The sequence below is a fragment of the Falco punctatus genome (assembly GCF_963210335.1).
Source record: "Falco punctatus genome assembly, chromosome: 5".
NCBI lineage: Eukaryota > Metazoa > Chordata > Aves > Falconiformes > Falconidae > Falco > Falco punctatus.
In genome coordinates, this window is record NC_137584.1 from 85,954,412 (window position 1) to 86,484,898 (window position 530,487).

Here is a 530,487-nt window from a genome sequence, read left to right on the forward strand (position 1 = left end):
GTACTCGAGGCTTGGGAAAAATCCTCGGGACAGAGCCTGAAACATCAGTGCTGCATCACTGGCATACTTTAAGTGGAATCCAGGCTGTTCCTGTGAGAACTGACTTTGAGGAGGAAAGCAACCTCATAAAAACTTACAGATAAATTCTGTAGAGAAATAACTGTAGCAGCTCCCAGGTCTTTGGCCATGTTAATTTGATGAGGGTGAAGAGATGCATGCTGTGAAAAAATATATATTTTAAATAGAAGAAGAGTTAACTCTTATGACACTGGAAGTATTTTTTACTCTCTTTGTGGTAAACAATTTGAATGCCCTTCTGATCTGGTGAATGTTATTTTGTCTGCAGTTCTGTGGGGTACAACTGGAAGTCAGTTCACTTAAGATAAGGGCATCTCTCCATCCTACACCCCAATCTTCTGTCAGTTGTCAACTGTATATAGGAAGAGCCTTAGTGGAGCAAGGTACTTCGGGGTGAAGGGGACCCCTAATTTGTATTTGTGAGAGTAACTTGATGGCTCAGAGCCGAAGCAAGGTAAACTACTGTGAGCAAGAGCCAAATCAGTACAGGTATCGCTTATTTCACGCTGGTGAGAGACCCTCAATCATCTGATCCCCAGTTGCACTGCCCTCATATTTAGCATGGCATTGCAACTGTTTTAATATCCCACAGACAGAAGGGGGATGACTAATTAAAGAACCTTCTTTTATTAACCACCTAGATATTTAATCAGCAGCTGTTTACTTCATCCACCTTCAGCTATTTAAAGATACTCTGCTTGCTTATCTTTGAAGTTACTTGTTTACCCCTCATTGAGTGTGTGATGGGTTTTGACGTACTGTGTTAATTTAATTTTGTTTTTCAAGTCTGTGGCAGAAGAATAAATCTTAAAGCTGGTTTTCATTGTATTTTTATATTTGCATAGCTGAGAGAGAATCAGCTAGACTCTTCCAGAAGCTCTGAAGGTTGTAGTACTGTCAGCAGAAAGAAGATGGAGCACTGCTGCGCCCCAGAGCATGCAGAGCCCGCACATGGGCTCCACCATGACAGTCTATAAATAGATGCTGCATGAAACAGCTTGATAATCCCTCCACCTCACTCTCCTGATGTGAATTGCCTTGTTAGGAGCTTGAAACAGAGCCATGATCTCACCAAAGAACACTGCATGTATACCAAGACATCTTAATAAACCTTATGTTAAGCTAGTCACTGGGGGCAAGGAGACCTTCAGCCTGATGGTTTAACGGCATTATTTGGCAAGGAGTAATTAATTACTGTTGCTATGGAGCATGAATATTTTATGGGTGGTGATATTTATTAATAAATGAGTGTTTGGAAGATTTGGAGTAGCAAGGGGAGAGTTAATGCCAGGCTCTGTAGCGCTGAAACACATATCAGGTATTTCTTGACATAAATAGATAGGATAACTCCAGCTTTCCCTGGTGGAATGAATCTTACTGACAGTACGATGCTTCTGCTGGTGTTCATTATGCTCTGGGACAAAAATGTAGCTGTTTTATTAAAAAAAAAACAAAAACAAAACCAAAAACAAAAACCCAAAAAACTGAAACCCAGGTATTTTGCTCATTATAACAAATTACCAGTTATGTAGATGAGTGACAGATTTTAATAGTGCTGACATCTGGATTATGTTAATTAGACATATAGCAGCAGTACCCTTATAACAGCAGCACAACATTTGTTTGTTTCTATCTTGTGTGGCAGTGGAATATGCTTGAACACAGAAATATTTTTCAATTTTAGAAGAATGCATTCAAGCATTAACCTTCAGGGTATCAGTCATTATCTGTGATTAATGACCAACTGGTAATAAACAGCTCAAAGCAATGATAAAATTAATGCTGTAGCCAAACATCAGCAGATAAAATTTGGCTGAGCAGCTGTGCTTCTAAATCAGCTGTCACCTAAAATGTCACATAATCCATGTCATATTATGAAGTAGGTGTTTTGCTCAAAAGAGGATTGACGGATAAACATGCTATATTGTTAAACTGGAACTGGGCTTCACCAGTGAGGACTTATTTCTTATCCTGCCAAGTAGCCAGCCTGCTGTTGAACCTTTGTTGGAGTGTTTTCTTTGTTCCGTGGATGATGGTTCAGACACTGTACATTCCTGAAAGACAGAAGGAAACCTAGGATGCAAAGCCCTCATTGCTTATATGACAGTTCAAATGAGATAAGCATGCTGATACAGAATACTGCCATGGGTTTTTTTTTCTAAGAAAACAAGGAGCAGGAAAGTAAATTTGACATGATTTCACTGTTACAATTTCCCCAAGAATCAGATTAAGCAGGAAGAATCTGACGCAACTGAAGAACATGCAAAATTTCCCAAATCCTGCATTTGACACTATTTCAACTCCTTCTCTAAACCTCAACTAATACATTTGAGCTCATTTTCATGGCGAAAAAAACACAGCAGATCATTTTCTTAGGTACAGAAGGAAAGCTGCCAGCACTTTGAGTGCTGTCACTGATACTAAGATTTTAGAAAATCGTCTTCAAAAGCTAAGAAATGTAAGTTTGTTTCCAGAACTCCTGATTTCTATGAATGCCACCGTCAGGGAATGCACATCATAAATCACACACACGCAGGCACACATGGTAGGAGAGCTACTAAGCTGGGCTACTGCCTAGAAACGAGCTCCAGCAGCACCTTGGTACAAGCTGCTGCCTAAGCCACACACTGCCTGTCTGTTATTCATACTGAAGGCCATGAGAGAAGGTGTTACAGGGAGTAAGTTTGGCATTCAGAATAAGCAGCCTTTTGCCCTCCAGTCTGAACCTTCTTGGAGATATTTGAATTAAAGGTTCAGAATTATTTCCACATAGCACAGAGATGGCAAACATTTTCCTCGTTATAAAATCGGTGTGGTCCATACTGGTAACATCATGCCACAGGCTGCAAATTAAATAAGGCATGTTGGCAACAAAGCCCGTGTTGTAGTACGACACATAGTGTGAAAGGTACTGCTGAGGCTGTGTTACCTAAAACAGGAGTGCCTATACCAGCCGGGTGCTTCCTCATGGGTAGTTAACCTCTGTGTGCTACTATTACGCAGAGTTAATTTGTATGGCTTGAACCACCAATCAATATTTTTTCCATTAACTTTGCAGTAATGAAAGGTACTGGAGTGAAACTGTTGATACATTCAATAGCTAATTCCCAAATAATAGTTTTGGAAAGGATTTGGGCTGACATTATTTATCATCTCTGAGAAAGGTTTAAGTGTCCAATACCTATAGAAGTTACAAAACAAAACAAGTCCCTTACCCTTTAGTGCACATTCAGTCACACTGGTTTCTGTGCTGGCCCCAAGTCTTCCCTTCGCCATGCTTCTCATCTGCCTGGGTGTTCCCTTCAACTTTTCTGATTTTTCTTTACTGGTGAAGGTGTAGCTTTTGAATTTGTGTGAGCCAGAGTAGAAATACCATTACTTATGAGTAATCACAGCAAAACCAGAAGCATGCCATTTCTCAGATTCCTGAAAAGGGATCAGATGAATGTCTCTTAGAAGAGATCTAAGACCTGATTCTGGATTCCTTGTCCAACTCTTCCACTGACTTCAGTGAGAGTTTGAGGGAGGCCTCTAAGAAAAAAAGTGGCTGAACAGCCCTAAAAAGACAAAGTATCTCCATGTTGGCAGGGTTCCTGGTGTTTTATTCACAAACGACTTGACTTCTCTTTCTGGCTACTAGTTTTGTTTTACCAAACAGAGCAAGAAGTCTCACTTATCCAAGACACACAAATTTTTCATCCCATGCAGAAGCAGCCTGTAAAACACAAACCAACAAGCCTTAACCCTTTCCCATGGTCAGGTACGGATGACAAGCAAGGCTCATCTTTGGTTTCTGTCCCACAACTCTCCACTGATCCAAAAAAGGGAAACGGACACATCCTTCCGTTTACCCCAAACTGCACATGAGGTCACATCTATCTTTTTTGACTTTTCTCCTGAGTATATCAACTGAAAGAATCACCCTCAGCAAGACACAGCCCATCTTAAAAAAGTCTCTGGTAAAACGACACTACAAATGGTGGCAGCTTTTCTCTGCTTCAAGGACTGGGAGAGTCCTTTAATTCCTACCTAAAGGTCACAGCAGAACTGTTAGCTCATTCCTGAAGGTTAAAAATTCAAGACTTTCCCAGACTTGGTAAAATCTAATTATGTTTCAGAATTGGGATTGAACCTCAAGAGAAGGATGAATCCGATTGCAAAGATGCACCACTAATTTTAAAATGGCTCCAATTGTACAGGTCTTTTACCAAAATCAATTTCCGTAATGCGAAAGAAAAAAACTCAGTTGTTGAGTTAATAGCCTTTTCCCTGGATTTGAGCAGAATCTGAATTTCTATTTAATATATCTGCTATTATAAATGGCCAGTCCCCCATTTCAGGACAAAAATACTTAATGCATAGCAATGCATAATACATAAAGGAAAAAAAAATAATGGGGGTGGGGGCTAGGGTGGAATGGGACACAGAAAGCCACTTAAAGCATCTAAGTTCAGGATCAGTTTTACTGCACAGTAGAATTCAAAATGAACCTGATTTACTGATTCTCCCATGGATTCCCTGCTTCATTACCGAACAGCCTTACCAAGACTGAAAATAATTACTATACATCAGTAAGATTGCAAATCTGCCTGGCATTTTCCAGTCAGTCAAGGAAAATTAGGGTAACTTGAACGCTTATGCAATTAAGAAAAGAAATGCAGCACCTTCTCCACAGATAGGCCTCAGCCCTGTATTTTTACTATTTATTACCCTTCTGTCTTCTTTTGAGAATCCAGAACTTAAAAGTTCTGATAATGAAAGCTCCTAGAAGTCTCAGATCCCATACTCAGGCATTTTCTGAGTATATGAATACCAGTCCCACAGGGTAAACCCCAGCAGAAAACAAGGAAAGAGAAAGATAATCATAAGCATCAGGCAAGGTAATCTCTGCGTGTATCTTCCTCAAGAAGGCACAAAAATGTTGGAAAATAAGGTGGCCGGGCTGGAAATTGTTGGAGAAGACAGTGCTTCCCACAAATGAGAAAACCAAACCCTGAACCGTGCTGCTAGTCACAGTGCATCGCAGCCAGCCACGTCCAGCTTGCCCGTGGCACCAGGCTGCGGTGGGCTACTCATGGCTGGCAACTGGTTTCTTCAGAAAGAACAAGGGGGAGCAGGGGAAAGGGCAGTAGTTAAGAATATAAGGCATTTAATTTTGGCTTAAAATAAAGACAACACACAATACAGTGTGCTGGACTCTGATTCCTTGCCCTTTTTCAAATTTCAGGAACAGACATCTAAAATGACATCTGAAAGCACCTTATTGAGATACGGGAGGGAGCCTGCACCTCTCCGTCTGCAAACTAATATAAAAATCCTTGTTATCTGTCCTCTACAGGCCACTTACTTTTACTTAACAAAGTAGAGTTCCTAAGGTCCTTTGCATGTTCTATTAAATATGAAGTCCCAGATAACAAAAGCTGCCCAAGGAGACACTGATGTGTACAGTCTGGCCTGACCTTCTCCTACCTCAAGGACGGAACAGACCGGTATGTACAGATGGTGGTCGGACAGACATCTTGATTTCTTTTCTCCCCATCCCTATCTTGGACGCCAGTACCTAAACATCAAGCGTCTGTGTCTAATGTAACAGTATTACATGCAGAGCAGCAGCCTCAGAAGGAGCATCCCCACAACTGTATTCCTATAGACCATGCTGGGGCTTGTACACACCGGCGTGTGTACACACAGGTGTGCATACACAGCGATTACGTATATAATTACTAGGTGTTTCCCATCTATAACTTGCTGTTTGTACATGCAGTTGCTGTCACTGGGAGCAGCACCACAGCGATGGTTCCGAAACTTTAGACCGATGTGCCATCTAGTGACAATGCAGATGATCCTAAAAACCAAACTCGGATTCTTTCTACCTTTTTATCTGAAATAGAAATCACTGGCTCTTGCCACATGAGCCCAGTTGAGTTTGAAAGAGATTTGTGTTTTCAGGTTTTTATTTTGTGCTGCAGGAGAAGCTTTGGGCTCTGTAATCAGGAGTTCCTGTTCAAAGCTGTGAGCTTGTTCTGAAACTGTGCTTTGCCTGCAATGGACAGCTTTGTAGCTGCTTTTTCCAGCATCTCAAGCTCTGTTTAATGCTCACAGTCTTAGAAAATCCTCTTTTATAGTGGTGCAAGATCCTACCAGGTATTCCAGATGATGGAATACATACTGGATGTTATAGTCCTTTCCTTTTTTTCTCTTTTTCCTGTCTGCAGTTAGAGCAGCTTGATTAGTTTATAATGGGGTTCATTTATATTTGAAAATGTCCAATTGCCAGGAAATTGGTGTAGGAAAAGCAGATGAGGGAAGAGAGATTAACATTTTATTCTGAAAGATGCCCTTAATTTAAATATTAGCAAGAGGTGATCACTCAGCAGATCATCTGCACTGCAAGCACCTGAAAGACAGTGAAAAGATATCAGGAAGCTGACAGAAAACCTGGAGTTTAATTGTGCATTTTTATGACCTGCATGGGACTTTGTTTTAAATAATAAAATTATTGACCTAGATGTAGATACATTAAATATATATACATCTCAACATATATCTATGTGTGTGTTTAAAAATAGGCACCTGTAAGATAATATCTAAATAAATATGAATTACTGCCAGGAATTACTGAGTGGAGGTTTCTAATGTGAATTAATAGAGTGAATGCAAGAGAGAGAGGCAGAAAACAGTAATACAAGGTACATACCTGTACAAACCAGATGACGTGGGTCAGAACTGGGATGATAAAACACTAACACAGTCTACCAACAGAGGACTTGACTAAAAGTCATTCACAAGACACACCTAAGTACAAATAAAGGTCAAAAAAAGGAATCGGCTGTTCTCAACCATTTTATAAAGAGAAGGTAACAATTGTTGAAACTTTTGGAACTGAATTTACTCACTCAGCTGCTACAAAAGTAGAATGAGATCAGAAGAGCTGATCCAAGCTGGAAAGTACTTAAGGATCTCAAAGGAGAAGCAGGCAGTTAATGAGAGAAACAGCTCACCGAAAAATGGACAGTTAGCTCTGGCAATACAAGGGGCCACTATCGCAGAAATGCAGTTGTCTTTCTAGATGCTGTTTTGCCTAAAGAATAAATTCATTCATCTCAGCTAATGTCAAAGTCACATTCTAGAGCCCAGACATGCACAGCAGTGACCATTATAACAGTTCCCACTGGCACAAAGGTTTTAAAGTGACTAGTGAGTTTGGTTCCCTCTAATGTTGGCATCCAAAGACTCCAGCTCACAGGATGCATGGTACAGCTGACACCTGAATGTACCTTAGCCTTGTCACTTCTGAAAATTTCACTATAGAATTATATAGCTGCCTTTTTCTTTTTTTTTATTGGGTTTGGTTTGTTTGTTAAACTAGACCCAGTAATTACTTCTGTTCCCACTAAGTCTTGGTAACTGATTTCAGAAATCAGAATTAGGCCAAGTGACCATCCTAAGCAGCCCACAGGTTAAGATTCAGGAGGGTAGTATACTGATCAGGTCCATAGGCCAGTTTTCTCCACAACCAAAATTTAGCTTTGAATACCCTAAACAACCCCGTCTTTCTAAATACATTATCCTTTTAGTCAGGGATCCAGTACAAACAGCAAGAGAATTTGAAGGTGCCAAGTTATTCTAAAAAAAATAACGTATGTAGCTTTTAAAAACGGACCCGATGAATTGATGTGTCTCTATGACAAACTTTGTGGGCCACATGAGCCTGTTTGTTGCCTTTTCTGCTGCCTTTTGCTATCAGTTCTCAGTTGGAACTATCAAACTTAAAAAAAGAAGAAGGTGCAGAGTGGTGTTTGAGACAACAAGTGATGCCACTTCCAAGCCTGCAATTAGACAAGCAATAGATCAGAAGCAAAACTGCTCTCTAACAAGCTTTCATGGGTACAATATTCATGAAAGAAGAAGAAATATTGCTTCATCTTCTGAGCCGAAGTCTCTACACAGAGGTTGTTTAGCAGTGAAGATAAAGATATCCATAGCCTGCAGAGGCACAGTGTTCCCTTCCCAAGGATGACTCGGGTACTGACAGGGCACTGTCTAAATATTTCAGTCTCTGGTCTGCACACTGCGGTCACAGGATACACAGCTTTACAGACAGACCCACAGAAATTCACCTCCAGAGCCATGAGCAAGAAAATAGGTGCGAATGGTCATGACAGCACTCTTTTACCAAGTATGTGGTGCACCAGGGCTTCCCGGAGGGCTGTGAAAGTCCAGGTTGGCATGCCATACTCCCTGCCCTGTCCCAGCCTAGAGCCAGCAGGCAGCCAGACTTCATGGTCTCCCAGGTCTTTTGGTGGGACTCGGGACCAGTGGTGGCCCACTCATCCGCCTCCGCTCACTGTCATCACTGAACCTTCTCTCGAGGACTGATAGGATGGGACTGAAGACAGCAAGTTACTAAACATGCAGTTTAAGTTAAGCAGCATGCGGCTGGTGTACTCATCATAGCTGGTATCTCCTGTAACGTATGTCGAGCTTGTGGTGGTGCATCTCGCCCCCTCCCCTGAGCTGCCCTACGATCACAGGGGTCCCCGCCAGGCCTCAGCCCCTGGGCAGTGACGGGCGGGTAAGCATCCCTCGGCCGTGCTAGCAAGCCTGGCACAGCTGGGATGGGAAACGGCACTGGCAGTATCAGAAACATCCCTTATCTGAACAACAACACCACCGGGCAGCCTTGAACATCCCTTAACAAGCCGGGGACACTCTTTATTATGACTCCGAGTGGTACGATACCACCGTCAATGGAATGTTAGAAAAACTCCATTAATTACCAACTCGGATTGCGGCCAGGATGGAAAATTACTGATGACTTTAGCTAATCATCTCTGAAGCTATAAAGAGCGGTCCGAAGTGAGGCCCTTGGAGCTCCCCTGGAGCACAGCGGGTACCACCAGCATCCCCCTCGGAGCAGGAAGCGTCCGGAGGGGGACGGCTGCTGAAAGCTGACCATCACCTGGGCTGATTCTCCTACTTCTCGAGGCTCAACCCTTCGCCTGCTGAGAAATATGAAGACATTCAATGTGAGTATTTCACTGAACTCGAGGAGAATTTTTAACAGGTACATACCTTTGTACATACATATCTCTGTACATCAGTTCCTTTATATCTTTGTGCAAATGTGTGTGCATTGGTTTATGTACCTCATAATAATTATAGTAAAAATATTAGAATCTGGGATCCATAATTAAGTTGGTGATGTGATTGTAGCAAATCCTGTTTGATTCATTTAGTAAAAGCTAAATTAGTTGATGATTAAGTGCTGCTAAAATCCTATGATCAGCTTTTGACTGTGAACAAAATCTTTTGCATCCTATAGATATAAACTGTTGTCCAAGTCTGAGCCTAAGTTTGGATCCAGCTGCACCAAAATTCTATTAAGGGTTTAGAGAGTAAGGGGGTCCTCTCTGAACCTTGTGCCTCCACAGGAGGGTCTCTCTTACCCTTTTATGCCTTTAATCACTGTATAAATCATTCCAGCTTCATTGTAATTTGATTTTTCTTTGTGATTTATCTATATATTAAGTAAAAGACTGAATCTTGCCATCAAAGTTTGTGAAGTCACACAAATTGCTATTAATACTATTTCACTCATACCTTTGATGGTGATTCTTTAAGTGACTTAACCAAACCACTCATTCGTGACAATAGCGGGATGGCAAGTGATATCACTGATTACTTAAAAAAACATAGAATAAATCCAAGTCCTAAATTCTCAGAAGAATGGGCTCATGATAACTGGCGTGACTGGCCGAGAAGCTGGGTATATGACCCACATGGCAAAGAGTTAAAATCACTGGGATAAACGGAGCAAGTAGGATTTGTCAAACAGCCAAAGTTAATTTATGGGGAGGAGTGCATGGCGTCTGCTCCATTTATGATTAAAGAGCACAAGGAAAACATCTGGGGTTTTAATGTTTTGTACAGGCATACCTGGCGCCTGCCAGACGGCAGCGTATGGTCCTTCGCTTTAAATATCGACCCTAACCCTGATAAATACCGGGAGGCTACGGTGCATGTGCTCTGCCCAGCACCTGCACTCCCTGATTCAAAAATTACTAATGTACTACAATACCCAATTTCTGCTGCAGCACAAAAGGGAATTTCTGAAGTCATAGCTGATTTAGAAAATCTACAAATCATCTCCAGAACTCACTCCCCATATATTGGCCAGTCAGAAAAATGGACGGGAGATGGTGTTTTACAATTGATTACTGGTGCTTGAATGCCAGTACAGCCCCACTAACAGCTGCAGTACCTAACACTGCATCCCTAACAGCCATTCCACAAGCAGCTGCACACCCATGGGTGGCAGCACTAGATACATTCTTTATGGTCTCCTTACAAGACGAGGATAAAAAGAGATTTGCTTTTGCTTGGGAAGGTATACAATATACTTTTAACAGACTCCCACGGGGTATAAATGCTCACCCACAATCGCTCATGCTATGCTTGCTGAACTTTTACAGTCTCACTTCCTCAGAATGTGAAACTGTACTAATATAGAGATGATTTTCTAATCAGAGGAGATTCCCCTGAAGAGGTCAGGGAAGCAGCGATGGCAATGTGGCAAGTGCTACGTGAAGCAAAAGTTGAGATCCCACCTGAAAAATGCCAGGGACCAAGCAGAGAAGTGAAGGTTTTGCGTACTTGGTGGATAGCGGGCAGTGCATCGATCCCTCCAGATACCTTCAGAAAAATAGAACAATTGCAGATGCCCCAATCTAGGAAAGAATGACAATTAGGATATGGGAGAAAATGTGTACCTGGGTTTTCTATTGTTGTATACCCACTACACTCACTTTTACAAAAAGAAATACCATGGAAATGGAGTCCAGATCATGAAAAATCAGTTAAAACTCTAATACAGGAATTAAAAACATATCAGTCATTGGGACCAGCAGAGCCCCATGACCCTATTATAGCGGAATGGGGTTTTGTTGAACATGGTACTCGCTGTAATCTATTCCAAATTTTACAATATTAAAATTTACCATATTAATAAATATTAATAAAATTAATAATATTAATAAAAATAAATAATCTTTATTATTCAGCCCGACTGCATTTAAAGAGGCAGAACAGAGATATTCCCAGTGGGAAAAGGACTTCTGTCTTTAGTCCAATAACATTACAACTAGGAGAACCTGTTACGGCAAAATTACCACAAATTGGAACTGTGACTCTAATGAAACCTCAAGGGCCACTTGCTTGGAAAGCTGCTGATAGCAGTGGAGCAAAACATAAAACCAGTACTAGATGGATTTATCCTGGATCATGAAAGGGGTAACCCATTCGGCCTTCCCCACCCAGACCTTTCTTTTCTCCTACAGGAGAAAATTAAAAGTTGCCAGCAACAATGGCAGTGTATTCCCAACCTAGTTTCATTTTTCCTCTCAATTGTGATAAATCTAATCCTTCCAATTCAAATACAACATTTTTGGGACCATGCACTACTAAATTTTACTGGAAGTGTTGGGATCTCGCCAAAAGATGGGGAAACTTGAATCTTGTTACTTTGGTTATACATGGAAATGAAGCATATCTAAAGGATGAATGGAGATGGGAGACCCTATATGAAAAGGGAATCGAGATATTTCACAATAGTAATAACATTAATCAAATATGATCACTTCAAGTCACACTACGGGAAGAAATAAAAATAGGATGCTGGGCAATCAATGGATCTACCCACAAAAACCCCACTGAAATTAAAACATGCTATACTGATTTTTCTATACCAAGAAACAAGATACCAGAACCAGATCGCTGGTACAATTTCATCTTTATAAAACCCACACTTGCATTTGCCTTTGCAGTAATCATGGTGTGTAGAACTATTGTTTGATTTTATGATTATCGAATATGAAACGTGGCGTTTGTGTACAACAGGGTGGCCATGGGTTGATGCATACATACATACATACTTCTTGATGTACACATAGCTGTAAATTTATCTGTAGTAGCACCATATAATAACGTAACCTTTCTCAGGCAGGAATGGATTATTAAAAATGAAAGTGGCAATCAAAAAATCCCATATTTAAAGGGAACCAAACAAGACACCATTTTGGTAGGATGTTGAACTGAAAATCACCTTAAATGTATGACAGCAACCTTACACACTGTTGTAAACTATATTAAAGAAACACACTACACATATACCTGTCCTTTCAAACATGAATGCTGCTATATCTTTACTATATCCCATCCAGCACACATAACGTGTCTTTGGATAGACCCCAACTCTCATTCCAGCTTAGGTTTTCAATTCCAGGTTGACAACAAAGACCCAGATCCACAAACTCAGCGTCTTGTTGAACTGTGCCCTTACATTTACACCACTGGTCCCCACCTCATTAAAAAATAGGGCGACAGTGAATGTCGCTTAGCCTGCCACGTTCTCTGAAACGAGTGGGACTATCAACGCAGGTTGATACATCTACAATTAAACCTACCTGCTCATAGGTCCTGAACACAGCTTATACGGGGTGGTTAGCATGGATGCATGGACAAACCCTCACCTCTCCGAAACAATCAAGGAGAAATGTGACAAGTATCCTGGGAGCAGGGCTAAGAGTGTTAAACAGCATAGATGCTGAAATTTTAACGACTTGGCAAGAAGCAATTTACATAAACTAAAACACCAATTACAATCTTTTTTAATGGCACTAGGAACCAGTCAATGGCTCTTATCTGATATATTACCTAAGTGGGAAAGGATTAATGAAAAACCATCAATTAATTACAGATGCATTTGGCGTCACCCAAAATAATGTTTCCCTAGCTCTCAGCTGCACGCGAGCTCGGTTATGGATACAATTTGCCGTGGCAGCAATTATAAGAGAAGGTGATGAGGGCACCTTGCCCACTGAAATCCGACAGGTAATTTGGGATAATGCAACTGAACTAGAAACAGAATTCCAGTCTTGGTGGCATCTAATGAATTTCACGGACAGTAAAGCCAAGAGCTTTTATCATAACAGTACGCAACGCTTTGGTATACACCATATAACCAGTCATTGCACTGGGATCAAACCGCAGGGGAGCTGTACTCTATCCATTAGAACACAGAAAATGGGAACAAATGGCAAACTGTTGATGTTTATACAGGAACAACAGGGGTTTATTTGTAAAAGTAATACCATGAAGGCCCAAGGCATTTGTCTTGACACCGAACAAAATGTTGGGAATTGATGTGTTTGTATCAGAACACTTTATGGTTTTATACTTGCAGACAACCGCACTGAGGAGATATAGTCACTCAAATGTCTGTATTAGTGATTTTACCAAGATTATGGGATGCAACTTTTAACTGTTCAGCTCCCATCACAACCTAGCAATTGCTACAACTGAACGACACAACCTACCAAGATGTGCTACCTGCCCCCACTGGAATGAGTTTTATTACTTTGGCAAAAAAACTGTTGCAACATGATGACCTGAAACAATTGCTAGAAAAAAAATCTGAAAAAATGGACAAAGAACTCTGATTACTGTCCATTATGATGCACAAAGATATCAGGCCCTAGAAGGAGTGAAGAAGGGTGGAGAACATCAGTGGTGGGTTACTTTATTTGGATGGTCACCAATAGCAACAGAGACTTTAAATCATATGCTACATCCCATCGTAATTTTATTGATATCTGTCACATTATGCTTGTTGTTGAACATCATTTTAATACATTAGAGAATGGAGGATAGCCAGACAGACGGCACTGTTACAAAAACCTGTCTGCACATATAATATTTCTTGATCACATTTAAAGGAAGGCAGATGAACCAAAGGTTTCCCACAAATGACATGTGGCATTTCTCTGTTCATAGGTGCAGAGGCAAGCAAGACCACATCGCCGCGCTGTGAGAGAGATGGGTTGACTTCCATGACAGGGTGGATTGTGGTGGTGCATCTCGCCCCCTCCCCTGAGCTGCCCTACGATCACAGGGGTCCCCGCCAGGCCTCAGCCCCTGGGCAGTGACGGGCGGGTAAGCGTCCCTCGGCCGTGCTAGCAAGCCTGGCACAGCTGGGATGGGAAACGGCACTGGCTGTATCAGAAACATCCCTTATCTGAACAACAACACCACCGGGCAGCCTTGAACATCCCTTAACAAGCCGGGGACACTCTTTATTATGACTCCGAGTGGTACGATACCACCGTCAATGGAATGTTAGAAAAACTCCATTAATTACCAACTCGGATTGCGGCCAGGATGGAAAATTACTGATAACTTTAGCTAATCATCTCTGAAGCTATAAAGAGCGGTCCGAAGTGAGGCCCTTGGAGCTCCCCTGGAGCACAGCGGGTACCACCAGCATCCCCCTCGGAGCAGGAAGCGTCCGGAGGGGGACGGCTGCTGAAAGCTGACCATCACCTGGGCTGATTCTCCTACTTCTCGAGGCTCAACCCTTCGCCTGCTGAGAAATATGAAGACATTCAATGTGAGTATTTCACTGAACTCGAGGAGGTACATACCTTTGGATAAATATTAGAATCTGGGATCCATAATTAAGTTGGTGATGTGATTGTAGCAAATCCTGTTTGATTCATTTAGTAAAAGCTAAATTCGTTGATGGTTATGCGCTGCTAAAATCCTATGATCAACTTTTCACTGTGAACAAAACCTTATACATGCTTTACAAGTAAACTGTTCTCCAAGTCTGAGCCTAAGTTTGGATCCAGATGCATCTAAATTCCATTAAGTGTTTAGAAAGCAAGGGGTCCACTCTGAACCTTGTGACTCGATGAGAAGTGAAGCTCCCGCCCCGCTCCCCCCCCCCCCCGCCCCGGCCCACCACCCTCATTTTTACTCTTTAGATATCAACCGTTGCCCAAGTCTGAGACTAGGTTTGGATCCAGCCGCACCTAAGCTCTACGAAGAGTTTAGAGAGCAAGGGGGTCCACTCTGAACCTCGTGACTCAACGGGAGGTCTCTTTCTTTATTCCTTTTACACTCCTTTGATACCAACCGTTGCCCAAGTCTGAGACTAAGTTTGGATCCAGCCGCACCTAGACTCTACAAAGGGTTTAGAGAGCAAGGGGGTCCACTCTGAACCTCGTGACTCAACAAAAGGTCTCTTTCTTTATTCCTTTTATATTCCTTTGATACCAACCGTTGCCCAAGTCTGAGACTAGGTTTGGATCCAGCCGCACCTAGACTCTACAAAGGGTTTAGACAGCAAGGGGGTCCACTCTGAACCTCGTGACTCAACGGGAGGATTTTTCCCTAATTCCATTTATATTCTCTAGACATGAACCGTTGCCCAAGTCTGAGACTAAGTTTGGATCCAGCCGCACCTAGACTCTACAAAGCGTTTAGAGAGCAAGGGGGTCCACTCTGAACCTCATGACCCAACGGGAGGTCTCTTCCTTTATTTCTTTTACACTCCTTTCATACCAACCGTTGCCCAAGTCTGAGACTAAGTTTGGATCCAGCCGCACCTAGACTCTACAAAGGGTTTAGAGAGCAAGGGGGTCCACTCTGAACCTCGTGACTCAACGGGAAGTGAAGCTTTCCTTCCCTCCCCCCCCCCCCCCCCTTTCTATTCTTTAGATATCAACCGTTGCCCAAGTCTGAGACTAGGTTTGGATCCAGCCGCACCTAAGCTCTACGAAGAGTTTAGAGAGCAAGGGGGTCCACTCTGAACCTCAAGACTCAACGGGAGGATTTTTCCCGAATTCTATTTATATTCTCTAGACATGAACCGTTGTCCAAGTCTGAGACTAAGTTTGGATCCAGCCGCACCTAGACTCTACAAAGAGTTTAGAGAGCAAGGGGGTCCACTCTGAACCTCGTGACTCAGCGGGAGGTTCTCCCTTACCCTTTAACAACTTTAATCTGTATGTAAATCGATCCAATCAATTTTCATTTGATTATTCTTGCCGTGTTTTATCTACGTATTAAGTAACACAGTGAACCTTGTCATCAAACCTTCTGAAGTCGCTGTCCCACCGCAGACAGGGCATCCTGGACCAGGCTGCAGGTGTTTGGTATGATCCTGCTCAGGATGCCCACCACGATTTCTCTTACCCCAGTCTATGAAGCTACCAATGCTGTACAGAGGAATAGCCGAGCTCCCTCTGAGTTCAGCTGGAATCTAGTGGAGTTTGGAGTCATTTCCATGCCTGACGGGTTTTGGAGAGCTTCCTGGTAGCACAGGGAGAGGTAGCACTGACACCTTCCAACCGAGCCAGGGCAAGTGCTTCAGTAAGGGTAAGGGAAAGGCACACGGCGGAGGGCCCCAGCTCCACTTAGTCGCAGGGGGTTGGAGTATCCCTGAAGGATATCTCACACTGTTACGCTGGGAGGCAGCAACCCGCGGGGCAGAGACTCCAGGCAGCAGGCAGACACGGGAAACTTGGAGGATTATCAACCTCCTGCTGCTGCTTCTGCCCACAGGGGTTGGTGAAAGGGGCTTAGCAGGGCAGGCAGGGAAGGGCTCGTACACCAGCTGGGGGGGAAGCAGCAGCTCCAGCCGCACACCATCCAGTTCACTCTGCTTTTACATCCCTTGTATTGCTCCATCTCCTCCTCCTCAATTTCCTACATTAAGTAGGGAGGGCAACGGAAGGGGCTTTCTGCATTGTATATGGCTCCTGCCAGAGCCTCAAGTGGCTGAGGGAAAGGACACGTGAGTTTTACTGGACATTGCTACACACACAGCAGCTTTAATGGCTTTTAAATCCAAGACCTGTTTTTAAGAATTGTGATGCCTATTTGAGTCAAGCAAAGCGATTTTATGGCTTCTAAATGCACAGAACAATCCAGCCACCACCTGCAAAACCAGGCTGAGTCACTCACTACATCAGGTTTGATATTTATAAAAAATTCTATGTCGATGTATATAGGACAAAGCACAGCTCGGCCATCTGCCACACAGCTGGATGGCTTGTGTCACACACTGATTTGAAGGTTAACAGGTGTAGCTTTCCTGCAAGAAAGAGAAAGAGAGACAGGGAGAAGGGGACACGTACCAGCACAGAGACATAAATTCTCCACAGTCTTTTCTAGCTGATGTTTGCTCCTCTATCTCCCCCCACTACGTGCTATTTCCGCACCTCCCAGGTGACCACTGAGTGACATAGCTGGTCTGTTTCATGTGTGTGAGACTTGTGTTACGGCTTCTTTGAGCTCTTTGGTGAGAAACAAGAGCCCATGCTGGTGAGATGCTGGTGAGGGGACAGAGCCCTGCCAGATACCACCACAGTCTGCTGACTCCCTCGTTTGAGTTACAAGGAATATTTGAGTTCTGGATATGTTTGTGTCGCAAAGAAAGTAAGTGCCAAAACACTTCCACCAATATACATGTATTAAAGAATCGGGTCCGACCTTTTTATTCTCTCCCAAGAACCTTAGTCTGCCATCTGGTGATGCGCAGAAGATGAGCAGAAGGGCTTCTTGTGGGAGTTGAGACAGAAAAGCCTCCAGAAGAAACAGGTGCTGAACAGCAGTCGTAGATGGCATAGAAAACAGAAAAACTGAGCATTTGCTTCTGCTTTTCTAAGGCTTCTCCTCTTGCTAGACTGGGAATGATCAAGAAGCAAGGCAGCCAGGTGTCTGTGCCAGGAACCACAGCAATCGCCTCAGAGCCCGTACGTGGTAAATAGCCACAATAACCTTACAAATGTTTGGAAAAAGCTGGGTGTGAATGTGGGCTGGCATGGGTAACATTTTGAGCTGATGGCATCTAGTGCAGGCACTCAGTCTAGAATAATCAACCTGATTTTCACCAGTTCTAATTACCTGTACGCCTTGTAATGGAGTGAGTGTCAGGGAAGGGTAAACAGCCGAAATGGGGCAGTGTGAACCCTTGGTTTAAGTACTAGACAGCAAATCAATATAATACAAATCTTTCTAATCACTTTGTTCTTCAGCTCTGTGTCTCAGCACAGTCTCCAGAGATGAGCAGGGCTTAAAGGGAAACAAAGAAGGCAAACCGATAAATTGCAAGTTCTTTGGATCTGAAAAATCTAAACCCATGATTTCATATCATATCTGTAAACACTTTAGACATTATTTCACAGGTTTCCTCTTAACGATATATGCCATATTCCAAATGTCTATAGAGTAAAAATCTAAAGCTTTAAATCACTAACTCAGAAGTCCGGCGAACTCATTTCATCTACAGATGCCAGTCATGTGTGAAATAAGTCTGGTATGTTCAATTTCTTTTCACAGCTAGCAGAAGCCTTGGTTTCTTCCTTATCACCAGAAATATGTATGTATATATAGTCTGCAATTCCAGCTCACATTACATAGGATCACTAAAGTTCACTGGCAAAGCTGCGGGCAGTTGCGTGCAAGTAGCTCACAAAATGTAATCTGCCTGGTTTAAGTGTTTCACTACAAATTCCTCTTATTAATGAAAAAAAGTCATCAAGATAAGGTAAATAGCTATATACATGATAAAAAAAAAAAACAACACGGGGTGAAAGTTGAGAGAGGTTTCCCATTCCTCAAGAGATTGACTCTTGTTTGCACAAACCTGGGGAAACTGGCAGAAATTCACTGTGGGAAGGAGGACCGAATACAAAGTAACTGAATGTTTTTGTCACTTTACCTTGCATGCCCAAAGGAATACCATTGCCAAAACCTGCAGCCACAGGTGCCAGTTATTTTTCATGCCAGCCATTTACATAGCCTCACCATTAATTATCTTTGTCTGACTTGCTGTATTTGGCTGTGCAGTTGAGACAGGAGAGCTGAAACGTAGCAGGAGCTATTGCATATTGAACTGCGAATCAGGAGGTGGGTTTAATGCCATTTGAGAAAAGCCATGTTGTAGTTTGAACTTTAATTGGATCGTATTAACTGTATTCCATGACTAATACAGAAATCCTAAGGGCTCTTTCTCATGGCCTCAACCTTAATTCCCTCATGATCAACTATCACGTTATCGTCTCTGTCTGCTGTGTCTCAAGTGTGCATGGGAAATATAAAGGTTACAAAGGCAGATTTAATCCTTCTGTTACAGGTTGGGAAATGTCTAAGGAGTTATAACCATAAAATCACACAGCTTTCTTACCAACCACTTTATGAGAGTCTTTTTCTCCAAGTTCAGTGAAGTGTCACGAGATAGATGAGACAAAGAATAACGTGCCCTGCTGATGATAAGAACACAACAGCCAAAACCAGACAGTGAACTTACTTGTGTCGCATTGTTCCGAAGCGTAAATACAAACAGCAGGAATCAAAGGCCACTGATATCAAGGTTATAACATTTAGCATCAAATAGGAGACAGATGTAACTGTCTTGGTTTCATTCCTCTGGCAGCACAGGAGTCCCTTGTAGGTGAAGAAAAGCCAGGCCAGGAGACTGCCCCAGTACTCTCATCTTCTCGTATAAAATGATCTCCCTCATTCGCAGACCGCTCAGACCAGACAGCCTTGCTGAACAAGCCACAGCATATCTAGCGCCATTCTAGTTATGCTGAAACGTGAAAGAAATGCCAGGGCTTAAGGTTCAACTGAGTTTAAAAAGCAAGCAGTGGAGGCAGAGCGAGAAAACCAGCAGTGAAAGCTGGTGCTTTTTGCAGTCTCAGGGTTGGAGGTGTTTTATGTTTTTTACCTTTTCATTTCATGGACAGCAAGTATCCTGCCTGCCTGCAGCAGGCACTTTTTCAAGACCTTCCAGTTCAAATCCTCCACTTCTCTAATGTGCAAAACAGCAGAGCAGCCTGCAGTGTTATGTGACCTGGCTGGTGATGGCCAGCCTTCCTCCCGGCCATGGCAAAGCTGCTCCTCCTGGGCGAGCCAGGCTTGCCTCAGTCCTTACCAGCTCTCCACAGCTCCACTGCAATCAAGAAGAGCTGTTGTTGTAGTTCAGCCCTTGTAAGCATGTGGCTGTAGCAACAATAATGCCACTATTTAAGTGCTTAATGCATAATGCCTTCATGCGGTCCACTGCTGCGATTACATAGCACAAATTGCTTATTTATAGCAGTTTATTAAAGCTATCTCGAGCTCATTTAAATTAATTCTGCTTGGTCATTCCTCAGCTAATAGCTATTGCTCGTCACTGCTCAGGTAACTCACACTCCTGGAAATAGTCGAAGATGGTAGCCTACCCTTTTTGTCGACTTAAGTTTTGAAAGCTCAGCTATAGGTCATTGATCCACCTTTTGATGTCAGCAATAATATATGTTGCTGAGAGCATGACAAATCTGGAAGCCCAGATAAGTCCCAAATGGCATTTTGCAGAAAAGGGTTAGCTCCTCAACACGAGCGTTTAATTACATTGCTCAGCACAGCTGACATGTATTAATTCTTATTGATGATCCCCTGGCAAACACAGGGAATTAGGGAATAAGTACAGGCACAAAAATACCAAGCTGAAATATTGCTTTTGCTTCTGGTGTGCTGTCAGTGGGACGGAGTCTCTGCCGGTGCCTGGGTCACGGACGCAGTGGCAGAGGGCATGCTTTGAGCCTGCAGGAGAAGCCGTGACCCTGAGGAGCCCCCTCGCAGGTTCTCTCCAAAGTGACCAACTACAGAAGCTGCCAGCAACCAGAAACGCAGTGAGAAATACGGATGGTAAATCGCAAGAAAACACAGAACCTGAGCTGCTGGCAAATGTGTCACACAGGCAAACCCTGCAAACAGATGATGTGTCAAATAACAGAGGCTTGCAGTTACCCACCTCTGTCTTCTTCTGTCCAAACATCCCATTTCCATTGCTGTTGTGGTCAACTCCATAAGCAGGTTTGCTTCACCCACCAGACGGCAAAGTCAGGAAAGCCCTGGATGCTTCCGACTGATCTCAGACTCATAACAAAATAGTAAAATTTCACATTTTTTTGGTCATGTTGAGCGACAGCAGATGCAGGAGAGGGTGTCCAATGGACCTTGCCCTCCCCTTGCTCGCACAGCCCTTTGTGACCTTCTTTAGGAGCGGGTGGCATATCCCAGAAGCCATCTGCCTCACTGGGACAGACTCCTTTTTGGCTTCTGTTCTGTGTGAACGAAACCAAGACCAGTGGGTTCTTCAGTTTCAGTTTCTTGATATGTCTCTGTCATTTATTTATTTAGCATAGGAGCAAAAAAATAATCCCTGACTCGTTAGATTTCATGTATGAGTGTAGTGGCCAGCCTGGCAAATGCGCTCTCAGCTGTCAATAGGTGACTCAGATTTGAGATGCACTGAGCTTACAGGATTCTTTTTACAGGATACAGGAATTCTTGGTTTGTTAAATAATTCTAAAAAGTTAAATGCTGTTGACAAGAGGAGCCACTTTTCTGACTCCACAGAAAGGCTTCAGGGCCCACCACGCAGCTGGCAGATGCACCCAGAATCTGAGGGCTGCAGAATTAAGTGACATCCATCTCTATCCTGGGGATAAGAATTGAGGTATCTTGGAGTTTGCTTTTAGAAAGAGATCTTTAAAAACCCAAATGGAAATATGTGGTCCTGTTTTGTTCTTCAGAAAGCTGCTTGATTAAATGACTAATCCATGTTATGCTAAGCTATGGTTTAAAACAACACAAAGAAAATCAGCCAAGGAGAGTTCTCTTGATTCTTAAGACAGGTTTTGCTTTTACTTGTAAGTTCCTCCCATTACAAAAGACAAGAATTGTATTATTTCAGAGCTAGGTAAAAATAGACGTTGAGGAAGATATAGATTCAGGTATCAGTGGAAATCTGGTCAAACTCCTTTCACTTCAGCGTAACGAAGATGGGAAGTTCTGCTGACGCACTTTCTGTCTCTGCAGCTACTGCGCTCCATCACAGGAGAGCGGCTGCTGGATCTTCCTTGCTCCCGAGTTATCGCATCTCCTCTACGGAGAGACCATTTGTGTCCACATCCTGCACAGCCGGCGGCGCTGCGCTGCACCCCCCCAGCGCATCACTGTCCTGCTTCACTGCCCTTACATGCAGCACCGTACAGTCGGCGTGTGCTGCTCGCTTCTTTGCAACAAGGCGATCCAAAATTGTTAGTGTTTGGGAAAAAAAGAGCGCAGAGCACGGGAGGACCATGAAGGTGCTGAAAGGCCCGTGAAGTGGTCTTCAAACAGCTCTCAAGGTGGTGAAATGCCCTTCCATGCAGGGATGGTCAGAAATGGAATGTCATGGTTAACTGGGCAGGAACAGTAATTTTTTGAATAATCTATGATGGATAAGGACCAGAGAAATCAGTCTAATCCAGATTTGTGTGGGCTATGGAAAACTTTTTATTTGCTCAGTTGTGATGTTAATATTAGGGGTTTGATAGCCAGATTATCAGCTTTATTTTGACTTGAATTCTCTGCAAAGCACTTTAGGATCTTTTTAGCAGCCCAGAAGAGAAACTGTAAAATACAAATATGTCTCTTTCTCCCGTGCTCATGAGAATTTGGCAGTAATAAATCCCTATAATCCAATTTTCTGGAGGAAATAAGTGGCTACTTATTTCCACCATGTTAAATCTTGCTGGCGAGGCCAGCAAGGATGCGAGGTGGTGATGAGCACCCGTCAATCATGCAAGCACTGGAAACACATCACTGTTGGGGTGGCCCCGTTGGCTTTCACAGGCTGCTTCAGGGGCAGTGGCTCTTCAAAACTCTTCCCATATGTTTTTTATCTTCTTAAACTCAGCTGGAGAATGAGTAGTATGCTCCACAGAGTGACCTTGGAAGCTTTAATCCCTCAGCGTACTGGGGCAGGTATGTAAAGGCACCAACTGATCAGGCAATCCCCCACCTGCACTTGTAACAGCTCACACAGGAGTCTTTCCAGGTAGTAAAAAATTGGAAACTGTTCATTCATACATTGTTGATTTTTCTTCTGACTATCTGTCAGCAGGCAAAAAAAAAAAAAAAAAAAATTACAAAAAGTAAGCAATGGCCAAAGTCATTCTCTTTATTATGCGTGTATAGGTCATGTGCTGACACAAAGGGGATAAAAATACACCAGTTGTCCAAGTTCCCAGTAAGTCAAAATCAGACATAGAAATGACAAGCTAGAAAATGTGTAAGTTTAGCCAGAATGATTTACATTATAATTTTGACATGAGAACTTCACTGCTAAAAAACCAAAATCGAGAACCTTTGTAATGCAGAAGGATTTTAAATTTGAGGAATACAATTGGGTTTGCCTGGACCACATAGAAAGAGAAATGTCCATGCAGGGAATACTCAAGATACCTTTTCATTAATTTTTCTCCAATTACTTGGCATAATTGATTTCTGACTGCTTGTTAGCACCCTACCAGCTCAGTTAATAATACTTCTTGCCCAGTGTTCAGGGTCCAGCTTTATGATTTTTAATAACCCGACTTCCCAGCCATTTTCCCTGTTTGATCCCGAGCAGTAACACCCTGGCTTTGGCTTTTGTCAGCATTATTTGGACAACTGGGCAAACCGCTCCTGTGTCTGAGCCGACCCCCTGCTTTTCTTGAGTCTGGGGGTCCTATCCACTTGTCAAACACCTTTTATTTTTTAGCACCCCAGATTTAGGAGCAATGTCTGACTCATTCTGGTATCTCAGTGTAGCCATGACCCTTTCCTCCCCTCTTTTATGGTTTTGTTGTTTTGTTTTTTTTTTTTTATCAGGTCAAGGCATTTCATAAAGCCCCTGAAGTTTTTTCTTTAGTTGCTTCAAGCAAGCCCATGTAAGAACGCCCGTCCCACAGCTCTGTCACATAACTGAACATCTGCCCTCACTCTTGCATTACTGAAAGTTTCGCCCGTTCGAGGAAACGGATGTAAATATTTACTTGTTTTCAAAAGTGTTCAAAATGTAATGAACGAATTCATCACCCTCTTTTGATCCGATAAATTAGACCTAGAGGATATCTTGCTTTCCAGAGCCCTTGCTGACACTTCCCTCTTCTTCTTCGGTGTGGGCTGGGAGGGCTGGGAGGGCTGGAAGGGCTGTCTTTATCCCACAGGCGACACAGCCCAGAGCTGCTCTGGCTGCCTCCACTGCTGCGGTGCCCAAGGTCTGCTGAACCACAGAGATCCCTCTGCCAGCTGCTGGCTCCTCTTTCTTTCCAGCACTGACCTGTTTCTCTTTCTGCTATTTTATTTTTGTTTGTTATTTTGTGTTGACTTTGACTGTCCCTGGCATGTTTTCCAGTCTAAAGTAAAACAAGAGTCTCGCTTAATATTCTGTATGTTCAAGATAGCAAACTGTTCTTCATTTAGAAAGATGAAATTCTTTATCACAAGTCCTTTTAAAAAGAGTAAAATTATCTTGTCAGATGTATATTCGATACTTTTAGGCTTAAGCACCCCTCAGTAGAAATTCATCTGGCCAGTTTCTCCATAACACTTTCGATGTCATACACTGACCTTTTGGGGTCTCCATTAAGAGTAGCTGTTGTGGTTGTCTAACAGTGGCTACCGTATTATTATCATCATCAAAAAAGTGCTGGAAAGAACTCGCTGTTCCCCAGTTAGAAAATTAATGTTAGCAAAGTGCAGCGTGCGAGTCCTCCAGGGTGAGGAGAGCCTCCCTGGGCTAGCCTGATTTTCCATCCAGGCAATCAACTCCCACAGAAATTGCCAACACTTTAAATTTCTTTGCAGCGTGACCTCTAAGTTGTCCAAATCCAGGTTGGGAAAGTTGTAGCTAGGTTTGCAGGTTTCCCTGAAAATTTGATAGGGGTTGGTCCAATCAAAACTTTGTTTTCCTCAATTCTTTCTGGGAAAATGAATAGCTTGAAAAAAATGATTTCTGGGAATTTTCTTCCCCCACACCCCTTTATTTATTTGAGGCATTTCTGGTCCTGATGGTAATGCAGTTTGCAAAGCTTTGATTCTGGTGAGACCATGTGTTATTTGTTGTAGCTCAGTTCTATTTGTTGTAGCCTGGTTCAAGCAGGAGTACCAGGCGGCAGTTCCCCTCCCCAGTAGCTCTGCTACTACGAGTAGCAGCGCTGCTTTGTCTGTTACTCCTCGTCGGGCTCCAGCGCGCTGGTTTCTATTGGAGAGAAAATCAGTCAGAGAAATCTAGTCTGTTCCTTGGTGACGCTGCCTTACGGGAAAGCCAGGGAGAGGCACAGAACCTCTGCTTTCTCCTCTGACAGCGACACCGAACCCACGCGTACGGCACGTGGGATTATCCCCTTCGCTCTCTCCGTCCAAACCCCTCGGTAAAATGAAAGCTGGATCCGCAGTCCCTTCTGGTCTGTCATTAACTTTATGTCATTCAGTGGCAGCTGTGACAAAGAAACTGGAAACTTGATCATTTTTCAAAGGAAGGCAGATTTAATGGGCCATGTGGCTTTTCTCAGATAATTTTAACACTTGAATTCCTGGTGAATTGGCAGCATAATTAGAAAATTTTGGAGGCTTCCGATTTATTTTTTTCCCTTCCAGATATGCTCAACAAGGTACATCACCATGTTTTTCTTTTCCCCTGAAAAGCTGACAGGCAGGTGAATGGCTTCACAATTTTGCTGAGCCACATATACTCTAAACATCACTATTATTTTTTTGGTATCATGATCCTGTGGACATTGAACAGACCTGAACACACGCGCCATTGGTACACCAGGCTCCAGACCCTCCAGACCCCTCTCAGAGACCCCTGGGGTCTGTGGCTGTGCCCCATCCCACAGGGAAAGTGCTGTGCCAAAGGTACGGAGGCGCAAAATACCAGCCTTCAGATATTGCTGATAATCTTTGCCCAATTGAACAAAACCCACTTGTGTAGATGCCTTTCACTTCAGGTTTCTGCACGCATTTAGAAATTGAATCCTTACATTCAAAACCTAAAATAAATGGCGACATCGGCACCTCTGCAGTGCTGCAAATCTAAAGCCCCAAGTATCAGTGGCTGAAAACCTCTACTGATACGATCTCTGTTCATCCATTAAATCTTCAGATCTAAAAAATAGGACGCTTTCAAATATATGCATATAAACCAAGATAATTTGCATGGAGAATTAGAGCCCTTCAAGCATCGGCAGACAATATTAATTTAAATAAAATCGATAACACATCACTGCATTCCATGTTGTCTAATAGACAGAAATACGGATAAACCTGAAAAAGAAAAATGTCAGGAGACCTGTGGAATGCCGAGATACGCACAGCACTGGGGGTGACCCGTGTGACATCGCTGTGTTTAGCAGAAGGGAGCAGCTGTCCCCGAAGGCTGTTAGCTTCCCGTTCCAGCCAGCTATTGCGGCTAACTGCGGTACATCCCTGCCGCTCAGCAGCTCCAAATACACCAGCAAGGAGCACCGCTAGAAACCCCCACTGGGAGAGGAGAGGGAGAAGTGAGCAAAACTGATCTGGCTGGAAAGACACGGGTTGGGTTGTGAGCTCTGTCACAGCCACCTCGGAGCCAGGAGTAACTTTGGTGTTAACAACTGGGCACTGTCAGATCAATGGTTCATTACTGGTACCAGCAGGCTGTACGCTGGCATGGACCGAGGTTTCAGCCTTGCCCCAGCACTTTCTAGAAAGCAAATGCAATAAGATTTTGCTTAGTCTATTTGCCCATCAGTAAGGATGCAGCTATTTCCTCACAGAAATCTCATAATGGAATGAATGTTTGTCAAGTGCTCGATAGATTTACGATGGAAAGCACCACTGGGGGATCAAATCTTGTAACTGGTTCTTTGGCTTCAGCACCGCTGTGCAAGCCTACAAGCAATATCGACATGTATAAAATGATCCAAGCCAGCCTCAGCGCTGCTGCCTGGGAGGCTCCAGAAAGTGGCAAGACCAGTTCATTGATCTGCAGTGACTCTCCAAAACTCATTTAGTTTCAAGCTTTTCATTGTGTCTCCCTGGAGAAAACCCTTAATTAGAAATTCCCTTCAGCTATGCTTTTAATCATATCTATTGCTTTATAGATTATTTTTTCCCTGCTCTCCTATGCTTTCCAGTTTTTGGCTCACGGCATTTTAAGCAGCAGGACAAATTCCAACATGTTTCCTCATCTGGAGGAATTTAAATATCAAGTAAAAGAAACCATTGATGTCAGTCAGGATGAATTTCTTCCAACTAATTTTAAAATCATTGCTTTTGCAACCAACGTCAGGTTAAAGCTTATAATCAGCTCATTTCAAAATGCTTTCAAAAATGCTTGTGCTGAGGGGCAGCTTTTCTGAATTTTACAAAACTGAAGCTCACGATGCCAGGATGTAATTTTGCACTCAGTTAAGCAAGTACGTAACTGCAGTGACATGAACCTTCCCACTGACCTCTCAGAGAGGAGCTCTGCTTAACTTGTAGTTCAGTGCTGGAGCATCAGGGGACAAAGGCAAGATTTTATTGGACACATTTCTTCCAATTACATAAAATCCACATATTTTCCAATTAAAATCACTTCATCGTTAAAAAGGAAACAATGGCTTTCTATGTTAACGTCACCTTGAACTTTGAAACTTACTTAAATTGGCCAAAGATAGAAACTTAGGTACTCGAAAAGCTTGGAAGCCTTAAAACACAGTCTCAAAAACTCCCAGCAACCAACGCTGGTTACACCAAGGAGCAAACTCTGCTGGTGTAGAATGAGAGGTTACCCCTCTCCCAAGCTCAGCATCCCTGGTGCCAGCGTCAGCACCCCAATAAGCCACTGAGCTGTCCTTTCAAATTTGTATTTGAACTTCTACTGCCCACGGAATAATAACTTCAGTAAAGCCACACATGTGATTTCCAGTAAAATACAGCATTTTTTTTAACGTGCAAAGGTGTTGGAGAGGAGCTGTCTTTGAGGAGGTTGTCCATTTAGAAAATCAGCTCAAGAAATCACTAAAGCAACATTTTTAACCTCAGATTTACAATGGGAAGAAAGCAACTTGCGTTCAGAACATCGCATTAAATCACATTTAAAAAAGCTGCTTTTTGTAAATGACCATTTTACCAGCCATCCATCATACTGACAGCAGCGACACCAGGAACTTGGTTTGCATAAATCCTTGCCCATTTGGAAACAAAGAATGAACAGGGTTGTGCGGCAGAGTTTTGCTAACACTTGAATTCCCAAATGTGCAGGTAATAAGATTACAATGCTATACACCTGCATCTTTAGCCAAATAAATTTCATCTGCGACTTGCAAAAATTCTTTTAGGAAACCAGCAGCAAACAACCTGCACTGGAGAATATGTATTTGGTGGGGTTTATTCCACTGTACGGAAAGAGCCTTCTATTGCTTCAGTCAGTTTGTTTGAGAAGCTCCAGCTGTCCTACAGAGTGGAAAATGGTGCCACTACTAACACACAGCGTAACTCCGGAGTATTTCCAGCTGCTATCCTCTGCCACGGCGCTGGGAGGCTGCAGCCTCCCTCGCACATCCCCGAGCAGGAGCCGTGTATCCCGGCACTGCTGGCCGGCTCTGAGAGCACCGCTCTCCTGGCCAGGTTTATGCGCCACCCGCATCCCTCACTCTCCTGTGCACGAAAGTTGCCTCCGATGAACTGCAGCGCTCAGCAACGCGTGGTACCCGGCCCGGGCTCGGCGTCCCTCCCCACGGCCACCCGCTGCTGCTTAACTGTCATTTCATTTCTTCCTTGAGTTTTTACAAAAGTCTGCTTAGCCTTTCGTACTTTATTGAGTCTCCTAATCCAATAACGCCTGCTGAGAACACGGTATTTCGCCTGCTCATTTATTAATCAGTTTTCATACTGGGAAATATCATTTCTGTCATTTTCTCCAATATCTTTTATTAAGGTATTTCACTTCTTAATACTTTTAAGCCCTCCTGAATTACCTGCAGTCATCTCTCAACAGAATCAGCCACGGATAACCTGAACCACAAATCACATCCATGTCCGTATCACTTGTTCAATGGATTTTTCTTTACTTAGAAATAACATTGCCTCAGAGGTGATGCCGTGACTGAAACATGAAGTCACCCGTTAACTTTTTAGAAGTTTATATATAATCCTCGGGTTTTGTGCCTATCTTCATGTAGGTCCGTGTGTGCATGGGCAGACATACAGAGCTTAGAAACCTCATGTTGCACATTTTTTAAGAAATCCTTAATATAATTCAGCTTTTTCTGATTTTTTTTAAAGAAATTTTTAAAGAACCTTTTTTAAAGAAGAAACAGTTTGCTTGAAAGGGAAGCCATGCTGCTGCTAAACTGTTATTTTGTAATGTAACATAAAGACCTCTAGACTCCTGATAGTGCTTTTAGCTACTCCATAGGAGAAGAAAGCCTTATAAACATGTGTATTAATTTTTAAAACAAAGTCTAAAAATGCCAGACCTAAGGAATTGATGGACTGGAACAACAGAATTTAATGAGGACAGGTGTTAATTGGAAAGTGAAAATGTAGGATTTATCTCTGAAATGAGCAAATCTCTGTCCCCTCACTCCACTCTAGTGTTTGAATAATTTTGCAAGCACTGCTTGAAACCCCGTAAGGGTACTCAGTAAGTACAAACTCCTGTTTTAATACAGCCTCCCCGGCGAGGCCATTCTGTAATATTCTGCCGTTTTGGGGGTCCTCCTCAGATGCAAGGTCAGGACGTGAACCTGCCTCCTGCACCGGTGACCGTGCCTGAGGCTGTCAGCACGACACCAGCACGACCTTTAGCTCCTCACTACTAACTCTGTGAATATTGTGTTAGTTGGAATAGTATTGTTAGTATAAAACAGCGTAAAATAGTATTGTTGGAACAGATCAAGATCTTTGACAGCAGGCCTCCAGTGACCTTACCCTGCTTTAGGCTGTTTCCAGGGCTGTATAATCCCGCTTGTTTGCTAACTACTTTTCCTCCAGAAACACATGAATTGTGACAGAAGAAGGTGAGAAGGGAACACCTTGCTCCCCAGGAAGGCCGTCACTTGCAGGAGCAGCATTGGGTAGGGCTTACCAAGTTAAAAGTAAGTTTTTACAAGATTACGGAGCTGGTGCAGCTGGAAATGCTGTTCTCCAGCACTAGGCCGCAGTCCCCGGGCCCTGCTGCCAGGCCCGACACGGTGGGATGCGCCTGGTTACAGATGTGCTCTACTTGAATGTCAAAGGTGACATTCCTGTGCTTTTAAAAACCTGATTATCCATCAAGATGAAGCTAAGCAACTTGTGTGGCGAGCGGCCAAGTTTCTTCCTTGTATTTCTCGTCAATACAGAAGATGTTGGTATGAAAGCTCCCTGGCATGCAGCCAGCGGCCTCCTTTCCTGCACACCCCATTTCACAGAACGCTCCCCGCATTCCCTCTCTTTTCAGGGCTGCGTGTCAAAGCAGTAATTGTAGACCCTTTCAGTGCTTGAAACCTTTCCAGTTAAAATTACAAAGGCTTTCCAAAGGGCTTTAACTGAAACTCACTTTTCGGTGAAGCAGCATTCTCTTCCGATGATGCTTCGGGTGTAACGTACGTGCTGTAGTACCAGCTACTTTTGGTACAACGTACGTGCCACAGCGAAACACCACCTTGGTGTTCACCAGGTCAGGCACCCAAATAATACTCTCAGCTTTATTTCTGTACGCTACAACTAGATGCGAGCATCATTAAAAGTACACCGTGTGTCAGCCCGCTTGCTGATGTCAAAAGGCAGCAGAGGACTGATGGGATCTGGCTGGATTTCCTAGGGGCTTCTGAAAAACATCCCTGCATAACCTCGGCTCAGAGCGGCTGGGTGAAAATATGAACGTGGGAAGAAATCGCAAAGTGCTACCCTATCGCTTCCCCAAACGGGGCTCTCTGCACCAGGGTCTTCATGCAGCAGCACAGACCGAGGGGTACTGGCAACAAGCGAGGAAACAACCACAGCCAGTGAAGCTGGGGAATATGAAAAAGTCCTGAGCACCAGGAAAGACCTTCCAACTTTGTCTTGTTTTTGACTACACCAAACTGGCACCTCTGAACTTCAGTAAAAACTCCTGCCCTGCTAGACCCGAGCACTACCATGTCCCATCAGTGCAGCCTTAACGCCGTCGGGTTGGGGACGCGGAGGACATTGGTGCATGGAAGCAGGATGAGAGCAGGCTGCCACCAAGCCGCAGCAAAGCTTGGCAAAACTAAAATGCACACACTGGGAAGGAGATCTTGGAGCTTCACGCTAAACTCAAAGTTTTGTTCTCACGTGATGTTAGCTAAGAGGAGGAAATTTAGAGTTTTGCAGGAAAAGGGCATACAGAGTTGAAGCTGGGACAGATGAAGAAAAGGCACCGGCCCGGAGCAAACCCAGAAGGTTCAATAAAGCTTTCCAATATATCAGGCAGCAGGGAAGCAGTCAGAAAACCATCTACTGGTGCACCTGGCAGGTGCATTAAAACTCATTTACTTCCATTCTACAACAGGAAACATGGTCACTATTTGGTGACTGGCATACTGGATTATTGTTGCCTCTAGCTTTGCACACAAAAATCAATTCCAGTGTGGAAACGAACCCCAGTACGGCAAAGAGAGCCAGTGCTGAATGATGCAGCAGCAGCAATAATACAACTTTTTTTTTCTGGAGAAAAGATGCTTATGAAAAAATGTCATTTCCTATTTCAGTACCGGTAGGTTAGACTGCAGGGAGACTGAATTTCCCAGCGCTCAATTACAAACTAACACGCTTATAAAGTTCCAGAAACACTTTATTTAAAAATGGAGTTGTAAATGCATATAACAAAATAACATACATAATAAATGTAACAAAAATAAATAAGGAGAACATGTTCATACAAAATAAGAACATAGTAATGCAAAATGCTTATTACAGAATGTAAAGGTATAAACGCCTGAAAGAACACAAACAGAACCTCGCATGAAGAGCCTGCACTTTTCATCAATCCTTCCAGCCACTTCCCGCGTTCCACTTGAGTCTGCAGAAAAATTATGTTCCCAAGCATTAAACAAAAGAAGAATTATGGCGATGGTTTGGTACACTCGCTTTTCAACACCTAGCTCTAGTTTCAATTTATTTTTGCCCTTCCGCGCCTTCTAAAACTTTTCTTGTAGCCTCTGTAAACTAGTGTAGTTCAGGCTCCCACAGTTAGCTGGAGCAGAGCATATCGAGTCACACATGAAGGCTGCTTGCTTTTAATTTTTTTAAAGAAAATACGAAATCCATTATACAACAGATTAGTGGTTTTGTTTTTACATCTCTACAAAAAAAGTTTTTGCATTTTTATTAACTGGTCCAACTTCTACCGACTTCTGAAAGCCTGTACAATTTAAAAGTGTACAGAAAGTAGTTTTTTTTTAAAACAAAGGTCATATAGGATTATTGCTGAAATATTACAAGACCATTTCATAAAAGCTGCAAAACTGTATCTTTAACCTTAATATATAGAGACTGATGCAAACATAGGAAAATTCCAGTCTATTAGTTACATTTAACAGAAATAACATTCCTCCAAATTACAGTGTTCTGGAAATACAAAGTAATTTACTTTTACTTTTTATTATTATTTCCAAATGTTAAGTTACTGGGACAACTTATAAGGAAAATAGGCTTATATAGGAAACTTTAAATAGACTTGCTTTTCAGTGGTATAAGCAAAATGTCTACGTTAGCAGTTGTCTTCCAGAATCCTTTTAAATATGTAAGACAGAGACAGCTTTACTAGCAAGACTACAGGAAAATATACAGAAGCAAATCAAATCATTTGCTTGGGAGTGCATCTATTGATCAAGCAAATTATGACAACTCTATTTCCAAGTCGCCTAAAGAAAATTTTACATCTCGTGATGATTCCAAGGAACAGTAATTTCTTCCGTAAGCTTATGCTGCATTTGAATTGGTGAGAGCCCATTTGCCTCAATATGCTTTAAAATGTCCCACACTGCTGTATGTTTCAATTTGTTCCCTCGTTTCAACAAACATTTGGACAGAAATGATATGAAATACTTCTACTTTCATTAACATCAAAAAGACATTTGAAGAAGATCAAAAAGTGCCAAATAGTCCTTTCAGAAAGTGGATTAAAACACTGCAGTGATAATACAAGCACAGTATTATCAGTTTTCTATGTACACCAAAACACTGCTTGCTGTTTATGGATATCGATATGTTCATCCATCACTCCCAGCAAATCTTAGTGCAAACATAATATGTGAACTTTGTAAACCCCAAGACAATTTACGCAGCAACAAGTTTATATAAATCACAGAACTGTTGTGGAGATTTTCCGCACACAAGAACAAATGCTTTCTGAAATCTGTCTTACCTTTTGCAGTAATTTGTCATTGCAGTCACGGATAATGTTTCCTATATAAATCATCTAATTCAGAATCAAGTGTTCCAACAGTTCTGTACAAACTTTAGTGGAGGAAGTCCATTCATTAGAGCAGCTTGGCAAAGAGATTTGGGGTTTCAGTAACATTAAATTTTAGACTGCTTGCATGGCTTTTTAAAAGAAATAAATCTATTAAGGGAAAACTGCTGATATAAATCTTTTGCAAAGCACACAACCACAAAGGGCAAACCTGCCACAATCTGCTTTCCTACACTGGTATCTATGCATAACTTTATGATTTTAAAAGGATTTGTGTGACAATCAAAGCATCACAGTTAAAGAAAACTGGTTTAATAAAACAACTGCTGTTTGACCAAGCCTTTTTTTTTTTTTTTTTTTTTTTACATTATAAAACCAGTATTATAATTTTTCCTTTTTTTTCCTAAACATTCCACATGAACGGTTTTTGTATTAACCACGCGATGTCACTCATGCAGGGTGGCATCTTCCTCTTCCCCATCCGGGTTAAATCTGTTGAAATGTATGCTGAAATCCGACTCTGATTCAGCATTTTCAAATTCACCTGCGACAGGGGCGGCGGGGCGGAGAGCCTGAGCTTCGGGCGGGCAGTTTGGCTGCACTTGAGGGCGGCTACTTTGGGTAACGGGACTCGACTTCGGCTTCGGCTGAGCTGGCAAGATGGGGCTGGCGAATCCCAAGTTGCTCAAAGCATCCAGGGTACCATCAGGGTCGATCATAGCATTAATTGCTAAGCAATTAAGAAAAGATGAAAGGCATAGGGAAGAAACCATAAAAAATACAATTTTTTTTTCTTACTATAAAATACACAAAAATCCCATTCTCAAACTTATTTTTATGATGACAGTCATGAGCTTTTACATGTGTTGCCATTGCAAATGAGTGGTGTATCCAACATGTATGTAGCTGATACATATATTTTAAAGCATTTACATATACTGAAACTTTAGATGAAATGAAACTGCACAAAATAAACCTTGCCTTATGTTAGGACAGAAAACAGTGATGACAAGCAGTCTACAATGAGCTTATAAGGACTGAAAGCTAGGATTTTTAGTCATGTGTGAAAGGGGCTTTCTCTCTAATGTTACTGTTATATTATGCTTCATTCCTCTCCCCCACCCCCCAAATATCCATAGCTGCTAATTCCATGATTGAATGAAATCTGTATACAACAGCAGTCATTTATCCTTTTAAATGCATAACACTTACTGTCCTCCCTCTATACAGTGAGGGCAAACTGAAGCACCTGGTACATTTTCATTTTACTACACCATTAACACATTTGTCACATTTAACAGAGCCTCTCTCTTTTTTATTTCCCAAAATGTACTAACACCTATTTGAGCACCACTGTGTACACAAGGAAATGATTCAGCCTCTTTCTCTGGGCCTTATTTCTTTGTTATGTTCTCTAAACACAATATAATTTGTAATAAATTAACATTTTTAAATTATAGCTGAGCATGAAACTAATACTAGTTTGTCTCTAAAGGTGGCTAATGATTCCTTCTGAAACATTCTATTGTAAGGTGTTTTGCTGTATGATTAAAACTGAATACTAAAAATAACAAATGAGGAAATTTACAACAAATACAATAATGATTATATATAAGCATGGACCAGTAATCCATTCAACCACACCAAATTAAAAAATGAACTAATGCTAAACAATACAGAAATAAGACTGCAACTTCTTTTAAAAATATACTCAGTTTTTAAGTTGATTCTGATAGATGGCATATATGTCTAAATAGCAGTCTTTGTGAGCACAACATAATTCTTTCCATTTTATACACAGATAAATTTTTAGATGACACAAAGTAACTTGTCCATTTTGTAGTCTGTGGGCTGCACCATATCAAACAGTGGATTTACTCGTGTGAAAGGACAGTGTCAAGGGCTAATTCTAGATTTTCATGTTACTGTATCAGATATAGTTTGGGGTGGGTTTTTTGAGATTTCCTATAGATTATGGTCCCAGTGAATTCCTTATACTGAATTGTGCTACACATGAGGGTTTTACTGATGTGCAAAGACTGTTTTATAAATCTCAGGATTCACTGTGACCTACTCATCAATATTTACCCACAAAAACAGTTATATTAAGAATGTTTCACAAATAATTCCTTTGGGATTCTCTGGGCTATTTTAGTTTTAGTTGAGCCTTTTCTCACTTTTATAAAAAATATCATCGTGCTTTGGTTTTAAAATAATTCAGTGTTGTTTCTTTACCAAATGTGTCAGGAATGTTATGATATTATATATATTACTGATTCCGTGAATATATTTTATTAAAATGTGAAAACTTTGTTTCATGATATAGATATATACAGAGAGATATATGTTAAAAAAAAATTAAAGCAAGAAAACGCAGAAGAGAAAAGTGAAAAAAGATTTGTACCTTGCAGCTGTTTCTCAACACGTTTCAGTTCCTGTAAGATTGATGATATCTCCTAGGAAAGAAACAAACATGTTTCATTAAGGAAAAAGAGACTCGAACTACACATCAGTAGTAAATGATCCCTGTCCCCAGCCTTTGCCATCAGCTATTTGCATTGTCCTCCCAGCGTCACGGTGGTGGCCCAGCCACGTCCACCACAGGTCCCGGGTGGTAGCGCTGAGGCTGGACGGCCCTGGCGCCCTCAGCTCGCCCCTCCGGCCGATGGCTGGGGTTAACACACCTCGCTCTGCCCCAGCTCACCTGCCTGCCCTGCTTCTTCTCAAGCACAGACCTACAGACACCACGGTTCTGTAGAAATGGGGCACAGTAACAGCAAAGCTTTAAAGACAAGTTATGGTACAAACCCAGGAGCGATGGATTAGGGTGCTTCACAACTGCGTTCAGATGTGAGAACAGTAAGGTGACTGCACTGGGGTTTTGTCTGCAGCCCTTGGTGCCTTGTGCCCACGGGACCTTGCACAGCACACCAGCGCTGGGTCCTCAGCACTCCTTTGCCTGACAGATTATTCTTCTCTGTGCTGCACTACTTCCTAACACTGATGAACCCACGGCAACGCACCCAGAAACACAGCAAACATTAAATGCACCACATCTTAAATGGTAAACGTGTAAATCCTACAACTGAAGGATCCTACGCTGAAGAATACTGTTAATCCAGCTGTGGAGGAGAGCTATCAGTGGTCTTCAAAAAATGGAGAATTTTCAAAGGCACTGATTTCAGAAACCCGTTTAACCCTTTTCACAACCCCCTTCTGTACCAAGCAATGTGATTTTTGTGGGTGGCAAAGAGATCGATTACCCTGGATTTTACAAAATCATTCTCTTCAAGCAGATTTCACATCTGAACTGGACACAAATGTCCCAAGGACAAAACAAACATCAGTTACAACTGTCCTCTGTTAACTTTAGTAACATCCTGTGGTAAAAACAAGCACTGCATCTGAACAGTATGTTGCTCTGAAAACTGAGCAGAAAACTTGAAAATCCATGCATAGACAAAAAATAGCCCGCAGATTTTCAAACAATGCAAGATGCTTTAATGCACTGAAAAAAATATTTCTAAAATGCTAGACTTAAGAAGAAATGTACAACTAATCGTTTTCTTTTTAAATGAATGCTTTAAACACCCATATTCGTGGCATTTAGAATATGAAACACTAAATTCTGATCTTATTCTGGAAATGGACAAAGTCCTTATATTATACTTCTAAAATCAGAAACTTCTATGAGTAACTTGCTTAATTTAACTTAAAAAAAAAAACCCAACAACTGTCAGTGTATCTATTAAATTGTAACACTCAGTTAAAAACGGTTGCTCTTAAAAAAATATCCCATTTTGCAGAAATGATGGGCCAAGTTTTTAATACTTCCAGGAAAAATCAGTCTGGATGAGTTTAATAACTCATGATGAGGTAACAGAGAAATGTTAGTCGGTTCAATGCCAGAGGAAACACGTTCACATTTTGTTTCTGAGCAGCCCTGTACAAAGTATGTGAGATTTCTTTCCCTCAGCAAAGAAAACTGCCTCTGCAAGTTGACATTCTTAACAGCACAATACCCCAGACGGGATAATGAAGCTAGAATCTCTGTCTGCTCCCACAGGCAGAGATGTTTTTCAAACTATGCTCTGTGTTTAGAAGCAGAGAAGCAAACTAGGAACCAACATGTGTGCTCTGCTCCTTCACACCATCACACAGCCTGGCCATGAAACGGCCCTAATTAGGCAGGGGTAGAAGGCTACATGGATCAGCTGTAGTGGTCGCTGGTATCTTACAGTTATAACTTCCACACAAAATCAACATTATTATTTTTCACTGAAGAGTGCTTTTATTGCAATGTCTCTACAGATCATTTTCATTCACATATAGCAAAATACAACTATTTCTCTAAATAATCAGCACTAATAGTAAAGTATAAATAATCAGTAGGTAAAGCAGTCTTTAGATTGTAAAACAAGCTCATTTAAAAGTAATTCCACATTCAACGGTTGTTATCTTTTGGTTAACAAAATTACTGATGGTCTATATATAGTGTGAACCCCTTTTAATGCCGAAAAAAACCCTTTTAAAGAATTTTGCCTTTACATCATTGACAATAACACATTCCTCTGCTGTTTATTTAGAAATTAGGTAAGAGGAACAATCAATCCCAGAAAAGATAACTATTCATACCATGCTTGATGTTTTCACAATAGGAACTTCACTTTCAGCTCGCAACTTATTTTCAATTTCTTCCCAATTTCTGTCTTTGTCCTTAAATAATATTCTAGAAGAAAGAAATTCAAAACCACTATGTTTAAAATAGACAGAAATGAACAAACTAAAACTGAAAGATTGGGTAACACAATACATGAAAGCAGCATAGGGAGAACTGAAAAAAAAGTAAAATCTGAAATATTGAAAATTGACAGAAGCCAACCACACAGTTTAAATTTTCAGAGAACCAAACAGGGTTTCAGCAGTATCATCATTATTGACATTAAAATGGCAAATCTGTAGCTAAATATTTGCTTATGGTGTTGAAAAGACACAGCTGATTCTTTCCTCCAGTAATGAGAGGGGTTTTTTTGTTTTGTTTTTAAACATCCAGCTACTTTACAGTAGTCAGAGAATTTCCTATTAAACACTGCATTTTACTAAAATCGCAAAGTGTAAGAGAAAAATTAAGCGGTAAATAAATGCAACTCTTTTATATTTGTGTTTTATATTAAATTAATGAAAAATAAAACCCTTCAGGAAACAAAAGAAAAATGCATTTCACAGAAGAAGCTCTCATTGAAAAGTCTCAACATGTAAATTGTATATACATGGATTAATTATATTAGTAAAGAAGTCACTTCTATTATTTGTACAACCCCAAAGCATACAATGAGATTCTCCTTTTTTTATGTTTTGGTTCCCCGCTGTGATAAAGCTTTTGTTTTCATTGTCTTATCATAAACATAATTTAAACTGCCTACATTTGCACAACTGGGAAAAAAAAAAAAAGGCATGTGCAGATATTTAAGGTCTGGGTATTAATTTTTTAAAAAATTGACAGCATGATGATATAGAGAAGTCCAAATTTATTTGTTCTCTAATTGGTATTTCAGAGTTAGAAGTACCAAAATAGCAGCAGTAAAACTGCTAATCAAACAAACAAACCAATTTAAAATCATGAGTGAAAAGTAGTACATTTAAACACGTTTTTAGTGCAGGTAGGTCTCTTGAGAAAATAATTTTTAAGGTGGGAATTCATGATACCTCGCTTATAAAAACTGAGAATTTGAAAGCAAGCTGGGAGACTTAGACTGCATTTCTGTTCATCTTTGCTCAGTTATTTATACCCTATGGAAAATTCCACTCTCTACTATTACCCTGTCAAGAAAGCCTAGTTTTTCAAGACATGTACCCTGTCTTATCAGTACATAGATGTTCACAGACAGCCCGTCCAGAAGCTGCTTTAACTCTTCTGTCGTTGAAGTCCTCACTTGCTGCTGCTTCAGAACATGTTTTTGTTGTGTATTTCTCTAAGAGGGGGAGCGCTGCTCTCATGACACAATGTCACGGGATTGAGGCAAATGACCATTTCTGCAAGTGACTTTAGTGTAGTCATGTACAAAGCATGCAAAGACTGAACATTAATACATACATACTCTTCTTGGAAAAGGAAAAAAAAATAAATCAAAAGTAATTAAACCAGTGAACAAAACACAAAACACTTCGTGGCTCCAAGTCCTGTCATCATCTTGTAACAAACCGGATCGTCAGAGGTCTGATGTTCTGGAAGGGAGTGCAAAAGCTTGCAAAGCCATACAACTGCACATTTGGATACCAGAAAGTCCAATTACCATGGAAAAATTAAGATTTGCCTAACACTGCTGATTTAATTTTATTTATTAAATAAATAAAAAGCAGAGCCAATTAAAGCCTCCACAGGATCACACACTAAACACCAGGCAACTCCTGGAAATATTTGGATTCAGTATACAGGGAATCATATGCAGCCATACTTTCTGTATTTTAATAAAACTTATCACACTGGAAATCAGCAGGAACTAGAAAACAAGGCTTTATTTAGCAGTAAATAAATATCATTAGTAGGGAAAATATAAAAGTTGTCACATTATGTGGTTTTTTTCATTTACCTTCTTGCTCACATTATACTAAAATACTTCTGTCTATGCATGTGATTAATGCCTTCGCTTGTGTATGTGTTTTCAGTCTTAAAGTCTCTTTTAGAGATAATTTTTTACTTCTCTTTTACAATTTGAAATCTTTCCATTTCATAGGTCATTTTATTAAAAGAAAAAAAAAGGAGGAAAAAAATTAAAGCAGTAATTTAAACAATGTTATTATTTCCACTATAAAGTGGACAGGCCAATTTGGTTTTGCTATGTTTTTAGGAAGCCTATTTCCTTTTTACATATTTTTTTTTCAATTCTTAATTTAGTACATTTTTACCTCCTGGGGGGTATTCATCTCTGCCTCCTTTGCTCTTCTCCCTTGTAACCGTACTCTTTATATTAAAAGAACATATTTTTAAATGCCTGCCACCTTGTGCTCTTGCCTTTCCCTGCTTTCTGGGGCAACCCTGCCTGAACTTTCTTATTTGGTTGTGCTCAGTCCCCATTTTTTTTTCATTGCACATTGCAGGATACACAGCGAAACACACAGACTGACAAGTAGTGCCTGCACTGACCTAAATGCTTTGCCTACATTTTGCCTGACTGCAGAGGTACTTGCCTGCTACAAAGCAAGGCCATAACAGTGCATTCACATCACAGAGTACTGATAAAACCATGTAGGTCTTCTCACTGCAAAACCTACTTACCTCTTCCCCCCATAATCTCTGAAAATCCCTGCAAACTCATTATAACATATGAAAGACAGAAAAGCAAACAAAACTGCGTATCTGCTTCCTACAAAGCCACTACAGTAATTTGTTAGCAAAGAACAGGTTATAGGATACACGGCAAGGATGCTGCAGGATTTTTTAATATAACGTAGTTTCTGTGTACCAGCAGGTAGGAACCTGACTGATTATTCAAAATCACAAATAAAAATAAATCATAATAAAGTAACTTAGCAATACTTAAGCTATGACCTTATCCTGAAGCAAACTGCACATAGGATTTGGTGAAAGGAAAGAACCAGGCATTTGAATCTGGTTCAAATTTGAACACTGTGCTAGGACTTGGGGGAAAGAAAACCAGTTTGGCCAGCACTGGGGAGAATCTAGCCAAGGAATACAGCATCAAAGGTTCTCTCAATCCTATTTCTTAAAAACGATGACAGAATTCAGTGGAATTAGGAACATTATCTATAAATTAGAAAACAGAGATGGCAGCGGGGAGGTGGGGAAGAAACTGGTCAAGCATAGAAGTTATATATTTCCTTTTGTCCTCATACTAATTCATTTTCATGGCTGATTTCAGCATATTTTAATTGCTGATCTGCTTGTCAAGAATGACTGAGAATATTTATGTGCTTAATATTTTAGCCAAAGCAAAACCAGTCTTTTTGCAAAGCTAGTTACTGCAACTGAAGTATTACAGACAGAAGAGTGCTCACAGTCACAGCAAGCACATCCTTCTCTATGTGGACCCAGACAGCAAGGATACCATTTGTAGCATGTATGATGTAATTTGTAAGGACCATCATTGCCCTATACTGTCTGTGCTCTTGGGGGAGAGGTTTACATTGCTCAACAAGACAGTCAGGCTTACTTTTATTGCTGCCTCTAAAAATTTCTCCTCTCCTTTCATGTTCAAGTACTGTGGGGAAAAATACGCAACTGCTAGCTGGAAAAACCCCGACTGAGTCTCACTGCATCTGCTCTGGGCACAAATTTTAACTGGCTTAACTCCAGTAAAAGGAATAGAAGTACACCAGTTGGCTGAACTCATGTACATCAAAACAAAGCTGAAAAAAAGTCTGTAACAGGTCCTAGCTGCCTTATATGCTCTCTAAAATGCAGTTCTAAAACGATTGTTGTGTTTCTGATTGAAAATACTAATGACATTATGAATAACATCCTATTATTCAAATCCATTCTGAGCAGCAGGAAAAGGGAGTTTTGATCACAGCTCTGGGGAATATGTAAGTAATTACTTATTAATGAAAGTTTCTCCGCTGTATTTTTGTAGAAATAAGCAATGACACTTTCTTTAAATGTATATAAAATGTTTATAGGTATGCTTATGTTTATAATACCACACATGATCACATCATCATTACATTCATTACAATGTGGCTGACTTACCTTTTAAGCTCAGAAAATCAAGCAGAAGAGCGTAAGACTTGATTTTATAGTTACCTGCTTTTCTCAGAATGAATTCGCATACATACATTTGTTTTAACTCACTGTACTGAACTCAGTTTTTTTATGTTAAGTAAACTACAGCTGCACTAGCAACACATTTACAGATTGGAAACTACAGATCCAAGAAAAATCAGCATGATGAAAAAAGTAGAATATCTATTATCTACTGCTTCTGAGGCATTTTAAGACACATATTATCCTAGATGCCTACCACAAATAAGTCAGTCAATAAGCAAGATTCTTGCTCCAATGATGCAGCTTTAAAAGGAAAAAAAATATTGGTAAGCAGAGTTCCTTACACATGTCACTGTATTTTCCTGAAGAATTATGCTCAAAACAAAACTTAAAGTAATATTACGTTTTTATTTCCAAATTTCAAATGCCTTTTAGAATGACTTTCAAAGACTGGTCATGCTTAACTACCTCTTTGCATCTATTTATTTTCTCATTTTTTGAGATCAGCTATTAAAGTAAATGACAGCATTCATGCAGAGGTTGATTAAACTAGAACAAACTTTTGCATAATTTGTAATAAATTTTGCATAATGAAGCTGATCTCTGTTAATTTGGCACAGCTTTTGAGAGCAACCATATTGTACACCTGCATTTCACAAACTCATTTGTAACTGAAATTTACATAGCGAAAGACATTTATGTCTTTTGTTTAATGACATTTAAATAAATAGTATGATACATAAAAGAATGTATCTGGGGAAACCAAAGAGGGAGGGGCAGCAAACAGCATATTTCCAATGTTATAATCCTGCAGCCCCAAAACGGTGAGCTGGAAAACTAGAAGTCCGATGAATGTCAGTGCAGGACGATGTCCCAGTGTACCAGAAATAAGGTACTGAAAAATGTTACCTGTACCCCACCGGTAAAAACAACACACAAAAAGCTTAGAACAGAAATAATAAGACTGGGCTTAAGGCTTTTAAAGACTTGATCCTTCACATGAAACTCTTCCTACTAGCAATAGCAGGGCTAGGAAATGAAGACAACTTACAGTTTTTACCGATTGATATAATTTTTTCTTCTTGATTTCTATGGTCAAGTCTTTTTTGGTACTCCTATGAGAACACAATCTTCAGAAATGTTAGTATTTTGGTTACACTAGTTGCATCACCCTATGCTGAAATAAATTTGTGATTTGGTGATTAATGTGTCACTCATCTAGGATTTCAGTATCTGACACTTCCTAGACAAGCTGATCAATTACAGACCTAATATTTTCTAACATTCAGAAAATTATACATGAAGTGCAGCCAGATTATTTTTAATGGACTCAATTTTCAAGTTTAACTGCACAAAGTCATTAAAAAGGACATGTGAATTATTACAGCCTTGAACTTTGTATTTAGAATTTTCATTTATTCCTGTCAACCAAAGCGGTCACCAAATGGTTGTATACTCGCTCATTCAAGTTAAATGGAACTGCTGGTAGAGCAATATGTTAGAATTTTTGACATGCTTGCACTTCCTGTTAGCTACTATGACATTTTATGCAGGAACATCTCTATCTAATCTAACTAAACTACTTAGTTTTCCATAAAAAAACCCAGATGGTTACATCTGTTATTTTAGATTTAAAACTCAATAGTGACCACGTCGTCTCTAGAGCGAGTTCTTTTTCAGAAACTGCTCTCCTCTGTCCCATTTGTTTTTCTTCCTAAAATGGGGGATGCCCACAACAACTTGGCAAACATACAGGACTCGGTTTTACAGTTCAGCAACATTTCAAATATATATTTTAAGGAAGGGAGTTTTACAAGACTTGCATAGAGATCATGTAGATTTTGCACAGCATTTGCATGTGTTGGAACAGCTCCTCTGCTGGAAGTATGACGGACGTTTTCCTGTCCATGTAAACTTTGTCGATATAATCATGGAATCGTTTAGGTTGGAAAAGAACTAGAGATCATCAAGTCCAACCGTTAACCCAGCACTGCCAAGTCCACCACAAAACCATGTCCCTAAGCACCGCATCTACGAGTTTTTTAAAAACCTCCAGGGATGGCGATTCCACCACCCCCCGGGCAGCCTATTTCAATGCTTCACCACCCTTTCTGTGAAGTTATTTTTCCTAATATCCAATCTACTTATCTTCTTATAATGTGAAATACACACAAGCAAGAATGGAAAAATTATTCATCCCAAACCTTTCTGAATGCTAAAAAAGCCATAGGTAACATTGCTTTTTTAAAACGCAGGTTTCTACTAAATACACAAGCTCTATCTGTATTGTACAGATCTCTTCTACGAGTAGGAATGCTGATGAGAGCAGACATTTTCAGCAATAACAATGATTTTTAAAAGCCCACCTGATTTTGCCAGCTGTTTTGTCTATGGATTGTCTTATCTTGCGAGAAAATTGGAAGACTGAAGACAACAGCAAACTGTCCCCCATAACCTGCAGTATTTTTTTAATACAAAAGCGTATTATTAGTTTAATGGAAATTAAATACAAACAATTCCATATATTTTGAAATCATGCTTGTGTTCTAATTAGCATCACATATAAACAATCATATTTGAAATTTTTGCAAATTTAATAGCATACAAATAATCTTTTCCAGTATTAATGTCACCTCCTACAGGTAAGAAAGGTAGTGTCTAGAATATAAAGTGGGGAGACAACTGTAAAAGCTTAATATATACACGTTACTATAGAGAATCCTATTGTGTACTCACTTCATCTCTGCTCCAAGTCCTTCTCCGGGTAATTGTAGGGGGATCGAGGGCATCTGTTAGCTGAGGTCTAGCATCATTAGGGCGACCATTCCCCTCTGGTGGTTTGGCATGCACTAATGGAGGAATTTTTCTAAAATTGAGACTTTCATCAAATACTCTGTCAACCAACTGGGGGTGTAAAAGAAAAATGCAATTTATGAAACCTACTGGATACATGCAAAAATGAGATTAACATTTTTTCCTTCTGAAACAGTTTACAAGAAGTCTATCAAACAGAAATTGTTCTGTTGCCTTGTATAGTATAAAATGATGCATCTCTTATGTAAGATTACCTTGTAAAAAGGAATATATTTTTTTCCAAATACCAGACATACGTAGCAAAATTAGAACACCCCATGGAAATTTTGCTTATAGGCAGCTAACATAATAGTTACCTATAAACTGGTACTGAGTAATTTATTCCTTTGATTAATGGAATATATCTGTGGAATTAAGTACAGTACTATCAAATTTAGGTTTTTTTCCAGATTAATCATAGTGTTACAGAAACACCTATATGTAAAGGAGATACTGCCACCTGCAGTATGTACATGCTGTGCAATATTTCTTTTTAAAGAAGAAAATAATTATTTAGAAATATAAAGAGTGACCTAACTGGATCTGAGAAAATGAGCACTTCCTTAAAGTTCAGCCCTAAGTCCATGAGAATTAAACCCAAAATCTATGTCAGAGCAGTTATAATTTTTTCTGAGTACCCAACTCACAGATTTCTTAGCACTGTATATATCTTTTTTTCCACAGAAAAAGACAGTATTATACTAAACACAGTAAGATAATGTATTAACCAAACTTTATGCACACAAAAATGAATAAACACATTTTGAAAGAAATACTATGAAGAAAAAAATGCAGTAAACATTTACAACGTATTAGGGTGAATTTTAATATGGTAGAAAGTGATGATTTAAATTCAGATTAATGTGTTTACCAGCATTAGACCTGTGATGGTTACTAGAACAAGTTAGTCAATATATTCATAGAACAGCACACCAGAGAGAGTCAAAGAAAATAAGAATTATTAGAAGCAAAAGGCAAACTTATTTCAAGGCAGTTTTTGACAACGTGGTTAAGAAAATCTGAAGTTATTGTTAACTGACGGTACCTAAGTATTTCAGTGTTCAGAAGATGAAACTTTTATGTCACCTGTGAAAAGAGGGACTTTTTTGTTTTTAATAGCTATGCAAAGTGTTAAATGTATACATTTATATATACTGTGCATACACACTAGTACCTTTAAGTGCACTTAGATACTATCCAACTGTATCTAAGGCTACAGGCAAGCAAGAAACAAATAACTATCTTGTCCTATGTTTCGTGGAAAAAAAGAGACAGACAGATAGTATGCATTCTCTTGACAAGCTGTGTTCATAGAATAATTTGTGTTGTGTGTTGAAATGTAAAGGAACTTTAAATCAAAAAACAATGTAGAGATCATGCACACGGGTTGAGTGAAAATAACTAAAAAAGGCTATGCAAAATGCTAAAAGCAAAAGAAATAAAGAAAAGGAAGAACCTTATGCATTTCTCCATGAAGATCTCCTACCTCTTCTCTAGTGTCTATGGCAGAGCCAGGGGTGGTGGCAGCAGTGCTTACTGTGGTACTGGGGGCAGTGCCTGATGAAGTCACTGAATCTATCTCTCCTGCTACATCGTTGATCTCCCGTGCGATGAGAGCCAGATCTTGACTGATCCTAGTAATAAAGAGAGAGTTACGTTCTCCCCTACAAAAACTGCTGGAGCAGTAGAGCCCAACCTGAAGCCTTTGAGCTTTTAAGTTCTAGTTCCTGGTAACTGTGCTATGAAAATATGTATACACTTCCAAATGGAAAGTTTATTTGTAGAACCATAAAAGCAGATTTTTAACTGGAGTTTTTAATAACATGCCTTTCTTTTTAGAGGAAGAAGGTGGGCAATCTCAAAAGACAGAGCATCCTGTTTTCTTTCTATCCCAGGCAGAGATGGGTGCAACATGCAGTAAATCCAACACATGGGATGCACTGGAAAGATGCTGAAAACACTGCACAGAGTGTACATGCAGTAGATCTGAAATGTCCAGAACCCATTTATTTTATACCTCAGTTTATTGACTTGCAAAGAACTTTTTCAGGACTTCGTATTACCTAGCAGCCCTGCAGCTTGCTCAGATCAAGCTGCTTTTGTGCCTGAAATTCTAGACCAGTATGTTAAATCCTCAAATCTAATCAAGACAAGCTTTCTAATTGGAAAAATAGAATGTGCCTGTAAACCTGGATATGACAGCACTACACAAATGCAGCTGAACTGTCAGCTGAAGCTTCTTTTTTCTTTCTGCCGATCTGCCACATCAAAAAATATCTCTGCTCTGTACTCTGCTCAGCATAGGGAGAAACCTTGCCTAGCTCTGCTTGTGCTACTTCTCCCCAGGACACCCGAAAAGGAGGAGGGGGAAAAAAACACAAAACCAAACCAAAAGCAAAAGCTGTAAGCCCCTACGACTAACTATGGCACCCTGAATCTCCAGCTTGGATCAAGCAGTTCAGCAGACCTAGAGTTCAGAGCAACCCACCAAGTGGTCCCTTTTCATACTTCTGTCTGAGAGGACTGAAGGCAGAGAAGTCAACAGCACTAATTCTGCACCACCAAGGACTCTGTCAGCAGCACCACCTGCCACTTCAGTGGAAAGCAGCTGCACAGCCATCTGACAGTGATGTGGTGGCCAGCGCTTGTTAAAGGTGAGCTTCTTTCTGCTCTTCATTCACTTTGCCATTAAGTCAGAAAAAAGGGACGCTGTTCACCTAGACATCATTTCAGACCAAGTGAGCAGAATTTAAACTAGAAAGGCAAATGGAGACATTTCCAGTCAAATTCCAACACTAGACTTTGTGGCTAACCATCAGCAACCTGCAACAATGTGCAAGCTTGTGCAGCTTGGACACGTGTAATTGGGATACAGCTGTAGAATAATCATGCAGCAACTAGCTGTGACTACTCAAGACAGTACTCCTGAATTCAAGCTATCAAAGACTGGAATACTAAAGCAGAAACCAAGTCAACTGCTCATTTTAATTAAAATATGGCAAGTACCTATTACTACATTAATTAACCTGATTACTACATCTTTGGGGTCAATTTTAGTTTATATTTTGTGTTCTTTTATATACAGATACACCATTAAAACTCCAAGGTTTGAGCTAATATTCTAAGCAGTAGAGGCACCAGAGCACCTACTTCCTTTATCTCACACAACCATATCGCATTTTTTCTTGAACAGAGAAGCTGCTAATGATCCCGTTTGAATTTCTGGGACAAATTTTGGTATTTTATGAATATTTGTGAAGAAAAAGAAACCCAAGAAATTTCAATTATCAGTAAACCCTCCAGAAGACAAATGTCATCAAACACCATAATCAAAAGTTGCATCAATCAATTGAGACTTAACTCTTTATAAAAATCAGCAGCGCTTCAACATGCCACAGCCACTTCAAATGAGTTCTTACGAAGCAATCAAACTTACATAAAATGTCAAATGTCTACAGAAAAACGAATTCAAATGAATCCTGAAAATATCATAATAAACAGCTCTAACATGGATGGCAAGCAATTTGTCAGACGATCACCACAGTCAAATGCTAGTCAAGTGAACAAAATCTGGAATTAGTTTCAATGTAGCAATGACAGTAAGCTATAGTCAGTACTAACAGGAGTTTCTGTATAGAAACAACATAGAGCACTAAACAAAAAGCACTATGAAAAAGAAAATTAGAAACCAGCTGGGAGTTGGGCCTGACTTTTCATAAATAAAACTTTAAGCTCATTCTGTATTAATTTTTAGAAACACAAAGTATTGCTTAAGTATAAGGAGTATGTTTTGTATAACCAAGGACAAGAGACATAGGCTTTAGGTACACACAAGTTACTCTATTGCAGCTGTAGGTTGCCTTGCTGATTTCTACCTCTTCCTGCATCAAAACTAGCAGTCACACAAGGCAAACAAATTCAGGGAGGCAAAACTAAAATAAACCTCAAATTCCTTAACCCCCTCAACCTGTTGCAGGAAATGTCACTACTACATTGACTCAGTGAGCAGAATCCTGCAGCTACACAGTCACGTAAGGGACAGGCAGCGTCCAATGCAAGGGAAGAGGTGAGAACACTGGGCTTGGGATGGGGAGAGCATGACCATCTCTTTCAACAGCCTGGAACTCTAGTTCTTATTTACCTGTAGTGAAAGGATACCCATAGCATTAGGAAAAAAACCACAGCAAAATAAGAAATACTTCTAAGATATCTGTAATAGCTCTGAACCGCTGGATTACCAAACAGATTTTTATGCTTATTCTACTATGTTGCACTTCCTGCAATGAGTGAGTTTATTTTGTAATACTTTCAAATCCTTCAATAAAATGTATGTGAAGCTCTTGTTATTCTGAGGGTGTACATTCCCTCCAGGGAAAGTGGTTTTAAATTAAATTTAGTTATTTCATAAAGTTTTTTTTAAACCTCTCTTTCCAATTTTCAAGTTTATTAACATCTGTAAATTGTAGAGTCTGTGAAAAGAGCAAACTGGGTCAGTCTTGGAAGACCCGTTGAAAGACAGTATGATGGTAACATGGATGCAATGAAAAGTTTGCCATATGGTCTCTACGCTACTTGCAGCTGCACAAATATTTTACGAAAAACTTGCCTTTACCGCTGCCTAATCTAAGCAGTTATTTAAAAAAAAAAAAAGTCAAACCATTTTAATGAGAACATATAACTATCCTTGTTGTAACAGCTCTAATCACAGTTGAAGGGACTCTTGATCATAGAGGCTGGACTAAGGGCTGGGAAAAAACCCAACAGGGTAGACAATGATAGAGGGGTGACTATGGCTGGTAAGGTAAAGGGAGCAGAGACACAAATTATTAAGGACAGATGTTACACTTGAAGCCAGGGGAGCAATACTGTGCATCAGTACAACGAGATATGGAAGCACAGGGAAGATCAACTAGTGACTGGAGCAGGGGGATTCAGTCCGAGAAGCAGTGACAACAGATGACAGCACTCTGGCATTTCGCAGCTGCTGAGTGCTAGCCTTATTAGTCTTAAAGACGCTCATCTAATGCAGCTTGTGTGAAATTTTACATACAGATTTGGCAATACCCACTTAGGCCTCTCACCACTGGAAATAAAGAAGCTGAAAAAGGCAGGGTAAGTAGCTAGCCTTCAAAACAAATATAAAACCAGTGTCTAAATGAAGAAAATGGTAAGAAGCCCAAAGGAAGAAAAAATTCTGCAAACCTAACTACATCAAATAAGTTTAGAGTGAATTGTTAATTACTTCCAGTGTTGGTTTCTCCTACATGAGCAAAATGTACCAAGAAATTTCACTTAAGTAGAGGCTCAAGCTGCACTTCTTACGAGGAGGAAGTAATATAGTATGGCTATTAATTTTTTTTTTTTCACACACACGTTCCTCCCTATACCCATCTCTAACTTTACATTTATTATTCTTGAAATAATTATGTCATGATTTATCAAGATGCTATGAGATTTCTTAAAGCATTATCCCTTTGCACAGACCACACATAGAAAAACGAATGTGGAATAATATTATCAAAAAGAGGAAAACAAAAAAATAATTATGCACACTAAGCAAAACACAATGCTTTGCATCTCTGAGACCACAGTGTTAAGATTGACTTCACAAGGAAAACACTCTTCTTGTTTAGGCTTCCAACTTTAAGTTCTGTGAAAATGTTCAGAACCTGAACACTGGCATCTACGTTTTAAATAACATTTATAAACTTATATAGTTTCACTTATTTAGTGCAAGCTATTTGAAGTTTTCACTGCTTGGGTATTGAATGATACGGGAGTAACTGGTTACCAGAATGCAGAACTGACTACCTTTTCCTTGGTTCATTTGAAGCAGGGTGCTATTGGCAATAATGGAGGAATTGCTGTATTAATCTCAGGGGCTCACGACAAAATAAATTATTTTTTTGATAGATACACATGATTTAAATCAGAAAACACCTAACATGAAAAAATGTCTAGGTAAACCAAAAATTAACAAGAGAACATGGTCTCTCACATTGCCAAAATCCTTTTTGCTCTCTCTGTCACCTGTGCATTGATCTGAAACTTTACCTCAGTATGAACGTACAGGTAGTACAAAACCAGACCTACTTCAGCCTCAGCAAACAAAGCAACTAAAAGTGCTACACAGAGAGTATCTCTGCAAGTCTCGCTAATGGAACCAAAAGTTCATATTCTGGGATCTGGCTTTCAAAAGCCAGAAACGACTATCATTTTCCATCAGAAAGAGATGTGCTGGTAACCTGAGTGTTCTGTCGGCCAGTCTCATAAGAAGAATCTTCAATTACCCATTCAGTCAGAGAATGAAAACACTCGGTAGAGTGCTACTGAAAGTCCATTAGCTCTCTTTCTTCTATATATGTAACCGTGCAACTGGTTGGGTACAAATTTTTGTTATTTTAGAGGTTGTCTTTAACACCAACCTTGCTATTTCTTCTCGGTGAGCAGTCCAGTCACGAATGTAATCCTCCTGTTCCTTTATTCTGTGCTTGAATGTATTGCTACTTTGAACTGCTGTCCCAGTGCTCTGCAGTCGCGTGGTTTTCAGGGCTGGAGAGGTACGTAGACGGGTATGTTTAGGGGAATTACGGTTTGATCCGAATTCATCTTCTGAGGTGGAAGCATAATCTGTAGGAAAGCGCCTCCATCTTGCACTTACTAAATTAGTTTAATTATTAAAAAAGAAATATTATTGCATCTTTAATAAGAACAAGCATTTCAGTAACATCACAAAAATACACAGCTATTCATTATCAATCCCCAGATACCTCACAAAAGGTTTATTTACTACATCTTAAAAAGAAAGCTACAAAATTTGTGTTAAATAAAAATATTAATAAAAACATAAACCGGATGCTCTTTGTATAATGATGAGTGAAATAAGACATAAAAGCCAGTAATTGTATGAGAGCTCAAGCAAACTGTATTACAAAACAAGGGCCCAATTCATTAACATTTAAGTATATAGTCAGACGGCACTTTTTCTGCAGATTTTTTTCCCAAGTTTCATTCAAGTTTTACGTGACACAAAAAAAAAAAAAAAAAGAAGAGATGTGAAGGAAGGATGGAGCTGGCACCAAGCCTGGAATGCATGCTTACATAAGGAAAGCATAAAAATCCTAGATGATGCATTATGTATTTAGTTCGGGAAAAAATACGTTAAAATTAATACTGTGTTACAAAAATCAGCAGCACATCTACAAAAACAGCAGCCTCAGAGCAAAAAGCACATATTCATATATTCTCACATGTAGCACGTAAAGCATATACAGCCATGTTGCTGAAGACAGCCTGAGGTATAGGAGAAGTGAAACTAAGTAGGAGGCTCTCATCCCCCTATGAACAACCAAACTCTAGAAAATACATTACAGATACGCTCTCCTGAAACATTCCCAGCAGGAAGAGATAATCACTAAGTGTGAAGGAATGCTCATCATGAAAACCTGCTAAATTTGTGCAGGGGATTTAGTCCCCTAAACTCATGGACATTCATGAGGCTCTGTAATTACTGCAGAAATTTTAAGAAGTGTGTGATCACCACTTGGTAATTTAAAATAATACATTCAAGTATTTATTTTTTTTAGTAGAAAAAAAATGCAAGAACTAATTAATGATTTCTCCTGAAACACTGAAAAAAAATTACAAATGAAGTATCAATATGAATGTAAAAAATAATGAAAGTAATTTTTAGTTGAGAAAAGATTTGTGTAATGCTCTCAAAGATTACAGTATGTAGAATATGACATTGGTGTATAAGCTTACATCCCTTCCCTCACAATAATGCATTTTTAACCACTGAAAACAAAAATGTGCTTGTGTAATTTTTTCCAGGTTTAAATGTGGGCTTCAAATATTTTTTTTTAAGGTTCTAACTTTATTGAAGCAAATCAAAACGTCTCTCCAGTCACTTACTGTTCTCTTTTTAGAGGTTTCAAACTTGTTTTGATCTTAGGGAAGTAGAACATAAGCAGAAAAAGCACATTTCCCCACCAACAGCATGCAAGCAATGTGTGACTGACGTCCAAATAGCTTTATGAGTTGGGCCCACATTTTATCATCAATTTTTGTTTAAATTCTTTGTCCCAGTTCAAATTATATGCATCAAAATAAATATAAAATTTATCTTAAAATCTCTCAAATGAGTTAGTCCAGCAACTCAGCACTGTACAATGAGCATATGTAATCATATATTTAAAAACTAAAAACTGAATGAGAAGTGAAATATCAGAAACAGATTTGATTTCTAGTACTCTACCACTGTAAGTTTCAACATCAGGATCTGGGTCTGGGAGAAGCTTGGATTTCTCTGTGTACAAAATAGTGTTTTATCATGTTAATTCATATTAAAACATTCAGATTAGAAGCATTTGTTGAAATAAAATAGACTGATGAGATTAGTCTTAGGTCCTCTTTTCCACTCACACTTTTTAGGAAAAGATTCTTACATTATACATTCAATCAAAAATACTGGATTTTGTAAAAGCTTAAACATTTCAGAGATACTAACTGAAATGACATTAATAATAACTGTCTACACAGTACCATAAAACCCCTCTATATTTTTAAAGACCATTAAATATTAAGGGCTTAATATGTTGTTTATATTATCAGTGGGTTTCTCATTAATATGAGGAAAAAGTTATTGTAGGATTAGCAGTAAGAATCTCTGTTGTATGATTCATGACAAGTAATATTTCGTATTAAGCATGTTTCGTATTAAGCTAGCTGTACATTTGCACGTTTTCAATACTGTTTATAAATTATGCAAATTGTCATTGTAGTTTATGTAGATTTCAGAAAGCTTTGTGCAATTAATTATCTCTGCCACCAAAGACTGTGAATATCAGTACCGGTAACTAGAAAATCCTCCAAAACACTGGCTGAAATAATCAGCAGATAAACCTAAATCGGTGACTACTCTGCAAGTGTAATGGGTTGACAACACCTTAAACTGGTAAGTGTCATCATTTGGACACCATAATCTCACTTTATGTCACATAATCTCAGATCACTTAAGATCTGAGGACAGACTTCATTAATTATATGCCTTATAAATTAAATCTACTCTCATTGATACATTTCCTTCTCAAGGTTCACCCATTTCAGAGATCCTGAAATTTGGTGCTCAGTAGTGTGACAATACTAAAGTGCAGTTAATAAGGGTTGCTGGGTTATGGTGGTTTTTTCCAGAGATACCTCAACAGCTTTGATCACCCTGTCTTGCTAGTTATTTGCAATGACAGCTAGGTCAGCAAGCCACCAGAGCTGCTGAATACAACGGATCGTTCAAGGTCTCTCTGTTCTGACTCAATGCTTAATTTTACAGTTGCAGTTTAGCACTTTTGCAGTAGGTCTGGTCCTGTTCATTTTCCAAATACTTATCTCCTTCTGTAACATCATCTTCAATTTTCCTCCACAATTGTGAAAAAAGGTCTCCAGTCTCCTCTGTTTTTATTGATGACAGTTTACTCTTTGATGATTCAATGCCTTGATTAAATCTTTCATTGCTTGTACTACAAAATTACTAATTCTGCTTCACAGTGTTGCCAGTTATCAAGCCTCCCACCACAGAAACACTCTAGTAATTACTTTAATGTTGGTAATTTTCATCCAAGATGTTCCATTTATCTCCTTGCCCTTTCATTTAAAGGTAAGCAAAATTTAACAGTATCTTGAAATTATGGACTTGCTAATCATTCTGAAAATTTTAGTGCTATTATGTTGCAATTCATCCCCATGAAGTACAAGACAATAAAAAAAAGACAGTCACTACATCTTTTTTTGCCCCCTTTTTACAGGCATGTATATGTGAACATCCAAAACGATCGGGGAAATGTGGTGATAATTTTCTCTTTGGTAGACTGGATTTAAGAAGCAAGATTTTGCTGCCAATGTTTAGTGATCTGCAGTGCGGTAAGGTTAACTAAACCTTGATGAGAAGACCCATGGAACATTTTCAACACTTCAATAGCAGCCAGTCTTCTGGTAAAAGAAAAAAAAAAACCCAAACCAAACTCTGTATTGGTAATGGTCATTAATTTTCCAGTCATTCTAGTTCAGGGACAGAAGAAAATATATCGCTGTTAAGCCTTCATTAAATGTGCCTGAAGTAAAACACATTCAAAGAGTTGAGGCACTTTTGTCAGGCACTTCATTAGTAATTTCACAAGCGCTACAAGTGAATTGTTGACTTTTCTAGAAACAAAATTAAATTCAGAAATTATATGCTTTGGATCTGAAAGCTTCTGCTACATTCCATTTTTATACACTGCATTGGAGTAACATTTCTATTCAAAGATGTTTTAAATACCTTTAAGGATAAAATAATAAATAATATCATTAATAACTTGATATGTTGGGTAGTTATTAGCATGATTTCATAAAATGCTAATGGAAAAATGGCAATGTACTGAGTAGTGGCCTATATATAATAGGAGATATAGACAGATTTATATATGCACACACTTTTATATATACACTAGAAGATTATACAATTTTTAAAGCAATTTAGATTTACCTGAAGTATACTCTACGTATTCCAGTAAAAAAAAAATAATGCAGTAAGCTTACTGATACAGACAAAATCTGGAATTCCAAATCCTAAACAGTAGCAATAATTTTCTTTACTTACATAGTAACAAGACTTGGTTGATAATATTATTAAGCTATGATTTTGTTTTGAAAATACCTGACTCTTTTATTAATTGCTTTCAGATTTTTGCCTTTACATCGATACAGGCTTCTCCCTGGTTTTGATACATACACTGATAAAAGCTTTTTTTTATGACAGAAGCAATTTCTAATGTAGATTTTTCTAACAATGGTCTTTTTTAAAATCCCTAGCTTATTATGTTGGATTAGCTCATGAGAGGATGGCATTTTTTCTTTCTTGAAAACAGGGTATTTTATACAAGCTACAGTAAACTCTGACTGTATAATGCAGGTAAATGAAATGACCATTAAACAGAGATGACCGTGACAGACTAGTTGACTTGAGAAGAGAAAGATAGCCAGCACCCCTGCACAGAAGCAACAAACCACTTCAGTGTAGGAACGTGGGGCAAGTTTAGGAAGCATGCAATAGTTCACATGGACACAAAGCTCAAAATGCATATATAGTTTTGTGCAAAACACAAAAAGTAGTGAAGTGACAAATAACCTGGGGTTTACCTTTTCAGAAACCAGCAATATCATGATGTGAACTAATGTTAATTATTAAAGTAAAAATATAGAAGCAGTCTTAATTGATACTCTTCCTTGACCCAATGCTGCCACCTCTCAGGCTGCACACATCAGTTTAAAACTTTGATTAAAATTGAAGACATGCTACTTTTCCAATGATATTTTACAAGGCAAGACTGATTTTTTTATTTGAAGTTTTACCTTTTATTTGTATCTTTGTAGACACCTGTCATACTATCAAACATACTCAAGTTTATAGTTCAGTGAACACCTCATTTGTATCCCTCAGAAATTTCTATTCAGCTAAATATATGACACAGCCAAAAGATACCTGTCTGGGGAAGAATCTAAGAATGCTAAGAATCCTAAGAAGGTATACTTATGATATAGAAGCAACAGAAGAGCAGTAGGACTGTGGACTGAGAGATTTAAGTATCACAGATGTCTATATCAACTCTGAATGGGAGACAGTACAGGAGAATATATAATCTTAGTACAACATACAGTACTGGATGCTATTCTATTAATTTTTTAAAATTTTTTTTTTTAGATTGTGGATTGGCTTCAAATAAGGTCAAGCTGGTAACACGACAGTTCAAAAAGCAACACAGACATCAATTTTAAATATTCAGTCTACACGAAAGTTCACTTATTTAGAATTACCACATTGTAATTCTGGTTGATTTACTATTGCTGCTGGAAAAAACTATCAGCCTTTTTCACTGCTTGCATTTAAAAGTGTTGTGTTATGTTACACTTCTAACAGATTAGGTTAAAATTAATCAATTGTATGGACTTTTCCCTCCATACATAGGAAAATAGTATATGAAGGAACTACCACACAAAAGATGATCAACATGATTTGGAAATCATGAAGAAATCAAATTGTCATGATTTGGCACAGAGAATAGAAACCATTCCATTGCAAGGCAAACATTTTAACACAAATTACTTAACTTTATGATATTTAATTAGGTAGTTTGTGTTTAATTTTTCCATTTTTTACTTCATTGTTATTATTTTTACCAAATCTCATTTTTGTAGTTCTGGAAGCTAATCTTAAATTATAATTACCCTACAGAGGGCTCAGGGTATACCTTGGGGCACACCTGCTGTTCAGCATATTTAAGCCTACCTTACAAATCAATATCGTATCTTCTATGTAGTAAAAAGTGCTGCTGACCTTCTGGACTTCCACTATGACTTGAGCAAAGAGATCTCTGCTCTGTTTCTGTACTAATGCAAATCAGTGCTGTCACATCTGAATGCTTCAATGCAATTCTCTGTTATTGGTTTTAAATTAAAAAAAATATCCAGTGTTAATGCATTACAATTTCTTGTCTATATGATTTCAAGTGAGAAACATCCACAAGCCCTGCGCCAAGGAAGCCTCTTACTCCTAAAAGAAAGACTGCATCAACTAAAACTCAAGAAATGCTTCATAAGAACAGGTACTTAAAAAAAAAAAAAAAAAGAAAAAAATTCCTCATATTAAAACATCTAGTACTGTATAAAATTAGTTCAAATAACATCACATACCTGAGGGAGAATTGTGAGCTGAAGCCAAAGATTTGGATTTTGAATCTGAAAGTCGAGAAATGCTATTGGCTCGAGTTCTAGCAGAAACTTTACTATCTCCTGCTGATGTTAATCTTGCACCACTTCTGATAATAGCTTCTGGGGTACGAGATGGGGCAGTGCTTCTAGTTATTGTTGCTTCAGAATCACTACGTGCTGATAAGGAGCCAAGTCGAGTTCTGCGAGGTTGAGCAAGTAAGTCTATTCTGGAAATACTTCTCCTCCCTGATGGAGGTTTTGACGTAGAACTTGTAGTGGACACTTCCGAAGCCACTGAAGCCTTATCGGCATCAGCAAGCTCACTATCTGAGGCTTCACCAAGCCGTGCTCTGCGCAAGAGAGAAGTTCTTGTAGGCCGAGGTCTTGGAAGAGTGGTAGATTTACTAGATTGCCCAAGTGCAACAGGAGAGGTTTTTGATTTAGCTGACTTGCCTTCCATCTTGGAATGTAAAAGTTCATCTGCTGAGGCAAAAGGAACTCTTCCATGTGATTTACCAGAGTAGGTTTCCTGGTCAGATGATAAGATATCAGAAATGGCAGAATGAGGTACACTGGATGTTTGGTCATCATCCGTCAAATCTACTGATGGTTGTCTCATTCTTCCACTGGACTGCACAGTTTTGCGAGCATCAGCTCTAGACCCACCATCTGAAGATCGACTTTTAGTCTTCTTTTCCATTTTTTCTCTGGCACTTGTTGCAGAAGATTTTAGAACATCCTTTGAAGGGGAACCAGAGGAACATCTATCTTTATATAAGGTTGTAAAGCTTTTCCGCTTCTGCGTGGATTTTCTTTCACTGTCACCAGTAACGAGACTGATTGTGCTGGCTGTATCTACATCTGATTCTGGTGATATGGAATTATCTCTGTTATAGCTAGGAGTCTCAGGACCTTCATCAGTTTTATTTTCTTCACGCAATTTAGCTTCAAGGAAAGCCATTACAGCTTCTGTGTCTTTTAAAATGAGTGTTGTATCTAGACTGGAATCAGTGTCCATTGAGTCACTTCTGTCACGTATCCTGTTCGCAGACACCAAAGGGGCAGCAGATCCACTTTGTTTATTAATGTGAGGAATAAGTTCTATAGGTATATTTGTGCTAGGCTTATCTATAGTAAAGCTACCTTGCCTCACCAATGGTTTTGAAGATTCCTTTTTTTCTCCCCCAGATACTTTAGGACTTTGTCCTTTAATAGTTTCCTCATTTTTTCTTCTTTTTCCCTCACTGTGCGCCAACTTCATTTCTGCTTTATCTGTAACATGTCCAGGAGCTTTGTCTTGATTATCCAACATTTTGGGTGACACAGCAATGTCCTCCCTCCCTTTCTCAGCCTGGTTTGCAGCAGATTTTGTAGAGGAGAATTTGGAGGGTGTCCAGTGCCCTTGCTCCTTTCTTTCTTGTTGTTGTATTTTTGCTAAAGCTTGTTTCACCACTGAAGTTTCTCTGCCAGTTTCAACCCTCTCTTTACTGGAAGAGCTGGGGAAAGAGAAAACTTTGTCTACAGTAGCTTTGGGCGAAAGACCATTCACTGTTCTGCTTGACTTAGCTGTACTTCTGCTGTCAGTGTCCGAAGCACGAGGTGGCGTTTCTTTCTCCTGAAGTTCCGTGTCTTGCTTTTCACCAATTTCTGATCTCTGATGAGATGCAGTTTTTGCTTTTGAGCTTTCATTCACTTTCTCCTCTTTGGGAAGCTGTGGAAGTGTCCTCCTCTTTCGCTCACCTTGGCTGGTCATAGAAGCAGCCGAACCAGTGCTTCTAATGGAAATAGCAGACTCACTGATGTCCACGTCTAAAAATGAAAAGGAGAAAAACGGATCTGAGAAGTCATTCAATAGCAAGGTAAATAGAATCATTAAGTTCTTAAGACTGCATAAGACTAATATAACAACATAAAACAGAACTGAAAAAAAAGTAATTAGTCCATCCCTCTGTTCTATGGCAGGATCAATTATACTTAGACAAATGTATGTCTAAAAACATGTAACGAGTTCCTAAAAATCTCGATTGATGGAGATTTGACTATCCTATAAGCTGTTTGGGTAGACAACTCTTAAAATAATTTTCTTATTCTTTAACATGAGCTGGACTTTCTCCAGTTTAGCCCATTACTTCTTGCCTATTCTCATTAGGCATCATTTCCTCTTTACAGGAAAGAGTGGAAACAGTCCACTTATTACAGACTGGAAACAGTTAGTGAATTACATTAACTACCTCCAAACTATAATAAGTTGTACATAACTAGCTGTACTATTTCATTGCACACTGTTGCAATACATTTTGTAATAAAACCCCAACAAACCCAAATGCTAACATAATTTAGAATGGGTATTGCCTGATTAAACAGATCACATATATCAAAAAAGTACTTCTGTGTTACCAGAAGTAGAATGTTGAGTGTCATACAAAAGAATAGTTCACTCTATGCAATCACAAGTGCTGATGAGCAAGTGTCTATGAAAGCAGTCTCAAATGTTGCAATGGAATTACTGCAATGAGCCATTTCTGGTTTATCACAGAGACATGACCATGACAGAAAGTCACCTTCCAAATCAGCGTACTGCAGGGAAAGGGAAGGAGTCATTTCAGAAGGCAGGTAAGAGTGCAAAGACAGAACAATCAACATCCTTTCCTCCTGCTCTGCTACAGACAGGCAGAATTTCTTCCCAACATGGATAATTTTGGTTGTGACTGAACAATCACCTGTTTGTGTGGCATCTTGGGCTACCACCTTGCTGACACTCTGTGACTGTATACTGGGGAAGGGAACACTTCATGAACATTTGTGTTGTTCTTCAGAGGGTCTACGGTATTTTTTCCTGCTTCATTGTAATTTCAGTATATATATTTCATAACATGGGCTAGGATTGCTCTCATATAAAAAGAAAAGTTTTCATAGATAGCAGAATTTGAGCTACAAAGATATGCTCTCCCTGAAATCAAACTCTTTTAGCCAGCTGTGTATACTGGGACCGTATATGCGAACGTAAAGTTTTTACGTTCTCAGAGTACGTTAAAATAGCTACATAGCAAATCACTGTGATATCAGTATACTATTACAGCAAGGAGTGGAAAGCTGGAAAGCAAGTCTTACATTCCCAAATACATTCAGCACCAGATCTCAAAGCTACTGGACGGAGTACCATCTCCCTCCTTCCTCCCTACCTGCCTGTCCCACAGCTCAAGCTCTTGTCTCACCAAGGGGGTACAGCCACCCCCTGCGAGCCTCCCCCCAAAGAAGCGGTTGCAGTGTTGGGAGATACGTTCAGCAGTATCGAAAAGCCCTACTCATGAAGAAAGAACATACTATGGCTCAGAGAGCATAAAGAATGTTTTTAACCCAAACAAGGCACTGTAGTATAGAGATACGTAGAAAACATATAAAAAGCATCGAAAGAATGCAGTAATACTGCTAGAGCACTGTCATTGAATTCTTAGTGGATACAGAATGTTCTTTGAGCAGCAAAATACAGCGGTGCCATGAACTGTTGCCAGGAATAATTGATGCTGAATACCCCCATTTTAGAAATCAAACTTTATTTTTCCAGTGATGACTGTTCCCTCCTTGCCCGTTTAACAAACGTAGCAGTTCTGCTGTCAGAAACAAACCTTTATTACTCAGAGATAATACACATTGCTCTCCTGAGTTGTTCTAACTTTGTATATTTGGACAGAAAAATAATTCTTTTTGCAAGTTCATTTCCCAGTTGTTGCAATACAATGTGACACACTAACATGCACATCTCTCAATTCACTTTTCACCACAGGAGGTCTATAAACAACTGCTCTGCATACCCTGTTGGGATCTTACTATCAAGGCTTTCCACCAGCATCAGCTGTTCCAGGAATATAAACTGGAGTACCGCCTCCCTCTCTGTAAGAATTCTCTAAGCACTTAAATGAACATCTACAACCACGCTGTATGTACACAATTGTACATTTGTACAACTGTACATACCTGTTGCTTTCTGAGCTCCTCACAGTCTTTCTTTTCCCTTTGCACAGTGTCACACCTTTGATAAAGAATGCAAAATGACTCACACCTTTTTTTTGTATAATCTGTGTTAAGACACTCATTGAGAAGCAGGAGGTATCTCTGAAACCTGAGCAAATTTTTCTAATTCGTGGACTATTTTGCTTGGAAATTATAAAAAAAATGGGAGGTTCAATGAAAATCAATATGATTGCTATCTGTGAAGATTTGACTTCTCTCAAACACACCTACCAGATCAAATTTTTTATACACATTTAGGCATGTAACTTGCTTCTTGGTAAATTTCAAGCAGTCTTTAGTAGAAAAAAAGGTGTGGAGTTGTTCAGCACTGTCTTTGGCTATACATGTTATGTAAAGTTTAACTACTAAGAATTCTAAAGAAAATGCAGGCATCTAACCCAACAAGACAGATTTTGTGAATTGGTCTTTGGACATATGTATCAAACTGTATTTTACATTACAGCTTTGCTGCTTGAATGCTTTCTGGGTTTCTCCTTAAGTATTTTAGAATTCTTGCAGTATTGGCATGTGCTACACAGTAGTTGCTTCACTTAAATTGTAAAGTTCTTATAATGGTTAAAGAAGTGTTAACCTCTCCAAAGATCCTAGTTAGTGTCCCATCTGAAAGTGACAATTTAAAACAATACCAAAACCAAAGACCATCCCTCATTAACCACCCAAAGGATCAGTCTCAAGAGCTATGTTTTTATGTGTCCTACATGTACACCTGATCCTTCCAAGTCATGCATAATTTGCTCTTGATTTCCGTTATTCTATGTACAAGGTATACCAGATAATTTACTTTTTCCCCTTTCCATCCTCTTTGAATTTTAGTATCCAGTGCAAAATTCAACTGCTATGAGGTGTGGAAAAGCTACTGTAGAAGCAGCAGTTAACTGGTAAGAATTCTTCCATTCATTAATACAGAAGTTTGCATTATGTAACATCAAAATAAAAATTTCTTTGTAAACTTTCCCAAAAAAGAAAATAGGACTATGAAGGTGGAATGTATTTTATTGCTTGCTTCAATAAAGGGACTCACCTTCTATGATTTTAAGATCATGAAAACTTATTTCAGAAAGCAAAATGTCAGAAAAATAACTCTACCTGATGAAACAATTAAACATGCTTACATATACTTTCATCTGCTGAATATAAACCTGAATAGAAATTCAGTTACTATTCCATACATCACAGCAGCTTCATTTTGGAAGAAATTCCCAATATTTCAGTTTGACCTTTTTTATTTTTTAAAGTAGTCAAATTATTTATTCAACTTCAGAATTAAAAGTCATGTTCTTTCTCTTCCTTTCACTGTGCCAGAATAATACACAGAATTAAAAGCTAACTCTTTTGTGAGGAAGCTAACTCGTTTTTTTTTCAGTAAAGAATAAATTGTACAGGTAAGACCTCTATAAAGAACATAGAAAGTATCTGAATTAATTTATTAGTTTTATCTGAAATCTGAGGGTAGTAAAGTAAATCTATTGCAAATCCACTTAGGAAATGCATATATTATTTACAACTACGTTAAGGTGGTGTAGGAGAAAGAGAGGGTATATGAAAGAAAAAAAATGTATTTATCATCTATGGGAGTCAAGATTGAGCAGTTCAGACAATGGTTCAGTTCATCTAACTTAGGCCAGGAACAAAGAGAGTTATCTAAACTTAGCAAGCACCTTAAAATTTGGGCAGAAAAATACGGACAACATAATTACTGTGGGTTTTGCCCTCTTTTTTTGTTTTTCTTTTATATGTCATGTGCAATAGATGAACACTTTAGAGAAAACTCTGTCACTGGTCTGAAGACCGAAGAAGGTGGTGAGGGAAAAAAAAGAACTTGGTAATAGCCATTTTTTTTTCTGCAGTAGGCTTGAAAGCTGAACAGAGGGCTGGGACCAGGTTTGCAGTCTAAGCAGGGTACAAACCACATGGTTCTGCTCTGAAAGCAGGAAAGACCTGGTTTTAATCAGCTGAAAATGAAGTCTTCTCAGAAACTAACTTATAGGTCAAAGATGTAGCTTGCTCTGAAATTGTAACAGACACGGATTCTTGAAAATCTGAAGAAAGCCAGCAGCTATAACAAAAAAGTAGAGAACACACATTACACTTGTGAATGTAACTACGGGGAAAAAAAAGAAGTAAAAACCCCAAACAACAAACCCCCCTATAAAAAACACTCAAAACTACAGAAAGAAATATTATTCTACTCACCACCATCTAACAAGAGGTTACTGGACATGTTCTGTAGATGGCAGTACATCTTCAGAAGTACTGTGCACAGAAAAGCATTTCTACCTCTAAACCACATTTTTTCCCCTAACCTTTTAATCTTTTTTTTGATGCTGAAACATTCAAAGTCAGCTGCAATAAGAGGAAATGCTGGAATTGCAGGACAAAAACATATCTGAAGTAGTAGAGTGACAAAGAGTTACTTCTTAATGACTAAACAGCACATCACCTTCAGAACAGGAAGCATTCATTAACATGACATCCCTTCATAGCTACCAGTCAATTTTGAAATTGAGAGCTACATTCACTCCACCTCAATACACATGTATCAGCATAAAAATTACTCTAGAGTTCTGTGTTAAATCATCATCTCTAAGGTGAAACAGAGGAAGAAAACAGCAGAGAAGTAAAGTACGGTAAGCAACTTCTTTACAGTCAAGAGTGTAGATCTTGAAGAACAAACCATTTCAAAGAAGAAATGTGAATAGTTTAACTGAGGACAGGCATAGCCTGAACATCAGGCACTCAAAAGAAAGGGAGGTAAAGTTGTTCATTACTCAGGAGAAGATTTCTATGGCTTTCAAGAAACATGGCCAGTCTTATGTTTACAAGATAAGGAAGTATGCTATGCTTCAGCTGAATAACAACTGCATAATGAAGTCTCAGGTTGGACTATTTAACAACCAACCCATTACAGTCCAATTTGGGGCCAGCACTGAGAAAGATGTAAGGAAAGAAACCTACTATGCAGGCCAACCCAAACTGCATTCAAGTGAAACTTTCTTTAATTTTAAACAGTTTTTGTATTTTTTCTTTTAGTAACATTCACTTTAATATTGGCATTCTTCTGCCACGCCAAACACTACTGTTGAGCTTATTTTTATGCTGTTTCTTCTCAATGAGACAAAAAAATTTCAGATGAAGATGAGGTACTAACAGTAAGAAAGCTACTTATGTAGGTACATAATCACTCTTTTCATAGGTTTCTTCAGCAGAAATTATGACAAGACCAGCTTTTAATACCGTTTTCTAATGGAGCAGGCACGGATGACTCCAATCTGATGTCATCTTGGTCATGACGTGTGTGATTAGCAGCCAAACTGGCCCACTGTGATACCCAACGTTTACTTCCAGGGGCAGTAGAACCTTCCTAAGGAAGAAAGGAAGAAGAAGAAAAATTACAATTGTTTGATAAATAGCATATCCTCTTTGTAGTTTTTTCCTGAATATGTATGTCAGACAGTATTTTCCTGGAGGAAGTTGAGAAAGTTCACCTCAATAAAGTTACCAGCTCTGGAATAGCAAACAAACAAGCGAACAAAAAAAACCTATATAGCCGCAGAGTTGGTACAGAATAAAGAACGTTTTCTAGTGCGGTGAACTTTTAAGCATCAGAACCTATATAAAACATATTAGAACATATGCTAGTTTTGAAACTGGGTTATTTCAGTCCTCAGCTCCGAAGAGCAGGAAAAAAACACATGGTGTAGAGGGAGTGTGTGTTCAAAAATTAAAAACATGCTTCAGGAAGACACGAAAGTGGAATTTTACCAGTTTAAAAGACCCTCTTGTCAGATGAAAGATTTTATTTCCTTCATTACAGAAAGACTATCTTAAGGACTGAAAGAGTAAAATAAGCTATGATGGAAAGGAAAGGAAGATCAGAGTATTTGTCTGGCCTAAAATAAAAGGAGCAAAGATTAGTTTTAAACCATCCTACTGACTAACAGTGAAGTCAATATAATCAGTGTCTGACCTTTTTTTTGCAGGTGACCTAGAAAGGAAATTTACTTTCTTGACGATAAGCCTTTTGAAAGCTTGAAAATTTTTAACATGTAAAAAACCCCAAATATAAAATTAGAACATCTTATGCTCTGCTGTTATAGTATCTAAAAGATCTTTTTTTTTTCCAAAAACTGATTCCTAAATATAACGTAATATTACTTTTTTTCGCAATATATTAAAGTCTTTCTTGCTCACATCTCCAAAAAAAAGGCATCAGGCAAATGTTGATACATATATATGTGCACATGCACGCACACACACGGGCTGTACACTATCAAAGGCTTTACAAAGTTTACGTAGTCTAATTTATTGGACTCAAAAGACAAAGGACTGCAAATGACAGATGTCATTATTCACAGGTCTAAAGGAATTACAAAACCATAGGCCAGTCAAACGAGAAAAGACAATTCAAGAGCAACAAAAGAGATGGGAAGGACACGGAGATACCAGGAACTTGCTTAATAAGGAAATCTGTAGGACCTGTTTCAAACTGAAGCTGAAGCTCTGCCGCCTGTTCAAATATTGGCACTTCTAATCAAAACACTGCTTTCTGCCTAATGCCCTGGCCACGCTGGGATTCTAGGCTTTGACCAGGAACCAGCTCTGTAACTTTTACAAAAATTTTTGGCAGAAACGGTATGGTGAACAATGTCATCTGATGTATGACTTCTTTCCAACATTTGAGAAGACTTGGATTTATGATATTTAATTTCTCCTGATTAAATGAATAACCCTAATTAATGCAAGCAAGTCCAACATCAGAAATCTTTCAGAATATTAATGCAGTAAGCCAGAGACACACCAACTAATTTGTTTGAGCTGTTACACAGATTTCCACATTGTGAATTCATTTCTTAGAATCAAAATGTTATAAAATTAAAGTCTAGTAACAGCAAAGGAAGGGAATTCATTGTTTCTGTTATTTATGGGCATTTCTGAACACAATGCAAGGAAAAGGGTGCCAGAAAGAATATTACAAAAAACCCATGCAAAAATGTGCAGCATTTATGCATTGAGAACTACTGCTGAAGCCTCATTTTTCTTTCATATCTCCATACTTCCTTTTCTCTACTTTCTGTCCATACTTGTGAACGTCCATCTTTAACAAAATAATTAATTACAGCCAACCCCAAATCTGCTGGATGTCCCAATTATCTCTGCTACAGAAAACTCCAACTAGTTCCTTGTGTACCACTTAAACAACTTCAGAGCTACAGGCATGACATGAATCAGAAATCTGAATTCCATTTTACAATAAATACATTAAGACTTTGCAGATTAACTGTACTACAGCAATGTGCATTTTGACAACTCTCTATACGTACAAGCACAAACAACAAAGCTATGAAAAGCAGTTTAATAGTAGTTTCATCACATCCAAAAGGTGAAAGGTTTATAAAACACACATTAAAAAGTCACATCCAGTTATCTTAATGTTCTTCCTACAAAACCACATCAATTTGCATCTTACAGGCCCTCAAGTAAGCAATCCTCCAAATCTCTTGAATACCAAAAGGAATTTCAGAGCCTTTCAGAAAACCTGGGTTTACATAGGAGATTCCAGCCTTTTAACGTCATGTTAAATCTGCTTTTCCTTATGCTTATTGCATATACAAACTCAACTGGAGCAACAGATCTTCAGAAAATGTACCAATGGATATATGTAGAATTATTATTCAGACTGAGAGCTTCAAGCTCTACCTCTGAAAAAAACCCACAGCACATGCACACAACAGCTGGAAGCATCTCCAATACTTGACATTTCAGAGCAGAATAATAGTTTTTTAAAAAAGAAATTTCAACAAGCTGGATTGAAAAAAAAAAAAGTCTTTTCAGACACATACTACAGTCATCTCATGTTGTAAGAATCACATTATGCTATCCTTTCATAAATTGAAGTACCTCTTGAAGGCAGATCTTTCAGTCCTTCCCCACTCTACCTGCTTCAGAACCATATTCCTCCAGGGGTGATGATATTTTTTCAATGTCCATACTCACTTTATTTGCAGTCAATGCCTTCACATTCGGTCCTGGAACAACACTGACATCTATCCCAGATAGTTCTTGTTCCTTCCGTTGCATTACCCTACTTGTACAGCAAAACCCAGCAATTCCACCCATCTCAGCTACTACTTTGTTAGGCTAAATGGATTCTATCAATCTGTTCTTGTAAAGCAAATCTCCATCCCCTCAGTAATCTGAGCAGACCTCCTTGTACCTTCTCTAGTCTCATATTCTCCCTTCTTAACCAAGAATGGAAATGATCCTAATGCCAGTATCTCAAAGGAAGTTTCACCAACACTATCATGGCGACAACACTGCCCTTTTCTGCCAATGCATTTTCCACTGTATCTAAGGGTCATATTTGCTTTTTCACAGCCATATGACATTGGTGACACAATCACCCTACTTTTCAGCATAACATGTAAGTACAAACAAAAAGTAACTAACAAGCTTCAGACAGAATGGTTTGCTCTCTAGGACAGGAAATTAGTGTAATTAGAGAAGACAAACAAAAGGAAATACAGCCTCTAAATACACACAGCAGTTCTCCACTTCTAAAGAAGCAATATAGCAAATATTAAATGATTGAAGTTATTCAGTATTCACAACGTCAGCAGCATTATTTGTTTTATCTTCATTGGGAAAGACATGAAATGGGCATTCAAAACAGGAAAAGGAACATTGTAGGGAATGGTACTGATAACCCTCCCTGTAGGGGCAGAACCAGGTTTCTAACTGTGCTGCAGTCTTAACAAAGAATTAAAAAAAAAACCACAAACCGAACAAAAACCAGTATGTCCTTAAGATGCACATCAAAGACAATGTTGATAAACCATGTACATTATTTAAGAACTGTGATTAGCACAGACAACTGGCCACTGCACATTACTTAAGAACTGTGGTTAGCATAGATAACTGGCCACTGAAAATTAAATGGAAGCTGGATGGATAAATCATAGCCCAAATATCTGCACTAATTTTATTAATCAAGTTCACACAGTAAGAATAAATAACAATGACAACAACAACAATAATATTCTCTTTGTTCTCGATCTTATTTAAATTTCGTTCTTAAATCACACTTACCTTGGTTGGCAAGTGGCAGCTTATAATATAGAAAATAAAAACATTTAAATATTTTTAATAGATGGATTTAGTATTTTTACTGCCTATCTCTACTTATTGAAAAGGCAAGAACCAGTGCATGCAGGCTCAATCCAACTGTGTCAGACATTCACTCTGCATTTTATTTAGTCCCATGACATACACTATTCCAAAGTTCCCAAGCTTGTTACATCAAAGGAAAAGCCGAGAATTACTTTACAAGAAAAGCAGGGGTTTAAGTCCTTTCCAAGCATGTTATTCATGATATTTCACAAGCTATGTCAAGTTAAGGTATTTAAGCTCAGAATAATCTTTCAACCCCCAAATAATTTTTATAAAATCTTCCTAATTTCCCAAGCCATCTTTTCCATCTTACTGAATTGACATATCTTAATTTTTTATTCTCTGCTTTTTCTATGTCAGCCATGTTTTCAATTAATCTCATTCTGCTAAATCATCTATAGGTACAACTATGATGGGCAGCTGGAACAAGGTCCACCCACAATCTGAGTGGATGCAAGCCTGGAACACAGGTAACTGAGGTCACCTATTCAGCCAAGATCTTCAATAGGGTTTATTAACTTACAATTTTCAGCTCAGTAACACAGCAAGTCTTCCAAAACCCATGAGCAGAAAAGTTTCTATATAATGAGAACTTGACATCCACATACTTTATAAATCAAACAAATTTACCTCTCCCTTTCCTAACGATAAAACAAACTCAGTGTAAGTTTTGATAATAAGACTTTAACTATTACAGTCTTCTCTCAATGGTTACCCTCATGATTGTTTTCCCGTTACGATACTACATAACACACCTCTATTTTTCTGAATTAGCTTCTTTTTCACTTCTACATATGTATCAACCAACTTCTATTTTTAAGTTCCCCTGGTAAGCTTTTTTCCATCTTCATCTGTCTTCAACTCTTCTTAAACTAATTCTTGCTTTATCCACATCGCTTATGTCAGTTTTGCTCCGTTAACTACTGAACATTTTTCATTTTTCCCCTATCATACCTTGTAATAATCTTGTAAATTAAGACTATGCCAAATAATCCATTCCCTCCCCAATATATGAAGGCCTTTTTATTCAGCAAAGTATCCACAGTAATAAAACGGCTTCACTGTTGTTTTTTCAACCTAAATCAAAGTGAGTTTTAGTATGCCATTGCCAGAATGATTCTTAAACCTGCCCTATAACTGCAGATGTCATCTCAGTCTTCTAAAATCAAACCCTATTATTTGCAAAATATGATACCTGGAAAGCTCAATTACATTCATAAAATAAACCATCTATTCTCCTACTGCTTATGAAATTATAGGAATGGAAAAATATAGATACTTCTAATAATCTTGAAAACTGACATGGCCCAAAAGAGCTGAATGCTGCAAAAGGAATGAAAAAGAAGAGAAAGATTGTTGTTATAGATTCATGCAGAACAGCAAGGTTTGTCAAATTCTCCCACAGGATATGCCCATGGCACTAATTTACTCAAAGCAGTAACCTTCGAGAAACTATTCAAAGATACTAGTCTAGTCACAGTATCATAAGTGTATCAAGACTGCACAGCAGCTAAAATACAACCAGGACAAAGCACACCTTCTCTAGCAGAAAAGAGTCCTAGATACCAAAACCTATGTATTTGCATGGCAGGCACACAAAACCATACTGTAAGCTCCTGATATATTACAGAAAATTTCCTTAGTTACAAAGTTTCCTAATTTACAGGACCATACTTCCAAAAACATTTTGCCATGGCAAGTAGAAGTAAGCATGGTGTGCTTCGTTACAGTTACCAAATTAATTCTGCTCCAGTGTGAGCCCGTTCTGTTCCCAACACTTTTCAAGTTACAGTTTATCCATCACAACGGTATCATAAAGTCTCCCAAGATTTCAATATGAAATATGATTAACATCTAGCTTGTGTGCATATTCCAAATCTTATATAAAGAACAGGCATTTTCCTTTGCACAATCTTTCACCAACTGATTAAATCATACTGCTGCTGAGGCAACTAATGTTAAATGATTTCTCATGAGCAGCTTCTCACTTGAGAGCTCAAACCGTGCATGTAAAAACTTGCAAGTCCTCTGGCTTCAGAAAAAAACCTCAAATGTACTATCCACCCTTTTTTTCCTAGCTGACTTTGTATCATACATTAAATGCATACATATTATTTCTCAGTTTTAATATAGTTACTTGCTTTGGGCTAAAAAGCATAATCTGCTTTTCCTCAGTTCTGCTGCATAACTTACAAGAAGTGTACACTGTGCAAATGTATGTTGCAAACATAATGTTGCAAGGAAGCTCCTGCTGCGTTTCCAGTACACTGGTGGTTAGTGCACACAGAAAGGTAGCAAAGTTTTAAAACCTTCACCATGTAACGTGTGGGTCCCTGACAGAGATGTCTTGATAATGCATCAAAAGCCTAAGAAAAAGAAAATACTTAAAGATCTGAGCTAATGTTTTCCAGGCAAGGTTTTGTTTGCTGTTTAACACTTACTGGTCCGTTATTAGTGCTCTCTCTTATTGGAAGAAAAAAGAAGACCATTCAAAAATTAAATTCTACCTCTGTGTCAAGAAATCCAGTTGTACTCAGTGGTCTTTTTTCTTCCAGCACTACTGTAGCAGAATTTATAGCCCAATCTTTTACTAAATCTTTCTGGTTCTCGTTGATAACAGGCCTATTATAATCCTGGCTGTCATCCACTCCAAATACCTGAAAATGAAACAAACCATTATATACATTAACCCAATACCATCCTGATACAATGTTCAATGTTAATGGATGGATGGTGGCATGCTGGAAAGTGAGTTTAACTAGGCTTTGTTGTATTATGCTTATCTGTCATCTTGGTGAAATCTACCAATTAAATGGAAGAAATATCTACGGCAATTAAAAAAAGAGCAGAAGTTTATGTCAACACTGGAAATCCAAGGAATTGCTGGTTGGAATGGTCACATATGAAAAAAAATGACATTTTGATGAAAGAAACAAAAGGTAAAGGCAAAATCATTACAAAAAACATTTTACAGTCTACTTCCCAATTAAGGAAAAAAGCGATAACTGGAATCACCAAATCTTCAGATTTTTGCCATTATCTAGTGAAAACAAGAAATATAAATGCTTACATCTGCTACTAATATGTTTATTGAATTACTCCTCTAACACAAACAAAATTCCAGTATTTCATTGGTTAGGGACTTAGCAGATGTCAGAAGTCCACCAGGTCTCACAAACTGCGTAGACTCATCTCATTCCAGATGTGATTTGCCATAATTTTTCTACTACACTGTTTCTTACTGATGCTTATACTAATTGCTTTCACTTAGGATAGAATAATTTTCCCATGACATTTAAAAGCCATTGCTCAGAGAAAAATACTAGAGAAATCTTATTATCAAGACAATTTAATAAGGACTTAAGCAGGAGAGCCAGCATGCTGCCTGTCAAATTCCTAATATCCTAATAGATACTAAGGAATAAGAATGGCTCTTCGAATTGTGTAAAATATCTTCAAAGATATTTTAGAGAGTATTTTGTAGCTTGGAAACATATAATCTATAAAATTTGTAAATTTCTGCCTAAGAAATAAATTCACTACTTTACTAGTAAGGACTTGGACATAAAGAAAAATTACAGACTAAAAATGGAAAACCCCCAAACATTAAAACTGACTGCTAAAAAGAAATGGTTAACATCAAAATTTGTTTTGTCTTAGAGAAAGACAAAGGATAGAAGAAAATGACCTTCACAGATGTTATCCTCCAGTAAAAAAACCACTACTGAGTGCAAAACAGAGAAAGATATACAGAATTATTTTTTTTTCCCCAAAAGTGTTTTATGATTCAGTTTTGCACAGCAAATCTAGAGAACTGGTTTATTAAAATTCTGAACAAGGTTAGTGTATTTAAAATGGGTTCACCACTAGATGGCCACCAACCATAATGTTTTTTTAGTGTCTGAACAGCAGAAGGAGGAAAAAAAACCCAGGCACCCTGTCATTCAGCTCCTCCTTATGCTCTTCTAAATGTCCAGAAAGATGGTGCTATAACATTTATAACTGAGGAAGAAGCTTTTTCACATGCATTTGATTTGTATTTTGCTCTTGTGCGAAAGCCTGCTTTCTGCAATTCTAAATTCAGGCAATGCTCCCCGATTTTTCATTTATACAGAAATCATGTTATGACTTATGCACCAGCTGCTTAAGAATATTTCATAAATATTTCTTTTCTTTAAAAAGTGTGATTTAAATAAAAATTTCTCTTTAATGATATACTTTTGATTTGTACAGTTGTAGCAATTTTTGCAGAATCAAACCAGTTCTTGTCCACCATCTCCTTTCTTTGAACAGATCACTATTCTGCAGCCACTTCTTCCCTTGTTTAAGATCATTCCATTGATTACAGAGCTTCACATGTTCTTTTAAATTAAAGGAAATTCTGATTTTATCACATAAGCATCTAAAGGAAAATATTAATTCAACACTTCCAATTCTAATCAGGACTACAGGAGTAAATTGCTGCCTGTAAATTGTTTCATATTATCTGGTGGCATATTCATTTCCTACATCAAATTTCTTTACTTGTATCACAAGCAACAGCACCTAAGTCTTCTCTTTCAGTCTTACCTTTTCTAGAATCAAAGTCCTATTTAAGCAAATTTTGTTAACTCTTTATTCTATTACTGACATAACTGCAAAACCAAATTTGAATATTGCCTGTTTTTTCTGTGAAGAGTAGTATGGGTAGCAATAAGACCCAAGTAGTAAATTTACCTCCTAATACTACTCCTAATGCTTCCTCTGTATATATAGAGGGGATATCACAGGCCAGAAAAGATAAGCAAAATATTTGGGGACATTATTATTAGAAAGAAAGCAAAAGCACCTTCTTCAATAAATGTGTATTTTTGCTCTACACATTCGTTGTACATCTAGAAGCCCTGGTACGTGCATGCACCTGCCTTAAGTTCCACGGCTAAACAACTGCAAAGCTCCTCTTCTCAGCACGAAAGAAGAGATTCACACAAGCGTGATCTAGCCCACTTCAGAAGCACGATACATAACCCCCCTTTGAAAACAATGCCATTAATACGTAATTTTGACTTTAAACATGAAACTATGCAAAAGATAAAACAACTCATGCTTAGTATTTGACAAAATTTAGAACATCACTGACACACCGATCACACATCTACCAAAAATGAATACTACCAGAATTTCAAGATCCACTTACACTGTTCACCAAATAATGAGAATATACCCTCAACATAAAAAGCCCTGGAATAACCTGAAGATTGCTACTGGAAATAATTTTTCTACCTTTTAGAAAAATGCAGTTTGTACTATATGGGTTGTTATGATACGGTATCTGTGCAAAGAGTGGGCTGTTGTGATTGAAGCCTGAACAGATGAAGACCTGTATCTTCCTACAAAGACTGAATGACATTCTTCAAGGCTTCTAATTCTTCAGACATTTCTGTTCTTTAAATACCTTCACGATTTCAAAGTCAGTTAAGGGAAGCCTAGGAGATAACTTAACCAAACCAACCAACCAAACAAAAAAAAATCCCGAGGAAATGCTGATGACATCCATTGCTGCACCTCTTACCTATTTATGCAAAAAGACTGAATTTTCTTTCTGTAAAGCTTGTATTTCTCAGCAGCAGCAGCTACAGCTTTAAACAGAAGCAACTACCATATGTATTTTGATTAACTGTGTTTTGGGGAAGAAAAAGATGAAGCCAGATTCCATACTACAGGTTTGGACATGACAAGCTGTTTGAAAAATGAGAAGAATTTTGGTTTATTGTTGATAAAGGAGGTAAAGGGATTCTATGCATTCATTTATGAGTTCCAGAACTTTTCTAACCATCTCAAATCACACCTATCCAGCACACAGCTGTCAATGAAAAAAGAAGTTTACTACATCTTTTACACTTTTTTGTATCACTGTAAAGAATAAGGACTTTCACAAAATCATGATCCTGCATTTTTTGAGAGTCTGGGGGATGGGGAGTAATAAGTTTATTTTTTTAACTTAGGTAGCTGTGTGTATCATGAAGAAGATAATTCCTAGAAATCTTTTTTTAAAAAAAAACCAAACCAGATATTAATGCTGTTGTTTAAACAGATGTTATTTAAAAATGAAACCATGACAGCTTCCTATAACTAATCATTCTATAAAGTTAAAGAGTTTTCTGCCCCCCTCTGCCTTATTAGTTTATTTTTACAAAATATTTTAGCAGAAAGACTACATTATTTCATCCTGAGTTTCCAGTTTCATAAAGTTACAAAACAAAAATCACGGTAATAATTTTCTCAGAATCCCTGAAAATTGATTGAGGGTGAAAAACACAGGCACTGTACCACTCGGCACCACTACATGGGGTTCCTGCAGGGTCTCTGCCACACAACTGTAATGGTAGAACCATCAGAAACAGTGTATAAACTGTGGAGGTTAAAAACAACTGCTTTATTGTTCTGAAGCATGAAACAATTTCCATTGCAAATCAGAATATTTTGAATGGCAAGGGAACGATGACAACATTGCTGTAAAAAGTCAAGCCCCATTTATGAAACACAGTCAACGTAACTTGGTTTAACCTGCTAATCCAGTTGACCTCGTAAGCAAATGGGTTAACAGGGGACAGACTGCATCCAGTTTTGGTCCCCCTGAGACATGAGAGACACTGTCTAACGGGAGGGAGCTCAGCAGGGGCCACCAAGATGGTCAAGGCTGGAGCACTTTCCCTGTGGGGAGAGTCTAGGGAAGCTGGGTTTGATCAGTTTGGAGATGGGACGGCTCTGGGGGTGCCTAGCAGCCCCCCAGTACCTCTGGGAAGCGTATCGAGGTGACAGCCAGGCTCTTCACAGTGGTGCACAGCAGGAGGACAAGGGAGAACTCACGGAAGTTGAAAACAGATTGATTCAGACAAGACAGAAAGAAAAGCTTTTTCACGCTGAGGACAACCAAGCAAGGTTGCCTGGTCTCTGTCCTCATAGGGTGTGAAGACCCAAATAGATGAAGTCCTGGGCAACCTGTCGGACCTCAGGGCTGACCCTGCTTTGAGCACAGGGCTGGCCTAGAGACCTCCTAGGGTCCTTTCTAGCTTATGTCATCCTGTGATCCCTATACAACAGTGATCCTAGATAATAACTCTAGCATCTCAGATCAGCCTTCTAGCTCAAAGGGTCAGTCTTGAGCAAGCCTAAAAGAAAATCCAGTAATTTCTCAGCTGGGGAACTGCTAACACTATGGTTGACATATAATGAAGTCTCCTAAATCAGCAGGAAAAAAGGGAGTTCCTGACACATACTTTTCAATTTCAAAGCAATGAATGAATGGTAAGCTCTCCAAAGATCTCCCCGTGACACTCCGTTTACATTCTGTGGTTTGACCAGTAAAACAAAGGGACAAAACAGCAGGCTAATAAAAAATACAACAAGTTCCAAAGCATCATGCTGCTACTTGCTGTAATGCAAACTCAGCCTGCAGAATACAAAATAACTGATGGCAAAACAACTGCACCTTGATGTAGACATGAATAAAGTACATCACTTTATCTCAGTCACAGTTTTTCCAATACTAACTGAGAATATTACTTTATCTACCTAAAACTCAATTTTAAAAATTCTTTATCCAATAGGAAACAAGAATTAACAAAATCTCTGTAGCACAACAGAAGCGAGATGCAATCACTGCAAGTACTGGTGTATTTTGGAGACTGCATGAGTTGCAGGACCAAGTCTAAGCACGTGCCTTGTCCTCTTCTGCAAGGGCTAATCTCCTAGAAAGCAGAGCAATCTGTTCTGGCAGGCCACACGCATTTCCATGTGAAAATGGCTCATGACTCAGTGCACACCTGCTTGTCACCATAGCTGAAACACAGCTTTAACACAAGCTAGCTTCAGGGATAGGGAATCGGTCTTCTTCACTCTCCTCTCCCCTCTTCCCCTGCTCCCCAGCAGATGAATTAGTATCTTTTCTACCACACTAGAGGTCAGTATAACGACTTTAGGAATAATCATCAGAAGTGATGATTCTTTAAAACAACAGAAACCATTTTTCTTTATTGATATATGTGACACAGTCTAAAAATTGTAATAAAAACTGGTCAGAAAAATTAACGGCAACAGGAACCATTTTTCTGAATCAAAAGGAAAAAAAATGCATTATCTGAAAAAACCCGCAAACCTCACTTGATATTTTCCTTATATGCTTTTTATGAAGTTCTTGAGTAAAAAAACCCTTTTCCAGTTGTATCTCATTTACATGCCTTTCAGAGTTCCTAAATTGGGACTTTATATTTATTTTATGGTTTATGAAGATCACATAAACTATTTTATAGTTTATGAAGATCACACTGCAGTTCCAAAATATTAAATTGCTTAGTACTTAACATTCACAGAGCTAGTTCCTCACCCAAATCATTACTGAAGATACTGACATCAGTGGAAAAAAGATCTGATTTGAGACTCCTAGTAGATAAGTTCACTCAATTTTATAGCAGATTAATTATGTATATTAGAGCAGGAACTCTACTGTTCTGCACACATACTACACAAAGCATTAGAAAGCATTTCTAAGAGCACTAATACAAAATAGGAGCATAAATTTTATTCAAAATACAAAACTAGAAAATTCTATCTAGTTCTAAAATTTTGCATTTCTAAAGTTTCCCCAGCTGTTGTACTGCTAGAGTCTTAACATAAAGCATATGCAGTAGTTACTATTACTATTAATGAGATTAACAGAAAAATCAACAAACAAATAGTAAGAATTCTCATTGCAATTCAGAGAGCTATAACTAGGAACCTATTCATCAATGATGGTATTTGTAAACTAAAAGTATCCGAGTAATCCTTCTATTCTTTCAGATCTTAGCAACAGTTACAGCCACAATCTGGAGATGTGCTTGAAAAGGATGATGATTTAAATGCTGTTAATTTCAGTGCAGGCAATCTGTATATAAGGAGCAGAATAAAATCCAAAAGACAGAAAGTGTGTAAAAGGGAATTCAAAGATGAACATTTAAAAAGGCAAACTAAAGCAAAGCAGAGCACAGGTAAGGGACAAGGGGCTGTACTGTACGGTGTATCAAAGACAGGACCATGGCAAAATAAAACAAGGAGCAAGTGATTAAATTTGAAATAAGGTATTTGCCATTGTAAAGTGACGGGAATGTAAGTTATAATAGCAATTATGTTTCATAACGTTTCAGGGGAAAAAAAGATGATGAGTATATTTGATTGTCAGGGAAGTCAAATAAAAGTAGATTTTAGAAACTGAGCTGTGAACTGATACAGTCAGAGCAGCAAGAAAGAAAAAGAAAAAAAAAAAAAAAGAGGGAAAAGACACAAATTTGGAAACACAAGGAGGATTTGGAACAGTTTGCATGTACTAAGCAAGAAGAAGAAAGTGTAAACAAGCCACACTCAGAGGATGCTTGACTGATGGGAAGAGAGGATTCCAGAGAGCAGGGAAATAGAAGAAGCTTCAGATCCGTATCACAGATCATCTTGGCAATGCTGCGCTTAGCATTCAGACTGAGCTCTTCATAATTCTTCCAAAGAAGGTAGTCCAGACATTCGTAATATACAGTAAATGGGCTCTTAAGTCACAGAGTTGCTGATCAGACAGACAAGACAAAAGGCAAACATTTTCCTCCCACCTTTGAGAAAGTGTGATGAGCCAGAGTACAAAGCCTAAGCCCACTTGGAGTTTAGCTACTACATGAACTCTGTTTAACCAAGCCGCTGCTGTGAAGCTGGATTTTAATAGTTTTTGCTTGTTCTTGGCAGTTATCCTAGCCATCCCAGGCGAACAGACTGCGTTCTGCGCAGGGCACATCTCATGAATAGCCATGGATTTTCACAGAAGCTGTTTATGTCATTTTAACTATATATTGAAGATATAGAATCAGATGCAAGACACTCTGGTATAAAAAAAGCTACGTAAGCAAATGAAAAGGATCAACGTGCCAAGTCTAATAACTTCCTCTTACCAGACACCAGTTACATATTTACATGCATACATATTTTGTACCTGTTTGTGACACTGAAGAATTTTCTTTAGAATTCCAAATTCAAAACAGTAAGCTTCGAGACTGTAAGATTAATCCCCCAAGGAAAAAAAAATAAATGACAAACATCCTCTGACCTCTTGACAAAATTTATAGGCTTGATGATTTGACAGTCTTTTTCTGTTCTACTGCTTTTTCAGGACTGTACTCATAGATTACGGTCATTCTGCAACCAAGACACCCTGTGGAGCCAAGAGGCATTCTTTCTAGAAGAAATTGCTGAAGCAATGGTTAAAGCAATTAAACCAAGAGGGCGTGAAAAGACGAAGACCTGAAAGTCATTCTCTGAAAAAAGATATATCTGTCTCGATTCCTTAAATAGTCACTGAAACATGCTTTCCATTCCCCAACTTAATCTCTGCCCGCTCATTCTTTTCAGGTAGTTTGTCATTTATAATACTGCACAAATTTGCCAAAAGGAGCCTCATAACATGTTTGTTAACTCTATAATAAGAGGAATTATAATAACATGCATGTTAAGTATTGTAATGAAAAGATTTCCCCTCTCTTCTCCACTTGCACTGTAAATAAAAGTTTTTGGATGAACACAGTTTTAGTAAAAGAGTTCAGAATATACATTTTCCAATCAACCTCGCAGATCTTAAAAAAATGTTTTGATTTGGTATGTGGCTCCATGTTTTAAGATCAATCCCTGGTGTGCATTGCACACTATTTACAAATGATGGAAAACAACTGAACTAGTCTATACTTCTCACAGAACCAGACTGATATATAAAAATTTAACAATGGCATAAAACACCTACTTATGATTTTGTCACTATTACTTTCAAAATATTTAGCATAACATTAATCTTAAACTTGTCAGTCTACAAGTCTTCATTTAGCAGTTTTTTCATATTTGATACAATGTTTCATGCTATCTGCAAGATTACCGATAAAACTTTAACACAGAGAAGACGAGCTTTATGAACACTTAAAGCGGTAGTAACAAAAAATAACAAAAGTACACAGTCCTTGAAGAACAGATTAGCCAGTAAACATAATATGGTATGCACAGACATACCCAGGGAGCAAAAAGAGTAAAGAGATTCCATTTTATTACAAACACCTTTCAGAATAGATTCCCATTCATACACATACTCAAAAAAATAAGAAAGGTCAAAACAAATGGAAATGTAACTACTGTTGTGAGCAGAAAGACAAAATTAAAATGGAAAACCTGCTGTCTATAGGAACACCAACACAGCTTTCCTTCCAAAATTACCAGTTATTCCAAATTTTTAAGGAGGAAAAAAAAAATCTCTCTCGCTATTGTGTCAATAGAACAGTATTACATGTATACTCTGCAAAGTATACAATCAAGATGACAGCTTGACACTAAAAACATGGTCATTACTTTTATGGCCTTTCTATATAAACAAAGACTTTAAAAGAGCATCCTTTTCCAATTCAAAATAAATTCCAACATGATCTAAAATATGAACTTTGCATTGAAAACAAAATCATTAAATGGTCACAATATTTCTTTTTGAAGATGGCAGAAGGATGGATTGAGGTTTGATTTTGGTACTTTTTTTCAAGTTTTACTTCTGGTTAGGAATCAGTATGTTGAACTGGATATCTAAAATTACTTTGCTGATGAAAAAAAAAGTAAATTATTTATCAGGAAATTTAAATGAACATAATGGAATAAAACAATTTTGGGACCAAACAAAACTTTATCCAAGGCCAGTGTTACCATATGCGTATGAGCTGCATTCTAGATTCCCTGGTTAGCTAGGCTGATGAGAACTGAAACATACATGTATCTTCACTATGTTCCTTCCCTTCCCACACACACATAGGAGAGTTTAACTCTGCTATGGTAACTTCTACGAAGTCTTTCCATTCAGAGATACCCTGAAATGAAATTGGCTGAAGAAGAAAAACAACAACAAACCCTGCACAAAACAAACAAAAAGACACCCTTACAAAAAAAACACCCTCAAGAGCTTGCAAAAAACTCACGGAGTTGCTTTTTATTTATTGCAATAACTGCAAAGTATTTCATATTCCAAACACATCCCACATTATTTGCATATTCATTTATTAAAATTTATAACTGATAGTATTCTGCTTTATTGAAAAAAGGAAACTCATTAGACTGATAATTTGCAGTCTTCCTATATCAACAAAAAGGAAGATGAACTGCAGAAACATCATTTTAAATTCTTCCATCCATTGACAGACTTACCTTCTCTGTGGCCTAGGAAGATTTTTTTAACCCAATACAACTGCTGAGAACAACTTCCTTCTATTAGAACAAATTTGATTTATTTAAAAAATATGAAACAGAAAATTTAAACTCAGTGCAGAATACAGAGCAATTGCTAAGCGTTAAGAAAGTGCTGAAGATATCTAAAGGGCAGACTGGCTGGATGTAAAACAAATCCTATGACTATGCCCCATTTACTCGTGTATTTTATGTGTTAGAAAACATGTTCTAAATCAAATCAAGATCCTGAATTTGGTTTATTTTGTAGTTAGCCGTAACAACAGGAGTAGTATTCTGCTATAAAGACTTGTGGCTTTCTGAAGCTATTGGAACAGAGAATATTATATGGCTGGTACGTTCAAGGTGGTCTTTGTAGTATCTAAGAGCAGCTTTCCTTATTTACAGATTGATGAAATTGCGCTCAACGGTAATTTTAAGAAAAGCTCTAAAAGTACAAAGAGCCAGCATCTTATTACTCAATCATAACTTTCTTTCATGTTATTCATGTATTTATTTACTAAAGCTGTTTTTGCCTACTGAACAGTTCATACTTCTCTATGAATTTTAAGTGACGTTTGAACACCTGGATGCAGAAATATCATTGGGCTAATGAAAGTACTTTTAAGAAGCAAGGTTTAATGCTATTTTTCATGTGTTCTCTATTTGTAGAGAACATTAAGACACAATCACGCATCTATAATATAAAGAACAAGTGAAAAAAAATGTGAGTTTGCTAAGAGCAGCACCAATCTTGCTTTGAATTTGTATTTTATGAATTAAAGGTGAAAGAGGACCATATGGAAACCCATGATAGAATAAAAATTCAAATAAACTGGGACCAGAAGAGGGAAATGTACAACTCATTTCCGTATCAGTAATACCGGCAGTATTCACTCAGTCTCTATGTAAAAAACCTAACAGGATTATGAAAGAAATAGTAATAATATCAAGTTACCCACAAATAAAATGAGTCAGAAGTCCTAGAATAGGTGTGTCAGAGGAAATGTCAATAAAACCAGATGGAGCCTGTGTGCATGAGTTTGTGTTACTTGTGAAAAGCACAGCTGGATCCTACGTGAACAGAGGATCACCGCGGAGACAGCATCCTCACCATGGACCGATGAAGGAGAGAATGGCAGTTACAGTGGGTACATCTGGGGACGGCAACTGTTGCCAAATTATAACCACGATCTCTACAATGGGAACTCTGACGAATCTTTCCGTCAGAAATACCACAAAATTAAATTCTCTTAAGCAAAAACAAACAGACCCCCCACCTAAACCATACCCATTTTCCTTCCATGATAGTTTCATGTTTCGGTATTTGTCCTGGACACATATATACGTCTATAAGTATTACATTTTAAAATAGAAACAACTATGAAATCTTATGATGACTGCTTCACTGTCTCTGCCTAATAACATAGCTTAAGATTTCTCCTAACTTCTAGAAAATTTTATTTTATTTTATTGTATTAACTTATTATTTAACTTTTAAACTTTTTTTTTTTTAGTTATTCTCCAATGTTTGTTTTGTTCTAAGAGACATGACACACCAACTCTAAACATAACTAATCTGTTCAAAGCTGGCCACAAGGCTGTGATATTTACTTCCTCTGAGAATATCTTTTAAGATTTACAAATAAAATTCAAGTAACAGCACAAAAGAAATAATTATTAGTATTCCTGAAAAACTAAGTAATTACATCAGTTCCTATCATGGCTGATCTCAGCACAGAAGATTTTAGAATGCAATCAGTCCAAATGATTAGCTGACATATAATGTGAAACCAGAAGAATCTTTGGAGGACTCCAAGCGTGTACAGGTCTTGGATCTTTGTTTTTATGTTTACAAAACATAACTATATGCTTACTGTTTTTACGATGTACTTTATTTTTTCACTCTAAAATAAAACCTTTTTTTTTCCATCTTGCAAATTTGAAACCAATTTAACAAATGCCTCTTTTCCTACTCAGTTCAGTCTCTGTGGGCATTTATATAAATTGCTTTTACTCCAATGACCTTGCCTGTCAGCTCTTGATATTTTGTCTGATTTTTAATTTCATTGGCTCAGCAAATTATCAAGTTGGAAGTTGTGTAAGACACAAGCTTCAATGTTTTTTCATTTCACATAAGCATCTATTTTCCTTGAGTAAAAGTCTATATTAAGCAAAAAGGCTACTTGTGAAGGAAACAAAATAAATCAACATTAGGGTCTTCCCTCCCCCCCCCCCTTTTTTTTTTTAATATATAATTTCCATCCCCATTTTTCTGAGAATTATAACTTTGATTTCCTGCATGCCTCTCTTGGATACTTAACTTAATGAAGCGTTATTAATTATGCCCTGATATCCAACAAGTTAATGCCACTCTTGCATTTGTGGTTTGCTCTTCTGTTCCTTTCCAGAGAAAATGGTAGACTCCGCCTACTGGAGTAAGGCTAAGGCTAAAGTTTGCTACCTGACTGTGTCATGCTTAAAGTAATCTTTGGGTATTTTTGTTTTTCTCACCCTTTCCTCCAGTAAAAGGGAAAATATACCCAAACAGAAGGATTTTATACCATAGGAAATTCTATGGTATAAAACGGATCCTAGCACCATTCTTACCTGAATTGTTACTGACAAGACTGCATTATTAGGGCAAACATTTCAGGAAGTTATCCTTGCTATTTGTAGTACATTTTCATCCTAAACCTAGCAAATGCAGCCCTAGAATTTCAGCTAATCTTTTGACCTAACAGACACTCTTAAATGAGACTTGAGCAGGCATCATAACTGCTCAGAAAAGACGACTGACTTGCCAACAAATAAAGAGAGGTTATACCGGAATTATTGATAAAATGCATACCAATAATTCCCTTAAACCCTCAGTAAAGCAGCACAGCAGCGAACAGGCTAACAAAAGTCCTTGTCTTAATCCTCACTTACCCACCTTTAGCAAAGTAACTGACTCCACAGCATTAGCAAAGCTGCGCTCAGCTGGAGGAAATTTTGGCTTCCACTTGGTTTTGATTTTCTTCACTGGCTGTTTTTCTGCACTTCATAAAAATAGTATCATACTTCTATCATATTACCAAATCAAGTAAGAACTGTGCAGCAGGACTCTTTGAACTGGGTGTGAAATATACTGTTCATACTTCAGTACAGATACTAAAGGGAAAAGATACAGGAAAATCTCAAAGAAAAAAATATCTGCTTTACTTCCTAGTAAATCTTTAATTTCTAGTGGTGATACCTTTTTAGGTTAGCAGTAAGGGGTATTCATGGTATCCAAAAGTTTTTAATACAACATTAAGAATATTAACCAATACTTTAGTAATTTCCCTAATACCTACATTAACCTTCTGTTCCTGAACCTCAGAGATTTGTTTAAAATAAAACACTGACTGTGCATATCCTGAATGGATATTAAAGACCACAAATAATTTTAAATCTTATTAAACATTAGGTAGTATTACCATTCTTATAAAGTACATCAACAGTCTAGTTCCAAATATTTTTTTTTCTGGGTTCAAAAAAAATCCTGTTGCACAACTATACCAAGCAAACAGGACTTACACACTTTCTGATGCAGTTTATTTGAAGATCAATAAGAATTAAATGTAAATATTTGTAGCCACTAAGTCAAAGCAGTAACATTCTTTAACGTTCACTTGCTTCATTTGGAATGCTTTTAGTTCCCAGAAGTTCTTTGAATAATTGCTCAAAGTCATCAAAACTCTTCTTTACAGAATCCATAAGGGGCGAATCCATTATCTTTATGATTTATTGAAGTCAACTCTCTTCATTTTAATCTCCCCACACCACTGTTCCATAAACACCTTTTATAAAATAAAAATATCTGTAATAAAATTTCCTATTCCCCCACTATGTCAGCATTTTTCAACAAAATCAAACCAGTGAAGCTAGCTTGTCTTACAAAAAATATTTTCCCATGTTTAGCCAAAATTAATTCTAAATGTATTAATGTATTTCTTTAGGTAGGTCTGAAAAAGTTTTATACGTATAAAATCAATCCTTAGACAATTCTATAAGAAGTGAGAGAATCTTCTTTGAAATTGGACAAAAAATTACCTAGAATTGGATGCCAGCACTCTACCACAATGGACTTTTAAAACACAACAATTACAGGGGAAAAAAATCCCCTTCAAGAGTCAGTTAAGCCAAATGATTAAACGGAGCTTCTCCTACCCGTATCTTCCTGTCGAACCCAAAGAAAAGAGTTATTTGCAGTTATGTAACTGCAAATATGGTTTGTATTGTTATTCATATTTTATTGGTATTGTTACCAAAAAGCTAATGTTACTTGGCCATTATAAGATTCCTAAATCTAATGAAGCCTATGCCTATATTCAAACTAGGAGAATGACATTGCTATCACATAAACAGTTTTGGAAAATGAATGCATTTTTATACTTACTCTTTATAATGGACATTGAAACTTAAGTTACTGTTATAGAATACAGCTTATTTCTAAGTATAGAAAACATTTACAATACTCTTCTGTATGATAATTTGGATGGAACCAATTTACATAATGAAAACTAGACAAGCCACAGGATTTTAAGAACAGGTTAGTATATCCACAGGGACATAAAAATTCAAATCTAACGACTCTCATAAAAATACCAGTCAACTGAATTCTCTTGCCTAGTATCCTTACAGTACTTTAATCTTTTGAAAACATTAGAACCACCAAACTAAAAGAACGGCAGTATCAAGCAGGAATAATTTTTAGCCAGATGCCTGCTGCTGCTTTTATGACATTCCACATTCCATCATTACAGACTAGCACAAAATCTTGTATGATTGCAGCAGCTTTAATAAGTAGAGCTGAAGTGCTGAAGGCAACACTGCTGCCTGCACATCATACACCATTTCAGCACCAGTACGCATTTTAGGTTTCTCACCTTGTCAATCATTTTACGGGCTTCCATTTCTTCAGAATTGGGATTTTCCAACTCGATAGTGTAAGTACCTTTGTCACTCTGGTCATCTTCATTGTCCTTTTCAGTAGCAGCAGAAATATGTTGGCTTTTCAACTTTTTGTCCATCTCCTGGTTCTGACTAGGTCTATGGCCGAGGCTTCCCGAACTCTTTAACAATGCAGCTTGTAAAACGGGTAATGCAGCAGAAGGTTCTTCTGATTTTTGTTTTAGAAGTTTTGCATGAACACCATGTACTGCTCTGTGATGAGATGAGCTAGTTTGCACAGATGAAGGGACTGCTTTCTCTCCTGACATAGGTTTCATCCTTTCAGCTCGTGCATGAGGTGTTGGAGATGGAGACTCTGGGCACAGGGCTCCTGCATTTTGAGAAAAAGAGTAAGAACGTCTCTTTCGAGGATGGTCTTCATCAAAGAACTCAATCATAAAGGCAGTCTGACTCAAGCTGGCTTGCTCTTGCTGCTTTTCTGTGGAATGGACTTTCTGGTGTGACTTTTTCAGCTCTGCGTGATGATGCCTTAAGTGTTCTTCAAGTGCTGCCCTCTTAATGTAATGCCGGTGTGCACCAGCATTTTCTGAATCACTTTGTGTACCATCATCATGCTTATTCCCTACAAGCAAAGCAAAAGAATATATAGCACAATGAAACAAACAAAAAAAACCCCACCCCAACCCAAAGACTGGCAAACCAAGAAAGAATTTCAAATTTGTTTTCTCATTGGACTCCAACAGCTTTCAGTACCTGGCTCTGCACGTTCTGTACAGCTCCTTGTAATGCATTCAACTCGCTACAAAATACCTTACAAGCTGATAGGTAGCAGCAGTGCAATTAAATCACCCTTTTTCACTGATATTCTCATCTGTGAATACTTATCAGTGACTTACAAAAGCTGGTATTTTATCAGCTGTACTACAGTACATTTCCAAATTACCTTAATTTTGTTACACAGCCAGTTGGTTATAAATGACTACTGAAACACTCCAGGCAGGGTTAAGCGGAAAAAAACCACCTTAAAATAGTCCTTCCGGTAGCTGAAAAGACCCACTGAGAGCCACCGTTCATATTGTTGGATTCCTCACACATTTACAACAGTTCATCATGAGAAACGTCTACTGAAAATTGGAATCAATTCTTTATTACTCTTTCCAATAAGTACAATGAGTTTTTCCATCATTCACTCCCCTCAGCATCTGATGTATGCATGTAAAATGGTTGCTATTACTTATTCATTCCAGAAACTACTTTGAGATCTATGAATAAGGATTATGTATTTAATGAATCACATGCACACATATATATGTATATACATATGTATATGTATACATACATAATGAACCGTATATACACCTATAAATATACTTTGTAATGATACCTGAAGATGCATGGAAGGCTGGATATTCATCCACAGTAAGTCACATTTAACACAGAGCAACTTTATGTACAATGAAAGTGTCTAGACTTCTAAGTTTGAGCTCAGTCTGGGAAGGCACAGTTTAACCTTCTTTGAACTCTTTTGGATAAAGTCTTACTCATGTATACATAGCGTGTACATTTTTTTTTTTTTATAATTCTCAAGAGAATAGCTTTTTTAACATTTTCTTACTTACACAGGATATGCAGCAACTATTCAGTTAAATAGTAATCACATATTGGGAAATCTTATTTATCAGACTCATAGCACAGAATATACAGCTGAAATCCTTATTTACATTCCTGTTTTCTATTCATTTGGACAGTGCCTAAGAAAATGATGTGATGGTTCATATAATCCAAATAATAAATATCAACACCACAGTGAAAGTCATGTAACATATTTTTAGCAGTGTGACTTCAGTACAGAATATTGTAAGAAAAAGCTGAGGAAAAAAACCAAAGAGGTCTTGTTTTGGTTTTTTTAAAATCAATCTTCTAAAGCGGCTAGGTATCTTCCCTACTATGATTTGAAAAAGTACAATGAGTGAGAATATACAAAATTCAGGTATTCATTATGCCCATATGCACCCCATAGTTTACACCTCTTTCAGGTGAAAATTTACCAAACTTTGATGTCTTTCTGCCAGGAAAAGGCTAAGGCCTTGTAAACAAAGTCCTTCCTATTTATCAAAGTGACACAGCTAATATTTTAAAGAATGTTCATAAATGTAATACAGCATCATGAAGACCAAAGAATCCTCAGTGATTCACTCTAGAAGAAATATTATACTATTATCTTAATGGCACCACATTGATGTAATTATTTTTCCAGAATTTTACTTTTTAGCTGAATTTGGAAGAGTCAGCCTTAAAAAGCAGACTTTTGATCAGTAACACAAAGCTCGTTGTACCCAGTCCCTGCTGGTTTAAGAGCTATACATGATAATGTTGCAGAATCAAGAAAAATGAGAATTGCAGGGTTAACATGCTGAAATTAGAAACAGAAAATAAGACAGACTTGAAAAAGTTCTTCAGCAGTTTTCATTCTGAAAGTCTGAATGTCACTGGAATCTTCATCTGAACATCAAAACTATTTTCTTCTCTATTCTGCTAAGAGGCATCCAAAAGAAAGTACTTACCATGATCAATGCTTGATTTAATTTTATTATAAGTATCACTGTCTGCAGTAAATCAACATCTATAATCACCTACAACTCCACTCAACAGCAGCATTCTTACAAATACAATATTCTGTAAGCTTAGTATAAAAATTGAAGCTCTTGGTCTATTTCAGATTTGTGACTCAAAAGTGATCCATCAAACACGATCCATTTAAGCAGAGTAACTATATGATGTATTCTTTGCCGTAAATGTTTTTCTTAGAGCACATGAATATTCACAGAACATATGCTATTGGAAGAGCTGCTAAAAGCATAAATTGAGCTTCAGAGCTTTGATTCTAAAAAGCAATTCAGCTTTTTAAAGTAATGCATGGGAAAAAGTTAAATATATAAAATTTAACTAAGGTTTGGGTTTTTTCCTGTTCCCTTTAAGTATCAATGTTTCAAATACCTGATGTTTTCAGCTGTACTAGAGTATCTCCAATTAGTATACACATTGTAAGATGATTTAGGATTCGGTTTCCTGTCCTCTTTTTAAGACTTAACACTGCAATAAAATTTCCCAGTGTGGATCCTTGTGCACATGTGGAGTACCTGCCATTTCAACTGAACTCTGCAAGGGCTCAGGGATCCCCTCACTGGATGCTGGTGAGGAATGGTTGCTTTCAGAAATAAGCATAGCTGGAATTATTCACTTTACCTTTCAGTCTCTTCAAGTACACTGGAACGTCACTCTTAATACTTTTGGAATCCTCCTCTGTTGGTTCCCATATCATTCTAGGAGGATTGTTCTGTGCTAGCCAATCTGCTACTTTGCTCTCTGCAGCCATCATCACCGTTTGAAGCCCAGGCAGGTCCTGGCCACTGGAGGAAGAAGGCTTTTTTGACTTGTGACGCTGTTCCGACGTGAATTTTGTCACGTGATCTTTGATCGTTACTTTTCCTGGAGTGTTGTCATCAAATTCAATGGTAAAGGAAGCATGACCTGCACCTGTTGCATGGGAGCTTTGAGTGTCTTTTGTTGGAATTTCATGAATAGTACTTTCGGCTACCTGTGAAGGCTGCTGGAATTCTTTGGTAGGGATTTCAAAATAACTTGGCTCCCTACAGAAAGGATAAAGTTCTTCACTTGCAGCTGCAGATTGCTCCTCAGCTTGCTTGGCATCTGTGCTGCATCCTATTAAGAAAAATAAAACACAGATTTCACAATACTTGGGAACTTCAGGTTCTTCAAGAAGTTTCTGCACTCCTGTAAAGGCCACTTGAGTAATTTCTGGAATAAACAGTAAGACTGTGGAGAAGATTGAGCAGCGTAGTTTTGGAAAGGTAATCCCAGAATTACATGTAAAAAGTATTACTGAAAAGACAGCATGAGCTTTGGCTGTAAGGAACGTAAAGTGGAAAAAAAAACTCACTTTGAATTTGTCAAAGGAAATTTGCATTCCAAATATTTTTAGATGATATAAAGGTCAGATGCGTTATTAGCATATGGAGAAAAGGTAAACCACATTAGAGAACTAGTTGAGATGATCATTATTGCAATTCCAATTCACTGCAATAACATCAAATCAAGGTGCCCCCAAAACAAGTGCTAGTGATCTGGCTTTCATCTCCTGCAGTCGATAGCTAGTATAATTTTGTTTGGTAGAACCCTCTGGAAAAACAATTCACACATTAATGCAAGATAAACATTAATTCTGGCTTGAAAAAGTTTCATACTGATAAGCATTGGAAAGTGTTTTGGAATTCAAACACTTTGTTTCCACAAAAGATAAAACCAAAGCATCAAGTAAATCCTACTGTCATCTGCTCTTATCTTACTTGCTTCCATACTTTGTAGATGAACAGGAAAAGTAACAGTAGCTGCAAGCACGCAGCTCTAACCATGCTCTAACTGGGTAAAAAAAGCAGCATGTGGAAGAAGCACGAGGTAGTAATTGAAAGTCCCAGTGTATAGTCTGAACGAAGGTTAAAAGCTTCTTGTGGTTGCAAGCAAATCTACCAACGTGCCTTTAAGAAAACAAACCTTCTGGTTGCATTTCATGAACTAGTAAGCTAGCCAAAATATCTGGTGTAGAGATCTGCTATAATCAACAGATGCTTGAGGTGTTAGCAGCAATGGCAAGTTACAGTCCAGCAAAAGAATTCTGAAGAGTTCCTACATGATTTATCATGAACCCCATTAAGATGTTGAAGAAATCATTTCAGGTTGCCAGGTAAAGGAATAAGAATACAATTAATAGAGTTCTGGTGCTAAAAATAGCCACGCTGTATTAGCTGAGACAATATTTCTATATGAAACTACTATGCAACAAGGTGGAAACAGAAACATTTATAATGGAGTCAGGAATTTAAGGGGTGAAGGATGCAGGACAGCTTAACACGCCGATGCTGTTCTTCACAAACACATGCTTTTTGTGAAGATTTAGGAAAAAGTTAAAAACCAAAAAATAAAAAGGATGGTAATTTGATACAGAGACATAGAACTAATTAACAGACAGCATAATAGTTGGAAAAGTTAAAACCAAGAATGCTGTTAAGGAGTGATAACAAAAATAGTACACATTTTTTATTATTGCCATGCTTGGATACCAACAGGATAAAATAACTGATGCAGGTAACACAGCTATTTAATTTATTTTATTTAAAAGTAGCTGTTGCAAACACAAAAGACGTTCATATACTTTTTCTACAGTGCTGTTGCATTCCAAGAATACCCTAGCTAACGCTTTTCACTGTAGTGTCAGCTAACTCACCTCTGTGGGGTAGTTTTCAGGCACTACAACAGCAACTCACCACTCCCCTCCCTGGGAAGCAGAATGCCTTTTTACTCCCCTTCCTGAAAACATTTATGCCGGCAGACAAACAAAATGGGATGAATTCATTTTACCGATTCAAAGATCATTAAAAAGGCTTTTATGTTTATAGAGAAAATGCACAGAAATAAGCAAAAGTCACACTTTGCAGCTAATAAATTTCAAGTAAAATACCATCACTCTCCATTTGTTTCGGTCAGCTAACAAGCTGGAAGAGATCAAGCTCTAGCAGGATCCATTCTAGAGCCAGGACCCTTACAGTACGTAACACTGTCACTGGACAGGAGAGTAATCCACCAGGGAGCCAATTCATATGTATCTTATTTTTTTTCCTACAATCCTGTTCAGAGCTTCAAGACTAAAATTCCATGCAATTACTGTAACCAAAAATTAAGCAAGATACAGTGCTCAATGCTCCTTCAAAAGACAACTGGCTAATAAAGTGTGTTTTGAGAGATACTTCTACTTCTGGGCCAGGGGCAAGAGCAATCTGCTGGCCAAAAAAAAATTATATTTTTTCAGCAGATATGAAATAACTGGTTCATCACCATCTTTTGGAAACTGTAAGACTGTAGCCAAACTGCATCAGATGTATGGTAGGCTTAAAATGAGGGGATCTATTAATACTGGCTTGTCAACCTTGATGGACAACTTCATAAAACAAATGTTCCCTGTGAAACTTGCCTGCACCAAATTTAACATGTGAAATCAACAGTTTATACTATAATGATATGTGCAGTATTTGATTCTAGTATTTTTGATTAAACAGATGCTAATATGGTTTGAATCTAAATTATGACAGAGTGAGTTTAATCAAAAGAAGTAAGAAACTGAACTACAATTAAATTTTAATTTTTTCTAAACTAGGAAAATTCTTAGAAATTATAAAATAAAAATATCTGCAGTACAAGTTAATTTTAATTACTTAAAAATCCTATTCTCAGTCTGAAGTACTTGCATTTTTAGAATACTTAAATACATCACAACTGATTACACAAGGAATTGAAAACAATGAAAAAACAAAAAATTAATATAGAACCTGATCTGAACCACCCTTCAGAATTTTTCACCCGAATTCTAAACGCAAGTCCTTACAGTTTTCTAAATATTGCAAAAAGTGATCTATAAAATAGCCTTACCTTTGAAATCCTATTATAAAAGTCATCTGCCAAGATGAAGGAAATTATGTATCAGACTAAATACAGACAGCTTTAAGAGAAAATCCTCAAGCAAATACTGAAGATAACGGTCACCATGGCTCTATAATTTTTAAACAAAAGCAGCATAGTATCTGTACAGCAAAAGAGGCAGTTGTGTGGAACTGAAAGTGTGTTTTGGGAAAATGGGGGGATGGATGGGTTGTGAACTGCAATCTCTTCAGGGACTAAAGCGATTTCTGAACAGGCAAGAGTGAAAGGAAAGGAGCAGAAAAAGAACCGGGTATCTGCAAAGAATGAGCTCTCATTCTACAAAGGTCTAGAGCTACAAAAGACAACTGTGGAACAGTTTCTACAAGGCGAGTAAGGAAGCAGTGACTGTAGGTGCTACACAGGTGTAGTGAGACTATTAGCAAAATAAATGAGGCTAGGAGAGACTAAGAAACTAATATTTGGGAAATCATAGGCTTAATCAAATGGAGATTCAGGGAGATCCTTTACTAGAACAGTCTCAGAGATGACCATCAGAAAAGCAACATTCACTTTTTGACATTAGCAGAATTGATTACACCTTCCAGGGCTTTTGTTTTTTTAAACTTTATTTCTTAAGTTACAGACCAAATACTCAGAATCTTAATATCTTACTTGCTCACCTGGACAAGAAATGTCATAGGTGTTCTGTGCTATTCAACACAATACACAATCACAAGAAATTGCCTGTGTATATGAATATATTATCATCTGCAATGACTGAATGAAACCTCAGAAAATATTTTGCAGTCTTCAGATTTTTAGAAATGTTCTTTTTTTTCTGCCTTAAAAATACAATTTTAAGAATAAAACTTGTGAAAGAAAATGATCTGGAATTTCCAAGCCCTTCTTGAAAAAATGTCTGTCAACCTGGAGCAAAATATTTAGTTCGCAGAAGGTATTAGAAGTAGCCAAAATAGCGTATTTACGCAATACCCCAAAATACTTTTTGTATGTTATTATTGCACAGTACCAAATATAAAGCCATGTTTAATGAAAAAAAAGCTGAAGTTAGCGGTTTTGAACGTGCAATTGATTTTTTTTTCCTTTCTCTTTCTCTCCATATTACTAATTGTTCTTTCCCACTTACCATTTAGGTTCTTTTTTTGCTTTACAGCTGAAGCATATTTTTCATTTGTTATTTAAAGACGAGATTGTAAAAAAATACATGTAGTGATTCACCTAGTATTAAATAAGATCATCTTTGTCTTCTAATGTTATTACAACCTGTCCTATGAAATAATACCAAAATTTTCTCTCAAAATAAATGTATAAAAATCCCTACCTCTCATAATAAAATGTTTAACTGCATGCTTTAAAGGTGTTAAAGTGGAAAAAGTGCAAAACTAATCTTACTTTAACGTACTGCTGTCACGGCTCTAAAAAGTTTTGTAATCTCCCTGTGACATACTGTGCACATTCGCTGCCACAACTTTGCAAAGCAAGCCTTACACACGCAGCACTTGCATGTATGTATTCCAGGCAGCTGACTTCTGCCTTTTCTCAGATCTCTGGTAAAGGCATTAATGATGTAAACTTTTATAAGTACTACCATACCATGAGCAGAGAACGCAATTTTTGCTCTTCCAGGAAATGGGAGTGTAACACATACCAATAACAGTAATTACACACCTGGTAAACTTGCCAATATCATGTAAGTTTAACAGCTGGGGCACAGATAGTCACACTGTAGTTGTATATGCAAATGTTCATTTTAATACGGACTAGTAGATTGATGGAACATTAGAGCAACATGCACGTTCGAAAAAAAGCAGAAAGATTTTTTTTCTTTTTAAGGTTTTTGAGGCTATTCTGCTGTTTGCAAATAATTTCCATTAGTTAGATTCTGATGTGATAGAAAGACAGTAACATCAAAATAATCTTATTAACTTGAGACTGTAAAGACTAATTGTCTATAGTTGGCTTAGCAGAAACAAATTACCCATTTCAATCTCCTCATTAAACCTTGCCCCATCTGTTATAATTCATGCCTTCTTTTCTATTCAGTGAATAATCAGCACCAAACCATTAAAGCATGAAGCAGATTCTTCATAGGATTAATTTGTTAAAATGTTATCAAGCTTTCTTGATTTGAGATACTGAACAAAAAGTTCAAGATCTTACATAGGTGAATTCACCTTTAATGTACTTACTTTTAGGCAGTTTATGTTAGGAAGCATGTTCCAAATCAGTGTTTTAGATAGTTAATACAACTTACCCCATGAAAGAACAAATAACTGCATCAGTCTTGAACCCTTTTTTTCAGTTTGCTTTTATTAAAAAGTGTCTAAACATGACAGTTTGTAATGTTTCAAATTTCCTTTCATTAAAGTGTTTCTTTATATTGATTTCCAATCATTGTATTAATCTCTATTATAAAACCTATGTGCCTGAATAAAACATTACTTGTTGAAAATTAACTTAATGTTTTCATGGAATGTAATTTTGGGCCAAAGAAGCCCCAAAAGCTTGTCTTTATTTTATTATTGTGTGAAAACATTCAGGATATTTTTTTTTTTGTACACACTTCTACATGGACGTAGTTAGTGTTCTGAGATTGAAGAAATGTGTAAGAAATGTGTCCAGAGAGGGAAATATCAACTCTCATCTGGTCTGTCTTCTCAGGCTCCCTGCCAACACTACTAAAACCCACCTACGACAGTCAAAAAACAGAGTAGTAAAACATAGGACTAATGTCTACTCAGAGATTAAGTGATCAAGATAAATAAATCACTTGTCTATAGAAGGGATTTTAGTTCCATATCCTCCCAAATTAAATTGTTTTGCAATAATGTCAGGTTTTGTTTTTTTCCCAACAGTCTCTTCCTGTAACATTTAACATAAGTTTTTGTTTAGTGTGTGCTTATTCAAAATAAATTCCATTCTTGCAGATTTATTAGTATTTCAGTTTGAAGGAAACAGAAGCTATTCGTATTTTCTACTTAGACTAATTCTATTTGTAGGTGATAAATTAATGATTAAACAGCAGCAACATAAACAAAAGAGATTTCTAATATATGGTGGACATTTTTAAAAAACAGAAATGTATTTGCCAAGAATGCTCTGGACAGAAATTTTATTTTATTTAGTGTATATATATGGAAAACATACAAAATCAGCTAAACACTGTGGAAAATATTAGTCCATTTTCTCTACTCATAATTTATTTACTTTATGATGAATTCACTAAGGCAAACCATGTCAAAAATATCCCCGTTACTGAAGGCCTGCCTCGAATAAACTTACTTTTGTCTATTACTGAAACAGATTGCACCTCCCTGGTTAGTTTGAGAGGAAGCTGGAATCTTACTTTTCTTTGAGCTCAGGAACTAAGACAGAGACACTGACCACTTGCTGAAAAATTGCTTGATAAAATAAATACCAGAGCATGTAAACCATTCCAATATTGCTTCTGAAAAACCGATTCAAAATGACGAAAAAATAAGTACAGGCATACTATTAAACAGAAGCCTTGTTAATGGCATGGCATCAGAACGACAGATTTTGGGATATTACTTTTTAATAATCCTATATTTAATAAGGGAAAATAACATGCATGTTTTAAAAATTAATGTAGATAGATACACATGAGTATTGAATGCTTCATGAATTCTTTTTTTTTTTTTTTTTTTTTTTGCTACAGACACTGGCATCTAAGCAATGAAAACACAGATACTAGAGACAGTCCCACCCCTGTTTTGGCATATACAGCCAGACACAGAGTCACAGGTTTCCGAGCCAACAATTAATATTTCCTGTAACCTGGAAAGCAAGGAGAATCATGTGGCTAGCAAGTCTGTCAATGGCATGACTCAAAGTCAAGGACTTAATTCTTCTTCATTGTAAATGATGACATACGTGCTTTCCCTTTTTGTTGAGAAAAATGGATGTGGAACAATATCTTAACAGTCATTGTCTCTCATTATTATTGCCACTGGGAAAAAAACTTATATTCTTTAGGAATGCTTAAAAATGTTTGAAGAACACATTTCTAGACAAGATTTGAACTGTAGAGTTATAGATTGCTAATGTAGGATATTAAACCTCTAGTTAGTTAAAAAGCCTCCATAGAGGCACACGAGAGCGTACTCCTCCTGTGCTCTGTACAGTAGTTTTTTCACCATAAACCCAACCAAATAAGAAAGTGTTCTGTAACTGGTACTGAATTATTTTATATGCCACAAAGTTCTTTAAGTTGCACAAAAAGACACTGACTTCATTGCATCAAAGTGTTAGTTTAGTTTGATTTTACATGCTTTTTCTCCAATTCCAGAAAAATACCTGTGCGATAACCAAAGCAACTACTATTACAGGAAGAGAGAATTCCCCACCTCAGTTGAAGTACTCTAAAAAAACTATAAATTAAAAACTGTTGAGCCTCAAATACATGTCTAAACAACTAAACAAACATGGCTGAATATTGTCCTAATTTAAGTTTTACAGCTATTCTCTTTATTAGAGTAGCAGTCACTTTATTTATATGCCTCGTGATAGCTCTAGAAGCCTAATTATAGACACTGAGCTTTAAGTTTTGGCAATACATACTGTGTGTAGACAAGCTAACTGATCCCCTCCCTGTATTATGGGGAAATAAACTTTACCAGTTTAGACTATGCAAATCTTTACTGCAAGAACTGTGAAATGCAATTCCCACAAAGCAGCTTTATTGAATTACAGGAGAGAACGCTAGCATAGATCACCTTATATAGCTAAAAATCTAGTACAGATATAATATAGCACCGTTTACTTTCAGAAATTATTTTGATGAAATAGCCCTATACAATCTCTAATTTTAAGCATACAAAATGGTAGATATGGGAGGAATTGATAAATAAGACACACTGGTTCAGGTAACATTATTTTCTATGTTTACTGATAACAAATTGTATTAAATACCAGGAAAGTGATACATTACATGTGAAACTGGTCTCTGGAAATGCATGGTTTCTGACAGAATACATTTTTTAAACTAACTTAATTTTAATAGGCTTTCACCTATGCAAATTGTCTAGGAAACTTCCAAACATTAATATCTGTATAGTTCCCTAGTTAAGAATATATGGACTTTACTAAAGAGGAAAAACCCACAAAAATAAGACAACAGACTTACCTGAAGCCCCCTTCTCATGCATTTTTTCGTCATGCTTGCTATCTGGCTTGCAACCATTCTTTTCATCAGCTTCATCATCACCCCACCAGGCTGGCTGTCCGTACAAAGGTGTCCCACGAGGCATGGCAGAAAGATCTATAAAACCAGCCCAAAGCGGAGGAAATTACTTTTCTGTTTAGTTGTGATATTTAGGTTAAAATAACATGAAGAGAAAGTCATTTGCTTGGGTCATTTCTCCTGGAAGCTGAAGGGAATCAGCTGCATGTATTTGCCTAAATACAAAACAAACTTGGAGGCTGGATAACTGATCTGGCTTCTAAATATAAAAGCTTACTAACAACCTGATCAAAACTTCTGACACAAATGTTTATGCAAAGGCAGCTGACATCTCTTATTGTTACCCTGATGTATCCGTAAACATTACTTTCTGCTTTCAGTTTGAGGTCATCCGCACAGCAGTACATTTGTAAAAGCTGTCCACTGCTATTTCTGTGAGAAGATTCTCGTTTTTACCCACACTGACCTTTCAATGAAATCTGAACTCCCTGTGTGAAGAACTGATCAAATTTTGCAATGTAGCCACGGTTCCAAATCGCTGACAGCTACTACAGAGTGCTTAAAGTTACCTTGCGTAAAACGTTACTAAGCACAGCCTTTTTTTTTTTTTTAATGTAATAGTTAAATTACAGTACAATTAAAAATGCTATTTCTTATATAGGATGTACACATGATTAAACACATTCAAACATAAAAATTAACTAAGAAACTCCCCCACTGATACAATTAAGATTTGTACCTTGATGATAAATTGACTGGATTAGTTGTCAACTGATCTCTTGGAACAATACTTCACCCTACTGAGATTTAGCTCAGTAAAAAAGGCAGAAATTCAATTCCAAAATTTATTAATTACACTTTAAGTATGTTTAAAATGTCACATTATGTGGAGTTTTTACTATCTACAGAAGTTCAGAAGCATGCTAAAAAAGCAAATGAATATCCTTTTCCAAGTTTTTGTGCTTCTGCAGCAAAAAAGAACCTTACCCATTGATTTCTCTTCAGATTTCAGTGCTTCTGTAGTTTTGTGGTGCGCTTCAGCTGTGGAGTCTGTTACCTTGGACTCTGAGCTTTTCGAGTTGGTTTGCTTCACACCTTCTGCCTCTGAAGATTTTTGGGATAATTGGAGTTGGCTTGTGAATTTTTCATGCTACATATCATTGAATAGGGGAAAAAAAAAAGCTCAATGAGTGGAAACCCCCCCTACGTCACCAATAATTACACAATGACAGAAGAACATCTAGGAACTGCATGTTGTTACCTTAAGGGCTTCTTCCGGGACTCTCATCTCTCCCCTGACAACAGTAAAAAGATTAGTATGTAGGAAATGCTAAGGAAAATACTGGAAAGATTTCTCAAGTCATAAGAGGATTTTACAGAAATCAAAAGTTCTGCAGCCTATTCTGCCACTGGAATGGTAACACTTCTACAGATATGTCACTGTCAGGATGAGCATGTACAATCATATTCATCAAAACAATTGCACAATACAATTATTTACTATTTATTAACAGAACATGAGTAGACACTTTAAGGTTGTAACAATACAAGTTCTTTTTTCATTCAGTAGTTTGCTGAGTAATTATTTGTAATCTTCTCTACTTGTAAACAATCTCATATGATGCAAATAGTTGTGTATTTGCCTCAAAGTAATGTTTCTTAGCAACACAGGAGTTACACATTAGGTTTTAAGTTGTAATTGGAAATTGAGGGTTCCTCAGTGAGAAGAAATGGAATGTACTTTATTGATAGTTCTGATCAAGGTACAGTATTCTAAAATGTGTCATTTTCTCTAATACAGGAATTTTTGTAATAATGAGAAAGAAGTATTTCAAAGTTGCTTCTCAAATAGTATGAGCCCCCTTAATTTAACATAACCATACTTAACAACAAAAGAATGTCCCAACACTTTGCATTTTTATGACAAGGATATCATATCCAAATCTCAGTTTATCTTCTAACTTCAGAGTGATGTATGTCTGTTCTGGAATCCTCACATCATTCACAAATGTCTACAGAAATAAATGAGGACAGAAAGAGATACTGTTATATTCCCAAATAATAAAATGACAAATCACTTCAGTAACTTTATAAGAAAGTTTTCAGCACTGCAAGTTTTCTACTGGTGATCCACTGGAGAATTAAACTATAAGCTCAAATTGCCACCTGTTTTACAAAATATTTCAAAAGAAAGGTTAAACACCAGTCACTAACCAGGCTGCTGACACCACGCTGGCCTTGAAAAGTTTCTTACAAGTTTACTCTTGCTAGCAGCATTTACTGAATTGTTGATTACCAGTCCCTCAAATTAGCACCTCCATTCATTATTTTTCTTGTCGTTTGCTTTTTCAATCCTAATTAGGTGTCAGAATTGATTTATCATCACATTTGTACATCATTTAACACTGGATATGAGAGTTCTGAGGTAGCTTATAATTTCCAAGCATTATCAAAGGACTAAAAGGAAAAATGTATCAAGCTACTGCATCTGAGTAACTCCAAATAGCAGTGATAAAAAATTCAATATATTGCGACTCTTTCAAGAGTAGGTATAACGACATTTGTAAGCAGAAAGAGCATTATTATACCAGCTAGCAGCAAGACAGAGGAAATTCCGTAGGTTTCACAATATCTTTTGAAAATTCAGTTACTAGTACAATAAGTAATCCTCTTGTCTTTGAAATCACTGGTGGAAATACAGTTGGAGAAATCAGACAAGCTTTCAGTGATTTGGAAAACAACTTGTGTACCTGAAAGTTTTCTCAGTATCAGTTGGCCAGTACAGATTAAAAACCACTTTTATTTCAAGGTCTTGATTAAACCAAACAGCAAAAAATCACATGGAATTTGCAAAACCATGCTGGTATAAATTTCAAAAGAACACCTAAGATACATACAATAACTAATTACAGAAGCAGCAAGGAGGAAGAATAGCACATGTTCAAGTCAAAATGGATCTGAGATGTAATTTGGAAAAGCTGGAAAATATTTTCTTTCATCTCTGTGGGAAAATAATTAAATGAATATAAATAGGTCTTGAAGTCAGATTATTCAAGCCCTAAGAAAATTTTAAACCAGACGCAAGCCCTTGTAAGAATGGGGGGTGTGGGGGGTGGGATGGGGAGAGCAGGGAAGAGTTTATTCCGTCATTGGAACTGATCTGTATCTTTAAAGACTGGTGGACAGTCTTAGCAAGGTAGACTGTCAGCGTCAAGCAAACTGCTCTGGTTACTAATGTCAGCAAGACTTGAAGTTGCATGTGGTGACTTCAGGCAGCAGAAATCAAGGACAATTGCACACTAAGGGAGGAGTGGATGTTAAAGAGCTGAGACTGTTCTTCTCACAACTTGCCCTTCTGCGGTGGAAGAATATGCTTAAACCTTCAGGTAGAGACTTCTCCCAGAACCTGCCATCTCCCAAAGACAGTTCTCAGACTGACCCTTCTGGTCATCCTGAGTCATATCACCACCCTTAGAACTCTCTAAATTACACTGAACCTCTTAACTGCGAAAGTGAAGTGTTTCTTAAACTGAATTTTCTACCTTCAGAGAAAACTCTATATTGTCAGTATCTTCTGAATTCACTCACTGATAGAGAAACACAGAAGGGTGAAGGCATGTTTATGTTTTGCCTAGCAGAATAGAATATGAAGCTCTCAGTTACAAGAACTACAGATCAGGCTACAGAGAAAAAACAGTTCATGTAACTCTGTATACTATTTAAAACACTTTCAGAATTACAGAACCTTGAAGAGTTTGAGCTGACAGAAAACTCCACAGCATCTTGCCTTAAACTGTTCCTGAAAGCTCAATTCAAATCTGCATTAAGAAGAAACAATTTACACTCTAAGTTCCTCTCCCCTATACTCTCCCCTAGCATGAAATCTTCCCTCTCCTTAATAGCTGAAAAGAACACAACATCTGGACTTACAAGATGGTAGCATCTTCCTTGTAAGAAGTATGAATAATCAGCTATAGGTGAAACGTATCTTGTTCCTTGGCATTGCTTACTTCATTTTCTTTTAAAATACAAAATGAAGCCTTAATTTAGGGCAAATTCAAGGCAAATAAAATATTTATGGACTAGCTAGTCTAAGACTGTTGCATTACTTTATGAATTATTTATCAGTTGTATATTTTCCCATTAAAATATACAACTTAAAAAATTTACAGCTGCTTGATCATTTTTACTTTTAATAACAAATGCATGGTAATACTACAGATAGGAGATTAAACATCCAGGGTGCCTTTCTGAAACAGATTTATTACTGGTGTGTGCTGGTTTTGGGAACTCAGAAAACTGCAACCCCACAGGATCATCCCACTTAAAAGAATTAACAGTTACTTAAAAAACACTAACTTAAAAGAATTCTACAACAACATGCACATGTTTCTAAGGAATGCAGCAACTGAAATATGCCATTTTTTAAGCACTTTGAAGTCAGGGGCAGACACACACAAAAAATACACTTAATTATTCAATTAAGCCAAAATGTTGAGTCTTTTAACATCGTGTTGCTTATCTAAATCTAGTAGTAGATGATGTCTGGAAAGACAGAAACAATGTACTTTCCCCAAATAGTAAAGGGATCTTCTGGTTGTTTTTTTGTTTTTTTTTTTTCTTTTCCTAAATGAAAACAATGTTTATTTCATTATCTAAGGAAATTGCTTATCTACTTCATAGAAAATATCTTCCATGAGAAGTAAGAATTAAAGGTACAAGTATTTACTGGTTTGTAAGCATGAAACTTCGAGTGGTGTTTAATGCATATTTATTCCACTTTAACGCTGTGTGAGACCATGTGAAGAATATCCTCAAGGTAGCCTAAATGTTAGTGAATCAACAAAATTCAAGCCACCTTGCTGACATACATTTAGGTATATGTGTGTGTGTGTGTGTGTGTGTATATATATATATATCCCAGGTCATCAGAGCTCTGAAATTCATGTGCATGCAGGATACTCAACCCAGAGAACTCTGAAGGCAGTATGTGCAGTCTACATATATCCTCACAACTGAACTGATGGCATACAACCACCAAGCCTCAGTTGCTTTGCCACTGGAGAGTTAAAATGCCACCACAGGTTTGGGATGCAAGACAAAGCTAGCTTGAAAAAACTAGTTACTATGTAAATAAGGAATCCTTCCACCCCTTTAAATGACTCTATGCACATTTTTATATATTCATGATTTCCAAAGCTTTATTCTTCAAATAGTGAGAGAAAACTCTCTTTGAGCCTTCACAAAGTTTACTGAGCATTTCACAATCCAGGCCTAAAACATCAGTGTCAACGGACTTTCACTATCTTGTAAATATTCCTGAGAAGAATGCTATTCAGCAAGGCCATGAATGTTTGATAATTTTTCTGCTGTGTTTTTGAGGTCAGAAGTCAAAGGAGAAAATACAACTGAATTCTGTTGATATTGGTGAAATAATAGATTATATCTTCGCACCCATACACATTTTCTTCAGATTTTGAGAAATGTCTTAAACCTATTTTGTATGAAATAAAAGACAAGCAGGAATGACCAGGAGGAGTCACGATGGATTATTACATATAAAACTTTAACTGTGTAAATTGCCTTTTGCTTTACTTTCAGATGTAGATGTATAATATCCAGGATGAAGACCGCTGTAACCCTTTCAATGAACTGAGTGGGAATCAACCACACAGGTAAGAATAGTCAGGTACTGGGGAATCAGGTGCGATTAAAGTTCATCTCATGAAATTATTTAAGACTCACAAAACTCAAAATAAAAGCCCTACATACTCATAGTAGCCATCTCCCCTTAAACACTGAATTATCTTTTGTGGTTAAAGTGTGTTACAGCAAGAATGGAGTGGTCCTGCATACTAAGAAAAGTATGCATCTGTTCTCCAAAGAAATGGGTCTAGCTGGGGAGGCTCAAAATGAACATTTGCTCTTGATGAAGCAAGCAAAACAAGAACTTGTAGAAGCTGATGAAGCACTAAGAGGAACTTGTCCGTTAGGATGGTGGTGTTCTCAGTGGAAGCAGTAGCGAGACTAAAAGAATTACTTGCCCAGTTAGTAGTTCACCACATAGCACAGAGGCACTGCATATAGTGTTTTGCCACAGAATTTAAGTACGGTGTTATAAAATTATGTTTCCTATTTTGACCTGAAACCAGGTAAGCAGAGGGATGTAAGAAAAGCAAAGTTGGAAAGAGACAGTAAGGGAAGCACAAAGAGCAAAGACTGAACATCTGAGATTTAATATTCTCTGTCCCAAAACTGTGGAAAGAAAGAGCTCCTTTGATGTCTCTGGGTAAACAGCTATAGAGCAACTGACACCTCAAACTTGAGAATGAATCAGATCAAGCGAAGCAAGTAACTGAAAGCTCAGAGGCAAAGAAAGGAATAGAATGAAGGCCTTTTAACATATATCTTCATTAAATGAAGTTTTGTGACAAGGCAATGAAAATCTGAAAGTATGCCTATTGACTACAGGAGTAACATAGAATTAGGGAATAAAAATAAATGGCTCAGCAAAAAATTACTATGCGCTGAGTTAATTTTTGATCACTGACTTGAAAACAGTGCATTGACTTTCAATATACAGAGGTATATTAAATATTTAAGGAGTAAAGTTCTTACATGTCTACAACTGTTCAAAGGATATAACCCTTCAGGTTACAATGGCTTCATACAGACTTGAGACTCTGACTCTTTAGAAGGCGAAGTTAGTTACCTTAAAATACAGAAAACCTAATACAGACGGACTAACAGACATTTTCTTTTGAAATGCACTTGAAGATCAAACACAAAAACCTAACTCAATGCTAACAGGCAGTAACTTGAGATTTCTTCATCTTCTTTTTTTCTCTAAACATTTGAAAAGCTGTTCACTACCAGTAGCTTTCTAAATACTGATTCAAATAAGCAATCACAGATGGACTTATGATTTTATTCTGTATGCACCCATGACACAGTCAAATATTCAAAGTTATATAAAACAAGAACTGTAACTAGTGTGTATGAACAGATCATAAAGAAATATCTAAAAGGCTATAAAAATATGACAAAGTTACTGTTTTTAATAATCTTTTATGTTATTAAGAACACTTAATGAAAGGTGAGGCTTACTGGTAATACCGTCTACACAATTCCTAGAAAAGCCTTAAAACTTAAAATGTCATATGAAACTCTTATTTTGCTCATAACTTTGCATTTTTCCTATAATAGTTTGTAATAACTTGACACGTATTATTGCTAATGCAAATATTGAATTAAACAGGTTTACATATAACACCGTTATTGCATACTTTATCATATATGGAATAGTTTAACATTCTTTTCTGTATGAAAAAGGGAGAAAGAATAGAATATGAAACAAAAATCTATTTCTTAACCAGATATTTTAGAGATTGAAATACCTTTTTTTTAATAATATACTCTAGATTTTTTCCTACATTTCTGAAATACAGAAGAGTAGCATATTTCTTTTTATTCATTTGAGTTTTTTCCTACTGCTAAGGCCCTCTTATTATTGGCATTTACTGCAGCCCTTTAAATAACATGCAGTAGAAAACTCCCAGAAAAAATACATTCTCCTTTTGAATTTCCAATTTCCGATCTTGCATTAAAGAGGTATTAATGTACACTTGTTAAGTCATACCCTCTTTGCTCAAACAAAACCCCAAAGCCAACATAAAAAGACTATGGGTAGCTATCCACTTCTGATGTTAACTTACCCCATTCAAGCTGCCCAAATCCTTCACCAAGTGTTCATCTGTAGAGGCATCATAGTTAAGGACAGCATGTTGCTTGTCCACACTTCGTGACTAAAATAGATATACAAAAATTATATAAAATAAGGTAGATTAAGATAGCATTAATGGCTATTTCTTAAAGGAGTGTTATTATTTTCTTTCTACATGACATATTTATTGAAATTATATTAAAATGTTAGTCTCACATATGAGAAAACTCAGTCCCTAACCTTACCCAACTCTGGTCCCAGGTGCCCATAGCAGAATCTTAAAAGAAGAATTATTTTCTTAATGTTTTCCCAAATGTGATTGTACGTCAGATCAAGCCATAACTTATGCAAAGATTTTTTTTTTTCCAGTTCACCACAGTATCACTGATGTTTAATTTAATATCACCAACTTCACCTTTCCCTCTCTCTCCCCTTAACCACATGCATTCAAGACTGTGGTGTCCCGGCCAGCAGTCAAGCACCACACAGCTGCTCGCTCACTCCCCCTTGCCCCAGTGGGATGGCAGATAGAAGAGGAAGAGCAAAAGCAAGAAAACTCATGGGTCAAGTTAAAGATAGTCTAAACAGCGAAGGAAAGAGGAATAAGAAATAAAACAAATCAAGTGATGCAAAGGCAATCGCCACCTCCCACAAGGAGACCAATGCCCACCAGTTTATGAGCAGTGGTTACCTTCACCAAAGCCCCCTCCCTCAGTTTTTATTGCTGAGCATGACATTATATGGCACGGAATATCCCTTTGGTCAGTTTTAGTCAGCTGCCCCAGTTGTGTTGCCTCTCAACTTATTGTGCATCCCCACAGTCATGTGTGTGTAGGAGGAGCAGACTGAGAGAGTGCCTTAAAACTGTGCACACACTGTTCAGCTACAGCTAAAATACTGGAGTGTTATCAACAGTGTTTTGATCACAAATCCAAAGCATAGTACCATAGGGCTTCTATAAAGAAAATTAACTCCAACTCAGCCAGACCCAGTACAAAGATTTATATATGACTGCATAAATAATAAAAATCACAAAATAACTATGCTAACAGCTGTACAAATATAAGAGGAAAACTCCACCCTCAGTTAAAATAAATTTGTTACTGGCATTATTTTAGACAAAGACGCTTAATTTCAATCCAGACTAAGAAAATGTTCAGAATACAGAAAATGAGAATAGTCTTATTTAAAAATAAATCTGGTATTATGAATAATGTATTTTTTTTTTCCTTGGAGATGATTTCCTTATCAAGATTCAAGAAGTTTTCTTAACATAATGGTGAAAGAAGGGAAAATGTGGTATTTATCCAGAAGCAGGGTGATGCATTGGAGCAGCCAGCTAAATACAAAGCCTGCACTCTATGTTTGAGCATATTTACAAAATAATACATTTAAAGCAAATCTGTATTCCCAGACATGAACAAAACCTCTTAGAAGAACAGTGTTAGGTACAGATCTGAGGTCAAATTCCATCAAACATGCAACACAGTTGAAATGCTTTTTAATGAGGCCTTTATAACATGTTTTCTGTCGAGAGATTATGAATAAAGCATTAAATTCTGCCTTCTTTATCATGCATTGTCCACATGCTTTGCAGTAAAAGAACCACCAAGTTGTCAAGAGTGGAAAGGGAGGTCCTACACAAAGAGCTACACATACAGAACAAGAACACATTATTTGCTTCTCTTTTGGTGGGTTCCTTCTCCTGAAGCTGTATGTGCTGGTACAATCATGCTGGCATGTAGACCAAACATAACAGCAGGCTAAAGAGAATATTCTTGAAAATCACCTCTTGATTCTTTTTACTAACTCTGAAGTCAATACATAACAAATAACATTTGTACGTAAGTGGAATTTATTCACAATATTAATCAGAGGCAGCTGCTTTCAAAGGCAATGATGACTGAAGTTTTGTAAGCCAAACTAATAAATGCTTGGGTATTCAGCTTCACTCTAAGGACTGATCAACCATGGACAGGAGAAAGCATAAGGGAGAGAGAAGGAAGAAAAGGCTCCCTCTTTTGAGAAACAATAAGCCATTACAACAAGCTAGTAGTAAAATAAAAGCATTTTTTTATTATAATCTTCTGGCCTGGAACCAACAGGGTGGGGTTTTGTAGTTTCCCTTTTTGTTTGGTTTTTTTTGTTTGGTTTTTGGTGTTGGGGTCTTTCTATGTGTGTTTGGGGTTTTTTTTTGTTTGTTTTTTAATACTTCCACAAATCATCAAGATATCATACTGCCTGTCTTTAAAAGAGTATTTTCAATTACTTTCTAACAGGACTAAGTATTTCCATCAGCAATAAAACCTTTGGGTGCCTTCTGAGTTCGTGAGCTAAACACAGTTTTCTAGAGGTATTACATTCTCAGTAAAACACATAAAGATAAGTTTCTAGGCACTTCCTTTGCAAGTGAGATTCTAATTTCGCCATTATTGGCTGCACACACAATTCCTGGGAACAAAAAATCCAAAAGCAAATATTTTATTGATGGTAGAAAGGGTTGAGAATATTAGTTTTGAAGTTCAATCTTCTTAAGAGCTCTACACTAAACAAAGATTTCAAGAACAAATGCCTAAAATACTACCATTATGCATTCAAAAATTTTATGTACTAGAAAGAAGCAGCTCAGAAGACTACAGCTTTGATATTACAAAGTGCATGCGGTATGGCTACATAGCAATACAGTTACACACCTTTAAGAGTTCCACATTGGGATCCTCAAAGTTGAGGAAGCTACCAAAGTATCAAACTATTTTGACTAAGACTTGTATTTTCAGTTCCACTGAAACCGTTACTGAGACTGAGTCATCCAACTTCCTTAGAAATAGAGAAATACTCTTCTCCACTAACTTCATTTGCCTTTGTACAGTACGATCAGGATATGGGGATAGAGTTACATCAAATCACGTGGCTAAATTGGATTACAAATTGCAGAAAAAAAGCAAGCTCTTTTCAAAAGCATCCAGTGCACTTAGCATTATGACATTTTACGGAGCACAGAATCTACTGATCATACTGCAAAATCTATGTCACCTTCTATTTTTGCATTCTGTTTGTACTTTATATGACGGAAATGTGATCCTTTGCACTTCGATGGCAACTGTATGACTGATGGCAATACATTTAAACTAACTTTTTTCTATGAACACGAAAGATTAATCAAAACAATCGTTCCTCCAACATCTGGGGAATTTAATTTTCAAAAGGAATCTGAAACTGGTGCAATTAAATTCATGATTTGAGCAGTTGCACATGGAAGGCTGATGCAATTAATTACCTGTAACATCAGCTCACAGTCATCTCTTCCAACAAAAATCATTTCTCGTGGCAGCCTATGGCGGGTGCCTCCACTGCTCACCAAAAACCAGGATGTTAAGCTCATTTTCTGCTTAGCTGATAAATCCTTGGCAAAGCTACGTCATCCTGCAGCGAGGAAGAAAGAGAGACAGAGAAATTCATTTTAGTTATTTTTAGCTACAGTTCCTGCTCAGCAAACACCGTGAGAAGACTACAAAAAGGCTCTGAAAATACGGCATTCTCAACAGTATTTACTGAATCCAGCAATCACAGGAAGTGACAGGCTCCAGATTTACATAGTCTGAGGCTCTGCTTCGTGCAACTAGGCAAACCTAATGGGAGGTAAGGTTCTTCAAAATGAACAAGCAGCTAGTTAATGCCAAAGCCGTATGTCAAGTTGTCAGAAAGCTTCTAACATTTGACCGCTTATTATCAAGATAATTGCTACATTAATGCATTTTCACTATCACAACCAATAAACAACGTGGCAAACATACACAGAATACAGCAAGTGATTTGCATGTCTGTCGTTACATTTTACTGCAAAAAAAAGAACTACCTCATTTGGTTTTAAGTTCGGGTCCTCTGTACAGCACCAAGTGAAAGTTTTAATTTAAGGAAGCTTTGCTTCTTATTTAACCTTAGATTATCTCAATAAAACTTGTATCTTGGAAATTCAACAGTGTACATTTAGAATTGTAAACAAAAAATGCAAAATGAACAATTTAGAAGTTATTGATAAGTAATAAACCTGAAAGTAGTATTTCTACAAAACTTAACCTTAACTTTCCAATAAACAATCACATACTACATACTTGCACAGGAAAAAACCAAAACCAATAGCTATTTAAAATGTCACAAAATACAGAACAAAACAAAAATTGAAAACTAGGTAAAATCTTCTGTGGAAAACTTCTTCACATAATATGGCCTACTTGAAACTGGACAAAAATATGATTAAAAGCACTGTCCACAGCAAAGCAATGGTTGATACTTAGAAAAGCCTTTAAAAAGTATTCCAAATCTCTCTTTTAAGAAAAAGGAAGCCAAAGCAATAATTTCATTAATTTATTACCACTCTATATTCACTAAAAGAGAAGGTAAAGAAAATAAAAATCAACCAGTCTGCATTCATCTCAGTACCAAACAGCTGGCATTTCTCTCCTCTTTATACATCATTTAGTGAAATTATGCAAGGAGAGCAAATGTACTGTAAGCAGACTGCAGTGGACTTGAGCATAATCTGCAACGTTAACAAGAATGCAGCGAGGTTGTGAAAGCCAAGAGTAACACGTAAACACTAAGACCACAATGCCCCATTAGGCAAACTACACTTGAGAAAAGGCACCACAACTGATGAAAACTTAACAAAGAGGACTGAGGTAAGTCAAAACTGCATCTGAAAATGACAAAACAGATATCTACAAAGCTAAGTCAAAAGCATACCATCGCAGATGCTAAAATGAATGAGCCAAGCTGTCAACCCAGTTTAAAGTAATTAATGTAACTCAAATAGAAGAAATTAGAAAGATTTAATGTGCTACAGATTTACTTAATAAAAAAGTAAACACTTATTTCAACGAAGTGTTCTCTTATATAGTGATACCTACAATAAGATTATCTTACCACAGCTGTAAGTAATCACAACACATTCTTCACATAAAACTTACATCTACTTACTGTTCTCCAAGTCAATGGAAGAAGTGATACAGCATCTCTATTAAACTTTATTCATTGAAAATATGAAGATTACAAATTACATCTAGAATGATAACTTGCTGAAAATGTAAAGACATCTATTTACCAAATAAGTGTTTTAATAATTAAAAGTTTATTCTGCACCTTTGAAGGAAATTAACATTTGTATTTTTAATTTAACCCAGTTTAAAACTAAAAGATAAACTAGGTCAATCAAATGACATTTTCCCATTCCTTTTAAGAAAGGAAAGGGAGTATCAAAAATCACCAGCCTAGGTTCCAGCTTTTAACAAGTAAATTAAATTAATGTTTGACAGCAAGCATGCTATTCACTATCAAATCTCCTCATTCTTTTTATATTATACTGCCTTTTAAATCTCCCATCTGCTTATCATAACATTTACACCACTTAGCCCTCCTGCTCTAATTGGAAATTCCTTATGAAAACCTTCAAGAGGGTATAAACTATTAGAAAAAGTTCTTAGTCAAAGACTATGTTTCAGTTTACATAGGTAGACTGTCAATAAAGGAGAAAAACTGTTTTTATTTATAAAACAGACAAGTAGGTTAACAACCAGAGCTAGAAAAAAAAACCCAAACCTCCCACAAATGATAAAGCCTGACAACAAACAGATTCAATTAAGCTATCTGAAATAATTTTTTTAAAAATGTATTATACAGAGCAATCATTGCCACATGGCTTGGAAGCACATTTGTAGTTAAAAGCTCATCACCATTTCTGTTGAACTTAATAACGTAGTTCTTTTCAAACAGTCCTGTCTCAACTGTGACGAATCATCAACCCAGATACATATTTTATTTTAAAGTAGTCTTTAGACTAAACCAATGCCTTTGATCAAAGCTATGCTGAAATTCTGCATAGCAAAACTGGTTGAGAACAGGATACAGTAGCAATGATTACCAAAAAAAGTGCACTAAATTTGATAGGAAACTGCACACTTATTAGTTATATAGACAGTATATGGACAATTCCATCAGACACTGGAAACTTCATGAAAGCTAACGATATTTTGAATACACTGCTGTGTTAGGTACTCTAGTTGTAGTACTCTGAACAATACAAGGATGAAAGACTGTCACTGCCTAACAGATACAAAATTAAATTATTCTACGACGGGTGCAAAATCATCAGAAGTGGCTCTTTACACAGTGTAAATTTAAGTCATGATAATTCTTGTCATTAAATGTTATGGATACTAAAAGGTTACACACGGTTCAAAAAACAATAAGCATTCACAAAAAAAAATATGTCTGTTAAACACAATGACCTCACTTACAGCTCAGGAACTGCACATGCTGTACATTTTGGGAGGCTGGGAGTGTGCTCTAGCGAGGCTTCACTTGCTATCGTCCTACTTAATAACCTCTCTTCCTTACTTACCCTTTGTTTATGCATAACAGGATACTCGCCCAGATGGACCTGTTTTTCTCCAGTACAGACTACACTTTATAATTGAAGTATTCACAAAAAACCATTATGATTTCTACTCTAGAAAAATGAATTTTAAATGCTTTACTGAAGCGTTTTGTTTTACTTGTCTTCCTAATAGGGCAGTATTGCGTTGTAACCTTCGAACAAACTAGCAAACATTTCAGCATTAAGACCTGATTGTTCAAAGCAATACTTCATTCTCGATACCTGGAAGTCGGTTGCTGAGACATCTACTGCAACTGCAAAATATTTCCTTGTCTGCAGAAGAAACAGCATTTCATGGTGAAGGACCATGAATATCAAAAGGCAGCAATCAGTGTGTAAGAATGAACACATAGGTAACAAGTCATTTGAAACAGATGACAGAGCAATAGGGATATTGGCTGCATCAGCCCAGTAAATATAATTCAGTCCTAAGAACTAAAGCCCTGCATTACATAGCCAAAAGATGGGTGTAACCAATTTCAAATATGTTTAGACAAACACTGCCAAGATTATAGTTCTTACAATGTTACTGTAAGCAAAAATCCTTAGTAATCTCACACTTGTGCAATCTAGTCTACATTTTTATCTTTGCCTGTAACTGTTCTCCAACTAAACCATTAGTGAGTACTGAGACACTGATCCTACAGAGAAACAAAAAGCTACATTTAAAATTTAAACTAAACCGAATATATGCCTGAAATTCCAACTTTAAAGCATCACAGTCCTTCATAGTAAGAATAAAAATAGCATAATTTTAATGGTACACAATTATTCTATTACTGTAAATAAGATCAGATTTAAGAATATTTTAAAATAACATTACAAAAACCCTGCACCAAGCTGAAACACAGTACTGACAAAGCTGCAAGCCCTGTTTCCCATTACTTGGCCTTGTAAGTTCCTGTTTCCAGCTGCTGATTTTTTTGCTGAAATTAAGTTTACCTTCTCATGAATATCCTCAAATATACTAGTCCCTAGTATATTTGGGGAATCTTCAGAAGAAATGACCTAAACTTCTGAAACAAGGTTAGAAGAAAATACTCTTTGTTACAATCTTTCAACAAAAAAACAGTAGCACCTTATACATACAAATAGGTAACTGAAATGTGACAGGACACCTCAGTATCAGTTTCTACCTTTTAATATCACTCTTGCACGAATCTATCCAAATGCAGACAAGCAATAAGCTTCTGATAAATTTCCATGTGTATATTACTTCAACAAGTACACAGATACATTCTGTCAACACATCTGTCTACACAGATCATGCTTTACAATTTGCTTAACTAGCCATTTTTGATGCGCCAGTTAGCACGAAAAGTACGGCATCTTTGCCTGGCACTCTCAATTATAACGGCAGACGACCCAGAAGGAGAGACCACCACCATACCTGGACAGGACACTTGAGCTGGAGCTAGGCAGACTGCAATGAAGAATCAAGAAAGGTAAACATAAGGTGTAAGCCGTGACAATGGGGGAAATCAGAATTAAGAGAGCACAAATGGAGCCAGTAATGACTGGAGAAGACCTGAAGTTTAAGCTGATTCCCAAGTCACAAATAAATGCTGTCAGCAAGCAATACCCACTGGAAAAGTGTCTACCATGACTGCTTTATTGACTACCCAATGTAATTAAGGATACTAGTGCCAGCAGTTCTATTTTTGACTGAAATGGAGAAATCTATGTTGCAGAAAGAAAAGAGCAAAGTGAAGGTAATTCTAACCACGAGGGGATCGCTGTATCAATATAACCGATACTAAAAAGTAATCTATAAAGATAACTGATTTAAGTCTAGGAAGTTATAAATGGAAAACACCAGAATAATATTGTCTCCTCTCTAAAGCACTCTGTAGTTGGGCAGTATCACAATCAGTGTTCCATGTGCAATCATAATTAACCTACTTACATACATGCATTATAAAATAACCTTTAACAACATCCACACTTAACATTTTAACCAGGACTCTACCTTACTCAGGCGAAAACGACAAACTTAGCAGTCAGTTAATCAGTATTATTTTTCCTCCTCTCTTCATAAATTGATTAGCCTGTGCCTTATTTATTGCACATCACTAAAAAACTTCTGTGAATTATTAACTTCCTACTGACTTCAACTGCCATGCTCATCACCACAGCATAAGAAATTCATTAATACTTACAGTAAAATCTTCAAAGTTATCTCTATAGAGGGTTTATCATAAATAGGGAACTGTAGAGAGCAATTTCTAACACTAAAGTTATCTTAATCTTGAGTATTTAAGTTCCAAAGCCATTAGCATTTCATCTTAAAGTACCTAGTTTTACACAACACTACAGGTGTTCAAATGGTCTCACTTCTTTCTCTTGTAACACTGAATGCCTAATTCTTTTGCAAGTAAAGCCACACGTAGGGTAGCTAGAAAATTAAGACCACTTTTTCCAAGGTATGGGTAGGTGGCTAATCTGCCATCATAGGGCCTATAAATACAAGAAAATAATTCATACCCTATGGTAGCTTCTAAACGTTTTAGTCATGAAACTATCCTTGGTGCTTTCATAATCCCCTGCTTCTTTCACTACTCACATTACTGTCACCCCTAAAGGGGATCCAAACAGGCTCTTGGCTGAAACTGTTCTCACCAATTCCTAGGGCTAGTCCATCAAGTGAATTTATTAATGAAGCAAGTACCTCGTACAGGGAATGAAAAACGAAAAAAGATGTACACCTGAAGAACTTTTCATTGGGAACTGGAATTCAATTTATGTAAGCCATCCTTCATGTCACAGTAGTGTGCAACGCTGCTCCTTACAAGCCTTAAACAAACAAATACCCATCTATATAAAAGCTGTTTAGGCTAATGATCAATAAAAATATTTCTGGACAAATTTATGGACCTTCTGAATTCGGTGTACTTCATAAGGGGAAGCAAGAAAGTGTCAGTGCTGGCCACTGCTTGCCAAGCAACATGGGATACAGGTATAAAGGTTTAGCACAGTGAAAAGACACTACCCAAGTAATGTTTTTTGGTCAAGTCAAACCGGATCAAGTTGTCAAGCGACAATACTTTTCACTTTGAGACTTGTATTAGTGTCATAACAATATCCATAAAGGTTAATCAAAATATACCCTTAAAAGGCTGTAAAAAATAATAAAACAATAAAATCAATGAAAGCACAAATAATGTAAATTATGCTTAAAAACACTGAAAGTCTTCATCAACATCCCCCAGACAAGATGCATTCACATACTTGGGAAAGCTAACCAAAACAATCCTAGATTTTCAGCAGTTTGGACAACAAGCTAGAATTGCTATTACTGACTATTTCACTGACTGGAAAATTCATTCTGAACACATCCCTCTAGAACCATTCAAATGCAATGTACAGCCCTGAACAAGAAGCTGTTCCCATTCACACTGATATAAAAAAATACTGCTATTAGTTACAAAGTTCATGAAAATTTTACACAATTACTCGTGAGTTAACATTGACATCAGTCACACTGATGAAGCTGGAGGGTACAGTCTGGAACCCTAGGGTCAGACCTGGCTTCAGGATCAGATTATCACAGCAGACTCAGTGGTCTTTGTGGGAAGAAGCATTTATTCCTCGTATTTTAATTACAAAAAGGTATAAAAGCCACCTAGCTGGGAATGCCTCTAAGGACAGAAAAATGTTTTTCTCCTCCATTCAAAGAGTCTGAGATCTCTGCAGAAGCAACCCAGATACTCTTCTTGCCCTGCAGGTCATCCCGTGTGTCTGATGTAGTAAGGACAAGAAAGCAGCTCAGGAGACTGTTGCCCTCTGTCAATCAGCAAATCTGTCCTCTAACGTGGCTACAGCTCTGGGACTGCACAAGCACCCCCTCCAGTCCAGGTCAGAATTAGATCTACGTCTATTTTATTGCTCTGACACACAGGAATAGCTGTCAGAACAGCAACTGAAATAAACCTCTTTTCCTGCCAACAGTGCAGCTGCACTGAAAGTTGCCTAGGGTTTTGATTTTGAGGGACAATGACTTAAAGGACCATATCCTACTCTGTTTTTTGATGTAACAAGGACTAAAACCAAAACAACCCTGAGATCATAATTTCCTCTGCTGTTATATCAACAAATACTGCAAACAAACGTACAAGAATAAGGCTCACCCGACAGCTATCTTTGAGTGTCACAGTATGCAAAAATACATGATTTGCATGAACAGAGTCAGGATGTCTGTAACAAATTTGAAGTCCAACATTAAAAACTTCTACCAAAGCCAGTGCTATTTCCTTTCAGGAAAGGACTGATCCGTAAAGTAAGAGCATCTTTGCACAGGAGACCCGCATCCTTGCTACAGTCTATGCTTCCGTATCTCTAGTAACAAGCGCAACTACAGAAACAATGAAAATAATACCAAAATGTACATAACTGGGTTTAAGTTCTTTCTCCATATAACTTTATTATAACTGAAAAAAAAAATCTACCTATCATTACACTCTCTGATAGGCACGTTAATAGGCATATTAGTGTTGGAGATTTCTCCAAACTCTTGAGCAAAAACCATTGTCTGAAATGGTTTATTTGGGACTTACTGTTTTTGCCCATTCAGTGTATTTTAGGGAACTTTTGTTTATTTGTTCACAAAGTCAGATGACACAAATATATGACGTCTAATGGAATTTTAGTTTTCTTAACTTTTAACAGAAAGGTCTCTGGAATGGAAAACTCCTAACAGGGAGGAGTGCTTTTCTTCATCCAACTAAAATCAAATTATATAGCAATATTAACATGGTTTTCCCTTGACTTTGTTCTCCCTGAGATTGCTAACCTTGTCCTTAATTGAAGGAGCTACTGGGTTCTGTCATCCTTTTTTCAGATTTTTTTTGAAAAAAAGAGAGTGGTACAACTCTTCAGTCTCCATGGCTGGTGAGGACAATGTTTTCTTAACTTTTATAGAAGAGCATTCAGATAGCTAGTGTTTGGTGGTTTTGGGGTGTTTTTTTTTGAAAATACAGAAAAACTATCGAAAATCTCACTGGAGTCTATTATTAGGGTTTTGAACTGAAGTTGCTGGGAAAGGGGAACCTCAATTTGTCCCACTTCTATCAGTTTGATGCCAGTGCCAGCAAGAGATGCCCAGAGCCTGGACAGAGATTGCACGTTAACAGGAGAGCACCTGAAGAGCCGCACAAAGGAATTCCAGCCACTCCAGGCAGTAAATCAGCTTCATCCGGGGCCCAACTTAAATGCCTCTACTGAAACACAAGTAGCACAGGGAATAAACAGGAGGAGTTATGGAAGCGCACACACCTGTGGGGCCAGGATCTTATTGGCACCAGGGAGAGATGGTGGGATGGCTCCTATGACTGGAGTGTTGGGATGGAAGGATACAAGCTCTTTAGGAAGGACAGGCAGGGGAGATGTCGCTCTCTAGGTCAGTGACCAGCTGGAGTGCATGGAGCTCTGCCTGGCCATGGATGAGGAGCTGATGGAGTACTGAAGGTACATGAGTCCACGGGACCTGATGAGATGCATCCGCGGGCCCTGAGGGAACTGGCAGATGAAGTGGCTAAGCCACTATCCACCACATGTGAGAAGCTGTGGCAGCCCAGTAAAACTCCCACTGACTGGAAAAGGAGAAATGTAATTCCCATTTTTAAAACTGGAATTAAGGAAGACCCTGGAAACTACAGGCCAGTCAGTCTCACCTCTGTGCCCAGCAAGATCATGGAGCAGATCCTCCTGGAAACTATGCTGAGGCACATGGAAAATAAGAAGGTGACTTGGTGACAGCCAGCATGGCTTCACTAAGGACAAATTGTGCCTGACAAATGTGGTAGCCTTCTACAACCGTGTTACAGCACTGGTGGATGAGGGAAGAGTAACTGACATCATTTACCTGGACTTGTGCAAAGCATCTGACACTGTCCCACATGACATCCTTGTCTTTAAACTGGAGAGACATGGATTTGATGGGTGCGACACTCCATGGATAAGGAATCAACTGGATCACTCAAAGAGCTGCAGTCAATGGCTTGATGTCTAAGTGAAGGCCAGTGACAAGTGGTGTTCCTCAGGGTTCCATACTGGGACTGGAAGTGTTTTACATCTTTGTCAGCCATATGGACACTGGGCTTGAGTGCAACCTCAGCAAGTTTGCTGACGACGCCAAGCTGTGTGGTGGTGTTGACACGCTGGAGGGAAGGGATGCCATTCAGAGGGGCCTTAACAGGCTTGAGATTTGGGCCCGTGCAAACCTCATGAAGTTCAACAAGGCCAACTGCAAGGTTCTACACATGGGCCAGAGCAATCCCAAGCATAAATAAAGGATGGGCAGAGAACGGCTTGAGAGCAGGCTTAAGGAGAAAGCCTTGGGGTGCTGTTGTATGAGAAGCTCAACATGAGCCAACAATGTGTGCCTGCAGCCCAGAAAGCCAACTGTATCCTGGGCTGCATCAAAAGAAGCATGACCAGCAGGTTAAGAGAGGAGATTCTCCCCCTCTACTCCACTCTTGTGAGACACCACCTGGAGTACTGTGTTCAGCTCTGGGGTCCCCAGCATAAGAAGGACACGGACCTGTTGGTGTGAGTCCAGAGGAGGGTCACAAAGATGACCAGAGGGCTGGAGCATCTCTCCTGTGAAGTCAGGTTGAGTGAGTTGAGAGCGTTCAAGCCTGGAGAAAAGAAGGGTCCGGGGGCACCTTATAGCAGCCTTCCAGTACCTACAGAGACTGACAAAGCTGGAGAGTCACTTTTCACAAGGGCAGGTAGTGACAGGACAAGGGGGGAAACTACTGAAAGAGAGTAGATTCAGATTAGGTATGAAGAAATTTTTTACTGTGAGGGTGGTGAGGCGCTGGCACAGGCTGCCCAGAGCAGCTGTGGATGCCCCATCCCTGGCAGTGTCCAAGGCCAGGCTGGATGGGGCTTGGAGCAACCTGGTCTAGTGGCAGGTGTCCCTGTCCAATGGCAGGGGGTGGGAGCTGGGTGAATTTTATGGTACCTTGCAACCCAATCCATTCTATGATTCTACAACACCAAATTTAAGCAAACTCACAGATTTGAAACTAAATAATATCCCATTAAGACATCTATAGAAGAGAAATTAAACTTTACTTGAACTATGAAGACAATCATGTATTTCCCTACCACAGAAGTCCCTATTTATTTTTTTTTAAATCATAAAGCTACCAAGGAAAAAAAAAAAACAACAAACAACCAAACATCACAATTTCTAGTAGAAGCTAAGAGATCAAATTGTATTAAGAAAAGCATATTGAAACAAAGACTTCAGCAACTTGACAAAAAATAAAATACTAGGTTATCGTTACAGAGAATACTGGTAAAAATGCAAACTCTTAAAAGACTGATCCTAAAACTTTGAACGACGCTGGTACTGTACATGGACATAGTCTTACACAACAGTTGTAAGCCTTTTCATTCACATGTTTTTTTATAATAATCAGGTGTACCTGACATTTAAAATTTTTTTTTGGTTTTAAAGTATTCTCAGTCTAAACATTAGATTTGAAACTGTTAAAAGCATACTCAGTTATTAGCCGCTAGGATAAAGTTATTAAAACTTCAAAAAAGCAATTCTATTTTACCCTTTGGTAACAGACAAAAAGAATATTTTGCATTTATTAAAGAAAATGGACAGCTCATTTTGCATTCCTAATCTTTACATTCAGAAGCACAAAATCATTTCTCATGAATGTTGTAGCCTTCCTACACTGAAGAGCAACACTTTTCAAAAGCTGCTTTGAATGAATAGTTAAAGGGTAATGTCTGCTTGTAAGAGTAGGTTAACTTACGATCAAAGCAGCAAGTGTTCATTTTTTGTCCATCATTCTCACTCAGATTAAGAAACCGCATAAAAAGAATTATTTTGAAGTTTTCCTATTTCACCATGATCAAACAAGGTCATCTATACAGAGATTAGCACACCCAGTATGCTAGTAAAATAGCACATCTGATAAGTAGCCTTTAGAAATAACTGCAGCAAGGAGGACAAAGAAACCGTAACCAAATTGTCTTTGGCAAAAAGCTTCCTTTAATGAAAGCTACAGAAATACTTACTTCACACACACCCCCCCACTTAATATCAGACTATATTATCAGACTATACTGTTGCCAAGATAAGCAAACAGGAAAATAAATAAATAAATACAAATCAGGCATTGTTGCATTCAGGCAGAATGAAATCTTAAAAGCAGCAGGCAAGTCCTCCTCCTCCTCCACTTCCTATTCTTACTGCCTCCATCGTGGTGTATTCCAAGTTATTTTGTAGGCTGTGTTTGATGAGGAGGTTTTATTTGCATTGGCCAAGTACTGACCGCAGCCCTGAGCACTACTGAAAAGACAAATACCACTTTGCAAATAAAATTGGACCTCTTAACCTCCCAAGGGTGGTGATTTCACTTTCCCCAAAATTGTGAAATATATGGGGTTTATTCCATGTCCCAAGATACTTAGCAAGATTAAATTACATTCAAGGCAATGCAAATTTTTTCTTCTTTAACACAGAGAATTATTTACTTTGGGAATATGCAGATTAAGTATACTCGCCAAAGAAAAACATGTAATTCAGTACTTTTAACATCTATTTTTCAGTTTTCAGTTCCATTTTACTTCTTGACACGATGCATAAGTACACAGAACATGAAAGCGGAACTGGTAGAGGACAATCATTGAAATCAGCGTTACTGATCTCCACATGCATTCATAGTTTTATAGATATACAACATGATAAATGTATTCAATTATTATTTTTTGCTACATCTCCACTGTAATACAAAAAACATATTTATCATTCCTAGGTAGGTTCCATACAAAATACTTGATATATTCTACCCTCTCCCTTATGGAATGCTTTGGAGCTTTTTACAATTATTCTCAACAGCCAAGTCCACAGATGTATTTTTCTTGGAAATACACTAAGTTGTTTGTTCCAAGACCAGCAACATAGGCCCTACATGAAACAAAAAAAAAAAAAAAAAAAAAAAAAAGTTGGATGTACTTATTTTACAAAACAACCAACAGCTCAAAATTTTGCCTTCAAGTTGTAAGCAATGTTTGCTCTAGGCAATATTCACTGTCTCAAGACAGGGAGAGTGTGTGTGCATGGACAAGCATAATAAAAGCTCCTTGATTCTGTGTCATAATTATGTTGTGCTACATGGGCATTCTGCAGAGTATTAACATCAGGACAAGCTTAAAACCAAACCCCAAAATTCCTTAAAAATGAGCATGGTAGCTGTGATGTAAAGAGAGAGGTTTTCTTCATGTTCAGCATTTTCCAATCTCAAAATCAAGTCCCGTGTTTTTATCTGAGATCTTTCCCTGATGGGAAGTCCTCTTCTTGGAGAGTCATATAAAAAGACAGTAGAATAGGGTTTGGAACACCTTATATTTTCATTATTTGTTCAGTTCTTTATTCACACCTCAAATCATTCCATAGAAACCTAGTCTTGCAGTTTGGAGTATAGCATTTCTTTAGTTTGCTATGTCATATGTTTAATGTCTTCCCACCTCTCTCCTTACCATGAAATGAAACTGAAAGGTAACAAGTACAACACATGCATTTTCTCAATGTACAATCACATGAAAACAACTGCCAAAAAGACAGTATTAACAATTTAGCAAGACACAAAATAGGGTAAGATGTTTTCACAGGCAAGAATAGCGATGGTTTTAATGATTAATATTACTTATGGCAAAGATTTGAAACCAGTCTGTAATTAGTACCTAGCAAACGGCTTCCCTGGAGAGAAGCTATTCCACATTCGCTTGCAGTCCCTACTCTCTCCTTTCTTGTATGCAGCCAAACGGGAATACAGCTATCAGCATATTCAGTCTTAATTCTATTTCTCATTCTAGCTCTTATCTACTAAATGTGATCAAACAGATACATGTGAAATTGTCACTATAACACTCAGAATTAACACATACAGTTAGTATTCAGCTTGATGTTTTTACGCAAGGACTTGTTTGACCAGGTACGTTACAACCCCTCAACTAAATCACAATAAGAAGCTCCCATTGCTATGTCAGCAGAATATTTTCAGGTGGACCTTTATAAGCTGGTTGAAGAATGACTGGTGATTTAAACTTGATCTGGTACAATACTAGCATATGTTTTGCAGAATACTACAATGAAAATCTAGTTAACTTCAGAACACTTAGAGACCATTGGAAAATGCTTTTATTAGTAACACACTATAAATATTTTCAAAGACTATTAAATGACTGCAAGTGTGTCTTTCAGTAGACAGAAATCTGGAATTGAAGTAGCTCTACAGGAGGAAACCTATATAGATTTTCCTTTCTAAGTGCAATAATTTTGCTGAAAAAAAAAAAAAAAAAAAAAAAAAGTGAAGGCTAAACGGGAAGAGCTCTGAACTCCACGCACACTTCTCCAGGCATCAAACCAAACAAGAGGAAGTGGTTACAATAAACTCATCCACAAAAAGGGATTGAGTCATCCCTTCCATTGGCACTTTAGTGAACAAGTTTGGGGGTCTGGTTTTTGTTCTTTTAAGGACTACCCACAGTTACTGAAGAAGTTACTCATTTTGTGTCTCCAACAAAAAGATTTGACTGGAAACTTAGGTTATGTTCAGCTACATAAAAAGTAAAAGGTATATTAAGCAACACTAAGCATGCTGCTGCAACAGAGAAAGTCTTCTGGTTTACCAAAAATATTTTAAATCATTTTAACATGGAACTAAATATGTACAAAACCATAAGAAGTTGATTAAGACAAATCATCACCAGTTGCCTTTTTAAAGGCTGAAACAATTCACATCCTCTGTTCTTTAAACTATGTTTCCATGGTATGAAAGTTAGTATCAATATTGGTACCCACTGAGCAACACTTCTTACACTTTAATAAGTAACAGCTAACTGCAAATTTTTGCTGCATTTCTGTGTTTGTTTATTTTGCCTTGGCTCTTCCTGGACTTTATTTCTTGTGTATTTTCCTACTGAAAAGCTGGCAGTTATTTATTTGGTATATCTGTTACACACAAGACTAACACTATCTTGTGCTTAATCTAAAATAGCTCAGTTATAACTTTCATTTTATTTCCTCAGACATATTTTTAAAAGGCGTATTTCTTACTTCAAGCAAAAGTGTGTATTTTTTAAACAAATCATTTACATCTTTTAACTGTGTTCTCCTACCACACAGTTAGTAATTAAAACTCTTACTGAAACCATTTTAGTTACCCGAGGAAGCTGAACTTTTAGTAGTCACTTTTTTCCACCAATCGCTCCTCCCACCAGTAAGCTTTAGGAGAGCTGGAGATTTCACAGATACAAACCTTCGAAACATTTTGGGAGAATAGAGGGCTGAGCAGAACAAGTTCAATAGAAAAAGTCCATCACCCCACTGGCAGAAACACTGTGCTACAAGTTTGACAGTTCCCAGCTCCTCCCAGCCTGCTGGCAGACCTGTGCTCACATGGCTCCTCTGTGCTCTGCTTCTGCAGGTTATTTCCCCAACAGAATATCGATGGTTCCCAACCAAGCGGGCAAGAGAGAGCACATGTGCATGTTGAGGTTCAGCACAGTTTGGGACACAGAACAAATCCCTGAGAAACCAGGCTACTTGGTCTCCTGCATTTGTTTTTCTCTCCATTTTATCTTAACAGGATTGCTTAACTTTGAATTAAAAGCACAGTGCTTTCCTAATGTTGCCAGAAATTTGGAAGTGATTTTTTCCCTTTAGCCTTGGAGGTACATGTGCTATTGCACATTAGAGGGAGGGGGACAGAACACAGAAACATATTTCCTGTACTTGGTCCACAAGATGAACAGGCTGATGGTCATCCCATCCAGGCACACAAGCATTTTCAACAGAATGAGCGTGTTCTCACGGTATTGCGAGTATAAACACACATACATCATAACAGCTTAAACAGAAGATGTTTCAATAATAAAGGTCCATCCACATCAACCAATGCATCCATAAAAGTCAAGCTCTAGAGTTAGGAACAACTGCTCTAGAATATACCAGTGACTACAGATCTGCAACCTTCTGCAGATAGAAAGACAGTTGACATTTAGAAGAATACTGAATAAACATGACAGAACAATTCTCCTTCATTATTTGTGTTTTAACTCTGAGTAACACATAATGTAGCTCTAAAGACGTTATTCCCAGTTTCTCCTAAAGTTCAATGTGATTTTCAGATGTTTTTGCAAATTTGGTTCAGAGAGAAAGAAAACATATTTTATGTTCAAATCCTCCACAATTTTTTATATCTGAAAAGGTGATAAAATTCCAGTGTATACATAATATTCAGAATTTATAATGAGACAGGAGCACCCTCTGCCCAAGTTTTACTGGCTGAAATGGAGAAGTTAGCAGCTTAATTAAATGTAAAAAGCTAAATATAGGAACAGTTTACTGGGCAGCCGTATGTGATGTGAATTTATACTGTGGCACCGCTTCCTTATTAGCAGCTCCTGTATACACACGTCCACTGCAGCAAATCTCAAGTATGCTACTTGGTGTGAACTGCCTTGTGTTCCTGGCACATGCCACACAGTAGGAGTTACTATGGAAATTTAACACATACAAAGCTAATATATAGACTACCCTGTCATAAATTGCTTGCATGTCCAGAACTTGACTGTATTGACTATTTTTCAACCTTAGCGTTGAAGACTCAACTGACAGGCAAATGAGCAGTTTTAACCCTTATCATATAAATGCTGAACTGAAGAAGTTGTGGTTCCACATTGGCCAAACTGAGTCTCGCTGCTGTCAGGATCCCAGCCCTCTAGGCCCTGTCCCAGCTGCCAAGTGTCACAGCTTCTCCCCTTGCCTTGGCCGCAGGACTCGCATGGCTCTGCAGCTGAGCTCAGCTATTGCAGCACGTTCCACTAGTGACAGACTAACCCTTGCACTCTTCTTCCCTCCCACAAACAAATGAATGGTTCCCCGACGGTACGCACAGCAATCTAGCACCAAAGCAAAAGGAGCGGGGCTGTGTGGCTAGGGGTGGGAGAACAGGGAAGGGCAGGGCAGGACCAGGACAGCCAGCAGTCAGTTCTGCTTAGGCTCCTACGAGAGCATGGGTCACTTACACCAAATCCACCTAAGTCTTGCAGGACTACTTCTATTTAGACAGGTCTACAGTAACCATAAGAAGCATTAATAATTAATCAAATTTAGGTTAGTTTTTTATATTTCTCCATTAAAAATTAAAACTATACACTTTTTAAAAAGTTTTGGTGCATGTTTTTTCCCTCACTTGCCTCAACCTTTTCTTTAATGCACCACAATCCAATGATCAAATCTTTAGCCTCCCACCTCATGATACACTAATGCAGTCATTCTTCTAAATCTGCCTTAGATCAGTGACCCCAAGTGTGAATAAGTACCTTGAAAAGAAAGAAAGGAAGCATTCCTATGCAAGTAGCTATACAAATAAAACAATACACAGACATCTTTGCATAGAAATTTTTGAAGGCAATGGCATTGCCCGCCAAAAAGCACAATATATAAAAATAGAAAGGCATAATGCTTTTCTTGGTTTTGGAATGAAAGCGCACCAAGGGAAAGACCCACAAAGTCTGAGAACTCAAGGATCTTAATCTGGTAAACGTAGTCTTCTCCCAAAGCACTCCTTGAAGTAATTTTATGAATTGCACTAAAAATAACAGTATGTTTGTGTATTTTTTTTTTACTAAATCAAAGGTTTCAATTTGCTTCAACTGGGCAAGGAATGACTCGTGACTTCCTAGTTCACTGTCGTGTCCTGGTATTGATGCTTCAACTTTTCTTTTTTTATTTTGCTGCTACTTTACCAAAGTCTATACTAGGTGCTACAGGCTGCCCAGACAATACAAAAATGAAAATTAATTCACCTTATCAGACATTTAAGTAAATAACTGAAATGGTTACTGTGTAAGGCACATAAAATATGTAAACAGAACGACAGACCATGAAGGCAACATTAGAAGCTCTAGCAGAAAAAATCTTCTTGCTTCTTAACAAACTAGAGCTCAGAGCATGATGAATAAAAACTTCAAAACATTTCTACTATGTGCAGGTACTGACATGTGATTCAGACATCAGGAACTGAGGCTGTTGAATATAGTTCTTAGTTCTGTCACAAACACTGACCTCAAAGCAAGTAACCAGGCAGCACTTTGAAACGATCGATCCACCTGCAGGGATAATCCTGCAAGAGAACCATTATCAGTTTGCCCTAAAGGAGGAAGTTGACTGTTGCTATTTGCACTTTCAGCAGTGTTGCACCTGAACACGTTTATCTTCAGCTGCTGCAGTTAGTGATACAGTACACTCAAAGACAATGCAATGAGGCCACAAAAATGGAAAAGAGCAAGGGTGTGTGTTCATTTAAGAAAAGCCAGATAAATATATCTGTATGCAAGAAAATTATATGTGATTTGTAAGTTGCAAATACTGGAGAAATGTTTGTTCCAGGAAAAAAGAGAAAGACACTACTACTGGAAAATGCCAAGCAATAAAGTTCCCATAGCAAGTTAAAGAATATAATGCAATAGCATTATATTGGGCCCTGCACGATTGTGTAAAAAGAGACCCTGCCATACACAGCAGTCATCGGCAGTACTTGAGGATTCACCGACTTCACCAAGACCTGGGGCAGACAGACAACTTATCCATTCTCAAGGAAGTCAAAAACAATTTTTTGAATGAGAAAAAGAGCCAATGAAACAGAAAATAAATTCGGTCATGGCAAACAACGATTAATGGAAGCAACAATACATTTTTTGTGATGGCAATCTTGTTTCAAATATTGTCATTGATAAACTGTAAAAAACCAGAACACCAAACTCAACGAAAACAAGTTTGTGACATCTCTGGACTTTCAAGTGACTGGCTCAAGCTATGCTCAAACTTAAGTTCACCCTGACATTTTTTTGCATAAACATATTTTTTGATTGCTCATTCTTGGGTGGGTTTTTTTTGAAATATTTATTCTACTGACTATATCCAGCTACTAATTTTCACTAATTCCAGTTCTGTGCCAGCAACATTATCTTTCTCGCTGTTGTCCAACTAGGCAGAAAACTAAAGAGAACAAAGCCATGCAGTATCATACACATAAAAGGAAGAAAAAAAAAAAAAGTAGAAAAAAAATCAGCATGTTTATCAGAAGTTTCTCTGCAGCTCCTCATAAGAGGGTGGACACAATTCCCTAAATCAGGAATCTGTTTTCAGCAGATGAAAAGCAGCCTAATGCTTCCATTCTTCAGACTGGCATTTCAGGCCTTTATAGATTTACACGTCTTTTTGATATGCTGCATAAGATAAGATTTGTAGGATTGATATTGGACATGCAATTGCACCTCTCAGAAGAGCACTCAGCAAGAAAATTACATACAGGTTTCTTTGCAATATATTAGGACCACAACTGGTCTAAAAAATAGATCACAAGGTATATTTAGAAGCTGATGGATTAAGATTTGATTAATTAAAAATATGCTACAGAATTTGTGATCCAAGTGGTAATAGTTAAAACTGAAACTTTGTATAAAAAAAAAACAACAAACAAACAGGCATGATTTATGACAGACTTGGAACTAATTAATTTCCCTAAGGTTGCTAAAGATTCAAGTTAGTATAGATTTTGTCAAAATAAAGGCACTACCCCATTAACTCCTGTATGGCCCAATAAAATAATTAGCGTGATGCTTAAAGGACTACTAGAGTATGATGACTGAACTGAGCAGCAATTAGAAGAAAAACAGCTTTTGAACAGTATCTTTTATTATGTTTATCAGCAAGAACTGTAAAACAAACACAAAGTGAGCAGAGGGCAATATCACCTCTAACATGAAGATACTGTAGCAGCTCCATAACTCTCAGATCAACCAGTTGCAATCATTCTTCAAAACTCTCTGCTAATTCGAAAGCTAAAAAAAAAAAAAAATGTTCTGGATTCTCAGTGGCTCCTCAACGGCTCTCTGAATAATATCTGCTTACAATTAAAAAAAGATTTATAACGGTCAGTTTTACAGTCAACTTAAAGCTAAAATTTAAGCTGTGCTTTTGACTTGTGAATTATCTCAACAAGCAGAATTACCAGAAGGGTCTCACCCTCATATTAAACACCTATCCCCTTTAGAAACCAAGTACAATAAAAAGAAAACAATGATCCCTTAAAGAAATGGTAAATGGATGAGCAGAAGTGAAACCTTCACTGACCTCTTTTTAGTAATAACAAATTTGTAGTATCAAAAATATGTAGGAGATCAAGATTTCAATTATTAAATTAAGCTGGCTGGTATACAGCTGAAAATGTGTAAGAAACAAAGGCTGAAAAATATAGAAGGCCATTTTTACTGAACTGCCTGTTCAAGACATAGCAGAAGAAATACAGATCCAAGTGGAAGGAATAATTTTTAATGGAAACTACACCTGGTCTCAAAAGTTCCGAGCAGAAAATAGATGGAGACCAGCAATGCCTTAGCAGAAAATACCATATATGCTTGCACCTTTCTTATCTCTCCCTTGGCACAAGGTTATAGCTATTCTTGGAGAAAAGATACTGGGTTTGAGTCAGACCAAAGGCCCATCTATGTGGCCATTCTTACATTTTTAGGAAAATTTCATTATAAAATTAGGTAGAATGATTCCTGTCATCAAGGTTCCTGCAATGATACAGTTCTACAGGACTAAACAATCAGTTAAGTAATGGGGGGCAGAGGGGGAGAAGGCAAGATTAATGAAAGCAAGAAAAATATACATTCATGAGAAAACAGAAAAGATACCATGATATTCCAACTTCCTGCATTCTTCTTCCTAATCTTGAAATGTAATCCACAATGAGAAGTAAGAGATAACTGAAAAGACTTTGGTTTTAAACACCGAGCAGAATGCATATTTAGACAGGCAAATATTTGCAATTCAACAGAAAGATCATCAACAAAATTATAAGCATGTAATTTCGAGGGAAAAGTCATAAGTACATCTGATTTAATGTATTCAGTGTATTGCTACTTTCAGACCATAATGGATTGATCAAAAATTCTTTACACTACCACAGCTGAAGCCTAACAAAATACCCCATGCACAAAGAAACAACTTGGAAACACCAGGGAGGGGCACAACTTCTGTTGTTATTGCTCTGAAAAGCTCAATAATTGCAATCTTTGTGGGAAGAAATGAGAAGGAACAGAATCAGAATCTCATTTTGAATGAGGTACAAAATGGGATGCGATCTGACAGAGATCATACAGACTTTAGACAATTCAGCTACTTGTCAAGGAAGATACTCTCTTAATTTTGTGGGAAAGATCAGAATATAAAACATTTTAGTTACAAGAATGGGAACAAGTAAACAGAGGCCTCTACTACAAAAATGCCAATCCTTGCAATAAACACAGCAGAACAAACCAAAGAAGCCAGACTTCACCAGGGCTGCAGTTGTTGAACCTAAATCAGATCACCAGGCCCATCAGTGGGATGATAGAGCTCTAAAAAGCACCTAGCTAAGGAGAAGTCTATTTTTCAGTAACAATTTCTAAGTGAGAGAAGGAGAAGCAAAGTTGACACATATGTTGGGCTCACATGGAAAAAATTATCATGTTTTATTCAGTGTTCTATTCAGGGGATGAAAAAAAGAGAAGACGCTTCATTATCTCTGTTTTGAATGGATAAAAACAATTTCTCTAAATGTATGCCAAATAGCACTTTTCTACAATTCACAAAAATCACACACTTCAAAACTAGTAAGTAGGCAAGAAAACCCTATGAAAATATTTGAAAACTTCCAGCCCTGAATTCTGTGAAAGAGAAGATAATAATATTAGCTTGGCACAAAAGTCCTGCTTTCCCTGTACAAAGGCCACACCACTTCACAACTGCTTCTCCTCCCTCTTTTCCTATCTACTTTGCAGAGAGACATTTTTTTCATCCAGAGAGATGCTCTGAACATTTAGTCTGTGGCTGTGGACACATTACATATCCAGGACAGTAAGAACAAACCCAGTATCTTAATTATTTTGTTTTCTTTGATTTATACATAACCCACAACTTTTATGACTGTGACATTCTACACTGGCACAGGAGACAGCCAGATAGGACAGCAGAAAAGACCAAATGTGTCTTTGCTACCGGAAAAGGGAATATTCCCTTCTTCCAGGCTTGAGACTGCTGTCCTCATTCTGTGTACTTGCTCTGGCACTCATCTGACCACACAATAAGTTAATTCAATTTGCTAAGCCAAAGGAGGAGGGGGTGGTGGTAGAAATCAAGCTAAACAAAAAGAAAAGAAATAGTTTTCTGCTAGGTTAGTCGAGTGAATTAAACTTCGCATGTACTTAGGAAAGTACCAGAGCCGCTGTGACAGAGCAGTACAGCCATGCTGTACCAAAAATGGAGGATAGTGAGGATCTGGAACTACTCCACGCAGACACATTAATAAAGAGACTGAGTAGCAATTCTCATGTAACATTCACCTACTCCCAGACTTACTTCCGATCCATAAGAGCCTGTACGACACACTTTAGTGATGCAGCATTGAGTACTTCCCCAAACACAGTTCTCCCTCTCTGAAATCTAATTATGTCAGCATTCTACTAAAACATCTCTGTGGGTTTTCTTTTGAACTTTTAGGGCAAGGTGCTTTTGACATAATATGTGGAAAAAATGCATATATTAATTTAAAATATATGTTGTATTTTTGAATGTCAAACAAAATTTTAATTAAAAAAGTCATTCTAACTGTAAATGCACCTGTAAAATAAAAATGGCCTCCCAGCTTTTTGTGGTAGAGTTGGAGAAACTAAACTACAACAGCAAACCAAGTATATACAGTTTATTTAAATATTTTTAAGCATGTGTAACTGTACAACAGACAGATACACAAAGCTGTTTAAACAAGTAGTTTGTACTCTCTTCCCACCCTAATTTGCATGCGTTATGTTATAGCTTGAGTCATGTGACCACATACTATTTTTCCGCAGGACATCTGCTTCATTCAGCACACTGGATGGACTCTAATCCAGGGAAACGTTTGCATTGTGCACTGAAGGAAGCTGCTCTCTGTAGACCAGCCCATTTAGAAAATGCATAGATACACAATGATCAATATTAGAACTGAAGCAATGCAGGCACTGGGTAGGAGCATTCTAAACCTAATAGACAATAAAAGACCCCCCACAGGCGCACTTAGCACAGTAAAGTTGTGTACCTCAGAAAAGATGTATGTATCGAACCCTAGCTCCCAGCTGGCAAATCTGAAGCTCCATCCCCCAGTAACAAAGAACTTCCTCTTCTCAGATTTCAAGCAGGCTTTTGGTCACAACCATATCAATTTTTACTACATTATGTAGTGTGTCCTTTAAAGATGAGAAGTGCATGCTATCTACAACCTCACAAGTGCTAGAAGCAGATAGGAGAATTTCTGCAAGTAAATTCTGCTGTCTGCATGGATTCAATGCCTGACATTCCTGTTCAAAATCTTCTAAATGAAAACAAGAATTTCACAGATATTCTTGGCTTTCTAGCTAAAACAAAAAAAACCCACATCTGTTTTACCTCAGTTCTATTCTGCCTGCAAAGCTAAGAAATGCAGCACTAATTGTCTTTCTGACCACAATGGCAATTGTCTTTCTAGGAGACTCAAGGAGATACTGTGGTATCAATATGCATTAAATACCCTTTTTTTTTTTTTTTTTTTCCTGTTTGCAAGAACTGGAAATGGTACTCCAAAATCAATTTCTACAGGTGCTCGCGGCTCCGGTTCCATTCCAGTCATTCAAGGAAGCTTCCTAGCTCCCACCTACAAGTGAACACAAGACTCTTCCAGTTTATTTTCATAACCTGGTTCTTTTTCTGGCTTGTGTGTTATCACCAGAATTGTTAAAAAAATCTGCCTGCCAAGTCTGTTACAGCTGATGAAACACAATATAGCAAGAACCCATTATTCTTTGCAAAAATCACAACGGATCTGGGAAGCAGTCACCTGTCAAAAAAAATATGTGGTCCCACGATAAAAGTAAGTTTGGTAACAACTTTTATGCCAGAATGTTTCTGTATAAAAGAATTAAAGGAAACATTTTGATCTGATCTATTACAAATAGCTTTCATATTCTTGAGATTTTGACAAAATTCCATGTATTCTCAGCTACACTATTCTACCTGTTCAGCCAGCCTTTCTGACCACCTTCAGAGAAAAAAAAAAAAAGTTAAAAAAAAAACAAACAAGGACAAAATATTTACGTGAAAGTGACAAGAACTGACAAAGTGTTTAAATAAAATAATAAGCAAAGAGTGAGGGGAGATTCTAGTATTTATGTTTAACTTTTTTCCCCATTTAACAAAATGTAATGTTGAGGACCTTCCATAATAAGAGGGTTCGGCTCCAGTAAGACGGACTCCTCAGCATCTGGACATAGAAGTGATTCCCAGAGGAGATTAATCATAGGAAATCACAGCATATTTAATCATGTCTTAGTTGAGTTTACAAAAACTGTCCCGTCCCACATATGGTTTTACACTGGCAATCCCAGAGCCAAGAACATTCTCACAATGTCTTGAATGGCATTCCAAAGGAGGAAAGATAATAAAGCCTGTTCTAGCACTGCAATGATCCTTCCAAAGCAGTTGAATATTTTATGAGTACCTTTGCTTTCACAAGGAAGAAAATAATTTCCTCAAAGTGCAGATCAGTGGATGCTATTTGCATGCTCTTGTCATAAAACCACAATTCTCGATTATCTTCAACTCGTCAGCACAGCATCTACAGTTTTCTTTTTTTTTTCTTTTTTTCCTCCCATGAAGCCGTCAGAACAGATGGGCTAATTGTCAGCTCATTTTAAAAATGCCGAAAATAACGCCCCAAACGCTGACAACCGGGGCGCATCATCCGCACCGCTCCTGTCACCGGCGGGCTGCCCCGGGCCGGTGCCCACACGAGACGGCACCCAACGGGCCAGCGCGCGCTTCGCCCACCGCCCGCGCGACGGGGGCACGCGCAAGCCCCGTCCGAGGGCGCCCCGGGCTGCGGCGGGAAGGCGGCCTAAAGCGCGCGCCGCCCCGCCCCGCCCCTCCCGCCTGCCGCTGAGGAGAGCCCTCCGCCGCCCGCCTCGACGCCAGCTTCCTCTGCTGCAACACGCTTTCTGCTCGAAAAATCGCCATCGGATTTTTTTTTTTTTTTCTCCTCTTGGTTGTTGTTAGCTCGGTAACCCGTTCGTTTCCAACGCCAGAAAGACAAAGTGGGCCCCGACACTGCTTCTCGCTACCAAGGAACAAAAAGCATTATTTGATGTTTTCCCTGGGAAAAGCTTCAAGAAAGAAAAGCTCACGCCTTCAGGAGAATATTTTTGAATGCTGAAGATCCACCTCGCTGGGTGAAAATACGCAATACAAGGAAATGCAAACCCAACAGATTTCCTCCATCATCCTCCCCAGAAGACATTACTTTAAGGGGACAAGGGAAACACCTCGTCTCAAACGAACGCTATCACTGGTTTTTAAATCTGGAGCAACACACCGCCCTCAGCCCCGGGGCAATTTGTGAAACGGGGGCAACCGAAAATTGATAATAATAATAAAAAAAATTAAACCTCTGGAAATGCACGCTCGAGTCACGCAAACGCGCGGGAGGGGAGGGCAGGCTGCGAAGCCCCGCTGCCCGCGGCCGGGTGGGTGTGCCGGCGGCGGCGTCCCCGGCTGGGCGCCCATCGGGCGGCAAGGGGCAGGGAGAGGCGGGCAGCGGGGTCCCGCAGCGCCGGCCACCACCACCACCACCGGCCGCAGCGCCCCGCGGCTGGCCTGGCCGCGCTTACAAGGGGAAAGGAAGGCGGGGGCGCGGAGCTGCCTCCGGACCCAGCGGGAACGGGGGAGGGGGATGTGCCCAGACCGCGCTACCGCCCCCTCCGCCGGCTGCAGCCCCTGTCGCGCGGCGCCAGGTCCCGGTGGGCGAGGGCCTGACACAATAGGCACTGGGCGGATGGCGGGGCGGACAACCGGCGCGACCCCGGCCCCTCTCCCCGTCACGGCTCCCGCCCGACCCGCGCCCGGGGCGGCAGCATCCTCTCACTCACCCACCCCTTCCAGGAGGTTCGCGCGCCGAGCAGGGGCCGTCCCTAGCAGCGCCGCCGGTGCTCACTGCGCCGGCATCCCGGCGGGGCGGGGGCGGGGCGCTCCAGTCGGTGTCCCTCTGGCAACGGCTCCAACGTTATTCCCTGCACATAGCGGCTAACGGGCAGAGCGGGGCACGGCGCTGCGCAGGCGCCGCCCGAGCTCACACAATGCGGGGGGGGCGTGCGCAGGCCGAGCGGCGGAGGGGCCGAGTGCGCCTGCGCCAGCTGCAGACAATAGCCGCCTCCGCTCCCACCGCCGCGCATGCGCCGGAGGCCGCGGCGGCAACACCGCTTCTAGCTCCTACCCCCCCCTTCCTCCGCCATGACCGCTTCTAGCTCCTACCCCCCCCCCTCCTCCGCCATGACCGGACCTGCGCTACACCCAGCCACTGCAGCCCGGAGGACGTAGGCGGAAGAGCTGTACCCTGCGCAGGCGCGCCTGCAGCAGCAACCCACAACAAAGGGGAAAGCAGAGGCTGCCAGCTTCCCCCTCCCGCCGGCGGCTTGCGGGGAGGCGGCCGGCCGGTGGGGACTCCACCTCCCAGGGTGCGCAGCGCGGCGCGCTGCATGCTGGGACTTGTGGTTTGGCGGGCGGCAGCCCCGCACGGCGCGCGGCCGGGAGGCGGGTCCCGAGCGCCGCCGCGCGCAGCTGTGGCGGGTAGCGACGGGCAGCGCTGAGGGGAGCTCCACCGGGGCGGCGGAACGGGGGGAACTACGGCTACCCGGCAGCGCTCGCCGCTGTCCCGGGAACCGGCGGCGCCCTCATGCGGGCGCCCCGGGGGGAGCCCGCCCTGGAAGAGCCCCTGGAGCGGTACCAGAGGCGGCTCCGAGGTGAGCGGGCAGAGCGGCGCGGAGTGAGGGCGGGCAGCGTCCCCCGCCGACCGGTTCTGCTGCCGGGCTCCGCTGTGCCCGGCTGTCCCCAAGCCGGCTGAGCGGCGGCGGGCAGCGTGCGCGCCCGTTGGCGCTGCTGGGGCCGGGGAAACCCGGGGGGCTGTCCCGTCCCGCCGCGCTGCAGGGCGGCCGGGCTGAGGTCACGCTGGCTCTCGTCCTCCCCGCAGCCGGTGCCGTTAATGCGACCGCACGAAGCTGTCTGATCAAAACTTGGCTCTGATGAGGCCGCTGCCTCTTTCGGTGGGGTTTTCTTCGGTTCTGTAAGGGTTTTAGCTGCTGTTTGCCACATCCCATTCTAGGCATGGTAAAGAAGAGGGTGCAAATTGATTCTAACGAGACTGGTTACTTCCCATGTCAGAAACTGTTTACATACCTGCCACCTACCTACTCAAGAAGCATTAGGTATAGCCTGACAGAGAGCACCTAAATCTTTCAGCTGCAACACCTGGGCTTTACCAACCTTTACAGTGTCTCTGACTAGCCAAAGTGTCTACACCCTAAAGAAAACTGGTAGATAATTTGTGGGTACGTCACCTGGCTTGGTGCAAAAAGCTGGGTTCCGAACGCAGTGCCCACACATCATGTGTTGTGACACAAGTAAATTAAATGTGTAGTTGCTATATAGGAGATGTCATTGCAAAAAGTTTAAACAATGGAAATATTTTTAAATAGCTGCTTGATACTTGATTCTCAGCAAGTATTTTATATTTCTTTTTCAAAGAGCATCAGTTCTTTGCACAGAGGATGGTTTTTATTTGTTCCAGAAGGTAGAATTTTGAAGAATCACCTCTGTTTATTTCTCCTGTAGATTAAGTGGGCTTGTTTGGCACTTGCAGGTAGAACAGTTAAAATGACAGCAGCGCATCTCTTGATGTGTTTAAAGTTCCTTTTGTGATGTATAAAAACAATGAATAAACCCCTATGATTGCCACACATAGACATGGGTAATCTTAATACTATGTCATGTTTCCTTTTGCTGTGGATGAGTATGGAAAACCACTAGTTTCCCTGTACTGTATTTGGACTTCCATGGAGGCAAAGGGTTTCTGCTGTGACTGTTATTGCAAAGGAGGAGTGATAAATGAGGATTTTAAAACCGTAGTTGAACACATATGATTTTGCTGCTTAGTAAATCTTATAATGGCAATACATTTCTGCTTCAAGACAGTATTGTAACTTACAGAGACATAGCTTTGTTTAGAAAGGCCACACTTTAATGAGTTTTGTCCATTTCTGCTGCAGTATTGTAGGCATAAGTACAACCTCAGCCTATATGTTGAAAATCTGGTGTATTTCACAAGACATTCATTTTAAAAGTGCTTATGATTATCTTTTACCTAGAATACCTTTTGAATCTTGTTTGCTTGCTTTTATGCAGATCTGGGAAGGGGTTATGTTGTTAGTGAAACATTTTATAAATTCATGATCCTTTTCTGTGATAGCTCAGTGGTTGACCTGCCTTTTCATTTTAGGCAATGAAGGCCAGTCAGTGCTGGCGTTTTGGATTACTGGCAAGTCCAAAAGGTGGCATGCGGGCAGTGGAGAAGGCAGATTTCTTCTGTTCATCCTCATCTAAGGAGATATGGAGATGTATCTGTGTCTAAATTCTGGAGTGCACAGGCAGCATGTTGTGCTTGACATCCATCTTGCTGGGGCATCCAGCCACTGTTGGATACAGTGGTTATGTTGAGCTGCCTCGACTCCCCGCAGAATGCAATGTCCTCAGCTTCCTCAGGCAGCAACAGCAGGGAAAGCCAAAGACCTTTGGTCTCCGTTTACAATGTAGTCCATAATTTCAGGATGCTTAACGCTTTTTATATAAATGTTCCTCTGTGTGTGTAGTTTGGTAAGCTTGGTAGAGGACTTTATAGTTGATTTAGACCAGATTTGTCATGAAAATATGCTTTGTAGCATTTTCTTTCTGATACTTGTCTGTCCTGGTTTTGGCTGGGATAGAGTTAATTTGCTTCTCAGTAGCTGGTGCAGTGCTGTGTTTTGGATTTGGTGTGAGAACAATGTTGATAACACACCCATGTTTTTAGTTGTTGCTAGGTAATGTTTATACCAAGTCAAGGGCTTTTCAATTTCTCAGGCCCTGCCAGCTAGAAGGCTGGAGGGGCACAGGAAACTGGGAAGGGGCACAGCCAGGACAGCTGACCCAAACTAGCCAAAGGGATATTCATACCATAGAACATCATGCTTGGTATGTAAACTGGGGGGAGTTGGCTGGGGCTGCTGATCACTGCTCAGGGACTGACTGGGCATCAGTCAGTGGGTAGTGAGCAATTGTATTGCACAACACTTGTGGTTTTTTTCCCCCTTCTCTTTGGATTGTATTCCCTTCCCCTTCTCTCTTCTTTTCATTACAGTTGTTGTTGTTATTATTATTGTTATTAAGATTATTGAATTATTCTTGTATCAGTCCTCAAGGTTTACCTTTTTCCTGATTTTCTTCCCCATCCTGCTGGAGGTGGGGAGCGAGCAAGTGGCTGCGTAGTACTCAGTTGTTGGCAGAGGTTAAACCACTACATTGGCCTGGGCTCTTTGTGCATTTGAAATGTTCCAGTGTGATTTCTCATTCAACTACAAATTCTGTTGGAGTGCTTGGGGACAGTCATGTATGTCATATCTTCAGAGTTGTGATGAGCTTTTAGGCTTTTGATATGTGAACTTCTGAAGCGTGCCTTTGTACAAAGTTACCTGGACATTGCAAGTGACCTCTTAAACTCTCTCATATGTTCAAAGGGCCTTTCTCAATAATTTTGCGTCTTGGGCTGTTTAACTGTGTATAAGTCTACTATTAGATCTCACTGTATTTATGAATGTATGTATGTATGAACAGAATACATGCATCCAATTTATTTTCATTTTGTCTGTTTCTGACTGAATTGCCTTACACTGGATCCATTATTATTATTTTTTTTAAAAGATTTCAGAATGTGACCTTCTGGTAGCTGTTTCTCTTTCCATTCTGGGAAACATGGGGTTTTTTCCTTACAGTGCCAAGATAGCTTTGATTTCATACCGCCAGGGGTGCCTCTCAGCGAGCAGATAGGGTATTATCTCACAAACATAGCCCCAGTGCAGGGTGATATGGCATAAGTTCCACTGTGTTTCTCATTTAACTTCTTTATTTCTCAGTGATGTACAGTTTTGAAGTCCTTTGACCTGTACAGCATTCTCAGATCATTACCGCTGCAATTAGGAATTCACTGTAGGACAAACAGATCACTGTTACTCCTGAAGTTGGCAAAACTAAATCTTTACCTGTTTTTCTTATATATTTATACAGCTTGAGATTCTTCTCGAAATCCAGATCATTCCTGTCATGTGGATTCTGAATTTCAGGTGGCATGCTTCGGGTGTTATTTGACACTTTTGCAATACAGCATTCCTAAACTGCTTGTAGTGCTATCTGGACCGAGGCTAACATGTGGCAACAGATTGTCACTACCCATGCTGGAGATCAGAAGAATCATTTTACAGCCTTATTCTGTTTGATGGAAGGGTGTATAACTTCTCAGAATAATTGATTATTCCAGTGCAGTGTCCTTTGTTGTAAAGGTAAATCCCTCAGAAGACTAGTACACCGGGAGCCCAGGTGTTCAATAAACTGAGTCTGGTGGCCAAAGGACAGAAAGCTGGACCTGAAAACCTGACTAAGACATAAATGGTCTTAGAGCCCAACATAGAGATTCTGGTGAAATCACAAAGGTCCTTGTAACAGGGCTTTTCCTGAATTGTGTAGACTTTGTATAATGAAGGTCTTTAATGATGTGTCTAATACAGGTTTACGAGGGTGGTGTTTGTTTAGTTTGGATAATTAGGTTACTGTGTAATTGAGACCATTTCAAATGAACCCCAAAGTCTTTAGGAGATAATAACATTTCCAATTAAAAGTTATTCTCAAGGGAATAGAGGTATTTTGTAAAGGAGACTAAGTGCTGTGCTATTGTATTCGTGTTAATAACTAAAAATTGCTAGGCATAGTGTGACTGTCTAATGGGCCTTCTACTACACCAGTGCTAACAGCAGTATGTGATGGCTTCCTGCTACTTTACCCTTTTCTTCCAACAGCAGTAAATGTATGGAAAAGACTATTTAGAGCCCACTTCTTTGTTTGTAGCATTGACCTGGTTCCTTGAACAGAGAACTGTTAAATTATGTTTTTATATTGAGCTTTCAGCCTGTTTACTAAACTGCACTGGCTTACTTGTGGGCCAGAGGCAGTGTAAGAGGAGGAGTGATGGAGGGGGAGACCATCCTTTTTTGGGTACAGTGCCTGATACAGGCATCTTGTAAGCCTACCCTAAGAAAATGTGGAAGTTATGTTCTGTATTCCACTGCATTACTGAGTCCTACGTTGTTTCAGAGAATGACAATGCAAGCTGCAAGAGGAACAGATGAAAATATAAGACTGCTGCAACTTCAGTTTCACTTTGTGGCTACTTCATGTGACTCCAAAAATAAAGTAGCAGACGTGAAGTCAAAGCTGTCCTTGGAAAAATGAGTATGTGGTCCAATTACCAGCTAAGTTAGCTGTGACACTGAAGCAGCTAAGAATTAAATTTTAGATGGTAATCTATAATTGTAAATTTTTGTGCCTTAGGCTTTTTATTTCTCTTTGACAATTATTTCTAAGTATTGTCCCAAACAGCACATAACGTTCATTTAAGGGTGAAGAATCAGTCAGAAGGAACCAGGAAATGCTTGTAGTTGCTCCTCACACGTGAGGGTCTCTAGAACCTTAGCCATGTGCTTTATGCTCTGCAGAAAGGGCTTGTTTAGGAATTCCTGGTGATGAACGCTGCAGCTCCAGAGAACAGTGTCCTCTTAAAGACGGTGATTTGGTAAAAGTTGTGTTGAACCCCCCCTATTTCTCATACAATAGGAAGCAACTATGAAGATGAGGAAACCAAATCAAGTGGATTCTGAGTGTTAAACACAGCTTAGGACTTTTTCAGGCCTGGCTAATGAACAGCCTGGTATCACTTGTTATTATTGAATGTTTACATGTAAAATCCTATCAGCATAAGTAGTAATTAAAAGGATACTTTCAGTCTCAAAACAGCCATGTAGTATGGTAGCATACCTGTGTTTGTCAGCTGGTAAAGAAGAATAGCTGCATATCAGAACGGTAAGTAAAGTCAAGTCCAAGACTATGCAAACCAAAATAAAAACTTAAAAGAATGCTACCTCAGAAGAGGTACGTGACTTACTGTTTTAGATTTCTAAGTGTCAAAAGAAACAAAAGTCAAAGCTGGTAATACTTTTTGGACAGCAAAGTTTTCTTTAAATAGGCATCATTTTTTCTGTTTTCACTAACTGGTCTAATTTTATGTTTTATCAGTTATTATTCTGCATAAATTCTATAGTGTTAGTTGTTTTTAAGAGCTGAAGAATCAGTGCAATTCCTTCTTTAACTTTCTAGGGCAGTTTTCTGGTTGGGAACCATGGGATGTCAGAAAGTGACTTGTTTGTTGACTTTCTAGCCACTTCTGGTCATCTTTCTATAAACATTATTAGAACTGGACCATTACCTTTAGATGACAGACTTATGGGAAGCTTTTCATATAGCTGTGGTTTGTTTTCTTCAATTTATGTTGCTTGACACTTACACCAGCTGGAGTTATTTTCAGTGTCTTTCAGGCAAGTCTGTTGTTTTGGTTGGTTGGTTCCTTTGCTAAGCTCTCCATTAGCTCCCAGAGTACTTTCTATGGCATTTCTGAGTTCATGAATGAGGTAGCTTTGGTGCTTTCATTTAAAGGAGTGCTCTTTATAGACAGTCTTGGGCAGTGTCTGAAAAAAACATCTTTTGTTTAGGCAGTGCAAACACGGTTCAATGCCTTCTCTGTTTTTTCAGTTTTTTTCACTTCAGTGGCAAATTGTTCTTAAATATTTTTTATTTTTTTTTATTTACACCACCCTACCACCACCCCCAAGCTGATTACTACTTTGGAAATAAAGCTATCTCTTTCATGTTGTGTTCAGAGTGTCCTGATGCTAGACTTTGTCTTTTTTTTTTTTTTTTTTTTTTTTGACAAGTTCAACGGATCTCTAATGTGTCTTCAACATAAAAAAATATGTTGTTGCTCAGCAGTAGTACTGACATTCCCATATAACCCCCCCCACACACCAGTTATATGAAGGTAATTCTCTGGAAAAAGCATACCTCGCCACATTTTCAAGGAGTAATACTTATATTTTGTAGTTGCAATGAGTACAGAAAATAACCACAGCTACCAATGCTTCTTTCAGGAACAGTATATTAATTCAGCACGTAGAATGTATGACGTGCTTTTTGAACATTAATTAATGTTTTGGGCAGGTTTTTGTCTTAAAGCATTATGCTTAACTGAACTTAATCTAGTCCAAAGTTGCAGTTATGTGTAGATGAGTTGAGGAGTAGGAATATCTCTGTACCAAGAATGGTATGGTTTTGATCCTGGGTTAGGATCACTGGGTGCTTCAGTCTCTGAAATAATAAGCAGTAGTGTATTTCTTTCTTTTAGGTGTTTGGTCAGCTATGTCATTGCTAAGGCATTAGATAAGTTATATGCCTGTCTCTTGCAAGGACTGCCTGTGATTATCTATGATAGTTGACAGCTTGTCAGCATTTTTCTGGAGCAGTTGGTTGTATTTTGGGGTTTTTTATGTATCAGTTTTGATCCATCAGGTTTTGTTGCTATCTTGCCATTTTTCATAATCATCCCGGATCCTTTAAACACTGAAAACCAATGAGCTTTATAGTAAATAAAAATTATTTTTTTGAAGTTTTAATCCAGATAAGTCCAATTTAATTTATATCCTCAGCTGTTCCTATAGGAAGTAACACATCAATGATGTCTTACCATACAACAGAAATGTATGTTGGGCTTTTTATTCATAGAGTCTTGTTAAGATTTAGAACAGAAAAATGCTGATTGGATTTTAGATAGGCAAATAGTGCTGCACGCAAGCAGTTTTCTGCAGTATTTTTTTTACTGAGGCTAAGTTAGGTTGTATGTGTGTGCACTTAAAAATTAATGACTTCTAAATTAAGTACAGAATTAATACATTGTCTTTAAACAAAGATTCTTTGATGTCCAATAGTTTGCATCCACAGAGGTACTTTCAACTTCTTTCATATTTAAAAAGCATACTTCTACACTGGCAGGAACAGCAAATGTAATCTTTCCACTTGGTAGTGTGTTGTCTTTTATAGTAATGCCCACTATTATGCCCCTTATTTAGGAAAAAAAAAATACAACTTTCTTATTCCCTGTTACACATCCAGTTCAACTTTCACTGAAGTAAATGTTAGCTCTTTGGTGTCTAATGAGTATAAAGATGGACCATTGGAAACTCCTAACTCCCAGTTTCCCAGTGGTGAGTGTTTTGCTTGTGGCAGCAACTTTTGTAATTTGAAATGGGCATGCTTTTAAGAAGCTTTGGCAAATATGTGATAAAGCTTTCAAAAATGTAGTGATATTATTCCAGAGGCAGGGAAGTGTAATCAAGATAAGTAGACATCAGTGTGCCATTGATAATGATTTCAATGTGTTTCACTATTACTGCCTGGTATGTTTATGGAAGAAGATGACATAGCGTAAGATCTCTGTTACCTTTGAGGCTAAAGTAGTAGCTTGGAGTTCAGAAGCTGTAATATTATGAAGAGAGAGAAGTTCTGGGAAAAATTGTATATGGGTCTGTTTGGTTTGGGTTTATTTTAGTTTGTTGTTCTTCACTGGCTATGAAGCAAATACTGATACTCTGGGGTTCTCTGACAGAGGTCTGCAGTGAATAGGGAAATGAAGGAATTTTATTGCTATCAGATGACACACCACATAATAACTGATATTGAGCACTTCTTGGCAACAAATAGTTGCAACATAGTTTGCTAAATATTTAAGCCATTGCATCAGTGAGATGCTTCTACCGCTTCTCAATTAGTTCTCCCACCCTCATAGCATCCTGGAATGCTCAAGAGTAGATGAATAGCTTGAGTATGCCAATAGAGAAATATGTGACCTAAACCTTTTTTTTTTTTTTTTTTTTTTTTGAGTCATTGCCTTGTGAGTTTTATTTGGCATTATTATAATAAATTATGAGTAATTAAAATGTGCTTTTTATGTCTTCTTTTATGTTAACTTCTTCAAGGGATAGAGTACCTGAAAACTAAAAGAGGTAATGGGAGCCATAAGATAACTGGGCTTTAAAAATAAGTGCTGAGAGAAGGTTAATAGGTCAGAAACAGGTTAGGTTTTTATTAAAAACTAGCATTGTAAAGAAGGGAGCGATGGCTGGCATTACTGGACTGAGAACCATGTTCATAAATATAGTGCTTTTTTGGGGGTTATTTATACTTTATAAGCTATTGGTAGGTTACAACCAAGCGAAGAAAAAGACTGAAAAGGGCTGTGAAAACCATTACAGTGGGGAAAAAAAATCTATTTCCCAATATCAGTCAAGATGATGTGATCTTGAAAAAGATAAAGTTAAGGCAGAAATACATATTTAGCTTTTGTTCTCTGACTTGAACTGCCTTTCACCCTTCCATTTGGAAGAAAGGAGCTATTAACATTTGTAACCATTGGTATATATTATACTCTGAGGCATGTCTTCTGAATTCTACCTAGTAGATGCTTAACTGTGATTATATCTGAAGCTTTTTTTGTCTATGAGAAAAAAAATATTTTCAGTTATTTATGCATAATATCAATTTACAGATTGCAAACTTGTAAAAATGAATGGAGGACATGTATGCTGGAAAGCTTGCCATTTTTCTAGTTGTAGCAGTTGGTCCAATAAAAGATGCCTCCTTACAAGTTTTGTCTCACAAGAGTGAAATTCCTATTCTGTTTCATATGCAGTCGTCCTAGGGGAGAATAACCCTACAAAGAATTCAGGGCTAAATAAAGAAAACTGCTAACGTTTCACGTTTCTGACAGTCAAGTAAGGTTTTGAGAGTGTGGGGTTTTGTTCTGTTTTAAATCATTAATAACTGTTAACTATTAATGAAACTTTTCTAATTCAGAGTAGTTTTGACTGGTAAGTAGAAATGACTGTGGCATTACTTTAGAAAATTGTAAAAGAAACATGTTGTCTTATATTCCTGATAAAATGGCTGTGAATCAAGATGGAGAGCTGTCTCATTTTCTTGGTTCACTTAGTATTGCAGTAGATTCTGCTTTGAAGATTCCATAAAGCCATACTACTTAGGTTACTACTCTGTCTTTTCTAGCTAATATATACATTGCTTAAAGGGAAGAGAGATTAAATACTCATCTCCCCTTGTACATTGGCAATTGAAGGAATGAATCAGAATCACAGAATAGTTCAGGTTGGAAGGGACCTGCAAGGATCATCAAGTCCAACTCCCTGCTCCCCGCAGGACTACCTAAATCTAGATTGTATGACTAGGAGCATCATCCAGACACTCCATGGCCTCGGTCATGGCCTCAAGCCCATCAGCTTCCCTGGGGAGCCTGTTCCAGTGACTGACCATCTCCTCAGTGGAGAACCTTTTCCTAGTACTACGTGTCTTTGCTCCAAAGCTTACAGGTTTTTTTCAGGAAAGCTGAAACATTCCTATCCTTATTTTATTCTGTTAACTTTGGTATTGTGATGGCTGTAATTTGTTAATAACTTTGTCCTAGAAAGATGTGCTCTGAACCAGTAAAGATGGTAAAAGACTGGGGATATTCGCTCACTGGAAGAAATATTTGTTGATCTAACCCAAGAACTGCACTACCAGCTACCATACTACCACTGTGGGTACAGCATGCCCTGTCGTTGGGTGATCTTCTAAAACACCCTGAGGAGGAACCATTCACACCTGTTCAGGGACATGAGCCAGGGTAACATTTATACTATGCCCACAGAAGCTCATTTCTTCAGGCCTCTGCACCAAACTGATCCTCCCTGCGTTCCACTATGTCTTTCAGAGTTCTTAATCACAATTTAACTGCCTGTCCTGTCATCACACATCAAGTAAAAGTACTGATGTGACTAAATACTTTCAGCAGCATCTAATAAAATCTTTGCTTTTTAAAGCATGGGAATTATGAAGTCCATAATTAGGGACATGCATAGGCCAAGGGGACAGGATCATAGAATCCTAGAATAATTTGGGTTGGAAGGGACCTTTAAAGGTAGTCTACTACAACTGCCCCTGCAGTAAGCAGTTATCTTCTACTAGATCAGATTGCTCAAAGCCCCATCCAACCTGACCTTAAATCTTTCCAGGGATGGGACATCTACCACCTCTCTGGGCAACTTGTTGCAGTGTTTTATCACCCTCACCATAAAAAATTTCTTCCTTTTATCAGTCTGAATTGACCCTCTTGTAGTTTAAAACCGTTCCCCCTTGTCCTGTTGCTTGTTCCCTGTCCCCATCTTTCTTATAAGCCCCTTTTAAGTATTGAAAGCCTGCAATAAGGTCTCTGCAGACCCTTCTCTTCTCCAGGTTGAACAACCTCAACTCTCAGCCTGTCCTCATGAGAGGTGTTTCATCCCTCTGATCATTTTTGTAGCCCTCCCCTGGACCTGCTTCAATAGGTCTATGCCTTTCTTGTACTCCAGAGGTGCATGCAGTACTCAAGGTGGAGTCTTACCAGTGTGTAGATCTTGACCTGCTGGCCACACTTCTTTTGATGCTGCCCAGGACACGGTTGTCTTTCTGGGCTGTGAGTGCACATTGATGGCTCATGTCCAGCTTTCCGTCCACCAGTACACCCAGGTTCTTCTCCTCAGGGCTGCTGTCAATCCCTTTGTGCCTCAGCCTGTATTGATACTGGGGTTGCCCTGACCCAGGTGCATCCTGTGCCTTGCATTTGGCCTTATTGAACCTCATGAGGTTCACGTGGGCCCAGTTCTTGAGCTTGTCTAGTCCTTCTGGATGGCATATCAACCGTACCACTCAGCCTGGTGTCATCTGCAAATGTGCTGAGGGTGCACTCAATCCCACTGTCTATGTCATTGCTGAAGATACTAAACAGTACATGTCCCAGCACAGACCCTTGAAAGATGCTGGACATCGCTGATCTCCATCCGGACTGGAGCCATTGACTACTACTGTCTGGATGTGACCATCTAGCCAATTCCTTATCCACTGAGCAGTCTACCCATCAATCTGTATCTCTGCGATTTAGAGAGAAGGATGTTGTGAGGAACCGCGTCAAAGGCCTTAAGGAAGTCCAGATAGCTCATCCCTTGTTCACTGAAGTAGTCACTCCATCATAGAAGGCCAATAGGTTGGTCAGGCAAGACTTGCCCTTGGTAAAGCCATTCTGGCCTTCTTGACTCATCTCCCCGTCCTCTGTGTGCCTCAGCATAGCTTCTTTGGAAGAAGTGAGTTGCCTGGCGTCCTGTGGTATGAACCAGAAGTATCGTTATCTAAAAACCAGGCCCGTATTTTTTGTTTCCCAATCCATTCGGCATCTCTCAGATGCAAATCTCTCAAGTTTCTTTTCTGGCATAATGCAAATATTCAGCTGTATCTTAGTGATACTGCATTTATGATTGGAACGTTTTTGATTTTTATGAAGTGAGCTAAATGAAAAAAATTTAAAAAAGGGAACATAAGAAAAAAATATATTGAAAATGAGAGAAGACCATTACTGTATCACCTTCCAGTAAGTCATTGAACTCTTGAAAGGGTTCATAAAAATATCTGTATTTTTCTTTCCAGTTTTTCTTTCCAGAACGATGCGTGTTATTATTTAGTTTTCATGCTTGTTAAAAAATGATTGTTCTTTATTTAACCACTATCTTATGTTGGTTCAGTTTGCTGAGTTTTTACTTCATTTACTCAGATATTTTTTTAGTTGTGCTGTGCATTGCTTTGTCACATGTTGTGACATAATTTGAATTAAAAAAATATTTTTATTGGTGCTCAGTCCTGCACTTTATATGAAATACAGCATGAGCTTTAGGATCATTGAAAAATATCACAGCTGCGTATGCTAGGAAATATTTTAGGGTCAAGTATACTATTACTCGTCCTGACGTATTGATAGGCAAAGATACTACTTACAGCTGCTTCTTTGAAAATGTAGTAAATAGTTCTGCAAATTGTGACATAAAGTAGTTGTTTTGGCTGTTTGCATTAGGTAATTCCTTCCAGTGGCTGAGTTTAGATAAGTAGTCAAGCTAGACAGATGCTGAATGCTTTTAGTTCTCTCTTTTTTTTTTTTTTTTTTTTTTTTTTTTTCAAATTTAAAATATCAGTCAGTAAATGTTTTCTTGTATGTTGTTTATTGTGGCTAATGATGTGATCTTTTTCAGAGCGTGCTAGTGATAGCATTCATCAACTGAAATATACCTTGGAGGAAAGACAGTTTGCAAAGGGTGAGGGTGAAGTTGGATTTGACCTGTCCTCGGTGGACGAGGGCAGTGATGATGAAGACAGGGGCGATGATAACAGTGGGAATGCAGCCTGGCAGGAACGGCAGCACCATCACACAGGTAAGATTACTTGAAAGCAAACAGCTTAAAAATTGTTTAAAATTATTTCAATGCAATATTTCAATGAAAAAAATAAATATTTTTTTTTTATTTTTTTTTAATCTCTTCATAGTTAATCAACTTAAAACTTCGTTGCAACATCAAGAAAGAGTGGAAAGTGAAGGCTCTCCATCAGGGAGGAAGATGTCCTTCTCTGTATGTTGCTTCTTGTTTCTTTTGTGTTTGAATGAATGGTATGCATGATGAGATCAATTTTCTCTTATCCAGGAAGAAAAAGAAACATCAAATAATTTTTGTGTTCTGAAATATAGGAAACTCCTGAGGCTATGGCCAGAATTTGGTATGCTTATGACCATAGCAGAAGTAAAAGAAATCTGTAATACGGGATTTAGACTTTTGTCCTGTTTTGTTGACCATGCAGTATGGTTAACAACCCGTATTGCTTTCAGGTTTCTCTTTTTTTTCTTTACACCAAAAGTTCATCCTTTTTGTTTTGGAAACAGTCGGGGTCAAGTACGTGGACAAAATTCTCTAAAAGCAGCCTCTGCTTCCCTTTGACTGTACTTTAGGGATTCTCAAAGGCCTTCTCATGCTGTAACTATGTTTTTTCTTTAGAGGATTAGAGATGTTCATGGAACAGCAGATTTTTGTTGCTCTCTGCCAAAATACAGTGCTGCCTGTCAGAGTTAGTTTACACCCTTACACAGGCTTCTCAGATTTAGCCTTCTGGCAGAAGAAGTGCACCAAAGTACGTCCAGTGGACAGTTCAGTTACAGAGCAACTGCTGGATACTAGTGTCACTATAGGAAAATAATTCAAAGGCGTTTTCTAGTTTTATCTTTTGATGGCCTGCACTGACTACTTTTGGTTTACACTAAGCAAGACAAGCAGCATTTTGCTGTTAGGGTTGAGGTAGCAGCAGAATAATCTAAAGCCCATATTCCTGCTGTGTTGCTTTGAGGTGTGTAATGAACCTAGCTCTACTGTTCTGACATTGAGAAATTTCACTTAAAGTTAACTTTCCCAAGTGTTCTAAAATCCATGAGTTCAGTCTGATAGTTCTGCTGGGTACTTTTGCCTCATAATGGTGCAGGATACACTTTTGTATACATTACACCAATGTTTCTCAAGTTTCTCAGGTTAAACATTAAACACTGTTTTTCAGTGAAAAATAATTTGAATAGAAAGGGAGTTTTTCGTGTTTTCAGGTACTGCTGTGGTGTAATTTTTTCAGGGATGCAGCTGGAGGTCTCAGCTGCAAGGTGTTTATTAAACTTTCAGAAAAGAGGGAGGGATTAACAGGAGCCAGAGGAACAGAATGATGAGTTACAAATATTATTGGTGCTATATTATATATATTTAAACAAGTGTGATTAATTTTTTAAAACTTTGTGAAGTAGTTGAGTTTAACAGACCTTAAGCAAGGTGAATTCTGAGTCAGTGGAACACGGAACTTAGGTGCACTGAGCCAGGTGGAATACATTGCAAATTTGGAGTCCTTTCTCTAAATGTTTTTCTAGATCATTCTGGAAAACCCTCCCTTTGTCTCTGCAATTGTAGTTCCGTTCCAGATTTATCAAGAGTGCCATCTTTAATATGGCCAATATTTATATTGGGTATAATTTAACAGGAAGGCATTCGTTGCTATAAATCTACCCTTCATCCTGGTTAGTGGATTTCATCTTTGCCTTTAAAGGTTGGACAGTGAACCTTAATACTTCATTGGCAGAAAGTGTACATAAAATTAACTAGTAGATGTAATAGCTAGCTATTAGTAGCTTGGTTTGGGTTTTTAGTTCTTTGTTGAATGGTGAATGTTTCAAAAATAATATTTTAAAAGAAAGATTACGTTTCTGAATCTTTTAGGAGATTTAGGAGTCAAACTGTTCAGTTCCTGAAAATGAGTTCTATAATCTTTAAGACTTTATGTATATTTGAGAAGCATATCACAAAATATTTTTGCTTTTTGACGCAAAAGTGTGTTTCTGACCCGAGATCACAAATGTCTGAATTGTATCAGTTTCAAAACTAGCTAGGGATCAGTAAAGATGCTTTTTTTCATCCAGAATAGTGAACTAATGCTAGAAATGCACCTGTTCCTCTGAGAGGACCCCATTAACAAGTCTGTGTGCATTTTGTATCAGAAAAGAATACAAACAAGGGAGATTTAATGTTTTGCAAATGTAAAACTGTTAAGAAAATTGGTGAAAATCAGAGACATCTTTTGTATAAGATGATATATGTTCTACTCCGAGACCTGTCCCAGCTTGATTGTCTTAATTTGAATTATTTAAAAAAAACACCTAACAAACAAAATCCCAAACCAAAACATTGTAGCTTGCTTTGATACACTTTCTTTTAGGTTCAGGAATTAAGATAGTTCATATATGTCAACTAGTGTTCTTTCAATATACTTTCAACAATACTTAGTTCTTTCAGAGAATGCAATTTGCAATAGTGGAATATCAAACTAAGGGAGGAAACCAATATTCAAATACATAAAGATGACGACTGAGGATCTGATAGTGGCTTATTTCAATTTGAAAGTAGAGACGATTAAATTTTTTTGTGAATATTCAAAGGCAGTTTCATTGCAGACTAACATATTTATGCTTAATACTGTTACTCCATTAAAATTACTTCAAAGTATATTATAATTCATTAGAACTGAATAAATTATTATACTATAAGAAAATGTGTCTTACATCCACTCTAAATAAGTCCTTTTTATTAGACTGATGAGGACTGTTGCTAGTAGAATCAAAGAGAGGCTGTAGTTTTCAGGAAGCTAATTAATTTATGTTTTTAAGAGCATTTTAGTAATTTTTACTTACATTCTTTATCTGTACTGCATTCTTAGAGTAAATGCTGTAAAGTTATAGTGATTGCATTTTTCACATTTTACAAAAAGTTTAATCCCTGTTTAAATCTTGCTGAGCAAGGCAGAGATACAATTGCTTCTGTTGAATCCGCAAGGATTCCTTTCATTACCTTTTTCAACTAGCTATTTGTGAAGCTATCAAAAATATTACCTACTTATAGGTCTTCAGAAATTTTTTTTAGAATTTTATTTTAAAATATTGATAACCAAGTTCTTTGATAAATGTAATATCTATTACACATTTTCCTGTGTTTCTGTGGAGGTACTGACATTGCAGACATAGTTGTGTTTCTGTAGTAGTTGTTAATGAACATTTAGAAGAGTTGCTTTTGCACATCCACAACTCATTAACATTCAAGGTATTTTTATATTCATTTCACAGGAGAAAATACCTCCTTACATTTGTCTAAAATGGATGGTACACCTAAATAGCAGCATGAATTTCATTTACAGATTGGTTGGTGGTTATGATTTAATCCTGCTTTATAGATGTGCTTAATCAAGTAACTGAACTTTTTGACAGAAATGTTATAGTTACTTTTTGTATTGAAGAATTTAAGTTCTTATTGATTCTTCCTTCCTCATGATGTAGTACTTGGTGACTTTTTATTATGTGTATTCTGTGTGCAAACAACATCTTATTGCAATAGCTGGAAAACTGGAAAATAACGCCTGCTATTCTTTACTTCCTTCAGAAACCCCCAGAAGCTGAAGCTGCAACCGGAGACTTACCAGCCCTTTCTGATCTCGTTCCTATAATTAATGATCAGTCACAGTACATTAATCATTTAGAAGCAGAAGTGAAGTTTTGCAAGGTATTAGACAACATATTTCACCTACTAAAACCCTGGTCCCCTGAATATGAAGAATTGCTTTAAAAACAGCTTATTCCTAGTCTTGAGATTGATTGTTGCCATAAACAAACTGAGCCAAACGCACTTCAGTAGATACTGAGCCTTACCATGCATCTTGGGCTGTGTTTAAGGATCTTCAAAGACGTTTTTATGTCCTATCACAAATATAAGTAAGCAATTTTTTTAAGAAGTTATATGGAAATTCAAGCTAGAAAAATACAAAATCTGTCTTTTGAGTATTCTTATTTTCTGGAAAAGATTTAAAATAGTTGAGAATGTTAATCTAGGCTTTTGGTCTCAAAATGTATTTCGATGTTGGTAGCTGTCTTAAGGAACCTTTTACATGCAGTTCCTGTATCCTGTAGGAGGAATTGTCTGGAATGAAAGATCGAGTACAAGTAGTTGTACTTGAAAATGAGGAGCTCCATCAGAAACTGAAATTCTTAACTGCAGAACATATGTGGAGAGAACAAACTCTTCTAGATGCCTCGGTGAGTTTTTACTTTTCTGTTGTTTTAATGTGTTCAGGGACCCGAATCTCTTTCAGGTAGGCTATATAAATGGTTATTCGCAAGCTGAATTTTAGTCAAAATATAATGAGAGTTTGTAAACATGGATTTTGGTGGATAACATCATTATCGTAGCTTGCCAACCTAATTGACTTTTTTATTGGTCCTGTAGTCTGCTGTAATGAAAATTGTAAGGTTCAATACTTGTATAATTAACATTTCTTAAAAAAAAAAAAAGCCTACATAATTACAACTGAAACATGACTATTTTTATTTTAGGCAAATACTCAGAACTCCTGGCTTGCAGGTGGTAATGACTTTAGCATGTGTCAGCCTGTCACCTCATCACCAGCACGTAACAAAGATCAGGCTTTTGTTACAGCAGCTTCTGGAGACATCGAAAAATGGCCAGTAGAACTGGTTGGTATTCACTTTCTTTGCAGTCATACCTTCACAAAACCTTTCGGTGCTTTGTTGTTGCTGTACTTCTGATGCTTAATTTTGTTACAGACATATAGGAGGAGTTTTAGTTGACTGAACCTTAATCTGAGGTCCAATTTTATTCTCTTAAACCTCATCTTCTTGTTATACCCTAATTAATATTATTATCCAGTTAGACACAGATGGCAGGTTGTATCTGCAGATGTTGATTTCCCAGAGACAAGTCTTGTTTTAAGAATGTCCTTTCAGTGATGGCTCCACTGTACTTTGGAGATTCTTAGCTTTAACACAACACACAAGCAGGTGGGAACTAGCGGGTGTAGTTCAGATAGCTCTCCAGGCAAGCTCTTTTGCCATGAGCCTTTCTGCTCCTAGAGCAGCGCAGGACTTAAGGTACAACAGTAGCTTTGTGCAGTCTGTTTTCCCTAAGCTGAATTACACATTTTGTGCTTTTAGAGATACAGAGCAGCCCTAGTGATTCAGAGATGATGTTGCCTCTGTCCCGTATTTTTTAGTTTGGGAAGATATTCTTATTTTTTTTGCTCTAAATTAAATGGGGTAGGCATTGCTGTCTTTTGAGAAAAGCAAGGTTAACTGGAAGTTTTGTTGGTTTTAATCCATGTGCATATGTGTAATGTGGAATTTAAAGGTTACTTTGATTCTTAAAGATAATTATATGTATTCATTGTTTCCCACTGAAGTATTTTTGTTGATTTTGTTCAGCATCTAGAGCTGAAACCCCTCTTCATTGATCCCTAACACCTGCAGTTGTTTGAAAGCTAGTTTTTACAGTAATTGCACTTTAACTTCATCTGCCATATTTAAAGAATCATACTGATTGTGATTTATTTCTAAAGCATCATAGTGAGCTAAATTTCTGGTGCTTTATCTGGTTTGTTACCACTGTTAGTTTGTTACACCGTAGTGGTGTGGTTGATTTATGTACCTAGTTCTTCACCACCTAATGAGAATAACTCACTGTATTATAAATAAATAGCCTGTCTACTTGAAGTTCTTCAGAATTCCTCTTTTGTTTCTGCTAACTTGTGGGAGAGTAAGAGCAAACTTGAGACAAGATCATCAACTTGTGTAAATCGTTGTAGAGGGCTGCAGTTGGAGCTGAAGCCATTTACCATGTGAGGATCTGGCAAGATGTATAGAAATGAGAAAATGGGAGGGTTGTTCATTTTGTGGACTTTCCCAAGGGCGAAATATTTAGGTTTTTCTGACACTAGTGTTTCAACAAGTTTATATCTTCAGGGGAAAAGAATGAGTGTGGCTAATGTCTAGGTGTATTTGTGAAGATGATTATGAAGAAAACAAATGACACTACTTTTCTCCCATCTGTTCTAAAGGAGAAACTAAAACTTCTTTATCAAGAAAAAGTCAATATCCTTGAAGCTCAAATACAGTCTCTAAGGTAAAGTTAAATGTTTTTTTTTCTTAAAATTATTGTTAATAAATATCACTTCATAACAACACAAAACATTCTTAATTTGAATTTAAGTAAGAGAATGCCTGAGTGTCTAAATGTTGTGTTTTCTGATAGTGTCCCTGAATGCTGGTTCTACATGATTTTTTTGCAAATATAAATGTAGTAAAATTGAATGTACTGCTACTATATAGCAACATCAGCAATATATACATTTTATAAATTCAATTGAATTGTGTTTATAGAAATCACAACTTGATATAAAATGTCTTTATCCTTTTTATCCTTTCTTCTTATAGAAACACCGTGTCAATTAAAGAAAAAAAGAGAAGTTAAAATTTTAACTTATGTGAGCCCATCCATATCTAGCTTTCTTGTACTAATATTTTATGTTGCAAATTTTAGAAATCTTAAGCATTGAACTAGTTTAGGCCACATAATGACTTTGAAGCAGGAAAACCTAGTTTTGAAGCATTCAGGCAGTGTTTCCAGTCATGTAACCTGCATATCTTTTAAGCACAAAAATATTTGAAAATAAGTCCACATATAATCCTTCAAAATATTGAAGTTTTGAATAGGTAGCAAACTATGGAAAAACAGAGGTAGAGGCAACCACTTTAGGATTTGGTTTTCAGGACTGAACTTGCCCCTGTATGCCTGCATTTGTGATACTGCTGCTGAACCTATTTAATTATGGTTTTCCCTAAATGAATTGCGGTTTCATATATCTGAAAATTCTAGACTCTTGTGTGTGTGTTAAAAGAGTTACTGTTAGGTAGACAAATTTAAATATGCCCTCTGCAGTGGTGAAATCTTAAATGTGCAAAACCAGTTGTGCTAATGAAAATAAAGGAGGATCTTACATTTCAGCTATGTAATCTCAATTGATTATTTTTCCCCCCACTTGGCTTGAAGTGTTAGATATACTCAGAAATAAATACTGAAGGCTAAAATAGCCTGAAAATTTCCACAAGTACATTATTCACCCTCTTGATTTCTCCTAAGGGGCACGATCTTTCAAGCTATAAGTTCTGCAAAGCACTTGAGCATTTACTAAATTTTAATTAAAGTGAGAAATTATATCCCTTTCAGTGGGACTATCCTTATTTTTAACTTCAAGCAGGAATTTCCTTAGGACTCACTGATTTCTGTCCAAGTTTTCCCAACAATAGGTCTGTTGTACCATGACTGTGTAAGGGTACACGCAGACCAAATTCTGTTCAGTTTATGGTGGATTATATTTAATAGACCAACTACTAAAATTGGAAAAAGTGCACAGAAGATTTCCCAGATGGAAAAAAGCATGCATGCAGTGTATATATTATGTGCACAGTAAATCCAATGCAACCAGAATGTGTCAGACTTACTATGTGTGTGCTGCCCAGATGGCCTGCATAACAAACCAAAAGCTTTGGATTCATTGCGCAATTTGTCAAATTGATCTATATGTGCACAGTGTGCATTTGTCTGGAACTTCCTGATGTCAGCATTCCTACTGCTTGCACTCTCCCTGGCCTGACAGATGCTTGGAAATTCTGGAGAAAATTCTTCAGAGCACCTGGTAAAAATTTCAGAGACGTGTATAAAAACTTACCCTGCTTTTCTGGAGATGTAGTTGACCTGGAGTCTGTGTGTATCGCTGGATCGGAGGGAATGTGCTGAATACATCTGGATTTTTGTCAGGGAGCATGGGAAACTTACTTTATATTGCAACTTTACAGTTAATTTAAGAGTAGAGGAGAAATGTGACGTTAGTGATATTAAGAAAACTAGAAAACATGTTAGACTGGGTATTGAAATATACAGCTGGTAGTGTTTCTTGTAAATGAATCTTTTGCTCTGTTCAGAAGATATGTAAGCCTTTGTACCTAACAATATTTAAGTTTTGTATCCAATAATCTTCTGTGTAAGTTCACCATTTTCTGATACTACAGAAGGAAGGAACAAATTAATTTTATTTTGTCTATTGATAATTTTGATTGAGCAGTTCAACTATTATTTCTCTGTTAAAGTCTTCCTTAGCCTACTGAAATGTGTCAAATAATGTTCATTACAGGGATACACACAGTTCTTTTCAGGTTACATCTGTAATTATATATTGCCCATAAATATAACTGGTAGAAATGTTTGATTGCACAAGTAATATTTTTTATTTCTTCTTTCTAGGAAAGACCTTTCAGAATCTCAGAAGACGTGCAAAGATTTGGAAGGAAGGCTAAAACACCAGAAGGCACTTGTTTCAGCTGCGAATTCTAGCCGGGTTGGTGGTCTGTGTCTGAAATGTGCACAATATGAGGCAGTTCTTGCACAGACTCATTCTAATGTTCACATGCAGACCATCGAGAGGGTAACAAAGTAGGTCTAAGGGGGATATTTACTTGCTCACTAAAAGCATGGTTAATTACATTAAACTGTGTAAGTCTCCATGTGCTGGGTTGCATAGAGAGATTGCTTGTGGGACAATGGACTCCCAGGTTGAAGTTACAATGCTAAAATCAATGGCAGAATATGAGTGTAGGTCCCAACCACCTTGAAATCCATGGTAGTTTTGCTACTGATTTCAACTGGGAAAGAATGTTAGTTGTTATCTTGTAATTATGATACCTTGGGCTGGCCAGATAACCAGACTGTTGATAGTCTGTTTCCCACACTTTTTGTTCAAAGAAACCCTTGACTCTGTCAGAACAAATATTGTGGAAGTCTGTGTATTTTGATTGATTATTTCCTGCAAAAGTTTCTTATCTTTCTGTCGTTGGAAGTTTTAATGGCTTCACTTTATTCTCCTTACATTTGGATACTTCTAGGATACATCAGCAGTGTAATCCTTCTTTTGCCACTTGAATTTGCTTAGGAGGTCAGGTGTTTGGGACAGGATGCATTGTTCCTCCCTAACTACAGTAAGTCAGGGAAAAAAGTTCCTTTGGATAAAAATAAATGAAATTATTTGCTTCAGCCTTTTTTTAATTGTAGCTTTTATTTAAATGATTTTCAAAAAACAATTTTTTTTGTGAGTGTAATATATGTGATTCAGAAATCCCAACGGCATTAAAATGTGTTTTTCTTAAGAAATTCTGCTAGTCAATCATTTTCAAAAATTTCTCCCTTTCTACGTGCTAGTAATAATGACAGGGTACTGCAGCTTTCTTAAAGTTTGTTAAACAGGCATCTATTAATTGTCAGATATCGGAAGCTTCTTAGGTCTTCTGAAATTTTAGATTGAGCTAGCTGGAGATGAGGTAGTGGGTCAATTGGAAGCAAGAACACTAAAGGAACATAATATATATAGCCTATCAAATGGATATTATCTCTACACATTAGAGGACTGTTTTTGTATGAGTTTATTTTTCTATTGTGAAGTCCAAGAATTTTCTGGGAAAGCTCTCTGTTGCTGAAAACTCGTGTTTCAAAATCTACTTTCATAAGAGAATTAATTATTTGTCACAGACGCTGGAAAATATGAACAACCTAACTATAAATCAGTACATTCTTGTCATCTAGCATTACAGTGCAGTTTGAAATAAAAGATTTGAGCTGACCTATTTATCTTTCATAAACCATTATTTGAATTTGAGATTTAACGAAATCTGAAAGCTACATCTTCTTGTGATGCAACTTATTAAAACCAAAGCTATTTCAGTAAGGATTTTCAAAAGGACATAATCCAAATCTTGTTTAAATGAAATGTCAGAATATGACTGTTAGTTCTCTGGCAAGTAAAACTGTGTTATTTTTCCACACAACACGAAAGAAAAAAAACAACAGAAAAACAAACAAACAAAAAATTAAAAAAACAGTTTTCAGTCAGAATCTCTAGTTGCACTTAAAACATAAACAGCTTTCAACTTATCAAAGTAATGAAAAGGTTAAGTATTATAGTTTTACTGACTGTGCATCACCATTTGGTATAAAGCTCAGTTTCTTAGTTAGCAGAAGTTCAGAGGGGATGTAGAATCCAGAAGTCATATTGTTTTGTTTCAGTTTGCAGCAAAGGGCTATTGATTATCATTTGATATACTTAGTGATCGTGATCAGAATTACTTGTTGAATCTTATCCTTCCTTTTGGGTTTTTTCCTTCCTATTTTACATTTAATGGCAATGTAATTTCATATTGCTTTGATTTTATGGGTTTTTTTTTAAAGAAACATGCATTTTTGGGGGTTGGTTTTGTTTGGTTTTGTTTTTTTAGCACAGTTCCCCATTTTGTAATGCCAACAGAATGTTGGTCATCTTCAGTATATTTCTGACTTGACCTCTGCTGTCATTACTGGCAGTTTTGCTAGTGGTCCATCTTTCTGAAGTGAAGGACTGGTCATCAAGCAAATTATATTTTTAATATCTGCCAATCTAGCAGTGTGCTGTATTTCACTCTTAACCCATGCGAATTTTAATCTTGCTTCTCTTACAACCCTTACGTCTTTTATCTATTAACATTTTATATTTGATATACATGTTGTTGTTTTTTTCTCTTGGGAAAAGCTATAGAAGAAATACCTGTGTTTTCTTTATATACAGAGAAAGAGATGACTTGATGGATGCACTTGTTTCACTGAGACGAAACATGAAAGAGATGCAACAAAGAGAATCTAATGCTTGTGAGCAAGTTAAACAAGCTGTGCAAATGGCAGAAGAGGCCAATTTAGAAAAAACAAAGGTAAATTAATCAAGAAATCAGAGCTTTCAGTATTCAGATTCACTGTAGATGTTAATTAGGTTTAATGCTAATGAGAGAATACCTGCATAAGACCTTTATCCCATGTTGATATGACGTAGTAGATTTATGACTGTTTCTGAGCAGTAACGTGAACTCTCTGAGTTCTTAAATTCTCATCAGGGCTGTAGGGTATATTGCATTCGTTGGCCATCATTTAAATTCTGAGGTAGTTTCACAGCTGGGTGACAGAAGTTGAATGGTATTGAATGGTAGAATTTTCAAAAGCATTTGTGATGTAGGAAGATAATTCTCATATCACATTTCTGAGCTGTTCTTGAAAGAAGACTTAAAGTGCTTACAAACAGCTTTTTTGCATCAGATGAACATGGTGCAAGAACTGGTTACCTAACAGAACTCTTTGAAGATGAAAGTCCTGTCTGATGCTACTTACAGGAAGCATTTGGTGCTATGTAAATAATAATGATAAAACCAGTTTTCATGTAATGCTTGTGTCAACCCTTGTTACTGTATAGAATCAACCAATATTGACCAAAATTATTTCCTTGATATTTAGTGACATCTACTGTATTAGTAGTGAATTACTATGGAATCGAGAGAGGGTGGTGGTGGTGGTGGTGGTTGTTGTTTAACAAAATACTGTTGTTTTTAATAGTGAACAGGATTGATATAATTGTTTTATTGCTCAAATCAGTATTATTCATCCAATACTGTAAGAGTGTGTGTGTGTAGGGTCTTTAAATATAAACAGTGGGGAAAAAGATAATGAGAGTGGGATTCCTATGTACTTGTTAAATTTAACTTCGGAGTGGTACAGCTCCTTGTATTTTAATGAACAAAGAGAGAACGAATCCTTCTGAGCCCACTGTTTACCTGTCGCATTCTGTCCCTGGGGGGTTAAATTTTTTAATTGCTTACTTGTTCACTGTTTTTGGGATGGGTTCTACAGTTGTCTCATAGAAATGTTACTCACTTATCTTCTACATAAAACTGCACAAAACACTTTTCCATGCAATAAAGTGAAACTACCTGATCTTCCTATTTTTTCACTTGATGTTGGAAATGTTTATTTTAATATTTAAACAGAAAATCCCTATAAACTCTTACTCCGTTTAGCTCGTGTTAGAAATGTGGCCCGAGAATAAAACTAGTAAGACAAATTTGTAGAGCCTTTAATAAAATAGGTCTTTGTACATATACCATTTCTGCCACATGAAGAAGGGAGCTCTGTAGGGTCTCTGCTGGCCTCCCTCTTCACTGCAGCAAGGAAATGTTAAGTGCTATCTGCTCGTATGAATAGTAGTCTTGTTTTTTGCATGCTCAAAACCTGTTCTAATAGGAAGGAATAAGAAGAAATCTTTTATTTATGCTGCATTAATTCAGCATTTTTACATGTACTGGTATTTCTCTTGGTAAGTACAAGCCATCCTTTATTTCCCTAGTCCAATTCTCTGGAGGTGAAGCGCTGTTTTTCTTTGTAATTATCATGGAATTCAATAGAACAGTCCACATAAGAAAAGTGAGGAATGAACACATTGGGCTTCCAAATGCTATAATTGCAGTTTCATCATCCTGTTGACAGAAAGTCTAACCCCAAGTGCTTATCATTTAAAACCACCATTTTTTTCTTGTCTTTTGCTTGTCTCTGTAGTTTGTGGCCTCTTGCCTATTACACAGAGCAAGGAGGAGATCTGGTAAGGTTAAACTTGCATAGTTGAAGCAAATCCAGGAATGTATTTTCCGCATAAATGTCACAGAAGAACAATTGTTTGAACCGCTCATTATGTAGTCAAAACAGTGGAGTTAACAAAATACACATTTCTTCTTGCAACTTACTTTTTCTGGAGTTGCATTTGTTTTACATGTGTACCAAACTACAGCAGCCTTACGCAGACAGTTTGCTGATGCTCCATTCCTACAGAAAAGGTTTCAAGGCAACAACAGAGGGATTCTCTCACCAGGGTAGACTTGTGATAGGAAAGAGGCCCTAAGGAGGGTCCCACAGAATTGACATAAACTTAATGGAGATTGTTAGAGTGTTCTCTAAAAATTACGGTGTAATTTGCTTCCTCCATGAACAGCTCAACACCAAGGAAATTGTATATACGGGATTGGCTTTGAGTAAAAGAAAAATGGGCAGTTTAAAAAAGTGATTTAAAAATAAAGGGTAATAAGGTAAAATTCCTAAAAGGAGGTTTCTTTAGCTTCCTTGATGTAGGATATGCTGAATATCAGTGATAGGATGAAATGAAACCTAGTTTACTCATGGGCTAGCAAGCTGCTTTTAGTGTACTTTGAATACTTTGATCTACTTTTAATGGGGTAGTGTATTTCTGATTTAAACTGACATAACGTTCAACTTCTATCCCTTTAGCAGGGATACACCAGAATAAATTGATAATATTTTTTTTTCCTAGCTCTTTTAGAATGTCTACTGTGCTTCTTGTATATAAACTTATGTTTCTTCTATTTTGGTAGAAAACACATCTATAACTGGTGTTATAGCACTTCAAATTAAGCAGGACATTTATGAGTTTTCAGAAAAATGAATCTTATTTGACAAACATGAAACTAAAAAAAACCCAAACATTGTTTCTTTGTATCTTTCCATACTTCTTCCAGGTTTCTCATTAGCCTGCACTCAGTAATTCACTTCAGGGGGAGAACAAGTGGAAGTGCATACATTATTTGTTTATTTATTTTACCTTCAGCTATGCAGTTAGGCAGTAATCACAGTGTTTGGAAGGAGTCAAATACTGGAGACTGGTTCTGGTGATGTACATTCAGGAATTTTAAATGCAATGCAAGTAATCATCTTGGTTTTAGAAGAGCAGCTACTTCTTTGGAAAATGTACTTGGAGAGACGCATCCATCTTTGCCGTGACTCCTAAAAGCAATTTGATTTCTAAATTATAGTAGGGCATGTATATACTTACAAACATACGTATGTGTTCAATTTCTTAGTTCTGTTCCAGTTGTTAACACAGTAGGGTATGTATAAACATAACTATGTAAAAGAACAAAAGATACCGTTTCTAATAGCAATTCGGTTTCTCTGATGGCATTAGATAAATGGCATGTTTGTTTAGAATTTTAAGCTTCTTCCACTTAAAAAGCCATTTTTCCCCTAGGCTCTAGTTCAGTGTGAGCAGCTGAAAAGTGAGATAGAACGGCAGAAGAATCGTCTTGAAAGGGAGTTAGCTGCCCAGCTAAATAAGCGGACTGATGAAAAAGAAGCACTGCGTGAAGAAATGAAGAAGGAAAGGGAGGACTTGGCAGCAATGGTATGAGTTGTTGGGTATTTTTTTCTTCTATTTGTGTATTACAATGAGCATATTGTCCTCTTTAAACTTTCTGTTAGCTTGCCTTCCACTTTGTTTCAGTTTCGGATTTGAGAGCTCAGTACATCACTTCACCATTGCTTTAAAGTGCTTCAAAGCAATGGTAGATAAGTGATCCTTTAAGCCTGAATAATTGGGGTTTCTCCTGTGTTATTAGATAAATACTAAGTTGCTGATGTTATGCATTTTATTTTAGTTTGTATATTTTCTAATGCACTTTGTCAAAGTACGAAAGAGTTAATACAATGCAATGTTTGTACCTAGCTTCTTATAAAGATTATTATTTAGGTTGCCAACTCAAGCATTCAGAAGTTGGCGCATGTGGAATTTGATATGCTTTGCTACTTTGAGCTGGGATGTACAAATATATTAATGTTACAATATTGTGAATGCATTCTAATATGCATTTTCAGGGTGATCTTATCATATACTTAATTTGCCCACCTGCAGAAATGTGTTGGAATCTCTTTTCTCAGTTTTACTGATGTTTGTAAACTGTCGCAGAAAGAATCTGTCTCATCGTTTATACTGTGACCATTGCAACAGAGCCTTGATAACCTTGTTTCAGACTTCTAGATGCTAGTGTAATTTAAGTGTAAAACGTAAGAGGTTTCTGCCCAATAGAATGTGCAAAGGAAACCTCGGCCTAGCAGCAGTAAGTCTGCGACACATGACAGAGGCGGCACTTCTGAGGCGACTGGAGAAAGAAATGGGAAGAAGAGTAGAGAGAAATGCTTTATAAATTAGTGGTTTTCATGCTTTTTTGATGTGCACGCCCTTCAACCATTTTTTGGTGGAGGTTTGGAAACAATATAGTGAATTTCTCTTCTGATTGTAGGCTTTTTCCATATTTTTGATCTCTTTTTACAAATAAGCCATTCAGTTTATAAAACCTGGAGAGCAAAACCTGAACCATTTAAGTGTTTAAAAAAGAAGAGGTTCTTTTAGTGGTGTTGTTGCTTATGAAATGTCTGGAAAGCTACTAATATGAACAGGCAACCAAGGTGATATGGTTGTATTTCTGGTATTATGATATGGTGGGATAGTGTTCTGAAGCTGCTACAAGAAGGCAAAGCCTTTGACTCCAGTTCCAGATGTTAAAACAGGAATTAAGTGCAGTGATAAGGGCTAAGTGATATTTAAGAAAGTGAACTGTTGTAAGTGATCATAAGAAGTCTATTGCCAGGGAAACTGAAATAAAAAAACCCACACCTTACACTGGAGGCAGCGAGACATTATTAAACAATTCCTTATTTGAGTCCCTGCTATCTATTGGAAGTTATCCCTCACGCATTTAGTTGTTTAGTTACAGATTTGCTTTAAAGCAGAGTATGCACTGCAAAATACAGCCTATTAGATGAGCATTTCATACTTTTTTTTTCATAGAATAATTCACTCCTTCATGTCATCACATTACTTTGTATTTCATCACCCACTGGGATGTGTTTTACTGGAACCTATTCTGACTTCAAGTAGTTGTACTGTTTGTAAATCCTACATACATGCTGAACATAGTACAGTGACACCATAACAATTTCACACTTGGTAATTAAAGATACGGGTTGACTTTGTAGAAAACTGATCTTATATGCATGATTTATGCCTACCTGTGATTAACTGCTTCTATGTTTCAGGATTATGAGATGGTAGAAATATTATACTGTGCATCAAGTCAACCTCCATATGAATATTTTATGGCTTACTTTATGAACTGATTTGTTTGAAGGCGAGAATTGGCATGATACATAAATCAGGTGGATGTGTAATGAGTGAAAAATAGTTATGAATATATAATCCTCTAGGTTTGGTGTTAAATTCCTGTAAGTTAACCTAGAACTGTCAGACACCATTATTTCCACTTATATTAGTAAGCTTCAGGGCTAAATAGCTGAAGGGTCACTGTCTCTGTTTTATTGTTACATTTTTAACCATTCAGCAAAAATTGATCTGAATTACATTAGAATTTTAACGTACTATTTCTATATGATTTTTGTACAACATCATGCTTTGATCTCTAGTGCTGAAATGTTTTCTGAACTTGAAAGTTAATTTAAGATCTGTGGTTACAATGACATTTTTCTTTAGCTGGAGGAATGTGATTTAGTTTAAATCAATCTACATAATGATGGATAAGTTGGTGATAAATAGAACTCTTACAGCTGCAAGACTGATGCAACCAGCTTCTTCTGACACTGTCCATACTTACAAGTCCTGGAGACTACTCCAGTTGATGAAAAGTTTCAAATAAACTACTGTATGATAAATTAATTTAAAATAATGAACTTATTGTTAAAATAATTTAGACATGTTATATTGTAATTCATATTTTCATTATATATTTCATCGTATATATTTATTGTTATCTTTTTAATGCTATGTATTTTTGCTACATACAGTTGTTTCAAGGAGGAAGTCTCACAAGATTTAGATCTGTAGTTGGACAAATCACGTCATTACAGTGTTCTTGGGCTTTTTGCAGGTGATGGGCATGTCTGAGAAAGTGGCCGTGTTGGAGGCTCAGGTAGAGAGAATTACAAGGGAAAAAAACTCCCTAGTTAACCAGTTAGAAGAATCACAGCATCAGCTTTCATCTCGGGAAATGGAGATGAATAAGGTAGGTGCGTTTATAAATGAGTATCTTTATAACTGTGACCTGAAAGATGAGATGTTTTTTTTCTTTCTGTTTCCCTCTGTATTGGCAGAGAATGTGTGATAAATGCAAACTTCGTCTCGATATCCCAGAGGCACAGTTTTATGTGTTAGAAAGATAACTTTTTAAGACTGTCAAGTCACCTTGTGATGCAAAAGCTAACCTTTCTACCTTGCAGACTGTGCAGATCACTATTTAAAACTGCAATCTAGTGTTTCATTAAAAATTGCATTTTATCTGAATGAGAGAACGTAGTATTCAACCCTGTCCTATAATTGCTACCTCTGGGAGATGCAGTGCTGAAATAAAGGCAGCTGTATCAAATCACTGTTTTTCAATTACTTGCCTGTGGAATTTTTATATGGTGTACTGCTTTATTCGTTAATATTGATGGTATGCCTTTTACAAAGAGATCTTTCTTCCGGTTAAGAATTATAGCTTAACATCTATCTGTGTATCACTTCTGAGTGCTTTATTTTGCATGTTTCTCAATCTATTGGATCCTTAGTGTGAGTCATAACATGAGAAAAAAAACAACCAATTGTAATCCAAAATTTATGCTGTGAGATTTCACATTGTTAAAATTATTTGGTTTATTACCTTAGTTTCATCATTCACTTGTTACAGAACATGAAGATAAGGGGGTGCTAAATTTCTGTAGAATAGAAAATCTGAGAATTCAATTTTATTCAATTTACAGTATTTCAAAATACAAAGTTACAGCCTCTTGAAATGTCTGTATACCTTACTAATATTCCTAAGGCAAATTCTACCTCCTCAGTTGTTAATTGCAAGGGTTTTTTTTGAGCAATTAATTCCTTAGGCCTCTAGAGACTCCTGGAGAGGTTTTCAACAGTTCCTGTCTTCCTCTGCTGCCCCGACTGGTAGAAATAAGTGAAAGTATTGCAGAAAATTTACACCAAAAAATCATCCAAACTTATTAGAAAATGTATTTCAATTTCAGCTGAAAGACAAATGAAAGAGCATTTTAAGAATGTCATGAGGGTTTGGTTTACCCTTTCTGAGACACCCTTTTGGTTTTTCAGACTGGGTTCACAGATGACTAGCACCACTTATGGGGCGGGGGTGGGGGCAAGGAGGTAGCAGGTGTAAATATACATTGGTCCGGAAAGAACAATTTTATATCCTACCGATCTGAAGCACTCTCTCCGAAGAGCGACACTGTGGATCCAGTCCCTGCTTTGGTTAATGTTAATCAATACAAAGTTGAATAGGTAACCACCTTACCATAGTTTGTGCTGTGGTTTTATTGCACTGTCTTGAGAGACTGGAGAACTGCATTTGTGTCCCTGTACTGAACTGAGAAGTCTCAAATACCTGGAGGAATGTCCTGACCATTGAGCGTTCGGGATCATGTGCAGGATCCTGACCTTTTTTGTTGGCTATGAAGTGACGTCTATGTCTACTCGTGAGTCTGACTACTTGTTTCCCAGTTTGTCATTATTAAAAATGGAAAACAGCAATATTTTTCCTTCTGAGTTTTATCTGAATTTTTTTTTTCTGCATGCACCAGAAGTCAGGGAAAAAAGTTTGGAGTGAGAATCTCCTGCCTTCATTCTGAACTGAAAAATCCATTATTAGGACAGCACCATCTGCTGATTCTTCTGTGTTATTCACTTTGTAGATGTATGGGGGAGCTGAAGGCGAGGATGGCTGGATTATTTTTTTTTTATTTTGCTTGGAGGAAGTGACATATTGGACTTTGTTACATCCTTTCTCTCTCCTCCTTCCCCTATATGAAGAATAGGCAATCTATGCAGTTTCATCATAGGTTTTTTTAGTTGCATATGATATTTCAGTATTAAAAGAAAAAAATGCTTCAGAACTTTGCCATTCTTCAGAGTATTTGTTACCGTGCATTATTTGCAGTAGGGCTCAATTCACAAGCTGTCCTTTTAATTTATAAGTGACACTGTTTTTTAAAGTTTTGCAGTTGGTTTGTTTGGTTTTTTTTTCCAAAGGTGATTTGATTTACTTTTACCCTACCTTCTTTTAAGAAGAAGGTGAAAAAAAAAAAAAGCCGTGAAAATGAGAAGAGGTATGAAGCTGAAAAATAGAATTCATTTGACATGTAGAATGTATGTGAGGAGATCATTGAGAGGCACAGAGGGCTGTAGCAGCAAGTTAAAAGTTTGCACATTTAGGAAGCAAGTCGTGAAGATGTAAGTGGGGCAGGGAAGCAGCGTGAGTGAGTAGGAAAGAAAGTTCTCTAAGAGTAGCTGCGAGTAAACACATTTATGTTCTCATTAGGGAATGTGCATATAATTAAGGTGAAATGAACAGTCACAAATTGGAGGTGATTGCACAGGATAAGGACAAAAAGGGGGCAGCTTGTCCACCATCCTTCCCCGTTCCCAACAGATAAGTTCAGATAGAATCATTTCGAAGTCTTAGATTGGGAATTGGGAGAAAAACATCCCTGCACAGCAGTATGAAAGTTATCTGAGAGGGATTGGTTTGGTTTTGGTGGGTTTTTTTCTTTCTCTTCATTTCTTCTAACCCCTCCACAGACCCTCGGAAGTTGAGTTGCCTTCAGGTGGAAAGGAATGAGGAGGTATCATAACAAACATCCCAAAAGCAGAGAATAATCGTGCCTTTGTGGAAGTGATACTAGATTTCTTTAAATGTTGCTTTGATCCCTTTCTTCTGGGCCATGCATATATCTGAATTAGGCATTGTTTTTAAAGAATTTATCTTCGGTTTATAGTAAGTCTATAATGCTAAAAATCACTGTATTAATATCTAAATGTTTTCTTTCTTAACAGTGTGAAATTGGCAAGATAAGAAACTACGCCCTTATGCAGGAGTGTGATAGATCCTTTACTTCTAGGTTTTGGAATTGTTGACATAGACTTTCTTGGGAATTTAGAGAGAATGGGAGAAGAATATAAAACCAGCAACTGTAGTTTAACTGTATTTAGTAGCACATATATTTACAACATAAATATTTATACTTAGCAAAATCTTGATCCAGATAGGATTGAATCTAGAAGGCACTGCATATTTCAAAGTTAATGACTATATAGAGAATTCAGATCCACCTTTTTATATAAAAAAACATTTGCCATATGTAGTCTTAAAATATCTGTAAATTAAAATATGTTGCATTTAAATGTCCTGTAGAGGGCACCAAAAGATCTAATTGCAAACCCTGGGCTATGGATTCTTCAAGCTGCAGATCATGTTGTCTGTATAATCTAACAGGTGTGTGAAGAAATGCGCTATCAGTTGAATCAAACCAAAATGAAGAAGGATGAGGCAGAAAAGGAGCTCAGAGAGTACAGAACAAAAACTATAAGGGAGCTTGAAGTTAAGGACCAGGTAAGAGATAATACTGCTATAACTTTGCAGTTATTAGAAGCCTAAGTAGGGTTATTTCAGAAGCTGGAATGATTCATTTTTCTAATAGTGGTCATTTATTACTGTTAAATGGTATCTAAATTAATGGCAACAAGCCAGCTATTACTGTTAAATAAATACCTCTTGGTTATCTTATTCTTGTTTTCAGCCCTAGTATGTTCAGTTTTACATAATAGTCATCCCATGCTTTCATATAGAATTACTCTATCGTATGTATTCATACAATGTACTTAAATTGTATGTACTGTATACATATGTTTATACACTTTTTCTCACAAATAAATCCACACAAAATTACTTATACATGCAGCCTGACAAAACATTAAAGACTATAAGTGTAACCTAATGATACCAAAAATTAAAGTAATTTATCTTCCAGTTTCTTTAAAGATTCAAGGTTAATGAATGCGCAGATTCATAGAAAAGTTGTTTAAAAAAACCCCAAACCAAACCAAAAATAACCTTCTAGAAAAAAAAAAAATTCCAGTCGGCATGAATTGCTGATTATCTAAATCTGTGTTTTGGAATAATACAAAAAACAGTATATAGGTAGTCTGTGAGAAAACAACTCATGCAGTAGGAAAGATTATTAGAGTAACCTGCAACATACTTGGCAAACAGTTTGAACAGGTGTAGTCTGTGTCTTTGGAAGTGCCCTTTTTGTTGAGGTTCTATCTGTTTTTCTCTAGGTATTCAAACTTCCAGCTATTCCTTCCTAAGTTGTGATCTATACATGAGAGTGAATGTCTTCTGAGTATACAGATGTATAAGATGCACATGAGGATATTTTTTTTATTATGCATTTTTTTATTAGCGCAGCGTATCAGATATATTTTAAATCATTCTTTTTCTTGTAAATAAGTGAACAAATCGGGCCCTGTGTTAAGAGTATTTGTAGGCAAAAATGCAGTATTTCTAAAATTGTATTTTTATTTACCAGTTCCCCAAAATTTTCATGTAGGACAGGAAGTTTATTAACTTACATGAGCTTAGGCTGGAAGCAATATTAATTCAAATTATAATCAACATATGTAAAATCCAAAAGAGAACTTGCTAGATAAAATAACTATTCAATACGTATAAAAAAAATCATACAGAAAAGGAAAACAGGGGCCTTAAAGCATTTTGGTTTTGGGGTTGGCTTTTTTTTTTTTAACTCCTGCATCCTTTAGGCCTAAGGACACTTAGAAAAACAAAAAACAGGCTTGTCGTCTGTGTCTTGACAGATATCACAGATAAGAGAGTTGGCATAATCTTGGCATACAAATAAAACAGGATGTGTTTAATAAGATATTTGAAGAAGTATCTTGGATTTTAAATCCTGTTCTTCAACTTGCTTCAGGATTGCCTTTTGAACAAATTGCAAAATTTAACAAAATACTTTAACCTCATGTATCGACATACTGGTATTTTATTCAGTGTGGGAATGAATACTCCAAAATGTGATGATTTATAATTTGATATAATTAAAGTGAAGTAATGGGAGGGGGAGTTCCTATCAGCAAAGGTTATTAGAGCAATTCGGTAATTATGTAAAGTAATTATATTGTTCAAATATGATTGTAGGTTCCTCAAAAAAAAAAAAAAAAAAGGAAAACAAACCATTTTGAAATTCTAACACTCAGCATCTAGCAGCTGTTTTATAGCTGTGGCTTTGGTAACTTAGAAAGTTCCATGTAGGTCCCAATATTATTTAACATGCTAAAAGGCAACCAAAAAGAGTGTGTGTATGTTTTGGGGTTTTGTTTTTTGGTGCAATTTTTTGTTGGTTTTAAATCAAATTTTAACAAATGTTAATAAGTCATTGCAGATTATTTCATTTAAATGAAAACAGCTCAATTGCATCTAGTTTTGTTTTTAAAGAAAAACCTGAAATGTTTCATCTTACATGGCAATGAATAGCAAACAGTAATTGTTCTTTGGTCTCTCAGCCATGACCTGACCTTCTGGCTAAGAGACAGAGTTGATACTTTCCTTGGCCACCATCTGTTCATAATAAATACATATTTATTTTTTAAAAGTAGAAAGACAATAATGTATGAGTATTTTTGTGCTATTCCATATTAAATAGTGCATTTTTCTGTTTTAAAAGCAAATAATTGTGTTTCAGATGGCCTTTGGTATTTTGAAAGTGAGTTTATTGCTTCTTGAGGTATAATTGTATTTTTAATTTTGCTGTGGATAAATTCTAGTTTTGAAGATGTATTTTAGTTTATATATAGTTACTTTTAAAAAGGGATTTAAGTTATTCAGTTGTGTCAGAATAGGCAGGAATCCTGGTATGTACAATTTAGGATCATCAGATACATAAACATATGTCTGTATTTACTGACATATAAGTATATCATACACTTATAGATACAAATTTCTTCAAAACTGAATTTGTGTCATTTAGGAAAATGAAAGGGAGTACATATCTTTGGTCTTATTCTCTTTTATTTTAACATATCTTTTCCTATCCTTATTGCTCTATTAGGACAAATAACAAATATTGGCACCTTGGCGGATTACCTGTTCTTAATATTTGACATGAATATGTCTTACAAATGAAGAAGCAATGAGCAATGTTAAGACTGAAATTGAATACGTGTTTTGTGATATCATCCATCATGATCCTGATTAACATTAGGATTATGGAGGGAGGGGGCGAAAGACATACACCACACAGTTTCTCTACACAAAAACTGCATCTGTTCATCTGGCCCAGTATGTTGTGAAGCAGCGTAACCTACTGCCCTCTCTTCTTCTCTCTCAGCCCTCCCATTGTGGATGTAGCTGTGCCGAATTAACAGTGCCTTACTTAATACTTTTCCTTCTTAGGAACAAGCTTCGTAAGTTATACGAGTATAATGCTTTCATGGCAGTAAACTCTGTCCACACTAGGGGTTGTACTAGCACAGCTATATCTCAGAAAAGTCACACCCTAACCTAAATAGCTGTTATCAGAACAAAAATTGTGTGGCGTATTTGACACAGCAGGACTGCACTTTTATAATACTTTTTTCTGTGAATTTGGAAGCACTGCATGGCATAATTTGTGCATTTCTAGTAGAAATCATACTTCTGACACACTATGGAATCGTTTCCTCAGATTAGCATCACTTGCTAATTTCTGCTCTGCATTATAAAAATAAAAATGAAGTACACTTAATCATTTGCTTTCTGTTTGTCTGTAAATAGTTTTTATTTGGTTTATAAAATCTTGTAAGCTTCAGCATGTAGAAGTGAAAATAGTTTTGTACTATTGGTTTATGCAGTCCCAGCCAATTTGAGCATCATCCTTATTAGACAGTTCTTACCGGTAGCATTGCACCACTGGGAGTTGTGGTGGTCTTGTAATAAAGCAATAGGACTGTTAAATCCAACTTCAGAAACTTACTGAAGCTTTTAAATTTTATTTTACCATGTTTTGAGGAATCAAATAAATACTTCGTATAGAAATAAATCTGAGCTGGTAATCTTGGCCTGTAAAAAGCCATTCTTTTAATACTGTCTTTTAAATTGGGCAAACATAGCTTGAAGCAGGGAATTACAGAATTCGGTTGCCTACCTTGTAGGTGACAGAATTAAAAGCTCCAGAAATACTTTATGAAAACCCTCAGATTTTTACGAGTTGCCTGTATGGAAGTTCATGAGCCCAAATAAAAAGAAGTTTGAGAGTCACTGATATGCACAACCTCTATACAAATGGAAAGAGCTACACATCAAAGCATTTTTGTGTAGTGTGACAGAACCTAAATGATGTCTCTGTACACTATAGACTGACAATTTTGCAGACAAATAAAAATCTGGCAAAATTGCAGTCCAAAAGCATTTTGCCAAAAGGTATTTTGGGAATGTTTATCTCATTTGTCATAAATCCGTGATATATAGTAACCTAATTTAGACATTATAAGTGGAGAAATTATTGACTCTGTCTTCATCAGAAGTAATGCAGGCCAAAGATTTAGGTGTATATCCTGGGAATGCTGCAGAGTGCCCGATGCAAGACCAATACAACCTTCCAAAGACACTGATTCACTGAAGTGTCTTTCTATGAACAGGTACCAGGCTTCTGTGAGTCAGGCTATAAAATACTAAATTTTTCACAAGCTGGAACATTCAGGATGCCACCAGACTTTGTAAAACTTGCAAGTTTTAATAATGTTGATGAAGATAGGTTAGGATTATGTGTTATGTGCATGCTTGTAACAGGCCTATCTCTAAGATTTTGTGACCTCATTAGTTAAAAAGATGCTCTGGGAGTTTTACTTTGGAAAGAAATTCTGTTAACTCAGTTAAGCATACTTAAATACTATTTGGCAGGGAGGAAAAGCCCAAAACCTAGCAGACAGCTTAAAACTCTTAGCATCAAATTTTCTTACTTGGTCTGACCTTGAGTATAGTGGCTTTCAAAGTAGGAACACCAAATTGCTTTTGGACAAGAAAGCATTAAGAAAACGTGATAGCCTTTGCTGTAACTGAACTCTTTTTTAATGTATCATTTTCCATTTGGGGCATTTAATGCATTAATTTGATAATGAGTAAATAAGGAGGGAGTAAAATGATGGTACTTTATGCCGTGCTTTGATAAAAATTTTCTGACCTGTTCAGGAGGAACATTATTGTTTTTTATAACTGAACTTACTCGCTCATCTCAAGAATTCTGAGGAAAAACATTGCTCTACAACCCTGCAATATGTAACAAAATAGATGTTTAATTCCAATTATGTTATGGCTGCTGCTGCTCTGTTATGACATTACTTTCCTCTGTCAACCATCATTCCATAAAGATCACTGGTATGAGCACCCTTCATTACATTTTTTGTCATGTTTCTGTAGGAAGAATCCTTGGGATTCCCAGTAGTAAAATTTTCTGTACTGACTGGTCTAGGTTTTCTGTACTGATGTACTTCTCCTAAGCAGCTGGCCTGCTAAGAGGAATGACCCAGCTGGTAGTGAGATTTTTATTGTTCGTAGGTGTAGTTGGCCCATGTAACCTTGGTCCGTGTTCTGTGATTCAGTGTGATGTCACCCCAATAGTATATGGAAAGAGAAAATCATTTATGTGCATTAAACATTATTCGAAGTAGGAAAAGAATTGCATAGCTTTTGGTATAGTGTGTATATGCATTATATTGTATATGCATTATATTTAAAGAAATGCTCTTTTCTTCTTAGACTAGAAAAATGGTTGCTTTATCAATAGTTATTGTGCCAACAATCAGAAGAAAGAGTGTAAAAGTCCCTGACTATGACTTGTCGGTTGTTACCGCATAGGTTTTCTTTCCAGCTATTCCTTAATACTGTCCAGGAAAAAAGAGCCAATCCCACATCAGTAATCTCAAATATGTGTTTGAAAGGATAAAAGGAGTAAGTTTTGTTCTCTCCTGTTTTTCAATAATGAGGTAGGAGTAATCTTCCCCTTCCTTTTTTCTATATTCATCCCTCCTTCTCTGAAATTCCTTTATCAGCAAGCAAACCATCTATTTTGCACCACCCCACCCTCCCCCCTCTCCCCGTCCCCCCCACAGTGCAATCCATTAAAAAAAGAAAAAATTAAATCTTGTTCCACTGTGGAACAAAATCACTTTCTTATCTCTGCTGGTGGCTGCTGAGCTAATCTCTGGTACAGCACTGTTGTCTGTTGAAATGTGACTGCAGTCATCTCTATGGGTTTGGAAGTTTTGTTCCTGAAATAGTATTGCAGTTCAAATATTTTGGCAAGTTGAAAGCAAATATTTTCAGGGAAATAATGAGGTAAAATCCTTGTATAACATGTTTCAGCCATTCACTCTTGTCTCTTTCCCAGGGTATTTATCCACAGTATCCAGGGGCCATGTTGCTCTTTGAGAGTTTGTGCAAGGACAGACACCTCAGATTATTGCTTAATTAAAAAACTTTCTGGTGTATTTGTGAATATATACTTAGCAGTATTAATTTTTTCTTGCCTCAGCTAACAATTGCAGGTAAAAAGTTTGTTTCAACGGGATTTAAAGATGTGTGCATTTAAGAGCATCTCCCTTCCATGCTATTCCCAGGCACCCCTGCTCTTCCTAGCAAACTGCAGGGTTCTGTTTCTGTTAATTCTCAGGTTTTTTGGAAGCAGAGGGTTTGCGGTGGCTGACCTTTGCTTAGGTAATGGTTCTCATCTAGAGGCTCTGCATTTTTAGTGGAGCACATGGGGTGCCACAGCACTGCCAGGTGCTGTTACATTTCTGTGCAGTCCAAGTGAGAAGGTGGTCACAAAGCTGCTTCTCTTTGAGGAATTCAAGAGTCCCACCAGATCAGGCTAGAATTATAGCCGTCCAACAAATTACAGCCTGCATTGCTTACCTAGGTTATGTCTTCGCTTGTCCCTCTGGTCCTTCGACATCAACTGATTAGTGACCCAGCCATAGGGAGAACCTTTTAAAAAGGAAGGAGCCAGATGTGTTTGTTTATTGGGGTTACTTCTCTTCTTGTGTTTCTACTCGCATTAGTTGCCTGTCATGTCATGAGGGGTTTTCAGATTTCTATTTTGGGCTAAGTGATTTATAGAATATGCAGTTGGTTTATGGTTTTTGGAATTGGCCTCTTCGAAAGAGGTGGTCTTTGTGGATTCTTTTAGGCCTTGTGTGCATTGTATTTCTTGCTATTGATTTGTGTATTCTCACAGCTTTAGAATAAATTACTTCCAGAAAGGAGGTTTCTCCTTTAAAACTAAATTTAGTTTTCATAACTGCTTTGTATCCTCATTCAGATTTGAATGGGAAGTAGCAATAATCCATATAGAGTGCAAAAGGAAGAAAAAAAAATTGTTGGGACATGGCAGGAGTTAACTTCGTGATGGCCTTAACTCTCTTTACAAAGTTGGATAGTTCTTCAGGTACAATATGCTATGTCAGATGGCCATGCCTGGGAGGTCTGAGGTTTAGAGACCACTCAGAACCTAGAGCTGCTTGATTGATACCAGGATTAGGACAGAAATGACTGCAAGCGACCCCTGCTGCATACGGACAGATAGTCATCCTTCCTCCAAGTGAAACACCTCAAAATCTTGCTACAAACCCAGTCTTGTTTAGTTGGGCTTTTTAAAAAATAATAAAAAACAATTAGTGTTATCGTAGGGTATGATGGTTCTGTCCCTGATTAATTTGTATATTAATAAATAAAGAAGGCAACATGGGTTGACATCAGTGTTAAACAGTGCAAAAACGTCCTGTCACTGTTACATATGATATCTAAGTGAATGTGAATGGCCATAGTGGTGGCACCTCTTAGAAAGGCTTTAACTGTAGCCTCAGTCCTCTGCACTATCACTGAGCTCGTTGCTTTGAAGTGCTATTTAGTAAACGAAACTAAGCACATGAGCATCAGGGCCTGTGAAATTTTACTGTGTATTAATATGAAGTGTATGTGGTTTTGGAGATGCTGACTGCCTTTTGGGGACGTACCTACAAATACCAACCACCACAGTTATTATATTTCACTTTTTATTATTTTATATATTTTTGGTTCTATTTTATTCCCCTTTAATCTTCTAATAATGGTGGAGAAAGAAGTACGAAGCGAAAAGAAAGTACTGTAAATTCACTGAAATATTTTCCCCTCCAGAATTACTTTACTGCAGAGTTTGTGCAATGGTATAGTCAGTGCAGAATTTATTTTTCAGGTTATTGTGTATTTTCTTACCTGATGTGTGAGCATACTGATACAACACTGAATGTCATAAATCACTTAGGAATACATTTAGGTGTAGTATATTTTTTGTTTAAAGTCTTCTAAAGTTGTTTTTGCATTTACTTCAGAGTGTGAGTTCTTCTATCACTGCTTAATCATTCTCATTTGTTTTTTTAAAAAATTGTCTTTTCTGTCAGTTTACTGCTATTTAAAATGCTATGAAAAACATCTGCTAGCTTGGAATTTAAAGTTGCATTTTTCTGCATACAATAGAATCAGCATCAGTATGACAAAAAGCAATTATTTTAATCTTTAATTTGGCTTGTTTTGAATGAAAATATTATTTCATTTTATAAGATTTTGTAGAGATAAAGAGGCATCTAGTTAATTAAACAGCATATTTTTTAAAAAAACAGAAGTATTGTTAGGTGAAGATAATTTACAAAGAGGATATTTAAAGATTCATCTAGTGTTTGAGAAATCATCTTTTAGGTTTTCCCGTAAGTTGCATTTACGTCACTGAAGAGCATCTCCAGTGTGTTCACCTAAAAATGCATTGTGAAAATCAGAAGATAATTTGTAAACACATCACAAAGTAATGAATGAGAAGCGAAACACTTAAAATTTAATTGTTTCAAGAAAAATACATGGAAAGGTTCCATGCGCTTCAAAGTGGAAAACTTAAAATAAAAATGGTGGTTTGGTTAGTGGTAATACTGAAAAAAAGTGTAATTGATATAGAATAAAATTTTACTGCAGTGATAATTCACCAATGCTTTAATTTTTATGTAGTACAACTTCTTTCTTGTAACTGAATTGGATATGCATGCGGAATGGTGTTAATGTGTTTCGACTTACTAATAATGCTGTTTCTTTACTGAGGTTTAGCCTGCCATCTTTCAGTGGCAAAGCGCCTGTTGATTTTCCTGGGAGTATAGGCCACTGCAGTGCAAGACAGATTAAACAGTACTTTTAAAATTATGTGCAGAAGTAATAAGAATATTAAAGTTGTAGAGTTAAGCACCAGAAGTTGCCTGTTCCAGCCTTAATGTAGTCTTGTTGTACGTATACATTATGATAATTCTGTTCCTTGTTATACTGAAAATCTGTTTCAGATTTTCTTAAATGTAAGATTGTCATCTGTCTTTTTGCAGTTCTGTGCTCCATCTCTTGTCTCTCACATACATTGAAAAGTTAAGTACTGAAGTACTTAAGTTACTTGAAGTAACAAAAGTTAAGTATTGAAGAAATACTCTGACCATGTTGAAAAAGCTGTATTACAGGTGATAGGCACTGAGGGATCAAATTAATGCTGTATGCGAAGCATGCAGTCAGCAAAATACTTGAGTTGGTGGCTTGTTTCTGTCCCTGCAACTACACTGGAGCCCAGATAGTAGCTACAGAACTGCTTGCAACTTCCCAGTAGAAGAAATGGGAACTAAAAGTAACATGAAAACTTCTGTTTGAGTCTGAGTAGTTTTGGAAAGATGCTGCCTGATAAGGTCCCTGCAGGAACAGTGAAGAAGAACATGTGTTCTGTATTTTCTCTGTATTTTAAATTCTGATTTTATTGTCATCACCTAGTGATGGACTGGACTTGACGTATTTCAGGATAGAGTGTGTTTGTGAGAATATTGTTTGCAGGAGAGATGAGGGTTTGGGGTTTTTTTTGTATGAACAAGTCTTGTACGTTTCAACCTATTACCTGAATTTTAAATCAAAGTAACGTGTAGCATTCAGAATAGGGGCTGTCTGTTTTCAGTGTGATGACTCCTACTAATTTTTTTTCAATGAACGTTTTCTGGTGTTGCAAAAATAATTTAGTTTATATCTTTAAATATACCTGGATTAGATGCTTCTGGTTTCTGAGTTGCTGTTAGCATGTTCTCTTAGGTGGCATTTTCCTGCTGTCCCTTTCTCTGAGGTTTTTCTGCTGTTTCTGCCATGGTCATTGCCAGAATTCTTGTGTAGAATTCCTACTCTTCATATGGCTCATGCTGTGAGTACCTCTAAATACTGGTATTTAAAATACATTTATATATATATCTATATACACCCACACACATGCACAAACAGACATGTACATGTACATATATGTAAAGAAGCTGATTCTGAATTTTGGAATTACTGATGAAAGTAGCAGAATTAAAATTGTTCTTCAAAACCTATGTTTGCTTTCTTGATACTTTTTGTAGAAATCATAAGACTCCTGTGGATCTCTAAAGATCTTGTCATGGAGTCATTGTCTGGGAATTTCCCTCTGCACTTTCATGACAACTGAAATCCATGGATGTGTTCTTGGGTTCAGCCCTGCAGGTTCAACATCTGCCTGATGGAAGCAGAACATTTTCACCAGAGGTTCCTGCACTTGGAATCTGCTTCCTTCTGTGGGTCTGTGTCAAAACCTGACTGAGCCTGTTTAACTTGAGGCAACGGTATAAAGCCCATCTGTTCCTTGAAACTTTTCCCTGAAGGAGTGATCTAGAGTGTGTTTATGTTCTCAGCTGTGGTTGTGCTTTTTCAAATACTTAGTTGATGCTTTTCAACTGACTTGTGCTTTGGGTTTTTTAAAAAAAGATATGCTGAATGGATGTATTCTTAAAGCAAATTAAGACTGTTGCAGAATTTCTCAAACTTGTAAAGACAGTGAAGAACTCGTGTCCCTGTTTGGTATGAATAGAGAAATAACATTAATGTACTGCTGTTGTTAAGAAGAATAGAGCATAGAGAACCCACTGAGACTTCTGTTGTTCTATTTAAAACATGCAAAAGTCTCTGGAAATAAGTGAAAATGTAAAGCATATGTAACTGAATACCTTTGCACACCTGGTTTTAAAATATTCTGACAGTATAATAGGTTGTTACATTCTTTAGAGGGGAAGAGTACTAACGATTTTGCAGATAGTTTTGCTATCTTTGTGTTTGAACTTGGGCTCACTGATTTAATTTGGTAGGTGGTCTATGTGATAAAGCAAGGTGACATTGAAAGTCTAATGAAAATTTCCTTCATGAACCTTTGCTAAGTGCTCTTGGGAGAAAAAAGTGTAAAGTTAAGTAATTAGGAAAATTAAAAATTAAAAGAAAGAGCATTACAAAACCTTCTTCTGGATGAAGAGATTGTGTTTGCGACATCATGTACTGTAAGTGGTTTAGGTTAACATTTTCATAGCAGAAAAAGACAGTATTATTGTGAAGGTGCTTCAAGTGCAAATATTAGGACTGAATTACATTCATTCGTTTGTGTAGGATGTTTGAATGAATAATTTCATTAACTAAAGAAGATATTGAGTCTTATCTACATGAAGAAGCTATCACAAAATAAGTTATGGTATGAATTTAAAGTATAATAGCTATTCACCACTAACTCGTTCTATGAACAATTTTTTTCTGTACTACAAATGACCTTTCACAGTTTAGTTGATTGAAAAACATGCAACTTCCCTCCAGCCCCAACGATGAATAAATATTTATGTAGGGAGTTAGTGCAGAATTTTTAGCATTTTTACTACATGTTAAAATTACATTGTTAGCTTACTCTATACTTCACTGGCCTCCTTAAAAGCATACTTAGGACAAAGTATAGTATTGGTTACAGATGTGTTCCTGCAGGTACTTGTATGTTGTATATGGAGCAAACTGTATTCCTTCTGAGAATATTTGTGAGAAGTGTTTAAAGTGTTGACAGTGTGGTTCAATTACAGATCATAAGCCTAGTGTGCTTCACTGGAATCAAAGGTGCTGGTCATGCATATTTACCTATTGTTATTTGTAAAATGAACTAATAGACTCGTCGACTAAGATTTACTTGCTAGGTTTAGTTGATATATAAGGACTGTAAAGAAAATGCAGCTGGTATGTTTAGGATTTAGTTGTAAGTCATAAATAACTTATTTTCAATGATGGTAAAATCACAACATGACCTTTATTTTCTTGCATAATATTAGGTGAATATGACAAAGCCAAATTCCCATGTGTCATTGCTTATGTAATAGATAAGGAAAATAAATGACCTCAAGAACTATCCTGTATCCAGCAGTTTCTGAAGATGGCCACTGCTCTGCTGCCTTCTGGCTTTTTAACGCAGTGAATTCAGGACACAAATACGGAAGCCTTCACATGAGAAAAACAGAAAATGATTGAATGTGTGTATCTCTTAAGCCATCTGAAGACAATAACATTGATTGTTTGTTATTGTCTTTTAAATATTATATGCGTTTTGGCTTTCCGTAAGAATGTAATTTCAAATACTTTGCAGTTTTCATCAAGTCATTACTTTTGTTCTAAATAAAAGTGTGCATTGTTTTTCAGGAGCTTTAATCACATTACAATTTATTGTTTTAACATTTATTTTTATGCATTTCTTAAATATACTTTCTTTGGTTCTACAATTTTCTTAAGAAAATAGAAAAACTGGGATTAGAGCTGAATGGAAACAAACAGCGTTTGGAACAAGCCCAGCAGGATGTGGCAGGAGCCAGAGAGGAGTGCCTAAAACTGACAGAACTGCTGAGTAAATCTGAGCACCAACTGCACCTCACCAGGTACCCCTTATCCTATTACATGCTGTAGTACCGATTTCATTCTGCTAATTTTTTGCCACAGGCTTCCCCACAGTTGTTATAGATACTTGCAGTCATTGACTGCATGGGCAGCCCTCAGTCATGTTAGAAGTGGAGGTTTAAATGACTAAATTATGAACTACAAAGAGAGTTATGAACTATAATTTGTGAAAGTGGCTAGTGTGAAGAAAAGGCGATGTTCAACTCTGGTGATGAGACGGCATGTTTTTCGGTGGGAAAAAGAACAGGGGAGAGTGCAGACGCATTCTTTTTGTTGTTGCTTTTTTTGGTGCGTCAAAAATACTTCAAATATTTTTTGAGACTGTAGTGTACAGCAGTACCTTTAAGCATAGGAGTTCTCAGATTAATAATCTGAAGTTTCTGTAGCAGAATGACCAGCAATGTGTAAATGAACATCATCGTGTTAAGCTTCATTGAAGATTAAACAATTAAAAGGTAAATTACTGTCTATGTGTAGGAGGTAAGGTTGAGTATGCGAAAAGAGTGTTTAAGTCACTTGTTCAGTGATGTGGTACAGTGCAAACACTGTGTGATGAGAGACTTTACCTGAGTTATTCTAGCCTGGTGCATAGCTCCCACCGTTTTACCGGACTATTCATTACACATTTCTAGAAAACACCAGAAGGTTAATAGGCCAGTTTTTCATTGCAGCTTGAGTTTTGGTAACTGCAAGAATTTTTCCTTTCGCCACAGAAAATGCTGTTGTTTGACTGCAAGGTTTTGACTCTGTGTGTGGTTTTTGTTTTGTTCTGTTGCCCCGCTCCCCGCAAGAGTGAACATCCAGAAGCAAATCTGGTGGCGTTTATTCAGTCCTTAAGGAAAAAAGTTAAGTTCGTTTAAGTTTTACATGGGGGGGAAAAAACCCCTCAGACTTTTAACACTTAGCAGAAGTCTGCATGTTTATCCAAGTCTTGTACTCTTTGAGCTTTGTGAGAATTCTGCCATTGAGTAAATGGAAATAAAATAGAGCCTCGTCTAAACTATTAAGTTCAATGAATCATTTTTTTATTCAGCTACATTTCTGTGTAATTCAGAGCACGGTTGTTTAACAGATGGAAGAAAGTACCACTCTAACAGCCTGTATTTAGAGAAAAAATATGCTAGAGGTTAATGAACTTGAAAAAAGTTTTGGGTGAGTTGTTAAGATATCTAAAGTTTGGATTTAGCAGAACTTTATTAATAATGATTTGTTGTGATAGTTAACCAAATGGCTTACCACGCTCCTTTTAGCAAAAGGCTGATTATATGCAATAAAGCTCTGGATATCTTGGTGGAAATCTGACTAGCCAATGTTGGGGTATTTTTTGTGAAAATACTAAACTTGTAAAAAATGAAGACTATTGCCTACTTTTACATAGCAAGGTACCTGAAGCTGCATACCTAACATACAGATGATTCAGGTAGATTTTCAGTCTGTGGTCACTGACTTCAGGAAGTTTCTGAGATGCAGATCACTGGAGGCTGGGGAACAGTATTTTGGGCAAGTAATGCTCTGTGCTGGCCCTGTTCTCATGTAGTTTCACAGACGTCTGCTTTTTGAGACAGATGCTGAACTGCCACAGTTTCTTTGTCTGACCTAGTGCAGATATCCTAATCTTTATTTTATTTTTTCTATGTTTTATATGTTACGGCCTCTGCTTGTAAGTATGCTTCTAAGTATTGAAATGTTTTCTATGCTGACATTTAATTCTTGGGGAAATGTATACGTTGAAGCACAGGAAATAGATTCAGATCTTTCTCCTTGATATTCTCCAAATTCTATAATACTTTATAGGTTTCTGTGTCCTTCTTATCTTTGGAGTCTGCTTTCCATGAAAACATTAGGTGATGTTGCTGTCATTGATGAAGAAGGTGAGGGGCGAAGAGATGAGAGATTCGTTGCTCCTGAACTTTTAGCCACAGTCCCTGTGTACTTTGGGTAGGGCATGCGTGCAGATGTTCTTGCCTCTTTTCCCTGAGTCGCAGAGGAAAAGATCCCCTACTGAAACGAAGCTTTTCCTTACCCTGTACTCCTTTTCTTCCTCTCAGATCACTCCCTGCCAGTGCAGGTTTTCTATTTTAGCGAAGGTATAAAAGTTACATGTCTCTTGGGGTACTAGTTTTGCATTTTGAACTCAGTAATGTTTTTAATGGATTGGTGCTTTCATAGTTGTTGCCCGTGAACTTCATTCGCTTGCGGTCTGCCTTCTTTCATTCTTTATTCCCTTCGCCTCAAATGGCAGCTGTGCCAGTGAAAATACTCACTGGAAGGGTAGTGGTAGTAGCAATCCTATGGGGGTTAGAAACTCATTCACTGTGGCACTTGCCAAGGAAAACAGATTTTAAGCTCAAGAGTCCTGCCTGTGGGAGGTTGCTGCAGAAAGTGCACTGATTTAGCGCATCTCTTGGGTATTCTGGCCTTGGCCCCATCTTGCTGATTCCCCTCTTTCCAGGAGAGGACCAGCTGGTCCACTCCAAGTCTTCTCACAACACTGGACTTGTGGGAGGCCTGAACTGCTGTTACACGGCTGTAGATAGTCTTTCTGTTGCCTTGCATGACCTGTCTATGTTGTTCTGGCAAAAATCGGAGGTAGCTGAGGAGATACAGAAAGAATTCTTTGTTTTATATGAATTAGTATATTACTGAGGAGAAAAGTTTTTCACTAATCCACTGATTCTGTGTTTGGATATTGTAAATAAATAGAATACTAAAACAAATATGAGAACTTCAGATTTTAATATATGAAAATGAGTTCGTAAATATATGAGCAAATTAAATGAGAAAGAGCTTGCAGCCTGTGTCTTAATGAGAAAAAAAAAAGTGCTCTGCAGAACCGCACTCTTCAGGAGACCCACTTCTTTGCTGCATCCTAGTTTTCAGACACCAATGATTGATTACCAGCTAAACAGCTTCTAAGTTAACAAAATGTACTTGTTAAAAATCAAGAAAAAAGGTTACAATTAGCTATTCCAAACCATTGCCACAGAGTTTAAAATTGCCTTTTCCTGTCACCTTTCTTCCTGGAGCAATATGTTGCTTAGAAATCCTTGCTATTAACATGCATTTCCGGCTATTGAATCTAGTTAGTAATTCTAATTTGTATGTCTTCAAATGACTGGGAAAATACAGAACTTTTGCTGTGTGGTTTTGCTTGTCAGTCGTGTAACTTTGCAGATGTCACCATGCTATGAGACGGACCATGCTTGTTTAACTTTATTTTTTTTACCCTAGTTTCAGCTTTGTGGTTATTTGTAGTAGAGTCACTGTAGTAGGAGAATCTTATGAAATTACTTCTGAAGTCAAAATTGCCGTTACTTTGGCAAGGTTGGGTCTTGCTAACGAAGCTTATCTGAATCCATTTTTCAGCTGGTAGAAAACATACGGATCTTTTGTTCTTAGTTTATGAGAGAATAATTGTTAAAAATCATGTCATTATGCTAGTGGAAAAGATCACATAAAGGATGCAAGATGTGAACAACTTGCCCAGATCTTGGCATGTCATCTAATTTAATAACATTTTTCACTATTCTTGTGTAATGGAATCATCATTAAAAATTTTTCTTCTTTTTGTTTCAAAACAAATGTGAAGTTATTATTTGTTTCAGTTGCAGTCAGATATAGTTCCTGTTTGCATGTGCCAGAGCAGTTAGAAAAATCTTAAGTAGTGAGGGAATCACTGAATTTCAAAATTCAACTTTTTTCTATGCCATCATGCATTTTCTCAGGCACGGAGATAGGTAGATGGCTCGAGGTATTTTTGTCTGAAATGTCATCTAAAATTTGCTAGGAGTTGTAATTGAGTGGAACTGAAGCAGATTTAGTTTAATTTCATACCATTCTCGTTTGCTTATATGAAACATTGCAAGCAGTACTGAATGTCAACTTGTAGGTGGGGAAAAATTACTTAGAGAGTAGAACTCATGCTTCCAGGTTCAGGTGACCCACCAAGCTACCCTGAATCCTTGCGTCACTCCCTTGAAGGATTAAAATTTGTATTACAGTGAGTCACTGGGTGTTGTAGTTCTTGATTATTTTTTTTTTCCTCCATTATGTGATATTTATTTTCTGTCTTATTTTTGAAAAACGATTGGATGTCTAGAAAGTAGCGTATCTAAGAAAGTGGCATTTGTGGAGGACAGTGGGTTTTAGCAGTGCTATAGCCTTCCTACTGTGCATCGGTCCTTGCTAGTTTCAGCAACTCCATTAACAGTAATTTGTATTACAGGTATAATAAATAAAACACATAAATCTATCATTTCACCTCCAGGTTCCTGTAGCATTATTTAGTCACCGAAACTTCGGTGTTGAGCTATACATTGTCACCAGCGTTCCTTGTTAGAATTGCACCATGCCTCATATCTTGTTTCCCTATTTAAGCTATGCTACTAAATGATGAAATGAAATAACTTCTCGGTAGTTATACATAGTCTGCTAGGGAGTTGTACAGTATTTAGTAGTATCTATTAGTTAGCGGCACACTCACTGTTGTCCTCTTTCCAGTAATTTTAGCATGTCAGAAAGTCCATCATCTCTTCTGGAGAGGCAGTAACATTTGAAGAAATGGTGTTACTAATATTCAATGACTGAGATATGTTTTATCTTTCCAGACTGACTGACTGAAATCACCAATAACACTTGAATTGAGGAGCAGGGAGGGGGGAGAAGGGAGAAGCAGAAATGAGGTGCAAGGAGTGATTGATTTCTAATTTTTTTTTTATATTCTGCTCATCTTGTACAAAACCATTATTTTAAAGTGCTGGGAGGAGTGATAACATGAAACAACTCTGACAACTAATAAACTTTTTAGATTCTGCTTCATATGTTTACTTTTCATTAAATTTAGGGACGGTTGCGACTATGTTGTTGTGATTCAGTCAACATTTATTTCTATCTGGTTTTCATATACAAAGGCATCGGGATGCCAGAAAATAAACTGTTAATGGAGAATTAACTTCTTTGGCACGCTTTCATACTTATCTTCCAAATTAAAGAAAATGAAATGGGCAGAAGCAGAGTGTAGATTACCTCCTTTTTGTCAAAAATGGTGGGAATTTGAAAATTAATAATAAAAAAGGGAACAGATGCAGTAACATGCCAGAGGGAGATTAATGTGGAGAGTAAAATCTGTGAGCAACAAAACTGAAGCAAACTGAATCAGTGGGAGGTGGTTGTACAATCAAAATCAGGATAAAAGAGAAATTACAAACAACCCTGCACTTGTCAAAGTAGTAGTAATGAAATCCTGACTCTGCCAGCAGCGAGAACCTGTGTTAGCACTTTGGGGTAAGGCCGGGAGCCGGGTGCCAGGTAGGAGGGCAGCGCGAGGCTGCTGGGCGGCAGCCATCGCGTGTGGAACAGATGGCGGGGAAAGCTGGCCGGGGAGGGGCTCCTTCGCAGAGCTAATCAGACAGTAACGGATAGGGCAGCTGGGAGGACTGACCACCGAGAGGCAAGCGGCGGGGTAGCCGCAGCCTTCCACGATGTGTGCAGTGGTGTGCCCGGCGGCCGGAGAGAAGACCTTGCAACGTCTTTTCCGACCGCACAAAGTTTGGAGGCGAGCGGCAGCGCTCGCCCCAGCTCAGGGCAGAGGGGAGGCACGGGCCGGCCGCAGGCTCCCCGGTGGCCCGCTGGCCTCCGAGCGTCCCGCCTAGGTGTGTCCTGCCCCCTCCCACTTCACAGATAACGTGGCTTTGCTCTGGTCCTGTCGCGTAGTAAGGTTATGCGTGTGTTTGTATTTTATTGTAGGAGCTCACTGAACGCAGAATTTGGCGATTGACAGAAATACAAAAGCACGTGGGTCCGGGGACCGATCCAGGAAAGCGATAAGAAAACTTTGCTCCTGTTGAAAGCGGGAAGAGCTGTAGGTCGGCACCTTCCCACCGGGTTGGGCCTCTCCGATGAATGAGACCAGTTTTCTGATGCTTTATTTTTGCTCCGAGGAGGCACTTCCCTCTTCATAAACAAGAGGAATGAATGGAGGTCCGAGCCTTCTGATCTTGAGTCACATGAATAATTTGACTCACGTAAGAAGTAAAGATCAATAGGATTTCTTGTGCAAGTAAGAGGTAGTCATGTGCGAGAGGATTACAAGGTCGTGCCCCGTATTGATGACTGTCAGCTTGAAAGAGAAATGCAAACAAAATTTTATCAAGGAAAGGGGGAAATAAAATCCTGAAATGCAGCAAGGGAGACCTGACCTATTGCTGCCCAGAGTTGTGTGGTTGGGATATGTGACACTTTTTTTAGACAGTCTCAACAAAGAAATCTACATCTCCCGCATCTGCTTTTTGAACTTGTATATCTCTCGTCTGCAGAAGGTTTATAGCTTGGCTCAATTATTCATTTTGAGCAGGGAGGGGAGGAAACATTACAGGGATTTGAAATAGGTGGTATAACATAGCCATATGCTATTTATGCAGCAGTTTCTGCAATAAATCTAATTTGGTGCTGTCAAAGAAAATTAGACTTATTTGGTATAGCAGCACATTAGTAAATGATTGTGGTAGCTTTGAAAGTTGTCATTCACTCTGCTTTACTTGCAATAGAATCTTGAAAAGCCTCTTTCCCCCTTCCTTTTCCCCTGAGCAACTCTGTGAAAATGTCTCAGTTCTTTGTCCTGCAGCTGTAGAAACTGCAAATATTTCCACAACTGGAAAAAAAAAAAAAAGTCTGGCTTTAAGGTAATTGAAGAAGGGGATGGAAGAAAGAATAACCTCTGTTGTTAGCGATTATATGAATGTATAAGTGGAAAAATCAATAAAGTGGTGGGGGATAAATTTCTCTTTTGCCTACAGGTTTTCATAGTGCAGCTGAAATTGTTTATCTGATTATACAGCATGTAGATAAATTAGCCGCTCTGCGTTATTATAGAAGGTAAAATATTTTACCTGCCATGATAAGACCATATGCTGCTTTATGAAGACTGATACTGAATGATTTGAAATAAATCGGCTCTGTCGTCTTCTGGCAGTGCCTTGTAGAAATTTTGAAGCTGATACACTTTGTGTCAAGATAATACACAATTATTTAAATATATTTCTATTTAAACATATTTAAGATGATTGTACAAATGTGTAAAGTCCATTGATGAAGTTTGAAAGGGAAAGAAAGAAAACAGAAGGGAAGGAGTAAAGAATAAATCCAAAATCGTGTGTTGAATTTGTATATGAAAGAATTTATAAATCACCCTTTTTTTTTTATTTTTAAAGAGTTTAAACATGGTTGACAATTTAATTTTTTGTCCGACACCACACAATTTCTCAAGGAAAAGGCATTAATAAATTTTCAGATTTTAGTTTTAGATTCATCTAAATTTTTCTCCATGGCATTTAAACTGCAACTGCTCACATCAAATTTCTCTAATGATTTCATCTTTTATACATCACATCAGGTTGTTGAGGCAGCCAAATTGCTACTGCATGTAGAGTGTGGTTCAGGAGCAGTGACAATACTTAAAGCACTTTGGAGCGAGCAGTGAATTGAGATGAAATACAGAAGAGCCTAACTGCTGTAGAAAACAAACATCTTTATAAGGTCTTTGTTTTGAGCAGTTATTATTCAGCACTAACAGTAATAAGTTTATGCGTGTGTATCAAATATTTGCTTTGATCTCATTCAAATTAGGTTTTCTATTTGTGTGACTAATAACAACAGGATAATGTTTTTTTTACTATTTTTTTTTGAAGCACAAAAATCTTTCAGACACACATATTGAAGGCTGCTGGATTTTTTGCTGAATTTGCTACTGGAAAAATGGTTCTGATTTTTATCTTTATTTTTTACTTTTTTTTAGGGGTTTTTTCTCAAGTACATCTGAAGGCTTGTTTTTGGAATAAACTAAAATGTACTTTTTTTATTTGTGCTTGGTATTTGTGAGCTTAAACAGTTTTAAAAGCTGCCTTGTGCCTTCAAAAGTATATTCAAAGTTGTTTACTTTGTGCAGTCATAGTGGTTGTTGGTTTGTTTTGTTGTTTGGGGTTTTTTTTCTTCTGTGCAAGATTGAGCTCTTGGATTTCTTGTCTAGAAAAAAAAAAAAAAAATCAGCAGAGAACCCAAAGGGTCCTCGTCTAAGGGACTTAATCACACTTGACACAGAAGAGCATCAGCCTGTAGGTTGTCATCTCCAGAGAAGGTAGCTGGTGGAGGGAGAGAGGAAGGAAGGAAGGAAGAAAAAAAAAAATCACCTGAGCCAGCTTTGGCTGCCTGGCTGCTCTGCTCACCCCTTGCTCAGTGCCCTTGTGGCCGAGGCTTGGTCAGGGGGACAGCATGAGCCGGGAGATGCCCGTCCTGAGCAAGCAGATGAGCGCAGCCTCGGCTGTCGGCTACTTGACAGGGCTGACCTTCTTCCCCTGGCCGTGCTGGCAGCCTGGCAAGCTGAATAGCGTGCCGCTGCTGGTTGCCCCTGTGTTCCTGGTGGACTGCTTTTTTTCTAGAAATAGGAGCAACTGTTCTTGATTAGCTTCTCCTTCTTGTTCAGTTGCCTTGTATAGGGCTTAAATCGAACGGTGGAATAAAAGTTTCTCTGTAGTTAGGTGGGACACTGCTGCATATTCCTTTTGTTGCAGAGCTCCTCCTCTATGGAGACAGAAGTGCTTTTGTTCACCTGCATGTAGTTTCCTACGGAAGAAGATCGTAGCATCAAAAAAATAAAAAAATAATTAAAAAAAAATCCCTTGCAAATGCAGGGACTAATCCCCATATAAGGGATCTATCAGTATTAAGTTTTTATTCAGCTAAACTTGTGCAGTATTTGTCAATGCAATTTTCATTAGAGTCAAATTCAGACCTAACATAAGTATAACTGCATTTCTGCTAATGAGATTGGATTACCTCCTGGATTTGCTCCCAGAAAGCTTTACTTTAAATTCATTTTTGGTAAAAGGGTAATAAAATGGGTGGTTCATTATAATTGCTTACAAAACTTAAAATATGTATTTTATATTTTGGTATTGTATTTAGTCTGGGTGAAAGATTTTAATTTTTGTTAAAGGATACCCAAGGTATGCAGTGAAACTGAAAGGTGTTTCTTATTTTAGAAGAGTGAGGTGTCAAGGAGGTTAGTTAATAATTCAGGAGCTTGTGGTTATCAGAATGTATTCCTGAAAAGAAATATGGGCACAGGAATTGCTAAAAATAATGCATCCTGTCGACAACATGAATTTAGTCTCAGCCCTGACAAAGAATCTTTACAATTTGTCTCAACGTGGAAGGCAGTATTTTAACAGAGTTGCATATGTGTGTTTTACAAGGCTTGAAAACAGGAAAAAATATTCAGGATTTTTTTCCCCTTAAATAGTGTTGCATTTGAAACATCAGTAGGTAAGTTTAAAAAAAAATGCTGCAGATGAAATAATTTACAGTGAATGTTGTTGGCCGCTTTAAGGCTTTACTGTAAACTTACTCATTCAGCTGTTCTCATTTTCTCTTTGCATTTTTAGTCAGTATCTTTGTTACATGGTGTTAAAATGTGAGTCAAAAGCTTTCATTTATTATTTCATTTGTAATATTTTTATTAGCCTTTTCCACTTCTCTGCATAGCTCTGCAAGTTTTTCAGAGATTCTGCTAGTCTTTGCAAGAAGGTACAGATATATGTATATGAAGAAAATCACCCTAGCTGTTGGAGTTAACAAACGGTGATAAAAATCTATTCTCTTGCTTCTGTATTATTTCTCCTATACCCCAAACCGATCTTCACAAATACAGGACTGTAAAGAACTTCATCTTCTGCTGGTTAGCAGAAGTGGATTTAAATCCACACCGACAGTTCATTTGACAATGACCTTGAGGGGCTTTGCTTCTTGAAGAAGAAAGCAGAAGCTTGCGGTAAACAAAGTTCACTTCTGACAGATGGATTGAATGACAGAAAGGTTGCGAGTGCCAGAATAGCCCTGGCAGAGGAGGAAATGTTCAGTGGAATCCAACAGGAGAGGAGGTGTGAACAGGTGCAGGGTTGCTGACGGAAGGGGAACCAGATGGAAGGAGCCAGAGCCAGTTTATTTAAAGGAAAAGGCAGAAAACACTGAAAGGCTGTGCGATCAGTGGCTAAAAGTGTGCATGGAAGAAGGTAAAAATTCACAAAGCAAAACTGCACAGTGGGATATCTAGCACTTAACATAATGGTAGTAATTTGTGAGTTTCGTTTTAAAGTTGCTATTGAAATATGTTTCTCCCTTACTCTTGACAGCATAGAGATTTATAACCTGACCAAAAAAAACCAAAAAAAAACAAAACACCACACCAAAAAAAAAAAGAAAAGAAAAAAACCCACCAAAACCCTGAACTGTTATACCGCCAGTCCATTATTTCTAATACTAATGTGCAGACAGTTACAATCAGGATAATACAAAAATTATGCCACAATTGGCCAAACCAATAAAGGGCATATAAGGCTGGATGTTTATTTTTTAACTCACCTGTTAATAACTAGCTCCTGTGATATGTGTGTAGATAAACATGTCTTTTATTGGGATGTTTCTGTGATATCTAGAGCAAGTCAGCAACAGTCAAGTATAGTGTAATGTTAGCACGGTATTTCTCGTCTCTTTTGCTTTTGGTCACAAGTTTGTCAGTTTGCTGGAATACGTGGTATCTTGCTGTAGGATGGGGTAGAAGTCTAGCTTACCCTAGATCAGGTTCCCTCAGAATGAAATACTGCCTTTCAAATTGTCATCCTGAAGGATGCTTTGTTCTGTCAAATTTTTCTGCTTCTTCCCAAGCTGTTCCTGCGAGGCTTGGTCCTTTGGAGACCAAGAGAACTTTTCCTCACTTCTCAACTTCAGCAATAGTTGGGGAGAGTTAACAACTTCAAAGTATCAAGCCTGTGGTAACTTCACTGCAGGTTGTGTTTCCAAATCTAATGTCTGTGAAAAATGTAGGTGACTGTTCAGCAGTCATTCATAGTGCATCTGTGATCTACTGGATCATTCAGCTGTGCTTGATTTGATCCGGATCAGGTGTGAGCACAGTCACTTTCCTTTTGAATTAGTTAGAGCATGCAATGCAGTGTTTATGCTGACTTTATGCCAGCTGCAGTAGGACAGATGATACCTGATTCAGCATAAAGCTTGCTGGTACAAAGTTAACGTACCAAAAACATTGGGTTTTTGAACAAATTTAAATTGGCAGAGCGAGTTCATAGCAGATCAGGTCTCTGCATCATTTAGCTGCATCATTTTTTGATTCAATGGTAGGAGCCTGACGTTTGGATTTACTGTATTAACAAGCTGAGCCTTGGAATACAGAGTCACAAGTGTTTGAAGTTGCTCTGAGTCGACGCTTCTGCTGAAAAGGCAAATCCCTAGAGTGGTGATATGTGGCTACGTCTGGCCACAAATTGCTGGGCCCTTGCTTGTGTTGACACTGGAAGACAAGCACCTGTATGAGAGAGTTAATCAGATTGAGAAAGAATCATTTGTTCTTGCAGAATATGTTGCATGAGTGCCAGTTATAGGAGAATGAAAAGAGGGACCGCACCTTATACTGGCACCTTCTATCTTGCCTTAGACTGGCTTAATCCTGTCCTGAAGCTGTGTCTTAAGAGGCTGCTCGTGCCAAACTCAAGAGTCACCCTGGCAAGAAAATTACTCCTTTACTTTAAATACTAGTTTCAATAACTTTGTTTTGTGCATACAGAGTAACTATCTGTAAAAATCTTATATGGAAGGCAAACATTTCAACATTCAACCATCTCTAAAAGTGGTTTGTGGAACAAAGATAGAAAGAATAGTCCAGAGAAAGGGGTACATTCCTGTGAAGTGCTTAGGGCTATGCACTAAGACTTCACAAAAAACACTTCTCATGTTGCATCTTCCCATGCAACTTCTGTTCTGTACTTGATTTTCTGTTTCTAGAGGGACTCAGCCAAATAGTTCACAAGCTGATGGTAATAACCGCTGCAGGATGGGTGTTTGTTTGCAAGGTACATATCTTGCTGGCAAGGCTAACAGATGTGCCAGAAAAATCAGATTTTGGTTCTAAGTCAGTATATTTGACCTAATATGAGACGTTAATTACTGTTAGAGACACTTTTTTCTTCTCTAACAATGAAATACGGGGCAGTTAATCCTAATATTTAGCTGTGATTTGGTGTACAGAGAACTATCCAGATTGAAAAGTAGTTCTAGTCTACATTGAGGAACTATATATATATATCATGAAGACATAACACCAAAAGAAAATCATGTTACAGACTAGGTGTTTGAAAATTCTTTCTATTTTGCTGAATTTAAAGTAAGAAATCAAATCCTTTCATTTTGTTAATAGACTTAATAGGTAGAAGTAGAGATGGAATATACCAGCAGGTATGTATATATTTAAGTTAACTGTATTCAGGCTTCTTTATATCATACAAACTTTCACAGGAGCAATGCTCTGTGTCTCTCAGTTCCTATGACCTTGCAACCTTTCATCTTTCTTATGCCCATCAATGTCTCCAGTTAGTGATAATTTTGAAGTAGTTTTCAAGTACTCAAAAATAGAGTAGGAATCTCTTTCATGCACAGCCATTAATATATATCTTCTGATGCCTCTGGTAGGGTTTAAAGGGCCAAGTGGAAGTTTTAAATTTAGTATTTTGTTGTTTCTGTAGACCTCCTAATATTATCCAAAGTGCAAAAAACAAATGATATGATAGTTCCAACACTGTCGCTGCATTGTAAATAGAGAAAGTTGGGAAAAAATTCAGTGGAAAGTCGTATGCACTAATTTGTGTTTCAGGAAAATTGGAATTCTCAGAAAGAATGTAGTATAACAAGTTGTTGTTATTTGGTTTCTGGGAATGGGGATAGAGTTGGGTAATTATTTGCATTGTGGGAAAACAGTTTTAAGTTGATTGTCAATAATTGTAGTTAGTGTCTTGACAAAATTGGAAATGTGCACAGAGCTTAATCTTCTCTTGTTTTCTCCCCTGAAAACTGTTTCTTGTTTTTTGAGGTGTTTTTGTGAAGTGGTAGTAGCCTGGCAGGGCTGTTTTTTCCAGTCTTTTATCTCAGGTAGGGAAGTAAAAGGTTTTGCTTGGTTAGTTAATTAACATAATATAAGGGGGATATTTCCACTTTAAAATTATTTCTGTACCTTCTTCTAACTTTCCAGATTCATATTTAAAGAGCTGAATCAATTTGAATGCTTGATTTTTTTTTTACCACTTTTAAACCCTTAACCTTTACATAATTTTTCTAATTGCTTGTATTAGTTTCTGCTTCACATAGTTATGAGAAGAAAACTGACATTTCTTTACTTTAGGAACTCTGTATCTCTCAACTAATGTAACTAGGCAGCTTACACTGTAAAAAGAAAAATTAAGATTACTTTTTTTTTTAAGCCTCACAAATAAGAGCACAAGTATCCTCAACAATGACGCAGTCCTCCAGTTCTACCAATTAAATTAATAATTAGATCTCTGCAAAATTTGACCGTGCAAATGTAGATTTTTACTGAAGCTCACCAAACACAGTGTGCTGGCTGGGGCAGTTTCCAGGAACTTGAGGTTTCTGCTGAGAAGACCTGGCAGCCTGCTGCAGGATCAGCGTCCAGTCAGCTCCCACAAACAGCCATAAAGAGCAACTCAGTGGGTAATTCCCACAATGGGATACAGGAAGGGCAATTTTTCAACTCCTTGGAGAGGTTTAAAGAAATTACCTGATCGTGACGCTTTTAAAAGGTATCTCTACATAATTCTTGCACAAGCATGCACATTGGTGTCTTTTTTTTTTTTAGTTAGTTTTTGACATATAAGAACATTTGTTTCATGCTTCTCTTTCTGCCCTGTGAAAGCACCAAGAGCCCTAAAATGTAGCTAGTCCAAACATGCTGTGGTGGATTTACACATGCACTGAAAAAATAAAAACCTTTATTACAAAAAATCAGATGGCAAAGATCTACAGTGTTTTATAAGAGGAAACCAGGAAACACTGTCCAGCTATACCCTCAGACATAGCAATCCTAGGTATTAATAAGGACCTATTAGATGAAAATACATAGGCCTTAAAAAGGACGGTGACCAAAAAAATCAATGCTAAACAAAAGGTTCCAGAAGCCTGGCTTAAAGGAAGGGGAGAAATCTTGTGACCTGAGTCATCTTATTGAGTTGATCCAAACATATGAGCAAGATACATGCTTTAGAGTCCTGTTAATTTAGAAGGTGTGGAAATTAATAATTTTGGATCATAGCTACACTTAAAATGAGCATTTACTTATTTACTGGCAGAATTTGGGGTCTTACTGTGTTGTATTTCCTTACCTAAATGTTTGGAAATACTAAGACTGCAGATAGCGGAAGATAAAACCCTGTAAACACATTCTCCATTATAAATAGCTGAATAGATACTAGCTGAATAGGATAGTGCTTTTAAATTGAAAAGCAGGTCTGAAAGCAATTTTAAGAATTGTATATTAATAGATAAAATTATTCAAGACCATTCCTGGGGAGAATGACATCTTGGTAAATTGTACTTTTCTCATATTTGCAAACCAACCTTTAGGCTTGTCTGCTGACCTGAAAAAAAAACAAAACACCCAAGCCCTTATCCTTATGTGTATGACATAGTTATTAAGATACATATGGAGGACAAAGGAGAGAAATTTGTGAAGTGTTCTGACCCCAGCATGTGATCTTATTCTATATACATTCTTTTATGACCTTTATCATTGTAGAATTTGAATACTTTTTGATAGTAAAGTAAGAGACTGCAAACATTTTTCTCATGTTTCCCCTTAGAGAGTAGGGTAAGTATTCTGACCTCTTATTTCAGTTTGTTTGGGTTTTTTTTTGGTTTTTTTTTTTTTTACTGTGAATGTTCCTGTGTGTTTGGTGGGGGGTTGGTAGTGGGTGAGGGTTTTTTTCCTTTTTCCTGTAGCCTGGGAGAAGAGCAAGGATATACTCTTGATTTTCCATTCTTCCCTTGGCGCTTGTAGCTGAAGTAATAATATGAAATAACCTGCAAGAAGGTGGTTCAGAAAGCTGCTTGTAATGGACACTAGACCTATATTGTGGAAAACTTGCAAAGTAGACTGCATAAAACATTGCTGAGCCTTTGTATCCAAAGCTATTGGTTAAAATCTTTAGGGTTCCTAATACATGTAGGCTTTCAAGTTCTATTTTCAAAAGTGTTCTAAATGATTGAGTGCCTTTAGGCCAGATTTTGTTAAAGTACTGGGAAGTAAATGCTTGGGTACTTTCTCAAAACTGTTTTTTGTTTGGTATAGAGAAGCTTGTGCTACACATTTATTTTCAAAAATACTGGGAAAGAAAGCCTGTTTCCTCTGGAAGAGCTGAGGGAGCGCTCAGTGGAGTGCTTTACCTCCTCTGAGGTGTTTTTTTTTGGTGCTTTGCCTCTTCTGAGGTGATCTGTTGTACGTTAGTTCCCATGCTGGCCCACTCGGCTACAGTTGGCCCAGGAAAGAGGTCTGTGCTTGACCGCTGAGGCATGTAGGAGAAGCATCGGTGTTAGGCTTTCCTGGTCCTCTTGCTACCCAAGTACCAGTGTTGGTGCTGAGTTCCAGAACTGGTCATTACACCAAGAGTCTTGTTAGTTCAGATGCCTGCAATGATTGGAACACTAAATGCCAGCTACTCCTTAATAATTTAGGAAGTCCAGTTTAAAGTAAGTATATATGAAAGCCTAAAATATTTTATGATTAATTTTTTAATTATCATTAATAATGAATGAAGTGTCAGAAATAAGGTTGTGATAACCTCCTGTATGCCACTGAACTGAGATAACTGCGGAAGTATTTTAATTTGTCCAGTTAAATTCATAGTCCTTACTAATGGATCCATTAGCTTTTTACAAAATGCCACGTGTTGATTTCATGGAAAAATCCGGTAGTGAGCATAGGAAACATGATTGCTTCACACCATAGTTGCTTTGTCAGAAGACTTACTGGCAGCCTCCAGTCAGATGCCTAATTCTACATTAAAACTCATGCTCTCTTTTTCATTTTGTATTTTTACTGTTATGAAAGCAAAAAAGATTCTTGCAGAAATACCTACTATTGAACCATGTAGTGAAATTCAAAATTTTATGAATCTAAGTTATTCTTTTACAGTCAAAAACCTGACGAGCTATTATTTATGTCAAACATGACTTTCACATCACTAGTCTTTACATCGTTCCTTTTTCTTTACTGCAAAGCCATTTGTCAGAGAACCGTCTTCTATTGAAAATGGATCTGTGATTTTGGTTTTGTTTGTTAATGGTGGGAAAGAGTTTTGGTGGTTTGGGTTTTTTTCCTTAAATTTGGTGGCTCAAATTCAGCCAGCATACTTTTATGTTAGCTTTGAGGTCAAAGTTAATTTTCACTTCATTTTCAGCAAGGATTTTTTGTAAGGTTGGCAAGTGATAGCAATTTAGCTCTTCTTCCTTTGCTATAAGCTAGTTTATTCTTGCCTTTGCTTTTGTCAAGAATACTTAGAAAGCATAGCTTTTAGTCACTGCAAACAGATACCCAGTTCATTGAGAGATGTGGACATGTTAGAGATGTTAAGTAGGCTGCTCTTAGCAGCTGTAGCTGAGGCTCAGAACAATCAGTGTTTAGAACTAAAATCACTGCGGAAAACTTGCGCTTCAGAACAGGGCTTAAGGAGAGCTTGAACTTGCCTCCATGTGAATGAGTCTCTGGTTGCTTCTGACTTTATGGCACAAAAATGAAAGTCATCATGAGTTCAGTGCTTCTGCTTTAGTAAAACTGATCAATGTGATGGTCAAATCCAGGCTTGTTTTCAGATAAGCATTTATTTAGTTGTTTAAAATGGATGCATGTGAAGGAACTACTGGCTGCAATTTTCATCCAGTGTTTGCTTTCTAGTAGAGAACAGGCTCTCCAGTGTGACCACTCTGTCCCTTTTTTTTTTTTTTTTTTTTTTTTTTGGATACCTATGCTTTAAAAAGTTATGGTACAACTAATCTTTTCCTTTCATTCCTGATTCAGATCTTACCTGTTTTATCAAAATTAGGCAGGTTTTGCTTTGCTTTACATTGTCTCTGGGCTTTTCTTTAGTCAATGAGATTTTCTGAATCTTTTGTAGGAGGAAACTTCTGATGTTTTCACACTAATGCTGGAGGAATGTAACTATTTCCTTTTCTTCATAGTCCATAGTTTTTTTTATTCTTAAATCAAGCTCCCCTTCTGTCACAATTCAGAGTAATTGCAAATAAGCAGCCAGTGTCAAACCTTCTAAAACTCCTGCAGTATTTCCCAGTTATAGCAGGAATGTTACCAGTAGTTCTTGAAATCTCTTGGGCTTCTGCATGTTTTATCCATGGGGTTTTTCTATATTTTTTTTTCTGTATATGTAAAATGTGTTGGGAAGATTTTCTGTAGGAGGGCAGAGAGATTGAACTTAGAGAGCAGGAAAGGTGTCAACTCAAGGTGTGGGTGAAAGACTTGCCACTTCACTTAGCTTTGGCTCCAGGAATTTTTTTGGTTCCTCAGCAGCTTTAGGCACCTCAGATACTGCTGTTTATGTGTTACTGGATGGGTCTCAATCCCAAAATTTTCCAGGTGCTAAGACTGAGACTAGTAAGATACCCTTCTGCATAAGACGTACCTGTGTTTTCCTAGTCTTACAGTTGAGCAATTATCCACTGTATAAACGGAACTGCTTTTACTCACCCCGTATGCACTTCACCCCTAGGGACCTTGCCGTGCACCCATGGTTTCTGACTTCCTTCTAGTTTGCTCTGTAGAGTAAGTAGCACAGGTGAGTGGCTTTTTTAGTTGGGTCCCCTTAGGAGTGTTTCTGGCAGCAGTAGATTCTCCATTTATTTTGAACTTGCCCCGTAAGCATGTGTTTGACAGGCGGGACCCTAGTAATGGGGAATGGACCTTTACAGGCTTGTCTTGGTAGCTGGATAGGCTGGAGCTGTGCAGCTGGATAGGCTACCCCCAGCAGAAGGCTACCCCGCCAGCTGTGTGCCAGATGACAGCACAGCACCCAATTGCGTACAGCCGTCTCACCTGAGACAATATTAAATAAAAGACTGTGCTACAGCCTCTTGCTTTAGCAGAAAGCGTCTGGAGGATGCGTTAGATTCTGTTGTGGGTTTTTTTTCAGCAGTCCGGTGCTCATGACAACTGTCTGAAGGTAAAAAGATGTTTGGAAGGGGTTTAACTAGGCTGGTTCCCAGCAAATATGGAAAGATGTTTCACTGTAATGTTTTCCATATTTGGAGCTTACACTTAAGAAGTGATGCAAACATCAATCCTTAGGATAGCCCCAGTGTGGTTATGAAGCAATGCCGAGAATGATGTGATGAAGTGCAGTTCAATGTATGAAATTTCCTTGGAAAATGTGCTTTGTTTCCTTAACCCTACAATATTCTTGCTATCTAAATGTATTCTGTGTGTCAAATCGTTCTCAGTCTTACCTCAGAAAAAACTGCCTGTGATTTCAAAGGGAGTTTTGCCTAAGGTAAGGCTTGCAACATCAGGACCAGGAATTAGTGTAATGTGACCCACCATTTGTATTGCTTTGGGGTAAATTTAAGAGAGAAGATTTAACATTGTGTGTGTCATGCTGAGATATTGCAATATCTCGGATGGGTTATTAGGCACCAATCCAAAGGTTAAGTGTAGCAACCACATGAGATGTGGCTTTATCCTTACATGATCTATGCCCGTGTTCTGTTTTGTAGTCCCCTGAAATAGGTATTATCTCTAGAATAAAGCAACATATTTATAAGACTTTATTGAAACCCATCCCAAGCTATTAAATGTAGTTTCAGTAGAAAAGTGTGTGCATATGTGTCATTTCAAATCTAGAAATCAATCCCTGTATGTGTGACCTCACTGAAATTTTGAATCTGGATCCTAGTGTGCACCAGCTAAATATTCACGACCTTTGGGAAAGTCTAGGTATCAACTTGCAGTTTAGGACCTTTTCTAATTTATATGCATATCCCTTTTTGGGGTTTTATTTTCCACGCTGTTTTTGCTTGGCTTGCATTAAATAAAATGCTTCAATGGAGTGTGGTAGTCTGGCATTTGTTTTGCCTGAGGAGTAGATTGCCCCATCTTGCATATCTGGTCAAGTAAATTGCTCTCTTGCCTGCACACTTCGATAATAGTGCTGGGCTGTAGACCTTTCTGTACAACCCCCCAGTGAGCAGAACCACAAGGGGCCGGGCCTGTGTGGTGCTAACAGTCCTCTTTATTGTAACGGATGCATTCATCTCCTGTTTACATAAATTAATAGTTAAAACTTGCTTGGTTGCTTAAGAAAACTCATTAAGCTCTCAGAGTAGCTGTATTATGAGCACTGTGGCAGTCACTCCCATTGACTTATCTCCTGCTGGTTCACTGGGAACCAGTCCATCTCAGGGTCAGGTCCCTAAGCTTCACTGCAGAATTCAATAAATAGCATTTAAAAGAAAATGCAAATAATCTCTTCAATACAAAGTGGATGCTGGGGAACTTCCTTATGCAAAAGAAGTTGTGTTTGAAATTTTTACAAATATAATCATATTTTTTTCTGAAAGGCTAAGTTTTACTCAGGGAATAGATCATATTTTTAATCCATTTTCTAATCGTCACTGGAGAATGTTTGACATTGTAAAAGAAAGGTCAGTTTGTATAACCTGAAGTGGGAAAGAAAGGTTTAATGTGAAAAGCGTGGCCAGATTTTTTGTTCCTCTTAATTGAATGTTCTGCTTTGCCTTTTTAATTTATCATCTTCGGTATATGCTTTTTATTTTTGCTTTATCTCATGTTTGGTTGGTTTTTTTACAGATTGGAGAAAGAGAGCATTCAGCACAGCATTAGCAATGAAGCAAAGGCCCGAGCCCTTCAGGCCCAGCAAAGAGAGCAGGAGCTGACACAGAAGATGCAGCAAATGGAGGCCCAGCATGAGAAAACTGGTAGGTGGTAGGGAAAGATTAGAGCCTGGGCACTCACTCACAAGCCAGGCCCACGCCTTACTGTGAAATGACATCAGGAACACCTGTAACCTTTGGCTGGCCGAAGGGAGCAGATGCTAACTACACCGGAGATTCCGAATTACATATTAGTTAGCGTTTAAAAGAGAAAATGGAAAGTATTGCCCACTGTCTGTTGATTTCAGAGTGCTGCTCTCACATCTGTTGCACCATCTGGATTATGAGTTTATTTACCTGTGTTCAAGAAACGTAAAGCTGAGAGAGACCACAACAAAGTAGAAAAACAAAGGGCTTGTTTTTGGCTGGATTTTCAGGCACACATGTTATATAAAGAAAATAGCATCAGAAGCTCTGCGGGAAATGCTCTGAGCTTACAGTTAAAGTCTCCTGAATAGCATTGAACAGTTCCCACAGTACACACATTATAGCTACTCTAAAAGCTTAATGAGTTTGCTTCGGCATCCAAACTGGAGAAAAGCTTTAGCCATTAATCGGTTCTTAATTCACTGTCGCAGCTGGATGTAATTCACTGGCTCCAAATTGATATGTTCCTTTATTTAATCTTTGCAGCCTCAAACATTTTTAGCATTACCATGTGTGTCCCCCCCCTCGCCCCACACTCTCAATCTAGAAGAAGGATGTTTAATCCCTTGCATACTTCAGGTTCTCATAATAGGAGACTTCATTGCATTGACTTAGCTGATCAATAACTTCAAACCTTTAATCTGGAAGTAAAATGGGTTTTCCAAACAAACAAAAAAAGCCTTTTGTTATTGTGAACTACTATGCCAACAACATTAATAAAGGTTCATATTATAAACCAAAAAAGGAGTGTTTAGAGAGGAAATCTCTAACCCTTGAGCATGGAAAGGAGGAGGAGCTTCAGCTCTTATGGAACATGGTATATTCATGCATTTAATAAAATGCCATCGTAACCATCAGTCCTACAATACCTTTAGAAAAATTATGTAGCGTGTATTAATTCTAAGCAGTGTCACATAATACCTGAGGTTGCAGGCACATTTAAATCTCCTGTCTGATCTTCTGCCTTTTTTCGCAGCGTTATCACAGTACTAGAGGACCTTTCCGTGTGTGCAGGGAATGCAGACAGCTACGTTATGGCTGCTGTCTACACAGCAGGAAAAGAAAAGAAGCTTTCAGAATAATTTTTCCCTAATCCAGCCAGCACATCTGCATATGACCAGTATAATTTTGCACAAGAGATGTGTAATTTACCTTCCCAGCGCATAAATTGTCCCAGTATACAAAAATTAAACAACACCAAGACTGAGTTTGGTTTTCTATATCTCTAGTAGGATTAGAAAGAGTTGAAAATGATAGTAATTTATTGTGTACATAAAGAAATCCTTGTGTATTCTGGCCCTACACACATACAAGAAATGTGGGTAACAGTGATCTCTCTGATTTTAAAAGCAGAAATCCAGAAACATAATTTTGCAATATCTTCCTTTTGAAACAATAAATTTGCTTGATTTCTAGGTCACAAGTTTTTGTGCAGCCCAGATTGAAGGGTAACTGAAAATTAATTTATAAAATGGTTTCACTGCAGCTCTCACTGGACAATAAGTCTATATCTTACCATTAAAGAGAAAAAAATACATGAATCATAGTAAATAAAGGACTCAGTAAATAAAAGAACTGCTTTTTTAGGATAGAATTAAATGAGTCTACAGTGTAAGTGTTTGTGTTGCCAGTGTATCCTCTGCACCAGTTGAGCAAGCAAAAGGCTGCTAAGGCATGGCTTGCCAATTTCATTCCTCCCAGAAATGTCAATGAACTTCCAGCTAAAAAGCAAAACCACCAGATTAAATATGTAGTCTTTATGATGATTCTTCTCATAAAGACCCGATTCAGTGGCAACATCGCTATAATGCTTTAGGTTAGCTTGTTCTGACATTGAGCCTTTATTTGGTGAACGATGATATCATAATTCCATGTCCAAGTAGCTGAAGTTTGATAAACATACCAAACCCAGAAGGATCTAGAGGAAAGAAATTAATAATAAATAAAATTGTTTCTAAATTATATATAAATTTTTATAATTGTAAAATAAATTTCGAGTTTTATAATTTTATAATTTCTAGTAAATGAACAGGATTCATTGCTGACCTCCCAGAACAAATTCATAGCAAAATTAAAAGAAGAATGTTGTATGTTGGCAAGGAAGTTGGAACAAATGTCAGAAAAATACAGGTTAGTATATGTTTCTCATCCTGTCCCTTTTATTACTAGGACATGCTTCTTTCTTTTTATTTGTATTTTAATATTTATTATTATTAATCTTGTCCTGGGCATGACACAACATCCCAATATAATATATGCCACTTAAGGAAAAGGAATGGATTTTTATCCAGGGTAATTCTAATTTTCAGCTTTTCACATTATGTTTCTGTCTATTACTTCAAATTTCTTAGACAATTCCAAAGTAAAAATTGCATACTGTTTTCTTCCTGATGTTCGTATTCTTAATATGAAGAGTGGGAAATTGTTAACAGAGATACAATTCAAGTCTATCTGAACTTATAAGAAAAATACTAAATATTTGAAGTTCTCAAAACTGTAGTCTGTTGGTTTAATTATTTACTTAAAGCTCCATTCACAATAGTACACACTGAATAATTATCTCTGACATAATTGTTGTCAAATTTGCTTGTTGTTTAAGCTGATTCTGCTGCCGCTTGTGTGGTGCTCCTGTTAAAATCAATAGCAGGTCTAAATACAAAGCCATTAAAAACTCAGGATTAGAATAAAACCTGGAAGCTATAACTGGTTTAAATAAATACAAAAGTATAAAGGTATCCATTTAAAAGTTCTATAGGACAGGAATATCCTGGAAAAAATAAGATTATGAATTTTGTAGGTCTGTAGCAGTAAATCATTTGATTTTCCATTTTTAAGTGTTGAAACTTTCTGCAGGGTTCATATTCAATATAATAAACAGGACTTAACCGGTAAGTTGGCATTCTGCAACATCTGATTTTGTGCAAAGTGAATTTGGTAGTTAAGGCTAGAATTCATCTCACATGGCTTACGTGAAGTAAAGAAAACACTCAGGAAAGATAAAATTGGTTTTCAATATATGATTCTTCTGCTGGGCGGATTTAATCATCCTGCTGAGGTAACATAACAGGGGCAACACTCACTCGGGGAGAGAGCTCATTTATCCCAGTATCCTGTTTCTGGGAATGGTCAAAGGGGAATGATATAAGTAGATGACAGACATACATATATAAAGAAATAGATGATGCTTCCCACAGGTACTGCCTCCACTGCCCATCCTACTTTCCACTGAATATAAAGTGTTGACTAGCTGTTAAGTGGCTGAAGTTGGGGGATGAATCCCATCCAGAGTGTTTGGGGAAAAAATGAGAAACTTGAGGAAATGTAATCCATCTTCCCTTGCAAGTGTTGAGATGGGTACTTGAGAGAGAAACAAACAGCATTTTTCTCCCGAAAAATCAGGACCTCTCTGCTAAAGTAATACAAAATCTAAATAGATTCAAATCGTATTATTATTCCAGCAATAAAAATGCACACAGACTTTGTTGCTAGAGCTCACAGTCACAGACTAGTAACTGTAAAAGGATGAAGGAAAGACAGAAAACATACTGTGAAAACACATTATTCTCTGAAAATAAATACCAGAGATTGCCAAGTGTTTTTCCACCTAGCAGCATTAACTGACTATGTCAAGAACCTGAAAAAAGGAAAAGAAGCCCTCTTGGATCTCCAGAAAGTGGTATATTTTGTGCAAGAAACAGTATGGAAGAATGTATGAAAGCAGTTCTCATTCTCAGAAGTGGCCCTAAAATAGCTTGAGCTTGCCGCCTTTGGAGTGGGAGCTGCTGCAGTGAATGGAGAAATCGGTAGGGACAAAGAAAAGCACGTGGAAATGAGAACAGAAAGGTGGAACTGGAGATGGTGGAAAATGGGAAATGAAAAGATGGCTTCTAAAAAGTATGTGATCTGGAGATCAGATGCAGAAAATGACTTGGGCAAAGTTAGAAGTGCATGATCAGTGTATCTCTTTCAGTAGCATCTCTCCGAAAGGCAATCTTCATCCTCATTGTCACTGGATGTAGGCTAAAACTACAATTCTGGGATAGAGTGGTGGAGCTTTGCCTTCTGAAAAATCGTAATCATTTCTGGAAGGTTTTATAACTTAGTTCTCATGTACATTAATAAAAGCAGATCATGAAGCAGCAGTGTGCCCTATTTACGTGGATTTTTTTTATCCCAGTTTTTTTTTCTATGTTTTTGGCATTATCATAAACTGAATTTTGGACCTGGATGTGTATTTTCTTGCTGTACTTCTAGAATCTTTGTGCCTTCATTTCCCTGGGGTTAAGAAATAACTATATACTGGCAATACCATTGGTAAAACACTTAAGCTTTTTAATAACAGATGCAAGAATAAGTTTATATAAAATTTTTGGGGTTTGATAGAAAGTAAAGGGCCCATTTGTAATAAGAGGCATTTCAAACAGATCTGTGGCAACTACATATTTGCGCAATTCCAGTGGCACACCTCTGAATTGCACAGATATTTTTATATTTAATACAAGTTTTCTGAGAAATCTAAACTGAAGTTTCTTGTTTATATGTAAACTTGAACCATTTTTGTGAGCTAGCCCCTACACAGGATTAGAAAAGCTTTAGAAAGACAATGTCAGACAAATTATAAACCCCTCAAGCTGTGCAGAAAGAAGATAGTGTCTGTGAAGGTTTTTGTATGCATAGGCATGTTTAAAAATATAGTCCTTTGTTGCTTTCTCCTCCGTTGTTTTGGTCTTTTTTTTTTTCTCTCTGATTGTCACTGTCTGAGTTTCTAGGTTGTAGATTAATGCTTAACACTACCCACTGTGTATTTGTGATTTGCGTTTTGTAATTAAGGGGAACAATGGGAGTCCATTGGGTCTCGTTATATATAATGGTTGGTTTAATTTGTTTCACTTCTATCTTGTTAATTGTAAATTGATCATTAAGATTTGAATTCTAATCTGTCACCAGGGTTGTGAGTATTGAAGCTAGAGCAATGATCCTGGTTTTAATCACTGATGATGAGAAACAAATTTTATAATTTTAGTACATATTGCAGTTCATATATTTTAACACTGTATTTTATGGTGTTATAAATATTGTTAAATGACTTTTAGTGTAGTTTTACTGTTTGGACTATAATGTATAAATTATATTACTGGTTTGGCAACAGTAGGCATCCAACTGTGTGAGTTTAATTGAAGTAAAGAACACACACCCGGCTGAACTATTTTTCTCCATGTTTGGTTGACTGCAGTCATTGCGCTCAATACCAGGAGTGAAATGTTTGTTGAAGGTAGCCATACGAAGATGTGAAACAGTCTGTCTGAAGGATCAGTCGTTAAAATTATATGCAACAATACTGTGTCAGTAGAAGGTATTTTAGAGCATGTATTTAATTGCTGTATAAGTAAACAGTTGGTTTTAAGAGTAAGAAAAGGCAGTGCTTAAAAAGCACTGCAGTGCCAAAGGTAGTTCAGAGGAGTAAATGCAGCATTGCTACCTTTGCGTTCAAAAATCAGCTCATCCTAAAAATATCCTAAGACTGACTTTGAATATTGGCTATTTCACATTTGCTAGTTCTTTGCCTCCAGTATTTAAATGTTTTCCAGGAACCTGGTATTTTTCTTCCAAGACTCTTCTAGCAAGAATGGTTGTTAAATTTGGTTTTAGATAGAAGTTGAGGCTTTCTTGGTAGTTGAATGGATCCAGAAGTATAGAGGGGTTCTTTTGTTGTTGTCCCTGTCCTCCCGAGTCAGCATCAATTATTTTTGATGTAGTGACAGGTACATGAAATTTGGCAAAATCTATTACCCATCTGCTTACAACCATGTATTTTACGTTTTCATTTTCATGTGATGATGTAGCTTTGTGCTGTGCAGTTTTGAAATAATACTGATTTCAATACAAGTCTTTTGGGTCTATCAGATCTCAGAAGCACACGGAGATACATTAACAGGAATACACCACTTGTGGGGCCAGCCTGAGTCTGCAGAAGAGCAACTCCATGCAGAGTTCATCTCAGATGGCTACACTCCATAACATCTGCACCCTTCAGTTTCTTCTGAGTCCACCATGGCTTACTGCTTGGTCTGTCAGGCCCAGAGTAGCTCTGGTGGAGCATCATCAGCATGTCCATGCTGTCTCCTGTAGTTGTTCTGGATCCATCAGACATAACACTTGATGCGTAGATTTTTCTAGATTGACCTCTGTCCCTGGTGTTACGTCTGGGCTCTCTCTGAAGTTCAGGACTGTGTACTTGGGCACCTGCCCCGCTCTCTCTTCGTGTCCCTGCTGTGGCAGCTTGTGAGCTGTGACTCAGGAACGTTTACACAGACCTGGTCCTGCCCCTGGCTGGGTGGAATTGGTACTCCTAGTACAAATGTGCTGTCACGTTCAGTGCAGTTGGTGAGGCATATTACAATGATGGTTAGGTTTGTGGGGTTTTTTAACCCAACAATTTTTTAAGTTGTTTAAATATCACATAGAATTAACTGAACTATCTTAATCTTTGGAAACTGAGGTGAATGAATGGTATATTTGGAGATGCAGACGGAATCTTTGGCAGGTGATAATGAAGACTTTTGGCGTGCAGTCTTGTATTGAGACTGGTGTTCTCTCTTTAATGCTGACACACATGAACCTTTTAACATTGACCTCAATAGACATTCTTCCCATCATGTGTGCTGTCCTCCAAAATTTCAGTGTAATGAAATACTCAGACCTGTGTGGTCGGACTCTTATGTATTTACTTGGAAGGGACATTGTGCAAATAGTGTTTTAACTGGAATGATTTTAATATTTTTGCTGAGGTCAACTGTAATTACAAAAGGAGAAGAGAATTCATGTAAGATGATTTAAAGCATCAGGCATTTAGTGCTGTATTTTAGAGATTAGAGATCATGCTACTCATGTTTTTAATTAATTCAGTACTTCTTTTGTTTCATTGATTATAATTTTCAGTAGCTTTTTTGTGTGTGTGTTAAGTTTTTTTAGTGTGGTTTTATTGTTTTGTTTTGCTTTGGGTTTTGGGGTTTTTTTTTGTTTTTTTGTTGGTTTGAATCCCTTGATCTTTCCAGAAAGACTTTGGGCACCTTCAAATGTACAGGAGATTAAGTCCTTTTACAACTTTGAGATTTGTATCAGTTTGAAAGTTGCTTTTGCTGTTGCTGTGAATGAGACAGCCACATACAAATCCAGAAAAATGAGCAGGATCCCGTAGTTGGGAAACCCTACCAACATAATAATCTGCAGTATTCCCACATGACAAATGCTGTTGTTGCATTTTGCTGGAAAAAATGGAATGCACTCCGGAGTTTAGACCATGTTATGGCATGGTTGGGCTTTGTTACATCAGGTCTCTGTTGAGCTGCTCAGCAGTGGACTTTTGCTTTTATCCACTGATTGACTTTCTTACAGTATCAAGTGCGGGCTGCATTCGTGCTGTGTGATAACACTTGGTCCGACTGGCACTGCTTTGGTAATGCTGACATTAGAGTTACTGGTATTTCTGTTAAGTGATTGGTGTGAAAATTTGACTTCAGTTACCTTGCTGTAACATCCTGCCTGCTGTTACGTACCTGTCCAGGAAACTCATGTGCATTTAAGTTTGATGTACAAATGCATCAGTGCAATTCTGATGTGTTTGTCAGATTCTGATGTATTTGGCAGTGATGTTCCTTAATAGAGCTGTAACTCCCTGTCTAAATTCAATTACATACAGTCTTCTTCCAAAGTTTCCCTTGCTAAGTTCTTTTAGATTCACAGATGATATCATGTATTGTTCTCTATTTAAACATGAAAAGACTATGTTGTCATTTCCAGATTTGACTTGTCAGTGTAACAACATGTTTTTGAGGGAGGAGTATTCCTTCCCCCCTGCACTTTGTTGTATTTTTCAGAATGTCAGTTGTTGTTGCATTCTGTAACAGCCAGGAAGGTAAAGTATCTTTCTGCTGTAACTGCAGCATATTTAAGCTTATGATTTAAAGATATATCTGAAGCTTTTTAACCTCAAGATCTGGAGTGGCAGATGCCATAAAACAAATTTGCTTGCTTTTGATTCTTACTTTCTGATGGTATAGCAGATTCTGACATGTTCTCATTAACCTTTTCCGAAGAGTTAAACTGTACAAGTGCATAATGTATATTTTATCACAATTTAATCTGAGCTCTTTTCCTGATATTAAGAAACAGCTCATGCCTGTTTCTCCATGGGCTGATGGTTAGAGATGTAGCAAGTAGCAGTCCCAGGTCATTCATGGATCTGGTGTTTCTGCTCACCCGTGAAGAATAAGAATTGCTTAGAAGTGACTGATTTTCTTAAAGGCTGTGCTGAGTTTTATGTAGCTTAGGGTGTGCCTGTATGGTTTCTCCCTTGTTTCTTAAGGTTCTATTCATTTTCCTCTTAATGCGGTGTTGGTGCTTTTTAAAATCTGTGTAAGAGTATTTTGGGCATATTAGGTTAATAAAGTTTCTAAAACAGTACCACTACAGAGTTCAACCTGAACAGTGCAGTAAATGTTAAACAAGTTGTTAGTAGCCATTTTTTAAACTAGATGTTAGCTTTTACTAATAAAGAACTTGAAATATGTTTTCAAAATGCTGGTCAAATTCTTGCTTAACAAGTATGAATTTACATTTATTGATCTTATTTAACATCAATGCATAATGCCAAATGACATGCCTGTTTAAATTAGGCTGAAATTAGCATAGCCAACCTATGACTGAATGATTGCCATTGGCATATTTACCAGATACCCTTCAGCATCATGTTCTTTTGTCTTAAGATTATTTGAAACAGTGTTTTGTTTCTGTAAGTTCTAGTAATAGCCTGTTTATGCATTACATATACATGTATGAAATTTTATAAATGCTGAAGCCACATATTGATGGCACACTGCAGGATGAAATCTGACAACATCCATCATCACTGTGTTTTACTTTTGTAGATCTGAAGTCAACCAGCTTAGTCAGGAAAAAGAGTATCTTCATGGCAGATTGGAGAAGATGCAGAAACGGAATGATGAATTGGACCAACAATGCATCCAGCATGGGAGAATGCATGAGAGGATGAAGTCAAGGTAGGAGGTCCTGTTAATCTGTCAGTATGTGGTCTGCTGTACTGTACCTGTTGTGTAAACATAAAACCGACACTAAGTTGTTTGAAAGTAATATTCTTCCTTTATGAAAATGACCACCCCTTCCCCAAGCATTCTGTCAAGTTTTTTTATAACATCTTTTGCTTGTGCCATTTTGGATAAATAAAAGGAAAGCTTGAACAACATAGCCTTCCAAGGAATTTAAGCCTAGTACATATGTGTGTGGGCTGCTTCGGCTGTTCTCTGCTCTAACTTGGATGAATTGTCTTACCATATTAAAAGAAAAAAAAAAGGGGGGGGGGGGGAGGAGAGAGGAGGTTATTCATATTCTAGTATGAATGTAGAGTACAGATGTGGATTCCATTGTGCCATGTAATAGGTGTATTTGGGGGGTTTACCGTGTTATCTTTCTCACTAATATTTAACTTGGATAAACAGGCAAATCTTGCTGAAGACCTTAGTAACCAGGGAACTATTACCAGCTCCCAGGCAACACTAGCCTGACTTCCTCTGAGGCTGCTGGGAGCAGCTAAGGCAAAACTTACAGTGGGAAATACCCCACAATACCAACTGACTGTTCTGCCCAGACTGGTGAGACTGAGATCACCTGATTGTGCTGTGATTTGGATTAGATGTCCTTAAAGATCACTGGAGACTTTTCATTTTGGGTACCAAGAAGTTCCTTTACGCTGTTTCCACGCCACATTCAGTGTAACAGGCACTGGGAAGAGCTTAGGCATGATTGGGGAGGCAGAAGATCAAGCAGGGTGAGAAGCAACTCTGCAAACCCAGCCAGCCAAGCTACCTCGTGTCAGCAGAGAAAGGCAAAGTGCAGTTTGTCTTCACTGGGACTTAGATATGGCTGGGATGGCTGGGAAAATTTCTGATTGCTTTTTTTGACCGCTGACCACCTGATAGGTACAGAGCTTGCATGTATTGAAGCAGCCAGTCTTGTATGTTCAGGGTTTTTTTTCCAACTATTGATTTTTTTAAATTTTTTGTTGTTGTTTTTGCTGCCATCTCTGCATTCTCTTGTCTGTCCCTGTTAGCTTGTTTCTTGCAAGCTCTCTGTGCATCCTTTTCAGTCATCCAGACCGCCTTCTTTCCTCTTCCTTTTCAGAGTTCTGTCTGTACCTCATCCTGTTCTTCTGTAACCCAGGATTGTCATCATCTTTTATAGCTCAGAGAACAAAGAAACTCAGAATGCTACAACTGTATCCCTAATCTATGTGACCACATAATCTTCCTGTTTATTTCACCTCCGTGTTGGTTTCTTTACTTGTGGTGGATTCTTAGCATATGGGGGACGTGCAGTGAGGACCCAGGGTTACTTTCAGGAGGAAAAAAAATAAATATCTATTTTTTTTTCTATTTTTTTTCCTTCCTCCCCGCCCCCTTCTTTCCTCCTAGCAGTTCTTCTGTAGAATTGTTAGTATCTAGTTGAATTTAAGACTATTTTTTAAGTTTTTAGGACAACTTTTCCACTGTCAGATCCAAATAAAGTAGATTTATTTGAAAATGTTGCTCATTCTCTGCTGCAGCAGCGATGATTATACACCAGAAAAGATTGAAAGCATTAATCCAGAACAGAAAAGTGGTTTGAAAGCAGAGTGGTCATGCTGCAGGCAGTGCCTTACCTTCTGCTGCTGTTCTAATGACAACAAGGAGAGAAAACAGGACAGTAATAGCATTTGTCTCATTTAATATTTTAGCATATTTAAATATGACAGGGATTATCAGGTATTTGAATGATGGCCAGTATACTTTGCCAGCATTTTAAAAGGGGACTCTTTTTAACATATTTTTAATCATGATCTTGCACTATATTCATTTAATATCCAGGTAATAAATGACAAGGCAGATATAATAAACTGCTTTAAAAATTCAGTGTGTTCTAATTTTAGTTTTCATGTGAAAACTGTAATAAATTTTCAGTGTCAGTTTCCTAATGCTATAAATTGGCTATGAAGTATTCAGATCTAGGGGAAGAAAAGCAGAAAGTAGAACTACTGCAAGAAATAAATCTCCCAGTTCCTTATAGTAGTGTTGAAGGACTTCCACCAAATAAAAATAGTGATTTTTCTCTGCTGATTTTGAAATTAGAGATCCGACTATGTCATTTAGTAAAGGCAGAAGAGCAAATAATAATAATAATAAAAAATGCATTTTGCCTCAGATTTTCGTCCATCACTCAGATACTAATAATCACAGCAAAATATGTTAAGGATGATTACTTCTTTACACAATATGTTTCCCCTTTGTATGCAGCTACAAATAGCACTGGTCTTTTTGCAACACAGTCCTGCAAAGTGTTTTCATACCTAACTTTCTAGCTGTTGTTATTCTGGCTCTCCTTACAAAGTTTCTTATATCAAAATGATTTTGTTTTAACTGGGGACCTAACATTTCCATTTGAATAACAAGGAATTGTGGTATTTGTTTAAGAAGAAATCTCTGTCACTACTTCTGTTCTCCTAGGAGAATATGGCAGGCCCTGATACTTTGAGGAAGGAGCAAAATCTAATTGATCAGTCAGAATTTCTTTTGGAGCAGCAATGTTTTGGCTATTGTGACAGTTGCATTCCTGAAAGTGAACAAGATAACTCTTTCTCCGCCATTCCTATCTTTCTGTCTGAGTATGTGCTGCAAATGAATCTAGTCCAAAATGCTATATGCAGGTTTTAAGGAAAGAGATTACTTTAAATTGCAGTTATTAAAGACTATTTTGAATCAGCTTTTTCAATGTAATGCAAATATCCATCCCTTTCAGTGTGTTTTTGCTCAGTGAAATATTGCACAAAAAGAAGTAATGTCCACCTGAAGTTATACAGTTGTCACATGCTGTTGGGGCATACTTGAACTGAAAGATGTATGGTTTGAAGGGCTAGGGTGACGTGTTAGAATTGCAGTGGAGCTTATAAAGAGATGTTCATTTAATTTTGTTGATCTGGCAGCACTCTGGATCTTTGCTTTAGATGTATGTTTAATTATTTTTTTATATTATTTGGTTTTAGGTTTTTTTGCAGCTGTGTACTTTTCATTTTAGACAACGATGTGTTTAGCTGAGTAGATTATCTCAGAAGTATTAATTAATGTGACATAGGGTCACTGACGGGCCACTAGAAGTATGCTGGTCAGCATGTGTGATTTTATGGATCTGAATCTTGGAGAAAGAAATTCTTGTCTGTTATGTGGCAAAGAACACATTGGTATAAGTTTTCAACCTCAAAGAAAATTTTATTATTCTTCAGATTCCCATTCTGTAGATACATGTTCAGGGTAGAAGTTATCAACTAGCAGAAAGTACAGAATTTCTTATAAGGCAGCTATAAAGATAGAAACTACCCAAGAATAAAAAGAATATGTAGCTAAAATAAAAGGTTAAACTACCTTTCTGGTTTCTTTCTTGTGTGGCACTCCACAAAAAAATAAATAGATTCCAGAGGAGGGAAAATCCAAAATCAAATTAATTGCATAACTGCATGCATAATGTTGGTTCATCCTCTCCTTTATCTGTTATCAAACTGAATTTGAAGGCATGTGTTTTCACCACTGTAGTTAGACCAGTTCTGTAAATGCAGATCTACTTTCTCGCAAGCTTTATTATTCTCTTCCAGTTTGGGGATCAAGAAGAAAAAGACAAGAATCTGCCCAGGTCTATTATTGATGGAACATATTTATGAATACATAATATTTTCCCAAGCTGCCATGGGTCAGGATTTCATCCAGGCTATTTAAGCTTTCACTGAACTTAGTTAACAGCTCTTGTAGGTACCAGGTTCAGTTATGGCTTTGCTTTTCTGCATCTGTTCTTCTGATAAAGCAAGCATTAGATTGTAAGTCATCCACTTAGAGAATTTCTGCTGTGGACAGCCAGGGTCCAAAATGGGAAGCATTTAACTTAATATAGCGAGCTCTTTTCTGTGTACGTTTCCTGTTAAATACCCAGATGATGTGTGGAAATACAGCAAATATGGAGCAGTGTCTTCAAGCAGAAGAAAATCCTAGGCAATTGCCTGCCTTTTTTCAAAACGAGATGGACATGCCTTTACTTTTTATCAAGCAGCACAGAAAAGCATATAGACAATAGCTTGTATGAGGTATGAGGCTCTTCTGAAATCTTTTTAATAAAACTTAAATTTAGAATCTTCTAAAGAGGTTTTTGCAGACGTTTTTCCAAACTAAGATCAGTATATGGGATCTGGGGCTATGAGTTTTCTCTAAAACTTCAGGTTTGGTGATTAGGGTTGGTATTACTGCTGTTTTTCCTGTAATGTGTGTGTGATCACTGTCCAATCTGTGTAACATTAACAATAATAATACATTTTATGTAAATGTTTATGGGGCTTTTTGTTGTAGTAGCTTTTTGGGGGTGACAATGTTACATGTATTTTAATTCTATTTTTGGTAGCTAAAGTTAAAAAGAAGAGCCTACAGGACTGGCAGTTTGGGGCAGATGTGTGTCTATTCCTCAGGCATCAGTGGTTGTAAGTTAACTATAAAAATGTTACAACCATCTGTGTAACAAGACGGCAGAGATCTGCTCTTGCCTGTTACTATAAATAAGAAGGAGATTTGTTTGACTTCATAGACATTGGATTTATAAAGACTATATGTGTCAAATTGTAGCTACATGCCATGTTGCTGAGATGTGTCTGCAGCCAACTACCTGGGGTGTCTTCCCCTTCAGACATTCTAGTGTAGTGCAGCAACTGTGCAGAAATGTCTGTATAGCACAACATGTGACAAATTATATTTGTTTTCTACCTATGGGAAAATGCATGCTTCTTACGGATAAGGTTATCTGGAAAAGGAGCTAAAATGGATTCTTAAATGGACCACTCAAGGGCTTAAAGAGAAAATGGGATATTTAGTTGGACAATGATTTTAAAGGTTTTTCCCACCATTACATTTACTTTCTGTTGGTTTTACTAAGTGATAGTGTAGAGATCAGGTATGCATGAGAGAACACATATATATGAGAATTAAGACATATATATATATTGAGGATATACCAGCAGTTTCAAGTAACTGATACATAAAATCACAATAGCTCATTTGCTCTCACTGTTACGCTTCTGAATAGAGATCTTGGATTTCTTTGGCAAATCTTCAGTAGAACAATTGGTTAAAATTATTTCTTGAAAACTGGAGCAATCAGTTTGCATTTAAAATTTTTCATTTTCTGTCTAAAGTTCTTGTACATTTTTTGTGTCTGTTTTCAAGAAATAATGATGTGTGGAAGAACTCCGTTTTGATCACTGCCTAAAAGACCTCTACTGTTTTCCAGTCCAGTTTGTTCTTTGTTGAATATATTGTCTTCCTTATTTGTATTGTACTGATAGGGAAGTATTTTTTTAAGTAACAGTGAGGCAATGGTTACTATCTTTTTACTAAACTAACCATCTATTTGGAAAATGCAATTATAGAATGAAAATGCATTATGTTGTGGTTTATTTTAGTTTAATATGCATTCATTTTTATATTGAAGATAGAGATTATCGTATGTAGTGCCCGTAACTACTTTGATATAAAAATTGCCTCAATGTTGAAAGAGCAAAATGCTCCAGTTTTTCCTGAGCATCGTTATTGATACCCACATACCTCTGCTGTGGTTTCGCTGTAACAGGATTGCTGTAACAATCTGGAGACAGGCTGGTTTGTGTAGCCTGCCATGCACGGAGTCGTAACAAGCTTTGTGGTCCCTATGTGCAGCATTGCGGTGCAGCCAGATAAAGCTCTCAGCTCTGTCCAGAATTTGGGGTTACCAGTATTACTTAATTTTTTATTACTATTTAATAGACTCACAGTTTAGGTTGAGAAATACACACTCCGGAGAAGTACTATTAGGAACTAATCAATGGATGATGTGTAAGCATCCACACATGTATATATTTGTTGCAAATCCTGACAGAGTCTTAAAGTGTATTTGGCTTTTGTTTAATGTTCAGGTGTTTGCACACAGTTCACATGCTCTGGAATAGAAACTGGATGTTCAAAATCTCCCCTTCCCTCTTCTTCTCCAGTTCATTATTTGTCTACTTACTGTGTATGTTTGTCTGTCTTTTTTCCCCTCTCTCATTTTAAATAGATGTCTCTATATATTGTATATATAAAAATGTATACTATTAATGTTATGTATATAATATTCCCATTCTAAATAGTTAGTAAGTGGCATAAGATTATACAAGCCCCCAAACACTGTTTTTAAAGATCTATTCCCCAACTGCTTGAACAGTAGACACACAAAGCAAAAATTACCTTAGTTGTTAGGAAACTTGAAAATGTACTAAGAGTGAAATACAGAGTCTTCAGAAAATGAAGCAGAGTAGTATGGAAATAAGTTGCTAGCCTTCTGAAGAAGGAAATGACATACAGAAGGAAATGTCACATCCAATTTTCAGGTAGATGCTTAGGGAACTTAATAATGTTCTGTAAGATGTATTCTAGGTCACGGAGTACTTTTTTCCTTTACTGCATCTATCACTAAGTGTAGGTGTATATAACATATATACATATATATATATAGAGAGAGAGAGAGAGAAGGGGTTTATATTTTTTTTGTTCCCCTTTGAGAATGTATTGAGCTCCTTTGTAAAAATCATTAGGCCTTGCTGCTCCAATTTGGACAACTGTTCCTCGTACCACTGATCTTCTGATTGGGATCCTTCTTATTTTTGGTTTGAATTTATTTGTGTTCGGCTTGTACCTACTTGTCTTTGAGCCAAAATTGGGGTAAGTAGTTCTTCTGTTCTGCTTTTATTTTATCTGCACTGACAATGCAGATAATTATAGACAATGATTGTGTCTAATCAGTCCTATGTCTGATTAATAAGTAAAGCTTTCCTCTTTTGTCCTTTTTTTGCAGTAAGCTCTCCAAAACCCTCAGTTTTCTGATTGTTGATCTGTTTTGAATATGGGCAATCAGAACTGTCTACAGGGTTTTGAATGAGGGCATATGAACATCTCAGATGATGGATTAATGTATTTACTGGAAGTTCCTTGAGTGATGGATCCTACGATCACGTTTGCCTTTTTGACAGCTGCATAATATTGGCAGCTGATAATCCTTCTCTATCCAAGAAATGAATCCGTGACCTCTTCCTCCCAAGTAAATTCAAGTTGTTAGCAGAGCCTTTTGCTATGAACTGAGAATGTGTTAAGTCCCTGGTATAAGACTTTGCATCATAAAATTCCACCCCATATCTGCTGTTCCAGTTTTCTGAGTCATCCATTTCTTTCTGTGCAGTATCCCAGACCTTCTCTAAGTTGATGACATCTCTTAAATTTTTCAGCCCACTCCTACTTTTTGTGCTGAGTCATAATTCAAAGTATTCAAAAATCTGTTTAAACTCCAAGAAATCTGCTTAGAATTCTTCCTCAACTTCAATTGTTCCTCTTGGCTGTGCTCTTTATTTTAGGCGGTTACTTTTCAGTAACAGCTTAGTTAACAAGTGCTGATGCAGCATGATATTTAATGTTTGGCTGAAGTTAATGTAGGTAAGATTTATTGCATTCCCTTTATCAGAGAATCAGCTTTCAAAGAATTTAGAATTCACATGAAAGAATCTGCTTGGTCTAACTTATGTTTCAGTTTGTCATGTTTTCTGTTTACCTTCATGTCCTTATATATTCTTTTTCGTTCAGAATTTGTTGTAGGCTTTTCATGTTTGAAGTCAGGTTAATGGTCTGGTAATTGCCTGAATTACCTTCTTTTAAGGATTAGTTAATGCTGTCTGTTCTAGTTGCATAAAATATAGTTGAGGAAGAAGGTGTAGAGGGTAAAGTAATAGCATCTGTGTTCACATTTCAGGTTAAGACAGCTGGCCACCACAATTTTATTGGTTTTATTAAAAATTGGAGAATAACGTCTGGGAAAGTGATGCAATAAACTGGGGAATAGTCGATGCCTCAAAGAAAGGCTAGGTGGCAAGACAGCCAGGTTTTCTTGCTTCTGTGTTGACCAGCTATCAGCACTCTGACTAACACCCCCTCTGCTAAGAGTCTGGTAACTGTCCACTCCGGAGAATATCTTCTACTGCTTTGATGTACTCTGCCTTCTCCAAAACAGACACGGCGATAGTTCTTATTCATGCCATCAACTTCGGGGAGTCAAAGCCTTCAGCTCACTAATAGTAAGCTTGTGTGCTTGTCTACCAGGAATGTAAAAAGCCCTGAAATATGTGTGACATAAAACAGCACAACATAAGGTTCCAGGCTGTTCTTGTTACTTTCTGTTGTCAGCACAGTTGTTGGTTTTCAAATTTAAATGTTAATTTAGCATTAACGAAGAATTCTTGATTCTCTCCTCTAAAATGGAGGTGGATAAAGGTGATGTCTTTGACAGCTCAGCCCAGACTGTTCTTGATATGGCAAGATCTAGAAATGCTTGGCCCTCTGCAGATCGTAACACTGATGCTAAAAAAGATGTGCATCGTTGGACAACAGCGTGCCCATTTTATTTTCCCACATTTGCTACAAACATGTTAATTTTGGTTGGAGGTTGCTTCTGGTGGTCATATATGATTCTTCTTGTGTTAATCCACCGATTACCCCTTCACCACCACTGTATCTTCTTTGAAACACTTCGACTACGGTTCCTGGTATTGGCATTTCTGGTCCATGTAGTAGTCATAGACCAGGCTTCCTCACCACTTCCCCAGAGATACGGAATAAAAAGTGAGCAGGCTAGATCAAAGTGCTTCTTTACTGGCTTGTTCATAAAAATGTAGATGTTTAATGGCAAGAAATAGCACTGAAGAGCATGTCACAGTTGAAGTTATCTGCTAAATTGTATCCAGAGCTACAGAGTAAGGGCTTCTACCCAGGATAATAGCCTTTCTAATGTAGTACAAACTGTGAAGGACAACCCTCCCCGTGTTCCTCCTAGAAGTATACACCATTTAACAATCTTTAGCAAGTCTTGATTGTTTAGTCCATCTAAAATATGAAATTGTTTAAATCCCTGTTATACTCGCCTTGTTTTCTTTCTTCCATATTGTGTTGCATCTGCATTTTTAAAGTTCATTTAACTGAACAGAACATTAAAATAAATAAATAAATGCTTTCAAATAGGCACTGTGCGACTAACACTATGCAGTAGTTAGCAGCAAATACCTAGTTGGGATATTTAACGGTAATTGGGATCTTCCTATTGAGCCTTAAATGTACTCACAATAATAGTAAAATCTGACAATCTGACTATTAACTCATTTGGCAAAATACTTTAAGGAGTAGCAGATTTCCTTCCAGTTTTGATCTGTGTGTACAACGGAAATTTTCAGATTAAGGTGTTTTAAAACCTTCCACTCCCCTGTAGCGGGGGCCTGAAAATGAAGACCGATGAGTAACATTTGAACAGCTTTGTAAGTGTGTCATGAAAATTTACCAGCTCTGAAGCAAAATCTGTGCACCTGCTGGCTTTCAAGGTTATTGTTACAAAGAGAAGGAGACCCAAAACTAATGACGATTTATGTTTAATATAATGAGCGAGTAGATTTTTGCAAGGCTGTTGGAAGGCTGCTTTTTCCTGATAACTTCAGTGTTTTGGTTGCTTCCGCAGGGTCCAGTCCTGCTCCTGCAGAAGTTGGTGCGATTGTAGATGCTCTCTTTCTCTCTATATAAAATTAACCTGCTTTTAAGTCTTTTGAGTGTTAAGCCCTGATGTGTCTTGTGCCAGTAGTTCCATAACTAACATTGCACTTAAAGGTGTACGTTTTTTGCCTTCATGCTTTTTGTTTTCCATCTTTCAAACTAATTGGAAGTGCTGCTGTTTATGCATTATAAGACTGAAGACTTCGTTTTCCAGTGGTTTTGTTCTCTAAAACACAGATAGAATCTTCTTTTGCCTATTTCTTGTCTAACTTAACTATCATTCTTTTCTGGAGCTCTAGTCATATCCATTATCAGTTTCTGAGGGCACTCCAAAAAAATTGCCATCCTAAAAAATTAAATGCTAAAAAGTTTATTGTGCCTTGCAATTGTGCTTATCAGTAGTAGTCTAATAGTAACAGGCACTATACTAGTTATCTTAAATATGTTATCCCTCAACTGCTAATTGTAGAAGTTGCAGTGAAATAGAGATTATGGAAGTGGCTATAAGGAAGGACAGTGTGATAAGACCTACTTAGCATCTGCATTTCTAGTGTACTCAAGACAGCATTATTTGTGCTCAGGGCTTTCAGTTTTGTTCTGAAATAAAATAGTGACGATGGAAAGTATGAAGGAAAAGAGTAAAAGATTAAGCTCTGTTTAACTTGTTTTTTGTAAACAGTAAATTCGTATATGGAGGGAAAGGGGAAATTAGATATTTTTAATTTTTTTAAGTTCTTTTTAACCTCAGACAGACAACCTTTAGTTACATATATGGAAATACATCCTTGTCCCAGATACGATATCTCATTACTTGGGACTTGATCCTGAACGGTCTTTAGAATTCTGATTTGATTCAAGTTAAAGTTGCTAAATACTTCCAGGTCTCCAGTTTCAAAAGGTTGTCTCAGTAGCATGGCTGAAATTACAGTAATCTTTTCTCCGCTTATGTAGAGCAGTATAATCTTTTTGAGTGCTATACTAGCACTTCCCACACTGCCGGGGATTTAGCCTTAGTTTTAGCTATGTGACTTGCATGTAGTCAAAAACAACTTTCAGGTTTTTGGGTTGGGTTGTTTGTTTTTTTTTCCCCCTTTGCTTGGATTACTTGATTGGCTGACCTTTTATATATATTTTTTAAAAAGTGTGTATGTGTATATATGCATATATATATATATATATATACACACACACACAGTTTCAGAACTTAAGTAATGCTTGTCTGTAAAGTGACACCAAGCATGGACATTTGCCCAGAAGAAATGTTTGGAAACATGTGACTTAAAAGCACTTTAACTTTCACCATCATGAAGGCTCCTTTAACCTGCAGTGCCTTAGCACACGTGTTGGATGATGCAAATACTTTTGCTTCCCAAATCAGTTTTATGAATAAGATGCACAAACAAGCTGAGCAGAGACATACGTATCCTTGGGAGGGGCTTTCCTAGCCTGGGCAGAAATGGAATTTCTTCATTGACTTTCTGTAATGTTAACCCATGTCAATAAAATCCACAGGAAAGATGTATAACATTTTGTCCTTTTTAAATTTCCATTTTTAATAGCAAGAATACACTCCAGGCAGTGCATTTCTGGGGGATTATTACATTTCTCGGGTGGCTGAAGTCACTTACCCTTCAGCTTTGTGCCTCACAACACACCCGAGGCAAGCAATAATCCCCAGCAAGGCACTGTCTGTCTTATCTTATTGCTTAATTATTATACCTATTTAATGCTGCTTAGAACATTGTCAGCTGTTGAGAAAAGGTAATTATCACTAGTCAAATGAAAAACACTTTTTTGGCTGCCTTACGGATACACATTTTACTGGTACCTTGATACATAATGAAGCCTGATAGCAAAACTTTTGCTTGTCTCTTCTTCAAGCCACAGCTGTTTCCCTGCTAAATTCATCCCATCTGTCTCCCCTTCCGTAAGGCTGTAGGCAGTATAGCATAAGTACAGAAGCAGTTCAGTGCTATTTTGGATAAACATAGCTGAAATTTGAATCTTTGCCATTTGCAATGCACACATTTTGTTTTACTGCTGTAAAGAGAGCTGTCAAAATAAAAACTACATGGATAATTTACTGAAATACAGTCAAATAAAGGGATGATCAAAGGGGAAAAATGAAGATATGATATAGGGTCACTCTTACTTTCATGCTGTATTCTGAACAATGTAATTGTTGACCCCTTGACATTGCTGGGTTCAGAGAAATTGGTGGTGAATAACAGAAGTAGAAGGCACTGAATTAGAGTAAAGCATGAAGAAGTCTAGACTTCATGCCAAAAAGGTTAATTGCAGCAGGCAATTATTTCTGAGAGTGCCCTGTGAGATATCTGACCAAGGTATAATTCTTTGCTCATTTTATAAGGAACATATAATTGTGTAAGACAGTGCAGCTTGGAAATTAAAACCAACATTTCTATATGTGACACTTTGCATCTGAAAATGAAAGGACACCATAATGATCGCTGTGGGGCAACAGTTACGTACACCCTCCTTTACTCTTTGCAGTTTTAGTTGACATGGAAAAATGTATGTTAAAGCTGGATACAGTCATCTGCATTGAGTTTGTTATTCTAAGTTGGATTCATGTTTAGCTACCCAAGGCTCGTGTTTGAAATTCTAGACTTTCTGGTACAAAGGATCCAAATCCCAGTAAGGTCTGATTGATAATTCATCTTTGACTTGATTAAACTGAGTACTGTGCAATATACAACGTTTGGGAGTCTTTCGGACAAAACCCTATTTGAAAAAATCCTTTATTCTGCTGAAGCATTATAAATCCTATGACACCTCTAGTAAGGGAAGGGCTTTGGCCACTACATCTTGGATACGTGGGGTTTTTCACTGTGTTACTGTGTTCTGTGTGGCCCATCTCAAATACTATTTCATCAGCACTCTTGTCTGTATGGCTGGTAAATGCTTACGAGTTTTTTGCAGGAGAACCTTGGAAGCTGTTTCTAGGTTAACCCTAATGTGTATTTGGGATACTTCTGTGTTCTGTGGAAGTTAATTCTTGGTGCTTCCAAATTCCTGTTGTGTTGGGTAAAGGTGAACAAAGCCATGTTTGTCCTAACCTAGAAGATGCTCTCATTGACAAAGAAATAGATGAAGTTAACGTTAGTGGACAATGAAACAATCTCAATAGAAAATTAATCTAAATATTACAAGCAGAAAGTTCCTTTAGGAAAAAGCACTTTGTGGAGCTCACTACTACCGAAATACTGATTTCAGTGTTATGTTTTGAGGTAGAGAAGGGGAAAAAAGGATGTTAAAGTCATTAATTTCTTCAGTATTTGCAGGATTGTTTTCAAGCTGTATCAAAGGAAACAAAGCCTTTTGAAATACTACTAAGAAAGGTACTGCTACATGAAAAGCTTACACAGTGATTTTCATGTAGATATATGAAAAATCAATACTCTGGCAAGAACATAGACAGCATTACTCCTTCACATTTACAGGAATGTTAGAATTTCTCTCTCTTTGTAGATACTAAATTGAAATATATTCAAAGGTGGTGAAATATTATTTTTAGTTTTGTTCAGTCATATGAATATAAATAAGGATGTTATAATCTGGGAGATGGAATGTTGGTATTTAGTTCTCCTGTAACTAATACAGGAGCTGGTAGCACAGCTACTGCACCAGAACTGGTATCTTTATTTTCAGTTCAAAGGAAGAAAGACTCCACCAGTTTTAAAGGAAGCCCAATTCTTTAAGGACTCTGCCATATGTAAAGGTGTCTCCCCTCTGCCTCCCTTCAGGCTTGGCTGAAATAGTTGTATAGACTTCTCTGAACACTTACTAGGTCGCAAAAGTACTGCAGTAAACATCTAGATACTGGGACCATCCTGGAACAATTGCTTTTATGGGAAATAGATTGTGATATTCTTGAAAGTCTTACTGATGTCTGAGCTTACCTTTTACAAATCGTGCCTATGGCTTGGTCATCCCGTTTTGTATACGAGTGTGTAAATCCCTTGCAGTAAAAGGAGAATGTTTAACATCTGATGGAACAGGTACGTGTACCAACTTAATGTTTCATGAAACCTAATAAGCTCCCCTCAAAAAAAAAAAAAAAAAAAGATTTATTTTTGTGCTGCGTTACGTATTGGAAATGGTTAGCTTCTGTTAGAAACATTTAGGTAGCTGCTCTAAGTTCACATCAGAGGTCTGTACCTTCATGCGTAACAGATTTGACAGATCCACTGCATTTTTTCCAGACATGACTCCAAAGCTGCAAATATCTCAAGAAACTTAAGTTTTACAAAGGCTTTTACCCTTTTACAGGGTTAGTGAAATGAGAATTAGGGATGGAGGAGGGGACAGGATCAAGAGCAAAACAAGTGTAGTTGTTGTCTTTCCCATGTGCAAGTATTAGGAAGGCTGTCAGTCTTATGCTTTTCACGTATTTATTACACTTTATTCTTGCAGTTTAGAGTTCCTTACCATAAATATGTGCATTTGTTGATGCTGTGATCAAAAATCCAAGATGATGTGAATTCCAGGTGATCCTTCACCTAGTGTTGAGTGTGCTCCCGCTGGTGGAACTGTTTATGGTGATCTGGATCTAATAAGGAGACTTCCTTTTGGTGAATTTAGGGCTTCAAATACTCATTTGTTTTTGTCTTGCCACCATCTTTTTACTTATGTCCATGACATTTTTTTTCTGCCTATGTGTTTTTAGATCAGACAGAAGGCCCTATATTTCCACCCTTTCCTTCTGCAGGTTAGCATAAGGACGAAAAGAAAAGAAGGAATGGGTCAGAGGGGATTACATGCTACTAGACGAAAGATCCATTAAGTAATATGGAAGAAGAAAAATGCCTCTTTAAAGATAAAAGAAGAAGAAAAAGTACTGTTTTCTGTTCTTTTCCCTTTTTGTGCTTTTCTTGGTTTAAGGTAATTTTAGGTATTCCATCTCTGCATGTGGAAGGAGTGTTTCCAAATAAAAATGTTCTGAAGATTTTTGGATGTTCTGAAAAAAAAAAAGTATTTTTTTAATGTACACAGTGAACAAAAACCTATGTTCAGAATTTTTCCTGCAACTTGTTTGCTCACTTGCCTTGTGAGTTACGTGATCCAAACCAAAAGCCAATACAATCTTTACAGACTATTATTACTTTTCACTCTATTTTAGCTGTCTGCTCCCAATTTGAATTGCATCTATTTTGGCAAATTTTAGATGTAGTTGTTCTTGCTGTTATTATTATTAATGATTAGACATTCTAATTAGATATAATTTGCAAGCTCCACTATTTGAAAGTTGTTTGTTTGGGTTTTTTTAAATAACATAACATAAACTGAATAATACATTCCACCTATATGGTACATAAACATTTTTCTTCTTTTTGCCTAGGTTCTCCCAAACAAATTATAGCAACTATTATAAGTGAGTGCAGGTCATGTAGAAAACAAAATTAGAATCCCTTTAATTCGGCAATAGTCCAGGTTTTGGGTTTTTTTCAGTGCATGTGCAAAGCTTACCTTATGCTGTAGTGTCAAAATGTTTCCCTCTGCACTGTTCTTCTCTGAATTGTATCTGGACCCAGCACTGCTCTGTTCTGTTTCAGCCCCACCTGATGCACAGAAGCTACCCCAAACAAAGTTTCAAACAACAGGGACTGTTTATGCAAAAGCAGAGGTAAAATTAATTTTGTTAAAAACCAGAACTGATTAGACACCTGGTAGTTAAATTCGTTAGTGGGGCTCCCAGTTGCTGGGTTGCTCCCAGGTGTTGCAAGATAAATGAGTGATCCTTCCCATGCTACTTTCTTTCCTTTCAATAATCAGTGGAACTTTGGTTGCTGGAAATGTCTGAATTCATTCAGTCCCTTAAACACAACAGATAACTGTAGATCAGAATTGAAAATTAGGATGACCTGAGCTGTTTGTGCTATTTGTGTGAAAATATCTTAAAAATTCTGTTGCACTTAAATTTATTCTTTCCTGTTCAGCTAATTTCTATTCATATTTTCAAATAGCACGTTTGGGGATTCTTTCCTTTGTAATCTTTATGGGAAAGATTTTTTTCCTAATACTTCAGTGACTTTCTGCATCAGATTGGAGGATAATGTTACAGTCAGTAATGTTTACATCAACAAATGTAAATTCAAATTAAATCTATTTTTTAAATAGCATAATGGAAACACATGGTGCTTTGTAGTCATGTAATTAAAGAAGATCTGTGCCTCCAGGAGTTTATGATCTAAAGATCAAAAACAGTTCCACATGCAACAGACCTCTTCTAAATCTCGGTGTTCAATTTGGGGATTTTTGTCTTGCACCTACTTCAGCATAAATTTTATTCCTGAGCAGAGATTTCACCCAGGCGGCCAGGCGGTGCAGTACTGTTTGAGATGTAAGGCATAAGTATTGTTCTTGAGACTTTGTGCAGGGGCAATTAACTCTTAGCACAGAAAAGCCTGGTGTTTTGATATCGAGATTTATACCTCGCTTATTTAACAGTAACACTGTGAACTAAACTTTGTGGATGATAGTAGTTTAGTTAGGCGGGGCAGGGGGGGATCAAATTTTTTAACAGTCTGACCTAGCCATGCTTTTTGTTTTTCTTTTTTTCTTCCAGTTGTGAAAGTAACTTTGTGCAAAATTGCATTTGAGTTAAATTATTCACTCATCCTGGGGCAATAGCCTGTATGCACTTTCCAGCTGAGCCAACTAAAAATATGGGAAACAGACCAGCCTAGTATTCCATTGTTGCCTTATATAATGTGGTGTTTTGGAAATGATGATGAAGGCAACCTGGATATTTCATGGATGAAATAGTGGATTCATAAACTGAAAGCTTTGCTTGCTATTTGTAATGGTGTTTTCTCCCTTCCTTTCAAAACTCTGTGCTCACAAATCAGAGATGTTGCTTTTATTTAAAAAGAAAAGAGGAGGACAAAGAAAAAGAAAAATCAAGCCTCTTTATCCTTTGAAGAAATCTTTGCCTGAATTGCTGGCTGAGTTTCCTCAAAAGGCCTGGACTCCTTCAAAACTTGGAACCAAGTTCAGATCCCAACTAGGTAAGGTAGAGTACTTTGTTTAGTATACTTTAAGTCTTAGTTTTCTCCCCACAATATGCTACAAAAGAGTCTGAGAGTAAACACGTGGTTTGTTATTGTCCAGTATGATGGTTTGGGATTTCTTCCAATTATCATCCTAATTAGGACCCTGAATTAAAAAGAATTTTTCATTTCTTTTGGGCATGGGGAGCTAAAGGAAGACCTGTGCATGAACCCTGTGACTCATAGGTAGCTGCAAACTATTAAGCACCTTTGTGGCTGCAATGACTTAGCTACAGAATAATTTAGCAGTTCTGTGAGTCAACTTTTGCCTTTAACCTCCTTGCCAGAGGATTTTCCCTAAGTTAGCTCAGACAGCACCTCACACATTGGCGTGTTTTGTTCTTTATTCCAGAGCTTTTTTTTCTCAGTCGATGCAGTTGCTTAGGATTGCACAGCTCAGAGGTGCTACTGTGTTTGCTTTTCCTCAGTTATTTAAATCCATAAAACATGAGTTCTGGTCATTTCCTGATCCTCCAAATGCTTTGAGTTCTGGCAGGTATCGGAGACCTCTGAGCTTTTTGTTTTGAACTATGGCAATTCTTCTCCAAGTGGTGTGTTTCAGTCTTACGTGTACGGTGGGACAGACCCCAGCGTTGCTGGTTTCAGGTAGTCGGTGTGCTGCGTGGAAGTGATGCGCTACCGATCTTATCTAACATCTTCTGAGGTAAAGCTGTGAAATGGTTGCATGTTATGAAGCAGGTATTAATGAATGTTGGCACTTTTCTTCCAGCCCTCTCTGAGCCAAATTTTTGTGCTTCAGGTGTAGCTGGACACTAATCAGGGTAAGGTAATAGATTTTTCCACAACGAGCGATAGTACAAGTCCTACCTTCTCCATGTTTGCAACTCTATTTCCTTTCTACTGCACTCTTTTTTTTTTTTTTTTAACTAAACTGTAGCTTTCTGGGTAAAATGCGCCTTTGGGTCATATGGTATGTGGCTTCACACAAACTTTTACTACATGACAGGCTAACTTAGCAACCAAGATTTGTTTTCCACTTCTTCCTACTCATTGCTTTTGTCTTGTGCTGACATACTAGGTTCTGTGCTGTACAAAAGGAAGCCCTAAATGACAACTAGTGTAGCATTGTGTCCGGGACCTGTGTATTTGGATCTAGGCTCAGATGAAAGACTTGTGCTCAAAAACATTCAGTACTTGGCAATCCAAAATACCGTATTTATTTTGTAACACTTGAATCAGTGGTGATCTAATGGTTCTAAGGCAACACTGGGAAAAAAATAATAATTCCTTATCAGTTGCGGTACCTCACTAATTTCAGGGTGCTTTGGGTGGAAGAATAAGCAAGAAGAGTAAGATTTTGTAAGAGGGTGTAGCTTTGGTAGTCTTAAACAAACAACCCACCCCCACAAAAAAACACAAAACAACAACAAAACAAAACCCCCAAACTACAGAGGTCCTGTGAAAAGAGACAATAATTCTGACATCAGGCAGTTAAATAACCGGTTGACTCTGATGCGGAAAACTGTCCCAGATTCCAGCATTCCTTTCAGCTGACATTAGAAAACAAGGTAGACTTAGCATGAGAAATAGTGTCTTTATATGAAGAGATTGCTCTTGTTAGGCCCATATGTGAACCATATATCCAGATTCTCGCTACATCCGCTCACATGTCTCCCTGTCAGCATCTGAAGAGAGATCCCCAAATGTTCAAATGTACCTTTCAGATCAGAGTTTAATTTTAGAAGACTATTCTGGCCTATTAATTTTGATTATAACAGTGCTGTGGTGGAGGAGACATCAGATTGCAAGTGAAATTTCAGAAGCCAAAATGCTACAAAGCTGTAGAAATAAATGCAAGTGCAGCTTGTAGTATATAGGTCACAATACTTGCATATGGTAAAATGTGTATATGTAAAGTATGTCATTATTGAATAAGTAATAACTCATTAGGGAGTGTGTTGTTAATGTGCACTTTACATATTACAAACTGTAACATGGATGCTGAATACTTGCATGATTTGTGTATGTCAGATGAGTGTAAAAGCTGAAATAATGATTCCAGACCTGATACTTGTAGAAATTTGGAACTTCAGTACTGCAAAACATCTTGGATGTTTCTGGATTTTCTGTGTTTTCTCATATTTAATCTCTAAACATTCTTTTCAATTTAATGTCAAGCTTTAGGATATACAAGCAAAAGCCAGACTTGTTGGGCTGCTTTAAAAACAAAAAAGAAGGGCAAAAAACTTACTACTTGGCATTGTTAAATTCACATAAGCAAAGTAAGCTCCTAGGCAATTCAGAAGAATCATTTGGATTATTAAAATGTGATGGAGTGATACCTAAGCATTAGAATACTAAAACCTGATAGCATAAGAATAGTTTGAATACTGTAAATGTTGTAGAAATGTTAATCAAAATCTTTCAGATACCTTATTGATTACTTAATTTCTCTGTAAGATGTATTTTCTTATTGTAGCCTTAAAATTAAGTACATGAAGTCACCATCCAGAGCTAGAAATTATACTAAACCAGGAGTTGCAAAATTAAAAATGCCAGTATGAAGTGCAGTCATTTTCAGTGCGGTGGTTCTGTGTTTTCTGTTTTGATAGTGGATGTCTAAGGGCATTCATGTGGTTATGAAGGAAGAAAATTAATGCCCTTGCTAACATCTCCACTTCCCCATGTAGTCCTTTTCAAATTGGAACAGTTTTTCTTTCAATTCCCCATTTCTCTTTATCTCGGAAGAGGAAAAGCATTCTGTTATTTCCATAAATTGCTGTAGAAATTCTGTCACTTCTACAAGTTACAAATTCAGTGCCCAATAAAGCTGGGTAAATGATTTATAATCATTACATCCCACATTCCAGGTATATCTAGAATGTTATAACCACAAGCTTTAAAATTATTTTTATAATCTTGATTATGCCATATAATAAGAACCATCTTTTCTTTAAAAAGTTTTTAAAACCTCACCCTACCCAACCACCTGCCCCACCCCCCAAAAAAATGCCCACAAAAAAACCAGCCCAAACCCACTTGTTTTGCATTTGTAGCTATGATCAAGAATGATAGTGGATTCTTCATCAGACCCGATCTTTTTCTTAGGTGGTCCAAACTGCAATCCAGTGAACTCCCTGGCACTTTTGATCAGAAATCATTAAGGGTGAGCATGTGTAAGAAGCAGTGCAATTACACTCTGCAGTCAAGAGAGAAGGACTTGACGTACACTACACAGTCATAACATTCCATTGCTTGTCCCAGGAATAATGTATATTATTTTTTTCTTTGCCTGCAAGCAATAAGAAACCATGCAGCATTTACATTATTTCTCCAGTATTCAGTTTGCAGTGGGTCTTGGCCAAGACTTCACAGAGGGTTTCTTTTCATCACCTGTTCAGGGACAAGAAGATATAGCACATATACAAAGTTCATTTTCTCTTCCATACCTAAATTTAGGACCATACCTTTTGCCTAAACAGTAGAGTTAAATTCTGAAATGCTTAATCCAGTGCATGTTTCATGTATGCAAATGACCTCTGTTGGCCAGCCCCTCTCTTTCTGAAGTTCTGTTTCTGATGTTTGTACAGGCTTTTATTGAAGGGAGGGCAGTACTGGAACTTGCTGGTGAGGGACTGGGATGGGGTGTGACAGCTCACCAAGCACGTCTTCCTCTGGAATGTCACTCCTAGCTGATCTTCAGAGACGTACCGAATGTGGTCATAGACAGTTGGATTTGACCTGCTCAGTTCAGAAGCCATCCTGCTGGGTTCATTATTGCTTTGCTATCCAAAACAACTCGGTGGATGAAGTGGGCATTCTGGAAACCATTAAGTGCTCTGGAGTTTATTGAGAATCTTGAAAATGCAAAGCTTCTTCCATCTAGGAAAGTAAAGGAAGTGAATGTGTACAGTCAGGTGATGGGAAAAAAATTCTCTCTGATGTCTCAGAGTCCTCTAAGGAGTTTGGGGCAGGTGGGCCAAGCCTGGGCAATAACACCTGAAACAAAAATTGATTCATGATCAGAAATGTGTGCAAAACGCACAGGATCTGAAAGAGATTCATCCAAGAGGTCAGGGAGGTTTTTTGTTGATTCTCTCTTCCCCATTCCCCCCCCTCCTCCTATAATTTCATAATTTCTGAGTTTTGAAGAGTATGCATAGAACTAATTGAAATCGTAATCTGTACTTATTTATAAACATGTCTTGTTACCGTAAACACCCTCTATATAGTCCTTTATTTACTATAGCTGGTAAATCAAGCCCTATAAAATTTCAGCTGAGCTAAATGCTACATCATTGAATACGTTTCTACATTTCACATTTTGAAATTCAAGTGTTTTGAACTTCTGTCATTTTTTTCTGAAGCAAAAGAGGAAGAAAGAGTGGAATTCTGGGAGGAGAAAGTGGCTTTTAATTTTTTTTTTTTATATATAAAACTATCCAAAGCAATTTTGATGAAACTTAAAATAGCCTTGAGACAGAGAGAGGGGGAATAGGAAAGTACTAGCCATAAACAAACAGATTTAAATCTTAGTGCAGTGCCCTCAAAAGTGCTGGTTTGAACCAAAGCCTCAGCGTTGGTCTGCTCTTTCTGTGAGGGTGGGACACGGTCTCCCCATCATTTGTTTAGGAGCTCTAACTCCTAACTAGCCGAGGGGAAAAAACTATTTTTTGTTTTATGCATTATCTACGTAATCAAACACAAGCATTCCCATATTGTAAGGAAAGTTGTTTTTGTGGAGGGCGGAGGAATGTTCTGTGCTCATTGCAATGGAGGGTTGGTGTGAGGAATCTTTGGAGCAAATACCTGTCTAGTTTCTGTTCTTCTTGAAAAATGCTAGCACACACGTGTGCTTCGCGGTCCCTATGCTACCTGCTGCCTCTCTCTGCACAGATAATCACACAAACGATACATGTGAGCAGCATTTGAGGTAGAGCTGTTATCTTTTATCTCTTTGATGTCTTATTTTACTGGTGCATGAAAAGTTGAATGAGGAAATAGTGTTTCTGAACAAAAGGTGCTGCAAATCCTCAGCAGACAGAATTGCAAAATTGTGCCGTCTGTCCTTCGTTAACTGAGATGGTTATTCATCACAGAGTGGTCGATGAGTTTTATCAGAGCATTTATTTGTAATTTCTATGTTCTAGGTATTTATTTTTTAAAAATTTCAGGCTCCAAAGTGTATATTTTCTTTTCCGTTACAGTCAATTATGTCATAAATGGTCAAATCATAAGTCACCACAAACAAAATTATTTTTGCAGCCTGTCTTCCTAGCGTCTGGGTTCTAAAGAGACAACCTGGATGCCTGCATGCCAGTGCAACCAGGATTTCAACAGTGTCAATAATCTTTGCTCATCACACCAAAAAAAATCAGTGTGTCAGTGTATTCCTGCAGAGTCATTAGCATACAGACTCACTCTGCTTGCTTAACAAAGCGTGGTTTGGTGTATTATAGTTTCCTAGTCTGCTTGTCTGATCCACCTCTGACAAAAGCAGAGAGAAAATTCAGTCCCTTCTTCAGTGGCACGCTAATGTGGGAAATAAATCTTTGGGCATAAGGTCTGAAATGGCAGTCATTTAAATAATTCAAATGTAGCAATCATTTTGCCCATGTGCCTTTCATTTCTTTGTTTTGTTTCTCTGTATTTCTCAAATCACTGAGAGACAAACGATCTTCTGTGACAATCTATATTTTTAAAAATATCTAGAGCTAAATAATCCCCATCCTCTTTAAATGCAGTTTAACTGGTTACATGTTAAATAATTATTTGCTCTCTCTTTTGTGGTGTGGAGGGGGGAGTTGGAGGGGAGAAGTAACATACAAGCAGATGTGCTGCTAGATCTACAGGCTTCTGCCAACCATATGGCATCTTAAAGAAAGATGGTTGGAGCGTCTGGATTAGCAAAGAGTCGGGATGGAAAGCCATGTGTCGTGTTGGTACAGGCAGTTGTTTTAGCTCTCTGTAAAAGGCTTCAGGAGATTGTGTAATGGAACAAATGGTACTGCAAGCCTAGTAACAGCCTTACCGCTGCTGGAGAGGCAATTGGCCCCCAGGCGGGTACTGCTTCATCCTTGCTTGTTGGTTTTTTGTGAAGGATTTTTAGATCGTTATTCTGTGTTCTTCTTTTAACGTACAGGAAACTTGGGAGATCTAATTCTGAACTTTATACTTGAAAGAGAGCTATTGTGTGGTTAGGATTTTTTCGCACTCTCGTTTTTTATAATGAAAACATACAGTTTCCCTCTCTTTGAAATGAGAAGCTCGTGCCCTTTTGCAAATTTCCTGCATCCTTCGTGAACACTTTGAGACACCAGTTCGTTGAATTTGGAGCCTGTGCCCAGATTTTGGGGGGAAACTGCTCTCTCTGGGATTTGCTTAGTTAAAAACAAGACTGGGGCTATTGCGCTTGTGGCTGTAACATACCAGCTTGGCATTTGTATTCTGTTTGAGAAGTTGCTCTTTATGCAAACAAGGGGCCTTCTCCTGTTAAAGGCAAAATTCCTTTTTACAGCAGCACAGGATTGGGCTCTTGGTGGGGTTTTGTGTGCTTTACAGGAGTCTCTGTCGTTCACATTACAGCTCATGGGAGTTATTCTGGATCAGGATGAAAGCTTTTGTGTCCAGTTCTGTAACAGAAATAGGTTTCAGTCATTTCTCTGCTGTCACACAATAGAACTCAAAATTCCTGCGTATGTCTCAATGAAATCAGGCCCCTTAGTACACCTGTAAACGCCGTTTTACCTCCCCGATACTGTTTGTTCCAAAGGAAATTAAAAATCTGATGTTGCAGTAAGGGAGTTCAATAAAATCAGGATTATTTTATTTGAAGAGACTCTAAGTAGATTATGATCCCATATCACAATTTTTATGTAAGGAGATAACATGAAGGACACCCAGATATTCATTCATAGGTAAATACTTGCTGACCAGGTAACGTTATGGTTTCAGAGACATTAGAAACAAACCATTAACTATGGAAGCATCTTCCCTACAGAGGATCTTTCCTGAAAAATACGCTGTCTTAAACTGAGACAAATGCTGCTGTTATACAACCTAAATTCACAATAATTTACAAGTAAAGGTACAATTACTGCCTTTTTTTTTTTTCCTTTAATTTTTTTCTTACTTTCCAGAAGGCTCCTTATCTGGAGCTTAGTAAACAGCAGTCCTCAGCTTAATCTGCAGTTTAGTTACAGCAGCGCACGCTTTTTCCTGAGCTGCCTGCATTCCCCCCTGCTCAAGCCTGCATATGTTGCTCAACACTGATCAAAAGTAGCCTCCCTCGGGAGGGGGGCTTGGGTTCGTTCTGTTGGCCTGTTCATTAGCTCGCCTCAGCCGAGGCTGAGCCAGGTGTGAGGTGGACAGTTGTCCACCAGGAGCGGTGCCAAGACCACCAGCCTCTCTGGAAGGCTTTTGCGGCGGTGGCTGAGGAGGAGTGGAGTCGGACCAGTGAGCCCCAGTGGGGAGCTGGGGCTCTCTCAGGGCATCTGCTGAGCTTTCACAGGCTTTGGGAAACCCAGGGGATTGTTCTGTGCCACGTTAGCATGTGAGTTCACCGACATCCTGGTGCGCGTTAGCAGAAGTGTGCATCCCATTCAGAAATGAGTGTTCCTCTCTGCAGGTTTCCCAGTATTCCCAGTGTGTGAGTAATGGTGTATTTGTGCTGCAGCAGCAGTGTCAGAGGTTAGCAAGGCTACAGAGACAAGTAATTGACTCAGAGTAGGTGGATCTCTTGGTTCTCATTTTGCAAATGTGGTTGTCTTCCGTATCCCTACTTAGAAGAACAAGAAACATGGTTGTATTTAAACAGAGACACAGCTTTGTTTTCTTAATTTACTACTAGTGATTTCAGGCACTTAATTTTAATTGTCCAACTACTTATGTGACTGAGAATGTTCAGCTCCCAAAAGCATATCAGGGCTTCTCAGCTTTCTTGTTTAAACATTTGTTTCATAAAACTGTTAACATTGCTTAGCACTGAAAAACCAGAACATGGAGAAGTAATATGAGAAAAGCATGACTTGCCTAACAAAACTCAGCAAGACCTTTTGATGGTAATCTAAGGGGAAAAGTACTCTTCTCTTACCCTTGCAGTGAAGATGTGTCAAGAAAATGAGTAACATGTAGGCCAACTTGTAGCAAGGAAAAGGCTGATAGTTTTGCTAGAATGTTTGAGGATAATTAAAATACAGTGGAAACAGAAGAGTCTGTGCGTGCATATGGACAGTTGTGGACAGGATGAACTCTGCTGCTGGAAGGTGCTGGTAGTTTGCCAGGGTGGGCTGCCTGCGCAGGGTCCTGTGACTGCTGGCTGATGTGCCGAGCCGTGACATGGGAGAGCCGGGCTGCAGCCACCTCTGTGCTCGTTTTGTGTGCTCCTGACAGCCCTGTGCTGCTACTGCAGAGCCGCTAGAGCTGCCGTTCTCGTCCACAAGCTAAACTGCCGTCACGAGAAGGGCATCAGTGACCCTTCCCGCTGGCCATGATCTGGGTGTGTTGATACTCATCCCCACGCTGCCTGGTTGCAGTTGTATCCCTTATTGTAGAAGGATTAATGGTTATTCTGAAGATAACTGTAATGATATTTGCCTCTAAAGCAGCAATAAAATTCCTCTATTTCATAGCAATGATTGAGTTCAGCCTTTAGGCTCGATGCAGTAAATTCAGAGCACAATTGGACTAATATATACATCATGAAATAACCACTCTCTTAGAGTGTAATACCATCTGTAATGTAGTAATACATTTTAAGATGCGTTTGCCGTTAAATGCTTCCCTGCTTTCTCTCAGTGTTCTAAGCAATTGCAGGTTTCACTAACTTCACATGCAAATTCACTGTGTTTATAATATAATCCAAAATAAAGCACCAAGTGGACTCCGTATTCGCAAGAGCTGAGCTCCGTGAAGGTGGGCTGACGGTACTGCTCAGCTCCTCCAGCTTTTCTCATTTTCTGGGAAACCTCTGGTTTCTTAGGATGAAACTCCTTTCCTCTCAGCCCTTCCCAATGCAAAAACCTTTCTTTGTAGCTCTCACCATCTCGCCCATGTTTGGTCTTCCATGTTACATTTCCCGCAGCTGGTGTTGCCTGGATGCTGTGTCCCTCCCTTTGTTTTAGGGTGTACCAGGGAGCCTGGGAAGATGGGCTGGTCCCAAGTGCAGTGTTGTGTGACAGCAGCAGCTCCCTGTGAGGTGGGAGCACGCTCCAAAGATAACGGAGAAACAGAGGCTGAAGCCTCCTCAGATCCCTTGGGTGTATCTGTGCACATCTGAGCACCGACCTTCCCTCCCTCCCACGCACAGCCTAGGCTCCTCTGCCCACCTGGACCTGCTTCCCAGCCATTTTGCTAGAACCTCATTCAGTCTGTGCCCCCCATTCTCATTTTTGTTTCCTAGGTAGAGTAAGTTCGGAAGAGACATACGTGATCGAGCTGGATTTGCAGGGGAGGAGGCCAGGCTTGGGGCAGGTTCACAAGTGGAAGCAGTCTGGTCTGTGTGGAGAGAGCAACGGGGGCTTGTATGGAGAGCATCTCTCTGAATGTGCTGCATGGAAAAATTGTCTCTGTCACCAATATAAAGCCATATTCCTCCTTTTGTGTGTCACAAGCACAAAGCTACGCTCCGTACAAATCTCACATCTATCATTATTTCGCTGTCATTTATGAAAACCACAATAACCCTGTGTGAGCCCTGAAAATAAGCAGACGTGTATCACCCGCCAGAGCTTACAGGCCAGATCACTTGTTTGAAATGAACAGGAGAGAGGGGCGTATGGGCACCTCTGGTCTGGTAAATACGGGTGGTGGGGTTCAAGCAGGAGAGCTAATGAGTGACGCCTACATAGATACTTAACGCTTTGTGTTTGGTATTTTTAGAGTCTATTTTCATAGTGGTCAAACTATACAGTACAGCAGCCTTATTTTTTATGCTGAGGAATATTTTTGAAGGACTGTGATAGATCATTATTAAACTGGAAAGACTTCCTTGCAGATAACCAAATTGGAAGGACTGTACCCGATGCTGCGGAGCTCCCGTTCACAAGGTCACGAGGGAGAAACATTCCCTCTTTCAAACACAGGTACTAACAGCTACGAACATCAACAGCAGCTTTCTGCTCTGCGACACGGAGCCTGCAGTCCTTGGTGGCAGGCAGAGCCCGGGCTCAGTGCGGACAGCGGGACTGAACCTGACCCGTTGTGTTAGCCTGCGCTGGCAACTGTCAGAAACAACCGAAGCAGGTGTAGCTCAGCTGCACTACCCTTTCTAGCAGGAGTATTTTTTTAATTACGACAATGTCTGATAAATTAACAGAAGCTGATGCTTTTAGCGGGTTTTTTTGCTTCAAATGCCTGATGTCAGCTTGGGCCACATGTACATTCTGCACATGCCATGGGATAGAAAAAGTGAAGGCTTCTTTTTCAATTCTCTGCTGCCTGCCCAAACACCACATGTACTGTCTGTTACATGTCGCTTCTGATGAGGTTCATGCTGGGAATTTCTTTTTAAAGGCAAAGTGTTTCTGAAGGAAAGAGTTCAGATTGGGCAGATTGCATGAAAAAAATTGCAGTGTCTCTGACTCAAATGCAGTGATTGTTTTGTGTGGACACCACCTAGCAGTTTGTAAAGCTTCAGGTTGGTCTGGTAGTAAAAGAAATGAGGAAGCATTGGATAAGCAGTGGGGGAAGTGGAGTACACGTTGAGAAAAAGTAAACCAACCACAAAAATGTTTGTAACTAGTAAGACAAGCACAGGAAAAATTCAGTAATGCATGTATGTACCTTGCAGAATGATCCTTATAAACATGAGGGGGGGCAGTTTTGAAACCTTGATAGGATATGCGTCTCTTAACATTATCAGGAATCTGTCTCCTTATTCAGAAATCGTGCAAAATCTGTTCTGTCTGGCACATAACAAAACCAGAGAGAGGTGAACATCTTTAAAAAAAAAAAAAAAATTAGAGTCTGATTATATGATTCATTGTATTCCTGTGACATTATCTGCTGCAAGCCCGGCCCCGTTTTTTGGTTTGGTTTTTTGTTTTTTTTCCCCTAAGATGTTTTACAGCATTCTAAATTAATAGTCAGTCTAAGTGATTTGAAGAATTGTTTTGTTAAACACTTTTCAACTATAGGCAGAAAATAGTAACCGGAACTATTTTTCCTCTAATGTGAACCTTATCCAGAGTTCATATTCTGATCATAGATTGTATTATTTCAAATTCCTTTAAAGGAGGAAAATCCTTATCTTCAGCCTAGGCATTCAGACACAAATAGATGCCGGTGCAGCTTTCCCCGGTATCTTTTCCGGCCTGCCGTCCATTCTCTTTCATTGTTTCCTTCCTGTCAAAACCCAGGAGGGCTAAAAGTGGCCATCGTACCAGCTGAGCCCAGCTGCTACACCCCCTGCTGAAGAGCAGGCTGGTAATGTTCTCTCTTCAGCACGTTCCACATGAGCTATTAGAAGCCCAGGAATAGACCCAGGCTCAGGTTTCCGACGTGATCTATTTGTTTAACCTGTTGGACCAGCTGTGGAAGTGAAGATCTATTCTAATAGTCAGCGATGACACCTGAAACAAAGGGGAAGCTACTGTTCCTATGTAAACTTTTAATTAAGCCCTATTCATAATTGTTGTTATGGCATGTGAAGATCATTACCTTACTGGAGAATGATGTACTGTAGGCACTTCTTTACAAGTATGTTGAAAAATTAAGAGTGCATGTAGTAAAATGGAATTCAGAGGTTATCCAATACACATTAAAAAAAAAAAAAATTAAGTGATAAAGAACCACCTGGGTCAAGGGTTTGGTTTCCTGCTGAAATGTGGACATTTTCTTCTTAGGTGTCTGATTCCAAACTGTGCCAGGGATATTAACCTCTAGTTACCATCTGTTAGTGCAAGTTGGATGAGTTTGTTTTGCCTCTAGTGTAGGCAAGGGCTCACCTTCCGCAGCTGGCAGCGGTATAGATTGCATTCCTCCTCTGCCTCACAAATGACAGGCTGGGCCTTTGATGTGGCAACAGGATTTTGATAGGGATTTCAGAGGGTGGGAGATGCCACAGAAACATGTTTTAACGTGCCCTAAACTGTTTCCCTGTGTCCAGGGCTTCCCGTGTGACCGAAGTGTGAAGTGAGGAGGCTTGTTCACTGCCCTTGGTTCCTCCTCACTGTTATGGCGGTGGGCTTTTTTTTGGTCTGTGTGTGTTCTCTTACAAGAACATGAGAGAGGTGTTCTTTAATTAACATGGGAAGGGTGGATCATAGTGTTTTGCTTTTGAACCCAGATGGGAGAATGGAGTTCAATTAAAAGATCATATAGATGTACCTGTTTAAATTTCTGGAGCATGTGGAGACTTCTCCAAGATGCTCATCACTCAAGGGTGTCTCAAGGTCCTGACCTGTGGGTCAAGATCTTAAGTAAATAGCAATTTAGGACACTAGTGAAACTTTGGGGGGTAATTTGCTATTTGTGTGCATTCCTAAACTTACAGACTCTTATTAACCTCAAAACTTACCATGTGAATTTGTCAGTGCTGCAAACCACAGCGAAGATGCAGGTTGCTCATACAAGAACTAATTTTATCACTGCTTTAAATGTCCTAGTTACCCCTAGAGCTGATCCAAGGTATGAAAAGGTGGTGAATATGAATTTTTCTGCCTCCATGAAAAACACAACATCACTTCTGCTATGAAAGGGGAAGACAGAAGTGTAGCAGAGTTGAGGTGGAAAGCAGAGAGGACCTGTGCTGCCACCCCTGCAAGAGGGGTGGGGAGTGACAGCAGCTGGGGCAGTTGTGGCTGCAGAAAACAAGCTCACCATGAGCACCAGCCGAACACCGTAACTCTTTGCGTGGCAGCAAGCCTGGCTTTCCAAGATCCTCATCGAGGCAAAGCAAGCCAGATGACTGATTTGTGTGTAGCAGGGGATCACTTTAGGCAGCGCCTGCTCCATGTCAGGAATGAGCTGCAGTCACCAGAGTTTGTATTTCATGTTGTACGAATCTTTGTCTTATGGGGCACTGCTGAAGTTCTTTGTGATTTCATTAGGCTTGCCAAAAATTGTGGTTTAGACCGAAGTTCTTCAGCAGGGTTGTGGTGGGTGATTGCCCTCAGGAACAGACCAGTGGAGGTGGGAGCCAGGTGGGAAGGAGCTGTGCAGAAAACCTTTGCTGTGGCATTTCCTAACTCTTGACTATTTGAATATGCAAATTTAACATCCTTCGAGGGTTTGTAGTATGCTGTCTGTTGAGTACCACAACTTAGACGTTTCCTATCACAATTTGGTAGGATGTCCTGAAAAAAAATGATAAAAGCAGGAGGTGGAAAGTTTGCTGGGTTCTGCTTTCTTTTCTAATTGGCTTGCTCCATCTTTTTGTAACAAGCTTGTTCTTAAACCTGCATTTATTTTTAAATTCCCAGGCTTATTACCACATCTGGCACTGCCTGCATGTTGGGGCAAAAGCCCCCTCCAGTTGCGTCCCTGCAGCGTGGCGGGGGTCTGCAACATTGCCCTCGATTTTCCCCCTTGTAACCAGAAGCAGCCTCTGATCGCTGCGTCCACCTACAGGCAGAGGAGCGATGCGAGAGGAACCTTAGGAAGAAGTAGCTTACGCTCTTCTCCGAGCAAGAGATGTTTTTAAAGGCAGGTTGCTGCACAGCGACGTATTCTCATCATTTTGGGTTCTGGTCGTTTTGGGGGGCAGCAGGAGCCATGCCTCGGCACCCCCTCGCCCATGGAGTGTCAGCCCCGGTGCTGGTGGTGGCCCCCACAGGTGACCGGCACCCCAGGTCTCGCCGTGGGGTACGGGGTGGCAGCGGCCGCGGGCACTGCTGGGCGCCATGGGCTGGCCTCCGTTACCACAGCAACCGGCAGATGGGGGGCTTGGGCAGGGGCAGCGGGGAGGCAGCCGCAGCAGCATGCCGGACGAGCCGCTCAATAACAGCCCTTTCAGCTCTGACAGCTCTGCTCTGGCTGGCCAGAAGTAGTTATCAGATTACTTGTATTAAAACCTAATTAAGATGTGTGCCAGTAAATGCAGCATGATTATTGGATTTGGTGATTTAGCTGCTGCAGGTTGCTGCAATCCCATCACGCCATTTCAGCAAATTCAGCTTTGCGGAGTAGAGTGAAAACGTTTTACATGAGTAACCTGACTGTGCTGAAGGAGTAAATAACCTTTTAATACCTCTGCTTTGTCAAGGACTGGTCCCCACTGCAGGGTGCGTGGACACTGCCCGCAGATCCTGGCGTATTAATTTCTTTCGAATCAACTTCAGACCCAGAGGAGGGCTGAGAGGTTGTATCGGCGTTTTCCCCCGCTGCCGATTGCCTGCAGGTGAAGGGACCTGTGAGCCCCCAGGGCTGGCAGCTTGCAGCGAGAGCCTTGTGGGTGCCCCTGGTTTAGCGATGCGCCTCTGCAGACAAGAGGGAAGCTTTTGTTCTTGTCTGTAGGCCGCAGGCAAAAGGCAGTCTAGTAGTAATGCTAGTACTACTAACACGGTAGTGCTAGTCCAGCTTTGTGGCGTTGGATGCAATGGAAGTTGATTCTGCTGGCTGGAATTCACCTTGGTGCCAAAGCTCTGCTCGGTGTTTGATGTTTCACCTCGTTTTTGCAGGGTCTTGCAGTGGTCGTCTACCCACCGCTGTCAAAATGTAACGAAATCTGTCTATGATGCCTTTGCGTTCCATCTCTGGACGGGCTGGGGTATAGCCCGGTCGGACCCACCTACGGAGTGAGAGGTGCAGCCTTCTGCAGGTTGGAGCTGCACACAGTAGCAAGGTAGCGTGGAGCCGTTCTACCGTAAAGCTGTGCACGAGCTCCAAGGACTGAGAATCGGAGCAAAACGTTTACCTTGAAGCGTTCATTCATTACAGCTTGTGACGCCTCGGTTTTGTTCTTCTTCTGTGGAACCACTTGTTTCACGGAGCTGCCTCTTCCCTGCTGCCATCTAGAAAGAGGAATTTTGCTTTAGACGGGTTAATGGAAAATTCCCTGAAGGCTATTATTATTACTGCTACTAAATGGGAGCTTACTCCTTAGCGCCAGGCTGTCCTGTAAGCGGTGCAAACGTAATGCGGTTCAAGAGCTACGTGCCTTCCCCTCGTGCCTTGAGGTAACATGACAGAGCATGGAGGCAGCCCCTGTCCCTCAGCACTCCCAGGCCAAGCAGGAGCAGCCGCCTGACATCCCAGCTGGACAGATCCTGCCACTGTGGTGGAAAAACGATCTCATTTGGAGCGGAGGGTGAGGATGCCGTGGTCACTCGGATGCTCAGGACACAGTCCACATTTGCCTGGTCGGTGGTGTTGCCAAAGTGAACGTGGCGACCGTGCAACCTCACTCGCTCATATTAGCAAAATGTGCAGAAGGTTCTGTCACCCAGTTGTAAAAATGATGGCAGGCATCGATGTGCAGTTGTAACATATGGGAAGTACAGTGAATGTGGGTGGAGCTGTTCATTTCTCATCTTGAATCATTTACGAGATCAGCAAGCAGGCCAGATACAATGCATATGGGAATGTGTGGCTGTGCTGCACATGTCACACATAATAGCAGATACTGTGAGAGGGCCCAGAGCCTGTCCTCGGGAGCTAAACGCACCAGCGTGGGCCAGTAGTCCCAGTGTGCAGACCAGGGGCCAGCTTGGCAGCAGTTTTGGGAGAGCAGACTGGTAGACAGAATTTGGGAATTCATGCACTGAGATCTGCAGTGACTAGGACTACTCACTCTATCCAGCATGACCCAGCACTGCAGAAAGGAGTGTTACTAACCCTGTACTCGAGCCCTGGAGATGGACACGGATGATCAAAGCAAAGCGGTGGCCTGCTGGGCAAACCCAGCTCAGTGCCTGCGTCGTCTTTCTCCCTCTGCTCAAGGGGACAGGCTACATGGAACGCGGTGGGTGGTGGGTACAAACCAGAAAGCATAATTGGGTACTATTGCCATAATTAAAGACTTTTCCTAGTTTATTTGTAGTAGTTTATTTGAATCGCCCTTTGCATGATCCGAGGGGATACAGAACTTCACAAGACAGCGTGCTAAGGCCTGTTAGCCGGTCATGCTTTTGAAATCTGCACGGGCTGCCCGTGAGTATCTAGTAGAACGTGTTGTTTGGATGTAAAATTCACACGAGCTGGAAATGACATCTCTCTGCGTGCCAGAAGTGGAGGAAGTTCCTCGCACTGACGCGGTGGCTCATCAGCTGGAGCCTCCTCGCTGCGAGAGGAGCAGCACACAGAGGAGGCTCCGCGGGCTGCAGCCGCGGCGGGCGCTCGTGCAGCTGGGACGGGCAACGCTCCTCGTGTTGCTGCGGGGATGGGGGTCACGGAGCTTGTGTGTTACCCATGTCTTTAGCTGCCAGGAACGATAAGTTTGTGCAAGAGGGTCTCTCAAAGACCATGTGAGTGTTCTTAAATAGGCTGAGACACTGGCAGAATGGGAAAATTATTAATTAAATGTAGATACCAGCAGAAACTTTTAAGTTGTAAGGACCTGAATCCTGCCTGTAGTTGGTAGTTGTTGAGTAGGGCTGTGGTGCATGAGGAGGATTCCACAGCCTCCAGGCTTTCCATAGGTGGGGCAGCACTGGGGTTCTGCCTCTGGCTGGCTGAAGACATCCCGTCCCAGTTCCACCTCCCTTACCAGTACTGCTAGTAATAAGTACACTAGAAGTAAAGGACTGGCAGATGTCTTTATTACAGATGAAGTGCAGTAAGGTCACGTATCCTCCTCAAGTGAAAGGAAATCAATGGCCGAGTAGTGAGCAGAACTCAGCTTTCCAGTCTGAACCTGCGGGGTCGCCTCCAGTAAGCACCGCCGTCTCTTGCACTCCCTGGGAGCAGGATGCTCGTGGAGAAGCTGCTGTCTTTAAAAACAAACCAAAGGACAGTATGACGGTAGGGGGTTGGGGGGTGGGGGTGGATTTTGCTTTGGGTTTTGAAGTTTAACGCCCCTGAAAACCACCTTTAGGAAAGGAATGAAAGGTGAACAGTGCCTGTGCCAGCATGGTATGGTTTGGAAGGTACAGGGAGTGTGACGTTAGATACAGAGCGTCTAAGTGTGTATTTAGTAGAATATCCTGTGCTATCAAAGTGGTGGGTTTCGTTCCTTCATCGGACATTTGCAACCAGCTGTCGCTGTTTGCGGCTAGCTGCATTTAGTTTTGTTCTGATCCCCGGGAGATGGTCCTGCAGCTCCTCAAAGCTCTTTTGCAAGGAAATACGAGCAGAGTAACAGGGCACTATGAAATATGGGCGCTCAGCGTTTGCCACGTGATTGTTGCAGTTTGATTTCAAGGAAGTTGGCTGGCAGATACACGTGAGGCAATACGGGTTTTGACATAGATTTGCGGGGTTTTCTTTCAGCTAGATTTTCCTAGCTTTTGATCAAGAAATTTGGGGCTGTGTACTAATGCAGTTATTTGAACAATCCTGATGAAGGATGTGGCTATTCAGAGTGATTAGCTCAGCTGAGTTCTGACAGCTGTACAAGTCAAAACTACCGCATGGAGCTGCAAGTAAAAAGGTTCTGAAAATCACATGTCTTATTGTAAGTGTATAACTAATTCCATCCAAAGCAAGCCTGTACGAGATGCAGCCTAAACCCTTGTTCAGCTGAAGCTGTATTTGTGTGTTGAGCAAGAAACAGTTTACAAAAGCAAGTGCAGAGCTTAGATCCAGAAATAAATTGACAAAAAGAGTTCATGTTCCCTTAGTGCATAGTGTTTAGCTGTGTACGTTTTTCTCCAGATTTAAAGACAAAAAAAAGCTTCTAAGATATCCGAAAGGACTTCTAATTAAAGATGTTCTTGTATAAAGAGTGAAATGCATTTAATGTAAAAACACAGTTTCCATCTTCTTGCTGTTTACGTCCTGTGCTACAGGTGCCAAGCAGAATTTTTGCATTTTTTTCGTGGCAGAGGCAATGAACAGTTACTGGGGACTCAACAAGCCACACCAGCTTTTGTGGTTAAAGAAGCAAAGGTGCGGTTGCCCTGTCTACAGCAGCGCCGTCCCAACTCGGGCACTTGTTTCTCAAGCATAAGCAAAAGGCCTGTGTGTGTTCCTTCCGATGCCTGCCAGCTTGTTCCCTCTGTCTTGCAGCCCCTGGCGAGGAGGATCTTTGGAGTGATGGGCTCTTCACATCCTTCCCCAGGAACCCCCGTTACTGCTACTCAAGGATCGATGCTCGTGTGCTTCATTAACACTAAGCTTACTTGAAATAAATGTTGCTGTAACAAATGTTGGACGTTGACGGGCTTGCAAAGAGCAGTGGGCAGAACCCAAAAGTTTTTGTCACTTCCCGTCCAGTTTGTCAGGGGGTTGGGGTATTTGGGTTTACAATTTGGGATGGCGCATGTGTTCCAGGAAGGCGGTTACTGAAGCAGCTCCAGCGTGTGCAGCTTGCTTAGCTGCAGGGATCGGGATGCAGTCCTGCGGTCTTTACCGATGGCACTTAATGGCAAAGCAAATGTGCTGTCATGTCATGATAAAGCTTCTAAATCAGAAGTGCAAACCTTTAAAAGTGCTCGTGTAAAGTGTGAAAGTAAAATATACCGAATGCCCACCCGAGGAGCAGTACCTTAGTCTCAGCCCAACCACCAGACTGAGCTCTGTCATCTGGGAGCTGCAACCGCCAGTGCGAACATCAAAGCTTCTACCATGAACTCCAACTTCAGATGCTCTGCAACCCTTTTATCTATTTTTTTTTCCAGGTTACAGCAGCTTGACAAGCACTGCCAGGCCACTGCCCAGCAGTTAGTGGAGTTGCTCAACAAACAGAATCAGCTCTTCAAAGAGAAGCAGCTGCTTACAGAAGAGGTGCAGTTTCTGCGAACACAGGTACTGTGCCAAAAGGAAGGCAAGTCTGAGGGGAATATTCTGCAGCTTTAGCAGGAAAATCTGCCAGCAGTCTCATTTCAGCTGTTGGATTTTGTTGCTGTTGTTTAAAATAAGGCATTACCTTATGAAAAAAAAAATAAAAATCCATGCAATTGGAAAGAGACTGGCAGCTGGACCTGAGTCTCACTTAAACCTAAACTAAATGAAGAAAGCGTTCTGAAGTGGCTATAAAACAGCAGAAGTTCCTCTTGGTGACAGTTCCTAGCTTTGTTATCAGAAGATTTTGTGTTCCTTTTTCAGAGATAAGGGAAATTGTTCTTTAACAGCAATAATGTTTAAACGGTAGCTTGGTGTTGATAATCTCTCTGAGCTTTTAGCTGATATTTGTGCTGACATTTGTCAGCCTTCAGTCCTCCTACCACTTTGTGGTGTTTTTTCTGCCCTTTTTTTAAAAAAGTCACTTATCTTTCCTGCTACTCCATGACCACTCACCCTAATGTGGGATGGTGCACATGCTCGTGCCTGAGCACTGTCCACTGCCCTGCATCTCTAGCAGGACTGACTCTTGTTCCCAGTGGTCCCTAGGAAGCTGTGGCTGCTTCTGGACTGTTGGGGGTTTTTTTTATTTTTTTGGCCACTGTTCTTCAGTCAGTCAGCGCTTTGGAAATGGAGAGGGCTGCATGGGTGGGGGGTTGGTTTGTCATTCTTGTTTCACAAAAAGAAGAGGGAGAACTAGCAATCACAGAATGAGGTTTTCAGTAAAACCATTAACAAATCAAACCCTCGTTTTGTGACTAAGTAGATGAACTAATTTAACAATATCACGATGCTTTCTAACTCGTGAACTAGTGAGTTTGCCCGGGATAACTGGAGTCCTGTTAACGACGTAACGAAAGACATTCAGTGTAGGAACCGAGTCCAGGAGCACACCTAGCAGTAAATAGAACATGAATTGGCCAAAATACTTAACAAAGTATGGATTTAATAGTATGAGTTAAGTTGTTAATCGTGTCAGTGTGTTTGGTTTCATGGGATTTTCTGTTGTTGTAGGCAAACTTGGTAGCTCAAGGTGGGGTGAAGTTATCAGCACGTAGTAACTACTGGCAAATTTCAGGGCAACCATAGTGTTCTCTCTGTAAGATAGTTTAAGAAGGGGGTTGTTCAGAAAAGAAAATTAAGATTTCTGTTTGAAGGGAAGCACTCATGGTAGCGTGAACCGATTTTACATGGTCCACAGGGATTTTGTTATTGATAATCTATTTTATCTGGAAGCAAGCGTGCTTTTATGGAGTTGGGCAGAAGCACAAAAGTCATTCGGATGCTGTACTGCTAGCAAGACCTGATTGGCAAAAGCTTCCTTCTTTATGTTCATTACAAGTTAATTGTGCTCCAGAGGATACTTTTTAACTTGAGAACACTCAGAAGAGAAGAATGATATAAAAAATTATTACAAAATGAGTCCTAAAAATCTATTTGCAGCTATTTAAAGCAACAGTGGTTCTCTGGGAATTGGAATTCAGCCAAAAAAAGCAGCCTGCAATATCAGACACTTGTTTTAAGAAAACTGAAGAGCAGCTCACCATAAATGGGAGCCTTTAACTACAGAAAGATGTATGTAGTTAGTGTAGAAATACATTTTTTTTTTTAAATCCATTGCAGAATTGGTGTCAATTGAAGGGGAAAGTGATATCATATTCCATGTTTTACTGTATTGTTCAACAGTTCTCCTTTGTAATAATTTAACTTTTTATTATCATTATTTGATGGGGGGAAGAGGGAGAAACCAGTCATACCTAATCTTTTAAAAATGATGTAAAATACACTAACCTAAATGTGCTATTGTATCTTGGAACATAAGCCACTAGTAACTGCAGTTGCATATTTCAGGAAAAAAAATGGGATGCAGATCTCAAACAGGACACAGATGGAATCAAGTAAAAACCTGGATGGATAAAGAGAAGTGAGCAGAAGTAGGTATTTTTTCTATATCCTATATATAGAGAGAGGGGAGGGAGAGGAAAGGAGGACTAAAACTATTTGCAGATGTGGGTTGAATCTGGCAAACACTTCAAGACAAAAGGGAGAAGGAAGTGTTTGAAACATTTTTGGGTTTGAAATTGTTAGAGCTTTTTGTGTTTGTTTTTCTTAAGCACTAAAAAATTTAGGACAAGCACTCCATGGCAAAGACAGGTTTACCTGACAGAATTAAAAAAAAAAAACAAAAAACCAACCACAAAAAGCACAAAAAACCACAAAACCCCAAAACTTGAAAATTTAAATTGGAGGGAAAGAGGAACATAAAACTTTTAGCAAGGTAGGAAGTTCTAGAACTCCGATCTTACCATAGGTACTTTTTGGTCTGGATAATCACTGAGTGTTTGTCTTTTGATTTGGAATTGGTTAGTTTTGTCATTTCCAGTAGTATTTTCCTCACAAGGAAGCTGAATTCTCTCTCTTCGTTCAGACAGGCTACAATTTGTTTTGTAATGAATTATAAAAGTTACTGTCGTGTTGAAAGAAACATGATTTATATAATCGTACTCAAAGCAGTGCTGTTGGAGTTACAGCTGTTAGAGCTGCTCCTATTGCCTTTAAGAGTTACTTTAATTTACAAGTCCCAGATTTTAAACTAGCTGAAACAAACGCTGACGAACCTATAACCTTCATAGGATTTGTTTTCAAAACTCTGGTTACTTCCTCTGCAGTTTTTATTTCTAGTGTTAGTGTTTGGTATAGGCAGTGGGGAGAGGGAGAAGAGAAAGAAAAAGAGAGAGGAAGAAGAATGTCTTTAAATCCCACCGCATTCTGGTGTTTTGGGAGTCTGGTTTTCATGGAAAACTCATTTGATGCTATAAGGAAAATTCTGGGGTTTAAAGTGAATGCAAAAAAAATCACCATAAAAGAAATACCTGATCCTGCGACATGCTGAATTCCCTTACAGGCAACGTGAGTTAAGAGGCTTTTAGCATCCTTCTGAAGGAGTGACCAAGACAAGTACTACAGTTTTCGAAAACATCTTTTTCATTCTCAGCAGTGAATTACGTGCTTTTAAAATAGTTATGTTTAATCTCCTATTACGGCAAGAAGCTTGGTATTATTTCAGAATAGCCACCTGCTACAACAGGAAGATGCTCGCACTGTAATTTTCATGTTCATAGAGCTAAAAAGGACCAGGATGAAAATGTGGCCCGATCTTACAGGCCATTAAGCAAACCCTTAATAGATGGCACTAATGTTTATTAACTGTCTGTCCAGCATAACATACTCAGGTCCACGTAAAAAGTCAGCAGTTTAATTATGGGATGTGTACCTCTCACTTTGAAAGTTTTCAAAAGGTTCAAGTTTTGAGTTTCTACCTTTGACCGTCTCTTATACTGCAACTTGCTGCAAGTCAGAGGATGAGGAATACTTCACTCCCCTCCCACACAGGTACTAGCCCCAAGTGTGTAGCGTGGCCCACGACCCCCTGAGCTGCGATTACCGAGTGCTGCCCAGCCGGCGTGAGCACGTTTCTGAAAGCTGGGATGCTCCTCACTCCAGGATCTGCCTTGGTGTGTCCCTCAGCTTGACAGAAAAGCGTTTGTGCCGGTTGCTAACCCCCAGGCAGCCCCCGGCTGCTGGAAGGGGGTGCTGGCCAGCCTGGCGGCGTTTGGGCCGGGGGGGTCACCTCCAGCCAGGGTGCCCATCCCGTGGTGCTGCTCTGCTTCCCCTCAAACAGCTCCTCCGGCCAGCCAGCCCCTCCCTGGCATGAACCCCGCTGTCCCTATGGCGCAGCCACTAAAACCATCTCCTCCCTCATTACAGATGTCTCTCCACAGCGAGCGTGCCTGCCAACAGACGGCCCTTCTCCTAGGCAGAAGTTAGAATATACCCACCCGTGACTATAGGCCCGTCCTGGCCCCTCTGGTGGCTCCGTGGGAGGTGCTGCCGAGTTCCAGCTGTTCCCCAGGGCTGGTTTGCTTTGGTTTCTTGTCAGCAGGAATTTTCAGTGAGGTTCCAGCAGGGATGCAGCGGGTGACGTGCCCCCGAACACCCCATTTGCACTGGTTTTCATGATGTGTTACAGAAGGGGAGCTTTACGTCCAGCAAAAAAGCAGCTCGTCCATCTCTGATGTCAAAAGTGATTCAGGCTGATCCTTACGCAGCCCTCAAGTGTTCTTCGGGAGACCTGAAGGCTGCTGAGGTTACTGGGGGGAGGGCTGCGGGGCTGCGGGGGTTTTAGTGTCTTAATGTGCCTCTGCCAGGCATTGGTACCAGCCAGAGCCATTCCACAGACAGGTTGGTGTTGGTTTTTTGGTTCGGTTTGGGGTTTTTTTAAGCAGCTGAAAGCAAAGTCTTCATTACTGCTTGGATGGCGTTTAGTCAGAGGTGATGAGAATGAAACTGTGACAGGAGGGGATAAAGAGAGACTGCTGCTTGGTACCTGGCTGCCCTGGTGGGACACTTCAAGTGCTGCATCACCTAGTGTTTAGCTCTTCAGTCTGTGAATCTGCAGCCGTAGGAGGCCCGGACCGCTTGTGCGGTGTCTGGCCAGTGGGCAGAGCTGAGCGGAGCTCAGGAGCTAAACCTGGCCTCCCCGGTGCTGCACCTTGGGGTTTGCAGCTGTGCCGGGGCGGACTGAGGCACCTGCGCCACCCGAGCGCTTCCTCGCCGAGAGGCAGCTGGCGGCTCCTCTCCCCCCTCCACGCGTACAGCAGCCGCAGCCAAACCGCTCGGCGTGACGTGGTTCTGCTCCTACCCCAACGCCCAGCCCGCGCCCTCTGCATACCCCAGCACCCAGATAAAAGGGTGCCCCTGAGGGAGGCGGGGGTGTCGGCGGGGGCCTGGGCAGGCCGTGCCGTGCCGCAGGGGCTCACTGGGTCCCAGCGTGCCGCTGGGAGGAGCGGAAACTTCAAGACTGGTAAGAGCCGTGCGCTGGCACCAACCCAGTTACCTGGGCATGTGAAGTGACGGACGTGTGGCCATTTCGTTAAGGGACCTGCGCGTCTTAAACGACTGCTTTAGCATCCAGGCTGCTGTACAGGGGGCACACAGGGGCTCGGCCGGTGTCGGCGCGTTATTTTCGAAGCGGTTAAGGCCAGGCTGTGGTCAGGTGGAGAAACGCCCGCTTGAAGACGGTCAGCATCTCGCAGAGCGTTAACACTGGGTGGCAGGAGGCCCCCCAGGGCTTTGGGCTGGAAGTACTGGTACCTGACTGGTGTGCAAGCACACGGGCAGGGCAGTGGAATGCTTTCTGTGGCTGTAGGGGATGAGAAGAGGGAAAGCCTAGCTATTGAGTTAGAGGCATATATGACAGCGTGACAATTCCTGGGTAGGAAGGTTTGGAAGTTGGCAAAGGGGTGCCTGGAGAGGGGCGAGTCTCTGCCTCGGGGTGCAGCTGGGAACGCTCGCTTTGGTAGCGCAGGGGGCGAGCAGCGAGCCAAGGCGCGGGGCTACCGACTGGGCCACCATGGGCAGCTGCGCAGCAGGGGAGGGGGCTGCTCGGGGACATTGTGAGCCACCCACAACGGCACCTGCTGCCAGGAGGCTTCGGCGGGAGCTGGTTGTTTGCAGGGGTTTTGCCTTTTTCAAGCTTCTGCCCATGCACTAACCCCGGCCGTAACGCTGGGGCTTACAGCAGCAGGGTGGGTGTCCTCTGGCTGTCACTCACCCGCCACTGATGGAATTCAAGCCCCAGGGTGCTCGGTGGCTGTAGTTCATTTTTCCTCACCCTGGTTGCAGGCACAATTTTAGCCAGTTGGTGTTAGTGCGTGTATTTGGGGGGGGAAAAGTACCATGTTATTAATCCATTCTTTAGTGAACTGCAGCTTCATCAATTCTCCTTTTTTTCACTTTAATTGCCTTACCAACTAAGGGGGAAAAAACCCACCAAAACCCTTTAGTCCTCTAATGCAAAACCAGCCAAAGTATAAAGTTTATTTTTATTTCTGAGGTCATTTACATCTCTTAAATTCAAATTTTGGAACTCCAGCGGCTTCATTCTAGGTAGCTCCCCAGCTCCAATCGAGTTTGAGGTTTCGCTTGTAACTCAGCCCTGAAGTGCTACCGCGGAAGCAAAACCAACAGCTCCGCAAGAGCTTCGGCACTGCGCGTCACCCTTCCCACAGCGGGGGAAGTTTCCTACTGGCCCCCTGGGCGGCAGCGCCTCATGTCGCTGCAGCTGCCCACCCCGCGCATGGGCTGGCACCCACCTGCCACCTTCCTGGGAAGGAGAAGGGGCAGGACCTCAGACGTGCCCCAAAACAAGGGCTCAGCTATTTACTGCTAAGTACGAGCTGTGTCTAAAGCTCACGGAGATCCTGGGGTTTTTCCGAAATCAAATAGCTCCTGTTCTTGCTACCTGTAAGACTTGTGATTGCAGGGAGGCGAGGGCAGCAGGGCTGCGGGAAGTGCAGGCTTGGAGCGGCGCCTGTTTACACCGTGGTGCATTACCAGGCTGTAACCAGGTCTGCGTTTCTCTTCTGAGAACTCACCCACAGGCTGAAGTGACGCAAATGAGAACCAGCGGCCAGGCAATACAGGCTACTTACTTACCCGCCCGCCGCCTCCTTTTATCTTTCAGGTCTGCTCTGCACCTGGCCGAGGCTCACCCAGAGACAGCCCTGCAGCCACCAGGCACGCTGCTGGCCGATTTCAGCTGCTCTCTATTTGGTTTTAACTACAGACTCACCCATATCCCGCAGCCTTCCCAGCCTACCGCGCTTCCCAGGGGACAGCCCAGCCTTTTCTGAACAGACGAGGCTCGCGAGCCAGCTTTAACAGCTATTTTTTATAGCGTGGACTTAATTTGTAATTTGTACAATTCTTTATAAAATTTTAATCTATTTTTGTAATTGAACATAGCTGTCTTATTTACAGACTGGTACCAATAAACTTAATTAGGTTCTTGTTTTCCTAGTTCTGTCCTTCTGAACTCCAGGGAAGGCGTGTGCACAGGGAGGAGGGAGAAGGGGGCTGTTCCCAAGTCCCACGCAAGCACGCTGCGCTCCTGCTTCTAACATTCATTACCAGAATCTACCTGGGAACTTGATTTGTACAGGGCATTTGTCGCTTTTTATACCGAAGCGAGAGTCTCAACAACTACTCAGCCAGCAGAAAAGCATTACGAACAACGGAGAAGTATTCCATATAATGTGGAAGAATTTCCATGGGGCAGGTTTCCCTTCGTAAAACATTTCCCTGGCTAAAGCCTTTAAGGGAACCCTCGGTTCGTCCGGATCAGCCTTCAAGCGAGGTACCCAGCTCTCGGCACCGATGTGGCGATGCCGGATTTTTCCACTGGCAAAGATGTGGCAGTCTCACTGCTGGGCACCAGCTGAACCCGCCTTCAAAACTCACAACATGTGGAGGCCTGCTTGCTGGTTAACTGCACGCTTGTCTTTTTAAAAGTTACTTTCCAAATATGAGACTGTTTCTGAAAGAATTTATCTCAATCTTCTGCTAACTAGTGTAGGATAAACCAAGTACATAAGAAAAATAGTTTCTACACCTATTACCTTCAGTGTAGTTGTAGAATTGCACTAGTAAAGGGGGGGGGAAAGTGCAAAGAACAGGTCCCTGTTCATAAAGCTACCTCAGCCAGCACGAACGCATAAACCGTAACAAAAATGGGGGTAACACCACATGCGGTAAGTTACCGTTTGCGGTGGGACACAATCTTTCCTTCCCTTGTATTTGAAGAATTATTAGTGGTTCGGCCCCTAACATCAAAGTGGTTTTTCCTCCCTATTTCAATTTCCTGCCATATTAAACTGCCAAACACATCTGATTGCCTCCCTGAACTGCTTCACCAATCTGACGCTCATCAGGCTTGGAATGGCCTCAGGTCTGAGCAAGCCTGATGACAAAAAGTTCTCTCTACTCGAACTCTAGGTGTTTTCCGTAGAAACGAGGCTGACAATTTTTTAAGTGTCACTACTTTATAGAGGGTTACACAGGTAAGAATATACATTTATAAATGCAGGAATATGCAAACTTTTTTTTTTTAGATTTATTTTTTATTACTCCACAGCATAAATCTGTGTTTAAAATAGGAGAAAGTGCGTATAGGCTACGCGCGCAAAGGAACTCTGGCACCTCGTCCCAACACGTAGGCTTCACTGAGATCCAGGAGCTGCCGTGCCCCAGCCCAAGGCACAACTGGACCCTCAACCTTTCTGGCCCTGCCTCACCTGCCAGGTGGCTGCTGGTGGCCGCACACTGCTGCCTGCTAGCCACCCACCCCCCCGTACCGGCCTGACTTGACCAACACATCCTGGGCTGCCAGGATATGCAGCTGGAAGGAGGTTTTCATACTCATCCCAGGCGTCGGCACAACCCGTTACGGTGCTGGGAGCCTAGAAGGAATCAATTTCCCTGCAGCAGCTACTTTACTTCATAGCAATTAATTAGCCATTAGGCGCAGACAGCACCAGGTCTGCCAGTCTCATGGTTCTCCCCCTGCCCCCACTTCTACTTGGGCACAAAATGTTTCGTTTTACAAAGCTTACACGTGTCAGACCAGGCGATCAAATCCAGGCAATCCCACCTCCGCAGCCAGAGCGCAACCCCGCGCCGCAGGACGCAGCCTGCCCGGTCCTGCCGCTGCCGCATCCTGACCTCCCAGTACCGCCGCTCCAGCGGCCAGCCGCCTGCCCCTGCCAGAGGTGAGGGAAGCAAAAAGGAGAAAAGAGGAAAGAACCTGAGACCTGGATGAGGCACCTCTATTCCAGGGCAGCATTCGCAACCGAGCGCCAAGCTACAACCCGAGCGCCGCAGGGACACTCCGCCCTCCTGCCGGGCTGGCCCCAAGGGCCCTGCGCCAGCCTGCGGGCTTCAACAAGTCCCCCTCCGAGGTGCCCTGCAAATCCCACTTTCCGGCTGGTTCCTCTCCTCACCCTAACACGCTGTGCTATGGGATGTGAGGCTACACAAATTTCATCAGATGGCAAATCCGTTGTGGGTGTTCTGATAGGAACGTAGCCCTGTGCAAGCGTTACTTCACAAGTGTAACCCAAATTTGCTTTTACAAGTGACATACACCTCGTAGAGTAAACATGAACCACCTGTGTGGAAACAGCCTCGGTCCAAAGCACAGATACATCTTGCTTAGTCATAAAAACTTTTTTTTTTTTTAACAATACTGTAACTTAGTAATTTACAAGCTGAAACTGATCACCCAGTATTTGAAATACGTCACAGCGAGTTACAGTTATCACTAGGACTTCTCACAGCAAATAAAACTTGTAACTAAACATGCACAGATCATTATATATACAGTGATAAAAAAATAACGATGTACATTTTCTTGTAAGAAGAAATTAAGTAAATTCTTTGTGCATTTCAGGATTGAAACATCTAACCTATATAAAATTACTTTAAAATATGAAGTAAATATTTAACCCAAAACTTGAGAAATCTTTTGTAATCTGCAATATAGCCTTCTCATTTCGGTTTTTCTTTCTCTGACACAGACCAACTTAGGAATTTTATCCCCTAAGATATTTAATAGTAATGTGCAGATATAAAAAAATACGTCCTTTGTGGCAAGCTTGAACATATATATATATATATATTTACAAACCTCCAGAACAAGTTAGCATTAAAAAACACAGAAGTAGCAGATTGACATAGTGCTTTATTTAAGCTGTCTGTACGAAGGAAAATAATGTGCATCCCTATCATATACGTGTAAAAATACTAAGGATGTACAGTGTACAAAAACAGTTTCTTGTAGTTATTTCACATCCTTGTGGGTCATATACTTAAGGAAATAAACAGTTTAAGTATGACCAACAGTAATACGGTTTCTTGGGTTCATAATCGTGTCTGCTTAATATCCTTAACCATATGACTAGATCTTGCATGGATCTAATGAAAGAACTAGCAAGGTCAAGAAATGTCACAAACTCTAAAGCTACAGGGAGGTAATTCAATTACCAATTTAGAGGTTTTTATTTAAATAAATACTTTACATTTCATGCTTGCCTGTAATGCACTACCAGGAGCAAGATAAGGAAATTCTACTGTAGACAGTACAAACAGTAGCAGCAAAGTGTGTACATTGAGGTGTAATATATAGACCCTGCAGTTAGTAAGGAAAGACCTTACTTTTGTACTCTAGGAGAAGCACATGGCCCCTGCAAGAACAGTCAGCTTTAAGAAGCCGCAAGTAAAGATGGAAGAAGAACGTAAAACAATACTGGAATAAATGTTCTTTAAGCAACAGGAATGTACTGGAAGATGGATTAGTGTGAAAAGCGAAGCCGTGTGCAAAACTGCCAAAATCCAAACAGAAATGACCTATTTCCTCCGAGATGGCTGCAGTACAAGAGGGCATAGTATGTCATGGAAGGCAGTACAAGCTGGACTCAGGTCTGAAACGTACTGTGCTCAAAAGGCTCGCCAAGGTAACCAGCCACCGCCTCCTGTCCAAATCCAACCACAACCGCGCACAGCAAAAGAAGAGCTTCAAAAGTTTCCCCGGGCACCGCTTGCCCATTTGTCTTTCACCCGTTTCTAACACTGGTAAGAGAGAGAACCCGCCAACCCCCGGCAGCACCAGCGGCCGCTGGCTCTCTCCGTAGCATAAACTTGATCAGTGATGTTTTGGAAGGCAGACAATACAAACGCAAAGTGAAGTCTTAGAAGGTTTTCAAATTATTCACTGACAAATATTTACCGCAAACCGCGTTCTAACTAGCTGCGCGATGGAGAGCTAACCACAGGGCTGCTTCTGCAGGCAAGGAACAGCTGGCCAGAGGTGCGGCACCCGTTGTCATTAGCTTGAGGTGCCTCATGTCAAGAAACTTATTGCTATTACAAGCTGAAAACATAGGGAAAAAACACAGGCATGTAACATGGAGTTTTGAGTCGCCATAGTTTTAGTCTCTAAGTACGAGGCCTTTGCAGAGAACTAATTAATGCCCATCTATCTATTAGGTACTCGGTTATTTCAGTCACTCACTCACTGTGTCAGTGTAGACACCTCCACACTACCAGTGCAGAACAGACCTGCAACGCGTTTGCTGTGCTCCTCTCTTGCCGTAGAGGGATAATCTCTACATGTGTTTAGTGTTACAAGGTGACAGCAGGAGATCCTACATAGTTAAATATACATCGTGATATATTTCTGACTGATTATCCATCCGTTACTAAAGATAAAACACGAAACACGAAAAATTGTCTAAATTAGTCTGCGTCTTTAGCTGCCTTGCTAAAATGCCCGTCTACCCCTTGGCCGTCCCAGCACGTGCACTGCCAGCAGTGGGCTTCATGCCGGGGCACTCGGCGTTCCACGTCAAGAGGCTGAGGCATCTGCGTAGGAACATCTCGCCTTTCAGACTCAGCTACTCATTCACACAATGCAACCAGTAACACTCTGCGATATCACAGTCTTCGTGGGAGCTAACAGGACCCGAACGCAGAGATACTTCCAATGATAATCCCATGGAGTCCGGGTTTTCAGGTGTCGTTAGCAAGGGCAGGTGCGCACTATCGCGGCACTGCGCTGTGTCCCGACTCCTAGCACCAAGGGGTTTATTATTAAGATTATCATTGCTGAAGATCAAAGCTAAAGTTTATGCACATGTGCTGTTAGATACAGATCTTCGGAAATGGAAAGATGTTTTCCTATCAGTGGAGCGTTTCTTGCGATGTTTTAAACTCAGTCAATCAGGTACCACAGTTACATGTAACGTGCTGGGGTTTGAGACTTTTGGTTGAGGGAAAACCTTCCTCGAGAACGGCTGATCCCAGAAATTTACTCTTTTACTTATTAAAATAAAGTGCTTTTCTTGTAATCACTGTGGTCTCATTGTTCAAATGCAATTCCTTCATACAGAACCGAAATTTTCTATTGTGCTGTCAGGCTCTTACATTACATTTATCCTCAATGGAGCACAAAGATGTAGCTTTTTTGTCTGTTTGTTTTTAACCCTTTGGCACATGAGGTTGGAATTCCTCACCTCTATTGCCAAACAATTAAAAAACAGTATTTCATTCACAAAAATCTGATTCTAAGCAGTATGTACAATTTCAGAGCCGTGTTAAAATTTCCACGTGGGAGAAAAGTGCATCATTCCCTTCAGCTTGTACAGTCCTTCCATATATTACAAAATTAACTGCTATAAGCCTGTTCTATCTAAGACGTAGCAGCATTTGCAAACATGACACATACAATCCTTATCTCTAAAAATAAATACTACCGCAGTATAACAAAAAAAAAAAAAAAAAAACAACCCACCAAACCAAAAAAAAAAAGGAAAAAAAAGAGAATATTCAGAGTGAAACACCTGGAGAAGAAGCTAATTCACAAACCCAAAATAAAAACGAGTAAGGCAAACACCTGTTTACCTTGGTGCACACATTTTGGTGAAAAGCAATACCATTATGCCTGTCTACATTCTTCAGCCATCAGAGGTGATGTATATCATGAAAGAAAAAGAAAAGCATGAGAAAGATGTTATCTGGTGCAAATTGTAAGACCCCTAAACAACTTCAACTGCTGCTTTTACGCCTTCATTTCTTGCATGTATAATGTTCGATTCTCCGTGATTGCACATGAACCTGGAAGTTCTAAGTGGCAGGCTGGGTGAGCCCAGCCCTTCTGCTTCTTCTGTAGTATCCAACAGTAATTAAAAAATAATATATATATATATTTATATATATCAACAGTTTAAGTCCTTCTCTCAAACGTTTCCCAAACAAATTCCAGCCAGATGTTAATGACAGAGACCTGCTTCAAGTAATGATATGCCTAACAAAAACCTTGCATATGTACATCACCACCCCTATGTTTCCTTGTTCTAACCAGCACAAACAGATGCAAGAAAATGTTATAGACTAGTCTTTTCAGACTAATTACAATTTTGATTCACCTTCTGGAAGAAGATAAGCTAGACCAACACGTTTTTTGTTTAGCCTCCACTGTGAGGGAAAATAGATGACCGCTTGCGCACAAGGTGTACAACGCCGAAGTCAAGTCATCTACCTTCAAAGAAACTGTTAGTAACTTCTTGACATTGCTGTTCTGCTGAGACTGTGGGCAGCAGCCACAGCAGGAGAGCGTAGTAGAGAAAAATCTCGTATTTCATGCAAAACCAAACTGGATTTTGGGTAGGTCTGGGAAAGACACTTGTTCAATTTGGAATGGTCTCTGAAGGTGCCCCTGCTATCTTAAGTAGGATCTAGTACTGGTGGTGATGTTCAGGAATCATTTTCAGTGAGAAACCTAAGATGACAGTGAAGCAGCAGAACAAAAAAGTTATTCTCGTCCACTTGCAGAGTAGGAAAACTGGGGGAAATGCGGCCGCCTCTCATTGTCCATGCAGTCCATACCATCCTCATCATCTGTATTAAGGGAGAAGTTCAAAATGTCATTATATTTGCAACAAAATGTTATTATTCACCTGATATGCAGTACATCTTTCAGGGCTCAATGCTGAAGTCAAAGGCTCAAGTTAAAGGGAGACTTGAGTCACATACGCTTACCCTCGTAGAGGAGAATGATGCTCCCATCCTTTCAGTAAGTCACCGCTTATTTCAGGGTGGTTTGGTTCGTTCGTTTCTTTATGACTATCACCTCAGAACTTCAGTCATTACTGCCCCTTCTAGGCTAATTAAAACACACCAGCACATCCAGCTCCTGGTAGCACAGAAGCCGACTGCTGATTGAACCAGCCAGTTCCCATGTCTCTTAAGGTGAGTTCAGGAAATTATAATCTTAGCATAGTTACATTTAAGTATTCCTCCATTTCTAACAGAGAGTTAGAAGGAAAACCAAAATGAACAGTTCATGCAGGTTCTATGTGTTTCAATTCTTACATATTATTTTTTTAGTAAACTATTTCTACAGTATTTACTGGGATCAGAGGAAACACGGACTAAGCCAAATTCATAAATATTTTTATTTACATAATTCCTGCAGTGCCAATGGAAACCAGGCACCAGATGTTGCCTAACTGATAATTTGGATCTACATTCTCACATGGATTTTTTTAACAGTGCTTATTATTAAAGACTCCTATTGAAACTGTTATTCTAATGATGTATTTACATGCAAACTTTCAGAATTACATATCGTTTGTACCTTTGTATATTCTACATATAAAAACTAGAGTTAATGGAGGTTTGGGCAATCGCTGTGATGAGGCTGCTTGACTTCAACAGTGCCTCTCAGTTCTGTAACTTCAAATACAATCTCCCTTTTACACTGTCAATTTAAATTAGGCTAATGTACAGAGCCTGTTTGTTTTGCTATCAGTTTAATTACTGTAGATACAAGATATAGTTTCAATATTCACTTAGCATGATTTCCAAAACTTTGATATTTAAATAACTGGCCTAAATGTTATAAAAACCATTTATGTAACTATAAAAGATCTTTAGCTCAGCAGAAACCTTTTGATACACAGTTACCGACCTTCCACCCCTAAAACCCATTTTAACCCCCTCACATCAGGCAGAGGTGATACCAAGTTGTAGATAACACGATTACTTGTAGATTTTACAAGATAAATAATTACAAATCATTTCCTGTGGCAATACCCAGAAAAGGCAAAAGCCCACGTGGTCCCTGAACCCCTGCAGTTTGCTGAAAGATCTACCTGGCACAACAGAAAATTCACCTTTGTCATGCTGGCGATGCTACTGACCACAGCCTCAGGCGAGGCAGCCCTGCCAGGTCTATGGGAGGGCTTTCCCACATCACAGCTGATCTCTGCCCTGCTGCTGGTCATCACCCCCCATATTATTATTCTTACGATTGGGGTGGGGTTGCAGCTCATGCTAAAGTTGCTGCAGCAGCCAGATGCTTACCAGAGGCCAAGATATGTACTTCAGGTAGGCAGGTTGTTTCCCTGCATTGGTACTGATCCCTTGCTCTGGATTTAATAATTTAAAGCTGAAGTCTTAGTAGCATAGAGATATTTTGTACTGCTTCAACCTTCGATGGATAAATAGCCATTCTCATTTCATATTTGGAGTTTCAAGAGATCAGGACTTTATGATACTGAATCACAGACTCCAAGGTAATCCAAATTTTAGCAAAATCTTTTCAAATTCTTATCATGATAGGTGGGAGAAGAAAGGGTGGGTTTTTTTCACAGCAGGAAGATTTAAAAGCCCTTAAATGACTGCGTTCAAACACTAAAAATGCAAAATCCAGAAAATACTCCAGATCTACATACCAACAGAAAACTGTAGCTAAACCTAGGAATCCTAAAACACCAAAAATGAGCTAGCTCTATGAAAGGGTAATCAACCTTAACTATGGCCTTTATTGTCTACCTTTGTGATCCTCCTTCCCCATCCTCCAATTAAAAAAAAATAAATAAATAAACAAAAAGACCTCACTTAGAAAGAAAAATCATTCAAGAACTCAGCACCAAGATTTTAACTGCTCTGGCTTGGTAAATTAATCCAGACCTTCTTAAGCCCTGGCTGGGCTGATCAGATCATGATTCTTGTGTGTGTACCAGATGACAAAAAATAAAGACGACAAAAATAAAAACTGTGGCGAAATTACATTCACTCCAACAAAGAAACTCTGTGCAATGCCCAGTGCAGCAGTTACATCTATATTAATAACTTCTTTAAGAGCTCTGCTGAAGCACAGGACTCAATAGGAAATTTCATTTTCAAGTAATTGATATCTACACAAGAGACATGCACTTATCTCTGGCAGCTCTTCTCTCTCTTTTTTTTTTTTTTTTTTTTTCCTTTTGGTCTTCAAAGTATTTTAAAATACACCTAACTGACTAAACCTAGACAACATACTAGCAATATCCACATGCTTAAAGTAGGGTCCATGTTCCAAGTACTTTTTCTTGAACTGGGACCTTGACTGTCAACCAGCAAACATTTGAAGCTGGTGTTTTGTCTTATTTAAAAACAAAACAAAACAAAACAAACCCATAAAAGCCCAAACAAAACAAAAAACCACACCAAAAATGCCCCCAAACCCCAACCCAGAATGTTCTAATATTTTAAGTTTTGTAATTACTCCTTCTTTAAAAACACTGTCATTGAGAGTTACTCTTACACACTTCCATATGAACACTTTTATCAGTAACAGTGAGAATAGCTTTTCTGTTCAAACAGAAAAAACAACACAGTGCTTTATTATAAACTGATTATTTTTGAGTTATGCTTATGCATAATTTCTGACTTACATTTTTCAGGCGGCGTTATTGTAATAGTCTGAGCTGTGAATTCTTCATCAAAATACCTGGTGTCTGTCTCAGATGTCACTTGAGGTTTAAAAGGAGGTACAAGCTGAAAGGAACCAAGAAATAAAATGAATGACTATACCTGAAACCAGCTAAATTACTATCAGGAAAACACATAAGTTCTTCTTTTCCCCTACACCCCTGATCGAATGAGTAGGTCTGTGGAGAAGCAGACGAGTCTCTTAACTTCTATTAAGAGCTAGAAGCCTTTAGAGTCAATCCTAAAAAAAACTAGTTCCGAATCTAGCTACTAGCACAACACGGCTAAATTCCAGGTATCACTCTCACACAACTTGCAGATAAATTGAGCTGCATAAAGATAATTACCTAGAAACTCCTCAGACCATTCTTCTAATTACCCACATAGGCATCAGGCAAAGGTACCTCTAGGTACTTCACCACAACTGAGTGGTATCAACAGCTAAGGCCAAAAGGACTATACAGAAAGCATAGTAAGCACCATGGTTTTGGGGTTTTTTTTGCAGGGTTGAGGCCTCCATGTGAACTTACCTTGAGAAGAAATTATGTGAATGTGAAAATAAATGTTAGATTTGAAAAAAAGGCCAGTTGATCTTATATGAGTTGCTGGATCTAATCCTGCCTACTGCTTTCATGGTGCAGTGCAGGATTTCCCAGCAGCAGAACACCAGTGTTTGCTGACTTCCCTGCCCCTCTTTTGAACCAGCCATGCTATCCACCTTCTCTCCAGAATAACTGCCTATAGGCCAAAGATTTGAAGGCAGACATAGTCGGTACAGAGCATCATGCCACCAGTCCAAAACGCTACAGCAGGTTAGTACGTATGCTATTGGAAAAGGGGGGGCGGGGGAGCGACAATGTTTTGGGTTGTATCTTGGAGCCCTTTAGTGTTCTCACCTCATATGCAATTTAAAATACACACCCTGAAGATAGTGTATCGACCTCCGTTTCTATATACCACGTGACATTATGGTTCACTGCTATTATCAGAGCTTGCGTGTGGTTTTCCCAGGTATCATGAACACTAACACCAAACAATTAAATTTGTTCATTTACCCCACAGCAAAAGAAGCTGAACTGCTGTTAAATCCCCTCCCAATTTCAATGCACTCGGCACAATTTATGATACACAAGGTACACTGCAGAAACTCTTCTTTTTGACGTCATTTTTCACAGTAGTAAGATGTTTGTGATTTTGCTATGTTCAATGCAGAACTTGCTTTTGTTTGGTTTGGGGTTGGATTTTTTTGTTGGGGTTTTTTGGGTTTTGGGGGTTTTGATTTGTTTGGGTTTTGTTTTGTTTTGTTTTTTTTTTATAGCTTGGAAAGGTCTGCATGAGCTGGTGAATGTTAGAATCAGCTCTGGATCCCAGCACTAACCAAAGGACACTACACAATAGACAGACAGAGTCATCCAAAACCCCAAAGAGCTAGGCTGCCCTGTGAGGACTAGGCTGTGTAAGCGTGTATTGCTGCACAACCAGCCAAAGGAGCAAGGTTTTCAACAAGATACTCTTCACAGTAGATCTCTATCCAGAAAATTACCATGAATTTATTCCTTTACAGTTTAGGATGAGGCATAAAAGATTAAAATGTGGTAAAGCACCTAAAGAGGGCACTTAAACAGCGAGACAACAGCAAAAAAAGCTAAACAAAAGTACGCATAGGTGCATACACTCACGTAAAACCTCTCTCCATTTTTATATCACCATTACGAATGCACACGCAAACTCCCATTGTTTCCAAATCCAGGCTGAAAACGGCCACCCAGTTCTTTTCATGTTTTCCCTCTCACACAGGACATATTACAGTGACAGCTGGTAATGTGAAAGTCATGTTAGCTGGAGCAAGATACCTTCACTGTACTTTGCAATAAGAGAACCACCACAATGCTGGGTAGTTCTTTTGATGTAGGACCAGATTCTGCTGCCATCCCTCCCAGGATACACTTAAAAGTCCTTCAGCATCACCCTTCATTCAACAGTTTGACTCTTTTTCTCCCTGCAACAGTATGTTTGTTCTTTTTATTATATACTAGAGCTCTACTTTATCTGATCCAAATGTTCAGTAACAGTCCAAGCAACTGTTAAGCAAAAATAAATCTATCACTTGCATATACTTAAACAGTACAATAAATCTGATTAATACTTTTACAAAGTACATTCAGTTTTCCCTTACATTTTCCTGAACGGAAAACATACAAACAGCAGAGGGGTATTTGATGTAAAGGTTTTGGGGATTGTAGGATAAATGCTTAAGCAGCAAACAGAAGAATCTTCCAGGTATAAATCCAATTTCACCCATTGTTTAAAAATATTCTTTTTTATTGTACTTTTATGCACTTTTATGAACATTATTTCTGTATGCATCTGGGCCATCCAAATCAATTCCGCACTGTTAAAATATATTTCCAAAGTTGTATGTCCCTCCAGTAAAGCAACCACACAATTCCTAAGCACAGAGTTACTCCAGTGGAACATCCCATGTCACTGTTTTTCTCAGTTTTCTGTCTCAGTGAATACTCAAAAGTAAAAAAAAATAAAAATAAAAAAATTAAAAACCCAGAAAGATTACATGAAACCAAGTAATGTACTCTACTCAAGGCCAAGTGACCACCAATGCACATCCTTTTAAAAGACACTTTTACAGTTCTCTAGCAACTGAAGTAAACATCAGATAAACTCATGATGAAAAAAACCATTAGCTAATAGGTTTATAATAAATCTACTATTTCCCCAACTGGGATTGTTCTTCCAGATCAGAAACAGAAAAAGCCATTTCACAAGAATTAAAACTTTTCATATGAAAGACAAGCTTAAGAGAAATTTTCTTGTTTCTTGGGCCAAGGACAAGAAACAATGTCTTTCCAATGGCGCTACACACATCACCAGAAGAACAAACCACTCTTGCTATGAAGTAAACCAGAGACCTTTCATGCTACGACTACTATGTGAAGAGAAGGAGAAAACACTGCAGTCTTCAACAACTGTGATTTAGGTCAAAGTAGTTAATGAAAAACAAAAAGGAGGGTAGGGTAAGATCATAATAGATAGCAATGCATGGATCTGCATCCAGAGAGGAAAAAGATAATGCATTAGTTGACAAGTTTCTTCCTTCATAAACTTACTGGCTAATTCCTGGTTTAATCAGGGCTTTTTTCCCACCCCCTTTTTATTTGTCCACTGAAATGAACAGGCCTCACTATGACTTTAGATCATCCCCTTGTTCCTTCCATCTATCTGAACTACTAACGGTTAAGAAAAAATTTTGAAAACTGTATATTAGGAAAAGAAGCACAGTACTAAATAACTCATAAGGAACAAATAATTACAATAATAATTTCAATGAAAAGCACCATTAAAACAAAACACATCAATCACATGTGATGGGAGGAAGTTGGGGCTCCAATTCAATGCTCTGTAGCTAGGGTTAATAAAAGACTCTTTATCAATAATATCCAGTAAGGCAGCTGATGAAATTTCCAGTTATGGCAAAAGTTTAGCTGTCTGGGGGAGTGAAACCAGCAAAACACACGGAACTCCAGGCTGTAACCAGAAGGGATGAACCTGATGCAAATTTATGCCACTAGTGCTTTAGGATTCATCCATCTTACAGTAGTACCTCTCATATCCTGGACATTAAAGGCAGTTGGAAACTTCAGTGACTGCAAAAACAAACCATGCAATCGTGTGGCTCTGCACAACAGCTTACGCTGGTATTTATACGAGCTATACCCTTGCATACGCCAGCCATCCCCTACAGCCTATGGAAAAGAGGAAACAGTAGCTGAGATTTAAGACGCACAGATACAACTCAACAGAGAGCAGCAGGAAGGTTTCTCAATTCTTTCCATACTCTTTGCCTCCTTCCCTCAATATCAATTTCCACTGGCACAGCTGTGAGGCCAGCCAGCCCTGGGGATCCTTTCAATCTGCTCTACCCCACCTACACCAAACCAACTGTGAATGGAGCCTTGTGGACATCCCACTCCAGACTCCTGATCTGCCACCAAAGGCACACCTCCCCCTCCGCCAAGTAAATTCTTCCTCTGACCTTCCTGTAATTGTTGGGATATTTGCAAGATACTCCCCCAGTTCTAATGGGAGAACCTCTAAAATAATTCTTGTCAAGAAATAAGGAACCGGCACACAGAGCTCGGGCATCACCTCCGGAAGCAAATGAAAGATGCAGTAAGAAATCCTTTCCCAACCACTTTTCAGACAACGCAGAAGCACAAAGTACGGTACAACCAGCACACACAAGCGTACGCAGAGGGACACAGTGCTTCAGCGTCACATTCAGAAGGCCGGGGACAGAACCAGTCACGACTGGTTTTGTAAGCTGTGTCACCAATGTGCCAGGCTACAGAAACTTGGTAATCATCTTTCTGGAGGGGTCTCGCCTTTGTTCAGATTTCTGTCAGATTTTATTTTAAAACACGAAGTAAAATCTCCACAAATTTCAGCTGTAATGAAACACCTAGGAAGACAAATAAGGCACAACTGCTGCAGAGAAAACGGCTTAGATTGACACGGAGCCTGAATAAGAACTGAGAAGCTTCTTCCTATGTCCCACAGGAGACTGAAGCTGAGGTTTAATGACAAAAAACCAACGACCCAACATTAACTACAGCTGTGACAATCACAACGTGAAGACGTCACTTTACAACCAGCGGCATTTCATGTTTGGTGCCACAAGGAAATGGCATCCAGCCAACCTCACCACAACTTCTCCCCACTTCTGACCTGAAAAGCCAGGAAGTCAGAGCGATGTGAGCAGTACGAGGCACACCCAGCAACCTGTGTCCAGGAGTGAGAGGAGCTTTTCTTAACCACAGCCCTTGTTTGTCTGCAAGAGAATCACACTCTTTGGTCCTGGCTGCCAAGCTCTAGTATGAGATGACTTTCCTCCTCGAGCAGTCTGTGCAAATTCAGGCAGAACGCGCTCGAACCAGACAGGAGACTGCACAGAACTACGGATCTTCGGCATTTATGTATTACACACACACATAGATATGTATGTGTGTGTACAAATAAAGAAATTAAAGTCTAAACTCAGTGTGAGTTAAGTGACTATAAGAGTTGATGTTCAAGACAAAAATCCAATTTCACATCCATCTGTCAAGCTGAATCTGCCCCAGTGATTTCCAAGGCTTGATGTTAGAAATGACAGCAGAAGCAATATCACATTCTTAGTGTCTTTATTATCTGCAGTGAATGGCATTTCTATTTGGCATCCATCGAGAGCAGCGTGTGAGAAACACCATGTTTTTTCCACAGATCAAGACCTGGGAAACCTGCCCCCCATCTCTCAGGGGAAGGAAAGGGGCAGGTACAGTACCTGACCGTTACAGCCACACAGAGATGAACAGACAGGCTCTGTACTACACCTTACTGAACAACTACACAAATACTTCGAGTAAGAGACAAAATATGTAACGTTATTTGCTCAAAAGATAATCTGACAGGAATAATTTGTCTTGCTGTTGTATAGGAAGTGGCTAAAACTACTTCAAAGTAACTGTGATGCATTCGATTTGCCAAATGAAAAACATGATGCTTAAGAACAGCACTCTGATCTTCCTTCTCCTTTTAAAGTGAATTTTCTTTCCAATGAAGTCAAAATTAACACTACCGTAAGAATCTCATCCACCAACAGACTGCAGCTGAATAGTACCCTGAGATAAGTGTGAAAGGAATAAGAGAAGCTATACACCACCCCCACTGAATTACACATTTACATAAATGATAGAAATAGATTATAATCTCAAAACTGCCAAACACACTAATTCTTTACCTATCATATAAATACCAAAAAAAGTGAGCACTGTTGTTCTTATTCAGGTTTTATTCATAAGAAATAACTATTTGAATCTTACTTATGGTTCAACTTCAGTATGACATTTCAAGTTGTCCAATTAAAAAAAAAAAATATCACTGCCACACCTCAATATATATGCTGCTTCTTTATTAATAAATTACAATGTATGAGATGGATTCTGCTTTTCTCACAGCTTATGTATTTTGAAAGTTTATTATGAAAGTTAAGTACACAACAGGTATTTCAATAACGCCTTGAACTGTCATCATGCTGTATTTCAGCAATTTCCATCTAGTTTATTATTCAAGTCTGACATATGTCAAAAACTGTGTCAAATGTTACCGTTCTTTCTGACTATGAAAGTTAATTAAGTATTGGTAAACAAGTGTTCATGATTTGATCTCCAGAAATCAAACTTTCATCTACACTAAACTTTCCTGAGAACCAAAGCTGCAAAGTTGTTATCTTCAAGAATCAAACAGAAGAGACAGATTAGCCAAATCAGAATGGTGGAAAAAAAAAAATGACACCGTGAGAAGAGAACGGGGTCATATCACTGAAATACACCTTTGTGTTTCATTACAAGCATGCTCAGCGGGAAGGGCTGAAAATATGTCCAACTCAAAAAACCCCAAAAGTACCTGGACTAACAAACTAGCTAACTTACTAAATGATAGTCCAAGTAAACAGTATTTGCACGACCTGAACATCATTAACTTACAAAATACCATAAAGTATTCTGAAAGGACTGTAGCAAAGCTTGTCTCAAAATTTTATATTTCTGTGATCTGTATCTGTTAATACATGTTCCTTCATTTGTACATCTTTTAAGCTCCCATCAAAACAAATGCTTACTGACCCTAAAAATCACGCAGAGATGCTAACAACACAAAACCTTAGTTCAGCCTTTCAACATTAGATCATCAACAACAGTATTTTAATTAAAAATATCTAAGTCCTGCGGCTGTGTGGTACTTAGTTGCCAGCTGGGGTTAAACCGTGACAAGTCCTTTAAAATACTGATTTTTCCTTCCCTAGCAATAATTTTTCTATCCTTTTTCTGATCCTAGCTCAGTTACCAAAGGAAATGGGAGCTGATGACATTATGCACTCTGTCAGTCTGCATGTCCTTCCCTAATAAATTTCAAATGGCTCCGCAATGGCACCATGATGGAGAAAAGGCCAGGCACATAGACACTTCCCACAGAACTACTTAATCTAGTTTACTGAATTGAAAAGAGACATCCCCCATCCATCCCGCCAAAACTAGATTTTCCACTGATGGAAAGACAGTAATTTGAGCTGAGGTTCAAGCTGTTCGGTAAGCATTCATGTAGGGACTGGTTCTTCCCCATCCCCGGACAAGAAGCGGGCAGCCTGCTGCCCAGCCAGCAGCCGCAGCATGGCCGGGAGCTGGAAATACCCCGTGGACACTGCTAGGGCACTGCGCCCAGTGGTCCTAGGCAGGGGGAGAAGAGCTGGGATTTCAGCATTGGAAAGACACACATGCTTCTGCAAGGGGGTTTGCCCACAGACAAACTCTGTTTTCCCAGTGATACAATGCTGACACAACAGACAGAGAGAAACCACAACCCCCAGGACTACAGCAACGAATTAAGTTTAAGAACCAGACACAATTATGTATATTTTCCTCCCTGTACATTCAAGCAGCCAGGGGAAGGAGTGGTAATCACCACTAGGGCTGCCCATATAGTTTAAAGTATTGCTGGAAACACAATAAAAAGATCAGACTGGTTAGTCATTTTCAGATCTTTTTAGTACTTTGCATAGCAACAACACAAAAGCAAGTAACGGGGGTCACTTCTACAGGATTTGTTGCACTGCAGATAACTGTACAAAAATAGTACGACTCAAATAGCAACAGCCTAAACCCAGATGTTGGTGTTTTCCTATTTCCCTTCTGCCCTTTCCCTTAAAATCTGATACACAAAAGTATTTAAACATGCATTTAAGATTATAGTCATATTGCAGATTTTGCCAGGCCTGAACCCAGAGCATCAATTGTGCAATTTTATCATCTGCTACTGTGTCTTAAGTAAACACAGGTAGTCAAAGCTGAAGGGTAAGGAACTGCTCCTTGGAGCGGTCAGACTTCATGCCGAAAGCCATCACCTCCACACCAAGGCAGGTGCCTTCGCAAGTGCTGCGCCTGCAGCAGTCACACCCCCCAGCTTTACCCACTGCCACTCGCCCCTACTCCCTTCCCAGTACTAACGAATAAATTTGTTAGCACTCCCTGATCTGCTTCAGGAACAGCTGAAGGTATTATCAGAAATCAGAAGATACACATATCTCAGCCCAAATTCCCATACGGTTTCCATCTTCTTTCATCCATGTTACATGCCAGAGGAAACCCAGTCTTCGCAAAAATGTCTGGATCTCCTTAGCTATGAGGCTACCTGAGTGCTCCAAGCTGCAAGCCTAAAGACATACCCAAATTCCTACCTTTAAATTAATGCCCATGTGGATTTTGTTTGGTGAAAGACCCCAGACAGAATATCTGACCACTTAAGATTATTTCTGCAACCAACCCAAAAAAATAAATATACTAAAACAATTCTTAAATGAGGAACAGAGAAATTTCAAAAAGCTTCCTGATTGTAGCTAAAAATAAAACAAATATTTTATTTACAAGTATATGGGCTTTTGAAGTCTTTGGAGTTTGCCAAACTATTCAATTTCTCATACTCAGGCACAGAGATAAAAACTCATCAGGGCTGAGATGATCACAGGAAGAACCTGGCACAGGCTGCTCTCTTTCATATGCCCTCATGGTTTTTCTGCCAAAAATAAATACATCTGGTCACAAATGCTAACTACTATACATTTTTCATTTAAAGGCAACAACCTTCTCTGCTCCAGTGTGCCATACAACATTTTATTATCGTTGTGTAGTACCAAATCAGTTTAACTAGTTAGCAGTATCAGAGAGCTAATAATTCCATTTGACCATTTGGATTCATTTGACCTGACAGAGCTACTGTTTGTTCCACAAAACTCTAAGTTTGCAGATACATAATTCTGTCTCTAACCACACCAGTGAAGTGATAACTGAGTAAGTACCGATGTACTTAATCTCTAGTGAAAATGATAAAATAAGTAGCACAGGAGCATAGCGTGCACATGCACAAAACTATCCCCCAGCAACGACTCAGAATACACATGATTTTTTGGTTTCCATTACTCTGAATGTGAACTTTAGTTCTTCTTTCATTTCTAACCGAAACACACTCTTGAAATGCAGCCAGAAAATGACAGTTTCATGGTGCATAAACCTCGAGCAAGAATACTGTGAAATATTTTTACTATGCAAATAATTATATCAACTATCAATTTTATCAAGTGACCCTACTGCTGAGGACTATACTGCTAATAATAAACAGCAACAGAAGCAAGCATAGAATAAATCTATTTGAAAATCAAATTTGTTTGATGCACATTCCTCCTGAGTTTAGAATACTAAACCCTCTAAAAATATTCATATAAGTGTTCTAATAAACATACTCAGCGAAAGTTCATTAACCTTATGATTATGTTTGAAGTTTGCATTTCAGAGCACAGTCTTACACTCTGCATGCTTCACAACTGATAAGATTGTGTGTGCAGAAGGAACAACTGGATATTTTAACCAACCAGACAAATGGCTTTGTAATAGGAACAAAACTATTTTTTAATTAAACAGAAAAACATACTGTCAAAAGTTATTTTTGTTGAGTTATTTTTCCATAAAGAACACACTGTGTGCCAATACCGCACAAAAGCAATTCCCGTGATCCTTGAAGTTAACTGTTCAACTGAGGAAATTAAGTTATTTTTTACTGGTAAATGTAGTTATTCAAAGCCACAGTCAACAGAGTAAACAAGAAATGACTACAATTTCCCCAGTTATAATACTCCAATAAGCCATACCCACCTCCATGAGCATAAAAGCAAAATACCTGAATTTCTATATTTTACATTTCTCTAAGTATGTTTGTATAAATTTTATATATATATATATACACACACACATACACACACCCCACTGCAAAACACCTCCTTTTATTTTAACAGCTCAGATTAAGATCTTGACTGAAAGAAATTTCCCATGTTGATTTGGCAAGACTTAAACAGATGCTTATAAATTAAGAGTATATTTTCTTAACTAAGTATGATGTTGAACACAGTCTGGAATAGAGACCTCTATTTCTAATGTAAAATAACTAAGAAATCTTTTTCAACAGAGAAAGAGTAATGTAACAGATTTTTGTTTCTCACCCACTCCTAGCACATTGCAATCCAACTGATTTTAGTGGGTTTTTCCAAACTCCAGAAAGGTCCTCAACTAGTATTTTTAGATTTTATCCTCAAAGTGCTTTCCTACAGAGTCCTTACATAACCAACCAGCGGTCGAGCTCATAAAGTAACCTGATTAATGTACTTGCTCTGATTATTTATTGTAGAGTTTCTTGGAACCTCATGATACTGCCAGGGAAAAATCACACTTTTATCAAGTAACTTCAGAGTACCATATTTTGTATCATCATATACAGGCTCTTATTTCAATTTTGGTATTTGTCAAGAGAAGTACCACACCAACAACCACACATTTTTAAAATTCCAGTTCAACAACAACTGAAAAAACAGTTTGTATCATTGACATTGTAGCATAAACATATTCTGCTCATTCGTATGTCTTCCATTTTCCTTTTATTTGAACAAAGCAAAAAAAGGAGAAAAATCTATCTTTTAAAATTACGCAGCTCAACTGGCAGATTAACAATGTAAAACAGTTGGGGGAAAAAGACAACTTTATCAAAATAGAAAGGGTTTATAGCAACAAGTAAATTCTTACACAAGTACTGAGATAAAAATCAGCTTCTGTATGTAAAACAACTGAAGTCAAATTGAGTTTCACTACTGAGTAAGATAAACTCATTTCCTAAAATCATCCCCAAAGTGTTGATCATTACAGGAACAGGACTGAGTTTAGAGAAAACTGTTCCAATTGAATTCCCAGTACTCGCTTTCTCCACAAGCTGTTTTGGCTCAGTGTTTTAATGCTATTTTAATTTTCTTAGCTATCTCTTTAAAAAAGTAAGTTTGAAAAAGACTTCTACTTAAACACAAACAATCAGAAAGTAGTTTTTTATTATGAGTCCCTTCCCATCACTTCATTTTCCTATTTCCATAAAAAAAACCCTTTTCAATAAAAGGCCGAAATAACAATAAGACAATTCAGGATAAACTTCCATTACATTTTCTCACATTATCTTGGGCCATACACCTGCTTTTCTCTTGAAGGCCCAGGAAGAAAAAAGGCAAGGAAAAGATTTGGACATTTACGTAATAGAAGAAAAAAAAATCTTTGCAGAGCTTAGGTTGGTTTGCAAAATTTATTTTTGGTCCACTGACAAACTGTTACTGAAAAAAGATTAAGTAAGGACACCTAGTTCAGAATAATCATTCATTTGTATTAACACTAAAAGCTGCAAAGAAAACCAGGATTAACTTCAGTGGCAGCAGTCCCATGACTATCAGTAGAACCCACCTTGCAGAAGCCAGATTATTCAGTGGCATATAAAGACATACCTTTTTATCGTATACATCTTGCCAGTTTACTCCAGCAAAGAAACTATGGCGCATGATTTCTTTTGCATCATCTGGGCCTCCACCAAGCCTAAAGAGAGTGGGAAGAAGATCTTATTAAACAAGCATTACTCTTAAAGGGAGATTACATTATTGTAGTGGTTGGAAAAGTGACCATTTGTTTTTGACTATGTAGGAACAATTCTCACCTGCTTAATACAAATACAGGTGATCTTGAGAGAAAATGCGATAGCAGAAGTATCCATGCCATGGTCTATTCTGTTTGATTATTCCAACTACAATGTTCATTACTGTCAATGAGCTTTTTGAATAATTCATTCACTTTAAAAACACATTTAAGTTTAGCTTTCTTGAAAGACAAAGTAACATTCTGGCACTATTAAAAACCAAAACCAACCAACCAATGCTGACATAAAATTTTGCCAAGGAGGTGCCAGGCACTGAATCAGTAATGACTCACACATCTTTTTTATACAGTGTTCACTGCTGTTGCATCTGGGTGCTGTAACAATTAACCAATTACAATAAAATAGTCTCAATCTGAGCCAATTAGTATAAATTAATAAATTGTAGGCCACTGTAAATAACCACACTATTCACTGTGGCCCACAGCTTGCCAAAGCCAGACTGTCTGGCAAATCATCTTAGGACGTGAATTCCACCTATTTTGGGTGAACTTGCCCAAGGTGATTTGAGCTCACGGAAGTGGTCACTGCTGCCAAAAGAGGAGGGTCCTACCCCTGCCCATACCTCTCCGCTCTCCCATCCACAGCATCATTCTCACTGATGACTGCAAGCCGAGTCAGCTCACTAACCTGGAAGAAAACTAACTCCACAATGAGAAAATGAGGAAGAACTGGCCGGTTTTGTTGCATTAGCAAGTCAGATTTGACTCAAGAAGTTTAGTGAGCTGCCTTGAGCTGCTGCTGTTGGTAGAGAAAAAACTACACACCCAGTGAAGGGAACCTCTGCTTGTTTCAACAGCACGTGGACTTTCAGGACTGCTCAGCCCTCATCTAACTTCTTCCTGAGACTGGCTATCCTACGGGTCTAACAGAAAGAAGCTGCAACAGAAAAAAGCTAATCTTAACTGAACAAGCAGCCCATACATGTTAAACATTGACAAGCAAAGTGGTACAAGCAGTTTCTTTCATTAAAAGGAACTGCTAAAAATATAAAGAGAAATTTTAAAAGCAACCTTTTCAGTAAGATAATTTCCTCTCTAAAGCATTTATTGTAAGGAGCACTAATTCTCACAACCAAGAAAAAGATCTGTATTGGTACTACCCTGGCTGACAAATTACAAAAATCTTTATTCTGGACTATGCAGTAACTGGGTGTACAGTTAATTCTCATTTCCAAGCTGTATTCCTCTTTGTTTCTCAACTACTCACTGTAAAATTCTCTACATCTCTGCAAAGCATCACAGTTAGCCTGCAGCCTCGACTTCTCTCAGTATTTTCCCATCCAGTTGCTCAGGGAAAAGTTGAGTTGCAGTTAATCTCTGTGCTCCCACCCTATTTTGCATTAGTGATCACCAGAACTTGACTATGAATAAGCTTGTAAACCTAAGTCTGTAAGAAACACTACTCTCTGCAAAGATTAATTACAAGAAAGTATCTTTTCAATTCTAAAGTTTAATAGATTTGATGGGTCAGATTGTTTGGAGAGTAAAATGCAGCAGAGGATGCTACAGGAACGAATTTTCACTTTATTCTCCATGTATTTGCCTAGTTGGTCACAGTTTGCTTTTACTGCACGCAGTAAATTCAGTTACGCGGGCATTGCTGGGCAGCATCAGAAAGGCTGACCACTTGTGTTGTCCTGGCTGTTGCACTTGGCTGTGTGCCCACAAATCCTTCAGAGAGACACAGCAACCAGCCCTTCCCTGAGTGCCAGTGAGCAATGCCCACTACTGAAAACTTCTGGAAAACAGACTGAAGATGAAGGAGGACTAGAGAAGAGAGACAGACAGACAGAGAGAAGAATGCCTGCAGCCTTAAAACATGCCAAGAGACTCACCAGAATAACAGAGAGATTAAGGAAAAGAGGGAACCTACAGACAAATCTCACTGATTTACAAAGACAGAGGTTTGGTTTAGAAACACAGAGGACTTGACACTACCGGAAAATGTCCCTCTCTCCTAGGCAACAATCCGAGAGGGAAAAGCCCACCACAAAAGGGCACAGACAGCAGCTGGGTGATACTTGCTTTCAAACTACTGTATTTAAATTTAACTTTGAAGATGTATTCTTTAAGGAGTTACTAGTTTACATGGTCTAATATGTGATTTATTTACATGCCCTAATAAGATTTAGCTGTGGCCATCTATACATGTCTCCGGGCATGATCACTTCCAAAAAAAAGTGCTGTAGTACCCCCCCATAAGACCCTAGAGCCAACTCAGGGTTAACACTCTAAAAAACAATTGAAAGCTTTCCCTTTATTCCAGTACACAATCTAAACCTGAAAAGATCCCTGTGTCTGCTGTGAATGATTAAAAAAATGTTCTCTTCCATATGCTTTTTCCCCTTCTGCTTGTTAAACTCACTTTATGTACCATTGCTGTATTGAAAAAGTGCAAATCTGAGATTGTATGGTTGCATATAGACCTTTCCTGTGACTGACAGGTCCTCTGGCCAGGAAGACCAGACACCACCAGCCTATTTCTACATTACCTTGTATAATTACAGTATTTATTACGCCTGTATAGCTAAGTAATCTCACTTACCGCTTATTTGGATCCTTTATCAGTAGGCCTGATAGTAATGATTTTGCATCTGCAGACAGAGTTCGAGGAAATTTTATGTCCTCCATTAGTATCAGTTCAAATAGTTTCTCATGATCTTGGTTGTAGAATGGTAATCTTCCACACATCATTTCATACATGACAACTCCTAAGCCCCACCAGTCCACTGCACGACCATAGTCATTATCTTCCAACACCTAAGACAGAAACCAAAACCAGCTGTAAGACATGATCACTTCAATCTCTTTCTTGCATGTCTATGTGAATGTTTCCAAGACTTTATTTTCAGTGTGCTACAAGGATTCCCAGAACCTGGCTCAATAGATTCAACTGCATACTGAGTCACATCCCTGAGCTCACAGAAATTCCAGGCATACTGGGCACCGTACAGCTAAAAGCAAAATAAAAAAGCTGAGAATGACCTGCTGAAAATGATCAGGACTGCATTTCCCCCTTTCCTATGTCCTCCACCACTCCATTTGTAACGTAGGCAGCTTTAGGAAGAGACACTATCTATGGGCACTACTGCCTTGGTTAGAGCATCCTTCTGCGGGAAGAAATAAGGCTTCTCCTTGCTCAATCACTTCCTCTCTCCTTGATCCCACCTGTAAGAATAATGCCTCAAATTTAGAAACACCTTAATCTTACTAAGACAAGCTTAGCTTCTTTAAGAGCCTTGTTTGTATTAAAAGTCCTCAAGGCGTTTCTCCTGACAGTTCCATTACGTTCCATGAAATAGTCCAAATACCTGAACTGTGCTCATGCAAAGAAATATGTTTCTATGATACTGTATGATCACAGAAATATGGCGAAATTTATATAACCTATTAACCTAATACTTCCAATGTTGTATAACTAAGAACAACCTACTCCCACAGCCCTTCTCCCAGCAGCCCCAGAGAATTAGAATAAGGAGTCTAAGCAGTGTGTCTTGACCTTAACACACCTTCATAATAAACTGTAGAAATGGAGACAACATAGCAGCCTACATCCATAATGAAACCATAAGCAATAAGGAAATAGAAGGCTACTGAATATATACATATATAATTCCAATTTCTGTGAATTTTTAGAAGATCATACACTTTCATTCAAAAAAGATGTGACAGCTAGAAGTTAATAGATTGTAATACAGAAGGCAATACAACTGTATGTGCCAAATTGCCAGTATTTGTTGCAGAAAGATCTATTAAAGAGGCAAAACCTTATAACATTAAATTAGACTTAAATAATAAACAGAAAGTTCAAAGAAATGCAACTAATAGTTGGAATATATTTACAAATAATTAAATTATTATTTATCAATAATTGTTTCTGTACCACTAAAAGGCAGATTCTGAAACGCAGCACATATGACTGATTAAAAAAGAAACAACCCACAACTGATCCACAGGAAACAAAATAGTTTTTGCAAAGACACATGCAATCACCACCCCAAAGAGCTCACCCAGATTCAAACTGTAAGGATTTAAGTGGACTGTAAGTCATTTAGACTATATATAGTAGTGAAAATCTGGTGATGTGTAGTAAAGCCTTCAGGCTTTAATGAATATGGTAACCTCTAACAGATCAGAAATAACCTTACTCCATGAGTACGTTATCTTGTGATTGTCTAAAAAGTGTAAGATGACTTCCAATAATTTCCTCTGAAGCAAGGGCAGATATAGTCAGTCCTCATCCATCTGGGGACACGAAGTGGCCAGACCACATCACAGAACACATGCACGACCCTAACCACTCCTAACAAGGGGTGTCAAGCGTGTTTATCTGCCTCTCCTTTTTCTCCCCCAGTAAATCAGAGCCTGCTCTGAAGTATCTGGTACATGCTATTAGCAAAAACAAAATGCAATTTGATCCAGCATGGCAATTTTGACAATCCCAAAGTAATTAATGTATTCGTATTCCTTGTTTTCACTGTCCTTAAGGATTATTAGTAGAAGCATGATGAAAAGAAGTATATTAAAAAAACCTCTTGTGTATATAAGATTTAAAATCATAAATATTAACACATTAACACATACTATTTACAACTGTGCCAAAACAAACTGCCTCATTACATCATTGATATTTCCAAACAGAGGGTGAAATTTTAGAAAGTGTATAATACAAAAAATTATCTGAATAAGTACATATGACAAAACTAACTAAAATAACTCCTGCATTTTAAAACTGATTAAATGGTTTATGAATTTGAGCATATTGCAAGCTATTTGCTGAAAAACTGTGCATGAAATCGTTAACGATTGTCTTGAAATCACCATTCTTCTGCCACAGAATAAAAGCATTATACATTTTTCTACTGTATCTATTAGCACTGTTACTATTTCTCCTATCTGTACAGTTACCTACTCCTTTTTTTGAAGCTAGTAAAATACACAAAATTGCAAGGCAGCAGTAGATTCTTTTTACAGGAAGTTGAGGTGTGGTTTGCATGTGTGATTTATAAAAGAAGGCAACTGGAAGATAAAACGTATCATTCTCTGAACAAGGCAAATCACATGGCCAATCACTAATGCAAACTGTATCTGGGGCTTTACCTAATTTATGCAGGACTTTACCTAATAATAATAAAAAGTATGAGCAACCTTTTGCTGCATTCCCACAACAGCAACAAAACAGTGGTACAAAGAAAGAGCCAAATGTGATTTTTAACCTCTTTTTACATAAAATCATAAAAAAGCATAAAAGCTGGATTAACTGCCTCCCGAACCCGCATATCACCAGCCGGGTTCTCATCCCCAGCTGGCAAAACTGGCAACTCTTTATTTTTGTTTAAATACCTGGTTTACAGCCAGCCAGACAAGCAAGAGCATCAAAAGGGTTTCATTTAGGCAAAAGGAAAACAGCCTGAAAACAGTGTAAATAAAGCAAAATGCATCTCAACTTATTTTAATAGAAATGTAATAAAATTGTGCGTAATGTATTCACAGTAAATACACGCAATTATTTTCTTTAAGTCATTTCTACTCCTCACAGGGTTAAGAAACTCCAGGATTTGTAGACTGTGACAAATCAGTGGAAGTGCGAGTGTCCAGCAGCTCCTACAACCAAATCCATACAATCAGGGCAGGCATGAGAACATGTCTATACACACTGCCCTAGCATTACAGAAGCCTTTCCAAACAATTCTTGGATTTGAGGGATTTGCTTTTAATGACACTGAACATAGGTCAAGAAAGCTTCAACTCAGTGCTAAAATGAACATGACACACAGCTGCAGGCTTTGTACCTATGAATAATTCCAGTTTTTGCCTACGATGAGGCAGGTAGCTGCTTTTAGAAATGCCTCCTTTGGCTGCCAGGGCTGGTAACTGCTGTCCCTCCAGAATTTGTGGGCTATCCCTGTACAAGTGGGGTACCAGCCCAAGCACCTGGCCAGACACAGACACAGTGGAAAGTTTGATCTCTTGGACTTTGTACACCGCCCTTAAAAGCTGCCTCCATCATCTCCAGCCAATCCTTGTCCCCCTGCTTGTAAGGACCCACAAATCTGTCTTTAAGCAAATACACTGTCCAGACAACCCAGTCTCTTCAAGGTCACAGCAGGAAAAGCAGCAGGCTCCCCAAAACCATCATAAAGGGCACAAGCTCAACCACTCTTGTATCCGTTGTAAAGTAATACATTAATATTTTCTAGGAGTGTCACACAGAAGGACCACATGCAACTTAGAAGCTACAGAAACAGCAGCTATACTAAGTATGCACTCAGGTCAGGTGCATTTTTATGAAGTTAAGATGAAGTTACGTGCCTTCTTCCACAAAATTTGTTTAAACAGTCAAATCATACATGACTTCCATTCCTTCATCCGCTTCACACACGTGGGGTGCCAAAACCCCGAGCCACCTCATCAAGGTCTAGGGGAGGTTTTAAGAGATGAGAGCTCCAGCATGATGTGAAAATTTATAGTCGCTCATCCCTATTTTATACCTCACATCAGCACTGTACCCAAGTGATTTCCCAGTCTTGGGTAAAGCTGTGTGCTGACTGTAGTTCAGTCTGGAAGATACCACAGATTATGGGAAATAAAACTCAAAAATGACCATGATTTTTATGACTTGAGGGAACCTTACTCCATTTGTTTTTAGGACTCTAGTTCAACAACTGTTTTTTTCAGAGGCAGTGCCAGCCCAGCTCACACTCTTGTTTCTGTGCCCTCACCACAGCTTTCCTTACCTTACCAAAACTATGCAACACATTACATTAGAGCGTAGACCAGTACTAAGAAGGAAGGAAGGAAAAAAAGTTTCATCCTCAGTTATTTTTCACCTGAATCAAGTTTTCTGACCTAAGCCCCTCAACTGCTGTGTGAACAGTTCTAGCAGCCCAGGTGAGAACCCAAGGCCAGGCAGCACTGGATGTGGCATTGCTGCAGAAAGAAATCCTTGGCAAACTCTGCCCTGAAGTTAGACCACAGAAGTTACACTGACACAAACAGCTGCAACAGCTGTGCTCACCTCATGGGAACATTAAGGGCCTGATTCTCATCCCAACCTCTATTTCTCTAAAGCACTCCAGCAGTATAACAGGGTTCCAAAGCAGGCATAAACTCATTGCTGCAGTTTTTACAGGCATTGATTACAAAAAAACTGAAACAGCTGCAGTTTTTACAGGCATTGATGCTCCTCTAAAACGTACACCTACACCTGCAGTTGAAGGATACAGCTTGGGTTTATCCAGATGCTTTTAAAAAAAGCTGCAGAGGTGCTACTGAAGTTTGTAATTTTCTAGCCTTACATATACATGCAAGAGGTTAAGTAACACACCTTCCAACAAGCAAGAAACATTAGCCAGGCATCTGCTTCCAGGCATCTGCAGGTACTTCAGTGCTTTTATGAATGTTTTAGAGGCTCTGGACAGTATGATAGTTTCAGCTGAGGGAATGCTATTGATTTACCTTAAAACTTTCATTTGTACTGTGGCCAAAACACGGCTCAACTCTTCTTTAAATTTACTGAGATAGCAGGAATAGCCAACTGTAACAAGCGAAAACAAAGCATTCTTTAGTGACTCCACTGTTTCTGCACACTTGGGTTACTGGAGAGTATTATCAGCAATGACCACGTATACGATGGGCTAGTGCTCCATACATAGAGCAAAGACCATCAAGCCCTACACACAAAATAATAAAAAAAAAAATCAGTTCACAGCCTGAACTTTGCCTCTGTGATGACTAAGACAACACAAACACACTGCAGGGCCGCTAAGATCACAGTAATGCAATTGTGTTTGCCCCTCACACATAACAATTCATTTTGCTGACAAATAACTACAAATCAAAAAAGAAAAATATTCTTATATTTGCATTTATTGACAAAAATAGGCAATCTTCTAATACTATTTCTCACTGCTGAAAAGTCCAGTATCTAGGACTTGAAAATATTAATACAAATTGTTAGTACCACTGGAAGTTTTCTCTTTCTGAAAAAATAAAACCCATCAAAAATAATTCCTCCTCTATTTCAACAGTGGTTGTAGATTTTAATCTTTATCAGCCAGTACATCTCCAGGTGTCCTTTGCTTTAGGTATGTCACTCTTTTAAGAGTCCACAAAATTTGACGTCCATTTAATTTTTATAGTGAAAAACAGTAAAAGATAGCCTTTATTTTCTCTTTATTTCTTCAGTAACAAGAGCTGAAATTTTTTTGGGAGGCAGCAGCTTGAGACACATCTGCAAACTCCTATTTACAAGGGCTTCAGGCAGAGACTTTGGAAGCAAGCAATTAAATGAGTCAGCCAAAGAGAAGTCAATAGATACACATGCAATGCTTTTACAAGATTCTGTGAAAATAATTTTTTTAAGAGGGTTAGCCAGCAGTATAACAGGTGAAGTGTGTGAGCATCTTAAGTCAGTCACGTATTTCCCTTTGCCTTCAGTGAAACGAGGATTCCCTGATACTTCACTCATTACAGAATACTGGACAAGGTATGACTGCCTCCGACACAAACTGAGCGAATGGAGAAAATCCCTTAATTGTGTTTTTACTGCATTTTGTTGAAACAAAACACCCCTGATGAGCAGCCTCTGCAATGTTTTTGGTTACACAGCAGAAATTCACACAATGAAGAAACACACTTCCCACAGACCTCTAATCGGTAGGTAGCTGCTGTAACTTCTGGACTCTGCAAACAGAGACAAACTTAACAATAATCTTGAGCATGAAAGTCTTCATAAAACTGTCAATCTTCTACAAAGGGTTGTCAGCGCTGGGTTTTATCTTTAAAAGAACAATATCAAAGTATTGGTTTTGTACTTTGTGCTAGATAACCAAGGCAACTTACGGGAAAAGCAGCTACATTTTTGACTGAGTTATGGTTTCTCTTAATACATTAGATAAAGATTTTCTGATAGGACGTTACAAGTAGCTTGTTGCTCAATCAATAATTTTGACAGAACAGATGGGAAAGTATTTAAACATCTAAACAAACTGTCTGCACACCTATGTTGTGAAAGAAAACTGAGAACTTGGATACACCAATGTACTGTTAATTTAAGGGGAAAAAACTGTTTTCAATTAACCTTACAGTTCAGGTGCAGTGTATGTTCCTTAAGCATTCCTGGTAACCCTTCACACATTTTTATTGCTACAGTTGTTGGTCTGCTAACAAATATTCACCCACGTATCATTCAACAAAAGTTAAAAAGTATATTTGCTAGAAGTTTCTATCAACTGTGCTAACAACTATGAGAAGTTTATAATCTAACACTAATGAGCAAAGGTAATACCCATTTCTTTACAGAACCAGACTTCTATCCAAGTATATGAAAATCCTTCCTGCAGAAAAGTATGTTTGCCAAGCATTATAGAAATTTAGTTACTATAACCATATCTTGGTATGAACAGTGAAACTTTTGCTGCGTCAATAGCAAAATAAACCACTTGAATGAATACTCGTCGCTTTTATTATACAGAGCTGGAAAGACAAAACATCAAGGTTAGAGATGCCCTGGGAAATGGATACCAGAGAATTAAGTCAAGGAAGAAAGTTTTCTATTACTGCTCTAATTTTCTACAGCTAATTTTTGCAGGTAGTTTTTCTCCATTTTCTATCTGGTTTGCACTGCTGTTATACTTCTGGTCCTAATGTCGACTATCTTCCTAACACATTTTTGTACTAGAGATTTTCCCCCATCTTACCTAGATTTTTGTTATGTAACCTTTAAAAAAAAACCCAAACTAAAGTCTTTTTTGTTTGCTGGCACACATTGTTCTGCATCTGAAATAGTACATTCTGATATAAATGTGAATTAAGCAGAGCCTCCTAGACTAAAGAGCATGTAATACTAATTAATGCATTAAACCTCCTACAAGGGACTCTGACTTCAGTAGAATTGAAAATCTAAAAAAGTTAAGCTATTGCACATGAAAAAAGCATTCTAACAGAAGACTGTAAGAAGTCAATGGCAACTCTGACAATAAAAAAAACAGTAATAAAAACATCAAAACCAAACAAACAAAAAAACCCCAAACCCCACCACACACCAAAATCAAAAGCCCACTGAAAAAAATATCATCACATGAAAAAGACCCCTCACTGGGCCTATTCAATAGACACAACAACAACAACAAACAAATAAACAAACAAACAAAAAACCAACAAACCCACAATCAAAACAAAACAAAAAAACACATAAAAACAGAGAATTAAAATAACTCAGTTCCAGAAGTAAAATACACCTTTCATGGGAAGTGGCAAATAAAAGCAAAAGATTATTTCAATCTACAGAAAGATGGCACTTGTCTCATAACTACCAATTCCATCGTTGGAAGCAAAACTGCAGACCTGTTGGTATCTGTATTAATTATCACTGTACTAGCAGTAGTCTCTATAACATACACTGCCGTAAGATACAATATGTGTAAGAAGTAATAAATAATGATAATACTATGATATTTCTTTCTGGTTGTTCATTCTTCCTGAAATGATTTTGAATTCTTACCGATGTTGAACAGCATTTGTTCAGCTTTTGTTTATGCTTCATTACTCTCGGAAAAACTAAAGGCTTTTGCTGAGATGGAAATAATGTTTGCATTGATTAAATGAAAATTAATAAAAAAAAAGCTTCCAGCATGTTATTGAGACTGTCTTTGTGAGAACTGTCATACTTATTTGTTTTCTAAAAAAAATGTGGGTTTTATTAGAAAACTGTTCTCTGCTTTAAAGTTCTGGTTTGAATACAACAGTGTTTGTTTTTTTTTTTTTATGGCAGTGTGGAGCTAATCTGTTTTCTAGTCTTATTGTTTGTTTTATTATTTTTGCATATTTGTTACATCTTTCCCCTTGAGAAGTCTGATACTGCATGTGGACAATTAGTTTTTGTGTCTGGTGAGATTAACCAGATTGCATGAAAATTCAAATTCTTGTTACCTCATTGGTTATCTGGCTTCAGGAGAAAGTCTACCTCTTGTCCTAATTTATTTGTTGTTGCAGCAACTCTTCTGTATGCGTAACTGAGCAATCCGTTCATACCCCCACCCTAAATGCTCCCCCATCTTTTGATTTTAATACTGGTTATTGCCAATAAATGATGTTCTGCTCTGGATACCCTGCCCTGTCCACATTCCATCATGTTCATCTCAGGGGCCCGCTGGCAATGCCAAGCTGACAAAAATGCCCAAATTCACATCACGAGCATTTTTGATGACTTAGGAACATAAGATGACACAATGCGGCACACTAAAATATAAGTAATAACAAAACAGAAAAAAGACCACATTGGAATTTTCATGAGGTGCTAGCATTTTAAGATAAAACAATTTTTTTCCATTTCCATTTCCTTTCAATGTAAAAAAACAAAAATAATCTGGTACTTGGAATTCTAGTGTAAAGAGAAAATTCCATATTGTGAATCTCCCATAAATCAGAAGGGAAAACATTTTCAGGCATAGATGCTATTCCTCCTCACACCCCCCACTGGTCCTCACCCAGAAATAAAATGTAGCCAAATATACAACAGACAGCTGTTCAAGAGCACACGCCAACACTAAACCACATTTCCACAGGTAAAATAAATTCTATTGTGCCTCTGCTAAGAATCAGATTATGCATGAAGCATCTAGGTAAACAGAGAGTAAATAAACTTGAACTATCCTTTTGAAGCCAAAAGAAAATTAGTTAAGCAAAGCACAACAACGTAACTACATTGTGTGGGTATTGAGTAAACTCACTATACTTTCAGGAAAATGAGTACAGGTTATCAGAAATTAGCGCTTTGTGGTATTAAGCAAACCAAAAGTAAAGCATTCTGCCTCAACAGGGAGCAGTAATGTCTCATACTATAGGTTAAGACAAACACCTACTCAAATATATATATATATATATAAAATATAAAAAAGAAAAATAATTATGGCATCAGTGTTGGTAGAAGACTTAGCAATTAAATATCCATCAATTAGATACTTTTGATCTTATGAAATAAAATACACCTCACCACTGATTTTTTTTTTTAAAAAGAATCTCTTATTTGTTCATATAACTCAAACAGATATGAATATTAAGACTCCATTAAACTAATGCAAATGAATAAGCAAATCATCAGTCCCCATAGTAGCCTTTGGATGTGCTGGTTCACACACAAGTATTATTTTTTTTTGTCAATTATGACTTCTCTACTTCCTTAGCTTTACATTTGCTTATATGACAAAGAGGTAATGCTGCCTGTTACAGGTTAGCTTTAGTCATACAGGTATCCCTATTAAATACTTAATTTATTTACCATCGTAAAGAAGAGGGTTAAAATCTTTCTTGTGTCATCAGAAGAAAAATATTACCACAACCTGCAACAGTACCAACATGTGACATTAAAAAATGACCCTTTTGACAGCATTCTTTGAGCATGGAACACAACTGACTTAAATACATCATTTTAAAAGGAAAGAAGAATAAAAGTACCATCCTTCCAAGTTTCTGGCTGATAAAAACTAATGCTCTATAGGGCAAAATACACTATATAACATACTTTCCTAAATACGCATTGAACACTCGTAGGTTTCATTTGGTTTTATCAGTAAAGTTTTGGGGAGTAGGTTCTTTTTGTTCTTTTTTTTCTTTTTTTTTTTTTTTTTTGGGGGGGGCATTATTTTGTTCATTCTAACTTGGCGATCAAAGAATTTTTATTTTTACACTATTACAGAAGTGCATTTTTCTAGGTTTCCAAAACCACCTTATTCAACCTTCCCCATCTGTCACCATCTGCTTCTTTTTAGCATGTACTTTTTGTGTGATCACATAAGCATGTGAAAAATAACTAACATTCAGATGATTGTCTGCTGGTACATTTGAGGACTGGGCATAATAAAAGTGAACTGCCAAAACGTACTTAACACTTCTAATTTTGTTGGGTCTTGCATGTAAGCTACATTTGATTTTCAAACTGTTTTACAGTTGGAAAGTTGATCAGGTACTCTAACTCAACAGTAAAACTGAGACTACATAATTAGCTCAGCACTAAAAAGATTATATTCAAAGAGAGGAACAAAACCCAGAAATACATCCACACGAGTTCACACATCCATCTTGACTGAGTCTGTCTGCACAATGTTGCCTGAGGCACAGGATAAGATGCTACAAGCAGCCTACTTCTGGACAGTCACAGCCTGTGTCTGCTCTCCAAGCTACCAGAAGGAATAAAGGACTCTCATAATTACATGGGTGTGTGGGGTCTCATGGAACTGCTGGAGAAGCAAAGACATTAAGCCAAGGGTAGAAACGCGTAGAAATGCAATGTCATTCCTTAATGCAGCAGATACTGCTTCTAGGTGCAAAGTAACTGGAAATTGCCATCAAGGCACAACAGATGAATGGTGGAGGTAATCTGTTTCCAGAACTCTGCCATGCTTCAGCACAGCATTTCTGCTCATAAATGCACCACTTTATACAGTTTTAATGTGAAAAGAACAAAACAGGTCTAATGCTAGAGAAACAAATTTACCCCCCATCCTCGAAAAATACATTAACCTCACTCCAAGAAAATTTCATATACAAAATTCTTTCTGTCTTGTTAGAGCACCAGTACAGGCCTCTCAGGTCTTTAGCAAAACCACTATGACCCAGAATACCAATATATTGATATGAACACAGACAATTTGGTGGAGTGTGTCATTATCCTTTCTCTAAAAATAAAAACTTTACAGAAGGGAAGAAAATAAAAAGCAGCCCAATAACAACAGTAACTATCCTTTCACCTAAATAAACCTGAAAAGCCACCGACAACCAATCTTCATTAATGCTTAACAGAGGTAACCAAAAATGGGTGAGAACTTGCTATCTAGAGCATGATGGACGATGGAGCCTAACATAACGTTTCTTTTCCACAGTCTCTCTTTACAGTATTGTTCCAACTCTTAGAAGTTCATACTGGTGTTAAAGCCTTGTGAATGCATATGCCATCTAGCAACATCTTACCAGCTGCTTTCCTTTAATTTGTGCCATTTTCCACATATTCTAGTCTCCCCTACTTAACCTTTTTTCCAACAGATCTAGAGCTGGAAAATAATGGCACGGAGCTATTACTTACATAAAATTTGCACAGAATTTCAAAAAGCAGATTACTACTTGAAGGAGATAAAAAGGAATCTGCATAAGCCACAACAAAAATTATTCTGTCCTTCAGTTGCTCTGTATTCCTAACTGAACAACTCTCCAGCAAGCTCCTCTTCATTTGAAGTTGCTCGTCAATTTCTCCTGCCTTTTGTGTCTTCCTGCAAAACATTCAATTAGTTTCTATTAAGAGAAAACTAACAAAATAACGTAATCTTCTTTAGTCCAAACGCCCTTTCCTGCCTACAACCACACTGCCCCCCATAAGAAAAACCTTCTCATCTCTAAGCTGATTTTTCTAGTGTATGAATCTACCCATGAGAGCATTAGATTCGCTTCATGAATTTCTTCTACCTGCTGTTAACCTCCCTTGCTATCCTCCTTATTTTACCTAAATTTTTCTGTCCCCCATTTGAAATGAAAAAAAAAAACAACAAAGGAAGGCAAAGAGGGGGAAAAAAAAAAGAAAAAGAAAAAAAAAAGGCATTGGTTGTATTACCCCATGCCACTTAATCTTCTCTTTGGCATAACATGCTGGTTTTCTTACACCCTAAAACCTTAGCTAACCTCTCTCAACTGGCCTCTTCAGTTTATCCACGATGTTGGCTACTTTCATCAAGTTTTTTGCAAACAAGCACCTTCATGCTTTTCCCCAAACCTGCTCTTCTGTAACATTCACACTGTGACTTCTATCTGCATTAAAATCCCTGTTAAAACACTGCTTTGCTACGATCCCTGCAAAAAACTGCAAACATCAATTTACATGCTGGCCTGTCTCAATGCATTTCAGTGCTTCCCTCTCTGCCTATATATCATTTAGTTTCAACTCATATCTGACGAGCTATGTGGCAGATCATCATATTCTCAGTCCAAAAAATTTACCAGACTGCCTTTGGCAAATATCCTAATCCAATCCAAGCAAGCTCTAAAAGAATGAAATAAACATATAGCTGCACCAGTGACAAAATGCTTTTTCTGCCTCTACGGCAACTTTTTATAGTCTGCATACACCACAACATTCTTAGAAAATTCAACTTCTGTAAACATGGGAAAATCGTTTTCTCTTGCTATAACCATGCCTGCAGTCCAGGGTACCATGCTTCCCCTTGCTGAACTTCAGCCACTGAACTTTGATGGCCAAGTTCTAGATTTTGGGTCACTCCTACATCAAAGACATACCCCTCCCAAAAAGAAAAGCTGTAAATAAGAAATTAAGTGAAAAGTGAGGAAAGACAGCAGCTGCTTCTTGATAAAAGAGTTTTACCTTTCATTTCTCTGAGATAAAACTCAGGGAAATAATTGATTACACATGATCTCTCTCACTCCCATTTCTTCAAGAAAGATCACACACCAAAAAAAAAAAAGCTGCCACACAAGTGTTGCGTAACTAATCTTAGCATTTACTTCATCTCCACTGGTCTCATTTTAAAATGAGTTATAAGACATACAGACCTTCTCATGCCTATGGACAAAGCCCATGAGTCTACTCTGGTCTTACGTATTGTCACATACATTTAAGAGATAGTAACTCTCTAAACTATATTGAAATGGTGTTGCTGTATTTTTTCTTAAAATAAAAGACTACTGTTCTTATAGGAATGCATTCATCCATCTAGATTGTATTTTTATGGTAATAAAACTTAACAAGATCCAACCATTTTCCCTGTTATTAGAATACATCTAAATATCATTGACCATGTACATCAATGAAGAGTCATTTATCATCCATGAAGTCCCTTACAGACTTGTTCATAGCCAAAACATCTTCTCTCCTGTTATTAAGAGAATTAAAAGCTTCAAAATTAATTTCTGGTATTTAAACTTGTATCTCCTGTGACACCAAAACTTGGTACCACAGTGACAACCCTACTAAAACTAAGACTGTACATTTAGTCCTAAGAACTTGAACTGAAATGCCGAGAGCCAGAAACTGCAGTCTCATGTAAGAAATCACCCTTATAAATGAACAGAGCTGCAATAATTTTTACTTCTCTGCACAAGTAGCTTCATTTCCTGAACGTTCTATTAAAGAAAGTCTTTAGAGATCAGTATCTTTATTAGCAGGTCTTTGTTCCCTGACGATCAACTGAAAACTATCAAAATCCATCTGCTTTTAAATGTCTCCCAGGTACATTTACAAGTACTTTCTCAGTTTTATTCTTTCTTTATTAAGCAAGTGATACTGTCTGGAGAAGACACGCGGTCCAGTCCTACCTTTGCCACTGCAAAACTGCAAAAGAAACATTTTGTGCGTTTTTTTCTGAAAAAAATTAAGAATACATCTCTGTTTCCTAAATGGGATCACAATTCATTTTTTCTCCTTGGGTCTGTTTATTCTCAGACACCACAACGATCTCTAATGTGACAGCTTACTTTGAAGGATAACAATGGAAACAGACTCCTAAGAAACAGTCTCTTCCTCCTGGAAAACTACTAAAGAATGAGAAATCATAAAATATTTTATACCTTTCAAATGGGGAGTACTGCCAATTCTTAGAGGGAAATGTTAAGCATGACCACTACACTTACAGACACACACAAAAAGGCTTGCATTCGTTCTACTGCAGATGATAAAGGTATTATTTATCAGATAACCAACTTATTCTCAAAAGACTGTATAATTTGACAAATCTTATTCATCCTTCAATAATTGTGACCAAAATGTACATCTGTACTGTAAACATATATAAGCCCTGCTATTTGACAGGAGCAACTATTTTCTTCCTAGAGAATGTACTAATACCCTAACATCTTTCATGCTTGGCACGTACCTATGTAAGACAAGCACAGCCAATGTTATTTTAGTTTTCTTTAAACTGTAGAACACTGGTGTTGGATCACAGGGAAGGTCTAGGAGAGGACAACAAGAAGGGAATGTACCTGTGCACCACCTAGCTGGAACCCCTGCACGCCCCTATAACAGCACAGTGGTTGGTGAAGGTATGCATAAACTTCGAGGTGGGTGCCACAAATGATAAATCAGTGATGGTCCAGAAAAGTAATTCTAGCTCCAAAGATAAAAACCTGGCAATCTCATTGTATTTTTTTTTCCTGTGTCCCACCATCCATTTGATCTTTGCATGCACAGGGGCATTTTTCTGGATCTGCCAGATACCAGCACAGTCAGTCTCAGGGTTCTATATGAAAGGTCAGGCCCTACCACATGAGATGAAAGAGACACTTCAACAGACAGTGGGAAGGGCTACTTTGATCTCAGAAACATAAGGTTTGCAGGGAAAATGCAGCAACAGGTATGCTTATTTTCTGACTATGAGTAATTTGGAAATCACCCTGGGAAATAATTCTTTATGGATCCACTAGGACACCTTCACCTCAAAGAATGTCATGCAAGGAGGAAATCCACCTTACTCCGGCTTAGCTACTTTCCTGTTTTCCTGTTGGAACTGAATCCACAACAGTGAATTAATACAAAAGCAAATATTAAGTCAGTTCTCAGGCTAGGTACAGATTCCTCCCAGTGCAAGGTTCCTGGGTCACCTACTTCCTGGCTGGTCGACAGCAGCCTCAGGCTACCCCTGCATTTTACGCAGCACAGTCCTAGCGTCCTCTACCACCAGCCAACACGTACATGGGAAACTGAACCAAAAGGTCTGCAGAAGGGATGCACCCATCACAACTGACCATGATGAAAGAGGGGGATGCAAGGGTATTATTAAAGGGACAGATGCTGAACGGATTTCTCCACATAACTGGAGAATATCTGGCTTCTAAAGAGAGGCTGAAAGGTATCTATCTGCCTTTACGCTTACCATGACCAGGTAAAACATAAGTATATGCTGTCATTTGTCTTGGGATAAACAAGCAGGAATTAAGCAGGAATTCACCGCAGTAACAGGATTAAAGTCCAGCTGTAACATTAGGTTCTCATGATCTGCAATTTGTCAAAAGGTAGTAGTAAGTCTTTAGCATCTGGTAATGATTCCTGTGGCCTGAACTGTAACAAAAAGTGATTTTTGCACATTCATTTTCTGACACATGCACATGAACAGACTGGAGGACCCAGTCTCTTGACGGTCCCTTTATCAGACAGCTGTCCCACATATGAAAGCAGATACGATTGTCTCAGGTGAGCTACTATCCAGCCAATGCAATGCTACACACTATTGCAGCAGCTGAGAGTACAAACGGAAAGTTTTGGGTTTTGCAATTGTGTCATATACTGCTAACTTCACCCTTTTAAATAAAAATGTATGGATAAAGGTGTTGAGTCATCTTACGGGGTATCAGCAACCTGTCTAGGCTGCCTGCTCTAAACCCTTTATCCCTGTGGTAAAAGGGAATAAGTTCTTTGGTTCCCAGGGTTAATGAAAAGTCAACATCCTTCAAGACAGACTTATATAGGGTGGGTGTCCAAAAATACTTACAACGGAAGGTAGAAGAGAGGAGTAGGACTGCTAGAGAAAGGCAAAGTGCATCAAGTAACTTGTGGTGTCTAAAACCCAGAATGATCCCTTGCCAAGTTCGATAGCTAATGTTTCCAAAAGTGAGAGATGGGAAAGCAGATGAAAGCAACTGAACAGGGTATCTGCACTCTTTGAGAATGTTTTCAAGACTGCTGACAAGATGACAAGAAGGGGGTAAAAGCTGGCAACGACACCTGTAGTCTATACCAGTGATGACAGTATCATCCCTTGCATTGTTCTTGTTGCTGGAACAGATTCTGAGTGTGGAACAGAAGAAAAATGGCCACTGTACCAAGATGAACAGGTGGATCTGCAGCTTCTTCTAAGTAGCCATAAAAGATTCAAAGCAGGCTAAGAATAGTTCTGGAACCCTTAAATGCAGGTAACTGCTGAGTGGCCCTGCACTAAACACAAAGGAGATGTCACAGATTGACACACCAGATAGCAACATTCTGCATCCAAGTCATCCTTGGAATCTAAGGGATGGGAGTCTGCAAAGGAGACCAGGTATTAGTGAGTTTGTCTTCAACAGCTAGAGCAGCTGGTGACTCACCAAACAGCTGAAATGAACACAGTTAACCAATCAAAATTATTTAGGTACTTCAAACCCACAGTTTGAAAGGATGACTACTCAGATTTCTCTTCACTGCTGAAACAATCAAGGAAGACAGAACCAGATGGATGGAAAGAAATTTAGTGGCTCCTAAGAATACTGATGTTTCTTTTATAGTTGGAGAAAAAGAATGTATCAAAAGATCATGCTATGAACCAAAATGGTTTCATTAACTCTGCATACCATATTCACTTATAATCAACTATTAGCAGTTTCAATTTCCTCCCCAAGTGCACACCGGAGGAGACTTAAAATTTGCTTTAGGATATTTAGAAAGACTCTAAAACCCTCAAACCTGACTATCCTAAAATCTTCATTTCCAGCCAGCAGTATCTAGAAAGTGATGTATACCAGTTTCCTTGACATCCTTTAATTGTAAGGTTCAGAATAAAAAATGAAAGGCAATCTAAACTTGCTTGTTTAAATAGGCACCAGCGCTTGTTACTGCTCTTCAGGAATCAATACTCCTGAAAATCGGAGGGTAACGAGCTATGCTGAATCAGTACCCTCCTCATCTACTCCCTTCAAACTAAGGCATATTCTTCTTCAAAGGCAACACGTAACAACATACTTTCTGTTGGTGCTGAGTTGCTGCAAGAGGTGGGAATCCCTTGAAGAATCCTTCTCTAAAACAAATGGTAGGACTGAAAGGCTTGAGAAGTCCTTTAGGCTGACGGGAAAGTTGTCTCAGTATCAGGTGTGTACTATGCCAATTAGCAATCTTGAACGCTGACAAGACTGGAAAGAAGCTCTAATTCAGCATCTGCAGAATCCTTGGCATGGAGTAAAAAAATAATGCTGTCTTTCATGTCAATACTGACATTGCGTCTGGCTACCCCAGGGGAGACGCGGAACGACATTTCTGAGCCCCACAATCAGCACTGTTGAATGAAGAGAGAGGACAAACCCCACAATTTTGACAGTGCTTCCCTTGCTTTTTCTCAGCAGGCGTCAGTAGCAGAGCTGTCAGCACTAACACTGGGGCAAATCATTCAGGTGACTTGAGCTACCACAACAGATTCTCAAGTGGCCAAACCAGAGCTGTGAAGGGAACCAAAACAATGTCTTCATGTCCCATCTTTTTATCAGTCCTCAAGACACATGTGATGTCTGGCATACTGAGTGCTAGCTAATGGTAAAGATGCGGTGACACACTCTGGGACGCCACTTCTGCTTACATATTAGGAAACAGCTATGTTTTTCTGCCTATCTCAACCAGTTCTGAGGTTGATACACTCAACTGTTTTTAGCAGAAGCATCTAAAATTTCAACTCCCTCTCCCTGCAACTGGCGAGTTCAGATAAAACTCAGCAATCTCAGTATCTTCCTATTCCCCCGCGCCTCCATTGAGGCTATATAAACGCTAGTTATACAGCTCAGTTAAGCAGGATCATATGTTCCAAGTGACAGACAGATGGAAGATTATTTTTGAAGAAATCATTGGAAGATAAAAACTTTACCAGAGGAAGGCAAACATGAGAAGCAAAATGCACGTTAGAGGCCTTTTTAAACACTAAGAAGCACAGCATCAATATATATATATATAATCACCACAAAGAATAGTAGCACATACAATTCTGAATAACAACTGCATAGTATTCATCGGGCAGACTGTCAGTTCTTTACTACAATGAATGGTTTTCAGCAGACAAACATCACAGCCTAAAATTAAATGAAAAATAAACATTTTATACTGTATTACAAGAACATATTCTAAATCATACCTCAGGTGCCAGGTATTCTGGAGTACCACAGAACGTTTTCATAGTTGCTGCGTCTGTGATTCCTTCTTTGCAAAGACCAAAATCTGTAATTTTTATGTGTCCATCTTTATCCAACATTAGATTTTCTAACTGTGTTGGGGAAAAAAAAATGTTACCATAGTATTTCTTAACAGGACAGGCTGATGCATTACATCAATTTTGCAAAAAAGATAGAGTTATTGCTTGCAATAGACTGTAATTTGTTTGTAATTTCCAAAAAAATACAGCATCTATTATATTACAGCATTTAACAGTGTTTACTGTTACACAAGTTAAATAATCACTTAATACTTTAATAAAGTAAATCCCAGGTCAATAGAAGTGTGCCCTTTCATTCTTAAGTTTTAGAAGTTTGGTGCATCTTCCATAGAACAAAAGCAAAATACTTTTCTAAATCAGATTTTCTAAATCTAAACATTCTCAAGATATAATCAAATAATTCAAGGTTACAATTATGGCTGTCATTTGGTAATACTTTATAGGTTTCCTTTGCTGTAACATGACCTTCATTTATCAAGATACATTTTTCCTACTACCCTGTCATGAAACAGCTAGTATATATCCATAAATCCTTAAAATACCTGATACCTTCCACAACTTTTTCAATAACAGACAAAAGTGGGGGTAGAGAGGCTAAAAAAAAAAGAGGATAGAAACAAAACCTTTGAGGTAAATTCCTCCTTGTATATTAGCAAAGACACTGTTTTTTAATTGTGCATGTGTACACCTGCATGCTTTGCCTTGCTTTTTAAATACATGATTCTTGCTTTGAAATGTGAAAAGAGAATACAGCCTGTTATATAAAGAACAGGAATAAAAATTACTACTATATGGACTATCTCAAAAGCACGGCTATTAATCACTTTCCCAAAAGCCTTTTATTAGCAATACTTTAAATACAGATAGAACCAAAACCAAGTGAAACATACTTCTCAACAACTTTTCTTAACCTTTTTTTCTAAGGTATGTAGTGAAAATGCTAACAAAGAACAGTCTCCTGTCTTCCTAAGTCTGCATAAGCCTGAAATACATTCAAAGGTATGCGTTTCCTGTTGAGTCTAAGTGTCATACAAAGAAGATGCAAAGTCGATGACACCAGCAATAGAAGATTAACGATGTCAAGTTCCTCCTTCCTTATTAGACTTTAAATCAAAAATCATGACCTATCATTCCTTGACTAGACAATTCCATATTTTTCCAAGATGCCACAGCACTTCATGTTATTACAACAGATTCTGCTACAAAAAGGTAACCCAATATTTTGCTTTCTATCTGCCTCCCTGAGCAGAACTTGCCTACCATTGCCTACTTCTCCTTGGTTCCCGTGCAAAGGAGCTGATGAACAAAATCTGCTTGTGTGCAAGTATAAAGGGAAAGCACAATCTCCCATACAAGAAATTAAATGTTTGTCACAGAAATAATACAGTCTCATCATGGAATTTATGGGTTTCTCTTGCGTAAGTTAGTTAGGAAAAGTTCCTGTTGAAAGCAAAGGTGATTTTCCACAGAACATAGTCATGCTGTGTCACAGAGTACCTGAAGCTTCAGGCAACCAAGGATACACAGCTGTATACCCAGGCAAGCCTAAGACAAACTACATTCCAATATTACAAATCTTCCCCAGGATACAAAAGACAAAATAACGTTTAAATTAAGGCTGAATTTATTTTCCTATTAAAGTGTTCTGAATTGTTTTAAATGTTTTCAAACCATACAAGAACACAACTTTTTGGTGAGATAAAGAGAATGCAGTCACATTGTCCCAATTCTCCATTTCCCTTGTTTGGGGACATTGAGAATTACATTTGAGATGTGTTGAAATCCAAGTTAAGTTATAATTAACAGGAGGGGAAAAAAAAGATCAGAAGTTTAAATCTCCTTCAAGTACCACTAAGGTATGCTGTTTCTTTTTTTCATTAAGTTAGCCAAGTAATATAGCCATCTATAGATTGCTGTATCAAACAACTTCCTTCAGCACACACAGAACTTTAAACTGAACACAGGGGTTTTTTCCCCATTAACTCTGAATAGTGCAACTTTATAATTACTTTGTGTTTGTCCCTATAGTCCCTGCAAAAACAAAAATTTGATTACTTTTTTTTTTTTTCCTTTTTTACCTTGAGATCACGGTAGACAATCTTCCCAGAATGCAGATAGTCCAGGGCAGAGACAATTTCTGCACCATAGAAGCGTGTGCGGTCCTCTGAGAACACCCGCTCTCTCGACAAATGGAAAAACAGCTGCAGGGTAAACAGCAGGGACAGGATTGTAATAATTACTGATTTAGTGGGGGAAATTAACACAAACATAAAACACCTCTCATCACCATATTGTGATGATAGATAGTGTACTCTCAGTGGACACTCAGCACTCTTAGACAGCAGCTGGCTTATCTTTTCTGGGTTTCCAAAGGGAGAAAGCGAGCTGTTAAATCAGCGTTTTAATCAATATACCAATCTTGTTTAAGGCATTCTGCTTGCTACTCATTTAACCTTCAGTTACCAGAGGAAAAAAAAAATATGCAGCAGAATCATTATGTACTTCTCCCTCCACTACCTCCTTAGACTTTAAGTCACTGAGAAATATCACTAAAATACCCAGATTCTCGTTCCACCTTAAAGTTTTTCAGTAATTTATTAACTTTCTTTTGAAGCGAAAAAAGCCTAATTCTTCAGTAGACTTCGACTGAAATGGTGAACTGGCATTTTACAAAAACAGCACATTCATACTGCTAGCAATATCATGGTCACTAGAAAAAACAAACCAACCAGTGCTTAGGGCTTATAAAAACAAATCTACGTATTTAGTGTATTTCTTTGCTACAATATAAACATTTCTTTGGGGGTTTTATCACTTCTTCAATACTTTAGAAGTAACAGCCCTTTGCAGGCACTTCTTCAACTGAAGTCTTCAGTGAAAAATACTGGTCATTACATACTGCCAGTAACTTCAGCTGCACTGAAAAAGCCTGAAGTAAAATTCTATAAGGTTGTCAGCATCTTACTGGATAAAACATCACCCCCAGAACCTGGAACAGTACCTAAAAAAGCAGAATTTGGCTGTTTGATTCAAACGCTCTCTAAAATGGCTAGCTTTATTTACTGTGTTAAGAAAGCTTGGGAAAGTCCTACAGCAAAGATTAGCATGTTTTCTGTATTCTGCTCCAGACCTGCAGGCCGCCTGCCTTACTCCTTCAAGCTACGATGTTGGGTTTTTTTACCACCAGGGCTAACCATCAACAAAACAGAAAATACAGAAAATGTGACCACTGATAAATTAAACACAGGCAAGGAAATTCATAAAAATGATGTGCATTTTTTAATTTTGACTGCTAAAAATATCAAGTAGATGAGAATTCCAGAATGGCAGGGTAGTTAAAAAAAGAACCAAAACCCAAAACCAACCAGCCAAAAAAACAGTAACATGCTTAATCTGTCGTTATCACATCCTACTTTACACCTGTAGGAAATCTACACTGCTCACATGGCACAAATCAGTGTAAGAATTACTGCAGCTACTTTAGCATGTAAACTTTTTTGAAAAGTCAATCCTATAAGCTTCTTTCCTGACAGTTGTACTTCAAAAGAAGAGTATTACTTTCTTCTGAATCTAAACAAACTTCCCACTAAACTGAGCCTCTTGGCAGCATATACTTGTACAAGCAGAGACTTCACAGAAAACAGAAACTGCAGTACGATTTAGAGTATTTCAGTGTTGTTCATTATATCTGCATTCCCCTTTCAGTTTCTTTTTGAATTCTCAAGACACCCTGTACAAAAATGGAATGCCTGCATGAGAAGGAGGATCACTATTCTGTAGGTATTTCAATTGCTCCTGCTGCTCTTTTCCCCATTGAAGCACCGATCCTGGCGGTGACATCAGCCCTCCCTGTAGTAACCGGCTTTCTGTACTGAGGACTGCTTAATTGCCCACGCAAACACAAAACCACAAGACTAAGCAACTAAGTCTGCCTTCATGAAGTGCCTCACATGTCATAAGAGTGGGAAAAGAATAAATCAATTTCTCAATTTGTGGGGCCTTTTCCACACATTTTTGAAAGATTTAAATAGGAAACAAATGCTGCTAAGTAGATTTTAATCCAAATAAAGCAAACTACAAAACTTACGTATTTATGTGTTTATGTCTGTTGTGTAGTCTCTTTCGTAAATAATGAGCTAATATCATTCATTTTTAAGAGTTTTATTTGTTTGGATGGAGTCAAAGTAATTCAAAATAAAGGTCAACTTTTAGATCACTTTATAATGTGTACAAATAGAAAACACAGCTGAGAAATTTATAATATAATCTCCAATTAGCCCTACATTCCTATCTATATGAGAGGACTATTGCAATTTTCTCTATGAAAGAGATGGATCCAGTAGGTGAGCAGCAAAGTCTTAGAAAATTCTAACAGCTCAGGATACTAGCCAGCAACAGATTTATTAGTTCCCACAAAAAAGTGCCCCGATTTGAATCTGTGAGTTGATAACCTGACATATTAACACAACAAAAGTTTATTTCCTTTAGTGTTTTCTTTCCAACAAAATATTCTCAATATTAATTCAAAATACTAACTTCAAAGTAAAATGACCAGCTAGAAATAACTAGCAACAGTTCTGTGTTTGCCAGAGACTGAGTTCCCAAGTCAGTGTATTTTAATGTCAGACGTTTAACTACAGTCATTCTTCATAAGCATTCTTCATATTATTATAGCACTTCACAGACTTGTCATCAAACAATACGTGCTAGTTTTTAATGAAGAATGTACATTCAGATATAAAAATGTATGTTAAATGCAAATTCCTACACTCAAATACATGCTAAAAATTCTAAAGTTATTTTTAAAACGATAACAGAAACATCTAATTCAGTGAGATTACAGCATTATTTTCAACAAATTACGTATTTGGTTCACTATTATGAAATAATTGTGCCACCAGGCTCTGTTTACGATTGTCAGAACATGAAGATCAGATTTATTAAGTCAGAGAAGGAAAAGAAGGAATCTGATGGGAGGTTCTGAAAAACACTTCCAACATGTGCACTATTTATTGATTTACAGTTATTAAGTATGTGCTATAAAGTCATTGGAACTGCAATCAAAATAGCTTTGGCACAAGGAAAGCCATTTTGCATATAACATTTTTGATGGCATACTTGAGGGTGCTATAGTTACAGTGAGGACTGGAGCTATAAATTTCCTGGTATGCCTTTATTTAAAAACTGAACAATAATGTTGCCGTGGGGTTTTATCCTAATAAAAATGTTAATGGAAAAATTTTAACAAATAAAAACAAAGATCAAAACTAAAAGTATATTCAACTGCACATCCAAGCATGACACATATATAAAACACACAACCTTATATCAATCAATACATTAAACTTCTACACATGCTATTGACCTATTTAGCATGTTGAAAGTTGTATGACTGCTTCTTGCTGTTGTATATCAGGTTTGTGCAGCTCTGCAATTAAACACGTTTTATATTTGACTATTGATCTGACTCTTTTGCAAAGCATTTGCAGTAGCAGCCTTGACGTTTTGAATTATTTGTTTATTGTTTCAGACTTTATACTGTTTCTAGGGACATTCTATACCCAAATAAATATAGTACCCTTATCTCGCACTATCATAATTTTAGGCTAAGGAACATTCTCTCATTTTCGTGCTTTAGGAAAACAAAATGGGACACAGCCAAGATAAAAACGACAAAGCTTACACCAATATTCAGTCATTTTTCATTAGGTAGGTTGTATATTCTATCTTCTTTTCTAGACAGTAACAGCACTTGTTCAATTAGAACAAACCATTTAGTTCTCTCTTGCCTAATGAATTGAAGCAAGAGCTGCAGAAAAAAAGAAAGCCAAGCAGAACAGAGATTGAGAATTCTGGAGTGGAGAAACCATCTGAACAAACTGTAGAGTCTCATTTTATTATACAGATAATTACCAATTAAGTTTGTTACAAAGTACAGAATTTGGAATTATCCTGAAAGTGCAAAGCAAGGAAGTTAATCAACTTATTAGTCAGCTGAATCAGTGCACTTTGCAGAGTAATGTATGTAATAGATTTCATTCCTAAAGCTTTTCAACCAGCAAAATACTGGAAAATAAAAAATGAGAAGCACACAGTCCAAAAGTATTCTCCAACAATAAAGAGCCGTTCTTAGAACATCGGGGTTTATACCACAGTTTACACCATTCTGTGCGACCCAGAAGTTGGGGGAGTACTGTAACATACAACTAACATACTGCAATCAAATAGTACTCAAAATTACAGGCGTCACAAAAGGAAGAGTAGGCAAATCCATAGTAGCAGGAAAACCATCAATAGTGACTTACTTTTTTTTTCAAAATGTCAATATGACAAGGACAGCAAAAAATGTACAAAAAAATGAAGGGGTATTCTTTTCTTTCATGTAGGCCTGTGTTCATCTGCAAGTACTGATAGTTTTACTTATTTAAAAATATTTACATTAATATTCTGTATTTTGAACCAAAGAACAGTTTATCATGCAATACTGCATGTATTTTTTTACGACACATGCATAAAATCTGCCATTTCAAAGTCCCGATACTGGAATTTGGTCATCTCAACTAAGCCAGATGAGTGTTGGTTTTTTTCTAAAATCAAATTTCAATGCCTTAAAGCCACTTTAATGTAATTCCTTCAGTATAACAAAGGAATTGAGATATAATCACAATGGTGGAAGTATCCTTCTAGCTCTATACTGCAACACAGTTTATGATCAATAGACATGCCTAAGCATTTAATCCAGACAGTCCAACAGCAACACTAAAAAATGAAAAAGTTAAGCTTTCAGCCCACAACAAAGATTTCAAGGTTGGGCCCTTAAGCGGCAGAAAATTAACAGTAGAAGTTCTAAGTATAAGGAAAACATAGTCAATATTTCCATCTGAAAAAATTCTTGAAAAAAATCCTCTAATGTTTATATATATATATATTTATAAATCCTCTAATGTTTTAATATATTTAGCTACAGAATAAGTTTTGGGTTTTTTTTAAAGGAAGTCAAAAGAGAATTCCATACAGTAATACTTTGTACACTGTAAAGAAACACATACAGTGTAAATATAACTGATGCAGTTACATTTTCATTATACTGTGTTCCCTTATTAACTGAGCTAAATAATGAGAAGTTACATAGGCAAGGTAAGGCAACGATAAATTGGTACCATTCTGGTGGGATATTAAATTCAACATGGATCTGGATTTTTCTTCAGTATTAAAGATTCATGTTTAGAAGCATTTTAACATGATTTCTTCTCCTCCCAAATGAAATTCAGTAATTCAGTGACCCCTTCCTTGACTGTTTTCCTTCCCAACCACAGGAACAGGAACTCAAGACCCCCAGTACTGACTACAGTTTTTACTACTGTAGTTGGGCAACAGCCTAAATTGTGGCATTTTCTTGCTTTCACCTAGGTGAGAGTCAAGAATACAGACATAAATTTCAAGAACTCCTTCCTTTGAAGGACTGTTTGGGTAATGTGCTCCTGAAAGGTGTAGTCCATGAAAATTCCCAAGCAACTGACCCAGACACAACTGTTTAATTGAAAGGAAATCTTTAATGTAACAGAATTTTAAACAGAAACACACTTAAGGTAGTACAGCTCTGGAAAGAATCAAAAGCAACATAGTACTGCTAGAGGCAATTTCCCACTGCTGGAAGGATATAATTAAAAGATGACTTTTCAACACCTTCAACAGTAAGAAACCATTGTAGGGAAATGAACTTCCTTGGAACACAGAGAAAACAGTAGAGGGAAGCAGCAAAAGAAAAGTCTGTGTACCATACAGGACATACACTTACAAATGGCAAAAATGTTGGCTAAACTTTGCGCAGCTTATTTTCAGTTGTTCCGAGTTAATAATCTTTGTAAAACTAGCCTCGTTAAGTCCTTTGTATTGCTTAGCAGACAGTGACTAAAGTCTGGAATTCACAGGAAAATTTCCTAAGATTAAAGGTTTTCCTATTTAAAAGGCCAGTTTGTCCAACTTCTAGATCTCTAGTCAGAGAGAAGCACGTAAGCATATCAAGAGAGTTTCTTCAAAGAAAACTGCCAACTCTGAAAGGCCATTATTTCCCACTGTGGCAAAAATTTACGGTTAGCTTCACAGAATTAGGGAACCATCAGCAAACAACATCAACAACACTGACAAGCAAGAGCACCATACCTGTTATAAAGCAACCCACTCTTGGCACAGTACATTGCAATTAGTCAAATCCCGATAAGCAAAAGCAGACTGCCACCCAGAAACCCATGACACGAGACGTTTGCAGCAGCTGGCACAAGAGTGCACCACCCAATGCAGAGGAATGCAAGATACAAGCCCGATCAAAACACGGTGTCAGAGTATCCTCAATCACAAGAAAGGAGTCAAAAACATTCTCTGTGGACTCTGCTCTGTATTCAAATAGGACAGAAAGGTACCTTTCAAAAAGATGAGTATCTAAACAACAGGCTGATGCTAAAAAAATACTTTCAAAGTGCATCCCCTGAGATTACAGAAATGCAGTAAGGTCTTGCACAGAGAAAACTAAGAATTATTAGCTACTTTCTAAGACATCACTTTAAAAATCATTGTAGATAGCCCTGACTTAATATTGGTGATATTTCAATGTCAAATAAGCCAGCTGAGTGACCAAGAGATGCTGTTATCCCATCACTGCTGAGGGAGATCTTTGTGTCTAGCTCACCTAGCCATGAAGGGATGTCCAGAACTGGGTTTAGCCATACTGAGTTAAACAAGCCATCCTCCCATATGAGAACCCTACAGCTGCATGTTTAGCCAGGGCTGGTAGACAGCCATGGATGAGATAGGATGTAAATGGCCCTCAGACAGGACCCAGAAACTGCCAGAACAACAAATGCAAGACAGGCGCTCTGGGGGCGCTCAAGCATTAGGCTTACAGCTGAAGACAGTTTTATTGTAGGAGAACACAGCAAAAGGACAATGCAAAACATGGTACCATGCTGCAGCAATTCCTGAATGAAGAAACAGTTTCTGATAAAAAAAAGCTAGTGGAACACGTAGTCTCTTAACGTTTTTATGCAGCATATAGTAGACAAAATAAGGAAAAACCCCTAGTTCGTGTTGTAACAAGATACAAACAGCAAACAGCACCTAAAAGGCAGATAAAAGCCCTCTTCTTAGATTGCAGTTCTCTTTAATTCCATTTGATGGATTTAGTTTTTGATATTCCGTTCTTTAGTAAACAGCTGGAGGACAGCAATGGCTTAAGGCTAACACCCCCTTAAGAAGTTTAGCACTTAAACTGAAATTTCCAGAGTACACAGCAAGGGAAGGGCACAGCAGCAGTGAAAAATATGAACACTGCACTCTTTTCTCATAGGTATTTGCAATGGCTACAACAATGAAGAGAGCACATACTTCACATCAGGACAAAAATAAGACTGCTCATCATTATTTTTCCATGTTTAAACTAGATTATGACTGTTTCATGCTAGAACATGCTATAACGTGCTTGAGGATGAAACAACATGCTATTCGTAATTATTTCTCTACCATGAAATTATCTTTCATGATACAATAGTCTAATTTTTCCATTATAGGAACTACTTTTGACAGCATAGTTATAAAACATGTCTACATTTTTTTTAAATAAAAGTTTTAAAAACTTTTTTTTTAAAAAAAAAAAGGTCAAAGATACTACACAAAACAAAAAAGCCAAGAAAAACTTAAAAGTGTAACCCAGAGACAGAACTACCATTACAAATGCAGAACATCTTTTTAAAACTTACCTCTCCTCCATTAACATACTCCATGACAAAACACAAACGATCCTTTGTCTGGAAGGAATATTTCAAGGACTTGCAAAGAAAACAGCAAAACCAAACCAATTATCATCTTGTATTAACACAATTTCTTGCACTTCAACTGTAACAAAATTTAATTTTATCCTCTTACGCAGACAATTCTGACTTGGTGAGAACTTTCAGAGTAATTAAAAGTGTAACTTCCTATCTGGAGCATGAAATAAATTAACACAAAAACCTGCATGTCTTCCCTCATCTCTGCCACATGGCCATTGATACAAAAAACTCATGCCTGTTGTAATATAAGTAGCTACTAAAATACACAATGTTACACTGCATTTCTGACTGCCTTACATGGTACCAGCTATTCTCACTCATCATATTTTTATGATGTCCACTTCAACAACGCCCATGGACAGACTACCATATTCTTACTAATTTCTCCCCAAAGAAATCTGAAAAGTGATCTTAACCTGCAGCCTGCTTTCATTTCCAAAGCAAAGAATCTCCGGGTTTACATACTATGCAATGTTAAAAACACTTGAGTGCCAAATTAATACATCTATTTACATACAATTTTGAAATTTTAACAAATGTTATTAACATAATTAAAATTCTTGACCTATCAATGTTGATTTGATTTTGCTGGGAAAAATACCACCAAAGAAAATCTACAGATGTGGGCTTGGCCTAAAATAAACAAAATGCAGTAGAACTACAGTTAACAAATTCATAAGGAGATTCAAGTGACTTAAATACTGCATGCCTCCTTACAGGATTTGTTTAATAACACCAGAAAGACATGAAGATACAACTGCAGCAATGGTGTTGCATGATTTGATGGGAATTATGCCTATTCCTGCTTACCTTTGCACTCTAATTTAAGAAACTTCAGGGGATCTCATTTCTGTCTACTGAATTTCCAAGAATGTTTTGACCAAGCAATGTGAATGCAATCCTCTGCTTTCTAAATGGTTTATGATTTTTGAAATAGGAAAGCTTTGATGTTATACTTTGATATTTTAACGCAAAAAAGAAAAAAAAATCTCCCCTATCTTGAGATACAGCATTATCTCTTGAAATCAACAAAAGGATTTTCTAATATAATCTCAAAGGAGAGGAATCAGAATTACTTCTACAGAAAGAAGTCAGTTGTAAAATTAAAACTATTAATCATAATTTGACATTAATGTCAACATTTTCATCCTCTTTTCAATATTTTCCTGCTATTAAATATTAACCATATAAAGACAAAGACATTGAGTTTTGTTGCTTCATGGGCTACTTATGTTGAAGAAATTGGTATTTTTACCATTTTATTGAATTCTTAATTAAGTTTTCTTGGTAAAAATTTCTTACTTGACACTATGTGAAATCAATAACCTTTACTGAAAAAGCATTCATATATAAAAATCACAACAATTGCACAACAGTTACATCCTACAATTAAATTTATTTTCAATGCAGTTAAATTATTAGAAGCTTTCTTTCTGAACCCTTCAATACATATTCTGGTAAAGGATATCGTATAAGCACCAGATAGCTACTACTTATTTACAAATCTCCATGAGAAGGACTTTGGGATTTGTGTATAAATTATGTTCATAATGGAATACAAATGATACTGAAAATTATTTGCTCATGTACTTAAAAACTAATTCCTAATACTTACTGTTAAAAAAGGGTGTCTGGTGTTTTTCAATACTCTGCTTTCTGTAAGAGTATGAGCCACTTCATCCTGAGAAACAAGAGTGGAAGAAGTAGGTCTGAATTAAGATATAAAATTGTTATTTAATTAATTACAAGGGAAAGGTCAACACTTTCAAAAAAAGAAAGCTACAGCACAGTTTTGGAAAATGAACAAACCTGAAACAAACAAGAAAACTCAAGTTTTCTAAGAAAATGTTTTAAGGTTTGGCAAAATATAATTTAACATATTTTATTTGATTTTCTTTTTCTTATTTTCTTGCTGTAAAATGAAGCCTTTAACTTTACAGACAATGCAGGGAAGGAAGAAATGCTAATAATGGATTTGATAGTTTAAAAATGCAGTCATCACAGCTCTGCAGCTGCGGTACGAATCACCTGAACAACCTACCTACAGAGCAACGGGATCCATTTGCAGGAAACATACACAGGTAGTCACGGACTCTAAAGCCTAGTCTCATCTAGCCTAATGTTAAGTGAAATTGTTTTGAAGCATTTGCTTGGTTTGGCGTTTGTGCTTCCCTCCCTCCCGCACTGGGCGGCCCTCAGGAGCCAGGCGGGACCCTGGCCACCTCCATGGCGGTGGGAGATGTCCAATTAATACCTGGCGCATTTCCAGACAGATTTTGAGAAAGGGACAACTCAGAGAGAGACTGTGACGCTCTCCCATCTGCGAGCTTTAAAGAAAGTGCTGCGCCAAAGGAAGAGAAAGAAACTAACGCGGCCCTCGTGGGTGGTTGTCCCCTGCTCTGGCCACAGCCTGGGCCCTCTGGCCAGCCCCGCCATGCCAGAGGTGAGCAGCAGCCCGGAGGGGACAGCGAGGCCCCAGGGGCAGGGCTACGGCCCCTCACACCGCCATCTTGTGCGAGGGCGAGGGGGACAAAATGGCGGGAAGAGGGCGCTCACCCAGCGCCACAACAGTGAGCAGCCCCTGAGGGCTAGGGAGAAAAGCAGGGCACTTGGGAGGTTCATATTATGAATACACAGTCATTTTATGGAATTCTGCATGTGATACATGCAGCAAATCCCCCCTCCCCAGGCTGCCAGGGGCCGGACCTAAAAGCCGGAGAGCCGCTGAGCTGCTTTAGCCGTTTTCTGTAGCGCTAAGCTACCGCTGAGTGTTATATTACACAAAATTGAAGACTAACTTGGCGTGACTCAAACTTCAACCATAAACATGCAGAAGTAAATGTATTTAGTCAGAGTATACTTTATTATTGCTACAAATAATACCAATATATTACTGTACTACACATGCTTATCAGACTCTGAAGATAAGGTATTATTAAACTAGAAAGTAAACACAGATGTCAGGAGTTTTAAATTACACTTTGAAAACTGTCAAAATAGGAAGTTCAACAACAACAACAGAGGTAGTGGTAATAAATTACGATGCCGTTTAGCTGAACAGCACCGCAACACTGAGTACATACATTACAACCATGTACTGGGGGAAAAATAAACACACTTCAAGGAGAAAAGCAAGCCTAAAGTTTTATTTATTTACTTACTTTTAAACCTCAGTGTTTCAACAGATATGGGGTATAAAAAGCTGGCAATGGCCAGCTTTTCTGTCATTGCCTCAGAAGTTTTTAATAATGGCAGCAATTTCCTGGTAAGTGTAATATTAATCTGCCACAAACATTTAGGATTGCCAGGTTTAGGCTGAAATGGGCAGATGTAATACAAGTTTCTAGATACAGCTGTCAATGCACCAGTTTTCTGCTTCATATTATGCCGTTAAAGGTATGACCTTCTGCAGTGTATATTATATCACATTACTATTCTACCTAGTGACTGTATCCTTAGCACTGATCTCCAGAGCTAAATGTTATTGATAAATCCCCATGACATACTCAGTCAAGGACTGGGCTAGACAGCTAAGCTCAGGCTCAAGCCTGCTTTAGTTTTTAGTTTGAGGAGGAGTGGAAAAACTGGTATTTGGTGACTATAGGGGAAAAAACGTGACCACACTACTTGTGAAGATCTAAGCATAGTCTTTGTTTCGTTGTTTCATCAGTTTCTTATCAATATACAACCACACTATGGAAGACTTAGAGAAACTTCCTTCAAAACAAAATAGCAGTTCTGAGGAAGTAAAATTTGAAAGACTGAGGTGCTCCCATTTTCATCACAGGATGAAAGGCATCCTTCCTCACACCTTTATCTTCTTGTTAGTCTACAAACAGGCAGAAAAACAGACCCTGGTTTGCTTCAGGGAGTGCCAGGTTCTGCCCAATCTATCACCTAGCTAGCTTTCCATTTTCCTATTTCAAATCAATAAACAGTTGCATCCCTGATAGCTTCAAAGTTTCTCAAGCTTTACACATACTTCTACAAACAAGAATTTTCACTCAACAGAGACACAAAGCTATCAGAGAATCAGTTTTAACCCATCTAAAAATCCAGTGCTATTTTTGCAGCCAGCAAAGTAAAAAGAAATCCTAGAATTCAAAAATGTGTTTTGTACTTATTGATACAAAGAAGCAAGCTGAAGTGCTCTGAAGGCTGGAAGGGTATGAAGGAGCAGCTGCAGAGCAGGAGTTCATAGCAGTCAGATGTAAGAGTCCCCTGAGGACCCCCTGGGTGCCAGGTATCAGCAGAGCACTGGGGAAGGATGTCAGGCTGGAGACTGGGCCACAGCATGCAGCAATCAGACAGACTCTGAGACCCACAGGGCGACCCACAGAGACTGCTGCCATTTATAGCTTTACAAAGAGGACCACTGAGATCCTCCTTTCCACGCAGAATCAGGAGAACACAGCAGTGATACCGCCTCTTCCTCATTATCATTAGATGCAGTAAGAAGAAAAAGTACACTCTAGCTGCTGTTAGTACAAATCATGCACACACCAAGTACCCTGCCAATGCACGCGAGACAGCTGCCAAGGGCACACAGAACTCGCTGGTCAGTCTCTTCCCTCCTGAAGACATAAATTTAAGTCTCTCCCCCTACAACCAGGGCTGGTTTAAATGAAACTCAAGGAAATATAATTGTCTTTGAGGTTTCTACTCCTCTTAGCAAATTTTATTGAAATTGATCAACACATTCAAAAGTCATTAGAAAGTGAGTGACAGGCAGACAGATGAGCATAGACTGCAAAACTCTGTAAACCCTGTTTCCATAAGCCGAAAGGAAAATTAGAAAAATCTGAAGAATATTTTAGAATAAAATATATGTAAAATACAGCAGTCCCCATCCACATTCAGTTTTAATGAATGAATACTGTTATTGTCAGCCTCAAGCACTCAAAAATCTCAGTCAGATTCACATCCTTCAAAACCCTTCGTACTTAATAATTGGGATTATTTTTAATTGTGTCTCACGGTGACAAAAGCATGTTGGTTCTTTGCTCGCAACTTGTTCTGTGCAGGTGGGATTCAAAACTTCATAATTGCTAGAAACAAAGCTGAGAGTAGATTATCTTCAAGTTTGAACTTAGTAAAATTATGACCAAGCACAAGAGCTAGTAATACTAAACTAATCAAGCTTAAGTGACTGGACAGTACCAGTTTAAATGATGCCATCAGACATCAGCTTCAGACTTTCCTTGTTCCTCAAGAACTGAAAAAAATAGATTGTTAATCCCATGCACAGCAGTCTTTTCTAACATAGCAGGAACAGAGCACAGGTATATTAAATTAATTGCATTTATCTGAATAAACCTGCAGAAAAATTTCTGTAGTGTGTAATATATACCACAATACACTTTTTCTTGTTTTAAACTTGGATTGCACTATTTTCCTGCTCAGTGAACTCTCTCAATGCTTTAGCACGCTCTCGATTATAAAACACTGGAAAAAGGTATGTAAAATAGGTACACATGCTTTTTTGTATTCTTATTTTCTGAAGATATACACATATTTCAATCAAACTCAGTTACCATCAAAAATTAAATACCTTAAGTATTCCATTTTTGGTTGATTTGGTTGATTATTCCATTAAAGAAAAAAAAATACCTGATATTAAAAATATAACCTTCCTTACCTTTGCAATAATGACTTCTTTTTTCAAAATCTTCATAGCATAGTATTTCCCACTAGCCTTCTCTCGGACCAGGATAACTTTGCCAAACGTGCCTTTGCCCAGCAGTTTTAAATAGTCAAAATCATTCATTGTCTATAAAGGAGCAAAGAACAAGGATTAGCAAGACTTATGCTATCCAGTTCCAGTATGCACACAAGTGTGTCTGCATACAATCAAATGCTGTTACCAATATAATATAATCAGAACAGTTTACAAAAATAGGTACACTTGTATGAATAAGTTCATAATCAGAGAATCATTTAGGTTGGAAAAGACCTTTGAGATCATCAAAGCCAACTGTTAACCTTGCACTGCCAAGACCACCACTAAACCATGTCCTTAAGCAATGTCGTTTAGACACCTCCAGGGACAGTGACTCAACCAGTTTCTTGCGCAGCCTTTTCCAATGCTTGACCACCCCTTCCGTGAAGAACTTTTCCTAATATCCAATCTATATCCCCCCCGGCACAACTTGAGGCCATTTCCTCTTGTCCTGTTGCTTGTTACTTGGGAGAAGAGACCGACCCCCCTGCCTACGGCCCCTGTCAGGCAGTTGTAGAGAGTGATAAATAAGGTCCTCCCTCAGCCTCCCTTTCTCCAGGCTAAGCAACTCCAGTTCCTTCAGCCACTCCTCATAAGACTTGTGCTCCAGCCCCTTCCCCAGCTCCACTGCCCGTCTCTGGACATGCTCCAGCCCCTCTACATCCCTCTTGTAGTGAGGGGCCCAAAGCTGAACACAGGATTCAGGGTGCAGTCTCACCAGTGCCAAGTACAGGGGGACAATCACTCACTGCCCTGGTCCTGCTGGCCACACTATACCTGCTACAAGCCAGGATGCTGTTTGGCCTTCTTGGCCACATGGGCACACTGCTGGTTCATGTTCAGCCGGCGCTCCACCAACACCCCCAGGTCCTTTTCTGCCAGGCAGCTTTCCAAGCCTGTAGCGTTGTGTGGGGGTGTTGTGATCCAAGAGCAGGACCTGGCACTACTCCCTGTTGAACCTAATACAACTGGCCTTGGCCCACTGAGCCAGCCTGTCCAGATCCTTCTGCAGAGTCTTTCTACTCTTGAGAGGATCAACGCTCCCGCCCAACTTGGTATCATCTGCAAACTTAGCAAGGGCACGCTCAATCCCCTCATAGATATTAAACAGGATTGGCCCCAATACTGAGTCCTGGGGAACACCGCTTGTGACTAGCTGCCAACTGGATTTAACTCTATTTATTACCGCTCTTTGGGCTCAGCTGTCCAGCCAGCTTTTTACCCAGCATAGAGTACACTCATCCAAGCCATGAGCAACCAGTTTCTTCAGAATGCTGTGGGAGATGGTGTCAAAGGCTTTCCTAAAGTCCAGGTAGACAAGATCCACAGCCTGTCCCTCACCCACTAAAGTGGGTCACCTTTTCATAGAAGATCAAGTTCATCAAGCAGTACCTGCCTTTCATAAAACCATGCTGTCTGGGCCTCATCATCTGGTTGTCCTGTACATGCCACCTGATGACACTCAAGATGATCCACTCCATAACCTTCCCCAGCATCGAGGTCAGGCTGACAGGCCTGTAGTTCTCCAGATCTTCCTTCCAGCTGGTCTTGTTGATGGCCGTCACATTTGCTTACTCCCAGTTGATGGGGACCTGCCTGGTTAGCCAGGACTGCCCATAAACAATGGAAAGTGCTCAGTGAGCACTTCCACCAGCTTCCTCGGTACCCCTGGGTGGATCCCATCTGGACCCAGTGACTTGTGTGTGTCTAAGTGGTGCAGCAGGTTACTGACCATTTCCCCTTGAATTATGGGGGCTTCATTCTTCTCCCAGTTACTGTCTTCCAGCTCAGCGGGCTAGGTACCCAGAGAACAACTGGTCTTACTGTTAAAGATTGAGTCAAAGAAGGCAGTAACTATATCCTTAAACCACTAGGATATATTGTTCGATAGTAGCACACAGATACACACTTATTTCTACAAAACAGACTCAGAACAAAGTCTTAGCCTATACCAGCATTTCACGAATGCTCTGCATCTACAGAACTTCATCAACTCCTGTATTACCAGGGACACAAGCAGGTGGCATATAGTAGGTTTTGCGTAACACCAACCACTGCACTGATGGTTTCTTTGCCTGATCCAAACTGTAGTATTATACCAGTATAATCCCACAACAGTCTTAGCATTAGAGGTGGACTTTTAAAAATCTGAGTACAGATTACAATTACATTGTTTTTACATTAATCAATCTGGCTCTGAAAAGGAAGAGGTGACAAGTTTTCCACTTTCCTGTGACTCCATTATAGCGATCATTCAAGCATCTAGTATCACCTTCGTTTTGCAGGCTAAAAGTAGTACATCCAAGAGCTGGTTCCACCAACAAACAATCTGAGTCTAGCAGGTTTATCAGCTCAATTGGAGCATCACACACGGAAAGAATACGACCAGATCATCTCAGATCCCAAAGCAGTTTAGCCACTTTCATAAGCACAAAGCCTGAGTCAATAATCATCTTAGTTCTGCAAGTTCATTTCATAGCCAGTTCAGAAGCATCGACCCTATGGTATATGCATTAGATGCAAAGATGGCGATGTAGAAAAAAGCAGCACAATACTGAGAAAGCAGTGGATTGCAGAGGGTCACCTTGGATGGACTGTAGGGTTTCTTTGGCCAGCTTGGGGCCAGTCATTGGCTTCCACTGAGTGTTTCAACAGCACATCTTTCAGCACACTGTTACTGGCTTGCCTGCACCACATAACCACACACAGACCGTTAAGGTACCCAGGACCCTTGAGGAAAGCAGTCAAAAGCTCTGCAATTCAGACACCACCACACTCACCTATTCTTACTCTAGCACTGTCATGCAGCATCAGTAACCTTCCTTCCTCTGCGAATACTACACCTCAAAACATTTATCAAGAGTAATCACACTCCAAGTCTCAGTTTTGCAAAGTTAAATATACTTAATCCTGTTATGTGTGAGGAAAAGATCGTGACTTATCTTTCATCTTCCTAGTATCCCTTTCTATCCCTATCTGCAGCCTCAGGCAGTTTTCTTGAATACTGGTGTTCCAGAGAAACTTCTACGTGTGTCTTCCACAATGGAATTAGTAATTTCCTCATCCCTACCAGAAACACTTCTAACAGTGCCTATATCTCTCACACACATTCCAATTGTAGAGCTATCGGGCATATCCCCAGTGGGCAATCACAAATAGTGGCAGCAAAATATACTCCCTCTTGTGAGAAAGCATAAATGGCAAAATTTCCTTCTGAAATTATTTATTCCTTTAAGCTCAAGTGCATCTGAAGTTGCTGTCGACAAACTGTGAAAGTAATTATGCAATTGCTCACTCAAAGTTTGAAATCTGCTCACATAAGGGGTAGAACTGAAACTCCACAAAACACATTAATGCTGTAATTCCTTAGCTTTAAGTGTTCAACCTGCAACTTAAAAGCTGCAAAAGGTCTCCAACAGACTATTTAAGGTAATACCTGGATAGCTGGATATTTCAAATCTTTATTAAAGAGAAGATGCTCTCCATATATCAGTTTTCTAGCTACATCAGCAGGAATCAAATCTTTTTCCCGTTTAACGGTTGATCGGTAGCTTCTAAGCAAACTAACCTTGGTGAATTCCATTCTTTGCTCACATGTAAACATACTTAAGACATTTTGCAGTGATAGATCTTGTTTTGCTGCCATCAGATGCTTCACATCAGAAAGAACAAAACTGCATTCCTCCCAGTAAGAAATATGACTACAGAGATTTCAAAGGCTCAGTATACTGTTTACCTAAAGCAAACTCACTTTACACGAGTGTACAATTTATGACCACAGACAAACCCTTAAATGATCAGCTTCTCCAAAAACCAGTATAACGTGTTACAGCTAGTGATGCACAATGTAATATGTAAAGTTGTGATCCAAGTACTATGTGGTTACTAATACTCAATCAACTGAAGGTAAGACTTCTCAAATACCACAGTCGGTGCTTTGGAAAGTCAGTTATCTACTTTGATAGTTCTATGATAACCATCAAGCAAAACCAACTACCTTTGTACTAAAGCAGTGAAAATTGACAAAACCACATGAAAAATCCAAAATGCATTCCAACACAATTCAGGCAGAAGATGAGTAATTCAGGACAGAATCCTTGGTATCATCAGTCATAAGCTATCACGTTGTCTGACAAAGAACGGCCAACAGCTTTGTTGATAAAGAATACTGAGTTAGTGACTGTAACAACTTATCACTTCTAACAGTCCAAAATTTTAGGGATTATAAGCAGCCTCAAAGGGATAACTTTTTCCCATACTTCTGATCTTCTTTGAGAGGCTGGACGTAGAGAGGGACCATCAGAGTCTGAACAAACCAGCTTAGAAAAGCAGCCCTTCGCCTGCGCACAGGAGGAGGATCTTGGCTCGACTGATCACAGACATTGGTTTGATGTTAAGGGCAACAAGCCAGTCAAATCAAAGGATTCATTCGCCCAAAATTTGCTTACATAATGTTCACCAAAGCAGCCATGAATCTAGCTGCAAGCTTAGTGAAAACAAGTTTAAAAGATATATGTATATTTAGAAGAGGAAGGTAATAGGTTTGCAAGATTTTGAGCCGTGGCTTAACAGCACGTTATGGCGGTAGTCCTAGTTCTAAGAATAAAAGTCTCCTGATGCTCTCATTCTCTAGAAGCTCAGCAGAAGGCTTAAAGATGATACGCAGTGCAGGGTAACTCAAAAAGTCTGCCAAAGAACACAAGACCTTGGGAGATAAAAACACAGATGCCATAGCTAAGGGTGTACTGAAAACTGGTGGAAAAATGGAAATACTTCCTAAACCCAAGGCATGTTGGGAAGAAAGTTTGGAGGCTCCTGTAAGATTGGATTCTTTCTCCTTGATGCTTTTCCCACCTTTTCCATTCTTACCAAACTCAGGACTGAATCTTTTTCCTCACTACACTACTTTTTGGTTTCCTCTGAAAAATCTATTCTGTACTCACCCTGCAAAACAAATGTGTAAACAAAGGAAAAGCAATAAAGCTACAGGAAACTACACTAACCAAAGAACCATATGATGTTCAGCCTTCTGTAAAGCCTATTTACTCCCCTATGGATGATCTGTTCAAAAGAATACACCCTACTACAGGTGTTGAAAATTCCTACCAAAGAACTAATTTTTTTAAAATCCCTGATTTGCACAAGTATTATACCACTTGGAGTTTTCATCTGATTTCATCAGAGAAGCTCTACTTTGAAGGAATAGCACAGCAAGAAATAAAAGCAGCTTGCTAAGAATTTCTAGTGCTCTGAATTTTAGTGATGCTATTACTGTAAAACTTAAGTGGCGCATTGACACCATTTAAAAAAGCTGGAAAACGAAAACAAAAAAAAGTGCTTTTCGTTCTTCCAGCTAATCTGGCCAGGGACATTTCTGTCATGTCTGTTCAAATCAAGTTCCACATCCTAAAGACTGCTTTCTTTGCAAACCTCTTGCTACCTTTTTAGAGAAGAACAGGCCCACTCCTCTCTGTCTTGCTTCTTAATCTGATTATGCTCTTCTACTCATATGTATACCATCTGGTGCATGCACAAGCAAAATTCACTGGGCTTAGATGTAAAATCAGGTGACAAAACAAGCTTGTAGGACACATTGTGCAAAAAAACCCTGAAATGAAAATAAATCAAATACCAAAAAAAAGCAATAAAAATGCATTAAGTCATTATAACTGAAATGGTTCTGACTACATTAACAACTGCAAAAGCTTAAACAGAAGCTTTTCAGAAACATTTCTACAAAACAGAAACAGTTCTACAAAAATATTTTTTTCTCTGTTTCCATTAACACAGAGGGAGTGACAACTCCCCATCGTTATGGTCATTTAGCATTTTTTATTCCAAAAACTTCTGAGAACCTTTTGCTGAAGTCTTCCAACAGTCAGAAATCTGCAGTGGGATTTTGAGTTTTTTGGGGGTTTTTTTGTTTTTTGTTTTGTTTTTTTGGGGGGGGAAGAATCCTTATGAACATCAGTATGATCTTCACTGACTACAAAATCTCCATTCTTCTCTATTATTAGGTGTTGAATATCACCATTTTTCATTTCACCTTTGCCTTGCAGAGTTTGCTTTTGGCTTGTTGCCAAATCCATTAAATATTCTGCAGCACTGCATATGCACTGTCCCAGCTTCTTATTTCAGCTTTCCTAAAGTGTAAGCATCAAAACAGAAACAAAACTGATCTTTCTTCTCCTTCCTGTTCCCACAACCCCTTTCATTGTACAGGAAAACGCACTGCCCTATGAACAAGGAAAGCATACATTCCAGGTAAACTACTTATATTAGACAGCATTAATTTTGACACCTTGGAAATGCCTGTTGTTATGCAGTGGGTTTGTGCTCCACTAAGAGGATACACAGGCTTGGAACCGTGCTCAGGTCTTTAATAGTGCAAATCCAAATCCCTTCTATGTAATCACACTGCCTCTCAGAAGACCGACACATCTCAAATGCTGCCGCTGTCTTGCTGTCACTTATCATATTTTACCCTGGAGCACAATCATTAAACATCTATGCTGCAAGGCTAAAAGTTCAATGTCAACCTGACAATGTACAGTAAAGGTATTGTTACAGATATATATATTATTAGTTTTCACCATCTTCTATGGCAGAAAAAGGTTAGAAAATTGCATACAATGAAACAACATGAAAGAATTACGTTTGCACTGCAAACTCAAGTTCTCAAAAGTTAGGAGATGATAGAACAAAGATTTCCTATGACACCTTTGTTATATTCATATGGGTATAGTTTTCAGCCACTGATTCTTCTGTGATTCTCGCTTCATATAGTGCAATGAACAAAACATGCTCTAGGAGCAAAGGCACACGTTCACTATTTCTTTCCATTGCTCATCATTCAAAGGCACTCAGTGACATTAGCTGTAAGACTATTTTGCTCCATCAGCAGACTTCATTTAGTTTTCTACAGGTTTCACTTCTAGCTAGAAAGAACAAAGCTAGTCCTATAGAAACAGGTTATTATTTCTCATGCAATTTCTATGCATTTCTTGAGTCATGTCAATCCTGTACAGTAAATGAGACATACGCTCAAATGATCCATTCTTCAGGATGAGTCCGCACTTACAGAAGCAGAGGACAAAATGGAAACACAAAATAATAAGCAAATTTTTATGTGGCACTGTATCTTTAAAATACAGTCTTAGCTATGTGTTTATCCTACTGACTCTGGAGATGCAAGTATGTTACAGCTAACAATGTACATATTCCTACTTACACCAAAAGCTGTGAAGGACTGCAGAAAAATAAAACATGGTTTTCTCTTACTTCATTGAAAACCAAAGCAGAGTTATTTTCCCAGATAGCAAAAAACAAGGTCATTAAAAGCCAAATCCTGCTAGCCTTTCTCATGCAAATTATCTCATTTGTACTGGGTATTATTTGCATGAGAAAGGGGGCAAATCTACTTGTCTAAAGAAAATATTTTATTACCATACCTCTAAAAGAGTAAACAAACAAAAAGGAAAGGACAAAAATAATATTCAAACAATAAGCAGAATGTTAACATATGCCTGAACGGTTGAACTTTGTTTTTCAGAAGTGCTGTATCAGATAGCATAACAAACAAACAGAACCAGAGCAGTTCAGCCTTATTGAAACAAAACAAGTACTTTTATGTTTGTAATACACTGAAATTTATGTAGAAACACTATTCCTTGCATATTGTTTTACCCAAATAGATCATTCTACAGAAGTTATTTACAGATTAGTCTTGTCAATTATTTTTTAATGTCATTACCTTTCTTTTATGATGGGTTGTTGAGGCATCCATCTCTTCTTCTCCTATATTGTCTATCTGTGAAGTTGGACTACAGTTCATCCTCTCCTCTTCTTGCCTCTGAAGTCTGTCTGCTACAGCCTGGATTGCTTCTGTCCATTCTTCCCTATCATGAACAAGCCAACATTCCTATCAGAAACTCATAAAATACATCCAAATAAATGGTTTATAATGTCCTTCGCATGCTATATTGCTTCAATGCTCATTTCTCATGTTACATAGCAGAAGACTCATATAAATTAATCACTTCAATTTCCTTCCAATTTCTACATTATGTAAAAAGTGGTGAAGTTGACCAGCATCAAAAAGGATTACTGTATGGTTCTTTTCAAGAATTACTAGTGTCTGGTTTTGTAAATATTGTAATAGCAAAAACCTGAAAACACTTGCTCCAGATACAATACAGCTCAGAGCATAGAATGTCATCTATCTGATACTATCTGGTAATAGCTTGTTATTTTCAGAGACTTTTTGGTATTCACCCCTCCTGGTGAGACACTTTCACAGAAAATAAGTAAGATTTATTAAACCACGCGTTCAACGCTTTGTCTGCTTCCTCTTAAAACTCAACTTGTTGGCTAATTTCAAATTCCCCTGAGAAAGAGGCCCTCAAAGACAACTGAATTCCTACAAGCATCATTAAAAGCAGCAGCTGCAGGTAGGGGCAGGCCCACATGAGGGTTTCCGTGGGGAGGCAAGCAGGGGCAGCTGAGCCCATGGCTACTCTGCATGCCGGCTATCCAGCACCCAGCCAGCAGCCAGCCCAGCAGCGTGCCACCATCGCCACGCACCACGCGCAGTACCTGCTGGTCTGTGCTCAGCCAGCAAGGGCTACGGGAGGAGTCGGGCAGTATTACTGACTGCAGTAGGAGGTATTATGCCGCATGCACAGAAAAGAGATAGGGTGGACAAACGGGACCAAGTTAAAACAAACAAACAAAAAAATCTAGGTGAATATACTAATGAAAGAGAAGTAACAGAAAAAGCAAAGTTGTTGGTTATTTATTGGTACAAACAATATAAACGAAGCCAAATCACAGTATTAGTCTCAAGAGGGCAGACGCCCACAGTGGGAAGATTCAGTGCACACAGACACAGTACAGAACATTTTAGCAAGGTACACCATCCTGTATCTCCTACATGCATTAAAAAGTTCATTCTTAAACTACGTTTAATTTGTGTACATTTACTGAAACAAGAAAAACTAATAACAAAACATAAATTACATTAAAATGTGTATGTTCACTGAAACAAGAAAAACTAATAAGGAAATATAAAATAAATTATAACATACTGCTTTATGTGCCAAAAAAAGAAGGCTATTAGGAGGAATAAAAGGAAAATTTAAGACAGCGAGGCTGGAAGATACTTCAGTGCAGGCTCCTATTGTTCAAAACTTAACACTCCAGAGACATATCATGACAGAGTTTTGGCTTATTTGAACACACTCATCCCGCCTACTCACAGGCAACTCTTACACTAGCTATGAGATCAGATAATATTTTACAGAAGCTGACTTATAAATTCTTCAACTAACTGTTCAGATGTGCTCAGAATGTCACAGTTCCAAGTGCTGATCGCTCTGCAGTCCCAGCACAGACCGTGCCAAGGCTTCTGTGTAAAGAACATGGAAAGCAAAACAAAAATGAAACCCTCACCGTTCCTCCGGAGTGTCTACGTGGAACGTTCTTTCTATGACAGTGGTCCACTGAAGACATCTGATAATGAATGTGTTTGGCTTTGGTCGCTCTGTTTTCATTAATTGACATTCTAGAGAAATATAATACATTGCCAGTTAATAGGTGAGGAGCAAATACAATTACTTAGATAAAATGCATACAGCTTATATATACCTATCCAGCATGTATCCAGCACATATAAGGAAATACAGAATGGCACTATAACCATGGGCTTGTACAAAAGGCAGCAGGTAACAATCATGAGGGGAAGGAAGCAGTCAGAGGAATTGATGGAACTTGTATGGTTGCCCATATAAAGACTGCGATCTCCATTTGCAAACTAGGTCTGTGTTATGAGGGTAAGAAGAGTATTAGATCCCGGATTGCTCTAGTATGCCAAGGTAACAGCAGTAGCCACAGGCATATTTTTCCATCTGTACCTGGCAGGAGGAATATGACATTTTCCCTTCAATGGTAACCGTGCCACAATTACCCACGCTACTGTCACTTCAGGATTAGACTTATTGTAAAATACCCTACCTGAGAAAATTCAGACGTTGAATCTATACTGATTATTAAGTATAGAATATAATCCTACACTCACATGCAGTGGGGCTGCCCCAGGAAATCATCTAGTTCACTTTGTGCTCCAGGGCAGAACCAGTTCTACCTATGCCATTTCTTACAAGTATTTCTCTAAATTCTTTCTGCCATCCCCAAAAAGTAGTAAACTGAAAACCTCTGCAAGCAAACTGTTCCATCCAACTATAGGGAAATTAATTATTTTTATAGCTGGAAGATTTCTTCCAAGCATTTAATGCAACTGTTCCTATAATGTAAGCATATTATTTCTTGCCCTATTGACTAATTTATTCTACCTTTTCAGCAGCTATCCCTTTTAGACATTTTGAACACTATTTTATCACCCTTCAGTCTTCTCTGGCCTAAATCAGTTCAACCAATCTGTCCTCACAGGTTGTGCTTTCAGATTAAAGGTCTTCCTCGTCACACAATTCTAGACATACTCCTCCATCACAAGACCACAACACTAGCAATCCAGGCAATAGTTTAATGAAACCGTGTATTAGATTTTATGATGTAGCATACCGGACTAAACATTACAACTGCAAAACAATGACCTACTAGAACGCTTCATTCATGCAAATGTATTTTAACATTTACTTGTGAAATTAAGGTTGCTCTGTCGAAAGTGTAATTTGTTTTCCTGCAGCTACCATGAAACAGGCACAAACATCACATCTCATGTTCTGGAACATTATTGCTTGTTTGATGCTGATCCAGATCAAATGTGTGACCTAAAATTATTTATCAGGTCACAAATCAATCAATAATGAATATGGCAACAGAATTCCTGTTCACTTACAATCCACTGTGGTTTTCTTTTCACAGAGCTACCACCTACCAGCTGACCCAAGCTTTTAACTGATGTAGTTGACTACTCATTAGCATAAACCTTGCGCTTACTCTTTGTGAATTATGTTTTATTTATTCCGGTTCATGTCAATGCTTTACAAAAGTCATGTTATATGACATGTACCACTTTACAAGGCTTGCTGTTCTTTCACAGAAATTAATCATATTGGTTTGGCATATTTTTTCTTCACAAATTCAAGGTCCTGAAACCCCAACTATCATTCACAATTTTACAGGAATGCATTTTAAATATTCTCCAAGGAACAGCATCACACCCATCAAATTTCTAAACATCCAACATATGTAAGTACCCTCTATGTTGCTTTTACTTCCTCTCTCGTGCCTTTGTTACTGGTGTTAATTGTACAAGATGCATACTCACAGCTGACCTGAAATGCAGCTCCATACTGAAAATACATTCAAAGCAACTGTCTTTAGTATGACTAGCTCATAATGAGCTTAAAGCCTTAGTTCAAGGCATTGATTTATATACCTGAACAACTAAACTATTTCAGACACAATTATCTAAGAAATGGCCTCTCTCCATGATATAAAGCCACAGCAAGTATCAGCAGACTTACTTGTACTGGACCATCCTTAATACAGGCATGAAATAACTGATGGGGGCGGGGGGGGGGGGCGGGGAGGGGCGGCGCGCCTGTAATTTTGAGGATGCCTTGATTTAAAAACTGTCATGCATACTGCAATTTTTTCATTTGAAAAAGAAGAGTGGAAGTATGTCTGTCAATAGCATTTTTCTGCTGCAGCTTAGCAAAACTCCTCACAAAACTTGACAGACTCATGTATAAGAAACGGAGGAACAAAGTAAATATTGCACTATGCAGGTGTGTATTTTTTGATGCACAAACCTATATATTCACTGCACAGCTATAAATTATTACGTTAGTCAGACTGCTCACTGGTCAAGGAGATGACATTACTTTTAACAAAACTCCATACACCATGGAGACTCAAAAGACAGACAGTAATCCAACCTCATGGCTTTTATAAACTCAGCTAGCTCTTGGATGAGATAAGAGCCATCCTCAACATTTTGAGGAAAGAGCTACTGCAGGATGGACACAAGAAGAGGGAATTTAACAGAAAAAACTGAAAGAGGAACAAAAAGGACAGCAGATGACAGGAACTTGGGGAGCATGATGAAGTAGAGCTGCTTACAATACTTAACCAGGCTTGCAGCTAGATGCAAATACTACTCATGAGATCAAAGAAACCCACATCTTCAAGGATATGGTTGAAGTCCAAGATCATGATGACAGTGACGCTAGGGTTAAGCTATTTGTTTTCCTAACTTCCTCAGCTGCAGCTCTAAGGAATGTGTTGGGCTACCTTCATAACAGAAGAGACTAGAAGCATCGTCTGCTCTAAGATTATCTCATCTTACTCCCAATGAAACCATCCTCTCATCTTTAATCCTATCACACTTCAATCATGTAGGCTGAAATTTTCTTTGCTGGGTGTCTGCCTAAAGCTGCACACTGCTGGAAAATACTACTTTTTGGAGATGAGACTTAAAACTTGGCAAACCAAGACCTTTGATATCCTTTTAGTATTCCTGTGAAAATGTAAGGCATCTGGCCACACGACATGTGGGAGGGATAAGACTGCAGTGGGAGGAGGGTAAAAAATTACAATAACAATTACTAAAGCACAAAATCATTTAAAATCTACGCATTGAGTATAATCCAGAGGATGCAGCTATCTCCTGCTTCTACCCCTGCTGAATTTTTCTCCTATATTCATAATGCCTCATCCTATTCCTCAGACAATATGGAAAAAACCCCTACCTCGTTGAGGCAAAATCCAATACAGAATGATGGCATACAGCAAGTTATTCACAGAAGAGATGTCACAAACAAAAGACTAGAGAATAAAGGGTGAAGAGTGGAAACGGGACAGGAAAAAGAGTGGAACCTGTGTGAGAAAGAAGAACTTGCAGGACAGCTAGAGCATAGCTAAACTAGAATAGCTGGTTCAGGAGAAGGAAGGTAAAAGAAGCTGCCAGGGACAGAAAAGTGAGGTGACGTTGTAAGGACAATCTGAAAGCAAAAAGATAGAGAGTCCAACCTGCAGAAGCGTCTGTACCAATTAAAAAGCACATCCTCTCCAGTGCCTGCAATGGAACTGAAAATTTTGAATTTCACCATTCATTTTCTGCTTGCAAATACATACAAAATGCATACATTAAAAGGGTATTTAAGTTTGCCAACTCAAGCATGCAAAAATTGGAGCTAACAGAATTAAGCCTATGTCCAAATACTATCTATAATATGGTCTTTACCTACATATATATATTATACTAAATATATTATATATTAGTATATGCATTAATATACAGATGTAGTACTGGTACTATCTATACCATTTATTTCAGGCAGTCCTCAAAGTGATGCTGTGCATTATTAACAAGAAGAAAACATATGGATGCATATACTAAGCTCTGTAACTATCAAAGAGTATTTACTCTGAGTTTGCATTACAGATAATTAACCAAATCAATTAAAGGTAATAAAAAATATCTTAACAATTGAAAAGGGCACTGAAAACAGAAAAAAAAACCAACCAAAAATGCCATTTCACTATCACTGAAGAATGCTATTGAAATATAAAATCTAGCAAAATGTAACAAACTTTTTAAATGTTCTTTTTAAGTGGCTAAATATTTTATTTCCTTGTGGAAGGTTACAATCGACTATGTTCACATCCTTCCCTTCTGAAGCAAAAAGAGTTTCAGAAAGAAGTGGAGGAACAATGTATTTCTAAAAGTGGTGTGCCACACATCCTTCTTAAGTAGATAAAAGTCTGCTGATATTTAGTACACCCACACGCTTCGTGTGCTGCTGTATACAAATGTATGGGATAAACAATATTTCTGTCATGATTGCAACATGAATAAAATCTTGATTGTGAATGTCTTTCACCTACAGCTACGAGGGGAAAAAATACTAAGATGAATAAGTGCTGTAATACACAATTACTGCTAATTACCAAAATATTTTTCTACTAATTACTGGAAAAATGGTAGTAGTTTTAGACAGAGAAAATAGTTTGGAAACTACAAAAGCACAGAAGAATGAGTGAAACTGGCTACTGAAAGCTGGCTCTGAACACTCGAGTGATAGTTGGGTCATTACCAAGAGTAGAGAACACTCTACCATAATGTCTTCAAGTTTGCTACTATACATAAACATATGTAATTAAAGGGCTGAATCTCAACTCAAAACAGTTGTAAGTCTAAATTATCATTCAAAAAGATGAGTAAGCCAGTAAACAGACAGACTCAACTTTGTGTTCTTGTATGCTAGCCATCTACAACTTGGAATTACACATTTTAATCCTAAAGCTCTCTGTCTTGCTGGGATTAAACACAGGTCACACAAATTTTCCCCTTTAATATTAGACAGGATGAAAAACCTTGGGGGAGAACACTTGTTCAAAGCAACAAAACACAAAATCAGTAACACAAACTGACAACTCTGTTCCAACAAGTCTGTAGCACTCATTTGGCCATTTTTGGATCTACACAGAAAATGGAAAAAATGACATAAAACTGGTATAAAGAAATCAAATGGATGTTTCTCAAGTATTGAACTTCTCTTTTTTTCTTAACAAAAAAAAAAAAGTCATATGCATAGCAGAGGTTCTTTCATCTCCACATCCACAAATAATCTGTCAATTCTAAAATGTTTTACTATCTTTTCCAAATAACCGCTACTATCTAAATTAAGTAGTTATGCTAGTTAAACTCTCCTGAGCAACTCTAACTACAAACTGTATTTCAAAACGTTCTGTTTACTTTACACCATTCTGAACCACAGATGACAAAGTTTGCTTGAAGCTGTAATTACTCTGCAAAGCTGGGAAGCCAATTAGACGGCCTGAAACCTGCCAGTTCCAAAAAAAAAAAAAAAAAAAAGGCAAAAAAAAAGCACAGATCATCTGTTCAGATTTTATTAAAAAGTTTAAAGTTTTAATTCTATAACTTTAACCATATAATCACCAGTGTTCTTTTCCTAAATACATTCATTCAGCATAAAAAATAGAAAGAACACTAACACCATTTTATTATTTCATAGATGGAAGCATTCAACTTAAGCAGAATTTGTTGACATGGCTAGACAAGAATACTAAACATACAAGCAGCCATTAAAAATTGCACTAAAAAATGAACAGAAGGTTGCATATTTGAGAAATTATTTCTAATACAGGCTGAGTCCTAGCACAAAAGATAACTTCCTGTGATTATCATACCACATGAAAGAAATAGTACTGAACCACTGCTTGCTTTGTTTAGAATACATACACTTTGAAATATATACCGAGTGCTATCTATATAAGATATCTGTATCTGTCTACGTATCTATCCATTTGCATTACAATTTAACCTCAATCTCTTATTCTTCTCCTGATCTTTCCTTTATAAACACTTTCCTCCCAACCTCTGCCTATTCAGTTGCTACTCCCATTTTTTCTTTCTCATGTCAAAATTCAACAAGCACACTGCCCATAAATACCTTCTCCCATTACTGCCACTCTGCACTCCAGTTCCACACTTTGATGACCTTCTTTGTTAGAAAAGTAGCAGAAAATAATGTGTGTTAGACAAGTAACACACCATTTTCTAACATTGAAACAGATATATATGCTTTTGCTTATACACATACGAAAAGCCATGGCTTTTACATATCTGTACAAAGATATAGGTATACACACACAACCCCCCACACCCTCAGCTTAGCCCTCTCTCGATTCTCCTGCTTGTTACCTACTCCCTATGAGAAACCTACTCCTCTGAGGCTTCCCAAAAGGCTCTATCCTTTCTCACTACATTTTATCTAGGGGGAGTATGACCCTAAAAATCAGTTTGGCCACACAGAGATTTATCTGAACGATTTAATATCCCTTCTTTGGTTCCAAAAATGCAGGTTTCCCCTAAAAATGTCATCCCCAAAACTGCCCAAGAGATCATTTTCCCACATTGTCCCTTTGATCTTATGACTGTTCTCTTTGCATTCTTCATTCCTTACCCAGCTCCATCACATCAAATACAGGTAGCTTTTCAACATGGTCTGTCCCCAGAGCCTACCCTCCTCCTCGGTATCACTCTTTATTCAGTATCAAAATGCTACCCATCCTTCTAACTGTTCCAATTTCAGCATCATTTCTCAAAGCATTTCTAATTTCTCTGTTTGCCATACTGCCTCTCTTTTAAATCACCCTTAAAATGCTCCTTCATGTCTTAAAAACAGGAGGGAGGGAAGGAGGGAGAGAGAAAAGAAGGGAGAAGAGAGTAAAAATCTAACCTTGACAATGGATTAGTTGTTGATGTGCTGAGACCACTGCCTGTACTACAGGCTAATACTGTCTCATTGTTTTCTCATACTCCCCCCATCTGTTTGCATCCATCTGCTGTCCCTTGTTTTATATTTGGAATTTTAGTATTTTGGAGCAGGGACTGACTTTTTGTTCTGTACGGGTAGAAATCCCACTTCTGTGGGGTTTGGCTCATGACAAATACTTATATGTGCTTTGGTGATACAACGACATATATGACTGCATAATAAACACAAACAATATAATAATATTCCTTGAAGTTGAAAAAGATCTTCCTTGATGCACTTCATCATACTGGAAAGTATTTTATTTCCAATACTCCAAAAAGCACTGAAGTAGCATCGATGCCTTTCTGTCATTGCAACTGAATTTGCCATTCCCCCTTCATGCAAAGAGGGAAAACCAAACCAGGAGATTTCTGCGTGTTATTGTTGGGTTTTGCCTAGGGTTTAGTTTGTTTTCATGGATGACAGTAAAATTCTACATCCTGCTCTGTCTTCCATGCAAACACCCCGATTTTATTTATGCAACTGGGTGTATCACATCAGCATAAAAACTCTCAGCCCTGGCTATAAAGTTTGACCTGCCATGCTCATACCAGGCCCTATTTAGAGATAGTAGGAAATTACAGTACACTATACTGGTGTCTAAGGAAGCACTGTCAATTAAAATGGAAGGATGAGCCCAAGGAACTGATTTTCATTCATGATCCAAGCCACCAAGGGAATCCACACTTCTAAGTCAAATGGCAGAATACCAACTATACCACCTAGAAACCATTCATAAAGTGATATGAAACCCTCCCAACGAAAATTACTGGTCCAATTTTCCAGAAAGCTAAACATTTCTCCATCCAACACAGACAGGAATATTGGTGATATACATTAGATTCGAGTCTGAATTTCCATAGATGCATTTGCATAGGCAGTACATTACACATACATTGCCTCTTCCCCTCCCAAAGTACTTTCAGTGTTGAACAAACATTATTTATTCAATCACAATATTATTTCAGAATGAAATCTATACTGTGATTATAAGTATCTACAGTTATATGCTTATCTCTGGGTTCATGTCATCCAGTGTTGCAACAATTAAAAAAAAAAGTGACTTGAAACTTAAATCTCATTGAAAAATTAATTGTGGAGTTGCACACAAGGTCATGTCTAGTGCCCAAGTATTTTCATGCATAATTTAACCTCACTTAAAACTTACATATATATTTTTCTGCCCATTTCTTTAGAAAATGTCTTCAGAATTCTCTATAACCCCTAACAGCACTCCCCTGAAACCTTTCAATTTTCATGTTTTGAAGATTTTTAAATCCCCAAAATAATAAAACCTTGTCTCTGGCCCACTGAAAGATTTCCCATTAGGAAAAAGTAGCACAGATTCTCCATTTAGAATAGCCAAGGTTCATCAATAATCATTTCTGCAGAGAAAAAAAAAAAGGGGGGTTATAAAAGGTTACCTTCTCACAATAACTAAAATCCGCTTTTTCTTTTCAAAGACAAGAAAAAAAGTAGCTGTACTGCGGAGTGCTTAGAAAGCACTATCTTTCAAGATAGGAAAGAAATTCTAGGTGACATCATTTTTGGCCAAAGCTCAAAGGCTACTGTGAAGGGATACAGCTCTTCCCAATTATTCCCTACGTAAAGATCAAAATGAAGGCAAAGGGCCAATTCTTAGAGATACCTCATCCCAAATGTGCTACGTGATTACCTACATACTCATTGCATATGTGAGAAGTATTATTTTATCAGTAAAGGCACAAATGCTCCTTAAGTAGAACTGAAGTAAAATTCTTCCCCACTCTGTTTTCCCTAATAATGATGATCAAAGACCAAAGTGGTTCACACAAAGCAGTGTTGATTCTACTTACGCAACGCTGGACCAGTTAAAAACAGTGTTGTGAGGCCACGTTGGGTTTTTTTTGGAGGGGGGAGGCCACTGTCACGCATAATGCAGTTTTAAAAGCCAGGACGATTTTTTTCAGGCCTCTGCCAGTATAGAGAAGTTATACCAATTGAATCAAAATTATTTTTAAACTGGTTCTGACTGCATAAATGCCTAAGCTACAGCAATTTACATTAACATATTTTATTTTGCAGTTGAAGTGGGCTAGGAACGCACACCCACTCAGATACCATGACTCAGTCAATCAAGAGTATCTCTTTAAGCTACAATAGCTTGATTACTTGCAACCGCTTGTCTCTACCTGAAAAGAGCTAAACTGATTTTGAACCAGCCAATTTGAGTAAGCTCACACTTCTGAATTTACCTCTGAAAACCAGTATCAACCAGCCTGAAGTTTCCACGCTGAATTTCCCACCAATGTAATTACATCATCTTCATTTATCTTCCTACGGTTAGATACCACAGCACAACTTTTTGTGAATGTCAGGGCATGAGCATTAACGAACCAAAATCATACTTTAAATACACAGCGCTCTCAGCTCCCACATTAAAAACAGAAGGCTCTGCTTAGTGTAAAATAAGCTGGCTTCACAGGAGAGAAACCAGAGTGATCCCTACACACTATCCAGTGTCACCAGATGTGGCTGATCTGTTCTCCCCTGCGGCCTTGCTGCGGCTCCCACAGCTGCAGGTGGGATCTCATCGCTGCCCGAAGGCAGGAGAGCAGCAGCCACGGGGAGGCAAAGCGAAGCCCCTGTCCCAGACACCGAGGAGCCAGTCCTGTACCCTCCCCCGGGGCTCAGCTCCATCCAGCCCCGCTCTGTCATACCCTTCAGTCAACTCTGTTACACTGTCAGGGACACACTTCTGCTCCAGGGAAGAGATCTCTCACATCCATTTCAGGGCCGTGTGGTCCAGCAGCGGGCTGAAGGCTGTGCGCGCTGCCTCAGGCTCTCCATCTCTATGTAAAACCATCTACTTGTTTACAAACCCGCTTCCCAATGCCTTCCCCCCACAACTCCTCCCAGAACACCCCAAGGAAAGGGGGTGGCCTCTGAACACTCCATCCTATGACAAAACACCACCCAGTGAGAAAGGCTTTATTAACAAAAAAATACCCAGCGGTGGAAGCACTGTTAACGGTATGTAAAATAACTTCATTCTCTCTGGCCTTCCTGTCATCCCTGATGGGAGTAATGTAGACAACACAAGACCAGGGAGAGAGCAATGCTCAGGTGCAGGGCTTGAAAGTTATCTTGGAAGAAATGAGGAAGCCACTCTACGGAAAATGACACCATCCCTGGGAAAAAGCCTTTTGCAAAAGTAAAGCTGGTGTCACAGGTCTGGAAGGCAGCGGACACTGGTGCGAAAACATCCATGTGATGGAAGTAACTAGCTGGACAGACCTGGATATAAAAGTTTTAAACTACAGAGGAAGTATCATACAAAGCAGAGCTGTGCAAACTTTCCAACATTCAACTCCAACAGTACTACGAAAATAATACCACAGCCTTGGCCTTTTCTGCTTAAATAACAAGCTGTAAGCAAGAGCCAAAGATGTCTATCATTTGGAGAGCAAAAAGTAGATTGAGACCACACTCTCACTTTACAGATAGCTACAAAGATTACGTGAAGATAGGACTGTAAAGACATATCTTTAAGTCCCTGCCAACCTAATCAAGATGGTATTAACAGTGATCTCACACTCCATCTGCCTGGCTAGTAGTTTATGAAAAATGTACTTCACTATTACAGGAAAAATATGTTGCACTGCTTGTGGCCACAAACCTACAGCAGCAGCTCAGGAACTCTTGGATCAGAGGCCATGAGACCAGTTCTTGACATTTACCAGGTACCGCCCATGAGATCTGATTCATTCATATAGCAGTTTTGTTTGTTTGTTTGCCCTACTGATGTCTCATCTTCAGACAGAAAAGACAGCTGACAAAAAAATTTACAACCCTTTGCAATTTAGTGTAATACCATACTGTTTTGCTTTTCATCCTGTGAATTCTACACAGGTACTTCACTTAATTTCATGGGATTCTTTTTTTGAATGAAAAGCCTCCCTATTCTTGCACTGATCGTCAACCATTTCTGATTAAATTATTCATTTTTCTGCCAGAAAACAGAAAAACTCACCTCGCTTACCAAAACTGTATTTCTTCAATTAGTATTGCATGCCTGTTTCTTCAGCTTACATTGCCTAACAATCAGACCTATGGGACTTGCTAGCTGCAGAAAGGATTATTTTAAATTTATTTATTTGATGGAGGGTGGAGCAGGGAGGGGATCGGTAGTGGTGGTGATGTTGTCACAGAATCATAGAATGGTTTGGGTTGGAAGGGGCCTTAAAGCTCAACCAGTTCCAACCCCCCGCCATGGGCAGGGACACCTGCCACTAGACCAGGTTGCTCCCAGCCCCGTCCAGCCTGGCCTTGGACACTGCCAGGGATGGGGCATCCACGGCTTCTCTGGGCAGCCTGTTAACAGTGTCTCACCACTCTCATAGTGAAGAATTTCTTCCTAATATCTATTCTAAAGCTATACTCTTTCAGCTTAAAACTATTTGGAAATTTTGGAAATCAATTTTGGAAGTAATTTTGGAAAGCAGCATGAAACCTTGCAATGTCCATCCAGGCAAAGTTCAGGGGCAGCGTTCTAACATCAGAATTACATGATATGACCTCTATGTATCAAAACAAGGGGAAAAAAAAAAAAGCAAAGACCAGTATCAACACACTGGAATTATTCGCTAATTATGCATTTCTTTGCTTAGCAGAACTACCATTTGGATCATCCTTCTAGTTGCTGCAGCAAAGAAAGACAGGATATGCAATGAAGAACATGGTAAAGCAGGACAAAAAAAACCTACTGTAGTTCTACAAATGTTCTTTCCGCTGCACACTGGGGAAGAAGTATCAAGGACATTACTAACTGCTATAAATGGGTAGGTTAGGATATGCAGAGCAATAACGAAGGAGTAACAGCCTACTAGTCAATTCCTACTCATGAACAACTTAAAGACATCAGTGGTTTTGAAGCTAAATAGCAACAAGGCAAAACGAGCCTCTATTATTATATAGAAGGCTTGCATGCTCAATATCATTTGCAAGAATGCTGTCACAATTGGAAAAGGCAAAGTTTTCCTCCTCCAGCTGTGGGAAAAGACATGGGCTTGGAGCACAAGATTATTTTCTTACCAAATAAAATATCCAAATTACTTTGTACACAAAATCTGAGTCAATCTCAAGGAAAATTTTAGGACCATAGGAAAATACTGTCTCAGTAGCATTTGTTCTATCTTCACCAACGCAGATGAAAGGAACCCCTTCCCCAAGTACACACGCTCCTGGGGCTCCAATACTCCTCTATAAAACTAATCAGCATCTTTTATTATATTGCAGTACACTAATAGCATTTTGAGATAAATCAAGTAGATTTTCTAGTATTCCTTTGAAAGCTTCTAGCTATGAAATCCACAACTCAGGGACTTTTTTGCCCCCTTAGTTTTGTTCCTCAAACACTTTCATTTCTGTTACGAAACACTCTTCCACCCATCTCACTTTGCCAGATCAAAAAAACTACAGATTTGTCTTTTAGAAACATTCTTGGAAAAGAAGAAATCAAAATGTCTTCACTTTATCCAACAGATACACACTTCGTAGCTTTGCTAATATATGCAAATTGTCTGATTGCTTGAAATTACTGATTAACCATGCTGGAGAGCTGATTACCTGATTATCCAAGAGAAAAATAATTCAGCATGATTTTGTGTCATTTGACAGTCTAGATAATTTTCTAATTAATTTGAGTTTTCAAGTGAATTCAGAGATACTACTGAAAAAAAGATAAGAGGTCAATGATCTGAATAAAGGTAAGCTTTCCAGGAATTTTCTTCTTCCACAACTATTTGTCAAATGTTACTGTTAGCTACAGACAGTTCAGACACACACACACACATGAAAACTTAGATCCAAAAATATTCAAAATCCCATGGTAAAATCTTCAGTGCTCCTGTAAAGATATCTTGCAGAGCTGGACATAAGATTAGTGGCGCACTAGTCTGACACACGGCCTCAAACTTGCAGTGCTACCAAAAAAATTCTGAACTACACATGAAGCAATATGTAGCAGATATTTTGTCAATATGCTGAGAGAATTATAAATACTGGAAATACATACTTGCCACTGAAAAGTTGTTGAGTGGATATGGCAGATCCACATCCTGGGGCTTCTCCTTATAGCCTATGAAAGAGCCATCTGTCTTTAGCAGGAAATATCTTGGCCGCCAGTTTTTTATATATTCTCCTAAAGGAGAAAAAAAAAAAAAAAGTTCATTAGTACTGTAGAAAAAAAACTTTGATCTTAAAAAACATAACATGTTATCAGTGTCTAACATTAATTATACCCAAATCTTTCCAGACGTTTTCAATTTACAGAGGAAACTAACTCCCTCCAAAAGAAGAGAAAATGGAATTGCAACGGTAAGCCTGGACTATACAACGATGTCTCTGAAATAAGAAGCTACAAGCACTGTATAGTAATATTCTGTAGTTCTAAATTTCCTCACACTATACACTTCAAAATCCTACATCTTTACACCTATAAGCAGCTCAAAGTTTGCTGCAGGCAAAAGTAAGCCCATGAAATCTAAACTACTACAAGGTAGAACATTTATCCTGCTGAGCCAAAGCAAAACCCATTAACTTCCTCAAAACATACACGACGCAAACACAAGAAGACTGCGGGTAATGGGAGAACCTACACAAAATACACTTAACAAATGTACCTGCAAGCAAAAGGAATAAAAAAGAGAAAAATAGAAGCCAATTACCTTCTAAGAGGTAAGTCCATCAACAAACCCACCACCTCTGCCTTCCCCACACCCCAGTCTGAGCAGAAGATTCCGCAAGCCATGAGGTATTCAGGACCAGAAGCATACCCATCAGGTCAGCAAAGACATGATAGCTTAATTAGTGCCACTTACTTGTTATTTAAGGGTAAAAAAATCTCTTTAATAGCATTACACTTCATACAGTAAAGTAGACCACAGACCAAAATCTCAGCAACAGTTTCATTTTTAAAGTGCAATTACTCAGTTAAGTACGGGTGAGTTTAGATCTGCCCAGCTTCCCCCGTCTTTCATGTCTACCTGCAGAGTAAATAACGTATGCACAAGTACTTACTAAGACTTTAAATAGGTCACTGTTTCATCATTATACAATTGAACATTAAAAAAAATAAAAAAGGTGTATTAACATAGCAGAATTTCCAGCCGTGTGTAGGACTTCTCACTGTCTGCAAAATGCTCAGAAGCGACCGGTCCAGGGGCTGTACAGGTCCCGGGCAAAGCCCAGCCCTTTAGTGCCACCTCAGCACCCTGTTAGTTGTAGCTATGTACCTTTTAGACAATTCAAAGGTCAGAAAGAAGTTTTACATCCATCTGACACAGAAATTATGCCATGGAAGGCTAATCTAAAGATTCACTAATTGCATCTTCACCTTTCCATCAGAGCAATCAACTAATTGTCACTGAAGTTCAACATGGGGATTGTTAATAAGGCCTTGCTGAACTCGATCACAACTTGCAAGGATTTTGATGATGCCCACAGCTTAAAAATCTAACTGCAGCCATTAACATTTCCGATATTCAACACGTATTTAAGCAGAGAATCAGGGTAGGGAGTAGAAGATGAAGAAGAGGAAAGGGTAAGAAAAATTACTGCCAGGCTATTTGTGCCGACTTACGTTTTCTAGCACTCGGCAGCAAAACTCTTCCCATTTAGTCCTGCTTCTGCATAGCAGGGTACCTGCTTGATTTTGTTATCAAGGCATTTTCATATAAGTAGACAGAAAATTGAGGAAGTCAAAACATTACTTAATTGGACCACAAAATTAATAAAGCAGATATAGCGCTAGTTACATTTGTATTGACTCAGAGCTTTCTATCGCAGATCGCTGATGCCAGTTCAGCTGGGAACACCCCTACAGACACTGCCAGGCCGGACTGATTTTACAGTTGGAAATCCCAACAAACATAAAAGCAAATAATAAAAAAACCAAAACCAAACAAAAACTGAGGTATGAGATATTTTTATGTTGGAGAAGAAATGTAAGTGCAGTATGGGAAAAGAAATGTGTAACTTTAATACCAACAACAGCAAATAGTGCTCATCATTGTTACTTACTATCATCAAAACATCATCGTTACATGAGAAGGTAAAGACATTTCTGAAGTTTGCTGAATACTTGAAAATGAAATGAACACAGGCCTAAATTAAGGTATGACTAATATTTTAAGAACATTTAAAATAGGCCCCGCAACAAATTTGCTGATATCTGCATGGAATTCAAAAGTTGAAGCCAAAACTAAACTTTAAGTAGCATATCATCAATTGAAGTTCTAAAGATATTAACACTCTAGTTGCTTTCTTAAACAGACCATAAAGAGACTCTTCTGTAAATTCTAGTAAAGTATATCGTATTTAGTTGTAACATAGGTGACTGTTAGGAGAGAAAGCGCCTGTTAGTAGGTTTAAATTTATCAAAATCTTATCTTGAAGGAGCAATAACTGGAAGGCAGGCATATAAAAATACTGAAGAGTTCCAGGACAGCATGCAGAGAATACCAGTGCGCCCAGAACAGGTCAGCCAGGCAACGGGTCCTCCTTTTCATGAGGAATGAACTAGACAGGGAGATAAGCAGGCTGTGCTCTACAAATCAGAGCTGACACGGTAAGTACACTCGGTAGTCGCTTCAGGGAGGAACAGAGGCTTTCGTTTACTTACATACATGCTCTCCAGAACAAAAACCTGTAGAGGAGGAGACTATTCTAGCAGGTGCCCTTAGAGGGCCAGCACACACCTCCCCGGTCACTTACTCCCTCTCCTTCTCTCAGGACAACACTGTAGACTGCATTTGGCTTCTACTAGATACTCAGAAGTAGTATGAGCCATCAGAAGAACCATCACAAGAGTATGACTAACACTTCCAAGCTCCTCTGAAGAGAGCTAACAACTTTGGACAAAAGCTAACCAGAAGAAGATACAAATATTAAATGATATGTAAGTACCCGTTTACCCATGAGCGCAGTTGTACCTCTGTGTTTGCCCTGCAAACTATAGTCAGACACAGACACGTAACCTAAAAGCAATTCCAAAACACTATGGCTTCATAAGGATCCATCTACTTCTTTCACAGACTTATTTCTTTGAGGAATGTTTCTCCCGAATGGTTCCCTAACAGAAATCATGGTCAGACTACTTCAAGATGTCTGGACAAATGCGCGTGCACACACACACACAAAAAAAATCCCAACAAACTAGTTTTGCCTTGAAATCCCCAATATTCCAATCCTTCTTCAAGGCCTATACATGAATATTTATCATCCACTCTTTATTTATTTTGTAATTTAATTAACAAATGGATGAACACTTTTGAAGACTAAAGTAAACAGTGGTATCAGTGAACAGTTCACTTAGCCGCTCAAGTGGTTTAATGGCTCTCAAGATGCACTCTAGGTGCTCTCTAATAACTGCATTCCTTTCACATAATCTGCCTAAAGACAGAAAAACATTTTAGTCCACACCTCTGAATAGACATGTGCTTGCTGAACTGCTTTGAAAGATAAATCCTCCCAACAAAAAATACTAAAACACAGTAGAGTATTTGAAAAGCAAAACCCCTTCCACATGTCTTCTAACTTGCCAGCCCCGCATTAAGAAAAAAATAATTTGTATATTTCACACTGTGAGCAATATTCAAGGTATTTGGAGTGTATGTTTAGCAAGTACGTCAACACAAGCAAACAAGAGAAAATTTACATCTGAAATTCAGTATGTGAAAAAAAATTCCACAAGAATGGATAAGTCCAGGCAGGCTAACCAAACCACCAGATAGCCTGACAATTTAATGAAATGGAACTGCGGTACTCAGAAAAGCAGTGGATCTGCCATGGAGAATTAATCGGTTTGTACCCTGCTTCCTGCTGAGTTAATGTAAGCTAAATTATTATTTTTGCTTAAATTTACACCCTTCTAAGTTGAAAAACATGTTCTTTTAGGATCTGTTTATTAGACAGTAAGAAGAGGTCTCTAATTTCAACCACTGCAGCCAAGCAAGCCAAGTCATTCCTACATCATTTTAATTCTAGTCAAAGTTTTTAAAGCTACATGAGAAAAGAGGCACTAAAATATGTATCTCACAGATACATACAGACAATAAATATATACATACGCACACACAAAATACAGATTTAGAAACAGCTTTAGGTTGGTAGGCTCTGCTTTTTTAATAACTACCAAGAGAATACACCCAAAAGATGAAACAAGACAGCAATACATGCCTGAAGCACACGAAAATGCAATCTGATCTTCATGCAAAAAGCACCCTCATAACATGCAACTCTTTAATTAATGTTGTATCTAATAATACACTGGCTAACAACAGTAACAAAGAATGCTTAATGAAGGTTTGTTTAGAACATGACCCTTGCGGCTGCCTCTGTGTTCGCCTCTGTACTGCAACCTTAATGATTTTTCTCTTTTGCCTTTGACAGCTAGTAACAAGAATCTTCCCTTCAGGACATTTCACAAAATACGTTTATTCTAGTGTTGCGATGTTTGTAGTTTTGATACTGCTGAGGAGCTTCACAAAGAAGAGCTTTCTGAGAACCGTGAGTAGTCAATAAATCCATGTTAGACAAATGTAGCACTCAAAGTTTGTAATTTTTTTACTTCACCTTAGAACTCAAACTCTCTCTTCAAACCTACACTTCAGCTCAGGTTCGATGGTTGCTATTGTTAGTCTCACCACTTGTAATCCTTACAAAATTTAGCAATTAGGGAAAAATTATTAGGTAATTTAAAAATAATCTTATTATTACAAAACCTATTTTTTAAATCACTTTTGCAAAACATCTACAGTTTTCAATATGTAAATGGCTTTAGAGGTGTGAAGGAAATGTCTTTAATATACAGCACTGATAAGCAACAGAAACCTGAGTTCAAAAACTTGCTTCCTTAAAAGAAGCAACAGCTGCCACACAGACATAAGTGAGAAGGGGGGGGGCGAGAGAAAAAACAAAATGCCTCCAAGCAGAGAACACCAAAAATTTGCCTCTTGTCTGTGTCATCAATTTACTAAAATGGATTACATAAAAATAATACACAAATACTATCCTCCCTTCTTTTTTTCTTTTCCTTTCTTTTTTAAGGCACTTTTTTGTTGACTCAAACTCCAGTTCTAGGCTAACATTCGATAAAGAGAGGAGGGAAAAATGCGAATCTAAGAGCATTAAACAAAATTATATAAAAGTAAATGAAACAACCATACGCAATTTTTTTTGGTGAGAAACAACTGTAATTAATGTCAGGTCAAGTAAAATATCAGAAGTAACGCCAGTGGTTTTTGAGATTGAATTTACTTACCTTGGCCCTCTGAGGGCAGTGTTACCTAACGCACGATTAGAAGCATCAGCAGACTATTTGATTAAGTCAGTAGACACTAGTAAATGTAAAGCGCTTCTGTTAAATATTTACTTCTGATTTCATGATAACAAATTTGCAAGAGTTCAAAGGTACTGTAAAAACTACATGATTAAAAAAAAAAACAAAACCTATACCTGTCCTCACAATTCCTCTGTCCTTCAGTCTAATGTAAATGTGTAACTGTACATCATGCAAAAGATCAGACAAAACCTTACTGTATACCAAAGAATTAAATAAAAATGGGATTTTTCCTAACATGCCTTAGCATTTTAAAAGCTATTTTTATCATATATCCCCTCCCAAGTATTTGCCAGCAGCTTGAAGAAAAGCAGAATTTGGAACTAACGCTTTCTGATTCTGCCTTTTATACTGTGAGACAGCAATTATTTATTTATACTAACTGTTTTCCCACAGTTCCCAGTAATGCTAAATGACATTTTGGGCACATCTGCACTTACTTCAGACAAATTAATTTTTCCAGTCACAACGGGGAAATGGGGAACCTTTTGTGTTACATGCGGGCATCAACTTCTACCGCAGCGAAGCTTCCTGCAAATTGAGGAATTAAGGTGTGAAAGTTCCAGCACCTTTCACTGTCCGTGACACCGCAACAATCCAGTGCAGGTGTAAAGACCAGTCAATTTATGTCGAGCTCTTCACAGCTGTGTGGCCAGAAACCAATGAAAACCACACAAATGTCATGATTTTGCAGATGACAGCAAGCAGCCTCGGGAAGGAGCTCTGGAAGTTCCTCAGCTGAGCAATGGAAGAGGAAAGCAGGGACAACCCCCGCTCTTCCATGCCAGCCTAGATGTGCTGAAGAGCAGGCAAAGGGTAGCATCTTTTCTTCCTGAAGCAGTAGTAGGGCATCAAAGACAAGGACTCCTACTGGGAAAACAGCACTCCCAAGGGAGAGGTGCAGCCACCAGGCAGGTCGAAGCCGGAGAGCGGCTTTCCATACTCGCAGCATGCACCTCTGCAGCTGAAAAAACAGGGAGGACCAGTCTCCTCCAGGGAAAGTTTTTCCCTGTCCTGACCGTGGGGTTTCCTTCCCCCCGGGTTCTGAATGCAACCTACAGGTGTGTTTCCAGCTAGAGGTTCACTGGGGTTCAAATCACCAGCCACCCTTTTCCATCACGACTACAGTGAGTCACCATCTTATCTTGTATAAATGCAACAGTACTTCAGCTCCTGCTGCTTATTCAACCCTTTCCTGCCGCATTAATAATATTTTCTCTAAAATATCCCCCCCAAAAAAGATCTAGAGGAAAATAGGAACAGAGAGAGATACCACTATTCAAACACAAATGCAGTATTCAAACTGGGCAGCCAGAATATCCACACAAAATTACTGATGTCTTTTGGCATTTCATGGAAAATAAACGTTTACAGTACATACTTAATTTTCATATGCACAAAATCTTGTCCTTTTAAAAAATCGTACAAGAAATACTGGGTTAGCTGACATCCTGACAAATTGAGAATTGACCTTTACCGTGTCCATTTTGAGCCAACAGGAAGAAAAACTTGCCAGTTTCAACATCACTCTCACTTCCCCTTCATTCTTGAAGGATAAGAATTAGAACAATAAATAAATTAAACAGAAGCTGATATTAGTACATGCTGGCTAGAATTACAGTCTTGTATTGCATCAGCATCCCTGAACAACAAAGGAGATCAATATTTTCTAAATATGCCTGCTGTTCAGGAATGGAAAACCAAGGTCTATATCCTGGCAACATTTAGAGACACTGCTCACATTTTCTACATTTCTCTCTTGCATAAGGTTTTATAGGATCAAAGCCCAAAATGCTACACTATTTAGCTGCTTCTCAAAGCAGTTTTGTAGTTTTTAATAATGTTGAGATGTATCTGTGGTAAATGCAAAAAGAAAAAAACCCACATTTTAGAATATTGTCTCACTTTTTTTTTTTTTTTTTTTACAGCTAAAAACCTTCATGTTCTCAGTACTTCTAAATATTTATAAATTTTGTATAGAGGACTATCAGCATCAAGTGGTACTTCATATAACATAAAAAAATACTTTCTTCTGTTTTTGCTAGTAGACCAAAGGATCTTTTTCAGATTTTGACAATATTTTGAAAGTAGGATAAGTATACAAATATTCATCTATAAATTACACTGAATAAGACAGTTGGCTACAGCAGCAATGATTTAAATACACATACTTGGTACAAATGTATATACTGTCAGACAATTAACATGTAAATGGTTTTTCCATGTAGCTAAGTTGAATTCAACATCTTCCTAATATTCTCTACATTTTGTAAAACAGCCAACTCCAGTTTACACAAGAAATCTCCAACTTTCCATTGTTTGCAAAAGGGTATGAGAAGTTTGACAATAGCATTACCATTCAGCTGAGTTTCTTTGACAGATTAATGTGTTGTCAAAAATTATGTGACTTTCCCCTCTTAAAACTGGTATACTTGGTAGCATGTTTTCACAAAGCAAACTGTCTCACTTTTAAAGCTGGCACATTGCAAGAATTTTAAAATAGCTCCTCTCGACTTTCTCCTTGTCACTAGGTGTGCTCCTAGCCTCAGACATTGCCAGGTGCCAAAACGCTAGAACCAGCATCGTTCATCTACATTTCTTCCTTAAGCGCATTGCTACAGTCAACCTTTTTGCTTTATCATTTAGCCCACATCATCTGCACAGGATCAGTCTGCGACACAGAAATGCAGAAGCATTCCTCAAAACCACCTGCGTTGGAAGAACAGCTCCACTGCCGCTGTACACGTCAGAACTCTCTGGTTGCATGAAATGCTTCGCGACAAGCAGCAATGCAGCACTACCCAGAGCACCTTGGGCTTCACACCAGCAATGGCAGAACACAGAAAATGGCACCATTCTGGGGAGAAGAACCGACAACCCAACTACCAGGCAAAAAGCAATTCTCCATTTGCAGGGCTGTTGACCTCTGTCAAGGCTCAGACGCAGAAATCGGTACTTGGGTAGGAGGCAGCCTCGTCTGAATTTTCAGTTAACATTAAGTTGACATAATCCAAAACTGACTTCTTCCACTGCCACAGTGATGTACAAGGGGACATGAAATGCTCCCATCAGTAGTTATTGTTACTGATGACCTACAGACCTGATGCTTTCAAGACCTAAGATGGAAAACACAATAAAAAGGGGTTCCTTCACTTTCGGTGTGGGCTTGGTGGGAAGGGGTGGTTCGGTTCCTTCAGGTTAATATTAAAGTCATGCGGTCACTGACCAAAAAAACCCAATATATACTTAACTGAAAGACATGTCTGTAGTCCACAGCTACAGTGCACCTCAACCGCTGTTTCATTTTCCATTTTTCAGTTCAATACAGATATCAAGCTGCTGAATTTCACATAATATTAGAGAAGAAAATTAATTATTTTAACGTTTCCACTTTTATCTTTGAAGTAAGAGATCACCTGGATAAGACAATGCTCTCGTTTAGCCTTTCCGGGCTAACTTAATAACCCTCCATGCTTGTATCCTTTTTCACATCTCTTCCATGTTACGTGGAAGATGCTGGAAACTCAGCAGCAGCAGAAATCACCAAACAAGAAATAAGAAAGGATTTTCATGGAAGAAAGAAAATTGTATTCCTATAGAGTGATCCAAATTTATTTTATGTGCAACTGTCAAACAGGAAAATGTAAGTTATGCCTGACCAGCTCCTTGCCTTTGGAGAAAGAACTGAAAATAAGATCAAGTGAAAGAGAAAATTAGTTGCTAATCTCATTCTAACCCCTAGCATTTACTTGTCTACTATATAATACTCGACATTCACCGATCAGCACTTTCTGCATAAGAAAAGCTCAGGATGCAATAGTAGGGGTATGCAACATATCAGTCTTGAGGTAGACAGACAAAGCTATGTAAGAACTTGTATAGCACCTGTCTGCCAAATGTCTGAGGCTGAAATAACTGCATTAGTCTTTCTACTTCCACAAGTACCAAATTTATTAAGTTGTTGGGTCTTTTTAACCCCACCACATGGAGAAATCAAAAGTTTTCTTCCCTACAAGAAAAGGCTCTTTTTAGGAATAAACAACGGAGGGAGGGAAGATATTAAACTCCTGAACTAATTAACAGAAGTAAAGGAGGCGGTGGGGGACAATGATAATTAATATGTACCCTCCTCCTAACCAAATCTCCACATACATTCATTCTGTATATGCACACACAACAGCAGCATCATAAACCGTCTCAAGTTCTTGCCATTATTCAGTTCGACATCTGCACATGTTTATGCGTCTCTCCAAACAACCTCTTGAACACCCTGCTGGAGCTGTCATTTTTTTCTTCTCCCTATCTGGCAGATGGCAAGTCAACAATCGGCATCAACAGCAGCCGAATATCTCCCCCCTCCATCCGACCCCCCTAAACAGACACAATAATAACTTCTTTGTGCTTCCCCACAATGCAGCTGCTTAAACCATTTCGCTACAAGGCTGCTTTGCCTTAATAAAAAAAAAAAAAAAAAAAAAAAAAAAATCCCTTCTGTCAAGTCTAAAAAGCAGCATAATGTTAAGCAAGCTAAAGCCACAGCACAGCTGCAAACGGGCAGACACATTGACAGCTCCTCCCTTAACAAAGCCCTGTGAATTGAAGGGGGTTCATCTGAGGCTCACACAGTAATTAGTATAAAAAAGTCCGACAGCCTCTATTATGCTAGGAAAAAAAAACTGGACAGAACTGGGCTGCTGTTTTGCGTCAAGAGTTCTGCTGCAGAGTAGATAAATCATGTTGGGTTTTTTTCCTCTCTTTTTAAAGACAGTAATAAGGAGGATGAGAGAAGCTAATTTGAAAACTTGGACACAGTAATTGTACCATATGGTGAGCATTTATCCCTTCTGAAATACACGCTAACAGTCACTTACATGCACAGTGCTTTGTTTTACAGTTGTTATTCTCTCTACCATATTCATAAAATGGATCTGAATATCCGATACTCCAGAGAAGTTGTGTGTAATTAGCAGCAAAACTGCCTGAGCTTAATATATTGGCCTACCATAGCAATCTAGTTAATTGCAGAAAATCCCATGCCCCCAAATTTAAATAGTGTCCACTTCAAGGATTTTTTTTATTTCTCTCAAACTGGCTAAGCATCACACATAATAAAGTTCAGAGAAATAATTTATTGACACTAATACTCCTTGATACCGTTGGCTCTAAAACGTGTGAGCGGGAGTTATTTTCCTTTTCATCCGTGCAGTATAGAGGAATTAATTCAAAGAACCACTTAACAGTAACCACAAAATATTTCAGTTCCACCGTACTTGGGAAAGGAATTGCCCCATAAACTTAAAGGTGAAACTGAACTTCAGCATGGGGCACCGGAGGGAGACAAAGACTTCAAAAATCCACTCCCCGACTGCCACCCCCATTTTCTTCCTGGCTCCTATTTTGCAGTATTTTTGTTGGCCATCCAAACACTTCATTCATAAGGACCTTCAAAACTTGGAAAGCACACCATCCAACTCTCAGGGTCTCTGCTTGCTCTTTACCACACACTTCCAGCTTTTCATCCTGTTCAGGCCCCCAAACTGTCCTGGAGTCACAGAAGATAAGGAACCAGTTGGGTGGAGCTGGGAAAGGGTGGGCTTCTTTGAAAGGAAACACTGAGTTAAACGGCAAAATTAATACATCTTGGAAGTACTGCTTACAGAAAGTAAGATGTAGTCAGCTTCCAAGCAAGGGAAATAAAAAGCTCAAGCAAAATAAAAGATGAAAATTTGGTGAAAAATTACAGTCTGCAACTGAGGATAATGGTATTTGCAAAGAATCAGAACGGTTTCTTTGTATCCATCATCACCTCCGGAGACAACAGAAATCTGTTTCAGGTAAGAGACAAACACTTCCAGTGTCTCTGGATCAAAAAGGAGGTGCTGGAGCAGAGTGCTGTGTACTAAGGGGTCCCAGAACCAGAATACATTCACAATTACTAAGAAATTATAAGTAAGGTGAAAACGACTGGCAAAAACCAGCTACACTTCAATAGTGACAGTTCAACTGAAGGATTACAAATGGAGAATTACAGCCCACCACCCTGCAGAAGAACCCAGAAAGATTAAAATGAAAAAAAAATATATTGGAAATTTCGAGTCATTTTGCTGGATGGTAACCAGAGAAAACTGTCTATAATTCTGCTTTTATTCGTACACTTAAATAACACAAACTGACATAAGATAAACAAGGCAGGACTGCCTTTGAGGAGGAAAATCATGCCCATCATACATATGGGATTTCTTTAAGAATGTCAAGAAAATAAAATGGATCAACACTGACTGACACAATTTATTTCAACCTTTATAAAGCTTTTAATAAGTTTAAGGAAACAGTAGTTGTGTGGATGAAAAAAGCTGCGTGGTGGAACAGAACAGAAATGGGAAACGGGGTAAAAGGAAGAGATAAAATAGGGTTACACAGTCAAATTTCCATCTGTGATTCTCTACAGTTCTCTGGTAGGAACCTTTTAGTGAATATAGACAAGAGTGATCTGGGATCACTACTGAATATACAGCAAGACGGTAAAACTCCTGAAGTTTGTTAAGAATGTGAAGAATTTCAGACTGGCAAAGCTACACCTGTGAGCTGAGCAACACGAGATGAAATACAGTGAAGAATTACTTGAATTAATAAACAGTTACAGGAATAACCTGAAATACTCAATATACTGTGTTTAGTTTAAAATTAACCACTCAAGAATAATTAATGAAGTATTTGCTTAAGTATGTAGTACTGAGAAGAAAGAAAGAAAAATATTATCATGTGTAAAGTTACACAATTGTAGGAACACTGAAAATATTGTTATTCCATGATAAACAAATAAAATACCGTTTTGCTAACTATATTAAAACAAGAAAAAAAAAAAACCAAAACCTACTAGAGAACCAAAGGGCTTCAGAGACAAAACACACACCAAAAAAAAAAAAAAAGGGGAAAAAAACTGGAAAAAAACAGTTGGAGAGAAGCAGAGTGAGAAGAGAAAGCCTGGATTAGGTTTCAGTTTCAAAGGAAGGACTATGACAAAAGGATTTAACACCACAAATGGCCAACAGCAGAATATCAGTCATCTCACAGGAACACATTATCAGAAGAATTCAGAACCAGATTTTCAAGCATTCAGCATCTCCAACTCTAGGTGGATTCTGTAATGTCACCACGTAACCAGCAGTTTGCACCATGGCAATGCCAGCTGCGCTCCCACCAATTCAGCACCCAACACCTACCAGCACCCTGAATGCTGTGGAGCATCTCCAAATTCGTGTGAGCACTTTTTCTTAAATAAATCAGAATCTTATATTCAGGAAATGGGAATAAACATTCCGCATAGGCAGGCTCCTCCTTTAATTGCCATGCAATTCTGTCTTAGCACAAATCTCGTACTAACCTGAGAGTATTGACGGTGAATTCATGTACCAGCCCTTGGCCACCTTGGTTCACCTTAAATCTAATCTACTACCAGCACAGTGCAGTCGGGAATATTGGAAATACAAGGAACACTTGTGAAGGAAGTGTGCGGGGCATCCCATGTCCTGCTCCGCTACATCAGCCTGGCACTCACACATCAAAATGACTGAATTCAAAACCCAAGAAAATAGTTTTGACCAGATCAAAACAGTTACAGCTCACCGTGCCGCTAGTATCGGCACAAAGGAGGGGCAGGGAACTAGCTGGGGGCAAGAAGGATGCAAGGGATAAGGGGCATCAGCATGAACTTATTTGCAAGATTAACTACTGATTCATCGGAGTGCTGGTCCACCTTGGGACTGCAACTCTTGTTTTCCAGTTCAGCTAGAAAAGCAGGTTGAAGTGAAACAAACTTTGAAAATCAACTGCATCCCTAAGCAACAATGCCACAATAGTTCTGCCACAGTATTAAACCAAGAATTTCCCTAATACAATTTCACATGTATACCAGCAAAGTCTATTCCGACCCATGTGTCAAAACATGTTCTGACATTTTCTTTACACATGTACACAGAAATTATAGATTAAAAATTAGGTAAACTACAAGGAACATGTACAAATCTCTGTACTCTGGCAAATAATTGAAAAATCACTTAAAATTTGGGATTTGAAAAAAACTAGAAATACAACCCTTTGACAGGTATTTGTGAAGTAGTTATTACAATTTAATGACATTAACAAAATCTTAGCAACATGGAGGTCCCACTATAAATTGATATTTTGAATTAACCATGTGATATTCCAATACTAGAAACAGTGCCAAGAAGATCAGAACAATTTGGCCAGTATTCTCTTAAATTAGCAGGCTATAATTAAAGTAATAGATGCCAAAAAAAAAAAAATCTCAAGTTTTTAACCTCAGGATTCAAAGTATTTCTAAAATATTTCACTGCCTTAAAATGAGTAAAACTGCTCCTAACACTCACATAAGAATCAAAACACAGTTAAATTTTAATATACATATTTGACAGTATTTTATCTTGCATGATTTTATTATATTACAATTGCAATAAACATTCAAGTGAGGTGTTAAAAATTCTTTTGCTTCAAGTTTTTCCAGTCCTCTGAATTAAGAGAAAGCTTGACTGATAAGAAGAAATGCAAAATCCTCAACTGCAATTTTACTAGCACAAAATTTCTGCCTCATTTTCAGTCACATTAGAAACTTTTAGAACAGAGCTATAAATTATGAACCCCAAAATTTCAGCCACAAGATGGAACTGAAAGATGACTGACCTGGATAAGACATACAGATTTACCTAGGCAATCTCAGGATGAGGTTTGCTACCATTTTTCCACGACCAGGCACACATTTTGTGGTTTCTCTGCATTGAGTATGGGGGTTTTTTTCCTCATCTGAATTTCTGAAAAGTTTTTAATGGCTTAGCCTCCAAAATAGTTTGATGCAAAAGGCAGTCTAGTAACTTATAGGATGACCTTAAATAGATTTCAGCAAACTCTTCAATTATTTTATTCAATGCAGAAGTTAAATTTCATACAAGAGAAAACACTGATAATCTCCTCCTACATCTGGCCTTTCTGAATTTCTGATTATACACACAATAATTAACTGGCACCAAATATTTAACATTTGTGACACCAAAATAATAGCCACCAATAATGAAACCATAATTTAAAAAAAATATCTATTTGCATTATTATTGAACTAAACAAATTTGATACGGTTTTAGTGGATGGTTTTTCCTCGAGAAAGTAAACAGCACAATTTTCTAATTAATAAAAACAAAACGGAAACTGACTTACAACACTGACTTCAAAATCCTTGTGAAAGTCTGTACTGGTGATGTCACAAATGCTGTCACATCTGAGCGGGTATAGTCTGTAGAAGGTTCAGAAATGTCCATTTTAATCAAAACGTTTGTGAAGAGGTAGTTGTGTCTTTTGTTTTTATTTTAATGAATTACAGAATTCCTTAAGAATCACAGTTGCAACTCTCGTTAAAAATCATAAATCAGGTAAAAATCTAAATAACTGAAATATAAGGGCCTGATCTGCAATGGATATAGAAACACATGTAAGAGTGAAGGGAAATCCGTAGGTTATGCTTCCATCAGCTTTTAGTAATGATGTTTGCGTAACACTGATGTAACACTCCCATTTTCTGATTTGCTTAAAGTGAACTACAAATTACTGCCTCAGAGTACTAAAATGCCAGTCCTAAAGTACTCCAAGACAGAAAACACAATTTCTCCAGGCTTGCAGGTTTTTTTAAATTAAATCTTTCAACTTCCTGATACTCTGAAGCCACAGATTATCTTCCATTTCTCCCCACTGCAAAACACTAACAACTCAACAATTATTCTTCTTATGTCAAGAAACCCTCCTCCCATCACTGGTCCAAATCCCAGAGACAGAGATGGGGACACTTGGTCAAGTTGTAAGTGGCTGAAAAAAACCTTTTCCTTCCCTCTTTTCTTCCCCTGTGCAGTTTGGCACCGCCAAAAGGACCATGCTGTGCTACGGGAAGGGACTGGCGCTGTGTAGGTGCCTGAAGAACTCTTAAACATGCATCTTCCTATTTAGAGCATTTACAGCATAACTATTTATATACTTGAGTTTCATTTGATGAAAGTCATCTGCGTTCTGAAACATTTCTGTGTGTCTCTAGCACAGATAACCAAACAAAGAAGCCTTTCCAATAAAAACTTAGAGTAAGAAAAATAAACTCGGGTACAGAACTTCTTAAAACATCCTTTAAAATTGTCTATCTGTGACATAAAAACTGGAAGAAATGACAATGGAATAAAGCTATCCTTTTATTTCAAACTCCAAAGAGGAAAAGGAAAAGAAAAAAGAAAAAAAAAAAAGAAAAAGATCTCATGCCAGAATGAGGTACGAGGACATATGGGCAGTCTATCACCTGACTACCAAACAGCAGTACTAAGGCTGACACATGTTTGTTAATCCCGAGAGGTAAAACGCTGCTTTGTCTTCCGGGGGTCGTGCTGCAGATGAGTGCCCGTTATGCCGCTGATGCATTTTTCCATGCTGACATTCCCCAGGGAATCCGAGTTCCCCATCAGGGAGAAGGGACAGAAATTTTTCGCCTCCTCTAAGAGCCTTCCGTAACGTTGTTTACTGAGTGCACCCATAAGAACAGCAAGCATCAGCAGCACAGCCAAAAGAGTTTGAACAAAAGCTTTTCCTCTAGATGTCTACAGTTTAATTCTGTTAATTCTTTTACCAGGACTCTTTAGTTTTCAGCGACAGCTTGGTCTCGTAACACCAGATCACCGTTTGCGAGGGAAGGACTGAACTTCAGTGACGTGATTACTGGTTACAGACAGCAACCCCTCTTCAGACAATCCGAGATGATGAAGGGGAGGAACATTTCCCGGAGGTCTGGCCACTCTCTAATGTACTTTTTTATCTCCCTATGGGGCAGAATAAGGTGAGGTCAAGGGAGAAATGATCAGTAGCTACAGAAACACTCTAGCCCTCTACAAGTTTCTCCTTCTCCCGAAATAAGTCTGTTTTCAGACTCCGCTGTTTCTAACAGAACCCCTCAGAGAACTCCAGGTGCAATTTTTCATAATACTCCAGCTGAGGAGAAACCCTGCCTCCTGCTCCCTCCAGTCCTGTAGTCCAGCGGTCTTCCTTGTCTCATCTGCCACTTCTGCAGCTCACTAGTCCAATAGGGATAAATAATAAATAAATAAATAAATAAATAGAAAAATAAATAAATAAATAGATGGGAGAGGTGGGGGATAGAGAAGGGCAGGAATAGGACAGTCTCCTGCAAGATCAGATGCGTGACCCCATCGGCTGACAAGTCGTAGTCTTGCTAAATCCATCACAAGGTGGCTAGGGGGGCTATATTCCAGGCAGGGTCTAGCTGAACCTCCTCCTTCATTAGCAGCACACCATTAGATCTGATGAGGTATAAAAACATCCTCTCGCTACTGTTTTCCAAACTCCCCCTTCTCCCCAACACACTGGGCATCTGTTTAAAGGATCTGACTCTGCGAGTACCAAGTGGGAGGGCTGTACGTGTATCTACTGTTGACTGTACAAGCGCCAAGCAGACAACACACAGCTCCTCGTTTGTAGAAGGATGGTCACGCTGCCCTGTCGCATCCTTCACGCACGTTTGCTCCTTAGGTGAAATTGCAGCAATGGCAACACGCCTGCCTTCGCTTAAGGAGGAAAATTACCAGTGACTTACAGAGTACTTTCAGCTCCCTCACTCTCCAAGTCTGTATTTGTGCCACCACAAATACAACATTTTTATTCTTGACCCAGCAACCCTCCAGGCACTGAAGAAAGTGCCTTGACGGTGTCTTGAAACAACTCCATTTACTTAGCATGTCAAAACAATATTAAGAAATTACTTGATTACCACGAATCAGTACCTTCACATCAAAAAGTTTAAAGGACTAATGGGCTTAACCAAGTATAATGAGAAAAACATACACAGCAAAGGAAGCATGTGGACACTCCACAGGCAGTAAGAGAGCTCTAACTGTCCGTGACACTGAGGATGAAAGTGCCAAAGTGGTGGCAACTGCAGTACCCAGCTAAGAAAGACTATGAAACACAATAGGAACTACAGTAATTTTATCTTTTAATATAGATACAGTGCTTCTCAAATGACACGTCAGCAGGGTCCTCAGCAAAGAGCAACTGGATTTTCACTCTTTCGTTTGAATAACACTCTGAGCAAGCCTCAGACAAATTATCAACAAGTTTACATTTCACTGCTAATCTGAGTATCTATTGTGCAAATCTATATAGGACATTGTGTGATTTTTATTCATGGTATCATATATTTTAAGACAAAAAGGAACATATCATTTCAGGACAAACTCTTCAAGGAGGTCACAGAACTTTCCACCGTTACGAATACAGTGGCAAATAAATAAATAAATAAATGTGGTTTTTTAGTGCTTATCTTCCAAAATGCACTCTGTCTTTTTTTGAGAGTAGCAAGATGCTCTCCTTAGTATTTTTCAATCTTTATCTTAGTTCTGAATACTCTGGATTCAACACTCAGTCACAGAGCTCCACTACTCCTTACGCTGCTGCATTAAAGAGCTTTTTACGTTTCCCCATTAAGGTTCTTTCTCCTGGCAAGGCAATCCCATACCCCTCAGTAGCCACACAGGTTCTCAGAATCTCATCTTCTAAAGTCATTCTCTCCAATGCTAAAAGCACTATCATTTTTCTTCTCCACTATTTCTCCAGGATGTAAATATTCATTTTAATATTAAATATTAAAAGAGAAACTGGAATGGAACTCATAATTCCCATCTCTCTACACAAATTTACTTCTCTGTATTCTTATTATGCAACTTGAGAGGCTGCAAGAAAACCATTTTCTACAGAACTTGCCTAGGAGCTCTCAAGAATTCTAAGCATTACAGAACCTAAAGATTTTATTTAACACAACAAGTTTCAAAATTTTTCAGTTCACAGAACCCTAACATTTTCCAGCAGAAACATGAAGTACTAAACACCCAGAGAAGCGCTGCATCCTATGCCCTGGACAAGTTGGCCGGGATTTTTCAGTAACCTTTTGTAGACTCTTCCAAGGCAGTCCACAGATCCCCCTGGATCCACAAACGGGATGGAAACTACTGTTGTTACTACTTTTAACTTACTATTTAAAATATACTGCTTCTCTAGTGGAAGATTTCTCCATCTCCCAGGAATCTATCTGAATGCTTCAGGAGTTTAGCACTGAAGTAGAAGAAAGCTGCTCAATTAAATCTGATATGCAAATATTCTACATCAACAGGAAAATATAGGTAAAAGTAAGAGTTTAAAAAAAGGGGGGGCGGGGGGAGGATCAGCTCAAAAGACCTTACAAATGGGCAGAAGACTACTGAAAATACTATAAGGCTAGGAAAAAACAATGGCCACAATTCAAAACGAAAATAACATAGTTCTCCCTTCCTCACCCTCCTCCATGCCAAAATCCACCTGGATGGCTTAAAGGAAAAGTTAAAAGGTGATTACAGGGAAAAGGTCACTATTAAGAATTAAAAGCTTGCCCAAATGAGGAAGAAAGGCAAAGATGATAAAACATGTCCAGGCAATGTAAACATAAAATTAAGAGAACTAGAAAAGAATTTGAAGAGCTTCTTGCAAATGATGCTCATCAGCGAAACCAGGAAGTCAGACAAGAAATCAGTGGGATTTACTGCTCGGTAACAAAAGCCCAGAAAGAGAACTGGAGATAAGGGAACTCGAGGATAAGGGAACTCAAGGATAAGGCCACAGCGGAGAAGCACTACAAATTATTTGCCCTGGCCTTTATTGCTAAACACACTGGCAAGCTACCCAAACCCAGACCATTCCCGGGAGTAGACAACTGAAAGCTAGATGATTTCATGTAAACATGCAGGAATTATTGGGTGTCAATAAGTCACCAAAACTGGATGACAGTCAGCCAGGAGTGCTGAAGGAACTGAAGTGTGAAATCGCTGAGGTACAACCCATCCCTACAAATGGCCACGCGCCCAGAAGACTGGTGGATTGCCAACACGACTTCAAACAAACAACGAGACTCTAGAAAGGACCCCAGAAACTACCTGCGAGTCTGACTTCTGCTACTGGTAAGTCGCCAGAGTCTACAGTAAGACCACAGAGCACGTGAGATGACATGGGTCTGTTGGGAAGGTGCCATCACCGCTGCTATGCGGGGAAAGCCTGTCTCACTCACCTGATGGAGTTCCACAAGGGGGCAAGAAACATGAGGGCAAAGGGCATCCAGTAAGCAAAATGTGTTTGTCAAGGTTCCTCCCCGAATACAATTAAAGGAATTAAGTTGCCACAGGATTGGAGAAATACAGTCTGAAAGGTGGGTAAGGGAGAGGAAACAAAACATAAGGCTTAATGGTCACTTTTCAGCATAAGAAAGAGTCAGGAGGTCCCTCAGGGATCCATGCTGGCATCATTTCTATATGACATCTTTATCAATGACCTGGACAGTAGAGTAATCCAAGAAATCTTACAGATGATACTACACTGTAGTGGACAATCAAATGCCATGACTATGGCACGGAAAAAGAGAAGGATTTAACCAAATTGAGTGGGCAGCGATGACAAATGAACATCACAGACATAAATGTGAAGTAATGTATCTAGGAAAAAAATAACCTAAACTATCCCTCACAATGTTTACCTTAGAACCACAAATTATAGTTTAGTTGAGTCCTGGATTCACCACTGACACCTCTATGAAATCATAAGTTCATGTACAACAGCAAAAAAACTGACAAAATGTTGGCCATGTCAGAAAGGACACTGAGAACAAGAGAAAGGACATGATTTTTCTGATACTTCTGTGCCCACATCTTCATTAACCTGTGCAGTCTTGTCTCCATCCATACCTCAGGAAGAACATAGTGGAATTATGAGCGAGTAGACAGAAGGGCAACCAACATGATGCAGGGGATGGAGCAACCACCTCTTCTAAGACAGGATGAAAAGATGGGAACTCTTTAGTTTGGAGAGGAGAAGGCTGAGGTTTACAAAACCATAAAGGCACTCAGTAAGTGCAGAACTGCTGTTCACCAAATACACAACACAAATACACAATAATTCAGGCACTTGGAGAAACAGGTCCACAAATAGATAGTAGAAGGATCACACAGAGATATGCCACCTAATTTATTAATACGACAGTTCTGGACACTGGGTAAGTGCAAGGGGAATAAAAGGCAAGAAAACGGCCAAGCTTGCAGGCTCTCCCTGAATAGCATCTCCTCTGCCACTGCTGCAGATAGAATACCGGGCTAGACGGGCCACTGCTGCGACTCAGTAGGCTATTCCTTATGTTACACTTACTTGAAAGAAGTTTTCCTGGCTTGTAAGCCAACAGCCTTGCAACAATTTAAAACCATAATTTCTTCTCCTCTCTGCTGTATGCACGAAGAACAGGTTATATTATCACTTGTCTTTTCTTATTTGGCCTTAACAATTGCAACTCATCCAACCTATACTCACAGGTTACGCTCCCCGTATCGCTAGAGCACTCTCACTGCTGGGTACTTAGCATCGTGGAACTGCAGCACCCAGAACTGGAGGCAGTCGTCCAGCTAAGAACGTGTTGCTCAACGGAGCAGAAAGAGGCATCTCTATTACTGTTTATGCATGCCTGTGTTTGCCCTCTTCACAGCACTGAGATATAATTAATATCCAGTTTGTGATCCATGGTACCTGCTGCACTTTCTTCTGGAGTGTACTTACCCAGCCACTCGTTCTCCATTCACCTCTTCGTAAAGCAGATCATTCTAGAACGCAGGTCGACCTCGCTCCCCCTGAACAGCTTCCAGCTCCTCACACGCCAAATCTCCACGCTACCAACACCATTCTAAATGCTAATCCCATCCTCCAGCACACCTGCAGCCCCTTCCATTGTGGAGACACCTCAAACCATGAATAACCATTCTCTTCTCCATCACTCACCTCATCACTGGAAGTACTGCCTAGGCAGAAGTCAGGAAACAGCCTAACAAGATTCTACTCCAAATTCACTTCCATTTTGTTACCAAACCTTTAATAATTATTCAGCACAGTTTTCTAAAAGTTTTGCTCTTAGAAACAAACCTCACAGTTGTTTCATCTTGTTTCCTTATGAAAATGTTGTTCGCAGAATATCAGAAGCCTGACTGAAGCCAAGACACCACATCCGAAGCTTCTCTGTGTACACAAACATTGCTACCTTGTCAATAGAAGGAAATTTGAAGTTTGATACATTTTAACGCTGCCAAATCCACAGTGACTCATCTCATTTTCTAGACCTTCATAAATAGTCTACTTGGTCCAGTATCTTCCCTTAAGTTAAATTGATGTTAAGCATTTTCCATATTAAAACACATTTTGGTTGAACATAAAGAACACGAAAAGCCATCAAAGCGATTTTCTGACGTATTTATTACATTACAGTCTATGTTATCCAGAGATTTTATCATCAACGATTTTGTGTTTGTTTTCTAAAGTACTGAACCTGTCCAATAAGAGCCAGTTGTAAAAATGATCACTGCAGAATGCAAGAAGAGTTATCATCACACAGATTCATCTCACATTTTTAAACATCCCTTACAGTTTGACTTAGGTTATATAACAATAGGAAGGGGGGGGACGGAGGAATTCACCTTAGTCTCATAAAATTATGAAGGAAGAAAAAAAATAATCCAGCTTAGTCTCAAAAGAAGCAAAGGATTTACTAAAGGTCTTGTTCCTTTGTGTAAAAGAGGCCACATGACTGATCTTTAACTCTGACATTAACACAACATAGTAAGAGTGTTCCAGAATAATGGCATAATTAACTCAAAATGCCTACTGCAAATATAAAAGAAAAACACCTTCAAATATTCAACAAATAGCACCTTGCCACGACTATTGTTATCTGCTGCTGCCAATCAGTATTGTTATGGTTGTACAAAGACTCCAGTGCACCAGACTGTCGCTAATTATGTATATTCAAGTGATTAGCAAGCACTTGTTGCCTCGTTCACACCACCCTCCAAACAGCAGCCTTTGAGAGGAGAATAGACTGCAAATTTATTGAGAGAACACTGTTAATCCTTTGGGGAGAATGTAAATGTAAACAGGACTACTCTACATCAAGGTGCTTTGACAACAAAAATCATCTGCATAAACACATGCTCAACAACAAACAGGTGTTCTATTTCACAACTAGCGCCCATTTGATGCTTTCAAGTAAGCATTATGCACAAACTGTTAGAAGTACTTTGAAACCAGCTGCAATTACTATAATTAGCTGTCTTCCTACACTTTGGGCTTTTTTTTCCTTGTACCTGTTCAGCATTGTGCTGCCTGCAATATGTAACCTCAAGTAAAGCTGCGGTTTTAGCCTCCTGCTTAAAGTTTACTATCCTCTCACCTCTGCATGCACCGTAAGTTCGTATCAGCATTAAAGTGCCACAAGTTATAAGATGATGTCTGCATTAAATAAGAGCCCTATGAATGTAAGGTCACTCATCTAACACTCATAGTGAATACGAAAACAAGGACAACTGCCAAAACAGCACCATAAAAATAGTAAGTCTTCAATGCGCAGGATTTCCCTTTTTTACAGAAATGTCCCCAGGAACTAACAAGATTTATTTTTAATAACAAGAACTTTACTTCTAGTTTTATCAGACAATAGGTGGTGAAAAGTCTTGCTTGCAGACAGCTACTCGTTCTAATACGCTCCAAGTAAACGCTTTAAGCAATTGTTTGGTCAGCATGCACACGCTTCCTTCTGTTCAATGAATACAAAGTACATATAAAGCACCTCCGCATTATTTTTTATTCTTACTAGAACGATGTATTCAAGTGTCTTTCTGTTTTCACTCAGCCTTTCGTGGCATCTACCCAGCTCTTGGTTTTCAGCAGTTTGAAACACTCCACCACAGCATTTCTGTAGGCAAGTTCAACACGAACAATGAACAAGTCCAGTGGCCTTTCCTCCCAAGTCAAACACTAACGTGCTAATTTCACAACCTTGGCGGTACCACCTAGAGATAGCTAAAATCCTAATCTCCCACCTTATGATTTGCCAGATTTTAACCACTGAACTGAATAATTCCATATTCAGCACCTGCTGAGAGAAGACTTTTTTTCACAAATGAAAAGCTTAACAAGCAAAGCCCAGGGAGTAAGAACGCAGCTGGAAGGAAGGGCTAAAGATGACAAATACACAGTAGTAGAAGGAGGACAGGCTACAGGCGACGGAAAGAAAGCGGCTCCTTCACTCTGGGTGAAACAGGCAAGGAAATCTGTGATCAGCAGAGGAAAACCTATGCCACAGCACTTTTCCAAGCCTACTAGACATCCTACTGTTGACAGGTTAATTTGATAGCCTCCACCAACATCAAAATGTACCTGAGGTCCCCCTAATGCTTTTTTCATCTGTAACAGAAGAGTTCTATTTTTATAGACGTCCACACCGGGTGATTTACAGAGCTCTGTACATTTTTAACAACAGCCACTACTTTCTTCCCACCAACTTCTGCTCAGCTGGAAATGATACGAAAGCGTCAGTTCTGTTGGGCCAGCCAAGCAATACACACTGTATTCATAGCAGTTATTCCCCAAGAGACCAAAAGAATGACCAAAAAGATTAATAAAAAGTTGTAGTATTACAAGACCTCCCACAGAAATGCAGGGAGCATTGTACATCTAGAAAACTCCAGGCAAAGCTAATTTTGGGGCTTCTTCCAGAGAGACACCATCCTTTGGGAAGCACAGAGGATGACAAACAATAGTTGCTCTCATTTTCTCTGTTAGCTCTTATGGCAAAGATATATGTAGTGAACCCAGCAGTTTCAATTGTACAACCAGTCCCCACGATGACATGGACATTTCTTTTTCCCTGCTGTTTCCTTCTGGACAAACAGAAAAATCTGGCAAGTAATAATAATTAAAAAAAAGACTATATCTACAGCTTGTATATTCATATATGAAGAAATACCAGATTCAGAGTTCTCTTAAGCTTTTAATGTGCGCTAACAGCTGTAAATTAGAGAACATTGTCTTCTGTTAGTCATCTGAGATTTGTATTCCTAGCTCTCACACCATAATCCCAAATCAAATTTCACAATACAGTAGCACCCAACCACTGAAAAAACGCAAACGCTGCATCGCATCAACACTACCATTCATTTGACCTGCAGTAAAGTAATACAAAGAGCTAAATTTATCATTTTTATTTTTTTGGTATAGGGTAATTTCTTACGTCAGCTTAATTCCCCAAACCACCACTGCTCACCTAGATGAACACTGCTTACAGCAGAAGATGCAGCTGGAATGCCCATGCAGAGGTCTCAGCTGGTAGCCCCTTCTTCCCCCTTCTAGAAAGAGCCAGGCACCAGTTTAGCGAAGTATATCATCATCTCTGTCTCGGCACGTGAGCAGATATGCAATGGTTTCAGCTAACCCTTCTGATTTTGTAGTAAACTAGACCAAGAGTTAGAAATTTGTTACAGAATTTCTGATGGGAATGGTAACTTCTGCTGTCACCATGTGAAGAGGTTGGAAGGGGGCAACAAACAGCTGGGAAATGCTTAAAGAGCTTCAAGTAGATACACAAACATGCTTCAGTTATTTTACTGTCAAATAAGTCAGCTATATGATAAACAGAAACTACAACTATAAGGGTGTTTACTACTCATTCATATAATCACCACGCATAAAGTTACATGCAGACACATCCGCTCTCTGTTTGTTTACTTAAAACTCTTTGTGAGACTCAAAGGCTACTAATTAGGAGAAATACCGTATTGAATTCCAACATCAGGAGGAGTTTAGAACCTGGTATCTTATTTACACACACAAGCATGTACTGCTTCTGTGTTTCAAGTAAAAGATGCAAGACAGTAAAAGAAGAGCATGTAGCAGAGATCACTATCAGCATTTGCAAAGAAATATGGGTTATTTTATAAAAGTACTAAAGCTTTACAAACTAGCAGCATCCTGAAAAACACATGCGTATGTTTACATTCACTTTATTACAGGGTGTATATTTAAGCATGCATATGAGACCGCTATGAAAACATTCTAAAGAAATGCTTTGAAATTGCAAGTCTTAAATGCATCAAACAAATAAACAAAAAAATGATACTAGTCAGCCACAGGTTCCAGAGAAGAAAGAAACATAATTTTACCATGAGAACATTCTGAGCTTTATAGCATTGCGGTTACCTCTGATTTACTGTGTTTCATTATGCTCTTCTCTTAAAAAACCCTTTTCTGTGAATGCCGTATCCATATTTTTCTTTTCTTTTTTTTTTTTTTTTTTTTAATGTGCTCTGATGAAAGGTGAGATTTTCCTAAAAACAGAGTTAGGCAGATGAAAAAGAAATTTTTGTATCAAGCTAACGTTCTTAGCTAACATTCCTAGCAAGTCTCATACCAGACTATTGTTACTTAAAGCTAAATACTTCCTACAAAACACTACACGGTGGTTACACATGCATCAGATCTGACTGCTGGATCCAGAGGGTCTTTAGGATGGACCAGCTGCTCCTTCCAAAAGCTCAGGTAAGCAAGCAGGGGACAGCCAGCCTGCCCTTTCAGGACTCCAAAGAGTAATTTGTTAGCTAGCATCCATCAGGAATGATAAGGTGACTAGTATGAGCCAAAGCCTGGCACCCACGCAGCCCTTGCATATATTTCTCTTATTATTTTGAAGTCCTGTCAAGGAGGACTAATTTGCAGTGCCAGAGAAACTACGGTACTCGTTAATATGCTGAAGAAAGCACAAGCAATCCAACTGTGTTCAACATTCTCCAAACGAAGTAACCCAGCCCACAGGTGTAGCCTGTAAGCTTTGGTGACCAAACTTTAGCCAAAGGTTTTAATGAGGTGAAAGTTTAATTGCTGGTATGGAAAGGAAATTCTCTTTTCAGAAATTGCCAGAAAGTCCCCGTTTTGTGGCAAAGACTCCATACAGGTTGTGTACGTGACTGTCTCCCGCAAAAACGAACTCCTCGGGGCTGCTATATGAGGAGATGCAGAGCAACGAGGGAGCTGCAGCCAACAGACTGGGTGACAGAGCAAGTGACGAGGCGCAGCTAATGGCACCACTTAGACACCACCTCAGTGTCAGAAACGACTGGCAGTGAACAAAGGTAGCAGGAGCAATTAAAAAGGCCCTCAGAACCAACCTGGCATGGACAATGCAGTCTTCAAATCAAATGCTCCAGAGCACTGAAGCCTACACAGGAGCAACTACCTAAAGCTGTGACTCTTGCTACAGCCCTGGCCACCCGGACCGAGGCAGGACCCTGCCCACCAGGCAGGGCTGCTCTAGCAACAGACCAAACGAAATACAACGGGAGGACCAGGATTAGTGACAGGCTGCTTTGGCAACGACTCATAGCTCTAGGAGGTTTGGGTCATGACTACTGCCAACACATTTGGGCATAACTACCAATACTGTTACGGTGTTACCAACGGTTCAGATTTCCCAAACTTACCTTCATTATCTCCTTTTAATAACTTGCACAAGACCAGCTAGAAAAGGTCATTTATTGTCCTGGTTTTCCAGGTAAGAAATTAAGTTGGTAACGTTGAAGTGTTTCTGTAAGGACCCCTCAAACAGCTAACAACGAGGTTTTGGCAGAACAGCATCCTTCCTCACAGACCAAGCCTCTGGAAAGAGAGCACATTTTTGTAGGACGAGTGCAGTAACTTGTGTTCTCTGGCTGCCTCCATACTTCGTTCCTCCTAATTCCCCGGGGGGGAGTGGGGGCAAACCACCAACCCCGAAACAAACCTGATCATATGTTTATTAAAAACATAGATACTCTCTGAAATCCTTCTTCAGCAGACTGCCTGAAAGTACTTTGCTGGTTTGTTGTTTAATAAATAAGCAACGTCTAGTGGTTGGAACAGTATTTAAAGGGGGTGAGACAGCAGTACTTGTACAAATATTTAAAAGCGGTACGCTTTCAAAAGCAGTTTGTTAAACAGGGCCATATTATAGCTAAAGCGTTTAGAACTCAGCTGACTAAATGAAATTTGCTTATGCCAAAACAGCCAAGGGCAGAGCTGGTGCATTGTGATGGAGATGAGAGCCCCCCACGCCACTCCGAGCGCAGCTCCGCAAACCCTTTCTCCAAGTAGCCTTTGTGGTGCTCACTTGCACAACCCCAGAGCGGTGCAAAGCAGTTGCTCCTCTCCTACCCTGTTCCCAGGGCGGGCAGGGGCTGTCAGCGACTTTCGGAGCGGTGCCCAGGGTGATGTCACACTGGTACTGCAGGGGAGGAACAGTACCAGGAAGCGTCAAACCCTCACATTGTGCAGGGGGGATCAGCACATGGGGGCAGGTTGTAAATCTGGCCGGGGACCAGCGAGACTTTAGATCACGATTTCACTCGAGGAGGCAGCTGTAGCAATAAACACAACGTTCGCTTCTGTTCCGCGGGATGTTTCAAATGTAAACATTCACTCTATAGCTGAATTCCCAGTTTACATTACACTAAGCACAAAGAAGAAGAAATGCAAATAGCTGACCCGGAGTAAAGCTAATACATCTCTAAGTGTTGATTCCCAAATACTTTCAGATAATTCTCTTTCCCTCTTCCACAAAATACCTTTGGAGTGACATCACTACAGTTTTAAACAGCAAACTACATTTATGACCCTGAGAAGTTAAACAGAAGGAGGAAACAATGAATGAGATCATCCGGGGAGGGGCGAGAAGGGGGGGAAAGTTTCTTTTCACAAATTACAGCCACTTTTTTTTTTCTCCCTTTTTTTATTTTTTTTTAATTTTTACTTTAAAAAAAATTTGCATCCTAAAGCTTTTCTCAGTCTCTCCATTATGTAACAGTTCTTTAGGAAACCGCCAGCTACCCTGACAACTGTGATGTTTTGCCAGAGTGGCTTTGTCTAAATCCTAAAGCAGCACTTGGCTATGCGCTGAGCCCAGTGGCTGCCTGTGATCTGAATGCCAATTAAGAGTGCTGTCCCTCTTGTCTGACAAGTCAGAGACTTAAAGGTCTATCTGAGGTCAGCAAACTGTCTGGGCTACTTTTGTGAGCTTAAGAGACCAAGGAACACAGCAACAACACAGCCCTTTCCTTTAAGTGTCACACTGGGCAAAGAGCGTTTCATGTACAATTGTCAGCGCGTTTTATTTAGGGCAGAAAGAGAGATATTCCGCATGTCTTGCTTCGGTTTCCTTTCCAGTCTTGCTTTCATTCCCTGTATCACCAATGAAATTCAACCTCCTAGTGGACAGGTAGGGATGAAGACTAAACTACTGGTATTTTATAAAAATCGATCAAAGAAACATACATATCCAAAATTCAATTAGCAAGATCACCAAAAGCTAATAGTGGAATACAGAATCTGTCCAGTTTGGCATATATTCCCTCTAACTCTGGTGTACTGGCTCTATAATATTTGATTCTCCAGCTTCCCTTCAAGTCCCCATTCAAACAAGCCCTGTATCACCGACTTTAAACTTCCATTTTTCATCGCAAACCATGAGAAATAGCGCAGCGGGCCAAAAAGTGCTCAAAAATGCTGTTTGCCCAGATTTATTATAAACACCTTGAAAGTCTGGTTTTTTGACTCTTACAAGAGAACTTTTAAGACGGCAATGGTGATATATTCCATCACTATCAGTAGTTATGAGGAAGCAGTAACTTCCTTTCCATTCCTTCACATCATTTCTACTTTTGGAGGTGGAGACGTAACTACCGGCTACCTACATGAAATGTTAACTTTTTTTTTTCTAACTATTACTTTTTATGTAAACAGCAAAATCTTACTTTGTTTGACGAGCTCTAAAATGCAAGCCAACTTCTTTGCAAATATTTACTGAAAACTATTAGCTGAGTGCATTTTCTCATTAAAGAAACCGTTTTACCACCTTCCCTTGTAATTGGCAATGTGATCTTCGGTTCTTTTCACTGAAAATTGCAGTTTAAATACTCTGCATTCTTACACACCAGCATCTTTCATTAACCCCAAAAGGAAAGGCTACCTTGTTTTCCAGGTTGATAAAGACTGAAGACAACTAAATTTTGCATGAGAAATTACTCTGTTCTTTTCAAGAAGGCTTAGGGACAACCTGCGTTACTGCATAATTCCCACACAGAATTCCATGAGATGAGATGAAGAAAAATTGTAGTGTATATACTAACTTGTAGAAGGCACTTCAATTTTAGACATTACAGTTTAAAAAAAAAAAAAGAAAAAATGTAGTTGGTCATTAACTTGTCAGATAAAACCACAAACTAAAGAGAGAGTTAAGAGAAAAGCTGTGCTGAAACCAAGGCTGAATCTCCCACTAAGGAAGGCTGCTAATACGTTTTTGAACTTGCAAACTATTCCTTGTACTGCTACATTAAGGAAAAAACTTTCAGTGATATATTTTTGGCATATGATCTTGCGGAGGAGGTTGCTTTTTTACTTTATTTTACCTAGAGTTAATTCATTCATTCTGAATGTTACTGTGAGCAAGAGGGAGAACCGGTATGGAGTAACAGTTACGTAATTGGTAAAACAAAATCCTGTGGGATATTTATAAATATATAGAGTCTATTTAAAGCTACATTAAAAATACTGAAATGAGAACTTGGTTCTAGAGCTGTATGTTTTTAAGGAAAGAATTTCATAGAGCTCATCTTGTATTTTTTTTTTCAAGCCATTACCTTTGTTATAATCCTTTCATTTTCCTCATATCTCAAAGTGTTCACCCTAACTCCTGGCCAGAAAGGGCATTTCACAGATACAATCCTACGCAACGCTTACACAAACCTTACTGAAAATATTCCCCAATCTTCCTCCCAGCTGTTAAGTCAAGCCCCCAGCACTTCTGCCTCAAACGTCCACAACACACAGCACGCACGTCTCACATCGGTGAGCTCCTCCCTGAAGTCTCTAGCTTTGACAGGACACGTTCCCAACTTGTGTTGTTCACTCTTCCACATTTGCAAGACTGTTGAGGTCTTGGGGAAATCTCCCCTCCTAACGAAGTGCTCAGCAAAACACTTCTTAAGACAGTGTTTGTCGTACAAGCAACCTCAGATCTCACAGCACTGCAACTCAAGTTGCATCATCGTTGACATCAATAGTGGCTTCGGGCCAAAACATCAGATTTCCATTACGTGAAACTCAGGCATTTGCTACCCCATATAAGAATTATAACTTTCTGCAGTGATCAAGAAGGCCTTGTGTGACCATGGATAAATAACCCTTTTTCTGATGAATTTAGCAACCTTGTAAAGAACGGGAATAACTTCTTGAAAAATAAAATAAAAATCAATAAGCCCTGCCCCAATTTGTGACCCCGAGGATTCCAAGTCTTCAGCCACGCTTTCAGCACTGCTGTAAGGCACATGCCTGACAGCCCTTCCACAGCAACACGCGCCTCCAGGCTCGCAGCCGGCTGGTGAATCACCCACCGATGGCACTGAAAGACAAACTCCCAGAAGCAGAAATTCAAAGCTTCCTCCACAGCTTGAGGGAATCACTTTGGTTCCTCGGTGCTTTTGTCTTGGGATGAATTCCCCACGATTTTCAGAGAAGTAAATGCTCAAAGTTTTGCAGCTTCTGTGTTAGACCAGTATTGCACTATTAATTTATCTTATTGACCACATGATTGCTGCCCGGCATCAAGAACAGCCCTATATTAAGTGAAACCTATTACGAGAAATGATAAAATCAACTGCTCATTTTGATTTCTTTCTTTTATCTTCCCTCTCGATATCCATGCAGCATCACAGGGGTCATAGGGGAAATACCTTTACATATGGACCTCACCCACAATGCTCTCAATACACGGCTGCAGCCTCCACAACCGCCGACAGACAAAATCATTGTGCTCAGCGCTTACGCAGCACCAGTTGAAACACGAAACAATTTCAAAAGGATGCCAACCAGCAAAACATCAGCAGATGTCTGAAATGCAGAGAGGCCACGCAGGTTTAACAAACTCTCACACAGTTACAGTACATTTTACTTTAAAAAAAAAAAAAAAAAAAAAAAAAAAATAAACAAACCAGATTATTATTATTATTTACACATTTGGGGATACCTATTGTGATAAATATTTTTATGTTGAGCAGAGCAGAGCAGCAGTTTGCTTTGTGGAATATAAATTAAGTAATCCACCTTACTTAGGCAACTTCATCTGGATTCACTCTTTCAGAAAGTGAGAAACAAAATATATTTTCTCAAACTCCCTTTCTTCCTCAGTTCTCCAGCCTGTGTCATCTTGCAATTTTATTTCAAGCCCTGTTCTGATATTTCAGTCTCCTTTTACTCACTTTGTGCAAGTGCAGACCTACTGTACTTTCAACAATTTTAAGAACTGCCTCTAAAACAAATCCCCAAACTCATGCAAGCCCACAAACTTAAGATACTTTGTAGAACAAATTTCTGGAACACTACAAGTCAATGTGCTACATTTTCTTTCAACGTAAAGAAGTCTACTTCATGAATCTTAAAAAAACAACTGCAAAGAGAGTATGCTTGACACAATGCATGCTGTACGGATGAGCAGAATAATCCCCTCAGATTTTGGGTTCACAACTGAAACACATTCCCTACCTTTTGCTAAAAGCTTTGGATATGACAAGGAGAAAAAAAAAGAAAAAAAGGAAAAAAAAAAAAAGGAAAAGTACTGGGGAAAGAAGATTGTCCAAAGATGTGTTTCAGCATCCTAGACCATTGCAAGGTTTTGAGATCAGGTGAGAACATGTAAGATGTCTTGACAAGCAAATTCCATAATGGTCCATTACTGATCATCACTGCTTCTTTCTGATAACTTCTGACCTTTTTACAGCAGCCCATATGCGTACACTCAAGGTCTCCTCCTCCTCAGACCACTCTGACTGGAAAAGGATTTTGATTACTACAGATTTACAAGTTTGATCACATTGTGGAGGTTTTTCACCCGACTGGCTGTGCCAGAGAAGCACGGCTATAAACTTCTTCAGGTTTATATGTTAATACAGGAAACCAGATCAAGGGCCTTATCAAGTCTCTTCCTCCCAGAAGACAAATGATTTAAGCAGTGTTAGAGGTAACACCTCTCCTTCAAAGAAAATACTGTTTGGTGCCTTGACTATCCTTTCAAACCTTTGGCTGCTGTGAAAGGATGGTCCCACCTCTGCATTTGTTTGCACGTGTTGATAATTCAAGAAGTGCCATCCAGGCGGATTTTCCTGAGCAATTCCCACTTCCTCTGCACTCTTCCAACTGTAATATGTCTTAAGGAAATTCTAATTTGAGCTCCAAAAGAGGTCCAGGAAAACTGCAAACCAAAAAACTTGACACCTGAGTTGAGCAAATTAGTATAAACTATTCTCAAGAAGAGAATTAGTGGGCAGACAAACTAAGTATGGAAAAACTGTCACAACAGCCTCTGTAAAAAGGAATTACACCTCAGAAATCTGAGGATTCTTTTTGAAGAGTTAATAAGCACTTAGATCAGAAAAGAATCCAACTGACATAGACTGTGCAGGTTTCCAAACAACGCTGACCAATATCCTTAACTTCAAAAACCTAAACTTCCACAAGAGAAAAGGAAGGATCCTCGCATTACAAATACATAAAATAAAGCAAGGTCAGAAAACAGGCAGAAAAAAAGACATCAGGGGAGACCTGCAGTGATTTACCCTTGAGTCCAGTCATATGTACATATGTACAGTCATAAATGACCAGTAAAAGAAGGTAAGAGGTGGTGAACCAATGCTGGTGATTATACAAAGCTGTTCAGGCAGCTAAAGAGGAAAGTCACCTGTGAAGAACTGCAGAAGGACTTAACACCTTTCCCTGTTCTTTATACTCTTCCCTAGCATCAAATGCTGGCTGCTATCAGAGACAGGATACACATCAGAGTAACCACTGGTGCTATCCTTACTTCCCTGTTTACTTGCAGCAGAACAGGTCAGTTCCGTAGCCATAACCAAACCGAGTCACCAGAAGCTCCCAGCTGAGCTCACTCATGCACGTGTTCCAGGGCTTCCCCCGTCACAAGATCCCGTCTGGAGATGGATGCTGTCAAATGGTCCGCATTCACTTCTAAGTGGCTTCTCCTGAAAGACTCCTCCTGCCTAGAAGTATGAATTCAGTATCAAAATGTTCTAGAAATCCTCTCAAATTCTGATTTCTACCTACATGATGGTCTCTGAACCCCTTGGACACACAGGTCAAGTCTCTCAAAAATCAGAATTAGTGCACTTTACAACTTTGGACACAGGTGCTGCAACCATAACTACCTTTTATTTCAAGTACAGGTGGACAGATGAAAGGTCTTTTCTGGGTGTGAATCCCAGCTCTCACATACCGTTTCAGTGGGAGCTGGCCACACTTAAACCATATTTGCTTCAAAATGCAATTTCCAAATTAAATCAGGTGCCCAGCTTCCACATTTGTAACTGCCCACTTGATACAGCGAAGAGACGAAAAATATTCCAGTACATAGGAGAAAGGAGAATCTACAGATCATATGGATTTCAGTATATGACCAATATAACAATACCCTCGCAAAAAATACACATTGGGTAGGGGTAGGAAACTGCTGGTACTTTTAGCATTGAAAAAGAATCTCTGCAGTTTCACTTTATTGATGAGTCATTCGCTAGCCATAGAGTTCCAGTAGAAATACATCACCTTTATAAACAACTAAGAGAACAGTTATAATCAGCAATATAATACCCCTTCAGGATCTGTAGGCCTTGTTCTGTTTTCATCGTTCTCAACTTGATCTAGCTAAGAAGGGCCGTCATGATTTGAGAAACTCCCTGACAACCAGGGGCAGATCCCAGGAAAGCAGGACATTGATAACTTTGACTTTGAAGGAGTACAGGATCGTGAGAGTAACAGGAAAGGAAGAGAACGGAGCATTTAGACAGACAATAGAAAATTCAGTTATTTGAATGTGAAAGACTTTAGTCACATTTTACAACTAAACAAGTATTTGCAGTGGAAGAATAAGAATAGCGGGACAAAAAAATTTTACTGAAATAAAAAAAAAATATCACAAGAAGTAGGTTTGGGAGCTCAGGCAACAAAACCCCACTTCTGAACAGAAATACAGTTCCACCAGGGGCAAAGCATTTAAATAACCATGTGAAATGGTACTTCATTACTAAGCACATTCAGCAAGTATACACAAGCATTTCAGGCCCTCTCCTTCCTAACCAATTAGCCTGATTTATTATTTCTTTTAACTTCACACTCTTACAGCCTTCTTACATTAAGCGAACCCACTGAGAAAAGGAAGTAACAGCTCTGCCACCACATACCTTGAGTCTTGCCAGACATCAAACACCTAGAGTACAAACTCTATACTTACACTTGCGTAAAGAAAAACCCCAAGTGACATCTACTGTATACATCGTTCTCTGGTCACCTGGACTGCAGGCATCCAGGGTGCTAAACAAGATGCTGGACACCCTCCTCCCTTGTGTGCCGTTACCTACACTAACTCTTGTTGGTCTGCCAAAATAACGCTTAAGCTACAAGTCTGGGCAACCAAGAAGTACCCGCTATCCAACTGCTTTGTACAATCAATGTTAGAAAAATTTTTCCAAAACTACACCTGGTAAACAATTTTAAAACTCTGATTTAACAAAATTCAGGCAACTTCATTCCAAAGTGGGAAATAAATATATAATTACAAATATGTATATGCTTTACACACCCTCTTAAAGACATTCACATTTTAAAGCTCTTTGAGCTCTGTATAGGTTTACGTATTACATTTTCGTCAAATAAAGTGAATATTCACATCTAGTTTACATACACTTAATTTATAAGTCTCTTATCTGCGTTTCGAAACTCTTCCTCATAATGCAAGTCGATTCCTTTAATTACCTTGGGCTTTTCAGAGAAGAGTATGTCAAGGAGGAAGGTAGAGAGGCTGAACAATCTTCACAGTGTAACAACCACCAAGTTCTGGAAGAAAATCCGAGAGCGTCAAAGGGCAGCAGCGTCACCATGTTCAAAGCAGGGAAGAGCAGGGAGGAGCGTGGCTGCCACCACCTCCCTCCGCAACAGTAACGGCAGCAGCCTGAGCCCACCCCCACGGCACCCAGGGGCAGCCCTCCCTCCAGTTTAGCTGAAGTTGAACACAAGTTGAAACAAGTTCCCTGAAGTCGGTGATTTCCCAGGGAATTAGAGGAAGCTACGTTGTCACGCCATTGTATAAAAACATTACAGCAAACCTTCTGTCGAAGGGCTCTAGTAACCGGGCTTTGACATTCGACTTGGAGCTTTGCAGGGGGCTCACCTGATGTCAGAGGTGGCTGTAGAAAGAGCCACCCAAATGGGATTAATAGAAAAAAAAAAAAAGAAAAAAAAAAGGGGGGGGGGGGGGTGTCTCTGTGTGTGTGCATATATACATATATATGTATATATCACTTCACACCAGAACTTGTTGAGCCCGGCAGCCCAGTTCTCCAAAGGCTTGTTACGCAGCACATTTTCTCCCCCCGGCGCAGGGACTGACCAGGTCTTTTCCTGCAATTCCTCCTTCCGACAATCAGTTTTCTGCAACAGTGCCAGGCAACTGAATGAGAGCAGAGAGGCTCTTCTTGCATTCCAGATACTATCTTTAATGATGTCCAGGTAGCATAGAGATGAAAGAAGCAGTCCACGTGGAGTAATTCAGGTTGGGACAAATGCATTGCAGAACTCCGAGTAGGGCAATGGGGCAGCAGGAGATAAAAAGCACAAGATGGCAAAAGTGGGCAAGTGGCTGGGTAGGAAGTTTAGGAGTTGAGAGAAATTCAAAACAGTCATAGAAATGAGCTGGGATTTGCGACGGTCTGAGAAGAGAAAGAGAAAGAAGTGGGCCCGATGTGGAAGGTGTACGTGCAAATGAATAGCAGCATGGCAACCAAAGGAGGAGAGTATGAACACAGAAGGAACGGGAATGTGGGATTCAGCAGAAGGGGAAAGAAAAGTGAGTGGGGCAAGGTCAGAAAGTACATTTCCCAAGAAGAGCTGAACTTAGGGGTCCAAAGTTTACGTTCTTCTGGCAGCGTACAGCTGTGAAAACCACTGGAAGTAGTGTTCCATTCCCCTCTAGTAGCTAGTTCTCATTACAGATAAGAGCTTGTTACAGCTACCAACTATTTATTTCAAGTGCAAATGTCTGTTCTAACCCAAATTGAGAGATGATATAACTCCACATGATATAATTACTTTTCAGTTGGCTTTTAAATACAAAATCACATCCAAAGCAAGCTCCTTTAAAAGGCTAACAAGTTAGTTACTAAGCAGAGTATTCAAAAAGTTTTAAAAATGCCAGAAAAAAAGTTGACTACGCAGGCTTCATTTCAGGTACATACACACTAGCATGGCAGCTCTGCTGCTGTCACTGAGCAAGAATGTACTCCATATTTCCTCTATTTTTATTTAGGATTTGGTCCCAAAGCCATTTCATCTTGTCTGATCAAGTTCTCCAGCAGATACACTAAATTTAAGAACCCTTACACACAGTTATTTATCAGAAAGCCTACCTTGTATGCATATTAAGTATTGTCTTCATTATATGTCTATATATTTATCAGTGAATTTTCCACGTTACACTATTATTTACCTACATTTTAATTAATGTTTTTATTTCAAAGAGTAACTGTTGGCACACTATATTTTGTCTTGCATTTCTGTACCTAGAGATCTCCCCGGGGAAAAAAAACCCAGCCCCTCAGTCCCTCAAAAAACAACAAAAAAACTCAAACCCAAAAACCCCACCCCAAACTCAGTGACAACTGCAATAACAGTATTCACTCGCAGTATCAAATAACTGAGAACTGTAAAACAACTGAAATTGCTCCAGCTCATACATCATCTGAAATACATGAGTGTATCTTTCACAGCGTTAAACTGCTGAGGTAAACCTAAAAAGAAAACGGGCAATTTCCCCTTACTTATTTTCTGCAATTGCATTTTTTTTTCAACAGGTGGCAAAGAGCTGGGAATATAAAAATTCCTATAAATTTTTTGAAAATGCAGTACAAAACTTGCAAACGGTTATCACATTCCACCCCCAGCCCCAAGAAAAAACACAAACCACAGAAAAATTATAAACACAGATCTGTTCCTCAATGAGAAATGTCATATGCCAAACATGATATTTTAACATTTGAATGTTTGGAATTATTTCAATACTGAAAGCTGAAAGACTGTTTTAAAAAGAAAACAAACAAATGAATACAAAAGTCATGCTTTCTGCTATTCTGAATTACTTAAAAAAAAAATATGGGGCTCATATCAGGCAAAGGAAGCTTATGCTGTGATCTAACACCTCAAACAAAGTGATCAGCAACAGAACAGGAGTTAAATCTAAATTATGTTGCTCTCCCATATGAAACTATGAGGATCTTTCTTTCATGTCTCTTTTTGTAAACTCCTGCTCACTGTGTATGTTATAGAGCCTAACTGGTCTGATGTACATTCTTAATACACTATACTTTATCTTCCTAAACAAATCCAGATGGCAAATTTGTTTCTCATAACAACCAACTTTGTATACCTCTTTTTTTTTTTCCATTAAGTTTTCTAACTTACAAAGATTAACAATGCTAAACTGAACATTCCAAGTTTTAAGTAGAAAACAAGGTTTCATCAAAATTGTCTTTACCATGTTTCACCTGAGAAGAGAAGCTGCATGAAAAGCACACTAACAGTAAGATGGGGAGGTCTGGGGGTGACTTATTTTAAATGTGATTCATCAAATTTTTTCTCCCTTCCATGATTTATATAGCTACCAGAAACAACTAAGAGAGACTCAACCTTTCATTGAAGCATATACTTTGTGTTCTCTATACAGTATGCTTCTATTACCACCCCTTTAAAAACCATCCATTTTTATCGTTTGATCAAGATACTGTAGTATTTTGCAGTAAAATGGTATCTGGTGAAGAAAGAAATGCATCAGAATGATCTCTTTTATCTGGCTGATGCATAATCAATGATCCTCCCTCTACAGATGGCTATGAAAGCATCCAAAAATGCTTAGATGTGAGAGTTCATCAAGTGCCACAAGATGCTTTTTTTTTTTTTCCTTATTTTTTTTAATTAGATTTTTAACATGCACCCTCCTCCCTGATCACTAGTGCCTTCAGGGCTTCAGCAATTTTTAACAACAAATAAATAAATCTGTGAGTAGCTGGAGTACTGACCTCATCACATCTGGCACCGCAATTTATGCACAGTAAGTATACTACTGATGATTTCAGATGTGAATACTCCCGAATTAAACACACCTACCTGTAGGCAAACAGGCTAAAATCAAAACATACAAATGTCACTCGTAGGCAAAGGGGCTAAAATGAAATATATAAATGTGTCGTGTGTACAGCATAGCAGGCTTACCAGGACTGAATATAACTGCTTTGAGTCTTCCTCCTCACCCACATCCCTCTACCTGCACTGTCAACAGGTGCTAAATCAATTTCTGCTACTGAAAGAGTAACTCACAAAGTTAATTTTATTTGGACAAAATTATCAACTAAAGATTGCAGAAATATTTCTAATTTAACAAAAAGCAGAATCATCAAGTGTTAAACCAAGGAAGACTTCCAGACTTCCAACTGCTTCCACTTATTTCCATGTGTGATCATGTTCTTGATGCTTCAGCGATATGCAGAAATAAATACTTAAGTAAATAAATAGTTTGATCAGCTGGGTGGTTTGGGGGGGGGGGGGGGCGGGGGTAGGTTGTGAGAAATTCTACCTGAAATTTACTATATCCATTAAAAAAAATTTCATGTGTAATTCTTCGTACATGTAAGAAGTGCCAGGCATAACCAAAGGAAAGCAAACAGCAAAACACAATTTCATTGGCATAAGTCATGATTTGGTTCTCTTCTCTAGCCAAAGAACCTGCCAGAGATCATCATTTGAGCATCTTACACGAAAAAAAAAAAAAAAAAAAATAGCAAGAAACATACTCAAGCTGCCTTTTTACAAAAATTACCTAAAAGAAAAAGTCCAAACGACACTGTACAGGCACTGGGCGTCCTGGCTGCGTGCAGATGGCACTCCCAGCCTCACCCTTCTCGGGCTGTTCTCCTCCCCACAAACACCAGAGCTAGCAAGGCACAGTGCTCCGTTTGCTCCTTCCAAGCCAGGTGAGATTTTGTCTCTTTCTCTAAGGATCAGCACAGATTTTTCATTCCCCTGGAAGAAAACGACGGCCACATACATGCTTCTTGTCCTAGTTGAAGCCCCTTCCCCACCCCGCAGCCACAGCCGGCGGCTGTGTGGCGAGGTTTCGGGAGCCGAGCTGCAGCTACTGTGAATTCAGCTTCTGTGACAATCCCGCATCAGCTCCAGCAACGCAAAACTGATCAGCAAGAGAGCTCCTTTAGAACCACATTAATTGTCATTTTTATAGCAATAACCCCCCCACACATCTTTCCTTTGGTACCAAGCTACAGACAACAGCATGACTTGCAAAGAAATTCTTATTCTGCTCAGAATACAATTCCCACACATGCCCAGCCCCCACCAACATGCATCCTTTACCTTGCCCACCGCAAACAGCAGCCTTCTCCTGCATCCTTTATTTTCTCCAAACCCTCCCCCAAAACCCATCTTTGTCCTTCCATTTTGTTGCTCATTTTCACCTGAAACATTTTTATTTCCTCCCCCATTTGTGCATCATTATCACTAAATTATATATCAGGTTGCTCATTCCACTTGTTGCCACAGAAATAATAAAGTTTGACATTTGCTCTAAATCATAAGAATAGATAACTGAAACTTAAAACTAGGTAAAGCTTCTGATTACTTCTACTGCAAAATAAAAACATTTATTTATTCTAATACAATCTTTAGATACATCCTCCTAAGGAACAGCAGAACCACCCCTCACGAAACATGATCGTTTATTATGGCTTTGTAGACTGAATGAGAAATTGTTCCCAAAATACCTCTGTCCTCCTTTTTGTGACATAATAAATTACAATGTCTTATTAAAGTAAGTTTCAATATACCGCATATAGGGGGAGCAACGTAACATGCATTTTCTACCAATCTTTCAAAAATATTCTCGCTCCTACTTTCCAGGATGCACACCTAAACATCCAGCAGCCAGTTTCACATTTTACAAGATACAATACATTAATCTCAATTAATGCTACCAAAATCAAATGCTATGACAAAGAGAGACTAATTGTCTGCCTCAGTAAATTTCACCAAGGCACAGCACTGCTGTAGTAATATTATTTAAATTTCTTACAAACATATAAAAAGTCCTATTTCATGCACAACGGAAAATAAGACGAGTTTAAATGGTAGTAACAAAGAACCACTAATAGAAGTGGTGAGAAACTGGAAAGTCTATATTTAACTTGGTGCTCAGTCATTAGAAAGGTGCCCCATAACGACCATATGTTACTCAAATATGTTATCACACCTACAATTTCATCATATGTCTCCCAAGAAATTAATTAGCTCTAACTTTTTCAACTTTGACAAAAATGTCTGCGGTAAGTCAGATTACCAGCTATTGCAAATGCTTCAAAATTCAAAGCTTGCCTCAGCTTTTATTTAACCTTTTAATTACAATCATTGAATAACATTTGGAAGGCAGATGTTCCTTTTTTGCATATGTAGTTAATAATAAAAAAGACCATTTCTTTTAAATTAATATTACTTTTTCAGCTACAAAAATGCTACAGAGACAGTCCTCATTTTATACAGCAGCAACGTTAAAATACTAGTTGCTGTAACTGGACATGCAATAACCTGAGGAGAAAGAATTCCAATAAAAATCACATAGTGTGAATTCATTTACACCAAAGACTGGGAGCAGATCAGGGCTCTCAGCTGATGCGACTATATGGAAGCAACACTGAAGAGCTCAACTTTCAGCTGCCACAATCACCAGAGAGAATTACGCTCAAGATTACCACAGGCATGATGAGAATTGATTCATTTCATGCGTTGGAACCAAATAAAGCACAAACAATATAAACTACCATCCCAGCAGTGGGGGTCAAGCCTATCTGACAACAAGCCCTAACAGACGGTCTTGGTAGGTGTCATTCACAAATCCGATTCCTTTGTGTTGAGACAGTCACGGAAGATCTGCAGAAGTTACTCCAACAATTTTTAAGGCTAAAAATGAGCCGAGGAATCACTACCGGTGGAAGACATACTAACATAAAAGTTATTTTAATACAGGCATACAGACAAATTCCGAACGTTTTTATCACAAAGCACACTGACGTTTCAGTCTTGGTATCAGCAAAAATTAATAAAACCCAAATTACTTTCACAATCTATACTTCCTCAATTCTTGAAAAGTATTAGGCACATAAGTATAGAGCTCTTTGAAGGAAATTAGTACTTCATCACAAAATCATCACGCGTATGAAAATAAAGCGGTTGCATCCCTGTTGAAGGCTTACATTCAGAGTTTCTCCAGGACCAGCTCTATAAAGCTATTAACCTTGCACAGAATTAACAACTGAAAGTTCAATGAACAATCAAGACTTTCAACAAAAAGGGTGAAACAACAACGATTTGACCAATTTTTTCCTTAAGGTAGCATGACGTAAAATGTCACCGTAAAAAGCAAAACACGTAATGAAATACTCAATTATTTTCTCCAAGCTCAGCGAAAGGTTCCTGTTATTTCATCCACTGTCAAAACTACCCTTTATTATGAGAGAGTGAATGTAACGATGCACATACGTGCACGAGCACACATATGGAAACCCCAAAATGGAATACATTTTTTAACTGGTCTGAAGATAGCTACGTTATTCTTGTGATTCTTTACAAGTGTTATAAACCTAAGCTACCAAAGTTAAGCCAAAACTTAAGATAAACCCAGCCATTTAAAATTAAGGAGGAAAAAAAAAGGGGGGGGGGGGGGGGGCGGGAAAAGGTAATCTTATTTAACAAACCCTAATTCCGTGTGCAAAGATACCATAATAGATTTAAAAATGAGAAAGAATGAAAGAAAGAACAAAAAAAGTGTCGCCCAAAAGGAAAAACAATTTGAAAACTCATTTTGGTCTATACATTTTCAAATACATTAATAGCAGCTACAGCTATTTGAAAGCATTCATTCAACTGGATTTGTAAACATTTATGCTTATTTCATTCTAACCTTCCACAAGATTTTCTGTGTGCTGGAATTTCTGAAAACATCAATTATTGATGTGGCTGTTGAGCTTTTATTCTATCTTCCTCTATTCTTCTCTAGAAATGCTGATATCCTTACTTAAAGAATAAGATGTCCCTATGCAATATTTCTAATTAAATCTGCTACTGTATAGTTGGGTATACACAATATAATGGGCCAACTGTAGCAAAACGTGATTATATCCAAATATAATTTCTATTGAGTCAAAACATACAAGGACAACATGAGACTACAAAACTGACTTTACAATAAATAGTCAAAATATTACAACAGAAAAAAAAAATGAGTGAAAACTCACGAGTACAGATGTACTATAAATATAAAAAAAATGCACATTAAAAATGAAAAGGAAAAAAATACCGTCTAGACAAGCTCTCTAAATCCAGCAAACCATTACTATCGCCCGCCCCACAACTCATTCATTCCTATGTTATAATTCTAAGCAGCTTTTCTACACGTCCCAACGCATTGAAACCAAATCAGAATGCGAGCTCTATCGTTGTCTAGAGGAAATCTAGAAAATACAATATTTAGAATTGTTGCCGTGGTGTCTCGGGGAAGCCAGAGTTCAGCCAACACACACTCCACTTTTCTCTTTGAGATAGCTTCTGCGGTAGAATTACACGTTTCATAAGGCAGCGCAATGGAGGAGCAAAGGAGGCAAATGAGGTGAATTACAGCAAAAGGTTTTGCCAGAAAAGCCAGCCAACAACACGGGCTAAGGAAATTAGGTGCTCAAATAACAACTCCACTTCTTTCCCCTATACCTTTTAAACCCAGAAGCTGGTATCACCTAAGAGTGACAAAAAAGCAGGCATCTCCCATACATTCCCATAAAATGTGTGAAAGCAGGCGCCCGTGTCAAAGGGAGGGAGGGAGGGATGCATAACCAGTCGGGCAGGACGAAAATCCCCAGCAGAAGGTGATGTATTATCGGACAGAGAAGACTCTGCACAAGAGAGGTCAAACCCAGGCACAAATGCAGGAACAAGCCTGAAATGAGCCACAACCCAGCCCCATTCACTGCAGCCCCGAGGGCTGAATTCATCGGAGTCCATATGGATTTGGGGTAACTGTCCTCAACACCACAAGCCCAACCAACTGGACCAGCTGCAAGCAGTGGTTCAGCATTGCAGAGTACTGATTTTTAAAAATGTTCATCCTATGTGTTGCATTTGGGGGGGGGGGGGGGGGGGGGGAAGTCTTTTCCAATCTAAAAAAAGACTGGAATGAAAATCATGCACCTACATATGTTTCTACTGGAAATATAAGAGTTCACAATATCTTTCTAATAACCAGTCTCCAAACACTTCAGTGCAGGTGTAAAGCCAGGAAGGTTGCTTCCCCATCCTTAATGAATAGGTGTTGATTCACATCTCCTAAGGAATGTTCTAAAAAAGCAGACGACACCTCACTCTGATAGAAATCATACCTACCTTCAATAGAAATCACACCGGCATGTTTTATGTCCTTAAAGTTCTTTGAAGTTACCACAGAAATAGCTGTGTTACATTTAAAACAACAACAACAAAAAAAGATACCCTTTTAACAAACTTATTTTTAAACTGGAATTCTGTGTGCTAGGAATATCTATCTGTTTTTAGAAAGCAAATTTTAATGTTTACCACCATCACCCAGTTCCTTTTTTTTTTTTTTTTTTTTTTTTTTTTTTAAGTCGGCCATACAAAGAGGTGCAACAAAATCCAAAGGAAAGTGGTTGTAAATCAGATGGCTGTAAGTGTACGAACACGCAGACCAATGTTGGTATGCAAGCCGTGTGCTTCAAAGGGTAGCACAGAATTTTGTTTGGTATTCCCAAGCAACAAGCCTTACACTTCTGCATCAGTGATCTTATGACAACCATTAGTAAACGCTGTCCAGCTTCTAAGTGGCCGAAGACTTTTTTTTCATATTAGTAATCTTTAATAAGCATTTTCATATTTCTTATGAATGTTTAAAATATATTTTCTATTAAGATGCAGAATATATTTTAATATTATATGCAAGCCTCCCAAAGTCTTCACACATTCTCTGATTTTATTTAATTAAAAAAGACAACCAAACAAACAAAAAAAAAAAAAAAGAAAAAAACCCACTAGTTCCATCACTACAAATGCTGGTGAATTCACCTTCCTTGCCCTGCCACAACACCCACGTGCCAGCGTGGATGCACCTGAAAGGGAAATGCCAGTCCATCACAAGGAACATTTTCAAGAAACATTTTTGACCTCACCCTGGAAACCAAGATCCTTGAGCCCAAAGATCAGCAGAAGTTACCCGTGTCTCTTCCAACCCTAACCTACAAAAAGCCAAGAAACCCGCAAGAGAAGACCCATGAGATGCCACGCCAATACCAGCGCAGCAGCAGGGTGCCTGCGCAGGGAGGAAACAAACCCAGGGACGTCGACACCACTCAACCAGCACTGAGCACTTGACGCACCGGTCTGTGCGGCTATTCCCTTTTTCCATAGGGAAGCCACCACCCTCCTTCCAGAGCAACTCCTGAGAAATCCAGAGCACCGAGAAGAGAGGATTCCACTCCGCTCGAAGGCCAGGTGAATATGGGTATTACCAGGAGTTCTGCTACGAACAACCCAGAGTTCTCCCGAGCGCTGGGGCAAAATGACACATTTCACCACAAAGTTTCCAAAACTCTCCAGATGTAATTTCTTTTGTAGCAATCAGACTTTACTTGTTATTTCATATCCTAATCAAAACAACACAGACGAAAATAATTTGCTTACTGATGACACTTTTTTTCTTAAAAACTGTCTTTTTAACGCTCTTCCTCTCCCACTTTCCTCGCATTGAAATAGCGACTGACATCAGAAAGCAGCTGTGCTGCACACACCCCGCCACAGCACCACAACTGCACGAGAGCCTTCCAGCCTCCCTCTGAAAAGCTGAAACCTAATTAGGATGCTTAAGATAGCATTATGGATATTGCAAATGATAAATAACTAACCCAAACATATAAGCGATCACAAACGCAATGGATAATTTTTTAATCTTTTTCATCTAAAAATATTCTGATGTTCCTACATATTGCAGGAAAAACAATCGATGTCACTTGAAAAAATGCTTGCTTTTCTATTTTGCACCTGCACTCTTCTGCTGTGAAAGTGTGTTTCACATCAAGATTTTTATCACCAGCTCTTGAGGCCGGCTGAATTAAGAGTAACAGTATTTCTGGAAAACAGACCACCAATATACCATGAGATTCCTCTGCAGATCTAAGTAAGTAATAAAACATCATCTTCACATTTTTAAGAATATTTTATGGTTTTGTCTGCATTCCATGAGTTTGCAATTATGTGAAAAGCAGACTTAAAAATACTCCTCCATTTTTAACGTTAAAGAAATCACGCATATAAATATTCACGTAACTTTGTAATCCTGGAGCAAGCTGCAAAAGGGTAATTCTGTACTGTCTGAAAGCAGACCTGAACTCCTTATTTAGGCACCTCAACATTTAGAGACATTTCAAGGTGCAATCAGCACAGGCTCCACAAAAGTTAATACATCCAGCAGGGGAGCAGTATCTTCAGACAAACACGGAGCCTTACCCTTAGGGATGTAAAATTCTGGTACTGATGTTTTGGCATCCTGGTGGCCAGAGAAGGGGGTGCGAAGAGAGAGAGAGAACACAAAACGCGTTACTGAACAAAGATGCTAATTCCAGTCGAATAAGAGCAGAAGCCTAGTGAAAACAAGAGGTAGGTCTGATGTATGACGCTCACCTCATTTTAAAGTTCCCTGATCCGCCACCCTGGGCAGAACTGAAGCAGAACTCTGCCGAGGTGCAGGGAGCTACAGAGCCCCCCACCCACGAGGTGCACCGGCCGCGGGCGGGAGCATCCATAGGGAGACCTGAGGGAGCCAGGACCAACCTGTGGGCAGAGTCTACACTCGTTTGCAAGGTCCAGGCCTCTTGTTCCGTCTTCAGTTACTTTGTTTTGCCCTAAAACCAATCTTAAAGTAGGTATGTTCGAAACACAGTGCCACATTAGGTTGGGTCTGTCATTTTAAGGAGAAATTACCACCATAAGGCTGCAAGGGACCAGAGTGATGCCCTGGCAGGGATTCAGATTCATCTCAACAAGGCTCAGCACAGACATCAACGACCCGCACAGGCAAAACCTCCTGCAGAACATAAGCATTCAATTACACAATACAGTAACATTACAGAGCTTGACGTAACTACTACAGGCTTTCATACTTTTGTCTATGCAAAGTTTCGCTGTACATGTAAAACATTAAGATACGCTCGCAGTTTCACATAGAACAATTCTACAGATCTTTACAGGAGCTCTCAGGTATTTATTTAAACATAATTCCTATCTGGTCTTAGAAACCTCATTTCAACATCTGAAGCTTGATAACGCGCTTCTTAAATGTATTCATTAGCAATTTTTTATTATTACAGATATATTAAATATTTAATAGTTCTATTCAATTTTCCTTATGCTCCCTTAATGCGGCGCAAGTCACAATTTGTTTCCCATGTGAACTGAAAAGATTTTAATCATAGGTCTTTACTCAGGTCCTTCCTCTCCACCCCAGACATCGATGGCTGGCATTGTAAGCATTACCTCCTACCTGTGTCTACTACCAAACTTCCGTCAGGTTTCAAATAAGTCTTCCAAATCCAACAGCAACCAAGCAATGAGTCAAGGTACTACACCATAAGCATAAAAATATTTCTCTGGACAAGGACCATATTCATAGTCCAGACATTTGTACCAAATCACAAAGGATCTTTGGGATATGATAAACCCACTGAATATTTGAAAATATAATTTACTTTGTAATTTGTGCAAGCGTACTAATTCACACACACACCCCTCATATTCCATTAAACAAACACTACTTTACAGAAGGAAATGATAAAATGCAGCTCTTCCCATAGGTACATTTTCTGAAAAAATCATACCCATCAAAATGAGTTCTAAAAGCAGAAAAAGCAAAATTTGCTACTGCAAGGTTAAAGTGAATTAGGCCAGGAATCCAAATTGCTCCAGTATAACCATCTTAGGCTACTTCAGTGATGTTTTATGTATCAGTGCACTTACATATCACAGAATAAAATCTACAACGTTAAACTGCAAGAAAGACTATTGAATATTCAGGTTAGGTTTCTTTTATATCCAGAAACGTCATTTATGCAATGCACAGTCAAACCACACGTCAAAAACAAGTATCTGTATCATCATCTAGATCGCTGAAAACAATGCCAGCTGGGTCACTGGACACTCATATCCAACAAAAACAATCTGACAGAAGTTTACGGAAAATTTAAAAATACAGTATGACCAAAGTTCCCGGCCCTGTTTCTTCTATTCCCATGTTTCACACTTCTTAGAGGAGGGACTTCAAAATTCAGAAGTAGGTTTCAGAAAGCTGATTCACAGTCCCAAAACATTTGACCCATTTGGAAAAGCGTAATTCAGCTCATTCTGGAGCAGTTATTGTGTCTGGGCACCACAAACACAGCATCCAACTACATCCACAGGTAAGAAGAAGACAGACAAACTTTTTTAGGCTACTTGCAGCAACCGAGAACAGATTTCTAAGTGTTTAAGAGCTGTAAGAACAAAGAATGGAAAAGGCATTGACTATTTTACACAGAACAAACAAAATAAAAATCTCTGCTGGCTAGCTTTCTAAAATTTTTTGTAAAAAAAGGAAGTTTTAAAAAATAATCAAAAAAGGGAGAAATAATGATCAGCTGTTGGAAAAATAGCTTTAATGAGCACTTGTAGCACCACATTAAAACACCCAATTTGCTTAATAAGCAGGGAATGTGAGACTAAAACTACAAAAGGAGTGCAAAATGCCATGCTGCAACAAAAACTGTATCAGAAAAGGACAGAGTGCACCGAACTGAAGAAGAATTCTACATGGAAATGTACAGTAACTTCCAAGGACAAACACACCGAACTTCTTATCTCCAGCTAGCACTACATAGCGCACCCCCTCCAAAATAATCTAAATCCTCAAAAATAAGTGCTTGCCAACATATCATGTCAGAAGTCCTAGATGATGGAGATGAGGGAAAGCTAAAGCTGGCAGCGGGGGGAGAGACAAGGGAAACTGGAACAAACTTCTATGGGAAACAGTGTTTACTGTTCGCTATATATTCCTAGGCACCCATACATCGGGGCAGCTGCGACCAGCAAGTCAAACCTGACTGGCCTCCCTGGTTTTGGACCACTGGTTTTGGAGCTTCTCCTGTCACCAACTGGAAGGTTGGAAAAGGAAAAGGAGTGTTACTGGAGCAGACCCTCCCTCCTGGGGGCTGGAATCCCAAACATTTCTGTAGTTCCCCAAAAGCTGAAGCTGTGAATTTAAGGTCACAAATTACTGCTTTTAAGGGAAAAAAAAACGCTTCTTAAAAAAAAAATCTCCACCTTAAGGTTTCCCCTGCTGTGCAAATCCCTGCTAATGTAGCTGTCTTGTTGGAGAAATGCCTAACCACCCCAGGAACACACCACACCCCCCCCGCGCCTTTTACTAGGTCAGAACCTGGAGGAATCCTCCTTCACCGAGGGATTTGTTCTGGGTTGTAAGAAGATTATCTCCTCTTCAGTGGCCTCAGGTACTACGGTGGGTCTGTCGCCGGCTGCTAAATGGAGCAAGGTGAACTACTCTGCTACAGCCGTCACGTGTGGCTGCTCTCCTCGGAATTACCTTGCCTGAGTTCTAAAACACGAGGTGCCTGGCGGAGAGATGTCACTGAGAAGACTTGTCTCCAAGTCTCCTGAAGAAGGGAAGTATATCTGCACAACCGTCAGGATACCTGCAGGAAACTTATGTCCACGATCCTAAACGTTGGTGGGATACACCAGGCGCTCCTTACTCTATGTTGCTGGAGGCAAGGGAAAGGGAAGGAGGGAAATGCTCAGAAATTTATTTCCTGTATAACCACATTTACAAGCTGTTGGTACAAAAGGAATGGCCAAGATCACAGCACCAGAAAGGCTCTCCTCGATTATCCAGTCCACTCCCAAGCTTATCGCTCTGTTTTGCAAACAAACAGGGAAGGGGGTGGGGGTGGGGGGGACGACACCACAAAAAAAAAAAAAAAAAAAAAAAAAAAAACGAAAAAAAAAGGCACAAATAAATACACACACCCCCAAAAAAACCTGGAGGATAAATTGCCATTTTCTCTGTAAAATTAGCACTTGCACCATTGAAAGGAAACCTCTCAAGCAGACGTAAATGCACTAAAATAACATCCCACCTAAGCACAGCCCCACTTGCAAAGAGATTTTGTAAGCCTCACACAAACCTGGTAGTAGAGGTCACAAGTAAAGATCATCTAATCTTTTATCAAAACAAGAGCGCTACAGTGATCGCTGGTCAACAGTTTTCTACAACATCGCTCAGGGTATCTCCACCACCTCTGCCAATTCAGAGTATCACTGTATTTACTTTCCTCAGATGAAATCGGTATGCTTTCTATAAGCAAAGAGAAACTAAATTTTTTTTTTTCCCAAAGACTAAAGCATCGCAAAAATACATTATTTGGATTTAAAAAGGTTATTATCTCTTTAGAAAAGACTAAAGATTAATAAAATCAGGTGATTAAAAAACAGATTATTAAAAAACCCACAAACAATTAAAACACTGTTTCCAACTCTCCTTTTGATACATTAAAACAAGCAAACAAAAAATCCTTAGCATAAAAAGCCAGTGGCAAATTTAAATGTAACAGGATGTGTTAATAAAAGATAAGATTATAATAACACTACCACGGTTTATGGAAATCAACAGATTAAAAAAAGTATTTGAGTATTATTCATCCAGCTTCCCAGAATAAACAAAATATTCTGGATCACTCTGATGTCACCACTCATTAAAAGCCAATCTAACTAATCTTGCCTCAGATATCCACCCCCCAAACATTTTAAATGATGGAAGGAAGAATAATTTTCCATTTCTTAATTCTTTCAATTCTCTTTTTATTGATCACCAAGCTGAATGCCACAGACATACTGATCATTTATTTGGGTATAATGAAAAAAGCTAATTATCTTTAGCGTCAACAAAGAATAAAAGCACCAGAGAAAGTTACATACATCTCAAAAAAAAATAAGAAAAAGCAACTTTGGAGTACGGATGTTCTTAGCAAACCAGCTACAGAACAACAAAGAGCAAGACAAATATTCCAAAAGGTAAAATAATAATAATAATACTCCAGCTACAAATCAGTCACATACGGAAACACCAAGAGAGCAACAGTTCTCTGAAAAAGCAGTCCAGAATTAGAAATGTGATTGCCTTTGAAAAAATCTGGGAAGAACAAACAACACAATGATGTTATGAAAGAGACAAATACCCTAAGAGAAAAATATCATTATGCTACACATTAACAAAGACTTTGTATAGAAATCACGGGAAAAAACTAAAACAAGAATTCATTCCTCTCTATCAGACAAAGATAAAAGCTCTGAAATATCAACATTTATAAATTTTGAGTACTACCAAACTAAAGAAGAGAGGGGAAAAAAGCTAAATTGAGAAAAGTCCTTAGAGAACAACCAGACTATAAAGTTTTTCGGGTTTTCACAAGAAAACACCAAGATTAAATATAGTTAAAATAACTGACTAGGCTTGGCCTAGAACAGAGAATATGGTAGGGAATAAGAGGGAGGCGGAATATAATAATCTTAAAATATGCGAGTCTCATAAGGAGGACAGCGATTAATTGTGCTTCACATCTACAGATGGCAGTACAAAAAAATGATCAGCAGGGAAATTTAGATTACATATTGTTGGAAAGTTGGTCCAAATAAAGTTTGTTAAGTTGCAGAACTTGTGTCAGAAGGTTGCCAGAGCTTTCAATAACACCCCAGACAAACATCATGCAAGGACTTTTTGGGTTTGACTCAGCATCCAAACAGGGGACAGACAACTAACATCCGAAATCTCTTCCAACACTGCATTTTTAAGTCCAGTAAAAATGTATGAATACATAATGTAAGTTGGCAGCCTTGTTGGAAGCACAGGCCAATATTTCTGAAGTTGACTAGTTATTTTGGTAGGTAATTTGCAACATAAGGACAGCTGTACTAGTTCACCTAGCTTAGTGAGGCTAATGAGGAAGTGATACACTTTTCCATTTTCTTATTAAGACTCGTATAGCCGCACTGCAACCGAACCGCAACCATCCATTTGTTCAATAAAAATCTTTAATACACAGGAAGCACTCCTTCACCACCGTAAGTACAACCTTGACAACGGCCATGGATCACCTTCAAACGTTATAAAATAAAAGATTATCTGGATTTTAAGAAAAGTGGGTTTGGAGGATAATTTCTGTTTTGTTTGTAATTGGACATGAGTGACACTCCTTAATTCCACTCAGTTTTACTGGGGAAAACGTGGAGCACCTCTCAGATCCACCTGGTTCTTCAGTGAGGCCCAGTGGATTCATTCACAAAGGAAGAGTCCGAGTCCCATCTTCTCCAGCCTGGCAACATAAACAGCTCCAGGAAGCAGAGAGCTCTCTCTGAACTTCAACCGGAATCCTAAACTGAACTAAAATTAAAAGGTGACTTTATCCATACGTCTCCTCTCCTACTCCAACCCAGCGCTCTAGTTGCCCTGCTCGGGAAGAAGTCAGCTCTCTCCTATTTGCTTGTTACTGCCCAATGTTGATATTTAGGTTAACTTTAGCTACAGGTAACAGTTTCTGGGAGGAGGGAACGACTACATTCAGCAGTACACCCAACGGGAAAGTGGAAGGGAACACGAGTCTTCCTTCACGGGCAATTCCCAAAACAGTATCTCCAACCAGCTACGAAAGGAATAAAGTTGAGTCAGGGACAAGAACAAACTAGTGCAGCCATGCTGACCCTACACAGCCAAAAGACAAGGACTGGAACATTCCAATTTTATTACAGAACTAACTTAGTCAAAAGCCTGGAATAAACTCAGAGCCATACTCAGGGAACCCACACGCTTTCATCCATGCAAACCAGATATCTATAGCAGAGGATCTTTCATCCAACCCCACCAACCCCGCAATGCCTCTCAGTTGTAACTACTACCCTGTAGTAGTTTGATTGATCTAGTTTGATTTTGACTCTACATCAAAATGGGGGGAGAAAGTCTTCCTTCAGTCTTCAGCAACAACCCACCAAAGGTGCCCCTTCATCCTACTGGAGACCCTCTGTGTGCAGGGGTTGCCTCTCTCTCTCTCTTAGAGATCCAGATTTTCTGTTGAATTAAGATTTTGTAGCACATTGTTTCAAAGCACTGCAAAGAAAATGCACAGAAAAATACACAATTCCCATAAACAACCACTTCCTCAATAACTAGAACTTAATATCCTTCCAATAAAGATTTATATGTTTTCTTTTTGCTCCTTAGTTTAAAGCAATCCAACTGAATACTTAACCCCCACCCCCCCTCTTCAAGGTGCTTTTAATCCTCTGCTCCTGAAAAACAAAATGTCAATATTTTTAATGATCATCCTATAATTGTTCTCTTCAAACAAACCTTGAACAAACAATACAAGGCTACTCCTGCCAACACACTGACCACAGGTCAAAGCATGTAGTAATCCTGTATTTTTAGCTCTTGAATATTTTTTATTGTTACTTACTGTTCAGCAAAAACCTTTAGCAGCGAGCACAGGACAACTGTTATTTCAAAACACTCGTCAACACATAACTCGAAACAGTATGCCATGCAGTATCTTTTCACTTCTTTTATTTCCAGAGACGTAACTTCTAAGCCTCCCTTCAGTACTACTGAAAGTACTTAATTACAAACTGAGCACACAGAAATTTCAGTTGCAAAGCATCCAAAAAAGCAAACGGTCATGGAAACGAAAGGAGAAAAGGTATTCTGGGGTGTGTTGGGTTGTATTTTTCCACAGAACATAACCAAAGGCTGCTCTGAATTTGGCAGAATGGACCACCTCTGGTAAAATTTTGTTAAACAAAGTTTTAACTACAGTCCTAACTGGGTCTAATTACACCATAAATCAGAAGCAGAATCTGTCAAAGTGGAAAAACCGTGACCATGTAGGCTCTGAAGGGCAGACAATAGCCAGATACCTTATCTCCAATGCAGGGGAAGAAGGCACATAAACTGAGTCCCATCAACACCAAATGTGTAAAGGGGATAAAAATAACTGTAAGTATTTTAAAAGAAAAATAAAACCAAATTCTATTTCCTCAACGTTGAGCCTTTCAGTGCAGCTGAATTGCATTTGCAAGTTTTTCTCACCTTTATGAGGCATTAAGAAGTAATCACTGTAACACACATCACGCTGGAAGTGGCAGAAGCAGGAAAGCCGCAGCTATCAATACACCTTTGAAATGTTTGAGGAGATACTCACTTTGCCTAAACTCGTTACCCTGCTAATTGGAAGGAAGAGCTTCAGTTCACTACTTAAACTCATAAAATGCATCTAGGAGGTGAACAGGTTATTCAGAATTCTCACAGGAAGCATCCATTCTGACACATTAGGTTGGCTGTCACTGAGATGATTCAACGAGGGGAAAAAACCCAAGTAACTCAATTTTTTTTAAAAAGAAGCCATATCACACACACACACTCACTTGGGAGTGCCTCCATGTTACTGAGTAAGGATTATTTTTTTTTCCTGGAAAATCATAAGGGGGGTAAAAAAAGAACACAAACCAATGCTATTTACAAGTCTAAGACATTACTGAATACTCTGCAAAAACTTCGTTCAGATTGTTATATTTTAATAAAATGTTTTGCATAATACAAGATCAAGAGACATACTGAGACAATGGATTTGAAAGCTTACAGTTCAGCTAGCAGTCTTTTACGACATCAAAATTCTGCTAAGGTGTTTCTAACACAAGCCTTTGTAACATTAGGCTAGCACTAGGGCAGGCTAAAAGACAGTACAGTGCAGAGAGATGCTAGTACAGAAACTCCAGAACTCTTGCAAAGTAGCAAAAAGTAGGAAAAGATACAAGCCAGTGTCCTCAGAGAAAAGGATATCCATGGTCCTGTCATTAACTGAAGGTTACCTGGATAAAATAATTCTGGATCTTTATCCAAGTAATCCTGAATGCTCTGTTATAGTGGGAACACATCTGAAGATTTATCTAATTACACAATCTTCTTTCTCTTTTTATGGCTGAAGAAATTGTATACAAGTTCCAAAATAAATTAAAATACATGATGAATAAATTCTGTACTTAAGCTGTACTTTTAATTCTGACCTTCAATTTTTAATCATCCCTTAGTACCTGCAACTTTAACAGCAAACATCCCAAAACCTTCAGTTTACACACACTATTGAATAATAAATAAAAAAAGCCAAAGAAGCCCTATGCAGTTTTTGCCTCCTCTGAGCCACTCCCTGCGCATCCACTGCCATGTCGCACAATTATTTTTTTTTACCTTACGCGTTGTTCAACGGAGAGACTCTTTCAGTTGGTGCTTTTTGCGTGTTCCTCCAGCTGCCCAGTGGCATGCTTTCCATGACAGATGCTCTGGCTTCATTCTTAACATATGTTCCAGATGATAATTCCATCTTCTTTTCTGGATAACTTTAGAGCCAAGGGGTTTTTGAGCTGTCTAATGAATCTTGGCATCTGTTATAAATTCATTCCATTTAATACATAGTATTTTTCTAAGGCACTTGCTTTCAAAGGCATTTAGATGTCTGTACCTTTGTTGGATTTCCAGCTTTCACATCCATATGTTGAGATGGAAAGAAATATCTGAGTTAAGTTTCACACCCTGGTCTTTAAAACATGGATTTTTATGACCATATCTTATTTAGTTGGTAAATGAAACTGTTGCCTTGCCAATTTGTAATGCTAGCTCCTTACTGAAATCCCCAGATGACAGGCACCTCACTACCAAGATACAAAAATTTATTCCCTTCTTTTATTCCTTTACTTTTTCAGTGTAATATTTGAGCTGGGAGTTTCCAGGGATTAATTATATTTGTCCAGATTTTTTTTCCTTATGATTATGTAATAGCATTGCAAACAAAACAAAGAAACAAAACCAGAAAGATAATGCTTTTCATTGAACTTCATCTTCTAATCACTGAAGGACAAGGAACTGTTGCAGCCTCTCAGAAATCACTGCAATTACTATGGAATTTTTCTTTGTTACAGAAACTTCTCAGGTTTTCTTCAGCAATTAAAAATTGCCAGTCTCTCCAATGTCAGCTTTCAGTATTTTTTTCCCTGAAACCCTATCCCGACATTACACTTTCTCCAGTTTTTTAATTGATGCTACTGTATCTAGCAATAGTTACTTCATTTCTATGCCAAAGTTGCTCACATTCCCAGCCTATCCAACCCATCTTGTAGATGTCTCCATTCTCTGTATCCTTCCCATTTTATCCATCACTCCATACCCTCAACGGGCCCACCAGCTGCTCACAACCATGCAAAACCAGTAGCATTTACCAGCGACTCCTTCCAACAAGACCAGAGAACAACTGTAGACAAAGTTTAGCAAAACTAACGATGGACTTTTACACCAGTAATAACCAATAGCAATTACAGCATGAATCAAAAGGAAAATACCTCTAAAGCATTCTAATTCTTCCATTTTTAACGTTTCAAGTCAGGAACAGAATCTCTAATTATGGTACAAGCTGAAACCATCACTGCATGCTTCTCCTTCAGAAACCACACTCTTCAGCATGGCTTGAGCAGAAAAGGCTGTTTCCTGGGAGGATATCCTTACAACAGACTCTGAGAATGTTCTCCTGATCTTTACTCTCTTAGTACCTGGTCCGTATCCCAGGCTTCACCACAGCTTACACCATTCTGTAGTTAAGAAAGCACATCATAAATTTAGCACGTCTAAAATTGAGAAAAAGATCACCTCCTTCCTCAGAACAAGGACTTAGCAAAACCACCATCTTCACATGTGTTGTTGAGTCCTATCTTTCCAATTTTAAGCCTCTGTAAGGCTTTATGTACACTAAAAGCATTTGTTTTTAAGATGGTGCATTTTTAAACACCATTCTCTTCCTATATGGTATGTTCTGAATAGCATTTAATACTGCGTTCTTCAAGTACTGGTTAAATCACAATGCCTCTTAATTTCTTGGTGGAGAGTAATTGTTAATATTTATCTATTCTGAGGATAGATTAAAATGTTAATGAATGGATTCATTTCTTGCTTTGTCTATTAAAAAATAAAATACGAACACTGTATACAAAATACAAACAGATTTTCAAGGAACTCCAAAGACGAAAAGATATTCGGGGCATTTTTAAGTATGTCCACTGGCAAAATTCAGAGGCTGTGGTAAGCCACTCTTTTTATAAACTGTGCATCTAAATAGTAGACAACTTTCCTCTACACTACAGCTACAAATATATTAACATCAACAGTCTACCAACCAAGGACAGCTTTCAGGGAATAAAGTGGTTTGGGAGAAAGGAAAGGCTATTAATATGCTAAAGCTCTAGTGCAGGATTGTATTTACTACAAAAATACAAAAGCCTATTGTGAGGCAACTTACCAATGACAATGATTTCATTGAACATGAAGACCTGCGGCCTTCTATCCAGCGAAAGTCACTTTATTACAGAGGTATTTTCCCTTTTGTAAGGCAACAGACACATAAGAAGTTTGTGGCTGTGGAGAGAAATGAGCCCCGCTCTCCAGGCCCAGGGGCCGTGCCCCAACTGCTGCATCATCCTTGCAGGCCAGACTTACTGACCAGAAGACCTGCTGTAAGTGCTACTTACATCTGCATGTCATTTTTAACCTTGTAGATGATTTAACACAGCATTTCTAACTCACCAGAAGCTTCTCTGAAAGGCTTTTTCACCAGAAGTTTGGCCAGCGCTGGAACAGGCCGCCCAGGGAAGTGGTGGAGTCACCATCCCTGGGGGTGTTTAAAAGATGTAGATGCGGTGCTTAGGGACATGGGTCAGTGTAGGTGGCAGAGCTGGGGTAACAACTGCACTTGATCTTAAAAGTCTTTTTCAACCTAAACAATCCTATGGCTCGGTGAAAGGTCAGACACACTACGGATGACCAGACAGCGATGCTTTTGCATACACATTGCCTCTCAGTCAAAAAAAGGATTTCTTCTCCCCTGTATTTTACCCAGCTCTGGAGTAGCAACTTGTTGCCTCTTTTATGGGAAAATTCATTACAAGAAACCAACACTAAATTCAGATTTTATGTTCTTATATAAGAATAAGTTTAATTATTGAAGTACATTCCTGGACCACACTCAAATTATCTATTAATATTAGAGTTTTTAAGAACGTAAACCTCATTTGAGTGGATCAAGCTTTTATTATCAAAGGTAGTATTATTTGCCTGTCTGCAGGAAATTATTTAAACTCTCACCACCAATACACTCAACATTTGTGACATTACCTCTTAATGACTAAATTGATACTCGGGAGGCTGGCACAAAAAAAACCCACCTCACTTAGACTTACACATAAGTATGTACTACACAGCTATTATATACCACAAATAATGCACTATGACATAACTGCCTCCCTAACTCTCTCTTTGCACACTAAATAATACCTAAAGCTATCTTCTTCGAGAGGGTGCACAAAGTGATAGAAAGGATCCCTAAAATAAACTGGGGGGGGTGGGGGTGTTTGGGTTTTTTAGTGGTTTTTATGTTTGTTTGGGGCTTTTTGTTATTTTTATTAGAAAAGAGAGCTAGCATTATGGTCACGGCAAATGGGAAACTGCAAGGTGTTTGTATGTGCCTGGAGAATAGGACACTCATTCATCATGAAATCTATTTGGTCTACTATCAGCATGGTTGTCCCCATTGCTGCACATAACAGCAATTCTCCATCTCCTTTGGAGCAACGATGGCTGGATCAAGTAACGGAAAAGTTTGTTAGCTCTACATAAGCCTCTTTGTGCCAACAGCAGTTCCACATAAAAATCCTACAGGCATGGTGTAAATTAAATGTGTAAGATCTTGGCTATGATTGAAAGCCATCCAAAGGGATCCCAAATACAAATGCTTACAACAAAAATTCATTTCAAATACTCACTGTGCAAGTTGAAAGAGCTTGATCCTTCTCCAAATTTCGGTATACAACCAAACAAACCCAGAAGCAGGCTTGCAAAGAATAGTTTCAGCCAAAATCTACTTTTACAGGAATTGTATCAAATGTAGCAGGAACTCTATGGAAACTCTACTGCAGAAACCCTATGGAACGCTCAAGAGACTTAAAAATGAAGTTATCTGTTGTTTCACTGATTGTCCACCAACACAGTATGTATATTCTGAACTCTGAGAACTGTAAGTATAATTTTAGTCTTGAGTAATACCCAGAAGCCAACAACTCGCTAGACTCAGAAGGATATCTGTCTATCATAAGCTTTGGGTGGTTTGGGGTTTTTTTTTGGTTTAAAATACTCTTTCTAAACAGCTTCCAAACTCTAAACCCAAGAGGATTAGAAAGCTACTGTATCATTTGGATTAAGGAACCACTTAAATGTTTCAGACATTAGCCAAGTCAGTATTCTGTTAAAAATTACTTTGCTTAAAACCTATAAACATACAGGAAATAGGAACCAGCTAATCTCCCGGTGGAGTTCTTTAATTCAATCACGTTTAGGACTAGCACAGGGAGTAAATCAGTGGCCCTTTTCTAAACACGGACTTCGAGGAAAATCATCTTGAAATACAAACTAGTTGTGCTGCTGTCTGGTGGCAGTGACAACCTGGGGTTGAGGTGCGGTCTATTAACAAATTTCTTCTTGCAAAGGAGGGAGCTGGCCCGTCCCTCCGTGCTGCCGCTCGCACGTCCCCACGTGTGCCAGCACTGCTGTTTGTGCAGCTACATGGTGAGTCAGGTCAGGGAAATGATCCATCTGAAAGTTAGCTTGGAAAATTAAAATAGATTTGTTTTCAGCCGGTAAGTTTCCTGGCATGATTCACCGTGTCACCATTACAAGCACAAGTGCCAACGCAACTGAGCAAGGAGAGGACATGACACTTCCCCCATCTCAGCTACAGCTTCCACTTCACACAAGTTTCAAGTAAACATGGAACTGCATCTATCGGGGGCAAGTTCACAAGCTCCTAATTAAAATACAGTAGTTGCTGCTGTTTCTCAAACTAAGATTAACTTGTTCTGAAAAGTTACCGATGTATTATATAAACTGGCATGATAGTATAAAAGTTAGCACAGTTCAAAAGAGAATACAAGCTTTAAAGCAAAGCAATCCATGCTGTTCAAAAGCACGTGACTTGGTTAAGTATTTTCACACATGTAAAAGTTGTACCAAAATCCATCTCCACAGTTTCATCAGGTCAAAAGAGGGCAAGTATAGGTTGGGATGTTGCCATGTTCCTATGGATTACTCTCCCAGTGATCACAGGTCAGGGGTTTCCTCCAGTCTCTCTGGAAGACACCTAGCAAAAAAACTTAACCTGAAGAACTGATAAAGGACAACTGAGTTTTTTGCATCTTATTAACATCCTCCCTTTGTATGCTCTAACTGATTTCACCTCCCCCTCTGCAACACCTCGGGAGGATAAATAAAACCCAAATCCACTGCTTCTCCATCAGGTTGAACTTCAACTACTGTTAGACTCATTCTACTTCCTCTGCAAACAGTTCTATTTTAAAAAAGCACGAACATTGAAACGTAAAGCACTCAGAAGTTTCAAGAGGATTAACAAACTCACATTCAGGAAGCCTCCAAGGCAAAGTAGCAATACTATTTCCATTTTATCTGTGGGAAACTGTGACTTGGACAAATTCAGGTTACAATCCACAATACTGAGTGCCAAAGTTAAGATACTGTTGGCCCAATTCTCTACATCATTTACCAGCCTACACCTCCTTCTTCCTTACAGAGCTGTTCGTGAGTTTATTGCAACCAGTAGCACAGAACATTCGTATGAAGTAGCAATCGCTCTCTCCCTGGTGGTGTGGTTCTCATTATCCAGGCCTAGTTAGCAGCTATCTGTGCAGACTATTCTCCTTTTAGTAACTTTCTTAGCATGCCAATGTTGATAGAAGACCAGCAGGAAGCTAACCCCAGTATAATTTTTACACTTCAGCTGTGCAAATGCGAATAACTGAGGATTACGCAGTTTGCAATTTCAATGTAAAAATGCTAACAACTAACAAAACTGGGAACTTTTCAATTTTAGACAGTTAGTATGCAATTATACTGTAATTCAATATTTTTCGGAAGACTACCTCCAAAGGCAAAACAGGCAATGTTTTGAAAGTGAACTTCTGAACCTATCTTGAAAAAGGGAACGTGTTTTCTTATCAGCGTGCTGGCATCTGACACTCATTTCCTATCTGCCTACCAGTTTTAAGAAAGCACTCTGCAAGAAAGCAAACTATAAATTCTGAATTTACAGTAAACAAGATGTCAGTTGCAATGATCTTGAGTGCAAAGAAATGCACTTAGATTTATAACAAGTAAGCTAACGCTGCCCTGATTGGCAAGGGAAGTTATCAATAATAGCACAGACTAGCTGGGACATAGCTAGAGGTGGTACTGAAGAGATCTGGAAAAAAGTAAGACTGAAGGTACACCTACCTTACAGAGAAGGAGCATCACATCTGAAGCAAATCTCCCAATTATCAACTATTACAAGCTCCAACTTACACTGTGACCACACCTCATACACTCCCACTACCAAGGGGCTCCTGGTCCATAGGAACAGACGTGACACTGCAGCCGAAGCAAAGCTCTGGAAACATGCATAGGTAGTACAGACACCAAAATTGCAGCACCTCTGGACAGATTTGCTCCTATAGTGCCACATATGTGCTGATGGAGACCTGCCCTGAGACCCAGGGAACCCTCCCTGAGCAAGTCAAGGTCTGTGCTGCTGGAACTCAGCCACACCGGCTTGCCTGTGATTCAGGAAAGATCAAAATGTTCTCAATAAGCTGGTGGCTGAATAAATCCCAGACACTACCACCACCTTCTTTCCATGTTTTGGTGGGAAAAAAAACCTCTCGTTTTGTCAACAGATTGCAGAGATGCTCATGAAGGGTCAACAGTTCCTCTAAGAAAACAGAAGGCAATCGAGACAGCATTCAAGTGATTACAAAACCTGCTTCCCTTGTCCTCCACCTTCTATTCATTCCCTAAATCACCACCAGCCTGATGTCTTCCCAAAGTTTATTTTTCAATATCTCAATTTGCAGTCTCAATTGCCTCTTTGATATCCATGCCCTAAAACATCTGACTTCTCAGTCCAGCCCTAAAACACCTTCAGGACCTAGTTTCAAGTCACAGCTCCCGACCTTATTAATGTTTTTGATGGCTGCAGCAGGGGTAGTATAAAAGTAGTGGGTCCCACAGAGGCATAAGCCGATTGACTTAGCTGAGGTGAGAGCAACAGGTACATGGACTGCCTCTGAAATAAAAAAAAGCACAAAGACTGGGCAGATTTGTTGGACTGGCACGTCGGTATATTGAGGGAAGATGATTTTTTGATGAGGTATCACAAGCAAAAGTGACATAAACACAAATTAAATTAAGTTTGATGAACAGATTACAGTATGCCAAAGGTATTACACGGCATGACTATTTAAGCTTTAAGTAAAACTAAAAAGTAGGAGTTGTATTAATTAAGAAACATGTATTTGTGAAACAGTTCCTCAAAGTCTTCCCCAACAACGTATTTTCGACATCTGCTGGTCTTGCAGCGGTGCCAGGCCAAAAGGGTTCTGGAAAAGGACAACGAACCATTAACATCTTGCTTCCCTAATCCCTGCAACAGGGTCAACCTTGCTCCTTCGGAAGTACCACCTTCATGGGTAACAAACTGGTATGTGTAAGAGAAACCAGTATGAACGGAGAAAACCTTCAGAACGTGAGCAATAAGGCAGCATTCATTACATAGGAAACGGAACAGACATACAAGGCTATGTAACACCAGTGTGTCCAGAATACTTAAAAAAAAAAAAAAAAAAGAAAAACCACACCAAACCACCCACCAAAACGTGGCCTAGGTGTTTTCCTGTGTAACAAGCAACTTGTTGTCAGGATCAGTAAAAGCACTTTTCTACCATAAAACTCAGGATGTGCAAAAGCCCAAAGCCCAAGGTTATGAGCGCCAGAAACATGCCTTACAAGCCACTGAAGGGATAATGAACAGGGATTCTGTTTAGGTACTGAGGCTGTTCAGCTTCTTTTCAAAAATCTAAAAATCAATATCACCAAGGTCAAACATGTTGATCCTCCCACAAACGTTCCACATTAAGAATTCCTTATTAATACAAACAAAAGATAACACCTTACTCCCTTTGAATATATTACTGCATCTTCTACCTGATGTATGAGTGGTAGGAACTAATAAATTTGATCCAAGAACATGCACAGAAATTTAGCCAGTACTATCTACCATACAGCTCCATCTAGAAAAGTGCCATTTTTACCAATCAGTCACAACCATAAAACCACTTAAAAACTGGGAACAGGCTGTATTACAGCTACATTGAAACAAAAACAATTTTAAAAGAAACTTAAAAATTCATCAGCCATGCACAATTATCTAAACTGGCATTCAGCAAGGATATTGCAGAGAAAAAACTTGAAACTGTTTAAAATACCTTGCCTTTCAGGCTTCAATTACTATAGCAAACTGCCTTTACCTACAGAAACTGCTAATAATCCAATGTGGAGAGCTGCAAAAATAACACTCATCTATTTACTACCTAAAAAGCACCTGGAATAAACAGTTATTTAGCAAAGGGAGCACTCCACGCTCATCCTAGTTACATCAATTTTAAGATTTTTCACACGGGTCTGACCTTCCTTCAGGGACAAGAAAGGTGCAAAAGGTTATTCCAAAAAGAAGAGCTTTGTACTCAACTCCAAAGTGAACAGGCTGGAGGAAGAGCGCAGAGGGTCCTTCTCCTCTCCCAGCGGGGCAGCCGCAGGAAAACAGCCTCTACATACACAGTTCTCTGCTCATAGTGTACGTGGAAGCAAAAAACCCCAGTGTGTGAGGTCTCCCCAGCTGCAAGCAGCTTTACAGATTTACCTAAATCCATTTCTACATTGAGTGCACAATATAGAAATCTTTGTTTGAGAACTTTAAAAAAAATCTAGTTTAGATATATGAATGTATAAACACGTATACAAGAAAGCTTGCACTGTTGGTTTTTCTCTCTTTTGTCCTCACAGAGCTACCTTTCACATTCATATATTTGATGGGAACTTTAGAGTAATTCACATTTTCTATTAACGAGATAGAATTAGAATAGAAAGAGTATAATAAGAGAGACTTATTTCAAGTGGCTCATCAATGAAGACTTTAAACTACTATTCACTAGGACAATTAGAAAAAAAATAGTTTAAATTTCTTCTACTTTGTGTAGCAGATGTTCAAGATAGTCTATTTAAATTTGTCTTTGTTAGAGGTGTGTTAAACCACTCAAATAATTCAGACAATCTGCAAACAAGATTTCTGACAGGTTGTGAATAACACTCAATTAGTACCATAACTTCTGAGATTAATTTTTCAATCAAGGCATTCCTGCTCCCACCCCCAAAAAAAAAAAAAAACACAACAACAACCAAACATACCATGTGAACTCAATCTCCAGCATGTATTTTCAAAATTAACATCTGTTTGTTCTTCGTTCAACTGTAAAACCCCATGTCCATTAAATTAAATTACTTAGTTCTTTCTCAAGAACTAAGGTGGGGGCAGGGGGAAGACATGTTACCCTAAGACTGTAAATAATTTGTACTTGAAACAAGGATTGTATTCTTATTTGGAACAATACATTTATTCCACTACACTATTTCTTTTTCTTGATAGTAGATACAACAACAATAAATATTTTCCACATGGTTATTTCTTCAAATCTCATGATAACCTGCATCATGTCCTGATTTGCAAACATGAAAACAGACCAGTAGTTGAGGGAATCTCATCGCAGTAAATCAAACACATCTTATTCTATAAGCAATATGAGCTTAGAAATCTAACACTACTTCAGATAATTCAATTCTGGATACCAAGAAGTTATGAAAGGCTACATTTAAATAAAACAGGAAAGAAAAAAAAAAAACCACAAACAAAAACACTGAGTGAAAAATTGTATTACAGTATTTCAGTGATACAGTTTACAGGACAATCTCATTACAGGAAAGCTTAATGACATCTGGTTTTTACCACCGTCTCATTACATCAAGTTTCTTAAGTTATCATGGTTATGCCACAGCAATTTTATACTTCAGCTCCCTCTCTATAAAATTGGTATACTAGTACTGTACTTCAGGTGAGCGTTGCAAGATAAAATAGTGAGATTCTATTAAAGTCACCCTCATCAGCAAGTCAGATATATTATCAATTCAATATAATTTGGATAAAAATGTACCCTGTAAGCCATGTAAAGACTGCCATGACAAACAGCATTACCTAATGTAACACACTTGAACGCAGAAGCCCAAACAGAGGTATGGTAATTGAAGTATGACAACAGAAGCACTGGCTTAAACAGACAACATTTTGCTTTATCTTTAAATGATTCAGCCATCTTGGTATGCCATACACATTAGGTATATCCTCCCCAGATTTAAAAAAAAAAAAAAAATACTTACTCTTTCAATTAATGAAAAAGTTAGTCGACACGTTAAATTTAAAACTGGGTCCTTTAAAAAGTTAGCATCTGTGTCAGTTTTTCCTTTGTCCCAAATGATCTTTTAATAACATGGTAACAAAGACTGTTAAACCTTTTCATATGTTTAAACTAATTGAAATCTTGTGCACAGGTTATATATAAAGAAATTAGGTTGCAATTAAGTATAGTTATTAATGATTCTTAAATCTAATTGTTGTGACTATTATAGACCACAGACAAGGTCAACTCTACAACTCAGGAAACTTTAGCTTTAAAGAAAAAAAATACCACCTGAATTATATGCATAAAACCCACTTTTGTAATGATTATCACTCTCATCATACTACGCATGTTCCTCCATTTAAAAAGACAGCTGTTTTCAAACTGATAAATTAAAAACACATCCCCCCCATAAAACATTTTTAATTTAGTAAATACGGTAAAAACATGTAAAGGAAAATTAAAAATACTAAATCTTACGGTAATTTAAAGCAAACACTCTGCAAAACATTGTGCTTAAGCAAATCCAAAATGTAAAAGTCATTTCAGCAATTAGTGCAGAGTCCTTACACTAACTGCATAAAGGTCAAATACGTGTTTTAACTTCTGCGTGTCAGCAGCAAGGTTCAGATCCCTGTATTTCAGATTTTTAGTCAACATCGCTTCCCTTTCACCTGTATTCATTAGAAGGGAAAACACTGGTGTCATCTCAAAAGGAAACTCACAGAGGAAGACAAACACACTTCTCTCCTCATCTGGCTACAGGAATAACTGGAGAACAGAGAGGAGAAAGAAAAGTCACTATCCTGAAACAAAACACACCGAGCCAGCGAATTGCAAGAACATCTTTGCAGCAGCACAGGGACAACAAGGCCAGGAGATGCTTGGCACTTATCACTAGATCCGAGACAGTAAGACACAGACGACCGTAAGAGGGTCCATACAAAGTACATTCCCACTCTTCTTGCCCAAGCAGAGGCTCTGCTCTAAGCCTGCTCCTCTGGCTCTCCACTCGTACAGGTTCTGCCGCCTCACGGGATACAGCCGCATCAGCCCTTTCGTTCTGATAAGAGCACTTTTGCAACAAATCTTCCCATCACCCTAGTTAATGCACTTTCATTTGCAGTCCTGGAGTGCACAAACCTGGTTTCTTTCCGATGAAAACAAAAAACCCCACAAGATGTACTCCAGGAGCACCGCCACTGCCAAAGGGGCACAGGAGCAGACAGGAACCAGCCCAAAGTAACCCTCATTTCGCTCTGCAAGCGTGCTGTTGATAGCTACCAGGGCCCCATCACCCTTTACTTCATTCTCTGAATCTGCTCTCACTGGCTGCATCACCTGCCCTGGCAGCCCCAGCTGCTGTGCTTCAGGGTCTCCTTCCACCTGTGAGACGGGACCTGACTGCACCTGAGGCTCAGTGAGCCTCCCAGGCTTTGCTTCCCCTTGGGTTTTGTGTCTTCTGCCGGCCAAAGCTCTCACCTCCAGCCCGTTACCTCTGCCTGCTTGACCATTCACATAAACACCTAGTCTCCCCACACTGAAACTTCTTCTCCTAAAGACTACTCAAAGCCCGAGTACAATCACCCTTAATTAAGCAAAACTTAATTCTGGCATTCCTTAACTTTGAGCGCTGACTGATTTTGAAAGAGCAATACTTCAACAGGTCTATCATTTAAGCGGACAGAGAAAACCAGAGCACTGAAGCCAGCTGCGTAGCATCCCATTGACGCCGCAGCGCTCAACCGCAGGGTTGAAAGCTGACAAACACATAGCCCTCAGCCCTCTGTTACTGACATGGATACAGCACGAAGGACAATAAAGCAAACATTTTCTCAGTGCATTTCACAGCCATTAAGAATTGTATCGCAGTGCCCTAACAGACTCTGTCTTCCCCAGCCTCCTCCCGCACCTCACGTCAGATCCCCAGCTCAACTTTCACTCCTCCCCTCTCACTCCTCCATCCAGCTCGCTTCAGCCATTACAAAGGCGGGTTATCACATTAGCCATCTCCTCCAAACCATTCTTCATCCCACTACTTTCAAGTCATCCTCATACTCTTTAACCGAGCTGTGAAAAAAAGGTTGTTCCGTTTTTTCCTTGTATCACAAACACTCCAGGCTGCTGAAGGGAACTATTTTAAAAGCTCCCAGGCTATACCCACATCACCAAGTAATTTGGCATAATAGAAGCAGATCAGTCAGCTGGTGCCCAGGCTCCTAAGTTCCCAGCGTATAGGGTTTACAAGCTTTATTTCAAGTAAAATTCAGTCTGGAGCCTCAGATGGAATGTTGCAGCACACGTGTGGCTCAGGGCTGTCCTGGCCCGTGGGGCTGGAGCTCACTCGGTGTCCACCTGGAGAAGAGATCCCATGCTCAGGTTCCTCCAGGGGGATCCTGACTTGTACCTTCCAAACCCACCCTGTGAGCCGAGCCAACACATATTGAGTAGGGCTGATCAGAAAATTCACTTCAAAACTCACAGGACGATAGGTTGCAGAAGCAGGGCAGCTCTACCCAGACCCCCAGTGCTTCTTGGTGCAGAGAGACAATATTCAGCTGTCAAAATAAGAAGTGTCCACTGAGCACATTCCAGCTTTCAGAATTTAGATTAAGGCTGATTCTTTTTGTTGTTGTTGTTGTTGCCAAGAAAAAGTACTTAACAACTTCAATTCTCTTGCTCCCAAGCAAGGTCAGGGTAGAAGTTGTAATTACATGTACAACCATTGATTTAAATGCTTACAAATTCCTGACATTGGAAAACGCCACTGCACTTTTCCTTTTGTTTTCAGAAGCAAACATAATGAACGCTTTAATCCACCAACAACCAGAATAAGTCAGACACAGAAAATTAAGGACAATATTAGGTCTATCAAAAAAAAATTCCACTTAAACGTACACAGTTACCTACAGTAAGAAGGAAAAAAACAGCCATCCATTCAGTCAGAGGTAATTAAAATATGAAAAAAATGCACATCATGAAATGTCTTTACTTAGAAAACAATTACTAACAAAACTGACATCAAAATGTCAGCTCAGCAGGCTCTTCTTCAATTAATATAGTAAAACAGCATGAGGAGGAAAATCTTTATTTTACATTTCAGAATTTTAAATATGCAGTAAAGACGCTGAGTTTCATTGTATGTTGTCCTTTTCTGGACACAGTGATTAATATGCATATCCAGTGCTCACAGAGTTGCTATCAGGGTGTAGTAAGAATGAGCAACATTGCATCAATGAACTGATGTCATTCAAAAGAACATTATTTGGATCATCCTAATCATTCCAAGACATTTGAAATAAATTTATATGACATCATCAAAAAAGGAAATCAGATACCCATACCAAGTAAATAACAAGAAGACTGGAAGGAAAAATAACTGAAAAATTTAAATAGTTCCTATCATGTAGAATTCGATTTGTTGTAAGTATACATTCCAAAATAGGAAGCAGGCCTTAGGCTTCATACAGTTTAGCCCATTTTCATCTGCAATACCCATAATGCACCCTGAAATGCAATTTATGCAGGAATACTAACAGAATAATAAAACTTTTTCTCTCATTCTCTTGGCTTCTTTGACATTTAATGTCAATCTGCAGTAACAAAGCTAATAATGATCTTTGTCTTCACACACTGCTATTGAAACAAAGCATTTCTTTGCAAATTAAAGGGTAATTTTGTTCCCACTATTCCAGTCTAAATCTTTCTGGGCTAGAATCACAGAAGCTCGTGGCATAAATCACCCTATAATCCAGATCACCTTGTCTCTGCAAGAGAGACGATGTTCTTTTGGAAATCATCATGTGCACAACCACAACGCAAAGCAGATCAGCATGAAGCATGGAAGATTTCATCCGAAGTTCATTGCATGATACAAATGCCAGATATTTCTAGAGGTTTCCCATTCAGAGCTTAACGTACGGCAACCTTCCAAAATCCGTAAATCGCATGGTGACACATTATAAAGCGACATCTCAAAGATTTTACAGGCACTCAAACGTAACAAAAAATCATACCTTAGACTGGATTATAATTAGGAACATATCCTTTAGTCATATGGCTCCCAGGTCTGCAAAGTAATTAGGTGTATGCTGAGCTTTATGCAAGTATTATGTTGATTTTATGGGGATTACTTGCTTTTGTAATACAAACTGAACCACAGTTATTTCAGCATCTAGGAAGTTTCACGCCCAGTACCACATCCACAACAGCTTCCAGGCAACCCTCTACTGTGCACCTCTATTGCTACCTCCCCCAGCTGGCACAGCAGCCTACTTAGTCCAATACATCGGTGACAGCAGCTGCAACAGCCAGGTTAAGTGGGAACTGCTGAGTCCAGCTTCCTCTTCACTGCCAGTTACCCCCAGAAACGGGGCAGTGCTGAGGATTAAGTATTAACAAGACTGAGGCCTTAATGGCCATTAATTCCATATGGTCAGATTAGCTTGCTGCAGATCAGCAGATAAATCAAGAACACTCACATGCATAACCATGTAATGCCACTGCGCACAGCATACGATACATCAGAAGAACTTCCCATTAAAAGGTAGAACTTACCCCTCTTCTGAACCCAGCCTTCCTTCACAATGGTAACATCGCTCATGATGGCTCCACTCTGAACCCCCAACTCAAAAGAGTCTTTCTTTGAGTTATCAGCTTGTCTGTTTGGCTTCTCTTCTGCAGCTCTTCCCAATTTCTACTGATGAGTCAGCCTGGAAGGAAATATTACAGAAAGAATTTAAGTCTTTTCTGTTTTTTTCACTTGACAGCCAACAAAAAAGTCTCTGTTGATGTCTTCAACTGACTGAGCTCATATTAAAAATCTGCCTTTTTTTTTAATTAACCATATAACAGAATCACGTTTCTAGTCTTAGAGCACATTTTCCATGAACACTCTGATACTTAAGAGAAGCAGAATGTGTTACATATTAAGTTGTACGGCACTGTTACAAAATGCAGACAATAGAATTCTCTTGGACTAACACAGAGGATGCTGTTAAATGAAAGGGTGCCCGTACTGCTTCACAGACCCAGCCCTGAACCCACGGCAGCTTTAACCATTCCCACATTTGTCAGGACCCATGCAACAGACAAGTAGCTCCTCTACAATGGCAGAAACCCAGCTTCTTAGGAGTACAAATTAACCAAAAAAAGCCAACGTTTAGTTTACGAAAAGAAGGAGCACACATTCTCCCGAGGCTTTAAGCCAGGCAGTCACAACGGTGCTCTTTTCCCTACAAAACTCAGCTTGTAGGGGACAGAAGGGAAGTTAGCGCTGGAACAGGACATGCCACTCTCAGAAGCCACAGCCCTCTCTTCTGACCACCTCACCCCCAGAGCACCCAACAGCTGTGAAGAAGAGATAAACAGCACAATTGAGTAGGAAGAGAAGCCAGAGGGCAGGAGAGGTTTCCTTTTGCAGCAGGACTGCCTTTCCCCTCCATCCTTCAGAATAAAGAGAAGCATTCAAATAATCTCATCTGGAAAAGGGTGGGAAGCCAAGAAAAGGCATGTCTCTGATGGTGGAGGAACAGCCTTCAACGGCTGCACACACAGGCGCACACGTGTACACAGTGCCAGCACGGAACAGGAACCCACACGCACATTTAGTACTAGCAAATGCAGCACACACATCTCCATTTAGCAGACTGACCAGCAAACGTAAACATGTGAAACAAACACGACTGCGCTAGAAGCAATCTGCTTAATTAACGAAGGGAGAAAGGACTGGGAAAGAAACCGGTTTAATTCAATCAAGTACAGGCTAAAAAACGAACAATTCTACACATACAGGTTATTTCTTATTTACCATTCGAAAAACGTGTATTTGCACCACACAGCAGCTAGATGGAAGGCTACTTCTGTACGGATGCTGTGCCGTGCAAACAAAACTCGGTTCCAGTAACTTTTTTCCAGCGGTATGCAACAAAAAACGCAGTACAACCTGATGTTACAGCCAACACCGAAGTGTGTCCATTTTTCAGTTTTACTTTCAGCAAACTATTTATTTTTTTTTTCAAAACCTTGCAGTATTTCGGCTGCGTAAAAGTAAAAGCCACGATGCTAAACTCATTAATACTGCAAAGTTGAAGTAAAATTCAATATGGTGCCTCTGAGACACCTCCATGGTGCTGGCAGACAGGACAGTAAGACCAACGTAGGCGATGCATCTTGCATTGGCATCATACCCTGTAGCATCTAAAAGGACACCAGACACCTGTGTTTACACAACTGCACCCTGCCTTAAGACTGAAATATTATTTAAGCTTTCCTAAGAGTTAAAAAAAAATATGTTATGTACAAGGTTTTGGAAGAACATGAGACCACTTCGTTGTTCTTAATTGATCTGGCTAGCTTTAGCTCTTTAGACTTTGCATTACGTAAGTCACATAAGGCAGAAACACCCAGAACACACATTTCCACATCCTTCACCTTACTGGCGTGAAGAGTTATTTTCTGGGTCATACATTATCAGAACTTTTGTTTGCATGCTTCAAACCAGAGGTAAGGAAATCTATCGTGGAAGGAGATCCTGACAGATCGAGGCACGCACCTGACAGCAGGCTGCGGTTTTGCCGTTCTGGATCACTGCAGCACCGTATCAGCTCTTCATTACAAACACGCAAATCACTACAAAGCCAGAGGTGAGTGTCAAACAACCGTGACCTAGAAGTAGCTGTTCTCTGAAGGAAGCGTATTCAAATATCTAAGTTCGACTTTCCTACAAGACTTCCATTGCATTCTTTAAGAAGTGATCACAGGTGACTTTTTTTCCAACTGTAAAGACAAACCACCAATGTAACACATAATAGTACTTAGCTTGGGCTGGTACATGCTGCAATAGGGTTTACACTTCTGGCAAATTTAATGTACTTTCCCATTTTGGTGTGTGCTTATGAGAAGTGCAACAATTTATTGTTGTTGGCCGAGACTAAGCTATAAGAAAGGAACTTCTGTACTAAGCAGCAATAATCTTGTCTGCCTGCATATTGATCATGAAGTCTGTGATTTCAGTAGACACCCAGTTTTGATGAATGGATTTATGCTTAAAGCTCCCTATTTACCCACTGATTACAATTAAGTTAGTACTATTCAACCAAAATCTGATCTACGATGAATTTTCATGTCAGCCAGTGTCCCAACAATCTCAAGTGTATGTCTGTAGGACTGCATCCCACCCACTGTGTGTACTACTTTACTGAATTGTCAATAAAACCCCCAAAACACAAAAATCAGATAAAAATGGTGACAAAATTAACTGAATTATCACAGAATAACAGAACGGTCAAGGTTGGAAGGGATCTCTGGAGATCATAACCTAGTCCAAACCCCTGCTAAAGCAGGTTCACCTAAAGCAAGTTGCACAGAGCCACATCCAGGTGGGTTCTGAATGTCTCCAGAGAAGGAGACTGCACAGCCTCCCTGGGCAGCCTGTGCCAGCGCTCTGGCACCCTCAGGATGAAGTTTTCCCTCATATTCAGATGGAAAATCTTGTGTTGCAGTTTGTGCCCATTGCCCCCGGTCCTGTTGCTGGGCACCACTGAAAAGAGCCTGGGCCCAGCCTCATGGCACTCACCCTTGAGAGACTGTAGACGTTAGTAGGATCCCCTCCAAGTCTTCTCCTCTCCAGGCTGAACAGGCCCAGCTCCCTCAGCCTCTCCTCATGAGGCAGATGCTCCAGCCCCCTCATCACCTCCGTAGCCCTCCGCCGGACCCTGCCCAGCAGTTCCCAGTCTCCCTTGACCTGGGGAGCCCAGCCCTGGACACGGCGCCCCAGGTGCGGCCTCCCCAGGGCAGAGCCGAGGGGCAGGATCACCTCCCTGCACCTGCTGGCCACGCTCCCCCTCACGCACCCCGGGGTCCCGCTGGCCCCTCGGCCACCAGGGCTCACTGCTGGCTCACGGGCGACTTGCTGCCCACCAGAACCCCCAGGTCCCCTCCGCAGAGCTGCCCCCCAGCAGGGCAGCCCCAGCCCGTACCGGTGCGTGGGGCTGCTCCTCCCCAGGGGCAGGACCCTGCTCTTGCCTGTGCTGAACCCCACGAGGTTCCTCTCCGCCAGCTCTCCAGCCTGCCCAGGCCTTGCTGAAGGGCAGCGCAGCCTGAGGGTGTATCGGCCGCTCCCCCCGGCTTCGTGTCACCTGCCCACGTGCTGAGGGCATGCTCTGTCCCCGCGTCCCGGTCACTGATGGGCAAGTTGAACAGGACCGGACCCAGCACTGACCCCTGGGGAACACTGTGGGCCACAGGCCTCCAGCTGGACTCTGCGCCGCTGGTCACAACCCTCTGGGCTCTGCCCTTCAGCCCGGTCTCAGTCCACCTCGCTGTCCCCTCATCCAGCCCGCGCTGCCTGAGCTTACCTACGAGGATGTTATGGGAGACAGTGTCAAGAGCCTTGCTGAGGTCAAGGTAGGCACCATCCACTGCTCTCCCCTCATCTGCCCAACCAGTCCTGCCATCATAGAAGGCTTTTAGGTTGGTCAGGCATGGTTTCCTCTTGGTGAATCCACGTTAACTCTTCCTGATGACCTTCTTTTCCTCCACATGCTTAGAGATGACCTCCAGGATGAGCTGTTCCATCACCTTTCCAGGGATGCTGGGGAGGCTGACCAGCCTGTAGTTTCCTGGGTCCTCCTTCTTGCCCCTTTTTGAAGCTTGCATTGACACCGGCTTCCCTCCAGTCCACAGGCACCTGTCTTGTTCTCCATGACCTTTCAAAGATGATGAAGGGTGTCTCAGCAAAAACATCTGCCCATTCCCTCAGCACTAGGGGGTGCATCCCATCGGGGCCTGTGGATTTATGGTGTCAGGTTTGCTGAAGTGACCTCTAACCTGAACCTCCTAGACCAGGGGGAAGTGTTCCTTTCTCCAGACTCCTCTCTTGCCTCCAGGGTCTGGGAAACCAGAGGACTGGCCATGGCAGCAAGGACCAAAGTAAAGGCATTGTTCAGTAACTCCACCTTCCCTGTATCCGTCGTCACAAGGGCACCCACCTCATTCAGCAGCAAGCCCATATTTTCCATAGTCATCCTTTTCCTACTGATGTACTTGAAGAAGCCCTTCTTGTCCTTGCCCTCCCTCACCAGATTTAACTCCAGATGGATCTTAGTCTTCCTTACCGCCCCTTGCATGTTCTGACAACGCTCCTATGTTCTTCCTCAGTGGCCTGTCTCTTTTTCCATGTCCCATAAACTCCCTTCTTCTGTCTGAGTTTTGTCAGAAGCTCCGGCTCATCCATGCAGGCCTCCTGCCCCCTTTGCTTGATTTCTTACTCATGGGGATGCACCGATCTTGAGCTTGGAGGAAGTGATGCTTGAATATTAGCCAGCTCTCTTGGTTGGACTCCCCTGCCTTCTAGAGCCCTAACCCATGGGCCTCCTCCAAGAAGGCCCTTGGAGAGGCCAGAGTTAGCTCTCCTGAAGCCCAGGGTTGCAATCCTACTTATTGCCCTGCTTCCCCCACACAGGATCCTGAACTCCACCATCTCATGGTCACTGCAGATAAGGCTGCCCCCAGCCTTCACATCCCCAAGCAGTCCTTCTTTAAGAGTACAAGGTCCAGTGGCACACCTCGCCTTGTTGGGTCCTCCACCACCTACACCAAAATGCTATCATCGGTTCTCTGCAGGAACATCCTGGCCTGCGTGTGCCTAGCTGTGTTGTCTTTTTAGCAGGTATCAGGATGGTCAAAGTCCCCCATGAAAACCAGGGCCTGTGACTGTGAGGTTACCTCCAATTGCCTTTAGAAGGTCTCATCGACTCCCTCATCCTGATCAGGTGGCCTGTAACAAACACCCACAACCGTGTCCCCCACGTCGACCTGCCCCTCAGTTTTACCCATAAACTCTCGACCCATTCTGCATCCACCCCTAGGGAAAGCCCGATATGTGCCGGTTGCTCCCTCACCTATAGAAAGCAACTCCACCACCTGTCCACGCTGACCTGTCTTTTCTAAAAAGTCCACAGCCATCCACAACAGCATTCCAGCCAGGCGAGCTGTCCCACCATGTCTCTGTAACTTTAATGAGATCACAGCCCTGCGACCACACACAGATCTCCAGTTCTTCCTGCTTATTCCCCGTGCTGCGGGCGCTGGTGGACAGGCATTTCAGAGAGGTAACTGAGCATGCAGGTTTCTCAGGAGGGGTGCAAGAGGATCCACCCTAGCCATGCACACCCCCAAGGTGGCTGGCCTTCTGGTACTCACCTCCAGAATTATCTCCAGTTTAGCTTCACAATATTACCAGGAACAACTTAAGTAGAATTATCAACAGTTGTGTGGTTATATTGATGGCTCCCTTAATGGGTAATTAAAAGTCAAGCTGAAGGAGATAAATCAAAGGATTAAAAGACTAATGAAAATAAAGGTTACACATTCACACTACACTTTCAAGAAGCCACTTGTAAGCATCTGTAGAATTATCCCTTATTAAATTCCTTTGAGGCTTTCTAAAAGCTGTATTCCTTTACTCTGCAAGTCACTCAGCAAAGCTCTAAAAGAGCAGATTTTTGAGAATTACTTTACCATGACCAAAACTGACCTTAGTGAAAAATAGTCCCACAGAAACCTTCTTCTCTGAAGATGTAATAAGGGATTGTCTACAGACATAAAGGAGTTGACTGAAACGCGTGGAACAAGAATTCTCACATGAAAATAGCATTTCATCTACAGTTCAACTATTTTAAGAAAAGTTACAGAAATGTTTACTCTGCACAGCTGGCACAGAACTTAAATATTTGTTAGCAATCAACTCTGCCCTCCTAATGCGCTTCAAGTTTCAGTGGTTGGTATATAGGAATTTTTACAGTTTCCCTTATTCCTATAAGATAAACCCAAAGAAACAGGGACAAAACGTGTAAGAAGTGAAAATATTTTGCCTTCCAGCTGCTTCCTACAGGGAAAGACTTGACTTGTTTTTATATACATTCCAGCAACTGCAGAACAGGTTGGATTGCTTTTTTTCCCCCCAACGTTATCAAACAGAACTTGGAAGATATGCTTCCAACAGTACATTGTGTGTATCCTGCAGACAGTATCAGATAGTCACGTATATGCATAATACATGCAAGAACCAATTGCTTGCACGCTTCATGGTGCGGGTGTAAAAATTTACTCCATCGCAGTCAGTCATGTGAAGAAGACACCTGTATTTTTTCTGGCAAAAAATAGTAAAACTTCTCCTTTCTGCTTTGGAACGCTCTTAAGCCACTTCTATAGCGTTAGAGGAAACGCTTCAGCACACTTCTGAAGAGCTAGTATTACACCTCGAAGTTCCCAGCTGTATAGGTCGCAAAGGCATCTTTATGAACAAAGATTAAGCAGAAGCTATTACCTGCAACAGAGTTCCAGACTCCCCCACCAAGCCTCAGTTTTCCCAAGCCATGGTGAAAAGTAGCCAACACCTTTTCAGTTTTCACCCTGAACTGCTAGAATAACAGCAATACAGAGAAGAACCAGCTCACTTCATGATGCTACCACATAGAAACTGTAAGAGCAACCATTAAAAAAAGCAACAGACCATTCAGTAGGAAGACACCTTTTCCTCAAGCTGTATTTTTACATTAAAGGATGCTCTCAGGCCCATCACAGCAGTGAGGTACCTCCACCGAGCCAGTGGATGGAGAGAAGGAAGGAAATCCCTTCCAAGCAGAAGGACTGAAAACAGCGGTTCAGGTCTACACTTAACAAACAACCAGTAAGTGTAAGTGAATAATCATCAAGATTCATAAGAACAGACAACACTCCCTTGGAATCTGGGCATCCTCCCATTTCCCCCGTGACAAGAGACAGCTGAGTAAAGAAGACAGTGCCCATAAATTCAGTGTAAATTGTATGATTCAGGTCTCTGTTGTAAGAACTTTCATAAACACAGGCTCCTACTTTCAACAATTTTGGAGCTGAGAAAAAACAGATACTCTCACATTTACCAACTCAAGTTACCAGAGAGAATACCAACAGGATCCGTTTCAGCACTTCCAGAGACAATCCCTGTAACTTCTTGTGGCATTATCAACTTCGTGATTCATCCAACCTTACTCTTTTAATGTATGAGGGAACTACCATTTACCCTTTTTCCAAGAAATCATCTGTTTAATAATATGTTTTGGGAGGAAAAAAAAACAACAGCAAGCCAATCTTTCTGATTCCCTTTGTCTGACTCACTGAGATTCTTTGGTCCTCATCGTAAGCAGAGCCAAATCTCATCATCTCTGTATCTCCTTATTTCTCAGAAAGGTAACTGAAGAATTTTGTGCATGCACGCAGAAAACACACACACTACAAAAAAAAAAAAAAAAAAAAAAAAAAAGCAGCTCCCAGTCATCTAGCGGCTTCCATCACACAGACTTTTGTTTTCCAGTGCTCTGGGGGCTTTTTTTTTTCATAACAGATCAAGCTCTTAATAAGTTTTCTCAAATTTGACTTTGAATTCTCCAGGAGAACCAAACAGGCTGTAACTGTCTCCAGCGCCAGCTGCAATCACAGAGCAAGGAATTCAAAAGGTACGGCTCTAAACTAAAAACAGAGTTGCCTTTAGGATTGGAAGCTGTGATCCAAGTTTTATTTATATGAAAAACTCATGCATATCCTCTTCCCCTACCAAAGTCATTATCTAAAAGTCTGGTCAAACAATTAGAGGATATATTGCACATCATCAAAAATTACACAAAAGACAATGTTGAAGAACAGAGGTTCCTACAAAACCTACTAGATAAAATTAGCAAGTATCACTAATGGAAGAATCACATTCAGTTGAGTGCTTTATCTAAAAAGTATAGAGTATTTATACAGGCTTTTACAAACTACCTGTTCTAGAATTCTGGTTATACTTCAAACACAGCAGAATGGATTATGTCCCTTTGTATGGTCTCAGGAGGACTGACTGATTTAAATACTATCACTGCTTAAATTGAGAGAAAGGAACCTGCAGACAGATAGTATTTGTCCAACTTTAATTAGAGTCAATTTTTTTAAAAAAAAAAAGGGGGGCAAAACAAAAAAAAATACAAAACAACACATAAACTGGTTTGACAAGACAAAGAAATCAAAGAAACAGGGTTATTAAAAGACAATAAATCCTGAATTTATAAAATGTTAAATCTTTATCTACACACAATTAAGACACTTAAAGACATCCCCAAATACTTTCCTAGTAGAAATGTTCATACTTCACAAACTTTTAAAACAAAAATAAATAATCCCAAAATATCTCCACGATAGGCATTGTATTTTTTAAACTATATTTCGTACCAAAAGCCTCAATGTCTGTAAGAATATCAGTATCAGAATTTTGTTCCTAACAACTATTTCAGAGCCCTTGACTTGGAATAATGAGGGGGATAACAGGAAAATGGCACTGCCTACACCTTGTGGTAAGGAAAAACAACATACTTCGGAAAAGATGAACAGCTCTTCTTAAAGCATGCTTACGTGTATGCTTTGTGCCTTAATATTTTCAGTGCTCTATTTTCAGTTTCAGTATATCAAAAAGCTGCACGTAACTAATATATGCTCAGATAAGCCTAGCTGGGAGACTACAGGCACGCTGAAATATTAATATACAAGTTGGATGTTTTACTTAGATTCTGCAACTAAGTAAGTTTATCAGGAAAGAAACCATCACTCTGTATTTTTTTTCCTATTATAATGACAAAGCAAGTTATTTTAAGGGACAAAGGTATAATTAAAGTAAGGTGAACAAAGCCACCCTTGCCTTTGTTTACTGAGGTATAAAGGAAGTTTCTAAATGTAACTAAATTGTTTCTTTAGAATCCCATGTGAAACATTAACAACCCATTGTTTTGCGTGGCCTTTATTGACAAAAATGCTTTAAATCCTTTCTGTCCCCATCCCCCTTCCCCCAATCACACAAAAAAATAACCAAAAATCTGGCAGCAGCAGAGTGATAAAATGTATTAAGAGTATAGGTCTGAAATTCAACCAGAGTACATTTAAACTAGAAAAGGTGAAGGGAGGGCTAAAGTTACACATCAAAAAAAGTTACTGAGAAAACAAACTCGGGAGAGTTTTGAGACTTAAAGGAACTCAAACCAAGGACTAGCTGAGTATCACAACTATTATAATTATGGCATTCCACTCAACACTTCAAAATACACGTAATAACTTTAACTTGCTAGGGATTAATGTAGGAATACTAATTCTTGCCTTTTTAAGACAAAGCTCCTTCGCCCTATAAAAAAATATTTTAGTAATGACTCAAACAACCAAGCGAAATTAAACCCAAGTTCCATATTTTTAAAACAAACTAAAATTTACTTTCTATGTCTACACTACTCCGAAAAAGGTAATCTAATTTTCAAACGTGCAAAGAACCTCGAAAATCCTATTCATTCTGAGATGAGAGATTTTAAAAGGTGTCTTCAAGAGACACAAGATCAAGTTTCATTAAGCTTATATATTTAATCATTTGTATGACAGTAACTTTTCTGCAGCACAACATCGTATTGTACGTATAAAACACTGTTGAAGATAATAGAAACCAGAAATATGTGAAGTGCTATGAGTAACAACAAAAGGGAAGTACTGCGATAAAAATGTGTTCTCAAACTATTAATATAAAAGATCGGAAAAGTTCAATGACATGTCTGCCAAGTAGCTCGCTCTTAAATTCTTACAGGAGGGTTTATTTATTTCCTGGATATTGAACAAATTAGATTCTGAATTGCCTCGCAACAATAGGAACGAGCTTTGTGATTCCTTCCTACAAGGCAATCAGATATTGCTGAACCTATGAACTGTCAAAAAATCTGACACTGCAATTATGGGCTAGAACGCAATCAACTTCTAACCCAAAACCTTTGGATCTGCTTGTTCACCTTCAAAAAGCATTCCTCCCACCCACTCGAGATCTGGATTTCCTAAGGACAGAAGGAACTCCCTCTAACCTTAAATGAAGACCGTGCCTTTTTCAAAGGTATACTATTGCTGACACACGTCGAAGGCTAGACGCAGAGCCCATCAGATAAAGGCCTTTGGCAAATGTTATATGAAAAGCCAGATTATGTGAAACTCACACATACAACTTTCAACTCTCTGCCTCGAAGTACATCAACACATTTAGAAAAAGATGTATTAATTTTAATAAATTCTCAAGGGCAGGCTGCACCGATCACCTGTCTCAAGAAGCACACTAAATGCTTAGGGAAAAAAAATTACCTGTGTTGGTAGAAATTTTTTTGCAAGATTTCTGGGACTCAGCTGAGAAACGCTGTATTAACTGTGGTGCTAAATCAGCTGTTTCAGCTAAACCTGAAGTTGGGCACTGTTGGGCACTGTCACTCCACACCTACAGAAGGACAGCGGTGAGGCCTTCATCGATCTGAGCCAAGCTGAAGCAGGCTCTTCATCTTCACTCCTGCTACAGGAGGCACTCAAAAGAACTTCACCACGTGGACAAATGCGGGGAAGTCTGACAAACCATGCTGAGAGGTCATTCCGACATGCCTATGAAATAATGAGGTCCCACTTGCATTCTTGAGGGAATTTAAAAGTTACTACTGTTCTTTAGTCAGGATATTGGGGAGGGGGGGGGGGGGGGAATATCACAGGGCAACAATTTGTTCTTAATGCTATATTTGACCAGGATGACTCACACCTAGACACTCACATCAAAACATGTGGAAAGAGAGGATTGGTCAAGATGGACTGAATGTATATTAGAATACTTAATCAAAACGTAATAAGCGTTGATACAAATAGCACCAAAAATCAAAGAAACATTTGAAGTGACCAAAAATAAGCATCTTCATACATACATGCCAAAAACACATACTCTCCAGGGACAGTAATGATATTGAATACCGGGGGAGATTTTTTTGGAAGTATTAACTTCACCACAGCTTCCTACTACACCTGAACACCACCTTTAAATAATAACAAAAAGAATCTGCTTGAAATGCATGGCATGCCTCAAAGCTACCCAAATGCCCATACCTAATGTTGATCTAGAGCTATGGAACAAGGACAAAATGCCAAATAACCAACTACTACACCCTTGCATGTTCTGCAGTCCTTCCATCAGTATGTATCAGTGATCTGTCTAAATAAGCTTCATTTATAAATTCTTCTCTTCATATGGGTAACCCGGAATGTTGTCCTTACAATTAGTCAAGATGAAAGTACAAAGTAAAACTTTAAAGATTACTTTTTACACTGTGTAAAAACACTGAAAAGTTAGCTTTCACACTCAAGGTTGTTTGGGTTTGAGGGGTTGTTTTTTTCTCTGGCTTTAACAGATTATTTTTTAAAAACACTTTGAATCACCTTTTCCATTTACTCTGTAACTTACCTTTAGAAAATAATCTTTGCTACATCACACTAACTTGTTGCAAAAAAGAGCAACTAGTGCAACACATTTACCAAGGAGACCCTGCGATGGTGGGGAAGCCTCTTTTGAACAACCCAGAGGAAAAGGTGCTGGATGGCAAGGGGGATGCTCACTGAAAACACACCTTTCCTCACAAGCAGTGCAGAACTCCCTGGCTGTGCTACGAAGTATCCCCTGCCCCCTCCACAGCACTCTGATTAGGCATATCCTAACAGAATGAGAATTCGAGATGATACGAATTAAACTTCTAGAACAATTTGGAAGGGCACTGAAGTTGGCCATCTTTTCCTACAGAAGACAGTACTTCAAACAGTAAGCAGGTTGCAAATATAACACGAACACCGAAAATAAAAGCAACATTTTAATTTTGAATGCAAGTCGTGGGTGCGGGCGTTTCACTGTTCCCCTCCTTTTGAAACTGTTACTGCTGTTTGCAAAGGGAGTACTGCATGTTTTGAACAGAATGTTTATTTTATTAGTTGGGGAAAAAAAGAGAACAGAGGGCTTTTGGTATACAGCCAACTAGCATACCTACAAAACATACAGTTGCAGTACAGTGCATTACTTTTAAAGCCATCAATTCATTTATGCATTATCCGTGTCAAAATGGAAGTATGGCACAACAAAATTTTCACCCAGTGTACTTCAACGTCCTTCCACTCTCCAGTGTCAATTAAAATTAGTAGTACACACAAGCCATGAAAGATGCCAAAGAATATTGGGTCACCTGTTGCAAAGCTGAAGCTGGGCTAGCCTGTCACCAAGTCTACCTCCCCTCTGGCACTACCGGCCCAAAATGAACTATAACCAAACATGGTTCTAAGAAACTGTATCTTCTTCATACTAAGAACAGCAAAGATATTTCAACCATGTTGTTTAACACAAACCACTACAGTCATGGTGTCAATCCAGTTGAGTATTTCGAGTTTCCGAGCAAATAATGCTTCTTGGGTATAGCAATGATTATTCAGTAGGTCTGAAATTGGGAAAATGTGCACCCAGACAGTGAAAGAACACTCAATCAATCAGCGCTAGACAAATTCCAAGTAGTCTGAAGGATCTTTCAGTTATTATACAAACTTTAGACACATGCTGCTTCAAACTGTAGTCGGAAGTCATGGACCCTGGTAACATCTTGCAAACAGAAGCTTGGGTTACAAACAATAGCAAAGCTCTAGCAAGTGTTTTTGGGTTAAGCTTGGAAAAAAACCTCACCAAACTATTTCCCTTTTCACAAAGCATTTGTTACAGCATCAGAAACTCAACATTTCCTAGTGCACATTTATGCCATCCAACCCTTAAAACTGCATCTACTTCAACTGGGGTAACATAAAAACTAAAAATTCGCATTGACTTCCCAAAGAGCCACAGCATTTTGCTTAACTACACATCATCTTCCCCCCAAATGCCAAACAAATGAGGTAGTAAGATGCTGAAATACTGCTTTCTATGAATCTATTTAGGAAGCTAAGGAGACTACCGAATTCATTCAAACCTAGTTAGGGTAAGCAGGAATAGACCATAGAATAAACTGTCCAGAACAAGACAGTCTCGTTAATATTACACATATATAAGCACACACCATGCACTTAGGAGCAAAAAAAGGAGTTACTCTAATTATTATGTGTAGCCTTCTAGGAAACAGAGACTTTTTCTTATCTCTGAAGTTTTTCTTTGGTCCTATGTGAACTTGACTTGCTCGTTGCATCCAACCAAAATATATCCACATGGACTATAATTAGCAATCCAATCCAGTTAAAGATATTGGGGTCAACTTAAAGGCTCCTGTAAAAAAAAACAAACAGTCCTACAAACACAATCTTCTTAAGTAGTATGCTTACTTTAAAAGTCAAACTAAGCCTCCTTCCCTAGCTCATGGCTACTCTTCCCATGTTCCAGTGCAGAAGAGCCAGAACTGGCCTACACAGAAGCTGGCAGAAGGAAGAGATCACGCTTAAAGTGCAACTTGTCGGAAGCGTAGGTCTACTTATTTACTTATTTGCATGCTGGTTTTGCTTTGAGAAATAAAGACCTCTGTACGCAAAACAGGGGGGCCACGTTTGCCTACCAGCAAAGTTTTGGCAAAGCTTAAGCAAACATCAGCAGAAGACACTGCTGTGAGTGTCTTCAGAAGTGAAGAAAGGTGGTGGCGCAGGTATCGGGCGCATCCTGAGTCCCGTAACAACCCTTAGAAGCGAATCAAGCCTGAGAGGTGTTTCATAAAAACAATGAGCCTATATAGATACAGAGGAGTCAACTAAGAATGACATTCGGGAGAAGAATTTAGAATAAAGGTCAAGGGAGATGAAGTTGTTTATTCCTTTTCAGCTGTAAGACAATATAATGTTATTAATTTTACATACACCCTTTGGATAGTGCGCCACGGGGGAAGGCGACAGGAGCAGCCCTGGGTGTTTCGCGCCTCTTCCATTCCCATCCAGAAGTAAACTCTGGGCTCCCGCAGAGCCACCCAGCAGCCCCGAGCCCTCACCGCTCCCGACATCACCATCATCTGCATCGAAACTACAATATATAACGAGGCGATCCGGTAACTTAGTGCTGGGCGGCGCTGCGCTGACCCGGCCCCGGCCCCTCTCCCCGTGTGTGTCCCCCCGCCCCACCCCCGGGACAGACCCCACCGCCCCGGGGTGAAGCGGCCGGTCGGCCCCAGCAGCCGCCTGCGCATCAACTTTTACATGTGGGCCGCGGCCTCCATGATGGCCGGGGCGGGCGGGGAACCGGGGGGGGCGGTTTGTTTACTTGCAGCCAGAGCCGCCGCCGGCGGCAGCAGCAGCAGCAGCAGCATCACTTGAGCGAGGCGCTGCCACCAGCGGCCTGCTCCCAGCGCGGGGGGGGACACACGACCCCCGCACCCCCCCACACTCGCAAGTTCCCAGCTGATAAACCCCGCACCCGCCTCACGGACGGACCGGGATCGGGGTGGGGGGGGTGGGGGGTGGCGGGGAGGGGCCGCCGCCGCCGCGTGGGAACCGCCGGCCCCGCGCAAGCAGCGCCCCCGGGTGCGCCCCCCCCGCGTTACATAACCTCCCCCCGCCCCACCCTTCCCACCTCAGCCCCGCGCCGCCGGGAGGGCGACCCCCCCCCATCCCCGCACCCCTCCCCGCCGGCAGCGCTAGGCCACGGGCGCCCCCCGCCGCGCTCCCCGCCGCCCCCGGCGCCGCCGCCCCAGCGCCCGCCGCCGCCCGGCCCCTCCCGCCCCGTACCTGCAGAGGCGGCGGCGCCGCGGGCGCTGCTGCGGAGCCGGAGGGCGGCGGCGGCGGCGGCGGCTCCGGGGGGAGAAGGGGAGGGAGGGCGCCGCTGCCTCCTCCCCTGTCCCCCCGCCGGTCTCGGCGGTCCCTGGCGGCCGGTGTCTCCGCGGGGGCGGGAGGAGGCGGCTCCGGCCCCAGGGCGCTGGCGGGCGGCGGCGGCTACATGGAGCTGCGCGCCCCGCTACGCAGGGAGGCGCCCGGGCGGGCAGCGCGGCCGCAGCATCGATGCGCGGGGTCAGGAGGGCGGCGGCGGCGGCTCCCCCCGGCGCACTCACCCCGGAGCCGCCCGGGCCCCGCTCTCGGCTCCTCCCGCCGCCTCCGCCGGGCTCGTTATTGACTTTCAGGAAAACTCCCGACGTCACTGGCTCCCCCCGAGTGTCTCCCCCTCCGCGGCGGCGGCGGCGGCGGCGGCGGCGGCATCCCCAGCTCTCGCGAGAAGCGCGGCGGGGACTGGGGGGGGACGGACGGGGAAGGGGGGGGCCGCCAGACAGAGCGGGGGGAGCCAGACAGAGGGGGGCGGCTGAGGTGAGGGGGGAGCGGGGGAGGCGAGGCGAGGCAGCCCGCCCGGCGGGCAGGCAGGGCGGCAGCGGCAGCGGGAGCCGAGCGGGGCGGCGTGTCCCGGCCGCCGGCGGGCAGCGGGAGGATGGATGCGGGCAGAGGCGCCCGCCGGCACCGCCGCGCACGGCGCTTCCCTCCAGCCTGAGGCCGGGCGGCCGCCGGGTCCTGCTCCCGGCTGGGACGGGGATGCTGGGCCCCCCGGGCCCCCCGCTGCCCGCCCGGCGCTGCGCGGCTCCTCGTCACGGCGGCCCGGGCTCCGTGTCCTTTGTTCTCGCCTTCCCGCACTCCCGCTCCCGCCTCGGCACCGCAGCGGCTCCGCAAACCCACCCACCCACCTGCCGGTACAAAACCGCGGGTCACGGCGGAGGGGGCTGGGATTCATCCCTCCGCCAAGCGATCGGGGGGATGCGCCGGCCTCAACAGTGCCCGAACGACACGCGGGCTTCCCGTTATCCCGACAGGTCACGCACCGTTCAACCCCGACACCTCCCGTGGCCGCGGTGTAGAAACCTAACGGGGGTCAGCACTGCAGGGTGCTGAGCGCGGTGCTCGGCTGCCCTGGCAGCGCTGGCTGGGACCCCCGGGCCTGCAGGCGGCTGCGGCTACAGCCCCCCGGGGGCCGCGGGCCGGGGGCCCTCTGCTTTGTGGAGGAGTTAGCCGGGTCTCCGTGCTTCCAGGGGTTTGGCGCACGTGTTTGCTGGCGTTGGTGGCTTGAACGACACACGCAGCTTAATGTGCCGCGGGGACGCATCTCTGCGGCACGCGGTTGGTGCTGGCTTCGTGTCGGAACCTGTTACTGCAAGGGGGGAACGGGTATTTCTGATCGCCTGAAACACAGCTATGTGTGCCCTTCCATCGGCGCTGGTTTGATGCTACCCATGGACGCGAAGGCCTGCGTCAAAATTGCATTTAAAAAACAAAGCAAACCAAAAAAATATTTCTTTAGGATGTATCCCCCCCCCCGTTTGTTGTGGAGTTGTTTGGTCTTTTTGTTTGCCTTCCTTTCGTGTCCCACCTTCTTCCACAACCATCTGAAACATCAGTTCTCCTTTCCCCTGTGCCACTACAGGGCTTTGAGAGAGGATCTCAATAGTCATACGAGTTGGCACAGGGCTGGGAAGTTGCCTCCGGGGGCAGTGAATCCTTTCCCTGCTGCGGCAGGCAACCACACCAGTAATCCCATTCATAAATACGCCAAGTTTCCTCCCAGAACTATGAAGTTTGTTTGCCACGCTGTTCTTACTGGCAGGCTGCAGCCCGAGCTCTCCATCCCCCCTAATCCCGAGGAAAAGCAGTATTTATTATGTATTTGATTAATGCATCTTTTTGCAAAAGAAGTTACAAAGGACCTTGCCAAGCATGACTTCCTTTCCCAGTATTTACCATTCCGTCTTCCTCTTTCTCAGAAACCCTTGACTAAAGTATCTTATCAGCTATCAATATTTACAGAGAGCCATGGTATCAATTATTAAAATACGTTTATTCACTAATGCCTCCTTTCATCGCCGTTGCTGTGCCGCTCCTGAGAAACTAGAGGTGTAGTTCTTGGAACGTGCCTTCCGCCGGCTGCAGTTCCTGCGGAGGACCCGGGACCCGAGGCAGCCGGCAGCCTGCACGGGCAGGAGCTGACAGGCTGCCAGTCAACCACGCGAATGCCAAATGCTGAGCGTGAAATCCGGGCCCACAGAAAGTCGTGGTATTTGATATCAGTCAATATCGGGAACTGACGTTGCACTCCTGCTATAAGTTAATCCCCGCCACGAACCATCGCGGATTTCTTATTAGGAAAGTAGGGTTGTGAGGTTGATCATCCTGGTTTATTCCTCCTAATTTTCAAAAGCCGCCTATGAGATACTTCTTTTAAGATGACAGTAACTTTGCTTACATTTGTAAATAGATCATTGATGTAAATCGCCCTGGAAATGCTGACAGAAAAGCACATTTGTTTAACATCTAAAAAAAAAAAATTGCACCGTGATAAAAATGTTTTTATTAGAGAGGATAACATTTACCTACAAGGAAAGATAGCCTTCTACATTTTTATTTTGTTATAAATTGCTGCAAATGAAACAGTGGGCTGAAATCCGTCCTACTGATCTGGAGACTAAACAGGTATTTTTTAGCAATACTTGATTAATTTTGACTTACCTGTACAGCAAGGACAACTATTCATGGGCAATTTTTTTATTATTTTTTTTTCTCAGCATGACTTTAAAATCAGGTTCGTCATCATCTTACTCTTTAGAAATCAAATACCATTGCTCTGTTTGGAAATTCATAGTTACTAGCTACTCCTAAGTTTTTGATCCCGCTCAGCCTTATATATTGCCCTCAGTGTGCTGAATCTAACCCATCTTTTTTTTTTTTTTTTTGTATGAATTATTAAATGTGCTGTATAAATAAATGCTACTGTGCAACAATTTTTCTCTCTTTTCTTAAAGCATATAGTACTTTTGCTGCTCAGTGTCTTACTTCAAGGCTTCGAAACAATTTCTTGTAAAGAGTTAATCCCTGTAAATTGGGCAGAAATGGCCCCTTCATTAATAACCAAACAGAGGCAAACCCCTTTCAGAAATAACATGGCTGTGATGTACATACTGTGAACATAATGAGGTTGTAGGTCCTGCAGAAATGACATCATTTTCAGATTAATTACAATGTGACATTAATTTAATGAACATATTAACAGCATATGCTAATGAAGAAAGTGTTGCAGTTCACGTGAGAATGACAATAGGACCGCATGTAAATTCAGGAGAAAATGGGAACCTCTGACATTACGCACTCCAAACACAGAATCGTGAAACAAACCAAATATAACCCATTATACTGGCACTGCCAAGAGGGTTGATAAACTTTTATATGATCAGTGGTAACCATCATTTCAGCAGAAACCAAAGGGAAAACCTGCAGATAATCTCTATAAATTGTGTCCATCCTGAGGCAAAAAAAAAAAAAAAAAAAACAAAAAAAGAAAGTACCTCTTGTTTCACTTAACGTGTTTATGTTAAGTGTTATTGCTAGGAGATTGATAGGGTCTCATCAGGTATAAATCTCTGTATACATCCTGAAAATAAATAGTTAAATAGAAGAGAAGATTCTGCCTGCAGAACACCGGTTCTCTCTGCCTCTACAGATTACATCGCCTCCAGTTTAATTTCTTTCCTCGTTCCTCATGTCAGCTAATAAACTGGCTTCCATGTAAGAATGCTTTTTTTAGGGGAAAAAAAAAAAACAAAAAAACAAACAACAAAAAAAACCCCAAAAAAACTTGGAAGTGTAGTAATTTAGAAAAAAAAAAACAACTAAACAAAAAAAGAGCAGTAGGTCAGATGACAATCTCTGGTTTTAATGTCCCTATTAGTGTCTGCCTTGTTATTCTTTGAAAAGCACACACAAGTATCGGTGGAAAGTAACTGACAGGAGAGCAACGAAATTTGCTTTGCATAAAGTGATGCTTAAAATATCTATTACACATTTTGTTATAGTGAAGTTAAGGTGTTGCCTGCAAAAGTTGTGGCTGGAGTGTTACATGCGTGTACACCTCTTCAAAAGCTGAAACTCGTTGGTTAGTGAGTTTAAGTTCAGCTACTACAAGGGGTGAGCATGTGACTCTGGGTTCTCTGCGCTGTCATAGGGACTTCAGGGACACAGAGACACTTCAGGGCTTCAGCCACTGCCATGCCAATTGTAGTCATCTCTTGTGACAATTGGATTTCTCCCAGCAAGAAAAAGCTCATTGTAAAGCTGCAGAGTTCAGATAAGACATGTAGGAAAAATGTGAGCAGGAGATGTTGCAATCCAGTGGGTGCTGGGGGGAAACAGAACTTAACTTGTGGTCAGTTGGATTTTACAGGGCTTTTCTTTTTTTGGTGGGTTTTTTTTCCCCCCCATTTCTTCCATATTTAGAAGTCACATTCACTTCTAAATAATTTCATTGCTTTATTTTCTTTCCCCTTTTTCTTTACTCTCTTTGAGTCTCAGTTGATTTTTTGGTATTTCTGCCTCGGAAGCTGCCTCAGAGGGCAGCATCCCACTCCATGTCCCTGGATATCTGTGATGCATTCGGGTAAAAAGTTATTTAGTGTCATTTATTTATTTCTAATATATAAAGAGTTGAGAAAAAAATGACTTGGACTCCAGATTTCGCCTCCGCAGGCTGTATTTTGCTGTACACGCCACCAGTCCCATGCAACTGCTTCAGCACAGCTGTCGGTGGCTGGCTGGGCTGACCCTCATTGCTGGGTCGCTCCTACATACGTTGTAAAAATTGTCTGGACACAGAAATTTCACCTTTCTGCAGATGGTCACAGCTCATCAGTGCTTACAGAAAGTATTAGCACATAGGCTCATGTTGTTATTATTATTATTATTATTATTATTATTATTATTATTATTATTATTATTATTATTATTTGAGACCCGCAGGCTGTAGGCTATCTGAATATGCGGTAAAGCAAGATAGCAATAAAGGAATTATTATTCTGTCCACCTATATTTTGCTGAGCAGCACTATAATTATGCTGAACACAGTAGAGACTTTAGATAAAAGACTGTGTAAATATCAGTTGATAGCATTTATTTTACAGCATGTTATTATTGCTTTATTATTTATCCTCCAAAGATCTAAAAAAGGGGTTTCCTTCCCCTTCTTTCCCATACTCCCATGCACGGGAGCCCTACAAACACAGAGGAAGGCACGTGCCCTACCCCCAGTGACCTTACCCTGCTTTGAAACCAGATATGACAGTAAGGATGACAAACAATGGGAGGGAAGGATGGGAAGAGGGCAGCAAGATTACACAGTTGCACAGTTTAGCTATATGCTTAACTTGATGTATAGGCCTTCAGCTGAACTTGGAAATTTTTTCTTGGTGAGAAAATAGTTTCCATGGTGCACAGATTTATCTGAGGGAGGTCAATCTACTACAGATGCAACCCGAAAAAAAATTAAAATGCCATCCTTTCTGCCTGAGCTTTTTTCTCCCTCTTTTTCCTATCCTATTTTAATTTCATCAACACAGATAAAATATGTCTTTGAATAAAATTCTGCAATTACCAGCATACAGTGATTTCTCACACAGAACCTTATCTGTGTCCTGGTCTCACTTAATTGAAGTCAATGAGAAAATGCCAGTTGAGGCTAGTTAGGAGGATCAAGTCGGTAATGCATGAGCAAAATCAAGGAGGATAAAGCCTGATGGAGAAAGAGATAGAATTTTGAACAAATTTCTTCTCTTTGGAGATTTTGTGACCAGGGAAATTTTCCCCATGTGGTCCTGAGGGTATCACAGCTGCCTGGAAAGCTGGAAAGAAACAGCTGAGGAGAAAGCTGACTGCTGGTGGAGGGAGGGGGAACCATCTATTGCCAGGTCTATCCCAAACCTTTGCTGTTATTTGGAACATTCCTCCATCTTTGGCAAATACTTGGGTTATCCATGGTGTGGTGCACCTTACCCTTTGAGCGTGCCCCTTGGCGCACCTTCCCATGCCCCTTGCTGCCAGGCAGGCTTTCCAGTGTGACCTGCCGGACGGCTTCCCTACTGTATCAATCACCCCATTTGTACCTGAGATAGGTCTCCATCTTTCCAATCCGTAAGAGAGCAGCTGAAGTGGGAGGAAATCATTTTAGCATCAACAATAAAAGCATTCCACCAGACAAGGCTGTTGGCTGCCCTCATTGCCAAATGCTGCCCTTGATCCATTACGTGTCAGAAAGTACCTGCGTTTTCTAGAAACTAAGCTGTGACATGAAATCAAAGAATTTGCATGAAAGTTTAGAAAACGAAGACAGATTGGGGTTGCAATAACAAGGACCTCCTCAGATCTGATAAGTATGTTCTTGTTAATAGTGAACTATAACGAGGTACTAAAATATTAACGGAGCATTAATTAATCGTCTTCAGAACTGAAGGACAGATTGCCTTGAAGAATTCCAGTACCTTACACTAGTTGTGCTGGTTTAACTGGATGCAGGTCTGCTTTGTAGGAGGCAAAGCTAATGAAAAAGAACGGTGAATCTGTTTTGTCACACGTACCTATTGCACGCAGGAATCTGGTATGAAACAAGAGGAATGGCTATAGTAAGATTTTTTCTGCCAAATTTGTTAGCAATCTGTTTAGTAAAACTTGACGATAACAGAAAACTGATCAATTACCGGCCTCTTTAGCACTTTGTTTACCGTGAGCTGATGGAAACAAAAAGATGCGCGTTAGCAAAGAGTGGCAAGTCGGAGCTAAGTGCAAGAGACAAAAGTATTCATCCATCCTCTCCTAATGCCAAGATTTGAACAGGGTGCTCCTGAGCAGATGGTTTAACAGACTAAAGCATTAGTTTGCTGATCCTTCATGCTTGCTAATTAATTCTTCAGTTTACTAGGATTTAAGATGATTGTTAAAAACAAGCCTTCTCTTAAAATAAACTTTAGGTAAATGTTATAAAATGGTGGTTGAGATTATAATGTCTGAAACCAGAACGTTGTGTAGTTTCTGGAAAAGATGGTCAGAATCTTCATGTCCTAAGTACTATCCTTAACAATTCTATCTCTGAAATTTTCTTCTTATAAGAATGTGCTTTTGTTTTCCTAGCTAATTAATCCTCTGACTTCCTGTTGACACTCTTGGGTCAAGATTATATCCTTGACTCCCGTGAGAATGGCATATAGACAACCATGGGAAGGATTGAATCTTTTGTCACAAAATTGTCCCCTCCCCCTGAATTGTTTTAAGCCCATTAGCATGAAAAATGTAATGATTGAAATATCTCCTTTTTTGTTTTTAAAGTCATTGTCATTCTAAACAGCTAGGTTTTCACGTGTTAATTTATTTCAGGTTAACATTAAAATGATGAATTCTCATTCGATACATTAAAATGCAGTATTGTAGAGTAGCTTGTCTATTAGATTTAAGCAGCAGGCAAATAATTAATTTATTTCAGATTTAATTTTTGTAGCAGTTTTATAAACGGAACAGCACTTCAACGACAGCAGAACTCCACCCAACAGAAACTATGGAATTTATATCACAGACATGGAAAAAAGAATCAAGGGGGAAATATGATAAAATAACGTTTTACAAAGTGGGAAGTAGAGAGAAAACAACATAGCACTAGGAAAACAAGACCTTCGCTTGCTAAAGCTAAGGGGTAAATTTTGAAACCTCGTCTGTTGTTTGCAAAGGGCTGATCCCTGCTGACATTAGCGGACTTTGAAAATTGTGAGTGGACTCGGAGAATGCATCTCGTTGGTTCAAGGTGGCCCCAAAGCAGCTCCTCTACCATGGTTTTGCTGTGCTCCAGGAGGCACCATGAAATTCCACATGTGATTTTTGCATCCTGTTTTGTTACATATGTGTCCATACGCATTTGGCGATATCTTCCTTCAGGTAGAGGTTTGGATTTAGTGGTGAGAATTCAGAGTTTCATATTATCTCTGTGACTGTTCCTTCTGTCAAACACATTATTGGTTGTTTGTTATGTTAAAACCCCTCAACAATTCTCCTTTCAGAACAACAGATAAGAATCCTTATTACTATTGTAAGGAATTCATAACTTGCCTCATTCTATAATCTATCCATCTTGTAAACCAAGAAAAAGCTATTATTACAGATGATTCCAGGGCAAACTTTTTAGTAAGCTGTCAGTATGTCGTCTTCATAGAACCGGTCTTCAGCTCCTTTCGGAAACTAATTTTCTTATCCAAAATAACTGCAAGGAATTTTGAAATCATTTAAATATGTCCTTAACAGGGGATCTACACCGAGGCCACGAGAATACAATGTATTTAGTTACGTGACATCTGGACTGAAATGAAAGTAACACAATAAGCTGCTCGGGGTGAATTAATGCTAGTAAACTTGAAGTATTAATTTTAATAATTTTAGATAAACGGGTTACTACCATATCAATTAAAGCAGTACTAGAATACTCTGGCCAGCCAGTGCTTGCATTTTAAAAGCTGCCGAGAGAATTAGAAAGAATTTAAATATTAATTATCTGGTGTTGAAGTCTTACTTTATAGTGAAAGATCATGGTCTGATCTCTTTAAGAAAGGAAGAATTAATATTTTGTACCATGTAAAACATCTCTTCTGTGTAAGAAATTATGGCAGAGTAATTTGAGTCCTCTATGGAGTCCTCTGTAATTCAACATATAAAGGTCAAAGGCCCTTTTTCTGGATCTTTGGGAAGATCTGGTGAGTGAAAACTGAGAGCAGACAAACTCGAAACAGACATATAGCTTTAGCATGAGGAGTATTACATTTTAGAACAATATTAAATCGGAACAATTTAAGCAATGTGTGCTAGGTTCTCTGTTACTTTAGATCACAATTAAATACCCTTCTTCAGCTCACCTGAAATGATGGTCTTGATCAAGAAATTAGGAAAGTGCTGAGGTTTGCACTAACTCAGCACTCCAGTAATCTTTTCTGGTCCCAAAACGTGAGCTTGTGACCAGTTTGGCCTTTTTCCTTTGAGCCCCCTATAGTGATCTGGAGAGAAATATTGGCTGTTAAACACAGACAAATAAAACCCAAAAGTAAGATGTCCTATGAGTAGTGAAACTGAAGAAGCTGGGGTTCTTTATAGATTAAATCTGTCCTTTAGACACTTCTTGACTCCAGCCGTCTTGCAGATCCCTAAAATGTCACCTCTGCAAGAACACCCTCAGTCCTCCCCGCATGCCCAAGACCCCTGTCCTTCCTCCAGTCAATATTTCAGTCTTTGCCATATAGAAAACACTAACAGTAGGGAGGTCCTCCGCTCAGTGGCCAGTTTTCATGCAAATTTGAGGAATTTATTCTGAGGCTTTCACCTCCCTTCAAAACTTGTTTGGAAGAGGGAACATAAATTAAATGTTATTGGAAGAGAAAGGACAGGCAGGGAGGCAGATGGACATAAAGATAGTGCAGGAATGTTTTTTAGTTACCAGGCTGAGAATGATCAGAAAAGTTGTCCTTCTATACCTGCTTGACTTACCATAAATTTTAATGAAAATTTCAAGAAGCTGAGACTGCTTAGGTAAATATCGATTCTAGGAAAGGTCCCGTGCTTCTGCCCCGTGCTTTACACGAGTAGGTGACAGTATCGGAATATTAAATGTCATTTTCCTCACAAACCAAACCTAATCTTTTCCAAATTGAACAAGGCAGCTCACTTTACTGCACATAGCAATGCTACACAAGAGTTTCGGGGCTGGGGTAGGGGGGGGAGGAGAATAGAAGCAGATTATATTTAGAACTCTGCGAATATTTAGGGAGTCAAAATCTGATTGCCAACCTTGTAACTTAATCTACAAATCTGAAATGCACATATGGTTGATATTTTTCTATTACGTAGCATTTATTTCTGGAAGTGTTTTCACTTTTGTCCCTTTTTGATCTGAAAAAAACATTTTTGGCACAGTCTTAAGCTGAAATTTCAAATTAAGATGAAATGTTTAACTCCCTTCACTAGCCAATGGGGACAGCTATCAGTCGGTGCTCCAACTGTAATATCGCCTTATGAATCATTGGTAGAGGATTGTAATTATAGTAAAATCTTTTTACATTTGAACACACAAAAAATGGAAGATATTGTGAGTTGAGAAAGCGCTTTGTACCATATTTTTCATTGGAGTTATCTATTTGACAGTGACTTTTAATCATAGCTAATTATAAATGATTCATCAGAATGTTTAAAACTCTACAGAAACATTTAAATAACTCATGGCTCTTACTGCATAGTAGTACTTTAAAATATTACGCTTGTCTTAAAACAGAAGAGTAAACACACTTAACACTGTTGTTTTTATCTTCTTGAAGCAAGTTAGAAACTGATTCCTTGGAATCATCTGCAATAGACCCCACCTGGGCTGCAGCTTCGTAGAATTTTTATCATTCATCTTGTTTTCGGTTTATTTATTCCTCACTACCCTTCATTTGTGCAAATCAATTCTATGCAAATGAGCCTGCCACTCCCACTGCTTTTTATTTCCATTTTCCAGTTCTGAGCGAAGCTAGAAAAACTTTCCAGATCCTACCAAAGGCCTGGGCTTGGTCCTGCACAGGGCATAGGTGAAAAGTTGAATATATCTAGCTTTTTCCACTGTCCCAGCCCTTGCAACTCTCAGTAGGTTTATTTGTTTCAAGAGGGTTGTAATTAAGAATTACTGTAATAACTCTTGAGCCCGTCTATAAGGTTACAGATAATCACGTGAATAAAATGAAAATGGATTTTCAGATCTCCGCTCTTGATTAAACCTCCCAACTGCACATTTAGAAATCAAAGTTCTGATACTAGTTAGAAGGCAAATTCCCAGAGGGTTTCAGTGTTGTTAGTGGAGTCCTGCCCTGAATCGCTTTCTGGAAGAACCTGCCTATCTCCATTCGCTTTGTGGGTGGTCTCAGCAGCTCTGCTTTTTAATTCAAAAATATCTGTCTAAATTTGGAATGTCTAATTCAAAAATGGGTGTCTCAAGTTACACAAGGTGAATATTGCTTCTAGTTGTAAATTCCACAGCAATTTCTTTATGTTTTAAGGAATAATTTGATGGTAGAGAATGATGATCCAGAAGGAAAGAATGTTTTAGTGCTATGCTAATTATCATCTTGAGTTGGTTCTTAGATTAAATTGCATCAAAATAAATATCATTAATTTCTTGTAGTGTGAGATAAAAAAGTTGATTGTTAGAGAAAAGCCCTATCTGGAATAATAAACCATTGTCATGCCATGTTAGAAGTCCTAAACCCTTTATTCTTAATCCTTTTCAGTATTTCCCACTCTGTGTGAGATGCTTCCCAAATGTTTAATAAATGTGTGCTCCAAAGAAATTCAAATCTTGCAGCAACCGAATGGAAAGAAGTCAGAAAACTGGGAATGATGGTAAAAAATGTTTGTATGGGTCCATGAGACAGAGGGCAGGTTTTCATAAGACTTAAATTTGAAGTAAATGGGCCTTTGATGATGAGTTGTGCAGACTGTGAAGTTAACATGAAAATACCTTCAGCTCAGGAACAGAACATGAGAGATAATTATTGAATTCATTACTATAGGGTGGGTTTTTTTCCCCCTTGGAGAGGATGAGGAAGCATTTATTTGTGTTTCTCCCTCCTGCCTAGCTACTAATTTTCACAACATTTGTAGAAAGGTAATACTTTTGAGGTTTCTCTATTCCTGCCAAATTTGACTGGAATTGGATAATGGATTCAAAAGTTATCAGAAGGACCTGGAAGATGAACAGGCAATGGCAAGAAAAGATAACTTGATAACCTTATGGAACCAGGCTAAAACCTATGGAATTTTGATGCCCTCAGGTTTAGAGGGCAGTGGATCAGCAGAGCTCTTCCATCTGCAGCTTGTGAGCACCATTGCCTTCTCTGTGTCTTGCTTCCCAAACAGTAAGTGAAGAGCAGACGTAAGCTTCCCCAGCTTCAGCACGCGGGACCACGTGGGACATCTGGTAACAATATTTTTAATTTCCTAGGAGTGGAGCAGCAGCTTTATGAGTAACATTCAATGTCATTTTATCTTCTAGTGGAAACCTGTTTTATTTTATAAACAAGGAAGTATATCATAACTCAAGGATCTCTCCAGGAAACAACAAAAAAGTAGATGTAGTGCTTCTTGCTGGTGCCAGAAAGGTACAGATGCAAGCATCTGAGCTTCGCCTTAACAGTCTCGAATAATACTGACTTAAGTCTTTACCTTGCAACCCAGGAAACTGAACTGTGCCACCATCTCAGCATCATCTGTGAGAAGCATTTCTCGACCTTCAAACACTAAGTCCAAGTCTTCATTTAAGTGTGTTATCTGGGGTAGGTGATTCATTGAGAAGTGAAATGAGTAAATCTGCAATAGGATCTCAACACCATTCTGTGGTGATTTTGCAGTTATTTTGTTCCACATCTCCCTTTCACAGTTAAGCGGCTAATGAACTTGCTGATCACCAGTCTTCCTTTTTTGAATATCTCTACATTTATGTGAAAGTTGTCCCTGGCTGAAGGGGACCAGTTCTTTGGTGGATTCATGCCCTGCCCAGGAGGTGTGCTTCTGAAGCTACAGCCATCCCCAGAGAAGGATATATTGTTGTATTTTCTTCACTCCTTTAAAGCTCCAGGTACTTTTTGAACCTCTCCACATTTGCGAAACTACATTTTGTTTGTGGTACCAAATTCAGTAGTCCCTTGTAAAGATCATCAGCATAGGCAGTGAAGAAGGTGATCTGAGAACTACCCTAAGGGCAGTAAATTTTTTTTGAACTGTTAAAATTATCCAAGCAGAATATTTTTAAAGTTCAGTTTCAAGCTCACATGCTTGGTTTGGGCATGCTTGCAAGAAGTCTTTGGCACAGTGTCTATTATTTTAGTTTTGATTCTGTCTTTAAGAAGCCAGTCTTCAAATAGATCATAGAAGTTTGTTTCACCACCTTCTGAAAATCTTGTAATTCTTGTTTTCTGTGTTTCCAATTATAAAGAACGTTCTTTTAATTGCACTCTGACCTGATTATTCTTACTCTCATAATGAACTCTTGTGTCTTCCAGTCCAGAAATGTCTTTCCACTTTGTTAACTGCTCTTCTTGATGAAGTACCTGGAGAATTGCTTGTTGATTAAATCCATTCTTCCTTTATACATCTCTTGAAGCAGGTGTCCAAAACAGTAATTAACTGAGAAAGAACTTCTGAAGAAATATTTTTAGTATTTTTTTTTCTCCTCTAAAATCATTCCTTTTGCTGACAACTCTGTCACTAATTTGTGATTATAATGTATACATGCTTTTTCTTAAACCATAATTCCACTAAAAATATCTTCATATTACTTTGTAATTTAGAGCATTTTAATGCTGACATACTGCACTGTCTTCAGTAGTCCCGGTTTTCACTGGTTCAAGAACTATGCCTTGTCTGCTTGTATGTGATCTTGATATAATTTAAAGAACACAGTAAGAAGTGAAGGCATTCTAAATAAATTACATCTCAGGGGTTATGGTAGGAAGACTTTACTATAAATGATCCCTGAAATCTGAGGTAGTGAAATAGTACAATTTTAATTTTTCACATTATTCATTTTAATTAAGTTTAGTGGACAATCAAATTAAAGGTAAGTTAAAAAAAAATACCATTTAGTTACCCGTGGAAAACACATCAATGGCCCAGCAGAGCAAGCTTTTCAGAGCAACATGACCATTCTTCCCAAGCTGTGATCCAGAGAATGGCAAGGAGGTACGGACCAGGAGCTCAGTCACATTCACATTTAGTCCTTGGACTCTTCGTTAAGGCTGCAAGATTGCCAGCTGCTTAGATGTTTAGATGCATATTTCCACAGTAAGACCATCAAAACTTATAGGAAATATGCATTATATGTTGAGCACCTCCGACAGTCTGTTCCAAGCTTGAACTGGTACTTCACAATGTCAGCTCCTGCAGCTCAGAACTGTTATACAAAAATATACATGTAATCCCTGCTATCCTGAACTTCTGTCATGCTACAACTTTGGACAGCAAATCTGAAAAGAAAAGTCACCACACCATCTTGTCATATAGAAAGTTAATGCTAAAGGGGAATGGAAAGTGCAGTGCCTCAATTTTCAGGACAAATGCTTACGGTATTTCTTCTGTTACGTTTTTTCTGAGTACAAAAGCCACTGCCAAGCTGAGCAATGTTAGGGGATGTATGCAAAGAAAGAACAGCCATGTTTATTGATAATGAACATACTGATAGCTCAGGGCTTAGCAAGAACTTTATATTATTCAGCTTGCCTGGCAACTCTCAGCAACCTTGTTTTCCAGGACTTCAACATCCAGCAAAAATCTTTCCCAAATATTTTTTAATTACGAGGATGATGTTTTACATTTCTGAGCTCACTTAGCTTCAATTTGCTTCCTTTCCCATTTGTACTCTGTAGAATCTAAATGTGCTCTAAATATAGGTATTTATTTAAAGTTCTCTTTTCCAAGACTGATCCTGTTCATTTGGAGTTTAAATCTTTAGCTTTTTTTAAAAAAAATATTTTTTTTTCAACCAAGGTTCATTGAAGCTGTTAATTTAATGCCGTAATAGTTTTTAATTAGGAGCGATCCGTTGTGATGCCCGGTCCCATGTTTCAGGACCTCGGAGAGCACCCGCGGGCCCGCCGCGCGCCGCTTGAAAACCAGCACGAGGACAAGGAGACAGCAACGTGGCTGGTTTTTAATGAGGCTGTTAATAAGCTCTTGGAGTCTTGAAACACTTGGAGGTCCATCTCTTGAAAGACAAACCGTGCGATTGCTTTGAGAATATCATACGTATTTCTCATGTTCTGGATAATCTCCTGGCTTCGTTTGTTTGGTCAGTTGAAAGAACTCTGAAATACTTTTCTCGTAATAAGAATTTATTAATATTTTCTCGTTTGGTGTGGAGACTACCGGTGCTGATTTGGTCCAATTGAGAAAGAAATTTGGGACAAAACTTATTATGATAAAATCACAGACCGGAATTCACAGGAAGATTCTGTTTCAATCAAGAAGATAGATTCAGCAGGAATGAAGCAATGGCTCTGCCTGTTGAGGCAGATCTGGGCTTATTTGGCCTTCATTTCACAAATGGCAAAGAAGACATCTGTATTTATATATGCACACTATTTTACATCCATAGCAGTCTGTCTTTTCATTCTCACGCAACAACTCCTTTTCTAAATGAACAACAGGAGAATTTTCAGAAAACATTAGCTGCAGTCTAGACTTTTCTGTTTGTTTCTACTATTGTAAAGCTTGTTTGAAACTGAAAATAGTCCAGCAGAGGGGGAAAGCAGCGGCACTCATTCTGTGGCAGAAAAGTAAAGCAGCTTAGTTTGATACTAAGTCAAGTGAGCGGTGTCTCTGGTTATAGTCTCTAAGTTTCCAGCACCATTTAAGATCCATAAGATTTCTAAGGTAGATCTGGAAGCTGCAGAAGATCTCTACTTTTCTAGAGTGGCAGCCTACCAGGGGCATCTAAAATGCCATGGGTACCTACGGTATCTGAATACTATCCTTGAAGGTTCGTGGGAAATAGAAACTCTTTTTCAGAAGTAAAAGGAAGGAAAATGCATTTGTACGCAATCCAGAATCTGTGTTACTTTGAAGATGAGTTTACAACTCATTTAGGGCTTGTAAGCATTGAGTTTTAATAAGAGTGTTTATTTAAATTTTTAACAGCTGTAGCAGATATATAATACCTAACCAATACCTCAGAATGAGTGGCTTTTTTTCCCTATTGACTTCTGTCACGTTAGAATACTCTAGTCCCAAAACACCATTTTCTTTTTTATTTTATCTGTATTGAGGTAAGTAGTTTTAACAATACTGCCTTAACTGCTGAAACTTACCCCTGTGTACATGAATCCTTAGATTTTTGATTTTTCCTGGAAAAGTGGGAAAAATTGTCCTGTGGCTTGGTCCAGGAGCTAGATACCAAACTCATGGTCATGGGCTGACCAGTATCAGAGATCAAGCCAGGTTTGAACAGCTCAATCCGACAGCCTGAGATCATACCAAGGTCATGAAGCAAAGATCAGTAAACCACAGCAGGGAAGCTATAGGTCATGCCATAATATAGTCAGAGAGAAACTGATGATCTGAATGATGTCTCAGGATAGTCTACAAATTGGGGAGGGGGAGGGGTGAGAGTGGGGCTTGCATAGACCAGAGGCTGTGAGCAATATTTGCACCTCTCACATGACATCAGTGACAAAATTTTCAGGCATTTTTCTTGGATGTTTGGGAAAGTATCCTCCAAAGACATGAGAAAGCTTCCAAAGGATAGCGAAAGTGGGCTGGAAGACTTTCAGGCTGAAAACTGCTATTTTTTTAGCCATTTCTTTTCTGTTTGATTAATAGTTGCACTAACAAGACAAGAAAAATCCCAAAGTAGACAACGGGTGTCTATGAGACAGCGTTTGTGTCTGTAAAGGCAGCAGCCTATGGCTGCCTTCTTGCAGGATGATTCAGTCCCAGGTGCTGAGGGGATGATTCATCCTCAGTTGGGCAATGACTCACTACAACTTCATGCACCAGCTTGACTCTAGCCCTTAAACATGCCTACCTAGATGTTTGATGTCACATGTTGACACTACATGTAAGAAAATTCTCTGAAAGATAATAAATGGGTATCAAATGTAAAAGTTCCCAGGCAATTTCCCTTAACTTGAATCCAGAGAAAGGTGCTACCTAAAGACATGGAACTGTGGAACTGGTGAAATTAAAAAGAAAAGGTAAATAAAGTTCTGTTTGCTTTCAACCAAACAAAGGATTTTCACCACAACTTCCACCTGAAATTAAAATGACCTAAACCTGAGCTTGGAACAGTAGGCTGACAAAAGGATGTAAGTATAAGAGCACTGTTGCTATTCTTCACAAAGCAGAAAACTCAAGACAGTTACATCCAATGGAAAAGAAATAAAAATATATTTGTTAGAGTCTGAAATTCATCATACCTAGAAGCTTTAGGGGCCTTTTGACTTTCTGAAGCTACACTTGGAGTTTGTTCTCGTGTGGTAATTTGTCCACTAACGGTCTACTGGAAATAACAAGCAAAGACATCTAAAAAACCTGCTGTGTCTATACGTTAATTATTATTCTTCTGCCTCATTATCTAGCAATCCAAAGTAATGAGATGGGTCTCTTACTCAGTAGCCACTGGTTTTAAATGTCACCCTTCCCATTTTCCGGTAACTCAAGGGAACGTAGTCAAAAGTAAGTAGACAGAATTTGTTTCATGTTTCTGATAATGTTTAGATGTCAGTCTTTCTTTTGTAAGCAGTGTAACATCTCTTGATTTCTTTTGTGGCTTTCCTCCTATGTATTTATTTTCTTCACCTTTTTATGTTAGTTCAATATGTACTAGTTATTTCTACACATTTTCTTTCACGGCACGTACATCTCTATCTGTTTGGAACCATGAAAAAGTTATTAATATGAACAGCTTCACAACTAGTAGATGCTTTATGCATTTGTATGTGTATATTTAAAAATACCCTTAAAATCTTCCGCAAAAATCAATCAGCGTGTAAACTGATGTGCATATATACACATTGTATATATTGATACATTTGGATTAGCAGGGAGTAGTACAGGGCAGCTGAAATATTTATGAAGTCAAACACTACAGCTCTTGACAAAAAATAAGGGATGTTTTATGGTGGTCCTATCATGGAGCTATAGCAGAAAACTGAGGAGGAACTGACACATTTAGACTCAGCTAATAAGAAACTGGTTTGAGGGAGAAACCCAGCATACCTGTATAGTTAAACTGGAAAAGCAAGCCTTGAATTTTATTAACTATACCTCTCCTTTTGGCTGACACCCTTTATACAACCAAATTTCAGAGTATAAACTTCTCTGTGAACATTTGTGAATTTCAAATGAATCTCATAACTTATACATCTGGTTAAAGTTTTTTAAAGGTACCTGCATGAATATAGTGTTGATGAAAAACACTCATTCCCACTACTTCTTGGATGTCTGAAAAACCTCAGACTCACAGTTCTTTGTATTACCTGAAAAAACCTCCTAAAGAAGAAAAAACCTTCTAAATGACCTGCTTATGGACCTGCTGATATTAGGAGTACCCATATTCACTCACAAAAGTACCTGTGACATGTTCCTTTGTTGGTAGAGCAAAGGCATGACCCTGTGAAGGATCACTGCTGGTGTTCACCTCACCCCTGAGGTGGAGGCAGTCCCCAGGCCACCCGATCCCTGATCCCAAGAGACCTGGAGCTGCCGGCTGCCTCTCCTCCAGCTTTCCCCAGCCTGCTCCATCACCCAGCGCTTGCCTGGTGGTCGCTGGCTGATTTTGGTTATTGTCTCTGGACTTGCCCCTGCCTTGCTGAATGGCAAAAGCAGCTTGGTGTGGGGTGCAGGGTGTCTCCAGATGACCACCCCTGAGCGCTCCCCCCCTGCCCAGACTGCCCTCAGCTGCTCACCATGCTCATCTTCCTCCCTTTCCCCTAAATGATCCTCCTGTTCTTATTACCCACCCTCTGAATCATATCAGCCCTTTCCTATCCAGGTGTGTGTAAATCATTCTTTAAAAAAATAATTTGAATGCTTCTGATTTAAGTAATATAGCCTGATGACTTGCCTCTCAAATATCCCATCCTTCAGGGGAGGGGACTCAACCCTACTGGGTTGAAGCAATACCAGTAACACATCTTACGAGCTTTCTCCAGCTTGTGTCAAGAGAGGGGTGTGCTTGGTTTACTCGGTGGTCCTGGCCTATCTTTTGGAGTGACTCATGACATGGCAGTTGGCACATGACCTAGAAAGCCCACAGACTAATTTCTCTGCTTTCTTTTTTCCTTGCCCAATTCATAGAATCATGGAATGCTTTGGGTTGGAAGGGACCTTAAAGACCATCTAGCTCCAACCCCCTGCCATGGGGAGGGACACCTGCCACTAGACCAGGTTGCTCCCAGCCCCGTCCAGCCTGGCCTTGGACACTGCCAGGGATGGCGCATCTACAGCTGCTCTGGGCAGCCTGTGCCAGAGCCTCACCACCCTCACCATGAAGAATTTCTTCCTAGCACCTAATCTAAATCTACCCTCTTTCAGTTTAAAGCCATTCTCCCTTGATCTATCACTACCTGCTCTTGTAAAAAGCCCCTCTCCAGCTTTTTTGCACACACACACACCCCCCATCCCCGTTAGGTACTGGGGGGCTGCTATACGGTGCCCCTGGAGCCTTCTCTTTTCCAGGCTGAGCACCCCCAGCTCTCTGAGCCTGCCTTCACAGGGTCCATTCATCCGATCAGAGAGCCTGGTGCTTCTTTCCCCACTATAATGACTTATTCAATATCAGTTTTCCAAAGAGACTCTTGAGCCAGGATCAACGGGTGTAGAAATGGGCTTGAAGCTCAAAAAATCAGTAAAGCACAACAATTTTCGGAATGTTTTTATTTAGGGGGCTGCCCCTTCTTCCGTTTAGGGTCCGTTTGAATCCCTCCTGAGGCAGCCCGCATTTCCAGGCAGCCCACCCAGCCATACATACTTCATATTGCTTAGAAGTCCTCCATGTTACCTATAGCAGTTCTATGGCTTTGGGCAAAGTAGGAGCTTTGACACCATCCCTGCTGGTATGAGAAATACACCGAAATATTTCTTCAAAATAGCAATGCCGAGTTGTAAACAACTGTCCTGAAAGGTAAGCAAAATGCAGGCCATCCTTGGGTTAACAAAGGACGTAAATACTGATGTATGGAAGTCCTCGTAAACTGTTACTTGTTCACTGTGGTGTTAACCCTCCCTCCAACAGAAAAACTCAAGAAATCTTATCAAATATTGTAAAAGTCATGCAGTGACAACAAAAATGCCTTCCAGCGGCTAAAAATCGTGATGCTACTCACAGCCTACACACTGTGCGAACGGAGTTGGTACTTGCTCTCTCTCTCTCACAGGTCAGTTACGTTTGACCATGAGCTGCAAAAGGAATCTTTACCTCTCCAATGATTGTCACCTAGGAGGAGGTCTGCTCACCACACGCTAACCCAAACCTATTCTGGGACTGCTCCATCCTTTGAGACCCGTGGCCATTGTCATCCGTCGTGTTTACATGACACATGTACTGGCACTGCAGCCTGAGGCAACAGCAAACACGAACCAGAGGTTTTGGAAAGAGGCAGGAATGCTTTTCTGGACTGAACCTGGCCGGTTCTTTCAGGGCTTTCAGGGACTAGCCTGCAGCTCAAATACAGACCTAAGCATTTTTAGCAATTTGGTCCTCACTATCCCATTTCTTGTATAAGCAGTCCTGCTTGGAAATAAAATAACTGCACACCTTAAACGTCTAAATGAGAAAGTTTTTTTGTTATGCTTTGATAATTTGTATTTTAAACACTGTGGGTTTATTTATTTATTTATGTATTTCCTTTTTTCAAGTCCTTCATTGACTTTTTAATCTGTATGGAAATTTGACTATTCCCATGTTTTTCACTTTCTATTTAATACTCTTCTACTGTTGCTTTCCACTATAGCTAAAGAAAACAATTATAAACAGAAAATCATTAAAGAAATATTGCAGTTAGATAGAGGATAAAATACTAATGAAGAAATAAAAGTTATAAAAGAAAGCTTGCTATGAGAAATCAATTATAAGTATCCAAAGATCAATCTTATTAGAATTATTTAGTAGGACATTGCATTTTTTCCCTTTTATATTAGTTCTGCTTCCTGTAGAAGTTAAAAAAATAGTCTATAAGCTAACTATAGCTGTATATATAGCTACAAGCTAACTATGAAAAATCCAGATGGCATTTTGGGATTGGGTATAAGCTCTGTCTACACTCAACACGGGGTTCAGAACGGGAAATTCAGGCTCCAATACCCGTGCAGCTACAGTCTTCATGAGCCTGAGACACGTTGCACGAAGTGAATGAAAAGAAGGTGCTTCATCAGGATTCAGATCAGGCCACAAAAGGAAAGAGTTCTGAAAATGTGGCGCAAATACAGTCAATGAAAGCTGAGGGAACTGATGTATTGATGAGACACTATGTTGCTGCAGTCTGCACACAAGCAAGCAACATGGAAATTGTCTTTAAAGCAAACGAATGTGGCTGACTAAGAACTGCTGAGCAAAAAGCAACCATTTTCCATCATTGATTTTCATTGTAGTGTCATACTTAGAAACAAATTTTTCCCAGACTGTCTGCATTGGCTTCAAATCTCTCGACTAATACTTTCCCCCCCACCCCACCCCACCCCCCACTGGCTTGAAAACATGCAGGTTTTCTTTGTAAGAAACTTCTGAGTTCACACGTTATATTAAAAAAAAAAAAAAAAAAGAAGGAGAAAAATGCCCTAATATAGGACTAACTTACAAGCTTTTCCGTGGGAAGCTAAACTATTTAGTCATTCAGCTGATTGCATCCTTGTCAGCAGAAAGGCCCGTCTCCCCGTTCAGGATGACACTTTTCAAGGTGATGCTAATGGGAGCAACTTCCAGCCCGGTCTCAGAGGGGCTCCTGCGCGCGGAGCTCAGGTGCATTCATAATCTGCCTGCGTGGCAGAAGCCTGATGCCACCGTACCCCGATTAAAAATTCACAAGTGCTATGTAAACCCCTTTGTGTATCTGCAGTGGATGTGTGTATATTTACATGCTTGTGTAAAAACCTTCTCCTTTTAGTCTCTGGTAGATTTTCCTTCTCTTTTCCATTCAGTCCTCACTCCTATTTATTGCCTGTTAGTGTTCTTTTCTTCCTCCTTCTGAGATATTTTTTCTTTTCTTTTCCCTTTATAAGTTCAGTACCTTTACAAAATACAGCCCTTAGGATCTTTTTTTTCCCATTCTGGTAGTTATGGAAGCACCACAAGACAATGTTAACAAGGTCACTGCGGTTCCTCTATGCCCTACTTACTCTAGTTACAATCTTGGGAAGAAGGAGTTTCATGAAATGCTTTGGGATCTGTGAATAAGAAAGTGCTACACATATCCCAAATAGTAATATCCTGTGATTTTTTTTTTCAGTTTCACCTATTTAATATTTGAAGTCAGCCCGCTTTCTGTCCCTGTCAGCACTGATTTACAACTCATGCCAATTGGTGCTATTTTTTTTTCTCTCGATGATAGCGGTGTCTGTCCTTTTACCTTTGGAACACGATGACTCTTTTGGCCTTGTTCAGATTATATACCACCTAATTCTAACAATTTATGGCTTTTTTCAAGGAAATGGATCCACGTGGAAGGATCCGTTTTCCTGGGTAGGGCTTTTTAATGTCGATTACATGGATGCAAACACTCTCACGCGTGTTTCCACCTGCAGATGTTTGCCTTCATCTGCTTGCAATTAATTGCTGATATTGATCTTGATGCACACTGATATTCATTCTGATCTTACGGTCAAGGTCTGTAATTTTTCAGACTATATAGATACATTTCATTCTGTGTCAGTACACCGAGGAGATGGAGTTTTGCATGCCACTGCAACAAAATCCTGATTTTCTATCTCATGCCAACAGATACCTTTTCAGTCCTGGGGCTGTGGGTTTGTTTCCCGTTGTATCAATCAAGAGATGCTTGACACCAGGCATCGACACACCATTGTGAGTAGACATTCAAGTAGTGAGTTAGCCCTGATAAAACTTACATGATCAATTCAAAACTCAGAAAGGCAACTTGTTCTAGGGTTGGTTTTTTTTGCTTATTTTCCTTTTTCTATTATGTTGGGATAAACCTAATCTAAGCATCAACAGACTAACTCAGATTTTTGTGAGCTCAGGTGAGAGAAGAAGTTGAACCAGATTCTCTGAGGTATTTACAGAAAATGGAGGTATTTACAGAAAATTGTTCTATTGACAATTGGATTTTATTCTGGGTCTTCCTAACAGGAGACGTATACCGTTGCAGGTATTTTGGAGTAGAGATTTTCATGGCAGAGAAAGCCTCTGCAAGAGTTAAACCCCTAAATAGACCTTGGAGGGTCTGGGCCCTTGCTCTGTATCTCTCCATTAAACCCCTTATTGCTCTGCGGAAAAGTTCAAGAGTTTACTGTGACTGAGGTAATCGTTTTTGGCCGGGAATCCTTGGTGAAGACAGATGGCCATTGCTCATCATGTTAGTAAGAAGGCTAATATTTCTGGTCCTCAGCTGTTAACAGTAGTGTGTTTGGAGTAGTTCGAACTCCAGGTATCAACTCTGTTTCTCCTGTCTTTTTATACCTAACAATTTATAATAACGTACTGAATTCAGGAATATAAGGTCTAACACAAGCATAATTGCAAATGTTCTTGCTTTAGGATGTGAAAGGAATAAACGAGGCACTACGGATCATATGTTTTTATTAAAATGAAAATTCAAGAATACTGTCCTTTCCACAAAACATGGTATCTCCAAAATTATTTTTGATATGAGGGAGCTACCAGTAGATTTTTAATGATTTTTCTCAATATTTTCTCAAGGTTTTAAAAATAATCAATTCCTTGTTTATTCCAGGTTACCTGTTAACACATTCCTAAAACCATTGTTGTCTTTTATTTCCCTCTTTTCATCCAAAGACAAAAGAAATTGCTGCTCCTTTAATTTGCGGTGCAACCTTTGGAATTTGTGCATAATTGTTTGCTATTTTCACAAGCTCCAAAAACACTTCTGCACAAGGAGCTGGAGACAATAAGCCTCGCTCTGTTCAATCTGTTCTTCAGCATCAACAAGAAGGGCTTAACAAAGTGTAATAGTTTACGTTTAGCCCAAGAAAAAGCAACATGCTTACTCTGGCTTGTGATGACAGCTCATTTTATGATGAAACCATTTTAATATGCTAAACTGAAGTTTTAGAAAGAAAGAAAAATGAAGGATCTGTTAACAAGTGGAAAGTTACGCGATGCCATGAGACTGCCACTAGTCCACCGAGCAAAGTTCAGGCTTGACAATGTTCTTAGTGCAGTCCTATCATTTCTGCTTGCTACAATACACACAAGCAAACGGCTTGCCAAGTTATTTTGGGTATCACCTCTGTTTTTCTGTTGCAGGTTGTGCAGAAGTGAAAGAAAATTACAAATTACTTTGTGCATGCTGGCTGCAGATTACTGGCGCTCACAAAGAGAGGATTATTACTTTAAGTGGAGAATGGGGGTTATTCTGTTGATAATGCACTACAGTAACCTCTGTTCATTCCTTTCATTCCTTTGAAGAAGCTCAAAATATGATCACGCACCATCACAACCCCTGCCAAGCGACATCGGCTGGAGCAGCCACAGGCATCCCACACCTGCTGCCTGCTAAGCCTCGCGCTGAACAGCAGCGTGCAGTGGCCCTTACAAGCAAAGGCTCAGACAATCCCTCTCCTGGCTCAACCGTCTTCTGGAAGTTCACCAAATCTCTCTTCATTTTACCCCTTTAAGACCGTTCTCTCACTTGAGGCAGTGTCTTCAGCACACCGATGCGCTGAGGGCTCTACTCTGTGATCTTTCTGCCTGTAATACTCCAGTCAAAGCGGTAAACATTCACATATTTTTCTTGATTAAAAGAGAGGAGCTAGATCTCTGAAGTTAAGAGAGACCCTTTTAAACGTACTGAGCAAGTACAGCAACTGATGCTTCTCTTACAGTGGATGGTGCTTATCTCAATCTCTGGCATACCAAGTCATAGCGTTCACATCTCTTCGAGAAATTATTTTTTGACCTGACAAATAATAGGTGTCACAGTACCGTAGCTTGGCACCACCCTGAGTTCTCTTTACAGCTCTTTTTACTCACACAAAACTCCCCGTGATTCATCCTGGATGTTTGTTTTCCCTTTAGGATTTCTACTGAAGTTCCTAGGGGAAAAAATGGAAACTGAATTTTGGAGACCTCAATAATCCAGCCCTGGTGATCAGACAACGTGCCTGTCCCACAGAATTATAACAGGGTAAGCCTCCAGCAAGCGCTGAAATCAGCGGCGGCAGTTTAAGATGTTAAAGGTATGGCAGAGCTGCAAAGTCAAATAATTGCCGTCGGGAAGGAGGAACTGTACTGTCGCCCATGTAGCTTTTCTTTGCCCCCCTTGTAGTGTGAATCAAACTCTGCACTGAAAATCAGATTGTTAATCTCACTGTTTTCTCTGCAGGGCTCTAACCACGGATCCTGATCACTGTCCTGTGCAACACCCCGACGACCACGAGCAGCTGGATTATACTCACGTTACAGAGAGGGACCGACACCTTGTACTGCCTGTTTGTTTAGAGGTCCCAGTTTAAAACATTCAGCTCTGGTTTTCAAAGATGTGCAGCATTCTTGGCATTCCCCAGTTTTTTGCCGTCCTTCCTTTATGTTCCAAGCAGGAGCTGCACAGACAGCAAGCTGACAGAAGGAAAGCCAGTTGCCCCTGGACCACCTGGACACACCGTACCCTGAGGGAAGCCCTGCTGGCAAACGTGATGCCACCCAGCACTCAGGGGCTGCACAAGCCACTGAAATGCTAACGCAGGTGATGGATTTGCAGGATATAGGACTTAAAATTTACACAGCATCCACAATTCTGGCTGTGTCTATGCTGTACCTAAAGCACTGTGACCAAGGACCCTCTCGAAGGTAAAGGACCAAGGACCAGCACCCGGCACTGCTTTGGACTGGATGGAAGGCCCTCTGAAGCCATTTCAGCCTCCAGAAGATCTCGTCCACCTCCCAGGTTAGCTGGCGGAGCCTGGTGGCACCTGGGGAACCACCACAGAGCAAGGTGGGATGCATGAGGTTTTCATCGGTGTAAGAGCAGCACAGCCTAGTAGGTGCTGGGCATTTCAGTTTTGCAAGTGACCCAGCTTGCCTCCTAGGCAAGACACTGGGCAACAGAGAGCCCAGTCTGCCTGCCTGCAAGGATTCTTCAAAGCCGTACAGCACTGATCAGGGAAATGATCAATACCAAGATCAAGAAATTGCTGCACTTTCCAAACCCCTGTCACTTCCAAGGATGTAATTGTGATGTTATTTCTCCTTTAGCAGAGCTATGCAGAGGCAGGTTATATTTGTTTGGCATCTGCTAAGTTTCTAGAAAATTGGTTCTGAACTTGGAGCTACTAACAGAAGGGTTTGCATCACCATCCCTTCCCCTGCACCTGCGCTACAGTCCCATCTGCTGCGGCCATCACATCCCTCGCGCTAGGGAGGCCAGCAGAACCAGAGGCAGAGAATACAGGTCGTCTCCACTGCGACAAGAGGTGTGGGAGCAGTAGTTCAGCGAAGGAAAGTCAAACGATAAACCAGCAATCCGGTTTATAAATAATAAAACAGTACCCGTGGTCATGTCTTCTAATGTAAGACCCTTGCGATCTCCCTGTGGAGAAACAAGGATGTTTCCAATCCATTGACAAGAGTCAGCCCTGTGAAACCTGATTTCTTATGTCCCCTCCATGACTCTTCCATGTTCCCTTTACCTTCTCATCAGATGACAAGCTGTGAGCTTTCCTGGTCAAACTCTGAGCCTCTAAAGACCAAGCCTTCTGCCAGCATTTCTCCATACCTCACTTTCTTTGTCACTTGATTGTCTTCTTTCTTGCCACCCCAGGCCACTCAGCCTCTCTTCTTTCTTAAAGACAACCTGGTTAGGTATCACTGCTGACTTGAACTTGTTGAACAATACAGGGTACCATCGAAATGTCCCACTGGGGGAAGAAGCAGCGTTCAACATGAACTCCAGGATATTTCCTACATTAGAGAATAGTCTCATTTATGTTCAGCTTCCAAGAGGATCATGATCATCGGTAAATACAATCTTCATTGTCATTTTGTAGAAAGCAGCACGGCGTATGGCAAGCAGCATTTCAAGGAAACTCCTATTTGTAAAACCCTGGTGACACAGCCTGGCTCCCAGACACAGTCACTGCAAATATTTTCCTTTAATTTCTGTTCATTTACAAATTTTATTGAAGCTGGTGCTTGCATATTAAACCCCTCTTTAAAAATAGTGGAAAACTGAAGAACGAAATATAATCTCTTAAATACATACAACAAAAATAGAACAGAATTGATGTATTTTAAAAAACCTGGCATATTAAATATAGTCATAAATATACACTTCTGACCTAATCTTTCTTTCATTTAGGAAAAAAATCAGCCCTGTATAATATGAACAGCATGAGTCCTATGTACCATGACAACCCCACTGATAAAGTGATCAAGGACTTTAAACTCCATTTGACTTGTGCTGGTCTTCTGCATCAGGATAGCTTTCTTTGACAGTGCATAATTATATAGCTTCAGTGTTTAAGCCTTCAGAAATTTCTTTGGTGATGAATAGTTTTGATGTCAGAATCTTTCTTGATCTTTCATAAGCTTTGTTATTACAAAGCCAACGTTTAATTCGGAGATAAAGTCTCTTCTCTAGGTCTGTAGGAAAGCATGTGTTTGAATGGATTAAGGAATTCAGTAACTTTTTCTGGTTATGCCCCTCATTAGGAAATCGCACCTCTGATTCTCAGCTGGAATGGAGAAGACCCAACACTAGCACCTAATGTGTGTCGCCATGTACCTTATCTTACTCACACATAAGCAAAGAACTTGAACTCATTGCAGATTTGCACCATCCCTACAGTTAAAATGCATGTAAAGGAATGATTTAGATATGGTTGCACATTTGTGCTTTAAGGTTGACAGGCTTCTCCTCTTACAACCATGCTGGTTCTTCTATTACCACCCTCTCTCACCGTTCAACTGCAGTGGATAGTGTCACCACACCGGTGACAGCACAAGCCTAGAAATATGAACAGTCCCAAACAGGACGGCAGACCCACTGTGCAAACTGTTTCTTCTCTGTTGTCTGTATTCTGCAACCCCCGCCAAGTGCTGCACTACCCTTCCGCTTCAGTCCCCTTGAGCCAGTAAATCGCTGCTCACCGTGAGCGCAGACGTAGGCATTTGGCCCCGAATGACTGGAGGCAGAGCAGATAAATGAGTAGTGTCAATCCGGCAGCGCTCCCGCTGCAGAGGTACCTCCTTCCCAACAGAAGACACTGTGGCTTTCCACCCAGGCAAATGGCAATGGCAAGAGGGAACGGTCTTGGCCAAACACGGAGGCATCCATCAGAGCCCCACGTGGACTCAGGATTATGGTGATCAGGTTATGAAGGGCGAAACACAACAATACAGATAATTCCAGTTGCATGGGAGCTTCTAATGACCCACCTAGCGCTGACAGGCGCTATCCTGAACCAGATGTGAGTAAAAAGCAATGGGGTGAAAACAAAACCAGGCATTTTCATGCCTACTGCTGGTCTACGACGTACCTTTTTGGAGAAGAGAGTTCCCCAAACCCCTTTTTCTTTCTATTTCATCCCGCAGTGGATCTGTACTTCTGTTTTAACGTGGCTTGCTGAGGTGATAAAATTGAAGAGTCACTGGTTCATCATTACAACTTTATTTTAAAGTCCAATGGAAAGGGAAGACAACCGTTGAGGACGCGAGTCCTCACTTTCACACCAAACAACTGTAGCACTTTGCAAGGAAAAGGAAAAATCGGGGAAGGCAGATTAATAATCTGGTAAAGGCAGCAAAAGCTTTCTGGCTAATTTGTAAAGGTACAGACTCAAAGCCATGTCAGAAAATACCTGTCAGTCCAATACACCTGTGATCATGCTCCACAGAGCTCTAAATAATAAAAACCTGCTGCTATCACATTTCAAAGGGATCTCTTGGTTTTAGTCACTTACTGTTTTTCATATCAGTTTATAGCACCTTCAAGAAATGAAAAGTAGTAGAAAAACAAATAAATGCATACAAATTTAAACAGACGTTTCATACCCATAAATTGAGTTATGCTCATAAATTGAGTTTTGCTGGTATTTAAAAGAAGCTTAGGATTTAAAATAAACTGGATGTCCAAAGGGAGCTGGTGGGTCTTGGGAGGGACTATATCTTGCACAGCTTAGAAAATCCAAGCCCTAATAAATATATATTAAGCATAAATGATCTATTAGATTAACATTTATTGAGTACTGAGAAAGGTAAACAAAAACAGATTTGTCTGAGTTCTATATTTAGGACAAATCATAACTATCCACAATGAAAAGCTTTAAAACAGTTTTTAAAGACTCTCCAAACTGCAAATCACAAAATCCCAAATCAGAGACAAGAGCATCTGGGAAAGCACACTCTGAGGTGGTCATTATCGGTAAGTAAAGGTATAGGTACATGTATACATATATACATATATATATATATATAAAAAAATGAGACATGCGCAGATAAATGTAACAGGAAAGATATAAAATAGAACACATGTAAGTTTAATTTTATTGTCCCATGTATTTTAAACTGGAAGTCACAATGACTGCAGGCAAAATGAACAAAAAATCCTATTGTTACATACTTTCTAGTTCTTGAAATCTAAGGCACCGTATCTGAGAATGTTTTAAGTTTACAGACATGTGAAGAGCACAGGGAGACTGTCACTCAGCTTGTTCCTACTGGGGGAAATTTCATTTTATTAACATACAAAGGAATGGCAAAATAAATACTATCAACAAAAGTTTTAATGAAATGCATCTAGTTTAAGTAACTTCAATGCAACAACAATATTTCCAGAGACTGGAAAAAGCGGTGGAATTAAATGAATGGAGTCGGAGGGAGTTTGCTGCTCCCCATGTCATCACATAAGACAATTAGAGGAGGAAGGCAAACTTTTCATTAGGAATACTGAGCAGATGCTTACAGAGTGTGAGCCTTCTTGTACTGTCTTTTTTTTTTTTTCTTCCATTACAGATGGGCTACTAATAAAGAATGAAATACATCTACTTGATTTTAATCAAGTGTTATCTTTCCTTGTCAACCCCTGCCATAGCATCCAGCAAGTGTAGTTTTGAAGTATTTTTACCAGCGTGAAAAACTTCATAGGGATAAATGTGCACTTGGAAACATGTAAGAAAATAGTGGAAGTTACGAGTTGGCTGTAGGAGGAATGAGAACGCCAATCAGTATTTGTGGGTTTACTGCCTTGAAGAAACAGGGGATTCAGTGAGGATTAATGATGCCCAAGCGGCTACATATGACACACAGGCAACCCTGCCTGACCTGTGGCCTGAAAGAGGCAGCACTTATCGCTCAAGGCTCCAGCCACTTCTTTCCAGTGACCTTCCAACAACAGTCCTGTCCTGAAATAATTTCTCTCTCTTGCAATTTTGTGCTTTAGCTGCATTTGACATAAAATGCCAAGTACCGTGACTGAGATTTACTCATGCTTGCAAACATTGCTTTTATTTGCATTGACTGAATCCCCTTGGGCATCTCTTACTTTGTCTGTAGCAGGACAAAGTACAGTTATAAATATTCATGCTGCTGAAAGGTATACCGAGAGTAGTGCATGAGACCCCAAACAGCCCCGTTCATGTTTTTCGATTGCTTTTGGTTGTACCATCTCTCAAGTTGAAAAGATAATTCAGTCTTTTGCTCCTTGGTTCCTGCCTGACAAGACTGCCAACGTGAGCATGCCAGTGACGGTGATTTGCTTTAGCACGTGGACACTTGTCCAATGGAAATGCCATGAAATCACCAGCACATTTTCCATAAGCCACCAAACAATCATCAGCGAGTAGGGAAAGGATGCTGCGACATGATCAGTAAATAAGTAGGTGAAATTCTGTCTTGTCTGTAGAGATGTTGGAAGGGAAATCTGCTGCACAGCTTGCGGGTTTATATGAACAGTTTGCTAATTAGAGTTGTATAAAATGACAATTTTTCAAGAAAATTTCCACACTTCATAGGAGCCCAGTGTGAAATCTGATATTTTTTGAAAGCCCAACAAATGAGCTATTCTCATATTTTTAAAAAAGTTTCTACAGGCAATCCAATGCCACTGCTCAATGCTGCAGTTTTTTCAGTACCACCTAAATGTTTTTTGCTGCATAGATATTCACCAGTTTTTGGCACCCTTCAGCTGCTTTCCTCCTCTCTCCCCTGCCTATTTCTGTTGCCCACCAGGATAATGAAAAAAGTGTCAGGAGAGCTCACACAAACTCACTCTCATTTTTTTAAGCTGCAAGTAATGACATTCGTTAAATGAATGCAATAAAATCTAAAAATACCGAAGTGGGTTCATTCTTTTCAAAAGTCTGGGTGTTTGTTGCTGCAAGAAAAAAATCCTTTCCAGTCACACCCTTTGCGTTGCTCATGTGCAGAGTTTGCTGTGGAAATTCCTTTTCTGAGGAATTCTTCTGGAGGATTTTAAAGAGGATGCTTCTGTCTTTGTTACTGTTGCCCAGATGAAACCAGAAAGGTGCAAAAAAGCTGAGAAAGAACAGGAGCCCTCTGAAATCCTTTAAAGCCCTCTCAGTTCTGATTATGTCCCTTTTCCATCCCTTTGTTGAGCTCTGCTAACTGGGAATTTCCCGTGGGGGCAGCCAGAGTAGGAGAATCTCTCGCTGAAGCATCCTCTCCACAGGGAGAGCTGCCCAGGGTGGATGTGGGATGAGGACTACTTTTGACCTGTGGCCAGCCCCAAGATCAGGCCATTCAGAGATGCTGATCGGGATGGAGCACGTTGCAGAGTGCAAACCCTCCCTCTAACTCCATCCAGATAGTCCCCCTGTCGAAAGAATGGAAAATCAAAAAATTTTAATTCCCCATACTTTTAATGCTTTTGTTTATTTATAAAACACTATTAAAAAAATTCAAACAAACAAACAACAAGACATCCTGAAGGTGATTTATGCCCAGTGAACTCAAGAGTTGGACTTTCAAAGAGGCAATCATGCATGGGGGGGTGGATGTGTGCATGTTCGCATTAGTGTTAGTAGTAAAGGTGGCAAGGAGCGAAGTATTTTTAAACAGCTGAAGCTCCACAGTGCCAGGTTATAACACGTAGCCCTCTCGGCCCTGCTCTTTTTCCTTTTAAGCATACAAGCTAAACTCAAGCTACACTGAGCTCTGTATTCCCAGTCCTGTATTTTTATTTTTTCCTTAATAAATAAGTGACGTGCATTTGCTAGCTAGGTGCAAACAGAGCAATTACAGGCTCAGCTGTGCTGCTTGGAGGAAGGACGGGGGCAGTCATGTAACTCAAGAAGACTTGAAAGGGAAGGAAGCAATGGACTTTAGGGAATAAGGGAATAAATCTCTTTAGGACACAACTGAAAGCTCTGTCACAACGCCTTGTCTTAAAGGAAAGGCTGATTCTCTCTCTCCCTTGGCCTCCAAAACTTCCCCTTATTTTTTAAAGTGAAATATGGAAAGAATCCCATATGTGACCCATTGCCAAGGGCAACACAAAACGATGGGTGTGACGAGTCCTTTGTCACTGCCCTTCCCTTAGGGAACAGGTCACAGGGGCCAGTGGAGATGCCAGAGACACCCTGTGGGATGGTGCCGCTGGCAGGGACCGGCGCAGGGACCGGTCAGGAGACAACCAGCTCCTGCCACCGCCAGCACTGGCACCAAATGCAGCCCAGAGCCCTCTTGCAGCCCGTGGGTCTGAAGCAAACACTGAAGAGCCAGCAGAAGGCCACCGGAGGGGGAGAGAGAAGCTGTTCCACTTCTCTGGGCTATGAGCAGATCTCCTGGGTGGCTGCAGGAAGCAGAGTGTGACAGAAAGAGGTAAAAACTCCCCCAAAGGTTCCAGCCAACCTGACCTGGAGGAAATTTTCTATGCTCAGGAGAAAATCTTTTCAGCTCAGCTGTTGAGGAAGACACCCTCAGAAATGCTTTCCCAGGACTCCTCCATAAGCCCTGCTAGGGATGCGGGGTGGGCAGCGCTGTGGTGGGATGGCCTGTGCGGGTGACCATGGAGCAGGTGTTGGGTTCTTACCATCAGGCGGTGTTGTGCAGCAGGCAGAGTGGAGATCGGGGACTCGCTGTTGTAACCACCATAGAAATGAATGCTTCACATGTCGAGGTATTTGCTGTCCCAGTAAAGACCATGCCTGGCAGGTGGCCGCTGACCACTGGGGCAGAGCTCACAGACCGAGGGACGGGGTGTCCTCCAGTTGCATGATGTGGAAATCCAAGGAATTTCTAATGTAATGAATCATAGATTTCAGCTGGAGTTTGACCTGAGAAGCTGCAGGAGTTATGTTTTAATTAGAAATCTGTCCCTCTCACTGGCTGCCAATTCAGTTACCCAAACCAGGTGCAGAAAAACTTTTCTTGTTTTCTCTCTGTGTTTTCTCCCCATTTCTTAATCCCATGGAAGAAAGGGGCAAACAAATCAGACAGGACTGTGCTTTGGAGCTCTTGCACACGGTAACCTCCCCGAAATCCAGGAGCTTTGAAGATGAAATTTGTTGTGACAGCTGCAGGACAGGACTGAGGTGGTCTGCAGCATCACTGGGATCCTCTCCCCCATGGGTCCCCGCCGCCCGTGGGAGATGTTCCTGGCACGCACATCTCCAGGGCACTGCCGGACCTCCAGCATCCCTCTGCGCCTACTGCCTTCCTCTCCACTAAATGCCTCTTTTTCCCTCAGTCCCCTTTCCTAAATTAACTGACTCACTATTTTTTAATTGTTACCTTCCTTTGACAGCTTGCTGTCAGCTCTGCTCATTTCAATAGCTTGGAGTGGCAGACTGACTTTACGCAAACCCGTATTTCTGCCTCCCCACATGGCAGAGCCACGTGTCTCCAGTGCCACGCTCATGTCTGTGGTGGGGATGAGTAATTCCACCATGATGGGATGCTGCGGATGGGACCACAGGTGACACCTTCAGCACTGCATGTCCAGGATGCCAGGATGCCCCGTACAGCTCCCAGGCTGCCAAGTGCGCTCGTGCCCATGCAAGGATGTAGGTGCCAGTTGGACCACAGTGCCAAGAGCTCATGTCGGAGCCACTGGGTCAGACCTGGGACCCACAGGGATAGGGTTTGTGGTCATCACTTGTGCTGAACGTGTGCCCATCAGCTGTGGTAACCTGCAGACTCTGGGCCACCACAGTACACCATCTACGTCCTACTTAGGTTTTCTTGTGAAGGCTGGTTTGAGTGGGATTAGACAGGGATGCAAAACCTGGTCTTGTTCTCTTATGCAGGAATGAACTTTATTTTGAGATACCTGACAGTGGCAAATTTTGATGTTCCTTACTGATCTGGAGCACCAAATCCCCAAGGGTATGACGCACCCAGAAGTCCCATCACCTCCAATGAATATCGTGTGATCCTTTCGAGATGTGGCCGAGGACACCAACTGGGACAGTTCTGTGAGTAAATGATAAATCCAAATAAATAGTGACTCATGGATTTGGCTTTTCGATATTCTGTCATTAGTGAGGGACAGAAAAGGCAGCCGACATGTCACCCAGATCAATACAGGTTACGCTTGCCAATGGAAAAGCTATGGAGAGAGGGTGAGGCACGGGGTGGCTGCGGAGGGGCAGTGGCAGCCCAAAGGCTCCTTCTCTCCTGGGCAGGACGGTCATGAAAAGCCTTTGGAACAGCCCTGGTAAACACACCCATGGTCAGGACACATCCAGAGCTTCGTTTTCCTCTGTCCCTTGCAGCTTAATGTACTCGGTGCAACTAAACCAACATCGGATGGGCTTCTCCCGATCTGCAGTAGTGGAATAAGGGATCAGGACCGGGACTTTCTCAGTCGGTGTATCCACGTGTGGGCAATTTTTCCTGTAGCCACAGGGATTATTTACAGCCTGGATACCATGACCCGTATCTTTTCCTGTTTGTTTCTCTGCAGCTACATCCTCTACAGGAAAAAAAAAATAATCTTGTCATTAAGACAGAACTTGTATCATCACGCACTATTTAATAAGATCGAAATAATTTTGACCAAACACGGGATGACAAACAAAGTTCTGTTTATGGCGAGATAGATGTAAAGCAGTTGTAGTGGTGATTTAGAATTGATTCGATCTAAGAGCATCTCAAAAAATTGTGAAATAGAATCTACCAGCTAAAACTAATGAGCACAAAACTACATTGATTTGGCCCAGGGTGGACAAATAGAACATCTGGCATATTTGGCACCGATGACACAGCTGGCATTGTTGGACCCGTTTCTGCAGAAGGTACAGATGCAGAAATGGGAGAATTGGTACAAACAGTGCAGATGGAACAGTTGGAACAGATGACAGTGGGCAGAGCTGGCGATGCTGGCACAGGTGTCATAACCTCAACAGCTGGCACAAGTTGTGACAATCCTGGGATTTCTTAGTGCAAGGCACATGTTCATTTTGGCTTTGGCTGCAGAGAGATAAGAGCATTTTATAATTAGTAAATGTGCCATTTAAAAAAGAACTTTTTTTCCCATCCTTAAGGACATCCACCTCCAACTGTTACAGCCTGGAATGTGGAGCATTTCTGCAAATTACAATTTCCCAGAGAAAGCCACAATTGATAAATACAGATTTAATATAAGGTAATTAGACATTTTTATTCTCATATAGATAATAATCATGAATAGGATTTCTTCATAAGAGGTTTGTTAAAAAACATGGTCAGATCTGTAGCCTGATCATGGAGATTAAAACAAGCTTTGTCTTAAAGCCAAGGCTTGTTTACCACCAAATTGGTGGGCTATATTTTCCAAAAGTGCAATGCTTCACAATAAACCGGAGTTTGATAGAAGCCACCAGGAAGAGCAGGGCACTGGGTGAGCACCGCAGAAACGGTTAACGCTTTGGCTGGAAAATGATCCATACTCAGGGCAAGAGTGAAAAAACGGAGAAGCCACGACATCGCCTTTTCTTTAGTAATGCAGCTTTGTTAACCGTTAGGGAAAATGCCACCAGTCAGCCTCAGGAAGCAGATACCTTGCTCTCCCTCAAGCCCCTGCTCCGCCAGGAGCTGTAACAAGGCAGGATCCTTCGGTTCCCATGAAAAGATAAGCAACGAGATGAAGTTGCTTGCCAAGGATTTAAAGCAGAAATTAATTCCTTCTTTTATTTCGGCTGTTAAATGATGTGGAGAGCCGAGAGGAAGTAAAATTTGCTCTCTGGGGCCTGATCCTGCAAAACCTTATTCACAGTGGCTCTTCAATAGCAGCGCAAGCCTGCGATGGAAGGGCTTGCAGGATTCGGCTTCCCTTTTCAGAAGACTTACACCCTGCAGAGAGCTTACTTGTTGGATATATTTCTGAATGCACCTTTTATCATGCTGCTTGCACAAAACCAGTTTTCACCAACCTGATTTTGCTGCACAAAGAGACCGTTGGTTGGTATTTTTAGTAAAGTGAATTCACAGGAAAGAGGATTAAAAAAAAAAAAAAAAAAGAAAAAAAGGACAAGACCCAGGACAAACTAATAAAAATACTGAATTGAAAAATATTTAAAAGCTTGAAAACCTTCAAATGAGTGCGTACTGTCGTGGCTGGAGAGGTTTTTAGTACTCAGCCATTTTAAGCCATTCTTTGTCCTCTGTTTAGTCATGTCCTCCCCTACGTTGTGCTGTACAGTGCAAAACCATCGGCTAGTCAGCCGCACTTTATATCAAATGAAAACTACAATTTAAACCCTTATAAAACAAAAAAGGGAATAGTTTGGGGTAGAGGAAGCCAAAGCTGTGTTGCCCAGCTGTAGCCCCAGCTATGCCACAAGGAAGGGTGATACTCAAAGCAAAACTCACATTTCCCATCCCTCCATTTCCAGCATGGGTAGCTGTTGTTCTTAGCGGGTCGCTACAAAACCCAGCCTGTAAATGCCCATAAAATTGGGAGCAGGTTCTTTATTGCGGTACCTTGGCTTTTCCAGGTTGCCCAGCTGATGAGCTGACCCTGGCCATTTAAACCAGCTCTGTTTCCTTTGAGCCAAGCTCAGGTGACAGCTATAGCTATACTGGTTTCCCAGACGTGGCTACGCAGCAGACACCACCGCCTGCTCCCGCCGGAGCTGGTGACAGTTATCCCTCCATAGCCACCAGCCACCACCGGCCAGTCACTACCTGCCCTGTTACCAACGGCGGATCCGCGGCACGGGCTGACCCGAACGCTCGGCATGAGGGCAGTGAGACGAGGACATTGCCTGGGCTGCTGCCTTACCGCTTGCCGGGCTCCTTGCGTAGAAATAAACATGTGGTTTCCTGTGTTTCGTGAGTGCTTTGCTCTCTGCCTTTTATTTAATAGCTGTCTGCACACCCAGCGCTTCATAACCTACGGATGTCTCATGAAAACATTCCTCTCTCGCTTCTGGCCGCAAGCTTTTACGACGTGCTTTAATCCCCCCTTCAAACAGTTGCTGCACATGCTGGCTCGCTGCTGTCCCCAGGGAGCTACCACCGGGGTGTGATATTCCAGCTGGGGTGGCAACTGGGGGGGGGCGGCAGCTAATCCCCACTCGTACACCCGCAGACACACCCTGAAGAAAATTTCTAGCGACCTTGGGGTGATCTTCCTGCTCCTGGCGTGTCCTGCGGTAAAACGCGGCCATTTGTTTGTGGAAAAAAAGGTAATGACGGATGTCTTTTTTTTTCCTTCTGCTTTGTCTATGCAGTGAGTGTCCCTTCGTGACACGCGACGACCTTTTGCTTTTGTATGATGCGGCATTTTTATTTAGTGTTCCCAAATTTCTGACTTCAGTCCACCGTGTTCTAAAAAGACCAAAGCCTACCCGTCAAATTAACTCCTATGCACCGTCTCTCTTCCACTTAAACCTTCAAAATAAAGGTCCCATGGGATTTAATTACCGTCGATGACAGGTGCCGCCTCTCTGCGCATAGACCATATTTCACCCATCCCCCCAGAAAGGAAGCCTGTTAATCATTCTCAAGATGCTGCTCAGTCATCACAGCTCAACATTTTCTCTTATCTCAACACTCCGTGATTGAGGATCAGTTCCCCAGCAGATATGAATCATTACGTCTTCTCCAAAGTCAACACAACTCCGCTGATTGCCTTATTCAGGATCTGGCCCTGTATATTATGGAGGCAACATCTCCATGAAATTGATTTTGGAAGCAGAAGTGCAATTTTTCTAATATGATTAAAGCACACGCTGTTGCGACAGCAGGTACAGGTTGAACATTGAGTTAGTAAATAATGAGTAATGGCCCTTTGTACGCTCAGGCACCAGCCGTGATGATCCCCTCCTTTAGCCAACCCACGTGCTGCCCGCTGTGCACGGCGTCCTCCCCCAGCACCACGTCAGTCCAGTCGTCTGGGCACTGGTTTAGGGTCAAGAATCCTGCTCCACCACAGACTTCCTGTGCAACCTGGAGCAAGCCTTTTATCTCCCTGCTGTTCCTGGTGTGTGAAACTGGGAAAAGCTCTGAATTCCTGGGTCTTCCTGAGTATCCCAGCCCACTGGGGCAGGACACTGATACCCACGTGTTTGCTTGCCTTTGCTGCTCTTCTGCAAAGCAGCAGCTGGGTGTAGCAGCCGCAAGGAGCTACGGCGTGCCCTGGCCAGGGGCTCACCCTGCCTGCCTCAACAGCCAGGGTGACCAGCTTTCCGATTTCCAAACCCTCCCATTTATATCTTTTATTAAACCATCCAAATAGTCCTGTGCCCCCACAGGGTAACACCGTCATCTTACTACTGCCATCTCCTCCTCATACCCTTGCTACACCAAGTCTAACACTCCAAGTCAGAGGAGCAGCATCTCCATTTACCACTCATGACATGCCGAGAGCCCTGGTGTCACCGCAGGCGCAGTAAGCAGAACAGTCACCAGCTCATCATTTAGGAACAGGGTGGCACTAGTTTTTGCTGTAATTCCATACTTTACCTTCAATCGATTCCTATACTGATGGAGTTAATCCAACTTCCTAAATGAATTTTTAACCTGATTTCTGTTCATTGAAATGATGAGCACTCTTTCATCTAGCAGCATAACTTCTTTGCTACATCAGAAAATTATCTACACACACACACACACACACACACACGCCCCTGTATTTTATGTAGATCTTAAATTCAAATCTGGACAAGGCTGTTGCAGGCTTTGATCCAAAACTCAATTAGGTCGATGGAAGTCTCTCCTTGGGCCCTGAATTGGGGTATTTTCAAGATTACCTGCTCCCCAGATCACTTCCCCCGGACTGGTCTAGGTGTTTAAGTGCTTACGCCGGGGATCTTCTTGGGGCCCCGGAGAGAGGAAGGTGGCTCATTTCTCTGAGTCCAACGTCAATCCACAGTGCCGGCACTTTCATCCAGGGGTACCTTTGGTTTCCCCTCTGAACAGTTTAGGGAGTTAAATAAGCAGGAATTAAGACTGTGCCCCAAAACACACTCTCTCAGCCCACAGGGCAGGTGTGTTTTTGCAGCAAATTCCCAACTTTCAGAGGTCACTTGCTGACTGTTTTCACCGCAGGCTTCCAGCAGGAGCCGGAGAGGCAGTTCTGCCTCTTTCCTTGCCTTGGGTCACCTGTGAGGTCTGTCGGCAAGCTCCAGTGGTGGGTCCCATCACTGGAGTCAGCACCACGCAGGTGCTGGGGCAACAACCGCTGGTGCCTTTGCACTGCGCAAATACAGCTCCATAAATCGCCTGCAAGGCTTCGCCGGTGCTGCTGGCTGGGCAAAGTGCTGTTCTGCTGCATGCTGTCAGAATGCGGCTCTAAGTGCTTTCCTGGACTAGCGCCCAATACCTGTACATTTGCCTTGGAAGATAAAATAAGTAATGATATACAGGGTTGGGTGAGAGTCATCTCATTACATCGTCTGCTTTTTCTTGGCTGCTGCAGGTTTTCTGATGTGGCTGTGGCTGAGGGGGGATGAAGGTCTCTGCAGGATCTGTCTTTGGGATTTACTGGGCTTTGCACACTCAAGAACCATACGGTATTTTTTCCAGTCTAGACTGGACCTTCCTTTCCCATCCAAATATGAAATGTTGGTGTTGGATCTGTCCATGTACCCAGCAGAACTGCATGTCCTGGATCTTCACAGGTCAGATTCTGTCCCCCAGTAGCTGCAATCACTATGGAAAAGAGCCTCATTTTTGTCTCCACGTTGGCTCATCTTTGTCATCTTGAGCCTGTGCAACCAGACTCCACTTTCGTTCCAGGTGGCCCTTTTCACATGTACCCAAGAATAACAACTTGCAAAGAGCAAAGCCAGCTCCAGTGCTCGCTCGCGCTGTTCAGCCGCTAAGCATGGCTCTGCAGTTCATTTCAGCTGACGAGCCTGGGCAGGGAGTGCACAAGACTCTCCTTCCCAGACCCCCCAGAGGAACCTTCTCCAATGAAGAATGACACTCGCTGGTATAAATGGCAGCACAGAGCACAATAAAAACCGATGATGCTTGTTTCGTCTCACTGGGATATTCTTTTCTTCACTTTCCTCTACCCAGCACACCAGGATCTTGGATGAAGCACAGTTTTATTGAGATTTCTGGCACCAATATTGCTGAATTATGTTTAATTCAGTTCTACAGCCACAAATCCTCAGTGCTGAAGGGCTACACATCAAGCTTTGCTGCCTTCCAGTAGGTTTCTGCATTCTTCCATCTTTTCATCTGCAACGCTCCCTTAAAAGCAGCCGACGTTCTGACAGCGTGTAAACCATTAGAATAATCTCTTTGCAGCTACTCATTTTTGGCGTTTTGGTAGCCATTCCTGCAGTGGAGTTGCTTCTTACTTGTGTTTTCAGGTGTTCATGTAGTTTTAAGCAATTCCAGCCTCAAGTGGAGTCCTGATTCTGGCCCCGATACTTCTGCAACACGTTGCACAATTACTACAAACAACACTAATGGCAATACTGATAGCGTGCTGCCGAAGGGGACATGAGTTACACACACAGTTGGTGTTAGCAAATGGGGCCACTCCTTTCTTGTAGCTGCTGCAATGATTTTGTACCTACAACCAGCATAGAAGAGTAGGTTTCCTGGAAGTGAAAGGTGGGGGAAAAAATTAGTGGGGCACTGAGGGGATCTAGAATCTAACAAGGGAGTCTGGGGGGAAGCCTTTCCCTGTCTGACAGATAATAGCTGGAAATCACTTCTGCTTTGAGGGAGAGGGAGAGGGAGAAGAGGGGGAGAGAGAGGAAAGGGAAGAAAGAAGCAGAAAGGAAAAGGGAAGGTGAAAAGGGAAAAACAGGAAGAGCAGCTCGCTGACAAAAAATGTGTTTTGCACTAACTTTTGCAGAGTTGTTCTTTGAAATCCGTGAGACTGCCCGCTCCAGGAGAGAGCTATTGCACAGGACCGCAACCCAGAAGCTGGCAGTTCAAGAAACCAAAGGTTAAAGGGAAGCAAGCGTTTGGATGAGAAGGAGAAGGAACAGCTGTCTCCTACGTGGGAGGTGATCAGGACATAAAAATGTTTGGTGAAGAGGCACAACACCAGCACCTGGCAGGGGCAGAGCCTCCTAATCCCCGCCAGCAGCTGGCCGCACGCATCGCCCTGCACCCCGGGGAGGCTTCGCCGTGGCCGGGGCTTCTTGGCACTGCCCACTGGGAAATCCAAAAGGAGCTTGTGACCCTCCCAAGGGGCCCATGGAGACGTTTGCCCCTGCAGCCTGAAGCCCTGCCAACTTTCCCTATGCAGGTGAGCTATTCCTACCCGCTTTCACTACGAGTAGAGATTGCAGCGTTTGGCTTCGTCATACCTTTTGGTAATTATGTAAATAGACCATCTAATTTACTTCTGTCATAACCACCCACTAATCAGTATGTGCGCCAGTCTTGGAGACACAATTCATGAGGCTGGAGGACAAATGGAAGGACAAAGCTGTGCTCACCCTGCCAGTGCCTTGTTCTTCCACTCACGCCTGTTGTGCATCATTTGCTTGCCGTGCAGGACGTACCCTTCCATCCACTGCCTTGATGTGCACCACCATAAGGCAGGACTCACTGAATTTCCACGAGAAAACACATAATGATGTGATTTTGTATCTTCAGATACCTCACCAGCCAAAGTTTCTAAGCTGCTATATACTTAAACACCAGGAGACAAGGAGTACACGGAAGAGGCACTTGGTGTTGATTAACACTTTCTCTCTCCTATCGTCCCCGCCTGTTTTCACAGGACGGGAGCTTTCTCCCCAGCTTCCATGTGTGATCACATCCAGTGCTGTACCCCGACTCCATATTCAGCAAACCTGACAAAAACCTGTGCACTGATCCCAGATTTTCATCGCAGTCTGTGCATATCCCACGCCCCCACCCACGGGATCTCCGGAGCCCTCACCGAGTTTATGCAATGCTTTCCTTCATCACATGCTGAAACTGCAAAGATGTCTCCTATGAGGCAACTCCCCTCATGGAGGATAACAGAGATGAGATGTAGGAAAAAGAAAGGGTCTTCCCTGAAACCAGCCAAAGTATCCAGGGATCACCCAGTAGCCACCAGGAAAAAAAAAAAAAAAAAAAAAAAAGAAAAAACCCCAAACACAATAAACTAGTATCTGTGCAGCTTCTGCCACTTGTAGTATATAAGAAGAAACATAAAAGTTCATGTTTTTTTAAACCTGCTTGAGCTGAGAGTGTAGTAAGTAGCTAGAGAAAAGCTCAGCAAGTCTGATACGGTTGTTACAGAAGAAAAGCCTGTACAGAACCCCGTGAATTGTTGAGGCAATTCTGTATCCATAACCAATGCCATCATGCTGGCAGGCACATTTTTGTTAGGCTGTCACGTCTACGTCAGTTCAGAAGTGGTGTCAGATATTGCCACAACAAATTCTCTTGTTACAAAAAATCGGGGTGCATATTTTTATAACATTAATATACAATACATAAAATGGTTGGAATTCATACCAGTTGGCACTCGGTATAAAAGTCTTGTTTTGGCTGATATATACAGCATATTGGGAGAGGAGGAAATTTGCTTTCTTTGCAAACACGATGACTTTCCACAAATCAGAATCCTTCCCCTCCTGTTGAATATTGCGGGGGCTTTTCACAATTGAGCGGAACAAATTTAGGGCTGTAAGTAATTGAAAGTTGGCTGCTTGCACACAGGAAAAAAGGAAGACAAACAAAATGTCGCAGTGATTATTTTTATCTCTGTAAAGTGTGTGAAATTAATTTATGAAAGCAACATTTTTGCCCTTTTGAAAGTATACGTACACAAGTTAGAAGTCTGGGTGGTTCTCTCCAGGCTACCAGGAAAGCAAAACATGTACTGTATATCTGCCCTTTAATCTAGCAGATCTTTATTTGCAGATCTGGCTGTGCATCATGTTTCTGTATCTGTGCTTCTGCCAAGTGCAGAACCAGATTTGGTTCTTAGATGTACTGGTTCAAAGCTGGAGGAATCTCACTGGCTTCAGCATACAGGGCTGAAGGAGGAGAGGAGAAGTGGGCATCCTCTCTGTTTCACCCTGACCTTTTCTGCCTGTAGGGATGTCCCTCTCTACGTGGAGGTTTGTGGCTTAGCTATTATATATTTTAGGTTTTATGCCTGTGGTGGGACAGATGGGAAGAAATGAGGTAATGCTCGTGGGAGCTGAATCTCATCGCCTTGAACAGGGGCTCATCCCTGGTGTAAGACGATTGGCGTTACCGCCTTGCTCCAATAAAGCTGTGAGAGCAGAATTGTTGCCCGATGCCACATCAGCACAGCATGTTACCAGCCTTCCCATTAAACCATCCTAGCCAAGGTCATTAGGGGGACCTTAAAGTCAGGGATCAAATGAAGTAAAACTGCCCAAAGTAGCAGATCGGTCAGTTTATATGAGCTTGTAAAATTAAGTTGTATGTAAAATTAAGTTGACAGCGGTTATCCGGGGAGGGAAATGTTCTGAAAGCCAGCTTTCACTGCAGGAAACCCAGAAAGGGCCACGACGGACAACGGTGAGGAGGCAAGAAAGCTGCTTGTTGGGAATGCTGAGCTTCCTTCTGTCCTCCTTGGAGACTGCCCCAAGCTGCTGCCAGCTTTAAATACTCCTCCGGGGATTGTCCTTGGAATAACGTAGACTTTTAAGGTCAAACACAAGTAGAACTGTTAGTGGAGAGATTTTAGCTTGGGTTTTTAAAAGATTTAAAGATTCTCTGTCACAGCAGAGGGGTGGGAGAAGGGTGAAGCTCTTTAGGTGAAGCTCAAGCAGTTCAGCTCACAGAGAGGATGCCAGATGTGCTCCTCTGGGGAAGAAAGACTGAATCACGGTGCAGAGGGTGATCCAGCGTTATACCCCTCTTCTTCCTCTTTCCCCTACCCCAGCCGCTCTTCAGCTTTGCTTAATTATTTTCCTTTATCCTTAAAATTTCCCCTAGTTACTCATCTATCTCCAGACATACATGAATCTTTCATCTTCCCCTGACCTTTGAAAAGATCTTTTTTTTTTAATTATTCCTACCCTTCCCCTAATGCTTTCAGCTGTTCATTCACATCACTTGTAAAAGAGTGCACCAAACTCCCACAGAAACCCCGTTTCGTACCTTGTTGTATCGGTGCAATCAGTGGTGGCTCTAACATTTTCTCACCAGTAGGGAATCCCAGCAGGAGATTTGGTAATAGCCTTGGGTATGTGTGTGAGCGTGTGCATGTGTGTGTACATACGTTAAAGGTTCAAGAGAGCAATGCCCTCCAACACGAGAACAGCACAGAGTATTCACTATCAATATAACATTAGCAAGGTGAGAACGTTTAGTTGTTGTATGACGGAAAATAGAAAAAGTGGACATTGGTTTGTAAAGGACCTTGCAGTTTTCTCCTGCCTGCCCCGTCTCAGGCTTGCCCCAAGGCAAGGGATGAAGATGGTGGTCACCAAGGTGCTAGAAAGCAGCCTTAATCCCTTGCAAGATCCATGAGCCACACTTGAGAGCAGTTAGAAACTCAGAGAGATGGGGATGGGGTGGGGACAGATTCAGGAGAACTGCCAAGCCTGTGTATCTGGGTGGCAAAGCCCCACTGCTCCGCACACCGACCTCCAGACCCCCTCCCTCACTCTAGTTAGTGCTCCTCCTCCGAGCATCTCCACTGAGACCAGCTCACTGACCAAGCTGTTACTCCAAATGGTTCAGGGCACCAGAAACCATCCCAATAGGAGGTCAGCGTGACCACTTACTCGTGCCTCTGCCAGAAAGCTTTCTTGCCCTCAACGTTTTAAGAAAGTGTGAGCTTTACAAGAGTAGTGTTCAATTCTCAGGGCTCCTGGTTGGAAAATTGTTCTTATACCAGTGTTGTCACTTATTTTCACCATGAGGTTGGTTACATTTCCTAAGTCTTTTCCATGCTCATTCCACCACCGGTAAAGTGAAACCACTGGTACTCACCCACGGGCTCTACCAATAGGCACAAAACTCAGTAAAAACATGAAAACTGTGACATAAATCCAAGTCCTCATGCAAAGCTCTGTAAACATTAGCTATTACTGTCTAAAAAGATTAACCAAAGAAATGTAATCCAGGTGCTAACAGGGATAAATCTATCTAGACATGGAGATGCTGGAGTTTCCTAAGATTTTTCTAAATATGGCTACAATGTAGAGTTTTGTTACCAGTTTGCTGTCTTAATTAACTAGTCTATGGAGCAGTAAAAGGCAGAAAGTTCTTGCCAGGAGCAACCAGCAGTTACCAAAGGGCATGTTACTTTAGGGAATCAGATGAGGAAGTTGGGTGCCCTGGAAGCACTCCTGCGTGTCATGGCATTTGATCAAAGCAGGTTGTAAATGTTCTGCTTCATCAAGTGATAGCTTCAACTGAAAGCAATCAGCACAGCAGGAGAGACAACCAGTATAGATTTCTGTATTTGTTATTTCTTTTCTTATATATTTGTTATTTCTTTCATGTTTATTTTTGAGAGCAAGGAGCTGAGAAAGCCTTTAATATAAAATGGACTTGATGGTGTGGTTTCTGAACCGTAATTTAAATTTTGGCTACTTGTTTTCTGAGTATATCAGTGAATTCTCTCTTCGCTCCCCCTTCCTTCAGCTAGAGGCATCTCCAAAACTTACTGGGGGAAGAGATACTCTTTAAATAAGGTAACCTATTATTAGCAACATGTTTCCAAATGTAATATCCCTATTGTCTTAATTATGTTACTGTGGTGGGCAATTTGGAATGGGATGGAAAAGCCTTTGGAGGTTTTCCATGCCAGATTCCCTGCCTTGAGTGTGGAGCAATAACTATAACTGAGGGCTTTTCTAGACACCATGGCCCTTCCTGTCAGAATGGGTACGATGTCAGAGTTTCAACGGGCATGAACCTCATCTTGCCTGATGCCACCCGCTTCTCCCAAAGTGAACCAATCTTCACGATCCTGGATGAGAGTAGCGTGTGAACTGGTTTATGCCAATGCCATGGATGTGTGCTCCAACAGCAATGCCATGCCCTAAAAACAGGGGAAATGTATCAGATTTAATAAGTATGAGTCAACTCATTCTTAATAATAAGTGAAGTTGAAATATTGAAAGTGCTCACACAGACCAGGTGAAACTATGTATGATTTTAGGTTGTTGGCTTTGGGTGGGGTTTTTTTCATATCTAGAATGTAATTGAACTTAGCCCTCATGAATGTACCTACTACACTCTCCCACAGCCCAAACCCTGCCATCCATACTCACAACACCTCTGCCCAGTCCCAGGTCTCTACTGAACTCAAGCTGCCAGTTGTTCTGCACAACTGTCCTGTGCTCCGCACAAGCCAGGCTTAGGCTCACAGGAATACAGGGACTGATAGGTTCTTCTGGATCCGGGTGGCATTTTGAAGAGGCAGCCTACAAGCAAACATAAAGCCACAGACCTCAATTTTGCAAGCATTGGGCACCTAAAGCCATTACTACCTCTTGGACACTTGCCACCGCTCATGGCTTTGGGATTACCCCGCATTGCTTCAATGCAGAGTTGGGTCACATCAGCCGAAACCACCTTCAGCGTTGCTTTGTGCTCACCTACTGCCGGGGGAGGAGCACCAGCTTTCCCACCCCTCGCAGAAGACAGGCAGAAGAAACCAGCAAGGACTGGTGGTACTTGTGACCTTTTGCAAGGTAAATGGGTGGCTGTGGTCTCCCCGCTGGTGGTAACCTCAGTGTTAGCAGGCACACAGCTTCCCACATCGCTCCCTACTGAAAAAAGCAGGCAAGATTAAGGCTTAGTTTGATATATGTGACTTAGCACCATTATTAAGACCTCTCTCAAAAGAATCTACAGAGTTTTGCTCCAAGGTAATAATCCCAACAGAGAGACTTAAAAATATCTATCATCACTGAAAGTATGTTTAATTGAAACACTGGTTTTTTGTTGCAGAAAATAAGGATGATGTTATCAAAGCTACTAAAGAATACATACAACATATGAGCTGTGGGGGTTTTTTTCCTTTGCTTTTTGGGTTGTTGTTTTCTTTTGGGGGGGGGTGTTTTGTTGTTTGGTTGGTTGGTTTTTAAGTGGTGTTTGAACCTACAGTAGCAATTATGTCCTTTGGAATACATAATGTAATGTGTTGCTGCAGAAGCCCTGATACTTCAGTTATTTTAGGGCAGTTGTGCCAGAATGAAAGGAAAAAAAAACAACCAACAAACCCAACCTTCTCAGTGCTTTACATTTAAAAACTACTGGCATGACATGTGCTAATTCATTAAAAAAAAATCTCATTCATCAAAACAATTCATTTTTTGTTTGAACAGGCTGAATAAACAATTTCTTACTGATTTAATCCTGGCAGCCTTTCTAGCGACAAGTGGCTCCAGTTCATGTACAAGCACCACAGTGTCCTTAAGTATCAAGAACAAATTGGGTACATAAAGGACATTTAGTTATCACCTCTGCATGACTGCCCAGCATTCCCACTCGCCTTTCTCTCCCCCTTTTTTCATTACTTTTCTATTGTAGAAAATGCCAGTAAAATCTTGAGTTTGTCGGAACATTCTGAGAAACATCTGGGTTGAATCCTTTCTTTGCTTTCTCCTGCCAACGATGGGCTGACATGGCACGAAACGTTGTCCTGAATCAGCACTAAATTGTGTACTTTCAAAAAAGGTCACAGAATAGTGCTGGAACAGTGAACAGCCACTTGGAAATGTGCTTACTGTAGAGCTCACTCTTGTGAAAACAGAAGAGAACTTACAATATTTACAATACTTCGAAATATATCAATTTGTTTTCATTATTATTTCCTTTTTCAATCAGCCAGTAAGCGTACAGGCAAAATCTTTGTGCACCATCATGAAGAATACATGCTAATATCCAACAGCTACATAGTATGTGGCAAAAAAAAAACCCAACACATTAAAAATAGATTAACATCTAGTCCACTTGCCCTGAAGCTGTCAGGCAGTTGGACTAGATGCTCATTGGAGGCCCCTTCCAGCTGAACCAGTCTAGTTCTGTTCTGTTTATTCTATTCTATTCTATTCTATTCTATTCTATTCTGTTACAAGCCACTTGGTTCTTCTCTGAGTCAATCCGAGACGAACCACCACTCACACGAAGTGCCTGTCTCCCTCCATACTCCACTTCTGCATGGGTTCCTCAGTCCGGCACTATTTATTTGGCTGCTTCCTGCTCCATCTTGTTTTTCCCTGCTCCATCTTCAAGTTTTTCCTTGAAACTGCTCAGAAAAAATGTCACCCTCTTATACTTGAGATCCATGACTTTTGTCACTACAGTCATGTTACCATTTTAGCGATGAACATCAATTTTTCCTGGTTTTTGTTTTTGTTTTGTTTGTTTGGTTGTTTTTTTTTTTTTTTTTTGTGGGAGTAAGTTTTGAAGAGCACAGCTTTCATGTAACAGGCACCTGGGCTGTTTTCCTTTGGGTGCACCAGCCATATCGGCATTAACCTTCAAACTCCACGCACAGCGCCTAATTCTCTCCATCAAATGCACACAGCCTGTCCCACGGTGACGGGGAGCCAGCACAGGGAGAAGTAAGGAGGCTCGGTCTACTTGGTTGGTAGTAGCCCCAACAAAATGGGAGCCAGCAGAGGCTGAGATGGAAAGGCAACTTATTTCAGCCAACGAAAGCCAGGGAAAAAAAAAAAAAAAGGATGTCTTCTTTCATATTCTAGGCTGTTTTCCAGGCTTGACCATTAACAATGGCCTTTTTTTATCTTGTGAGCTGTATTTTATCATTATGGATAAATACAATAATTTTTTTTCATAGCCATCTTATTAAGTTTTCATCAGAAGATTCCACGTAGCAGCTTATGAGGACACCGGCAAGTAGAAATATAAACCTTCTGGTGTCACCCAGCCCTTAATACTCCCCTCACAGACCAGGATTTGGGACTTTCTCAACTAGAAAAATATCAGCTTAAACATGGGTTTGCCAGCCACAGCAAAAATTAAGTTACAATTTCAAGAATTAAAATAATTTTCCTATGAAATCATGCATAGAAGTTTCTTTCTAAAACTTCTCCATGTGTCCTTGCAGCACATGTCCTTAAATCTACATGACCTTGAGCTGAGCAGTTGGTACTTGCTCTAGTCGGTACTTCTAATCCTCCTCTTTAAGAAGAAATCCCACCCTGTTTTAATGGGAACAAATTGAAAAACTGAGAAACAAAAAAAACACCTTGAAAAATCTCAGCTCTGTCCTTCCTAGGTATGCTCCAAGCTTAGATGTCCCCCTCTCCTCCTCTTCCAAGCACACACAAGGAAAGAAGGCAGCCTGGCAGTCACCGAGCCACTTACAGAAAATCAAATCCACACTTGAGAGTTCCCAGAGACTTTTAAAAAGATTTAGTTACATATGTTCAAACGAAAGCCTGTGCAGGGTTGGTGTTTGGGGGTTTTTTGTTGTTGTTTTGTTTGGCTGGTTGTTTTTTCTATGAAAGTCATTTAAAGCTGATGGTTGGAGCCACTTTTATTTTCTAATTAAAGCTTAATGATAGTAGAAGGCAGGGAGAACTCTGCCAGCCTGATAAAAGTGGTATGGCTGAGGCTGCCTGGAAGATACTCACCACAACCTGCAAGCTGCGTGCACCGGGCAGCCTGCAGCACATGCTGGGGAGTTGCCACCGGTACATTGCCATAAACATCCTATAGGGAAAACCCCCAGGACTAATTTCGACGTGGGGTCTCCAATGGTCTCCAAGTAGGAATTCAACCAGGGCAGAAGAGAAGAGCAAAGTGGCCAAGGCAGAGTGGGGAATGGAGATGAACAGCTCAGGTTCTTCTTACACCCAGGAAGGAAAGTCCTAAACTCCAGACCTCATGCCTTACAGACTCACGGCACAAACTCATATTTTCAAGGAATATGATGGGGGACTGGCTGCAGCACTTTGAGCTCTTGAGAAAAGCCAATGTTAGGAGAGAGATTTGACCAGCCTGCCTCCAGACACCGCTCTCTTTAGGGTCCCCAGTAAGAAGATGAACGTGTTACACCTTTACACCTTCTAGGGAATCTGCAAGCAGAAGGGAAGCAAGGCTTTGGAGTGCTGTTTCCACTGAGTATTAGGAGGACATTTATAATGCAGTTGGAGAGCTTCCACTATTTCAGAATTAAAAAGTGGGTCCCGCAACGGGATGGGATAAGGTTCGCGTTCCTGTGTTTCTCCCTCTTTTTCCTCTCTGCCATTCCTCCTCGGAGCAGGCTTAGTTCCTCCTTATCTCACTCACAGCCAGCTTTGCACACAATATTTATTCTCCCAACTTGCATCTTTTTGCCCTCCTTCTACTGTCAAGCTTCCCCTTCAGCCCCAGGTTGCTTTCTGTCCTGCATCGCCTTCCCCCGTTTCCCCCATCCTCCATGCAGACCCCAGCTCCTTCTGCTTCTGCGGGACCAGGCGGTGCTGGAAAATGTCCTCCTGTGCCATGGGAGGAGGTGGAAGGTTCCAGAGGGCTGTTGGTCCCTGCAGGGATTTGCAGCAGCGACTCCTGCGCACCTGCCTGCAGTGCAGACAGACCCAGGCCATTGATCTGTACTCCCTTTGCATCTGGAAGATTTTGGGGGGGGGGGGGGGGAACAGTGGGAAGGAATGAATTCCTTAGGAAACATCTGTTGCAATATAATATTGGAATACAGCAGCAAAAAGGGAAGCTCCTCACCTCAAATTGTGTCGCTTTAAAAGCCGCCACTCCCAGTTTTTGCAGCAAAACAAAGAAGGTCTTGTTGGGGTAGTGGGCACCACTTCCCCTGCAGCTGGTGCTGGAGGTGGAATAGCTTTCCTTGCCAGTTGTGGGCTACTTCACAGATGTCCTTTTGTTCCCCTTTCACACTAGCCACAATTTCCTCTTAAACTTTAATCCTCTCTCCGTTTCTAATGTATGCAAATATATGCCAAAAATCAAGTCAGAGATACAAGACAGAGCAAGTTATTGGGGTGGGGGTGGGAAGGAGGGAGACACAGAGGCAGTGGAATTTCTTTGTTAGTATTAATGTTTCAAGGATCAAAACTGTTTAGAAAAATATCTGAAAGCAAAGAGTGAAGCGCCTCTATTATCCATGCTAACCTGCAGGAACGGGGAACAGCTGAATTTTCTCTGCTGCACAGTTGATGTGAAAAGGGCTCTCAGCAAGGAAGAAAGTGTCTGCTGGTCCTCCCCGTATGCCAGGTTTCAGCAAATGTGCTGATGGAGGAGAGGCTTTCCCGTCCTGGAATTCCTCAGGATTCCAATTTTGGTTCCTCCTCGGTCCAGGCCAGCGGTGCACCTCACCTCCCATGCCTGCTCAAGTGGCACCAGCAACTGCTTGGAGGAACTGGTTCTCCAAAGATGCAGATACACGTGTTCATCTCCTGCAACAGAATAAGAGCATGCCTGAAATGTAAGGAAAAAAAAATCCAAACTGAAAAAAACAAACCAAAACCAAACCAAACCAAACAAACAAACAAAAAAAAAAAACAAAAACTGGGAAAAAAAAAAAGGAAAGGAAAAAAAAAAAGATAGAAGCATTAACTGCTACTCAAGTGGGAAAATCTCTCTGGTGGCTCATCCAAGGGTGATGTGGGAGTAGACACGCATCTACTCTGTTCTTTGTCTCCTCATTTCCTTTCAATGACACCCGCTTCTCTCTGTCCTCACCTTCCTCTCACCTCCTACCGTTCCTTCGATCTTCTCAGCCCCACTTCTCCTGCCATCATGTCCTACCATCCTACTGCCTACCAGGGTCCTTCTCTTTCCTTCAGTCCCTTAAGTCTTCTACATCTGGAATATCACGATGAAGAAAACACCACCCATGCAACCTGACTTGTAATTTTTAAAACCTCAGTAGTAACCTCTTGATAGAAAGGGATCTTCTGGTCCCAGAAACCATGGGTTCTTCTGAAGAACAGGGAAGAAGAGGGGGAGATGAAAAGCCTGGTTTAAATCGGTTGCTTGTTGGTTCGAGCTGAAAAACACACGCCAGGAGGTCTTTGGAGCCCTGTGCGCAGAACTCAGCACAGCAGGGGAGTTTTCTGGCTGAAATAGGTGCAGACCTATATAAAGAAATCCATGTGTGCAACCAAGGCACCACAGCGCTGTGGTTTCACTAGGTGTTAAGCTAGATCCCCTCTAGCTCCATCACATATGGGTCTGCTAGACTTCCCTCCTGTTACTCTGCCGTTACTCCCTCAGGCTGTGAGGTTGCAGCATGACCAGCCACCGCCAGCAGCCCCCGTGGGGCTGGAACAGCAGTGTCACTGGCATGGCATCACCTGAAGTGTAAAGTGCTGTGGGCCTTGGGCATTTAGCCTGTGTTTTTACTGGCCAAAGGAAACATGAAGCCTGGTGGCCAGGGTGTATCTGCTATTAACGCATGTATGGATAGCAATCTCATGAAGGTTTTCCCTAGCCTAACCTATGAACCTGTGAAGCTACCCCTTTCAATCCAAGGATCCGCATTATATTAAGCATTTTATGTAGGTCCATCAGATGATATCTGAATGTCGCATCATCTTCAGCGTAGTCATTCAGCACCAGTGTCTCAGCGAGGTAAAGCGGTGCTACCATTGCTCATTTTCAGAAGCAGGGAATGAAGTTATGGAAGGTTAAATTGCTCACCTGGTTTAACACCTCCCACCCACATCCCCAAAAAGGCCTGTGACAGAGCCTGAAGTAAGAGACAGCTCCCAAACTGCCTCAGCATCCCCACCTCTTCCATGTGTCCATTCTGATTTGTCAGACAAAAGGCATAGATAGACCTTGTGGATGCAAAACTAAAATGATGCTTTTTAAAAAACTACAGAGAGGAAAAATACTTTAGATAATGGTAAGCAAAGGAAAGGGTCTGAGCCTGACTGTCAATGCCAGATTTAGGAGATAAATTGACAGAAATAAAAAAAATAAGACCAAGACTGATAATCGATTTCAAATATATGTCTCTTGTGTATCAATGTGCTGGCATGTAAGCCCTCTCCAATATCACACACTATGTAACTTCTGATTTTGGGTCACTCCCTTGTGCTGAGTGACCGGAGTTAGTCAGAAGATGTTGCTGAGGAAGACCAGGGTAAGTGGATGGGAACAGTCACTGGTTTGGATGTTCCTGACTCCTGCTCTGATGTTCCCCTAGCCCTGTCATGGGCTAATGCCAGTCAAAACAATCACAATATTACCTGGTCTTGTGAAAACCATCTTCACTCTGTTCGTGGAGAAAAACTATGGATCCAAGATTTCCATAAAGAAGCCTACAAAAGAGTTTACTAAAGGCTTGGTAGCTGCAAGGTCCACCTGAGTTACATTCACATATAAAGGCCAAAACAAAGCCAAGCCCCCCAAATGGATGCTCTCGTCTTGAAACTCACTCATGAAGAAATTCAAACTCTTGAGTGAGATTTCTGATGCTGGTACAAAAACCTCTGAGCCCAGTTCTTTGCTGGAAGAACTCCAGACCCCTGCCTAAAACCCAGAAAACAACTCAGAAGAAACAAAGGTATGTGGAGTAGACCTTGATGCTGTTCTTCATGGGCAGTGGAGTAGTTCCGAAGGTAGCTGTTGCACGGACTTTAAGATCAATTAACTGCATCCATTAGTGACACCCCTTGTTAGCCATGGTTATGTTCTGCAAACCGGAGGGAGATGACTGCCAACGGACTTATGTACACACACGGAGCAAGGTATAGAGTTCAAGCTATAGGCGCGGCATACATGCATGCCTGCTGTTCCAAAAGTTCTGCCACTTGACCCACGCAGAATATTTTTAAACTTTATTTTTTGGCTGATAAGTATTTCAATTTTGGTTTTTTGCTGAGAGAACCTCTTTTTTTATTTTATTTTTCAGCAGGAAGGCAAATCTTCTTTGAATACTGCCAAATATAACAAACATCTACAGATGGGTTGGTCTGCAGCTGGAGGCTTTAACTTTGTAGTATTTATTTGAAATATCAAAGCCAGCAGAGCAAGGCTAAAACATAGTGGGCACAATTCACAGTGTTTTGGCTCTTGAGCAAATAGCAGTTGAACTTAGAGGTTGGGTTTTTTTCCTGCTGAAATGGAATTTATGCAGATGTGCTTTGCACTAAATTCATTAACAATTACATCCTGGTGTGGTTTTCACATTTTTGTAAGGGATCTGCATAAGCACTAATTAGATCTAAAACAATGTTACTGTGCAAATTACAGTGCTGATTGTTCAAGTCGCCTTACATTCTGCATCTGCTTTGCGACGATGATAACATAGGTGCATGCAGTACAAATGCCAGCTTTTCACATTTAGTAGGACGATTTATTTAAAAGATAGCATCGAACAGACAAAGCTGCAGTTTAAATTTCTCAAGAGCTGCTTTTAGGTAATATTGTAAAGTAAAATAAATACTAATGCTAATAAGTTGCATAAACTAATTGCCATTTCATTAGTCAAGAGTGATCTTCTCCGAGGCACATCCACGTTCCATTTGGCAACAAGTACCAACTGGGTATAGCTAAATGAAAGCAGCACTTTGCAAAGATTGCATTCTCGCTTGAATGGGAGAAGGAGGAGAGCGAGTATCTCGAATCTATTGCTTCAAACCATGGAAATGAAATCATTGACTCCCTTATTCAGCTTCAGTTCCAGATAACACGTGGCAGTGGAAGGTCTCTAGGAATGCAATCTATTTTGAAGGAAACACTAGCGCTTTGGTATCTTGGTCCCCACTTCATCTGTGGGGTCCATCAGCCCCCAGGTGTGATAAGGCAGCGCTAAGCTTTAAAGCCACTTTAAAGACAAAGTTTAAAATTCCGTAATTGTGCTGCTCTCCTTATTAATTCTAGTGCGAGATGGACAAGCAGGATGATAGGATGGGGTCCAAGATGTCAGGACGACATGCACATCTGCAATGAATGATACTGTCAGCCCACGTTCACTTTCAGGAGGCGTCATCCGTAAAGACCTTCTTGCCTCCCAGCCAGCCACACCTTCACTCGGGATACTAACCACGCACATGGACATGCCGGCAGTGTCCCGGTACGTGTCTCCCCCAGCCTTCCTCACACGTGGAAGCAGTGCTACCAGTCAGTGCATGGGTGAGAATGTAAGGGCACCATACTCACTCTCACCCTCTTAAGCATCATTTTCAGGGACACCAACCATTCTTCCCTGGTCAACTGAAGCCTTTGGGAGGGGCAGGGTTATCTTCAAGAAAATTTCCAGTTCAGCTACATGAATAACAACGTACACCATGATTCTTCTGCCTGGTAAAGACGGGGAGATGACAAGAGTCTGAAAAAATGAGTGGTGTAAAAAGGGTGACTAGGCATGGATCAGTTATTTTCTCTTTGGATACCCAAACTAAACTGTCAGATGGCAGGTCCAAAGTAGATGAAAGATTTGCCACCTTGAGACAGAGCATGGGGTTTAGCTAGAGATGCTCTGCCGCAAGAGGCTGAAAGTTGATATAGGCTTAATAAGCAACTGGACAAACTCACAGAAGAAAAGAAAATCCACGAGGACAGTTAAACACCAAGATACCACCTCTGGCTCAGGCCACTGAGCTGCGATTGATATGGGGGGATGTTTCTCAGATGCTTCTCTTGCTCTTACAGTCTTCCCACAATATATTTTGGGCACTGCTCAGTGCAGAATATTTGACTAGATGGACACTTGATCTGACACAGCATGGCTCTTCTCATGTCCTTCATACCCTCTGCCAGCCACTGAACCTGCACTCCCGAACTTCAGCTACTCCATTTACTGCTCGTCGGGACTCCTGACTCACCTCTATGGACAGATGCTCTAGGCACCACAAGCAGGTGTTGTTTTGAACACACTATGGAGAGGGCTCGTGCTAGCCTGTTCCAAATACCTGCGTTAGAGATGTTGCTCAGCAGCTGTTCTCTGCTCTGCATTTTCCTTAGGGCAACGGAGAGAGGGCAGGTCCTGTCCTGGACCCCGAGCTGGGCAGGGTTCTGGAGCCCAGGTTGGATGAAGAGACCTCAGGGGATTACCTCCCTCTTCACTGATTAGAAAGAGAGTCCGGGCAGCCTATCCTTATCAAATTGAAGTTAATATTCATGAGTAGCTCTCTGTCTGATATTCAGAACTGTCTTAAATGCCTAAATCCTGCAGACTTTCATGAGCAGGGGTATCGACATGCCTAATCATTTTGGGTTTAGGCTATGCAGTCACTCACGTGCAACTCTTGTACGTATGCTTGAAATAAAGAAGGAAGTTGGAACAATACTAAAAATAAAATTAAATATTGTAGTATGCTTAAATGGCAGACACTTTTCTGCTTAGTTTATAAAAGCACAGTAGTCTCCTAAATTTAATTAAGCCAGTCTGAGGACACGATGAAAGGGTTCTTTAGCATAAAAGTCTTTGAAGTTTCTAGAAAAGAGTGAGGTATATAACTCTGCATAAGGGAATCCCACAAGATTTCTCTGTGCTGAAATTAAAGTGCAAGCTCTTACCTCAAGGATGCTATTTCCATCATCTCCAGGGCATTATTAGCTTTTGGAGCACGTGCTGCTATGGCTTACACTGCATTGCCCACACAGGCCAAAAGGATGGAGAAAGAGAGAGGATCCAAGTCACCCGTAGGAACACGCTGAAGTAAAGGCTGGGGTATGGGTGTGCACCCTGGTCCCTCTCTGCCCATGCACTGGAGGAGGTTTTTACTGTGCGGTCTCACCTCCTACCTTAAACACAAGCCAGCTATTCTCTCCTTCGTTTCACAATTTACACCAGGTCAGCCCTAGCAGAAGTGGGAGCTGAATCCTGGTTTCTCACTTGGCACATTTAGCCACTTTTTCTAGCTCTGAGACTCCAGCAGCTGCTTTCCTTTAATCAAGAAGAGACTCGGGAGTCTGGTTCTCCAGTACGTTATTGATGCATTGCCAAATACTTGCGGAATCTATCACTTAATTTTCTGTCAGCTCCTCTTCAATAGCTGGCTAACATAAAATACATTAGTTGCTTCCCTAAGTAGTATTTATCTGATAAGGTAACTGGAAGTTTATGGTTTAAATCTGCATGATGATACGTGCTCCTGCCTTCTTTGCAGTTTTCCTTTTTTAAACCCTCCCGCTTACACAACGAAATAGCATCCTTCGCAAAGTTTTTGCCACTAACCCCCCGCAAACCTATGAGTTTGGCTAGTTTGGGAGGAGAACCGAAGCCGGTTGCAGTTCCTTCATCCCATGGTTCGACTGCTGGCGTCACACCTTGACAAACCTGGAAGGGGAGAAGCAGGTGCCTTCCCGCATCGTGGGGCACATCTATGCTCAACTTCTCCTGCTGTTGCTCCTGACTCCTGCTTTAGGTAAAACGTACCGATTTCTGGAGGATTATCCTAGCTCAATAAATCTTCCTGAGACCTAATTACTGTAACGGCATCGGGGTGCTTTCACTGGCTCCCTGGAAAAATCCAGTTATTACCATCAAGCAGCGACAGCGCGCACATATTGCGAGGTGGCAGAACTCTTGTGTCATGAATGTAATACAGAAACATTTGCCTCCAGCTCAGACACATTCTGTCAGAGCATCCTCGACGCATCTCTCCCGAGGAGTCAGATCTGACACTTGGGATGGCTGGCTGTCTACTCATCCACCCACTTCTTCTCAGGGTTTCTCTTTGCCTAGCAGGAGTGGGTACAGGGTTCACAGAGAACCCTGAAAGTAGGCTATTAAGTGACCTAGATTATTGCGGGGGGGGGGGGAGGGGGGGGGCTTCTATTTCTGTGTTTCTTGGCCTATGTGCTTATGTTAGTCGCTTTGTCTCCAGGGCAGCCTCTACCCAGCAGGAAATCTGGTAGGGGGAGTGGAAGATGTATAAGGGAGAGCAGGTTGCCTAGAAGACAGGAGAGAAGATGATGGTGAATAAAAAGGATGGACCCAAGGAATAACTGGAATACCAAAAAATGGAGTTGAAATCCTTTCTTATGTTTGTGGCTTAACATGTGTCAGTTGGCACATTAACAGTAGCATATGGGTTGCTCTGATGTGAGTTACTGCATACAGTATGTTATGTTCAGGCCTAAAATGTGTAATTCTTTTGGATTAGTGTTGGCAGATTTCAGTGTACAGCGTACAGTAAATGTTCATAAATTTAATATATTTATAAGCTTTTCTGTGGAGCTCATTGCCGTCTGAGCTGAGAACCTCCCAAGTAGCTCTGAGAGCACAGCACTGGGAGGTCCCACCTCCTGTCCTGAGGTAGGGGATGCTACAGGGAGCCTGCTGCAGGGCTGAGCCCACCACGCCAGTCCTAGCCCGGTGACCCAACACACTTGATCTCTCTTCTCAAGGTTCCTACAGAGAAACTCCCACGTCACTGAAGAAAACCTAGGTTTGCTGGTGGGCTGGTGGCAGGTAACACAGGTTCAGTGCTTTGCACCGTGCCCTTCCCCTGGGTACCATTTGGAACCGTGCACCTTCCAGATGACTTCCCTGCCGCTCATCTCGCCGTTCCTACAAAACCCAGCCTGAACGCAGCGGAAGCTGTCGGAGAGTGTCCATTTTTTAGGGAGCACATCAAACAAAGAAGCGTGCTCCACATGAGCTCCATCCAGCAGGACAGGAGTCAGTGCTTCTCCAGAAAATAGGTGGCTGGGTTAGATCTTGCTTCCTGGCTCCCACTCCACTGGTGGGTGGTGGGTGGTAGGGCAAGGGTGCAACCACCTGCCCCAACCCACCCCAAGCTTGAGTGAGGTCTCAAAGCAAGAAACAGCAATGCTCCAGCACCTAACGAAATAAAGGATCAGAGGCAAGTAGCGTGTCTCTTTAAAGCTGATTTCAGTGGAGTCTCTCGGTTCATTCCCTTCCCTGAAATTATTGCTAGCCCCAAGCTCTCGGTGAAGTGGGAAAGCTCTGGCTGCTGACAGTTCCCAGAGGTCTTTGTCCCATCAGCAGAGAGCTTAAGTATCATCAGGAGAACAAAATCCTTGGCAGAGAATATCTTGAAAGCACAACACTATTGCTCAGCCTTGCGAAATGTTTGTTCATTTGGCTGGGGCAAGGAATATTTTCTAGAGATGTGCATAATGTGTTTTCAGCGTCTTGCTAAAATTGGTCAAATTGAGTTTTGCACTTGGAAAAAGCATGTGACTCTGTGTCAAGCTGGCTACTAGTAGGGACTGACGCAGAAGAAACTTTTGCATCGTGGTACTTCTAGCACTTTATGATGACTAGAGACAAAATAAGACCTACCAGTGGAAAAAAAGCCTGGAAATCATTTTTGTTAGCAAGAAAATGCAACTTAACAATGAAAATCCACCGCAAATCTGCATGAAAAACTAAAGTCAAACATTTCGTCCTGGCTCCAAGCCACAGTCCAGACTCTCCACTAAGAGCTGCCTCGATGGATGTGAGCTCCCTGGGTCGTATGGGAGACCTGGAAGGTTTTCCCAACGTGCCCTGGTGCCAGGTGCGTCAGTCCAGAACAGTGCTGGAGTCCTAAGGAGCGTAAGCAGAGGGAGAAAACGGCCCATCTCCACAGGCATCTCCCACCTGGGCTGCTGGGGACCCCCGCACCCAGGGGCTGAGGGTGTCCCAGCTTAGACTGGGAGCTCATCAGGCATCTTCCCATTTCCAAGATGCCCAGGACTTGGAGCAGGCTGGCATGCAGCCACCCCTCTGCATCCTCACCTACACCTACGGAGTAAGCAGAGCCCTGCGGCAGCGTGGTAAATATACAAGGCAAAAGGGGGGGGGGGGGGGGGGGGGGGGGAGGGGAGGGGGAAGAATTTCTGAAAAGTGGGGAGAAAACGTGGTTTGTAATCAATATTTCTAGTACTGGTTTGAATCCTGTACATCAGATATGAAGGTGGCAGTGGACAACGTTTTGCAGCTTGACAGACTGCTTGTTTTCCCCCAGTACTCTGATTTTTGGCAGAGTTTGTTTATTTTTTTTACAGTGATGGAATGCATACTTTTTTTGTTGTTCCTGAAGCCCACTTGTACCTGTTTATCCTCAAAGCCTCACTGTGATTGTCTTCACAGCTCTGAAGACAGATTTCTCAGTTTTCGTTGTTATCTTTTTTTTTGACAAAGGTACTGGCAATGAGTTTTTAACAATGAAAACTTGGGGTTTCTTGGGATTTTTTAAGAAAGGTCCTTTTTGTTGGTCTTACTAGTGGGAAACTAAAACCTACTTACCCATATCAAGCCAGGCAACTGTACAGGCAGTGACTGATGTATGTAATGTTGACAAGGCCCAGATTTTCAACCCGTAGCCCACCAGCTAGCTCTCACTCCCTTTTAAACAGGAACCGAACTATAGTATCTCCAAAGAAGTGGGTGCTGGGGCTGTGATGGAAGGGGAGAAGAAATATTACCCCAAAACAGCCAAGTGCTGCAGAAAGAGCAAGGTGTCCCTGCCGAGCTGCAGTGCATAATGTGGTGTAAGATGGCTTTACTAAGCAGGGAGTTACTCCAGCTTTCCTCCTTCCTTGAAGGGAGGAGAGGCAGGGCATAGTGAAGGCAACTGGGGAGATGGGGGAAGAGCATCTGTGGGACAGCTCGGCTCCCTGCCCGGACACAGGAACGACGTGGACCCCCTGGGCTGAGGAAGCTTTTGTTTTTCTTGTTGCTTGTTAGTTTGATTTGCAAAGGGTGTCCCCAGGCAAACACATCTCCTGCCTGCTGATGTAGCTTGCTCCTGCTCAGTTATCTCCCCATCCGAGACCCGCTGTATGCCCAGGAGCAGGTGGAAGATGCTGGGCATGGAGGAAGCCGCCCTGGCACCCTCTTAGAAGCTGGGACACAAACAGCTACCTGGAAATGGGCAGCCCTTGCTTCCTGATAGTTGGGTTCGCTCCTGCTCATTGCAGTAGCGATGCTAGCTCCCGAGTCCCCCAAAGCAACGCGGTGTATTTGTAGCGGAAGCACAAGCGTAACGAGTTAGCACCCGTTTTCATCGCCCGGTTTTGTCCCGACCTCCAAGGGGAGGCTTCACTTGCCTCTCTCTGACGGCATTTGCTAAGCTCACTCCTTCCATTGCTTCTCACTGGATTTGAAAATAAAACCTACCCAGGCACAGAGCGGGCTCACGAGGCCACAAGGCTGGCACCCATATAAACCACACTGGGGGGAACTGGTGTGCCCGGTGGGGCTCGGGTGACTATGGCACCAGCATCCTTGCACTGCACACCCTGAGCTCCGGGAAGGAGCTGTCAAGGTGGCAAGGTGGCACCCAAAAACCTCTGCACACCTACCAACCCACCCTGCAGTGGGGCTGTGTAAAAGGATGTAAAACAGCGGCGGTCAGAAGGGTTCTCCTCTTTCCTTGTGGTCCTTGGCCAGGACAGACCAGATAAACTGCTGGTGGCTCCGGAGTAGGCTCCAGGAACACCAGGTATGTAACAGGCTAAACATCAAAGAGGTGATAAACCAGAGGAGAATCTACAACTGCTCACAGGCTTGGGAGTTTTGAGGGAAACATGAATGGGGAAAGTGGAAAAGTGCTATGTGCCAATTAAATTTCAGGCATAAACCTGCTAATGTTTGAAAAATATATGGGTAAGAGAAAAAGGAAAAGGGATTCTTGACTCAGCAAGCCCCTGACTAATGACATGACACTAACAGAAAGCGGTGTTTTCCCAGGGAAGCTGGTCAAACCCTTGTTATTTTTACTTAAGGAATCACCCAGCAAAGACCCATCAACTCAGACTGGCCAAACCACTCAACGTGGAATAATCCTCCTTCTGCAGCAGGACGGATGGACAGGGATGGGAGGATTTAATACCTCTTTCTAGCTCCATTTTATTACTTGAACAGTAGAATATAAAATTATTTTTATATTTTTTTTTTATATTTTTAGTATTTTTTATTATTATTTTTATTGCTAAAGTAGTTATTTGAATTGCAATATTCTGTTTCCTCTACTTGTGGCTTTTCAGGAATTTCCTCTCCGGATTGAAACTCTTTGTTTGCGCTGAGTGTTAAAACGAACCAATTTGTTTAAAAATTTGAGCAAACCCTCTGTTTTTTCAGCGAGGAGACTGGAGTAAAACCGACCCTTTTGCTGGTACACATATACCTGCACCCATAGCAACAGTGGTTGCAATGGCAGGTAAAAAGGTCTCCTGATGTGCAAACTTCAGAGTGTTTTTGTGTGTTTGTGTCTGTAGCCAGAAGAAAGTGCTGTGTGCCTGTTGAAAGACCCCAGGTGATGCAGCAGGTATATTTGCAGGGCATTAAAACCTGTGTGGACGTGATGTGGAAAAAAGGGTAACCATTGTTATGGGGTGATTTCCCATATACAGGGGAGGGGGTAGCACTGACACAGCAGACTCACGTATCTGATGAAGTCGGTGCCACGGGCACGTTCACGGAGCAGAATAAGCATTTGGGGGTGAGGATGCAAAATGTACAGCTATTGCTTACAGTATCATGCTTTCAGGATTTTAGCCTTTAAGTCAGAACTTAGGTAGGGTTCCCCCCCACCCCCACCCCTTAAAAGAACGGAAGAAACTTAGGTCGATTTGTGGTGAGGTAAGGGAACAGATTAAGTTTGCAGTGGGTTTTCTCTCCCCTCCTTTTCTCCTGAGTGGCATAAAAAGGAGCCTCTATATTCCTCTCCCACGTGCTGTCCTGAATTTCTCTCCTTTCCTCAACACTTAACTTTTTCTTGGAATGCCTTTACATGCCAGATGACAGCGAGTTACTGTGCTAATTGCTTTATTCTTCAATAAGGACATTTACTATACCAAACTCCTACAATACTTATGTGTAAATTAGAATTTGGCCTTGGAACAGCCCTCTTTCAACAATTAAAAGGCTTTCTTGAATGGATAGCTTTCTAGATTTAAAAGGCTTTGTCTTGGATAGATCTTTTTTTCCTTTTTTCTTTCTTTTTTCAGCATTAGTGGCTGTTTCCACGCTTACATACCCTTAACAGCCAAGAGAAGACTAAGTCTCACCAAATTGCTCTTGTTTATTAATAAATCTGCATTCAGATCTATTCCACGATATAGAATTATGGAGCACGGGGTACCAAATCCCTTCTTTAAATAACAGTGGTCTTCAAATACAAAAGCTGAAGTTTAAACAAATGTTTATCGACGTGTCAGCTGTGCCGAACGGAGTTGCAGCTGCACGGCGAGCAGAGTAAGCCATGGGGAGTAGAAGAGGAACTTACCGCTTCGTTCTTTTTGCCCAGGGAAGAAATGATAATTTTAGTTATACTTTGCTCGCTTGCAACAATAAAAACAAAACGAAGCCACAGAAGAAAACTGTCATGTTACACCCCTTCCATCTGGCCTGTGCTACACACCCACATATCCCGTCATTCTACAAATTAATCTTTCACACATTTTTTAACAAAAAAAAAAGTGTTAATGTTATAGAAGAGAAAATAAGGTAAACAGAGAGCTGTGTAAAAATACATTAACATTAAAATATGGTGGCAGTTATGGATTTTCTTAATTGAATAGGAGAGTAAATATTCACATCAAATCAATGCCAATGGCATGCAAATTAAAGCTACATTAGGGCAGCCTTGATATAGGCATTACCATTTTTGACACTTCTGTGATTTAAAATAATGTGCAGACTTTATTCGTTAATTTTTTCCTCTCTTCTTTATGTTATTTTTGAGTGGGTAATTTGCCATTACAGAGCAAAATCTTTCTCCTGTGCCCTCTTATGCTACGCTATCTTATTTTCTTCTTCTGCCTGGAAGGCACTGTGTACGCCGGCCCCGTTTAATATAGGGTTAATGTTGGAGCCTCCCTGTTGCAGAACGTACCTCTCTGAGCAGTTGCCCTGGTGTCATACCCGGCCCCAGCATGAAGCCAAAAAACCTGTTGAAAGAGGTGGAGGAAAGTGCCTTGGGTTCACCACGCCGGGTCCTACAGGCATCCCCCTCTCCTAGCACTGCGCCCACATTCCCCCCTAGATCTTCCTTCCATCTTCACTCAAAAACTGCTAAAAAAAAATAAATAAAGACAACAAAAGCCAGTGCCTTAGCACCTCAAGGAGGAGAAACCTGGCAGGGGCTCTCAGAAGCTGTATGGCTCCAGAGGTGAAAGCAGGAGGTATGAAACCCACTGCCTGGCTTCACTGTGCAGGGAAGTGGGACTGATGGATCTGTACGGGGCAGAGATGAAGGGGTACGCAGTCGATGTGATGCTGACAGCTGAGCAGAAGTTGTACCGTGGTGGGGCTTGTGCAGACATTTCCTCCTGGATGACCAGGGGGAATGTCCAGCCGCCACCCTGTCGGGCAGCAGCAGTCATTCAGGCACAGCCTGCGCTCCCATGGCATTTCATTTGCTTTGGAAGCTTCTCTCTGCCCTGGCACTTTTTCAGTCATCATCAATCACTAACGCTTCTGCATGCCGTCTCCGGATTTTACGAAGATGGGTCCACAATCCCCCCACTGTGCCCCCAGCTGCAGCCACCCACAGGGGTGAGCCCACACAGAGCCAGCACGGCTGGCGGTGGTCATGGGGGCTAGGGAAGGCAAGCGCAGGAGGAGGAAGATGAAGAGCAACACTGTGACCCCAACTTGACCATTCACACAGACTCAGGAGGTGACTCTAGCTTCTTCTAGAGTGCATGTGCAGAGCTAAAAGCTCTGAAGGTTCACACAGACTTGACGGGAAGGAAAATTTGAATTTTTCTAAACACAAAGTCCCTCCAAAAAGAGTCCGCGCTGGAACTTGGGCAGCTGAGTCTTACACAAAGTGAAGAGCCAGCATTCAGGTTTTCTTTCTGCTCTTCTATGCGCCCCAGGAAAAACAGGTACAAATCAACTGCAGGGTCCCACTACCAGTACTACCAGTGTTGCATCCTGGAGGTCGCTCCTCAGAGTCCACACAAAAGGTAAGCAGGGCTCTTGGCGAAGCCACCGCTTAGGAGGTTCTAGTACCAAAGTGAGTCTGTGAACTTTTGTTTCAGAGGCCACCGTGCTAAACTGGGTGCCCAGCAAGGTTAGGAGAGAGGAGCCTGCGAGGAGCCTTTTCTGGCGAGCTGCCGTGCCTGGGAAGCGGGGGCAGAAGGGCTGCGAGGGGGCACGCTCTCCGTGTCAGCGAGCGCCCTGCACCAAAGCAGGGAGCTCAAAAGATGCTCTCACCATCTCTCGCAGGCACCGAAGGCTATGCTTATACACATCAACCAATTTCTTTCCCTATACTGCCGAACTTCTAACCTTAGCTTCACCTCTGACTCCCATTCTCCTTTTCTTTCTCCTCAGCTCTTCTTTCCACATCCCTCCCTTACCTTTTACTCCCTCTTTTACTTTTCCTTCTTCGCCATACATCCCCAGGTGGGTGAGGGTGTCATTTGGCGTTTTTTTTCTTTCTTTGTTACAGGGAAACAAGGGGACTTCTGAGTTAGGAAGCCAGGATGTGGAGTTCTAATAGCAGCCTGACACCTATTTACCACCTGAAAAAAAAAAAAAAAAATCCACCTCCCCATCCATCTCCGCTTTCTCATCTGCAGAGTTGAGATGATAAATGCCAACTGCAAAGACAGTTGGCTGTAATAGTTAATGTTTGTGCAACACTTCACATGTCTAACCATTGTATCCCATCTCCACCACCAGGAACAGGCGGAGCTGCTGCCACTGCCACCCAGGCTGTCTCCGAGCGTGATGATTAATGAGCTCGCAGCCCTATTTTGCTGTTGAAGTTAATGTTGCTTCCTGAGGGCAACGCGCTTGATGAGAGAATTTGCAGCAGTCCATACGCTATATTGATTCAAAATGCCACTGTATGTCTTAATTAGCTTTTAACCATTAAAAAATGGGGCTGGAAATGAAAATGGCACATATGCTTATGCGGCACATGTCTGTACCAAAAACGTGAGCGTTAGGTCCAGTTACGGACCTGTGTGCTCATCCTCCACTGGCACTTAAACCCATCTTTGTGGCAGTTAATACATTTCCATGGCTTTTCTTTTTGTTAGCTTTATGCCAAATATCCACTTACATCTATTTTCAAGCCTTGAGGGATGTATTTTTTTCACCCACCCACGCTATCTTTTGAGAGTTATAACGTGCTAGAAAAGTTTAATTTTGCAGATTTGTGGTTTAGGAGCTAACGTGAAGGAAAGGGCTCCCTTGGGGCTGGGAAGAAAGCGGTGTGCTGGGATGAAAGGCTGCACCTTGACCCCTCCTTTGCACCACCAAAGGGTTTCATTGATAAGATGCTCAGTATTTCCTAACCCATATCGGATTTATCCTTCAGCATCTGCATAGCAAAGGGTTGGCTGAAGCTATCTCCTGATCAGGAACAAGTCATTCCTGAGAACGCCTGGAGGACAAGGCAGGGTATTTTATACTTTAAAGAGGATGAAAAGAGAATTACGGGCCATCTACCACACAAATACAGGAGCAAACAACTAAACATTTAAAAACCACCTGGAAGGCCACGAGCATCGGTCCAGGCTGATTTATCACGAATGGAGCATGTTAAACAAATCCAGATCCTCTCTGAGACAGGTCAAAAAGCCTGGAGAGAAGGGGAGGTAATCTATCCACACCTTGCCTTAGCCAGGCTGTTTACCTTGCCCTACCTAATGCTCTTGTTACTAAACCAGGGAACATGGCTAAGCCAAAACTAACCAGTTGTAGCAGGACGGGCTAAAAAGCCACCACACAGGGGATCATTACCAAAAAATTCCCTGCCAAACTGAAGGGTGACGCTGAGTCCAGTTCTCTAGGTAGCTGTCCTAGATTTGATACAACTCAATTTTTTTTTTTTGTTAACAATACAGATAAACAGATTAAAAGTATAACTCTTAAATCTGCAGATGACACCAGCTTGGAATGAGCTGCAAGTATACCAGAGGAAAGATTATAATTCGAAATGGTTCTGGCAGATTGGAAAATGGCCTGAAAGAGCTGGGTGCAAGTCAGAGAGGATGAAAGCAAAGTTTTCTGCTTTGGTAGGGATAAGAAAATGTGCAAGGGCAGGATCCACAGCCAGGGCATGGCCAAGAAGGATATGGACCAACTAGAAGAAGAAAACAATGAAACAAAATGTGAGAAACATGACCTACAAGGCACATGTAGGGCTGCTTAATTTAAAGAAGACCAGGCTGGATGAGGTATGATGGCTGACTGCCAGCGCATGAGCTATGCAGGTACAGAAGAACCAAACTCTTCTGCGTGGCCACTCCAGGTAGGACAATAAGTAACGGGCTTCTTATAGCACTTGCAAAACAATACCAGGAAAAGCCATATCTCTGGGAAGGCTAATGGAGCAGTGGGAAGGATTGCCTGGGTGGGCGGTGGGGTCTCCTTTACTGGAGATTTCCCAGAACAGGATGGACCAGCATTTCTCAGAAACAGCCCAGATACAGATGATCCTGACAGTGATCCAGGCAGGGAGATGAACTAAGTGATCGCTTGAAATTCATTCAATATTTTTTTTTTTTTTAAATTTCTATGTTACCCGTGGGAGGTACAGAACTACTTTGTGTCTCAGCTCCAGACCACTGAAACAGAAGTATCAAGGGCCAAATTAAACAAATCAATGAAAATGACTTGCATTGAGCTTGGCTGTCTCAAACTGGTTAATCACTTGGGGTTTGCAACTCATACAATTTATCATCTGTGCCTGCTTTATCACCAAAAGCAGATATTTGCCAATCACAGTGTGGAGGAAATCAGATATTGTCATGACTGAATGCTCTTAAATGCATTTAAAGCTTTACAGACTAGTTAGACATAATGTATATTTTAAATTCTTGAAACCAGCAAAAGATCAGATTGAGGAAGGAGAGAAAGATGGTAGAACAGTGACACTGTGCAAGTTAGTTTAAATAAAGAATCTTATCAAATCCACTGACTACTTGTTCACATCTGTCCAAATATAACTTCTGCCATATGTCCTACTATATAAGTCAGCTTGGAGGCAGGACACTTCCCTAAGCAGCAATTCACTTCCTGAGTCTGCTCTATCTTCTGGAGAATGGGGCGGGGGGAGGGGGGGGGTGGGGATGATACATCACAGAAAAATCTGAGAAACAAAAAACAAAATAACCTTCTAAAAGCCTCTGGGAAATAACAATCCTTTCTCTACCCTAACAGTTTGCGTAGCTGAATCTTTTGTCTTCTTGTGCATTAGGAAGAGCAATCAAGGAGGTGCTGTTCTTACCACCAGCTGCCTCTGAGGAAACCCGGTGCCTGGTTTTATTTCACCTTTTTCAGTTTGCCAAAGTGGTAAATAACACCTCGCCAGTCACCCCAGCGACCATCCTCCCATCATGGAAACACAGCTCATGGCTTCAACCTCTCTGAGGTTCCGAAGTCAGACTCCCAGCTAGGGCCAGTCCATCGCTCCACCAGTTTGGGGTCTGCAGGGGCTCTAGTGACACCCAGGCAGCACCCAGAGGGTGCACCCCAAGGGGACACCCAGCCCTGCCCAGCCGAGATGCTTCCCAATGGGAGCCTTCAGCCGGTAGCTCCGGATCAAAATATCGGCATCAAAATCCCATTTCAGATACCAGAAAACTCCTTATGGCTCTAAGAGTTTAATTTTCATTTAAACATCAATAAATAGAGGCATAAAGGTTTAAGATGAATTATGTAAGCCCTTTAGCCATAGCCATTACATTCTGCCACAAAAATGAGCTGCTGTTCTCACTTTGTTTTATGGGCTTACTGTAGCCTGTTGTTATTGTAGCTGCCAAATAAAAACCAGCAAACCATGCAAATGAAAATATAATATTTTATGCTTTCATAGTCAGGATAAACCAGCATGTGCAGTTTTAGACAAGGGTGGTGGGGTGGTTTTTTTTTTTTTTTGCAGTCTGTAGTGTTACGCCCCTGCCCTGGGAGCCCCTACGAGCGGAGAGCAGCAGCGGCTCCTCGGTGGAGACTCCTCGGTCAGCTGCTCTTCTGTCTCCAACCGCAGCACCACCACAAGGTCACAGGCAAGGGAACACACGCCAGCTTCCTGACGGTACAAAGAAAGGGTGGATTACAGGTCCTTTCACAACACTGGAAAGTCCCCTTGCTTTAAAAATAATCAGTTTTTTTTCAACTCTAACTTCTCCCAAGCCCCCTCATTCCCTGATGGGAGCACACACCCCACCAATTTGCTCTGAGCCACGTGTTTCCTGAGGGTCTGTCACGCAGAAAACACACCAAGAGAGAAAGCCACACGAAGTAATCATGGCAGGGAATCGCCGAAGCCAAGTGGTAAAAGCGCATGACTGCGCACAAGAAATACCTGGGACAAAATATGCACCAGTACTCAGAGAGGGGGAAAAAGAAGAGCAAGAGGGAACCAAGTCACGGACGGAGTCTTATTCATGCAGTGTAAAAACCAAGGCTGTTAGCATGAGTTAATGCACTTTCAAGCTAATTACAGCAGAGCATAGCAACTACGTTAACAGCAGAACACTGGAAATATGAGCAATGGACGAACATGTCACATCTAGTCCATAACTTTTCTACCCAGAACTGAGATTCAAAGATTGTCTCCTTCACCTTTGCAACATCTTGTCTCTTTCTTTTGTCTGTCTCGGTTTATTTTCATAGTCACATTCACTGGTGATAACATTTTATATTTTGTGCTTCCTAGTGGGAGCTATGCTGGATGCTGACACCCACTCTTGTGCAGAGATTTTTGCATATTTTTTTTCTCTCTTCCACCCGTTTTACACAAGATGGTAACATATGGCCTTGGGTGATTAAATGATTTAGTGAATGAACTGAGCAGAAAAAGCAGGCTGATTGGAAGAAGACAGCTTCTGTTTAGGCATAAATGTCTTTGTAATCTGTAATGATAGGAAAGAAATTACAGAAAAAGCATAAGACAATTTAATTGGGTTTTGGTAAATATTGTATTTTTCAGGTCTGCTTTAAATATAGTGAATTAATAGTATAGCGGCTATTACTTATTTTGCTTCTGTAGCATGTCCTTGTGGAAGGGGCACCCCTCAAATGTACACAGATGCGTACACCCACACAAGCATATAAAGAGAGAAAAAATCAGCAAACGATTTTGTAAAACTAAGTTGGCATTTTATTTATTAACTTCTGAACAAGGCAATCCTATAGAACCTGGTGTTGGCCACCATGCCAGTTGAAAAAGCTTCACACCTTCGAGTTTTCTCAGAACAACTCTGACGACAACACCCAGTCACAGCTACGCAACCTCAGCAGGAATCGCAGAAGGTTTTGTGGAAGATACCTAGATACCTCCTGGACATCCCACCCAGTGCACCTCTGCCACTGCAGGGGCTCGGGGCACAAATCAGCAACCACTCCTGCTCCCTTCCATCCAGGGCATCATCATTTGTGCCTCTGGTCTTTTCGAACTCTAGGTTTTGCATTTGTTATATCTGTTTGGGGAAATACTTGTGTGTTCTCAGGAGTGTGCGGCGGCGCATGGTGTAGGTCTGTCCTGGACCAAGCATCTGCTCGTGGTTGGCCAGGGCTGTGGGAGACTGCACTCCAGCAGCCAGGTGCTCCTAGGCTGGAAATCTGAAGCCAACTCCTTTGTATCCGAAACAAGCTGCCTTTTGAGGGAGAACATTCTTATTCTGGTTCCAGTGATGGTGTGCATATCATTAGTACCTAACAAACAACTCCAACTCAATTCCAGTTCACGTCTCCACCCATGAGGCTAATTCCATTCTTTATGATCAAATTTTTACGCAGAGCCTTGAAATTGTTTTGGGACATCACAAAGAAGCCACTGATCTCGGTAATTACCCCCGTGTGAAGCAGAAGCTGTAGCTTAAAGCTAAGTAAATCTACGCTCCAGAAAAGGACAGCTGGACCTAAAGAAAGTGTACCATCAGTGGTGCCCGTCCTCAGCTTGCGGCGTGAAAGCTAGCGGCCACCTCGGTGATAAATCTCGGTGCCCGGTGCTCCTTCTTTGCGTGACAGTATTTGAGGGGAGCAAGATAATTTTGGCCCACGTGCTAAGAAAAACTCTTAGCTGAGCACATCCCGGTGGCTCACCCAGCATAGCTAGGGCCGGTAAGAATTACTGATCCAGTCAGGCTCTGGCACAAGAAGATGCACATTTAGCCAATTCATGCAAAGACTGTATTATATTACCTTGGCACTTCCTCAGCACTGGTTCTCCAGAGAGAAAACTCAGTTCCACGGTGACATCAGCTGAACTTTAAGTGTGATGGCAGCTCCAAAACTACTTAACTTTTAATTTTTCTGAAAACCAGACTGCCATTAATTAAGTTTCACTACAATTACAAAGGATACATATATTTAAAAAAAAATAATAAATCAAGAACGCCACGATCACAAGTCTTAATTTTCACTTTTCTGGGATTCATAACCCTGGAGATACTTGCTGCTACACCTCCAGTCCTGTCAGTCAAAGCATTCTGGGAGAGTTTTAATTTACCAAGGAGGGGTACCCACTTCCCATTATCCTAGCGATGAAAACAGCAGTCACGCATATGGGTGACGGTATCTGGTCCAAAAGAACCTGTAGAGCATAAACCTGGGATAATTGACTACAGATGAGCAGTTTTTGCAGTCTGTTTCTTTTTTTTTTCCATGGAGAACAAAATGGATGGTATGTACGGTAATTAGCACAGCACAGCTCTACAATTTGAAGGGAATGTAGAAAATTGTGTTATAGCAGGTGTAAAAAAGAAATATTAAGGGCCAAATTTGCAGCTGGTTCCACAGCGTAGCTGTGTTGTGTTAACATCTAAATCTATGGCTCTGGACCCGAACATCATGCAGGCACCTTTGACCTTTGTCGGCGCAGGTTCTTCTGCTGGACCATCCCCAAGAAGAGTTTCCAAGAGCCCATAGCATCACTCAAGCTCCAGAAACAAATGCAACGAAGACATTTTGAGGCTTGCAGGCAAAGCTGGCATCTGCAAAGCAGCTTGCCACTTATTAATCAATCTTGAGCAGCAACAAACAATACTGGGAAATTCACCACACAAACCATTTTAGAAGAGACGCCAGGAAACCTCGATGTTCTCAGATCAGAGGCGAGCAGGGGGTGGGGGGGGGCTCTACCAGAGCTGCAGGCACTCCTGTAGCACCACATTGCAACGTCAGCACTGGTTATGAGCCAAAGGCCTTCAGGCTTGCTTGTTGCCTGGAGGATATAAATGAAAGTCAGCAGGTGCAAAGGTGCAAGAAGTGCAAATTGCATCATGTCTTTCTAAACCGTGTTTGTGCAGTAAATGAGACTCATTTCTTTCCACACTATATCAAGAACATTTTTATTTTCTTTGGCTTATGGATGTTCTTAGTTCAACTTGCGTGTGTGTTCTCTACGGTACCTTGGGATGCCTGAGGTGATTTATAAATATGTGGCGAGACCAGGTGTGTTGCCAGATGTTTCTGTCCCTTTACAACAAGCCTTCACCATCCCTTCCAACGGAACACCCGTCTCATATTATTTTTTCTAATAGAGGATCAACTGGACCACAGGGTATTTGTGAGTTTTCCCTCTATAGGGTTTCTTCCTAATTCACTTTTCTATCATCTTGTTTCCATATTTAAAATAATGCTAAGTCTTTAAACCTCTCTAAGTACTCCTTAAAAAAATCAGAGTTCCTTTCACATAGAGAAAATCGCAGACAAACGTCAACAGTTCCAGGTTTAAATCAATGAAGTCTGACTCACTGCCAAAAAAGATTTTTAATCTTAAAGTGTTACCTACACTCACTTTTTTTTTTTCCCCTGCTTCACTCCATCTCCTATTTAGAAACAGTAAAAAGTTGTTTTATTATAATAGCTGTATAAATGGTAATTGCGGATCATTCTCTTAAATATCACGGTAGTAAGGAATAACCTGTAGCCCCGAGGGCGAAGCAGTCTGAAGAGGCAAAAAGGACAAAGTGATTCACCCAAGGTCATATAGTCAAACAATAGAATGGAAAAGAAAATACAACCTGATCTAATTAGGAGCCAGCACTGTAAATACTAGGTGAGGGGCAGTAAGATTTTTCTCAATACATCTTAAAATATTAGGAGGTAAGTTCGCATGTATGAGGAAGAATTAGAAGTGAACAGAATGTATAAAGAGTGAAATTTTATTTTAGGATTATTTTTAAATTGTGGGTCCTGTAAAAGTCTGTAAGGATCTAAGAAAGTCCATTTGCGAAATGTTCTCTTTCTCAAATAAATTCTTTGAATTTTTTCACATTAAGCAGCCTCAGTTTCCCCAGAGTTCTGTACCATGGGAATGACTAAACTGCCTCCCTCGGTAAAGCTGCACTTGCCTAAGTTAAGTATTCACAAAGTGAGGTCTTACTAACCGACCCTGAGCAGTTGGTGAGATGGCTTATACTAGGAAGCATGAGGCAGGATGCAGTTTAAAGATCTTGGACAACACAGTTAATGTAATCATTTCAGGCATGTTCACTGACAGTTCAAATATATATATCTGCGTAAGTTATTTGTATGTTTTTAGATTAAAAAAAAAACTTTAGAATTACTATCAACAGTACTTCCTATTAAAATACTTTCAACATTTATTTTTACAATACAAAGAAAAAGCCGTGCAGTAGTTATAGGGAAGACGTTCAAGAAATGATGGGCAACAGGGAATAGAGCACTGATTTTTCTTAGATGAAGTGATTATTAGCCCTGAGAAGACAATCAGGAAATATGAAGAGTCAGCATCTTAGCTGCTGTATCTTGAAGACAAGGACAAAACCCCATCGAGTTCCAGGTATAATGGAATATGGAACATGATGCCAATGGAAAAAAAAAAAAAAAAAAAAAAAAAACCACAAACCACCAAACCTTAAAGATGGAATTGTATCAGTACCTAAAACGGATTGAAACACTGTGATGCTAATAATTAAAAAATCCCACACTGGGTCCACATGAGCAATCAGTTCACCAAAGGAGAGAGAGAAAAGGAGTTTCTTTTGTACATATATATATATATTTATTTTTTTATATATATATATGGATGTAACACTTGAAGCATATGGACACCTAGATGCTAGCTGCTGTGTGATATACATAGCAGTGCTGTCAAATAAATTAGGCACAGCTAGAATTCAGTATGCTTCTTTGTAACGGTTTCATATTGCTGAAGGAGACTAAGTACGTGTCTTCATCTTTTCTATCTACTCAGCCAATTTTGGTTATTAATGCGCAACAGAGTTCTTTTTCTTTAAACTCTGAGACTCTGTTGGTGAGCCTTGTTTTCTTTGAAATACTTCCCTGTGTTAACTGTTTACCTGAAACTGAAGGGGAGATGGGGAAATACCCAACTCCTCGGATTAGTCTTTTCCTGAGGAAGAACTTAGCTCTTCAAAGCCGGCCTCCACTGCCCTATCCTAACGCACCATTAAGCTGTGGTATTCCCCAAAGCGGCTCTTCTGTCCTCAATCTGCCCATGAACCACCACAAGGCCCTCCAGAGCTCCTTTTCTCCCCAGGTACCATTCTTCCTACCACTGCCCAAGGAGCGGGCAGGCATGGGCACATCCCAAACGGCAGCAACCTGCTGCCGTTGCTCTTCGCAACCTGCCCTGCCATGGTGGGAAGAACAATGATTACTGAGAGAAACCCAACACTAGAGGTAGAAACTTTAGCCCAGGGCAGAGCAATTCATTAAGAGAGGAGCCAAAGCACACTCCCATTGCACTCTTGTTATGAATTCCTAACTGGCCTGTGCCAGCCACAGAGAAGCTAGGATATAAACCAAGGCATTAAAAAGGCAAATATTTATTCATGCCCATGAAGTGCCCCAGCCAAACTGAGTATAACCCAGGGATTTTTCTTTAGGGGTTTTGTACAAGAGCATGATATGTATCACCTAATTACCTACTAATGCATACTTCTAACTATCCAATCACGAACACTGTAGGGCAAAGCAACTGTAGTTTTGTATGTCTTGCAGCAGCAGCATCCATCAGCATCCTTGCGGTTTATCTGTTGATCCAGATATTTCTGTCACCAACTTCTGAAAAGTTATCAGGCATCAGCAACTTGTTTCTCTTAGATATGGATCCCTCAGTGCATTTTGTGAAAAGTTTCCTTACCTCAGACAATCCCTTGTTCTTCTTAGAAGGGGCAGGCAATGGATCTTGGGTCTTGAGATAGTAACACAGCAATTATATGCTAATAATATTCTTGGCTCTTAATGACTGCACTATCTCAGTAATTACATCACCCTCTCCATCCTCAACAGCCCTGTGGTAGCACAGGGAGCGTGATGGCCAGGTGGTAGGCCTGCCTGCTGCCCAACACATGTGGGTGGCAGCTGCAAGAAAAACCTTCGCAAAGCGGGACAGGACAGGGCTGGGCAGCTTCCTGAGGGTAGGCATGCCAGCCTGGCCACCAAGGCCCCCCCAGCCCGGCTGGGCACGAACCACGCAAACCCGCTGTGCATGGCCTCCAGGCAAAGGCAGCCCCACCGCCAGGGTGGCCAGTCAGGGGTGCAGGAGCACACCAGAGGTGGCCGGCCTCACCCCCTCAGGGACAGCAGCCCAGCCTGGCCTGCCACACCAGGACACGGCCTCAGGGCCGGGACCTCAGCCGTGAAACCAGGACCTCAGCCTTGGAGCCAGGACCCTGGCTTCGCAGCTGGGACCTCGATCTCAGAGCGGGGACCTTAGCCACAGGGCTGGGACTCTGGCCTTGGAGCCGGGACCTTAGCCCCGGAGCTGGGACCCTGACCTCGGGGCTGGTACCTCAGCCTCGGAGCTGGGACCCTGACCTCAGGGCCAGGGCATAGCCTCAGGGCCAGACCCCGCCCTCGGCCGCACCTGCCGTCCCGCCATGCACCGCGCTAGCCCGCCCCCCCCCCCCCGCCTCAGCAACCGGCGAGAGGCTGCGGCCCGCGCGCGCCCTCAGGAGCGAAGCCCCGCCCCCGTCGGCCCCGCCCCAGCACTCGCCCCACCCGCCGGCCCCGCCCCCTCCCCGGGCTTGGCGGGGCCCCGCCCCCTTCCGCCACGGCTCCCCGCTGGGTCACGCCCCCTGCCTCGCCACGCAGCCGCGATTGGCGGCGCTGCCGGCCTTCCCGGGCCTCCCTCCTCCACTCAGCGCCCGGCGCGACCCGTCACTCATCGGCCAGGCGGCGCGGCGGTTGGCGGCGGCGGCGGCGGGGGCGGGCCGGGCTGTCACTCAGGGAGCGGAGTCCGAAGTGGGGAGCGGGGAGGGGGCGAACATCTGTCTGCCGCAGCCCGGGCCCGGCTGTGCCGCCGCCGCCGCCGCCGCCGTGCGTGCGCCCGCGCCGCGCCCGCCCGGCGCCCCCGCCCCGCCGTCCCCCCGGCCCCCGCCCCTCCCCCGCGCCCGGCCGCCCGGCCCCGGGCTCCGCGCCGTCTCCGGCCGTCGGTGCCATGGGGAGCCGCTGAGCGCGGGGCCCGCTTCGCTCCGCCGGCTGCCCCGCTCGCTCCTCAGCTGCCGGCAGGGGGGAGGCCGGGGGGGGGGCGGCGGCCAGCGGGCGGGCGGGGGGGGGGGGGGCGAGGCGCGATCCCGGAGCGGCAAGTGAGCGAAGAGAGGAGCCGGCGGGCGGCGGCGGCGGGAGCGCGGAGACTTCGGGCCGCCGCGGAGTGTGAGTCCCGCTGCCTCCACCCCCACACACCCGCCGCGCCGGGGCCGGGGCCGGGGCCGGGGCCGCGGGGCGGGCGGAGTTGGCGGCGGGTCCGGCGGGGGGTGGGCGCAGCCGGGCGGGGGGGCGGGGGCAGCGCTCCCGGGCGGCGGGACAGGCCGCCCCGGCGCCGCTCACGGTTACTTTTCTTTTGTTGCCGCCGTGACCCGTGGGGCGGCTTTTCCTGCGGGCCGAGCTGCCGCTTCCTTCCCCGCGGGGCGGCCGCGGCGGGGGGAGCCGCAGCCGGGCGGGAGCAGGCCCCCGGGCGGCCGAGCCCGGCCTGAGGTGCCGGAGGACGGAGGAGGGGGGCGGCGAAAAGTTGCCGCCGCCCGGTGGGGATGGGGGTGGCCGGGCCCGCCGGGAAGTTGCTGCGCGCCGCCGCCTCCCCCCGCCACGGCCCGGCCCCGGGCGGCTCGGTAGGGGCGGGCGGGGTGTGAGTGTCCCCCCGGGTGGGGGTGGGGGTCGGATCCCGGTTCGGTGCCCGCTGCCCGCCCGCCCAGCGGCGGGGCCGGCGGACCGGGGACCGGGGAGCGCGGTAGCTGCCAGCCCGAGCCCCCGCTGGCGGAGCGCGGTGTGAGCGGAGCGGCGCGGCTGCGGCAGTGCCCGGCCCGCACCGCCACCGGGCGCCAGGTCGGGCCCCCCGGGGCTGGGGCCGCCGGGCTGGGGGCGGCTGGAGGGGTCCCCCCGGCTGGGCTGTGCTGCCGGTGCAGAAAGCGCTCCTCCAACTTAAAAGCAGGAGTGTTGCTGCGGCTACGGTAGAGCCCCATATGTTTAGGATTTTCTTTTTTTTTTTTTTTTTTCTCCCTCCCCGTTAGAAAGTTTGCAAAAAAAAAAAAAAAAAGAGACTTTGAAGTATTTTGTTTATACTAACAGAAGAGAAAAGTTCTCCTAAGAAAAAGCTGGTGGCAGGAGTGTAGAGGAGTAGCATATGGCATTAAAAGGAGCACAGCTGGAGGTAGCATTTCCATCTGAACATGATGTCAGAGCAGCTGACAGCCTGCCATCCCTCAGCCTTTTATTCTAACACACAGACAGGGAGTTAGTGTGTGCAGATCTGTGTGTGGAGAAGGTATCTCATTCCTCTCTAACATCATCTCCACTTTGCATCTGTCTCTCCTAGTCTGCTTTTTTTCCACCGATCTAACAGACCTGGAGCCAGCAAGACTCAGAGGAAAGGACTTAATCAGGTTTATGTGTACTAAAGGTAGGAGTAGCAATAGATTAGATACAGCATATTTCTGTTTTGGTGTGTTGTTTATTGAATTTCAGGGGAAAAAAAATCACATTACTTTTCTAACCAAGTTTAGAGGTAATATATGAAATTGAGTATTAAAGAGATAAGTGGACTTGGTCAAAAGGCTTGGGCTGCAGTTGGAGAGTATCAGTTCTTGGGCACATTGTTAGCATTAACTTTAATGCATATCGTGAGAATGTCTTGGTTTGGAAGGAGGAGAAAGCAAGTTCATTCTTCATTTCTGAGACCAAAACTGCAATGGATTTAGTGGCAAGCCTAAAGAGAATTCTGCTTTGTGTTCTTGTACTGCATCTTTTAAATGACTTTACGGGGGTTTTTAGTGAAATATGCAAAAGTGTCCTTTTTTTCAAGAAAGGACCGTTCTGGCTGAAATGTGTTTGTGGGGAAGTCTTTCATTAAACTTCACGGTTAAATATCCAGCAGCTCAGAACCATAGTAGCATACAGCTGTAGTGCTTCTGAAAGATAGAAATCAGTTATGTGTTTAAAAACTTTTGTACCCGGGAGAATGGCTTGACTGGTTTCCTCTTTTCTTTCTCGTGTGCAGCATTTGAAATCTTTTATTTCAGCATAACAATAATTATTTGAAGGAGTTTTTGTATTTGCGACTAATTTAGAACTTGTAGATTTGAGCTGCCTGAATTGGCCAGACAGCTGTAATCGCACTCCTCTATTCTTAATCTCTTTATCTGGGCAGCAGCTGCCATATGGCCACAGTCAGCTGGATCAGATGTTTATAAGCTTCCTTCTTCGTCCCTCTCTGTCCTTTCAGCCTCCTAATTTGATCACAGCTACCTTGTGAGCTGCCCTCCAATCTTTATTTTTAGCCCTCTTAAGGATTAGGATTGATGTTGGCTGTGGGGCACTTAAAGTGATTGTATTGTAAATCTTCGTGCTTTACTCTAGCAATGGTATTTTACAGAATATAGTAGGGGTTGTGTTGTAAGTTTTAGTACATCTTGGTTTGCAAGGAATGAGGATTTTACGATAATATGTGCCAGCCTGGAGAGCCACGCTCTGCTTAAATGGTTTGGGAGACCATTGCTATCAATCACAGAAGAATAGATTAAGATAGGTTTTTGAGAGATTTTACTTTCCATTTGAGTTTTTTCTTCTCTACTTCTTTTTTAAGTTGTTTTTTTTTTCTTTGTCAACAAGGAAGGTGAATAGAAAAATACTTGGGTAAGAACAGTACTCAGGATACTGATTTTAAATATGCACACATGCACACACGCTCACGTTGAATGACTTTTTTTTTTTTTTTTTTTTTTTTAAGTTTGATACTGCAAACTCTGCCTGGTGTGGGAGGGGAGGGAAATTTCTGTCCTTCTGCACAGGGGAAGCAGTGCTTGTTGGCGTTTTGGTTGTTAGTTTTCTCTTGTAAATTCTGCATGTTGGCAAAAAATGCTCATGTTCTATTGTACAGTATGGGGAAGGTTTAGAACCTGCAACTGTACTTACTACAAGAAGAAAACCACGCAAACTAAATTTCTGGAAATCTTGATTTTGCTGTTGATATAAATTGACACTCGTAAATAATTTTTATACTTTATGAATGTTAGACCCTCAGATTTGGGTATATTAGCATTTCTTCATGCGCAAACCTCTCCTCTTACTACAATTTTACTTTGAAAAGAAGGTTGATGATGTGATTTATTTTTTTTTCTTTCTCCTCAGTGATCACTCAAACTCACTGTTAAAAAAAAAAAAAATTTTTTTTGGGGGGGGGGCGTCTGCCCTCCTAGGGACGCAATCTGGAGGAAGTTCCCTTAAAAAAAAAAAAAAAAAAACAAAACAAAAAAACTGTTGAACAGATTTTATGAACAGCAGTGATACTTGAAAAAAATTACAAGTGTACCTATGCACTTATTAGAACGGCTTATTTACCACGGAAAGGAAATCGTAACATCAGTGATTGATGGGGGAAAGAGTTGCCATCCTACATGCGTGTTAAATAATCTTTGCGTGGTGCCAGTACCAGCATTCTGGCACTGTAAGTACGAGGCTTTTAGAGTGGAATAACTTGGATTCGTAAGTTCTGTGATTCCGACCTACGTTTAATTTTTTAAAATCTCGTTGCTTATAGGTTATGAAGACAGTATGGAGTTTCCTGACCACAGCAGACATTTGCTACAGTGTCTGAGTGAGCAGAGACATCAGGGTTTTCTTTGTGATTGCACTGTTCTGGTAGGAGATGCCCAGTTCCGAGCGCACAGAGCTGTACTGGCTTCATGCAGCATGTATTTCCACCTCTTTTACAAGGACCAGCTGGACAAAAGGGACATTGTTCATCTGAACAGCGACATTGTTACAGCCCCAGCTTTCGCTCTCCTGCTTGAATTCATGTACGAAGGAAAGCTCCAGTTCAAAGACTTGCCCATTGAAGACGTGCTAGCAGCTGCCAGTTATCTCCACATGTATGACATTGTCAAAGTCTGCAAAAAGAAGCTGAAAGAAAAAGCAACCACGGAGGCAGACAGTACAAAAAAGGAGGAAGACGCCTCAAGTTGTTCAGACAAAGTGGAGAGCCTCTCCGACGGCAGCAGCCACATGCCAGGAGACTTGCCCAGCGATGAAGACGATGGAGAAGATGAAAAATTGAACATCCTGCCTAGCAAAAGGGACTTGGCGGCTGAGCCTGGGAACATGTGGATGAGATTGCCCTCAGACTCAGCAGGCATTCCCCAGACTGGCGGAGAGGCAGAGACGCACACAGCAGCAGCTGGAAAAACAGTAGCCAGCCCCTGCAGCTCAACAGAGTCTTTGTCCCAGAGGTCTGTCACCTCCGTGAGGGATTCAGCAGATGTTGACTGCGTGCTGGACCTGTCTGTCAAGTCCAGCCTTTCAGGAGTTGAAAATTTGAACAGTTCTTATTTCTCTTCGCAGGACATGCTTAGAAGCAGCCTGGTTCAGGTGAAGGTGGAGAAAGAGGCTTCCTGTGATGAGAGTGATGTTGGCACTAATGACTATGATATGGAACATAGCACTGTGAAAGAAAGTGTGAGCACTAATAACAGGGTACAGTACGAGCCGGCCCACCTGGCTCCGATGAGGGAAGATTCGGTCTTGAGGGAGCTAGATAGAGAGGACAAGGCAAGCGATGATGAAATGATAACTCCAGAGAACGAGCGAGTCCAGGTGGAAGGAAACATGGACAGCAGCTTGCTCCCTTACGTGTCAAACATACTTAGCCCTGCTGGCCAAATTTTCATGTGTCCTCTCTGCAACAAGGTCTTTCCTAGCCCCCACATCCTGCAGATCCATTTAAGCACGCACTTTCGAGAGCAGGACGGGATCCGCAGCAAGCCTGCTACCGATGTCAATGTCCCGACCTGCTCATTGTGTGGTAAGACTTTTTCTTGCATGTACACCTTGAAACGTCATGAGAGGACTCATTCAGGTGAAAAGCCCTACACTTGCACCCAGTGTGGGAAGAGCTTCCAGTACTCCCACAACCTGAGCCGCCACGCGGTGGTTCACACGCGGGAGAAGCCTCATGCTTGTAAGTGGTGTGAACGCAGGTTCACGCAGTCCGGAGACCTTTACAGACACATTCGGAAGTTTCACTGTGAGTTGGTGAACTCATTGTCTGTCAAAAGCGAAGCACTGAGCTTACCTACTGTCAGAGACTGGACCTTAGAAGATAGCTCACAAGAACTTTGGAAATAAAATTTTTATATATATAAATAATATATATATAAATCTATATAGTTGTGGTACAGTCTAAAAGCAATCTTGTTTCCTTGAACTGAAAGTTTGGCTATTAGCTTGTTTTTGCACTTTAAGGCAGCATGAATATTTCACTAATTTAGCACTCCGATAAAAAATGAACTGTAGAGGTAATCCGACAAAGTAACAAATTACGGAGCGTTTTTTTTCCCCCTTTTTGGAATAGAAGCCAGCGGATACTTTACTTCTAAGGAATCTCCAATTCAAAAAATTTGGACGTGGCTTGATTTTCCCCAAAACACTGCGTTCTTTTAAGCTCTCGATCTGTTTCCTCTTAAAATCTGAATGTAGAAATCCTCTCCCAATTTTGTCAGTTCCTTTACATTTCTATAATTGCATGAGTCCTTTCTAGCTGTTGGAAACCTGAATGCTTTTAGACCCAAATGGAAAATTTCTGAAATGCTGGATTATCTATTTTTAAACAAGCGTTTGACTTAAAACTTATTATGGCAACTTCTGGATTTCTGACAGTTCCCACTGGAAAAAAAACACAAAAAAACACAAAACAAAAAACAACACAAAAACATAAAACAAAAACCCTGAGAGTACACTGGGATCACTGGGACTCTGTCTTACGTGAAGGTTTGCTTGGGATGAAAAAGGATATTGCAGCTTCAGCAGTGATGAACTGTGTGTTTAAAAAATGTGAATTACTGTTATTGTATACTGTAATTGATTACATGGGCCGGGGGGAGGTATCAAAGAACTTGGCAGGTTGTGTTGATGCTCTTAGTTGAGTCTTGAAAAGTAAATATTAACGCTACAGAAATGCATGATTTTCAGTATATTTTTGTCTTTGTTTGCATTGTATAACTTTAACGAGTGAGTTGAAAATTATTTAATTTCCTTAGGAAAAAAACCCGACACCGTTGAAAATGCCAGTGTTACGAAGAAGAGAAATGCACTGTTTTTATTTTATCTAATTTAAATTTACTTTCCCACTGTCTTTAAGTTGAGAAGAACTTAAGCTACGAGTCGCCGATTTAGCTACGTTAACAAGGAAAAAAAAAAAAAAAAAAAAGAATGTTTACAACCAGGCTTCGAGATTTGCATGTGCGGTGTGCATTTACTAACCCCAGACCCCTTCTAATTGCACAGACCCCACGCCAGCTCCAACTGAGGTGCGTCCATTTCCCCAGATGAGCATTTGTAGGATTCCTGCTGCACCACTCCACCACAATAGGTCGTTCTTTTTTTTCCCCCCCGTTGAAAAGAGGCTGTGGACTGAAAAAAAAAAAAAAAAGGAAAAAAAAGCCCGGGGCTGAAAGGCCTGGGAAGGCCTGAGTGGCAGGGGGGCCGGGGGAGGGCAGGGGGAGGACTATGCGTATCCAAGCAGCAGAGACTGCAGCCTGACGTGTGGTTTTAATGACCAACACGCAGGTCAAAAGCATTTTGCACAGTGTTTGTTTTCCTGTCTTGCACTTACAAATAAGGTCTATGGGAGTAGCATGGAAAACGTTTGCTGTTTTTTCCTTTTTTTTTTTTTTTCCCTTTTTTTTTTTTTTCTCTCTGCTTTTGTTTAAAATTTGATCGCCTTAACTACTGTAAACATAGCCTATTTTTGTGCTTAAGATACTGAATGGAAAACTCCATTGTGTATTGCTGGACTGTTTTGGAAATATTTGGTCAAATGTGTGTTAATTTGGCTGTAATGGCATTTAAAACAAAAAAAAAAAAAAGCTGTGAAAATGGCCTTGGAGCGTTATCTTTAGTTACTTGAATAGTTTCTAGGTTTTAAAACTACATTCTTTTCTTAAGTTAGAGAAGACAATCAGTGTCTGAGGAAAATGGACTTTCTCTTGGATTTTTTTGTGGTCCTCGTGAGTGATTGCTTTTTTCCTTTCCTTAGTTTCACATTCTTCTTTTGTTCTAAAACTTAGACTGACATCTAGCTTTGACAATCATAGTATGTTTTATTTTCCTGAGGGGGGAATAACTTATAATGCTGTTTAGTTTTGTACTATTGGTGTGTTGGTGAATTTTTAAACTGTGTGCTAACTGCAATAAATTATATGAACTGAGAAATCAATTCCCTTGTCTTTTTTCCCTCTTTTAAATTATAGTTACGGAGTATTTTTTATAATGTGTAACTTTATTACTTTTGTACAGACTTCTATTGCTAACTGTGTATGGAATATGTTTTCAGTATGCTTTTGAGCACTTTGTTGCTAACGTACATATTTACATCTCACTTAACATTTAAAAAAATTAAATGCTTGTGTTTTGAAAGCATTTCTGGTGTGTAGCTCTCGATCATTCTGTAGAGGTATTTTTTTATTATTATTTTTTTTCTTCCCCAAAGACTTTTGCAGAAGCGGTCTATTAAATTCCTGAAATGTTGCTGCCATGCAAATATCTGTGCAGACGCCCAGTTCCTTTTCTAATTTCACCCCAAGGAGCTCTCCCAGGCTCGCTCTTTTGTATTCAGTCTCTTATCAGAACAGTAGGGCAGAAGGCAACAACTTAATCTGAAGCGCTGGCTGGGTACTGACTGCCCGTCAACGTTAAGGTAGGCAGTCAAAATGTCCAAAAGACCGGTAATACATCCAAACTGTCTGGACTACAGAGGAAAATGGAAATAATTCTGAGTCCATTTGGGGATTTCTCTTACGGACTAAACGTTTCTTAAAAAAAAAAAAAAAAAAAAAAAAATTAAGCTTAGCGAGACCTTTGAAAAAGACCTGCTTTAGATGCTTGTTGCAGGATATACCCAGAATTCTTGTTTGAGGCCGTTCCATCCTCGGAATGAGACCAGCACTGCAGAGCCCGATGGGAATACGAAAGTAGAACTAAATTAGATGTCTGGAACAGAGACAGCAGGACCAATCTGAAGGGGAAAAAAATACCTGAATTTAAACATTTCATTACATTTGTCATCTGCCTAGGTACAGCTGAAGTTGTGCCTTGACCAAGTGAATCTCGACGCCTAATGCTATTCTGCTTGTCTTCCTGCATCTACGGTAATTTGTACCTAGCCAAAATGATCTTTTTCACTGTTTTTATAACTATTTTCAACCATCACTTGCTGTGTTTGGGGGTATTTTTTTGAGTTACTACAGCTATTTTGAAAACATTTCCTTTTGTCAATGTTAGCGTCTTCGGCCGCATAGGTTTCTCTTTTTCTAGAAGCAGCCCTTTCCTCTAGGCTTTCATACGGTGGAGTGTTATGTGTAGTTAAGGCACTTTAAAGTATCGTCAAGACTGGAAAATGGCTAATACTGCAGTTCCAAAATCCATGCAGCTGATGAGCTGTGGATGTGGCTCTAGGCACATTCACCATTTGTTCCCCAGCGTTAAGATTTCCAAGAATTGTAGCTTCCCGAATGAAACTAGACTTAGAAGAAGGCCCTTCTTCAGAAGGGTAACAGGGAACACAACTTAGCCATTAACGACAAAATAGTACAAAATAGCCTTTATACTTTAATCCGGATGGTTTATACATGTGCAGCACACGCTTGTGGCTATCGGAGTGTTTCTGCAATGGAAAGACGAAACGTGCTCCTGTGTTGCTTCTCTCCACAAGCTTTAACGTACTGACTTACCTGAGTAGTCGTAACATTTTGATCTTTCCTTTTTTTATTTTTTATTTTCTTAATACCGTCCCTAGATAACAAAGCACGAGAGAAAATTTTCTTTGCCTTGAGGGTACGTGGTGACACAATCCTCACCGTTCGTGTTGCCATGATGGTCAAAGGCAAATTGCAGGGATGGGAACTGCACTCTGAACTTCACAGGTTCGGGAGGGTTTCCCTGACCACTGATAGCCATCGCTTTTTAACTGTGAGTACTTCTAGGCCAGGGCTCACAGGGAACATGCTAAATACTGTCATTCGGCTGTTTTTTTAACCACTGTGATAGCTTAATATTCCTTATTTACGAATTATTCCTCTAAACTCAAGCTTAGGGGTTTGGTGTGACAGAGGCTTTTGAGTCAGGTGTAGCATTCTATAGACACCTACTCACTGAGACCTGCGCGTGTTTTAGGTGCAATTTGAAGAAGAACTTGGTAGGAGTTTAAAACAAAAATTTCTGGCTAAGGAAGGGAAGGGATCCTCATCACTCCTCCTGGCTCTTCTGCGTGAGGGTAAAAGCGGGTACCAAACAGTCCCAGACACTTCTGCTGAGCCTAAGCGAAACCCGCATATCCCTTGAAAACCTGTGTCGCCTTGTCAGAAGCCTAAATAAAATTTTAAAATTAATTTGTGAAGGGACAGATTCCCCGTGCCACCTCACCCCAGTGGCCATGCTGGCTCACCTGCTCGGGAAGGACATCAGGACATCACCCTCCCCGCAGCCGCATACCCTCTGCTGTCCTTCTGCGGATAACGGATCAAGGGATTTGTCAGCGGCGGACTGACTCCCTCCCCTCCTAATTAATTCTACAAAAAATGAAGTGTTCTAACTTTTTAATGGGCTCCTAACATACAACTTTGAAAATCTGTTTTCCCACCCTACTTTCAAAATTGAAACCCTGCACTCCCCTTTTTATGGTCAATGATGCTGCAGCCATTTGTAGCTGGGGAAAAACTTACAAGGGGGGGAAATTTTTACCTGCTCCCTCCCCTCACTTTGAAACAATGCAAATTCCTTCAGGACAAAGGCGAAATATGTTTCGAGTCTGAAAAAATCCCCTAAAATTAGAAAACTGATTCTAAAATATTGTCATGTAGTCATCTGTAGCAAGGTTCTCAAACTTATACATTATTAACGCTATTTGTCCGTGTGATTTCGAAACTGAAATACTTCCAGGGAGTATGGTCTTTTATTAAACAAATCCAACCAAAGCATTAAGGTGTTGTTTTTGGCTTTTTTTTAGTGGGAGGGTAAATGTGAATTTTAACAGAACAATCTGGTATTTTTAAAGGGAGGAAAAAGTGATGCAAAAATCTTCTGGGGTCTTTCAACATATTCCAGTGCAGGAGCCCTTGCTTAATTTTTGCTGCACTTTGCTCTTATTTTAATCATGTCATTAAATACAGTGAGTTTGGTAATAAAAAATATTTCCTAGATGGTGTGAATTTCCTATTTGTGTGAATGCTTTTGGGCAGAAGGTGGAAATGTTCCCTTTTGCTGGTGAACGAAGACAGTCACAGCAAGGAGAGCCCTGCTTATTAAAACCCACAGTCAGCAGTTCCTGCTAGTGTGATAAAATTCAGCTAAACCTTTTAATGTATCTTACCGATGAGTGATTATGTCCTTTTCGGAAAGATTATCCATTTTAGTCTCATAGGCTCAAAAAGCAGCATTAATTTGAACCGATTGTCACATCGAGATGCTCTCGGTGCAAATAGCATGCTGCTTACCCTACTCTGCCGGAGCAGGAGAGGGGTGAGCCTCCTGCACAGCCAGGCACGCCGCAGCCAGCGGGGCTACGGGCTTCGCTGTAGCAGCGACAGCAAACTCCACAGAGGGTTCCAGTGGCAGAGATGTTAGCCAAAAAAAAAAAAAAAAAAAGTTGGGTTTGCTTTTTTTTTTTTTTTCCCCCAAAAAGAATCCACGTTTGACCCTGAGTATTTCTCTTACATTGGAATTCCTTGCGTTGGTTCCTATTTCAGGTGAAAAGAACTTGCCTGGGCTGTCTGCTTATTAACCTCTGGGTCCATTTTGCTCTAATTTAGTTTTCTTTCCCTTTTTTTCCTTAGAAGACAGTCTCACCAGCCTCTTTGCCTGGAACATACACAGTTGTCACTCTCAATAACTCCTCACCATTAACCATTCGGAGTGGGGGGGCCACGAGCGCTCGCCCCTGTGTGAAGCCACTGCCCTGGCCGGGGCAGCCCTTGTGCCACCCCTGTCACCCTGGGGCCAAATTTTCTTTCCTTTCTGAGATTTTACAGCCTGGCTCTGACAAGCTGGTGCTTGGGGCGACAGGGGAGAACGTATGCAGCCTAGCCTTGGAGCTGAAATTTCCATGTGACTGGGGATTTGGGGGATCGCAGGGAACAAATAAATGATTAATTGCAAAATACAGCTGGTGATTGTTTTTTTAGGACATTTTCACGTGCAGCGTTTTGGTGTTTCTTAAACTCAGCGTTGCGCTTTAACATGCATGTTGCGTATGAACATGTGTATGTGCATGTGAGGAAGCAGTTTAAAATAACTTGCTAATTTTTATTTAGGTGTGCATCCACGCCACAGCCCCAGTTATCCCTTACACATCTTTAAGAAGATGCGTTTCGCGTTTGTACGTAGCAGCCAACGTGATGTGGGCTTGTGCAACCTATTGCTTGTGATTCCTGCAGTTATCAGCGCTAATCTGAGCACCAAGAATAATTATTATTATTTTTTTTATGCCACGCCTGGAACATGCCAGATAGGGATTTACACAGCACATCCCCAGCTATTACAACCCAGTGCGTGAAACCCAGCTTGAAATTCGGAAAATATTTAGAGAGCAAGTTACATGTACATCATGACTTCCGAAAGGATTTAACTGGTAAAGCAATATGTTACTGCCTCAGTACTACAGGATGGATATTAAAAGGCTTAACTGTCTCAAAACAGCTCTATGGCATGGTGTACGCTGTATCTCGATGTAAATCTAGAGAGAGATTTAAATATTTCTTTCACAACCTTCCCCGAAATACATTTTGCTTAAGTCTTATTTACAGCTATTAAGAAAATAAAAACTAGCCTCAATGCTACATTTTAGGCTTTTGTCAAATTGTCTTCAATTTTAGCATTAAAGCTACTTTTTATAAACTTTTGGATGTGTTCCCAATATACATTTTACAATTTTAAAAATGTACTTTATCTATAAATAAAACCCCTTGAAACTGATAGAGGTTTATCATACAAGATACGATTTATTTTCAACTGCATTTGCCACGTATTCGCACTTAGTAAGGATTCATGTCGAGATAATTTTGGAAATTCATACCGAGATAAAATATAGTTAAAATCTTAATGAAACATATCCTGTCTTCATAGCCTGTAGCTACCAGGTCTTAGTTTTCTGTAGCTTATTCTCTCTTTTTAAAGGAGTTTGACTGGCACCGTCTATCCACAATCTGATTTCTCTTCGTAGATGATTTTCAGGCTCCTAGATGTGACAGCTTGAAACCACTATAAATACCAATATTCCATTATTTTCAAATGACTAAGTGACTTCTAAGAAAGATCTGTGTCTTAACGAGCTGAGACTAACTAGGCAATTCTTAATTTTGGGGGAAACAGAGAGTTGTACATCTCTGTATTAATTACAAGGATGTAATTGAGTGAACACACGAATGCTGGGCTCCCTGTTGACAGACAGACCAATGTACCTCTGCAAGTGCCAGATAACTCGTTGCGACTTACTTCCAAGGAATTCCCAAGACTGCTGCTCTGTGCTTAAAAGAAAAGCCTCCCGAGGCACAAGGTGAGGGCAAAGTGGTGCAGTGCCCAGTTCAGTGTGAGAAGGATAAATGTATTTCTTTTTCGTTAACGATCAGAAAAGTCTCACGGAGAGAAAATGTCCAAAATAGTGAGGACAAACAACGGCATCAAGCAGTATTTCACTTCGGAAATTTGTTATTCTTAGCCTAAATTTGCATCGAGAAACCCATGCATTTTAAAATCCCAGCGAGGAGACCTTTTAAAGCCCATAACCAGTAGTTAAAAAAATGAGCTTAGATCAAGCTTATTTCTTTTCTTTCTTTTAATTTTTTTTAACAGACTGCTAATTTTAATGTGCTCTTTTCTTCTCTCTAATATATAACATAAATTTGCAGCTGGGAGGAAAAGGTGGCATTCCTGCCGAGCAGAAAAACCACAGCAGAGCCACATCCACCTGCTAGCCCCAGGGTGCTGGGTGGGGGTGAGGGTCCTGTGGACACCCCGGTGTCCGCAGGGCCAGGCTGGAGGGTTCCCCACTCCCATCGGATGCTGGAGGTGAGCATCTTGCAGCCAGCTCTCCTCTCATCCCCAAACGCCAGCAGGTTTGTAGGCAGGCTTCTGCTGGAGGGATTGGAAACGACTGAAGCGCTGCTTCTGGAAAGACGTTGGGTAACGTGGGGTGATTGAAACCAGGCGTTAAAATAACCGTGCTCGCCCTTTCTCAGCAAGGAATGGAGACAGGAGGGCTGGATGTGCGCCCCGGGCTGAGGGATGGGCAGTCGCAGGAGCACCTGGGTATAAACTGATTTTAAAGTGTTACGCTCTAGACGAACGATGCTGCTGGATTGCCTGGAGCTGGGTGTCTGGGTGCTGGATTGCAACGCTATTTTAAAAATATGCATCATGAATGTAAAGGTCTTATCTCTCAACCCTTCTTCGGGGAATACGAGCCCCAGGGTGAGCAGAGATGGGAAGATTTGGGACCCACCTGACGTGAACTATGTGTGAGTCACTCTCAAGACAGCCAGTAGATGACTAGCGCTCATCCTAATGTTAACCTTCTATTTTAGGGGGATGCTCTTCAGATTCAGGGCTCCCCCACATGAAAGCACGACCATTTAGTGTCTTGGTGGTTTGTAGTTTGGGTTTCTTTTTTTTTTTTTTTTTTTTAACAAGAGCCTTTGATAGGTCTTACAGTGTTCATGGCTGTACAAAGCCTGATTCCTTTGCTCGGGAACAGCTTGTATTAACGGCAGGCAAGAGTTTGCTTTTGGCAGTACCCAGCTCCTTTGGGTAGCTGTTGCTGCTTCCAGAACAGGACAGGAGTATGTCCGGATCAGAAAAAAAATTACTTACAAAGACATCAGCTTAGCATATACTGCTAAAATTTAATATCAGTGCTCACCTTTTGAAATTATCTTATCTCCGGTCTTATCTCCTTTCATTTAGCAGGAGGAGGAGCCTGCGCTTTGGACTGTGGTGAGAAGAGAGGGAACATCTGTAAATAATGGCTTCTTTTTTTTTTTAGGAGAGGGATAAGCACATTGTTAAAAGAATGAAGGAAATTACAGAAAAATGAGGTTTAAGGGAAAGCACATGTTGAAAGACAGAGCACATTAATCAGGCTAGGGGAATGGGAGGTATAAAGCCTCTTTTCTACACCACTTGGATTCTTATTTAGGACAAAAAGCATTATGAGGGTTTTTTTTTTTCCTTTTTTTTTTTGCTGGCTTTTAGGAAGGAAGCAATATACCACAGCAAGGTTGTGAGCCTCGCTCCTGGTGCAGTCCTGGAGGATGAAGCATTTTTAATTCATCTCAAGAGTGGTTTCTTTTTTTTTTTTCCTTTGTTTTTCTTTTTTTTTTTTTTTGAACAAAAGGAAAATCTTCTCCTCATGACTTTACAGATAGTAGAACGCCGGTTTTGAAGCCCACACTTGAAGTCTCATTGTTGGCTGAGCGCGAGTCCTGCTCCGTAGAGCAGAGGTCCCTGGCTTTCTCCTGCCCTCCTGCTGAACCAGGCGTTGGGAATGGGGAGCTGGCAGCCAACGTCTCTTGGGGAAGTTCAGGGGCTCATTCAAAGCCACTGAACTTATTGAAGAAGGATGAAAAAAAAAAAATGGAAATGAAAACCATGTTTATCCTGGGGCTGGATGCAGGGTTTGATATTTTGGAGTGTTTTCCCCCCATCTCCTGTGCTACCTCTCCAGCCCCTTTGTGCACCATGTTGGATGCCTGATGTTGGGCTTGGCTCCGCGTCTTTCTGCTGTGGGCAGAGCCCAGCTGAACGTATTGTCCCAGAGTTATTTGTTGGTGAGAGAAAATCATTTTCCAGGCCTCTGGAGAACACCGAAGATGTATGGTTAAATAAAAGTTCATCCTTGGGTTCTGGGCAGATATTAAGCTAATTATGGAAGTGTTCATTCTATCACAAAACCTCCTGAGATACTTACTGGTCTCCAGCGGGCACTTGCTGGAATCCCTGGTTTATGTCCACACTATTTATGTAGAGAAAAAAGAAGAGGCAAATGACTTCAGCCACAGCACTTTTCCAGGTTATATGGATACTCCTGCGGCTGCCCCATTTCGTTCCCACCTGCCCAGCCCCCTTTTCCCGGGGAGACTCTTTTCCCACCCCGAGCACAGCCCATGAACAAGGCGTTTGCCTGTTGTGCTGCTTGGAAGTGGGCTGTGGGTTTCGGCAGGCGGCCCATGGCTCGAGCGCACAGCCTGGTACCTCTTCCAGCATCTTCTTAGCGCAGCATCCGCAAGGCAACTACTCTGAAAAGTACAACACGGGGCTGGAAATCACTGCAAACTCCCCTCCCAGATTTTAAGCACAGCTTTTCTGGGTGGCTGGGGGCGGGGGTGAGAAGGAGGGAACAGAGAGGGGAGCGGAGCCTCCTAAGATTGGGGTTTGCTTCCCGTTACAGACCTGTGGAAAGCCCTGCCACTGCCCAAGGGTCAGTGTGGTCAGGCAGGGCACAGGCTGGCTGCATCTTCATGGCCCAATCGCTCTCCCCACGGGCAGGGAGGTCCCTTCGCCACCCTCTTGCCCAGCCCTTTGGTGAAGGATGGGGATGCTGACGGGGTTGCGGTGCTGTTGGGCTTTGATGTACCATAGCAAATACCTAAATAAAATATTTACATTTCTCCAGGCCACGTCCCGCTGTGGGGTGAAGGCTCCCACTCCACATCCAGCTCCATGTGCCGGGTCCTAACCTACACCTTGGTCAAGGAGAGAGACTTGGCGGCCTTTGTCTTTTTGTTTTCCTGGGTTTTGGGGTGTGTTTGAATATTTTGGAAGCTCTTGCCTGACAAAGGTCCCGAAGCGATCCTGGGCTCCAGCCGTCCATCCTCCTGGGGCCTCGGCTCAGGCACATTTGCGAGGCAACCAATGCCACAAAAACATCCGAGTGCGATCTATTTTTTCCTTCTGCTTTGTTGCTTAATGGATGACTCAACTTTCTTTTGTGACTGGATAGCTTTAATTTATAGTTTTTAGGCGAGCGATCGTTCCTCTCATTATTTTGGGTTAAATATTCTTATTTGTTGATTATTTAATAGTTTGTTTGGATAAAGATGGAAAAAAAAAAACCAGCTTGGTGCCATAGACCGAGTCCAAAAGAAATTAACTGCTCTGCTGCACATATTGGAGCAGGGAGTTTGCGGAGAATGCAGCCCCACTAATGGACTGGCAAACTGATAAAGGCTTTAAAGATTCCATATAACCCCACGCTGCCTCGTTTTATTAATTAACTCTCCTTGCTTTGTAGCAAGGTTGTTCCAGCTATGGAATAAATGAGTGAAAGGGCTGGCCAGTATACGTTAAACATCATTTTACGGTCAGCCTTGCGGAGGATTTGGGTTTACGGAGGTTTTGGGGTGGGTTGTTGTGTTGGTTTTCTTTTTTCCGAGACATCCTTCCTCTGCCAGGGTTTTTCCCTGGGCTGGAGGGGGCACGGGGTGAGGGATGGTCCCACAAGTGGTGGTGATGGCGTGGCCTGGGTGCTGGGAGGGCAGAGCGCGGGGGGCCAGCAGGGAACCCACGGGCAGCGGGTGAGACGTGAGATGGGGGCCAGGGCAGCAGCGAGGCGGCCGCGGTCCTCACGGCATGGGGAGGGGGAGCAGCCACCACAGCCCAGGCACCGCTCGGCAGCGGGAAGCGTTCGCGGACGCCGATTGACTTCCCACTTCTGCGTCCTGGAGAACAGGCGCTGTTTTGATGGACTGCTTTATTTAGTCACTGTTTAGATGGAGAATGGCTCGGCTAAGGCATTAAATATTTCCATCAAATAAAGGTCATTGTGATTTAAGTTTTTCAATGATTCACTAAATATTAAAGCTGATTTTTCTTTTGCTGCGTTAATTTTTTAATATCCCCTCTATGTTTTCTTTTAGAGGACCTACAGATTATTGTAAAGCCTGTCAACCAAAAAGGGGCGATAGCTGAGATGAAAATGATTCACTTATTTATTTATTTATTTAAATATCCGTGATTCGTGGGACAAAGTTCAGCGATGCATCACACCATCCATTCTCTGTCTGGACCGACGCAGGGGTTTTTTGTGGTGTGGTTTTTGTTGTTTTTTTTTATGGTGGTGGTTTTTTTTTTTTTCTTTTCTAAAACATTACTTCTTGGCAAACTAGATATGCAAATGCCAGAATACACTAAAACCACATTTAATTGGACCCACTTGCCAACTTCTTGAACACAGCTTGGATTATTTCACTGGAGGCTGCTTCTGTTAAAAGATGGGGGAGGAGGAAGTGGCATATTGACAGGGCTTCAGATAATTTTTTTTCCACTAGAAGTACAATGATGCCATGAGCCAAGTTTGGAAGTATTTTACTATGTTTAATAATTATTATTATTAAAGGATATTGTAAACATATGCATTTCAGTGGAATGTAATGGGAATACAATCGTGTCACTTATTTAGCTTTGGATTAATTTTCAACTTTTTTTTTTTTTTTTTTTTTTATAGGGGTAGCCGACTCCTGCAGTAACTGGAACCTCTGCGGCGCTGTGAAATGCTGCTTTAGAGAGAGGACGCCTATCCTTCCCCTTAGCTAAATGAGCTGATTAAAAATATTCATTCTTTTAGAAGATCTGTGAAATTTTCATCTCTTGACTAGCAATCAATTAAATATAAACCGCGTAATAGGATTAAAATTACAAGGTTTATGGAGTTCCCAGAAATTTCAAGCGTACGTATGGATGCATACGTTATATGTTGGTGTTTCAAAGAGAAATAGGAAACCTCAGTAAATTATTGCCCTAATAACACCAATGCTGTGAAGGGCTAATAGAAGGGGGTTACAGTCTCTCCCCAGCTGCCTGCAAATGTGGGTGAGCTGTGGGGCGCCGATAGCCGCATTGCTGGTGCCGGTGGGAGCCGGGAGCCAGGATAAAAGTGGGAGATACAAACACTTTGGGGGGGCTCGGTGCAAACTTTGCCACCTATTGCCCCGAGATGACGGGAGCGGGGCCTGGGGGTGCTGCAGCCACCCTGCTCACGGCAATTTGGTGGGTGCCCTTTTGGCCTCTGGGACTAATAACGCCTGGCACACCCAGGCAAGAAAGATGCTTTGTTTCCACCTTTATCCCTATGGGAAGGAAAGCCTCCGGCACAGGCACGCTGCTCCCCTGCCTGCTGCGGTGCCTGGGCAGGGATGCTTGCAGCCTCCGTTGCACCGAACTTCTCGCGGCGATGGCAAACCTCCTGGTTTTCCCCAGCCGTTGAATTATTGTGTCGGCTGGCTGCCGGCAAGTGGGGGCTGCGGGCGCTCCCCCTCCGGCGCGGTGCCTTGTCCCGCCGGGATGTGTGGCCAGGCCCTGGCACAGCACCAAGGGCTGAATGAAGGCGAGGGAGCAGGGGGCGAAGCAAACAAACAAACATTTCTCCATGCAAGTTGTCGGAGATATCGGTCCGGGCTGTCGCAGTTTTCAGTGTCAGCCTCAGGTTTGTGGTGGTTTGGTTTTGTTTCTTTGCAGCCGCCTCCCAGTTGAGGGTTTTGAGCTCCTTTTTATTGCCGTTCGTGATCTGGGGCAGCAGATTGGATGTGGCGGGGTGATGCGAGGACAGGAGCAGAGCAGTCCTCACAGCACGGCACAGGCAGCCGTTGGGGGGGACCCACACCTGCCCCCATCTCCATTATCAAACACGACCTCTCCGAGTGGGGCTAGCTCCTGAGCCCAAAACATGGGGATTTTACCATCTATGAGGGGAAAAAAATTAATCTCACATAATAGTGGCACTGCAATTAGGGAAGAGGCGTCACTTTAGATAATGAGCATCTTTTTAAGGTACTTATGCAATCTGAAAAATCGTAGCTGGGCTGGCTGTTCTTTAATCTTGCCATCCACCCAAAGCGAATTTGCAAAAGAGGGGGTTTATTGTCATTAGAGGAATTCTTTCCACTATCAGAGGAGAGAACAATTTCTTTGTCATTAGCAAAATCCCTGGCTTTCCTTCAGCACATAAACAGTTTACACGATGCGATTTTAAAATGTGCTTGTCTGTAAGCCTTCGCAGGAGTCTGAATTGTGAACATTTCAGCGTTTGGATGTAAAATCTGGGATCTCGATTTAGCCTTCTGTAAATGCAAGGATGAAGGGCAAAGCACAGATCTGGGCATGAATTTTTAAATTAAGGGTATTCAGTTTCACAGTTTTAGGATGGCACCTATATGCAGTCGACAACCAAGATGTCTGAGCAGCTCACAGTCTGGAGTTTATTCTTAAATAGTCTGTGAGGCCTGGATTGCCTATTGTCCCTTGTACATAAGGTTCGGAGATGCATTGGCCCAGGCTACGCCAGCAAAACTTCTCCACGCGAACCTGGCAAGCGGCGGTGGTAAAAAAGGATTGCAATAGCTGGTGTACTGTGCTGCCGTACCTGGGCTAATCACAGCCTAATTGCCTTTAGAGGGGTAAAACCTTCTTCTCCTGGGTTAGATCAGGGTGCTCAGGGAGCGGGGTTTTTTAAGGATGTCCGAGGAAAAGCTGTTGCCTGCTGCAGTGGGCTGTGACGGTGTTTGGGTGGTGGAGCTTTGCTGGCGAGCCCTTCCTGGGGCACTCGGAGCCAAAGAGACCAAGTGACCATTCCAAGCCTTGCGGGAAGCTGCTGCCAGGACAGAAATCGCAGCATGGTCCCTTGTGTTGCCGCTCAGTGTCCCGAGCACTGAACCATCTCCTCTCTAGTCCTAACTCTGTTTAAAAGCAGCAAAGGGATGGCGTTCAACCACAGCTTTGTATTAGAGCTCAATGACCAGCCCGCTAGAAGAGAGATCAAAACCTTTTAATACAATACAAATCAGTTGCCTGATCATGCAGATGACCCTAGACCAGGGACTGTGGCAAGCTGTGGCCAGTAGAAATGAATGCAATTTATTTTAATTAATAGAGAAGTCTTTTTTTTCTAAAAGAGCAAATGGGTTTCTCAGATGGAACTGGAGGACTGGTGTGGGAGGAAGGTGGAGATGCTCAGTGTGAGTAGGGCACAGGGCTAAGACAAGTGGGAAATAAACCCACTGGTGTGTGAAATGTAAAAAGAGCCAGCAGGTAGAGAGTCTCAAGGGGAGGGCATGATACCAGGGACATTTTATATCAAAGCTGCATGAAAGGCAGGGTGGGTTACACTGCAGAGTGGCTGGAGGACTGGCACATAGGAAACCTCCCGGGTCTGGATGGATTTGGTCAGATGCCCATCTGAGCATCGGGGTCACAAGGAACCACCAGAGGGTGATGAGCCTGCACCCTTGGTGCAGCGAAGGCACAACCCCTCGCCGTTAACATTAGAAGTAAAGCAGGTGAGATGGGACATTTTCAGGGAATTGCAGGGTGGAAAAGATAAAAGGGGGGCTCTGGGCCAAGAGCCTCTGCATCTCCAACATCCAGAGTGAGCCGCGGAGGCTCAGCACCATGAGCAGGGATGGGTCAGTGAAATGCCACTGCAGACCCGGTTTGATCGGTGTCTGACCACAGTGCCGGGGGATGTGGGGACCCAGGCAAAGCCCTGCTCATGACGGCTCTGCTTTTTTACCTGTGCATAATGCTGAAGCGCAGCAGGTTCAGCAAAAGTTGTTTTTCAGTGGAGGATGTGACAGATGAGCTGTTCCAGCCCAGCCCTGGCATGCTGACCTGCTGTAAATCCTACGGGGCAGGAGGTGCCCTCCCCGGCCCCGCGGGGGACCTGCTGTCCCAGCAACCCTGCTGGGGTGCAACTGGGGGCAGAGCCTGAGCCCACCCACGGCGGGACCCAAGCCGCAGCTCTCCTCCCTGCGGCGAGCCTGGGCTGCAGACCCACGCCAGCCCTGCAGCGCACACAGCTCTACAGTGTCACTCGTTAATTAAGCTGCTGTGACCAGCCGAGTCGCAGAGGCAGATGTGTTATCACAGAGCTGCAGATCACAGAAGGGTTGAGGTTGGAAGGGACCTCTGGAGGTCATCTGGTCCAGCCCCCTGTTCAGGCAGGGTCACCTAGAGCAGGCTGCGCAGGACCCTGCCCAGACAGCTTTTAAACAGCTCCAATCGCAAACATTCAGCAAGATAGATCCCATTTTGCTTGGCCAGTTTTCTACAGAGTTGAGTTTTTGCAATAGGGCTGGAAATGACTGACCTCCACCTGCTCGGAATGCAGAGGCAATGGAAGACCAGCCCCAGCGAGGACGCCCCGCTACCCACCTCTGCACCACGGTATCTCCCGCGCCGCCTAGCCAGGGGCTGTCGATAGCTCTTCTGATGCCACGAGACAACAACTTTGCACAGCAGAAGTGTGATGTCTGCGGGGCTGAAGTGGTTTTGGAAACATCTGAAGGCTCGTGGCTACCAAGGTGGTATTTCAGGAGGGGCAGTGGCCGGTTTGCCTGCGTTCAAATGAGCTGTGATTCAAGGTATTGGCAAGATGTTTCCGAGTTGCAAACACGGCAGGGGAATGTTTATCTGCCTTTTAAAGAGCTGAACAAAGTTGCTGGTTCGGACCAAACGTGAAAGCTTGAAGTCAAATCTGACGAAAGCAGTACTAGCAACCCCTGATTAAGAGAGGTGGTCGGGTAACATTTGACAAGTCAAAACCTGAGCCAGGTTTTAAAAAATGCAGGCAGATTTCAAAGTCTGGGTCATTACAGAATGTGAGATTTCTGTGAATCAGCATGTTCCATGGTCTGATGTATTGAGCCTCAAACAAATGTTAGGCATATGGAAAGACCTCTGTATAATGAGAGATGTGAAAAACAGGATGACTGTTTAATTTAGAAATAGGATAAGGAAGAGGGGCACATTAGAGGTATATAAGGCAGTGAATAGCACAGCAGAGATAAGCCTGTGCTTCTGTTCGCTCTCTATGAGACTGTAATTTCTATTTACTTACACGTGATCAGCACTAGAAAATTTTCTCCAGCCACAGGTAATACACCACTGGAACTCTGTGCCACAAGGTATCCATCCTTGGAAGAGCATAAAAAGGTTACGGAAAGAAAAAAAAAAAGTATTGACATGGTTAATAAGCTATAAATCATGCTTTAGGAAGTAAACTGGAAAGAAATGTTCCCCGTGGGCCACATGTTTCCCAAAGTGCCCAATGTGGGATTTTTGTTCCTTGCTCTCAAGGACTTGTGGCTGTCAGCAAGAGTAGCAGGTAAAACAGATTATTGATCTGCCCTACCGTCTGAAAAATTATGATTTTTTTTTTTCAGTAGTAACTGCATCCCAGATGTTCTTCTGCACGCACTCAGAGCTTGGCCCAAGGGTACTGGACACACAGCTCCCAGGGCCCCAGCAAACACGGAGTGACCAGCGGCTGGAACAACCCTCCTGCCTTGGAGGTTGTGTCCAGTGTGGCTTGCAAAGGGACAAGGGATAGCCTGTGCCAAGTCTACGGTGGCACTTCAATCGGTGGCCACCTGACTGCGCTTCCCATTCCTGGTTTGGCTGGTGACCAGTGTCTGACTGCCTGGTGGCACTGGCCAAGGGGCTGGGTCTCACCCACAAGCTGTGTGTTTTGGTGGGTTTTGGTCAATGCTGCTCTAATTCTTTGCATCCTTCGCAAGGCTGGTAAGGACCAGCGCTCTCACTCACAAGTGGGAACGCGATCGGTCCCCTCCTTGCTGGGTGGGAACCGTGTTAGTTGCTGGGCTGGCTCCACGAGACTGGTATGTGCCCGGACCAAATGGCAGCAAACTTATGGTAAAGCCCCTGCATATAATCTATATTCTAATTAATACTCTGCATCATCTAATCAACAGAAATCTTCTGGCATGCACAGTCCAGTTTGCAAACTATTCAACAGAGAGGCTTTTCTAGCCTCTCCACAGATCAGGGTAATTAAGCAAAGCTGCTGGAGGGGCTTCCCTCTGCAGCTTCTTGAATACTGGGAAGGGGGAATGGTGCTTGAAAAAAACACCCAGGCAACCTCTGGCAACCTCCCTTAGCCCTGGAAGGCTCTCTGGAACAGAAAGGCGGGGGGGGGGGGAAACAAAAATTGCCTTCCTTTGCTGCTGCTGTTGAGCTGGTCTCGCTCCCGTTGTCCTGGTGCCAGCGCTGAAAGCCCATCCTGCTTCCCTCGCGCGGCGCGTACTGTCCGTCCTAGAGCAGATGCAAAGGCGGCAGTGGGACCGCTCAACTTCAGAGCCTCTCCAGCAGCCTCTGAAGCAGAAGAGCACAGCTCTCCTCACAATATGCTGTGGGGGAGGAGGAAGGAAGGACTTTGGCCCTGTTTGCTTGTGCTAATTGATGGCTTCTGTTGCAGCTATTCACACTTTTAAAAAATGGTAACACGTCTTCTGATTTAGAAGCAAAGAATAAAAACCCAACAGCCTCACCAGCACGTCGGGTGCAGACAAAGCTGCGTTGAAAAGTACTTGGCAGAGGTGTAGCAGGCGGCTGGGCAGAAGAAACGACCCACCTGCAAACACCGAGCTCTGCACAGATGCGCAAAAATCCGAAAATATGACATTTTGCTGGGATTCGCAGGGCCAGCCTCCTCGGCAGCGGTGGGCTCATGAGTCAGGGCTCTCCAGGGCACCCCCCTGCCTCACCTTGCCCAGCTGCAGGGTTTCTCCTTCCTTTATAAATGAGTTTTGTGCCTCTGACTTTAGCATTCTCTGGGTGACCGCCATTTTTCTTGATGCAGCCCTCACTCCGTGTGCCAGGTCTCCAGTGCCGGTGTGGACAGGTGCTGGGAGCCACTGGGAGAAGGGCTCCGCATCCCCGCTCCCCCACCCCGAGCCTCTTTTCCTTGCAGGCAGACATTGTCTTCTCCTGCTGGGAGAGCACTGTACCTTGCTTAGCAGTTTACATGGTAAGTCTATATTGCAAGTTGGAGGTGTGATCACAACATGCCTGGGTGAAACCCTGCTTGCTTTAATTTAGCTAGCTGAGATATTAATTTCGGAGGAAGAGGCAGCAGTATGCACTTTGGAGCCTATGGTCTGGGTGGGCTTGCAGAGCCTGCGGTGTTTCAGCTTCCCTGGCATCGGTACCCAGGCAGCTAGACGGAGCGAGCTGGGATGTGTGAATAAGCAGCACAGCAAGAGACGACTGCGCCGAGCGGAGGAAGCTGGGCTGCAGCCACGCGCCAGGGACGCCACGGGCTGAGCGGGGTGAAGCCTGGGTGCTTGGCAAAGCGCTGCCACCCTCAGCTCCCCTCCTTCCTGAGGACCCACTAAACGCACCTCCCTACCCAGCAAATCCCTGGCTGCCGAGGTCAAGAATTCTGCTTTAAGGAAGGCAGACGCGCTTTTTGTGAGGAATTTCTCTCTGTCAGAGAGATCCCTGGCACCCACCACCGAAGGGGTGCAGCTGCAGCCAGTGCCACTGTGGTGGCTGGGGATGGGGAGGTGCAGCATCCTCCCACGCCTCATCCCTCAGCAGCATCCGCGCGGGGCCCTTCGCCTCTTCTCGCAGCCCTCCGCGTGCTCCTTGTGATTCACATCTGGGTGTACTCAGCCTGGTAATTTCTTTTTTCTGAGAAGGTCACTCGAAATATGTGTTTAACAGAAGCGTCCTCTATTTTTAACGTAGAGAAACCTCATAAAAAGTCAGAAGACTAATGCAAAATAATAAATGAGATATTTAGTCATAGGTCTCCATCACATTCACATTATAAACAGCTCAGAAATTATTTCCACTTCTGAGATAAGATTTAATTGTAAATCACGGGAAATGGTGAGATATATATCGCCTGGAGCAGGGTGGTAAATGCATTTCTGGGTCTGGAAGGAGAAAATAAAGCAAAGTGTGCGTCGTAGCCAGGGTGGGCCCTGAGCACATTTAAACCAAACGGCGTTTCAGCCCAGGCGGCGGCTGCCGTTCTCCAGAGGAGGACCACTGGCTTGCTGCTGAAGGCTCTTTCTTCTTAGCCATGCTGAGGGGCCTTTTGCTACTGTCATTTCCTCGTACCCGAGCCTTTGTTACCGGTTGCTTCCGCCGAAGCTGCTTTTATTCCAACTTAAGCTGTTCCTTAAGCAGCATGAGACCATCTCACAACTTAAATGGCAAATGCACGGCAGTAACTTTCCTAGCTGCAGAAGGTGATATAGACAAATCTGTTGCTGATACCAGCAAGCACTGAGCCGAGCCCCTGTTTCTCATTTGGAGTGCATTGCTGTGTCTCCTCTGACATGTTTCTTCATAGCACCGAAAAAGAGGCAGCTCTTTGGAGAAACAGCTTTTCTGCTCAGAGAAAGCTTTGACTCCGGGATGGTAAATCGAGTGCTATAGTAGGTAATCGGCAGAAATCAGAGTTCACATGTTTTTCCAATGCAGAAGGAGGACAGATCGATTTATGTAAAGCAGCGGAAACTGATTTTTCAGTTGGCTAACCTCTTAGCCAGCCTCTGTACAATGAAACCTATGTAGGGTAAATTTCTTGAGCATTTATTTTATGGGTTTCAACCATCCAGTCAAGTCAGGACTGCTGGCGGAGCAGCCGGTGGTCCTCCTGCTCATGCCTCTCCTGCCGGCTGCCCACCCCGAGACTTAGCCACCGTCCTTCAGCAAACGATGCTGTGGCTGTGGCTCCTCTTCTGTCTGATCGCCTGAGTAAGGAAACAGTCTGCTTCAGTCGGTGACCTGCTTACCCAGTGATTAAAGCAGGGAGGAAACAGCAACAGCTTGGAAAGGGGGGCAGCCCCAGCCCGGCAGCAAGCAGCTCTCCTGGTGCTTGAAAACAAATAGGATGAGGAGAGCAGAGAGGAGCTGTTGGGTTGTGCCTAGCCGTGGAGAGGCTCGAGAGTCTGCCTGGTCAAAAGCATTAAAGGTGATAAGAAACAGGCACTTCTCAGACCTTTTACCTTGCTTTTCCAGGGTAGTTTGCTGTTCTTCATGTGCTGCTGCATGCTGCAGTTTTCTGTGGGTTCACATATATAATACCTCACAGCTGAAACACTATATCGCAACTTAGGGCAAGTTTAAAGCTGAGTGTTTACGATACAATACACCTGCCTTCTGACATCTGGGAGATTTTTGCACCGAAGCGGAGTGGCTGTGACCTAACCATGTCCATCGGAACAGCCGAGCGGTGCCGCAGAACTGCATCCCCCCCGCCGCCCTCCTACCTCCCCTCTCCCGGGCTTACCCGGCTCCAGACAACGTTGCCTTGTGATGCACATAACTTTTTCACTAACTGGAAATAGGAATCTTGCTCTATCCATTAGTTACTGTATATGCAGTTTGTATATATAATATTTATATTTTTCCCCCAAAGTTGTGAAATATATAAAATATAATTCCTCTAGCTGAGAGCTCATCATTCCCATGACAAGGTGCAATCAATAAATTATGCACCACTTGTGGTTATTCTGCATGTCAACTCATATTTCCATGTCGCTGTCCTGACTGTTACTGAGTGTTTGTGTTGTTGTACCTTTCCACCTCCTCAGTGTTGATTTAGGAGTTATTATTCTGGGCTCATAGTAACTGCAAGAAAATCAAGTTCCAAGTGTTTCTGCCAAAAGAAGGAAATGAAATGAGCAAGTCAACAGAAAATTCCACTTGTCAAACACCATTTGCTTACGACTACGGCTTTGTTAAGGAAACTTGCGTTCGGACAAGTTGCCCGAAGGAAACAATTCGCCTTTGCAGCAGGATAACCCCCATGCCCGGCAAGGACTCCTGGTCGTGACAGCTGTGGTCCTCAAACGAGCGAACAGGAAAAAAAACCAAAGCCACTTCTGACACTTACAAATTATATCTCCTGAATAATGCATGATGCATCCAGATTGGCTACAGGAGGGGGGGACGGGGGGGGGGACGGGGGGGGGATGCTTTTTCAATGGACAACCAGACGGGTAAGGATTGTATTATAAGAAGAGTTTGACATACCAAGCAGGGGAAAAAAAAAAAGGGAAAAAAAAAAAAAAAAGGAAAAAAAAAAGCCCAAGTACTCACACACACTTTGAGATTGACTGTCAAATCATTTCACATCTGTACCTAAAGCAAACAGACATAATGCTAACAGCTTGCTGGAGCTCAGAAATGCCACCCACTAATCAGTCCACCTGTGGAATTCTCAGTCCATCTTGCAAGTCGTGTACCCGATTGCCAAGATGCCTGACAAGAAAATGTATATTAAAACGTTGAGTAAGACTGGAAATACAATGTGGTGTAGTATAAACAGAATGCACTTGCTGGGCGGGAAAGCAGAGATGCTTTTTAATTCCTCTCGCCGTGACCCGGCGCCGCTCGCTCCTGCCTTTGCCGGCGCTGGATGGCAGGGACGGCTCGCCGACCGAAAGGCATGTTCACCTCCCTTGCACGATCCTGTCTCTCTCTGCTTTTGCACAAAAATAAGTAAATAAATAAATAAATAGATACCCCCTCCCAAAGCTTCTGTCCGTCTTAATTACTATATTTTTTTAATCTTTTTTTTTTTTTTTTTGCACATGGGTATAATTAACAATCTTTTAAAGATAGGTGTTAGCAAGATAAGTCTCAGGAAAAAAAAAATAGAGAGAAATAATCTCTCCTGTGTAATGAATGCACCCTTTGGGGTAAGACAAAGAGGTAATTCAAAGGAATGGTTTGTTGAGATGGTGCGTTGCAGGAGCACAATTCTTCCAGGCTAAATTACAGCGAGGATTACAGCACCCGATTGCCGGTCGCTATTTAACGTGCTGGCAAAATGATAATTTTGCTCTTTTCATCTCCAAAAGGAATATAAAGGAATGAAAGGAGAAAGTTTACTGGGATTGTAAGAGGAGGCAAGAAGGGCTGGGGAATGCCCCAGGGAGGATAATTATTCTGTACGAGGCACCATCAGAAGGTTACGGGGTTTGTGGTGTAGCGGGAGGCGGTGTGGCACAATTAGATGCTTTAGATACTCTTTTCTATACGTCCCGAGCTTTTACATTTGCACAGTAGCCGTTTTCTCTCTCCGAGTACAAAATGCTATTTTAACATCTGTTCTTTTAAGGCTATTTGCTGTGGGAAGGCAGTGTGTTTTGCCATAAATTTAGGTCATTAATTTGTATCTGTTCTTTGTTTATTTAAGAAACAGGACAAAAGGGCAGCTGCCGAAACATTTGGCTGTGCCGAGGGGTAGTGGGCTCGGCATGCTGGAGTTGTGCGCCCGACCAGCTTGAGTTTGTATCCGCAGCTAGAGGACAGAACTTTATGGGAAGCCTTTGCCAAGGCATGTGGCGTTCCCCGTTCCGCCACAGCCCTGCTCTCCTCGTTACCTGCTCTTGGAGGGGCAGCCAAGTGCAGGGATGGGGCTGGGGGGCGACGAGCGATGTGGATGGGGGCCACATGCTGATGGCAGAGCAAAAACCTTGAGAGCTGTATGGGAACACTGGTGTTGCTGTTTGTTTTTTGGCATTTGTTTGTTTTTTGTCGGCTTTTTTTTTAGGAGATGTTTAAAAAGCAATTGGTTTTTACTGTGTTGAGTCAGAGGGCTGCAGCTGGCTACCAAAGGGTACACGCTACAAGCAATCTGACCTATATAATTAGACATGTATAAAGAGAAGCACAATAATACCTGGTAACTTGATTGTTAACAGCATTTAATGCTCTTAGATTGATCATTACATGTGGAATAATTTCTGGGTTATTATTGATATTATGAAGCATTAAGAGAGGTTTTATTTATTCTTGTAAGCCTAAGGGACTCAAACAAATTGAATGTGTTGGTAAAGATCATTTTTTGCATGTTGATTCTGGGACATCTTCTAATCAGTTTAATTAGATAAAACTGAAACAATCACACAACTATACTGAAGCATCTTCCGTTTCCAGCTTCCCATTAGAAACAAACGGATGTATCTCAGAGACCCCGGCATTACCAGCTGGGCATGATGAAAAGCCCAGGCTCATGAAGTCAAAAGCCGAAGAAGGGCTGGCGTGCACATCGCTTTCCACAGAGTCCCTGGGGCCAGCTGGGATACAGCACTCCACTCCTCGGTGGGCACGGGGTCTTACTTATCCCCAGACCCCGTGGAAACTGGAGAAGGTAGGTGTCAAATAAGGTCAGATTCAATGGGAGAAATGTCATGGCGAAGTGCCACCAAGTCATTTAGATCTCCTGTGACTTGCGCTGGAGATAACCATTGGTCTTGTGGCAGCAGCATCAGTCCCAATTTGCAGAGCAGGTCCCCAAACCCAGACTCAGTATATCCTTCGTTGACACTGATCTTTAGAAAAGAAAATTAAAGGCAGGACTTCTGACGGTTCGAAGTACATCTCAGTGCCATTTGTGTTTGGCAAAGAGTTTCTCTGATCTTCACTGGGTCTTTAGATGCAGCAAATCTTCAAGTGCTTCGGGTGCCCAGACACACATGGCAGCTCCCAAGAGCAAATTTTCAAACGAAATTAGGCTTTTACTTCCTTAATCAGCGGGACGGAGCACCTAAATGTCTTTATAAATCTGGCTTTGAATCACGCACCTCCAAGGAGCGTATCATTTAGCAAAATCGCAGTGTAACTATTACAAAGGGGATGAAACCAAGTGTCTCATGGAAGTGTCTGGAGCTAATCCAGCAGTCTGCAGCAGATCCACCATTTTAAATATTGAGACCGAGCAACACTTTTTAGTTTTCTCATATCAAAAACTTAATCTCACCAAGGTTTGACTTGTGACCTCTAGTACCAAGGTGATTCTGATCACCACGAGACTTGAGGTGAGGGTCATGCCTCTTTTCTGCTCTCCCTGACCATGCTACCACCCAGCCTTTGGAAGATCTTTCTTCCCCTGTGCCCACAGGGCAGGCCCTGCCGGCTCCTTTAGCTGTTCCATCTTTCCAAGGCTCCAGCCATGTTCATCCCAGATGTGGAGTTGACTGGGGAAAGGTGGGCTGGGGGACAGAAGGAAGAAGAGCCAACTGGGAGACGGAGCCTGGAAAGCAAGAGTGGGCAGCAGTGAAGAAAACGTGGTGGAGGACTGAGGTTAACAGGAGGCTACAGGGATGAGCAGCCCAAGTTGAAGCCCCTGGGACCAAATAGCAGAGAGAGGGATGGGCTGGAGGGCTGAAGGGGATGAGCTCAGGGGAGCCAAGACCTTAGCTTGGTTCTTAGTGGACCATGAGGTCCACCACAGACCTTAGTGTGCACCCCTGACCTGCCCCAGCCACCCCAGCTGGGAGACAAGTGAAGCTCAGCGTGGCCCTGGAGCCCAAGGCAGTGGCTACTCAGCTCCCAGAGCTGGGCTCCTGCTGGGCTGCGAGTGGTAGCTCGTCCAGCACTGAGCTCTGCAGCAGCGTGGGCTTCACAACGCGATGAAGAAACAGTTAAAATTAAATTTCTCCAAGAGCATTTTTGGTGTGAAAGAGGAAGAAGGGAGAGGGAGAGAGGGGGCTCTGCCAGGGTTTTACACTCTGCAGCGAAGGCAGCCCATATGGGTAGTGGAGAGATTTTCCTTTATCGCTCTTCCCCAGCCATTGCTGGCAGAGAATGTGCGACCTTGCGTCTTAAAATCAGACTCCTCAGCGGACCACTGGGCAGATGGGCCTTAAGAAAATGTATGGATTCAATGTATAAAAGCTTGGGGCGGGGGGGATGCCAGCGCTGCAGTCCTGGGATTTTGGAGGGCTTCTTGCTACATACATGCTCCAGAACAGACCATCTATGTGGGACAGCTCGTTTTTATCTGGCCGTGTCACTTGATAAAACAGAGTAAGAGGCAAAACAGATCAGAGAGAGAAGAGTAAATGAACAGTGCAGGGAATCAGACTAAAATCGTCCAGCGTTTGTGAAATCAGGGCCCTCGGGAACATGCAAGTGTTTTGTGAAAGATGTGGCCAATTGTAGTCATATGTTTTAAATTTAATTTTCACAAAGAAAAATTATTTCCCGGTTTCAAATAATACAACATATTGTGAACGCAAGCTATTCTGTCTCTGTAACTCAAAGGCTAAAGCTCTTGCTCATTCCTTACTCAGACAACACTCCTACTTACTTGTGGATAAAGAAGGGGCTAAGGAAGCGAATTAAATGCCGCACGGGTGAGAAGCAGGACTTAGGTCCCGATCTGGGAAATGAATGGCGCGTACCACGTGTGGCTGGGCTGGTGTTTTTTAAAGAACGAGCTGCTTTGTTTGAAACGTGTCAAAACTTCTTTGTGGCTTCGCATGCTTTCTTCAGGTAGAGTGAAAACCAGCAGCTGGAGTGGGAAGATGAAATGCCTGGACCAAAATGGCTAATTCTTCATTCAAAAGCAACAGGTGGTTTGCTGAAGGTGGCAGAGGCAGTTTGGCTAGCTGGAAACTCATTTACTGGTTATTACATTCAAGAAAGCAATGTGCTTTGCACATGTAACCTCTCTGCACTTTAACGTCCCCATCTGTAAAATAAGAGCAGTAAAACTCAATACGCAGCTTTCCAAAACGTTTTCAAGTCTTCAGATGAAAATGTTGTAGAGCTACATCAGTGCGCGTGCATTGAAATACACACACATCTATATGTGCAAATACACACATGACATTTTCTTCTCTGAATGACATGCATTACCTACTTCATATTTATATTTATATTTAATACAATTGTATTTCTATTCCAATTCTGGTTTTACTCATATCATCTCCATACAAATACTCCTTTCTACCTATATCTCACCATCTTTTCTAGATAATTTTAAAGGACTGAAATGTCTGAGATTATTCATTACATTCAAAAGTCATTGCCTCTTCGATTATAAAACTTAAAAATGCCTAGCTGGAAAATGCTTAAAGGAAGAAGGTTTACAGAATAGCAATAACGACCGATTTTACTAAATTCTGTGTCATTCTGAATACATAATTGCTCTTACAGAAGAGATACGCTTGCAGAAAGTATCCTGCTTTTTTTATTTTCTGCTAACACTCTGAACTTTCTTGCAGGAGCATCAGGAGATTATTCTGTAGGAGCCGTTTCACATTTCCTTACTATTTTAAATCAATTTAATTGTATTTGAAGAAAGGGTCCGTTATTCTATTTACATACGCAGCCCCCCCCCCCCCCCCCCCCGAAACAAGAATGAATTTGGCTAGCTGCTTTGGGAATAGGTCATGCCTCTACGTAATTATCTTTTTTTTCTTCAAACTAGTATATTTTTCATCAACGACACTTCACAACAGGGAAGAACGGGTGTCAGGTTTCAGTCTCATATGTTCTGTAATTTTACATTCTGTGGCAATGCCCACGGTGCTGGAATAATTTGAAACAGAACTACAATCTTTCCAAGTTTTGTAGAATAAATGTTTAGAATTGGTAAGAGTTTTGAAATGCAAATGTCAATTTCTTTTTTTTTTTTCGAACAGTATGTGATTAATTCTTAAAGTACTAACAATGCTTGCCTGTGCATGGAATTAGTGATGGGGATGGAGACAAGATACTTGCAGGTAAAAGAAATGTGGGTGCAACTCTGGACAGTGAACCTGCAGTGCTCTTGATTTAAAAGCAGAGACCCAGCCCTCTGAGAAAGGGATGTTAAGTCTTGATGCTGAAGGAATGTCCCCACACCCCTAAACTCCCCAGAAAAATGCTCCCCAGGACCATCTCCATAAACCCAGTTCTGCTTGACCTCCATGGGGTAACTCCCGCAGGCAGAGAGCCCACAGAAACCAGCCTGGCATGGGTCTGCCCAAGGGGACACCCAAGGGCCACCTTACTGCTAAACTGCAAGTCAAATGGGGTCGTTGTCACCAGAACCATCGTGGTCCTGCCTTCAGCCAGGGCTGTGGGAGGAAGGGGAGGAGCAGGCAAGGTGAGGTCCCACATTGCCAAGTCCTTTGACTCACACCATTGCAGATGATCCCAGCAATGGGTGAATTGCCACTCAGGGTCTTGATCCGCATGAAGTGTAGAGAGGCCCCAACCTCCTCCTCTTCCTTAATTAGTAGCTCTGCTGATACCTGCAAGCTGCCTCAGATGGTCTGGCAGTAATGAGCTGGACAAAGAGCACCCACCCAGCACTGCACTAAAGTTGTTTTTCTTACCTGGTAGACTTGAGGAGAATCAAGTCTGCCTTGCAAGCAGCCAGGGAAGCGAGCTACGTGCTAAGGGCTGGTGACACATGGACTGCACACAACAGAAAGGGGGAAGATGACACATGAAGGAAGATAAGACTTCCTGGGCATGAAGCATCTGAGAGCAGTCCCTGCTGTCCATGTCTTGTGCCAGGTCCAACCACAGGACTGGGAAGGCCATGTTCTAACACAGGCAACGCTCAGGAAGTTCAGAGTTGGAAGAATGAGGAGCAACCAAAATTGGCACCAGGGATCACAAGAGGCTTCAAAATCTTTTTTAGTTGGACTGCTGCCATCAGTCTTTGTAGGGCACAAGGAGTCATGGGCATGGCTTTCATGCCTGGACTCCATTTAACTTTCCTTCCTTGTCCTTCTACTGGAACAGCAGGAAGTCTCTCCCGCTGTTGATCAAACACTCCCACTATGGTTTTGGTAGCAGCTGCCACTCCAAAGAGTACCTTGTTACATCTTCTTGGGAAGAGTGTTCAGTCTCCAAAAGCCATTTGCTCACAACGTCCAAGTAGCCAGAGGGGTTGTGTTCCCTGCAGACACTTCCAGGTCCTGAGTGACCGCAGCAGACTGTTAGAAGGTGCAAGAATGCTTCAGTTCCTCCACCATGCCAAATCACCTTCCCATTCCTGTCCCCTCTCCCATCCATCACACCTGAGGATCATCCTTAAAACAGGGACAGGCCTGAGTTTGAAAACTTGCAGCTGACCCTCCTGTTGGGGTTTGTTGGTTTGCAGAAACAGAGGGCGGACCGCAAAAATCGCATACAAATTTCCACCAAGAGTAGCGGGATTGGGATTGCAGAATTTGTTTTAATACTAATTCTATTTTAGCCCGACAGCTTCTTCATTTAATACTTACCATGACTGTAATAAAAAAGGGTCTATGGACGACAGCAGCGGGACCTTTTATGCTTTCTTCCACAACGTTTAAATAAAGATATCCAATCATGTCAATGCAGACTGCGAGCTAGCGATGGGTCTCGCTGTGGCTAATCCACCCAGTTGTACTGGCGGCTTGGAGCATTGACTCCAGCAATCAGGGCTGGAGTCCCTCCTTCGTAACTGACCTGCTCCATAACACTAAGCTCGGCTCTGCCTAAACATTTCCACTCGGAGATGATGCCAGTTAATGCAGCTTTCAAATACAGAGATCATCATCTGCAAATATAACACTTGTCATCTAGAGACTTCAAAAACCCTTTTTATTTCTTGTGAAGAGTGTTCAGTGCAAGAATAAAAAGAGATACATTAAAGCTAACTTGGTATTATTATCTACAAACACTAGCTTAAATGACTAATCTTGTAAGCTGCTCGCAGTTTACTTTATTGAAATCCACTGCAAATGTGCTCCAACCCATGGTATCTATATGCAGAAGATTATAAATTGATTTTTTTTTATGTTTAAGTTGGAAATGGTAAATTTCATATTTGTAAGTCCTTTAACTCATTATATGGGGATTTTTCTTGATTACTCTCTTGATATTTGCAAGGGCTTTTCAGGAGTAAAGAGTCTGTCTCTCCGACTATAAAGAGAAAACAGTTCATGTGACATGAAGCTTTGTCAAATGCATGAAAAAGCTGCCTAGATTAATTACTGTACTTTTGCTAACACTGAAAGAAAAATCAGTGATTTCTACTCTTTCTTTAAAGTACAAAGGGGGGGCGGGGGAAAGGGTTCAAATATAATACTGCTGTAATTCAATATCTGCATGACTACAGTGTCATAGAGCAGGTTTTAAGCAAAACAAGGACATGTTCTTACTATAACTACAGACGTTACTTCAATGAAGACATTTTCAGCAGTACAGGTTATTTTCAACCATAATGTAAGTGCGGGATAATTTAAATTAATATAAAAGATCCTTTGGGGGGTTATATTTTTTAATTGCAATTACACAATGAATATTTGATACCTATATTTGGCATATAATGAGGATTAAAATTATACTCCCCAAACAGAGGTTTAATAACAATGTAAACTACTGAGAACTTCATTAAAGGGGCTAAGGGATTAGAAATGAGATTTAAAGGTGGCCAAGGGGAAAATCAGAAACTTCAAACACCTCTCTTAATATAAATTGCGATATTCAATATAAAACATGAAGAATTGATGTGGGCCTCAATCAAAGCGCTAAAAAGCTGCCTTTGATATCCAGCCATCCCCAAACGAAAACCGCGTAGCTGAAGACCCTGCCCTCACCCCGAGGACCAGTGTGCTAAAGTCCAGCTCCAGCGGGAGCCGCGCTCAGCACCACACGGGGATGTGTTGCCGGCTGCTTGGCCAGGCTCCTGCCTGCAGCTGGGGGTGGCATTGGTGCTGCCAGGTGTCCCCACCAAGGCTGGGGATTGCACCACAGACCTTCACGGCGTAAGCCTCTACAGCTTTCGCTAAGGAGCATATGTCTCTCGGGTTGAGAACAAGAGCAGACTCGTACTTTGCGGCGCAGCCGTAGAGCAGGATGCGCAGTGCTCACTGACCTGTGGGTATATTATGCATTATGCAGCGCATTTGCATTTGCTCCTTCTCCCCGAGCCAGCTGTGAGCTGAAAGTCTGCTCTGACCCAACGGTGACACTACCTGCCCAGGGTAGAAAGCCCAGCCGTGACCTCGCCGTCTCTGTGAGCGTCCTGTGTACGTCAGACCATGCAATGGTGCCAAACCCTCTCTGTGGTGGGAAAGCACAATCTACCTCCTGCCTTACCCCATTTTGCAGAGGTGGTTGTAATGCCTATGGCACTGGTGCTGCAGCTGGGGCAAGGAGCTGGGAGGTCCTCATGTTTTAGTCTAGGATTTCAGACATTCAAAATGAAAGGGTAAGATTTTCCATAAAGGGTCCTCACACAAGGCTCCCAAGCCAATCTTTGAGTATCTAGACAGGTATCAGAAAGCACAAAATAATCAGCAGCTCCCTTAAGGTCCAGCAGCCTTCCCAAACTCAGGCTACATATTTTCATAAATCTGCATGTCCGATGTCAGGCATCTTTCTGCCCATCCCAGGTCAAACAGACAGGGCAGCTCACCTCCTTCCAATCCAAAAAGTCTTCCCCAGCACACCCTGGGGACTCCCGCGGAGCACGAGGAGGCTGTGGGGCACACATTCCCACCTGCCTGAATCCCATCCCGCAGCAGAAGGTCCACCTTCGGGTATTTCACTGCAGGATCGTTCTTACAGTAAATAATTATTCCCAGAACCCAAATGCAGCCAAGGTGTCTCGCAGGTTGTTCCCCTCTCCTACTGACAAAGGCTTTGAGGCTGCTCACATCCCTTGAACATATTTTCTACCACATAAATAAGTCTAACTACACGCCTGTCTTTTCATGAGCAGACAGTGTTATTTCCAGCTGCAGCAGTTTGCGTCACTTGACTAAGAAGCTATATATATGCACATATCTATACATCTATATGTATAGATGTGTGCATGTATGTGAGTACATACATATGCTGTATATGGATGCATATAGATCTATATGTATGTATCAGTGTATATTTGCATATACGTGTATCTGTGCGCATTCACCTGGGTGTTCGGCAGGGCAGGCAGCCTGTCCTACCTTGGCCAATGTCATCAGCTGGGCAGCGCCGGTAGCGGTTCACAGCTAGAAATGAATGATATAACTGCAGCGTGCAAAGTAGTGCCTCCTCTCAGCTCCGACTGCTTTTGTTTTTACTTCTTTCTTAATCATCTCTCACTGATATGTGGGAGGAGATTCTGATGATGAATATGTGTTAAATAATTTGCAAGCATTCATTTTCTTGTCCTGGTTTTCCAACGTACCAAACTGGCATAAATATTGGCAGAATTTCCTTTCATCCTCCCAGGGATCCTTGCCTCGTTCGCCATCCCGAGTCCTAATCTCTCTAATATGTTGTTGGGTCAGTTATCCAAGATGGAGTGCGTACATCCTTTCCAGACTAATTTTCTTCCTCTTTCGCCTTTGCTAACATTGGCTTTGATGGGAGATTTGCCCGCTCCCTCTCTGCTCATCGGATAAATCTGTGCCCCACCCTACGCAGAGGGGAGAACGGATGGAGCAGCTAGGTTTTTTTGGACATGAAGTGGTACCTTTGCGGGTCCCTAATTCACCCTTCCAAGTCTCATAATTGCCAACAGAGGTCTTTTTCCCTTCTCATAATGTACAAAATGATCTGCCCTTTTATGATTGCCTTGAGAATATCCCACAAAGCTGACGGTGAGGGAGCAGATGCCTCATTCAATTCCAAATAGAAGGAAATCTGTTGTCTCAAATAATCCCTAAATTCAGACACTTTCAGCCAGCTATTATCAAGAGACCACATTTTAAGAGCAGATGTGTTATTAAGGCTGAGAAATGTTATGAGTACTTCGTGATCTGACAAATGAATTCAGGCTATCCAGCATTCCAACATTTGATCTTTTAATAATTCAAAAAATGAAATAGAAACCGCTGGGAGGGGAAGGAGGACTCCCACAAGACACTGACCTGGAATTTTAGGCTTCGCTTACATTTTCTGGAGAATATTGCCAGTGGAGATTTAGGCTCCTGCTGCCTGCACCGATATTATCATTTCTTCCCTGTGATGGCTAGACCTCTGCCTTACGAGCCAGTCTCACGTTTTTGCCACCCGGACTTGTGCTGTGCTCCCGTCTAATGAAAAGGTTCATTTAGATACAGCGGCATTTCAAGGCTACTAAAAAGACGAGTCTGGTTCTCATTTCACTTAGGCGTGTGTGACTGCGCTACCTGCCATGAAGAACTTCTGCTTTGCACGTGTGAGGGAGGTTAGACGCGTGGCCGGGGTCGTGCCCAAAGGGCATGAACAGTCCGTAAAAGTTTGCCTTCCCAATGTCACAGCTAACTTGCGTTTCACTGGGCAGCGCATAAAAATTGCTGCAACTCTCTTTAAGCAGGGGACTGGAGCAATGGCTTGTTTTCTCTCCTGCCATCAAGTTCCTCCCTCCAGCTGATGCTTGAGTTGGTGTCCTCAGGGGAAAACGGAGCCTGGCTGCCTACGTGGGCAGCAGGTGAGAAGCGAGCAGTGCTGCAGCCCCGCGCGATGGGGAAGTCCACAAGCAAGCGTGTGCAAGAAGGGCAGGAAGGCACCGCGGTAGGAGGTGCCGGAGCACTGCCGTCTAGACAGCAACCAAATGAGCAGTCTGGGTGTAGAGGAGCATACGTGGCCGTTTACCTGGCTGCCATGAGTTCTCTTGCTCGCCACTGGTGCTGCCCGCAGGGCAACCTGCTGTGGGCTCCTTGGCTACAGGCTGACACCAGGAGTGCTTTGTCCTGCTCACAGCCACAAAGCTGAGGAAGCCTCTCCCTCACCACTTCGTTGGTGGGTTTGGTAGCGTTGCCTTCACAGGTTCCCCCTTTCCCCTTCTGCATCATTTGAGCTTCCAGTATGCTATAGCTGCTATCTGGGGAGACAAGCAAACTGTGACAGATGTACTGAGCCTTTTCAGCACCCACAAACTCTCTGCTCCTATTGGTACAGCTCAAAGACAATGAAAAAAATCAAAAATCTTTACATTTTCTCCAGCTTTGCTGGGGTCAGTTTATCTGATCTTCTTTACAGGGGAGGATGAGTACGTACCACCATTCTCAGCATGCAGACCAAGAAAGCACGGCACCGAGAGGGTTAGTGATTTCTCCATGTAAGAAGTATCAGTGTCAGAAATCAGAGGCACTGTTGCATCACCTGGGTTGCAGTGCCGCTCCACAAAACCACAACAGATGCAGGGTCCTTTCTCATCACATGTCCTGGGCTACACTCACCTCTAAGTAATTGCAATGGGAATCTTTGGAGACGAAGGCAGACAAACCCTTGCAAAGAAAATTCCAGTTAGAAACTGCATCACCAGGGACCAGCCCTAGAGCAGGAAAGCTGCAGATAAAGCTTTGATGCCTAAGTGAGACAGCTGCTCAGACTGAAAACTCTTTCGTGTGCTTCTAGGCTTTCTGCTCAGCATTCCCACAGAAAACCTTTCAGGTTTTTA

The 530,487-nt window shown here is 40.3% G+C and overlaps 4 protein-coding genes across 15 annotated transcripts; 2 read left to right on the forward strand and 2 right to left on the reverse strand.

Annotated features, from left to right (window-relative positions):
* Positions 1–31,528: 31,528 nt before the first annotated feature.
* On the reverse strand, positions 31,529–134,098 carry CEP170 (centrosomal protein 170). 6 transcript variants are annotated; one of them, XM_080390462.1, is made up of 19 exons: positions 133,749–134,098; positions 108,579–108,724; positions 105,294–105,383; positions 99,509–99,590; positions 98,840–98,895; positions 98,566–98,728; positions 97,522–97,656; positions 89,109–89,585; positions 85,838–86,484; positions 71,195–71,344; positions 64,755–64,881; positions 57,471–59,297; positions 51,173–51,299; positions 46,204–46,381; positions 44,631–44,798; positions 44,261–44,349; positions 37,808–37,901; positions 35,577–35,628; positions 31,529–33,902 (listed from the first exon to the last, which is right to left on the reverse strand). In XM_080390462.1, exons 2-19 carry the CDS (start codon positions 108,681–108,683, stop codon positions 33,619–33,621), a joined length of 4,851 nt encoding a protein of 1,616 aa, XP_080246588.1. In that variant the 5' UTR covers positions 108,684–108,724; positions 133,749–134,098; the 3' UTR covers positions 31,529–33,618. The 6 variants fall into 6 exon arrangements, with proteins under 6 accessions (XP_080246588.1, XP_080246587.1, XP_080246585.1 ...); XM_080390461.1 differs by having other exon boundaries at positions 46,285–46,381; positions 51,173–51,407; XM_080390459.1 differs by having other exon boundaries at positions 51,173–51,407; positions 133,753–134,097.
* Positions 134,099–134,124: 26 nt separating this feature from the next.
* On the forward strand, positions 134,125–250,879 carry SDCCAG8 (SHH signaling and ciliogenesis regulator SDCCAG8). Of its 2 annotated transcripts, XM_080390474.1 has the most exons (19): positions 134,126–134,618; positions 146,946–147,125; positions 147,238–147,320; positions 150,702–150,821; positions 151,226–151,351; positions 151,649–151,789; positions 153,166–153,230; positions 155,409–155,597; positions 157,756–157,894; positions 161,044–161,196; positions 163,733–163,867; positions 167,129–167,245; positions 179,324–179,466; positions 199,212–199,339; positions 201,463–201,571; positions 208,369–208,500; positions 243,863–243,989; positions 245,877–245,959; positions 250,552–250,879. In XM_080390474.1, exons 1-18 carry the CDS (start codon positions 134,552–134,554, stop codon positions 245,925–245,927), a joined length of 2,205 nt encoding a protein of 734 aa, XP_080246600.1. In that variant the 5' UTR covers positions 134,126–134,551; the 3' UTR covers positions 245,928–245,959; positions 250,552–250,879. The 2 variants fall into 2 exon arrangements, with proteins under 2 accessions (XP_080246601.1, XP_080246600.1); XM_080390475.1 differs by lacking the exons at positions 201,463–201,571; positions 245,877–245,959; positions 250,552–250,879 and having other exon boundaries at positions 134,125–134,618; positions 243,863–243,990.
* AKT3 (AKT serine/threonine kinase 3) lies at positions 249,875–436,475 on the reverse strand. Of its 3 annotated transcripts, none has more exons than XM_080390477.1 (14): positions 415,503–436,475; positions 400,174–400,328; positions 330,640–330,765; positions 317,728–317,839; positions 316,031–316,175; positions 308,197–308,328; positions 304,174–304,239; positions 302,487–302,555; positions 294,813–294,935; positions 292,657–292,785; positions 274,338–274,552; positions 271,588–271,675; positions 260,141–260,243; positions 249,875–257,318 (listed from the first exon to the last, which is right to left on the reverse strand). In XM_080390477.1, the coding sequence occupies exons 2-14, from the start codon at positions 400,217–400,219 to the stop codon at positions 257,233–257,235; spliced, it is 1,440 nt and encodes a 479-aa protein (XP_080246603.1). In that variant the 5' UTR covers positions 400,220–400,328; positions 415,503–436,475; the 3' UTR covers positions 249,875–257,232. The 3 variants fall into 3 exon arrangements, with proteins under 3 accessions (XP_080246603.1, XP_080246602.1, XP_080246604.1); XM_080390476.1 differs by having other exon boundaries at positions 415,183–436,473; XM_080390478.1 differs by lacking the exon at positions 415,503–436,475 and adding an exon at positions 345,193–345,268 and having other exon boundaries at positions 400,174–400,316.
* A 54,595-nt stretch (positions 436,476–491,070) lies between these two features.
* On the forward strand, positions 491,071–497,769 carry ZBTB18 (zinc finger and BTB domain containing 18). 4 transcript variants are annotated; one of them, XM_080390468.1, is made up of 4 exons: positions 491,071–491,726; positions 492,883–492,966; positions 495,103–495,790; positions 495,903–496,085. In XM_080390468.1, the coding sequence occupies exons 2-4, from the start codon at positions 492,954–492,956 to the stop codon at positions 495,931–495,933; spliced, it is 732 nt and encodes a 243-aa protein (XP_080246594.1). In that variant the 5' UTR covers positions 491,071–491,726; positions 492,883–492,953; the 3' UTR covers positions 495,934–496,085. The 4 variants fall into 4 exon arrangements, with proteins under 4 accessions (XP_080246594.1, XP_080246591.1, XP_080246592.1 ...); XM_080390465.1 differs by having other exon boundaries at positions 491,097–491,726; positions 495,103–497,769; XM_080390466.1 differs by lacking the exon at positions 492,883–492,966 and having other exon boundaries at positions 491,098–491,726; positions 495,103–497,769.
* The last annotated feature ends 32,718 nt before the right edge of the window (positions 497,770–530,487 follow it).

What these genes read in the sequence shown, in the direction of transcription:
- CEP170 (XM_080390459.1), bottom strand. Translation starts at nt 108,683, where the DNA reads ATGAGCTTAACATCCTGGTTTTTGGTGAGCAGTGGAGGCACCCGCCAT. An exon ending in ACTGTGAGCTGATGTTACAG is followed by an intron (nt 105,384 to 108,578) that starts GTAATTAATTGC and finishes TATCTATTTTAG; the next exon opens with TCACGAAGTGTGGACAAGCA. An exon ending in AAAACAGCTGGCAAAATCAG is followed by an intron (nt 37,902 to 44,260) that starts GTGGGCTTTTAA and finishes TCTTTCTTCTAG; the next exon opens with AATATTATTTAAGGACAAAG.
- SDCCAG8 (XM_080390474.1), top strand. Translation starts at nt 134,552, where the DNA reads ATGCGGGCGCCCCGGGGGGAGCCCGCCCTGGAAGAGCCCCTGGAGCGG. An exon ending in AGCTTGAAGTTAAGGACCAG is followed by an intron (nt 167,246 to 179,323) that starts GTAAGAGATAAT and finishes AATTTTCTTAAG; the next exon opens with AAAATAGAAAAACTGGGATT. An exon ending in GGCCCAGCATGAGAAAACTG is followed by an intron (nt 199,340 to 201,462) that starts GTAGGTGGTAGG and finishes TATAATTTCTAG; the next exon opens with TAAATGAACAGGATTCATTG.
- AKT3 (XM_080390477.1), bottom strand. Translation starts at nt 400,219, where the DNA reads ATGAGCGATGTTACCATTGTGAAGGAAGGCTGGGTTCAGAAGAGGG. An exon ending in GTAGACACTCCGGAGGAACG is followed by an intron (nt 316,176 to 317,727) that starts GTGAGGGTTTCA and finishes TGTTCATGATAG; the next exon opens with GGAAGAATGGACAGAAGCAA. An exon ending in CAACCCATCATAAAAGAAAG is followed by an intron (nt 308,329 to 316,030) that starts GTAATGACATTA and finishes GCTCCTTTATAG; the next exon opens with ACAATGAATGATTTTGACTA.
- ZBTB18 (XM_080390467.1), top strand. Translation starts at nt 494,877, where the DNA reads ATGCACTTATTAGAACGGCTTATTTACCACGGAAAGGAAATCGTAACA. An exon ending in AGTACCAGCATTCTGGCACT is followed by an intron (nt 495,010 to 495,102) that starts GTAAGTACGAGG and finishes CGTTGCTTATAG; the next exon opens with GTTATGAAGACAGTATGGAG.